This window comes from Camelus dromedarius, unplaced genomic scaffold, assembly GCF_036321535.1.
Source record: "Camelus dromedarius isolate mCamDro1 unplaced genomic scaffold, mCamDro1.pat HAP1_SCAFFOLD_178, whole genome shotgun sequence".
Taxonomy (NCBI): domain Eukaryota; kingdom Metazoa; phylum Chordata; class Mammalia; order Artiodactyla; family Camelidae; genus Camelus; species Camelus dromedarius.
In genome coordinates, this window is record NW_026989771.1 from 80,686 (window position 1) to 657,401 (window position 576,716).

The following is a 576,716-nucleotide window of genomic DNA, read 5'->3' on the forward strand; positions in this document are numbered from 1 at the left end:
TGCATGTTCGACCCAATAGACATCCCATTTTCATAGATACCATCACCGTCACATTCCGTGTTCCGAAACAGGTACATGCACCATGGATTCAACTAATATTCACTCCTGAGTTGTTAGAATGTGAATTACACATCTTTAATAAACCATTGAAGACATATTGTCACCTTAAAGCTTTTGCTCAGGTTTTGCAGTGTTTTCATAACACCAGTTTCCAAACAGAGGTAGATTTTACAGTAAAATGCTCCTGGAGCGGGTTCTCACCAATAGATATGTAATTTACATAGTTTCCTTCAACGTGACATTCCGTGTGCTGAACACACTACATACATATTGGATTTGAGAAACATTTTTAATGAGTTATGTACATGTGTATTACAGAACTTTCATCCACCATACAAGGCATATTTACACCTAGAAACATTAATTCTGAGTTTGCAGCTTTTTCCTAAAAGCAGTTTCGAAAATTAGGCAGTTTCCTAAGGAAAAACTGTTGGAGCGTGTTCTACCCAATAGATATGTAAATTACATAGATTCTATCGCTGTGAAATCCGTGTTTCGAACACGATTCATGCAGATAGGATTCGACAAAAATACACTACAGAGTTGTTTGCATGTGGATTAAAGGACTTTCATCACAATACAAGGCATATTGATGCTTAGAAGCATTTTCTCTGATTGCACAGAGCTTTCCAAACGCCAGTTTCGAAACTAGGCAGATTTCACGGCAATAACCTGTTGGAACGCGTTCAAAACAATAGACATGTAATTTAGATGGATTCACTCACCGTGAAATTCCGTGTTCTGAACATGCTACATGCATCTCGGATTCGAAAAATATTCACTACAGAGTTGTTAGCAAGTTGATTACAGCACTTTCAACCACCACACATGGCTTACTGACACTTTGAAGACTTTTCTCAGATTTCACAGGTTAGTTTTAATGCCAGGTTTGAAAATGAGGCAGATTTGGCAGGAAAATGCTCTTGGAGCGATTTCTAACCAAAAGATATGTAATTTACCCAGTTTCACTCACCGTGACATTCCATGTTCTGAACACGTTACATGCATCACAGATTCGACAATCTTTAATGAGTTCTTAACATGTGTATTACCGAACTCTCATCCACATTACAATGCATATTTATACATAGAAATTATATTCTGATTTATTAGATTTCCCCAAATGTCAGTTTTTAAGTCATGCAGTTTTCGCAGAAAAATCCTCTTGGAGCGAGTTCTACCCATTTGACATGCAATTTACATAAAACCAGTCATCGTGAAATTCCGTGTTCTGAAAAAGCTACATGCATCAAGTATTCGACAATTATTCACTTCAGAGTTGTTAGCATAAGGATTACCGAACTTTCATCCACGATAAAAGCCATATTGACACTTTGAAGCATTTTCTCATATTTCGAAAATTTTTCCTAATGCCAGTTTTGAAAATGAGGCAGAATTCGCAGAAAAAGCTCTTGGAATGCTTTCTACCCAACTGACATTTATTTTACATAGATTCGCTCACCGTGATATTCTGTGTTCCGAACACACTTCATGTATCTCGGATTCGACAAATATTCACTACAGAGTTGTTAGCATGCGGATTACCGAACTTTCATCCACCCTACAAGGCATATTTACACCGAGAATCTATTCATCTGTGTTCGCAGTGTTTTCCTAAAACCAGTTTTGAAATTCAGGCATATTTCTCAGGAAAAATCTCTTGGAGTGTTTACTAACCAAGAGAAATGTAATTTACATAAACTCCCTGGCCATGAAATTCCGTGTTCCGAACATGCTACATGCATAATGGATTCGACAATTATACACTACAGATTTGTTAGCATGTGGATTACCGAACTTTCATCACAATAGATTGAATATTGATACTTAGAAGTATTTTCTCAGATTTTGCAGTGTTTTCCAAACGCCAGTTTCAAAAATGAAGCATTTATCACAGAAAAATTCTCTTGGAGCGAGTTCTACCCAATAGAGAAGTAATTTACGTTGTTTCATTCACCGTGAAATTCCACGTTCCAAACACGTTACATGCATCACGGATTAGAAAAAGATTCTTTAATATGTTGCGTAAATGTGGATTACCCAACTTTGTTCCAATATAAAGGCATATTTACACCTAGAAATATTTACTCTCATTTGAAGCTTTCTCCAAAATTCAGATTCGATAATCATGCAATTTTCGCAGAAAAATTCTATTCTAGCTCGTTCTACCCAATAGAATTGTAATTTACATTGTTTCATTACGGTGAAATTCCGTTTTCCAAAAGCGCTACATGAATCACGGTTTGAAAAATAATTACTACACTGTTATTAACATGTGGATTACCGGACTTTCATTCAACATTCAATGCATATTGACACTTAGAAGCATTTTTTCAGATTTCACAGAGTTCTCCTATTGGCAGATTTGAAAATGAGGCACATTTCGCAGAAAAATTCTCTTCAAGCGAGTTCTACCCAATAGACATGTAATTTACATTGTTTCCTTCAATATGACATTCCGTATTCCGAACACGTTACATGCATCACGAATTCGACAAACATTCTTTAATGTGTGTGAGCATGTGGATTCCTGAACTTTCATCCACCATACAAGGCATATTTACAACTAGAAGTAGTTATTCTGATTTCACAGATTTTTCCTAACATCCAGTTTCGAAAATCATGAAATTTTCGCAGAAAAATTCAATTCAAGAAAGTTCTATCCAGTAGAATTGTTATTTTCCGAGTTTCACTCACCGAGACATTCCGTGTTCCGAAAACGTTATATTAATCACTGCTTCGACAAACATTATTTAATGACCGTGATCATGTGGATTACCGATGTTTCAACCACAATACAAGGCATATTTACACCTAGAAATATTTACTTAGATTTCGCAGATTTTTCATAACGTCAGTTACGAATATCAGGCAGTTTGCGCCGAAAAATTCTCTTGCTGCATGTTTGATCCAATAGACATCCCATTTTCATAGATACCGTCACGGTAACATTCCGTGTTCCGAAAAAGGTACATGCACCATGGATTCAACAAATATTCACTCCTGAGTTGTTAGAAGTGAATTACACATCTTTAATAAACCATTGAAGACATATTGTCACCTTAAGGCATTTGCTCAGATTTTGCAGTGTTTTCATAACACCAGTTCCCAAACAAAGGTAGATTTTACAGTAAAAATCTCCTGGAGCGGGTTCTCAACAATAGATGTATAATTTACATCGTTTCCTTCAATATGACACTCTGTATTAGGTACACATTTCATGCATCACGAATTCGACAAACATTCCCTAATGAGTGTGAGCATGTGGATTACCAAAATTTCATCCACCATACAAGGCATATTTACACCTAGTTGTAGTTATTCGGATTTCGCAAGTTTTTCCTAACATCCAGTTTTGAAAATCATGAAATTTTCGCAGAAAAATTCAATTCAAGCGAGTTCTATCCAGTAGAATTTTTATGTTCCGAGTTTCACTCACCGAGACATTCGGTGTTCTGAAAACGTTACATTAATCACGGCTTCGACAAACATTGTTTAATGACCGTGAACATGTGGACTACCGATGTTTCAACCACAATACAAGGCATATTTACACCTAGAAATATTTACTTAGATTTCGCAGATTTTTCCTAACGTCAGTTACGAAAATCAGGCAGTTTTCGCAGAAAAATTCTCTTGCTGCATGTTCGACCCAATAGACATCCCATTTTCATAGATACCATCACCGTCACATTCCGTGTTCCGAAACAGGTACATGCACCATGGATTCAACTAATATTCACTCCTGAGTTGTTAGAATGTGAATTACACATCTTTAATAAACCATTGAAGACATATTGTCACCTTAAAGCTTTTGCTCAGGTTTTGCAGTGTTTTCATAACACCAGTTTCCAAACAGAGGTAGATTTTACAGTAAAATGCTCCTGGAGCGGGTTCTCACCAATAGATATGTAATTTACATAGTTTCCTTCAACGTGACATTCCGTGTGCTGAACACACTACATACATATTGGATTTGAGAAACATTTTTAATGAGTTATGTACATGTGTATTACAGAACTTTCATCCACCATACAAGGCATATTTACACCTAGAAACATTAATTCTGAGTTTGCAGCTTTTTCCTAAAAGCAGTTTCGAAAATTAGGCAGTTTCCTAAGGAAAAACTGTTGGAGCGTGTTCTACCCAATAGATATGTAAATTACATAGATTCTATCGCTGTGAAATCCGTGTTTCGAACACGATTCATGCAGATAGGATTCGACAAAAATACACTACAGAGTTGTTTGCATGTGGATTAAAGGACTTTCATCACAATACAAGGCATATTGATGCTTAGAAGCATTTTCTCTGATTGCACAGAGCTTTCCAAACGCCAGTTTCGAAACTAGGCAGATTTCACGGCAATAACCTGTTGGAACGCGTTCAAAACAATAGACATGTAATTTAGATGGATTCACTCACCGTGAAATTCCGTGTTCTGAACATGCTACATGCATCTCGGATTCGAAAAATATTCACTACAGAGTTGTTAGCAAGTTGATTACAGCACTTTCAACCACCACACATGGCTTACTGACACTTTGAAGACTTTTCTCAGATTTCACAGGTTAGTTTTAATGCCAGGTTTGAAAATGAGGCAGATTTGGCAGGAAAATGCTCTTGGAGCGATTTCTAACCAAAAGATATGTAATTTACCCAGTTTCACTCACCGTGACATTCCATGTTCTGAACACGTTACATGCATCACAGATTCGACAATCTTTAATGAGTTCTTAACATGTGTATTACCGAACTCTCATCCACATTACAATGCATATTTATACATAGAAATTATATTCTGATTTATTAGATTTCCCCAAATGTCAGTTTTTAAGTCATGCAGTTTTCGCAGAAAAAACCTCTTGGAGCGAGTTCTACCCATTTGACATGCAATTTACATAAAACCAGTCATCGTGAAATTCCGTGTTCTGAAAAAGCTACATGCATCAAGTATTCGACAATTATTCACTTCAGAGTTGTTAGCATAAGGATTACCGAACTTTCATCCACGATAAAAGCCATATTGACACTTTGAAGCATTTTCTCATATTTCGAAAATTTTTCCTAATGCCAGTTTTGAAAATGAGGCAGAATTCGCAGAAAAAGCTCTTGGAATGCTTTCTACCCAACTGACATTTATTTTACATAGATTCGCTCACCGTGATATTCTGTGTTCCGAACACACTTCATGTATCTCGGATTCGACAAATATTCACTACAGAGTTGTTAGCATGCGGATTACCGAACTTTCATCCACCCTACAAGGCATATTTACACCGAGAATCTATTCATCTGTGTTCGCAGTGTTTTCCTAAAACCAGTTTTGAAATTCAGGCATATTTCTCAGGAAAAATCTCTTGGAGTGTTTACTAACCAAGAGAAATGTAATTTACATAAACTCCCTGGCCATGAAATTCCGTGTTCCGAACATGCTACATGCATAATGGATTCGACAATTATACACTACAGATTTGTTAGCATGTGGATTACCGAACTTTCATCACAATAGATTGAATATTGATACTTAGAAGTATTTTCTCAGATTTTGCAGTGTTTTCCAAACGCCAGTTTCAAAAATGAAGCATTTATCGCAGAAAAATTCTCTTGGAGCGAGTTCTACCCAATAGAGAAGTAATTTACGTTGTTTCATTCACCGTGAAATTCCACGTTCCAAACACGTTACATGCATCACGGATTAGAAAAAGATTCTTTAATATGTTGCGTAAATGTGGATTACCGAACTTCGTTCCAATATAAAGGCATATTTACACCTAGAAATATTTACTCTCATTTGAAGCTTTCTCCAAAATTCAGATTCGATAATCATGCAATTTTCGCAGAAAAATTCTATTCTAGCTCGTTCTACCCAATAGAATTGTAATTTACATTGTTTCATTACGGTGAAATTCCGTTTTCCAAAAGCGCTACATGAATCACGGTTTGAAAAATAATTACTACACTGTTATTAACATGTGGATTACCGGACTTTCATTCAACATTCAATGCATATTGACACTTAGAAGCATTTTCTCAGATTTCACAGAGTTCTCCTATTGGCAGATTTGAAAATGAGGCACATTTCGCAGAAAAATTCTCTTCAAGCGAGTTCTACCCAATAGACATGTAATTTACATTGTTTCCTTCAATATGACATTCCGTATTCCGAACACGTTACATGCATCACGAATTCGACAAACATTCTTTAATGTGTGTGAGCATGTGGATTCCTGAACTTTCATCCACCATACAAGGCATATTTACAACTAGAAGTAGTTATTCTGATTTCACAGATTTTTCCTAACATCCAGTTTCGAAAATCATGAAATTTTCGCAGAAAAATTCAATTCAAGAAAGTTCTATCCAGTAGAATTGTTATTTTCCGAGTTTCACTCACCGAGACATTCCGTGTTCCGAAAACGTTATATTAATCACTGCTTCGACAAACATTATTTAATGACCGTGATCATGTGGATTACCGATGTTTCAACCACAATACAAGGCATATTTACACCTAGAAATATTTACTTAGATTTCGCAGATTTTTCCTAACGTCAGTTACGAATATCAGGCAGTTTGCGCCGAAAAATTCTCTTGCTGCATGTTTGATCCAATAGACATCCCATTTTCATAGATACCGTCACGGTAACATTCCGTGTTCCGAAAAAGGTACATGCACCATGGATTCAACAAATATTCACTCCTGAGTTGTTAGAAGTGAATTACACATCTTTAATAAACCATTGAAGACATATTGTCACCTTAAGGCATTTGCTCAGATTTTGCAGTGTTTTCATAACACCAGTTCCCAAACAAAGGTAGATTTTACAGTAAAAATCTCCTGGAGCGGGTTCTCAACAATAGATGTATAATTTACATCGTTTCCTTCAATATGACACTCTGTATTAGGTACACATTTCATGCATCACGAATTCGACAAACATTCCCTAATGAGTGTGAGCATGTGGATTACCAAAATTTCATCCACCATACAAGGCATATTTACACCTAGTTGTAGTTATTCGGATTTCGCAAGTTTTTCCTAACATCCAGTTTTGAAAATCATGAAATTTTCGCAGAAAAATTCAATTCAAGCGAGTTCTATCCAGTAGAATTTTTATGTTCCGAGTTTCACTCACCGAGACATTCGGTGATCTGAAAACGTTACATTAATCACGGCTTCGACAAACATTATTTAATGACCGTGAGCATGTGGACTACCGATGTTTCAACCACAATACAAGGCATATTTACACCTAGAAATATTTACTTAGATTTCGCAGATTTTTCCTAACGTCAGTTACGAAAATCAGGCAGTTTTCGCAGAAAAATTCTCTTGCTGCATGTTCGACCCAATAGACATCCCATTTTCATAGATACCATCACCGTCACATTCCGTGTTCCGAAACAGGTACATGCACCATGGATTCAACTAATATTCACTCCTGAGTTGTTAGAATGTGAATTACACATCTTTAATAAACCATTGAAGACATATTGTCACCTTAAAGCTTTTGCTCAGGTTTTGCAGTGTTTTCATAACACCAGTTTCCAAACAGAGGTAGATTTTACAGTAAAATGCTCCTGGAGCGGGTTCTCACCAATAGATATGTAATTTACATAGTTTCCTTCAACGTGACATTCCGTGTGCCGAACACACTACATACATATTGGATTTGAGAAACATTTTTAATGAGTTATGTACATGTGTATTACAGAACTTTCATCCACCATACAAGGCATATTTACACCTAGAAACATTAATTCTGAGTTTGCAGCTTTTTCCTAAAAGCAGTTTCGAAAATTAGGCAGTTTCCTAAGGAAAAACTGTTGGAGCGTGTTCTACCCAATAGATATGTAAATTACATAGATTCTATCGCTGTGAAATCCGTGTTTCGAACACGATTCATGCAGATAGGATTCGACAAAAATACACTACAGAGTTGTTTGCATGTGGATTAAAGGACTTTCATCACAATACAAGGCATATTGATGCTTAGAAGCATTTTCTCTGATTGCACAGAGCTTTCCAAACGCCAGTTTCGAAACTAGGCAGATTTCACGGCAATAACCTGTTGGAACGCGTTCAAAACAATAGACATGTAATTTAGATGGATTCACTCACCGTGAAATTCCGTGTTCTGAACATGCTACATGCATCTCGGATTCGAAAAATATTCACTACAGAGTTGTTAGCAAGTTGATTACAGCACTTTCAACCACCACACATGGCTTACTGACACTTTGAAGACTTTTCTCAGATTTCACAGGTTAGTTTTAATGCCAGGTTTGAAAATGAGGCAGATTTGGCAGGAAAATGCTCTTGGAGCGATTTCTAACCAAAAGATATGTAATTTACCCAGTTTCACTCACCGTGACATTCCATGTTCTGAACACGTTACATGCATCACAGATTCGACAATCTTTAATGAGTTCTTAACATGTGTATTACCGAACTCTCATCCACATTACAATGCATATTTATACATAGAAATTATATTCTGATTTATTAGATTTCCCCAAATGTCAGTTTTTAAGTCATGCAGTTTTCGCAGAAAAATCCTCTTGGAGCGAGTTCTACCCATTTGACATGCAATTTACATAAAACCAGTCATCGTGAAATTCCGTGTTCTGAAAAAGCTACATGCATCAAGTATTCGACAATTATTCACTTCAGAGTTGTTAGCATAAGGATTACCAAACTTTCATCCACGATAAAAGCCATATTGACACTTTGAAGCATTTTCTCATATTTCGAAAATTTTTCCTAATGCCAGTTTTGAAAATGAGGCAGAATTCGCAGAAAAAGCTCTTGGAATTCTTTCTACCCAAGTGACATTTATTTTACATAGATTCGCTCACCGTGATATTCTGTGTTCCGAACACACTTCATGTATCTCGGATTCGACAAATATTCACTACAGAGTTGTTAGCATGCGGATTACCGAACTTTCATCCACCCTACAAGGCATATTTACACCGAGAATCTATTCATCTGTGTTCGCAGTGTTTTCCTAAAACCAGTTTTGAAATTCAGGCATATTTCTCAGGAAAAATCTCTTGGAGTGTTTACTAACCAAGAGAAATGTAATTTACATAAACTCCCTGGCCATGAAATTCCGTGTTCCGAACATGCTACATGCATAATGGATTCGACAATTATACACTACAGATTTGTTAGCATGTGGATTACCGAACTTTCATCACAATAGATTGAATATTGATACTTAGAAGTATTTTCTCAGATTTTGCAGTGTTTTCCAAACGCCAGTTTCAAAAATGAAGCATTTATCACAGAAAAATTCTCTTGGAGCGAGTTCTACCCAATAGAGAAGTAATTTACGTTGTTTAATTCACCGTGAAATTCCACGTTCCAAACACGTTACATGCATCACGGATTAGAAAAAGATTCTTTAATATGTTGCGTAAATGTGGATTACCGAACTTTGTTCCAATATAAAGGCATATTTACACCTAGAAATATTTACTCTCATTTGAAGCTTTCTCCAAAATTCAGATTCGATAATCATGCAATTTTCGCAGAAAAATTCTATTCTAGCTCGTTCTACCCAATAGAATTGTAATTTACATTGTTTCATTACGGTGAAATTCCGTTTTCCAAAAGCGCTACATGAATCACGGTTTGAAAAATAATTACTACACTGTTATTAACATGTGGATTACCGGACTTTCATTCAACATTCAATGCATATTGACACTTAGAAGCATTTTCTCAGATTTCACAGAGTTCTCCTATTGGCAGATTTGAAAATGAGGCACATTTCGCAGAAAAATTCTCTTCAAGCGAGTTCTACCCAATAGACATGTAATTTACATTGTTTCCTTCAATATGACATTCCGTATTCCGAACACGTTACATGCATCACGAATTCGACAAACATTCTTTAATGTGTGTGAGCATGTGGATTCCTGAACTTTCATCCACCATACAAGGCATATTTACAACTAGAAGTAGTTATTCTGATTTCACAGATTTTTCCTAACATCCAGTTTCGAAAATCATGAAATTTTCGCAGAAAAATTCAATTCAAGAAAGTTCTATCCAGTAGAATTGTTATTTTCCGAGTTTCACTCACCGAGACATTCCGTGTTCCGAAAACGTTATATTAATCACGGCTTCGACAAACATTATTTAATGACCGTGATCATGTGGATTACCGATGTTTCAACCACAATACAAGGCATATTTACACCTAGAAATATTTACTTAGATTTCGCAGATTTTTCCTAACGTCAGTTACGAATATCAGGCAGTTTGCGCCGAAAAATTCTCTTGCTGCATGTTTGATCCAATAGACATCCCATTTTCATAGATACCGTCACGGTAACATTCCGTGTTCCGAAAAAGGTACATGCACCATGGATTCAACAAATATTCACTCCTGAGTTGTTAGAAGTGAATTACACATCTTTAATAAACCATTGAAGACATATTGTCACCTTAAGGCATTTGCTCAGATTTTGCAGTGTTTTCATAACACCAGTTCCCAAACAAAGGTAGATTTTACAGTAAAAATCTCCTGGAGCGGGTTCTCAACAATAGATGTATAATTTACATCGTTTCCTTCAATATGACACTCTGTATTAGGTACACATTTCATGCATCACGAATTCGACAAACATTCCCTAATGAGTGTGAGCATGTGGATTACCAAAATTTCATCCACCATACAAGGCATATTTACACCTAGTTGTAGTTATTCGGATTTCGCAAGTTTTTCCTAACATCCAGTTTTGAAAATCATGAAATTTTCGCAGAAAAATTCAATTCAAGCGAGTTCTATCCAGTAGAATTTTTATGTTCCGAGTTTCACTCACCGAGACATTCGGTGTTCTGAAAACGTTACATTAATCACGGCTTCGACAAACATTATTTAATGACCGTGAGCATGTGGACTACCGATGTTTCAACCACAATACAAGGCATATTTACACCTAGAAATATTTACTTATATTTCGCAGATTTTTCCTAACGTCAGTTACGAAAATCAGGCAGTTTTCGCAGAAAAATTCTCTTGCTGCATGTTCGAACCAATAGACATCCCATTTTCATAGATACCATCACCGTCACATTCCGTGTTCCGAAACAGGTACATGCACCATGGATTCAACTAATATTCACTCCTGAGTTGTTAGAATGTGAATTACACATCTTTAATAAACCATTGAAGACATATTGTCACCTTAAAGCTTTTGCTCAGGTTTTGCAGTGTTTTCATAACACCAGTTTCCAAACAGAGGTAGATTTTACAGTAAAATGCTCCTGGAGCGGGTTCTCACCAATAGATATGTAATTTACATAGTTTCCTTCAACGTGACATTCCGTGTGCTGAACACACTACATACATATTGGATTTGAGAAACATTTTTAATGAGTTATGTACATGTGTATTACAGAACTTTCATCCACCATACAAGGCATATTTACACCTAGAAACATTAATTCTGAGTTTGCAGCTTTTTCCTAAAAGCAGTTTCGAAAATTAGGCATTTTCCTAAGGAAAAACTGTTGGAGCGTGTTCTACCCAATAGATATGTAAATTACATAGATTCTATCGCTGTGAAATCCGTGTTTCGAACACGATTCATGCAGATAGGATTCGACAAAAATACACTACAGAGTTGTTTGCATGTGGATTAAAGGACTTTCATCACAATACAAGGCATATTGATGCTTAGAAGCATTTTCTCTGATTGCACAGAGCTTTCCAAACGCCAGTTTCGAAACTAGGCAGATTTCACGGCAATAACCTGTTGGAACGCGTTCAAAACAATAGACATGTAATTTAGATGGATTCACTCACCGTGAAATTCCGTGTTCTGAACATGCTACATGCATCTCGGATTCGAAAAATATTCACTACAGAGTTGTTAGCAAGTTGATTACAGCACTTTCAACCACCACACATGGCTTACTGACACTTTGAAGACTTTTCTCAGATTTCACAGGTTAGTTTTAATGCCAGGTTTGAAAATGAGGCAGATTTGGCAGGAAAATGCTCTTGGAGCGATTTCTAACCAAAAGATATGTAATTTACCCAGTTTCACTCACCGTGACATTCCATGTTCTGAACACGTTACATGCATCACAGATTCGACAATCTTTAATGAGTTCTTAACATGTGTATTACCGAACTCTCATCCACATTACAATGCATATTTATACATAGAAATTATATTCTGATTTATTAGATTTCCCCAAATGTCAGTTTTTAAGTCATGCAGTTTTCGCAGAAAAATCCTCTTGGAGCGAGTTCTACCCATTTGACATGCAATTTACATAAAACCAGTCATCGTGAAATTCCGTGTTCTGAAAAAGCTACATGCATCAAGTATTCGACAATTATTCACTTCAGAGTTGTTAGCATAAGGATTACCGAACTTTCATCCACGATAAAAGCCATATTGACACTTTGAAGCATTTTCTCATATTTCGAAAATTTTTCCTAATGCCAGTTTTGAAAATGAGGCAGAATTCGCAGAAAAAGCTCTTGGAATGCTTTCTACCCAAGTGACATTTATTTTACATAGATTCGCTCACCGTGATATTCTGTGTTCCGAACACACTTCATGTATCTCGGATTCGACAAATATTCACTACAGAGTTGTTAGCATGCGGATTACCGAACTTTCATCCACCCTACAAGGCATATTTACACCGAGAATCTATTCATCTGTGTTCGCAGTGTTTTCCTAAAACCAGTTTTGAAATTCAGGCATATTTCTCAGGAAAAATCTCTTGGAGTGTTTACTAACCAAGAGAAATGTAATTTACATAAACTCCCTGGCCATGAAATTCCGTGTTCCGAACATGCTACATGCATAATGGATTCGACAATTATACACTACAGATTTGTTAGCATGTGGATTACCGAACTTTCATCACAATAGATTGAATATTGATACTTAGAAGTATTTTCTCAGATTTTGCAGTGTTTTCCAAACGCCAGTTTCAAAAATGAAGCATTTATCGCAGAAAAATTCTCTTGGAGCGAGTTCTACCCAATAGAGAAGTAATTTACGTTGTTTCATTCACCGTGAAATTCCACGTTCCATACACGTTACATGCATCACGGATTAGAAAAAGATTCTTTAATATGTTGCGTAAATGTGGATTACCGAACTTTGTTCCAATATAAAGGCATATTTACACCTAGAAATATTTACTCTCATTTGAAGCTTTCTCCAAAATTCAGATTCGATAATCATGCAATTTTCGCAGAAAAATTCTATTCTAGCTCGTTCTACCCAATAGAATTGTAATTTACATTGTTTCATTACGGTGAAATTCCGTTTTCCAAAAGCGCTACATGAATCACGGTTTGAAAAATAATTACTACACTGTTATTAACATGTGGATTACCGGACTTTCATTCAACATTCAATGCATATTGACACTTAGAAGCATTTTCTCAGATTTCACAGAGTTCTCCTATTGGCAGATTTGAAAATGAGGCACATTTCGCAGAAAAATTCTCTTCAAGCGAGTTCTACCCAATAGACATGTAATTTACATTGTTTCCTTCAATATGACATTCCGTATTCCGAACACGTTACATGCATCACGAATTCGACAAACATTCTTTAATGTGTGTGAGCATGTGGATTCCTGAACTTTCATCCACCATACAAGGCATATTTACAACTAGAAGTAGTTATTCTGATTTCACAGATTTTTCCTAACATCCAGTTTCGAAAATCATGAAATGTTCGCAGAAAAATTCAATTCAAGAAAGTTCTATCCAGTAGAATTGTTATTTTCCGAGTTTCACTCACCGAGACATTCCGTGTTCCGAAAACGTTATATTAATCACTGCTTCGACAAACATTATTTAATGACCGTGATCATGTGGATTACCGATGTTTCAACCACAATACAAGGCATATTTACACCTAGAAATATTTACTTAGATTTCGCAGATTTTTCCTAACGTCAGTTACGAATATCAGGCAGTTTGCGCCGAAAAATTCTCTTGCTGCATGTTTGATCCAATAGACATCCCATTTTCATAGATACCGTCACGGTAACATTCCGTGTTCCGAAAAAGGTACATGCACCATGGATTCAACAAATATTCACTCCTGAGTTGTTAGAAGTGAATTACACATCTTTAATAAACCATTGAAGACATATTGTCACCTTAAGGCATTTGCTCAGATTTTGCAGTGTTTTCATAACACCAGTTCCCAAACAAAGGTAGATTTTACAGTAAAAATCTCCTGGAGCGGGTTCTCAACAATAGATGTATAATTTACATCGTTTCCTTCAATATGACACTCTGTATTAGGTACACATTTCATGCATCACGAATTCGACAAACATTCCCTAATGAGTGTGAGCATGTGGATTACCAAAATTTCATCCACCATACAAGGCATATTTACACCTAGTTGTAGTTATTCGGATTTCGCAAGTTTTTCCTAACATCCAGTTTTGAAAATCATGAAATTTTCGCAGAAAAATTCAATTCAAGAAAGTTCTATCCAGTAGAACTGTTATTTTCCGAGTTTCACTCACCGAGACATTCGGTGTTCTGAAAACGTTACATTAATCACGGCTTCGGCAAACATTATTTAATGACCGTGAGCATGTGGACTACCGATGTTTCAACCACAATACAAGGCATATTTACACCTAGAAATATTTACTTAGATTTCGCAGATTTTTCCTAACGTCAGTTACGAAAATCAGGCAGTTTTCGCAGAAAAATTCTCTTGCTGCATGTTCGACCCAATAGACATCCCATTTTCATAGATACCATCACCGTCACATTCCGTGTTCCGAAACAGGTACATGCACCATGGATTCAACTAATATTCACTCCTGAGTTGTTAGAATGTGAATTACACATCTTTAATAAACCATTGAAGACATATTGTCACCTTAAAGCTTTTGCTCAGGTTTTGCAGTGTTTTCATAACACCAGTTTCCAAACAGAGGTAGATTTTACAGTAAAATGCTCCTGGAGCGGGTTCTCACCAATAGATATGTAATTTACATAGTTTCCTTCAACGTGACATTCCGTGTGCCGAACACACTACATACATATTGGATTTGAGAAACATTTTTAATGAGTTATGTACATGTGTATTACAGAACTTTCATCCACCATACAAGGCATATTTACACCTAGAAACATTAATTCTGAGTTTGCAGCTTTTTCCTAAAAGCAGTTTCGAAAATTAGGCAGTTTCCTAAGGAAAAACTGTTGGAGCGTGTTCTACCCAATAGATATGTAAATTACATAGATTCTATCGCTGTGAAATCCGTGTTTCGAACACGAATCATGCAGATAGGATTCGACAAAAATACACTACAGAGTTGTTTGCATGTGGATTAAAGGACTTTCATCACAATACAAGGCATATTGATGCTTAGAAGCATTTTCTCTGATTGCACAGAGCTTTCCAAACGCCAGTTTCGAAACTAGGCAGATTTCACGGCAATAACCTGTTGGAACGCGTTCAAAACAATAGACATGTAATTTAGATGGAGTCACTCACCGTGAAATTCCGTGTTCTGAACATGCTACATGCATCTCGGATTCGAAAAATATTCACTACAGAGTTGTTAGCAAGTTGATTACAGCACTTTCAACCACCACACATGGCTTACTGACACTTTGAAGACTTTTCTCAGATTTCACAGGTTAGTTTTAATGCCAGGTTTGAAAATGAGGCAGATTTGGCAGGAAAATGCTCTTGGAGCGATTTCTAACCAAAAGATATGTAATTTACCCAGTTTCACTCACCGTGACATTCCATGTTCTGAACACGTTACATGCATCACAGATTCGACAATCTTTAATGAGTTCTTAACATGTGTATTACCGAACTCTCATCCACATTACAATGCATATTTATACATAGAAATTATATTCTGATTTATTAGATTTCCCCAAATGTCAGTTTTTAAGTCATGCAGTTTTCGCAGAAAAATCCTCTTGGAGCGAGTTCTACCCATTTGACATGCAATTTACATAAAACCAGTCATCGTGAAATTCCGTGTTCTGAAAAAGCTACATGCATCAAGTATTCGACAATTATTCACTTCAGAGTTGTTAGCATAAGGATTACCGAACTTTCATCCACGATAAAAGCCATATTGACACTTTGAAGCATTTTCTCATATTTCGAAAATTTTTCCTAATGCCAGTTTTGAAAATGAGGCAGAATTCGCAGAAAAAGCTCTTGGAATGCTTTCTACCCAACTGACATTTATTTTACATAGATTCGCTCACCGTGATATTCTGTGTTCCGAACACACTTCATGTATCTCGGATTCGACAAATATTCACTACAGAGTTGTTAGCATGCGGATTACCGAACTTTCATCCACCCTACAAGGCATATTTACACCGAGAATCTATTCATCTGTGTTCGCAGTGTTTTCCTAAAACCAGTTTTGAAATTCAGGCATATTTCTCAGGAAAAATCTCTTGGAGTGTTTACTAACCAAGAGAAATGTAATTTACATAAACTCCCTGGCCATGAAATTCCGTGTTCCGAACATGCTACATGCATAATGGATTCGACAATTATACACTACAGATTTGTTAGCATGTGGATTACCGAACTTTCATCACAATAGATTGAATATTGATACTTAGAAGTATTTTCTCAGATTTTGCAGTGTTTTCCAAACGCCAGTTTCAAAAATGAAGCATTTATCGCAGAAAAATTCTCTTGGAGCGAGTTCTACCCAATAGAGAAGTAATTTACGTTGTTTAATTCACCGTGAAATTCCACGTTCCAAACACGTTACATGCATCACGGATTAGAAAAAGATTCTTTAATATGTTGCGTAAATGTGGATTACCGAACTTTGTTCCAATATAAAGGCATATTTACACCTAGAAATATTTACTCTCATTTGAAGCTTTCTCCAAAATTCAGATTCGATAATCATGCAATTTTCGCAGAAAAATTCTATTCTAGCTCGTTCTACCCAATAGAATTGTAATTTACATTGTTTCATTACGGTGAAATTCCGTTTTCCAAAAGCGCTACATGAATCACGGTTTGAAAAATAATTACTACACTGTTATTAACATGTGGATTACCGGACTTTCATTCAACATTCAATGCATATTGACACTTAGAAGCATTTTCTCAGATTTCACAGAGTTCTCCTATTGGCAGATTTGAAAATGAGGCACATTTCGCAGAAAAATTCTCTTCAAGCGAGTTCTACCCAATAGACATGTAATTTACATTGTTTCCTTCAATATGACATTCCGTATTCCGAACACGTTACATGCATCACGAATTCGACAAACATTCTTTAATGTGTGTGAGCATGTGGATTCCTGAACTTTCATCCACCATACAAGGCATATTTACAACTAGAAGTAGTTATTCTGATTTCACAGATTTTTCCTAACATCCAGTTTCGAAAATCATGAAATGTTCGCAGAAAAATTCAATTCAAGAAAGTTCTATCCAGTAGAATTGTTATTTTCCGAGTTTCACTCACCGAGACATTCCGTGTTCCGAAAACGTTATATTAATCACTGCTTCGACAAACATTATTTAATGACCGTGATCATGTGGATTACCGATGTTTCAACCACAATACAAGGCATATTTACACCTAGAAATATTTACTTAGATTTCGCAGATTTTTCCTAATGTCAGTTACGAATATCAGGCAGTTTGCGCCGAAAAATTCTCTTGCTGCATGTTTGATCCAATAGACATCCCATTTTCATAGATACCGTCACGGTAACATTCCGTGTTCCGAAAAAGGTACATGCACCATGGATTCAACAAATATTCACTCCTGAGTTGTTAGAAGTGAATTACACATCTTTAATAAACCATTGAAGACATATTGTCACCTTAAGGCATTTGCTCAGATTTTGCAGTGTTTTCATAACACCAGTTCCCAAACAAAGGTAGATTTTACAGTAAAAATCTCCTGGAGCGGGTTCTCAACAATAGATGTATAATTTACATCGTTTCCTTCAATATGACACTCTGTATTAGGTACACATTTCATGCATCACGAATTCGACAAACATTCCCTAATGAGTGTGAGCATGTGGATTACCAAAATTTCATCCACCATACAAGGCATATTTACACCTAGTTGTAGTTATTCGGATTTCGCAAGTTTTTCCTAACATCCAGTTTTGAAAATCATGAAATTTTCGCAGAAAAATTCAATTCAAGCGAGTTCTAACCAGTAGAATTTTTATGTTCCGAGTTTCACTCACCGAGACATTCGGTGTTCTGAAAACGTTACATTAATCACGGCTTCGGCAAACATTATTTAATGACCGTGAGCATGTGGACTACCGATGTTTCAACCACAATACAAGGCATATTTACACCTAGAAATATTTACTTAGATTTCGCAGATTTTTCCTAACGTCAGTTACGAAAATCAGGCAGTTTTCGCAGAAAAATTCTCTTGCTGCATGTTCGACCCAATAGACATCCCATTTTCATAGATACCATCACCGTCACATTCCGTGTTCCGAAACAGGTACATGCACCATGGATTCAACTAATATTCACTCCTGAGTTGTTAGAATGTGAATTAAACATCTTTAATAAACCATTGAAGACATATTGTCACCTTAAAGCTTTTGCTCAGGTTTTGCAGTGTTTTCATAACACCAGTTTCCAAACAGAGGTAGATTTTACAGTAAAATGCTCCTGGAGCGGGTTCTCACCAATAGATATGTAATTTACATAGTTTCCTTCAACGTGACATTCCGTGTGCCGAACACACTACATACATATTGGATTTGAGAAACATTTTTAATGAGTTATGTACATGTGTATTACAGAACTTTCATCCACCATACAAGGCATATTTACACCTAGAAACATTAATTCTGAGTTTGCAGCTTTTTCCTAAAAGCAGTTTCGAAAATTAGGCAGTTTCCTAAGGAAAAACTGTTGGAGCGTGTTCTACCCAATAGATATGTAAATTACATAGATTCTATCGCTGTGAAATCCGTGTTTCGAACACGAATCATGCAGATAGGATTCGACAAAAATACACTACAGAGTTGTTTGCATGTGGATTAAAGGACTTTCATCACAATACAAAGCATATTGATGCTTAGAAGCATTTTCTCTGATTGCACAGAGCTTTCCAAACGCCAGTTTCGAAACTAGGCAGATTTCACGGCAATAACCTGTTGGAACGCGTTCAAAACAATAGACATGTAATTTAGATGGATTCACTCACCGTGAAATTCCGTGTTCTGAACATGCTACATGCATCTCGGATTCGAAAAATATTCACTACAGAGTTGTTAGCAAGTTGATTACAGCACTTTCAACCACCACACATGGCTTACTGACACTTTGAAGACTTTTCTCAGATTTCACAGGTTAGTTTTAATGCCAGGTTTGAAAATGAGGCAGATTTGGCAGGAAAATGCTCTTGGAGCGATTTCTAACCAAAAGATATGTAATTTACCCAGTTTCACTCACCGTGACATTCCATGTTCTGAACACGTTACATGCATCACAGATTCGACAATCTTTAATGAGTTCTTAACATGTGTATTACCGAACTCTCATCCACATTACAATGCATATTTATACATAGAAATTATATTCTGATTTATTAGATTTCCCCAAATGTCAGTTTTTAAGTCATGCAGTTTTCGCAGAAAAATCCTCTTGGAGCGAGTTCTACCCATTTGACATGCAATTTACATAAAACCAGTCATCGTGAAATTCCGTGTTCTGAAAAAGCTACATGCATCAAGTATTCGACAATTATTCACTTCAGAGTTGTTAGCATAAGGATTACCGAACTTTCATCCACGATAAAAGCCATATTGACACTTTGAAGCATTTTCTCATATTTCGAAAATTTTTCCTAATGCCAGTTTTGAAAATGAGGCAGAATTCGCAGAAAAAGCTCTTGGAATGCTTTCTACCCAACTGACATTTATTTTACATAGATTCGCTCACCGTGATATTCTGTGTTCCGAACACACTTCATGTATCTCGGATTCGACAAATATTCACTACAGAGTTGTTAGCATGCGGATTACCGAACTTTCATCCACCCTACAAGGCATATTTACACCGAGAATCTATTCATCTGTGTTCGCAGTGTTTTCCTAAAACCAGTTTTGAAATTCAGGCATATTTCTCAGGAAAAATCTCTTGGAGTGTTTACTAACCAAGAGAAATGTAATTTACATAAACTCCCTGGCCATGAAATTCCGTGTTCCGAACATGCTACATGCATAATGGATTCGACAATTATACACTACAGATTTGTTAGCATGTGGATTACCGAACTTTCATCACAATAGATTGAATATTGATACTTAGAAGTATTTTCTCAGATTTTGCAGTGTTTTCCAAACGCCAGTTTCAAAAATGAAGCATTTATCGCAGAAAAATTCTCTTGGAGCGAGTTCTACCCAATAGAGAAGTAATTTACGTTGTTTAATTCACCGTGAAATTCCACGTTCCAAACACGTTACATGCATCACGGATTAGAAAAAGATTCTTTAATATGTTGCGTAAATGTGGATTACCGAACTTTGTTCCAATATAAAGGCATATTTACACCTAGAAATATTTACTCTCATTTGAAGCTTTCTCCAAACTTCAGATTCGATAATCATGCAATTTTCGCAGAAAAATTCTATTCTAGCTCGTTCTACCCAATAGAATTGTAATTTACATTGTTTCATTACGGTGAAATTCCATTTTCCAAAAGCGCTACATGAATCACGGTTTGAAAAATAATTACTACACTGTTATTAACATGTGGATTACCGGACTTTCATTCAACATTCAATGCATATTGACACTTAGAAGCATTTTCTCAGATTTCACAGAGTTCTCCTATTGGCAGATTTGAAAATGAGGCACATTTCGCAGAAAAATTCTCTTCAAGCGAGTTCTACCCAATAGACATGTAATTTACATTGTTTCCTTCAATATGACATTCCGTATTCCGAACACGTTACATGCATCACGAATTCGACAAACATTCTTTAATGTGTGTGAGCATGTGGATTCCTGAACTTTCATCCACCATACAAGGCATATTTACAACTAGAAGTAGTTATTCTGATTTCACAGATTTTTCCTAACATCCAGTTTCGAAAATCATGAAATTTTCGCAGAAAAATTCAATTCAAGAAAGTTCTATCCAGTAGAATTGTTATTTTCCGAGTTTCACTCACCGAGACATTCCGTGTTCCGAAAACGTTATATTAATCACTGCTTCGACAAACATTATTTAATGACCGTGATCATGTGGATTACCGATGTTTCAACCACAATACAAGGCATATTTACACCTAGAAATATTTACTTAGATTTCGCAGATTTTTCATAACGTCAGTTACGAATATCAGGCAGTTTGCGCCGAAAAATTCTCTTGCTGCATGTTTGATCCAATAGACATCCCATTTTCATAGATACCGTCACGGTAACATTCCGTGTTCCGAAAAAGGTACATGCACCATGGATTCAACAAATATTCACTCCTGAGTTGTTAGAAGTGAATTACACATCTTTAATAAACCATTGAAGACATATTGTCACCTTAAGGCATTTGCTCAGATTTTGCAGTGTTTTCATAACACCAGTTCCCAAACAAAGGTAGATTTTACAGTAAAAATCTCCTGGAGCGGGTTCTCAACAATAGATGTATAATTTACATCGTTTCCTTCAATATGACACTCTGTATTAGGTACACATTTCATGCATCACGAATTCGACAAACATTCCCTAATGAGTGTGAGCATGTGGATTACCAAAATTTCATCCACCATACAAGGCATATTTACACCTAGTTGTAGTTATTCGGATTTCGCAAGTTTTTCCTAACATCCAGTTTTGAAAATCATGAAATTTTCGCAGAAAAATTCAATTCAAGCGAGTTCTATCCAGTAGAATTTTTATGTTCCGAGTTTCACTCACCGAGACATTCGGTGTTCTGAAAACGTTACATTAATCACGGCTTCGGCAAACATTATTTAATGACCGTGAGCATGTGGACTACCGATGTTTCAACCACAATACAAGGCATATTTACACCTAGAAATATTTACTTAGATTTCGCAGATTTTTCCTAACGTCAGTTACGAAAATCAGGCAGTTTTCGCAGAAAAATTCTCTTGCTGCATGTTCGAACCAATAGACATCCCATTTTCATAGATACCATCACCGTCACATTCCGTGTTCCGAAACAGGTACATGCACCATGGATTCAACTAATATTCACTCCTGAGTTGTTAGAATGTGAATTACACATCTTTAATAAACCATTGAAGACATATTGTCACCTTAAAGCTTTTGCTCAGGTTTTGCAGTGTTTTCATAACACCAGTTTCCAAACAGAGGTAGATTTTACAGTAAAATGCTCCTGGAGCGGGTTCTCACCAATAGATATGTAATTTACATAGTTTCCTTCAACGTGACATTCCGTGTGCCGAACACACCACATACATATTGGATTTGAGAAACATTTTTAATGAGTTGTGTACATGTGTATTACAGAACTTTCATCCACCATACAAGGCATATTTACACCTAGAAACATTAATTCTGAGTTTGCAGCTTTTTCCTAAAAGCAGTTTCGAAAATTAGGCAGTTTCCTAAGGAAAAACTGTTGGAGCGTGTTCTACCCAATAGATATGTAAATTACATAGATTCTATCGCTGTGAAATCCGTGTTTCGAACACGATTCATGCAGATAGGATTCGACAAAAATACACTACAGAGTTGTTTGCATGTGGATTAAAGGACTTTCATCACAATACAAGGCATATTGATGCTTAGAAGCATTTTCTCTGATTGCACAGAGCTTTCCAAACGCCAGTTTCGAAACTAGGCCGATTTCACGGCAATAACCTGTTGGAACGCGTTCAAAACAATAGACATGTAATTTAGATGGATTCACTCACCGTGAAATTCCGTGTTCTGAACATGCTACATGCATCTCGGATTCGAAAAATATTCACTACAGAGTTGTTAGCAAGTTGATTACAGCACTTTCAACCACCACACATGGCTTACTGACACTTTGAAGACTTTTCTCAGATTTCACAGGTTAGTTTTAATGCCAGGTTTGAAAATGAGGCAGATTTGGCAGGAAAATGCTCTTGGAGCGATTTCTAACCAAAAGATATGTAATTTACCCAGTTTCACTCACCGTGACATTCCATGTTCTGAACACGTTACATGCATCACAGATTCGACAATCTTTAATGAGTTCTTAACATGTGTATTACCGAACTCTCATCCACATTACAATGCATATTTATACATAGAAATTATATTCTGATTTATTAGATTTCCCCAAATGTCAGTTTTTAAGTCATGCAGTTTTCGCAGAAAAATCCTCTTGGAGCGAGTTCTACCCATTTGACATGCAATTTACATAAAACCAGTCATCGTGAAATTCCGTGTTCTGAAAAAGCTACATGCATCAAGTATTCGACAATTATTCACTTCAGAGTTGTTAGCATAAGGATTACCGAACTTTCATCCACGATAAAAGCCATATTGACACTTTGAAGCATTTTCTCATATTTCGAAAATTTTTCCTAATGCCAGTTTTGAAAATGAGGCAGAATTCGCAGAAAAAGCTCTTGGAATGCTTTCTACCCAACTGACATTTATTTTACATAGATTCGCTCACCGTGATATTCTGTGTTCCGAACACACTTCATGTATCTCGGATTCGACAAATATTCACTACAGAGTTGTTAGCATGCGGATTACCGAACTTTCATCCACCCTACAAGGCATATTTACACCGAGAATCTATTCATCTGTGTTCGCAGTGTTTTCCTAAAACCAGTTTTGAAATTCAGGCATATTTCTCAGGAAAAATCTCTTGGAGTGTTTACTAACCAAGAGAAATGTAATTTACATAAACTCCCTGGCCATGAAATTCCGTGTTCCGAACATGCTACATGCATAATGGATTCGACAATTATACACTACAGATTTGTTAGCATGTGGATTACCGAACTTTCATCACAATAGATTGAATATTGATACTTAGAAGTATTTTCTCAGATTTTGCAGTGTTTTCCAAACGCCAGTTTCAAAAATGAAGCATTTATCGCAGAAAAATTCTCTTGGAGCGAGTTCTACCCAATAGAGAAGTAATTTACGTTGTTTAATTCACCGTGAAATTCCACGTTCCAAACACGTTACATGCATCACGGATTAGAAAAAGATTCTTTAATATGTTGCGTAAATGTGGATTACCGAACTTTGTTCCAATATAAAGGCATATTTACACCTAGAAATATTTACTCTCATTTGAAGCTTTCTCCAAAATTCAGATTCGATAATCATGCAATTTTCGCAGAAAAATTCTATTCTAGCTCGTTCTACCCAATAGAATTGTAATTTACATTGTTTCATTACGGTGAAATTCCGTTTTCCAAAAGCGCTACATGAATCACGGTTTGAAAAATAATTACTACACTGTTATTAACATGTGGATTACCGGACTTTCATTCAACATTCAATGCATATTGACACTTAGAAGCATTTTCTCAGATTTCACAGAGTTCTCCTATTGGCAGATTTGAAAATGAGGCACATTTCGCAGAAAAATTCTCTTCAAGCGAGTTCTACCCAATAGACATGTAATTTACATTGTTTCCTTCAATATGACATTCCGTATTCCGAACACGTTACATGCATCACGAATTCGACAAACATTCTTTAATGTGTGTGAGCATGTGGATTCCTGAACTTTCATCCACCATACAAGGCATATTTACAACTAGAAGTAGTTATTCTGATTTCACAGATTTTTCCTAACATCCAGTTTCGAAAATCATGAAATGTTCGCAGAAAAATTCAATTCAAGAAAGTTCTATCCAGTAGAATTGTTATTTTCCGAGTTTCACTCACCGAGACATTCCGTGTTCCGAAAACGTTATATTAATCACTGCTTCGACAAACATTATTTAATGACCGTGATCATGTGGATTACCGATGTTTCAACCACAATACAAGGCATATTTACACCTAGAAATATTTACTTAGATTTCGCAGATTTTTCCTAACGTCAGTTACGAATATCAGGCAGTTTGCGCCGAAAAATTCTCTTGCTGCATGTTTGATCCAATAGACATCCCATTTTCATAGATACCGTCACGGTAACATTCCGTGTTCCGAAAAAGGTACATGCACCATGGATTCAACAAATATTCACTCCTGAGTTGTTAGAAGTGAATTACACATCTTTAATAAACCATTGAAGACATATTGTCACCTTAAGGCATTTGCTCAGATTTTGCAGTGTTTTCATAACACCAGTTCCCAAACAAAGGTAGATTTTACAGTAAAAATCTCCTGGAGCGGGTTCTCAACAATAGATGTATAATTTACATCGTTTCCTTCAATATGACACTCTGTATTAGGTACACATTTCATGCATCACGAATTCGACAAACATTCCCTAATGAGTGTGAGCATGTGGATTACCAAAATTTCATCCACCATACAAGGCATATTTACACCTAGTTGTAGTTATTCGGATTTCGCAAGTTTTTCCTAACATCCAGTTTTGAAAATCATGAAATTTTCGCAGAAAAATTCAATTCAAGCGAGTTCTATCCAGTAGAATTTTTATGTTCCGAGTTTCACTCACCGAGACATTCGGTGTTCTGAAAACGTTACATTAATCACGGCTTCGGCAAACATTATTTAATGACCGTGAGCATGTGGACTACCGATGTTTCAACCACAATACAAGGCATATTTACACCTAGAAATATTTACTTAGATTTCGCAGATTTTTCCTAACGTCAGTTACGAAAATCAGGCAGTTTTCGCAGAAAAATTCTCTTGCTGCATGTTCGACCCAATAGACATCCCATTTTCATAGATACCATCACCGTCACATTCCGTGTTCCGAAACAGGTACATGCACCATGGATTCAACTAATATTCACTCCTGAGTTGTTAGAATGTGAATTACACATCTTTAATAAACCATTGAAGACATATTGTCACCTTAAAGCTTTTGCTCAGGTTTTGCAGTGTTTTCATAACACCAGTTTCCAAACAGAGGTAGATTTTACAGTAAAATGCTCCTGGAGCGTGTTCTCACCAATAGATATGTAATTTACATAGTTTCCTTCAACGTGACATTCCGTGTGCCGAACACACTACATACATATTGGATTTGAGAAACATTTTTAATGAGTTGTGTACATGTGTATTACAGAACTTTCATCCACCATACAAGGCATATTTACACCTAGAAACATTAATTCTGAGTTTGCAGCTTTTTCCTAAAAGCAGTTTCGAAAATTAGGCAGTTTCCTAAGGAAAAACTGTTGGAGCGTGTTCTACCCAATAGATATGTAAATTACATAGATTCTATCGCTGTGAAATCCGTGTTTCGAACACGATTCATGCAGATAGGATTCGACAAAAATACACTACAGAGTTGTTTGCATGTGGATTAAAGGACTTTCATCACAATACAAGGCATATTGATGCTTAGAAGCATTTTCTCTGATTGCACAGAGCTTTCCAAACGCCAGTTTCGAAACTAGGCCGATTTCACGGCAATAACCTGTTGGAACGCGTTCAAAACAATAGACATGTAATTTAGATGGATTCACTCACCGTGAAATTCCGTGTTCTGAACATGCTACATGCATCTCGGATTCGAAAAATATTCACTACAGAGTTGTTAGCAAGTTGATTACAGCACTTTCAACCACCACACATGGCTTACTGACACTTTGAAGACTTTTCTCAGATTTCACAGGTTAGTTTTAATGCCAGGTTTGAAAATGAGGCAGATTTGGCAGGAAAATGCTCTTGGAGCGATTTCTAACCAAAAGATATGTAATTTACCCAGTTTCACTCACCGTGACATTCCATGTTCTGAACACGTTACATGCATCACAGATTCGACAATCTTTAATGAGTTCTTAACATGTGTATTACCGAACTCTCATCCACATTACAATGCATATTTATACATAGAAATTATATTCTGATTTATTAGATTTCCCCAAATGTCAGTTTTTAAGTCATGCAGTTTTCGCAGAAAAATCCTCTTGGAGCGAGTTCTACCCATTTGACATGCAATTTACATAAAACCAGTCATCGTGAAATTCCGTGTTCTGAAAAAGCTACATGCATCAAGTATTCGACAATTATTCACTTCAGAGTTGTTAGCATAAGGATTACCGAACTTTCATCCACGATAAAAGCCATATTGACACTTTGAAGCATTTTCTCATATTTCGAAAATTTTTCCTAATGCCAGTTTTGAAAATGAGGCAGAATTCGCAGAAAAAGCTCTTGGAATGCTTTCTACCCAAGTGACATTTATTTTACATAGATTCGCTCACCGTGATATTCTGTGTTCCGAACACACTTCATGTATCTCGGATTCGACAAATATTCACTACAGAGTTGTTAGCATGCGGATTACCGAACTTTCATCCACCCTACAAGGCATATTTACACCGAGAATCTATTCATCTGTGTTCGCAGTGTTTTCCTAAAACCAGTTTTGAAATTCAGGCATATTTCCAGGAAAAATCTCTTGGAGTGTTTACTAACCAAGAGAAATGTAATTTACATAAACTCCCTGGCCATGAAATTCCGTGTTCCGAACATGCTACATGCATAATGGATTCGACAATTATACACTACAGATTTGTTAGCATGTGGATTACCGAACTTTCATCACAATAGATTGAATATTGATACTTAGAAGTATTTTCTCAGATTTTGCAGTGTTTTCCAAACGCCAGTTTCAAAAATGAAGCATTTATCGCAGAAAAATTCTCTTGGAGCGAGTTCTACCCAATAGAGAAGTAATTTACGTTGTTTCATTCACCGTGAAATTCCACGTTCCAAACACGTTACATGCATCACGGATTAGAAAAAGATTCTTTAATATGTTGCGTAAATGTGGATTACCGAACTTTGTTCCAATATAAAGGCATATTTACACCTAGAAATATTTACTCTCATTTGAAGCTTTCTCCAAAATTCAGATTCGATAATCATGCAATTTTCGCAGAAAAATTCTATTCTAGCTCGTTCTACCCAATAGAATTGTAATTTACATTGTTTCATTACGGTGAAATTCCATTTTCCAAAAGCGCTACATGAATCACGGTTTGAAAAATAATTACTACACTGTTATTAACATGTGGATTACCGGACTTTCATTCAACATTCAATGCATATTGACACTTAGAAGCATTTTCTCAGATTTCACAGAGTTCTCCTATTGGCAGATTTGAAAATGAGGCACATTTCGCAGAAAAATTCTCTTCAAGCGAGTTCTACCCAATAGACATGTAATTTACATTGTTTCCTTCAATATGACATTCCGTATTCCGAACACGTTACATGCATCACGAATTCGACAAACATTCTTTAATGTGTGTGAGCATGTGGATTCCTGAACTTTCATCCACCATACAAGGCATATTTACAACTAGAAGTAGTTATTCTGATTTCACAGATTTTTCCTAACATCCAGTTTCGAAAATCATGAAATGTTCGCAGAAAAATTCAATTCAAGAAAGTTCTATCCAGTAGAATTGTTATTTTCCGAGTTTCACTCACCGAGACATTCCGTGTTCCGAAAACGTTATATTAATCACTGCTTCGACAAACATTATTTAATGACCGTGATCATGTGGATTACCGATGTTTCAACCACAATACAAGGCATATTTACACCTAGAAATATTTACTTAGATTTCGCAGATTTTTCCTAACGTCAGTTACGAATATCAGGCAGTTTGCGCCGAAAAATTCTCTTGCTGCATGTTTGATCCAATAGACATCCCATTTTCATAGATACCGTCACGGTAACATTCCGTGTTCCGAAAAAGGTACATGCACCATGGATTCAACAAATATTCACTCCTGAGTTGTTAGAAGTGAATTACACATCTTTAATAAACCATTGAAGACATATTGTCACCTTAAGGCATTTGCTCAGATTTTGCAGTGTTTTCATAACACCAGTTCCCAAACAAAGGTAGATTTTACAGTAAAAATCTCCTGGAGCGGGTTCTCAACAATAGATGTATAATTTACATCGTTTCCTTCAATATGACACTCTGTATTAGGTACACATTTCATGCATCACGAATTCGACAAACATTCCCTAATGAGTGTGAGCATGTGGATTACCAAAATTTCATCCACCATACAAGGCATATTTACACCTAGTTGTAGTTATTCGGATTTCGCAAGTTTTTCCTAACATCCAGTTTTGAAAATCATGAAATTTTCGCAGAAAAATTCAATTCAAGCGAGTTCTATCCAGTAGAATTTTTATGTTCCGAGTTTCACTCACCGAGACATTCGGTGTTCTGAAAACGTTACATTAATCACGGCTTCGGCAAACATTATTTAATGACCGTGAGCATGTGGACTACCGATGTTTCAACCACAATACAAGGCATATTTACACCTAGAAATATTTACTTAGATTTCGCAGATTTTTCCTAACGTCAGTTACGAAAATCAGGCAGTTTTCGCAGAAAAATTCTCTTGCTGCATGTTCGACCCAATAGACATCCCATTTTCATAGATACCATCACCGTCACATTCCGTGTTCCGAAACAGGTACATGCACCATGGATTCAACTAATATTCACTCCTGAGTTGTTAGAATGTGAATTACACATCTTTAATAAACCATTGAAGACATATTGTCACCTTAAAGCTTTTGCTCAGGTTTTGCAGTGTTTTCATAACACCAGTTTCCAAACAGAGGTAGATTTTACAGTAAAATGCTCCTGGAGCGGGTTCTCACCAATAGATATGTAATTTACTTAGTTTCCTTCAACGTGACATTCCGTGTGCCGAACACACCACATACATATTGGATTTGAGAAACATTTTTAATGAGTTGTGTACATGTGTATTACAGAACTTTCATCCACCATACAAGGCATATTTACACCTAGAAACATTAATTCTGAGTTTGCAGCTTTTTCCTAAAAGCAGTTTCGAAAATTAGGCAGTTTCCTAAGGAAAAACTGTTGGAGCGTGTTCTACCCAATAGATATGTAAATTACATAGATTCTATCGCTGTGAAATCCGTGTTTCGAACACGATTCATGCAGGTAGGATTCGACAAAAATACACTACAGAGTTGTTTGCATGTGGATTAAAGGACTTTCATCACAATACAAGGCATATTGATGCTTAGAAGCATTTTCTCTGATTGCACAGAGCTTTCCAAACGCCAGTTTCGAAACTAGGCCGATTTCACGGCAATAACCTGTTGGAACGCGTTCAAAACAATAGACATGTAATTTAGATGGATTCACTCACCGTGAAATTCCGTGTTCTGAACATGCTACATGCATCTCGGATTCGAAAAATATTCACTACAGAGTTGTTAGCAAGTTGATTACAGCACTTTCAACCACCACACATGGCTTACTGACACTTTGAAGACTTTTCTCAGATTTCACAGGTTAGTTTTAATGCCAGGTTTGAAAATGAGGCAGATTTGTCAGGAAAATGCTCTTGGAGCGAGTTCTAACCAAAAGATATGTAATTTACCCAGTTTCACTCACCGTGACATTCCATGTTCTGAACACGTTACATGCATCACAGATTCGACAATCTTTAATGAGTTCTTAACATGTGTATTACCGAACTCTCATCCACATTACAATGCATATTTATACATAGAAATTATATTCTGATTTATTAGATTTCCCCAAATGTCAGTTTTTAAGTCATGCAGTTTTCGCAGAAAAATCCTCTTGGAGCGAGTTCTACCCATTTGACATGCAATTTACATAAAACCAGTCATCGTGAAATTCCGTGTTCTGAAAAAGCTACATGCATCAAGTATTCGACAATTATTCACTTCAGAGTTGTTAGCATAAGGATTACCGAACTTTCATCCACGATAAAAGCCATATTGACACTTTGAAGCATTTTCTCATATTTCGAAAATTTTTCCTAATTCCAGTTTTGAAAATGAGGCAGAATTCGCAGAAAAAGCTCTTGGAATGCTTTCTACCCAAGTGACATTTATTTTACATAGATTCGCTCACCGTGATATTCTGTGTTCCGAACACACTTCATGTATCTCGGATTCGACAAATATTCACTACAGAGTTGTTAGCATGCGGATTACCGAACTTTCATCCACCCTACAAGGCATATTTACACCGAGAATCTATTCATCTGTGTTCGCAGTGTTTTCCTAAAACCAGTTTTGAAATTCAGGCATATTTCCAGGAAAAATCTCTTGGAGTGTTTACTAACCAAGAGAAATGTAATTTACATAAACTCCCTGGCCATGAAATTCCGTGTTCCGAACATGCTACATGCATAATGGATTCGACAATTATACACTACAGATTTGTTAGCATGTGGATTACCGAACTTTCATCACAATAGATTGAATATTGATACTTAGAAGTATTTTCTCAGATTTTGCAGTGTTTTCCAAACGCCAGTTTCAAAAATGAAGCATTTATCGCAGAAAAATTCTCTTGGAGCGAGTTCTACCCAATAGAGAAGTAATTTACGTTGTTTCATTCACCGTGAAATTCCACGTTCCAAACACGTTACATGCATCACGGATTAGAAAAAGATTCTTTAATATGTTGCGTAAATGTGGATTACCGAACTTTGTTCCAATATAAAGGCATATTTACACCTAGAAATATTTACTCTCATTTGAAGCTTTCTCCAAAATTCAGATTCGATAATCATGCAATTTTCGCAGAAAAATTCTATTCTAGCTCGTTCTACCCAATAGAATTGTAATTTACATTGTTTCATTACGGTGAAATTCCGTTTTCCAAAAGCGCTACATGAATCACGGTTTGAAAAATAATTACTACACTGTTATTAACATGTGGATTACCGGACTTTCATTCAACATTCAATGCATATTGACACTTAGAAGCATTTTCTCAGATTTCACAGAGTTCTCCTATTGGCAGATTAGAAAATGAGGCACATTTCGCAGAAAAATTCTCTTCAAGCGAGTTCTACCCAATAGACATGTAATTTACATTGTTTCCTTCAACATGACATTCCGTATTCCGAACACGTTACATGCATCACGAATTCGACAAACATTCTTTAATGTGTGTGAGCATGTGGATTCCTGAACTTTCATCCACCATACAAGGCATATTTACAACTAGAAGTAGTTATTCTGATTTCACAGATTTTTCCTAACATCCAGTTTCGAAAATCATGAAATGTTCGCAGAAAAATTCAATTCAAGAAAGTTCTATCCAGTAGAATTGTTATTTTCCGAGTTTCACTCACCGAGACATTCCGTGTTCCGAAAACGTTATATTAATCACTGCTTCGACAAACATTATTTAATGACCGTGATCATGTGGATTACCGATGTTTCAACCACAATACAAGGCATATTTACACCTAGAAATATTTACTTAGATTTCGCAGATTTTTCCTAACGTCAGTTACGAATATCAGGCAGTTTGCGCCGAAAAATTCTCTTGCTGCATGTTTGATCCAATAGACATCCCATTTTCATAGATACCGTCACGGTAACATTCCGTGTTCCGAAAAAGGTACATGCACCATGGATTCAACAAATATTCACTCCTGAGTTGTTAGAAGTGAATTACACATCTTTAATAAACCATTGAAGACATATTGTCACCTTAAGGCATTTGCTCAGATTTTGCAGTGTTTTCATAACACCAGTTCCCAAACAAAGGTAGATTTTACAGTAAAAATCTCCTGGAGCGGGTTCTCAACAATAGATGTATAATTTACATCGTTTCCTTCAATATGACACTCTGTATTAGGTACACATTTCATGCATCACGAATTCGACAAACATTCCCTAATGAGTGTGAGCATGTGGATTACCAAAATTTCATCCACCATACAAGGCATATTTACACCTAGTTGTAGTTATTCGGATTTCGCAAGTTTTTCCTAACATCCAGTTTTGAAAATCATGAAATTTTCGCAGAAAAATTCAATTCAAGCGAGTTCTATCCAGTAGAATTTTTATGTTCCGAGTTTCACTCACCGAGACATTCGGTGTTCTGAAAACGTTACATTAATCACGGCTTCGGCAAACATTATTTAATGACCGTGAGCATGTGGACTACCGATGTTTCAAACACAATACAAGGCATATTTACACCTAGAAATATTTACTTAGATTTCGCAGATTTTTCCTAACGTCAGTTACGAAAATCAGGCAGTTTTCGCAGAAAAATTCTCTTGCTGCATGTTCGACCCAATAGACATCCCATTTTCATAGATACCATCACCGTCACATTCCGTGTTCCGAAACAGGTACATGCACCATGGATTCAACTAATATTCACTCCTGAGTTGTTAGAATGTGAATTACACATCTTTAATAAACCATTGAAGACATATTGTCGCCTTAAAGCTTTTGCTCAGGTTTTGCAGTGTTTTCATAACACCAGTTTCCAAACAGAGGTAGATTTTACAGTAAAATGCTCCTGGAGCGGGTTCTCACCAATAGATATGTAATTTACATAGTTTCCTTCAACGTGACATTCCGTGTGCCGAACACACCACATACATATTGGATTTGAGAAACATTTTTAATGAGTTGTGTACATGTGTATTACAGAACTTTCATCCACCATACAAGGCATATTTACACCTAGAAACATTAATTCTGAGTTTGCAGCTTTTTCCTAAAAGCAGTTTCGAAAATTAGGCAGTTTCCTAAGGAAAAACTTTTGGAGCGTGTTCTACCCAATAGATATGTAAATTACATAGATTCTATCGCTGTGAAATCCGTGTTTCGAACACGATTCATGCAGATAGGATTCGACAAAAATACACTACAGTGTTGTTTGCATGTGGATTAAAGGACTTTCATCACAATACAAGGCATATTGATGCTTAGAAGCATTTTCTCTGATTGCACAGAGCTTTCCAAACGCCAGTTTCGAAACTAGGCAGATTTCACGGCAATAACCTGTTGGAACGCGTTCAAAACAATAGACATGTAATTTAGATGGAGTCACTCACCGTGAAATTCCGTGTTCTGAACATGCTACATGCATCTCGGATTCGAAAAATATTCACTACAGAGTTGTTAGCAAGTTGATTACAGCACTTTCAACCACCACACATGGCTTACTGACACTTTGAAGACTTTTCTCAGATTTCACAGGTTAGTTTTAATGCCAGGTTTGAAAATGAGGCAGATTTGGCAGGAAAATGCTCTTGGAGCGAGTTCTAACCAAAAGATATGTAATTTACCCAGTTTCACTCACCGTGACATTCCATGTTCTGAACACGTTACATGCATCACAGATTCGACAATCTTTAATGAGTTCTTAACATGTGTATTACCGAACTCTCATCCACATTACAATGCATATTTATACATAGAAATTATATTCTGATTTATTAGATTTCCCCAAATGTCAGTTTTTAAGTCATGCAGTTTTCGCAGAAAAATCCTCTTGGAGCGAGTTCTACCCATTTGACATGCAATTTACATAAAACCAGTCATCGTGAAATTCCGTGTTCTGAAAAAGCTACATGCATCAAGTATTCGACAATTATTCACTTCAGAGTTGTTAGCATAAGGATTACCGAACTTTCATCCACGATAAAAGCCATATTGACACTTTGAAGCATTTTCTCATATTTCGAAAATTTTTCCTAATGCCAGTTTTGAAAATGAGGCAGAATTCGCAGAAAAAGCTCTTGGAATGCTTTCTACCCAAGTGACATTTATTTTACATAGATTCGCTCACCGTGATATTCTGTGTTCCGAACACACTTCATGTATCTCGGATTCGACAAATATTCACTACAGAGTTGTTAGCATGCGGATTACCGAACTTTCATCCACCCTACAAGGCATATTTACACCGAGAATCTATTCATCTGTGTTCGCAGTGTTTTCCTAAAACCAGTTTTGAAATTCAGGCATATTTCCAGGAAAAATCTCTTGGAGTGTTTACTAACCAAGAGAAATGTAATTTACATAAACTCCCTGGCCATGAAATTCCGTGTTCCGAACATGCTACATGCATAATGGATTCGACAATTATACACTACAGATTTGTTAGCATGTGGATTACCGAACTTTCATCACAATAGATTGAATATTGATACTTAGAAGTATTTTCTCAGATTTTGCAGTGTTTTCCAAACGCCAGTTTCAAAAATGAAGCATTTATCACAGAAAAATTCTCTTGGAGCGAGTTCTACCCAATAGAGAAGTAATTTACGTTGTTTCATTCACCGTGAAATTCCACGTTCCAAACACGTTACATGCATCACGGATTAGAAAAAGATTCTTTAATATGTTGCGTAAATGTGGATTACCGAACTTTGTTCCAATATAAAGGCATATTTACACCTAGAAATATTTACTCTCATTTGAAGCTTTCTCCAAACTTCAGATTCGATAATCATGCAATTTTCGCAGAAAAATTCTATTCTAGCTCGTTCTACCCAATAGAATTGTAATTTACATTGTTTCATTACGGTGAAATTCTGTTTTCCAAAAGCGCTACATGAATCACGGTTTGAAAAATAATTACTACACTGTTATTAACATGTGGATTACCGGACTTTCATTCAACATTCAATGCATATTGACACTTAGAAGCATTTTCTCAGATTTCACAGAGTTCTCCTATTGGCAGATTTGAAAATGAGGCACATTTCGCAGAAAAATTCTCTTCAAGCGAGTTCTACCCAATAGACATGTAATTTACATTGTTTCCTTCAATATGACATTCCGTATTCCGAACACGTTACATGCATCACGAATTCGACAAACATTCTTTAATGTGTGTGAGCATGTGGATTCCTGAACTTTCATCCACCATACAAGGCATATTTACAACTAGAAGTAGTTATTCTGATTTCACAGATTTTTCCTAACATCCAGTTTCGAAAATCATGAAATGTTCGCAGAAAAATTCAATTCAAGAAAGTTCTATCCAGTAGAATTGTTATTTTCCGAGTTTCACTCACCGAGACATTCCGTGTTCCGAAAACGTTATATTAATCACTGCTTCGACAAACATTATTTAATGACCGTGATCATGTGGATTACCGATGTTTCAACCACAATACAAGGCATATTTACACCTAGAAATATTTACTTAGATTTCGCAGATTTTTCCTAACGTCAGTTACAAATATCAGGCAGTTTGCGCCGAAAAATTCTCTTGCTGCATGTTTGATCCAATAGACATCCCATTTTCATAGATACCATCACGGTAACATTCCGTGTTCCGAAAAAGGTACATGCACCATGGATTCAACAAATATTCACTCCTGAGTTGTTAGAAGTGAATTACACATCTTTAATAAACCATTGAAGACATATTGTCACCTTAAGGCATTTGCTCAGATTTTGCAGTGTTTTCATAACACCAGTTCCCAAACAAAGGTAGATTTTACAGTAAAAATCTCCTGGAGCGGGTTCTCAACAATAGATGTATAATTTACATCGTTTCCTTCAATATGACACTCTGTATTAGGTACACATTTCATGCATCACGAATTCGACAAACATTCCCTAATGAGTGTGAGCATGTGGATTACCAAAATTTCATCCACCATACAAGGCATATTTACACCTAGTTGTAGTTATTCGGATTTCGCAAGTTTTTCCTAACATCCAGTTTTGAAAATCATGAAATTTTCGCAGAAAAATTCAATTCAAGCGAGTTCTATCAGGTAGAATTTTTATGTTCCGAGTTTCACTCACCGAGACATTCGGTGTTCTGAAAACGTTACATTAATCACGGCTTCGGCAAACATTATTTAATGACCGTGAGCATGTGGACTACCGATGTTTCAACCACAATACAAGGCATATTTACACCTAGAAATATTTACTTAGATTTCGCAGATTTTTCCTAACGTCAGTTACGAAAATCAGGCAGTTTTCGCAGAAAAATTCTCTTGCTGCATGTTCGACCCAATAGACATCCCATTTTCATAGATACCATCACCGTCAAATTCCGTGTTCCGAAACAGGTACATGCACCATGGATTCAACTAATATTCACTCCTGAGTTGTTAGAATGTGAATTACACATCTTTAATAAACCATTGAAGACATATTGTCACCTTAAAGCTTTTGCTCAGGTTTTGCAGTGTTTTCATAACACCAGTTTCCAAACAGAGGTAGATTTTACAGTAAAATGCTCCTGGAGCGGGTTCTCACCAATAGATATGTAATTTACATAGTTTCCTTCAACGTGACATTCCGTGTGCCGAACACACCACATACATATTGGATTTGAGAAACATTTTTAATGAGTTGTGTACATGTGTATTACAGAACTTTCATCCACCATACAAGGCATATTTACACCTAGAAACATTAATTCTGAGTTTGCAGCTTTTTCCTAAAAGCAGTTTCGAAAATTAGGCAGTTTCCTAAGGAAAAACTGTTGGAGCGTGTTCTACCCAATAGATATGTAAATTACATAGATTCTATCGCTGTGAAATCCGTGTTTCGAACACGATTCATGCAGATAGGATTCGACAAAAATACACTACAGAGTTGTTTGCATGTGGATTAAAGGACTTTCATCACAATACAAGGCATATTGATGCTTAGAAGCATTTTCTCTGATTGCACAGAGCTTTCCAAACGCCAGTTTCGAAACTAGGCCGATTTCACGGCAATAACCTGTTGGAACGCGTTCAAAACAATAGACATGTAATTTAGATGGATTCACTCACCGTGAAATTCCGTGTTCTGAACATGCTACATGCATCTCGGATTCGAAAAATATTCACTACAGAGTTGTTAGCAAGTTGATTACAGCACTTTCAACCACCACACATGGCTTACTGACACTTTGAAGACTTTTCTCAGATTTCACAGGTTAGTTTTAATGCCAGGTTTGAAAATGAGGCAGATTTGTCAGGAAAATGCTCTTGGAGCGAGTTCTAACCAAAAGATATGTAATTTACCCAGTTTCACTCACCGTGACATTCCATGTTCTGAACACGTTACATGCATCACAGATTCGACAATCTTTAATGAGTTCTTAACATGTGTATTACCGAACTCTCATCCACATTACAATGCATATTTATACATAGAAATTATATTCTGATTTATTAGATTTCCCCAAATGTCAGTTTTTAAGTCATGCAGTTTTCGCAGAAAAATCCTCTTGGAGCGAGTTCTACCCATTTGACATGCAATTTACATAAAACCAGTCATCGTGAAATTCCGTGTTCTGAAAAAGCTACATGCATCAAGTATTCGACAATTATTCACTTCAGAGTTGTTAGCATAAGGATTACCGAACTTTCATCCACGATAAAAGCCATATTGACACTTTGAAGCATTTTCTCATATTTCGAAAATTTTTCCTAATGCCAGTTTTGAAAATGAGGCAGAATTCGCAGAAAAAGCTCTTGGAATGCTTTCTACCCAAGTGACATTTATTTTACATAGATTCGCTCACCGTGATATTCTGTGTTCCGAACACACTTCATGTATCTCGGATTCGACAAATATTCACTACAGAGTTGTTAGCATGCGGATTACCGAACTTTCATCCACCCTACAAGGCATATTTACACCGAGAATCTATTCATCTGTGTTCGCAGTGTTTTCCTAAAACCAGTTTTGAAATTCAGGCATATTTCCAGGAAAAATCTCTTGGAGTGTTTACTAACCAAGAGAAATGTAATTTACATAAACTCCCTGGCCATGAAATTCCGTGTTCCGAACATGCTACATGCATAATGGATTCGACAATTATACACTACAGATTTGTTAGCATGTGGATTACCGAACTTTCATCACAATAGATTGAATATTGATACTTAGAAGTATTTTCTCAGATTTTGCAGTGTTTTCCAAACGCCAGTTTCAAAAATGAAGCATTTATCGCAGAAAAATTCTCTTGGAGCGAGTTCTACCCAATAGAGAAGTAATTTACGTTGTTTCATTCACCGTGAAATTCCACGTTCCAAACACGTTACATGCATCACGGATTAGAAAAAGATTCTTTAATATGTTGCGTAAATGTGGATTACTGAACTTTGTTCCAATATAAAGGCATATTTACACCTAGAAATATTTACTCTCATTTGAAGCTTTCTCCAAAATTCAGATTCGATAATCATGCAATTTTCGCAGAAAAATTCTATTCTAGCTCGTTCTACCCAATAGAATTGTAATTTACATTGTTTCATTACGGTGAAATTCTGTTTTCCAAAAGCGCTACATGAATCACGGTTTGAAAAATAATTACTACACTGTTATTAACATGTGGATTACCGGACTTTCATTCAACATTCAATGCATATTGACACTTAGAAGCATTTTCTCAGATTTCACAGAGTTCTCCTATTGGCAGATTTGAAAATGAGGCACATTTCGCAGAAAAATTCTCTTCAAGCGAGTTCTACCCAATAGACATGTAATTTACATTGTTTCCTTCAACATGACATTCCGTATTCCGAACACGTTACATGCATCACGAATTCGACAAACATTCTTTAATGTGTGTGAGCATGTGGATTCCTGAACTTTCATCCACCATACAAGGCATATTTACAACTAGAAGTAGTTATTCTGATTTCACAGATTTTTCCTAACATCCAGTTTCGAAAATCATGAAATGTTCGCAGAAAAATTCAATTCAAGAAAGTTCTATCCAGTAGAATTGTTATTTTCCGAGTTTCACTCACCGAGACATTCCGTGTTCCGAAAACGTTATATTAATCACTGCTTCGACAAACATTATTTAATGACCGTGATCATGTGGATTACCGATGTTTCAACCACAATACAAGGCATATTTACACCTAGAAATATTTACTTAGATTTCGCAGATTTTTCCTAACGTCAGTTACGAATATCAGGCAGTTTGCGCCGAAAAATTCTCTTGCTGCATGTTTGATCCAATAGACATCCCATTTTCATAGATACCATCACGGTAACATTCCGTGTTCCGAAAAAGGTACATGCACCATGGATTCAACAAATATTCACTCCTGAGTTGTTAGAAGTGAATTACACATCTTTAATAAACCATTGAAGACATATTGTCACCTTAAGGCATTTGCTCAGATTTTGCAGTGTTTTCATAACACCAGTTCCCAAACAAAGGTAGATTTTACAGTAAAAATCTCCTGGAGCGGGTTCTCAACAATAGATGTATAATTTACATCGTTTCCTTCAATATGACACTCTGTAATAGGTACACATTTCATGCATCACGAATTCGACAAACATTCCCTAATGAGTGTGAGCATGTGGATTACCAAAATTTCATCCACCATACAAGGCATATTTACACCTAGTTGTAGTTATTCGGATTTCGCAAGTTTTTCCTAACATCCAGTTTTGAAAATCATGAAATTTTCGCAGAAAAATTCAATTCAAGCGAGTTCTATCAGGTAGAATTTTTATGTTCCGAGTTTCACTCACCGAGACATTCGGTGTTCTGAAAACGTTACATTAATCACGGCTTCGGCAAACATTATTTAATGACCGTGAGCATGTGGACTACCGATGTTTCAACCACAATACAAGGCATATTTACACCTAGAAATATTTACTTAGATTTCGCAGATTTTTCCTAACGTCAGTTACGAAAATCAGGCAGTTTTCGCAGAAAAATTCTCTTGCTGCATGTTCGACCCAATAGACATCCCATTTTCATAGATACCATCACCGTCAAATTCCGTGTTCCGAAACAGGTACATGCACCATGGATTCAACTAATATTCACTCCTGAGTTGTTAGAATGTGAATTACACATCTTTAATAAACCATTGAAGACATATTGTCACCTTAAAGCTTTTGCTCAGGTTTTGCAGTGTTTTCATAACACCAGTTTCCAAACAGAGGTAGATTTTACAGTAAAATGCTCCTGGAGCGGGTTCTCACCAATAGATATGTAATTTACATAGTTTCCTTCAACGTGACATTCCGTGTGCCGAACAAACCACATACATATTGGATTTGAGAAACATTTTTAATGAGTTGTGTACATGTGTATTACAGAACTTTCATCCACCATACAAGGCATATTTACACCTAGAAACATTAATTCTGAGTTTGCAGCTTTTTCCTAAAAGCAGTTTCGAAAATTAGGCAGTTTCCTAAGGAAAAACTGTTGGAGCGTGTTCTACCCAATAGATATGTAAATTACATAGATTCTATCGCTGTGAAATCCGTGTTTCGAACACGATTCATGCAGATAGGATTCGACAAAAATACACTACAGAGTTGTTTGCATGTGGATTAAAGGACTTTCATCACAATACAAGGCATATTGATGCTTAGAAGCATTTTCTCTGATTGCACAGAGCTTTCCAAACGCCAGTTTCGAAACTAGGCCGATTTCACGGCAATAACCTGTTGGAACGCGTTCAAAACAATAGACATGTAATTTAGATGGATTCACTCACCGTGAAATTCCGTGTTCTGAACATGCTACATGCATCTCGGATTCGAAAAATATTCACTACAGAGTTGTTAGCAAGTTGATTACAGCACTTTCAACCACCACACATGGCTTACTGACACTTTGAAGACTTTTCTCAGATTTCACAGGTTAGTTTTAATGCCAGGTTTGAAAATGAGGCAGATTTGTCAGGAAAATGCTCTTGGAGCGAGTTCTAACCAAAAGATATGTAATTTACCCAGTTTCACTCACCGTGACATTCCATGTTCTGAACACGTTACATGCATCACAGATTCGACAATCTTTAATGAGTTCTTAACATGTGTATTACCGAACTCTCATCCACATTACAATGCATATTTATACATAGAAATTATATTCTGATTTATTAGATTTCCCCAAATGTCAGTTTTTAAGTCATGCAGTTTTCGCAGAAAAATCCTCTTGGAGCGAGTTCTACCCATTTGACATGCAATTTACATAAAACCAGTCATCGTGAAATTCCGTGTTCTGAAAAAGCTACATGCATCAAGTATTCGACAATTATTCACTTCAGAGTTGTTAGCATAAGGATTACCGAACTTTCATCCACGATAAAAGCCATATTGACACTTTGAAGCATTTTCTCATATTTCGAAAATTTTTCCTAATGCCAGTTTTGAAAATGAGGCAGAATTCGCAGAAAAAGCTCTTGGAATGCTTTCTACCCAAGTGACATTTATTTTACATAGATTCGCTCACCGTGATATTCTGTGTTCCGAACACACTTCATGTATCTCGGATTCGACAAATATTCACTACAGAGTTGTTAGCATGCGGATTACCGAACTTTCATCCACCCTACAAGGCATATTTACACCGAGAATCTATTCATCTGTGTTCGCAGTGTTTTCCTAAAACCAGTTTTGAAATTCAGGCATATTTCCAGGAAAAATCTCTTGGAGTGTTTACTAACCAAGAGAAATGTAATTTACATAAACTCCCTGGCCATGAAATTCCGTGTTCCGAACATGCTACATGCATAATGGATTCGACAATTATACACTACAGATTTGTTAGCATGTGGATTACCGAACTTTCATCACAATAGATTGAATATTGATACTTAGAAGTATTTTCTCAGATTTTGCAGTGTTTTCCAAACGCCAGTTTCAAAAATGAAGCATTTATCGCAGAAAAATTCTCTTGGAGCGAGTTCTACCCAATAGAGAAGTAATTTACGTTGTTTCATTCACCGTGAAATTCCACGTTCCAAACACGTTACATGCATCACGGATTAGAAAAAGATTCTTTAATATGTTGCGTAAATGTGGATTACCGAACTTTGTTCCAATATAAAGGCATATTTACACCTAGAAATATTTACTCTCATTTGAAGCTTTCTCCAAAATTCAGATTCGATAATCATGCAATTTTCGCAGAAAAATTCTATTCTAGCTCGTTCTACCCAATAGAATTGTAATTTACATTGTTTCATTACGGTGAAATTCCGTTTTCCAAAAGCGCTACATGAATCACGGTTTGAAAAATAATTACTACACTGTTATTAACATGTGGATTACCGGACTTTCATTCAACATTCAATGCATATTGACACTTAGAAGCATTTTCTCAGATTTCACAGAGTTCTCCTATTGGCAGATTTGAAAATGAGGCACATTTCGCAGAAAAATTCTCTTCAAGCGAGTTCTACCCAATAGACATGTAATTTACATTGTTTCCTTCAATATGACATTCCGTATTCCGAACACGTTACATGCATCACGAATTCGACAAACATTCTTTAATGTGTGTGAGCATGTGGATTCCTGAACTTTCATCCACCATACAAGGCATATTTACAACTAGAAGTAGTTATTCTGATTTCACAGATTTTTCCTAACATCCAGTTTCGAAAATCATGAAATGTTCGCAGAAAAATTCAATTCAAGAAAGTTCTATCCAGTAGAATTGTTATTTTCCGAGTTTCACTCACCGAGACATTCCGTGTTCCGAAAACGTTATATTAATCACTGCTTCGACAAACATTATTTAATGACCGTGATCATGTGGATTACCGATGTTTCAACCACAATACAAGGCATATTTACACCTAGAAATATTTACTTAGATTTCGCAGATTTTTCCTAACGTCAGTTACGAATATCAGGCAGTTTGCGCCGAAAAATTCTCTTGCTGCATGTTTGATCCAATAGACATCCCATTTTCATAGATACCATCACGGTAACATTCCGTGTTCCGAAAAAGGTACATGCACCATGGATTCAACAAATATTCACTCCTGAGTTGTTAGAAGTGAATTACACATCTTTAATAAACCATTGAAGACATATTGTCACCTTAAGGCATTTGCTCAGATTTTGCAGTGTTTTCATAACACCAGTTCCCAAACAAAGGTAGATTTTACAGTAAAAATCTCCTGGAGCGGGTTCTCAACAATAGATGTATAATTTACATCGTTTCCTTCAATATGACACTCTGTATTAGGTACACATTTCATGCATCACGAATTCGACAAACATTCCCTAATGAGTGTGAGCATGTGGATTACCAAAATTTCATCCACCATACAAGGCATATTTACACCTAGTTGTAGTTATTCGGATTTCGCAAGTTTTTCCTAACATCCAGTTTTGAAAATCATGAAATTTTCGCAGAAAAATTCAATTCAAGCGAGTTCTATCCAGTAGAATTTTTATGTTCCGAGTTTCACTCACCGAGACATTCGGTGTTCTGAAAACGTTACATTAATCACGGCTTCGGCAAACATTATTTAATGACCGTGAGCATGTGGACTACCGATGTTTCAACCACAATACAAGGCATATTTACACCTAGAAATATTTACTTAGATTTCGCAGATTTTTCCTAACGTCAGTTACGAAAATCAGGCAGTTTTCGCAGAAAAATTCTCTTGCTGCATGTTCGACCCAATAGACATCCCATTTTCATAGATACCATCACCGTCAAATTCCGTGTTCCGAAACAGGTACATGCACCATGGATTCAACTAATATTCACTCCTGAGTTGTTAGAATGTGAATTACACATCTTTAATAAACCATTGAAGACATATTGTCACCTTAAAGCTTTTGCTCAGGTTTTGCAGTGTTTTCATAACACCAGTTTCCAAACAGAGGTAGATTTTACAGTAAAATGCTCCTGGAGCGGGTTCTCACCAATAGATATGTAATTTACATAGTTTCCTTCAACGTGACATTCCGTGTGCCGAACACACCACATACATATTGGATTTGAGAAACATTTTTAATGAGTTGTGTACATGTGTATTACAGAACTTTCATCCACCATACAAGGCATATTTACACCTAGAAACATTAATTCTGAGTTTGCAGCTTTTTCCTAAAAGCAGTTTCGAAAATTAGGCAGTTTCCTAAGGAAAAACTGTTGGAGCGTGTTCTACCCAATAGATATGTAAATTACATAGATTCTATCGCTGTGAAATCCGTGTTTCGAACACGATTCATGCAGATAGGATTCGACAAAAATACACTACAGAGTTGTTTGCATGTGGATTAAAGGACTTTCATCACAATACAAGGCATATTGATGCTTAGAAGCATTTTCTCTGATTGCACAGAGCTTTCCAAACGCCAGTTTCGAAACTAGGCCGATTTCACGGCAATAACCTGTTGGAACGCGTTCAAAACAATAGACATGTAATTTAGATGGATTCACTCACCGTGAAATTCCGTGTTCTGAACATGCTACATGCATCTCGGATTCGAAAAATATTCACTACAGAGTTGTTAGCAAGTTGATTACAGCACTTTCAACCACCACACATGGCTTACTGACACTTTGAAGACTTTTCTCAGATTTCACAGGTTAGTTTTAATGCCAGGTTTGAAAATGAGGCAGATTTGTCAGGAAAATGCTCTTGGAGCGAGTTCTAACCAAAAGATATGTAATTTACCCAGTTTCACTCACCGTGACATTCCATGTTCTGAACACGTTACATGCATCACAGATTCGACAATCTTTAATGAGTTCTTAACATGTGTATTACCGAACTCTCATCCACATTACAATGCATATTTATACATAGAAATTATATTCTGATTTATTAGATTTCCCCAAATGTCAGTTTTTAAGTCATGCAGTTTTCGCAGAAAAATCCTCTTGGAGCGAGTTCTACCCATTTGACATGCAATTTACATAAAACCAGTCATCGTGAAATTCCGTGTTCTGAAAAAGCTACATGCATCAAGTATTCGACAATTATTCACTTCAGAGTTGTTAGCATAAGGATTACCGAACTTTCATCCACGATAAAAGCCATATTGACACTTTGAAGCATTTTCTCATATTTCGAAAATTTTTCCTAATGCCAGTTTTGAAAATGAGGCAGAATTCGCAGAAAAAGCTCTTGGAATGCTTTCTACCCAAGTGACATTTATTTTACATAGATTCGCTCACCGTGATATTCTGTGATCCGAACACACTTCATGTATCTCGGATTCGACAAATATTCACTACAGAGTTGTTAGCATGCGGATTACCGAACTTTCATCCACCCTACAAGGCATATTTACACCGAGAATCTATTCATCTGTGTTCGCAGTGTTTTCCTAAAACCAGTTTTGAAATTCAGGCATATTTCCAGGAAAAATCTCTTGGAGTGTTTACTAACCAAGAGAAATGTAATTTACATAAACTCCCTGGCCATGAAATTCCGTGTTCCGAACATGCTACATGCATAATGGATTCGACAATTATACACTACAGATTTGTTAGCATGTGGATTACCGAACTTTCATCACAATAGATTGAATATTGATACTTAGAAGTATTTTCTCAGATTTTGCAGTGTTTTCCAAACGCCAGTTTCAAAAATGAAGCATTTATCGCAGAAAAATTCTCTTGGAGTGAGTTCTAACCAATAGAGAAGTAATTTACGTTGTTTCATTCACCGTGAAATTCCACGTTCCAAACACGTTACATGCATCACGGATTAGAAAAAGATTCTTTAATATGTTGCGTAAATGTGGATTACCGAACTTTGTTCCAATATAAAGGCATATTTACACCTAGAAATATTTACTCTCATTTGAAGCTTTCTCCAAAATTCAGATTCGATAATCATGCAATTTTCGCAGAAAAATTCTATTCTAGCTCGTTCTACCCAATAGAATTGTAATTTACATTGTTTCATTACGGTGAAATTCCGTTTTCCAAAAGCGCTACATGAATCACGGTTTGAAAAATAATTACTACACTGTTATTAACATGTGGATTACCGGACTTTCATTCAACATTCAATGCATATTGACACTTAGAAGCATTTTCTCAGATTTCACAGAGTTCTCCTATTGGCAGATTTGAAAATGAGGCACATTTCGCAGAAAAATTCTCTTCAAGCGAGTTCTACCCAATAGACATGTAATTTACATTGTTTCCTTCAATATGACATTCCGTATTCCGAACACGTTACATGCATCACGAATTCGACAAACATTCTTTAATGTGTGTGAGCATGTGGATTCCTGAACTTTCATCCACCATACAAGGCATATTTACAACTAGAAGTAGTTATTCTGATTTCACAGATTTTTCCTAACATCCAGTTTCGAAAATCATGAAATTTTCGCAGAAAAATTCAATTCAAGAAAGTTCTATCCAGTAGAATTGTTATTTTCCGAGTTTCACTCACCGAGACATTCCGTGTTCCGAAAACGTTATATTAATCACTGCTTCGACAAACATTATTTAATGACCGTGATCATGTGGATTACCGATGTTTCAACCACAATACAAGGCATATTTACACCTAGAAATATTTACTTAGATTTCGCAGATTTTTCCTAACGTCAGTTACGAATATCAGGCAGTTTGCGCCGAAAAATTCTCTTGCTGCATGTTTGATCCAATAGACATCCCATTTTCATAGATACCGTCACGGTAACATTCCGTGTTCCGAAAAAGGTACATGCACCATGGATTCAACAAATATTCACTCCTGAGTTGTTAGAAGTGAATTACACATCTTTAATAAACCATTGAAGACATATTGTCACCTTAAGGCATTTGCTCAGATTTTGCAGTGTTTTCATAACACCAGTTCCCAAACAAAGGTAGATTTTACAGTAAAAATCTCCTGGAGCGGGTTCTCAACAATAGATGTATAATTTACATCGTTTCCTTCAATATGACACTCTGTATTAGGTACACATTTCATGCATCACGAATTCGACAAACATTCCCTAATGAGTGTGAGCATGTGGATTACCAAAATTTCATCCACCATACAAGGCATATTTACACCTAGTTGTAGTTATTCGGATTTCGCAAGTTTTTCCTAACATCCAGTTTTGAAAATCATGAAATTTTCGCAGAAAAATTCAATTCAAGCGAGTTCTATCCAGTAGAATTTTTATGTTCCGAGTTTCACTCACCGAGACATTCGGTGTTCTGAAAACGTTACATTAATCACGGCTTCGGCAAACATTATTTAATGACCGTGAGCATGTGGACTACCGATGTTTCAACCACAATACAAGGCATATTTACACCTAGAAATATTTACTTAGATTTCGCAGATTTTTCCTAACGTCAGTTACGAAAATCAGGCAGTTTTCGCAGAAAAATTCTCTTGCTGCATGTTCGACCCAATAGACATCCCATTTTCATAGATACCATCACCGTCACATTCCGTGTTCCGAAACAGGTACATGCACCATGGATTCAACTAATATTCACTCCTGAGTTGTTAGAATGTGAATTACACATCTTTAATAAACCATTGAAGACATATTGTCACCTTAAAGCTTTTGCTCAGGTTTTGCAGTGTTTTCATAACACCAGTTTCCAAACAGAGGTAGATTTTACAGTAAAATGCTCCTGGAGCGTGTTCTCACCAATAGATATGTAATTTACATAGTTTCCTTCAACGTGACATTCCGTGTGCCGAACACACCACATACATATTGGATTTGAGAAACATTTTTAATGAGTTGTGTACATGTGTATTACAGAACTTTCATCCACCATACAAGGCATATTTACACCTAGAAACATTAATTCTGAGTTTGCAGCTTTTTCCTAAAAGCAGTTTCGAAAATTAGGCAGTTTCCTAAGGAAAAACTTTTGGAGCGTGTTCTACCCAATAGATATGTAAATTACATAGATTCTATCGCTGTGAAATCCGTGTTTCGAACACGATTCATGCAGATAGGATTCGACAAAATTACACTACAGAGTTGTTTGCATGTGGATTAAAGGACTTTCATCACAATACAAGGCATATTGATGCTTAGAAGCATTTTCTCTGATTGCACAGAGCTTTCCAAACGCCAGTTTCGAAACTAGGCCGATTTCACGGCAATAACCTGTTGGAACGCGTTCAAAACAATAGACATGTAATTTAGATGGATTCACTCACCGTGAAATTCCGTGTTCTGAACATGCTACATGCATCTCGGATTCGAAAAATATTCACTACAGAGTTGTTAGCAAGTTGATTACAGCACTTTCAACCACCACACATGGCTTACTGACACTTTGAAGACTTTTCTCAGATTTCACAGGTTAGTTTTAATGCCAGGTTTGAAAATGAGGCAGATTTGTCAGGAAAATGCTCTTGGAGCGAGTTCTAACCAAAAGATATGTAATTTACCCAGTTTCACTCACCGTGACATTCCATGTTCTGAACACGTTACATGCATCACAGATTCGACAATCTTTAATGAGTTCTTAACATGTGTATTACCGAACTCTCATCCACATTACAATGCATATTTATACATAGAAATTATATTCTGATTTATTAGATTTCCCCAAATGTCAGTTTTTAAGTCATGCAGTTTTCGCAGAAAAATCCTCTTGGAGCGAGTTCTACCCATTTGACATGCAATTTACATAAAACCAGTCATCGTGAAATTCCGTGTTCTGAAAAAGCTACATGCATCAAGTATTCGACAATTATTCACTTCAGAGTTGTTAGCATAAGGATTACCGAACTTTCATCCACGATAAAAGCCATATTGACACTTTGAAGCATTTTCTCATATTTCGAAAATTTTTCCTAATGCCAGTTTTGAAAATGAGGCAGAATTCGCAGAAAAAGCTCTTGGAATGCTTTCTACCCAAGTGACATTTATTTTACATAGATTCGCTCACCGTGATATTCTGTGTTCCGAACACACTTCATGTATCTCGGATTCGACAAATATTCACTACAGAGTTGTTAGCATGCGGATTACCGAACTTTCATCCACCCTACAAGGCATATTTACACCGAGAATCTATTCATCTGTGTTCGCAGTGTTTTCCTAAAACCAGTTTTGAAATTCAGGCATATTTCCAGGAAAAATCTCTTGGAGTGTTTACTAACCAAGAGAAATGTAATTTACATAAACTCCCTGGCCATGAAATTCCGTGTTCCGAACATGCTACATGCATAATGGATTCGACAATTATACACTACAGATTTGTTAGCATGTGGATTACCGAACTTTCATCACAATAGATTGAATATTGATACTTAGAAGTATTTTCTCAGATTTTGCAGTGTTTTCCAAACGCCAGTTTCAAAAATGAAGCATTTATCGCAGAAAAATTCTCTTGGAGCGAGTTCTACCCAATAGAGAAGTAATTTACGTTGTTTCATTCACCGTGAAATTCCACGTTCCAAACACGTTACATGCATCACGGATTAGAAAAAGATTCTTTAATATGTTGCGTAAATGTGGATTACCGAACTTTGTTCCAATATAAAGGCATATTTACACCTAGAAATATTTACTCTCATTTGAAGCTTTCTCCAAAATTCAGATTCGATAATCATGCAATTTTCGCAGAAAAATTCTATTCTAGCTCGTTCTACCCAATAGAATTGTAATTTACATTGTTTCATTACGGTGAAATTCCGTTTTCCAAAAGCGCTACATGAATCACGGTTTGAAAAATAATTACTACACTGTTATTAACATGTGGATTACCGGACTTTCATTCAACATTCAATGCATATTGACACTTAGAAGCATTTTCTCAGATTTCACAGAGTTCTCCTATTGGCAGATTTGAAAATGAGGCACATTTCGCAGAAAAATTCTCTTCAAGCGAGTTCTACCCAATAGACATGTAATTTACATTGTTTCCTTCAATATGACATTCCGTATTCCGAACACGTTACATGCATCACGAATTCGACAAACATTCTTTAATGTGTGTGAGCATGTGGATTCCTGAACTTTCATCCACCATACAAGGCATATTTACAACTAGAAGTAGTTATTCTGATTTCACAGATTTTTCCTAACATCCAGTTTCGAAAATCATGAAATGTTCGCAGAAAAATTCAATTCAAGAAAGTTCTATCCAGTAGAATTGTTATTTTCCGAGTTTCACTCACCGAGACATTCCGTGTTCCGAAAACGTTATATTAATCACTGCTTCGACAAACATTATTTAATGACCGTGATCATGTGGATTACCGATGTTTCAACCACAATACAAGGCATATTTACACCTAGAAATATTTACTTAGATTTCGCAGATTTTTCCTAACGTCAGTTACGAATATCAGGCAGTTTGCGCCGAAAAATTCTCTTGCTGCATGTTTGATCCAATAGACATCCCATTTTCATAGATACCGTCACGGTAACATTCCGTGTTCCGAAAAAGGTACATGCACCATGGATTCAACAAATATTCACTCCTGAGTTGTTAGAAGTGAATTACACATCTTTAATAAACCATTGAAGACATATTGTCACCTTAAGGCATTTGCTCAGATTTTGCAGTGTTTTCATAACACCAGTTCCCAAACAAAGGTAGATTTTACAGTAAAAATCTCCTGGAGCGGGTTCTCAACAATAGATGTATAATTTACATCGTTTCCTTCAATATGACACTCTGTATTAGGTACACATTTCATGCATCACGAATTCGACAAACATTCCCTAATGAGTGTGAGCATGTGGATTACCAAAATTTCATCCACCATACAAGGCATATTTACACCTAGTTGTAGTTATTCGGATTTCGCAAGTTTTTCCTAACATCCAGTTTTGAAAATCATGAAATTTTCGCAGAAAAATTCAATTCAAGCGAGTTCTATCCAGTAGAATTTTTATGTTCCGAGTTTCACTCACCGAGACATTCGGTGTTCTGAAAACGTTACATTAATCACGGCTTCGGCAAACATTATTTAATGACCGTGAGCATGTGGACTACCGATGTTTCAACCACAATACAAGGCATATTTACACCTAGAAATATTTACTTAGATTTCGCAGATTTTTCCTAACGTCAGTTACGAAAATCAGGCAGTTTTCGCAGAAAAATTCTCTTGCTGCATGTTCGACCCAATAGACATCCCATTTTCATAGATACGATCACCGTCACATTCCGTGTTCCGAAACAGGTACATGCACCATGGATTCAACTAATATTCACTCCTGAGTTGTTAGAATGTGAATTACACATCTTTAATAAACCATTGAAGACATATTGTCACCTTAAAGCTTTTGCTCAGGTTTTGCAGTGTTTTCATAACACCAGTTTCCAAACAGAGGTAGATTTTACAGTAAAATGCTCCTGGAGCGTGTTCTCACCAATAGATATGTAATTTACATAGTTTCCTTCAACGTGACATTCCGTGTGCCGAACACACCACATACATATTGGATTTGAGAAACATTTTTAATGAGTTGTGTACATGTGTATTACAGAACTTTCATCCACCATACAAGGCATATTTACACCTAGAAACTTTAATTCTGAGTTTGCAGCTTTTTCCTAAAAGCAGTTTCGAAAATTAGGCAGTTTCCTAAGGAAAAACTGTTGGAGCGTGTTCTACCCAATAGATATGTAAATTACATAGATTCTATCGCTGTGAAATCCGTGTTTCGAACACGATTCATGCAGATAGGATTCGACAAAAATACACTACAGAGTTGTTTGCATGTGGATTAAAGGACTTTCATCACAATACAAGGCATATTGATGCTTAGAAGCATTTTCTCTGATTGCACAGAGCTTTCCAAACGCCAGTTTCGAAACTAGGCCGATTTCACGGCAATAACCTGTTGGAACGCGTTCAAAACAATAGACATGTAATTTAGATGGATTCACTCACCGTGAAATTCCGTGTTCTGAACATGCTACATGCATCTCGGATTCGAAAAATATTCACTACAGAGTTGTTAGCAAGTTGATTACAGCACTTTCAACCACCACACATGGCTTACTGACACTTTGAAGACTTTTCTCAGATTTCACAGGTTAGTTTTAATGCCAGGTTTGAAAATGAGGCAGATTTGTCAGGAAAATGCTCTTGGAGCGAGTTCTAACCAAAAGATATGTAATTTACCCAGTTTCACTCACCGTGACATTCCATGTTCTGAACACGTTACATGCATCACAGATTCGACAATCTTTAATGAGTTCTTAACATGTGTATTACCGAACTCTCATCCACATTACAATGCATATTTATACATAGAAATTATATTCTGATTTATTAGATTTCCCCAAATGTCAGTTTTTAAGTCATGCAGTTTTCGCAGAAAAATCCTCTTGGAGCGAGTTCTACCCATTTGACATGCAATTTACATAAAACCAGTCATCGTGAAATTCCGTGTTCTGAAAAAGCTACATGCATCAAGTATTCGACAATTATTCACTTCAGAGTTGTTAGCATAAGGATTACCGAACTTTCATCCACGATAAAAGCCATATTGACACTTTGAAGCATTTTCTCATATTTCGAAAATTTTTCCTAATGCCAGTTTTGAAAATGAGGCAGAATTCGCAGAAAAAGCTCTTGGAATGCTTTCTACCCAAGTGACATTTATTTTACATAGATTCGCTCACTGTGATATTCTGTGTTCCGAACACACTTCATGTATCTCGGATTCGACAAACATTCACTACAGAGTTGTTAGCATGCGGATTACCGAACTTTCATCCACCCTACAAGGCATATTTACACCGAGAATCTATTCATCTGTGTTCGCAGTGTTTTCCTAAAACCAGTTTTGAAATTCAGGCATATTTCCAGGAAAAATCTCTTGGAGTGTTTACTAACCAAGAGAAATGTAATTTACATAAACTCCCTGGCCATGAAATTCCGTGTTCCGAACATGCTACATGCATAATGGATTCGACAATTATACACTACAGATTTGTTAGCATGTGGATTACCAAACTTTCATCACAATAGATTGAATATTGATACTTAGAAGTATTTTCTCAGATTTTGCAGTGTTTTCCAAACGCCAGTTTCAAAAATGAAGCATTTATCGCAGAAAAATTCTCTTGGAGCGAGTTCTACCCAATAGAGAAGTAATTTACGTTGTTTCATTCACCGTGAAATTCCACGTTCCAAACACGTTACATGCATCACGGATTAGAAAAAGATTCTTTAATATGTTGCGTAAATGTGGATTACCGAACTTTGTTCCAATATAAAGGCATATTTACACCTAGAAATATTTACTCTCATTTGAAGCTTTCTCCAAACTTCAGATTCGATAATCATGCAATTTTCGCAGAAAAATTCTATTCTAGCTCGTTCTACCCAATAGAATTGTAATTTACATTGTTTCATTACGGTGAAATTCCGTTTTCCAAAAGCGCTACATGAATCACGGTTTGAAAAATAATTACTACACTGTTATTAACATGTGGATTACCGGACTTTCATTCAACATTCAATGCATATTGACACTTAGAAGCATTTTCTCAGATTTCACAGAGTTCTCCTATTGGCAGATTTGAAAATGAGGCACATTTCGCAGAAAAATTCTCTTCAAGCGAGTTCTACCCAATAGACATGTAATTTACATTGTTTCCTTCAATATGACATTCCGTATTCCGAACACGTTACATGCATCACGAATTCGACAAACATTCTTTAATGTGTGTGAGCATGTGGATTCCTGAACTTTCATCCACCATACAAGGCATATTTACAACTAGAAGTAGTTATTCTGATTTCACAGATTTTTCCTAACATCCAGTTTCGAAAATCATGAAATGTTCGCAGAAAAATTCAATTCAAGAAAGTTCTATCCAGTAGAATTGTTATTTTCCGAGTTTCACTCACCGAGACATTCCGTGTTCCGAAAACGTTATATTAATCACTGCTTCGACAAACATTATTTAATGACCGTGATCATGTGGATTACCGATGTTTCAACCACAATACAAGGCATATTTACACCTAGAAATATTTACTTAGATTTCGCAGATTTTTCCTAACGTCAGTTACGAATATCAGGCAGTTTGCGCCGAAAAATTCTCTTGCTGCATGTTTGATCCAATAGACATCCCATTTTCATAGATACCGTCACGGTAACATTCCGTGTTCCGAAAAAGGTACATGCACCATGGATTCAACAAATATTCACTCCTGAGTTGTTAGAAGTGAATTACACATCTTTAATAAACCATTGAAGACATATTGTCACCTTAAGGCATTTGCTCAGATTTTGCAGTGTTTTCATAACACCAGTTCCCAAACAAAGGTAGATTTTACAGTAAAAATCTCCTGGAGCGGGTTCTCAACAATAGATGTATAATTTACATCGTTTCCTTCAATATGACACTCTGTATTAGGTACACATTTCATGCATCACGAATTCGACAAACATTCCCTAATGAGTGTGAGCATGTGGATTACCAAAATTTCATCCACCATACAAGGCATATTTACACCTAGTTGTAGTTATTCGGATTTCGCAAGTTTTTCCTAACATCCAGTTTTGAAAATCATGAAATTTTCGCAGAAAAATTCAATTCAAGCGAGTTCTATCCAGTAGAATTTTTATGTTCCGAGTTTCACTCACCGAGACATTCGGTGTTCTGAAAACGTTACATTAATCACGGCTTCGGCAAACATTATTTAATGACCGTGAGCATGTGGACTACCGATGTTTCAACCACAATACAAGGCATATTTACACCTAGAAATATTTACTTAGATTTCGCAGATTTTTCCTAACGTCAGTTACGAAAATCAGGCAGTTTTCGCAGAAAAATTCTCTTGCTGCATGTTCGACCCAATAGACATCCCATTTTCATAGATACGATCACCGTCACATTCCGTGTTCCGAAACAGGTACATGCACCATGGATTCAACTAATATTCACTCCTGAGTTGTTAGAATGTGAATTACACATCTTTAATAAACCATTGAAGACATATTGTCACCTTAAAGCTTTTGCTCAGGTTTTGCAGTGTTTTCATAACACCAGTTTCCAAACAGAGGTAGATTTTACAGTAAAATGCTCCTGGAGCGTGTTCTCACCAATAGATATGTAATTTACATAGTTTCCTTCAACGTGACATTCCGTGTGCCGAACACACCACATACATATTGGATTTGAGAAACATTTTTAATGAGTTGTGTACATGTGTATTACAGAACTTTCATCCACCATACAAGGCATATTTACACCTAGAAACATTAATTCTGAGTTTGCAGCTTTTTCCTAAAAGCAGTTTCGAAAATTAGGCAGTTTCCTAAGGAAAAACTGTTGGAGCGTGTTCTACCCAATAGATATGTAAATTACATAGATTCTATCGCTGTGAAATCCGTGTTTCGAACACGATTCATGCAGATAGGATTCGACAAAAATACACTACAGAGTTGTTTGCATGTGGATTAAAGGACTTTCATCACAATACAAGGCATATTGATGCTTAGAAGCATTTTCTCTGATTGCACAGAGCTTTCCAAACGCCAGTTTCGAAACTAGGCCGATTTCATGGCAATAACCTGTTGGAACGCGTTCAAAACAATAGACATGTAATTTAGATGGATTCACTCACCGTGAAATTCCGTGTTCTGAACATGCTACATGCATCTCGGATTCGAAAAATATTCACTACAGAGTTGTTAGCAAGTTGATTACAGCACTTTCAACCACCACACATGGCTTACTGACACTTTGAAGACTTTTCTCAGATTTCACAGGTTAGTTTTAATGCCAGGTTTGAAAATGAGGCAGATTTGTCAGGAAAATGCTCTTGGAGCGAGTTCTAACCAAAAGATATGTAATTTACCCAGTTTCACTCACCGTGACATTCCATGTTCTGAACACGTTACATGCATCACAGATTCGACAATCTTTAATGAGTTCTTAACATGTGTATTACCGAACTCTCATCCACATTACAATGCATATTTATACATAGAAATTATATTCTGATTTATTAGATTTCCCCAAATGTCAGTTTTTAAGTCATGCAGTTTTCGCAGAAAAATCCTCTTGGAGCGAGTTCTACCCATTTGACATGCAATTTACATAAAACCAGTCATCGTGAAATTCCGTGTTCTGAAAAAGCTACATGCATCAAGTATTCGACAATTATTCACTTCAGAGTTGTTAGCATAAGGATTACCGAACTTTCATCCACGATAAAAGCCATATTGACACTTTGAAGCATTTTCTCATATTTCGAAAATTTTTCCTAATGCCAGTTTTGAAAATGAGGCAGAATTCGCAGAAAAAGCTCTTGGAATGCTTTCTACCCAAGTGACATTTATTTTACATAGATTCGCTCACTGTGATATTCTGTGTTCCGAACACACTTCATGTATCTCGGATTCGACAAACATTCACTACAGAGTTGTTAGCATGCGGATTACCGAACTTTCATCCACCCTACAAGGCATATTTACACCGAGAATCTATTCATCTGTGTTCGCAGTGTTTTCCTAAAACCAGTTTTGAAATTCAGGCATATTTCCAGGAAAAATCTCTTGGAGTGTTTACTAACCAAGAGAAATGTAATTTACATAAACTCCCTGGCCATGAAATTCCGTGTTCCGAACATGCTACATGCATAATGGATTCGACAATTATACACTACAGATTTGTTAGCATGTGGATTACCGAACTTTCATCACAATAGATTGAATATTGATACTTAGAAGTATTTTCTCAGATTTTGCAGTGTTTTCCAAACGCCAGTTTCAAAAATGAAGCATTTTTCGCAGAAAAATTCTCTTGGAGCGAGTTCTACCCAATAGAGAAGTAATTTACGTTGTTTCATTCACCGTGAAATTCCACGTTCCAAACACGTTACATGCATCACGGATTAGAAAAAGATTCTTTAATATGTTGCGTAAATGTGGATTACCGAACTTTGTTCCAATATAAAGGCATATTTACACCTAGAAATATTTACTCTCATTTGAAGCTTTCTCCAAAATTCAGATTCGATAATCATGCAATTTTCGCAGAAAAATTCTATTCTAGCTCGTTCTACCCAATAGAATTGTAATTTACATTGTTTCATTACGGTGAAATTCCGTTTTCCAAAAGCGCTACATGAATCACGGTTTGAAAAATAATTACTACACTGTTATTAACATGTGGATTACCGGACTTTCATTCAACATTCAATGCATATTGACACTTAGAAGCATTTTCTCAGATTTCACAGAGTTCTCCTATTGGCAGATTTGAAAATGAGGCACATTTCGCAGAAAAATTCTCTTCAAGCGAGTTCTACCCAATAGACATGTAATTTACATTGTTTCCTTCAATATGACATTCCGTATTCCGAACACGTTACATGCATCACGAATTCGACAAACATTCTTTAATGTGTGTGAGCATGTGGATTCCTGAACTTTCATCCACCATACAAGGCATATTTACAACTAGAAGTAGTTATTCTGATTTCACAGATTTTTCCTAACATCCAGTTTCGAAAATCATGAAATGTTCGCAGAAAAATTCAATTCAAGAAAGTTCTATCCAGTAGAATTGTTATTTTCCGAGTTTCACTCACCGAGACATTCCGTGTTCCGAAAACGTTATATTAATCACTGCTTCGACAAACATTATTTAATGACCGTGATCATGTGGATTACCGATGTTTCAACCACAATACAAGGCATATTTACACCTAGAAATATTTACTTAGATTTCGCAGATTTTTCCTAACGTCAGTTACGAATATCAGGCAGTTTGCGCCGAAAAATTCTCTTGCTGCATGTTTGATCCAATAGACATCCCATTTTCATAGATACCGTCACGGTAACATTCCGTGTTCCGAAAAAGGTACATGCACCATGGATTCAACAAATATTCACTCCTGAGTTGTTAGAAGTGAATTACACATCTTTAATAAACCATTGAAGACATATTGTCACCTTAAGGCATTTGCTCAGATTTTGCAGTGTTTTCATAACACCAGTTCCCAAACAAAGGTAGATTTTACAGTAAAAATCTCCTGGAGCGGGTTCTCAACAATAGATGTATAATTTACATCGTTTCCTTCAATATGACACTCTGTATTAGGTACACATTTCATGCATCACGAATTCGACAAACATTCCCTAATGAGTGTGAGCATGTGGATTACCAAAATTTCATCCACCATACAAGGCATATTTACACCTAGTTGTAGTTATTCGGATTTCGCAAGTTTTTCCTAACATCCAGTTTTGAAAATCATGAAATTTTCGCAGAAAAATTCAATTCAAGCGAGTTCTATCCAGTAGAATTTTTATGTTCCGAGTTTCACTCACCGAGACATTCGGTGTTCTGAAAACGTTACATTAATCACGGCTTCGGCAAACATTATTTAATGACCGTGAGCATGTGGACTACCGATGTTTCAACCACAATACAAGGCATATTTACACCTAGAAATATTTACTTAGATTTCGCAGATTTTTCCTAACGTCAGTTACGAAAATCAGGCAGTTTTCGCAGAAAAATTCTCTTGCTGCATGTTCGACCCAATAGACATCCCATTTTCATAGATACCATCACCGTCACATTCCGTGTTCCGAAACAGGTACATGCACCATGGATTCAACTAATATTCACTCCTGAGTTGTTAGAATGTGAATTACACATCTTTAATAAACCATTGAAGACATATTGTCACCTTAAAGCTTTTGCTCAGGTTTTGCAGTGTTTTCATAACACCAGTTTCCAAACAGAGGTAGATTTTACAGTAAAATGCTCCTGGAGCGTGTTCTCACCAATAGATATGTAATTTACATAGTTTCCTTCAATGTGACATTCCGTGTGCCGAACAAACCACATACATATTGGATTTGAGAAACATTTTTAATGAGTTGTGTACATGTGTATTACAGAACTTTCATCCACCATACAAGGCATATTTACACCTAGAAACATTAATTCTGAGTTTGCAGCTTTTTCCTAAAAGCAGTTTCGAAAATTAGGCAGTTTCCTAAGGAAAAACTGTTGGAGCGTGTTCTACCCAATAGATATGTAAATTACATAGATTCTATCGCTGTGAAATCCGTGTTTCGAACACGATTCATGCAGATAGGATTCGACAAAAATACACTACAGAGTTGTTTGCATGTGGATTAAAGGACTTTCATCACAATACAAGGCATATTGATGCTTAGAAGCATTTTCTCTGATTGCACAGAGCTTTCCAAACGCCAGTTTCGAAACTAGGCCGATTTCACGGCAATAACCTGTTGGAACGCGTTCAAAACAATAGACATGTAATTTAGATGGATTCACTCACCGTGAAATTCCGTGTTCTGAACATGCTACATGCATCTCGGATTCGAAAAATATTCACTACAGAGTTGTTAGCAAGTTGATTACAGCACTTTCAACCACCACACATGGCTTACTGACACTTTGAAGACTTTTCTCAGATTTCACAGGTTAGTTTTAATGCCAGGTTTGAAAATGAGGCAGATTTGTCAGGAAAATGCTCTTGGAGCGAGTTCTAACCAAAAGATATGTAATTTACCCAGTTTCACTCACCGTGACATTCCATGTTCTGAACACGTTACATGCATCACAGATTCGACAATCTTTAATGAGTTCTTAACATGTGTATTACCGAACTCTCATCCACATTACAATGCATATTTATACATAGAAATTATATTCTGATTTATTAGATTTCCCCAAATGTCAGTTTTTAAGTCATGCAGTTTTCGCAGAAAAATCCTCTTGGAGCGAGTTCTACCCATTTGACATGCAATTTACATAAAACCAGTCATCGTGAAATTCCGTGTTCTGAAAAAGCTACATGCATCAAGTATTCGACAATTATTCACTTCAGAGTTGTTAGCATAAGGATTACCGAACTTTCATCCACGATAAAAGCCATATTGACACTTTGAAGCATTTTCTCATATTTCGAAAATTTTTCCTAATGCCAGTTTTGAAAATGAGGCAGAATTCGCAGAAAAAGCTCTTGGAATGCTTTCTACCCAAGTGACATTTATTTTACATAGATTCGCTCACTGTGATATTCTGTGTTCCGAACACACTTCATGTATCTCGGATTCGACAAATATTCACTACAGAGTTGTTAGCATGCGGATTACCGAACTTTCATCCACCCTACAAGGCATATTTACACCGAGAATCTATTCATCTGTGTTCGCAGTGTTTTCCTAAAACCAGTTTTGAAATTCAGGCATATTTCCAGGAAAAATCTCTTGGAGTGTTTACTAACCAAGAGAAATGTAATTTACATAAACTCCCTGGCCATGAAATTCCGTGTTCCGAACATGCTACATGCATAATGGATTCGACAATTATACACTACAGATTTGTTAGCATGTGGATTACCGAACTTTCATCACAATAGATTGAATATTGATACTTAGAAGTATTTTCTCAGATTTTGCAGTGTTTTCCAAACGCCAGTTTCAAAAATGAAGCATTTTTCGCAGAAAAATTCTCTTGGAGCGAGTTCTACCCAATAGAGAAGTAATTTACGTTGTTTCATTCACCGTGAAATTCCACGTTCCAAACACGTTACATGCATCACGGATTAGAAAAAGATTCTTTAATATGTTGCGTAAATGTGGATTACCGAACTTTGTTCCAATATAAAGGCATATTTACACCTAGAAATATTTACTCTCATTTGAAGCTTTCTCCAAAATTCAGATTCGATAATCATGCAATTTTCGCAGAAAAATTCTATTCTAGCTCGTTCTACCCAATAGAATTGTAATTTACATTGTTTCATTACGGTGAAATTCCGTTTTCCAAAAGCGCTACATGAATCACGGTTTGAAAAATAATTACTACACTGTTATTAACATGTGGATTACCGGACTTTCATTCAACATTCAATGCATATTGACACTTAGAAGCATTTTCTCAGATTTCACAGAGTTCTCCTATTGGCAGATTTGAAAATGAGGCACATTTCGCAGAAAAATTCTCTTCAAGCGAGTTCTACCCAATAGACATGTAATTTACATTGTTTCCTTCAATATGACATTCCGTATTCCGAACACGTTACATGCATCACGAATTCGACAAACATTCTTTAATGTGTGTGAGCATGTGGATTCCTGAACTTTCATCCACCATACAAGGCATATTTACAACTAGAAGTAGTTATTCTGATTTCACAGATTTTTCCTAACATCCAGTTTCGAAAATCATGAAATGTTCGCAGAAAAATTCAATTCAAGAAAGTTCTATCCAGTAGAATTGTTATTTTCCGAGTTTCACTCACCGAGACATTCCGTGTTCCGAAAACGTTATATTAATCACTGCTTCGACAAACATTATTTAATGACCGTGATCATGTGGATTACCGATGTTTCAACCACAATACAAGGCATATTTACACCTAGAAATATTTACTTAGATTTCGCAGATTTTTCCTAACGTCAGTTACGAATATCAGGCAGTTTGCGCCGAAAACTTCTCTTGCTGCATGTTTGATCCAATAGACATCCCATTTTCATAGATACCGTCACGGTAACATTCCGTGTTCCGAAAAAGGTACATGCACCATGGATTCAACAAATATTCACTCCTGAGTTGTTAGAAGTGAATTACACATCTTTAATAAACCATTGAAGACATATTGTCACCTTAAGGCATTTGCTCAGATTTTGCAGTGTTTTCATAACACCAGTTCCCAAACAAAGGTAGATTTTACAGTAAAAATCTCCTGGAGCGGGTTCTCAACAATAGATGTATAATTTACATCGTTTCCTTCAATATGACACTCTGTATTAGGTACACATTTCATGCATCACGAATTCGACAAACATTCCCTAATGAGTGTGAGCATGTGGATTACCAAAATTTCATCCACCATACAAGGCATATTTACACCTAGTTGTAGTTATTCGGATTTCGCAAGTTTTTCCTAACATCCAGTTTTGAAAATCATGAAATTTTCGCAGAAAAATTCAATTCAAGCGAGTTCTATCCAGTAGAATTTTTATGTTCCGAGTTTCACTCACCGAGACATTCGGTGTTCTGAAAACGTTACATTAATCACGGCTTCGGCAAACATTATTTAATGACCGTGAGCATGTGGACTACCGATGTTTCAAACACAATACAAGGCATATTTACACCTAGAAATATTTACTTAGATTTCGCAGATTTTTCCTAACGTCAGTTACGAAAATCAGGCAGTTTTCGCAGAAAAATTCTCTTGCTGCATGTTCGACCCAATAGACATCCCATTTTCATAGATACCATCACCGTCACATTCCGTGTTCCGAAACAGGTACATGCACCATGGATTCAACTAATATTCACTCCTGAGTTGTTAGAATGTGAATTACACATCTTTAATAAACCATTGAAGACATATTGTCACCTTAAAGCTTTTGCTCAGGTTTTGCAGTGTTTTCATAACACCAGTTTCCAAACAGAGGTAGATTTTACAGTAAAATGCTCCTGGAGCGTGTTCTCACCAATAGATATGTAATTTACATAGTTTCCTTCAACGTGACATTCCGTGTGCCGAACACACCACATACATATTGGATTTGAGAAACCTTTTTAATGAGTTGTGTACATGTGTATTACAGAACTTTCATCCACCATACAAGGCATATTTACACCTAGAAACATTAATTCTGAGTTTGCAGCTTTTTCCTAAAAGCAGTTTCGAAAATTAGGCAGTTTCCTAAGGAAAAACTGTGGGAGCGTGTTCTACCCAATAGATATGTAAATTACATAGATTCTATCGCTGTGAAATCCGTGTTTCGAACACGATTCATGCAGATAGGATTCGACAAAAATACACTACAGAGTTGTTTGCATGTGGATTAAAGGACTTTCATCACAATACAAGGCATATTGATGCTTAGAAGCATTTTCTCTGATTGCACAGAGCTTTCCAAACGCCAGTTTCGAAACTAGGCCGATTTCACGGCAATAACCTGTTGGAACGCGTTCAAAACAATAGACATGTAATTTAGATGGATTCACTCACCGTGAAATTCCGTGTTCTGAACATGCTACATGCATCTCGGATTCGAAAAATATTCACTACAGAGTTGTTAGCAAGTTGATTACAGCACTTTCAACCACCACACATGGCTTACTGACACTTTGAAGACTTTTCTCAGATTTCACAGGTTAGTTTTAATGCCAGGTTTGAAAATGAGGCAGATTTGTCAGGAAAATGCTCTTGGAGCGAGTTCTAACCAAAAGATATGTAATTTACCCAGTTTCACTCACCGTGACATTCCATGTTCTGAACACGTTACATGCATCACAGATTCGACAATCTTTAATGAGTTCTTAACATGTGTATTACCGAACTCTCATCCACATTACAATGCATATTTATACATAGAAATTATATTCTGATTTATTAGATTTCCCCAAATGTCAGTTTTTAAGTCATGCAGTTTTCGCAGAAAAATCCTCTTGGAGCGAGTTCTACCCATTTGACATGCAATTTACATAAAACCAGTCATCGTGAAATTCCGTGTTCTGAAAAAGCTACATGCATCAAGTATTCGACAATTATTCACTTCAGAGTTGTTAGCATAAGGATTACCGAACTTTCATCCACGATAAAAGCCATATTGACACTTTGAAGCATTTTCTCATATTTCGAAAATTTTTCCTAATGCCAGTTTTGAAAATGAGGCAGAATTCGCAGAAAAAGCTCTTGGAATGCTTTCTACCCAAGTGACATTTATTTTACATAGATTCGCTCACTGTGATATTCTGTGTTCCGAACACACTTCATGTATCTCGGATTCGACAAATATTCACTACAGAGTTGTTAGCATGCGGATTACCGAACTTTCATCCACCCTACAAGGCATATTTACACCAAGAATCTATTCATCTGTGTTCGCAGTGTTTTCCTAAAACCAGTTTTGAAATTCAGGCATATTTCCAGGAAAAATCTCTTGGAGTGTTTACTAACCAAGAGAAATGTAATTTACATAAACTCCCTGGCCATGAAATTCCGTGTTCCGAACATGCTACATGCATAATGGATTCGACAATTATACACTACAGATTTGTTAGCATGTGGATTACCGAACTTTCATCACAATAGATTGAATATTGATACTTAGAAGTATTTTCTCAGATTTTGCAGTGTTTTCCAAACGCCAGTTTCAAAAATGAAGCATTTATCGCAGAAAAATTCTCTTGGAGCGAGTTCTACCCAATAGAGAAGTAATTTACGTTGTTTCATTCACCGTGAAATTCCACGTTCCAAACACGTTACATGCATCACGGATTAGAAAAAGATTCTTTAATATGTTGCGTAAATGTGGATTACCGAACTTTGTTCCAATATAAAGGCATATTTACACCTAGAAATATTTACTCTCATTTGAAGCTTTCTCCAAAATTCAGATTCGATAATCATGCAATTTTCGCAGAAAAATTCTATTCTAGCTCGTTCTACCCAATAGAATTGTAATTTACATTGTTTCATTACGGTGAAATTCCGTTTTCCAAAAGCGCTACATGAATCACGGTTTGAAAAATAATTACTACACTGTTATTAACATGTGGATTACCGGACTTTCATTCAACATTCAATGCATATTGACACTTAGAAGCATTTTCTCAGATTTCACAGAGATCTCCTATTGGCAGATTTGAAAATGAGGCACATTTCGCAGAAAAATTCTCTTCAAGCGAGTTCTACCCAATAGACATGTAATTTACATTGTTTCCTTCAATATGACATTCCGTATTCCGAACACGTTACATGCATCACGAATTCGACAAACATTCTTTAATGTGTGTGAGCATGTGGATTCCTGAACTTTCATCCACCATACAAGGCATATTTACAACTAGAAGTAGTTATTCTGATTTCACAGATTTTTCCTAACATCCAGTTTCGAAAATCATGAAATGTTCGCAGAAAAATTCAATTCAAGAAAGTTCTATCCAGTAGAATTGTTATTTTCCGAGTTTCACTCACCGAGACATTCCGTGTTCCGAAAACGTTATATTAATCACTGCTTCGACAAACATTATTTAATGACCGTGATCATGTGGATTACCGATGTTTCAACCACAATACAAGGCATATTTACACCTAGAAATATTTACTTAGATTTCGCAGATTTTTCCTAACGTCAGTTACGAATATCAGGCAGTTTGCGCCGAAAACTTCTCTTGCTGCATGTTTGATCCAATAGACATCCCATTTTCATAGATACCGTCACGGTAACATTCCGTGTTCCGAAAAAGGTACATGCACCATGGATTCAACAAATATTCACTCCTGAGTTGTTAGAAGTGAATTACACATCTTTAATAAACCATTGAAGACATATTGTCACCTTAAGGCATTTGCTCAGATTTTGCAGTGTTTTCATAACACCAGTTCCCAAACAAAGGTAGATTTTACAGTAAAAATCTCCTGGAGCGGGTTCTCAACAATAGATGTATAATTTACATCGTTTCCTTCAATATGACACTCTGTATTAGGTACACATTTCATGCATCACGAATTCGACAAACATTCCCTAATGAGTGTGAGCATGTGGATTACCAAAATTTCATCCACCATACAAGGCATATTTACACCTAGTTGTAGTTATTCGGATTTCGCAAGTTTTTCCTAACATCCAGTTTTGAAAATCATGAAATTTTCGCAGAAAAATTCAATTCAAGCGAGTTCTATCCAGTAGAATTTTTATGTTCCGAGTTTCACTCACCGAGACATTCGGTGTTCTGAAAACGTTACATTAATCACGGCTTCGGCAAACATTATTTAATGACCGTGAGCATGTGGACTACCGATGTTTCAAACACAATACAAGGCATATTTACACCTAGAAATATTTACTTAGATTTCGCAGATTTTTCCTAACGTCAGTTACGAAAATCAGGCAGTTTTCGCAGAAAAATTCTCTTGCTGCATGTTCGACCCAATAGACATCCCATTTTCATAGATACCATCACCGTCACATTCCGTGTTCCGAAACAGGTACATGCACCATGGATTCAACTAATATTCACTCCTGAGTTGTTAGAATGTGAATTACACATCTTTAATAAACCATTGAAGACATATTGTCACCTTAAAGCTTTTGCTCAGGTTTTGCAGTGTTTTCATAACACCAGTTTCCAAACAGAGGTAGATTTTACAGTAAAATGCTCCTGGAGCGTGTTCTCACCAATAGATATGTAATTTACATAGTTTCCTTCAACGTGACATTCCGTGTGCCGAACACACCACATACATATTGGATTTGAGAAACCTTTTTAATGAGTTGTGTACATGTGTATTACAGAACTTTCATCCACCATACAAGGCATATTTACACCTAGAAACATTAATTCTGAGTTTGCAGCTTTTTCCTAAAAGCAGTTTCGAAAATTAGGCAGTTTCCTAAGGAAAAACTGTGGGAGCGTGTTCTACCCAATAGATATGTAAATTACATAGATTCTATCGCTGTGAAATCCGTGTTTCGAACACGATTCATGCAGATAGGATTCGACAAAAATACACTACAGAGTTGTTTGCATGTGGATTAAAGGACTTTCATCACAATACAAGGCATATTGATGCTTAGAAGCATTTTCTCTGATTGCACAGAGCTTTCCAAACGCCAGTTTCGAAACTAGGCCGATTTCACGGCAATAACCTGTTGGAACGCGTTCAAAACAATAGACATGTAATTTAGATGGATTCACTCACCGTGAAATTCCGTGTTCTGAACATGCTACATGCATCTCGGATTCGAAAAATATTCACTACAGAGTTGTTAGCAAGTTGATTACAGCACTTTCAACCACCACACATGGCTTACTGACACTTTGAAGACTTTTCTCAGATTTCACAGGTTAGTTTTAATGCCAGGTTTGAAAATGAGGCAGATTTGTCAGGAAAATGCTCTTGGAGCGAGTTCTAACCAAAAGATATGTAATTTACCCAGTTTCACTCACCGTGACATTCCATGTTCTGAACACGTTACATGCATCACAGATTCGACAATCTTTAATGAGTTCTTAACATGTGTATTACCAAACTCTCATCCACATTACAATGCATATTTATACATAGAAATTATATTCTGATTTATTAGATTTCCCCAAATGTCAGTTTTTAAGTCATGCAGTTTTCGCAGAAAAATCCTCTTGGAGCGAGTTCTACCCATTTGACATGCAATTTACATAAAACCAGTCATCGTGAAATTCCGTGTTCTGAAAAAGCTACATGCATCAAGTATTCGACAATTATTCACTTCAGAGTTGTTAGCATAAGGATTACCGAACTTTCATCCACGATAAAAGCCATATTGACACTTTGAAGCATTTTCTCATATTTCGAAAAATTTTCCTAATGCCAGTTTTGAAAATGAGGCAGAATTCGCAGAAAAAGCTCTTGGAATGCTTTCTACCCAAGTGACATTTATTTTACATAGATTCGCTCACTGTGATATTCTGTGTTCCGAACACACTTCATGTATCTCGGATTCGACAAATATTCACTACAGAGTTGTTAGCATGCGGATTACCGAACTTTCATCCACCCTACAAGGCATATTTACACCGAGAATCTATTCATCTGTGTTCGCAGTGTTTTCCTAAAACCAGTTTTGAAATTCAGGCATATTTCCAGGAAAAATCTCTTGGAGTGTTTACTAACCAAGAGAAATGTAATTTACATAAACTCCCTGGCCATGAAATTCCGTGTTCCGAACATGCTACATGCATAATGGATTCGACAATTATACACTACAGATTTGTTAGCATGTGGATTACCGAACTTTCATCACAATAGATTGAATATTGATACTTAGAAGTATTTTCTCAGATTTTGCAGTGTTTTCCAAACGCCAGTTTCAAAAATGAAGCATTTATCGCAGAAAAATTCTCTTGGAGCGAGTTCTACCCAATAGAGAAGTAATTTACGTTGTTTCATTCACCGTGAAATTCCACGTTCCAAACACGTTACATGCATCACGGATTAGAAAAAGATTCTTTAATATGTTGCGTAAATGTGGATTACCGAACTTTGTTCCAATATAAAGGCATATTTACACCTAGAAATATTTACTCTCATTTGAAGCTTTCTCCAAAATTCAGATTCGATAATCATGCAATTTTCGCAGAAAAATTCTATTCTAGCTCGTTCTACCCAATAGAATTGTAATTTACATTGTTTCATTACGGTGAAATTCCGTTTTCCAAAAGCGCTACATGAATCACGGTTTGAAAAATAATTACTACACTGTTATTAACATGTGGATTACCGGACTTTCATTCAACATTCAATGCATATTGACACTTAGAAGCATTTTCTCAGATTTCACAGAGTTCTCCTATTGGCAGATTTGAAAATGAGGCACATTTCGCAGAAAAATTCTCTTCAAGCGAGTTCTACCCAATAGACATGTAATTTACATTGTTTCCTTCAATATGACATTCCGTATTCCGAACACGTTACATGCATCACGAATTCGACAAACATTCTTTAATGTGTGTGAGCATGTGGATTCCTGAACTTTCATCCACCATACAAGGCATATTTACAACTAGAAGTAGTTATTCTGATTTCACAGATTTTTCCTAACATCCAGTTTCGAAAATCATGAAATGTTCGCAGAAAAATTCAATTCAAGAAAGTTCTATCCAGTAGAATTGTTATTTTCCGAGTTTCACTCACCGAGACATTCCGTGTTCCGAAAACGTTATATTAATCACTGCTTCGACAAACATTATTTAATGACCGTGATCATGTGGATTACCGATGTTTCAACCACAATACAAGGCATATTTACACCTAGAAATATTTACTTAGATTTCGCAGATTTTTCCTAACGTCAGTTACGAATATCAGGCAGTTTGCGCCGAAAAATTCTCTTGCTGCATGTTTGATCCAATAGACATCCCATTTTCATAGATACCGTCACGGTAACATTCCGTGTTCCGAAAAAGGTACATGCACCATGGATTCAACAAATATTCACTCCTGAGTTGTTAGAAGTGAATTACACATCTTTAATAAACCATTGAAGACATATTGTCACCTTAAGGCATTTGCTCAGATTTTGCAGTGTTTTCATAACACCAGTTCCCAAACAAAGGTAGATTTTACAGTAAAAATCTCCTGGAGCGGGTTCTCAACAATAGATGTATAATTTACATCGTTTCCTTCAATATGACACTCTGTATTAGGTACACATTTCATGCATCACGAATTCGACAAACATTCCCTAATGAGTGTGAGCATGTGGATTACCAAAATTTCATCCACCATACAAGGCATATTTACACCTAGTTGTAGTTATTCAGATTTCGCAAGTTTTTCCTAACATCCAGTTTTGAAAATCATGAAATTTTCGCAGAAAAATTCAATTCAAGCGAGTTCTATCCAGTAGAATTTTTATGTTCCGAGTTTCACTCACCGAGACATTCGGTGTTCTGAAAACGTTACATTAATCACGGCTTCGGCAAACATTATTTAATGACCGTGAGCATGTGGACTACCGATGTTTCAAACACAATACAAGGCATATTTACACCTAGAAATATTTACTTAGATTTCGCAGATTTTTCCTAACGTCAGTTACGAAAATCAGGCAGTTTTCGCAGAAAAATTCTCTTGCTGCATGTTCGACCCAATAGACATCCCATTTTCATAGATACCATCACCGTCACATTCCGTGTTCCGAAACAGGTACATGCACCATGGATTCAACTAATATTCACTCCTGAGTTGTTAGAATGTGAATTACACATCTTTAATAAACCATTGAAGACATATTGTCACCTTAAAGCTTTTGCTCAGGTTTTGCAGTGTTTTCATAACACCAGTTTCCAAACAGAGGTAGATTTTACAGTAAAATGCTCCTGGAGCGTGTTCTCACCAATAGATATGTAATTTACATAGTTTCCTTCAACGTGACATTCCGTGTGCCGAACACACCACATACATATTGGATTTGAGAAACATTTTTAATGAGTTGTGTACATGTGTATTACAGAACTTTCATCCACCATACAAGGCATATTTACACCTAGAAACATTAATTCTGAGTTTGCAGCTTTTTCCTAAAAGCAGTTTCGAAAATTAGGCAGTTTCCTAAGGAAAAACTGTTGGAGCGTGTTCTACCCAATAGATATGTAAATTACATAGATTCTATCGCTGTGAAATCCGTGTTTCGAACACGATTCATGCAGATAGGATTCGACAAAAATACACTACAGAGTTGTTTGCATGTGGATTAAAGGACTTTCATCACAATACAAGGCATATTGATGCTTAGAAGCATTTTCTCTGATTGCACAGAGCTTTCCAAACGCCAGTTTCGAAACTAGGCCGATTTCACGGCAATAACCTGTTGGAACGCGTTCAAAACAATAGACATGTAATTTAGATGGATTCACTCACCGTGAAATTCCGTGTTCTGAACATGCTACATGCATCTCGGATTCGAAAAATATTCACTACAGAGTTGTTAGCAAGTTGATTACAGCACTTTCAACCACCACACATGGCTTACTGACACTTTGAAGACTTTTCTCAGATTTCACAGGTTAGTTTTAATGCCAGGTTTGAAAATGAGGCAGATTTGTCAGGACAATGCTCTTGGAGCGAGTTCTAACCAAAAGATATGTAATTTACCCAGTTTCACTCACCGTGACATTCCATGTTCTGAACACGTTACATGCATCACAGATTCGACAATCTTTAATGAGTTCTTAACATGTGTATTACCGAACTCTCATCCACATTACAATGCATATTTATACATAGAAATTATATTCTGATTTATTAGATTTCCCCAAATGTCAGTTTTTAAGTCATGCAGTTTTCGCAGAAAAATCCTCTTGGAGCGAGTTCTACCCATTTGACATGCAATTTACATAAAACCAGTCATCGTGAAATTCCGTGTTCTGAAAAAGCTACATGCATCAAGTATTCGACAATTATTCACTTCAGAGTTGTTAGCATAAGGATTACCGAACTTTCATCCACGATAAAAGCCATATTGACACTTTGAAGCATTTTCTCATATTTCGAAAATTTTTCCTAATGCCAGTTTTGAAAATGAGGCAGAATTCGCAGAAAAAGCTCTTGGAATGCTTTCTACCCAAGTGACATTTATTTTACATAGATTCGCTCACCGTGATATTCTGTGTTCCGAACACACTTCATGTATCTCGGATTCGACAAATATTCACTACAGAGTTGTTAGCATGCGGATTACCGAACTTTCATCCACCCTACAAGGCATATTTACACCGAGAATCTATTCATCTGTGTTCGCAGTGTTTTCCTAAAACCAGTTTTGAAATTCAGGCATATTTCCAGGAAAAATCTCTTGGAGTGTTTACTAACCAAGAGAAATGTAATTTACATAAACTCCCTGGCCATGAAATTCCGTGTTCCGAACATGCTACATGCATAATGGATTCGACAATTATACACTACAGATTTGTTAGCATGTGGATTACCGAACTTTCATCACAATAGATTGAATATTGATACTTAGAAGTATTTTCTCAGATTTTGCAGTGTTTTCCAAACGCCAGTTTCAAAAATGAAGCATTTATCGCAGAAAAATTCTCTTGGAGCGAGTTCTACCCAATAGAGAAGTAATTTACGTTGTTTCATTCACCGTGAAATTCCACGTTCCAAACACGTTACATGCATCACGGATTAGAAAAAGATTCTTTAATATGTTGCGTAAATGTGGATTACCGAACTTTGTTCCAATATAAAGGCATATTTACACCTAGAAATATTTACTCTCATTTGAAGCTTTCTCCAAAATTCAGATTCGATAATCATGCAATTTTCGCAGAAAAATTCTATTCTAGCTCGTTCTACCCAATAGAATTGTAATTTACATTGTTTCATTACGGTGAAATTCCGTTTTCCAAAAGCGCTACATGAATCACGGTTTGAAAAATAATTACTACACTGTTATTAACATGTGGATTACCGGACTTTCATTCAACATTCAATGCATATTGACACTTAGAAGCATTTTCTCAGATTTCACAGAGTTCTCCTATTGGCAGATTTGAAAATGAGGCACATTTTGCAGAAAAATTCTCTTCAAGCGAGTTCTACCCAATAGACATGTAATTTACATTGTTTCCTTCAATATGACATTCCGTATTCCGAACACGTTACATGCATCACGAATTCGACAAACATTCTTTAATGTGTGTGAGCATGTGGATTCCTGAACTTTCATCCACCATACAAGGCATATTTACAACTAGAAGTAGTTATTCTGATTTCACAGATTTTTCCTAACATCCAGTTTCGAAAATCATGAAATGTTCGCAGAAAAATTCAATTCAAGAAAGTTCTATCCAGTAGAATTGTTATTTTCCGAGTTTCACTCACCGAGACATTCCGTGTTCCGAAAACGTTATATTAATCACTGCTTCGACAAACATTATTTAATGACCGTGATCATGTGGATTACCGATGTTTCAACCACAATACAAGGCATATTTACACCTAGAAATATTTACTTAGATTTCGCAGATTTTTCCTAACGTCAGTTACGAATATCAGGCAGTTTGCGCCGAAAAATTCTCTTGCTGCATGTTTGATCCAATAGACATCCCATTTTCATAGATACCGTCACGGTAACATTCCGTGTTCCGAAAAAGGTACATGCACCATGGATTCAACAAATATTCACTCCTGAGTTGTTAGAAGTGAATTACACATCTTTAATAAACCATTGAAGACATATTGTCACCTTAAGGCATTTGCTCAGATTTTGCAGTGTTTTCATAACACCAGTTCCCAAACAAAGGTAGATTTTACAGTAAAAATCTCCTGGAGCGGGTTCTCAACAATAGATGTATAATTTACATCGTTTCCTTCAATATGACACTCTGTATTAGGTACACATTTCATGCATCACGAATTCGACAAACATTCCCTAATGAGTGTGAGCATGTGGATTACCAAAATTTCATCCACCATACAAGGCATATTTACACCTAGTTGTAGTTATTCGGATTTCGCAAGTTTTTCCTAACATCCAGTTTTGAAAATCATGAAATTTTCGCAGAAAAATTCAATTCAAGCGAGTTCTATCCAGTAGAATTTTTATGTTCCGAGTTTCACTCACCGAGACATTCGGTGTTCTGAAAACGTTACATTAATCACGGCTTCGGCAAACATTATTTAATGACCGTGAGCATGTGGACTACCGATGTTTCAACCACAATACAAGGCATATTTACACCTAGAAATATTTACTTAGATTTCGCAGATTTTTCCTAACGTCAGTTACGAAAATCAGGCAGTTTTCGCAGAAAAATTCTCTTGCTGCATGTTCGACCCAATAGACATCCCATTTTCATAGATACGATCACCGTCACATTCCGTGTTCCGAAACAGGTACATGCACCATGGATTCAACTAATATTCACTCCTGAGTTGTTAGAATGTGAATTACACATCTTTAATAAACCATTGAAGACATATTGTCACCTTAAAGCTTTTGCTCAGGTTTTGCAGTGTTTTCATAACACCAGTTTCCAAACAGAGGTAGATTTTACAGTAAAATGCTCCTGGAGCGTGTTCTCACCAATAGATATGTAATTTACATAGTTTCCTTCAACGTGACATTCCGTGTGCCGAACACACCACATACATATTGGATTTGAGAAACATTTTTAATGAGTTGTGTACATGTGTATTACAGAACTTTCATCCACCATACAAGGCATATTTACACCTAGAAACATTAATTCTGAGTTTGCAGCTTTTTCCTAAAAGCAGTTTCGAAAATTAGGCAGTTTCCTAAGGAAAAACTGTGGGAGCGTGTTCTACCCAATAGATATGTAAATTACATAGATTCTATCGCTGTGAAATCCGTGTTTCGAACACGATTCATGCAGATAAGATTCTACAAAAATACACTACAGAGTTGTTTGCATGTGGATTAAAGGACTTTCATCACAATACAAGGCATATTGATGCTTAGAAGCATTTTCTCTGATTGCACAGAGCTTTCCAAACGCCAGTTTCGAAACTGAGGCAGATTCCACGGCAATAACCTGTTGGAACGCGTTCAAAACAATAGACATGTAATTTAGATGGATTCACTCACCGTGAAATTCCATGTTCTGAACATGCTACATGCATCTCGGATTCGAAAAATATTCACTACAGAGTTGTTAGCAAGTTGATTACAGCACTTTCAACCACCACACATGGCTTACTGACACTTTGAAGACTTCTCAGATTTCACAAGTTAGTTTTAATGCCAGGTTTTAAAATGAGGCAGATTTGTCAGGAAAATGCTCTTGGAGCGAGTTCTAACCAAAAGATATGTAATTTACCCAGTTTCACTCACCGTGACATTCCATGTTCTGAACACGTTACATGCATCACAGATTCGACAATCTTTAATGAGTTCTTAACATGTGTATTACCGAACTCTCATCCACATTACAATGCATATTTATACATAGAAATTATATTCTGATTTATTAGATTTCCCCAAATGTCAGTTTTTAAGTCATGCAGTTTTCGCAGAAAAATCCTCTTGGAGCGAGTTCTACCCATTTGACATGCAATTTACATAAAACCAGTCATCGTGAAATTCCGTGTTCTGAAAAAGCTACATGCATCAAGTATTCGACAATTATTCACTTCAGAGTTGTTAGCATAAGGATTACCGAACTTTCATCCACGATAAAAGCCATATTGACACTTTGAAGCATTTTCTCATATTTCGAAAATTTTTCCTAATGCCAGTTTTGAAAATGAGGCAGAATTCGCAGGAAAAGCTCTTGGAATGCTTTCTACCCAAGTGACATTTATTTTACATAGATTCGCTCACCGTGATATTCTGTGTTCCGAACACACTTCATGTATCTCGGATTCGACAAATATTCACTACAGAGTTGTTAGCATGCGGATTACCGAACTTTCATCCACCCTACAAGGCATATTTACACCGAGAATCTATTCATCTGTGTTCGCAGTGTTTTCCTAAAACCAGTTTTGAAATTCAGGCATATTTCTCAGGAAAAATCTCTTGGAGTGATTACTAACCAAGAGAAATGTAATTTACATAAACTCCCTGGCCATGAAATTCCGTGTTCCTAACATGCTACATGCATAATGGATTCGACAATTATACACTACAGATTTGTTAGCATGTGGATTACCGAACTTTCATCACAATAGATTGAATATTGATACTTAGAAGTATTTTCTCAGATTTTGCAGTGTTTTCCAAACGCCAGTTTCAAAAATGAAGCATTTTTCGCAGAAAAATTCTCTTGGAGCGAGTTCTACCCAATAGAGAAGTAATTTACATTGTTTCACTCACCGTGAAATTCCACGTTCCGAAAACGGTATATGCATCACGGATTAGAAAAAGATTCTTTTATATGTTGCGAAAATGTGGATTACGAACATTCTTACAACATAAAGGCATATTTACACCTAGAAATATTTACTCTCATTTGAAGCTTTCTCCAAACTTCAGATTCGATAATCATGCAATTTTCGCAGAAAAATTCTATTCTAGCTCGTTCTACCCAATAGAATTGTAATTTACATTGTTTCATTACGGTGAAATTCCGTTTTCCAAAAGCGCTACATGAATCACGGTTTGAAAAATAATTACTACACTGTTATTAACATGTGGATTACCGGACTCTCATTCAACATTCAATGCATATTGACACTTAGAAGCATTTTCTCAGATTGCACAGAGTTCTCCTATTGGCAGATTTGAAAATGAGGCACATTTCGCAGAAAAATTCTCTTCAAGCGAGTTCTACCCAATAGACATGTAATTTACATTGTTTCCTTCAATATGACATTCCGTATTCCGAACACGTTACATGCATCACGAATTCGACAAACATTCTTTAATGTGTGTGAGCATGTGGATTCCTGAACTTTCATCCACCATACAAGGCATATTTACAACTAGAAGTAGTTATTCTGATTTCACAGATTTTTCCTAACATCCAGTTTCGAAAATCATGAAATGTTCGCAGAAAAATTCAATTCAAGAAAGTTCTATCCAGTAGAATTGTTATTTTCCGAGTTTCACTCACCGAGACATTCCGTGTTCCGAAAACGTTATATTAATCACTGCTTCGACAAACATTATTTAATGACCGTGATCATGTGGATTACCGATGTTTCAACCACAATACAAGGCATATTTACACCTAGAAATATTTACTTAGATTTCGCAGATTTTTCCTAACGTCAGTTACGAATATCAGGCAGTTTGCGCCGAAAAATTCTCTTGCTGCATGTTTGATCCAATAGACATCCCATTTTCATAGATACCGTCACGGTAACATTCCGTGTTCCGAAAAAGGTACATGCACCATGGATTCAACAAATATTCACTCCTGAGTTGTTAGAAGTGAATTACACATCTTTAATAAACCATTGAAGACATATTGTCACCTTAAGGCATTTGCTCAGATTTTGCAGTGTTTTCATAACACCAGTTCCCAAACAAAGGTAGATTTTACAGTAAAAATCTCCTGGAGCGGGTTCTCAACAATAGATGTATAATTTACATCGTTTCCTTCAATATGACACTCTGTATTAGGTACACATTTCATGCATCACGAATTCGACAAACATTCCCTAATGAGTGTGAGCATGTGGATTACCAAAATTTCATCCACCATACAAGGCATATTTACACCTAGTTGTAGTTATTCGGATTTCGCAAGTTTTTCCTAACATCCAGTTTTGAAAATCATGAAATTTTCGCAGAAAAATTCAATTCAAGCGAGTTCTATCCAGTAGAATTTTTATGTTCTGAGTTTCACTCACCGAGACATTCGGTGTTCTGAAAACGTTACATTAATCACGGCTTCGACAAACATTATTTAATGACCGTGAGCATGTGGATTACCGATGTTTCAACCACAATACAAGGCATATTTACACCTAGAAATATTTACTTAGATTTCGCAGATTTTCCCTAACGTCAGTTACGAAAATCAGGCAGTTTTCGCAGAAAAATTCTCTTGCTGCATGTTCGAACCAATAGACATCCCATTTTCATAGATACCATCACCGTCACATTCCGTGTTCCGAAACAGGTACATGCACCATGGATTCAACTAATATTCACTCCTGAGTTATTAGAATGTGAATTACACATCTTTAATAAACCATTGAAGACATATTGTCACCTTAAAGCTTTTGCTCAGGTTTTGCAGTGTTTTCATAACACCAGTTTCCAAACAGAGGTAGATTTTACAGTAAAATGCTCCTGGAGCGTGTTCTCACCAATAGATATGTAATTTACATAGTTTCCTTCAACGTGACATTCCGTGTGCCGAACAGACTACATAAATATTGGATTTGAGAAACATTTTTAATGAGTTGTGTACATGTGTATTACAGAACTTTCATCCACCATACAAGGCATATTTACACCTAGAAACATTAATTCTGAGTTTGCAGCTTTTTCCTAAAAGCAGTTTCGAAAATTAGGCAGTTTCCTAAGGAAAAACTGTTGGAGCGTGTTCTACCCAATAGATATGTAAATTACATAGATTCTATCGCTGTGAAATCCGTGTTTCGAACACGATTCACGCAGATAAGATTCTACAAAAATACACTACAGAGTTGTTTGCATGTGGATTAAAGGACTTTCATCACAATACAAGGCATATTGATGCTTAGAAGCATTTTCTCTGATTGCACAGAGCTTTCCAAACGCCAGTTTCGAAACTGAGGCAGATTCCACGGCAATAACCTGTTGGAACGCGTTCAAAACAATAGACATGTAATTTAGTTGGATTCACTCACCGTGAAATTCCATGTTCTGAACATGCTACATGCATCTCGGATTCGAAAAATATTCACTACAGAGTTGTTAGCAAGTTGATTACAGCACTTTCAACCACCACACATGGCTTACTGACACTTTGAAGACTTCTCAGATTTCACAAGTTAGTTTTAATGCCAGGTTTTAAAATGAGGCAGATTTGTCAGGAAAATGCTCTTGGAGCGAGTTCTAACCAAAAGATATGTAATTTACCCAGTTTCACTCACCGTGACATTCCATGTTCTGAACACGTTACATGCATCACAGATTCGACAATCTTTAATGAGTTCTTAACATGTGTATTACCGAACTCTCATCCACATTACAATGCATATTTATACATAGAAATTATATTCTGATTTATTAGATTTCCCCAAATGTCAGTTTTTAAGTCATGCAGTTTTCGCAGAAAAATCCTCTTGGAGCGAGTTCTACCCATTTGACATGCAATTTACATAAAACCAGTCATCGTGAAATTCCGTGTTCTGAAAAAGCTACATGCATCAAGTATTCGACAATTATTCACTTCAGAGTTGTTAGCATAAGGATTACCGAACTTTCATCCACGATAAAAGCCATATTGACACTTTGAAGCATTTTCTCATATTTCGAAAATTTTTCCTAATGCCAGTTTTGAAAATGAGGCAGAATTCGCAGGAAAAGCTCTTGGAATGCTTTCTACCCAAGTGACATTTATTTTACATAGATTCGCTCACCGTGATATTCTGTGTTCCGAACACACTTCATGTATCTCGGATTCGACAAATATTCACTACAGAGTTGTTAGCATGCGGATTACCGAACTTTCATCCACCCTACAAGGCATATTTACACCGAGAATCTATTCATCTGTGTTCGCAGTGTTTTCCTAAAACCAGTTTTGAAATTCAGGCATATTTCTCAGGAAAAATCTCTTGGAGTGATTACTAACCAAGAGAAATGTAATTTACATAAACTCCCTGGCCATGAAATTCCGTGTTCCTAACATGCTACATGCATAATGGATTCGACAATTATACACTACAGATTTGTTAGCATGTGGATTACCGAACTTTCATCACAATAGATTGAATATTGATACTTAGAAGTATTTTCTCAGATTTTGCAGTGTTTTCCAAACGCCAGTTTCAAAAATGAAGCATTTTTCGCAGAAAAATTCTCTTGGAGCGAGTTCTACCCAATAGAGAAGTAATTTACATTGTTTCACTCACCGTGAAATTCCACGTTCCGAAAACGGTATATGCATCACGGATTAGAAAAAGATTCTTTTATATGTTGCGAAAATGTGGATTACGAACATTCTTACAACATAAAGGCATATTTACTCCTAGAAATATTTACTCTCATTTGAAGCTTTCTCCAAACTTCAGATTCGATAATCATGCAATTTTCGCAGAAAAATTCTATTCTAGCTCGTTCTACCCAATAGAATTGTAATTTACATTGTTTCATTACGGTGAAATTCCGTTTTCCAAAAGCGCTACATGAATCACGGTTTGAAAAATAATTACTACACTGTTATTAACATGTGGATTACCGGACTCTCATTCAACATTCAACGCATATTGACACTTAGAAGCATTTTCTCAGATTTCACAGAGTTCTCCTATTGGCAGATTTGAAAATGAGGCACATTTCGCAGAAAAATTCTCTTCAAGCGAGTTCTACCCAATAGACATGTAATTTACATTGTTTCCTTCAATATGACATTCCGTATTCCGAACACGTTACATGCATCACGAATTCGACAAACATTCTTTAATGTGTGTGAGCATGTGGATTCCTGAACTTTCATCCACCATACAAGGCATATTTACAACTAGAAGTAGTTATTCTGATTTCACAGATTTTTCCTAACATCCAGTTTCGAAAATCATGAAATGTTCGCAGAAAAATTCAATTCAAGAAAGTTCTATCCAGTAGAATTGTTATTTTCCGAGTTTCACTCACCGAGACATTCCGTGTTCCGAAAACGTTATATTAATCACTGCTTCGACAAACATTATTTAATGACCGTGATCATGTGGATTACCGATGTTTCAACCACAATACAAGGCATATTTACACCTAGAAATATTTACTTAGATTTCGCAGATTTTTCCTAACGTCAGTTACGAATATCAGGCAGTTTGCGCCGAAAACTTCTCTTGCTGCATGTTTGATCCAATAGACATCCCATTTTCATAGATACCGTCACGGTAACATTCCGTGTTCCGAAAAAGGTACATGCACCATGGATTCAACAAATATTCACTCCTGAGTTGTTAGAAGTGAATTACACATCTTTAATAAACCATTGAAGACATATTGTCACCTTAAGGCATTTGCTCAGATTTTGCAGTGTTTTCATAACACCAGTTCCCAAACAAAGGTAGATTTTACAGTAAAAATCTCCTGGAGCGGGTTCTCAACAATAGATGTATAATTTACATCGTTTCCTTCAATATGACACTCTGTATTAGGTACACATTTCATGCATCACGAATTCGACAAACATTCCCTAATGAGTGTGAGCATGTGGATTACCAAAATTTCATCCACCATACAAGGCATATTTACACCTAGTTGTAGTTATTCGGATTTCGCAAGTTTTTCCTAACATCCAGTTTTGAAAATCATGAAATTTTCGCAGAAAAATTCAATTCAAGCGAGTTCTATCCAGTAGAATTTTTATGTTCCGAGTTTCACTCACCGAGACATTCGGTGTTCTGAAAACGTTACATTAATCACGGCTTCGACAAACATTATTTAATGACCGTGAGCATGTGGACTACCGATGTTTCAACCACAATACAAGGCATATTTACACCTAGAAATATTTACTTAGATTTCGCAGATTTTTCCTAACGTCAGTTACGAAAATCAGGCAGTTTTCGCAGAAAAATTCTCTTGCTGCATGTTCGACCCAATAGACATCCCATTTTCATAGATACCATCACCGTCACATTCCGTGTTCCGAAACAGGTACATGCACCATGGATTCAACTAATATTCACTCCTGAGTTGTTAGAATGTGAATTACACATCTTTAATAAACCATTGAAGACATATTGTCACCTTAAAGCTTTTGCTCAGGTTTTGCAGTGTTTTCATAACACCAGTTTCCAAACAGAGGTAGATTTTACAGTAAAATGCTCCTGGAGCGGGTTCTCACCAATAGATATGTAATTTACATAGTTTCCTTCAACGTGACATTCCGTGTGCCGAACACACTACATACATATTGGATTTGAGAAACATTTTTAATGAGTTATGTACATGTGTATTACAGAACTTTCATCCACCATACAAGGCATATTTACACCTAGAAACATTAATTCTGAGTTTGCAGCTTTTTCCTAAAAGCAGTTTCGAAAATTAGGCAGTTTCCTAAGGAAAAACTGTTGGAGCGTGTTCTACCCAATAGATATGTAAATTACATAGATTCTATCGCTGTGAAATCCGTGTTTCGAACACGATTCATGCAGATAGGATTCGACAAAAATACACTACAGAGTTGTTTGCATGTGGATTAAAGGACTTTCATCACAATACAAGGCATATTGATGCTTAGAAGCATTTTCTCTGATTGCACAGAGCTTTCCAAACGCCAGTTTCGAAACTGAGGCACATTTCACGGCAATAACCTGTTGGAACGCGTTCAAAACAATAGACATGTAATTTAGATGGATTCACTCACCGTGAAATTCCGTGTTCTGAACATGCTACATGCATCTCGGATTCGAAAAATATTCACTACAGAGTTGTTAGCAAGTTGATTACAGCACTTTCAACCACCACACATGGCTTACTGACACTTTGAAGACTTTTCTCAGATTTCACAGGTTAGTTTTAATGCCAGGTTTGAAAATGAGGCAGATTTGGCAGGAAAATGCTCTTGGAGCGAGTTCTAACCAAAAGATATGTAATTTACCCAGTTTCACTCACCGTGACATTCCATGTTCTGAACACGTTACATGCATCACAGATTCGACAATCTTTAATGAGTTCTTAACATGTGTATTACCGAACTCTCATCCACATTACAATGCATATGTATACATAGAAATTATATTCTGATTTATTAGATTTCCCCAAATGTCAGTTTTTAAGTCATGCAGTTTTCGCAGAAAAATCCTCTTGGAGCGAGTTCTACCCATTTGACATGCAATTTACATAAAACCAGTCATCGTGAAATTCCGTGTTCTGAAAAAGCTACATGCATCAAGTATTCGACAATTATTCACTTCAGAGTTGTTAGCATAAGGATTACCGAACTTTCATCCACAATAAAAGCCATATTGACACTTTGAAGCATTTTCTCATATTTCGAAAGTTTTTCCTAATGCCAGTTTTCAAAATGAGGCAGAATTCGCAGAAAAACTCTTGGAATGCTTTCTACCCAATGGACATTTATTTTACATAGATTCGCTCACCGTGATATTCTGTGTTCCGAACACGCTTCATGTATCTCGGATTCGACAAATATTCACTACAGAGTTGTTAGCATGCGGATTACCGAACTTTCATCCACCCTACAAGGCATATTTACACCGAGAATCTATTCATCTGTGTTCGCAGTGTTTTCCTAAAACCAGTTTTGAAATTCAGGCATATTTCTCAGGAAAAATCTCTTGGAGTGATTACTAACCAAGAGAAATGTAATTTACATAAACTCCCTGGCCATGAAATTCCGTGTTCCGAACATGCTACATGCATAATGCATTCGACAAATATTCACTACAGATTTGTTAGCATGTGGATTACCGAACTTTCATCACAATAGATTGAATATTGATACTTAGAAGTATTTTCTCAGATTTTGCAGTGTTTTCCAAACGCCAGTTTCAAAAATGAAGCATTTTTCGCAGAAAAATTCTCTTGGAGCGAGTTCTACCCAATAGAGAAGTAATTTACATTGTTTCACCCACCGTGAAATTCCACGTTCCGAAAACGGTATATGCATCACGGATTAGAAAAAGATTCTTTAATATGTTGTGAAAATGTGGATTACGAACATTCTTACAACATAAAGGCATATTTACACCTAGAAATATTTACTCTCATTTGAAGCTTTCTCCAAACTTCAGATTCGATAATCATGCAATTTTCGCAGAAAAATTCTATTCTAGCTCGTTCTACCCAATAGAATTGTAATTTAAATTGTTTCATTACGGTGAAATTCCGTTTTCCAAAAGCGCTACATGAATCACGGTTTGAAAAATAATTACTACACTGTTATTAACATGTGGATTACCGGACTTTCATTCAACATTCAACGCATATTGACACTTAGAAGCATTTTCTCAGATTTCACAGAGTTCTCCTATTGGCAGATTTGAAAATGAGGCACATTTCGCAGAAAAATTCTCTTCAAGCGAGTTCTACCCAATAGACATGTAATTTACATTGTTTCCTTCAATATGACATTCCGTATTCCGAACACGTTACATGCATCACGAATTCGACAAACATTCTTTAATGTGTGTGAGCATGTGGATTCCTGAACTTTCATCCACCATACAAGGCATATTTACAACTAGAAGTAGTTATTCTGATTTCACAGATTTTTCCTAACATCCAGTTTCAAAAATCATGAAATTTTCGCAGAAAAATTCATTTCAAGAAAGTTCTATCCAGTAGAATTGTTATTTTCCGAGTTTCACTCACCAAGACATTCCGTGTTCCGAAAACGTTATATTAATCACTGCTTCGACAAACATTATTTAATGACCGTGATCATGTGGATTACCGATGTTTCAACCACAATACAAGGCATATTTACACCTAGAAATATTTACTTAGATTTCGCAGATTTTTCCTAACGTCAGTTACGAATATCAGGCAGTTTGCGCCGAAAAATTCTCTTGCTGCATGTTTGATCCAATAGACATCCCATTTTCATAGATACCGTCACGGTAACATTCCGTGTTCCGAAAAAGGTACATGCACCATGGATTCAACAAATATTCACTCCTGAGTTGTTAGAAGTGAATTACACATCTTTAATAAACCATTGAAGACATATTGTCACCTTAAGGCATTTGCTCAGATTTTGCAGTGTTTTCATAACACCAGTTCCCAAACAAAGGTAGATTTTACAGTAAAAATCTCCTGGAGCGGGTTCTCAACAATAGATGTATAATTTACATCGTTTCCTTCAATATGACACTCTGTATAAGGTACACATTTCATGCATCACGAATTCGACAAACATTCCCTAATGAGTGTGAGCATGTGGATTACCAAAATTTCATCCACCATACAAGGCATATTTACACCTAGTTGTAGTTATTCAGATTTCGCAAGTTTTTCCTAACATCCAGTTTTGAAAATCATGAAATTTTCGCAGAAAAATTCAATTCAAGCGAGTTCTATCCAGTAGAATTTTTATGTTCCGAGTTTCACTCACCGAGACATTCGGTGTTCTGAAAACGTTACATTAATCACGGCTTCGACAAACATTATTTAATGACCGTGAGCATGTGGACTACCGATGTTTCAACCACAATACAAGGCATATTTACACCTAGAAATATTTACTTAGATTTCGCAGATTTTTCCTAACGTCAGTTACGAAAATCAGGCAGTTTTCGCAGAAAAATTCTCTTGCTGCATGTTCGACCCAATAGACATCCCATTTTCATAGATACCATCACCGTCACATTCCGTGTTCCGAAACAGGTACATGCACCATGGATTCAACTAATATTCACTCCTGAGTTGTTAGAATGTGAATTACACATCTTTAATAAACCATTGAAGACATATTGTCACCTTAAAGCTTTTGCTCAGGTTTTGCAGTGTTTTCATAACACCAGTTTCCAAACAGAGGTAGATTTTACAGTAAAATGCTCCTGGAGCGGGTTCTCACCAATAGATATGTAATTTACATAGTTTCCTTCAACGTGACATTCCGTGTGCCGAACACACTACATACATATTGGATTTGAGAAACATTTTTAATGAGTTGTGTACATGTGTATTACAGAACTTTCATCCACCATACAAGGCATATTTACACCTAGAAACATTAATTCTGAGTTTGCAGCTTTTTCCTAAAAGCAGTTTCGAAAATTAGGCAGTTTCCTAAGGAAAAACTGTTGGAGCGTGTTCTACCCAATAGATATGTAAATTACATAGATTCTATCGCTGTGAAATCCGTGTTTCGAACACGATTCATGCAGATAGGATTCGACAAAAATACACTACAGAGTTGTTTGCATGTGGATTAAAGGACTTTCATCACAATACAAGGCATATTGATGCTTAGAAGCATTTTCTCTGATTGCACAGAGCTTTCCAAACGCCAGTTTCGAAACTGAGGCACATTTCACGGCAATAACCTGTTGGAACGCGTTCAAAACAATAGACATGTAATTTAGATGGATTCACTCACCGTGAAATTCCGTGTTCTGAACATGCTACATGCATCTCGGATTCGAAAAATATTCACTACAGAGTTGTTAGCAAGTTGATTACAGCACTTTCAACCACCACACATGGCTTACTGACACTTTGAAGACTTTTCTCAGATTTCACAGGTTAGTTTTAATGCCAGGTTTGAAAATGAGGCAGATTTGGCAGGAAAATGCTCTTGGAGCGAGTTCTAACCAAAAGATATGTAATTTACCCAGTTTCACTCACCGTGACATTCCATGTTCTGAACACGTTACATGCATCACAGATTCGACAATCTTTAATGAGTTCTTAACATGTGTATTACCGAACTCTCATCCACATTACAATGCATATGTATACATAGAAATTATATTCTGATTTATTAGATTTCCCCAAATGTCAGTTTTTAAGTCATGCAGTTTTTGCAGAAAAATCCTCTTGGAGCGAGTTCTAACCATTTGACATGCAATTTACATAAAACCAGTCATCGTGAAATTCCGTGTTCTGAAAAAGCTACATGCATCAAGTATTCGACAATTATTCACTTCAGAGTTGTTAGCATAAGGATTACCGAACTTTCATCCACGATAAAAGCCATATTGACACTTTGAAGCATTTTCTCATATTTCGAAAGTTTTTCCTAATGCCAGTTTTGAAAATGAGGCAGAATTCGCAGAAAAAGCTCTTGGAATGCTTTCTACCCAAGTGACATTTATTTTACATAGATTCGCTCACCGTGATATTCTGTGTTCTGAACACACTTCATGTATCTCGGATTCGACAAATATTCACTACAGAGTTGTTAGCATGCGGATTACCGAACTTTCATCCACCCTACAAGGCATATTTACACCGAGAATCTATTCATCTGTGTTCGCAGTGTTTTCCTAAAACCAGTTTTGAAATTCAGGCATATATCTCAGGAAAAATCTCTTGGAGTGATTACTAACCAAGAGAAATGTAATTTACATAAACTCCCTGGCCATGAAATTCCGTGTTCCGAACATGCTACATGCATAATGGATTCGACAAATATTCACTACAGATTTGTTAGCATGTGGATTACCGAACTTTCATCACAATAGATTGAATATTGATACTTAGAAGTATTTTCTCAGATTTTGCAGTGATTTCCAAATGCCAGTTTCAAAAATGAAGCATTATTCGCAGAAAAATTCTCTTGGAGCGAGTTCTACCCAATAGAGAAGTAATTTACGTTGTTTCATTAACCGTGAAATTCCACGTTCCAAACACGTTACATGCATCACGGATTAGAAAAAGATTCTTTAATATGTTGCGTAAAAGTGGATTACCGAACTTTGTTCCAATATAAAGGCATATTTACACCTAGAAATATTTACTCTCATTTGAAGCTTTCTCCAAACTTCAGATTCGATAATCATGCAATTTTCGCAGAAAAATTCTATTCTAGCTCGTTCTACCCAATAGAATTGTAATTTACATTGTTTCATTACGGTGAAATTCCGTTTTCCAAAAGCGCTACATGAATCACGGTTTGAAAAATAATTACTACACTGTTATTAACATGTGGATTACCGGACTTTCATTCAACATTCAATGCATATTGACACTTAGAAGCATTTTCTCAGATTTCACAGAGTTCTCCTATTGGCAGATTTGAAAATGAGGCACATTTCGCAGAAAAATTCTCTTCAAGCGAGTTCTACCCAATAGACATGTAATTTACATTGTTTCCTTCAATATGACATTCCGTATTCCGAACACGTTACATGCATCACGAATTCGACAAACATTCTTTAATGTGTGTGAGCATGTGGATTCCTGAACTTTCATCCACCATACAAGGCATATTTACAACTAGAAGTAGTTATTCTGATTTCACAGATTTTTCCTAACATCCAGTTTCGAAAATCATGAAATGTTCGCAGAAAAATTCAATTCAAGAAAGTTCTATCCAGTAGAATTGTTATTTTCCGAGTTTCACTCACCGAGACATTCCGTGTTCCGAAAACGTTATATTAATCACTGCTTCGACAAACATTATTTAATGACCGTGATCATGTGGATTACCGATGTTTCAACCACAATACAAGGCATATTTACACCTAGAAATATTTACTTAGATTTCGCAGATTTTTCCTAACGTCAGTTACGAATATCAGGCAGTTTGCGCCGAAAAATTCTCTTGCTGCATGTTTGATCCAATAGACATCCCATTTTCATAGATACCGTCACGGTAACATTCCGTGTTCCGAAAAAGGTACATGCACCATGGATTCAACAAATATTCACTCCTGAGTTGTTAGAAGTGAATTACACATCTTTAATAAACCATTGAAGACATATTGTCACCTTAAGGCATTTGCTCAGATTTTGCAGTGTTTTCATAACACCAGTTCCCAAACAAAGGTAGATTTTACAGTAAAAATCTCCTGGAGCGGGTTCTCAACAATAGATGTATAATTTACATCGTTTCCTTCAATATGACACTCTGTATTAGGTACACATTTCATGCATCACGAATTCGACAAACATTCCCTAATGAGTGTGAGCATGTGGATTACCAAAATTTCATCCACCATACAAGGCATATTTACACCTAGTTGTAGTTATTCGGATTTCGCAAGTTTTTCCTAACATCCAGTTTTGAAAATCATGAAATTTTCGCAGAAAAATTCAATTCAAGCGAGTTCTATCCAGTAGAATTTTTATGTTCCGAGTTTCACTCACCGAGACATTCGGTGTTCTGAAAACGTTACATTAATCATGGCTTCGACAAACATTATTTAATGACCGTGAGCATGTGGATTACCGATGTTTCAACCACAATACAAGGCATATTTACACCTAGAAATATTTACTTAGATTTCGCAGATTTTTCCTAACGTCAGTTACGAAAATCAGGCAGTTTTCGCAGAAAAATTCTCTTGCTGCATGTTCGATCCAATAGACATCCCATTTTCATAGATACCATCACCGTCACATTCCGTGTTCCGAAACAGGTACATGCACCATGGATTCAACTAATATTCACTCCTGAGTTGTTAGAATGTGAATTACACATCTTTAATAAACCATTGAAGACATATTGTCACCTTAAAGCTTTTGCTCAGGTTTTGCAGTGTTTTCATAACACCAGTTTCCAAACAGAGGTAGATTTTACAGTAAAATGCTCCTGGAGCGGGTTCTCACCAATAGATATGTAATTTACATAGTTTCCTTCAACGTGACATTCCGTGTGCCGAACACACTACATACATATTGGATTTGAGAAACATTTTTAATGAGTTGTGTACATGTGTATTACAGAACTTTCATCCACCATACAAGGCATATTTACACCTAGAAACATTAATTCTGAGTTTGCAGCTTTTTCCTAAAAGCAGTTTCGAAAATTAGGCAGTTTCCTAAGGAAAAACTGTTGGAGCGTGTTCTACCCAATAGATATGTAAATTACATAGATTCTATCACTGTGAAATCCGTGTTTCGAACACGATTCATGCAGATAGGATTCGACAAAAATACACTACAGAGTTGTTTGCATGTGGATTAAAGGACTTTCATCACAATACAAGGCATATTGATGCTTAGAAGCATTTTCTCTGATTGCACAGAGCTTTCCAAACGCCAGTTTCGAAACTGAGGCACATTTCACGGCAATAACCTGTTGGAACGCGTTCAAAACAATAGACATGTAATTTAGATGGATTCACTCACCGTGAAATTCCGTGTTCTGAACATGCTACATGCATCTCGGATTCGAAAAATATTCACTACAGAGTTGTTAGCAAGTTGATTACAGCACTTTCAACCACCACACATGGCTTACTGACACTTTGAAGACTTTTCTCAGATTTCACAGGTTAGTTTTAATGCCAGGTTTGAAAATGAGGCAGATTTGGCAGGAAAATGCTCTTGGAGCGAGTTCTAACCAAAAGATATGTAATTTACCCAGTTTCACTCACCGTAACATTCCATGTTCTGAACACGTTACATGCATCACAGATTCGACAATCTTTAATGAGTTCTTAACATGTGTATTACCGAACTCTCATCCACATTACAATGCATATTTATACATAGAAATTATATTCTGATTTATTAGATTTCCCCAAATGTCAGTTTTTAAGTCATGCAGTTTTCGCAGAAAAATCCTCTTGGAACGAGTTCTACCCATTTGACATGCAATTTACATAAAACCAGTCATCGTGAAATTCCGTGTTCTGAAAAAGCTACATGCATCAAGTATTCGACAATTATTCACTTCAGAGTTGTTAGCATAAGGATTACCGAACTTTCATCCACGATAAAAGCCATATTGACACTTTGAAGCATTTTCTCATATTTCGAAAGTTTTTCCTAATGCCAGTTTTCAAAATGAGGCAGAATTCGCAGAAAAAGCTCTTGGAGCGAGTTCTACCCAAGTGACATGTATTTTACCTACATTCGCTCACCATGATATTCTGTGTTCTGAACACGCTTCATGTATCTCGGATTCGACAAATATTCACTACAGAGTTGTTAGCATGCGGATTACCGAACTTTCATCCACCCTACAAGGCATATTTACACCGAGAATCTATTCATCTGTGTTCCCAGTGTTTTCCTAAAACCAGTTTTGAAATTCAGGCATATTTCTCAGGAAAAATCTCTTGGAGTGATTACTAACCAAGAGAAATATAATTTACATAAACTCCCTGGCCATGAAATTCCGTGTTCCGAACATGCTACATGCATAATGGATTCGACAATTATACACTACAGATTTGTTAGCATGTGGATTACCGAACTTTCATCACAATAGATTGAATATTGATACTTAGAAGTATTTTCTCAGATTTTGCAGTGTTTTCCAAACGCCAGTTTCAAAAATGAAGCATTTTTCGCAGAAAAATTCTCTTGGAGCGAGTTCTACCCAATAGAGAAATAATTTACATTGTTTCACTCACCGTGAAATTCCACGTTCCGAAAACGGTATATGCATCACGGATTAGAAAAAGATTCTTTAATATGTTGTGAAAATGTGGATTACGAACATTCTTACAACATAAAGGCATATTTACACCTAGAAATATTTACTCTCATTTGAAGCTTTCTCCAAACTTCAGATTCGATAATCATGCAATTTTCGCAGAAAAATTCTATTCTAGCTCGTTCTACCCAATAGAATTGTAATTTACATTGTTTCATTACGGTGAAATTCCGTTTTCCAAAAGCGCTACATGAATCACGGTTTGAAAAATAATTACTACACTGTTATTAACATGTGGATTACCGGACTTTCATTCAACATTCAACGCATATTGACACTTAGAAGCATTTTCTCAGATTTCACAGAGTTCTCCTATTGGCAGATTTGAAAATGAGGCACATTTCGCAGAAAAATTCTCTTCAAGCGAGTTCTACCCAATAGACATGTAATTTACATTGTTTCCTTCAATATGACATTCCGTATTCCGAACACGTTACATGCATCACGAATTCGACAAACATTCTTTAATGTGTGTGAGCATGTGGATTACCAAAATTTCATCCACCATACAAGGCATATTTACAACTAGAAGTAGTTATTCTGATTTCACAGATTTTTCCTAACATCCAGTTTCGAAAATCATGAAATGTTCGCAGAAAAATTCAATTCAAGAAAGTTCTATCCAGTAGAATTGTTATTTTCCGAGTTTCACTCACCGAGACATTCCGTGTTCCGAAAACGTTATATTAATCACGGCTTCGACAAACATTATTTAATGACCGTGATCATGTGGATTACCGATGTTTCAACCACAATACAAGGCATATTTACACCTAGAAATATTTACTTAGATTTCGCAGATTTTTCCTAACGTCAGTTACGAAAATCAGGCAGTTTGCGCCGAAAAATTCTCTTGCTGCATGTTTGATCCAATAGACATCCCATTTTCATAGATACCGTCACGGTAACATTCCGTGTTCCGAAAAAGGTACATGCACCATGGATTCAACAAATATTCACTCCTGAGTTGTTAGAAGTGAATTACACATCTTTAATAAACCATTGAAGACATATTGTCACCTTAAGGCATTTGCTCAGATTTTGCAGTGTTTTCATAACACCAGTTCCCAAACAAAGGTAGATTTTACAGTAAAAATCTCCTGGAGCGGGTTCTCACCAATAGATATGTAATTTACATAGTTTCCTTCAACGTGACATTCCGTGTGCCGAACACACTACATACATATTGGATTTGAGAAACATTTTTAATGAGTTGTGTACATGTGTATTACAGAACTTTCATCCACCATACAAGGCATATTTACACCTAGAAACATTAATTCTGAGTTTGCAGCTTTTTCCTAAAAGCAGTTTCGAAAATTAGGCAGTTTCCTAAGGAAAAACTGTTGGAGCGTGTTCTACCCAATAGATATGTAAATTACATAGATTCTATCGCTGTGAAATCCGTGTTTCGAACACGATTCATGCAGATAGGATTCGACAAAAATACACTACAGAGTTGTTTGCATGTGGATTAAAGGACTTTCATCACAATACAAGGCATATTGATGCTTAGAAGCATTTTCTCTGATTGCACAGAGCTTTCCAAACGCCAGTTTCGAAACTGAGGCACATTTCATGGCAATAACCTGTTGGAACGCGTTCAAAACAATAGACATGTAATTTAGATGGATTCACTCACCGTGAAATTCCGTGTTCTGAACATGCTACATGCATCTCGGATTCGAAAAATATTCACTACAGAGTTGTTAGCAAGTTGATTACAGCACTTTCAACCACCACACATGGCTTACTGACACTTTGAAGACTTTTCTCAGATTTCACAGGTTAGTTTTAATGCCAGGTTTGAAAATGAGGCAGATTTGGCAGGAAAATGCTCTTGGAGCGAGTTCTAACCAAAAGATATGTAATTTACCCAGTTTCACTCACCGTGACATTCCATGTTCTGAACACGTTACATGCATCACAGATTCGACAATCTTTAATGAGTTCTTAACATGTGTATTACCGAACTCTCATCCACATTACAATGCATATTTATACATAGAAATTATATTCTGATTTATTAGATTTCCCCAAATGTCAGTTTTTAAGTCATGCAGTTTTCGCAGAAAAATCCTCTTGGAGCGAGTTCTACCCATTTGACATGCAATTTACATAAAACCAGTCATCGTGAAATTCCGTGTTCTGAAAAAGCTACATGCATCAAGTATTCGACAATTATTCACTTCAGAGTTGTTAGCATAAGGATTACCGAACTTTCATCCACGATAAAAGCCATATTGACACTTTGAAGCATTTTCTCATATTTCGAAAATTTTTCCTAATGCCAGTTTTGAAAATGAGGCAGAATTCGCAGAAAAAGCTCTTGGAATGCTTTCTACCCAAGTGACATTTATTTTACATAGATTCGCTCACCGTGATATTCTGTGTTCCGAACACACTTCATGTATCTCGGATTCGACAAATATTCACTACAGAGTTGTTAGCATGCGGATTACCGAACTTTCATCCACCCTACAAGGCATATTTACACCGAGAATCTATTCATCTGTGTTCGCAGTGTTTTCCTAAAACCAGTTTTGAAATTCAGGCATATTTCCAGGAAAAATCTCTTGGAGTGTTTACTAACCAAGAGAAATGTAATTTACATAAACTCCCTGGCCATGAAATTCCGTGTTCCGAACATGCTACATGCATAATGGATTCGACAATTATACACTACAGATTTGTTAGCATGTGGATTACCGAACTTTCATCACAATAGATTGAATATTGATACTTAGAAGTATTTTCTCAGATTTTGCAGTGTTTTCCAAACGCCAGTTTCAAAAATGAAGCATTTATCGCAGAAAAATTCTCTTGGAGTGAGTTCTAACCAATAGAGAAGTAATTTACGTTGTTTCATTCACCGTGAAATTCCACGTTCCAAACACGTTACATGCATCACGGATTAGAAAAAGATTCTTTAATATGTTGCGTAAATGTGGATTACCGAACTTTGTTCCAATATAAAGGCATATTTACACCTAGAAATATTTACTCTCATTTGAAGCTTTCTCCAAAATTCAGATTCGATAATCATGCAATTTTCGCAGAAAAATTCTATTCTAGCTCGTTCTACCCAATAGAATTGTAATTTACATTGTTTCATTACGGTGAAATTCCGTTTTCCAAAAGCGCTACATGAATCACGGTTTGAAAAATAATTACTACACTGTTATTAACATGTGGATTACCGGACTTTCATTCAACATTCAATGCATATTGACACTTAGAAGCATTTTCTCAGATTTCACAGAGTTCTCCTATTGGCAGATTTGAAAATGAGGCACATTTCGCAGAAAAATTCTCTTCAAGCGAGTTCTACCCAATAGACATGTAATTTACATTGTTTCCTTCAATATGACATTCCATATTCCGAACACGTTACATGCATCACGAATTCGACAAACATTCTTTAATGTGTGTGAGCATGTGGATTCCTGAACTTTCATCCACCATACAAGGCATATTTACAACTAGAAGTAGTTATTCTGATTTCACAGATTTTTCCTAACATCCAGTTTCGAAAATCATGAAATGTTCGCAGAAAAATTCAATTCAAGAAAGTTCTATCCAGTAGAATTGTTATTTTCCGAGTTTCACTCACCGAGACATTCCGTGTTCCGAAAACGTTATATTAATCACTGCTTCGACAAACATTATTTAATGACCGTGATCATGTGGATTACCGATGTTTCAACCACAATACAAGGCATATTTACACCTAGAAATATTTACTTAGATTTCGCAGATTTTTCCTAACGTCAGTTACGAATATCAGGCAGTTTGCGCCGAAAAATTCTCTTGCTGCATGTTTGATCCAATAGACATCCCATTTTCATAGATACCGTCACGGTAACATTCCGTGTTCCGAAAAAGGTACATGCACCATGGATTCAACAAATATTCACTCCTGAGTTGTTAGAAGTGAATTACACATCTTTAATAAACCATTGAAGACATATTGTCACCTTAAGGCATTTGCTCAGATTTTGCAGTGTTTTCATAACACCAGTTCCCAAACAAAGGTAGATTTTACAGTAAAAATCTCCTGGAGCGGGTTCTCAACAATAGATGTATAATTTACATCGTTTCCTTCAATATGACACTCTGTATTAGGTACACATTTCATGCATCACGAATTCGACAAACATTCCCTAATGAGTGTGAGCATGTGGATTACCAAAATTTCATCCACCATACAAGGCATATTTACACCTAGTTGTAGTTATTCGGATTTCGCAAGTTTTTCCTAACATCCAGTTTTAAAAATCAAGAAATTTTCGCAGAAAAATTCAATTCAAGCGAGTTCTATCCAGTAGAATTTTTATGTTCCGAGTTTCACTCACCGAGACATTTGGTGTTCCGAAAACGTTACATTAATCACGGCTTCGACAAACATTATTTAATGACCGTGAGCATGTGGATTACCGATGTTTCAACCACAATACAAGGCATATTTACACCTAGAAATATTTACTTAGATTTCGCAGATTTTTCCTAACGTCAGTTACGAACATCAGGCAGTTTTCGCAAAAAAATTCTCTTGCTGCATGTTCGAACCAATAGACATCCCATTTTCATAGATACCGTCACCGTAACATTCCGTGTTCCGAAACAGGTACATGCACCATGGATTCAACTAATATTCACTCCTGAGTTGTTAGAATGTGAATTACACATCTTTAATAAACCATTGAAGACATATTGTCACCTTAAAGCTTTTGCTCAGGTTTTGCAGTGTTTTCATAACACCAGTTTCCAAACAGAGGTAGATATTACAGTAAAATGCTCCTTGAGCGGGTTCTCACCAATAGATATGTAATTTACATAATTTCCTTCAACGTGACATTCCGTGTGCCGAACACACTACATACATCACGGATTTGAGAAACATTATTAATGAGTTGTGTACATGTGTATTACAGAACTTTCATCCACCATACAAGGCATATTTACAACAAGAAACATTAACTCTGAGTTTGCAGCTTTTTCCTAATACCAGTTTCAAAATCAGGCAGTTTCCTAAGGAAAAAAATTTTGAGCGTGTCCTACCCAATAGATATGTAAATTACATAGATTTTCCCGCTGTGAAATTCCGTGTTTTGCACACGCTACATGCAGATAGGATTCGACAAAAATACACTACAGAGTTGTTTGCATGTGGATTAAAGGACTTTCATCACAATACAAGGCATATTGATGCTTAGAAGCATTTTCTCTGATTTCACAGAGCTTTCCAACGCCAGTTTTGTAACTGAGGCAGATTTCATGGCAAAAACCTCTTGGAGCGGGTTCAAAACAATAGACATGTAATTAACATGGATTCACTCACTGTGAATTTCCGTGTTCTGAACACGCTACATGCAACTCGGATTCGACAAATATTCACTACAGAGCTGTTAGCAAGTCGACTACAGCATTTTCATCCACCATACAAGGCTTACTGACACTTTGAAGACTTTTCTCAGATTTCACAGTTTAGTTTTAATGCCAGGTTTGAAAATGAGGCAGATTTGGCAGGAAAATGCTCTTGGAGTGCGTTCTAACCAAAAGATATTTAATTTACCCAGTTTCACTCACCGTGACTTTCCGTGTTCTGAACACTTTACATGCATCACAGATTCGACATTCTTTAATGAGTTCTTAACATGTGTATTACCGAACTCTCATCCACCTTACAATGCATATTTATACATAGAAGTTATTTTCTGATTTAGTAGATTTCTCCAAATGTCAGATTTTAAGTCATGCAGTTTTCGCAGAAAAATCCTCCTGGAGAGTGTTCTACCCAATAGACATGCAATTTACATAGAACCTGTCATCGTGAAATTCCGTGTTCCGAAAAAGCTACATGCATCCCGGATTCGACAAATATTCACTACAGTGTTGTTAGCATAAGGGTTACCGGACTTTCATCCACCATAAAAGCCATATTGACACTGTGAAGCATTTTCTCATATTTCGAAAGTTTTTCCTAATGCCAGTTTTCAAAATGAGGCAGAATTCGCAGAAAAAAGCTCTTGGAGCGAGTTCTACCCAAGTGACATGTATTTTACATACATTCGCTCACTGTGATATTCTGTGTTCCGAACACGCTTCATGTATCTCGGATTCGACAAATGTTCACTACAGAGATGTTAGCATGCGGATTACCGAACTTACATCCACCCTACAAGTCATATTTACACCGAGAATCTTTTCTTCTGAGTTCGCAGTGTTTTCCTAAATCCAGTTTTGAAATTCAGGCATATTTCTCAGGAAAGAGCTCTTGGAGTGATTTCTAACCAAGAGAAATGTAATTTACATAAACTCCCTGGCCATGAAAATCCGTGTTCCGAACATGCTACATGCATAATGGATTCGACAAATATTCACTACAGATTTGTTAGCATGTGGATTACCGAACTTTCATCACAATAGATTGAATATTGATACTTAGAAGTATTTTCTCAGATTTTGCAGTGTTTTCCAAACGCCAGTTTCAAAAATGAAGCATTTATCGCAGAAAAATTCTCTTGGAGCGAGTTCTACCCAATAGAGAAGTAATTTACATTGTTTCCGTCACCGGGAAATTCCACGTTCTAAACACGGTATATGCATCACGGATTAGAAAAAGATTCTTTAGTATGTTGCGTAAATGTGGATTACCGAACTTTGTTCCAACATAAAGGCATATTTACACCTAGAAATATTTACTCTCATTTGAAGCTTTCTCCAAACTTCAGATTCGATAATCATGCAATTTTCGCAGAAAAATTCTATTCTAGCTAGTTCTACCCAATAGAATTGTAATTTACATTGTTTCTTTACGGTGAAATTTCGTGTTCAAAACACGCTATATAAATCACGGATTCGAAAAATTTTCAATTCATAGTTTATAACATGTGCATTACCGGACTTTCATTCACCATTCAAGGCATATTGAAACTTAGAAGCATTTTCCCAGACTTCTCAGGTTTTTCCTAACGCCAGTTTTCAAAATGAGGCAGATTTCACAGAAAAAGTCTCTTGAATCGAGTTCTACCCAATAGACATGTAATTTACATTGTTTCCTTCAATATGACATTCCATAATCCGAACACGTTACATGCAACACGAATTCGACAAATAATCTTTAATGTGTGTGAGCATGTGGATAACCGAACTTTCATCCACCATACAAGGCATATTTACACCTAGAAGTAGTTATTCTGATTTCGCAGGTTTTTCTTAACATCCAGTTTCGAAAATCATGAAATTTTCACTGAAAATTTCAATTCAAGCGAGTTCTATCCAGTAGAATTGTTATTTTCCGAGTTTCACTCACCGAGACATTCCGTGTTCCGAAAATGTTACATTAATCACGGCTTCGACAAACATTACTTAATGACCGTGAGCATGTGGATTACCGATGTTTCAACCACAATACAAGGCATAATTACACCTAGAAATATTTACTTAGATTTCGCAGATTATTCCTAATGTCAGTTACCAAAATCAGGCAGTTTTCGCAGAAAAATTCTCTTGCTGCATGTTTGATGAAATAGACATCCCATTTTCATAGATACCGTCACCGTAACATTCCGTGTTATGAAAAATGTACATGCACCATGGATTCAACAAATATTCACTGCTGAGTTGTAAGAATGTGAATTACACATCTTTAATAAACCATTGAATACATATAGTCACTTTAAAGCATTTGCTCATATTTTGCAGCGTTTTCATAACACCAGTTTCCAATCAGAGGTAGATTTTACAGTAAAATGCTCCTGGAGCGGATTCTCACCAATAGATATGTAATTTACATAGTTTCCTTCAACGTGACATTCCGTGTACCGAACAGACTACATACATATTGCATTTGAGAAACATTTTTAATGAGTTGTGTACATGTGTATTACAGAACTTTCATCCACCATACAAGGCATATTTACACCTAGAAACATTAACTCGGAGATTGCAGCTTTTTCCTAATACCAGTTTCAAAATCAGGCAGTTTCCTAAGGAAAAAAATTTTGAGCGTGTCCTACCCAATAGATATGTAAATTACATAGATTTTCCCGCTGTGAAATTCCGTGTTTTGCACACGCTACATGCAGATAGGATTCGACAAAAATACACTACAGAGTTGTTTGCATGTGGATTAAAGGACTTTCATCACAATACAAGGCATATTGATGCTTAGAAGCATTTTCTCTGATTTCACAGAGCTTTCCAACGCCAGTTTTGTAACTGAGGCAGATTTCATGGCAAAAACCTCTTGGAGCGGGTTCAAAACAATAGACATGTAATTAACATGGATTCACTCACTGTGAATTTCCGTGTTCTGAACACGCTACATGCAACTCGGATTCGACAAATATTCACTACAGAGTTGTTAGCAAGTGGACTACAGCATTTTCATCCACCATACAAGGCTTACTGACACTTTGAAGACTTTTCTCAGATTTCACAGTTTAGTTTTAATGCCAGGTTTGAAAATGAGGCAGATTTGGCAGGAAAATGCTCTTGGAGTGCGTTCTAACCAAAAGATATTTAATTTACCCAGTTTCACTCACCGTGACTTTCCGTGTTCTGAACACTTTACATGCATCACAGATTCGACATTCTTTAATGAGTTCTTAACATGTGTATTACCGAACTCTCATCCACCTTACAATGCATATTTATACATAGAAGTTATTTTCTGATTTAGTAGATTTCTCCAAATGTCAGATTTTAAGTCATGCAGTTTTCGCAGAAAAATCCTCCTGGAGAGTGTTCTACCCAATAGACATGCAATTTACATAGAACCTGTCATCGTGAAATTCCGTGTTCCGAAAAAGCTACATGCATCCCGGATTCGACAAATATTCACTACAGTGTTGTTAGCATAAGGATTACCGGACTTTCATCCACCATAAAAGCCATATTGACACTGTGAAGCATTTTCTCATATTTCGAAAGTTTTTCCTAATGCCAGTTTTCAAAATGAGGCAGAATTCGCAGAAAAAAGCTCTTGGAGCGAGTTCTACCCAAGTGACATGTATTTTACATACATTCGCTCACTGTGATATTCTGTGTTCCGAACACGCTTCATGTATCTCGGATTCGACAAATGTTCACTACAGAGATGTTAGCATGCGGATTACCGAACTTACATCCACCCTACAAGTCATATTTACACCGAGAATCTTTTCTTCTGAGTTCGCAGTGTTTTCCTAAATCCAGTTTTGAAATTCAGGCATATTTCTCAGGAAAGAGCTCTTGGAGTGATTTCTAACCAAGAGAAATGTAATTTACATAAACTCCCTGGCCATGAAATTCCGTGTTCCGAACATGCTACATGCATAATGGATTCGACAAATATTCACTACAGATTTGTTAGCATGTGGATTACCGAACTTTCATCACAATAGATTGAATATTGATACTTAGAAGTATTTTCTCAGATTTTGCAGTGTTTTCCAAACGCCAGTTTCAAAAATGAAGCATTTATCGCAGAAAAATTCTCTTGGAGCGAGTTCTACCCAATAGAGAAGTAATTTACATTGTTTCCGTCACCGGGAAATTCCACGTTCTAAACACGGTATATGCATCACGGATTAGAAAAAGATTCTTTAGTATGTTGCGTAAATGTGGATTACCGAACTTTGTTCCAACATAAAGGCATATTTACACCTAGAAATATTTACTCTCATTTGAAGCTTTCTCCAAACTTCAGATTCGATAATCATGCAATTTTCGCAGAAAAATTCTATTCTAGCTAGTTCTACCCAATAGAATTGTAATTTACATTGTTTCTTTACGGTGAAATTTCGTGTTCAAAACACGCTATATAAATCACGGATTCGAAAAATTTTCAATTCATAGTTTATAACATGTGCATTACCGGACTTTCATTCACCATTCAAGGCATATTGAAACTTAGAAGCATTTTCCCAGACTTCTCAGGTTTTTCCTAACGCCAGTTTTCAAAATGAGGCAGATTTCACAGAAAAAGTGTCTTGAATCGAGTTCTACCCAATAGACATGTAATTTACATTGTTTCCTTCAATATGACATTCCATAATCCGAACACGTTACATGCAACACGAATTCGACAAATAATCTTTAATGTGTGTGAGCATGTGGATAACCGAACTTTCATCCACCATACAAGGCATATTTACACCTAGAAGTAGTTATTCTGATTTCGCAGGTTTTTCTTAACATCCAGTTTCGAAAATCATGAAATTTTCACTGAAAATTTCAATTCAAGCGAGTTCTATCCAGTAGAATTGTTATTTTCCGAGTTTCACTCACCGAGACATTCCGTGTTCCGAAAATGTTACATTAATCACGGCTTCGACAAACATTACTTAATGACCGTGAGCATGTGGATTACCGATGTTTCAACCACAATACAAGGCATAATTACACCTAGAAATATTTACTTAGATTTCGCAGATTATTCCTAATGTCAGTTACCAAAATCAGGCAGTTTTCGCAGAAAAATTCTCTTGCTGCATGTTTGATGAAATAGACATCCCATTTTCATAGATACCGTCACCGTAACATTCCGTGTTATGAAAAATGTACATGCACCATGGATTCAACAAATATTCACTGCTGAGTTGTAAGAATGTGAATTACACATCTTTAATAAACCATTGAATACATATAGTCACTTTAAAGCATTTGCTCATATTTTGCAGCGTTTTCATAACACCAGTTTCCAATCAGAGGTAGATTTTACAGTAAAATGCTCCTGGAGCGGATTCTCACCAATAGATATGTAATTTACATAGTTTCCTTCAACGTGACATTCCGTGTACCGAACAGACTACATACATATTGCATTTGAGAAACATTTTTAATGAGTTGTGTACATGTGTATTACAGAACTTTCATCCACCATACAAGGCATATTTACACCTAGAAACATTAACTCGGAGATTGCAGCTTTTTCCTAATACCAGTTTCAAAATCAGGCAGTTTCCTAAGGAAAAAAATTTTGAGCGTGTCCTACCCAATAGATATGTAAATTACATAGATTTTCCCGCTGTGAAATTCCGTGTTTTGCACACGCTACATGCAGATAGGATTCGACAAAAATACACTACAGAGTTGTTTGCATGTGGATTAAAGGACTTTCATCACAATACAAGGCATATTGATGCTTAGAAGCATTTTCTCTGATTTCACAGAGCTTTCCAACGCCAGTTTTGTAACTGAGGCAGATTTCATGGCAAAAACCTCTTGGAGCGGGTTCAAAACAATAGACATGTAATTAACATGGATTCACTCACTGTGAATTTCCGTGTTCTGAACACGCTACATGCAACTCGGATTCGACAAATATTCACTACAGAGTTGTTAGCAAGTCGACTACAGCATTTTCATCCACCATACAAGGCTTACTGACACTTTGAAGACTTTTCTCAGATTTCACAGTTTAGTTTTAATGCCAGGTTTGAAAATGAGGCAGATTTGGCAGGAAAATGCTCTTGGAGTGCATTCTAACCAAAAGATATTTAATTTACCCAGTTTCACTCACCGTGACTTTCCGTGTTCTGAACACTTTACATGCATCACAGATTCGACATTCTTTAATGAGTTCTTAACATGTGTATTACCGAACTCTCATCCACCTTACAATGCATATTTATACATAGAAGTTATTTTCTGATTTAGTAGATTTCTCCAAATGTCAGATTTTAAGTCATGCAGTTTTCGCAGAAAAATCCTCCTGGAGAGTGTTCTACCCAATAGACATGCAATTTACATAGAACCTGTCATCGTGAAATTCCGTGTTCCGAAAAAGCTACATGCATCCCGGATTCGACAAATATTCACTACAGTGTTGTTAGCATAAGGGTTACCGGACTTTCATCCACCATAAAAGCCATATTGACACTGTGAAGCATTTTCTCATATTTCGAAAGTTTTTCCTAATGCCAGTTTTCAAAATGAGGCAGAATTCGCAGAAAAAAGCTCTTGGAGCGAGTTCTACCCAAGTGACATGTATTTTACATACATTCGCTCACTGTGATATTCTGTGTTCCGAACACGCTTCATGTATCTCGGATTCGACAAATGTTCACTACAGAGATGTTAGCATGCGGATTACCGAACTTACATCCACCCTACAAGTCATATTTACACCGAGAATCTTTTCTTCTGAGTTCGCAGTGTTTTCCTAAATCCAGTTTTGAAATTCAGGCATATTTCTCAGGAAAGAGCTCTTGGAGTGATTTCTAACCAAGAGAAATGTAATTTACATAAACTCCCTGGCCATGAAATTCCGTGTTCCGAACATGCTACATGCATAATGGATTCGACAAATATTCACTACAGATTTGTTAGCATGTGGATTACCGAACTTTCATCACAATAGATTGAATATTGATACTTAGAAGTATTTTCTCAGATTTTGCAGTGTTTTCCAAACGCCAGTTTCAAAAATGAAGCATTTATCGCAGAAAAATTCTCTTGGAGCGAGTTCTACCCAATAGAGAAGTAATTTACATTGTTTCCGTCACCGGGAAATTCCACGTTCTAAACACGGTATATGCATCACGGATTAGAAAAAGATTCTTTAGTATGTTGCGTAAATGTGGATTACCGAACTTTGTTCCAACATAAAGGCATATTTACACCTAGAAATATTTACTCTCATTTGAAGCTTTCTCCAAACTTCAGATTCGATAATCATGCAATTTTCGCAGAAAAATTCTATTCTAGCTAGTTCTACCCAATAGAATTGTAATTTACATTGTTTCTTTACGGTGAAATTTCGTGTTCAAAACACGCTATATAAATCACGGATTCGAAAAATTTTCAATTCATAGTTTATAACATGTGCATTACCGGACTTTCATTCACCATTCAAGGCATATTGAAACTTAGAAGCATTTTCCCAGACTTCTCAGGTTTTTCCTAACGCCAGTTTTCAAAATGAGGCAGATTTCACAGAAAAAGTCTCTTGAATCGAGTTCTACCCAATAGACATGTAATTTACATTGTTTCCTTCAATATGACATTCCATAATCCGAACACGTTACATGCAACACGAATTCGACAAATAATCTTTAATGTGTGTGAGCATGTGGATAACCGAACTTTCATCCACCATACAAGGCATATTTACACCTAGAAGTAGTTATTCTGATTTCGCAGGTTTTTCTTAACATCCAGTTTCGAAAATCATGAAATTTTCACTGAAAATTTCAATTCAAGCGAGTTCTATCCAGTAGAATTGTTATTTTCCGAGTTTCACTCACCGAGACATTCCGTGTTCCGAAAATGTTACATTAATCACGGCTTCGACAAACATTACTTAATGACCGTGAGCATGTGGATTACCGATGTTTCAACCACAATACAAGGCATAATTACACCTAGAAATATTTACTTAGATTTCGCAGATTATTCCTAATGTCAGTTACCAAAATCAGGCAGTTTTCGCAGAAAAATTCTCTTGCTGCATGTTTGATGAAATAGACATCCCATTTTCATAGATACCGTCACCGTAACATTCCGTGTTATGAAAAATGTACATGCACCATGGATTCAACAAATATTCACTGCTGAGTTGTAAGAATGTGAATTACACATCTTTAATAAACCATTGAATACATATAGTCACTTTAAAGCATTTGCTCATATTTTGCAGCGTTTTCATAACACCAGTTTCCAATCAGAGGTAGATTTTACAGTAAAATGCTCCTGGAGCGGATTCTCACCAATAGATATGTAATTTACATAGTTTCCTTCAACGTGACATTCCGTGTACCGAACAGACTACATACATATTGCATTTGAGAAACATTTTTAATGAGTTGTGTACATGTGTATTACAGAACTTTCATCCACCATACAAGGCATATTTACACCTAGAAACATTAACTCGGAGATTGCAGCTTTTTCCTAATACCAGTTTCAAAATCAGGCAGTTTCCTAAGGAAAAAAATTTTGAGCGTGTCCTACCCAATAGATATGTAAATTACATAGATTTTCCCGCTGTGAAATTCCGTGTTTTGCACACGCTACATGCAGATAGGATTCGACAAAAATACACTACAGAGTTGTTTGCATGTGGATTAAAGGACTTTCATCACAATACAAGGCATATTGATGCTTAGAAGCATTTTCTCTGATTTCACAGAGCTTTCCAACGCCAGTTTTGTAACTGAGGCAGATTTCATGGCAAAAACCTCTTGGAGCGGGTTCAAAACAATAGACATGTAATTAACATGGATTCACTCACTGTGAATTTCCGTGTTCTGAACACGCTACATGCAACTCGGATTCGACAAATATTCACTACAGAGCTGTTAGCAAGTCGACTACAGCATTTTCATCCACCATACAAGGCTTACTGACACTTTGAAGACTTTTCTCAGATTTCACAGTTTAGTTTTAATGCCAGGTTTGAAAATGAGGCAGATTTGGCAGGAAAATGCTCATGGAGTGCGTTCTAACCAAAAGATATTTAATTTACCCAGTTTCACTCACCGTGACTTTCCGTGTTCTGAACACTTTACATGCATCACAGATTCGACATTCTTTAATGAGTTCTTAACATGTGTATTACCGAACTCTCATCCACCTTACAATGCATATTTATACATAGAAGTTATTTTCTGATTTAGTAGATTTCTCCAAATGTCAGATTTTAAGTCATGCAGTTTTCGCAGAAAAATCCTCCTGGAGAGTGTTCTACCCAATAGACATGCAATTTACATAGAACCTGTCATCGTGAAATTCCGTGTTCCGAAAAAGCTACATGCATCCCGGATTCGACAAATATTCACTACAGTGTTGTTAGCATAAGGGTTACCGGACCTTCATCCACCATAAAAGCCATATTGACACTGTGAAGCATTTTCTCATATTTCGAAAGTTTTTCCTAATGCCAGTTTTCAAAATGAGGCAGAATTCGCAGAAAAAAGCTCTTGGAGCGAGTTCTACCCAAGTGACATGTATTTTACATACATTCGCTCACTGTGATATTCTGTGTTCCGAACACGCTTCATGTATCTCGGATTCGACAAATGTTCACTACAGAGATGTTAGCATGCGGATTACCGAACTTACATCCACCCTACAAGTCATATTTACACCGAGAATCTTTTCTTCTGAGTTCGCAGTGTTTTCCTAAATCCAGTTTTGAAATTCAGGCATATTTCTCAGGAAAGAGCTCTTGGAGTGATTTCTAACCAAGAGAAATGTAATTTACATAAACTCCCTGGCCATGAAATTCCGTGTTCCGAACATGCTACATGCATAATGGATTCGACAAATATTCACTACAGATTTGTTAGCATGTGGATTACCGAACTTTCATCACAATAGATTGAATATTGATACTTAGAAGTATTTTCTCAGATTTTGCAGTGTTTTCCAAACGCCAGTTTCAAAAATGAAGCATTTATCGCAGAAAAATTCTCTTGGAGCGAGTTCTACCCAATAGAGAAGTAATTTACATTGTTTCCGTCACCGGGAAATTCCACGTTCTAAACACGGTATATGCATCACGGATTAGAAAAAGATTCTTTAGTATGTTGCGTAAATGTGGATTACCGAACTTTGTTCCAACATAAAGGCATATTTACACCTAGAAATATTTACTCTCATTTGAAGCTTTCTCCAAACTTCAGATTCGATAATCATGCAATTTTCGCAGAAAAATTCTATTCTAGCTAGTTCTACCCAATAGAATTGTAATTTACATTGTTTCTTTACGGTGAAATTTCGTGTTCAAAACACGCTATATAAATCACGGATTCGAAAAATTTTCAATTCATAGTTTATAACATGTGCATTACCGGACTTTCATTCACCATTCAAGGCATATTGAAACTTAGAAGCATTTTCCCAGACTTCTCAGGTTTTTCCTAACGCCAGTTTTCAAAATGAGGCAGATTTCACAGAAAAAGTCTCTTGAATCGAGTTCTACCCAATAGACATGTAATTTACATTGTTTCCTTCAATATGACATTCCATAATCCGAACACGTTACATGCAACACGAATTCGACAAATAATCTTTAATGTGTGTGAGCATGTGGATAACCGAACTTTCATCCACCATACAAGGCATATTTACACCTAGAAGTAGTTATTCTGATTTCGCAGGTTTTTCTTAACATCCAGTTTCGAAAATCATGAAATTTTCACTGAAAATTTCAATTCAAGCGAGTTCTATCCAGTAGAATTGTTATTTTCCGAGTTTCACTCACCGAGACATTCCGTGTTCCGAAAATGTTACATTAATCACGGCTTCGACAAACATTACTTAATGACCGTGAGCATGTGGATTACCGATGTTTCAACCACAATACAAGGCATAATTACACCTAGAAATATTTACTTAGATTTCGCAGATTATTCCTAATGTCAGTTACCAAAATCAGGCAGTTTTCGCAGAAAAATTCTCTTGCTGCATGTTTGATGAAATAGACATCCCATTTTCATAGATACCGTCACCGTAACATTCCGTGTTATGAAAAATGTACATGCACCATGGATTCAACAAATATTCACTGCTGAGTTGTAAGAATGTGAATTACACATCTTTAATAAACCATTGAATACATATAGTCACTTTAAAGCATTTGCTCATATTTTGCAGCGTTTTCATAACACCAGTTTCCAATCAGAGGTAGATTTTACAGTAAAATGCTCCTGGAGCGGATTCTCACCAATAGATATGTAATTTACATAGTTTCCTTCAACGTGACATTCCGTGTACCGAACAGACTACATACATATTGCATTTGAGAAACATTTTTAATGAGTTGTGTACATGTGTATTACAGAACTTTCATCCACCATACAAGGCATATTTACACCTAGAAACATTAACTCGGAGATTGCAGCTTTTTCCTAATACCAGTTTCAAAATCAGGCAGTTTCCTAAGGAAAAAAATTTTGAGCGTGTCCTACCCAATAGATATGTAAATTACATAGATTTTCCCGCTGTGAAATTCCGTGTTTTGCACACGCTACATGCAGATAGGATTCGACAAAAATACACTACAGAGTTGTTTGCATGTGGATTAAAGGACTTTCATCACAATACAAGGCATATTGATGCTTAGAAGCATTTTCTCTGATTTCACAGAGCTTTCCAACGCCAGTTTTGTAACTGAGGCAGATTTCATGGCAAAAACCTCTTGGAGCGGGTTCAAAACAATAGACATGTAATTAACATGGATTCACTCACTGTGAATTTCCGTGTTCTGAACACGCTACATGCAACTCGGATTCGACAAATATTCACTACAGAGCTGTTAGCAAGTCGACTACAGCATTTTCATCCACCATACAAGGCTTACTGACACTTTGAAGACTTTTCTCAGATTTCACAGTTTAGTTTTAATGCCAGGTTTGAAAATGAGGCAGATTTGGCAGGAAAATGCTCATGGAGTGCGTTCTAACCAAAAGATATTTAATTTACCCAGTTTCACTCACCGTGACTTTCCGTGTTCTGAACACTTTACATGCATCACAGATTCGACATTCTTTAATGAGTTCTTAACATGTGTATTACCGAACTCTCATCCACCTTACAATGCATATTTATACATAGAAGTTATTTTCTGATTTAGTAGATTTCTCCAAATGTCAGATTTTAAGTCATGCAGTTTTCGCAGAAAAATCCTCCTGGAGAGTGTTCTACCCAATAGACATGCAATTTACATAGAACCTGTCATCGTGAAATTCCGTGTTCCGAAAAAGCTACATGCATCCCGGATTCGACAAATATTCACTACAGTGTTGTTAGCATAAGGGTTACCGGACCTTCATCCACCATAAAAGCCATATTGACACTGTGAAGCATTTTCTCATATTTCGAAAGTTTTTCCTAATGCCAGTTTTCAAAATGAGGCAGAATTCGCAGAAAAAAGCTCTTGGAGCGAGTTCTACCCAAGTGACATGTATTTTACATACATTCGCTCACTGTGATATTCTGTGTTCCGAACACGCTTCATGTATCTCGGATTCGACAAATGTTCACTACAGAGATGTTAGCATGCGGATTACCGAACTTACATCCACCCTACAAGTCATATTTACACCGAGAATCTTTTCTTCTGAGTTCGCAGTGTTTTCCTAAATCCAGTTTTGAAATTCAGGCATATTTCTCAGGAAAGAGCTCTTGGAGTGATTTCTAACCAAGAGAAATGTAATTTACATAAACTCCCTGGCCATGAAATTCCGTGTTCCGAACATGCTACATGCATAATGGATTCGACAAATATTCACTACAGATTTGTTAGCATGTGGATTACCGAACTTTCATCACAATAGATTGAATATTGATACTTAGAAGTATTTTCTCAGATTTTGCAGTGTTTTCCAAACGCCAGTTTCAAAAATGAAGCATTTATCGCAGAAAAATTCTCTTGGAGCGAGTTCTACCCAATAGAGAAGTAATTTACATTGTTTCCGTCACCGGGAAATTCCACGTTCTAAACACGGTATATGCATCACGGATTAGAAAAAGATTCTTTAGTATGTTGCGTAAATGTGGATTACCGAACTTTGTTCCAACATAAAGGCATATTTACACCTAGAAATATTTACTCTCATTTGAAGCTTTCTCCAAACTTCAGATTCGATAATCATGCAATTTTCGCAGAAAAATTCTATTCTAGCTAGTTCTACCCAATAGAATTGTAATTTACATTGTTTCTTTACGGTGAAATTTCGTGTTCAAAACACGCTATATAAATCACGGATTCGAAAAATTTTCAATTCATAGTTTATAACATGTGCATTACCGGACTTTCATTCACCATTCAAGGCATATTGAAACTTAGAAGCATTTTCCCAGACTTCTCAGGTTTTTCCTAACGCCAGTTTTCAAAATGAGGCAGATTTCACAGAAAAAGTGTCTTGAATCGAGTTCTACCCAATAGACATGTAATTTACATTGTTTCCTTCAATATGACATTCCATAATCCGAACACGTTACATGCAACACGAATTCGACAAATAATCTTTAATGTGTGTGAGCATGTGGATAACCGAACTTTCATCCACCATACAAGGCATATTTACACCTAGAAGTAGTTATTCTGATTTCGCAGGTTTTTCTTAACATCCAGTTTCGAAAATCATGAAATTTTCACTGAAAATTTCAATTCAAGCGAGTTCTATCCAGTAGAATTGTTATTTTCCGAGTTTCACTCACCGAGACATTCCGTGTTCCGAAAATGTTACATTAATCACGGCTTCGACAAACATTACTTAATGACCGTGAGCATGTGGATTACCGATGTTTCAACCACAATACAAGGCATAATTACACCTAGAAATATTTACTTAGATTTCGCAGATTATTCCTAATGTCAGTTACCAAAATCAGGCAGTTTTCGCAGAAAAATTCTCTTGCTGCATGTTTGATGAAATAGACATCCCATTTTCATAGATACCGTCACCGTAACATTCCGTGTTATGAAAAATGTACATGCACCATGGATTCAACAAATATTCACTGCTGAGTTGTAAGAATGTGAATTACACATCTTTAATAAACCATTGAATACATATAGTCACTTTAAAGCATTTGCTCATATTTTGCAGCGTTTTCATAACACCAGTTTCCAATCAGAGGTAGATTTTACAGTAAAATGCTCCTGGAGCGGATTCTCACCAATAGATATGTAATTTACATAGTTTCCTTCAACGTGACATTCCGTGTACCGAACAGACTACATACATATTGCATTTGAGAAACATTTTTAATGAGTTGTGTACATGTGTATTACAGAACTTTCATCCACCATACAAGGCATATTTACACCTAGAAACATTAACTCGGAGATTGCAGCTTTTTCCTAATACCAGTTTCAAAATCAGGCAGTTTCCTAAGGAAAAAAATTTTGAGCGTGTCCTACCCAATAGATATGTAAATTACATAGATTTTCCCGCTGTGAAATTCCGTGTTTTGCACACGCTACATGCAGATAGGATTCGACAAAAATACACTACAGAGTTGTTTGCATGTGGATTAAAGGACTTTCATCACAATACAAGGCATATTGATGCTTAGAAGCATTTTCTCTGATTTCACAGAGCTTTCCAACGCCAGTTTTGTAACTGAGGCAGATTTCATGGCAAAAACCTCTTGGAGCGGGTTCAAAACAATAGACATGTAATTAACATGGATTCACTCACTGTGAATTTCCGTGTTCTGAACACGCTACATGCAACTCGGATTCGACAAATATTCACTACAGAGTTGTTAGCAAGTCGACTACAGCATTTTCATCCACCATACAAGGCTTACTGACACTTTGAAGACTTTTCTCAGATTTCACAGTTTAGTTTTAATGCCAGGTTTGAAAATGAGGCAGATTTGGCAGGAAAATGCTCATGGAGTGCGTTCTAACCAAAAGATATTTAATTTACCCAGTTTCACTCACCGTGAATTTCCGTGTTCTGAACACTTTACATGCATCACAGATTCGACATTCTTTAATGAGTTCTTAACATGTGTATTACCGAACTCTCATCCACCTTACAATGCATATTTATACATAGAAGTTATTTTCTGATTTAGTAGATTTCTCCAAATGTCAGATTTTAAGTCATGCAGTTTTCGCAGAAAAATCCTCCTAGAGAGTGTTCTACCCAATAGACATGCAATTTACATAGAACCTGTCATCGTGAAATTCCGTGTTCCGAAAAAGCTACATGCATCCCGGATTCGACAAATATTCACTACAGTGTTGTTAGCATAAGGGTTACCGGACTTTCATCCACCATAAAAGCCATATTGACACTGTGAAGCATTTTCTCATATTTCGAAAGTTTTTCCTAATGCCAGTTTTCAAAATGAGGCAGAATTCGCAGAAAAAAGCTCTTGGAGCGAGTTCTACCCAAGTGACATGTATTTTACATACATTCGCTCACTGTGATATTCTGTGTTCCGAACACGCTTCATGTATCTCGGATTCGACAAATGTTCACTACAGAGATGTTAGCATGCGGATTACCGAACTTACATCCACCCTACAAGTCATATTTACACCGAGAATCTTTTCTTCTGAGTTCGCAGTGTTTTCCTAAATCCAGTTTTGAAATTCAGGCATATTTCTCAGGAAAGAGCTCTTGGAGTGATTTCTAACCAAGAGAAATGTAATTTACATAAACTCCCTGGCCATGAAATTCCGTGTTCCGAACATGCTACATGCATAATGGATTCGACAAATATTCACTACAGATTTGTTAGCATGTGGATTACCGAACTTTCATCACAATAGATTGAATATTGATACTTAGAAGTATTTTCTCAGATTTTGCAGTGTTTTCCAAACGCCAGTTTCAAAAATGAAGCATTTATCGCAGAAAAATTCTCTTGGAGCGAGTTCTACCCAATAGAGAAGTAATTTACATTGTTTCCGTCACCGGGAAATTCCACGTTCTAAACACGGTATATGCATCACGGATTAGAAAAAGATTCTTTAGTATGTTGCGTAAATGTGGATTACCGAACTTTGTTCCAACATAAAGGCATATTTACACCTAGAAATATTTACTCTCATTTGAAGCTTTCTCCAAACTTCAGATTCGATAATCATGCAATTTTCGCAGAAAAATTCTATTCTAGCTAGTTCTACCCAATAGAATTGTAATTTACATTGTTTCTTTACGGTGAAATTTCGTGTTCAAAACACGCTATATAAATCACGGATTCGAAAAATTTTCAATTCATAGTTTATAACATGTGCATTACCGGACTTTCATTCACCATTCAAGGCATATTGAAACTTAGAAGCATTTTCCCAGACTTCTCAGGTTTTTCCTAACGCCAGTTTTCAAAATGAGGCAGATTTCACAGAAAAAGTCTCTTGAATCGAGTTCTACCCAATAGACATGTAATTTACATTGTTTCCTTCAATATGACATTCCATAATCCGAACACGTTACATGCAACACGAATTCGACAAATAATCTTTAATGTGTGTGAGCATGTGGATAACCGAACTTTCATCCACCATACAAGGCATATTTACACCTAGAAGTAGTTATTCTGATTTCGCAGGTTTTTCTTAACATCCAGTTTCGAAAATCATGAAATTTTCACTGAAAATTTCAATTCAAGCGAGTTCTATCCAGTAGAATTGTTATTTTCCGAGTTTCACTCACCGAGACATTCCGTGTTCCGAAAATGTTACATTAATCACGGCTTCGACAAACATTACTTAATGACCGTGAGCATGTGGATTACCGATGTTTCAACCACAATACAAGGCATAATTACACCTAGAAATATTTACTTAGATTTCGCAGATTATTCCTAATGTCAGTTACCAAAATCAGGCAGTTTTCGCAGAAAAATTCTCTTGCTGCATGTTTGATGAAATAGACATCCCATTTTCATAGATACCGTCACCGTAACATTCCGTGTTATGAAAAATGTACATGCACCATGGATTCAACAAATATTCACTGCTGAGTTGTAAGAATGTGAATTACACATCTTTAATAAACCATTGAATACATATAGTCACTTTAAAGCATTTGCTCATATTTTGCAGCGTTTTCATAACACCAGTTTCCAATCAGAGGTAGATTTTACAGTAAAATGCTCCTGGAGCGGATTCTCACCAATAGATATGTAATTTACATAGTTTCCTTCAACGTGACATTCCGTGTACCGAACAGACTACATACATATTGCATTTGAGAAACATTTTTAATGAGTTGTGTACATGTGTATTACAGAACTTTCATCCACCATACAAGGCATATTTACACCTAGAAACATTAACTCGGAGATTGCAGCTTTTTCCTAATACCAGTTTCAAAATCAGGCAGTTTCCTAAGGAAAAAAATTTTGAGCGTGTCCTACCCAATAGATATGTAAATTACATAGATTTTCCCGCTGTGAAATTCCGTGTTTTGCACACGCTACATGCAGATAGGATTCGACAAAAATACACTACAGAGTTGTTTGCATGTGGATTAAAGGACTTTCATCACAATACAAGGCATATTGATGCTTAGAAGCATTTTCTCTGATTTCACAGAGCTTTCCAACGCCAGTTTTGTAACTGAGGCAGATTTCATGGCAAAAACCTCTTGGAGCGGGTTCAAAACAATAGACATGTAATTAACATGGATTCACTCACTGTGAATTTCCGTGTTCTGAACACGCTACATGCAACTCGGATTCGACAAATATTCACTACAGAGTTGTTAGCAAGTCGACTACAGCATTTTCATCCACCATACAAGGCTTACTGACACTTTGAAGACTTTTCTCAGATTTCACAGTTTAGTTTTAATGCCAGGTTTGAAAATGAGGCAGATTTGGCAGGAAAATGCTCTTGGAGTGCGTTCTAACCAAAAGATATTTAATTTACCCAGTTTCACTCACCGTGAATTTCCGTGTTCTGAACACTTTACATGCATCACAGATTCGACATTCTTTAATGAGTTCTTAACATGTGTATTACCGAACTCTCATCCACCTTACAATGCATATTTATACATAGAAGTTATTTTCTGATTTAGTAGATTTCTCCAAATGTCAGATTTTAAGTCATGCAGTTTTCGCAGAAAAATCCTCCTAGAGAGTGTTCTACCCAATAGACATGCAATTTACATAGAACCTGTCATCGTGAAATTCCGTGTTCCGAAAAAGCTACATGCATCCCGGATTCGACAAATATTCACTACAGTGTTGTTAGCATAAGGGTTACCGGACTTTCATCCACCATAAAAGCCATATTGACACTGTGAAGCATTTTCTCATATTTCGAAAGTTTTTCCTAATGCCAGTTTTCAAAATGAGGCAGAATTCGCAGAAAAAAGCTCTTGGAGCGAGTTCTACCCAAGTGACATGTATTTTACATACATTCGCTCACTGTGATATTCTGTGTTCCGAACACGCTTCATGTATCTCGGATTCGACAAATGTTCACTACAGAGATGTTAGCATGCGGATTACCGAACTTACATCCACCCTACAAGTCATATTTACACCGAGAATCTTTTCTTCTGAGTTCGCAGTGTTTTCCTAAATCCAGTTTTGAAATTCAGGCATATTTCTCAGGAAAGAGCTCTTGGAGTGATTTCTAACCAAGAGAAATGTAATTTACATAAACTCCCTGGCCATGAAATTCCGTGTTCCGAACATGCTACATGCATAATGGATTCGACAAATATTCACTACAGATTTGTTAGCATGTGGATTACCGAACTTTCATCACAATAGATTGAATATTGATACTTAGAAGTATTTTCTCAGATTTTGCAGTGTTTTCCAAACGCCAGTTTCAAAAATGAAGCATTTATCGCAGAAAAATTCTCTTGGAGCGAGTTCTACCCAATAGAGAAGTAATTTACATTGTTTCCGTCACCGGGAAATTCCACGTTCTAAACACGGTATATGCATCACGGATTAGAAAAAGATTCTTTAGTATGTTGCGTAAATGTGGATTACCGAACTTTGTTCCAACATAAAGGCATATTTACACCTAGAAATATTTACTCTCATTTGAAGCTTTCTCCAAACTTCAGATTCGATAATCATGCAATTTTCGCAGAAAAATTCTATTCTAGCTAGTTCTACCCAATAGAATTGTAATTTACATTGTTTCTTTACGGTGAAATTTCGTGTTCAAAACACGCTATATAAATCACGGATTCGAAAAATTTTCAATTCATAGTTTATAACATGTGCATTACCGGACTTTCATTCACCATTCAAGGCATATTGAAACTTAGAAGCATTTTCCCAGACTTCTCAGGTTTTTCCTAACGCCAGTTTTCAAAATGAGGCAGATTTCACAGAAAAAGTCTCTTGAATCGAGTTCTACCCAATAGACATGTAATTTACATTGTTTCCTTCAATATGACATTCCATAATCCGAACACGTTACATGCAACACGAATTCGACAAATAATCTTTAATGTGTGTGAGCATGTGGATAACCGAACTTTCATCCACCATACAAGGCATATTTACACCTAGAAGTAGTTATTCTGATTTCGCAGGTTTTTCTTAACATCCAGTTTCGAAAATCATGAAATTTTCACTGAAAATTTCAATTCAAGCGAGTTCTATCCAGTAGAATTGTTATTTTCCGAGTTTCACTCACCGAGACATTCCGTGTTCCGAAAATGTTACATTAATCACGGCTTCGACAAACATTACTTAATGACCGTGAGCATGTGGATTACCGATGTTTCAACCACAATACAAGGCATAATTACACCTAGAAATATTTACTTAGATTTCGCAGATTATTCCTAATGTCAGTTACCAAAATCAGGCAGTTTTCGCAGAAAAATTCTCTTGCTGCATGTTTGATGAAATAGACATCCCATTTTCATAGATACCGTCACCGTAACATTCCGTGTTATGAAAAATGTACATGCACCATGGATTCAACAAATATTCACTGCTGAGTTGTAAGAATGTGAATTACACATCTTTAATAAACCATTGAATACATATAGTCACTTTAAAGCATTTGCTCATATTTTGCAGCGTTTTCATAACACCAGTTTCCAATCAGAGGTAGATTTTACAGTAAAATGCTCCTGGAGCGGATTCTCACCAATAGATATGTAATTTACATAGTTTCCTTCAACGTGACATTCCGTGTACCGAACAGACTACATACATATTGCATTTGAGAAACATTTTTAATGAGTTGTGTACATGTGTATTACAGAACTTTCATCCACCATACAAGGCATATTTACACCTAGAAACATTAACTCGGAGATTGCAGCTTTTTCCTAATACCAGTTTCAAAATCAGGCAGTTTCCTAAGGAAAAAAATTTTGAGCGTGTCCTACCCAATAGATATGTAAATTACATAGATTTTCCCGCTGTGAAATTCCGTGTTTTGCACACGCTACATGCAGATAGGATTCGACAAAAATACACTACGGAGTTGTTTGCATGTGGATTAAAGGACTTTCATCACAATACAAGGCATATTGATGCTTAGAAGCATTTTCTCTGATTTCACAGAGCTTTCCAATGCCAGTTTTGTAACTGAGGCAGATTTCATGGCAAAAACCTCTTGGAGCGGGTTCAAAACAATAGACATGTAATTAACATGGATTCACTCACTGTGAATTTCCGTGTTCTGAACACGCTACATGCAACTCGGATTCGACAAATATTCACTACAGAGTTGTTAGCAAGTCGACTACAGCATTTTCATCCACCATACAAGGCTTACTGACACTTTGAAGACTTTTCTCAGATTTCACAGTTTAGTTTTAATGCCAGGTTTGAAAATGAGGCAGATTTGGCAGGAAAATGCTCTTGGAGTGCATTCTAACCAAAAGATATTTAATTTACCCAGTTTCACTCACCGTGACTTTCCGTGTTCTGAACACTTTACATGCATCACAGATTCGACATTCTTTAATGAGTTCTTAACATGTGTATTACCGAACTCTCATCCACCTTACAATGCATATTTATACATAGAAGTTATTTTCTGATTTAGTAGATTTCTCCAAATGTCAGATTTTAAGTCATGCAGTTTTCGCAGAAAAATCCTCCTGGAGAGTGTTCTACCCAATAGACATGCAATTTACATAGAACCTGTCATCGTGAAATTCCGTGTTCCGAAAAAGCTACATGCATCCCGGATTCGACAAATATTCACTACAGTGTTGTTAGCATAAGGGTTACCGGACTTTCATCCACCATAAAAGCCATATTGACACTGTGAAGCATTTTCTCATATTTCGAAAGTTTTTCCTAATGCCAGTTTTCAAAATGAGGCAGAATTCGCAGAAAAAGCTCTTGGAGCGAGTTCTACCCAAGTGACATGTATTTTACATACATTCGCTCACTGTGATATTCTGTGTTCCGAACACGCTTCATGTATCTCGGATTCGACAAATGTTCACTACAGAGATGTTAGCATGCGGATTACCGAACTTACATCCACCCTACAAGTCATATTTACACCGAGAATCTTTTCTTCTGAGTTCGCAGTGTTTTCCTAAATCCAGTTTTGAAATTCAGGCATATTTCTCAGGAAAGAGCTCTTGGAGTGATTTCTAACCAAGAGAAATGTAATTTACATAAACTCCCTGGCCATGAAATTCCGTGTTCCGAACATGCTACATGCATAATGGATTCGACAAATATTCACTACAGATTTGTTAGCATGTGGATTACCGAACTTTCATCACAATAGATTGAATATTGATACTTAGAAGTATTTTCTCAGATTTTGCAGTGTTTTCCAAACGCCAGTTTCAAAAATGAAGCATTTATCGCAGAAAAATTCTCTTGGAGCGAGTTCTACCCAATAGAGAAGTAATTTACATTGTTTCCGTCACCGGGAAATTCCACGTTCTAAACACGGTATATGCATCACGGATTAGAAAAAGATTCTTTAGTATGTTGCGTAAATGTGGATTACCGAACTTTGTTCCAACATAAAGGCATATTTACACCTAGAAATATTTACTCTCATTTGAAGCTTTCTCCAAACTTCAGATTCGATAATCATGCAATTTTCGCAGAAAAATTCTATTCTAGCTAGTTCTACCCAATAGAATTGTAATTTACATTGTTTCTTTACGGTGAAATTTCGTGTTCAAAACACGCTATATAAATCACGGATTCGAAAAATTTTCAATTCATAGTTTATAACATGTGCATTACCGGACTTTCATTCACCATTCAAGGCATATTGAAACTTAGAAGCATTTTCCCAGACTTCTCAGGTTTTTCCTAACGCCAGTTTTCAAAATGAGGCAGATTTCACAGAAAAAGTCTCTTGAATCGAGTTCTACCCAATAGACATGTAATTTACATTGTTTCCTTCAATATGACATTCCATAATCCGAACACGTTACATGCAACACGAATTCGACAAATAATCTTTAATGTGTGTGAGCATGTGGATAACCGAACTTTCATCCACCATACAAGGCATATTTACACCTAGAAGTAGTTATTCTGATTTCGCAGGTTTTTCTTAACATCCAGTTTCGAAAATCATGAAATTTTCACTGAAAATTTCAATTCAAGCGAGTTCTATCCAGTAGAATTGTTATTTTCCGAGTTTCACTCACCGAGACATTCCGTGTTCCGAAAATGTTACATTAATCACGGCTTCGACAAACATTACTTAATGACCGTGAGCATGTGGATTACCGATGTTTCAACCACAATACAAGGCATAATTACACCTAGAAATATTTACTTAGATTTCGCAGATTATTCCTAATGTCAGTTACCAAAATCAGGCAGTTTTCGCAGAAAAATTCTCTTGCTGCATGTTTGATGAAATAGACATCCCATTTTCATAGATACCGTCACCGTAACATTCCGTGTTATGAAAAATGTACATGCACCATGGATTCAACAAATATTCACTGCTGAGTTGTAAGAATGTGAATTACACATCTTTAATAAACCATTGAATACATATAGTCACTTTAAAGCATTTGCTCATATTTTGCAGCGTTTTCATAACACCAGTTTCCAATCAGAGGTAGATTTTACAGTAAAATGCTCCTGGAGCGGATTCTCACCAATAGATATGTAATTTACATAGTTTCCTTCAACGTGACATTCCGTGTACCGAACAGACTACATACATATTGCATTTGAGAAACATTTTTAATGAGTTGTGTACATGTGTATTACAGAACTTTCATCCACCATACAAGGCATATTTACACCTAGAAACATTAACTCGGAGATTGCAGCTTTTTCCTAATACCAGTTTCAAAATCAGGCAGTTTCCTAAGGAAAAAAATTTTGAGCGTGTCCTACCCAATAGATATGTAAATTACATAGATTTTCCCGCTGTGAAATTCCGTGTTTTGCACACGCTACATGCAGATAGGATTCGACAAAAATACACTACAGAGTTGTTTGCATGTGGATTAAAGGACTTTCATCACAATACAAGGCATATTGATGCTTAGAAGCATTTTCTCTGATTTCACAGAGCTTTCCAACGCCAGTTTTGTAACTGAGGCAGATTTCATGGCAAAAACCTCTTGGAGCGGGTTCAAAACAATAGACATGTAATTAACATGGATTCACTCACTGTGAATTTCCATGTTCTGAACACGCTACATGCAACTCGGATTCGACAAATATTCACTACAGAGTTGTTAGCAAGTCGACTACAGCATTTTCATCCACCATACAAGGCTTACTGACACTTTGAAGACTTTTCTCAGATTTCACAGTTTAGTTTTAATGCCAGGATTGAAAATGAGGCAGATTTGGCAGGAAAATGCTCTTGGAGTGCGTTCTAACCAAAAGATATTTAATTTACCCAGTTTCACTCACCGTGACTTTCCGTGTTCTGAACACTTTACATGCATCACAGATTCGACATTCTTTAATGAGTTCTTAACATGTGTATTACCGAACTCTCATCCACCTTACAATGCATATTTATACATAGAAGTTATTTTCTGATTTAGTAGATTTCTCCAAATGTCAGATTTTAAGTCATGCAGTTTTCGCAGAAAAATCCTCCTGGAGAGTGTTCTACCCAATAGACATGCAATTTACATAGAACCTGTCATCGTGAAATTCCGTGTTCCGAAAAAGCTACATGCATCCCGGATTCGACAAATATTCACTACAGTGTTGTTAGCATAAGGGTTACCGGACTTTCATCCACCATAAAAGCCATATTGACACTGTAAAGCATTTTCTCATATTTCGAAAGTTTTTCCTAATGCCAGTTTTCAAAATGAGGCAGAATTCGCAGAAAAAAGCTCTTGGAGCGAGTTCTACCCAAGTGACATATATTTTACATACATTCGCTCACTGTGATATTCTGTGTTCCGAACACGCTTCATGTATCTCGGATTCGACAAATGTTCACTACAGAGATGTTAACATGCGGATTACCGAACTTACATCCACCCTACAAGTCATATTTACACCGAGAATCTTTTCTTCTGAGTTCGCAGTGTTTTCCTAAATCCAGTTTTGAAATTCAGGCATATTTCTCAGGAAAGAGCTCTTGGAGTGATTTCTAACCAAGAGAAATGTAATTTACATAAACTCCCTGGCCATGAAATTCCGTGTTCCGAACATGCTACATGCATAATGGATTCGACAAATATTCACTACAGATTTGTTAGCATGTGGATTACCGAACTTTCATCACAATAGATTGAATATTGATACTTAGAAGTATTTTCTCAGATTTTGCAGTGTTTTCCAAACGCCAGTTTCAAAAATGAAGCATTTATCACAGAAAAATTCTCTTGGAGCGAGTTCTACCCAATAGAGAAGTAATTTACATTGTTTCCGTCACCGGGAAATTCCACGTTCTAAACACGGTATATGCATCACGGATTAGAAAAAGATTCTTTAGTATGTTGCGTAAATGTGGATTACCGAACTTTGTTCCAACATAAAGGCATATTTACACCTAGAAATATTTACTCTCATTTGAAGCTTTCTCCAAACTTCAGATTCGATAATCATGCAATTTTCGCAGAAAAATTCTATTCTAGCTAGTTCTACCCAATAGAATTGTAATTTACATTGTTTCTTTACGGTGAAATTTCGTGTTCAAAACACGCTATATAAATCTCGGATTCGAAAAATTTTCAATTCATAGTTTATAACATGTGCATTACCGGACTTTCATTCACCATTCAAGGCATATTGAAACTTAGAAGCATTTTCCCAGACTTCTCAGGTTTTTCCTAACGCCAGTTTTCAAAATGAGGCAGATTTCACAGAAAAAGTCTCTTGAATCGAGTTCTACCCAATAGACATGTAATTTACATTGTTTCCTTCAATATGACATTCCATAATCCGAACACGTTACATGCAACACGAATTCGACAAATAATCTTTAATGTGTGTGAGCATGTGGATAACCGAACTTTCATCCACCATACAAGGCATATTTACACCTAGAAGTAGTTATTCTGATTTCGCAGGTTTTTCTTAACATCCAGTTTCGAAAATCATGAAATTTTCACTGAAAATTTCAATTCAAGCGAGTTCTATCCAGTAGAATTGTTATTTTCCGAGTTTCACTCACCGAGACATTCCGTGTTCCGAAAATGTTACATTAATCACGGCTTCGACAAACATTACTTAATGACCGTGAGCATGTGGATTACCGATGTTTCAACCACAATACAAGGCATAATTACACCTAGAAATATTTACTTAGATTTCGCAGATTATTCCTAATGTCAGTTACCAAAATCAGGCAGTTTTCGCAGAAAAATTCTCTTGCTGCATGTTTGATGAAATAGACATCCCATTTTCATAGATACCGTCACCGTAACATTCCGTGTTATGAAAAATGTACATGCACCATGGATTCAACAAATATTCACTGCTGAGTTGTAAGAATGTGAATTACACATCTTTAATAAACCATTGAATACATATAGTCACTTTAAAGCATTTGCTCATATTTTGCAGCGTTTTCATAACACCAGTTTCCAATCAGAGGTAGATTTTACAGTAAAATGCTCCTGGAGCGGATTCTCACCAATAGATATGTAATTTACATAGTTTCCTTCAACGTGACATTCCGTGTACCGAACAGACTACATACATATTGCATTTGAGAAACATTTTTAATGAGTTGTGTACATGTGTATTACAGAACTTTCATCCACCATACAAGGCATATTTACACCTAGAAACATTAACTCGGAGATTGCAGCTTTTTCCTAATACCAGTTTCAAAATCAGGCAGTTTCCTAAGGAAAAAAATTTTGAGCGTGTCCTACCCAATAGATATGTAAATTACATAGATTTTCCCGCTGTGAAATTCCGTGTTTTGCACACGCTACATGCAGATAGGATTCGACAAAAATACACTACAGAGTTGTTTGCATGTGGATTAAAGGACTTTCATCACAATACAAGGCATATTGATGCTTAGAAGCATTTTCTCTGATTTCACAGAGCTTTCCAACGCCAGTTTTGTAACTGAGGCAGATTTCATGGCAAAAACCTCTTGGAGCGGGTTCAAAACAATAGACATGTAATTAACATGGATTCACTCACTGTGAATTTCCGTGTTCTGAACACGCTACATGCAACTCGGATTCGACAAATATTCACTACAGAGTTGTTAGCAAGTCGACTACAGCATTTTCATCCACCATACAAGGCTTACTGACACTTTGAAGACTTTTCTCAGATTTCACAGTTTAGTTTTAATGCCAGGTTTGAAAATGAGGCAGATTTGGCAGGAAAATGCTCTTGGAGTGCGTTCTAACCAAAAGATATTTAATTTACCCAGTTTCACTCACCGTGACTTTCCGTGTTCTGAACACTTTACATGCATCACAGATTCGACATTCTTTAATGAGTTCTTAACATGTGTATTACCGAACTCTCATCCACCTTACAATGCATATTTATACATAGAAGTTATTTTCTGATTTAGTAGATTTCTCCAAATGTCAGATTTTAAGTCATGCAGTTTTCGCAGAAAAATCCTCCTGGAGAGTGTTCTACCCAATAGACATGCAATTTACATAGAACCTGTCATCGTGAAATTCCGTGTTCCGAAAAAGCTACATGCATCCCGGATTCGACAAATATTCACTACAGTGTTGTTAGCATAAGGGTTACCGGACTTTCATCCACCATAAAAGCCATATTGACACTGTGAAGCATTTTCTCATATTTCGAAAGTTTTTCCTAATGCCAGTTTTCAAAATGAGGCAGAATTCGCAGAAAAAAGCTCTTGGAGCGAGTTCTACCCAAGTGACATGTATTTTACATACATTCGCTCACTGTGATATTCTGTGTTCCGAACACGCTTCATGTATCTCGGATTCGACAAATGTTCACTACAGAGATGTTAGCATGCGGATTACCGAACTTACATCCACCCTACAAGTCATATTTACACCGAGAATCTTTTCTTCTGAGTTCGCAGTGTTTTCCTAAATCCAGTTTTGAAATTCAGGCATATTTCTCAGGAAAGAGCTCTTGGAGTGATTTCTAACCAAGAGAAATGTAATTTACATAAACTCCCTGGCCATGAAATTCCGTGTTCCGAACATGCTACATGCATAATGGATTCGACAAATATTCACTACAGATTTGTTAGCATGTGGATTACCGAACTTTCATCACAATAGATTGAATATTGATACTTAGAAGTATTTTCTCAGATTTTGCAGTGTTTTCCAAACGCCAGTTTCAAAAATGAAGCATTTATCACAGAAAAATTCTCTTGGAGCGAGTTCTACCCAATAGAGAAGTAATTTACATTGTTTCCGTCACCGGGAAATTCCACGTTCTAAACACGGTATATGCATCACGGATTAGAAAAAGATTCTTTAGTATGTTGCGTAAATGTGGATTACCGAACTTTGTTCCAACATAAAGGCATATTTACACCTAGAAATATTTACTCTCATTTGAAGCTTTCTCCAAACTTCAGATTCGATAATCATGCAATTTTCGCAGAAAAATTCTATTCTAGCTAGTTCTACCCAATAGAATTGTAATTTACATTGTTTCTTTACGGTGAAATTTCGTGTTCAAAACACGCTATATAAATCTCGGATTCGAAAAATTTTCAATTCATAGTTTATAACATGTGCATTACCGGACTTTCATTCACCATTCAAGGCATATTGAAACTTAGAAGCATTTTCCCAGACTTCTCAGGTTTTTCCTAACGCCAGTTTTCAAAATGAGGCAGATTTCACAGAAAAAGTCTCTTGAATCGAGTTCTACCCAATAGACATGTAATTTACATTGTTTCCTTCAATATGACATTCCATAATCCGAACACGTTACATGCAACACGAATTCGACAAATAATCTTTAATGTGTGTGAGCATGTGGATAACCGAACTTTCATCCACCATACAAGGCATATTTACACCTAGAAGTAGTTATTCTGATTTCGCAGGTTTTTCTTAACATCCAGTTTTGAAAATCATGAAATTTTCACTGAAAATTTCAATTCAAGCGAGTTCTATCCAGTAGAATTGTTATTTTCCGAGTTTCACTCACCGAGACATTCCGTGTTCCGAAAATGTTACATTAATCACGGCTTCGACAAACATTACTTAATGACCGTGAGCATGTGGATTACCGATGTTTCAACCACAATACAAGGCATAATTACACCTAGAAATATTTACTTAGATTTCGCAGATTATTCCTAATGTCAGTTACCAAAATCAGGCAGTTTTCGCAGAAAAATTCTCTTGCTGCATGTTTGATGAAATAGACATCCCATTTTCATAGATACCGTCACCGTAACATTCCGTGTTATGAAAAATGTACATGCACCATGGATTCAACAAATATTCACTGCTGAGTTGTAAGAATGTGAATTACATATCTTTAATAAACCATTGAATACATATAGTCACTTTAAAGCATTTGCTCATATTTTGCAGCGTTTTCATAACACCAGTTTCCAATCAGAGGTAGATTTTACAGTAAAATGCTCCTGGAGCGGATTCTCACCAATAGATATGTAATTTACATAGTTTCCTTCAACGTGACATTCCGTGTACCGAACAGACTACATACATATTGCATTTGAGAAACATTTTTAATGAGTTGTGTACATGTGTATTACAGAACTTTCATCCACCATACAAGGCATATTTACACCTAGAAACATTAACTCGGAGATTGCAGCTTTTTCCTAATACCAGTTTCAAAATCAGGCAGTTTCCTAAGGAAAAAAATTTTGAGCGTGTCCTACCCAATAGATATGTAAATTACATAGATTTTCCCGCTGTGAAATTCCGTGTTTTGCACACGCTACATGCAGATAGGATTCGACAAAAATACACTACAGAGTTGTTTGCATGTGGATTAAAGGACTTTCATCACAATACAAGGCATATTGATGCTTAGAAGCATTTTCTCTGATTTCACAGAGCTTTCCAACGCCAGTTTTGTAACTGAGGCAGATTTCATGGCAAAAACCTCTTGGAGCGGGTTCAAAACAATAGACATGTAATTAACATGGATTCACTCACTGTGAATTTCCATGTTCTGAACACGCTACATGCAACTCGGATTCGACAAATATTCACTACAGAGTTGTTAGCAAGTCGACTACAGCATTTTCATCCACCATACAAGGCTTACTGACACTTTGAAGACTTTTCTCAGATTTCACAGTTTAGTTTTAATGCCAGGATTGAAAATGAGGCAGATTTGGCAGGAAAATGCTCTTGGAGTGCGTTCTAACCAAAAGATATTTAATTTACCCAGTTTCACTCACCGTGACTTTCCGTGTTCTGAACACTTTACATGCATCACAGATTCGACATTCTTTAATGAGTTCTTAACATGTGTATTACCGAACTCTCATCCACCTTACAATGCATATTTATACATAGAAGTTATTTTCTGATTTAGTAGATTTCTCCAAATGTCAGATTTTAAGTCATGCAGTTTTCGCAGAAAAATCCTCCTGGAGAGTGTTCTACCCAATAGACATGCAATTTACATAGAACCTGTCATCGTGAAATTCCGTGTTCCGAAAAAGCTACATGCATCCCGGATTCGACAAATATTCACTACAGTGTTGTTAGCATAAGGGTTACCGGACTTTCATCCACCATAAAAGCCATATTGACACTGTGAAGCATTTTCTCATATTTCGAAAGTTTTTCCTAATGCCAGTTTTCAAAATGAGGCAGAATTCGCAGAAAAAAGCTCTTGGAGCGAGTTCTACCCAAGTGACATGTATTTTACATACATTCGCTCACTGTGATATTCTGTGTTCCGAACACGCTTCATGTATCTCGGATTCGACAAATGTTCACTACAGAGATGTTAGCATGCGGATTACCGAACTTACATCCACCCTACAAGTCATATTTACACCGAGAATCTTTTCTTCTGAGTTCGCAGTGTTTTCCTAAATCCAGTTTTGAAATTCAGGCATATTTCTCAGGAAAGAGCTCTTGGAGTGATTTCTAACCAAGAGAAATGTAATTTACATAAACTCCCTGGCCATGAAATTCCGTGTTCCGAACATGCTACATGCATAATGGATTCGACAAATATTCACTACAGATTTGTTAGCATGTGGATTACCGAACTTTCATCACAATAGATTGAATATTGATACTTAGAAGTATTTTCTCAGATTTTGCAGTGTTTTCCAAACGCCAGTTTCAAAAATGAAGCATTTATCACAGAAAAATTCTCTTGGAGCGAGTTCTACCCAATAGAGAAGTAATTTACATTGTTTCCGTCACCGGGAAATTCCACGTTCTAAACACGGTATATGCATCACGGATTAGAAAAAGATTCTTTAGTATGTTGCGTAAATGTGGATTACCGAACTTTGTTCCAACATAAAGGCATATTTACACCTAGAAATATTTACTCTCATTTGAAGCTTTCTCCAAACTTCAGATTCGATAATCATGCAATTTTCGCAGAAAAATTCTATTCTAGCTAGTTCTACCCAATAGAATTGTAATTTACATTGTTTCTTTACGGTGAAATTTCGTGTTCAAAACACGCTATATAAATCTCGGATTCGAAAAATTTTCAATTCATAGTTTATAACATGTGCATTACCGGACTTTCATTCACCATTCAAGGCATATTGAAACTTAGAAGCATTTTCCCAGACTTCTCAGGTTTTTCCTAACGCCAGTTTTCAAAATGAGGCAGATTTCACAGAAAAAGTCTCTTGAATCGAGTTCTACCCAATAGACATGTAATTTACATTGTTTCCTTCAATATGACATTCCATAATCCGAACACGTTACATGCAACACGAATTCGACAAATAATCTTTAATGTGTGTGAGCATGTGGATAACCGAACTTTCATCCACCATACAAGGCATATTTACACCTAGAAGTAGTTATTCTGATTTCGCAGGTTTTTCTTAACATCCAGTTTCGAAAATCATGAAATTTTCACTGAAAATTTCAATTCAAGCGAGTTCTATCCAGTAGAATTGTTATTTTCCGAGTTTCACTCACCGAGACATTCCGTGTTCCGAAAATGTTACATTAATCACGGCTTCGACAAACATTACTTAATGACCGTGAGCATGTGGATTACCGATGTTTCAACCACAATACAAGGCATAATTACACCTAGAAATATTTACTTAGATTTCGCAGATTATTCCTAATGTCAGTTACCAAAATCAGGCAGTTTTCGCAGAAAAATTCTCTTGCTGCATGTTTGATGAAATAGACATCCCATTTTCATAGATACCGTCACCGTAACATTCCGTGTTATGAAAAATGTACATGCACCATGGATTCAACAAATATTCACTGCTGAGTTGTAAGAATGTGAATTACACATCTTTAATAAACCATTGAATACATATAGTCACTTTAAAGCATTTGCTCATATTTTGCAGCGTTTTCATAACACCAGTTTCCAATCAGAGGTAGATTTTACAGTAAAATGCTCCTGGAGCGGATTCTCACCAATAGATATGTAATTTACATAGTTTCCTTCAACGTGACATTCCGTGTACCGAACAGACTACATACATATTGCATTTGAGAAACATTTTTAATGAGTTGTGTACATGTGTATTACAGAACTTTCATCCACCATACAAGGCATATTTACACCTAGAAACATTAACTCGGAGATTGCAGCTTTTTCCTAATACCAGTTTCAAAATCAGGCAGTTTCCTAAGGAAAAAAATTTTGAGCGTGTCCTACCCAATAGATATGTAAATTACATAGATTTTCCCGCTGTGAAATTCCGTGTTTTGCACACGCTACATGCAGATAGGATTCGACAAAAATACACTACAGAGTTGTTTGCATGTGGATTAAAGGACTTTCATCACAATACAAGGCATATTGATGCTTAGAAGCATTTTCTCTGATTTCACAGAGCTTTCCAACGCCAGTTTTGTAACTGAGGCAGATTTCATGGCAAAAACCTCTTGGAGCGGGTTCAAAACAATAGACATGTAATTAACATGGATTCACTCACTGTGAATTTCCGTGTTCTGAACACGCTACATGCAACTCGGATTCGACAAATATTCACTACAGAGTTGTTAGCAAGTCGACTACAGCATTTTCATCCACCATACAAGGCTTACTGACACTTTGAAGACTTTTCTCAGATTTCACAGTTTAGTTTTAATGCCAGGTTTGAAAATGAGGCAGATTTGGCAGGAAAATGCTCTTGGAGTGCGTTCTAACCAAAAGATATTTAATTTACCCAGTTTCACTCACCGTGACTTTCCGTGTTCTGAACACTTTACATGCATCACAGATTCGACATTCTTTAATGAGTTCTTAACATGTGTATTACCGAACTCTCATCCACCTTACAATGCATATTTATACATAGAAGTTATTTTCTGATTTAGTAGATTTCTCCAAATGTCAGATTTTAAGTCATGCAGTTTTCGCAGAAAAATCCTCCTGGAGAGTGTTCTACCCAATAGACATGCAATTTACATAGAACCTGTCATCGTGAAATTCCGTGTTCCGAAAAAGCTACATGCATCCCGGATTCGACAAATATTCACTACAGTGTTGTTAGCATAAGGATTACCGGACTTTCATCCACCATAAAAGCCATATTGACACTGTGAAGCATTTTCTCATATTTCGAAAGTTTTTCCTAATGCCAGTTTTCAAAATGAGGCAGAATTCGCAGAAAAAAGCTCTTGGAGCGAGTTCTACCCAAGTGACATGTATTTTACATACATTCGCTCACTGTGATATTCTGTGTTCCGAACACGCTTCATGTATCTCGGATTCGACAAATGTTCACTACAGAGATGTTAGCATGCGGATTACCGAACTTACATCCACCCTACAAGTCATATTTACACCGAGAATCTTTTCTTCTGAGTTCGCAGTGTTTTCCTAAATCCAGTTTTGAAATTCAGGCATATTTCTCAGGAAAGAGCTCTTGGAGTGATTTCTAACCAAGAGAAATGTAATTTACATAAACTCCCTGGCCATGAAATTCCGTGTTCCGAACATGCTACATGCATAATGGATTCGACAAATATTCACTACAGATTTGTTAGCATGTGGATTACCGAACTTTCATCACAATAGATTGAATATTGATACTTAGAAGTATTTTCTCAGATTTTGCAGTGTTTTCCAAACGCCAGTTTCAAAAATGAAGCATTTATCACAGAAAAATTCTCTTGGAGCGAGTTCTACCCAATAGAGAAGTAATTTACATTGTTTCCGTCACCGGGAAATTCCACGTTCTAAACACGGTATATGCATCACGGATTAGAAAAAGATTCTTTAGTATGTTGCGTAAATGTGGATTACCGAACTTTGTTCCAACATAAAGGCATATTTACACCTAGAAATATTTACTCTCATTTGAAGCTTTCTCCAAACTTCAGATTCGATAATCATGCAATTTTCGCAGAAAAATTCTATTCTAGCTAGTTCTACCCAATAGAATTGTAATTTACATTGTTTCTTTACGGTGAAATTTCGTGTTCAAAACACGCTATATAAATCTCGGATTCGAAAAATTTTCAATTCATAGTTTATAACATGTGCATTACCGGACTTTCATTCACCATTCAAGGCATATTGAAACTTAGAAGCTTTTTCCCAGACTTCTCAGGTTTTTCCTAACGCCAGTTTTCAAAATGAGGCAGATTTCACAGAAAAAGTCTCTTGAATCGAGTTCTACCCAATAGACATGTAATTTACATTGTTTCCTTCAATATGACATTCCATAATCCGAACACGTTACATGCAACACGAATTCGACAAATAATCTTTAATGTGTGTGAGCATGTGGATAACCGAACTTTCATCCACCATACAAGGCATATTTACACCTAGAAGTAGTTATTCTGATTTCGCAGGTTTTTCTTAACATCCAGTTTCGAAAATCATGAAATTTTCACTGAAAATTTCAATTCAAGCGAGTTCTATCCAGTAGAATTGTTATTTTCCGAGTTTCACTCACCGAGACATTCCGTGTTCCGAAAATGTTACATTAATCACGGCTTCGACAAACATTACTTAATGACCGTGAGCATGTGGATTACCGATGTTTCAACCACAATACAAGGCATAATTACACCTAGAAATATTTACTTAGATTTCGCAGATTATTCCTAATGTCAGTTACCAAAATCAGGCAGTTTTCGCAGAAAAATTCTCTTGCTGCATGTTTGATGAAATAGACATCCCATTTTCATAGATACCGTCACCGTAACATTCCGTGTTATGAAAAATGTACATGCACCATGGATTCAACAAATATTCACTGCTGAGTTGTAAGAATGTGAATTACATATCTTTAATAAACCATTGAATACATATAGTCACTTTAAAGCATTTGCTCATATTTTGCAGCGTTTTCATAACACCAGTTTCCAATCAGAGGTAGATTTTACAGTAAAATGCTCCTGGAGCGGATTCTCACCAATAGATATGTAATTTACATAGTTTCCTTCAACGTGACATTCCGTGTACCGAACAGACTACATACATATTGCATTTGAGAAACATTTTTAATGAGTTGTGTACATGTGTATTACAGAACTTTCATCCACCATACAAGGCATATTTACACCTAGAAACATTAACTCGGAGATTGCAGCTTTTTCCTAATACCAGTTTCAAAATCAGGCAGTTTCCTAAGGAAAAAAATTTTGAGCGTGTCCTACCCAATAGATATGTAAATTACATAGATTTTCCCGCTGTGAAATTCCGTGTTTTGCACACGCTACATGCAGATAGGATTCGACAAAAATACACTACAGAGTTGTTTGCATGTGGATTAAAGGACTTTCATCACAATACAAGGCATATTGATGCTTAGAAGCATTTTCTCTGATTTCACAGAGCTTTCCAACGCCAGTTTTGTAACTGAGGCAGATTTCATGGCAAAAACCTCTTGGAGCGGGTTCAAAACAATAGACATGTAATTAACATGGATTCACTCACTGTGAATTTCCATGTTCTGAACACGCTACATGCAACTCGGATTCGACAAATATTCACTACAGAGTTGTTAGCAAGTCGACTACAGCATTTTCATCCACCATACAAGGCTTACTGACACTTTGAAGACTTTTCTCAGATTTCACAGTTTAGTTTTAATGCCAGGATTGAAAATGAGGCAGATTTGGCAGGAAAATGCTCTTGGAGTGCGTTCTAACCAAAAGATATTTAATTTACCCAGTTTCACTCACCGTGACTTTCCGTGTTCTGAACACTTTACATGCATCACAGATTCGACATTCTTTAATGAGTTCTTAACATGTGTATTACCGAACTCTCATCCACCTTACAATGCATATTTATACATAGAAGTTATTTTCTGATTTAGTAGATTTCTCCAAATGTCAGATTTTAAGTCATGCAGTTTTCGCAGAAAAATCCTCCTGGAGAGTGTTCTACCCAATAGACATGCAATTTACATAGAACCTGTCATCGTGAAATTCCGTGTTCCGAAAAAGCTACATGCATCCCGGATTCGACAAATATTCACTACAGTGTTGTTAGCATAAGGATTACCGGACTTTCATCCACCATAAAAGCCATATTGACACTGTAAAGCATTTTCTCATATTTCGAAAGTTTTTCCTAATGCCAGTTTTCAAAATGAGGCAGAATTCGCAGAAAAAAGCTCTTGGAGCGAGTTCTACCCAAGTGACATATATTTTACATACATTCGCTCACTGTGATATTCTGTGTTCCGAACACGCTTCATGTATCTCGGATTCGACAAATGTTCACTACAGAGATGTTAACATGCGGATTACCGAACTTACATCCACCCTACAAGTCATATTTACACCGAGAATCTTTTCTTCTGAGTTCGCAGTGTTTTCCTAAATCCAGTTTTGAAATTCAGGCATATTTCTCAGGAAAGAGCTCTTGGAGTGATTTCTAACCAAGAGAAATGTAATTTACATAAACTCCCTGGCCATGAAATTCCGTGTTCCGAACATGCTACATGCATAATGGATTCGACAAATATTCACTACAGATTTGTTAGCATGTGGATTACCGAACTTTCATCACAATAGATTGAATATTGATACTTAGAAGTATTTTCTCAGATTTTGCAGTGTTTTCCAAACGCCAGTTTCAAAAATGAAGCATTTATCACAGAAAAATTCTCTTGGAGCGAGTTCTACCCAATAGAGAAGTAATTTACATTGTTTCCGTCACCGGGAAATTCCACGTTCTAAACACGGTATATGCATCACGGATTAGAAAAAGATTCTTTAGTATGTTGCGTAAATGTGGATTACCGAACTTTGTTCCAACATAAAGGCATATTTACACCTAGAAATATTTACTCTCATTTGAAGCTTTCTCCAAACTTCAGATTCGATAATCATGCAATTTTCGCAGAAAAATTCTATTCTAGCTAGTTCTACCCAATAGAATTGTAATTTACATTGTTTCTTTACGGTGAAATTTCGTGTTCAAAACACGCTATATAAATCTCGGATTCGAAAAATTTTCAATTCATAGTTTATAACATGTGCATTACCGGACTTTCATTCACCATTCAAGGCATATTGAAACTTAGAAGCATTTTCCCAGACTTCTCAGGTTTTTCCTAACGCCAGTTTTCAAAATGAGGCAGATTTCACAGAAAAAGTCTCTTGAATCGAGTTCTACCCAATAGACATGTAATTTACATTGTTTCCTTCAATATGACATTCCATAATCCGAACACGTTACATGCAACACGAATTCGACAAATAATCTTTAATGTGTGTGAGCATGTGGATAACCGAACTTTCATCCACCATACAAGGCATATTTACACCTAGAAGTAGTTATTCTGATTTCGCAGGTTTTTCTTAACATCCAGTTTCGAAAATCATGAAATTTTCACTGAAAATTTCAATTCAAGCGAGTTCTATCCAGTAGAATTGTTATTTTCCGAGTTTCACTCACCGAGACATTCCGTGTTCCGAAAATGTTACATTAATCACGGCTTCGACAAACATTACTTAATGACCGTGAGCATGTGGATTACCGATGTTTCAACCACAATACAAGGCATAATTACACCTAGAAATATTTACTTAATTTTCGCAGATTATTCCTAATGTCAGTTACCAAAATCAGGCAGTTTTCGCAGAAAAATTCTCTTGCTGCATGTTTGATGAAATAGACATCCCATTTTCATAGATACCGTCACCGTAACATTCCGTGTTATGAAAAATGTACATGCACCATGGATTCAACAAATATTCACTGCTGAGTTGTAAGAATGTGAATTACATATCTTTAATAAACCATTGAATACATATAGTCACTTTAAAGCATTTGCTCATATTTTGCAGCGTTTTCATAACACCAGTTTCCAATCAGAGGTAGATTTTACAGTAAAATGCTCCTGGAGCGGATTCTCACCAATAGATATGTAATTTACATAGTTTCCTTCAACGTGACATTCCGTGTACCGAACAGACTACATACATATTGCATTTGAGAAACATTTTTAATGAGTTGTGTACATGTGTATTACAGAACTTTCATCCACCATACAAGGCATATTTACACCTAGAAACATTAACTCGGAGATTGCAGCTTTTTCCTAATACCAGTTTCAAAATCAGGCAGTTTCCTAAGGAAAAAAATTTTGAGCGTGTCCTACCCAATAGATATGTAAATTACATAGATTTTCCCGCTGTGAAATTCCGTGTTTTGCACACGCTACATGCAGATAGGATTCGACAAAAATACACTACAGAGTTGTTTGCATGTGGATTAAAGGACTTTCATCACAATACAAGGCATATTGATGCTTAGAAGCATTTTCTCTGATTTCACAGAGCTTTCCAACGCCAGTTTTGTAACTGAGGCAGATTTCATGGCAAAAACCTCTTGGAGCGGGTTCAAAACAATAGACATGTAATTAACATGGATTCACTCACTGTGAATTTCCATGTTCTGAACACGCTACATGCAACTCGGATTCGACAAATATTCACTACAGAGTTGTTAGCAAGTCGACTACAGCATTTTCATCCACCATACAAGGCTTACTGACACTTTGAAGACTTTTCTCAGATTTCACAGTTTAGTTTTAATGCCAGGTTTGAAAATGAGGCAGATTTGGCAGGAAAATGCTCTTGGAGTGCGTTCTAACCAAAAGATATTTAATTTACCCAGTTTCACTCACCGTGACTTTCCGTGTTCTGAACACTTTACATGCATCACAGATTCGACATTCTTTAATGAGTTCTTAACATGTGTATTACCGAACTCTCATCCACCTTACAATGCATATTTATACATAGAAGTTATTTTCTGATTTAGTAGATTTCTCCAAATGTCAGATTTTAAGTCATGCAGTTTTCGCAGAAAAATCCTCCTGGAGAGTGTTCTACCCAATAGACATGCAATTTACATAGAACCTGTCATCGTGAAATTCCGTGTTCCGAAAAAGCTACATGCATCCCGGATTCGACAAATATTCACTACAGTGTTGTTAGCATAAGGATTACCGGACTTTCATCCACCATAAAAGCCATATTGACACTGTAAAGCATTTTCTCATATTTCGAAAGTTTTTCCTAATGCCAGTTTTCAAAATGAGGCAGAATTCGCAGAAAAAAGCTCTTGGAGCGAGTTCTACCCAAGTGACATATATTTTACATACATTCGCTCACTGTGATATTCTGTGTTCCGAACACGCTTCATGTATCTCGGATTCGACAAATGTTCACTACAGAGATGTTAACATGCGGATTACCGAACTTACATCCACCCTACAAGTCATATTTACACCGAGAATCTTTTCTTCTGAGTTCGCAGTGTTTTCCTAAATCCAGTTTTGAAATTCAGGCATATTTCTCAGGAAAGAGCTCTTGGAGTGATTTCTAACCAAGAGAAATGTAATTTACATAAACTCCCTGGCCATGAAATTCCGTGTTCCGAACATGCTACATGCATAATGGATTCGACAAATATTCACTACAGATTTGTTAGCATGTGGATTACCGAACTTTCATCACAATAGATTGAATATTGATACTTAGAAGTATTTTCTCAGATTTTGCAGTGTTTTCCAAACGCCAGTTTCAAAAATGAAGCATTTATCACAGAAAAATTCTCTTGGAGCGAGTTCTACCCAATAGAGAAGTAATTTACATTGTTTCCGTCACCGGGAAATTCCACGTTCTAAACACGGTATATGCATCACGGATTAGAAAAAGATTCTTTAGTATGTTGCGTAAATGTGGATTACCGAACTTTGTTCCAACATAAAGGCATATTTACACCTAGAAATATTTACTCTCATTTGAAGCTTTCTCCAAACTTCAGATTCGATAATCATGCAATTTTCGCAGAAAAATTCTATTCTAGCTAGTTCTACCCAATAGAATTGTAATTTACATTGTTTCTTTACGGTGAAATTTCGTGTTCAAAACACGCTATATAAATCACGGATTCGAAAAATTTTCAATTCATAGTTTATAACATGTGGATTACCGGACTTTCATTCACCATTGAAGGCATATTGACACTTAGAAGCATTTTCTAAGATTTCACACGGTTCTCCTAATGACAGTTTTGAAAATGAGGCACATTTTGCAGAAAATTCTCTTGAAGCGAGTTCTACCCAATAGACATGTAATATAAATTGTTTCCTTCAATATAACAATCTGTATTCCAAACACGTTACATACATCACGAATTCGACAAACATTCTTTAATGAGTTAGAACATGTGGGTTACCGAACTTTCATCCACCATAGAAGCCATAATTACACCTAGAAGTAGTTATTCTAATTTCGCAGTTTTTTCCTTACATCCAGTTTTGAAAATCATGAAATTTCCGCTGAAAAATTCAATTCAAGCGAGTTCTATTCATTAGAAATCTTATTCTCCGAGTTTCACTCACCGAGACATTCCGTGTTCCGAAAACGTTACATTAATCACGGCTTCGACAAATATTATTTAATGACCGTGAGCATGTGGATTACCGATATTTCAACCACAATACAAGGCATATTTACACGTAGAAATATTAACTCTGAGTTCGCAGCATTTTCCTAATAGCAGTTTCAAAAACCAGGCTTTTTCCTAAGGAAAAAACTGTTGGAGCGTGTTCTACCAATAGATATGTAAATTACATAGATACTCCCGCTGTGAAATTCCGTGTTTCGAACAAGCTACATGCAGATAGGTTTCGACAAAAATACACTACAGAATTGTTTGCATGTGGATGCAAAACTTTCATCACAATACAAGGGATATTGATGCTTAGAAGCATTTTCTCTGATTTCACAGAGCTTTCCAAATGCCAGTTTCGAAACTGTTGCAATTTTCACGGCAAAAACCTCTTGGAGCGGGTTCAAAACAATAGACATGAAATTTAAATGGATTTGCTCACCATGAAATTCCGTGTTCCGAACACGCTACATGAAAATCCGATTCGAAAAATATTCGCTACAGAGTTGTTAGCAAGTGTATTACAGCACTTTCATCCACCATACATGCCTTACTGACACTTTGAATAATTTTCTCAGATTTCAAAGTTTAGTTTTAATGCCAGGTTTCAAAATGAGGCAGATTGGGCAGGAAAATGCTCTTGCAGCGAGTTCTAACCAAAAGATATGTAATTTACATAGTTTCACTCACCGTGACATTCCGTGATCTGAACACGTTACATGCATTTCGGATTCGAAAAACATTCTTTAATGAGTGTTGAACATGTGTCTTACCAAACTTTCATCACCTTACAATGCATATTTATACATAGAAATTATTTTCTGTTTTAGTAGATTCCTCCTAATGTCAGTATTTAAATCATGCAATGTTCACCGAAAAATAATCTCGGAGCGAGTTCTACCCAATAGACATGCAATTTACACAGAACCCGTCATCGTGATATTCTGTGTTCCAAAAAAGCTACATGCATCACGGATTCGACAAATACTACAGTGTTGTAAGCATAAGGATTACCGAAATTTCATCCACCATAAAAGCCATATTGACACTTTGAAGCATTTTCTCATATTTCGAAATTTTTTCCTAATGCCAGTTTTGAAAATGAGGCAGAATTTGCAGAATAATCTCTTGGAGCGAGCCCTACCCAAGAGACATGTGTTTTACATATATTCGCTCACCGTGATCTTCTGTGTTCCGAACACGGTTCGTGTATCTCGGATTCGTCAAATATTCACTACAGAGATGTTAGCATAAGGATTACCGAACTTTCATCCACCCTACAAGACATATTTACACCGAGAATCTATTCATCTGAGTTCGCAGTGTTTTCCTAACGCCAGTTTTGAAAATCAGGTAGATTTCTCAAGAAAAATCCCTTGGATTGATTTCTAACCAAGAGAAATGTAATTTACATCAACTTCCTGGCCATGAAATTCCATCTTACGAACATGCTACATGCATAATGGATTCGACAAATATTCACTACAGACTTGTTAGCATGTGGATTACCGAACTTTCATCACAATAGATTGAATATTGATACTAAGAAGTATTTTCTCAGATTTTGCAGTGATTTCCAAATGCCAGTTTCAAAAATGAAGCAGTTTTCACAGAAAAATTCCCTTGGAGCTTGTTATACCCAATAGAGAAGTAACTTACATGGTTTCTATCGCCGTGAAATTCCCCGTTCCGAACACGGTATATGCATCACGGATTAGAAAAAGTTTCTTTAATATGTTGTGAAAATGCGGATAAACGTACTTTCTTCCAACATAAAGGCATATTTACACCTAGAAATATTTACTCTCATTTTGAAGCTTTCTCCAAACTTCAGATTCGATAATCATGCAATTTTCGCAGAAAAATTCTATTCTAGCTAGTTCTACCCAATAGAATTGTTATTTACATTGTTTCATTACAGTGAAATTCAGTTTTCCAAAATCACTACATGAATCACGGTTTAAAAAATAATTGCTACACTATTATTAACATGTGCATTACCGGACTTTCATTCACCATTCAAGGCATATTCACACTTAGAAGAATTTTCCCAGACTTCTCAGTTTCTTCGAAACGCCAGTTTTCAAAATGAGTCAGATTTCACAGAAAAAGTCTCTTCAAGCGAGTTCTACCCAATAGACATGTAATTTACATTGTTTCCTTCAATATGACATTCCGTATTCCGAACACGTTACATGCATCATGAATTCGACAAACATTCTTTAATGAGTGTGAGCATCTGGATTACTGAACTTTCATCCAACATACAGGACATAATTACACCTAGAAGTAGTTATTCTGATTTCGCTGGTTTTTCCTAACATCCAGTTTCGAAAATCATCAAATTTTCGCAGAAAAATTCAATTCAAGCGAGTTCTATCCAGTAGAATTGTTATTTCCCAAGTTTCACTCACCGAGATATTCCGTGTTCCGAAAAAGTTACATTAATCACGGCTTCGACAAACATTATTTAATGACCATGAGTATGTGGATTACCGATATTTCAACCACAATACAAGGCATATTTACCCCTAGAAATATTTACTTAGATTTCGCAGAATTTCCCTAAGATCCTTTACGAAAATCAGGCAGTTTTCGCAGAAAAATCCTCTTGCTGCATGTTCGATCCAATAGACATCCCATTTTCATAGATACCGTCACAGTAATATTCCGTGTTCCAAAAAAGGTACATGCACCATGGATTGAACAAATATTCACTCCTGTGTTGTTAGAATGTGAATTACACATCTTTCATAAACCATTGAAGACATATTGTCACCTTAAAGCATTTGCTCACATTTTGCAGTGTTTTCATAACACCAGTTTGCAAACAGAGGTAGATTTTACAGTAAAATGCTCCTGGAGCGGGTTCTCACCAATAGATATGTAATTTACATAGTTTCCTTCAACGTGAATTTCCGTGTTCTGAACACACTACATACATCACGGATTTGAGAAACATTTTTAATGAGTTGTGTACATGTGTATTACAGAACTTTCATTCACCATACAAGGCATTTTTACACCTAGAAACATTAATTCTGAGTTTGCAGCTTTTACCTAATAGCAGTTTCGAAAATCAGGCAGTTTCCTTAGGAAAAAACTGTTGGAGCATGTCCTACCCAATAGATCTGTAAATTAAATAGTTTCTCCCGCTGTGAAATTCCGTGTTTCAAACACGATACATGCAGATAGGATTCGACATAAATACACTACAGAGTTGTTTGCATGTGGATTACAGGACTTTCATCACAATTCAAGGCATATTGATGCTTAGAAGCATTTTCTCTGATTTCACAGGGCTTTCAAAGAGCCAGTTTTGAAACTGTGGCAAATTTCACCACAAAAACCTCTTGGAGCGGGTTCAAAACAATAGACATGCAATTTACATGGATTCACTAACGATGAAATTCCGTGTTCCGAACACGCTACATGCAACTCGGATTTGACAAATATTCACTACATAGTTGTTAGCAAGAGGATTACAGTACTTTCATCCACCATACATGCCTTACTGACACTTTGAAGAATTTTCTCAGATTTCACTGGTTACTTTTAATGCCAGGTTTGAAAATGAGGCAGATTTGGCAGAAAAAGCTCTTGGAGCGAGTTCTAACCAAGAAACATGTGTTTTACATATATTTGCTCACCGTGATCTTCTGTGTTCCCAACACGCTTCGTGTATCTCAGATTCGTCAAATATTCACTACAGAGTTGTTTGCAAGTGGATTACCGAACTTTTATCCACCATACAAGGAATATTTACACCGAGAATCTATTCATCTGAGTTCGCAGTGTTTTCCTAATGTCATTTCAAAAATCAGGCAGATTTCTGAGGAAAAATCTCTTGGAGTGATTTCTAACCAAGAGAAATGTAATTTACATAAAATCCCTGGCCATGAAATTCCATCTTACGAACATGCTACATGCATAATGGATTCAACAATTATTCACTACAGATTTGTTAGCATGTGGATTACCGAACTTTCATGACAACAGATTGAATATTGATACTTAGAAGTATTTTCTCAGATTTTGCAGCGTTTTCCAAACGCCAGTTTCAAAAATGAAACAGTTTTCATAGAAAAATACTCTTGGAGCGAGTTCTACCCAATAGAGATGTAACTTACATGGTTTCAATCACCGTGAAATTCCACGTTTCCAGCACGGTATATGCATCACGGATTAGAAAAAGATTCTTTAATATGTTGTGAAAATGTGGATTACCTATCTTTCTTCCAACATAAATGCATATTTACACCTAGAAATATTTACTCCCATTTTGAAGCTTTCTCCAAACTTCAGATTCGATAATCATGCAATTTTCAAAGAAAAATTCTATTCTAGCTAGTTCTACCCAATAGAATTGTAATTTACATTGTTTCATAACGGTGAAATTCCGTTTTTCAAAAGCGCTATATGAATCACGGTTTGAAAAATAATTACTAAACTTGTATTAACATGTGGATTACCGGACTTTCATTCACCATTAAATGCATATTGAAACTAAAAGGATTTTCTCAGATTTCACAGGGTCCTCCTAATAGCAGCTTTGAAAATGAGGCACATTTGGCAGAAAAATTCACTTCAAGCAAGTTCTACCCAATAGACATGTAATTTACATTGTTTCCTTCAGTATGACATTCCGTAATCCGAACACGTTACATGCATCACGAATTCGACAAACATTCTTTAATGAGTGTGAGCATCTGGATTACTGAACTTTCATCCAACCTACAAGCCATAATTACACCTAGAAATAGTTATTCAGATTTAGCAGGTTTTTCCTAACATCCAGTTTCGAAAATCATGAAATTTTCGCTGAAAATTTCAATTCAAGCGAGTTCTATCCTGTAGAATTGTTATTTTCCCGAGTTTCACTCACCAAGACATTCCGTGTTTCGAAAACGTTACATTAATCACGGCTTTGACAAACATTATTTAATGACCGTGAGCATGTGAATTACCGATGTTTCAACAACAATACAAGGCATATTTACACCTAGAAATATTCACTTAAATTTCGCAGATTTTTCCTAATGTCTGTTACGAAAATCAGGAAGTTTTTGCAGAAAAATTCTCTTGTTGCATGTTCGATCCAATAGACAACCCATTTTTATAGATACCGTCACCGTAACATTCCGTGTTCCAAAAAAGGTACATGCACCATGGATTCAACAAATATTCACTCCTGAGTTGTTAGAATGTGAATTACACATCATTAGTAAACCATTGAAGACATATTGTCACCTTAAAGCTTTTGCTCAGGTTTTGCAGTGTTTTCATAACACTAGTTTCCAAACAGAGGTAGATTTTACAGTAAAATGCTCCTGGAGCGGGTTCTCACCAATAGATATGTAACTTACATAGTTTCCTTCAACGTGACATTCCGTGTTCTAAACAAATTACATACATCACGGATTTAAGGAACATTTTTAATGAGTTGTGTACACGTCTATTACAGAACTTTCATCCACCTTACAATGCATTTTTATACATATAAATTTTTTTCTGATTTAGTAGTTTCTCCTAATGTCAGTTTTTTAATCATGCAGTTTTCGCAGAAAAATCCTCTTGGAGCGAGTTCTACCCAATAGACATGCAATTTACATAGAAACCGTCATCATGAAATTCCATGTTCAGAAAAAGCTACATGCATCAAGGATTCGAAAAATATTCACTACAGAGTTGTTAGCATAAGGATTACCGAACTTTCATCCACCCTACCAGGCATATTTACACCGAGAAACTATTCATCTGAGTTCGCAGTGTTTTCGTAACGCCAGTTTTGAAAATCAGGTAGATTTCTTAAGAAAAACTCTTGGAGTGTTTTCTAACCAAGAGAAATGTTATTTATATCAACTGCCTGGCCATGAAATTCCGTGATCCGAACATGCTACATGCATAATGGATTCGACAAATATTCACTTCAGATTTGTTAGCATGTGGATTACCGAACTTTCATCACAATAGATTGAATAATGTTACTTAGATGTATTTTCTCAGATTTTGCTGCGTTTTCCAAAAGCCAGTTTCAAAAATGAAGCAGTTTTCACAGAAAAATTCTCTTGGAGCGAGTTATACCCAATATAGAAGTAACTTACATTGTTTCAATCACCGTGAAATTCCACGTTCCGAACACGGTATATGCATCACGGTTTAGAAAAAGATTCTTTAATATGATTTGAAAATATGGATTACCTATCTTTCTTCCAACATAAAGGCATATATACACCTAGAAATATTTACTCTCATTTTGAAGCTTTCTCCAAACTTCAGATTCGATAATCATGCAATTTTCACAGAAAAATTCTATAATAGCTAGTTCTACCCAATAGAATTGTAATTTACATTGTTTCATTACGGTGAAATTTCGAGTTCTGAACACGCTATATAAATCATGGATTCGAAAAATATTCACTTCATAGTTTATAACATGTGGATTACCGGACTTTCATTCACTATAGAAGGCATATTGACACTTAGAAGCATTTTCTCAGATTTCACAGGGTTCTCCTAATCGCAGTTTTAAAAATGAGGCACATTTTGCAGAAAAAGTCTCTTGAAGCGAGTTTTACCCAATTGACAAGTAATTTACATTGTTTCCTTCAATATAACATTCCGTATTCCAAACACGTTACATACATCACGAATTCGACAAACATTCTTTAATGAGTGTGACCATGTGGCTTACCGAACTTTCATCCACCATACAAGCCATAATTACACCTAGAAGTAGTTATTCTAATTTCGCAGTTTTTTCCTAACATCCAGTTTCGAAAATCATGAAATTTCCACAGAAAAATTCAATTCAAGCGATTTCTATCCAGTAGAAATCTTAATATCCGAGTTTCACTCACCGAGACATTCCGTGTTCCGAAAACGTTACATTAATCACGGCTTCGACAAACATTATTTAATAACCGTGAGCATGTGGATTACCGATATTTCAACCACAATACAAGGCATATTTACACGTAGAAACATTAACTCTGAGTTCGCAGGTTTTCCTAATAGCAGTTTCAAAAACCAGGCATTTTCCTAAGGAAAAAAATGTTGGAGCGTGTTCTACCCAATAGATATGTAAATTACATAGATTCTCCCGCTGTGAAATTCCATGTTTCGAACACGCTACATGCAGATAGGTTTCGACAAAAATACACTACAGAATTGTTTGCATGTGGATTGCAAACTTTCATCACAATACAAGGCATATTGATGCTTAGAAGCATTTTCTCTGATTTCACAGAGCTTTCCAAATGCCAGTTTTGAAACTGAGGCAAATTTCACGGCAAAAACCTCTTGGAGAGGGTTCAAAACAATAGACATGTAATTTACATGGGTTCACTTACCATGAAATTCCGTGTTCCGAACACGCTACATGCAACTCGGATTTGACAAATATTCACTACATAGTTGTTAGCAAGAGGATTACAGTACTTTCATCCACCATACATGCCTTACTGACTCTTTGAAGAATTTTCTCAGATTTCACAGTTTACTTTTAATGCCAGGTTTGAAAATGAGGCAGATTTGGCAGAAAAAGCTCTTGGAGCGAGTTCTACCCAAGAGACATGTGTTTTACATATATTTGCTCACCGTGATCTTCTGTGCTCCCAACACGCTTCGTGTATCTCGGATTCGTCAAATATTCACTACAGAGATGTTAGCATGCGGATTACCGAACTTTCATGCACCTTACCAGGCATATTTACACCGAGAATCTATTCATCTGAGTTCGCAGTGTTTTCCTAATGCCAGTTTTGAAAATCAGGTAGATTTCTCAAGAAAAATCTCTTGGAGTGATTTCTAACCAAGAGAAATGTAATTTACATCAACTCCCTGGCCATGAAATTCCGTGTTCCGAACATGCTACATGCATAATGGATTCGACAAATATTCACTACAGATTTGTTAGCATGTGGATTACCGAACTTTCATCACAATAGATTGAATAATGATACTTAGAATTATTTTCTCAGATTTTGCTGCATTTTCCAAATGCCAGTTTCAAAAATGAAGCCGTTTTCACAGAAAAATTCTCTTGGAGCCAGTTATACCCCATAGAGAAGTAACTTACATTGTTTCAATCATCATGAAATTCCATGTTCCGAACACTGTATATGCATCACGGATTAGAAAAAGATTCTTTAATATGATGTGAAAATGTGGATTACCTATCTTTCTTCAAACATAAAGACATATTTACACCTAGAAGTATTTACTCTCATTTTGAAGCTTTCTCCAAACTTCAGATTCGATAATCATGCAATTTTCACAGAAAAATTCTATTCTAGCTAGTTCTACGCAAAAGAATTGTAATTTACATTGTTTCATTACGGTGAAATTTCGTGTTCTGAACACGCTATATAAATCATGGATTCGAAAAATATTCACTTCATAGTTTATAACATGTGGATTACCGGACTTTCATTCACCATTGAAGGCATATTGACACTTAGAAGCATTTTCTCAGATTTCAAAGGGTTCTCCTAATGGCTGTTTTGAAAATGAGGCATGTTTTGCAGAAAAAGTCTTGAAGCGAGTTCTACCCAATAGACAAGTTATTTACATTGTTTCCTTCAATATAACATTCCGTATTCCTAACACGTTTCATACATCACGAATTCGACAAACATTCTTTAATGAGTGTGAGCATGTGGGTTACCGAACTTTCATCCACCATAAAAGGCATATTTAGAACTAGAAGTAGTTATTCTAATTTCGCAGTTTTTTCCTAAAATCCAGTTACGAAAATCATGAAATTTTCGCAGAAAAATTAAAATTCAAGCGAATTCTATCCACTAGAAATGTTATTCCTCGAGTTTCACTCACCGAGACATTCCGTGTTCCGAAAACGTTACATTAATCACGGCTTCGACAAACATTATTTAATGACAGTGAGCATGTGGATTACCGATGTTTCAACCACAATACAAGGTATATTAACTCCTAGAAACATTAACTCTGAGTTCGCAGCATTTTCCTAATAATAGTTTCGAAAATCATGAAGTTTCCTAAAGAAAAACCTGTTGGAGCGTGTTCTACCCAATAGATATGTAAATTACATAGATTCTCCCGCTGCGAAATTCCGTGTTTCGAACATGCTACATGCAGATAGGTTTTGACAAAATACACTACAAAATTGTTTGCATGTTGATTGCAAATCTTTCATCACAATACAAGGCATATTGATGCTTAGAAGCATTTTCTCCGATTTCACAGAGCTTTCCAAATGCCAGTTTCGAAACTGAGGCAGATTTAATGGCAAAAACCTCTTGGAGCGTGTTCAAAACAATAGACATGTAATTTACATGGTTTAGCTCACCGTGAAATTCCGTGATCCGAACACGCTACATGCATCTCAGATTCGACAAATATTCACTACAGAGTTGTTAGCAAGTGGATTACAGCACTTTCATCCACCATACATGCCTTACTGACACTTTGAAGAATTTTCTCAGATTTCACAGTTTAGTTTTAATGCCAGGTTTGAAAATGAGGCAGATTGGGCAGGAAAATGCTCTTGCAGCGAGTTCTAACCAAAAGATATTTAATTTACATAGTTTCACTCACCGTGACATTCCGTGATCTGAACACGTTACATGCATCACGGATTCGACCAACATTCTTTAATGAGTGTTGTAGATGTGTATTACCGAACTTTCATCCACCTTACAATGCATATTTATACATAGAAATTATTTTCTGATTTTTGTAGATTCCTCCTAATGTCAGTATTTAAATCATGCAGTTTTCACCGAAAAATCATCTTGGAGCGAGTTCTAACCAATAGACATGCAATTTACATAGAACCCGTCATCGTGATATTCCGTGTTCTGAAAAAGCTACATGCATCACGGATTTGACAAATACACACTACAGAGTTGTTAGCATAAGGCTTACAGAACTTTCATCCACCCTACCAGGCATATTTACACCGAGAATCTATTCATCTGAATATGCAATTTTTTCCTAACGCCAATCTCAAAAATCAGGAATATTTCTCTGGGAAAGTCTCTTGGAGTGATTTCTAACCAAGAGAAATGTAATTTACATAAACACACTGGCGATTAAATTCCGTGTTCCGAACATGCTACATGCATAAAGGATTCGACAAATATTCACTACAAATTTGTTAGCATGTGGATTACCGAACTTTCATCACAATAGATTGAATATTGATACTTAGAAGTATTTTCTCAGATTTTGCAGTGTTTTCCAAAAGCCAGTTTCAAAAATGAAGCATTTATTGCAGAAAAATTCTCTTGGAGCGAGTTCTACCGAATAGAGAAGTAATTTACATTGTTTCAGTCACTGTGAAATTCCACGTTCCAAACACGGTATATGCATCACGTATTAGAAAAAGATTCTTTAATATGTTGTGAAAATGTGGATTACCGAACTTTCTTCCAACATAAAGGCATATTTACACGTAGAAATATTTACTCTCATTTTGAAGTTTTCTCCAAACTTCAGATTCGACAATCATGCAATTTTCACCGAAAAATTCTATTCTAGCTAGTTCTACCCAAAGGAATTGTAATTTACATTGTTTCATTATGGTGAAATACTGTTTTCCAAAATCTCTACAGGAATCTCGGTTTGAAAAATAATTAATAAACTGTTATTAACATGTGGATTACTGGACTTTCATTCGCCATTCAAGGCATATTGACACTTAGAAGCATTTTCTCAGATTTCACAGGTTCCTCCTAATGGCTGTTTTGAAAATGAGGCACATTTTGCAGAAAAATTCTCTTCAAGCGAGTTCTACCCAATAGACATGTAATTTACATTGTTTCCTTCAATATGACACTCTGTATTCCGTACACTTTACATGCATCACTAATTCGTCAAACATTCTCTAATGAGTGTGAGCATGTGGTTTACCGAAATTTCATTCACCATACAAGGCATATTTACACCTAGATGTAGTTATTCTGATTTCGCAGGTTTTTCCTAACATCCAGTTTTGAAAATCATGAAATTTTCGCAGAAAATTTCAATTCAAGCAAGTTGTATCCCGTAGAATTGTTATTTTCCGAGTTTCACTCACCGAGACATTCCGTGTTCCAAAAACGTTACATTAATCACGGCTTCGACAAACATTATTTAAACAATGTGACCATGTGGATTACCAATATTTCAACCACAATACAAGACATATTAACACCTAGAAATATTTACTTAGATTTCGCAGATTTTTCCTAACGTCAATTACGAAAATCAGGCAGTTTTCGCAGAAAAATACTCTTGCTGCATCTTCAATCCAATAGACATCCCATTTTAACAGATACCGTCACCGTAACATTCCGTGTTCCGAAAAAGATACATGCACCATGGATTCAACAAATATTCACTGCTGAGTTGTTAGAATGTGAATTACACATCTTTAAAAAACCATTGAAGACATATTGTCACCTTAAAGCATTTGCTCAGATTTTGCAGAGTTTTCATAACACCAGTTTACAAACATTGGTAGATTTTACAGTAAAATGCTCCTGGAGCGGGTTCTCACTAATAGATATGTAATTTAAATAGTTTCCTTTAACGTGACATTCCGTGTTCCGAACACACTACATATATCACGGATTTGGGAAACATTTTTAATTAGTTGTGTACATGTGTATTACAGAACTTTCATCCACCATATAAGGCATATTTACACCTAGAAACATGAATTCTGAGTTTGCAGCTATTTCCTAAAACCAGTTTCAAAACTCAGGCAGTTTCCTAAGGAAAAATCTGTTGCAGCGTGTTCTACAAAATACATATGTAAATTACATAGATTCTCCCGTTGTGAAATTCCGTGTTTGGAGCGCACTGCCTGCAGATAGAATTCGACAAAAATACACTACAGAGTTGTTTGCATGTGGATTACTGGGCTTTCATTCACCATTCAATGCATATTGACACTTAGAAGCATTTTCTACGATTTCACATGGTTCTCCTAATGGCAGTTTTGAAAATGAGGCACATTTCGCAGAAAAATTCTCTTCAAGCGAGTTCTACCCGATAGACATGTAATTTACATTGTTTCCTTCAATATGACATTCCGTATTCTGGAAACGTTACATGCATCACGATTTCGACATTCATTAATGAATGTGAGCATGTGGATTACCGAACTTTCATCCACCATATAAGGCATATTTACACCTAGATGTAGTTATTCTGATTTCGCAGGATTTTCCTAATATCCAGTTTCGAAAATCATGAAATTTTCACTGAAATATTAAATTCAAGCGAGTTCTATCCAGTAGAATTGTCATTTTCCTTGTTACACTCATCGAGACATTCCGTGTTACAAAAACGTTACATAAAGCACATCTTCGACAAACATTATTTAATGACCATAAGCATGTGGATTACCGATGTTTCAACCACAATACAAGGCATATTTACACCTAGAAATATTTACTTATTTTTTGCCGATTTTTCTTAACGTCAGTTATGAAAATCAGGCAGTTTTCGCAGAAAAATCCTCTTGCTGCATGTTCGATCCAATAGACATCCCATTTTCATAGATACCGTCACCGTAACATTCCGTATTCCGAAAAATGTACATGCACCATGGATTCAACAAATATTTACTGCTTAGTTGTTAGAATCTGAATTACACATCTTTAAAAATCCATTGAATACATATTGTCACCTTAAAGCATTTGCTCAGATTTTGCATCGTTTTCATAACACCAGTTTCCAAACAGAGGTAGATTTTACAGTAAAATGCTCCTGGAGCGGGTTCTCACCAATAGATATGTAATTTACAAAGTTCCTTCAACGTGACATTCCGTGTTCCGAACACACTACATAAATCACGGATTTGAGAAATATATTTTTTAAGTTGTGTACATGTGTATTACAGAACTTTCATCCACCATACAAGGCATATTTACACCTAGAAACATTAACTCTGAGTTTGCAGCTTTTTCCTAAAAGCAGTTTCAAAACTCAGGTTGTTACCTAAGGAAAAATCTGTTGGAGCGTGTTCTACCCAATAGATATGTAAATTACATGGATTTTCCCGCTGTGAAATTCCGTGTTTCGCACACGCTACATGCAGATGGGATTCAACAAAAATACACTTCAGAGTTGTTTGCATGTGGATTACAGGACTTTCATCACAATAAAAGGCATATTGATGCTTAGAAGCATTTTCTCTGATTTCACAGAGCTTTCCAAACGCCAGTTTCCAAACTGAGGCAGATTTCACGGCAAATACCTCTTGGAGCGGGTTCAAAACAATAGACATGTAATTTACATGGATTCGCTCACCGTGAAATTCCGTGTTCCGAACACGCTACATGCATCTCGGATTCGACAAATATTCACTACAGAGTTGTTAGCAACTGGATTACAGCAGTTTCATCCACCAGACATGGCTTACTGAAACTTTGAAGACTTTTCTCAGATTTCACAGTATAGTTTTAATGCCAGGTTTGAAAATGAGGCAGATTTGGCAGGAAAATGCTCTTGGAGCGAGTTCTAACCAAAAGATATGTAATTTACTTAGATTCACTCACCGTGACATACTGTGATCTGAACACGTAACATGAATCACGGATTCGACAAACATCCTTTAAAGAGTTGTGAACATGTGTATTACCTAACTTTCATCGACCTTACAATGCATATTTATACATAGAAATTTTTTTCTGATTTAGTAGATTTCTCCTAATGTCAGTTTTTAAATCATGCAGTTTTCGCAGAAAAATCCTCTTGGAGCGAGTCTACCCAATAGACTTGCAAATTACATAGAACCTGTCATCGTGATATTCCGTGTTCTGAAAAAGCTACATGCATCACGGTTTTGACAAATATTCACTACAGATTTGTTAGCATAAGGAATACCGGACTTTCATCCACCATAAAAGCCATATTGACACTTTGAAGCATTTTCTCATATTTTGAAAGTTTTTCCTAATGCCAGTTTTGAAAATGAGGCAGAATTCGCAGAAAAAGCTCTTGGAGCGAGTTCAACCCAAGTGACATGTATTTTACATACATTCGCTCACCGTGATATTCTGTGTTCCGAACACGCTTCATGTATCTCGGATTCGACAAATATTCACTACAGAGTTGTTAGCATGCGGATTACCGAACTTTCATCCACCCTACAAGGCATATTTACACCGAGAATCTATTCATCTGAGTTCGCAATGTTTTCCTAATGCCAGTCTCAAAAATCAGGAAGATTTCTCTGGGAAAATCTCTTGGAGTGATTTCTAACCAAGAGAAATGTAATTTACATAAACACACTGGCGATTAAATTCCGTGTTCCGAACATGCTACATGCATAATGGATTCGACAAATATTCACTACAAATTTGTTAGCATGTGGATTACCGAACTTTCATCACAATAGATTGAATATTGATACTTAGAAGTATTTTCTCAGATTTTGCAGTGTTTTCCAAAAGCCAGTTTCAAAAATGAAGCATTTATTGCAGAAAAATTCTCTTGGAGCGAGTTCTACCGAATAGAGAAGTAATTTACATTGTTTCAGTCACTGTGAAATTCCACGTTCCAAACACGGTATATGCATCACGTATTAGAAAAAGATTCTTTAATATGTTGTGAAAATGTGGATTACCGAACTTTCTTCCAACATAAAGGCATATTTACACGTAGAAATATTTACTCTCATTTTGAAGTTTTCTCCAAACTTCAGATTCGACAATCATGCAATTTTCACCGAAAAATTCTATTCTAGCTAGTTCTACCCAAAGGAATTGTAATTTACATTGTTTCATTATGGTGAAATACTGTTTTCCAAAATCTCTACAGGAATCTCGGTTTGAAAAATAATTAATAAACTGTTATTAACATGTGGATTACTGGACTTTCATTCGCCATTCAAGGCATATTGACACTTAGAAGCATTTTCTCAGATTTCACAGGTTCCTCCTAATGGCTGTTTTGAAAATGAGGCACATTTTGCAGAAAAATTCTCTTCAAGCGAGTTCTACCCAATAGACATGTAATTTACATTGTTTCCTTCAATATGACACTCTGTATTCCGTACATTTTACATGCATCACTAATTCGTCAAACATTCTCTAATGAGTGTGAGCATGTGGTTTACCAAAATTTCATTCACCATACAAGGCATATTTAAACCTAGATGTAGTTATTCTGATTTCGCAGGTTTTTCCTAACATCCAGTTTTGAAAATCATGAAATTTTCGCAGAAAATTTCAATTCAAGCAAGTTGTAACCCGTAGAATTGTTATTTCCCGAGTTTCACTCACCGAGACATTCCGTGTTCCAAAAACGTTACATTAATCACGGCTTCGGCAAACATTATTTAAACAATGTGACCATGTGGATTACCAATATTTCAACCACAATACAAGACATATTAACACCTAGAAATATTTACTTAGATTTCGCAGATTTTTCCTAACGTCAATTACGAAAATCAGGCAGTTTTCGCAGAAAAATACTCTTGCTGCATCTTCAATCCAATAGACATCCCATTTTCACAGATACCGTCACCGTAACATTCCGTGTTCCGAAAAAGATACATGCACCATGGATTCAACAAATATTCACTGCTGAGTTGTTAGAATGTGAATTACACATCTTTAAAAAACCATTGAAGACATATTGTCACCTTAAAGCATTTGCTCAGATTTTGCAGAGTTTTCATAACACCAGTTTACAAACATTGGTAGATTTTACAGTAAAATGCTCCTGGAGCGGGTTCTCACTAATAGATATGTAATTTAAATAGTTTCCTTTAACGTGACATTCCGTGTTCCGAACACACTACATATATCACGGATTTGGGAAACATTTTTAATTAGTTGTGTACATGTGTATTACAGAACTTTCATCCACCATATAAGGCATATTTACACCTAGAAACATTAATTCTGAGTTTGCAGCTATTTCCTAAAACCAGTTTCAAAACTCAGGCAGTTTCCTAAGGAAAAATCTGTTGCAGCGTGTTCTACAAAATACATATGTAAATTACATAGATTCTCCCGCTGTGAAATTCCGTGTTTGGAGCGCACTGCCTGCAGATAGAATTCGACAAAAATACACTACAGTGTTGTTTGCATGTGGATTACTGGACTTTCATTCACCATTCAAGGCATATTGACACTTAGAAGCATTTTCTACGATTTCACATGGTTCTCCTAATGGCAGTTTTGAAAATGAGGCACATTTCGCAGAAAAATTCTCTTCAAGCGAGTTCTACCCGATAGACATGTAATTTACATTGTTTCCTTCAATATGACATTCCGTATTCTGGAAACGTTACATGCATCACGATTTCGACATTCATTAATGAGTGTGAGCATGTGGATTACCGAACTTTCATCCACCATATAAGGCATATTTACACCTAGATGTAGTTATTCTGATTTCGCAGGATTTTCCTAATATCCAGTTTCGAAAATCATGAAATTTTCACTGAAAAATTAAATTCAAGCGAGTTCTATCCAGTAGAATTGTTATTTTCCTAGTTACACTCATCGAGACATTCCATGTTACAGAAACGTTACATAAATCACATCTTCGACAAACATTATTTAATGACCATGAGCATGTGGATTACCGATGTTTCAACCACAATACAAGGCATATTTACACCTAGAAATATTTACTTATTTTTTGCCGATTTTTCTTAACGTCAGTTATGAAAATCAGGCAGTTTTCGCAGAAAAATTCTCTTGCTGCATGTTCGATCCAATAGACATCCCATTTTCATAGATACCGTCACCGTAACATTCCGTGGTCCGAAAAAGGTTCATGCACCATGGATTCAACAAATATTTACTGCTTAGTTGTTAGAATCTGAATTACACATCTTTAAAAATCCATTGAATACATATTGTCACCTTAAAGCATTTGCTCTGATTTTGCATCGTTTTCATAACACCAGTTTCCAAACAGAGGTAGATTTTACAGTAAAATGCTCCTGGAGCGGGTTCTCACCAATAGATATGTAATTTACAAAGTTCCTTCAACGTGACATTCCGTGTTCCGAACACACTACATAAATCACGGATTTGAGAAATATATTTTTTAAGTTGTGTACATGTGTATTAGAGAACTTTCATACACCATACAAGGCATATTTACACCTAGAAACATTAACTCTGAGTTTGCAGCTTTTTCCTAAAAGCAGTTTCAAAACTCAGGTTGTTACCTAAGGAAAAATCTGTTGGAGCGTGTTCTACCCAATAGATATGTAAATTACATGGATTCTCCCGCTGTGAATTTCCGTGATTCAAACATGCTACATGCAGATATGATTCGATAAAAAAACACTACAGAGTTGTTTGCATGAGGATTACAGGACTTTCATCACAATACAAGGCATATTGATGCTTAGAAGCATTTTTTCTTATTTCACAGAGCTTTCCAAACGCCAGTTTCGAAACTGAGGCAGATTTCACGGGAAAAAACACTTGGAGCAGGTTCAAAACAATAGACATGTAATTTACATGGATTTGATCACCGTGAAATTCCGTGTTCCGAACACACTACATGCATCTCAGATTCGACAAATATTCACTACAGAGTTGTTAGCAAGTGGATTACAGCACTTTCATCCACCATACATGGCTTACTGACACTTTGAAGACTTTTCTCAGATTTCACAGTTTAGTTTTAATGCCAGGTTTGAAAATGAGGCAGATTTGGCAGGAAAATGCTCTTGGAGCGAGTTCTACCCTAAAGATATGTAATTTAACTAGTTTAACTCACCTTGACATTCCGTGTTCTGAACACGTTACATGCATCACGGATTCGACAAACATCCTTTAATGAGTTGTGAACATGTGTATTACCGAACTTTCATCCACCTTACAAGGCATATTTGTACATAGAATGTTTTTACTAATTTACTAGATTTCTCCTAATGTCAGTTTCAAAAATCATGCAGTATTCACAGAGATAACCTCTTGGTGTGAGATCTATCCAATAGACATGCAATTTACATAGAACACGTCATCGTGAAATTCCGTGTTCCTAAATAGCTACATGCATCATGGATTCGACAAATATTCACTACAGAGTTGGTAGCAAAAGGATTATCCAACATTCATCCACCATAAATGCCATATTGACACTTTGAAGCACTTTCCCATATTTCAAAAGATTTTCCTAATGCCAGTTTTGAAAATGATGCAGATTCACAAAAAATTGTCGTGGAGGAAGGACGTCCCAATAGAAATTTAATTTACATAGTTTCCCTCACAGTGACATTCCAATTTCCGAACACGCTACATACTTCAGGGATTTGACAAACATTTTTAATGATTTATGTACATGTGTATTACAGAACTTTCATCCACCATACAAGGCATATTTATACCTAGAAATATTAACTCTGGGTTTGCAGATTTTTCCTAATAGCATTTTCGAAAATCAGGCAGTTTCCTAAGGAAAAAACTGCTGGAGCATGTTCTACCCAATAGATATGTAAATTAAATAGATTCTCCGCTGTGAAATTCCGTGTTTCGCACACGCTACATGCAGATGGGATTCGACAAAAATACACTACAGAGTTGTTTGCATGTGGATTACAGGACTTTCATCACAATAAAAGGCATATTGATGCTTAGAAGCATTTTCTCTGATTTCACAGAGCTCTCCAAACGCCAGGTTCCAAACTGAGGCAGATTTCACGGCAAAAACCTCTTGGAGCGGGTTCAAAACAATAGACATGTAATTTACATGGATTCGCTCACCGTGAAATTCTGTGTTCCGAACACGCTACATGCATCCCGGATTCGACAAATATTCACTACAGACTTGTTAGCATGTGGATTACCGAACTTTCTTCCAACATAAAGGCATATTTACACCTAGAAATATTTACTCTCATTTTGAATCTTTCTCCAAACTTCAGATTCGATAATCATGCAATTTTCACAGAAAAATTCTATTCTAGCTAGTTCTACCCAAAAGAAATTTAATTTACATTGTTTCATTACGGTGAAATTCCATTTTCCAAAAGCCCTACATGAATCACGGTTTGAAAAATAATTACTACACTGTTATTAACATGTGGATTACCGGACTTTCATTCACCATTCAAGGCATATTGACACTTAGAAGCTTTTTCTCAGAATTCACAGTGTTCACCTAATGGCAGTTTTGAAAATGAGGCACATTTCACAGAAAAATACTCTTCAAGCAAGTTCTAACCAATAGACATGTAAATTTCATTGTTTCCTTCAATATGACACTCTGTATTCCATACACATTACATGCATCACGAATTCGACAAACATTCTCTAATTAGTGTGAGCATGTGGATTACCAAAATTTCATCCACCATACAAGGCATATTTACACCTAGTTGTAGTTATTCTGATTTCGCAGGTTTTTCCTAACATCCAGTTTTGAAAATAATGAAATTTTCACAGAAAAATTCAATTCAAGCGAGTTCTATCCAGTAGAATTGTAATTTACCGAGTTTCACTCACCGAGATATTCCGTGTTCCGAAAACGTTACATTAATCACGGCTTCGACAAACATTATTTAATGACCGTGAGCATGTGGATTACCGATGTTTCAACCACAATACAAGGCATATTTACACCTATAAATATTTACTTATATTTCGGAGATTTTTCCTAATGTCAGTTACGAAAATCAGGCAGTTTTCGCAGAAAAATTCTCTTGCTGCATGTTCGATCCAATAGACATCCCATTTTCATAGATACCGTCACCGTAACATTCCGTGTTCCGAAAAAGGTACATGCACCATGGATTCAACAAATATTCACTCCTGAGTTGTTAGAATGTGAATTACACATCTTTAAAAATCCATTGAAGACATATTGCCACCTTTAAGCTTTTGCTCAGGTTTTGCAGTGTTTTCATAACACCAGTTTCCAAACAGAGGTAGATTTTACAGTTAAATGCTCCTGGAGCGGGTTCTCACCAATAGATATGTAATTTACATACTGTCCTTCAACGTGACATTACGTGTTCCGAACACACTACATACATCACTGATTTGAGAAACATTTTTAATGAGTTATGTACATGTGTATTACAGAAATTTCATCCACCATACAAGGCATATTTATACCTAGAAACATTAACTCTGGGTTTGCAGGTTTTTCCTAATAGCATTTTCGAAAATCAGGCAGTTTCCTAAGGAAAGTCTGTTGGAGCGTGTTCTACCCAATAGATATGTAAATTAAATAGATTCTCCCGCTGTGAAATTCCGTGTTTCGCACACGCTTCATGCAGATGGGTTTCAACAAAAATACACTTCAGAGTTGTTTGCATGTGGATTACAAGACTTTCATCACAATAGAAGGCATATTGATGCTTAGAAGCATTTTCTCTGATTTCACAGAGCTTTCCAAACGCCAGTTTCGAAACTGAGGCAGATTTCACGGCAAAAACCTCTTGGAGCGGGTTCAAAACAATAGACATGTAATTTACATGGATTCGCTCACCGTGAAATTCTGTGTTCCGAACACGCTACATGCATCTCAGATTCGACAAATATTCACTACAGAGTTGTTAGCAAGTGGATTACAGCACTTTCATCCACCATACATGGCTTACTGACACTTTGAAGACTTTTCTCAAATTTCACAGTTTAGTTTTAATGCCAGGTTTGAAAATGAGGCAGATTTGGCAGGAAAATGCTCTTGGAGCGAGTTCTACCCTAAAGATATGTAATTTAACTAGTTTAACTCACCTTGACATTCCGTGTTCTGAACACGTTACATGCATCACGGATTCGACAAACATCCTTTAATGAGTTGTGAACATGTGTATTACCGAACTTTCATCCACCTTACAAGGCATATTTGTACATAGAATGTTTTTACTAATTTACTAGATTTCTCCTAATGTCAGTTTCAAAAATCATGCAGTATTCACAGAGATAACCTCTTGGTGTGAGATCTATCCAATAGACATGCAATTTACATAGAACACGTCATCGTGAAATTCCGTGTTCCTAAATAGCTACATGCATCATGGATTCGACAAATATTCACTACAGAGTTGGTAGCAAAAGGATTATCCAACATTCATCCACCATAAATGCCATATTGACACTTTGAAGCACTTTCCCATATTTCAAAAGATTTTCCTAATGCCAGTTTTGAAAATGATGCAGATTCACAAAAAATTGTCGTGGAGGAAGGACGTCCCAATAGAAATTTAATTTACATAGTTTCCCTCACAGTGACATTCCAATTTCCGAACACGCTACATACTTCACGGATTTGACAAACATTTTTAATGAGTTATGTACATGTGTATTACAGAACTTTCATCCACCATACAAGGCATATTTATACCTAGAAATATTAACTCTGGGTTTGCAGATTTTTCCTAATAGCATTTTCGAAAATCAGGCAGTTTCCTAAGGAAAAAACTGCTGGAGCATGTTCTACCCAATAGATATGTAAATTAAATAGATTCTCCGCTGTGAAATTCCGTGTTTCGCACACGCTACATGCAGATGGGATTCGACAAAAATACACTACAGAGTTGTTTGCATGTGGATTACAGGACTTTCATCACAATAAAAGGCATATTGATGCTTAGAAGCATTTTCTCTGATTTCACAGAGCTCTCCAAACGCCAGGTTCCAAACTGAGGCAGATTTCACGGCAAAAACCTCTTGGAGCGGGTTCAAAACAATAGACATGTAATTTACATGGATTCGCTCACCGTGAAATTCTGTGTTCCGAACACGCTACATGCATCCCGGATTCGACAAATATTCACTACAGACTTGTTAGCATGTGGATTACCGAACTTTCTTCCAACATAAAGGCATATTTACACCTAGAAATATTTACTCTCATTTTGAAGCTTTCTCCAAACTTCAGATTAGATAATCATGCAATTTTCACAGAAAAATTCTATTCTAGCTAGTTCTACCCAAAAGAAATTTAATTTACATTGTTTCATTACGGTGAAATTCCATTTTCCAAAAGCCCTACATGAATCACGGTTTGAAAAATAATTACTACACTGTTATTAACATGTGGATTACCGGACTTTCATTCACCATTCAAGGCATATTGACACTTAGAAGCTTTTTCTCAGAATTCACAGTGTTCACCTAATGGCAGTTTTGAAAATGAGGCACATTTCACAGAAAAATACTCTTCAAGCAAGTTCTAACCAATAGACATGTAAATTTCATTGTTTCCTTCAATATGACACTCTGTATTCCATACACATTACATGCATCACGAATTCGACAAACATTCTCTAATTAGTGTGAGCATGTGGATTACCAAAATTTCATCCACCATACAAGGCATATTTACACCTAGTTGTAGTTATTCTGATTTCGCAGGTTTTTCCTAACATCCAGTTTTGAAAATAATGAAATTTTCACAGAAAAATTCAATTCAAGCGAGTTCTATCCAGTAGAATTGTAATTTACCGAGTTTCACTCACCGAGATATTCCGTGTTCCGAAAACGTTACATTAATCACGGCTTCGACAAACATTATTTAATGACCGTGAGCATGTGGATTACCGATGTTTCAACCACAATACAAGGCATATTTACACCTATAAATATTTACTTATATTTCGGAGATTTTTCCTAATGTCAGTTACGAAAATCAGGCAGTTTTCGCAGAAAAATTCTCTTGCTGCATGTTCGATCCAATAGACATCCCATTTTCATAGATACCGTCACCGTAACATTCCGTGTTCCGAAAAAGGTACATGCACCATGGATTCAACAAATATTCACTCCTGAGTTGTTAGAATGTGAATTACACATCTTTAAAAATCCATTGAAGACATATTGCCACCTTTAAGCTTTTGCTCAGGTTTTGCAGTGTTTTCATAACACCAGTTTCCAAACAGAGGTAGATTTTACAGTTAAATGCTCCTGGAGCGGGTTCTCACCAATAGATATGTAATTTACATACTGTCCTTCAACGTGACATTACGTGTTCCGAACACACTACATACATCACTGATTTGAGAAACATTTTTAATGAGTTATGTACATGTGTATTACAGAACTTTCATCCACCATACAAGGCATATTTATACCTAGAACCATTAACTCTGGGTTTGCAGGTTTTTCCTAATAGCATTTTCGAAAATCAGGCAGTTTCCTAAGGAAAGACTGTTGGAGCGTGTTCTACCCAATAGATATGTAAATTAAATAGATTCTCCGCTGTGAAATTCCGTGTTTCGCACACGCTACATGCAGATGGGATTCGACAAAAATACACTACAGAGTTGTTTGCATGTGGATTACAAGACTTTCATCACAATAGAAGGCATATTGATGCTTAGAAGCATTTTCTCTGATTTCACAGAGCTTTCCAAACGCCAGTTTCGAAACTGAGGCAGATTTCACGGCAAAAACCTCTTGGAGCGGGTTCAAAACAATAGACATGTAATTTACATGGATTCGCTCACCGTGAAATTCTGTGTTCCGAACACGCTACATGCATCTCGGATTCGACAAATATTCACTACAGAGTTGTTAGCAAGTGGATTAAAGCAGTTTCATCCACCATACATGGCTTACTGAAACTTTGAAGACTTTTCTCAGATTTCACAGGATAGTTTTAATGCCAGGTTTGAAAATGAGGCAGATTTGGCAGGAAAATGCTCTTGGAGCGAGTTCTAACCAAAAGATATTTAATTAACTTAGTTTCACTCACCGTGACGTTCCGTGATCTGAACACGTAACATGAATCACGGATTCGACAAACATCCTTTAAAGAGTTGTGAACATGTGTATTACCGAACTTTCATCGACCTTACAATGCATATTTATACATAGAAATTTTTTTCTGATTTAGTAGATTTCTCCTAATGTCAGTTTTTAAATCATGCAGTTTTCGCAGAAAAATCCTCTTGGAGCGAGTCTACCCAATAGAATTGCAAATTACATAGAACCTGTCATCGTGATATTCCGTGTTCTGAAAAAGCTACATGCATCACGGTTTTGACAAATATTCACTACAGATTTGTTAGCATAAGGAATACCGGACTTTCATCCACCATATAAGCCATATTGACACTTTGAAGCATTTTCTCATATTTTGAAAGTTTTTCCTAATGCCAGTTTTGAAAATGAGGCAGAATTCGCAGAAAAAGCTCTTGGAGCGAGTTCAACCCAAGTGACATGTATTTTACATACATTCGCTCACCGTGATATTCTGTGTTCCGAACACGCTTCATGTATCTCGGATTCGACAAATATTCACTACAGAGTTGTTAGCATGCGGATTACCGAACTTTCATCCACCCTACAAGGCATATTTACACCGAGAATCTATTCATCTGAGTTCGCAATGTTTTCCTAATGCCAGTCTCAAAAATCAGGAAGATTTCTCTGGGAAAATCTCTTGGAGTGATTTCTAACCAAGAGAAATGTAATTTACATAAACACACTGGCGATTAAATTCCGTGTTCCGAACATGCTACATGCATAATGGATTCGACAAATATTCACTACAAATTTGTTAGCATGTGGATTACCGAACTTTCATCACAATAGATTGAATATTGATACTTAGAAGTATTTTCTCAGATTTTGCAGTGTTTTCCAAAAGCCAGTTTCAAAAATGAAGCATTTATTGCAGAAAAATTCTCTTGGAGCGAGTTCTACCGAATAGAGAAGTAATTTACATTGTTTCAGTCACTGTGAAATTCCACGTTCCAAACACGGTATATGCATCACGTATTAGAAAAAGATTCTTTAATATGTTGTGAAAATGTGGATTACCGAACTTTCTTCCAACATAAAGGCATATTTACACCTAGAAATATTTACTCTCATTTTGAAGCTTTCTACAATATTCAGATTCGACAATCATGCAATTTTCACCGAAAAATTCTATTCTAGCTAGTTCTACCCAAAGGAATTGTAATTTACATTGTTTCATTATGGTGAAATACTGTTTTCCAAAATCTCTACAGGAATCTCGGTTTAAAAAATAATTAATAAACTGTTATTAACATGTGGATTACTGGACTTTCATTCGCCATTCAAGGCATATTGACACTTAGAAGCATTTTCTCAGATTTCACAGGTACCTCCTAATGGCTGTTTTGAAAATGAGGCACATTTTGCAGAAAAATTCTCTTCAAGCGAGTTCTACCCAATAGACATGTAATTTACATTGTTTCCTTCAATATGACACTCTGTATTCCGTACATTTTACATGCATCACTAATTCGTCAAACATTCTCTAATGAGTGTGAGCATGTGGTTTACCGAAATTTCATTCACCATACAAGGCATATTTAAACCTAGATGTAGTTATTCTGATTTCGCAGGTTTTTCCTAACATCCAGTTTTGAAAATCATGAAATTTTCGCAGAAAATTTCAATTCAAGCAAGTTGTAACCCGTAGAATTGTTATTTTCCGAGTTTCACTCACCGAGACATTCCGTGTTCCAAAAACGTTACATTAATCACGGCTTCGGCAAACATTATTTAAACAATGTGACCATGTGGATTACCAATATTTCAACCACAATACAAGACATATTAACACCTAGAAATATTTACTTAGATTTCGCAGATTTTTCCTAACGTCAATTACGAAAATCAGGCAGTTTTCGCAGAAAAATACTCTTGCTGCATCTTCAATCCAATAGACATCCCATTTTCACAGATACCGTCACCGTAACATTCAGTGTTCCGAAAAAGATACATGCACCATGGATTCAACAAATATTCACTGCTGAGTTGTTAGAATGTGAATTACACATCTTTAAAAAACCATTGAAGACATATTGTCACCTTAAAGCATTTGCTCAGATTTTGCAGAGTTTTCATAACACCAGTTTACAAACATTGGTAGATTTTACAGTAAAATGCTCCTGGAGCGGGTTCTCACTAATAGATATGTAATTTAAATAGTTTCCTTTAACGTGACATTCCGTGTTCCGAACACACTACATATATCACGGATTTGGGAAACATTTTTATTTAGTTGTGTACATGTGTATTACAGAACTTTCATCCACCATATAAGGCATATTTACACCTAGAAACATTAATTCTGAGTTTGCAGCTATTTCCTAAAACCAGTTTCAAAACTCAGGCAGTTTCCTAAGGAAAAATCTGTTGCAGCGTGTTCTACAAAATACATATGTAAATTACATAGATTCTCCCGCTGTGAAATTCCGTGTTTGGAGCGCACTGCCTGCAGATAGAATTCGACAAAAATACACTACAGTGTTGTTTGCATGTGGATTACTGGACTTTCATTCACCATTCAAGGCATATTGACACTTAGAAGCATTTTCTACGATTTCACATGGTTCTCCTAAAGGCAGTTTTGAAAATGAGGCACATTTCGCAGAAAAATTCTCTTCAAGCGAGTTCTACCCGATAGACATGTAATTTACATTGTTTCCTTCAATATGACATTCCGTATTCTGGAAACGTTACATGCATCACGATTTCGACATTCATTAATGAGTGTGAGCATGTGGATTACCGAACTTTCATCCACCATATAAGGCATATTTACACCTAGATGTAGTTATTCTGATTTCGCAGGATTTTCCTAATATCCAGTTTCAAAAATCATGAAATTTTCACTGAAAAATTAAATTCAAGCGAGTTCTATCCAGTAGAATTGTTATTTTCCTAGTTACACTCATCGAGACATTCCATGTTACAGAAACGTTACATAAATCACATCTTCGACAAACATTATTTAATGACCATGAGCATGTGGATTACCGATGTTTCAACCACAATACAAGGCATATTTACACCTAGAAATATTTACTTATTTTTTGCCGATTTTTCTTAACGTCAGTTATGAAAATCAGGCAGTTTTCACAGAAAAATTCTCTTGCTGCATGTTCGATCCAATAGACATCCCATTTTCATAGATACCGTCACCGTAACATTCCGTGGTCCGAAAAAGGTTCATGCACCATGGATTCAACAAATATTTACTGCTTAGTTGTTAGAATCTGAATTACACATCTTTAAAAATCCATTGAATACATATTGTCACCTTAAAGCATTTGCTCAGATTTTGCATCGTTTTCATAACACCAGTTTCCAAACAGAGGTAGATTTTACAGTAAAATGCTCCTGGAGCGGGTTCTCACCAATAGATATGTAATTTACAAAGTTCCTTCAACGTGACATTCCGTGTTCCGAACACACTACATAAATCACGGATTTGAGAAATATATTTTTTAAGTTGTGTACATGTGTATTACAGAACTTTCATCCACCATACAAGGCATATTTACACCTAGAAACATTAACTCTGAGTTTGCAGATTTTTCCTAAAAGCAGTTTCAAAACTCAGGTTGTTACCTAAGGAAAAATCTGTTGGAGCGTGTTCTACCCAATAGATATGTAAATTACATGGATTCTCCCGCTGTGAATTTCCGTGATTCAAACATGCTACATGCAGATATGATTCGATAAAAAAACACTACAGAGTTGTTTGCATGAGGATTACTGGACTTTCATCACAATACAAGGCATATTGATGCTTAGAAGCATTTTTTCTTATTTCACAGAGCTTTCCAAACGCCAGTTTCGAAACTGAGGCAGATTTCACGGGAAAAAACACTTGGAGCAGGTTCAAAACAATAGACATGTAATTTACATGGATTTGATCACCGTGAAATTCCGTGTTCCGAACACACTACATGCATCTCAGATTCGACAAATATTCACTACAGAGTTGTTAGCAAGTGGATTACAGCACTTTCATCCACCATACATGGCTTACTGACACTTTGAAGACTTTTCTCAAATTTCACAGTTTAGTTTTAATGCCAGGTTTGAAAATGAGGCAGATTTGGCAGGAAAATGCTCTTGGAGCGAGTTCTACCCTAAAGATATGTAATTTAACTAGTTTAACTCACCTTGACATTCCGTGTTCTGAACACGTTACATGCATCACGGATTCGACAAACATCCTTTAATGAGTTGTGAACATGTGTATTACCGAACTTTCATCCACCTTACAAGGCATATTTGTACATAGAATGTTTTTACTAATTTACTAGATTTCTCCTAATGTCAGTTTCAAAAATCATGCAGTATTCACAGAGATAACCTCTTGGTGTGAGATCTATCCAATAGACATGCAATTTACATAGAACACGTCATCGTGAAATTCCGTGTTCCTAAATAGCTACATGCATCATGGATTCGACAAATATTCACTACAGAGTTGGTAGCAAAAGGATTATCCAACATTCATCCACCATAAATGCCATATTGACACTTTGAAGCACTTTCCCATATTTCAAAAGATTTTCCTAATGCCAGTTTTGAAAATGATGCAGATTCACAAAAAATTGTCGTGGAGGAAGGACGTCCCAATAGAAATTTAATTTACATAGTTTCCCTCACAGTGACATTCCAATTTCCGAACACGCTACATACTTCACGGATTGGACAAACATTTTTAATGAGTTATGTACATGTGTATTACAGAACTTTCATCCACCATACAAGGCATATTTATACCTAGAAATATTAACTCTGGGTTTGCAGATTTTTCCTAATAGCATTTTCGAAAATCAGGCAGTTTCCTAAGGAAAAAACTGCTGGAGCATGTTCTACCCAATAGATATGTAAATTAAATAGATTCTCCGCTGTGAAATTCCGTGTTTCGCACACGCTACATGCAGATGGGATTCGACAAAAATACACTACAGAGTTGTTTGCATGTGGATTACAGGACTTTCATCACAATAAAAGGCATATTGATGCTTAGAAGCATTTTCTCTGATTTCACAGAGCTCTCCAAACGCCAGGTTCCAAACTGAGGCAGATTTCACGGCAAAAACCTCTTGGAGCGGGTTCAAAACAATAGACATGTAATTTACATGGATTCGCTCACCGTGAAATTCTGTGTTCCGAACACGCTACATGCATCCCGGATTCGACAAATATTCACTACAGACTTGTTAGCATGTGGATTACCGAACTTTCTTCCAACATAAAGGCATATTTACACCTAGAAATATTTACTCTCATTTTGAATCTTTCTCCAAACTTCAGATTCGATAATCATGCAATTTTCACAGAAAAATTCTATTCTAGCTAGTTCTACCCAAAAGAAATTTAATTTACATTGTTTCATTACGGTGAAATTCCATTTTCCAAAAGCCCTACATGAATCACGGTTTGAAAAATAATTACTACACTGTTATTAACATGTGGATTACCGGACTTTCATTCACCATTCAAGGCATATTGACACTTAGAAGCTTTTTCTCAGAATTCACAGTGTTCACCTAATGGCAGTTTTGAAAATGAGGCACATTTCACAGAAAAATACTCTTCAAGCAAGTTCTAACCAATAGACATGTAAATTTCATTGTTTCCTTCAATATGACACTCTGTATTCCATACACATTACATGCATCACGAATTCGACAAACATTCTCTAATTAGTGTGAGCATGTGGATTACCAAAATTTCATCCACCATACAAGGCATATTTACACCTAGTTGTAGTTATTCTGATTTCGCAGGTTTTTCCTAACATCCAGTTTTGAAAATAATGAAATTTTCACAGAAAAATTCAATTCAAGCGAGTTCTATCCAGTAGAATTGTAATTTACCGAGTTTCACTCACCGAGATATTCCGTGTTCCGAAAACGTTACATTAATCACGGCTTCGACAAACATTATTTAATGACCGTGAGCATGTGGATTACCGATGTTTCAACCACAATACAAGGCATATTTACACCTATAAATATTTACTTATATTTCGGAGATTTTTCCTAATGTCAGTTACGAAAATCAGGCAGTTTTCGCAGAAAAATTCTCTTGCTGCATGTTCGATCCAATAGACATCCCATTTTCATAGATACCGTCACCGTAACATTCCGTGTTCCGAAAAAGGTACATGCACCATGGATTCAACAAATATTCACTCCTGAGTTGTTAGAATGTGAATTACACATCTTTAAAAATCCATTGAAGACATATTGCCACCTTTAAGCTTTTGCTCAGGTTTTGCAGTGTTTTCATAACACCAGTTTCCAAACAGAGGTAGATTTTACAGTTAAATGCTCCTGGAGCGGGTTCTCACCAATAGATATGTAATTTACATACTGTCCTTCAACGTGACATTACGTGTTCCGAACACACTACATACATCACTGATTTGAGAAACATTTTTAATGAGTTATGTACATGTGTATTACAGAACTTTCATCCACCATACAAGGCATATTTATACCTAGAACCATTAACTCTGGGTTTGCAGGTTTTTCCTAATAGCATTTTCGAAAATCAGGCAGTTTCCTAAGGAAAGACTGTTGGAGCGTGTTCTACCCAATAGATATGTAAATTAAATAGATTCTCCCGCTGTGAAATTCCGTGTTTCGCACACGCTTCATGCAGATGGGTTTCAACAAAAATACACTTCAGAGTTGTTTGCATGTGGATTACAAGACTTTCATCACAATAGAAGGCATATTGATGCTTAGAAGCATTTTCTCTGATTTCACAGAGCTTTCCAAACGCCAGTTTCGAAACTGAGGCAGATTTCACGGCAAAAACCTCTTGGAGCGGGTTCAAAACAATAGACATGTAATTTACATGGATTCGCTCACCGTGAAATTCTGTGTTCCGAACACGCTACATGCATCTCGGATTCGACAAATATTCACTACAGAGTTGTTAGCAAGTGGATTAAAGCAGTTTCATCCACCATACATGGCTTACTGAAACTTTGAAGACTTTTCTCAGATTTCACAGGATAGTTTTAATGCCAGGTTTGAAAATGAGGCAGATTTGGCAGGAAAATGCTCTTGGAGCGAGTTCTAACCAAAAGATATTTAATTAACTTAGTTTCACTCACCGTGACGTTCCGTGATCTGAACACGTAACATGAATCACGGATTCGACAAACATCCTTTAAAGAGTTGTGAACATGTGTATTACCGAACTTTCATCGACCTTACAATGCATATTTATACATAGAAATTTTTTTCTGATTTAGTAGATTTCTCCTAATGTCAGTTTTTAAATCATGCAGTTTTCGCAGAAAAATCCTCTTGGAGCGAGTTCTACCCAATAGACTTGCAATTTACATAGAACCTGTCATCGTGATATTCTGTGTTCTGAAAAAGCTACATGCATCACGGTTTCGACAAATATTCACTACAGAGTTGTTAGCATAAGTAATAACGGACTTTCATCCACCATAAAAGCCATATTGACACTTTGAAGCATTTTCTCATATTTTGAAAGTTTTTCCTAATGCCAGTTTTGAAAATGAGGCAGAATTCGCAGAAAAAGCTCTTGGAGCGAGTTCAACCCAAGTGACATGTATTTTACATACATTCGCTCACCGTGATATTCTGTGTTCCGAACACGTTTCATGTATCTCGGATTCGACAAATAATCACTACAGAGTTGTTAGCATGCGGATTACCGAACTTTCATCCACCCTACAAGGCATATTTACACCGAGAATCTATTCATCTGAGTTCGCAATGTTTTCCTAATGCCAGTCTCAAAAATCAGGAAGATTTCTCTGGGAAAATCTCTTGGAGTGAATTCTAACCAAGAGAAATGTAATTTACATAAACACACTGGCGATTAACTTCCGTGTTCCGAACATGCTACATGCATAATGGATTCGACAAATATTCACTACAAATTTGTTAGCATGTGAATTACTGAACTTTCATCACAATAGATTGAATATTGATACTTAGAAGTATTTTCTCAGATTTTGCAGTGTTTTCCAAAAGCCAGTTTCAAAAATGAAGAATTTATTGCAGAAAAATTCTCTTGGAGCGAGTTCTACCGAATAGAGAAGTAATTTACATTGTTTCAGTCACTGTGAAATTCCACGTTCCAAACACGGTATATGCATCACGTATTAGAAAAAGATTCTTTAATATGTTGTGAAAATGTGGATTACCGAACTTTCTTCCAACATCAAGGCATATTTACACCTAGAAATATTTACTTAGATTTCGCAGATTTTTCCTAATGTCAGTTACGAAAATCAGGCAGTTTTCTCACAAAAATTCTCTTGTTGCATGTTCGATCCAATAGACATCCCATTTTCACACATACCGTCACCGTAACATTCCGTGTTCCGAAAAAGATACATGCACCATGGATTCAACAAATATTCACTGCTGAGTTGTTAGAATGTGAATTACACATCTTTAAAAAACCATTGAAGACATATTGTCACCTTAAAGCATTTGCTCAGATTTTGCAGAGTTTTCATAACACCAGTTTACAAACATTGGTAGATTTTACAGTAAAATGCTCCTGGAGCGGGTTCTCACTAATAGATATGTAATTTAAATAGTTTCCTTTAACGTGACATTCCGTGTTCCGAACACACTACATATATCACGGATTTGAGAAACATTTTTAATTAGTTGTGTACATGTGTATTACAGAACTTTCATCCACCATATAAGGCATATTTACACCTAGAAACATTAATTCTGAGTTTGCAGCTATTTCCTAAAACCAGTTTCAAAACTCAGGCAGTTTCCTAAGGAAAAATCTGTTGCAGCGTGTTCTACAAAATACATATGTAAATTACATAGATTCTCCCGCTGTGAAATTCCGTGTTTGGAGCGCGCTGCCTGCAGATAGAATTCAACAAAAATACACTACAGAGTTGTTTGCATGTGGATTACTGGACTTTCATTCACCATTCAAGGCATATTGACACTTAGAAGCATTTTCTACGATTTCACATGGTTCTCCTAATGGCAGTTTTGAAAATGAGGCACATTTCGCAGAAAAATTCTCTTCAAGCGTGTTCTACGCAACAGACATGTAATTTAAATTTTTTCCTTCAATATGACATTCCGTATTCTGGAAACGTTACATGCATCACGACTTTGACATTCATTAATTAGTGTGAGCATGTGGATTACCGAACTTTCATCCACCATATAAGGCATATTTACACCTAGATGTAGTTATTCTGATTTCGCAGGATTTTCCTAATATCCAGTTTCGAAAATCATGAAATTTAGACTGAAAAATTAAATTCAAGCGAGTTCTATCCAGTAGAATTGTTATTTTCCTAGTTACACTCATCGAGACATTCCATGTTACAAAAATGTTTCATATATCACATCTTCGACAAACATTATTTAATGACCATGAGCATGTGGATTACCGATGTCTCAACCACAATACAAGGCATATTTACACCTAGAAATATTTACTTATTTTTTCCCGATTCTTCTTAACGTCAGTTATGAAAATCAGGAAGTTTTCGCAGAAAAATTCTCTTGCTGCATGTTCGATCCAATAGACATCCCATTTTCATAGATACCGTCACCGTAACATTCCGTGTTCCGAAAAAGGTACATGCACCATGGATTCAACAAATATTTACTGCTTAGTTGTTAGAATCTGAATTACACATCTTTAAAAATCCACTGAATACATAAGGTCACCTTAAAGCATTTGCTCAGATTTTGCATCATTTTCATAACACCAGTTTCCAAACAGAGGTAGATATTCCAGTAAAATGCTCCTGGAGCGGGTACTCACCAATAGATATGTAATTTACAAAGTTCCTTCAACGTGACATTCCGTGTTCCAAACACACTACATAAATCACGGATTTGAGAAATATATTTTTTAAGTTGTGTACATGTGTATTACAGAACTTTCATCCACCATACAAGGCATATTTACACCTAGAAATATTTACTCTGATTTTGCAGCTTTTTCCTAAAAGCAGTTTCAAAACTCAGGTTGTTACCTAAGGAAAAATCTGTTGGAGCGTGTTCTACCCAATAGATATGTAAATTACATGGATTTTCCCGCTGTGAAATTCCGTGTTTCGCACACGCTACATGCAGATGGGATTCAACAAAAATACACTTCAGAGTTGTTTGCATGTGGATTACAGGACTTTCATCACAATACAAGGCATATTGATGCTTAGAAGCATTTTCTCTGATTTCACAGAGCTTTCCAAACGCCAGTTTCCAAACTGAGGCAGATTTCACGGCAAAAACCTCTTGGAGCCGGTTCAAAACAATAGACATGTAATTTACATGGATTCGCTCACCGTGAAATTCCGTGTTCCGAACACGCTACATGCATTTCGGATTCGACAAATATTCACTACAGAGTTGTTAGCAACAGGATTACAGCAGTTTCATCCACCATACATGGCTTACTGAATCTTTGAAGTCTTTTCTCAGATTTCACAGTATAGTTTAAATGCCAGGTTTGAAAATGAGGCAGATTTGGCAGGAAAATGCTCTTGGAGAGAGTTCTAACCAAAAGATATGTAATTTACTTAGTTTCACTCACCGTGACATACTGTGATGTGAACACGTAACATGAATCACGGATTCGACAAACATCCTTTAAAGAGTTGTGAACATGTGTATTACCGAACTTTCATCGACCTTACAATGCATATTTATACATAGAAATTTTTTTCTGATTTAGTAGATTTCTCCTAATGTCAGTTTTTAAATCATGCAGTTTTCGCAGAAAAATCCTCTTGGAGCAAGTTCTACCCAATAGACTTGCAATTTACATAGAACCTGTCATCGTGATATTCCGTGTTCTGAAAAAGCTACATGCATCACGGTTTCGACAAATATTCACTACAGAGTTGTTATCATAAGGAATAACGGACTTTCATCCACCATAAAAGCCATATTGACACTTTGAAGCATTTTCTCATATTTTGAAAGTTTTTCCTAATGCCAGTTTTGAAAATGAGGCAGAATTCGCAGAAAAAGCTCTTGGAGCGAGTTCAACCCAAGTGACATGTATTTTACATACATTCGCTCACCGTGATATTCTGTGTTCCGAACACGCTTCATGTATCTCGGATTCGACATATATTCACTACAGAGTTGTTAGCATGCGGATTACCGAACTTTCATCCACCCTACAAGGCATATTTACACCGAGAATCTATTCATCTGAGTTCGCAATTTTTTCCTAATGCCAGTCTCAAAAATCAGGAAGATTTCTCTGGGAAAATCTCTTGGAGTGATTTCTAACCAAGAGAAATATAATTTACATAAACACACTGGCGATTAAATTCCGTGTTCCGAACATGCTACATGCATAATGGATTCGACAAATATTCACTACAAATTTGTTAGCATGTGGATTACCGAACATTCATCACAATAGATTGAATATTGATACTTAGAAGTATTTTCTCAGATTTTGCAGTGTATTCCAAAAGCCAGTTTCAAAAATGAAGCATTTTTTGCAGAAAAATTCTCTTGGAGCGAGTTCAACCGAATAGAGAAGTAATTTACATTGTTTCAGTCACTGTGAAATTCCACGTTCCAAACACTGTATATGCATCACGTATTAGAAAAAGATTCTTTAATATGTTGTGAAAATGTGGATTACCGAACTTTCTTCCAACATAAAGGCATATTTACACGTAGAAATATTTACTCTCATTTTGAAGTTTTCTCCAAACTTCAGATTCGACAATCATGCAATTTTCGCCGAAAAATTCTATTCTAGCTAGTTCTACCAAAAAGAATTGTAATTTACATTATTTCATTATGGTGAAATAATGTTTTCCAAAATCTCTACAGGAATCTCGTTTTGAAAAATAATTACTAAACTGTTATTAACTTGTGGATTAAAGGACTTTCATTCGCCATTCAAGGCATTTTGACACTTAGAATCATTTTCTCAGATTTCACAGGTTCCTCCTAATGGCTGTTTTGAAAATGAGGCACATTTTGCAGAAAAATTCTCTTCAAGCGAGTTCTACCCAATAGACATGTAATTTACATTGTTTCCTTCAATATGACACTCTGTATTCCGTACACTTTACATGCATCACTAATTCGACAAACATTCTCTAATGAGTGTGAGCATGTGGTTTACCGAAATTTCATCCACCATACAAGGCATATTTACACCTAGATGTAGTTATTCTAATTTCGCAGGTTTTTCCTAACATCCAGTTTTGAAAATCATAAAATTTTCGCAGAAAATTCAATTCAAGCTAGTTCTATCCAGTAGAATTGTAATTTTCCGAGTTTCACTCACCGAGATTTTTCGTGTTCCGAAAACGTTACATTAATCACGGCTTCGACAATCATTATTTAATGACCGTGAGCATGTGGATTACCGATGTTTCAACCACAATACAAGGCATATTTACACCTAGAAATATTTACTTAGATTTCGCAGATTTTTCCTAACGTCAGTTACGAAAATCAGGCAGTTTTCGCACAAAAATTCTCTTGTTGCATGTTCGATCCAATAGACATCCCATTTTCACTGATACCGTCACCGTAACATTCCGTGTTCCGAAAAAGATACATGCACCATGGATTCAACAAATATTCACTGCTGAGTTGTTAGAATGTGAATTACACATCTTTAAAAAACCATTGAAGACATATTGTCACCTTAAAGCATTTGCTCAGATTTTGCAGAGTTTTCATAACACCAGTTTACAAACATTGGTAGATTTTACAGTAAAATGCTCCTGGAGCGGGTTCTCACTAATAGATATGTAATTTAAATAGTTTCCTTTAACGTGACATTCCGTGTTCCGAACACACTACATATATCACGGATTTGAGAAACATTTTTAATTAGTTGTGTACATGTGTATTACAGAACTTTCATCCACCATATAAGGCATATTTACACCTAGAAACATTAATTCTGAGTTTGCAGCTATTTCCTAAAACCAGTTTCAAAACTCAGGCAGTTTCCTAAGGAAAAATCTGTTGCAGCGTGTTCTACAAAATACATATGTAAATTACATAGATTCTCCCGCTGTGAAATTCCGTGTTTGGAGCGCGCTGCCTGCAGATAGAATTCGACAAAAATACACTACAGAGTTGTTTGCATGTGGATTACTGGACTTTCATTCACCATTCAAGGCATATTGACACTTAGAAGCATTTTCTACGATTTCACATGGTTCTCCTAATGGCAGTTTTGAAAATGAGGCACATTTCGCAGAAAAATTCTCTTCAAGCGAGTTCTACCTGATAGACATGTAATTTACATTGTTTCCTTCAATATGACATTCCGTATTCTGGAAACGTTACATGCATCACGATTTCGACATTCATTAATGAGTGTGAGCATGTGGATTACCGAACTTTCATCCACCATATAAGGCATATTTACACCTAGATGTAGTTATTCTGATTTCGCAGGATTTTCCTAATATCCAGTTTCGAAAATCATGAAATTTTCACTGAAAAATTAAATTCAAGCGAGTTCTATCCAGCAGAATTTTTATTTTCCTAGTTACACTCATCGAGACATTCCGTGTTACAAAAATGTTACATAAATCACATCTTCGACAAACATTATTTAATGACCATGAGCATGTGGATTACCGATGTTTCAACCACAATACAAGGCATATTTACACCTAGAAATATTTACTTATTTTTTGCTGATTTTTCTTAACGTCAGTTATGAAAATCAGGCAGTTTTCGCAGAAAAATTCTCTTGCTGCATGTTCGATCTAATAGACATCCCATTTTCATAGATACCGTCACCGTAACATTCCGTGGTCCGAAAAAGGTTCATGCACCATGGATTCAACAAATATTTACTGCTTAGTTGTTAGAATCTGAATAACACATCTTTAAAAATCCATTGAATACATATTGTCACCTTAAAGCATTTGCTCAGATTATGCATCGTTTTCATAACACCAGTTTCCAAACAGAGGTAGATTTTACAGTAAAATGCTCCTGGAGCGGGTTCTCACCAATAGATATGTAATTTACAAAGTTCCTTCAACGTGACATTCCGTGTTCCGAACACACTACATAAATCACGGATTTGAGAAATATATTTTATAAGTTGTGTACATGTGTATTACAGAACATTCATCCACAATACAAGGCATATTTACACCTAGAAACATTAACTCTGAGTTTGCAGCTTTTTCCTAAAAGCAGTTTCAAAACTCAGGTGTTACCTAAGGAAAAATCTGTTGGAGCGTGTTCTACCCAATAGATATGTAAATTACATGGATTCTCCCGCTGTGAATTTCCGTGTTTCAAACACGCTACATGCAGATATGATTCGATAAAAATACACTACAGAGTTGTTTGCATGTGGATTAAAGGACTTTCATCACAATACAAGGCATATTGATGCTTAGAAGCATTTTTTCTTATTTCACAGAGCTTTCCAAATGCCAGTTTCGAAACTGAGGCAGATTTCACGGGAAAAATCTCTTGGAGCAGGTTCAAAACAATAGACATGTAATTTACATGGATTTGCTCACCGTGAAATTTGGTGTTCCGAACACGCTACATGCATCTCAGATTCGACAAATATTCACTACAGAGTTGTTAGCAAGTGGATTACAGCACTTTCATCCACCATACATGGCTTACTGACACTTTGAAGACTTTTCTCAGATTTCACAGTTTAGTTTTAATGCCAGCTTTGAAAATGAGGCAGATTTGGCAGGAAAATGCTCTTGGAGCGAGTTCTACCCTAAAGATATGTAATTTAACTAGTTTAACTCACCTTGACATTCCGTGTTCTGAACACGTTACATGCATCACGGATTCGACAAACATTCTTTAATGAGTTGTGAACATGTGTATTACCGAACTTTCATCCACCTTACAATGCATATTTGTACATAGAATGTTTTTACTAATTTACTAGATTTCTCCTAATGTCAGTTTCAAAAATCATGCAGTATTCACAGAGATATCCTCTTGGTGTGAGATCTATCCAATAGACATGAAATTTACATAGAACAGGTCATCGTGAATTTCCGTGTTCCTAAATAGCTACATGCATCATGGTTTCGACAAATATTCACTGCAGAGTTGGTAGCAAAAGGATTATCCAACATTCATCCACCATAAATGCCATATTGACACTTTGAAGCACTTTCCCATATTTCAAAAGATTTTCCTAATGCCAGTTTTGAAAATGATGCAGATTCACAAAAAATTGTCGTGGAGGAAGGACGTCCCAATAGAAATTTAATTTACATAGTTTCCCTCACAGTGACATTCCAATTTCCGAACACGCTACATACTTCACGGATTTGACAAACATTTTTAATGAGTTATGTACATGTGTATTACAGAACTTTCATCCACCATACAAGGCATATTTATACCTAGAAATATTAACTCTGGGTTTGCAGATATTTCCTAATAGCATTTTCGAAAATCAGGCAGTTTCCTAAGGAAAAAACTGTTGGAGCATGTTCTACCCAATAGATATGTAAATTAAATAGATTCTCCCACTGTGAAATTCCGTGTTTCGCACATGCTACATGCAGATGGGATTCGACAAAAATACACTACAGAGTTGTTTGCATGTGGATTACAGGACTTTCATCACAATAAAAGGCATATTGATGCTTAGAAGCATTTTCTCTGATTTCACAGAGCTTTCCAAACGCCAGTTTCCAAACTGAGGCAGATTTCACGGCAAAAAGCTCTTGGAGCGGGTTCAAAACAATAGACATGTAATTTACATGGATTCGCTCACCGTGAAATTCCGTGTTCCGAACACGCTACATGCATCTCGGATTCGACAAATATTCACTACAGACTTGTTAGCATGTGGATTACCGAACTTTCTTCCTACATAAATGCATATTTACACCTAGAAATATTTACTCTCATTTTGAAGCATTCTCCAAACTTCAGATTCGATAATCATGCAATTTTCACAGAAAAATTCTACTCTAGCTAGTTCTACCCAATAGAAATTTAATTTAAATTGTTTCATTACGGTGAAATTCCGTTTTCCAATAGCGCTACATGAATCACGGTTTGAAAAATAATTACTACACTGTTATTAACATGTGGATTACCGGACTTTCATTCACCGTTCAACGCATATTGACACTTAGAAGCATTTTCTCAGAATTCACAGGGTTCTCCTAATGGCAGTTTTGAAAATGAGGCACATTTCACAGAAAAATTCTCTTCAAGCGAGTTCTAACCAATAGACATGTAATTTTCATTGTTTCCTTCAATATGACACTCTGTATTCCATACACATTACATGCATCACGAATTCGACAAACATTCTCTAATTAGAGTGAGCATGTGGATTACGAAAATTTCATCCACCATACAAGGCATATTTACACCTAGATGTAGTTATTCTGATTTCGCAGGTTTTTCCTAACATCCAGTTTTGAAAATCATGAAATTTTCGCAGAAAAATTTAATTCAAGCGAGTTCTATCCAGTAGAATTGTAATTTTCCGAGTTTCACTCACCGAGACATTCCGTGTTCCGAAAACGTTACATTAATCACGGCTTCGACAAACATTATTTAATGACCATGAGCATGTGGATTACCGATGTTTCAACCACAATACAAGGCATATATACACCTAGAAATATTTACTTAGATTTCGCAGATTTTTCCTAACGTCAGTTACGAAAATCAGGCAGTTTTCGCAGAAAAATTCTCTTGCTGCATGTTCGATCCAATAGACATCCCATTTTCATAGATACCGTCACCATAACATTCTGTGTTCCGAAAAAGGTACATGCACCATGGATTCAACAAATATTCACTCCTGAGTTGTTAGAATGTGAATTACTCATTTTAATAAACCATTGAAGACATATTGTCACCTTAAAGCTTTTGCCCACGTTTTGCATTGTTTTCATAACACCAGTTTCCAAACAGAGGAAGATTTTACAGTTAAATGCTCCTGGAGCGGGTTCTCACCAATAGATATGTAATTTACATAGTGTCCTTCAACGTGACATTCCGTGTTCCGAACACACTACATACATCACGGATTTGAGAAACATTTTTAATGAGTTATGTACATGTGTATTACAGAACTTTCATCCACCATACAAGGCATTTTTATACCTAGAAACATTAACTCTTGGTTTGCAGGTTTTTACTAATAGCATTTTCGAAAATCAGGCAGTTTCCTAAGGAAAAAACTGTTTGAGCGTGTTATACCCAATAGATATGTAAATGAAATAGATTCTCCCGCTGTGAAATTCCGTGTTTCGCACACGCTACATGCAGATGGGATTCAACAAAAATACACTTCAGAGTTGTTTGCATGTGGATTACAGGACTTTCATCACAATACAAGGTATATTGATGCTTAGAAGCATTTTCTCTGATTTCACAGAGCTTTCCAAATGCCAGTTTCCAAACTGAGGCAGATTTCACGGCAAAAAACTCTTGGAGCGGGTTCAAAACAATAGACATGTAATTTACATGGATTCACTCACCGTGAAATTCCGTGTTTCGAACACGCTACATGCATCTCGGATTCGACAAATATTCACTACAGAGTTGTTAGCAACTGGATTACAGCAGTTTCATCCACCATACATGGCTTACTAAAACTTTGAAGACTTTTCTCAGATATCACAGTATAGTTTTAATGCCAGGTTTGAAAATGAGTCAGATTTGGCAGGAAAATGCTCTTGGAGTGAGTTCTAACCAAAAGATATGTAATTTACTTAGTTTCACTCACCGTGACATACTGTGATGTGAACACGTAACATGAATCACAGATTCGACAAACATCCTTTAAAGAGTTGTGAACATGTGTATTACCGAACTTTCATCGACCTTAAAATGCATTTTTATACATAGGAAATTTTTTCTGATTTAGTAGATTTCTCCTAATGTCAGTTTTTAAATCATGCAGTTTTCGCAGAAAAATCCTCTTGGAGCGAGTTCTACCCAATAGACTTGCAATTTACATAGAACCTGTCATCGTGTTATTCCGTGTTCTGAAAAAGCTACATGCATCACGGTTTCGACAAATATTCACTACAGAGTTGTTAGCATTAGGTATACCGGACTTTCATCCACCATAAAAGCCATATTGACACTTTGAAGCATTTTCTCATATTTTGAAAGTTTTTCCTAATGCCAGTTTTGAAAATGAGGCAGAATTCGCAGAGAAAGCTCTTGGATCGAGTTCAACCCAAGTGACATGTATTTTACATACATTCGCTCACCGTGATATTCTGTGTTCAGAACACGTTTCATGTATCTCGGATTCGACATATATTCACTACAGAGTTGTTAGCATGCGGATTACCGAACTTTCATCCACCCTACAAGGCATATTTACACCGAGAATCTATTCAACTGAGTTCGCAATTTTTTCCTAATGCCAGTCTCAAAAATCAGGAAGATTTCTCTGGGAAAATCTCTTGGAGTGATTTCTAACCAAGAGAAATGTAATTTACATAAACACACTGGCGATTAAATTCCGTGTTCCGAACATGCTACATGCATAATGGATTCGACGAATAATCACTACAAATTTGTTAGCATGTGGATTAACGAACTTTCATCACAATAGATTGAATATTGATACTTAGAAGTATTTTCTCAGATTTTGCAGTGTTTTCCAAAAGCCAGTTTCAAAAATGAAGCATTTATTGCAGAAAAATTCTCTTGGAGCGAGTTCTACCGAATAGAGAAGTAATTTACATTGTTTCAGTCACTGTGAAATTCCACGTTCCAAACACTGTATATGCATCACTTATTAGAAAAAGATTCTTTAATATGTTGTGAAAATGTGGATTACCGAACTTTCTTCCAACATAAAGGCATATTTACACGTAGAAATATTTACTCTCATTTTGAAGTTTTCTCCAAACTTCAGATTCGACAATCATGCAATTTTCGCCGAAAAATTCTATTCTAGCTAGTTCTACCCAATAGAATTGTAATTTACATTGTTTCATTATGGTGAAATACTGTTTTCCAAAATCTCTACAGGAATCTCGGTTTGAAAAATAATTACTAAACTGTTATTAACATGTGGATTACCGGAATTTCATTCGCCATTAAAGGCATATTGACACTTAGAAGCATTTTCTCAGATTTCACAGGTTCCTCCTAATGGCTGTTTTGAAAATGAGGCACATTTTGCAGAAAAATTCTCTTCAAGCGAGTTCTACCCAATAGACATGTAATTTACATTGTTTCCTTCAATATGACACTCTGTATTCCGTACACTTTACATGGATCACTAATTCGTCAAACATTCTCTAATGAGTGTGAGCATGTGGTTTACCGAAATTTCATTCACCATACAAGGCATATTTACACCTAGATGTAGTTATTCTGATTTCGCAGGTTTTTCCTAACATCCAGTTTTGAAAATCATGAAATTTTCGCAGAAAATTTCAATTCAAGCAAGTTGTATCCCGTAGAATTGTTATTTTCCGAGTTTCACTCACCGAGACATTCCGTGTTCCAAAAACGTTACATTAATCACGGCTTCGACAAACATTATTTAAACAATGTGACCATGTGGATTACAAATATTTCAACCACAATACAAGGCATATTAACACCTAGAAATATTTACTTAGATTTCGCAGATTTTTCCTAACGTCAATTACGAAAATCAGGCAGTTTTCGCAGAAAAATACTCTTGCTGCATGTTCAATCCAATAGACATCCCATTTTCACAGATACCTTCACCGTAACATTCCGTGTTCCGAAAAAGATACATGCACCATGGATTCAACAAATATTCACTGCTGAGTTGTTAGAATGTGAATTACACATCTTTAAAAAACCATTGAAGGCATATTGTCACCTTAAAGCATTTGCTCAGATTTTGCAGAGTTTTCATAACACCAGTTTACAAACATTGGTAGATTTTACAGTAAAATGCTCCTGGAGCGGGTTCTCACTAATAGATATGTAATTTCAATAGTTTCCTTTAACGTGACATTCCGTGTTCTGAACACACTACATATATCACGGATTTGGGAAACATTTTTAATTAGTTGTGTACATGTGTATTACAGAACTTTCATCCACCATATAAGGCATATTTACACCTAGAAACATTAATTCTGAGTTTGCAGCTATTTCCTAAAACCAGTTTCAAAACTCAGGCAGTTTCCTAAGGAAAAATCTGTTGCAGCGTGTTCTACAAAATACATATGTAAATTACATAGATTCTCCCGCTGTGAAATTCCGTGTTTGGAGCGCGCTGCCTGCAGATAGAATTCGACAAAAATACACTACAGAGTTGTTTGCATGTGGATTACTGGACTTTCATTCACCATTCAAGGCATATTGACACTTAGAAGCATTTTCTACGATTTCACATGGTTCTCCTAATGGCAGTTTTGAAAATGAGGCACATTTCGCAGAAAAATTCTCTTCAAGCGAGTTCTACCCAATAGACATGTAATTTACATTGTTTCCTTCAATATGACATTCCGTATTCTGGAAACGTTACATGCATCACGATTTCGACATTCATTAATGAGTGTGAGCATGTGGATTACCGAACTTTCATCCACCATATAAGGCATATTTACACCTAGATATAGTTATTCTGATTTCGCAGGAATTTCCTAATATCCAGTTTCGAAAATCATGAAATTTTCACTGAAAAATTAAATTCAAGCGAGTTCTATCCAGTAGAATTGTTATTTTCCTAGTTACACTCATCGAGACATTCCATGTTACAAAAACGTTACATAAATCACATCTTCGACAAACATTATTTAATGACCATGAGCATGTGGATTACAGATGTTTCAACCACAATACAAGGCATATTTACACCTAGAAATATTTACTTATTTTTTGCCGATTTTTCTTAACGTCAGTTATGAAAATCAGGCAGTTTTCGCAGAAAAATTCTCTTGCTGCATGTTCGATCTAATAGACATCCCATTTTCATAGATACCGTCACCGTAACATTCCGTGGTTCGAAAAATGTTCATGCACCATGGATTCAACAAATATTTACTGCTTAGCTGTTAGAATCTGAATTACACATCTTTAAAAATCCATTGAATACATATTGTCACCTTAAAGCATTTGCTCAGATTTTGCATCGTTTTCATAACACCAGTTTCCAAACAGAGGTAGATTTTACAGTAAAATGCTCCTGGAGCGGGTTCTCACCAATAGATATGTAATTTACAAATTTCCTTCAACGTGACATTCCGTGTTCCGAACACACTACATAAATCCCAGATTTGAGAAATATATTTTATAAGTTGTGTACATGTGTATTACAGAACTTTCATCCACCATACAAGGCATATTTACACCTAGAAACTTTAACTCTGAGTTTGCAGCTTTTTCCTTAAAGCAGTTTCAAAACTCAGGTTGTTACCTAAAGAAAAATCTGTTGGAGCGTGTTCTACCCAATAGATATGTAAATTACATGGATTCTCCCGCTGTGAATTTCCGTGTTTCAAACACGCTACATGCAGATATGATTCGATAAAAATACACTACAGTGTTGTTTGCATGTGGATTACAGTACTTTCATCACAATACAAGGCATATTGATGCTTAGAAGCATTTTTTCTTATTTCACAGAGCTTTCCAAACGCCAGTTTCGAAACTGAGGCAGATTTCACGGGAAAAAACTCTTGGAGCAGGTTCAAAACAATAGACATGTAATTTACATGGATTTGCTCACCGTGAAATTCCGTGTTCCAAACACGCTACATGCATCTCAGATTCGACAAATATTCACTACAGAGTTGTTAGCAAGTGGATTACAGCACTTTCATCCACCATACATGGCTTACTGACACTTTGAAGACTTTTCTCAGATTTCACAGTTTAGTTTTAATGCCAGGTTTGAAAATGAGGCAGATTTGGCAGGAAAATGCTCTTGGAGCGAGTTCTACCCTAAAGATATGTAATTTAACTAGTTTAACTCACCTTGACATTCCGTGTTCTGAACACGTTACATGCATCATGGATTCGACAAACATTCTTTAATGAGTTGTGAACATGTGTATTACCGAACTTTCATCCACCTTACAATGCATATTTGTACATAGAAAGTTTTTACTTATTTACTAGATTTCTCCTAATGTCAGTTTCAAAAATCATGCAGTATTCACAGAGATAACCTCTTGGTGTGAGATCTATCCAATAGACATGCAATTTACATAGAACACGTCATCGTGAATTTCCGTGTTCCTAAATAGCTACATGCATCATGGATTCGACAAATATTCACTACAGAGTTGGTAGCAAAAGGATTATCCAACATTCATCCACCATAAATGCCATATTGACACTTTGAAGCACTTTCCCATATTTCAAAAAATTTTCCTAATGCCAGTTTTGAAAATGATGCAGATTCACAAAAAATTGTCGTGGAGGAAGGACGTCCCAATAGAAATGTAATTTACATATTTTCCCTCACAGTGACATTCCAATTTCAGAACACGCAACATACTTCACGGATTTGACAAACATTTTTAATGAGTTATGTACATGTGTATTACAGAACTTTCATCCACCATACAAGGCATATTTATACCTAGAAATATTAACTCTGCGTTTGCAGATTTTTCCTAATAGCATTTTCGAAAATCAGGCCGTTTTCTAAGGAAAAAACTGTTGGAGCGTGTTCTACCCAATACATATGTAAATTAAATAGATTCTCCCGCTGTGAAATTCCGTGTTTCGCACACGCTACATGCAGATGGGATTCAACAAAAATACACTTCAGAGTTGTTTGCATGTGGATTACAGGACTTTCATCACAATAAAAGGCATATTGATGCTTAGAAGCATTTTCTCTGATTTCACAGAGCTTTCCAAACGCCAGTTTCCAAACTGAGGCAGATTTCACTGGAAAAACCTCTTGGAGCGGGTTCAAAACAATAGACATGTAATTTACATGGATTCACTCACCGTGAAATTCCGTGTTCCGAACACGCTACATGCATCTCGGATTCGACAAATATTCACTACAGAGTTGTTAGCAAGTGGATTACAGCAGTTTCATCCACAATACATGGCTTACTGAAACTTTGAAGACTTTTCTCAGATTTCACAGGATAGTTTTAATGCCAGGTTTGAAAATGAGGCAGATTTGGCAGGAAAATGCTCTTGGAGCGAGTTCTAACCAAAAGATATGTAATTTACTTAGTTTCACTCACCGTGACATTCTGTGATCTGAACATGTAACATGAATCACGGATTCGACAAACATCCTTTAAAGAGTTGTGAACATGTGTATTACCGAACTTTCATCGACCTTACAATGCATATTTATACATAGAAATTTTTTTCTGATTTAGTAGATTTCTCCTAATGTCAGTTTTAAAATCATGCAGTTTTCGCAGAAAAATCCTCTTGGAGCGAGATCAACCCAATTGACATGCAATATACATAGAACCTGTCATCGTGATATTCCGTGTTCCGAAAAGCTACATGCATCACGGATTCGACAAATATTCACTACAGAGTTGTTAGCATAAAGGATTACCGAACTTTCATCCACCATAAAAGCCATATTGACACTTTGAAGCATTTTCTCATATTTTGAAACTTTTTCCTAATGCCAGTTTTGAAAATGAGGCAGAATTCGCAGAAAAAGCTCTTGGAACGAGTTCAACCCAAGTGACATGTATTTTACATACATTCGCTCACCGTGATGTTCTGTGTTCCGAACACGCTTCATGTATCTCGGATTCGACAAATATTCACTACAGAGTTGTTAGCATGCGGATTACCGAACTTTCATCCACCCTACAAGGCATATTTACACCGAGAATCTATTCATCTGAGTTCGCAATTTTTTCCTAATACCAGTCTCAAAAATCAGGAAGATTTCTCTGGGAAAATCTCTTGGAATGATTTCTAACCAAGAGAAATGTTATTTACATAAACACACTGGCGATTAAATTCCGTGTTCCGAACATGCTACATGCATAATGGATTCGACAAATATTCACTACAAATTTGTTAGCATGTGGATTACCGAACTTTCATCACAATAGATTGAATATTGATACTTAGAAGTATTTTCTCAGATTTTGCAGTGTTTTCCAAAAGCCAGTTTCAAAAATGAAGCATTTATTGCAGAAAAATTCTCTTGGAGCGAGTTCTACCGAATAGAGAAGTAATTTACATTGTTTCAGTCACTGTGAAATTCCACGTTCCAAACACAGTATATGCATCACGTATTAGAAAAAGATTCTTTAATATGTTGTGAAAATGTGGATTACCGAACTTTCTTCCAACATAAAGGCATATTTACACGTAGAAATATTTACTCTCATTTTGAAGTTTTCTCCAAACTTCAGATTCGACAATCATGCAATTTTCGCCGAAAAATTCTATTCTAGCTAGTTCTACCCAATAGAACTTTAATTTATATTGTTTCATTATGGTGAAATACCGTTTTCCAAAATCTCTACAGGAATCTCGGTTTGAAAAATAATTACTAAACTGTTATTAACATGTGGATTACCGGAATTTCATTCGCCATTCAAGGCATATTGACACTTAGAAGCATTTTCTCAGATTTCACAGGTTCCTCCTAATGGCTGTTTTGAAAATGAGGCACATTTTGCAGAAAAATTCTCTTCAAGCGAGTTCTACCCAATAGACATGTAATTTACATTGTTTCCTTCAATATGACACTCTGTATTCCGTACACTTTACATGGATCACTAATTCATCAAACATTCTCTAATGAGTGTGAGCATGTGGTTTACCGAAATTTCATTCACCATACAAGGCATATCTACACCTAGATGTAGTTATTCTGATTTCGCAGGTTTTTCCTAACATCCAGTTTTGAAAATCATGAAATTTTCGCAGAAAATTTCAATTCAAGTAAGTTGTATCCCGTAGAATTGTTATTTTCCGAGTTTCACTCACCGAGACATTCCGTGTTCCAAAAACGTTACATTAATCACGGCTTCGACAAACATTATTTAAACAATGTGACCATGTGGATTACAAATATTTCAACCACAATACAAGGCATATTAACACCTAGAAATATTTACTTAGATTTCGCAGATTTTTCCTAACATCAATTACGAAAATCAGGCAGTTTTCGCAGAAAAATACTCTTGCTGCATGTTCGATCCAATAGATATCCCATTTTCACAGATATCGTCACCGTAACATTCCGTGTTCCGAAAAAGATACATGCACCATGGATTTAACAAATATTCACTGCTGAGTTGTTAGAATGTGAATTACACATCTTTAAAAAACCATTGAAGACATATTGTCACCTTAAAGCATTTGCTCAGATTTTGCAGAGTTTTCATAACACCAGTTTACAAACATTGGTAGATTTTACAGTAAAATGCTCCTGGAGCGGGTTCTCACTAATAGATATGTAATTTAAATAGTTTCCTTTAACGTGACATTCCGTGTTCCGAACACACTACATATATCACGGATTTGAGAAACATTTTTAATTAGTTGTGTACATGTGTATTACAGAACTTTCATCCACCATATAAGGCATATTTACACCTAGAAACATTAATTCTGAGTTTGCAGCTATTTCCTAAAACCAGTTTCAAAACTCAGGCAGTTTCCTAAGGAAAAATCTGTTGCAGCGTGTTCTACAAAATACATATGTAAATTACATAGATTCTCCCGCTGTGAAATTCCGTGTTTGGAGCGCGCTGCCTGCAGATAGAATTCGACAAAAATACACTACAGAGTTGTTTGCATGTGGATTACTGGACTTTCATTCACCATTCAAGGCATATTGACACTTAGAAGCATTTTCTACGATTTCACATGGTTCTCCTAATGGCAGTTTTGAAAATGAGGCACATTTCGCAGAAAAATTCTCTTCAAGCGAGTTCTACCCGATAGACATGTAATTTACATTGTTTCCTTCAATATGACATTCCGTATTCTGGAAACGTTACATGCATCACGATTTCGACATTCATTAATGAGTGTGAGCATGTGGATTACCGAACTTTCATCCACCATATAAGGCATATTTACACCTAGAAACATTAACTCTGAGTTTGCAGCTTTTTCCTAAAAGCAGTTTCAAAACTCAGGTTGTTACCTAAGGAAAAATCTGTTGGAGCGTGTTCTACCCAATAGATATGTAAATTACATGGATTTCCCGCTGTGAATTTCCGTGTTTCAAACACGCTACATGCAGATATGTTTCGATAAAAATACCCTAAATTGTTGTTTGCATGTGGATTACAGGACTTGCATCACAATACAAGGTATATTGATGCTTAGAAGCATTTTTTCTGATTTCACAGAGCTTTCCAAACGCCAGTTTCGAAACTGAGGCAGATTTCAAGGGAAAAAACTCTTGGAGCAGGTTCAAAACAATAGACATGTAATTTACATGGATTTGCTCACCGTGAAATTCCGTGTTCCGAACACGCTACATGCATCTCAGATTCGACAAATATTCACTACATAGTTGTTAGCAAGTGGATTATAGCACTTTCATCCACCATACATGGCTTACTGAAACTTTGAAACTTTTCTCAGATTTCAAAGTTTAGTTTTAATGCCAGGTTTGAAAATGAGGCAGATTTGGCAGGAAAATGCTCTTGGAGCGAGTTCTACCCTAAAGATATGTAATTTAACTAGTTTAACTCACTTTGACTTTCCGTGTTCTGAACACATTACATGCATCACGGATTCGACAAACATTCTTTAATGAGTTGTGAACATGTGTATTACCGAACTTTCATCCACCTTACAATGCATATTTGTACATAGAATGTTTTTACTAATTTACTAGATTTCTCCTAATGTCAGTTTCAAAAATCATGCAGTATTCACAGAGATATCCTCTTGGTGTGAGATCTATCCAATAGACATGCAATTTACATAGAACACGTCATCGTGAATTTCCGTGTTCCTAAATAGCTACATGCATCATGGATTCGACAAATATTCACTACAGAGTTGGTAGCAAAAGGATTATCCAACATTCATCCACCATAAATGCCATATTGACACTTTGAAGCACTTTCTCATATTTCAAAAGATTTTCCTAATGCCAGTTTTGAAAATGAGACTGATTCGCAAAAAACTCTCGTGGAGCAAGTACTTCCCAATAGAAATGTAATTTACATAGTTTCCCTCACAGTGACATTCCAAATTCTGAACACACTACATACTTCACGGATTTGACAAACATTTTTAATGAGTTATGTACATGTGTATTACAGAACTTTCATCCACCATACAAGGCATATTTATACCTAGAAACATTAACTCTGAATTTGCAGCCTTTTCCTATTGCCAGTTTCGAAAATCAGGCCGTTTTCTCCGCAAAAAATTTTTGGAGCGAGTTCTACTAAGTAGACAAGAAATTTACATAGATTCCATCTCCGGAAATTTCCGTCATACGATCACGCTACATGCATAGGTTTTCTACAATTATTCACATCAGGTTTGTTTGCATTTGGCTTTATGAACTTCCATCACAATACAATGCATATTGACAGTTTGATGCATTTTCTCTAATTTTGAAGAAATTTCCAAATGCCAGTTTCGAAAATGAGGCAGATTTCGCAGAAAAAAACTCTTGGAGTGAGTTCTACCCAAGAGATATGTATTTTACATAGATTCGCTCACCGTGATATTCTGTGTTCCGAACACGTTTCATGTATCTCGGATTCGACAAATATTCACTACAGAGTTGTTAGCGTGCGGATTACCGAACTTTCATCCACCCTACAAGGCATATTTACACCGAGAATCTATTCATCTGAGTTCGCAATTTTTTCCTAATGCCAGTCTGAAAAATCAGGAAGATTTCTCTGGGAAAATCTCTTGGAGTGATTTCTAACCAAGAGAAATGTAATTTACATAAACACACTGGCGATTAATTTCCGTGTTCCGAACATGCTACATGCATAATGGATTCGACAAATATTCACTACAAATTTGTTAGCATGTGGATTAACGACCTTTCATCACAGTAGATTGAATATTGATACTTAGAAGTATTTTCTCAGATTTTGCAGTGTTTTCCAAAAGCCAGTTTCAAAAATGAAGCATTTATTGCAGAAAAATCCTCTTGGAGCGAGTTCTACCGAATAGAGAAGTAATTTACATTGTTTCAGTCACTGTGAAATTCCACGTTCCATACACGGTATATGCATCACGTATTAGAAAAAGATTCTTTAATATGTTGTGAAAATGTGGATTACCGAACTTTCTTCCAACATAAAGGCATATTTACACGTAGAAATATTTACTCTCATTTTGAAGTTTTCTCCAAACTTCAGATTCGAAAATCATGCAATTTTCGCCGAAAAATTCTATTCTAGCTAGTTCTACCCAATAGAATTGTAATTTACATTGTTTCATTATGGTGAAATACCGTTTTCCAAAATCTCTACAGGAATCTCAGTTTGAAAAATAATTACTAAACTGTTATTAACATGTGGATTACCGGACTTTCATTCGCCATTCAAGGCATATTGACACTTAGAAGAATTTTCTCAGATTTCACAGGTTCCTCCTAATGGCTGTTTTGAAAATGAGGCACATTTTGCAGAAAAATTCTCTTCAAGCGAGTTCTACCCAATAGACATGTAATTTACATTGTTTCCTTCAATATGACACTCTGTATTCCGTACACTATACATGCATCACTAATTCGACAAACATTCTCTAATGAGTGTGAGCATGTGGATTACCGAACTTTCATCCACCATACAAGGCATATTTAAACCTAGAAGTAGTTATTCTGATTTCGCAGGTTTTTCCTAACACCCAGTTTCGAAAATCATGAAATTTTCGCTGAAAAATTTAATTCAAGCCAGTTCTATCCAATAGAATTGTTATTTTCAGAGTTTAACTCACGGAGACATTCCGTGTTCCGAACAAGCTACATGCAACTCGGATTCGACAAATATTCCCTACAGAATTGTTAGCATGTGGATTACCGAACTTTCTTCCAAAATAAAGGCATATTTACACCTAGAAATATTTACTCTCATTTTGAAGCTTTCTCCAAACTTCAGATTCGATAATCATGCAATTTTCGCAGAAAAATTCTATTCTAGCTAGTTCTACCCAATAGAATTTTAATTTACATTGTTTCATTATGGTGAAATTCCGTTTTCCAAAAGCGCTACATGAATCACGGTTTGATAAATAATTTCTAAACTGTTATTAACATGTGGATTACCAGACTTTCATTCACCATTCAAGGCATATTGACACTTAGAAGCATTTTCTCAGATTTCACAGGGTTCTCCTAATGGCAGTTTTGAAAATGAGGCTCATTTCACAGAAAAATTCTCTTCAAGCGAGTTCTAACCAATAGACATGTAATTTTCATTGTTTCCTTCAATATGACACTCTGTATTCCGTACACATTACATGCATCACGAATTCGACAAACATTCTCTAATTAGTGTGATCATGTGGGATACCAAAATTTCATCCACCATACAAGGCATATTTACACCTAGTTGTAGTTATTCTGATTTCGCAGGTTTTTCCTAACATCCAGTTTTGAAAATCATGAAATTTTCGCAGAAAAATTCAATTCAAGCGATTTCTATCCAGTAGAATTGTAATTTTCCGCGTTTCACTCACCGAGACATTCCGTGTTCCGAAAACGTTACATTAATCACGGCTTCGACAAACATTATTTAATGACCGTGAGCATGTGGATTACCGATGTTTCAACCACAATACAAGGCATATTTACACCTAGAAATATTTACTTAGATTTCGCAGATTTTTCCTAACGTCAGTTACGAAAATCAGGCAGTTTTCGCAGAACAATTCTCTTGCTGCATGTTCGATCCAATAGACATCCCATTTTCATAGATACCGTCACCGTAACATTCCGTGTTCCGAAAAAGGTACATGCACCATGGATTCAACAAATATTCACTCCTGAGTTGTTAGAATGTGAATTACACATCTTTAATAAACCATTGAAGACATATTGTCACCTTAAAGCTTTTGCTCAGGTTTTGCATTGTTTTCATAACACCAGTTTCCAAACAGAGGTAGATTTTACAGTTAAATGCTCCTGGAGCGGGTCCTCACCAATAGATATGTAATTTACATAGTGTCCTTCAACGTGACATTCCGTGTTCCGAACACACTACATTCATCACGGATTTGAGAAACATTTTTAATGAGTTATGTACATGTGTATTACAGAACTTTCATCCACCATACAAGGCATATTTATACCTAGAAACATTAACTCTGGGTTTGCAGGTTTTTCCTAATAGCATTTTCGAAAATCAGGCAGTTTCCTAAGGAAAAAACTGTTGGAGCGTGTTCTACCCAATAGATATGTAAATTACATAGATTCTCCCGCTGTGAAATTCCGTGTTTCGCACACGCTACATGCAGATGGGATTCAACAAAAATACACTTCAGAGTTGTTTGCATGTGGATTACAGGACTTTCATCACAATACAAGGCATATTGATGCTTAGAAGCATTTTCTCTGATTTCACAGAACTTTCCAAACGCCAGTTTAGAAACTGAGGCAGATTTCACGGCAAAAGCCTGTTGGAGCGGGTTCAAAACAATAGACATGTAATTTACATGGATTCGCTCACCGTGAAATTCCGTGTTCCGAACACGGTACATGCATCTCGGATTCGACAAATATTCACTACAGAGTTGTTAGCAAGTGGATTACAGCAGTTTCATCCACCATACATGGCTTACTGAAACTTTGAAGACTTTTCTCAGATTTCACAGTATAGTTTTAATGCCAGGTTTGAAAATGAGTCAGATTTGGCAGGAAAATGCTCTTGGAGCGAGTTCTATCCAAAAGATATGTAATTTACTTATTTTCACTCACCGTGACATTCTGTGATCTGAACACATAACATGAATCACGGATTCGACAAATATCCTTTAAAGAGTTGTGAACATGTGTATTACCGAACTTTCATCGACCTTACAATGCATATTTATACATAGAAAGTTTTTTCTGATTTAGTAGATTTCTCCTAATGTCAGTTTTTAAATCATGCAGTTTTCGCAGAAAAATCCTCTTGAAGCGAGTTCTACCCAATAGACTTGCAATTTACATAGAACCTGTCATCGTGATATTCCGTGTTCTGAAAAAGTTACATGCATCACGGTTTCGACAAATATTCACTACAGAGTTGTTAGCATAAGGAATACCGGACTTTCATCCACCAAAAAAGCCATATAGACACTTTGAAGCATTTTCTCATATTTTGAAAGTTTTTCCTAATGCCAGTTTTGAAAATGAGGCAGAATTCGCAGAGAAAGCTCTTGGATCGAGTTCAACCCAAGTGACATGTATTTTACATACATTCGCTCACCGTGATATTCTGTGTTCCGAACACGTTTCATGTATCTCGGATTCGACATATATTCACTACAGAGTTGTTAGCATGCGGATTACCGAACTTTCATCCACCCTACAAGGCATATTTACACCGAGAATCTATTCATCTTAGTTCGCAATTTTTTCCTAATGCCAGTCTCAAAAATCAGGAAGATTTCTCTGGGAAAATCTCTTGGAGTGATTTCTAACCAAGAGAAATGTAATTTACATAAACACACTGGCGATTAAATTCCGTGTTCCGAACATGCTACACACATAATGGATTCGACAAATATTCACTACAAATTTGTTAGCATGTGGATTACCGAACTTTCATCACAATAGATTGAATATTGATACTTAGAAGTATTTTCTCAGATTTTGCAGTGTTTTCCAAAAGCCAGTTTCAAAAATGAAGCATTTATTGCAGAAAAATTCTCTTGGAGCGAGTTCTACCGAATAGAGAAGTAATTTACATTGTTTCAGTCACTGTGAAATTCCACGTTCCAAACACAGTATATGCATCACGTATTAGAAAAAGATTCTTTAATATGTTGTGAAAATGTGGATTACCGAACTTTCTTCCAACATAAAGGCATATTTACACGTAGAAATATTTACTCTCATTTTGAAGTTTTCTCCAAACTTCAGATTCGAAAATCATGCAATTTTCGCCGAAAAATTCTATTCTAGCTAGTTCTACCCAATAGAATTGTAATTTACATTGTTTCATTATGGTGAAATACCGTTTTCCAAAATCTCTACAGGAATCTCAGTTTGAAAAATAATTACTAAACTGTTATTAACATGTGGATTACCGGACTTTCATTCGCCATTCAAGGCATATTGACACTTAGAAGAATTTTCTCAGATTTCACAGGTTCCTCCTAATGGCTGTTTTGAAAATGAGGCACATTTTGCAGAAAAATTCTCTTCAAGCGAGTTCTACCCAATAGACATGTAATTTACATTGTTTCCTTCAATATGACACTCTGTATTCCGTACACTATACATGCATCACTAATTCGACAAACATTCTCTAATGAGTGTGAGCATGTGGATTACCGAACTTTCATCCACCATACAAGGCATATTTAAACCTAGAAGTAGTTATTCTGATTTCGCAGGTTTTTCCTAACACCCAGTTTCGAAAATCATGAAATTTTCGCTGAAAAATTTAATTCAAGCCAGTTCTATCCAATAGAATTGTTATTTTCGGAGTTTAACTCACGGAGACATTCCGTGTTCCGAACAAGCTACATGCAACTCGGATTCGACAAATATTCCCTACAGAATTGTTAGCATGTGGATTACCGAACTTTCTTCCAAAATAAAGGCATATTTACACCTAGAAATATTTACTCTCATTTTGAAGCTTTCTCCAAACTTCAGATTCGATAATCATGCAATTTTCGCAGAAAAATTCTATTCTAGCTAGTTCTACCCAATAGAATTTTAATTTACATTGTTTCATTATGGTGAAATTCCGTTTTCCAAAAGCGCTACATGAATCACGGTTTGATAAATAATTTCTAAACTGTTATTAACATGTGGATTACCAGACTTTCATTCACCATTCAAGGCATATTGACACTTAGAAGCATTTTCTCAGATTTCACAGGGTTCTCCTAATGGCAGTTTTGAAAATGAGGCTCATTTCACAGAAAAATTCTCTTCAAGCGAGTTCTAACCAATAGACATGTAATTTTCATTGTTTCCTTCAATATGACACTCTGTATTCCGTACACATTACATGCATCACGAATTCGACAAACATTCTCTAATTAGTGTGATCATGTGGGATACCAAAATTTCATCCACCATACAAGGCATATTTACACCTAGTTGTAGTTATTCTGATTTCGCAGGTTTTTCCTAACATCCAGTTTTGAAAATCATGAAATTTTCGCAGAAAAATTCAATTCAAGCGATTTCTATCCAGTAGAATTGTAATTTTCCGCGTTTCACTCACCGAGACATTCCGTGTTCCGAAAACGTTACATTAATCACGGCTTCGACAAACATTATTTAATGACCGTGAGCATGTGGATTACCGATGTTTCAACCACAATACAAGGCATATTTACACCTAGAAATATTTACTTAGATTTCGCAGATTTTTCCTAACGTCAGTTACGAAAATCAGGCAGTTTTCGCAGAACAATTCTCTTGCTGCATGTTCGATCCAATAGACATCCCATTTTCATAGATACCGTCACCGTAACATTCCGTGTTCCGAAAAAGGTACATGCACCATGGATTCAACAAATATTCACTCCTGAGTTGTTAGAATGTGAATTACACATCTTTAATAAACCATTGAAGACATATTGTCACCTTAAAGCTTTTGCTCAGGTTTTGCATTGTTTTCATAACACCAGTTTCCAAACAGAGGTAGATTTTACAGTTAAATGCTCCTGGAGCGGGTCCTCACCAATAGATATGTAATTTACATAGTGTCCTTCAACGTGACATTCCGTGTTCCGAACACACTACATTCATCACGGATTTGAGAAACATTTTTAATGAGTTATGTACATGTGTATTACAGAACTTTCATCCACCATACAAGGCATATTTATACCTAGAAACATTAACTCTGGGTTTGCAGGTTTTTCCTAATAGCATTTTCGAAAATCAGGCAGTTTCCTAAGGAAAAAACTGTTGGAGCGTGTTCTACCCAATAGATATGTAAATTACATAGATTCTCCCGCTGTGAAATTCCGTGTTTCGCACACGCTACATGCAGATGGGATTCAACAAAAATACACTTCAGAGTTGTTTGCATGTGGATTACAGGACTTTCATCACAATACAAGGCATATTGATGCTTAGAAGCATTTTCTCTGATTTCACAGAACTTTCCAAACGCCAGTTTAGAAACTGAGGCAGATTTCACGGCAAAAGCCTGTTGGAGCGGGTTCAAAACAATAGACATGTAATTTACATGGATTCGCTCACCGTGAAATTCCGTGTTCCGAACACGGTACATGCATCTCGGATTCGACAAATATTCACTACAGAGTTGTTAGCAAGTGGATTACAGCAGTTTCATCCACCATACATGGCTTACTGAAACTTTGAAGACTTTTCTCAGATTTCACAGTATAGTTTTAATGCCAGGTTTGAAAATGAGTCAGATTTGGCAGGAAAATGCTCTTGGAGCGAGTTCTATCCAAAAGATATGTAATTTACTTATTTTCACTCACCGTGACATTCTGTGATCTGAACACATAACATGAATCACGGATTCGACAAATATCCTTTAAAGAGTTGTGAACATGTGTATTACCGAACTTTCATCGACCTTACAATGCATATTTATACATAGAAAGTTTTTTCTGATTTAGTAGATTTCTCCTAATGTCAGTTTTTAAATCATGCAGTTTTCGCAGAAAAATCCTCTTGAAGCGAGTTCTACCCAATAGACTTGCAATTTACATAGAACCTGTCATCGTGATATTCCGTGTTCTGAAAAAGTTACATGCATCACGGTTTCGACAAATATTCACTACAGAGTTGTTAGCATAAGGAATACCGGACTTTCATCCACCAAAAAAGCCATATAGACACTTTGAAGCATTTTCTCATATTTTGAAAGTTTTTCCTAATGCCAGTTTTGAAAATGAGGCAGAATTCGCAGAGAAAGCTCTTGGATCGAGTTCAACCCAAGTGACATGTATTTTACATACATTCGCTCACCGTGATATTCTGTGTTCCGAACACGTTTCATGTATCTCGGATTCGACATATATTCACTACAGAGTTGTTAGCATGCGGATTACCGAACTTTCATCCACCCTACAAGGCATATTTACACCGAGAATCTATTCATCTTAGTTCGCAATTTTTTCCTAATGCCAGTCTCAAAAATCAGGAAGATTTCTCTGGGAAAATCTCTTGGAGTGATTTCTAACCAAGAGAAATGTAATTTACATAAACACACTGGCGATTAAATTCCGTGTTCCGAACATGCTACACACATAATGGATTCGACAAATATTCACTACAAATTTGTTAGCATGTGGATTACCGAACTTTCATCACAATAGATTGAATATTGATACTTAGAAGTATTTTCTCAGATTTTGCAGTGTTTTCCAAAAGCCAGTTTCAAAAATGAAGCATTTATTGCAGAAAAATTCTCTTGGAGCGAGTTCTACCGAATAGAGAAGTAATTTACATTGTTTCAGTCACTGTGAAATTCCACGTTCCAAACACAGTATATGCATCACGTATTAGAAAAAGATTCTTTAATATGTTGTGAAAATGTGGATTACCGAACTTTCTTCCAACATAAAGGCATATTTACACGTAGAAATATTTACTCTCATTTTGAAGTTTTCTCCAAACTTCAGATTCGACAATCATGCAATTTTCGCCGAAAAATTCTATTCTAGCTAGTTCTACCCAATAGAACTTTAATTTATATTGTTTCATTATGGTGAAATACCGTTTTCCAAAATCTCTACAGGAATCTCGGTTTGAAAAATAATTACTAAACTGTTATTAACATGTGGATTACCGGAATTTCATTCGCCATTCAAGGCATATTGACACTTAGAAGCATTTTCTCAGATTTCACAGGTTCCTCCTAATGGCTGTTTTGAAAATGAGGCACATTTTGCAGAAAAATTCTCTTCAAGCGAGTTCTACCCAATAGACATGTAATTTACATTGTTTCCTTCAATATGACACTCTGTATTCCGTACACTTTACATGGATCACTAATTCGTCAAACATTCTCTAATGAGTGTGAGCATGTGGTTTACCGAAATTTCATTCACCATACAAGGCATATTTACACCTAGATGTAGTTATTCTGATTTCGCAGGTTTTTCCTAACATCCAGTTTTGAAAATCATGAAATTTTCGCAGAAAATTTCAATTCAAGCAAGTTGTATCCCGTAGAATTGTTATTTTCCGAGTTTCACTCACCGAGACATTCCGTGTTCCAAAAACGTTACATTAATCACGGCTTCGACAAACATTATTTAAACAATGTGACCATGTGGATTACAAATATTTCAACCACAATACAAGGCATATTAACACCTAGAAATATTTACTTAGATTTCGCAGATTTTTCCTAACGTCAATTACGAAAATCAGGCAGTTTTCGCAGAAAAATACTCTTCCTGCATGTTCGATCCAATAGACATCCCATTTTCACAGATACCGTCACCGTAACATTCCGTGTTCCGAAAAAGATACATGCACCATGGATTCAACAAATATTCACTGCTGAGTTGTTAGAATGTGAATTACACATCTTTAAAAAACCATTGAAGACATATTGTCACCTTAAAGCATTTGCTCAGATTTTTCAGAGTTTTCATAACACCAGTTTACAAACATTGGTAGATTTTACAGTAAAATGCTCCTGGAGCGGGTTCTCACTAATAGATATGTAATTTAAATAGTTTCCTTTAACGTGACATTCCGTGTTCCGAACACACTACATATATCACGGATTTGAGAAACATTTTTAATTAGTTGTGTACATGTGTATTACAGAACTTTCATCCACCATATAAGGCATATTTACACCTAGAAACATTAATTCTGAGTTTGCAGCTATTTCCTAAAACCAGTTTCAAAACTCAGGCAGTTTCCTAAGGAAAAATCTGTTGCAGCGTGTTCTACAAAATACATATGTAAATTACATAGATTCTCCCGCTGTGAAATTCCGTGTTTGGAGCGCGCTGCCTGCAGATAGCATTCGACAAAAATACACTACAGAGTTGTTTGCATGTGGATTACTGGACTTTCATTCACCATTCAAGGCATATTGACACTTAGAAGCATTTTCTACGATTTCACATGGTTCTCCTAATGGCAGTTTTGAAAATGAGGCACATTTCGCAGAAAAATTCTCTTCAAGCGAGTTCTTCCCGATAGACATGTAATTTACATTGTTTCCTTCAATATGACATTCCGTATTCTGGAAACGTTACATGCATCACGATTTCGACATTCATTAATGAGTGTGAGCATTTGGATTACCGAACTTTCATCCACCATATAAGGCATATTTACACCTAGATGTAGTTATTCTGATTTCGCAGGATTTTCCTAATATCCAGTTTCGAAAATCATGAAATTTTCACTGAAAAATTAAATTCAAGCGAGTTCTATCCAGTAGAATTGTTATTTTATTAGTTACACTCATCGAGACATTCCATGTTACAAAAACGTTACATAAATCACATCTTCGACAAACATTATTTAATGACCATGAGCATGTGGATTACCGATGTTTCAACCACAATACAAGGCATATTTACACCTAGAAATATTTACTTATTTTTTGCCGATTTTTCTTAACGTCAGTTATGAAAATCAGGCAGTTTTCGCAGAAAAATTCTCTTGCTGCATGTTCGATCCAATAGACATCCCATTTTCATAGATACCGTCACCGTAACATTCCGTGGTTCGAAAAAGGTTCATGCACCATGGATTCAACAAATATTTACTGCTTAGTTGTTAGAATCTGAATTACAAATCTTTAAAAATCCATTGAATACATATTGTCACCTTAAAGCATTTGCTCTGATTTTGCATCGTTTTCATAACACCAGTTTCCAAACAGAGGTAGATTTTACAGTAAAATGCTCCTGGAGAGGGTTCTCACCAATAGATATGTAATTTACAAAGTTCCTTCAATGTGACATTCCGTGTTCCGAACACACTACATAAATCCCGGATTTGAGAAATATATTTTATAAGTTGTGTACATGTGTATTACAGAACTTTCATCCACCATACAAGGCATATTTACACCGAGAAACTTTAACTCTGAGTTTGCAGCTTTTTCCTAAAAGCAGTTTCAAAACTCAGGTTGTTACCTAAAGAAAAATCTGTTGGAGCGTGTTCTACCCAATAGATATGTAAATTACATGGATTCTCCCGCTGTGAATTTCCGTGTTTCAAACACGCTACATGCAGATATGATTCGATAAAAATACACTACAGTGTTGTTTGCATGTGGATTACAGGACTTTCATCACAATACAAGGCATATTGATGCTTAGAAGCATTTTTTCTTATTTCACAGAGCTTTCCAAACGCCAGTTTCGAAACTGAGGCAGATTTCAAGGGAAAAAACTCTTGGAGCAGGTTCAAAACTATAGACATGTAATTTACATGGATTTGCTCACCGTGAAATTCCGTGTTCCAAACACGCTACATGCATCTGAGATTCGACAAATATTCACTACAGAGTTGTTAGCAAGTGGATTACAGCACTTTCATCCACCATACATGGCTTACTGACACTTTGAAGACTTTTCTCAGATTTCACAGTTTAGTTTTAATGCCAGGTTTGAAAATGAGGCAGATTTGGCAGGAAAATGCTCTTGGAGCGAGTTCTACCCTAAAGATATGTAATTTAACTAGTTTAACTCACCTTGACATTCCGTGTTCTGAACACGTTACATGCATCATGGATTCGACAAACATTCTTTAATGAGTTGTGAACATGTGTATTACCGAACTTTCATCCACCTTACAATGCATATTTGTACATAGAATGTTTTTACTTATTTACTAGATTTCTCCTAATGTCAGTTTCAAAAATCATGCAGTATTCACAGAGATAACCTCTTGGTGTGAGATCTATCCAATAGACATGCAATTTACATAGAACACGTCATCGTGAATTTCCGTGTTCCTAAATAGCTACATGCATCATGGACTCGACAAATATTCACTACAGAGTTGGTAGCAAAAGGATTATCCAACATTCATCCACCATAAATGCCATATTGACACTTTGAAGCACTTTCCCATATTTCAAAAGATTTTCCTAATGCCAGTTTTGAAAATGATGCAGATTCACAAAAAATTGTCGTGGAGGAAGGACGTCCCAATAGAAATGTAATTTACATATTTTCCCTCACAGTGACATTCCAATTTCCGATCACGCAACATACTTCACGGATTTGACAAACATTTTTAATGAGTTATGTACATGTGTATTACAGAACTTTCATCCACCATACAAGGCATATTTATACCTAGAAATATAAACTCTGGGTTTGCAGATTTTTCCTAATAGCATTTTCGAAAATCAGGCAGTTTCCTAAGGAAAAAACTGTTGAAGCGTGTTCTACCCAATAGATATGTAAATGAAATATATTCTCCCACTGTGAAATTCCGTGTTTCGCACACGCTACATGCAGATGGGATTCAACAAAAATACACTTCAGAGTTTTTTGCATGTGGATTACAGGACTTTCATCACAATACAAGGCATATTGATGCTTAGAAGCATTTTCTCTGATTTCACAGAGCTTTCCAAACGCCAGTTTCGAAACTGAGGCAGATTTCACGGCAAAAAACTCTTGGAGCGGGTTCAAAACAATAGACATGTAATTTACATGGATTCACTCACCGTGAAATTCCGTGTTCCGAACACGCTACATGCATCTCGGATTCGACAAATATTCACTACAGAGTTGTTAGCAAGTGGATTACAGCAGTTTCATCCACAATACATGGCTTACTGAAACTTTGAAGACTTTTCTCAGATTTCACAGGATAGTTTTAATGCCAGGTTTGAAAATGAGGCAGATTTGGCAGGAAAATGCTCTTGGAGCGAGTTCTAACCAAAAGATATGTAATTTACTTAGTTTCACTCACCGTGACATTCTGTGATCTGAACATGTAACATGAATCACGGATTCGACAAACATCCTTTAAAGAGTTGTGAACATGTGTATTACCGAACTTTCATCGACCTTACAATGCATATTTATACATAGAAATTTTTTTCTGATTTAGTAGATTTCTCCTAATGTCAGTTTTTAAATCATGCAGTTTTCGCAGAAAAATCCTCTTGGAGCGAGATCAACCCAATAGACTTGCAATTTACATAGAACCTGTCATCGTGATATTCAGTGTTCTGAAAAAGCTACATGCATCACGGTTTCGACAAATATTAACTACAGAGTTGTTAGCATAAGGAATACCGGACTTTCATCCACCATAAAAGCCATATTGACACTTTGAAGCATTTTCTCATATTTTGAAAGTTTTTCCTAATGCCAGTTTTGAAAATGAGGCAGAATTCGCAGAAAAAGATCTTGGAGCGAGTTCAACCCAAGTGACATGTATTTTACATACATTCGCTCACCGTGATATTCTGTGTTCCAAACACGTTTCATGTATCTCGGATTCGACAAATATTCACTGCAGAGTTGTTAGCATGCGGATTACCGAACTTTCATCCACCCTACAAGGCATATTTACACCAAGAATCTATTCATCTGAGTTCGCAATATTTTCCTAATACCAGTCTCAAAAATCAGGAAGATTTCTCTGGGAAAATCTCTTGGAGTGATTTCTAACCAAGAGAAATGTAATTTACATAAACACACTGGCGATTAAATTCCGTGTTCCGAACATGCTACATGCATAATGGATTCGACAAATATTCACTACAAATTTGTTAGCATGTGGATTACCGAACTTTCATCACAATAGATTGAATATTGATACTTAGAAGTATTTTCTCAGATTTTGCAGTGTTTTCCAAAAGCCAGTTTCAAAAATGAAGCATTTATTGCAGAAAAATCCTCTTGGAGCGAGTTCTACCGAATAGAGAAGTAATTTACATTGTTTCAGTCACTGTGAAATTCCACGTTCCAAACACTGTATATGCATCACTTATTAGAAAAAGATTCTTTAATATGTTGTGAAAATGTGGATTACCGGACTGTCTTTCATCATAAAGGCATATTTAAACCTAGAAATATTTACTCTCATTTTGAAGTTTTCTCCAAACTTCAGATTCGACAATCATGCAATTTTCGCCGAAAAATTCTATTCTAGCTAGTTGTACCCAATAGAATTTTAATTTACATTGTTTCATTATGGTGAAATTCCGTTTTCCAAAAGCGCTACATGAATCATGGTTTGAAAAATAATTACTACACTGTTATTAACATGTGGATTACCAGACTTTCATTCACCATTAAAGGCTTATTGACACTTGGAAGCATTTTCTCAGATTTCACAGGGTTCTCCTAATGGCAGTTTTGAAAATGAGGCACATTTCACAGAAAAATTCTCTTCAAGCGAGTTCTAACCAATAGACATGTAATTTTCATTGTTTCCTTCAATATGACACTCTGTATCCCGTACACATTACATGAATCACGAATTCGACAAACATTCTCTAATTAGTGTGATCATGTGGATTACCAAAATTTCATCCACCATACAAGGCATATTTACACATAGTTGTAGTTATTCTGATTTCGCAGGTTTTTCCTAACATCCAGTTTTGAAAATCATGAAATTTTCACAGAAAAATTCAATTCAAGCGAGTTCTATCCAGTAGAATTGTAATTTTCCGAGCTTCACTCACCGAGACATTCCGTGTTCCGAAAACGTTACATTAATCACGGCTTCGACAAACATTATTTAATGACCGTGAGCATGTGGATTACCGATGTTTCAACCACAATACAAGGCATATTTACACCTAGAAATATTTACTTAGATTTCGCAGATTTTTCCTAACGTCAGTTACGAAAATCAGGCAGTTTTCGCAGAACAATTCTCTTGCTGCATGTTCGATCCAATGGACATCCCATTTTCATAGATACCGTCACCGTCACATTCCGTGTTCCGAAAAAGGTACATGCACCATGGATTCAACAAATATTCACTCCTGAGTTGTTAGAATGTGAATTACACATCTTTAATAAACCATTGAAGACATATTGTCACCTTAAAGATTTTGCTCAGGTTTTGCATTGTTTTCATAACACCAGTTTCCAAACAGAGGTAGATTTTACAGTTAAATGCTCCTGGAGCTGGTCCTCACCAATAGATATGTAATTTACATAGTGTCCTTCAACGTGACATTCCGTGTTCCGAACACACTACATTCATCACGGATTTGAGAAACATTTTTAATGAGTTATGTACATGTGTATTACAGAACTTTCATCCACCATACAAGGCATATTTATACCTAGAAACATTAACTCTGGGTTTGCAGGTTTTTCCTAATAGCATTTTCGAAAATCAGGCAGTTTCCTAAGGAAAAAACTGTTGGAGCGTGTTCTACCCAATAGATATGTAAATGAAATAGATTCTCCCGCTGTGAAATTCCGTGTTTCGCACACGCTACATGCAGATGGGATTCAACAAAAATACACTTCAGAGTTGTTTGCATGTGGATTACAGGACTTTCATCACAATACAAGGCATATTGATGCTTAGAAGCATTTTCTCTGATTTCACAGAACTTTCCAAACGCCAGTTTCGAAACTGAGGCAGATTTCACGGCAAAAGCCTCTTGGAGCGGGTTCAAAACAATAGACATGTAATTTACATGGATTCGCTCACCGTGAAATTCCATGTTCCGAACACGCTACATGCATCTCGGATTCGACAAATATTCACTACAGAGTTGTTAGCAAGTGGATTACAGCAGTTTCATCCACCATACATGGCTTACTGAAACTTTGAAAACTTTTCTCAGATTTCACAGGATAGTTTTAATGCCAGGTTTGAAAATGAGTCAGATTTGGCAGGAAAATGCTCTTGGAGCGAGTTCTAACCAAAAGATATGTAATTTACTTATTTTCACTCACCGTGACATTCTGTGATCTGAACACATAGCATGAATCACGGATTCGACAAATATCCTTTAAAGAGTTGTGAACATGTGTATTACCGAACTTTCATCGACCTTACAATGCATATTTATACATAGAAAGTTTTTTCTGATTTAGTAGATTTCTCCTAATGTCAGTTTTTTAATCATGCAGTTTTCGCAGAAAAATCCTCTTGGAGCGAGTTCTACCCAATAGACTTGCAATTTACATAGAACCTGTCATCGTGATATTCCGTGTTCTGAAAAAGTTACATGCATCACGGTTTCGACAAATATTCACTACAGAGTTGTTAGCATAAGGAATACCGGACTTTCATCCACCATAAAAGCCATATAGACACTTTGAAGCATTTTCTCATATTTTGAAAGTTTTTCCTAATGCCAGTTTTGAAAATGAGGCAGAATTCGCAGAGAAAGCTCTTGGATCGAGTTCAACCCAAGTGACATGTATTTTACATACATTCGCTCACCGTGATATTCTGTGTTCAGAACACGTTTCATGTATCTCGGATTCGACATATATTCACTACAGAGTTGTTAGCATGCGGATTACCGAACTTTCATCCACCCTACAAGGCATATTTACACCGAGAATCTATTCATCTTAGTTCGCAATTTTTTCCTAATGCCAGTCTCAAAAATCAGGAAGATTTCTCTGGGAAAATCTCTTGGAGTGATTTCTAACCAAGAGAAATGTAATTTACATAAACACACTGGCGATTAAATTCCGTGTTCCGAACATGCTACACGCATAATGGATTCGACAAATATTCACTACAAATTTGTTAGCATGTGGATTACCGAAATTTCATCACAATAGATTGAATATTGATACTTAGAAGTATTTTCTCAGATTTTGCAGTGTTTTCCAAAAGCCAGTTTCAAAAATGTAGCATTTATTGCAGAAAAATCCTCTTGGAGCGAGTTCTACCGAATAGAGAAGTAATTTACATTGTTTCAGTCACTGTGAAATTCCACGTTCCAAACACTGTATAAGCATCACGTATTAGAAAAAGATTCTTTAATATGTTGTGAAAATATGGATTACCGAACTTTCTTCCAACATAAAGGCATATTTACACGTAGAAATATTTACTCTCATTTTGAAGTTTTCTACAAACTTCAGATTCGACAATCATGCAATTTTCGCCGAAAAATTCTATTCTAGCTAGTTCTACCCAATAGAATTTTAATTTACATTGTTTCATTATGGTGAAATTCCGTTTTCCAAAAGCGCTACATGAATCATGGTTTGAAAAATAATTACTACACTGTTATTAACATGTGGATTACCAGACTTTCATTCACCATTCAAGGCATATTGACACTTGGAAGCATTTTCTCAGATTTCACAGGGTTCTCCTAATGGCAGTTTTGAAAATGAGGCACATTTCACAGAAAAATTCTCTTCAAGCGAGTTCTAACCAATAGACATGTAATTTTCATTGTTTCCTTCAATATGACACTCTGTATCCCGTACACATTACATGAATCACGAATTCGACAAACATTCTCTAATTAGTGTGATCATGTGGATTACCAAAATTTCATCCACCATACAAGGCATATTTACACATAGTTGTAGTTATTCTGATTTCGCAGGTTTTTCCTAACATCCAGTTTTGAAAATCATGAAATTTTCACAGAAAAATTCAATTCAAGCGAGTTCTATCCAGTAGAATTGTAATTTTCCGAGCTTCACTCACCGAGACATTCCGTGTTCCGAAAACGTTACATTAATCACGGCTTCGACAAACATTATTTAATGACCGTGAGCATGTGGATTACTGATGTTTCAACCACAATACAAGGCATATTTACACCTAGAAATATTTACTTAGATTTCGCAGATTTTTCCTAACGTCAGTTACGAAAATCAGGCAGTTTTCGCAGAACAATTCTCTTGCTGCATGTTCGATCCAATAGACATCCCATTTTCATAGATACCGTCACCGTAACATTCCGTGTTCCGAAAAAGGTACATGCACCATGGATTCAACAAATATTCACTCCTGAGTTGTTAGAATGTGAATTACACATCTTTAATAAACCATTGAAGACATATTGTCACCTTAAAGCTTTTGCTCAGGTTTTGCATTGTTTTCATAACACCAGTTTCCAAACAGAGGTAGATTTTACAGTTAAATGCTCCTGGAGCGGGTCCTCACCAATAGATATGTAATTTACATAGTGTCCTTCAACGTGACATTCCGTGTTCCGAACACACTACATTCATCACGGATTTGAGAAACATTTTTAATGAGTTATGTACATGTGTATTACAGAACTTTCATCCACCATACAAGGCATATTTATACCTAGAAACATTAACTCTGGGTTTGCAGGTTTTTCCTAATAGCATTTTCGAAAATCAGGCAGTTTCCTAAGGAAAAAACTGTTGGAGCGTGTTCTACCCAATAGATATGTAAATGAAATAGATTCTCCCGCTGTGAAATTCCGTGTTTCGCACACGCTACATGCAGATGGGATTCAACAAAAATACACTTCAGAGTTGTTTGCATGTGGATTACAGGACTTTCATCACAATACAAGGCATATTGATGCTTAGAAGCATTTTCTCTGATTTCACAGAACTTTCCAAACGCCAGTTTCGAAACTGAGGCAGATTTCACGGCAAAAGCCTCTTGGAGCGGGTTCAAAACAATAGACATGTAATTTACATGGATTCGCTCACCGTGAAATTCCATGTTCCGAACACGCTACATGCATCTCGGATTCGACAAATATTCACTACAGAGTTGTTAGCAAGTGGATTACAGCAGTTTCATCCACCATACATGGCTTACTGAAACTTTGAAAACTTTTCTCAGATTTCACAGGATAGTTTTAATGCCAGGTTTGAAAATGAGTCAGATTTGGCAGGAAAATGCTCTTGGAGCGAGTTCTAACCAAAAGATATGTAATTTACTTATTTTCACTCACCGTGACATTCTGTGATCTGAACACATAGCATGAATCACGGATTCGACAAATATCCTTTAAAGAGTTGTGAACATGTGTATTACCGAACTTTCATCGACCTTACAATGCATATTTATACATAGAAAGTTTTTTCTGATTTAGTAGATTTCTCCTAATGTCAGTTTTTTAATCATGCAGTTTTCGCAGAAAAATCCTCTTGGAGCGAGTTCTACCCAATAGACTTGCAATTTACATAGAACCTGTCATCGTGATATTCCGTGTTCTGAAAAAGTTACATGCATCACGGTTTCGACAAATATTCACTACAGAGTTGTTAGCATAAGGAATACCGGACTTTCATCCACCATAAAAGCCATATAGACACTTTGAAGCATTTTCTCATATTTTGAAAGTTTTTCCTAATGCCAGTTTTGAAAATGAGGCAGAATTCGCAGAGAAAGCTCTTGGATCGAGTTCAACCCAAGTGACATGTATTTTACATACATTCGCTCACCGTGATATTCTGTGTTCAGAACACGTTTCATGTATCTCGGATTCGACATATATTCACTACAGAGTTGTTAGCATGCGGATTACCGAACTTTCATCCACCCTACAAGGCATATTTACACCGAGAATCTATTCATCTTAGTTCGCAATTTTTTCCTAATGCCAGTCTCAAAAATCAGGAAGATTTCTCTGGGAAAATCTCTTGGAGTGATTTCTAACCAAGAGAAATGTAATTTACATAAACACACTGGCGATTAAATTCCGTGTTCCGAACATGCTACACGCATAATGGATTCGACAAATATTCACTACAAATTTGTTAGCATGTGGATTACCGAAATTTCATCACAATAGATTGAATATTGATACTTAGAAGTATTTTCTCAGATTTTGCAGTGTTTTCCAAAAGCCAGTTTCAAAAATGAAGCATTTATTGCAGAAAAATCCTCTTGGAGCGAGTTCTACCGAATAGAGAAGTAATTTACATTGTTTCAGTCACTGTGAAATTCCACGTTCCAAACACTGTATATGCATCACGTATTAGAAAAAGATTCTTTAATATGTTGTGAAAATATGGATTACCGAACTTTCTTCCAACATAAAGGCATATTTACACGTAGAAATATTTACTCTCATTTTGAAGTTTTCTACAAACTTCAGATTCGACAATCATGCAATTTTCGCCGAAAAATTCTATTCTAGCTAGTTCTACCCAATAGAATTTTAATTTACATTGTTTCATTATGGTGAAATTCCGTTTTCCAAAAGCGCTACATGAATCATGGTTTGAAAAATAATTACTACACTGTTATTAACATGTGGATTACCAGACTTTCATTCACCATTAAAGGCTTATTGACACTTGGAAGCATTTTCTCAGATTTCACAGGGTTCTCCTAATGGCAGTTTTGAAAATGAGGCACATTTCACAGAAAAATTCTCTTCAAGCGAGTTCTAACCAATAGACATGTAATTTTCATTGTTTCCTTCAATATGACACTCTGTATCCCGTACACATTACATGAATCACGAATTCGACAAACATTCTCTAATTAGTGTGATCATGTGGATTACCAAAATTTCATCCACCATACAAGGCATATTTACACATAGTTGTAGTTATTCTGATTTCGCAGGTTTTTCCTAACATCCAGTTTTGAAAATCATGAAATTTTCACAGAAAAATTCAATTCAAGCGAGTTCTATCCAGTAGAATTGTAATTTTCCGAGCTTCACTCACCGAGACATTCCGTGTTCCGAAAACGTTACATTAATCACGGCTTCGACAAACATTATTTAATGACCGTGAGCATGTGGATTACCGATGTTTCAACCACAATACAAGGCATATTTACACCTAGAAATATTTACTTAGATTTCGCAGATTTTTCCTAACGTCAGTTACGAAAATCAGGCAGTTTTCGCAGAACAATTCTCTTGCTGCATGTTCGATCCAATGGACATCCCATTTTCATAGATACCGTCACCGTAACATTCCGTGTTCCGAAAAAGGTACATGCACCATGGATTCAACAAATATTCACTCCTGAGTTGTTAGAATGTGAATTACACATCTTTAATAAACCATTGAAGACATATTGTCACCTTAAAGATTTTGCTCAGGTTTTGCATTGTTTTCATAACACCAGTTTCCAAACAGAGGTAGATTTTACAGTTAAATGCTCCTGGAGCGGGTCCTCACCAATAGATATGTAATTTACATAGTGTCCTTCAACGTGACATTCCGTGTTCCGAACACACTACATTCATCACGGATTTGAGAAACATTTTTAATGAGTTATGTACATGTGTATTACAGAACTTTCATCCACCATACAAGGCATATTTATACCTAGAAACATTAACTCTGGGTTTGCAGGTTTTTCCTAATAGCATTTTCGAAAATCAGGCAGTTTCCTAAGGAAAAAACTGTTGGAGCGTGTTCTACCCAATAGATATGTAAATGAAATAGATTCTCCCGCTGTGAAATTCCGTGTTTCGCACACGCTACATGCAGATGGGATTCAACAAAAATACACTTCAGAGTTGTTTGCATGTGGATTACAGGACTTTCATCACAATACAAGGCATATTGATGCTTAGAAGCATTTTCTCTGATTTCACAGAACTTTCCAAACGCCAGTTTCGAAACTGAGGCAGATTTCACGGCAAAAGCCTCTTGGAGCGGGTTCAAAACAATAGACATGTAATTTACATGGATTCGCTCACCGTGAAATTCCATGTTCCGAACACGCTACATGCATCTCGGATTCGACAAATATTCACTACAGAGTTGTTAGCAAGTGGATTACAGCAGTTTCATCCACCATACATGGCTTACTGAAACTTTGAAAACTTTTCTCAGATTTCACAGGATAGTTTTAATGCCAGGTTTGAAAATGAGTCAGATTTGGCAGGAAAATGCTCTTGGAGCGAGTTCTAACCAAAAGATATGTAATTTACTTATTTTCACTCACCGTGACATTCTGTGATCTGAACACATAGCATGAATCACGGATTCGACAAATATCCTTTAAAGAGTTGTGAACATGTGTATTACCGAACTTTCATCGACCTTACAATGCATATTTATACATAGAAAGTTTTTTCTGATTTAGTAGATTTCTCCTAATGTCAGTTTTTTAATCATGCAGTTTTCGCAGAAAAATCCTCTTGGAGCGAGTTCTACCCAATAGACTTGCAATTTACATAGAACCTGTCATCGTGATATTCCGTGTTCTGAAAAAGTTACATGCATCACGGTTTCGACAAATATTCACTACAGAGTTGTTAGCATAAGGAATACCGGACTTTCATCCACCATAAAAGCCATATAGACACTTTGAAGCATTTTCTCATATTTTGAAAGTTTTTCCTAATGCCAGTTTTGAAAATGAGGCAGAATTCGCAGAGAAAGCTCTTGGATCGAGTTCAACCCAAGTGACATGTATTTTACATACATTCGCTCACCGTGATATTCTGTGTTCAGAACACGTTTCATGTATCTCGGATTCGACATATATTCACTACAGAGTTGTTAGCATGCGGATTACCGAAATTTCATCCACCCTACAAGGCATATTTACACCGAGAATCTATTCATCTTAGTTCGCAATTTTTTCCTAATGCCAGTCTCAAAAATCAGGAAGATTTCTCTGGGAAAATCTCTTGGAGTGATTTCTAACCAAGAGAAATGTAATTTACATAAACACACTGGCGATTAAATTCCGTGTTCCGAACATGCTACACGCATAATGGATTCGACAAATATTCACTACAAATTTGTTAGCATGTGGATTACCGAAATTTCATCACAATAGATTGAATATTGATACTTAGAAGTATTTTCTCAGATTTTGCAGTGTTTTCCAAAAGCCAGTTTCAAAAATGAAGCATTTATTGCAGAAAAATCCTCTTGGAGCGAGTTCTACCGAATAGAGAAGTAATTTACATTGTTTCAGTCACTGTGAAATTCCACGTTCCAAACACTGTATATGCATCACGTATTAGAAAAAGATTCTTTAATATGTTGTGAAAATATGGATTACCGAACTTTCTTCCAACATAAAGGCATATTTACACGTAGAAATATTTACTCTCATTTTGAAGTTTTCTACAAACTTCAGATTCGACAATCATGCAATTTTCGCCGAAAAATTCTATTCTAGCTAGTTCTACCCAATAGAATTTTAATTTACATTGTTTCATTATGGTGAAATTCCGTTTTCCAAAAGCGCTACATGAATCATGGTTTGAAAAATAATTACTACACTGTTATTAACATGTGGATTACCAGACTTTCATTCACCATTCAAGGCATATTGACACTTGGAAGCATTTTCTCAGATTTCACAGGGTTCTCCTAATGGCAGTTTTGAAAATGAGGCACATTTCACAGAAAAATTCTCTTCAAGTGAGTTCTAACCAATAGTCATGTAATTTTCATTGTTTCCTTCAATATGACACTCTGCATTCCGTACACATTACATGCATCACGAATTCGACAAACATTCTCTAATTAGTGTGATCATGTGGATTACCAAAATTTCATCCACCATACACAGCATATTTACACATAGTTGTAGTTATTCTGATTTCGCAGGTTTTTCTAACATCCAGTTTTGAAAATCATGGAATTTTCGCAGAAAAATTCAATTCAAGCGAGTTCTATCCAGTAGAATTGTAATTTTCCGAGTTTCACTCACCGAGACATTCCGTGTTCCGAAAACGTTACATTAATCACGGCTTCGACAAACATTATTTAATGACCGTGAGCATGTGGATTACCGATGTTTCAAACACAATACAAGGCTAATTTACACCTAGAAATATTTACTTAGATTTTGCAGATTTTTCCTAACGTCAGTTACGAAAATCAGGCAGTTTTCGCAGAAAAATTCTCTTGCTGCATGTTCGATCCAATAGAAATCCCATTTTCATAGATACCTTCACCGTAACATTCCGTGTTACGAAAAAGATACATGCACCATGGATTCAACAAATATTCACTCCTGAGTTGTTAGAATGTGAATTAGACATCTTTAATAAACCTTTGAAGACATATTGTCTCCTTAAAGCATTTGCTCATATTTTGCAGTGTTTTCATAACACCAGTTTAGAAACATTGGTAGATTTTACAGTAAAATGCTCCTGGAGCGGGTTCTCACTAATAGATATGTAATTTAAATAGTTTCCTTTAACGTGATATTCCGTGTTCTGAACACACTACATATATCACGGATTTGAGAAACATTTTTAATTAGATGTGTACATGTGTATTACAGAACTTTCATCCACCATATAAGGCATATTTACACCTAGAAACATTAATTCTGAGTTTGCAGCTATTTCCTAAAACCAGTTTCAAAACTCAGGCAGTTTCCTAAGGAAAAATCTGTTGCAGCGTGTTCTACAAAATACATATGTAATTTACATAGATTCTCCCGCTGTTAAATTCCGTGTTTGGAGCGCGCTGCCTGCAGATAGAATTCGACAAAAATACACTACAGAGTTGTTTGCATGTGGATTACTGGACTTTCATTCACCATTCAAGGCATATTGACACTTAGAAGCATTTTCTACGATTTCACATGGTTCTCCTAATGGCAGTTTTGAAAATGAGGCACATTTCGCAGAAAAATTCTCTTCAAGCGAGTTCTACCCAATAGACATGTAATTTACATTGTTTCCTTCAATATGACATTCCGTATTCTGGAAACGTTACATGCATCACGATTTCGACATTCATTAATGAGTGTGAGCATGTGGATTACCGAACTTTCATCCACCATATAAGGCATATTTACACCTAGATGTAGTTATTCTGATTTCGCAGGATTTTCCTAACATCCAGTTTCGAAAATCATGAAATTTTCACTGAAAAATTAAATTCAAGCGAGTTCTATCCAGTAGAATTGTTATTTTCCTAGTTACACCTATCGAGACTTTCCATGTTACAAAAACGTTACATAAATCACATCTTCGACAAACATTATTTAATGACCATGAGCATGTGGATTACCGATGTTTCAACCACAATACAAGGCATATTTACACCTAGAAATATTTACTTATTTTTTGCCGATTTTTCTTAACGTCAGTTATGAAAATCAGGCAGTTTTCGCAGAAAAATCCTCTTGCTGCATGTTCGATCCAATAGACATCCCATTTTCATAGATACCGTCACCGTAACATTCCATGGTCCGAAAAAAGTTCATGCACCATGGATTCAACAAATATTTACTGCTTAGTTGTTAGAATCTGAATTACACATCTTTAAAAATCCATTGAATACATATTGTCACCTTAAAGCATTTGCTCAGATTATGCATCGTTTTCATAACACCAGTTTCCAAACAGAGGTAGATTTTACAGTAAAATGCTCCTGGAGCGGGTTCTCACCAATAGATATGTAATTTACAAAGTTCCTTCAACGTGACATTCCGTGTTCCGAACACACTACATAAATCACGGATTTGAGAAATATATTTTATAAGTTGTGTACATGTGTATTACAGAACTTTCATCCACCATACAAGGCATATTTACACCTAGAAACATTAACTCTGAGTTTGCAGCTTTTTCCTAAAAGCAGTTTCAAAACTCAGGTTGTTACCTAAGGAAAAGTCTGTTGGAGCGTGTTCTACCCAATAGATATGTAAACTACATGGATTCTCCCGCTGTGAATTTCCGTGTTTCAAACATGCTACATGCAGATATGATTCGATAAAAATACACTACAGAGTTGTTTGCATGTGGATTACAGGACTTTCATCACAATACAAGGCATATTGATGCTTAGAAGCATTTTTTCTTATTTCACAGAGCTTTCCAAACGCCAGTTTCGAAACTGAGGCAGATTTCACGGGAAAAAACTCTTGGAGCAGGTTCAAAACAATAGACATGTAATTTACATGGATTTGCTCACCGTGAAATTCCGTGTTCCGAACACGCTACATGCATCTCAGATTCGACAAATATTCACTACAGAGTTGTTAGCAAGTGGATTACAGCACTTTCATCCACCATACATGGCTTACTGACACTTTGAAGACTTTTCTCAGATTTCACAGTTTAGTTTTAATGCGAGCTTTGAAAATGAGGCAGATGTGGCAGGAAAATGCTCTTGGAGCGAGTTCTTACCAAAAGATATGTAATTTATTACTTTCATTCACCGTGATATTCCGTGATCTGAACACGTAAAATGCATCACGGATTCGACAAACATCCTTTAATGACTTGTGAACATGTGTATTACCGAACTTTCATCCACCTTAAAATGCATATTTATACATAGAAAGTTTTTTTTGATTTAGTAGATTTCTCCTAATGTCAGTTTTTTAATCATGCAGTTTTCGCAGAAAAATAATCTTGGAGCGAGTTCTACCCAATAGACTTGCAATTTACATGGAACCTGTCATCGTGATATTCCGTGTTCCGAAAAAGCTACATGCATCACGGATTCGACAAATATTCACTACAGAGTTGTTAGCATAAGGATTACCGTACTTTCATCCACCATAAAAGCCATATTGACACTTTTAAGCATTTTCTCATATTTCGAAAGTTTTTCCTAATGTGAGTTTTGAAAATGAGGCAAAATTCGCAGAAAAAGCTCTTGGAGCGAGTTCAACACAAGTGACATGTATTTTACATACATTCGCTCACCGTGATATTCTGTGTTCTGAACACGCTTCATGTATCTCGGATTCGAAAATATTCACTACAGAGTTGTTAGCATGTGGATTACCTAACTTTCATCCACCCTACAAGGCATCTTTACACCGAGGATCTATTCATTTGAATTCGCAGTGTTTTCCTATCGCCAGTTTTGAAAATCAGGCAGTTTTCTCAGGATAAAGCTCTTGGAGTGATTTACTTCCAAGAGAAATGTAGATTACATAAACACACTGGCCATGAAATTCCCTGTTCCGAACAAGATACATGCATAATGGATTCGACAAATATTCACTACAGATTTGTTACCATGTGGATTACCGAACTTTCAAACCAATAGATTGAATATTGATTATTAGAAGTATTTTCTAAGATTTTGCAGCGTTGTCTAAATGCCAGTTTCAAAAATGAAACATTTATCGCAGAAAAATTCTCTTGGATCGAGTTCTACCGAATAGAGAAGTAATTTACATTGTTTCAATCACCATGAAATTCCACGTTCCGAAAACGGTATATGCATCACGGATTAGAAAAAGATTCTGTAATATGTTGTGAAAATATGGATTACCGATCTTTCTTCCAAGATAAAGGCAAATTTACGCATAGAAATATTTACTCTCATTTTGAGGCTTTCCCCAAATTTCAGATTCGATAATCATGCAATTATCGCAGAAAAATTATATTCTAGCTAGTTCTACCCAATAGAATTGTAATTTACATTGTTTCATTATGGTGAAATACCGTTTTCCAAAATCTCTACATGAATCTCGGTTTGAAAAATAATTACTACACTGTAATTAACATGTGGATTACCGGACTTTCATTCGCCATTCAAGGCATATTGACACTTAGAAGCATTTTCTCAGATTTCACAGGTTCCTCCTAATGGCTGTTTTGAAAATGAGGCACATTTTGCAGAAAAATTCTCTTCAAGCGAGTTCTACCCAATAGACATGTAATTTAAATTGTTTCCTTCAATATGACACTCTGTATTCCGTACACTTTACAAGCATCACTAATTCGACAAACATTCTCTAATGAGTGTGAGCATGTGGTTTACCGAAATTTCATCCACCATACAAGGCATATTTACACCTAGATGTAGTTATTCTGATTTCGCAGGTTTTTCCTAACATCCAGTTTTGAAAATCATGAAATTTTCGCAGAAAATTTCAATTCAAGCGAGTTCTATCCAGTAGAATTGTTATTTTCCGAGTTTCACTCAACGAGACATTCCGTGTTCCAAAAACGTTACATTAATCACGGCTTCGACAAACATTATTTAATGACCATGAGCATGTGGATTACCGAAGTTTCAACCACAATACAAGGCATATTTACACCTAGAAATATTTACTTTTTTTTACCGATTTTTCTTAACGTCAGTTATGAAAATCAGGCAGTTTTCGCAGAAAAATTCTCTTGCTGCATGTTCGATCCAATAGACATCCCATTTCCACAGATACCGTCACCGTAATATTCCGTGTTCCGAAAAAGATACATGCACCATGGATTCAACAAATATTCACTGCTGAGTTGTTAGAATGTGAATTACACATTTTTAGAAAACCATTGAAGTCATATTGTCACCTTAAAGCATTTGCTCAGATTTTGCAGAGTTTTCATAACACCAGTTTACAAACATTGGTAGATTTTACAGTAAAATGCTCTTGGAGCGGGTTCTCACTAATAGATATGTAATTTAAATAGTTTCCTTTAACGTGACATTCCGTGTTCCGAACACACTACATATATCACGGATTTGAGAAACATTTTTAATTAGTTGTGTACATGTGTATTACAGAAATTTCATCCACCATATAAGGCATATTTACACCTAGAAACATTAATTCTGAGTTTGAAGCTATTTCCTAAAACCAGTTTCAAAACTCAGGCAGTACCTAAGGAAAAATCTGTTGCAGCGTGTTCTACAAAATACATATGTAAATTACATTGATTCTCCCGGTGTGAAATTCCGTGTTTGGAACGCGCTGCCTGCAGACAGAATTCGACAAAAATACACTACAGAGTTGTTTGCATGTGGATTACTGGACTTTCATTCACCATTCAAGGCATATTGACACTTAGAAGCATTTTCTATGATTTCACAGGGTTCTCCTAATGGCAGTTTTGAAAATGAGGCACATTTCGCAGAAAAATTCTCTTCAAGCGAGTTCTACCCAATTGACATGTAATTTACATTGTTTCCTTCAATATGACAATTCCGTATTCTGGAAACGTTACATGCATCACGATTTCGACATTCATTAATGAGTGTGAGCATGTGGATTACCGAACTTTCATCCACCATATAAGGCATATTTACACCTAGATGTAGATATTCTGATTTCGCAGGATTTTCCTAATATCCAGTTTCGAAAATCATGAAATTTTCGCAGAAATATTAAATTCAAGCGAGTTCTATCCAGTAGAATTGTTATTTTCCGAGTTTCACTCAACGAGACATTCCGTGTTCCAAAAACGTTACATTAATCACGGCTTCGACAAACATTATTTAATGACCATGAGCATGTGGATTACCGATGTTTCAACCACAATACAAGGCATATTTACACCTAGAAATATTTACTTTTTTTTTACCGATTTTTCTTAACGTCAGTTATGAAAATCAGGCAGTTTTCGCAGAAAAATTCTCTTGCTGCATGTTCGATCCAATAGACATCCCATTTTCATAGATACCGTCACCGTAACATTCCGTGGTCCGAAAAATGTACATGCACCATGGATTCAACAAATATTTACTGCTTAGTTGTTAGAATCTGAATTACACATCTTTAAAAACCCATTGAATACATATTGTCACCTTAAAGCATTTGCTCAGATTTTGCATCGTTTTCATAACACCAGTTTCCAAACAGAGGTAGATTTTACAGTAAAATGCTCCTGGAGCGGGTTCTCACCAATAGATATGTAATATACAAAGTTCCTTCAACGTGACATTCCGTGTTCCGAACACACTACATAAATCACGGATTTGAGAAATATATTTTATAAGTTGTTACATGTGTATTACAGAACTTTCATCCACCATACAAGGCATATTTACACCTAGAAACATTAACTCTGAGTTTGCAGGTTTTTCCTAATAGCATTTTCGAAAATCAGGCAGTTTCCTAAGGAAAAAACTGTTGGAGCGTGTTCTACCCAATAGATATGTAAATGAAATAGATTCTCCCGCTGTGAAATTCCGTGTTTCGCACACGCTACATGCAGATGGGATTCAACAAAAATACACTTCAGAGTTGTTTGCATGTGGATTACAGGACTTTCATCACAATACAAGGCATATTGATGCTTAGAAGCATTTTCTCTGATTTCGCAGAGCTTTCCAAACGCCAGTTTCGAAACTGAGGCAGATTTCACGGCAAAAGCCTCTTGGAGCGGGTTCAAAACAATAGACATGTAATTTACATGGATTCGCTCACCGTGAAATTCCATGTTCCGAACACGCTACATGCATCTCGGATTCGACAAATATTCACTACAGAGTTGTTAGCAAGTGGATTACAGCAGTTTCATCCACCATACATGGCTTACTGAAACTTTGAAGACTTTTCTCAGATTTCACAGGATAGTTTTAATGCCAGGTTTGAAAATGAGTCAGATTTGGCAGGAAAATGCTCTTGGAGCGAGTTCTAACCAAAAGATATGTAATTTACTTATTTTCACTCACCGTGACATTCAGTGATCTGAACACATAACATGAATCACGGATTCGACAAATATCCTTTAAAGAGTTGTGAACATGTGTATTACCGAACTTTCATCGACCTTACAATGCATATTTATACATAGAAATTTTTTTCTGATTTAGTAGATTTCTCCTAATGTCAGTTTTTAAATCATGCAGTTTTCGCAGAAAAATCCTCTTGGAGCGAGTTCTACCCAATAGACTTGCAATTTACATAGAACCTGTCATCGTGATATTCCGTGTTCTGAAAAAGCTACATGCATCACGGTTTCGACAAATATTAACTACAGAGTTGTTAGCATAAGGAATACCGGACTTTCATCCACCATAAAAGCCATATTGACACTTTGAAGCATTTTCTCATATTTTGAAAGTTTTTCCTAATGCCAGTTTTGAAAATGAGGCAGAATTCGCAGAGAAAGCTCTTGGATCGAGTTCAACCCAAGTGATATGTATTTTACATACATTCGCTCACCGTGATATTCTGTGTTCCGAACACGTTTCATGTATCTCGGATTCGACAAATATTCACTGCAGAGTTGTTAGCATGCGGATTACCGAACTTTCATCCACCCTACAAGGCATATTTACACCGAGAATCTATTCATCTGAGTTCGCAATATTTTCCTAATGCCAGTCTCAAAAATCAGGAAGATTTCTCTGGGAAAATCTCTTGGAGTGATTTCTAACCAAGAGAAATGTAATTTACATAAACACACTGGCGATTAAATTCCGTGTTCCGAACATGCTACATGCATAATGGATTCGACAAATATTCACTACAAATTTGTTAGCATGTGGATTACCGAACTTTCATCACAATAGATTGAATATTGATACTTAGAAGTATTTTCTCAGATTTTGCAGTGTTTTCCAAAAGCCAGTTTCAAAAATGAAGCATTTATTGCAGAAAAATCCTCTTGGAGCGAGTTCTACCGAATAGAGAAGTAATTTACATTGTTTCAGTCACTGTGAAATTCCACGTTCCAAACACTGTATATGCATCACTTATTAGAAAAAGATTCTTTAATATGTTATGAAAATATGGATTACCGAACTTTCTTCCAACATAAAGGCATATTTACACGTAGAAATATTTACTCTCATTTTGAAGTTTTCTCCAAACTTCAGATTCGACAATCATGCAATTTTCGCCGAAAAATTCTATTCTCGCTAGTTCTACCCAATAGAATTTTAATTTACATTGTTTCATTATGGTGAAATTCCGTTTTCCAAAAGCGCTACATGAATCACGGTTTGAAAAATAATTACTACACTGTTATTAACATGTGGATTACCAGACTTTCATTCACCATTCAAGGCATATTGACACTTAGAAGCATTTTCTCAGATTTCACAGGGTTCTCCTAATGGCAGTTTTGAAAATGAGGCACATTTCACAGAAAAATTCTCTTCAAGCGAGTTCTAACCAATAGACATGTAATTTTCATTGTTTCCTTCAATATCACACTCTGTATCCCGTACACATTACATGCATCACGAATTCGACAAACATTCTCTAATTAGTGTGATCATGTGGATTACCAAAATTTCATCCACCATACAAGGCATATTTACACATAGTTGTAGTTATTCTGATTTCGCAGGTTTTTCCTAACATCCAGTTTTGAAAATCATGAAATTTTCACAGAAAAATTCAATTCAAGCGAGTTCTATCCAGTAGAATTGTAATTTTCCGAGTTTCACTCACCGAGACATTCCGTGTTCCGAAAACGTTACATTAATCACGGCTTCGACAAACATTATTTAATGACCGTGAGCATGTGGATTACCGATGTTTCAACCACAATACAAGGCATATTTACACCTAGAAATATTTACTTAGATTTCGCAGATTTTTCCTAACGTCAGTTACGAAAATCAGGCAGTTTTCGCAGAAAAATTCTCTTGCTGCATGTTCGATCCAATAGACATCCCATTTTCATAGATACCGTCACCGTAACATTCCGTGTTCCGAAAAAGGTACATGCACCATGGATTCAACAAATATTCACTCCTGAGTTGTTAGAATGTGAATTACACATCTTTAATAAACCATTGAAGACATATTGTCACCTTAAAGCTTTTGCTCAGGTTTTGCATTGTTTTCATAACACCAGTTTCCAAACAGAGGTAGATTTTACAGTTAAATGCTCCTGGAGCGGGTCCTCACCAATAGATATGTAATTTACATAGTGTCCTTCAACGTGACATTCCGTGTTCCGAACACACTACATTCATCACGGATTTGAGAAACATTTTTAATGAGTTATGTACATGTGTATTACAGAACTTTCATCCACCATACAAGGCATATTTATACCTAGAAACATTAACTCTGGGTTTGCAGGTTTTTCCTAATAGCATTTTCGAAAATCAGGCAGTTTCCTAAGGAAAAAACTGTTGGAGCGTGTTCTACCCAATAGATATGTAAATGAAATAGATTCTCCCGCTGTGAAATTCCGTGTTTCGCACACGCTACATGCAGATGGGATTCAACAAAAATACACTTCAGAGTTGTTTGCATGTGGATTACAGGACTTTCATCACAATACAAGGCATATTGATGCTTAGAAGCATTTTCTCTGATTTCACAGAGCTTTCCAAACGCCAGTTTCGAAACTGAGGCAGATTTCACGGCAAAAGCCTCTTGGAGCGGGTTCAAAACAATAGACATGTAATTTACATGGATTCGCTCACCGTGAAATTCCATGTTCCGAACACGCTACATGCATCTCGGATTCGACAAATATTCACTACAGAGTTGTTAGCAAGTGGATTACAGCAGTTTCATCCACCATACATGGCTTACTGAAACTTTGAAAACTTTTCTCAGATTTCACAGGATAGTTTTAATGCCAGGTTTGAAAATGAGTCAGATTTGGCAGGAAAATGCTCTTGGAGCGAGTTCTAACCAAAAGATATGTAATTTACTTATTTTCACTCACCGTGACATTCTGTGATCTGAACACATAACATGAATCACGGATTCGACAAATATCCTTTAAAGAGTTGTGAACATGTTTATTACCGAACTTTCATCGAACTTACAATGCATATTTATACATAGAAAGTTTTTTCTGATTTAGTAGATTTCTCCTAATGTCAGTTTTTTAATCATGCAGTTTTCGCAGAAAAATCCTCTTGGAGCGAGTTCTACCCAATAGACTTGCAATTTACGTAGAACCTGTCATCGTGATATTCCGTGTTCTGAAAAAGTTACATGCATCACGGTTTCGACAAATATTCACTACAGAGTTGTTAGCATAAGGAATACCGGACTTTCATCCACCATAAAAGCCATATAGACACTTTGAAGCATTTTCTCATATTTTGAAAGTTTTTCCTAATGCCAGTTTTGAAAATGAGGCAGAATTCGCAGAGAAAGCTCTTGGATCGAGTTCAACCCAAGTGACATGTATTTTACATACATTCGCTCACCGTGATATTCTGTGTTCCGAACACGTTTCATGTATCTCGGATTCGACATATATTCACTACAGAGTTGTTAGCATGCGGATTACCGAACTTTCATCCACCCTACAAGGCATATTTACACCGAGAATCTATTCATCTTAGTTCACAATTTTTTCCTAATGCCAGTCTCAAAAATCAGGAAGATTTCTCTGGGAAAATCTCTTGGAGTGATTTCTAACCAAGAGAAATGTAATTTACATAAACACACTGGCGATTAAATTCCGTGTTCCGAACATGCTACACGCATAATGGATTCGACAAATATTCACTACAAATTTGTTAGCATGTGGATTACCGAAATTTCATCACAATAGATTTAATATTGATACTTAGAAGAATTTTCTCAGATTTTGCAGTGTTTTCCAAAAGCCAGTTTCAAAAATGAAGCATTTATTGCAGAAAAATCCTCTTGGAGCGAGTTCTACCGAATAGAGAAGTAATTTACATTGTTTCAGTCACTGTGAAATTCCACGTTCCAAACACTGTATATGCATCACGTATTAGAAAAAGATTCTTTAATATGTTGTGAAAATATGGATTACCGAACTTTCTTCCAACATAAAGGCATATTTACACGTAGAAATATTTACTCTCATTTTGAAGTTTTCTCCAAACTTCAGATTCGACAATCATGCAATTTTCGCCGAAAAATTCTATTCTAGCTAGTTCTACCCAATAGAATTTTAATTTACATTGTTTCATTATGGTGAAATTCCGTTTTCCAAAAGCGCTACATGAATCATGGTTTGAAAAATAATTACTACACTGTTATTAACATGTGGATTACCAGACTTTCATTCACCATTCAAGGCATATTGACACTTGGAAGCATTTTCTCAGATTTCACAGGGTTCTCCTAATGGCAGTTTTGAAAATGAGGCACATTTCACAGAAAAATTCTCTTCAAGTGAGTTCTAACCAATAGTCATGTAATTTTCATTGTTTCCTTCAGTATGACACTCTGCATTCCGTACACATTACATGCATCACGAATTCGACAAACATTCTCTAATTAGTGTGATCATGTGGATTACCAAAATTTCATCCACCATACACGGCATATTTACACCTAGTTGTAGTTATTCTGATTTCGCAGGTTTTTCCTAACATCCAGTTTTGAAAATCATGAAATTTTCGCAGAAAAATTCAATTCAAGCGAGTTCTATCCAGTAGAATTGTTATTTTCCGAGTTTCACTCACCGAGACATTCCGTGTTCCGAAAACGTTACATTAATCACGGCTTCGACAAACATTATTTAATGACCGTGAGCATGTGGATTACCGATGTTTCAACCACAATACAAGGCATATTTACACCTAGAAATATTTACTTAGTATTCGCAGACTTTTCCTAACGTCAGTTACGAAAATCAGGCAGTTTTCGCAGAAAAATTCTCTTGCTGCATGTTCGATCCAATAGAAATCCCATTTTCATAGATACCATCACCGTAACATTCCGTGTTACGAAAAAGGTACATGCACCATGGATTCAACAAATATTCACTCCTGAGTTGTTAGAATGTGAATTAGACATCTTTAATAAACCTTTGAAGACATATTGTCTCCTTAAAGCATTTGCTCATATTTTGCAGAGTTTTCATAACACCAGTTTACAAACATTGGTAGATTTTACAGTAAAATGCTCCTGGAGCGGGTTCTCACTAATAGATATGTAATTTAAATAGTTTCCTTTAACGTGACATTCCGTGTTCTGAACACACTACATATATCACGGATTTGAGAAACATTTTTAATTAGATGTGTACATGTGTATTACAGAACTTTCATCCACCATATAAGGCATATTTACACCTAGAAACATTAATTCTGAGTTTGCAGCTATTTCCTAAAACCAGTTTCAAAACTCAGGCAGTTTCCTAAGGAAAAATCTGTTGCAGCGTGTTCTACAAAATACATATGTAAATTACATAGATTCTCCCGCTGTCAAATTCCGTGTTTGGAGCGCGTTGCCTGCAGATAGAATTCGACAAAAATACACTACAGAGTTGTTTGCATGTGGATTACTGGACTTTCATTCACCATTCAAGGCATATTGACACTTAGAAGCATTTTCTACGATTTCACATGGTTCTCCTAATGGCAGTTTTGAAAATGAGGCACATTTCGCAGAAAAATTCTCTTCAAGCGAGTTCTACCCAATAGACATGTAATTTACATTGTTTCCTTCAATATGACATTCCGTATTCTGGAAACGTTACATGCATCACGATTTCGACATTCATTAATGAGTGTGAGCATGTGGATTACCGAACTTTCATCCACCATATAATGCATATTTACACCTAGATGTAGTTATTCTGATTTCGCAGATTTTCCTAATATCCAGTTTCGAAAATCATGAAATTTTCACAGAAATATTAAATTCAAGCGAGTTCTATACAGTAGAATTGTTATTTTCCTAGTTACACTCATCGAGACATTCCGTGTTACAAAAACGTTACATAAATCACATCTTCGACAAACATTATTTAATGACCATGAGCATGTGGATTACCGATGTTTCAACCACAATACAAGGCATATTTACACCTAGAAATATTTACTTTTTTTTTACCGATTTTTCTTAACGTCAGTTATGAAAATCAGGCAGTTTTCGCAGAAAAATTCTCTTGCTGCATGTTCGATCCAATAGACATCCCATTTTCATAGATACCGTCACCGTAACATTCCGTGGTCCGAAAAATGTACATGCACCATGGATTCAACAAATATTTACTGCTTAGTTGTTAGAATCTGAATTACACATCTTTAAAAATCCATTGAATACATATTGTCACCTTAAAGCATTTGCTCAGATTTTGCATCGTTTTCATAACACCAGTTTCCAAACAGAGGTAGATTTTACAGTAAAATGCTCCTGGAGCGGGTTCTCACCAATAGATAAGTAATATACAAAGTTCCTTCAACGTGACATTCCGTGTTCCGAACACACTACATAAATCATGGATTTGAGAAATATATTTTATAAGTTGTTACATGTGTATTACAGAACTTTCATCCACCATACAAGGCATATTTACACCTAGAAACATTAACTCTGAGTTTGCAGGTTTTTCCTAATAGCATTTTCGAAAATCAGGCAGTTTCCTAAGGAAAAAACTGTTGGAGCGTGTTCTACCCAATAGATATGTAAATGAAATAGATTCTCCCGCTGTGAAATTCCGTGTTTCGCACACGCTACATGCAGATGGGATTCAACAAAAATACACTTCAGAGTTGTTTGCATGTGGATTACAGGACTTTCATCACAATACAAGGCATATTGATGCTTAGAAGCATTTTCTCTGATTTCACAGAGCTTTCCAAACGCCAGTTTCGAAACTGAGGCAGATTTCACGGCAAAAGCCTCTTGGAGCGGGTTCAAAACAATAGACATGTAATTTACATGGATTCGCTCACCGTGAAATTCCATGTTCCGAACACGCTACATGCATCTCGGATTCGACAAATATTCACTACAGAGTTGTTAGCAAGTGGATTACAGCAGTTTCATCCACCATACATGGCTTACTGAAACTTTGAAGACTTTTCTCAGATTTCACAGGATAGTTTTAATGCCAGGTTTGAAAATGAGTCAGATTTGGCAGGAAAATGCTCTTGGAGCGAGTTCTAACCAAAAGATATGTAATTTACTTATTTTCACTCACCGTGACATTCAGTGATCTGAACACATAACATGAATCACGGATTCGACAAATATCCTTTAAAGAGTTGTGAACATGTGTATTACCGAACTTTCATCGAACTTACAATGCATATTTATACATAGAAATTTTTTTCTGATTTAGTAGATTTCTCCTAATGTCAGTTTTTAAATCATGCAGTTTTCGCAGAAAAATCCTCTTGGAGCGAGTTCTACCCAATAGACTTGCAATTTACATAGAACCTGTCATCGTGATATTCCGTGTTCTGAAAAAGCTACATGCATCACGGTTTCGACAAATATTAACTACAGAGTTGTTAGCATAAGGAATACCGGACTTTCATCCACCATAAAAGCCATATTGACACTTTGAAGCATTTTCTCATATTTTGAAAGTTTTTCCTAATGCCAGTTTTGAAAATGAGGCAGAATTCGCAGAGAAAGCTCTTGGATCGAGTTCAACCCAAGTGACATGTATTTTACATACATTCGCTCACCGTGATATTCTGTGTTCCGAACACGTTTCATGTATCTCGGATTCGACAAATATTCACTGCAGAGTTGTTAGCATGCGGATTACCGAACTTTCATCCACCCTACAAGGCATATTTACACCGAGAATCTATTCATCTGAGTTCGCAATATTTTCCTAATGCCAGTCTCAAAAATCAGGAAGATTTCTCTGGGAAAATCTCTTGGAGTGATTTCTAACCAAGAGAAATGTAATTTACATAAACACACTGGCGATTAAATTCCGTGTTCCGAACATGCTACATGCATAATGGATTCGACAAATATTCACTACAAATTTGTTAGCATGTGGATTACCGAACTTTCATCACAATAGATTGAATATTGATACTTAGAAGTATTTTCTCAGATTTTGCAGTGTTTTCCAAAAGCCAGTTTCAAAAATGAAGCATTTATTGCAGAAAAATCCTCTTGGAGCGAGTTCTACCGAATAGAGAAGTAATTTACATTGTTTCAGTCACTGTGAAATTCCACGTTCCAAACACTGTATATGCATCCCTTATTAGAAAAAGATTCTTTAATATGTTATGAAAATATGGATTACCGAACTTTCTTCCAACATAAAGGCATATTTACACGTAGAAATATTTACTCTCATTTTGAAGTTTTCTCCAAACTTCAGATTCGACAATCATGAAATTTTCGCCGAAAAATTCTATTCTAGCTAGTTCTACCCAATAGAATTTTAATTTACATTGTTTCATTATGGTGAAATTCCGTTTTCCAAAAGCGCTACATGAATCACGGTTTGAAAAATAATTACTACACTGTTATTAACATGTGGATTACCAGACTTTCATTCACCATTCAAGGCATATTGACACTTAGAAGCATTTTCTCAGATTTCACAGGGTTCTCCTAATGGCATTTTTGAAAATGAGGCACATTTCACAGAAAAATTCTCTTCAAGTGAGTTCTAACCAATAGTCATGTAATTTTCATTATTTCCTTCAATATCACACTCTGTATCCCGTACACATTACATGCATCACGAATTCGACAAACATTCTCTAATTAGTGTGATCATGTGGATTACCAAAATTTCATCCACCATACAAGGCATATTTACACATAGTTGTAGTTATTCTGATTTCGCAGGTTTTTCCTAACATCCAGTTTTGAAAATCATGAAATTTTCACAGAAAAATTCAATTCAAGCGAGTTCTATCCAGTAGAATTGTAATTTTCCGAGTTTCACTCACCGAGACATTCCGTGTTCCGAAAACGTTACATTAATCACGGCTTCGACAAACATTATTTAATGACCGTGAGCATGTGGATTACCGATGTTTCAACCACAATACATGGCATAATTACACCTAGAAATATTTACTTAGATTTCGCAGATTTTTCCTAACGTCAGTTACGAAAATCAGGCATTTTTCGCAGAAAAATTCTCTTGCTGCATGTTCGATCCAATACACATCCCATTTTCATAGATACCGTCACCGTAATATTCCGTGTTCCGAAAAAGGTACATGCACCATGGATTCAACAAATATTCACTCCTGAGTTGTTAGAATGTGAATTATACATCTTTAATAAACCATTGAAGACATATTGTCACCTTAAAGCTTTTGCTCAGGTTTTGCATTGTTTTCATAACACCAGTTTCCAAACAGAGGTAGATTTTACAGTTAAATGCTCCTGGAGCGGGTCCTCACCAATAGATATGTAATTTACATAGTGTCCTTCAACGTGACATTCCGTGTTCCGAACACACTACATTCATCACGGATTTGAGAAACATTTTTATTGAGTTATATACATGTGTATTACAGAACTTTCATCCACCATACAAGGCATATTTATACCTAGAAACATTAAATCTGGGTTTGCAGGTTTTTCCTAATAGCATTTTCGAAAATCAGGCAGTTTCCTAAGGAAAAAACTGTTGGAGCGTGTTCTACCCAATAGATATGTAAATGAAATAGATTCTCCCGCTGTGAAATTCCGTGTTTCGCACACGCTACATGCAGATGGGATTCAACAAAAATACACTTCAGAGTTGTTTGCATGTGGATTACAGGACTTTCATCACAATACAAGGCATATTGATGCTTAGAAGCATTTTCTCTGATTTCACAGAGCTTTCCAAACGCCAGTTTCGAAACTGAGGCAGATTTCACGGCAAAAGCCTCTTGGAGCGGGTTCAAAACAATAGACATGTAATTTACATGGATTCGCTCACCGTGAAATTCCATGTTCCGAACACGCTACATGCATCTCGGATTCGACAAATATTCACTACAGAGTTGTTAGCAAGTGGATTACAGCAGTTTCATCCACCATACATGGCTTACTGAAACTTTGAAAACTTTTCTCAGATTTCACAGGATAGTTTTAATGCCAGGTTTGAAAATGAGTCAGATTTGGCAGGAAAATGCTCTTGGAGCGAGTTCTAACCAAAAGATATGTAATTTACTTATTTTCACTCACCGTGACATTCTGTGATCTGAACACATAGCATGAATCACGGATTCGACAAATATCCTTTAAAGAGTTGTGAACATGTGTATTACCGAACTTTCATCGACCTTACAATGCATATTTATACATAGAAATTTTTTTCTGATTTAGTAGATTTCTCCTAATGTCAGTTTTTTAATCATGCAGTTTTCGCAGAAAAATCCTCTTGGAGCGAGTTCTACCCAATAGACTTGCAATTTACATAGAACCTGTCATCGTGATATTCCGTGTTCTGAAAAAGTTACATGCATCACGGTTTCGACAAATATTAACTACAGAGTTGTTAGCATAAGGAATACCGGACTTTCATCCACCATAAAAGCCATATAGAAACTTTGAAGCATTTTCTCATATTTTGAAAGTTTTTCCTAATGCCAGTTTTGAAAATGAGGCAGAATTCGCAGAGAAAGCTCTTGGATCGAGTTCAACCCAAGTGACATGTATTTTACATACATTCGCTCACCGTGATATTCTGTGTTCAGAACACGTTTCATGTATCTCGGATTCGACATATATTCACTACAGAGTTGTTAGCATGCGGATTACCGAACTTTCATCCACCCTACAAGGCATATTTACACCGAGAAATATTTACTTAGATTTCGCAGATTTTTCCTAACGTCAGTTACGAAAATCAGGCAGTTTTCGCAGAAAAATTCTCTTGCTGCATGTTCGATCCAATACACATCCCATTTTCATAGATACCGTCACCGTAATATTCCGTGTTCCGAAAACGGTACATGCACCATGGATTCAACAAATATTCACTCCTGAGTTGTTAGAATGTGAATTATACATCTTTAATAAACCATTGAAGACATATTGTCACCTTAAAGCTTTTGCTCAGGTTTTGCATTGTTTTCATAACACCAGTTTCCAAACAGAGGTAGATTTTACAGTTAAATGCTCCTGGAGCGGGTCCTCACCAATAGATATGTAATTTACATAGTGTCCTTCAACGTGACATTCCGTGTTCCGAACACACTACATTCATCACGGATTTGAGAAACATTTTTAATGAGTTATATACATGTGTATTACAGAACTTTCATCCACCATACAAGGCATATTTATACCTAGAAACATTAACTCTGGGTTTGCAGGTTTTTCCTAATAGCATTTTCGAAAATCAGGCAGTTTCCTAAGGAAAAAACTGTTGGAGCGTGTTCTACCCAATAGATATGTAAATGAAATAGATTCTCCCGCTGTGAAATTCCGTGTTTCGCACACGCTACATGCAGATGGGATTCAACAAAAATACACTTCAGAGTTGTTTGCATGTGGATTACAGGACTTTCATCACAATACAAGGCATATTGATGCTTAGAAGCATTTTCTCTTATTTCACAGAGCTTTCCAAACGCCAGTTTCGAAACTGAGGCAGATTTCACGGCAAAAGCCTCTTGGAGCGGGTTCAAAACAATAGACATGTAATTTACATGGATTCGCTCACCGTGAAATTCCATGTTCCGAACACGCTACATGCATCTCGGATTCGACAAATATTCACTACAGAGTTGTTAGCAAGTGGATTACAGCAGTTTCATCCACCATACATGGCTTACTGAAACTTTGAAAACTTTTCTCAGATTTCACAGGATAGTTTTAATGCCAGGTTTGAAAATGAGTCAGATTTGGCAGGAAAATGCTCTTGGAGCGAGTTCTAACCAAAAGATATGTAATTTACTTATTTTCACCCACCGTGACATTCTGTGATCTGAACACATAGCATGAATCACGGATTCGACAAATATCCTTTAAAGAGTTGTGAACATGTGTATTACCGAACTTTCATCGACCTTACAATGCATATTTATACATAGAAATTTTTTTCTGATTTAGTAGATTTCTCCTAATGTCAGTTTTTTAATCATGCAGTTTTCGCAGAAAAATCCTCTTGGAGCGAGTTCTACCCAATAGACTTGCAATTTACATAGAACCTGTCATCGTGATATTCCGTGTTCTGAAAAAGTTACATGCATCACGGTTTCGACAAATATTCACTAGAGAGTTGTTAGCATAAGGAATACCGGACTTTCATCCACCATAAAAGCCATATAGACACTTTGAAGCATTTTCTCATATTTTGAAAGTTTTTCCTAATGCCAGTTTTGAAAATGAGGCAGAATTCGTAGAGAAAGCTCTTGGATCGAGTTCAACCCAAGTGACATGTATTTTACATACATTCGCTCACCGTGATATTCTGTGTTCAGAACACGTTTCATGTATCTCGGATTCGACATATATTCACTACAGAGTTGTTAGCATGCGGATTACCGAACTTTCATCCACCCTACAAGGCATATTTACACCGAGAATCTATTCATCTTAGTTCACAATTTTTTCCTAATGCCAGTCTCAAAAATCAGGAAGATTTCTCTGGGAAAATCTCTTGGAGTGATTTCTAACCAAGAGAAATGTAATTTACATAAACACACTGGCGATTAAATTCCGTGTTCCGAACATGCTACACGCATAATGGATTCGACAAATATTCACTACAAATTTGTTAGCATGTGGATTACCGAAATTTCATCACAATAGATTTAATATTGATACTTAGAAGAATTTTCTCAGATTTTGCAGTGTTTTCCAAAAGCCAGTTTCAAAAATGAAGCATTTATTGCAGAAAAATCCTCTTGGAGCGAGTTCTACCGAATAGAGAAGTAATTTACATTGTTTCAGTCACTGTGAAATTCCACGTTCCAAACACTGTATATGCATCACGTATTAGAAAAAGATTCTTTAATATGTTGTGAAAATATGGATTACCGAACTTTCTTCCAACATAAAGGCATATTTACACGTAGAAATATTTACTCTCATTTTGAAGTTTTCTCCAAACTTCAGATTCGACAATCATGCAATTTTCGCCGAAAAATTCTATTCTAGCTAGTTCTACCCAATAGAATTTTAATTTACATTGTTTCATTATGGTGAAATTCCGTTTTCCAAAAGCGCTACATGAATCATGGTTTGAAAAATAATTACTACACTGTTATTAACATGTGGATTACCAGACTTTCATTCACCATTCAAGGCATATTGACACTTGGAAGCATTTTCTCAGATTTCACAGGGTTCTCCTAATGGCAGTTTTGAAAATGAGGCACATTTCACAGAAAAATTCTCTTCAAGTGAGTTCTAACCAATAGTCATGTAATTTTCATTGTTTCCTTCAGTATGACACTCTGCATTCCGTACACATTACATGCATCACGAATTCGACAAACATTCTCTAATTAGTGTGATCATGTGGATTACCAAAATTTCATCCACCATACACGGCATATTTACACCTAGTTGTAGTTATTCTGATTTCGCAGGTTTTTCCTAACATCCAGTTTTGAAAATCATGAAATTTTCGCAGAAAAATTCAATTCAAGCGAGTTCTATCCAGTAGAATTGTTATTTTCCGAGTTTCACTCACCGAGACATTCCGTGTTCCGAAAACGTTACATTAATCACGGCTTCGACAAACATTATTTAATGACCGTGAGCATGTGGATTACCGATGTTTCAACCACAATACAAGGCATATTTACACCTAGAAATATTTACTTAGTATTCGCAGACTTTTCCTAACGTCAGTTACGAAAATCAGGCAGTTTTCGCAGAAAAATTCTCTTGCTGCATGTTCGATCCAATAGAAATCCCATTTTCATAGATACCTTCACCGTAACATTCCGTGTTACGAAAAAGGTACATGCACCATGGATTCAACAAATATTCACTCCTGAGTTGTTAGAATGTGAATTAGACATCTTTAATAAACCTTTGAAGACATATTGTCTCCTTAAAGCATTTGCTCATATTTTGCAGAGTTTTCATAACACCAGTTTACAAACATTGGTAGATTTTACAGTAAAATGCTCCTGGAGCGGGTTCTCACTAATAGATATGTAATTTAAATAGTTTCCTTTAACGTGACATTCCGTGTTCTGAACACACTACATATATCACGGATTTGAGAAACATTTTTAATTAGATGTGTACATGTGTATTACAGAACTTTCATCCACCATATAAGGCATATTTACACCTAGAAACATTAATTCTGAGTTTGCAGCTATTTCCTAAAACCAGTTTCAAAACTCAGGCAGTTTCCTAAGGAAAAATCTGTTGCAGCGTGTTCTACAAAATACATATGTAAATTACATAGATTCTCCCGCTGTCAAATTCCGTGTTTGGAGCGCGTTGCCTGCAGATAGAATTCGACAAAAATACACTACAGAGTTGTTTGCATGTGGATTACTGGACTTTCATTCACCATTCAAGGCATATTGACACTTAGAAGCATTTTCTACGATTTCACATGGTTCTCCTAATGGCAGTTTTGAAAATGAGGCACATTTCGCAGAAAAATTCTCTTCAAGCGAGTTCTACCCAATAGACATGTAATTTACATTGTTTCCTTCAATATGACATTCCGTATTCTGGAAACGTTACATGCATCACGATTTCGACATTCATTAATGAGTGTGAGCATGTGGATTACCGAACTTTCATCCACCATATAAGGCATATTTACACCTAGATGTAGTTATTCTGATTTCGCAGATTTTCCTAATATCCAGTTTCGAAAATCATGAAATTTTCACAGAAATATTAAATTCAAGCGAGTTCTATACAGTAGAATTGTTATTTTCCTAGTTACACTCATCGAGACATTCCGTGTTACAAAAACGTTACATAAATCACATCTTCGACAAACATTATTTAATGACCATGAGCATGTGGATTACCGATGTTTCAACCACAATACAAGGCATATTTACACCTAGAAATATTTACTTTTTTTTTACCGATTTTTCTTAACGTCAGTTATGAAAATCAGGCAGTTTTCGCAGAAAAATTCTCTTGCTGCATGTTCGATCCAATAGACATCCCATTTTCATAGATACCGTCACCGTAACATTCCGTGGTCCGAAAAATGTACATGCACCATGGATTCAACAAATATTTACTGCTTAGTTGTTAGAATCTGAATTACACATCTTTAAAAATCCATTGAATACATATTGTCACCTTAAAGCATTTGCTCAGATTTTGCATCGTTTTCATAACACCAGTTTCCAAACAGAGGTAGATTTTACAGTAAAATGCTCCTGGAGCGGGTTCTCACCAATAGATAAGTAATATACAAAGTTCCTTCAACGTGACATTCCGTGTTCCGAACACACTACATAAATCATGGATTTGAGAAATATATTTTATAAGTTGTTACATGTGTATTACAGAACTTTCATCCACCATACAAGGCATATTTACACCTAGAAACATTAACTCTGAGTTTGCAGGTTTTTCATAATAGCATTTTCGAAAATCAGGCAGTTTCCTAAGGAAAAAACTGTTGGAGCGTGTTCTACCCAATAGATATGTAAATGAAATAGATTCTCCTGCTGTGAAATTCCGTGTTTCGCACACGCTACATGCAGATGGGATTCAACAAAAATACACTTCAGAGTTGTTTGCATGTGGATTACAGGACTTTCATCACAATACAAGGCATATTGATGCTTAGAAGCATTTTCTCTGATTTCACAGAGCTTTCCAAACGCCAGTTTCGAAACTGAGGCAGATTTCACGGCAAAAGCCTCTTGGAGCGGGTTCAAAACAATAGACATGTAATTTACATGGATTCGCTCACCGTGAAATTCCATGTTCCGAACACGCTACATGCATCTCGGATTCGACAAATATTCACTACAGAGTTGTTAGCAAGTGGATTACAGCAGTTTCATCCACCATACATGGCTTACTGAAACTTTGAAGACTTTTCTCAGATTTCACAGGATAGTTTTAATGCCAGGTTTGAAAATGAGTCAGATTTGGCAGGAAAATGCTCTTGGAGCGAGTTCTAACCAAAAGATATGTAATTTACTTATTTTCACTCACCGTGACATTCAGTGATCTGAACACATAACATGAATCACGGATTCGACAAATATCCTTTAAAGAGTTGTGAACATGTGTATTACCGAACTTTCATCGAACTTACAATGCATATTTATACATAGAAATTTTTTTCTGATTTAGTAGATTTCTCCTAATGTCAGTTTTTAAATCATGCAGTTTTCGCAGAAAAATCCTCTTGGAGCGAGTTCTACCCAATAGACTTGCAATTTACATAGAACCTGTCATCGTGATATTCCGTGTTCTGAAAAAGCTACATGCATCACGGTTTCGACAAATATTAACTACAGAGTTGTTAGCATAAGGAATACCGGACTTTCATCCACCATAAAAGCCATATTGACACTTTGAAGCATTTTCTCATATTTTGAAAGTTTTTCCTAATGCCAGTTTTGAAAATGAGGCAGAATTCGCAGAGAAAGCTCTTGGATCGAGTTCAACCCAAGTGACATGTATTTTACATACATTCGCTCACCGTGATATTCTGTGTTCCGAACACGTTTCATGTATCTCGGATTCGACAAATATTCACTGCAGAGTTGTTAGCATGCGGATTACCGAACTTTCATCCACCCTACAAGGCATATTTACACCGAGAATCTATTCATCTGAGTTCGCAATATTTTCCTAATGCCAGTCTCAAAAATCAGGAAGATTTCTCTGGGAAAATCTCTTGGAGTGATTTCTAACCAAGAGAAATGTAATTTACATAAACACACTGGCGATTAAATTCCGTGTTCCGAACATGCTACATGCATAATGGATTCGACAAATATTCACTACAAATTTGTTAGCATGTGGATTACCGAACTTTCATCACAATAGATTGAATATTGATACTTAGAAGTATTTTCTCAGATTTTGCAGTGTTTTCCAAAAGCCAGTTTCAAAAATGAAGCATTTATTGCAGAAAAATCCTCTTGGAGCGAGTTCTACCGAATAGAGAAGTAATTTACATTGTTTCAGTCACTGTGAAATTCCACGTTCCAAACACTGTATATGCATCCCTTATTAGAAAAAGATTCTTTAATATGTTATGAAAATATGGATTACCGAACTTTCTTCCAACATAAAGGCATATTTACACGTAGAAATATTTACTCTCATTTTGAAGTTTTCTCCAAACTTCAGATTCGACAATCATGAAATTTTCGCCGAAAAATTCTATTCTAGCTAGTTCTACCCAATAGAATTTTAATTTACATTGTTTCATTATGGTGAAATTCCGTTTTCCAAAAGCGCTACATGAATCACGGTTTGAAAAATAATTACTACACTGTTATTAACATGTGGATTACCAGACTTTCATTCACCATTCAAGGCATATTGACACTTAGAAGCATTTTCTCAGATTTCACAGGGTTCTCCTAATGGCATTTTTGAAAATGAGGCACATTTCACAGAAAAATTCTCTTCAAGTGAGTTCTAACCAATAGACATGTAATTTTCATTATTTCCTTCAATATCACACTCTGTATCCCGTACACATTACATGCATCACGAATTCGACAAACATTCTCTAATTAGTGTGATCATGTGGATTACCAAAATTTCATCCACCATACAAGGCATATTTACACATAGTTGTAGTTATTCTGATTTCGCAGGTTTTTCCTAACATCCAGTTTTGAAAATCATGAAATTTTCACAGAAAAATTCAATTCAAGCGAGTTCTATCCAGTAGAATTGTAATTTTCCGAGTTTCACTCACCGAGACATTCCGTGTTCCGAAAACGTTACATTAATCACGGCTTCGACAAACATTATTTAATGACCGTGAGCATGTGGATTACCGATGTTTCAACCACAATACAAGGCATAATTACACCTAGAAATATTTACTTAGATTTCGCAGATTTTTCCTAACGTCAGTTACGAAAATCAGGCATTTTTCGCAGAAAAATTCTCTTGCTGCATGTTCGATCCAATACACATCCCATTTTCATAGATACCGTCACCGTAATATTCCGTGTTCCGAAAAAGGTACATGCACCATGGATTCAACAAATATTCACTCCTGAGTTGTTAGAATGTGAATTATACATCTTTAATAAACCATTGAAGACATATTGTCACCTTAAAGCTTTTGCTCAGGTTTTGCATTGTTTTCATAACACCAGTTTCCAAACAGAGGTAGATTTTACAGTTAAATGCTCCTGGAGCGGGTCCTCACCAATAGATATGTAATTTACATAGTGTCCTTCAACGTGACATTCCGTGTTCCGAACACACTACATTCATCACGGATTTGAGAAACATTTTTATTGAGTTATATACATGTGTATTACAGAACTTTCATCCACCATACAAGGCATATTTATACCTAGAAACATTAACTCTGGGTTTGCAGGTTTTTCCTAATAGCATTTTCGAAAATCAGGCAGTTTCCTAAGGAAAAAACTGTTGGAGCGTGTTCTACCCAATAGATATGTAAATGAAATAGATTCTCCCGCTGTGAAATTCCGTGTTTCGCACACGCTACATGCAGATGGGATTCAACAAAAATACACTTCAGAGTTGTTTGCATGTGGATTACAGGACTTTCATCACAATACAAGGCATATTGATGCTTAGAAGCATTTTCTCTGATTTCACAGAGCTTTCCAAACGCCAGTTTCGAAACTGAGGCAGATTTCACGGCAAAAGCCTCTTGGAGCGGGTTCAAAACAATAGACATGTAATTTACATGGATTCGCTCACCGTGAAATTCCATGTTCCGAACACGCTACATGCATCTCGGATTCGACAAATATTCACTACAGAGTTGTTAGCAAGTGGATTACAGCAGTTTCATCCACCATACATGGCTTACTGAAACTTTGAAAACTTTTCTCAGATTTCACAGGATAGTTTTAATGCCAGGTTTGAAAATGAGTCAGATTTGGCAGGAAAATGCTCTTGGAGCGAGTTCTAACCAAAAGATATGTAATTTACTTATTTTCACTCACCGTGACATTCTGTGATCTGAACACATAGCATGAATCACGGATTCGACAAATATCCTTTAAAGAGTTGTGAACATGTGTATTACCGAACTTTCATCGACCTTACAATGCATATTTATACATAGAAATTTTTTTCTGATTTAGTAGATTTCTCCTAATGTCAGTTTTTTAATCATGCAGTTTTCGCAGAAAAATCCTCTTGGAGCGAGTTCTACCCAATAGACTTGCAATTTACATAGAACCTGTCATCGTGATATTCCGTGTTCTGAAAAAGTTACATGCATCACGGTTTCGACAAATATTCACTACAGAGTTGTTAGCATAAGGAATACCGGACTTTCATCCACCATAAAAGCCATATAGACACTTTGAAGCATTTTCTCATATTTTGAAAGTTTTTCCTAATGCCAGTTTTGAAAATGAGGCAGAATTCGCAGAGAAAGCTCTTGGATCGAGTTCAACCCAAGTGACATGTATTTTACATACATTCGCTCACCGTGATATTCTGTGTTCAGAACACGTTTCATGTATCTCGGATTCGACATATATTCACTACAGAGTTGTTAGCATGCGGATTACCGAACTTTCATCCACCCTACAAGGCATATTTACACCGAGAAATATTTACTTAGATTTCGCAGATTTTTCCTAACGTCAGTTACGAAAATCAGGCAGTTTTCGCAGAAAAATTCTCTTGCTGCATGTTCGATCCAATACACATCCCATTTTCATAGATACCGTCACCGTAATATTCCGTGTTCCGAAAAAGGTACATGCACCATGGATTCAACAAATATTCACTCCTGAGTTGTTAGAATGTGAATTATACATCTTTAATAAACCATTGAAGACATATTGTCACCTTAAAGCTTTTGCTCAGGTTTTGCATTGTTTTCATAACACCAGTTTCCAAACAGAGGTAGATTTTACAGTTAAATGCTCCTGGAGCGGGTCCTCACCAATAGATATGTAATTTACATAGTGTCCTTCAACGTGACATTCCGTGTTCCGAACACACTACATTCATCACGGATTTGAGAAACATTTTTATTGAGTTATATACATGTGTATTACAGAACTTTCATCCACCATACAAGGCATATTTATACCTAGAAACATTAACTCTGGGTTTGCAGGTTTTTCCTAATAGCATTTTCGAAAATCAGGCAGTTTCCTAAGGAAAAAACTGTTGGAGCGTGTTCTACCCAATAGATATGTAAATGAAATAGATTCTCCCGTTGTGAAATTCCGTGTTTCGCACACGCTACATGCAGATGGGATTCAACAAAAATACACTTCAGAGTTGTTTGCATGTGGATTACAGGACTTTCATCACAATACAAGGCATATTGATGCTTAGAAGCATTTTCTCTGATTTCACAGAGCTTTCCAAACGCCAGTTTCGAAACTGAGGCAGATTTCACGGCAAAAGCCTCTTGGAGCGGGTTCAAAACAATAGACATGTAATTTACATGGATTCGCTCACCGTGAAATTCCATGTTCCGAACACGCTACATGCATCTCGGAATCGACAAATATTCACTACAGAGTTGTTAGCAAGTGGATTACAGCAGTTTCATCCACCATACATGGCTTACTGAAACTTTGAAAACTTTTCTCAGATTTCACAGGATAGTTTTAATGCCAGGTTTGAAAATGAGTCAGATTTGGCAGGAAAATGCTCTTGGAGCGAGTTCTAACCAAAAGATATGTAATTTACTTATTTTCACCCACCGTGACATTCTGTGATCTGAACACATAGCATGAATCACGGATTCGACAAATATCCTTTAAAGAGTTGTGAACATGTGTATTACCGAACTTTCATCGACCTTACAATGCATATTTATACATAGAAATTTTTTTCTGATTTAGTAGATTTCTCCTAATGTCAGTTTTTTAATCATGCAGTTTTCGCAGAAAAATCCTCTTGGAGCGAGTTCTACCCAATAGACTTGCAATTTACATAGAACCTGTCATCGTGATATTCCGTGTTCTGAAAAAGTTACATGCATCACGGTTTCGACAAATATTCACTAGAGAGTTGTTAGCATAAGGAATACCGGACTTTCATCCACCATAAAAGCCATATAGACACTTTGAAGCATTTTCTCATATTTTGAAAGTTTTTCCTAATGCCAGTTTTGAAAATGAGGCAGAATTCGCAGAGAAAGCTCTTGGATCGAGTTCAACCCAAGAGACATGTATTTTACATACATTCGCTCACCGTGATATTCTGTGTTCAGAACACGTTTCATGTATCTCGGATTCGACATATATTCACTACAGAGTTGTTAGCATGCGGATTACCGAACTTTCATCCACCCTACAAGGCATATTTACACCGAGAATCTATTCATCTTAGTTCGCAATTTTTTCCTAATGCCAGTCTCAAAAATCAGGAAGATTTCTCTGGGAAAATCTCTTGGAGTGATTTCTAACCAAGAGAAATGTAATTTACATAAACACACTGGCGATTAAATTCCGTGTTCCGAACATGCTACACGCATAATGGATTCGACAAATATTCACTACAAATTTGTTAGCATGTGGATTACCGAAATTTCATCACAATAGATTGAATATTGATACTTAGAAGTATTTTCTCAGATTTTGCAGTGTTTTCCAAAAGCCAGTTTCAAAAATGTAGCATTTATTGCAGAAAAATCCTCTTGGAGCGAGTTCTACCGAATAGAGAAGTAATTTACATTGTTTCAGTCACTGTGAAATTCCACGTTCCAAACACTGTATAAACATCACGTATTAGAAAAAGATTCTTTAATATGTTGTGAAAATATGGATTACCGAACTTTCTTCCAACATAAAGGCATATTTACACGTAGAAATATTTACTCTCATTTTGAAGTTTTCTACAAACTTCAGATTCGACAATCATGCAATTTTCGCCGAAAAATTCTATTCTAGCTAGTTCTACCCAATAGAATTTTAATTTACATTGTTTCATTATGGTGAAATTCCGTTTTCCAAAAGCGCTACATGAATCATGGTTTGAAAAATAATTACTACACTGTTATTAACATGTGGATTACCAGACTTTCATTCACCATTCAAGGCATATTGACACTTGGAAGCATTTTCTCAGATTTCACAGGGTTCTCCTAATGGCAGTTTTGAAAATGAGGCACATTTCACAGAAAAATTCTCTTCAAGTGAGTTCTAACCAATAGTCATGTAATTTTCATTGTTTCCTTCAATATGACACTCTGCATTCTGTACACATTACATGCATCACGAATTCGACAAACATTCTCTAATTAGTGTGATCATGTGGATTACCAAAATTTCATCCACCATACACAGCATATTTACACCTAGTTGTAGTTATTCTGATTTCGCAGGTTTTTCCTAACATCCAGTTTTGAAAATCATGAAATTTTCACAGAAAAATTCAATTCAAGCGAGTTCTATCCAGTAGAATTGTAATTTTCCGAGTTTCACTCACCGAGACATTCCGTGTTCCGAAAACGTTACATTAATCACGGCTTCGACAAACATTATTTAATGACCGTGAGCATGTGGATTACCGATGTTTCAACCACAATACAAGGCATATTTACAACTAGAAATATTTACTTAGATTTTGCAGATTTTTCCTAACGTCAGTTACGAAAATCAGGCAGTTTTCGCAGAAAAATTCTCTTGCTGCATGTTCGATCCAATAGAAATCCCATTTTCATAGATACCATCACCGTAACATTCCGTGTTACGAAAAAGGTACATGCACCATGGATTCAACAAATATTCACTCCTGAGTTGTTAGAATGTGAATTAGACATCTTTAATAAACCTTTGAAGACATATTGTCTCCTTAAAGCATTTGCTCATATTTTGCAGAGTTTTCATAACACCAGTTTACAAACATTGGTAGATTTTACAGTAAAATGCTCCTGGAGCGGGTTCTCACTAATAGATATGTAATTTAAATAGTTTCCTTTAACGTGACATTCCGTGTTCTGAACACACTACATATATCACGGATTTGAGAAACATTTTTAATTAGATGTGTACATGTGTATTACAGAACTTTCATCCACCATATAAGGCATATTTACACCTAGAAACATTAATTCTGAGTTTGCAGCTATTTCCTAAAACCAGTTTCAAAACTCAGGCAGTTTCCTAAGGAAAAATCTGTTGCAGCGTGTTCTACAAAATACATATGTAATTTACATAGATTCTCCCGCTGTGAAATTCCGTGTTTGGAGCGCGCTGCCTGCAGATAGAATTCGACAAAAATACACTACAGAGTTGTTTGCATGTGGATTACTGGACTTTCATTCACCATTCAAGGCATATTGACACTTAGAAGCATTTTCTACGATTTCACATGGTTCTCCTAATGGCAGTTTTGAAAATGAGGCACATTTCGCAGAAAAATTCTCTTCAAGCGAGTTCTACCCAATAGACATGTAATTTACATTGTTTCCTTCAATATGACATTCCGTATTCTGGAAACGTTACATGCATCACGATTTCGACATTCATTAATGAGTGTGAGCATGTGGATTACCAAACTTTCATCCACCATATAAGGCATATTTACACCTAGATGTAGTTATTCTGATTTCGCAGGATTTTCCTAACATCCAGTTTCGAAAATCATGAAATTTTCACTGAAAAATTAAATTCAAGCGAGTTCTATCCAGTAGAATTGTTATTTTCCTAGTTAAACCTATCGAGACTTTCCATGTTACAAAAACGTTACATAAATCACATCTTCGACAAACATTATTTAATGAAAATGAGCATGTGGATTACCGATGTTTCAACCACAATACAAGGCATATTTACACCTAGAAATATTTACTTATTTTTTGCCGATTTTTCTTTACGTCAGTTATGAAAATCAGGCAGTTTTCGCAGAAAAATCCTCTTGCTGCATGTTCGATCCAATAGACATCCCATTTTCATAGATACAGTCACCGTAACATTCCGTGGTCCGAAAAAATTTCATGCACCATGGATTCAACAAATATTTACTGCTTAGTTGTTAGAATCTGAATTACACATCTTTAAAAATCCATTGAATACATATTGTCACCTTAAAACATTTGCTCAGATTATGCATCGTTTTCATAACACCAGTTTCCAAACAGAGGTAGATTTTACAGTAAAATGCTCCTGGAGCGGGTTCTCACCAATAGATATGTAATTTACAAAGTTCCTTCAACGTGACATTCCGTGTTCCGAACACACTACATAAATCACGGATTTGAGAAATATATTTTATAAGTTGTGTACATGTGTATTACAGAACTTTCATCCACCATACAAGGCATATTTACACCTAGAAACATTAACTCTGAGTTTGCAGCTTTTTCCTAAAAGCAGTTTCAAATCTCAGGTTGTTACCTAAGGAAAAGTCTGTTGGAGCGTGTTCTACCCAATAGATATGTAAACTACATGGATTCTCCCGCTGTGAATTTCCGTGTTTCAAACACGCTACATGCAGATATGATTCGATAAAAATACACTACAGAGTTGTTTGCATGTGGATTACAGGACTTTCATCACAATACAAGGCATATTGATGCTTAGAAGCATTTTTTCTTATTTCACAGAACTTTCCAAACGCCAGTTTCGAAACTGAGGCAGATTTCACGGGAAAAAACTCTTGGAGCGGGTTCAAAACAATAGACATGTAATTTACATGGATTCGCTCACCGTGAAATTCCATGTTCCGAACACGCTACATGCATCTCGGATTCGACAAATATTCACTACAGAGTTGTTAGCAAGTGGATTACAGCAGTTTCATCCACCATACATGGCTTACTGAAACTTTGAAGACTTTTCTCAGATTTCACAGGATAGTTTTAATGCCAGGTTTGAAAATGAGTCAGATTTGGCAGGAAAATGCTCTTGGAGCGAGTTCTAACCAAAAGATATGTAATTTACTTATTTTCACTCACCGTGACATTCAGTGATCTGAACACATAACATGAATCACGGATTCGACAAATATCCTTTAAAGAGTTGTGAACATGTGTATTACCGAACTTTCATCGAACTTACAATGCATATTTATACATAGAAATTTTTTTCTGATTTAGTAGATTTCTCCTAATGTCAGTTTTTAAATCATGCAGTTTTCGCAGAAAAATCCTCTTGGAGCGAGTTCTACCCAATAGACTTGCAATTTACATAGAACCTGTCATCGTGATATTCCGTGTTCTGAAAAAGCTACATGCATCACGGTTTCGACAAATATTAACTACAGAGTTGTTAGCATAAGGAATACCGGACTTTCATCCACCATAAAAGCCATATTGACACTTTGAAGCATTTTCTCATATTTTGAAAGTTTTTCCTAATGCCAGTTTTGAAAATGAGGCAGAATTCGCAGAGAAAGCTCTTGGATCGAGTTCAACCCAAGTGACATGTATTTTACATACATTCGCTCACCGTGATATTCTGTGTTCCGAACACGTTTCATGTATCTCGGATTCGACAAATATTCACTGCAGAGTTGTTAGCATGCGGATTACCGAACTTTCATCCACCCTACAAGGCATATTTACACCGAGAATCTATTCATCTGAGTTCGCAATATTTTCCTAATGCCAGTCTCAAAAATCAGGAAGATTTCTCTGGGAAAATCTCTTGGAGTGATTTCTAACCAAGAGAAATGTAATTTACATAAACACACTGGCGATTAAATTCCGTGTTCCGAACATGCTACATGCATAATGGATTCGACAAATATTCACTACAAATTTGTTAGCATGTGGATTACCGAACTTTCATCACAATAGATTGAATATTGATACTTAGAAGTATTTTCTCAGATTTTGCAGTGTTTTCCAAAAGCCAGTTTCAAAAATGAAGCATTTATTGCAGAAAAATCCTCTTGGAGCGAGTTCTACCGAATAGAGAAGTAATTTACATTGTTTCAGTCACTGTGAAATTCCACGTTCCAAACACTGTATATGCATCCCTTATTAGAAAAAGATTCTTTAATATGTTATGAAAATATGGATTACCGAACTTTCTTCCAACATAAAGGCATATTTACACGTAGAAATATTTACTCTCATTTTGAAGTTTTCTCCAAACTTCAGATTCGACAATCATGCAATTTTCGCCGAAAAATTCTATTCTCGCTAGTTCTACCCAATAGAATTTTAATTTACATTGTTTCATTATGGTGAAATTCCGTTTTCCAAAAGCGCTACATGAATCACGGTTTGAAAAATAATTACTACACTGTTATTAACATGTGGATTACCAGACTTTCATTCACCATTCAAGGCATATTGACACTTAGAAGCATTTTCTCAGATTTCACAGGGTTCTCCTAATGGCAGTTTTGAAAATGAGGCACATTTCACAGAAAAATTCTCTTCAAGCGAGTTCTAACCAATAGACATGTAATTTTCATTGTTTCCTTCAATATCACACTCTGTATCCCGTACACATTACATGCATCACGAATTCGACAAACATTCTCTAATTAGTGTGATCATGTGGATTACCAAAATTTCATCCACCATACAAGGCATATTTACACATAGTTGTAGTTATTCTGATTTCGCAGGTTTTTCCTAACATCCAGTTTTGAAAATCATGAAATTTTCACAGAAAAATTCAATTCAAGCGAGTTCTATCCAGTAGAATTGTTATTTTCCGAGTTTCACTCACCGAGACATTCCGTGTTCCGAAAACGTTACATTAATCACGGCTTCGACAAACATTATTTAATGACCGTGAGCATGTGGATTACCGATGTTTCAACCACAATACAAGGCATATTTACACCTAGAAATATTTACTTAGATTTCGCAGATTTTTCCTAACGTCAGTTACGAAAATCAGGCAGTTTTCGCAGAAAAATTCTCTTGCTGCATGTTCGATCCAATAGACATCCCATTTTCATAGATACCGTCACCGTAACATTCCGTGTTCCGAAAAAGGTACATGCACCATGGATTCAACAAATATTCACTCCTGAGTTGTTAGAATGTGAATTACACATCTTTAATAAACCATTGAAGACATATTGTCACCTTAAAGCTTTTGCTCAGGTTTTGCATTGTTTTCATAACACCAGTTTCCAAACAGAGGTAGATTTTACAGTTAAATGCTCCTGGAGCGGGTCCTCACCAATAGATATGTAATTTACATAGTGTCCTTCAACGTGACATTCCGTGTTCCGAACACACTACATTCATCACGGATTTGAGAAACATTTTTAATGAGTTATGTACATGTGTATTACAGAACTTTCATCCACCATACAAGGCATATTTATACCTAGAAACATTAACTCTGGGTTTGCAGGTTTTTCCTAATAGCATTTTCGAAAATCAGGCAGTTTCCTAAGGAAAAAACTGTTGGAGCGTGTTCTACCCAATAGATATGTAAATGAAATAGATTCTCCCGCTGTGAAATTCCGTGTTTCGCACACGCTACATGCAGATGGGATTCAACAAAAATACACTTCAGAGTTGTTTGCATGTGGATTACAGGACTTTCATCACAATACAAGGCATATTGATGCTTAGAAGCATTTTCTCTGATTTCACAGAGCTTTCCAAACGCCAGTTTCGAAACTGAGGCAGATTTCACGGCAAAAGCCTCTTGGAGCGGGTTCAAAACAATAGACATGTAATTTACATGGATTCGCTCACCGTGAAATTCCATGTTCCGAACACGCTACATGCATCTCGGATTCGACAAATATTCACTACAGAGTTGTTAGCAAGTGGATTACAGCAGTTTCATCCACCATACATGGCTTACTGAAACTTTGAAAACTTTTCTCAGATTTCACAGGATAGTTTTAATGCCAGGTTTGAAAATGAGTCAGATTTGGCAGGAAAATGCTCTTGGAGCGAGTTCTAACCAAAAGATATGTAATTTACTTATTTTCACTCACCGTGACATTCTGTGATCTGAACACATAACATGAATCACGGATTCGACAAATATCCTTTAAAGAGTTGTGAACATGTTTATTACCGAACTTTCATCGAACTTACAATGCATATTTATACATAGAAAGTTTTTTCTGATTTAGTAGATTTCTCCTAATGTCAGTTTTTTAATCATGCAGTTTTCGCAGAAAAATCCTCTTGGAGCGAGTTCTACCCAATAGACTTGCAATTTACATAGAACCTGTCATCGTGATATTCCGTGTTCTGAAAAAGTTACATGCATCACGGTTTCGACAAATATTCACTACAGAGTTGTTAGCATAAGGAATACCGGACTTTCATCCACCATAAAAGCCATATAGACACTTTGAAGCATTTTCTCATATTTTGAAAGTTTTTCCTAATGCCAGTTTTGAAAATGAGGCAGAATTCGCAGAGAAAGCTCTTGGATCGAGTTCAACCCAAGTGACATGTATTTTACATACATTCGCTCACCGTGATATTCTGTGTTCCGAACACGTTTCATGTATCTCGGATTCGACATATATTCACTACAGAGTTGTTAGCATGCGGATTACCGAACTTTCATCCACCCTACAAGGCATATTTACACCGAGAATCTATTCATCTTAGTTCACAATTTTTTCCTAATGCCAGTCTCAAAAATCAGGAAGATTTCTCTGGGAAAATCTCTTGGAGTGATTTCTAACCAAGAGAAATGTAATTTACATAAACACACTGGCGATTAAATTCCGTGTTCCGAACATGCTACACGCATAATGGATTCGACAAATATTCACTACAAATTTGTTAGCATGTGGATTACCGAAATTTCATCACAATAGATTGAATATTGATACTTAGAAGAATTTTCTCAGATTTTGCAGTGTTTTCCAAAAGCCAGTTTCAAAAATGAAGCATTTATTGCAGAAAAATCCTCTTGGAGCGAGTTCTACCGAATAGAGAAGTAATTTACATTGTTTCAGTCACTGTGAAATTCCACGTTCCAAACACTGTATATGCATCCCTTATTAGAAAAAGATTCTTTAATATGTTATGAAAATATGGATTACCGAACTTTCTTCCAACATAAAGGCATATTTACACGTAGAAATATTTACTCTCATTTTGAAGTTTTCTCCAAACTTCAGATTCGACAATCATGCAATTTTCGCCGAAAAATTCTATTCTCGCTAGTTCTACCCAATAGAATTTTAATTTACATTGTTTCATTATGGTGAAATTCCGTTTTCCAAAAGCGCTACATGAATCACGGTTTGAAAAATAATTACTACACTGTTATTAACATGTGGATTACCAGACTTTCATTCACCATTCAAGGCATATTGACACTTAGAAGCATTTTCTCAGATTTCACAGGGTTCTCCTAATGGCAGTTTTGAAAATGAGGCACATTTCACAGAAAAATTCTCTTCAAGCGAGTTCTAACCAATAGACATGTAATTTTCATTGTTTCCTTCAATATCACACTCTGTATCCCGTACACATTACATGCATCACGAATTCGACAAACATTCTCTAATTAGTGTGATCATGTGGATTACCAAAATTTCATCCACCATACAAGGCATATTTACACATAGTTGTAGTTATTCTGATTTCGCAGGTTTTTCCTAACATCCAGTTTTGAAAATCATGAAATTTTCACAGAAAAATTCAATTCAAGCGAGTTCTATCCAGTAGAATTGTAATTTTCCGAGTTTCACTCACCGAGACATTCCGTGTTCCGAAAACGTTACATTAATCACGGCTTCGACAAACATTATTTAATGACCGTGAGCATGTGGATTACCGATGTTTCAACCACAATACAAGGCATATTTACACCTAGAAATATTTACTTAGATTTCGCAGATTTTTCCTAACGTCAGTTACGAAAATCAGGCAGTTTTCGCAGAAAAATTCTCTTGCTGCATGTTCGACCCAATAGACATCCCATTTTCATAGATACCGTCACCGTAACATTCCGTGTTCCGAAAAAGGTACATGCACCATGGATTCAACAAATATTCACTCCTGAGTTGTTAGAATGTGAATTACACATCTTTAATAAACCATTGAAGACATATTGTCACCTTAAAGCTTTTGCTCAGGTTTTGCATTGTTTTCATAACACCAGTTTCCAAACAGAGGTAGATTTTACAGTTAAATGCTCCTGGAGCGGGTCCTCACCAATAGATATGTAATTTACATAGTGTCCTTCAACGTGACATTCCGTGTTCCGAACACACTACATTCATCACGGATTTGAGAAACATTTTTAATGAGTTATGTACATGTGTATTACAGAACTTTCATCCACCATACAAGGCATATTTATACCTAGAAACATTAACTCTGGGTTTGCAGGTTTTTCCTAATAGCATTTTCGAAAATCAGGCAGTTTCCTAAGGAAAAAACTGTTGGAGCGTGTTCTACCCAATAGATATGTAAATGAAATAGATTCTCCCGCTGTGAAATTCCGTGTTTCGCACACGCTACATGCAGATGGGATTCAACAAAAATACACTTCAGAGTTGTTTGCATGTGGATTACAGGACTTTCATCACAATACAAGGCATATTGATGCTTAGAAGCATTTTCTCTGATTTCACAGAGCTTTCCAAACGCCAGTTTCGAAACTGAGGCAGATTTCACGGCAAAAGCCTCTTGGAGCGGGTTCAAAACAATAGACATGTAATTTACATGGATTCGCTCACCGTGAAATTCCATGTTCCGAACACGCTACATGCATCTCGGATTCGACAAATATTCACTACAGAGTTGTTAGCAAGTGGATTACAGCAGTTTCATCCACCATACATGGCTTACTGAAACTTTGAAAACTTTTCTCAGATTTCACAGGATAGTTTTAATGCCAGGTTTGAAAATGAGTCAGATTTGGCAGGAAAATGCTCTTGGAGCGAGTTCTAACCAAAAGATATGTAATTTACTTATTTTCACTCACCGTGACATTCTGTGATCTGAACACATAACATGAATCACGGATTCGACAAATATCCTTTAAAGAGTTGTGAACATGTTTATTACCGAACTTTCATCGAACTTACAATGCATATTTATACATAGAAAGTTTTTTCTGATTTAGTAGATTTCTCCTAATGTCAGTTTTTTAATCATGCAGTTTTCGCAGAAAAATCCTCTTGGAGCGAGTTCTACCCAATAGACTTGCAATTTACATAGAACCTGTCATCGTGATATTCCGTGTTCTGAAAAAGTTACATGCATCACGGTTTCGACAAATATTCACTACAGAGTTGTTAGCATAAGGAATACCGGACTTTCATCCACCATAAAAGCCATATAGACACTTTGAAGCATTTTCTCATATTTTGAAAGTTTTTCCTAATGCCAGTTTTGAAAATGAGGCAGAATTCGCAGAGAAAGCTCTTGGATCGAGTTCAACCCAAGTGACATGTATTTTACATACATTCGCTCACCGTGATATTCTGTGTTCCGAACACGTTTCATGTATCTCGGATTCGACATATATTCACTACAGAGTTGTTAGCATGCGGATTACCGAACTTTCATCCACCCTACAAGGCATATTTACACCGAGAATCTATTCATCTTAGTTCACAATTTTTTCCTAATGCCAGTCTCAAAAATCAGGAAGATTTCTCTGGGAAAATCTCTTGGAGTGATTTCTAACCAAGAGAAATGTAATTTACATAAACACACTGGCGATTAAATTCCGTGTTCCGAACATGCTACACGCATAATGGATTCGACAAATATTCACTACAAATTTGTTAGCATGTGGATTACCGAAATTTCATCACAATAGATTGAATATTGATACTTAGAAGAATTTTCTCAGATTTTGCAGTGTTTTCCAAAAGCCAGTTTCAAAAATGAAGCATTTATTGCAGAAAAATCCTCTTGGAGCGAGTTCTACCGAATAGAGAAGTAATTTACATTGTTTCAGTCACTGTGAAATTCCACGTTCCAAACACTGTATATGCATCACGTATTAGAAAAAGATTCTTTAATATGTTGTGAAAATATGGATTACCGAACTTTCTTCCAACATAAAGGCATATTTACACGTAGAAATATTTACTCTCATTTTGAAGTTTTCTCCAAACTTCAGATTCGACAATCATGCAATTTTCGCCGAAAAATTCTATTCTAGCTAGTTCTACCCAATAGAATTTTAATTTACATTGTTTCATTATGGTGAAATTCCGTTTTCCAAAAGCGCTACATGAATCATGGTTTGAAAAATAATTACTACACTGTTATTAACATGTGGATTACCAGACTTTCATTCACCAATCAAGGCATATTGACACTTGGAAGCATTTTCTCAGATTTCACAGGGTTCTCCTAATGGCAGTTTTGAAAATGAGGCACATTTCACAGAAAAATTCTCTTCAAGTGAGTTCTAACCAATAGTCATGTAATTTTCATTGTTTCCTTCAGTATGACACTCTGCATTCCGTACACATTACATGCATCACGAATTCGACAAACATTCTCTAATTAGTGTGATCATGTGGATTACCAAAATTTCATCCACCATACACGGCATATTTACACCTAGTTGTAGTTATTCTGATTTCGCAGGTTTTTCCTAACATCCAGTTTTGAAAATCATGAAATTTTCGCAGAAAAATTCAATTCAAGCGAGTTCTATCCAGTAGAATTGTTATTTTCCGAGTTTCACTCACCGAGACATTCCGTGTTCCGAAAACGTTACATTAATCACGGCTTCGACAAACATTATTTAATGACCGTGAGCATGTGGATTACCGATGTTTCAACCACAATACAAGGCATATTTACACCTAGAAATATTTACTTAGTATTCGCAGACTTTTCCTAACGTCAGTTACGAAAATCAGGCAGTTTTCGCAGAAAAATTCTCTTGCTGCATGTTCGATCCAATAGAAATCCCATTTTCATAGATACCTTCACCGTAACATTCCGTGTTACGAAAAAGGTACATGCACCATGGATTCAACAAATATTCACTCCTGAGTTGTTAGAATGTGAATTAGACATCTTTAATAAACCTTTGAAGACATATTGTCTCCTTAAAGCATTTGCTCATATTTTGCAGAGTTTTCATAACACCAGTTTACAAACATTGGTAGATTTTACAGTAAAATGCTCCTGGAGCGGGTTCTCACTAATAGATATGTAATTTAAATAGTTTCCTTTAACGTGACATTCCGTGTTCTGAACACACTACATATATCACGGATTTGAGAAACATTTTTAATTAGATGTGTACATGTGTATTACAGAACTTTCATCCACCATATAAGGCATATTTACACCTAGAAACATTAATTCTGAGTTTGCAGCTATTTCCTAAAACCAGTTTCAAAACTCAGGCAGTTTCCTAAGGAAAAATCTGTTGCAGCGTGTTCTACAAAATACATATGTAAATTACATAGATTCTCCCGCTGTGAAATTCCGTGATTGGAGCACACTGCCTGCAGATAGAATTCGACAAAAATACACTACAGAGTTGTTTGCATGTGGATTACTGGACTTTCATTCACCATTCAAGGCATATTGACACTTAGAAGCATTTTCTACGATTTCACATGGTTCTCCTAATGGCAGTTTTGAAAATGAGGCACATTTCGCAGAAAAATTCTCTTCAAGCGAGTTCTACCCAATAGACATGTAATTTACATTGTTTCCTTCAATATGACATTCCGTATTCTGGAAACATTACATGCATCACGATTTCGACATTCATTAATGAGTGTGAGCATGTGGATTACCGAACTTTCATCCACCATATAAGGCATATTTACACCTAGATGTAGTTATTCTGATTTCGCAGGATTTTCCTAACATCCAGTTTCGAAAATCATGGAATTTTCACTGAAAAATTAAATTCAAGCGAGTTCTATCCAGTAGAATTGTTATTTTCCTAGTTACACCTATCGAGACTTTCCATGTTACAAAAACGTTACATAAATCACATCTTCGACAAACATTATTTAATGACAATGAGCATGTGGATTACCGATGTTTCAACCACAATACAAGGCATATTTACACCTAGAAATATTTACTTATTTTTTGCCGATTTTTCTTAACGTCAGTTATGAAAATCAGGCAGTTTTCGCAGAAAAATCCTCTTGCTGCATGTTCGATCCAATAGACATCCCATTTTCATAGATACCGTCACCGTAACATTCCGTGGTCCGAAAAAAGTTCATGCACCATGGATTCAACAAATATTTACTGCTTAGTTGTTAGAATCTGAATTACACATCTTTAAAAATCCATTGAATACATATTGTCACCTTAAAGCATTTGCTCAGATTATGCATCGTTTTCATAACACCAGTTTCCAAACAGAGGTAGATTTTACAGTAAAATGCTCCTGGAGCGGGTTCTCACCAATAGATATGTAATTTACAAAGTTCCTTCAACGTGACATTCCGTGTTCCGAACACACTACATAAATCACGGATTTGAGAAATATATTTTTTAAGTTGTGTACATGTGTATTACAGAACTTTCATCCACCATACAAGGCATATTTACACCTAGAAACATTAACTCTGAATTTGCAGCTTTTTCCTAAAAGCAGTTTCAAAACTCAGGTTGTTACCTAAGGAAAAGTCTGTTGGAGCGTGTTCTACCCAATAGATATGTAAACTACATGGATTCTCCCGCTGTGAATTTCCGTGTTTCAAACATGCTACATGCAGATATGATTCGATAAAAATACACTACAGAGTTGTTTGCATGTGGATTACAGGACTTTCATCACAATACAAGGCATATTGATGCTTAGAAGCATTTTTTCTTATTTCACAGAGCTTTCCAAACGCCAGTTTCGAAACTGAGGCAGATTTCAAGGGAAAAAACTCTTGGAGAAGGTTCAAAACAATAGACATGTAATTTACATGGATTTGCTCACTGTGAAATTCCGTGTTCCGAACACGCTACATGCATCTCAGATTCGACAAATATTCACTACAGAGTTGTTAGCAATTGGATTACAGCACTTTCATCCACCATACATGGCTTACTGACACTTTGAAGACTTTTCTCAGATTTCACAGTTTAGTTTTAATGCCAGGTTTGAAAATGAGGCAGATTTGGCAGGAAAATGCTCTTGGAGCGAGTTCTACCCTAAAGATATGTAATTTAACTAGTTTAACTCACCTTGACATTCCGTGTTCTGAACACGTTACATGCATCACGGATTCGACAAACATTCTTTAATGAGTTGTGAACATGTGTATTACCGAAATTTCATCCAACTTACAATGCATATTTGTACATAGAATGTTTTTACTAATTTACTAGATTTCTCCTAATGTCAGTTTCAAAAATCATGCAGTATTCACAGAGATATCCTCTTGGTGTGAGATCTATCCAATAGACATGCAATTTACATAGAACTCGTCATCGTGAAATTCCGTGTTCCTAAATAGCTACATGCATCATGGATTCGACAAATATTCACTACAGAGTTGGTAGCAAAAGGATTATCCAACATTCATCCACCATAAATGCCATATTGACACTTTGAAGCACTTTCCCATATTTCAAAAGATTTTCCTAATGCCAGTTTTGAAAATGATGCAGATTCACAAAAAATTGTCGTGGAGGAAGGACGTCCCAATAGAAATGTAATTTACATAGTTTCCCTCACAGTGACATTCCAATTTCCCAACACGCTACATACTTCACGGATTTGACAAACATTTTTAATGAGTTATGTACATGTGTATTACAGAACTTTCATCCACCATACAAGGCATATTTATACCTAGAAATTTTAACTCTAGGTTTGCAGATTTTTCCTAATAGCATTTTCGAAATTCAGGCAGTTTCCTAAGGAAAAAACTGTTGGAGCATGTTCTACCCAATAGATATGTAAATTAAATAGATTCTCCCGCTGTGAAATTCCGTGTTTCGCACACGCTACATGCAGATGGGATTCGACAAAAATACACTACAGAGTTGTTTGCATGTGGATTACAGGACTTTCATCACAATACAAGGCATATTGATGCTTAGAAGCATTTTCTCTGATTTCACAGAGCTCTCCAAACGCCAGTTTCCAAACTGAGGCAGATTTCACGGCAAAAAGCTCTTGGAGCGGGTTCAAACCAATACACATGTAATTTACATGGATTCGCTCACCGTGAAATTCCGTGATCCGAACACGCTACATGCATCTCGGATTCGACAAATATTCACTACAGACTTGTTAGCATGTGGATTACCGAACTTTCTTCCATCATAAAGGCATATTTACACCTAGAAATATGTACTCTCATTTTGAAGCATTCTCCAAACTTCAGATTCGATAATCATGCAATTTTCACAGAAAAATTCTATTCTAGCTAGTTCTACCCAATAGAAATTTAATTTAAATTTTTTCATTACGGTGTAATTCCGTTTTCCAAACGCGCTACATGAATCACGGTTTGAAAAATTATAACTACAGTGTTATTAACATGTGTATTACCGGACTTTCATTCACCATTCAAGGCATATTGACACTTAGAAGCATTTTCTCAGAATTCACAGGGTTCTCCTAATGGCAGTTTTAAAAATGAGGCACATTTCACAGAAAAATTCTCTTCAAGCGAGTTCTAACAAATAGTCATGTAATTTTCATTGTTTCCTTCAATATGACATTCTGTATTCCGAACACTTTATATGCATCACTAATTCGACAATCATTCTCTAATGAGTGTGAGCATGTGGTTTACCGAAATTTCATCCACCATACAAGGCATATTTACACCTTAATGTAGTTATTCTGATTTCGCAGGTTTTTCCGAACATCCAGTTTTGAAAATCATGAAATTTTCGCAGAAAATTTCAATTCAAGCAAGTTCTATCCAGTAGAATTGTAATTTTCCGAGTTTCACTCACCGAGACATTCCGTGTTCCAAAAACGACACATTAATCACGGCTTGGACAAACATTATTTAAACAATGTGACCATGTGGATTACCAATATTTCAACCACAATACAAGACATATTTACACCTAGAAATATTTACTTAGATTTCGCAGATTTTTCCTAACGTCAGTTACGAAAATCAGGCAGTTTTCGCACAAAAATTCTCTTGTTGCATGTTCGATCCAATAGACATCCCATTTTCACAGATATCGTCACCGTAACATTCCGTGTTCCGAAAAAGGTACATGCACCATGAATTCAACAAATATTTACTGCTTAGTTGTTAGAATTTAAATTACACATCTTTAAAAATCCATTGAATACATATTGTCACCTTAAAGCATTTGCTCAGATTTTGCATCGTTTTCATAACACCAGTTTCCAAACAGAGGTAGATTTTACAGTAAAATTCTCCTGGAGCGGGTTCTCACCAATAGATATGTAATTTACAAAGTTCCTTCAACGTGACATTCCGTGTTCCGAACACACTACATAAATCACGGATTTGAGAAATATATTTTATAAGTTGTGTACATGTGTATTACAGAACTTTCATCCACCATACAAGGCATATTTACACCTAGAAACATTAACTCTGAGTTTGCAGCTTTTTCCTAAAAGCAGTTTCAAAACTCAGGTTGTTACCTAAGGAAAAAACTGTTGGAGCGTGTTCTACCCAAAAGATATTTAAATTACATGGATTCTCCCGCTGTGAATTTCCGTGTTTCAAACACGCTACATGCAGATATGATTCGATAAAAATACACTACAGAGTTGTTTGCATGTGGATTACAGGACTTTCATCACAATACAAGGCATATTGATGCTTAGAAGCATTTTTTCTTATTTCACAGAGGTTTCCAAACGCCAGTTTCGAAACTGAGGCAGATTTCACGGGAAAAAACTCTTGGAGCAGGTTCAAAACAATAGACATGTAATTTACATGGATTTGCTCACCGTGAAATTCCGTGTTCCGAACACGTTACATGCATCTCAGATTCGACAAATATTCACTACAGAGTTGTTAGCAAGTGGATTACAGCACTTTCATCCACCATACATGGCTTACTGAAACTTTGAAGACTTTTCTCAGATTTCACAGTTTAGTTTTAATGCCAGGTTTGAAAATGAGGCAGATTTGGCAGGAAAATGCTCTTGGAGCGAGTTCTACCCTACAGATATGTAATTTAACTAGTTTAACTCACCTTGACATTCCGTGTTCTGAACACGTTACATGCATCACGGATTCGACAAACATTCTTTAATGAGTTGTGAACATGTGTATTACCGAACTTTCATCCACCTTACAATGCATATTTGTACATAGAATGTTTTTATTAATTTACTAGATTTCTCCTAATGTCAGTTTCAAAAATCATGCAGTATTCACAGAGATATCCTCTTGGTGTGAGATCTATCCAATAGACATGCAATTTACATAGAACACGTCATCGTGAAATTCCGTGTTCCTAAATAGCTACATGCATCATGGATTCGACAAATATTCACTACAGAGTTGGTAGCAAAAGGATTATCCAACATTCATCCACCATAAATGCCATATTGACACTTTGAAGCACTTTCCCATATTTCAAAAAATTTTCCTAATGCCAGTTTTGAAAATGATGCAGATTCACAAAAAATTGTTGTGGAGGAAGGACGTCCCAATAGAAATGTAATTTACATAGTTTCCCTCACAGTGACATTCCAATTTCCGAACACGCTACATACTTCACGGATTTGACAAACATTTTTAATGAGTTATGTACATGTGTATTACAGAACTTTCATCCACCTTACAAGGCATATTTAAACCTAGAAACATTAACTCTGAATTTGCAGACTTTTCCTAATGCCAGTTTCGAAATTCAGGCCGTTTTCTCCAGAAAAATTTTGGAGCGATTTCTACCCAATAGACATGAAATTTACATAGATTCCATATCCGGAAATTTCCATCATATGATCACGCTACATGCATAGGCTTTCTACAATTATTCACATCAGGTTTGTTTGCATTTGGCTTTATGAACTTCAATCACAATACAATGCATATTGACACTTTGAAGCATTTTCTCTGATTTTGAAGGAATTTCCAAATGCCAGTTTCGAAAATGAGGCTGATTTCGCAGAAAAAACTCTTGGAGTGAGTTCTACACAAGAGACATGTATTTTACCGAGATACGCTCACCGTGATATTCTATGTTCTGAACACTCTTCATGTATCTCGGATTCGACAAATATTCTCTACAGAGTTGTTAGTATGCGGATTGCCGAACTTTCATCCACCATACAAGGCATATTTACACCTACAATTGATTAATCTGAATTCGCAGCATATTCCAAACGCCAGTTTCAAAAATCAGGCTGTTATCTCAGGAAAAATTTCTTGGAGCGATTTCTAACCTAGGGAAATGTAATTTACATAAATTTCCTCACCGTGACATTCCGTGTTCCAAACATTCTACATGCATAACGGATTCGACAAATACTCACAACAGATTTGTTAGCATGTGGATTTCCGAACTTTCATCACAAAACATTGAATATTGATACTTAGAAGTATTTTCTCAGATTTTGCAGCATTTTCCAAGTGCCAGTTTCAAAAATGAAGCAGTTTTCACAGAAAAATTCTCTTGAAGTGAGTTCTACCGAATAGACAATTAGTTTACATTGTTTCAATCACCGTGAAATTCCACGTTCCGAACATGGTACGTGCATCACGGATTAGAAAAATGATTCTTTAATATGTTGTGAAAATGTGGATTACCAAACTTTCTTCCAACATAAAGGCATCTTTACACCTACAAATATTTTCTCTCATTTTGCAGCTTTATCCTAACATCCCATTCGAGAATCAAGCAATTTTCGCTGAAATATTCTATTCTAGCTAGTTCTACCCAATAGAATTCTAATTTACATAGTTTCATTACCGTGAAATTCTGTTTTCCGAACGCGCTACAAGAATCACAGTTTGAAAAATATTACTACACACTTGTTAACATATGGATTACCGGACTTTCATCCACCAATCAAGTCATATTGGCACTTAGAAGCATTTTCTCATATTTCGAAGATTCTTCCTAACACCAGATTTGAAAATGAGGCAGATTTTGCAGAAAAATTCTCTTGGAGCGAGTTCTACCCAATAGACATTTAATTTACATAGATGTGCTCATCATGACATTTTGTGATCTGAACACATTTCATGTATCTCGGTTTCGACAAATATTCACAACAGAGATGTTAGCATTTGGATTACCAATCTTACATCCACCATACAAGGAATATTTACACTTACAAGTATTTAATCTCATTTCAAAGTTTTATCCAAACGTCAAATTCGAAAATCATGCAATTTGTTCAGAAAAATTCTATTCAAGCTAGTTCTACCCAATAGAATTTTAATTTACGTAGTTTCATTACTGTGAATTTCCATGTTCCAAACACGCTAAATAAGTCACGGATTCGAAAAGTATTCCCTTCATAGTTGGTTACGTGGATTACCAGACTTAAATTCCCCATTCAAGGCATATTCACACTTAGAAGCATTTTCTCAGATTTCTCAGGTTTTTCCAAAAGCCAGTTTGGAAAATAAGGCTGATTTCACAGAAAATGTTCTTGGAGCCAGTTCTACCCAAAAGGTATGTAATTTACCAAGTTCACTCACCATGACATTCCGTGTTCTGAACATGTTACATGCATCAAGGATTCGACAATCATTCTTTAATGAGTGTGAGCATGTGGATTACCAAACTTTCATCCACCATACAAGACATATTTTCACGTAGAAACTTTTACTCACATTTCGCAGAATTTTCCTAATGTCAGTTTTGAAAATCAGGCATTTTTCGCAGAAAAATCCTCTTGTTGCATGTTCCATCCAATAGACATCTCATTTTCATAGATACAGTCACCATAACATTCTGTGTTCCGAAAAAGTTTCATGCACCAAGGATTCAACAAATATTCACTGCTGAGTTGTTAGAATGTGAATTACACATCTTTAATAAACCATTGAAGACATATTGTCACCTTAAAGCATTTACTCTGATTTCACAGCGTTTTCATAACACCAGTTTCGAAACTGAGGCAGATTTTTCAGTAATACTCTCCTGAAGAGGGTTCTAACCAATAGATATTTAATATACATATCTTCCCTCACCGAGAAACACCGTGTTCCATACAGGCTACATACATCAAGGATTTGAGAAACATTTTTAATGAGTTATGTACATGTGTATTACAAAACTTTCCTCCACCATACAAGGCATATTGACACATAGAAACATTAACTTTGATTTCGCAGCTTTTCCTAATAGCAGTTTCGAAAATCAGGCTGTTTTCAAAGGAAAAAACTGTTGGAGCGTGTTCTACCCAATAGATATGTAAATTACATAGATTAGCCTGCTGTGAAATTACGTGTGTCCAACACGCTACATGCAGAAAAGTTTCGACAAAAATAAATTATAGAGTTGTTTGCATGAGGATGACAGGACTTTCATCACAATACAAGGCATATTGATCCTTAGAAGCATTTTCTCTGATTTCACAGAGCTTTCCAAACGCCAGTTTCGAAAATGAGGCAGATTTCACGGCAAAAACCTCTTGGAGCAGGTTCTAACCTATAGATATGTAATTAACATGGATTCGATCTCCGTGAAATTCAGTGTTCTAAAAACGCTACATGCATCTCGGATTCGACAAGTATTCACTACATAGTTGTTAGCATGTGGATTACAGCACTTTCATCCACCATACAAGGCTTACTGACACTTTGAAGAATTTTCTCAGATTTCACAGGTTAGTTTTAACGCCAGTTTAGAAAATGAGGCAGATTTGGCCTAGAAATGCTCTTGGGGCGAGTCATACACAAAAGATATGTAATTTACCTAGTTTTACTCACCGTGACATTCCGTGATCTGAACACGTTACATGCATCACGGATTCGACAAACATTCACTACAGAGTTGGTAGCATAACGATTACCGAACATTCATCCACCATAAATGCCATATTGACACTTTGAAGCACTTTCCCATATTTCAAAAGATTTTCCTAATGCCAGTTTTGAAAATGAGGCAGATTCGCAAAAAATACTCGTGGAGCAAGTACTTCCCAATACAAATGTAATTTACATAGTTTCCCTCACAGTGACATTCCAAATTCTGAACACGCTACATACTTCACGGATTTGACAAACATTTTTAATGAGTTATGTACATGTGTATTACAGAACTTTCATCCACCATACAAGGCATATTTAAACCTAGAAATATTAACTCGGAATTTGCAGACTTTTCCTAATGCCAGTTTTGAAAATCAGGCCGTTTTCTCCACAAAAAATTTTTGGAGCTTGTTCTACCAAGTAGACATGAAATTTACATAGAGTCCATCTCCGGAAATTTCCGTCATACGATAACGCTACATGCATAGGTTTTCTACAATTATTCACATCATGTTTGTTTGCATTTGGCTTTATGAACTTCCATCACAATACAAGACATATTGACAGTTTGATGCATTTTCTCTGATTTTGAAGAAATTTCCAAATGCCAGTTTCGAAAATGAGGCAGATTTCGCAGAAAAAAACTCTTGGAGTGAGTTCTACCCAAGAGATATGTATTTTACATAGATTCGCTCACCGTGATATTCTATGTTCTGAACACTCTTCATGTATCTCGGATTCTACAAATATTATCTACACAGTTGTTAGTATGCAGATTGCCGAACTTTCATCCACCATACAAGGCATATTTACACCTAGAAGTATTTATTCTGATTTCGCAGGTTTTTCCTAACATCCAGTTTCAAAAATCATGAAATTTCCGCTGAAAAATTTGATTCAAGCCAGTTCTATCCAGTAGAATTGTTATTTTCCGAGTTTAACTCACCAGGCATTCCGTGTTCCGAAAATGTTACATTAATCACGGCTTCGACAAACATTATTTAATGACCGTGAGCATGTGGATTACCGATGTTTCAACCACAATACAAGGCATATTTACACCTAGAAATATTTACTTTTTTTTACCGATTTTTCTTAACGTCAGTTATGAAAATCAGGCAGTTTTCGCAGAAAAATTCTCTTGCTGCATGTTCGATCCAATAGACATCCCATTTTCATAGATGCCATCACCGTAACATTCCGTGGTCCGAAAAATGTACATGCACCATGGATTCAACAAATATTTACTGCTTAGTTGTTAGAATCTGAATTACACATCTTTAAAAATCCATTGAATACATATTGTCACCTTAAAGCATTTGCTCAGATTTTGCATCGTTTTCATAACACCAGTTTCCAAACAGAGGTAGATTTTACAGTAAAATGCTCCTGGAGCGGGTTCTCACCAATAGATATGTAATATACAAAGTTCCTTCAACGTGACATTCCGTGTTCCGAACACACTACATAAATCACGGATTTGAGAAATATATTTTATAAGTTGTTACATGTGTATTACAGAACTTTCATCCACCATACAAGGCATATTTACACCTAGAAACATTAACTCTGAGTTTGCAGGTTTTTCCTAATAGCATTTTCGAAAATCAGGCAGTTTCCTAAGGAAAAAACTGTTGGAGCGTGTTCTACCCAATAGATATGTAAATGAAATAGATTCTCCCGCTGTGAAATTCCGTGTTTCGCACACGCTACATGCAGATGGGATTCAACAAAAATACACTTCAGAGTTGTTTGCATGTGGATTACAGGACTTTCATCACAATACAAGGCATATTGATGCTTAGAAGCATTTTCTCTGATTTCACAGAGCTTTCCAAACGCCAGTTTCGAAACTGAGGCAGATTTCACGGCAAAAGCCTCTTGGAGCGGGTTCAAAACAATAGACATGTAATTTACATGGATTCGCTCACCGTGAAATTCCATGTTCCGAACACGCTACATGCATCTCGGATTTAAAAAATATTCACTACAGAGTTGTTAGCAAGTGGATTACAGCAGTTTCATCCACCATACATGGCTTACTGAAACTTTGAAGACTTTTCTCAGATTTCACAGGATAGTTTTAATGCCAGGTTTGAAAATGAGTCAGATTTGGCAGGAAAATGCTCTTGGAGCGAGTTCTAACCAAAAGATATGTAATTTACTTATTTTCACTCACCGTGACATTCAGTGATCTGAACACATAACATGAATCACGGATTCGACAAATATCCTTTAAAGAGTTGTGAACATGTGTATTACCGAACTTTCATCGACCTTACAATGCATATTTATACATAGAAATTTTTTTCTGATTTAGTAGATTTCTCCTAATGTCAGTTTTTAAATCATGCAGTTTTCGCAGAAAAATCCTCTTGGAGCGAGTTCTACCCAATAGACTTGCAATTTACATAGAACCTGTCATCGTGATATTCCGTGTTCTGAAAAAGCTACATGCATCACGGTTTCGACAAATATTAACTACAGAGTTGTTAGCATAAGGAATACCGGACTTTCATCCACCATAAAAGCCATATTGACACTTTGAAGCATTTTCTCATATTTTGAAAGTTTTTCCTAATGCCAGTTTTGAAAATGAGGCAGAATTCGCAGAGAAAGCTCTTGGATCGAGTTCAACCCAAGTGACATGTATTTTACATACATTCGCTCACCGTGATATTCTGTGTTCTGAACACGTTTCATGTATCTCGGATTCGACAAATATTCACTACAGAGTTGTTAGCATGCGGATTACCGAACTTTCATCCACCCTACAAGGCATATTTACACCGAGAATCTATTCATCTGAGTTCGCAATATTTTCCTAATGCCAGTCTCAAAAATCAGGAAGATTTCTCTGGGAAAATCTCTTGGAGTGATTTCTAACCAAGAGAAATGTAATTTACATAAACACACTGGCGATTAAATTCCGTGTTCCGAACATGCTACATGCATAATGGATTCGACAAATATTCACTACAAATTTGTTAGCATGTGGATTACCGAACTTTCATCACAATAGATTGAATATTGATACTTAGAAGTATTTTCTCAGATTTTGCAGTGTTTTCCAAAAGCCAGTTTCAAAAATGAAGCATTTATTGCAGAAAAATCCTCTTGGAGCGAGTTCTACCGAATAGAGAAGTAATTTACATTGTTTCAGTCACTGTGAAATTCCACGTTCCAAACACTGTATATGCATCACTTATTAGAAAAAGATTCTTTAATATGTTATGAAAATATGGATTACCGAACTTTCTTCCAACATAAAGGCATATTTACACGTAGAAATATTTACTCTCATTTTGAAGTTTTCTCCAAACTTCAGATTCGACAATCATGCAATTTTCGCCGAAAAATTCTATTCTAGCTAGTTCTACCCAATAGAATTTTAATTTACATTGTTTCATTATGGTGAAATTCTGTTTTCCAAAAGCGCTACATGAATCACGGTTTGAAAAATAATTACTACACTGTTATTAACATGTGGATTACCAGACTTTCATTCACCATTCAAGGCATATTGACACTTAGCATTTTCTCAAATTTCACAGGGTTCTCCTAATGGCAGTTTTGAAAATGAGGCACATTTCACAGAAAAATTCTCTTCAAGCGAGTTCTAACCAATAGACATGTAATTTTCATTGTTTCCTTCAATATCACACTCTGTATCCCGTACACATTACATGCATCACGAATTCGACAAACATTCTCTAATTAGTGTGATCATGTGGATTACCAAAATTTCATCCACCATACAAGGCATATTTACACATAGTTGTTGTTATTCTGATTTCGCAGGTTTTTCCTAACATCCAGTTTTGAAAATCATGAAATTTTCACAGAAAAATTCAATTCAAGCGAGTTCTATCCAGTAGAATTGTAATTTTCCGAGTTTCACTCACCGAGACATTCCGTGTTCCGAAAACGTTACATTAATCACGGCTTCGACAAACATTATTTAATGACCGTGAGCATGTGGATTACCGATGTTTCAACCACAATACAAGGCATATTTACACCTAGAAATATTTACTTAGATTTCGCAGATTTTTCCTAACGTTAGTTACGAAAATCAGGCAGTTTTCGCAGAAAAATTCTCTTGCTGCATGTTCGATCCAATAGACATCCCATTTTCATAGATACCGTCACCGTAACATTCCGTGTTCCGAAAAAGGTACATGCACCATGGATTCAACAAATATTCACTCCTGAGTTGTTAGAATGTGAATTACACATCTTTAATAAACCATTGAAGACATATTGTCACCTTAAAGCTTTTGCTCAGGTTTTGCATTGTTTTCATAACACCAGTTTCCAAACAGAGGTAGATTTTACAGTTAAATGCTCCTGGAGCGGGTCCTCACCAATAGATATGTAATTTACATAGTGTCCTTCAACGTGACATTCCGTGTTCCGAACACACTACATTCATCACGGATTTGAGAAACATTTTTAATGAGTTATGTACATGTGTATTACAGAACTTTCATCCACCATACAAGGCATATTTATACCTAGAAACATTAACTCTGGGTTTGCAGGTTTTTCCTAATAGCATTTTCGAAAATCAGGCAGTTTCCTAAGGAAAAAACTGTTGGAGCGTGTTCTACCCAATAGATATGTAAATGAAATAGATTCTCCCGCTGTGAAATTCCGTGTTTCGCACACGCTACATGCAGATGGGATTCAACAAAAATACACTTCAGAGTTGTTTGCATGTGGATTACAGGACTTTCATCACAATACAAGGCATATTGATGCTTAGAAGCATTTTCTCTGATTTCACAGAGCTTTCCAAACGCCAGTTTCGAAACTGAGGCAGATTTCACGGCAAAAGCCTCTTGGAGCGGGTTCAAAACAATAGACATGTAATTTACATGGATTCGCTCACCGTGAAATTCCATGTTCCGAACACGCTACATGCATCTCGGATTTAAAAAATATTCACTACAGAGTTGTTAGCAAGTGGATTACAGCAGTTTCATCCACCATACATGGCTTACTGAAACTTTGAAAACTTTTCTCAGATTTCACAGGATAGTTTTAATGCCAGGTTTGAAAATGAGTCAGATTTGGCAGGAAAATGCTCTTGGAGCGAGTTCTAACCAAAAGATATGTAATTTACTTATTTTCACTCACCGTGACATTCTGTGATCTGAACACATAACATGAATCACGGATTCGACAAATATCCTTTAAACAGTTGTGAACATGTGTATTACCGAACTTTCATCGACCTTACAATGCATATTTATACATAGAAATTTTTTTCTGATTTAGTAGATTTCTCCTAATGTCAGTTTTTAAATCATGCAGTTTTCGCAGAAAAATCCTCTTGGAGCGAGTTCTACCCAATAGACTTGCAATTTACATAGAACCTGTCATCGTGATATTCCGTGTTCTGAAAAAGCTACATGCATCACGGTTTCGACAAATATTAACTACAGAGTTGTTAGCATAAGGAATACCGGACTTTCATCCACCATAAAAGCCATATTGACACTTTGAAGCATTTTCTCATATTTTGAAAGTTTTTCCTAATGCCAGTTTTGAAAATGAGGCAGAATTCGCAGAGAAAGCTCTTGGATCGAGTTCAACCCAAGTGACATGTATTTTACATACATTCGCTCACCGTGATATTCTGTGTTCTGAACACGTTTCATGTATCTCGGATTCGACAAATATTCACTGCAGAGTTGTTAGCATGCGGATTACCGAACTTTCATCCACCCTACAAGGCATATTTACACCGAGAATCTATTCATCTGAGTTCGCAATATTTTCCTAATGCCAGTCTCAAAAATCAGGAAGATTTCTCTGGGAAAATCTCTTGGAGTGATTTCTAACCAAGAGAAATGTAATTTACATAAACACACTGGCGATTAAATTCCGTGTTCCGAACATGCTACATGCATAATGGATTCGACAAATATTCACTACAAATTTGTTAGCATGTGGATTACCGAACTTTCATCACAATAGATTGAATATTGATACTTAGAAGTATTTTCTCAGATTTTGCAGTGTTTTCCAAAAGCCAGTTTCAAAAATGAAGCATTTATTGCAGAAAAATCCTCTTGGAGCGAGTTCTACCGAATAGAGAAGTAATTTACATTGTTTCAGTCACTGTGAAATTCCACGTTCCAAACACTGTATATGCATCACTTATTAGAAAAAGATTCTTTAATATGTTATGAAAATATGGATTACCGAACTTTCTTCCAACATAAAGGCATATTTACACGTAGAAATATTTACTCTCATTTTGAAGTTTTCTCCAAACTTCAGATTCGACAATCATGCAATTTTCGCCGAAAAATTCTATTCTAGCTAGTTCTACCCAATAGAATTTTAATTTACATTGTTTCATTATGGTGAAATTCTGTTTTCCAAAAGCGCTACATGAATCACGGTTTGAAAAATAATTACTACACTGTTATTAACATGTGGATTACCAGACTTTCATTCACCATTCAAGGCATATTGACACTTAGCATTTTCTCAAATTTCACAGGGTTCTCCTAATGGCAGTTTTGAAAATGAGGCACATTTCACAGAAAAATTCTCTTCAAGCGAGTTCTAACCAATAGACATGTAATTTTCATTGTTTCCTTCAATATCACACTCTGTATCCCGTACACATTACATGCATCACGAATTCGACAAACATTCTCTAATTAGTGTGATCATGTGGATTACCAAAATTTCATCCACCATACAAGGCATATTTACACATAGTTGTTGTTATTCTGATTTCGCAGGTTTTTCCTAACATCCAGTTTTGAAAATCATGAAATTTTCACAGAAAAATTCAATTCAAGCGAGTTCTATCCAGTAGAATTGTAATTTTCCGAGTTTCACTCACCGAGACATTCCGTGTTCCGAAAACGTTACATTAATCACGGCTTCGACAAACATTATTTAATGACCGTGAGCATGTGGATTACCGATGTTTCAACCACAATACAAGGCATATTTACACCTAGAAATATTTACTTAGATTTCGCAGATTTTTCCTAACGTCAGTTACGAAAATCAGGCAGTTTTCGCAGAAAAATTCTCTTGCTGCATGTTCGATCCAATAGACATCCCATTTTCATAGATACCGTCACCGTAACATTCCGTGTTCCGAAAAAGGTACATGCACCATGGATTCAACAAATATTCACTCCTGAGTTGTTAGAATGTGAATTACACATCTTTAATAAACCATTGAAGACATATTGTCACCTTAAAGCTTTTGCTCAGGTTTTGCATTGTTTTCATAACACCAGTTTCCAAACAGAGGTAGATTTTACAGTTAAATGCTCCTGGAGCGGGTCCTCACCAATAGATATGTAATTTACATAGTGTCCTTCAACGTGACATTCCGTGTTCCGAACACACTACATTCATCACGGATTTGAGAAACATTTTTAATGAGTTATGTACATGTGTATTACAGAACTTTCATCCACCATACAAGGCATATTTATACCTAGAAACATTAATTCTGAGTTTGCAGCTATTTCCTAAAACCAGTTTCAAAACTCAGGCAGTTTCCTAAGGAAAAATCTGTTGCAGCGTGTTCTACAAAATACATATGTAAATTACATAGATACTCCCGCTGTGAAATTCCGTGTTTGGAGCGCGCTGCCTGCAGATAGAATTCGACAAAAATACACTACAGAGTTGTTTGCAGGTGGATTACTGGACTTTCATTCACCATTCAAGGCATATTGACACTTAGAAGCATTTTCTACGATTTCACATGGTTCTCCTAATGGCAGTTTTGAAAATGAGGCACATTTCGCAGAAAAATTCTCTTCAAGCGAGTTCTACCCAATAGACATGTAATTTACATTGTTTCCTTCAATATGACATTCCGTATTCTGGAAACGTTACATGCATCACGATTTCGACATTCATTAATGAGTGTGAGCATGTGGATTACAGAACTTTCATCCACCATATAAGGCATATTTACACCTAGATGTAGTTATTCTGATTTCGCAGGATTTTCCTAACATCCAGTTTCGAAAATCATGAAATTTTCACTGAAAAATTAAATTCAAGCGAGTTCTATCCAGTAGAATTGTTATTTTCCTAGTTACACTCATCGAGACTTTCCATGTTACAAAAACGTTACATAAATCACATCTTCGACAAACATTATTTAATGACCATGAGCATGTGTATTACAGAACTTTCATCCACCATACAAGGCATATTTACACCTAGAAACATTAAATCTTAGTTTGCAGCATTTTCCTAAAAGCAGTTTCAAAAATCAGGCAGTTTCCTAAGGAAAAAACTGTTGGAGAGTTTTCTTACCAATAAATATGTAAATTATATCGATTCTCCCGCTGTGAAATTCCGTGTTTCGCACACGCTACATGCAGATAGGATTCGATAAAAATACACTACACAGTTGTTTGCATGTGGATTACAGGACTTTCATCACAATACAAGGCATATTGATGCTTAGAAGCATTTTTTCTTATTTCACAGAGCTTTCCAAACGCCAGTTTCGAAACTGAGGCAGATTTCATGGCAAAAACCTCTTGGAACGGGTTCAAAGCAATAGACATGTAATTTACATGGATTTGCTCACCGTGAAATTCCATGTTCCGAACACGCTACATGCATCTCAGATTCGACAAATATTCACTATAGAGTTGTTAGCAAGTGGATTACAGCGCTTTCATCCACCATACATGGCTTACTGACACTTTGAAGACTTTTCTCAGATTTCATAGTTTAGTTTTAATGCCAGGTTTGAAAATGAGGCAGATTTGGCAGGAAAATTCTCTTGGAGCGTGTTCTACCCTAAAGATATGTAATTTAACTAGTTTAACTCACCTTGACATTCCGTGTTCTGAACACGTTACATGCATCACGGATTCGACAAACATTCTTTAATGAGTTGTGAACATGTGTATTACCGAAATTTCATCCAACTTACAATGCATATTTGTACATAGAATGTTTTTACTAATTTACTAGATTTCTCCTAATGTCAGTTTCAAAAATCATGCAGTATTCACAGAGATATCCTCTTGGTGTTAGATCTATCCAATAGACATGCAATTTACATAGAACACGTCATCGTGAAATTCCGTGTTCCTAAATAGCTACATGCATCATGGATTCGACAAATATTCACTACAGAGTTGGTAGCAAAAGGATTATCCAACATTCATCCACCATAAATGCCATATTGACACTTTGAAGCACTTCCCCATATTTCAAAAAATTTTCCTAATGCCAGTTTTGAAAATGATGCAGATTCACAAAAAATTGTCGTGGAGGAAGGACGTCCCAATAGAAATGTAATTTACATAGTTTCCCTCACAGTGACATTCCAATTTCCGAACACGCTACATACTACACGGATTTGACAAACATTTTTAATGAGTTATGTACATGTGTATTACAGAACTTTCATCCACCTTACAAGGCATATTTAAACCTAGAAACATTAACTCTGAATTTGCAGACTTTTCCTAATGCCAGTTTCGAAATTCAGGCCTTTTTCTCCAGAAAAATTTTGGAGCGATTTCTACCCAATAGACATGAAATTTACATAGATTCCATATCCGGAAATTTCCATCATACGATCACGCTACATGCATAGGCTTTCTACAAGTATTCACATCAGATTTGTTTGCATTTGGCTTTATGAACTTCAATCACAATACAATGCATATTGACACTTTGAAGCATTTTCTCTGATTTTGAAGGAATTTCCAAATGCCAGTTTCGAAAATGAGGCAGATTTTGCAGAAAAAACTCTTGGAGTGAGTTCTACACAAGAGACATGTATTTTACCGAGATACGCTCACCGTGATATTCTATGTTCTGAACACTCTTCACGTATCTCGGATTCGACAAATATTCTCTACAGAGTTGTTAGTATGCGGATTGCCGAACTTTCATCCACCATACAAGGCATATTTACACCTACAATTGATTAATCTGAGTTCGCAGCATATTCCTAACGCCAGTTTCAAAAATCAGGCTGTTATCTCAGGAAAAATTTCTTGGAGCGATTTCTAACCTAGGGAAATGTAATTTACATAAATTTCCTCACCGTGACATTCCGTGTTCCAAACATTCTACATGCATAACGGATTCGACAAATATTCACTACAGATTTGTTAGCATGTGGATTTCCGAACTTTCTTCCAACATAAAGGCATCTTTACACCTACAAATATTTTCTCTCATTTTGCAGCTTTATCCTATCATCCCATTCGAGAATCAAGCAATTTTCGCTGAAATATTCTATTCTAGCTAGTTCTACCCAATAGAATTCTTATTTACATAGTTTCATTACCGTGAAATTCTGTTTTCCGAACGCTCTACAAGAATCACAGTTTGAAAAATATTACTACACACTTGTTAACATATGGATTACCGGACTTTCATCCACCAATCAAGTCATATTGGCACTTAGAAGCATTTTCTCATATTTCGAAGATTCTTCCTAACACCAGATTTGAAAATGAGGCAGATTTTGCAGAAAAATTCTCTTGGAGCGAGTTCTACCCAATAGACATTTAATTTACATAGATGTGCTCATCATGACATTTTGTGATCTGAACACATTTCATGTATCTCGGTTTCGACAAATATTCACTACAGAGATGTTAGCATTTGGATTACCAATCTTACATCCACCATACAAGGCATATTTACACCTACAATTATTTAATCTCATTTCAAAGTTTTATCCAAACGTCAAATTCGAAAATCATGCAATTTGTTCAGAAAACTTCTATTCAAGCTAGTTCTACCCAATAGAATTTTAATTTACGTAGTTTCATTACTGTGAATTTCCGTGTTCCAAACATGCTAAATAAGTCACGGATTCGAAAAGTATTCCCCTCATAGTTTTTTACGTGGATTACCAGAATTAAATTCCCCATTCAAGGCATATTCACACTTAGAAGCATTTTCTCAGATTTCTCAGGTTTTTCCAAAAGCCAGTTTGGAAAATAAGGCTGATTTCACAGAAAATGTTCTTGGAGCCAGTTCTAACCAAAAGGTATGTAATTTATCAAGTTCACTCACCATGACATTCCGTGTTCTGAACATGTTACATGCATCAAGGATTCGACAATCATTCTTTAATGAGTGTGAGCATGTGGATTACCAAACTTTCATCCACCATACAAGACATATTTTCACGTAGAAACTTTTACTCACATTTCGCAGAATTTTCCTAATGTCAGTTTTGAAAATCAGGCATTTTTCGCAGAAAAATCCTCTTGTTGCATGTTCCATCCAATAGACATCTCATTTTCATAGATACAGTCACCATAACATTCTGTGTTCCGAAAAAGTTTCATGCACCAAGGATTCAACAAATATTCACTGCTGAGTTGTTAGAATGTGAATTACACATCTTTAATAAACCATTGAAGACATATTGTCACCTTAAAGCATTTACTCTGATTTCACAGCGTTTTCATAACACCAGTTTCGAAACTGAGGCAGATTTTTCAGTAATACTCTCCTGAAGAGGGTTCTAACCAATAGATATTTAATATACATATCTTCCCTCACCGAGAAACACCGTGTTCCGTACAGGCTACATACATCAAGGATTTGAGAAACATTTTTAATGAGTTATGTACATGTGTATTACAAAACTTTCCTCCACCATACAAGGCATATTGACACATAGAAACATTAACTTTGATTTCGCAGCTTTTCCTAATAGCAGTTTCGAAAATCAGGCTGTTTTCAAAGGAAAAAAACTGTTGGAGCGTGTTCTACCCAATAGATATGTAAATTACATAGATTAGCCTGCTGTGAAATTACGTGTGTCCAACACGCTACATGCAGAAAAGTTTCGACAAAAATAAATTATAGAGTTGTTTGCATGAGGATGACAGGACTTTCATAACAATACAAGGCATATTGATCCTTAGAAGCATTTTCTCTGATTTCACAGAGCTTTCCAAACGCCAGTTTCGAAAATGAGGCAGATTTCACGGCAAAAACCTCTTGGAGCAGGTTCTAACCTATAGATATGCAATTAACATGGATTCAATCTCCGTGAAATTCAGTGTTCTAAACACGCTACACGCATCTCGGATTCGACAAGTATTCACTACATAGTTGTTAGCATGTGGATTACAGCACTTTCATCCAACATACAATGCTTACTGACACTTTGAAGAATTTTCTCAGATTTCACAGGTTAGTTTTAACGCCAGTTTAGAAAATGAGGCAGATTTGGCCTAGAAATGCTCTTGGGGCGAGTTATACACAAAAGATATGTAATTTACCTAGTTTTACTCACCGTGACATTCCGTGTTCTGAACACGTTACATGCATCACGGATTCGACAAACATTCACTACAGAGTTGGTAGCATAACGATTACCGAACATTCATCCACCATAAATGCCATATTGACACTTTGAAGCACTTTCCCATATTTCAAAAGATTTTCCTAATGCCAGTTTTGAAAATGAGGCAGATTCGCAAAAAATTCTCGTGGAGCAAGTACTTCCCAATAGAAATGTAATTTACATAGTTTCCCTCACAGTGACATTCCAAATTCTGAACACGCTACATACTTCACGGATTTGACAAACATTTTTAATGAGTTATGTACATGTGTATTACAGAACTTTCATCCACTATACAAGGCATATTTAAACCTAGAAACATTAACTCGGAATTTGCAGACTTTTCCTAATGCCAGTTTCGAAAATCAGGCCGTTTTCTCCACAAAAAATTTTTGGAGCGAGTTCTACCAAGTAGACATGAAATTTACATAGATTCCATCTCCGGAAATTTCCGTCATACGATAACGCTACATGCATAGGTTTTCTACAATTATTCACATCATGTTTGTTTGCATTTGGCTTTATGAACTTCCATCACAACAAAAGACATATTGACAGTTTGATGCATTTTCTCTGATTTTGAAGAAATTTCCAAATGCCAGTTTCGAAAATGAGGCATATTTCGCAGAAAAAACCTCTTGGAGTGAGTTCTACCCAAGAGATATGTATTTTACATAGATTCACTCACCGTGATATTCTATGTTCTGAACACTCTTCATGTATCTCGGATTCTACAAATATTCTCTACACAGTTGTTAGTATGCGGATTGCCGAACTTTCATCCACCATACAAGGCATATTTACACCTAGAAGTATTTATTCTGATTTCGCGGGTTTTTCCTAACATCCAGTTTCGAAAATCATAAAATTTTCGCTGAAAAATTTAATTCAAGCCAGTTCTATCCAGTAGAATTGTTATTTTCCGAGTTTAACTCACCAGGCATTCCGTGTTCCGAAAACGTTACATTAATCACGGCTTCGACAAACATTATTTAATGACCGTGAGCATGTGGATTACCGATGTTTCAAACACAATACAAGGCATATTTACACATAGAAATATTTACTTAGATTTCGCAGGTTTTTCCTAACGTCAGTTATGAAAATCAGGCAGTTTTCGTAGAAAAATTCTCTTGCTGCATGTTCGAACCTATAGACATCCCATTTTCATAGATACCGTCACCGTAACATTCCGTGTTCTGAAAAAGGTACATGCACGATGGATTCAACAAATATTCACTACTGAGTTGTTAGAATGTGAATTACACATCTTTAATAAACCATTGAATACATATTGTCACCTTAAAGCATTTGCTCAGATTTTGCAGCGTATTCATAACACCAGTTTCCAAACAGAGGTAGATTTTACAGTAAAATGCTCCTGGGGTGTGATCTCACCAATAGTTATGTAATTTACATAGTTTCCTTCAACGTGAAATTCCGTGTTCCCAACACACTACATACATCACGGATTTGATAAATATTTTTATGAGTTATGTACATGTGTATTACAGAACTTTCATCCACAATACAAGGCATATTTACACCTAGAAACATTAACACTGAGTTTGCAGCTTTTTCCTAATAGCAGTTTCAAAAAACAGGCAGTTTCCTAAGGAAAAAACTGTTGGAGCGTGTTCTTCCCAATAGATATGTAAATTACATAGATTCACCCTCTGTGAAATTCCGTGTTTCGCACACGTTACATGCAGATGGGATTTGACAAAAATACACTACAGAGTTGTTTGCATGTGGATTACAGTACATTCATCACAATACAAGGCATATTAATGCTTAGAAGCATTTTCTCTGATTTCACAGAGCTTTCCAATTGCCAGTTTCGAAACTGAGGCAGATTTCACGGCAAAAACCTCTTGGAGCCGGATCAAAACAATAGACATATAATTTACATGGATTCGCTCACCGTGAAATTCCGTGTTCCGAACACGCTACATGCACCTCGGATTCGACAAATATTCACTACAGAGTTGTTAGCAAGTGGATTACAGCAGTTTCATCCACCATACATGGCTTACTGAAACTTTGAAGACTTTTCTCAGATTTCACAGGTTAGTTTTAATGCCAGCTTTGAAAATGAGGCAGATTTGGCAGGAAAATGCTCTTGGAGCGAGTTCTTACCAAAAGATATGTAATTTATTACTTTCATTCACCGTGATATTCCGTGATCTGAACACGTAAAATGCATCACGGATTCGACAAACATCCTTTAATGCCTTGTGAACATGTGTATTACCGAACTTTCATCCACCTTAAAATGCATATTTATACATAGAAAGTTTTTTTTGATTTAGTAGATTTCTCCTACTGTCAGTTTTTTAATCATGCAGTTTTCGCAGAAAAATAATCTTGGAGCGAGTTCTACCCAATAGACTTGCAATTTACATAGAACCTGTCATCGTGATATTCCATGTTCCGAAAAAGCTACATGCATCACGGATTCGACAAATATTCACTACAGAGTTGTTAGCATAAGGATTACCGTACTTTCATCCACCATAAAAGCCATATTGACACTTTTAAGCATTTTCTCATATTTTGAAAGTTTTTCCTAATGCCAGTTTTGAAAATGAGGCAGAATTCGCAGAGAAAGCTCTTGGATCGAGTTCAACCCAAGTGACATGTATTTTACATACATTCGCTCACCGTGATATTCTGTGTTCTGAACACGTTTCATGTATCTCGGATTCGACAAATATTCACTACAGAGTTGTTAGCATGCGGATTACCGAACTTTCATCCACCCTACAAGGCATATTTACACCGAGAATCTATTCATCTGAGTTCGCAATATTTTCCTAATGCCAGTCTCAAAAATCAGGAAGATTTCTCTGGGAAAATCTCTTGGAGTGATTTCTAACCAAGAGAAATGTAATTTACATAAACACACTGGCGATTAAATTCCCTGTTCCGAACATGATACATGCATAATGGATTCGACAAATATTCACTACAGATTTGTTACCATGTGGATTACGGAACTTTCAAACCAATAGATTGAATATTGATTATTAGAAGTATTTTCTAAGATTTTGCAGCGTTTTCTAAATGCCAGTTTCAAAAATGAAACATTTATCGCAGAAAAAATCTCTTGGATCGAGTTCTACCGAATAGAGAAGTAATTTACATTGTTTCAATCACCATGAAATTCCACGTTCCGAAAACGGTATATGCATCACGGATTAGAAAAAGATTCTGTAATATGTTGTGAAAATATGGATTACCGATCTTTCTTCCAAGATAAAGGCAAATTTACGCATAGAAATATTTACTCTCATTTTGAGGCTTTCCCCAAATTTCAGATTCGATAATCATGCAATTATCGCAGAAAAATTATATTCTAGCTAGTTCTACCCAATAGAATTGTAATTTTCATTGTTTCATTATGGTGAAATACCGTTTTCCAAAATCTCTACATGAATCTCGGTTTGAAAAATAATTACTACACTGTAATTAACATGTGGATTACCGGACTTTCATTCGCCATTCAAGGCATATTGACACTTAGAAGCATTTTCTCAGATTTCACAGGTTCCTCCTAATGGCTGTTTTGAAAATGAGGCACATTTTGCAGAAAAATTCTCTTCAAGCGAGTTCTACCCAATAGACATGTAATTTAAATTGTTTCCTTCAATATGACACTCTGTATTCCGTACACTTTACAAGCATCACTAATTCGACAAACATTCTCTAATGAGTGTGAGCATGTGGTTTACCGAAATTTCATCCACCATACAAGGCATATTTACACCTAGATGTAGTTATTCTGATTTCGCAGGTTTTTCCTAACATCCAGTTTTGAAAATCATGAAATTTTCGCAGAAAATTTCAATTCAAGCGAGTTCTATCCAGTAGAATTGTTATTTTCCGAGTTTCACTCAACGAGACATTCCGTGTTCCAAAAACGTTACATTAATCACGGCTTTGACAAACATTATTTAAACAATGTGACCATGTGGATTACCATTATTTCAAACACAGTACAAGACATATTTACACCTAGAAATATTTACTTAGATTTCACAGATTTTTCCTAAATTCTTTTATGAAAATCAGGCAGTTTTCGCAGAAAAATTCTCTTGCTGCATGTTCGATCCAATAGACATCCCATTTCCACAGATACCGTCACCGTAACATTCCGTGTTCCGAAAAAGATACATGCACCATGGATTCAACAAATATTCACTGCTGAGTTGTTAGAATGTGAATTACACATTTTTAGAAAACCATTGAAGTCATATTGTCACCTTAAAGCATTTGCTCAGATTTTGCAGAGTTTTCATAACACCAGTTTACAAACATTGGTAGATTTTACAGTAAAATGCTCCTGGAGCAGGTTCTCACTAATAGATATGTAATTTAAATAGTTTCCTTTAACGTGACATTCCGTGTTCCGAACACACTACATATATCACGGATTTGAGAAACATTTTTAATTAGTTGTGTACATGTGTATTACAGAACTTTCATCCACCATATAAGGCATATTTACACCTAGAAACATTAATTCTGAGTTTGAAGCTATTTCCTAAAACCAGTTTCAAAACTCAGGCAGTACCTAAGGAAAAATCTGTTGCAGCGTGTTCTACAAAATACATATGTAAATTACATTGATTCTCCCGCTGTGAAATTCCGTGTTTGGAGTGCGCTGCCTGCAGACAGAATTCGACAAAAATACACTACAGATTTGTTTGCATGTGGATTACTGGACTTTCATTCACCATTCAAGGCATATTGACACTTAGAAGCATTTTCTATGATTTCACAGGGTTCTCCTAATGGCAGTTTTGAAAATGAGGCACATTTCGCAGAAAAATTCTCTTCAAGCGAGTTCTACCCAATTGACATGTAATTTACATTGTTTCCTTCAATATGACAATTCCGTATTCTGGAAACGTTACATGCATCACGATTTCGACATTCATTAATGAGTGTGAGCATGTGGATTACCGAACTTTCATCCACCATATAAGGCATATTTACACCTAGATGTAGATATTCTGATTTCGCAGGATTTTCCTAATATCCAGTTTCGAAAATCATGAAATTTTCGCAGAAATATTAAATTCAAGCGAGTTCTATACAGTAGAATTGTTATTTTCCTAGTTACACTCATCGAGACATTCCGTGTTACAAAAACGTTACAAAAATCACATCTTCGACAAACATTATTTAATGACCATGAGCATGTGGATTACCGATGTTTCAACCACAATACAAGGCATATTTACACCTAGAAATATTTACTTTTTTTTTACCGATTTTTCTTAACGTCAGTTATGAAAATCAGGCAGTTTTCGCAGAAAAATTCTCTTGCTGCATGTTCGATCCAATAGACATCCCATTTTCATAGATACCATCACCGTAACATTCCGTGGTCCGAAAAATGTACATGCACCATGGATTCAACATATATTTACTGCTTAGTTGTTAGAATCTGAATTACACATCTTTAAAAATCCATTGAATACATATTGTCACCTTAAAGCATTTGCTCAGATTTTGCATCGTTTTCATAACACCAGTTTCCAAACAGAGGTAGATTTTACAGTAAAATGCTCCTGGAGCGGGTTCTCACCAATAGATATGTAATATACAAAGTTCCTTCAACGTGACATTCCGTGTTCCGAACACACTACATAAATCATGGATTTGAGAAATATATTTTATAAGTTGTTACATGTGTATTACAGAACTTTCATCCACCATACAAGGCATATTTACACCTAGAAACATTAACTCTGAGTTTGCAGGTTTTTCCTAATAGCATTTTCGAAAATCAGGCAGTTTCCTAAGGAAAAAACTGTTGGAGCGTGTTCTACCCAATAGATATGTAAATGAAATAGATTCTCCCGCTGTGAAATTCCGTGTTTCGCACACGCTACATGCAGATGGGATTCAACAAAAATACACTTCAGAGTTGTTTGCATGTGGATTACAGGACTTTCATCACAATACAAGGCATATTGATGCTTAGAAGCATTTTCTCTGATTTCACAGAGCTTTCCAAACGCCAGTTTCGAAACTGAGGCAGATTTCACGGCAAAAGCCTCTTGGAGCGGGTTCAAAACAATAGACATGTAATTTACATGGATTCGCTCACCGTGAAATTCCATGTTCCGAACACGCTACATGCATCTCGGATTCGACAAATATTCACTACAGAGTTGTTAGCAAGTGGATTACAGCAGTTTCATCCACCATACATGGCTTACTGAAACTTTGAAGACTTTTCTCAGATTTCACAGGATAGTTTTAATGCCAGGTTTGAAAATGAGTCAGATTTGGCAGGAAAATGCTCTTGGAGCGAGTTCTAAACAAAAGATATGTAATTTACTTATTTTCACTCACCGTGACATTCAGTGATCTGAACACATAACATGAATCACGGATTCGACAAATATCCTTTAAAGAGTTGTGAACATGTGTATTACCGAACTTTCATCGACCTTACAATGCATATTTATACATAGAAATTTTTTTCTGATTTAGTAGATTTCTCCTAATGTCAGTTTTTAAATCATGCAGTTTTCGCAGAAAAATCCTCTTGGAGCGAGTTCTACCCAATAGACTTGCAATTTACATAGAACCTGTCATCGTGATATTCCGTGTTCTGAAAAAGCTACATGCATCACGGTTTCGACAAATATTAACTACAGAGTTGTTAGCATAAGGAATACCGGACTTTCATCCACCATAAAAGCCATATTGACACTTTGAAGCATTTTCTCATATTTCGAAAGTTTTTCCTAATGCGAGTTTTGAAAATGAGGCAAAATTCGCAGAAAAAGCTCTTGGAGCGAGTTCAACCCAAGTGACATGTATTTTACATACATTCGCTCACCGTGATATTCTGTGTTCTGAACACGCTTCATGTATCTCGGATTCGAAAATATTCACTACAGAGTTGTTAGCATGTGGATTACCTAACTTTCATCCACCCTACAAGGCATCTTTACACCGAGGATCTATTCATTTGAATTCGCAGTGTTTTCCTATCGCCAGTTTTGAAAATCAGGCAGATTTCTCAGGATAAAGCTCTTGGAGTGATTTACTTCCAAGAGAAATGTAGATTACATAAACACACTGGCCATGAAATTCCCTGTTCCGAACATGATACATGCATAATGGATTCGACAAATATTCACTACAGATTTGTTACCATGTGGATTACCGAACTTTCAAACCAATAGATTGAATATTGATTATTAGAAGTATTTTCTAAGATTTTGCAGTGTTTTCTAAATGCCAGTTTCAAAAATGAAACATTTATCGCAGAAAAATTCTCTTGGATCGAGTTCTACCGAATAGAGAAGTAATTTACATTGTTTCAATCACCATGAAATTCCACGTTCCGAAAACGGTATATGCATCACGGATTAGAAAAAGATTCTGTAATATGTTGTGAAAATATGGATTACCGATCTTTCTTCCAAGATAAAGGCAAACTTACGCATAGAAATATTTACTCTCATTTTGAGGCTTTCCCCAAATTTCAGATTCGATAATCATGCAATTATCGCAGAAAAATTATATTCTAGCTAGTTCTACCCAATAGAATTGTAATTTACATTGTTTCATTATGGTGAAATACCGTTTTCCAAAATCTCTACATGAATCTCGGTTTGAAAAATAATTACTACACTGTAATTAACATGTGGATTACCGGACTTTCATTCGCCATTCAAGGCATATTGACACTTAGAAGCATTTTCTCAGATTTCACAGGTTCCTCCTAATGGCTGTTTTGAAAATGAGGCACATTTTGCAGAAAAATTCTCTTCAAGCGAGTTCTACCCAATAGACATGTAATTTAAATTGTTTCCTTCAATATGACACTCTGTATTCCGTACACTTTACAAGCATCACTAATTCGACAAACATTCTCTAATGAGTGTGAGCATGTGGTTTACTGAAATTTCATCCACCATACAAGGCATATTTACACCTAGATGTAGTTATTCTGATTTCGCAGGTTTTTCCTAACATCCAGTTTTGAAAATCATGAAATTTTCGCAGAAAATTTCAATTCAAGCGAGTTCTATCCAGTAGAATTGTTATTTTCCGAGTTTCACTCAACGAGACATTCCGTGTTCCAAAAACGTTACATTAATCACGGCTTCGACAAACATTATTTAAACAATGTGACCATGTGGATTACCATTATTTCAAACACAATACAAGACATATTTACACCTAGAAATATTTACTTAGATTTCGCAGATTTTTCCTAAATTCTTTTATGAAAATCAGGCAGTTTTCGCAGAAAAATTCTCTTGCTGCATGTTCGATCCAATAGACATCCCATTTCCACAGATACCATCACCGTAACATTCCGTGTTCCGAAAAAGATACATGCACCATGGATTCAACAAATATTCACTGCTGAGTTGTTAGAATGTGAATTACACATTTTTAGAAAACCATTGAAGTCATATTGTCACCTTAAAGCATTTGCTCAGATTTTGCAGAGTTTTCATAACACCAGTTTACAAACATTGGTAGATTTTACAGTAAAATGCTCCTGGAGCGGGTTCTCACTAATAGATATGTAATTTAAATAGTTTCCTTTAACGTGACATTCCGTGTTCCGAACACACTACATATATCACGGATTTGAGAAACATTTTTAATTAGTTGTGTACATGTGTATTACAGAACTTTCATCCACCATATAAGGCATATTTACACCTAGAAACATTAATTCTGAGTTTGAAGCTATTTCCTAAAACCAGTTTCAAAACTCAGGCAGTACCTAAGGAAAAATCTGTTGCAGCGTGTTCTACAAAATACATATGTAAATTACATTGATTCTCCCGGTGTGAAATTCCGTGTTTGGAACGCGCTGCCTGCAGACAGAATTTGACAAAAATACACTACAGAGTTGTTTGCATGTGGATTACTGGACTTTCATTCACCATTCATGGCATATTGACACTTAGAAGCATTTTCTACGATTTCACAGGGTTCTCCTAATGGCAATTTTGAAAATGAGGCACATTTCGCAGAAAAATTCTCTTCAAGCGAGTTCTACCCAATTGAGATGTAATTTACATTGTTTCCTTCAATATGACAATTCCGTATTCTGGAAACGTTACATGCATCACGATTTCGACATTCATTAATGAGTGTGAGCATGTGGATTACCGAACTTTCATCCACCATATAAGGCATATTTACACCTAGATGTAGTTATTCTGATTTCGCAGGATTTTCCTAATATCCAGTTTCGAAAATCATGAAATTTTCGCAGAAATATTAAATTCAAGCGAGTTCTATACAGTAGAATTGTTATTTTCCGAGTTTCACTCAACGAGACATTCCGTGTTCCAAAAATGTTACATTAATCACGGCTTCGACAAACATTATTTAATGACCATGAGCATGTGGATTACCGATGTTTCAACCACAATACAAGGCATATTTACACCTAGAAATATTTACTTTTTTTTTACCAATTTTTCTTAACGTCAGTTATGAAAATCAGGCAGTTTTCGCAGAAAAATTCTCTTGCTGCATGTTCGATCCAATAGACATCCCATTTTCATAGATACCATCACCGTAACATTCCGTGGTCCGAAAAATGTACATGCACCATGGATTCAACAAATATTTACTGCTTAGTTGTTAGAATCTGAATTACACATCTTTAAAAATCCATTGAATACATATTGTCACCTTAAAGCATTTGCTCAGATTTTGCATCGTTTTCATAACACCAGTTTCCAAACAGAGGTAGATTTTACAGTAAAATGCTCCTGGAGCGGGTTCTCACCAATAGATATGTAATATACAAAGTTCCTTCAACGTGACATTCCGTGTTCCGAACACACTACATAAATCACGGATTTGAGAAATATATTTTATAAGTTGTTACATGTGTATTACAGAACTTTCATCCACCATACAAGGCATATTAACACCTAGAAACATTAACTCTGAGTTTGCAGGATTTTCCTAATAGCATTTTCGAAAATCAGGCAGTTTCCTAAGGAAAAAACTGTTGGAGCGTGTTCTATACAATAGATATGTAAATGAAATAGATTCTCCCGCTGTGAAATTCCGTGTTTCGCACACGCTACATGCAGATGGGATTCAACAAAAATACACTTCAGAGTTGTTTGCATGTGGATTACAGGACTTTCATCACAATACAAGGCATATTGATGCTTAGAAGCATTTTCTCTGATTTCACAGAGCTTTCCAAATGCCAGTTTCGAAACTGAGGCAGATTTCACGGCAAAAGCCTCTTGGAGCGGGTTCAAAACAATAGACATGTAATTTACATGGATTCGCTCACCGTGAAATTCCATGTTCCGAACACGCTACATGCATCTCGGATTCGACAAATATTCACTACATAGTTGTTAGCAAGTGGATTACAGCAGTTTCATCCACCATACATGGCTTACTGAAACTTTGAAGACTTTTCTCAGATTTCACAGGATAGTTTTAATGCCAGGTTTGAAAATGAGTCAGATTTGGCAGGAAAATGCTCTTGGAGCGAGTTCTAACCAAAAGATATGTAATTTACTTATTTTCACTCACCGTGACATTCAGTGATCTGAACACATAACATGAATCACGGATTCGACAAATATCCTTTAAAGAGTTGTGAACATGTGTATTACCGAACTTTCATCGACCTTACAATGCATATTTATACATAGAAATTTTTTTCTGATTTAGTAGATTTCTCCTAATGTCAGTTTTAAATCATGCAGTTTTCGCAGAAAAATCCTCTTGGAGCGAGTTCTACCCAATAGACTTGCAATTTACATAGAACCTCTCATCGTGATATTCCGTGTTCTGAAAAAGCTACATGCATCACGGTTTCGACAAATATTAACTACAGAGTTGTTAGCATAAGGAATACCGGACTTTCATCCACCATAAAAGCCATATTGACACTTTGAAGCATTTTCTCATATTTTGAAAGTTTTTCCTAATGCCAGTTTTGAAAATGAGGCAGAATTCGCAGAGAAAGCTCTTGGATCGAGTTCAACCCAAGTGACATGTATTTTACATACATTCGCTCACCGTGATATTCTGTGTTCCGAACACATTTCATGTATCTCGGATTCGACAAATATTCACTGCAGAGTTGTTAGCATGCGGATTACCGAACTTTCATCCACCCTACAAGGCATATTTACACCGAGAATCTATTCATCTGAGTTCGCAATATTTTCCTAAAGCCAGTCTCAAAAATCAGGAAGATTTCTCTGGGAAAATCTCTTGGAGTGATTTCTAACCAAGAGAAATGTAATTTACATAAACTCCCTGGCCATGAAATTCCGTGTTCCGAACATGCTACATGCATAATGGATTCGACAATTATACACTACAGATTTGTTAGCATGTGGATTACCGAACTTTCATCACAAAAGATTGAATATTGATACTTAGAAGTATTTTCTCAGATTTTGCAGTGTTTTCCAAACGCCAGTTTCAAAAATGAAGCATTTATCGCAGAAAAATTCTCTTGGAGCGAGTTCTACCCAATAGAGAAGTAATTTACGTTGTTTCATTCACCGTGAAATTCCACGTTCCAAAAACGTTACATGCATCACGGATTAGAAAATGATTCTTTAATATGTTGCGTAAATGTGGATTACCGAACTTTGTTCCAATATAAAGGCATATTTACACCTAGAAATATTTACTCTCATTTGAAGCTTTCTCCAAACTTCAGATTCGATAATCATGCAATTTTCGCAGAAAAATTCTATTCTAGCTCGTTCTACCCAATAGAATTGTAATTTACATTGTTTCATTACTGTGAAATTCCGTTTTCCAAAAGCGCTACATGAATCACGGTTTGAAAAATAATTACTACACTGTTATTAACATGTGGATTACCGGACTTTCATTCAACATTCAATGCATATTGACACTTAGAAGCATTTTCTCAGATTTCACAGAGTTCTCCTATTGGCAGATTTGAAAATGAGGCACATTTCGCAGAAAAATTCTCTTCAAGCGAGTTCTACCCAATAGACATGTAATTTACATTGTTTCCTTCAATATGACATTCCGTATTCCAAACACGTTACATGCATCACGAATTCGACAAACATTCTTTAATGTGTGTGAGCATGTGGATTCCTGAACTTTCATCCACCATACAAGGCATATTTACAACTAGAAGTAGTTATTCTGATTTCACAGATTTTTCCTAACATCCAGTTTCGAAAATCATGAAATTTTCGCAGAAAAATTCAATTCAAGAAAGTTCTATCCAGTAGAATTGTTATTTTCCGAGTTTCACTCACCGAGACATTCGGTGTTCTGAAAACGTTACATTAATCACGGCTTCGGCAAACATTATTTAATGACCATGAGCATGTGGACTACCGATGTTTCAACCACAATACAAGGCATATTTACACCTAGAAATATTTACTTAGATTTCGCAGATTTTTCCTAACGTCAGTTACGAAAATCAGGCAGTTTTCGCAGAAAAATTCTCTTGCTGCATGTTCGACCCAATAGACATCCCATTTTCATAGATACCATCACCGTCACATTCCGTGTTCCGAAACAGGTACATGCACCATGGATTCAACTAATATTCACTCCTGAGTTGTTAGAATGTGAATTACACATCTTTAATAAACCATTGAAGACATATTGTCACCTTAAAGCTTTTGCTCAGGTTTTGCAGTGTTTTAATAACACCAGTTTCCAAACAGAGGTAGATTTTACAGTAAAATGCTCCTGGAGCGGGTTCTCACCAATAGATATGTAATTTACATAGTTTCCTTCAACGTGACATTCCGTGTGCCGAACACACTACATACATATTGGATTTGAGAAACATTTTTAATGAGTTATGTACATGTGTATTACAGAACTTTCATCCACCATACAAGGCATATTTACACCTAGAAACATTAATTCTGAGTTTGCAGCTTTTTCCTAAAAGCAGTTTCGAAAATTAGGCAGTTTCCTAAGGAAAAACTGTTGGAGCGTGTTCTACCCAATAGATATGTAAATTACATAGATTCTATCGCTGTGAAATCCGTGTTTCGAACACGATTCATGCAGATAGGATTCGACAAAAATACACTACAGAGTTGTTTGCATGTGGATTAAAGGACTTTCATCACAATACAAGGCATATTGATGCTTAGAAGCATTTTCTCTGATTGCACAGAGCTTTCCAAACGCCAGTTTCGAAACTAGGCAGATTTCACGGCAATAACCTGTTGGAATGCGTTCAAAACAATAGACATGTAATTTAGATGGATTCACTCACCGTGAAATTCCGTGTTCTGAACATGCTACATGCATCTCGGATTCGAAAAATATTCACTACAGAGTTGTTAGCAAGTTGATTACAGCACTTTCAACCACCACACATGGCTTACTGACACTTTGAAGACTTTTCTCAGATTTCACAGGTTAGTTTTAATGCCAGGTTTGAAAATGAGGCAGATTTGGCAGGAAAATGCTCTTGGAGCGATTTCTAACCAAAAGATATGTAATTTACCCAGTTTCACTCACCGTGACATTCCATGTTCTGAACACGTTACATGCATCACAGATTCGACAATCTTTAATGAGTTCTTAACATGTGTATTACCGAACTCTCATCCACATTACAAAGCATATTTATACATAGAAATTATATTCTGATTTATTAGATTTCCCCAAATGTCAGTTTTTAAGTCATGCAGTTTTCGCAGAAAAATCCTCTTGGAGCGAGTTCTACCCATTTGACATGCAATTTACATAAAACCAGTCATCGTGAAATTCCGTGTTCTGAAAAAGCTACATGCATCAAGTATTCGACAATTATTCACTTCAGAGTTGTTAGCATAAGGATTACCGAACTTTCATCCACGATAAAAGCCATATTGACACTTTGAAGCATTTTCTCATATTTCGAAAATTTTTCCTAATGCCAGTTTTGAAAATGAGGCAGAATTCGCAGAAAAAGCTCTTGGAATGCTTTCTACCCAAGTGACATTTATTTTACATAGATTCGCTCACCGTGATATTCTGTGTTCCGAACACACTTCATGTATCACGGATTCGACAAATATTCACTACAGAGTTGTTAGCATGCGGATTACCGAACTTTCATCCACCCTACAAGGCATATTTACACCGAGAATCTATTCATCTGTGTTCGCATTGTTTTCCTAAAACCAGTTTTGAAATTCAGGCATATTTCTCAGAAAAAATCTCTTGGAGTGTTTACTAACCAAGAGAAATGTAATTTACATAAACTCCCTGGCCATGAAATTCCGTGTTCCGAACATGCTACATGCATAATGGATTCGACAATTATACACTACAGATTTGTTAGCATGTGGATTACCGAACTTTCATCACAATAGATTGAATATTGATACTTAGAAGTATTTTCTCAGATTTTGCAGTGTTTTCCAAACGCCAGTTTCAAAAATGAAGCATTTATCGCAGAAAAATTCTCTTGGAGCGAGTTCTACCCAATAGAGAAGTAATTTACGTTGTTTCATTCACCGTGAAATTCCACGTTCCAAACACGTTACATGCATCACGGATTAGAAAAAGATTCTTTAATATGTTGCGTAAATGTGGATTACCGAACTTTGTTCCAATATAAAGGCATATTTACACCTAGAAATATTTACTCTCATTTGAAGCTTTCTCCAAACTTCAGATTCGATAATCATGCAATTTTCGCAGAAAAATTCTATTCTAGCTCGTTCTACCCAATAGAATTGTAATTTACATTGTTTCATTACGGTGAAATTCCGTTTTCCAAAAGCGCTACATGAATCACGGTTTGAAAAATAATTACTACACTGTTATTAACATGTGGATTACCGGACTTTCATTCAACATTCAATGCATATTGACACTTAGAAGCATTTTCTCAGATTTCACAGAGTTCTCCTATTGGCAGATTTGAAAATGAGGCACATTTCGCAGAAAAATTCTCTTCAAGCGAGTTCTACCCAATAGACATGTAATTTACATTGTTTCCTTCAATATGACATTCCGTATTCCGAACACGTTACATGCATCACGAATTCGACAAACATTCTTTAATGTGTGTGAGCATGTGGATTCCTGAACTTTCATCCACCATACAAGGCATATTTACAACTAGAAGTAGTTATTCTGATTTCACAGATTTTTCCTAACATCCAGTTTCGAAAATCATGAAATGTTCGCAGAAAAATTCAATTCAAGAAAGTTCTATCCAGTAGAATTGTTATTTTCCGAGTTTCACTCACCGAGACATTCCGTGTTCCGAAAACGTTATATTAATCACTGCTTCGACAAACATTATTTAATGACCGTGATCATGTGGATTACCGATGTTTCAACCACAATACAAGGCATATTTACACCTAGAAATATTTACTTAGATTTCGCAGATTTTTCATAACGTCAGTTACGAATATCAGGCAGTTTGCGCCGAAAAATTCTCTTGCTGCATGTTTGATCCAATAGACATCCCATTTTCATAGATACCGTCACGGTAACATTCCGTGTTCCGAAAAAGGTACATGCACCATGGATTCAACAAATATTCACTCCTGAGTTGTTAGAAGTGAATTACACATCTTTAATAAACCATTGAAGACATATTGTCACCTTAAGGCATTTGCTCAGATTTTGCAGTGTTTTCATAACACCAGTTCCCAAACAAAGGTAGATTTTACAGTAAAAATCTCCTGGAGCGGGTTCTCAACAATAGATGTATAATTTACATCGTTTCCTTCAATATGACACTCTGTATTAGGTACACATTTCATGCATCACGAATTCGACAAACATTCCCTAATGAGTGTGAGCATGTGGATTACCAAAATTTCATCCACCATACAAGGCATATTTACACCTAGTTGTAGTTATTCGGATTTCGCAAGTTTTTCCTAACATCCAGTTTTGAAAATCATGAAATTTTCGCAGAAAAATTCAATTCAAGCGAGTTCTATCCAGTAGAATTTTTATGTTCCGAGTTTCACTCACCGAGACATTCGGTGTTCTGAAAACGTTACATTAATCACGGCTTCGGCAAACATTATTTAATGACCGTGAGCATGTGGATTACCGATGTTTCAACCACAATACAAGGCATATTTACACCTAGAAATATTTACTTAGATTTCGCAGATTTTTCCTAACGTCAGTTACGAAAATCAGGCAGTTTTCACAGAAAAATTCTCTTGCTGCATGTTCGACCCAATAGACATCCCATTTTCATAGATACCATCACCGTCACATTCCGTGTTCCGAAACAGGTACATGCACCATGGATTCAACTAATATTCACTCCTGAGTTGTTAGAATGTGAATTACACATCTTTAATAAACCATTGAAGACATATTGTCACCTTAAAGCTTTTGCTCAGGTTTTGCAGTGTTTTCATAACACCAGTTTCCAAACAGAGGTAGATTTTACAGTAAAATGCTCCTGGACCGGGTTCTCACCAATAGATATGTAATTTACATAGTTTCCTTCAACGTGACATTCCGTGTGCTGAACACACTACATACATATTGGATTTGAGAAACATTTTTAATGAGTTATGTACATGTGTATTACAGAACTTTCATCCACCATACAAGGCATATTTACACCTAGAAACATTAATTCTGAGTTTGCAGCTTTTTCCTAAAAGCAGTTTCGAAAATTAGGCAGTTTCCTAAGGAAAAACTGTTGGAGCGTGTTCTACCCAATAGATATGTAAATTACATAGATTCTATCGCTGTGAAATCCGTGTTTCGAACACGATTCATGCAGATAGGATTCGACAAAAATACACTACAGAGTTGTTTGCATGTGGATTAAAGGACTTTCATCACAATACAAGGCATATTGATGCTTAGAAGCATTTTCTCTGATTGCACAGAGCTTTCCAAACGCCAGTTTCGAAACTAGGCAGATTTCACGGCAATAACCTGTTGGAATGCGTTCAAAACAATAGACATGTAATTTAGATGGATTCACTCACCGTGAAATTCCGTGTTCTGAACATGCTACATGCATCTCGGATTCGAAAAATATTCACTACAGAGTTGTTAGCAAGTTGATTACAGCACTTTCAACCACCACACATGGCTTACTGACACTTTGAAGACTTTTCTCAGATTTCACAGGTTAGTTTTAATGCCAGGTTTGAAAATGAGGCAGATTTGGCAGGAAAATGCTCTTGGAGCGATTTCTAACCAAAAGATATGTAATTTACCCAGTTTCACTCACCGTGACATTCCATGTTCTGAACACGTTACATGCATCACAGATTCGACAATCTTTAATGAGTTCTTAACATGTGTATTACCGAACTCTCATCCACATTACAATGCATATTTATACATAGAAATTATATTCTGATTTATTAGATTTCCCCAAATGTCAGTTTTTAAGTCATGCAGTTTTCGCAGAAAAATCCTCTTGGAGCGAGTTCTACCCATTTGACATGCAATTTACATAAAACCAGTCATCGTGAAATTCCGTGTTCTGAAAAAGCTACATGCATCAAGTATTCGACAATTATTCACTTCAGAGTTGTTAGCATAAGGATTACCGAACTTTCATCCACGATAAAAGCCATATTGACACTTTGAAGCATTTTCTCATATTTCGAAAATTTTTCCTAATGCCAGTTTTGAAAATGAGGCAGAATTCGCAGAAAAAGCTCTTGGAATGCTTTCTACCCAAGTGACATTTATTTTACATAGATTCGCTCACCGTGATATTCTGTGTTCCGAACACACTTCATGTATCTCGGATTCGACAAATATTCACTACAGAGTTGTTAGCATGCGGATTACCGAACTTTCATCCACCCTACAAGGCATATTTACACCGAGAATCTATTCATCTGTGTTCGCAGTGTTTTCCTAAAACCAGTTTTGAAATTCAGGCATATTTCTCAGGAAAAATCTCTTGGAGTGTTTACTAACCAAGAGAAATGTAATTTACATAAACTCCCTGGCCATGAAATTCCGTGTTCCGAACATGCTACATGCATAATGGATTCGACAATTATACACTACAGATTTGTTAGCATGTGGATTACCGAACTTTCATCACAATAGATTGAATATTGATACTTAGAAGTATTTTCTCAGATTTTGCAGTGTTTTCCAAACGCCAGTTTCAAAAATGAAGCATTTATCGCAGAAAAATTCTCTTGGAGCGAGTTCTACCCAATAGAGAAGTAATTTACGTTGTTTCATTCACCGTGAAATTCCACGTTCCAAACACGTTACATGCATCACGGATTAGAAAAAGATTCTTTAATATGTTGCGTAAATGTGGATTACCGAACTTTGTTCCAATATAAAGGCATATTTACACCTAGAAATATTTACTCTCATTTGAAGCTTTCTCCAAACTTCAGATTCGATAATCATGCAATTTTCGCAGAAAAATTCTATTCTAGCTCGTTCTACCCAATAGAATTGTAATTTACATTGTTTCATTACGGTGAAATTCCGTTTTCCAAAAGCGCTACATGAATCACGGTTTGAAAAATAATTACTACACTGTTATTAACATGTGGATTACCGGACTTTCATTCAACATTCAATGCATATTGACACTTAGAAGCATTTTCTCAGATTTCACAGAGTTCTCCTATTGGCAGATTTGAAAATGAGGCACATTTCGCAGAAAAATTCTCTTCAAGCGAGTTCTACCCAATAGACATGTAATTTACATTGTTTCCTTCAATATGACATTCCGTATTCCGAACACGTTACATGCATCACGAATTCGACAAACATTCTTTAATGTGTGTGAGCATGTGGATTCCTGAACTTTCATCCACCATACAAGGCATATTTACAACTAGAAGTAGTTATTCTGATTTCACAGATTTTTCCTAACATCCAGTTTCGAAAATCATGAAATGTTCGCAGAAAAATTCAATTCAAGAAAGTTCTATCCAGTAGAATTGTTATTTTCCGAGTTTCACTCACCGAGACATTCCGTGTTCCGAAAACGTTATATTAATCACTGCTTCGACAAACATTATTTAATGACCGTGATCATGTGGATTACCGATGTTTCAACCACAATACAAGGCATATTTACACCTAGAAATATTTACTTAGATTTCGCAGATTTTTCCTAACGTCAGTTATGAATATCAGGCAGTTTGCGCCGAAAAATTCTCTTGCTGCATGTTTGATCCAATAGACATCCCATTTTCATAGATACCGTCACGGTAACATTCCGTGTTCCGAAAAAGGTACATGCACCATGGATTCAACAAATATTCACTCCTGAGTTGTTAGAAGTGAATTACACATCTTTAATAAACCATTGAAGACATATTGTCACCTTAAGGCATTTGCTCAGATTTTGCAGTGTTTTCATAACACCAGTTCCCAAACAAAGGTAGATTTTACAGTAAAAATCTCCTGGAGCGGGTTCTCAACAATAGATGTATAATTTACATCGTTTCCTTCAATATGACACTCTGTATTAGGTACACATTTCATGCATCACGAATTCGACAAACATTCCCTAATGAGTGTGAGCATGTGGATTACCAAAATTTCATCCACCATACAAGGCATATTTACACCTAGTTGTAGTTATTCGGATTTCGCAAGTTTTTCCTAACATCCAGTTTTGAAAATCATGAAATTTTCGCAGAAAAATTCAATTCAAGAAAGTTCTATCCAGTAGAATTGTTATTTTCCGAGTTTCACTCACCGAGACATTCGGTGTTCTGAAAACGTTACATTAATCACGGCTTCGGCAAACATTATTTAATGACCGTGAGCATGTGGACTACCGATGTTTCAACCACAATACAAGGCATATTTACACCTAGAAATATTTACTTAGATTTCGCAGATTTTTCCTAACGTCAGTTACGAAAATCAGGCAGTTTTCGCAGAAAAATTCTCTTGCTGCATGTTCGACCCAATAGACATCCCATTTTCATAGATACCATCACCGTCACATTCCGTGTTCCGAAACAGGTACATGCACCATGGATTCAACTAATATTCACTCCTGAGTTGTTAGAATGTGAATTACACATCTTTAATAAACCATTGAAGACATATTGTCACCTTAAAGCTTTTGCTCAGGTTTTGCAGTGTTTTCATAACACCAGTTTCCAAACAGAGGTAGATTTTACAGTAAAATGCTCCTGGAGCGGGTTCTCACCAATAGATATGTAATTTACATAGTTTCCTTCAACGTGACATTCCGTGTGCCGAACACACTACATACATATTGGATTTGAGAAACATTTTTAATGAGTTATGTACATGTGTATTACAGAACTTTCATCCACCATACAAGGCATATTTACACCTAGAAACGTTAATTCTGAGTTTGCAGCTTTTTCCTAAAAGCAGTTTCGAATATTAGGCAGTTTCCTAAGGAAAAACTGTTGGAGCGTGTTCTACCCAATAGATATGTAAATTACATAGATTCTATCGCTGTGAAATCCGTGTTTCGAACACGATTCATGCAGATAGGATTCGACAAAAATACACTACAGAGTTGTTTGCATGTGGATTAAAGGACTTTCATCACAATACAAAGCATATTGATGCTTAGAAGCATTTTCTCTGATTGCACAGAGCTTTCCAAACGCCAGTTTCGAAACTAGGCAGATTTCACGGCAATAACCTGTTGGAACGCGTTCAAAACAATAGACATGTAATTTAGATGGATTCACTCACCGTGAAATTCCGTGTTCTGAACATGCTACATGCATCTCGGATTCGAAAAATATTCACTACAGAGTTGTTAGCAAGTTGATTACAGCACTTTCAACCACCACACATGGCTTACTGACACTTTGAAGACTTTTCTCAGATTTCACAGGTTAGTTTTAATGCCAGGTTTGAAAATGAGGCAGATTTGGCAGGAAAATGCTCTTGGAGCGATTTCTAACCAAAAGATATGTAATTTACCCAGTTTCACTCACCGTGACATTCCATGTTCTGAACACGTTACATGCATCACAGATTCGACAATCTTTAATGAGTTCTTAACATGTGTATTACCGAACTCTCATCCACATTACAATGCATATTTATACATAGAAATTATATTCTGATTTATTAGATTTCCCCAAATGTCAGTTTTTAAGTCATGCAGTTTTCGCAGAAAAATCCTCTTGGAGCGAGTTCTACCCATTTGACATGCAATTTACATAAAACCAGTCATCGTGAAATTCCGTGTTCTGAAAAAGCTACATGCATCAAGTATTCGACAATTATTCACTTCAGAGTTGTTAGCATAAGGATTACCGAACTTTCATCCACGATAAAAGCCATATTGACACTTTGAAGCATTTTCTCATATTTCGAAAATTTTTCCTAATGCCAGTTTTGAAAATGAGGCAGAATTCGCAGAAAAAGCTCTTGGAATGCTTTCTACCCAACTGACATTTATTTTACATAGATTCGCTCACCGTGATATTCTGTGTTCCGAACACACTTCATGTATCTCGGATTCGACAAATATTCACTACAGAGTTGTTAGCATGCGGATTACCGAACTTTCATCCACCCTACAAGGCATATTTACACCGAGAATCTATTCATCTGTGTTCGCAGTGTTTTCCTAAAACCAGTTTTGAAATTCAGGCATATTTCTCAGGAAAAATCTCTTGGAGTGTTTACTAACCAAGAGAAATGTAATTTACATAAACTCCCTGGCCATGAAATTCCGTGTTCCGAACATGCTACATGCATAATGGATTCGACAATTATACACTACAGATTTGTTAGCATGTGGATTACCGAACTTTCATCACAATAGATTGAATATTGATACTTAGAAGTATTTTCTCAGATTTTGCAGTGTTTTCCAAACGCCAGTTTCAAAAATGAAGCATTTATCACAGAAAAATTCTCTTGGAGCGAGTTCTACCCAATAGAGAAGTAATTTACGTTGTTTCATTCACCGTGAAATTCCACGTTCCAAACACGTTACATGCATCACGGATTAGAAAAAGATTCTTTAATATGTTGCGTAAATGTGGATTACCGAACTTTGTTCCAATATAAAGGCATATTTACACCTAGAAATATTTACTCTCATTTGAAGCTTTCTCCAAACTTCAGATTCGATAATCATGCAATTTTCGCAGAAAAATTCTATTCTAGCTCGTTCTACCCAATAGAATTGTAATTTACATTGTTTCATTACGGTGAAATTCCGTTTTCCAAAAGCGCTACATGAATCACGGTTTGAAAAATAATTACTACACTGTTATTAACATGTGGATTACCGGACTTTCATTCAACATTCAATGCATATTGACACTTAGAAGCATTTTCTCAGATTTCACAGAGTTCTCCTATTGGCAGATTTGAAAATGAGGCACATTTCGCAGAAAAATTCTCTTCAAGCGAGTTCTACCCAATAGACATGTAATTTACATTGTTTCCTTCAATATGACATTCCGTATTCCGAACACGTTACATGCATCACGAATTCGACAAACATTCTTTAATGTGTGTGAGCATGTGGATTCCTGAACTTTCATCCACCATACAAGGCATATTTACAACTAGAAGTAGTTATTCTGATTTCACAGATTTTTCCTAACATCCAGTTTCGAAAATCATGAAATGTTCGCAGAAAAATTCAATTCAAGAAAGTTCTATCCAGTAGAATTGTTATTTTCCGAGTTTCACTCACCGAGACATTCCGTGTTCCGAAAACGTTATATTAATCACTGCTTCGACAAACATTATTTAATGACCGTGATCATGTGGATTACCGATGTTTCAACCACAATACAAGGCATATTTACACCTAGAAATATTTACTTAGATTTCGCAGATTTTTCATAACGTCAGTTACGAATATCAGGCAGTTTGCGCCGAAAAATTCTCTTGCTGCATGTTTGATCCAATAGACATCCCATTTTCATAGATACCGTCACGGTAACATTCCGTGTTCCGAAAAAGGTACATGCACCATGGATTCAACAAATATTCACTCCTGAGTTGTTAGAAGTGAATTACACATCTTTAATAAACCATTGAAGACATATTGTCACCTTAAGGCATTTGCTCAGATTTTGCAGTGTTTTCATAACACCAGTTCCCAAACAAAGGTAGATTTTACAGTAAAAATCTCCTGGAGCGGGTTCTCAACAATAGATGTATAATTTACATCGTTTCCTTCAATATGACACTCTGTATTAGGTACACATTTCATGCATCACGAATTCGACAAACATTCCCTAATGAGTGTGAGCATGTGGATTACCAAAATTTCATCCACCATACAAGGCATATTTACACCTAGTTGTAGTTATTCGGATTTCGCAAGTTTTTCCTAACATCCAGTTTTGAAAATCATGAAATTTTCGCAGAAAAATTCAATTCAAGCGAGTTCTATCCAGTAGAATTTTTATGTTCCGAGTTTCACTCACCGAGACATTCGGTGTTCTGAAAACGTTACATTAATCACGGCTTCGGCAAACATTATTTAATGACCGTGAGCATGTGGATTACCGATGTTTCAACCACAATACAAGGCATATTTACACCTAGAAATATTTACTTAGATTTCGCAGATTTTTCCTAACGTCAGTTACGAAAATCAGGCAGTTTTCACAGAAAAATTCTCTTGCTGCATGTTCGACCCAATAGACATCCCATTTTCATAGATACCATCACCGTCACATTCCGTGTTCCGAAACAGGTACATGCACCATGGATTCAACTAATATTCACTCCTGAGTTGTTAGAATGTGAATTACACATCTTTAATAAACCATTGAAGACATATTGTCACCTTAAAGCTTTTGCTCAGGTTTTGCAGTGTTTTCATAACACCAGTTTCCAAACAGAGGTAGATTTTACAGTAAAATGCTCCTGGACCGGGTTCTCACCAATAGATATGTAATTTACATAGTTTCCTTCAACGTGACATTCCGTGTGCTGAACACACTACATACATATTGGATTTGAGAAACATTTTTAATGAGTTATGTACATGTGTATTACAGAACTTTCATCCACCATACAAGGCATATTTACACCTAGAAACATTAATTCTGAGTTTGCAGCTTTTTCCTAAAAGCAGTTTCGAAAATTAGGCAGTTTCCTAAGGAAAAACTGTTGGAGCGTGTTCTACCCAATAGATATGTAAATTACATAGATTCTATCGCTGTGAAATCCGTGTTTCGAACACGATTCATGCAGATAGGATTCGACAAAAATACACTACAGAGTTGTTTGCATGTGGATTAAAGGACTTTCATCACAATACAAGGCATATTGATGCTTAGAAGCATTTTCTCTGATTGCACAGAGCTTTCCAAACGCCAGTTTCGAAACTAGGCAGATTTCACGGCAATAACCTGTTGGAATGCGTTCAAAACAATAGACATGTAATTTAGATGGATTCACTCACCGTGAAATTCCGTGTTCTGAACATGCTACATGCATCTCGGATTCGAAAAATATTCACTACAGAGTTGTTAGCAAGTTGATTACAGCACTTTCAACCACCACACATGGCTTACTGACACTTTGAAGACTTTTCTCAGATTTCACAGGTTAGTTTTAATGCCAGGTTTGAAAATGAGGCAGATTTGGCAGGAAAATGCTCTTGGAGCGATTTCTAACCAAAAGATATGTAATTTACCCAGTTTCACTCACCGTGACATTCCATGTTCTGAACACGTTACATGCATCACAGATTCGACAATCTTTAATGAGTTCTTAACATGTGTATTACCGAACTCTCATCCACATTACAATGCATATTTATACATAGAAATTATATTCTGATTTATTAGATTTCCCCAAATGTCAGTTTTTAAGTCATGCAGTTTTCGCAGAAAAATCCTCTTGGAGCGAGTTCTACCCATTTGACATGCAATTTACATAAAACCAGTCATCGTGAAATTCCGTGTTCTGAAAAAGCTACATGCATCAAGTATTCGACAATTATTCACTTCAGAGTTGTTAGCATAAGGATTACCGAACTTTCATCCACGATAAAAGCCATATTGACACTTTGAAGCATTTTCTCATATTTCGAAAATTTTTCCTAATGCCAGTTTTGAAAATGAGGCAGAATTCGCAGAAAAAGCTCTTGGAATGCTTTCTACCCAAGTGACATTTATTTTACATAGATTCGCTCACCGTGATATTCTGTGTTCCGAACACACTTCATGTATCTCGGATTCGACAAATATTCACTACAGAGTTGTTAGCATGCGGATTACCGAACTTTCATCCACCCTACAAGGCATATTTACACCGAGAATCTATTCATCTGTGTTCGCAGTGTTTTCCTAAAACCAGTTTTGAAATTCAGGCATATTTCTCAGGAAAAATCTCTTGGAGTGTTTACTAACCAAGAGAAATGTAATTTACATAAACTCCCTGGCCATGAAATTCCGTGTTCCGAACATGCTACATGCATAATGGATTCGACAATTATACACTACAGATTTGTTAGCATGTGGATTACCGAACTTTCATCACAATAGATTGAATATTGATACTTAGAAGTATTTTCTCAGATTTTGCAGTGTTTTCCAAACGCCAGTTTCAAAAATGAAGCATTTATCGCAGAAAAATTCTCTTGGAGCGAGTTCTACCCAATAGAGAAGTAATTTACGTTGTTTCATTCACCGTGAAATTCCACGTTCCAAACACGTTACATGCATCACGGATTAGAAAAAGATTCTTTAATATGTTGCGTAAATGTGGATTACCGAACTTTGTTCCAATATAAAGGCATATTTACACCTAGAAATATTTACTCTCATTTGAAGCTTTCTCCAAACTTCAGATTCGATAATCATGCAATTTTCGCAGAAAAATTCTATTCTAGCTCGTTCTACCCAATAGAATTGTAATTTACATTGTTTCATTACGGTGAAATTCCGTTTTCCAAAAGCGCTACATGAATCACGGTTTGAAAAATAATTACTACACTGTTATTAACATGTGGATTACCGGACTTTCATTCAACATTCAATGCATATAGACACTTAGAAGCATTTTCTCAGATTTCACAGAGTTCTCCTATTGGCAGATTTGAAAATGAGGCACATTTCGCAGAAAAATTCTCTTCAAGCGAGTTCTACCCAATAGACATGTAATTTACATTGTTTCCTTCAATATGACATTCCGTATTCCGAACACGTTACATGCATCACGAATTCGACAAACATTCTTTAATGTGTGTGAGCATGTGGATTCCTGAACTTTCATCCACCATACAAGGCATATTTACAACTAGAAGTAGTTATTCTGATTTCACAGATTTTTCCTAACATCCAGTTTCGAAAATCATGAAATGTTCGCAGAAAAATTCAATTCAAGAAAGTTCTATCCAGTAGAATTGTTATTTTCCGAGTTTCACTCACCGAGACATTCCGTGTTCCGAAAACGTTATATTAATCACTGCTTCGACAAACATTATTTAATGACCGTGATCATGTGGATTACCGATGTTTCAACCACAATACAAGGCATATTTACACCTAGAAATATTTACTTAGATTTCGCAGATTTTTCATAACGTCAGTTACGAATATCAGGCAGTTTGCGCCGAAAAATTCTCTTGCTGCATGTTTGATCCAATAGACATCCCATTTTCATAGATACCGTCACGGTAACATTCCGTGTTCCGAAAAAGGTACATGCACCATGGATTCAACAAATATTCACTCCTGAGTTGTTAGAAGTGAATTACACATCTTTAATAAACCATTGAAGACATATTGTCACCTTAAGGCATTTGCTCAGATTTTGCAGTGTTTTCATAACACCAGTTCCCAAACAAAGGTAGATTTTACAGTAAAAATCTCCTGGAGCGGGTTCTCAACAATAGATGTATAATTTACATCGTTTCCTTCAATATGACACTCTGTATTAGGTACACATTTCATGCATCACGAATTCGACAAACATTCCCTAATGAGTGTGAGCATGTGGATTACCAAAATTTCATCCACCATACAAGGCATATTTACACCTAGTTGTAGTTATTCGGATTTCGCAAGTTTTTCCTAACATCCAGTTTTGAAAATCATGAAATTTTCGCAGAAAAATTCAATTCAAGCGAGTTCTATCCAGTAGAATTTTTATGTTCCGAGTTTCACTCACCGAGACATTCGGTGTTCTGAAAACGTTACATTAATCACGGCTTCGACAAACATTATTTAATGACCGTGAGCATGTGGATTACCGATGTTTCAACCACAATACAAGGCATATTTACACCTAGAAATATTTACTTAGATTTCGCAGATTTTTCCTAACGTCAGTTACGAAAATCAGGCAGTTTTCGCAGAAAAATTCTCTTGCTGCATGTTCGACCCAATAGACATCCCATTTTCATAGATACCATCACCGTCACATTCCGTGTTCCGAAACAGGTACATGCACCATGGATTCAACTAATATTCACTCCTGAGTTGTTAGAATGTGAATTACACATCTTTAATAAACCATTGAAGACATATTGTCACCTTAAAGCTTTTGCTCAGGTTTTGCAGTGTTTTCATAACACCAGTTTCCAAACAGAGGTAGATTTTACAGTAAAATGCTCCTGGAGCGGGTTCTCACCAATAGATATGTAATTTACATAGTTTCCTTCAACGTGACATTCCGTGTGCTGAACACACTACATACATATTGGATTTGAGAAACATTTTTAATGAGTTATGTACATGTGTATTACAGAACTTTCATCCACCATACAAGGCATATTTACACCTAGAAACATTAATTCTGAGTTTGCAGCTTTTTCCTAAAAGCAGTTTCGAAAATTAGGCAGTTTCCTAAGGAAAAACTGTTGGAGCGTGTTCTACTCAATAGATATGTAAATTACATAGATTCTATCGCTGTGAAATCCGTGTTTCGAACACGATTCATGCAGATAGGATTCGACAAAAATACACTACAGAGTTGTTTGCATGTGGATTAAAGGACTTTCATCACAATACAAGGCATATTGATGCTTAGAAGCATTTTCTCTGATTGCACAGAGCTTTCCAAACGCCAGTTTCGAAACTAGGCCGATTTCACGGCAATAACCTGTTGGAACGCGTTCAAAACAATAGACATGTAATTTAGATGGATTCACTCACCGTGAAATTCCGTGTTCTGAACATGCTACATGCATCTCGGATTCGAAAAATATTCACTACAGAGTTGTTAGCAAGTTGATTACAGCACTTTCAACCACCACACATGGCTTACTGACACTTTGAAGACTTTTCTCAGATTTCACAGGTTAGTTTTAATGCCAGGTTTGAAAATGAGGCAGATTTGGCAGGAAAATGCTCTTGGAGCGATTTCTAACCAAAAGATATGTAATTTACCCAGTTTCACTCACCGTGACATTCCATGTTCTGAACACGTTACATGCATCACAGATTCGACAATCTTTAATGAGTTCTTAACATGTGTATTACCGAACTCTCATCCACATTACAATGCATATTTATACATAGAAATTATATTCTGATTTATTAGATTTCCCCAAATGTCAGTTTTTAAGTCATGCAGTTTTCGCAGAAAAATCCTCTTGGAGCGAGTTCTACCCATTTGACATGCAATTTACATAAAACCAGTCATCGTGAAATTCCGTGTTCTGAAAAAGCTACATGCATCAAGTATTCGACAATTATTCACTTCAGAGTTGTTAGCATAAGGATTACCGAACTTTCATCCACGATAAAAGCCATATTGACACTTTGAAGCATTTTCTCATATTTCGAAAATTTTTCCTAATGCCAGTTTTGAAAATGAGGCAGAATTCGCAGAAAAAGCTCTTGGAATGCTTTCTACCCAAGTGACATTTATTTTACATAGATTCGCTCACCGTGATATTCTGTGTTCCGAACACACTTCATGTATCTCGGATTCGACAAATATTCACTACAGAGTTGTTAGCATGCGGATTACCGAACTTTCATCCACCCTACAAGGCATATTTACACCGAGAATCTATTCATCTGTGTTCGCAGTGTTTTCCTAAAACCAGTTTTGAAATTCAGGCATATTTCTCAGGAAAAATCTCTTGGAGTGTTTACTAACCAAGAGAAATGTAATTTACATAAACTCCCTGGCCATGAAATTCCGTGTTCCGAACATGCTACATGCATAATGGATTCGACAATTATACACTACAGATTTGTTAGCATGTGGATTACCGAACTTTCAACACAATAGATTGAATATTGATACTTAGAAGTATTTTCTCAGATTTTGCAGTGTTTTCCAAACGCCAGTTTCAAAAATGAAGCATTTATCGCAGAAAAATTCTCTTGGAGCGAGTTCTACCCAATAGAGAAGTAATTTACGTTGTTTCATTCACCGTGAAATTCCACGTTCCAAACACGTTACATGCATCACGGATTAGAAAAAGATTCTTTAATATGTTGCGTAAATGTGGATTACCAAACTTTGTTCCAATATAAAGGCATATTTACACCTAGAAATATTTACTCTCATTTGAAGCTTTCTCCAAAATTCAGATTCGATAATCATGCAATTTTCGCAGAAAAATACTATTCTAGCTCGTTCTACCCAATAGAATTGTAATTTACATTGTTTCATTACGGTGAAATTCCGTTTTCCAAAAGCGCTACATGAATCACGGTTTGAAAAATAATTACTACACTGTTATTAACATGTGGATTACCGGACTTTCATTCAACATTCAATGCATATTGACACTTAGAAGCATTTTCTCAGATTTCACAGAGTTCTCCTATTGGCAGATTTGAAAATGAGGCACATTTCGCAGAAAAATTCTCTTCAAGCGAGTTCTACCCAATAGACATGTAATTTACATTGTTTCCTTCAATATGACATTCCGTATTCCGAACACGTTACATGCATCACGAATTCGACAAACATTCTTTAATGTGTGTGAGCATGTGGATTCCTGAACTTTCATCCACCATACAAGGCATATTTACAACTAGAAGTAGTTATTCTGATTTCACAGATTTTTCCTAACATCCAGTTTCGAAAATCATGAAATGTTCGCAGAAAAATTCAATTCAAGAAAGTTCTATCCAGTAGAATTGTTATTTTCCGAGTTTCACTCACCGAGACATTCCGTGTTCCGAAAACGTTATATTAATCACTGCTTCGACAAACATTATTTAATGACCGTGATCATGTGGATTACCGATGTTTCAACCACAATACAAGGCATATTTACACCTAGAAATATTTACTTAGATTTCGCAGATTTTTCATAACGTCAGTTACGAATATCAGGCAGTTTGCGCCGAAAAATTCTCTTGCTGCATGTTTGATCCAATAGACATCCCATTTTCATAGATACCGTCACGGTAACATTCCGTGTTCCGAAAAAGGTACATGCACCATGGATTCAACAAATATTCACTCCTGAGTTGTTAGAAGTGAATTACACATCTTTAATAAACCATTGAAGACATATTGTCACCTTAAGGCATTTGCTCAGATTTTGCAGTGTTTTCATAACACCAGTTCCCAAACAAAGGTAGATTTTACAGTAAAAATCTCCTGGAGCGGGTTCTCAACAATAGATGTATAATTTACATCGTTTCCTTCAATATGACACTCTGTATTAGGTACACATTTCATGCATCACGAATTCGACAAACATTCCCTAATGAGTGTGAGCATGTGGATTACCAAAATTTCATCCACCATACAAGGCATATTTACACCTAGTTGTAGTTATTCGGATTTCGCAAGTTTTTCCTAACATCCAGTTTTGAAAATCATGAAATTTTCGCAGAAAAATTCAATTCAAGCGAGTTCTATCCAGTAGAATTTTTATGTTCCGAGTTTCACTCACCGAGACATTCGGTGTTCTGAAAACGTTACATTAATCACGGCTTCGACAAACATTATTTAATGACCGTGAGCATGTGGATTACCGATATTTCAACCACAATACAAGGCATATTTACACCTAGAAATATTTACTTAGATTTCGCAGATTTTTCCTAACGTCAGTTACGAAAATCAGGCAGTTTTCGCAGAAAAATTCTCTTGCTGCATGTTCGACCCAATAGACATCCCATTTTCATAGATACCATCACCGTCACATTCCGTGTTCCGAAACAGGTACATGCACCATGGATTCAACTAATATTCACTCCTGAGTTGTTAGAATGTGAATTACACATCTTTAATAAACCATTGAAGACATATTGTCACCTTAAAGCTTTTGCTCAGGTTTTGCAGTGTTTTCATAACACCAGTTTCCAAACAGAGGTAGATTTTACAGTAAAATGCTCCTGGAGCGGGTTCTCACCAATAGATATGTAATTTACATAGTTTCCTTCAACGTGACATTCCGTGTGCCGAACACACTACATACATATTGGATTTGAGAAACATTTTTAATGAGTTATGTACATGTGTATTACAGAACTTTCATCCACCATACAAGGCTTATTTACACCTAGAAACATTAATTCTGAGTTTGCAGCTTTTTCCTAAAAGCAGTTTCGAAAATTAGGCAGTTTCCTAAGGAAAAACTGTTGGAGCGTGTTCTACCCAATAGATATGTAAATTACATAGATTCTATCGCTGTGAAATCCGTGTTTCAAACACGATTCATGCAGATAGGATTCGACAAAAATACACTACAGAGTTGTTTGCATGTGGATTAAAGGACTTTCATCACAATACAAAGCATATTGATGCTTAGAAGCATTTTCTCTGAATGCACAGAGCTTTCCAAACGCCAGTTTCGAAACTAGGCAGATTTCACGGCAATAACCTGTTGGAACGCGTTCAAAACAATAGACATGTAATTTAGATGGATTCACTCACCGTGAAATTCCGTGTTCTGAACATGCTACATGCATCTCGGATTCGAAAAATATTCACTACAGAGTTGTTAGCAAGTTGATTACAGCACTTTCAACCACCACACATGGCTTACTGACACTTTGAAGACTTTTCTCAGATTTCACAGGTTAGTTTTAATGCCAGGTTTGAAAATGAGGCAGATTTGGCAGGAAAATGCTCTTGGAGCGAGTTCTAACCAAAAGATATGTAATTTACCCAGTTTCACTCACCGTGACATTCCATGTTCTGAACACGTTACATGCATCACAGATTCGACAATCTTTAATGAGTTCTTAACATGTGTATTACCGAACTCTCATCCACATTACAATGCATATTTATACATAGAAATTATATTCTGATTTATTAGATTTCCCCAAATGTCAGTTTTTAAGTCATGCAGTTTTCGCAGAAAAATCCTCTTGGAGCGAGTTCTACCCATTTGACATGCAATTTACATAAAACCAGTCATCGTGAAATTCCGTGTTCTGAAAAAGCTACATGCATCAAGTATTCGACAATTATTCACTTCAGAGTTGTTAGCATAAGGATTACCGAACTTTCATCCACGATAAAAGCCATATTGACACTTTGAAGCATTTTCTCATATTTCGAAAATTTTTCCTAATGCCAGTTTTGAAAATGAGGCAGAATTCGCAGAAAAAGCTCTTGGAATGCTTTCTACCCAAGTGACATTTATTTTACATAGATTCGCTCACCGTGATATTCTGTGTTCCGAACACACTTCATGTATCTCGGATTCGACAAATATTCACTACAGAGTTGTTAGCATGCGGATTACCGAACTTTCATCCACCCTACAAGGCATATTTACACCGAGAATCTATTCATCTGTGTTCGCAGTGTTTTCCTAAAACCAGTTTTGAAATTCAGGCATATTTCTCAGGAAAAATCTCTTGGAGTGTTTACTAACCAAGAGAAATGTAATTTACATAAACTCCCTGGCCATGAAATTCCGTGTTCCGAACATGCTACATGCATAATGGATTCGACAATTATACACTACAGATTTGTTAGCATGTGGATTACCGAACTTTCATCACAATAGATTGAATATTGATACTTAGAAGTATTTTCTCAGATTTTGCAGTGTTTTCCAAACGCCAGTTTCAAAAATGAAGCATTTATCGCAGAAAAATTCTCTTGGAGCGAGTTCTACCCAATAGAGAAGTAATTTACGTTGTTTCATTCACCGTGAAATTCCACGTTCCAAACACGTTACATGCATCACGGATTAGAAAAAGATTCTTTAATATGTTGCGTAAATGTGGATTACCGAACTTTGTTCCAATATAAAGGCATATTTACACCTAGAAATATTTACTCTCATTTGAAGCTTTCTCCAAAATTCAGATTCGATAATCATGCAATTTTCGCAGAAAAATTCTATTCTAGCTCGTTCTACCCAATAGAATTGTAATTTACATTGTTTCATTACGGTGAAATTCCGTTTTCCAAAAGCGCTACATGAATCACGGTTTGAAAAATAATTACTACACTGTTATTAACATGTGGATTACCGGACTTTCATTCAACATTCAATGCATATTGACACTTAGAAGCATTTTCTCAGATTTCACAGAGTTCTCCTATTGGCAGATTTGAAAATGAGGCACATTTCGCAGAAAAATTCTCTTCAAGCGAGTTCTACCCAATAGACATGTAATTTACATTGTTTCCTTCAATATGACATTCCGTATTCCGAACACGTTACATGCATCACGAATTCGACAAACATTCTTTAATGTGTGTGAGCATGTGGATTCCTGAACTTTCATCCACCATACAAGGCATATTTACAACTAGAAGTAGTTATTCTGATTTCACAGATTTTTCCTAACATCCAGTTTCGAAAATCATGAAATGTTCGCAGAAAAATTCAATTCAAGAAAGTTCTATCCAGTAGAATTGTAATTTTCCGAGTTTCACTCACCGAGACATTCCGTGTTCCGAAAACGTTATATTAATCACTGCTTCGACAAACATTATTTAATGACCGTGATCATGTGGATTACCGATGTTTCAACCACAATACAAGGCATATTTACACCTAGAAATATTTACTTAGATTTCGCAGATTTTTCCTAACGTCAGTTACGAATATCAGGCAGTTTGCGCCGAAAAATTCTCTTGCTGCATGTTTGATCCAATAGACATCCCATTTTCATAGATACCGTCACGGTAACATTCCGTGTTCCGAAAAAGGTGCATGCACCATGGATTCAACAAATATTCACTCCTGAGTTGTTAGAAGTGAATTACACATCTTTAATAAACCATTGAAGACATATTGTCACCTTAAGGCATTTGCTCAGATTTTGCAGTGTTTTCATAACACCAGTTCCCAAACAAAGGTAGATTTTACAGTAAAAATCTCCTGGAGCGGGTTCTCAACAATAGATGTATAATTTACATCGTTTCCTTCAATATGACACTCTGTATTAGGTACACATTTCATGCATCACGAATTCGACAAACATTCCCTAATGAGTGTGAGCATGTGGATTACCAAAATTTCATCCACCATACAAGGCATATTTACACCTAGTTGTAGTTATTCGGATTTCGCAAGTTTTTCCTAACATCCAGTTTTGAAAATCATGAAATTTTCGCAGAAAAATTCAATTCAAGCGAGTTCTATCCAGTAGAATTTTTATGTTCCGAGTTTCACTCACCGAGACATTCGGTGTTCTGAAAACGTTACATTAATCACGGCTTCGGCAAACATTATTTAATGACCGTGAGCATGTGGACTACCGATGTTTCAACCACAATACAAGGCATATTTACACCTAGAAATATTTACTTAGATTTCGCAGATTTTTCCTAACGTCAGTTACGAAAATCAGGCAGTTTTCGCAGAAAAATTCTCTTGCTGCATGTTCGACCCAATAGACATCCCATTTTCATAGATACCATCACCGTCACATTCCGTGTTCCGAAACAGGTACATGCACCATGGATTCAACTAATATTCACTCCTGAGTTGTTAGAATGTGAATTACACATCTTTAATAAACCATTGAAGACATATTGTCACCTTAAAGCTTTTGCTCAGGTTTTGCAGTGTTTTCATAACACCAGTTTCCAAACAGAGGTAGATTTTACAGTAAAATGCTCCTGGAGCGGGTTCTCACCAATAGATATGTAATTTACATAGTTTCCTTCAACGTGACATTCCGTGTGCCGAACACACTACATACATATTGGATTTGAGAAACATTTTTAATGAGTTATGTACATGTGTATTACAGAACTTTCATCCACCATACAAGGCTTATTTACACCTAGAAACATTAATTCTGAGTTTGCAGCTTTTTCCTAAAAGCAGTTTCGAAAATTAGGCAGTTTCCTAAGGAAAAACTGTTGGAGCGTGTTCTACCCAATAGATATGTAAATTACATAGATTCTATCGCTGTGAAATCCGTGTTTCAAACACGATTCATGCAGATAGGATTCGACAAAAATACACTACAGAGTTGTTTGCATGTGGATTAAAGGACTTTCATCACAATACAAAGCATATTGATGCTTAGAAGCATTTTCTCTGAATGCACAGAGCTTTCCAAACGCCAGTTTCGAAACTAGGCAGATTTCACGGCAATAACCTGTTGGAACGCGTTCAAAACAATAGACATGTAATTTAGATGGAGTCACTCACCGTGAAATTCCGTGTTCTGAACATGTTACATGCATCTCGGATTCGAAAAATATTCACTACAGAGTTGTTAGCAAGTTGATTACAGCACTTTCAACCACTACACATGGCTTACTGACACTTTGAAGACTTTTCTCAGATTTCACAGGTTAGTTTTAATGCCAGGTTTTTAAAATGAGGCAGATTTGGCAGGAAAATGCTCTTGGAGCGATTTCTAACCAAAAGATATGTAATTTACCCAGTTTCACTCACCGTGACATTCCATGTTCTGAACACGTTACATGCATCACAGATTCGACAATCTTTAATGAGTTCTTAACATGTGTATTACCGAACTCTCATCCACATTACAATGCATATTTATACATAGAAATTATATTCTGATTTATTAGATTTCCCCAAATGTCAGTTTTTAAGTCATGCAGTTTTCGCAGAAAAATCCTCTTGGAGCGAGTTCTACCCATTTGACATGCAATTTACATAAAACCAGTCATCGTGAAATTCCGTGTTCTGAAAAAGCTACATGCATCAAGTATTCGACAATTATTCACTTCAGAGTTGTTAGCATAAGGATTACCGAACTTTCATCCACGATAAAAGCCATATTGACACTTTGAAGCATTTTCTCATATTTCGAAAATTTTTCCTAATGCCAGTTTTGAAAATGAGGCAGAATTCGCAGAAAAAGCTCTTGGAATGCTTTCTACCCAAGTGACATTTATTTTACATAGATTCGCTCACCGTGATATTCTGTGTTCCGAACACACTTCATGTATCTCGGATTCGACAAATATTCACTACAGAGTTGTTAGCATGCGGATTACCGAACTTTCATCCACCCTACAAGGCATATTTACACCGAGAATCTATTCATCTGTGTTCGCAGTGTTTTCCTAAAACCAGTTTTGAAATTCAGGCATATTTCTCAGGAAAAATCTCTTGGAGTGTTTACTAACCAAGAGAAATGTAATTTACATAAACTCCCTGGCCATGAAATTCCGTGTTCCGAACATGCTACATGCATAATGGATTCGACAATTATACACTACAGATTTGTTAGCATGTGGATTACCGAACTTTCATCACAATAGATTGAATATTGATACTTAGAAGTATTTTCTCAGATTTTGCAGTGTTTTCCAAACGCCAGTTTCAAAAATGAAGCATTTATCGCAGAAAAATTCTCTTGGAGCGAGTTCTACCCAATAGAGAAGTAATTTACGTTGTTTCATTCACCGTGAAATTCCACGTTCCAAACACGTTACATGCATCACGGATTAGAAAAAGATTCTTTAATATGTTGCGTAAATGTGGATTACCGAACTTTGTTCCAATATAAAGGCATATTTACACCTAGAAATATTTACTCTCATTTGAAGCTTTCTCCAAAATTCAGATTCGATAATCATGCAATTTTCGCAGAAAAATTCTATTCTAGCTCGTTCTACCCAATAGAATTGTAATTTACATTGTTTCATTACGGTGAAATTCCGTTTTCCAAAAGCGCTACATGAATCACGGTTTGAAAAATAATTACTACACTGTTATTAACATGTGGATTACCGGACTTTCATTCAACATTCAATGCATATTGACACTTAGAAGCATTTTCTCAGATTTCACAGAGTTCTCCTATTGGCAGATTTGAAAATGAGGCACATTTCGCAGAAAAATTCTCTTCAAGCGAGTTCTACCCAATAGACATGTAATTTACATTGTTTCCTTCAATATGACATTCCGTATTCCGAACACGTTACATGCATCACGAATTCGACAAACATTCTTTAATGTGTGTGAGCATGTGGATTCCTGAACTTTCATCCACCATACAAGGCATATTTACAACTAGAAGTAGTTATTCTGATTTCACAGATTTTTCCTAACATCCAGTTTCGAAAATCATGAAATGTTCGCAGAAAAATTCAATTCAAGAAAGTTCTATCCAGTAGAATTGTAATTTTCCGAGTTTCACTCACCGAGACATTCCGTGTTCCGAAAACGTTATATTAATCACTGCTTCGACAAACATTATTTAATGACCGTGATCATGTGGATTACCGATGTTTCAACCACAATACAAGGCATATTTACACCTAGAAATATTTACTTAGATTTCGCAGATTTTTCCTAACGTCAGTTACGAATATCAGGCAGTTTGCGCCGAAAAATTCTCTTGCTGCATGTTTGATCCAATAGACATCCCATTTTCATAGATACCGTCACGGTAACATTCCGTGTTCCGAAAAAGGTGCATGCACCATGGATTCAACAAATATTCACTCCTGAGTTGTTAGAAGTGAATTACACATCTTTAATAAACCATTGAAGACATATTGTCACCTTAAGGCATTTGCTCAGATTTTGCAGTGTTTTCATAACACCAGTTCCCAAACAAAGGTAGATTTTACAGTAAAAATCTCCTGGAGCGGGTTCTCAACAATAGATGTATAATTTACATCGTTTCCTTCAATATGACACTCTGTATTAGGTACACATTTCATGCATCACGAATTCGACAAACATTCCCTAATGAGTGTGAGCATGTGGATTACCAAAATTTCATCCACCATACAAGGCATATTTACACCTAGTTGTAGTTATTCGGATTTCGCAAGTTTTTCCTAACATCCAGTTTTGAAAATCATGAAATTTTCGCAGAAAAATTCAATTCAAGCGAGTTCTATCCAGTAGAATTTTTATGTTCCGAGTTTCACTCACCGAGACATTCGGTGTTCTGAAAACGTTACATTAATCACGGCTTCGACAAACATTATTTAATGACCGTGAGCATGTGGACTACCGATGTTTCAACCACAATACAAGGCATATTTACACCTAGAAATATTTACTTAGATTTCGCAGATTTTTCCTAACGTCAGTTACGAAAATCAGGCAGTTTTCGCAGAAAAATTCTCTTGCTGCATGTTCGACCCAATAGACATCCCATTTTCATAGATACCATCACCGTCACATTCCGTGTTCCGAAACAGGTACATGCACCATGGATTCAACTAATATTCACTCCTGAGTTGTTAGAATGTGAATTACACATCTTTAATAAACCATTGAAGACATATTGTCACCTTAAAGCTTTTGCTCAGGTTTTGCAGTGTTTTCATAACACCAGTTTCCAAACAGAGGTAGATTTTACAGTAAAATGCTCCTGGAGCGGGTTCTCACCAATAGATATGTAATTTACATAGTTTCCTTCAACGTGACATTCCGTGTGCCGAACAAACTACATACATATTGGATTTGAGAAACATTTTTAATGAGTTATGTACATGTGTATTACAGAACTTTCATCCACCATACAAGGCTTATTTACACCTAGAAACATTAATTCTGAGTTTGCAGCTTTTTCCTAAAAGCAGTTTCGAAAATTAGGCAGTTTCCTAAGGAAAAACTGTTGGAGCGTGTTCTACCCAATAGATATGTAAATTACATAGATTCTATCGCTGTGAAATCCGTGTTTCAAACACGATTCATGCAGATAGGATTCGACAAAAATACACTACAGAGTTGTTTGCATGTGGATTAAAGGACTTTCATCACAATACAAAGCATATTGATGCTTAGAAGCATTTTCTCTGATTGCACAGAGCTTTCCAAACGCCAGTTTCGAAACTAGGCAGATTTCACGGCAATAACCTGTTGGAACGCGTTCAAAACAATAGACATGTAATTTAGATGGAGTCACTCACCGTGAAATTCCGTGTTCTGAACATGCTACATGCATCTCGGATTCGAAAAATATTCACTACAGAGTTGTTAGCAAGTTGATTACAGCACTTTCAACCACCACACATGGCTTACTGACACTTTGAAGACTTTTCTCAGATTTCACAGGTTAGTTTTAATGCCAGGTTTGAAAATGAGGCAGATTTGGCAGGAAAATGCTCTTGGAGCGATTTCTAACCAAAAGATATGTAATTTACCCAGTTTCACTCACCGTGACATTCCATGTTCTGAACACGTTACATGCATCACAGATTCGACAATCTTTAATGAGTTCTTAACATGTGTATTACCGAACTCTCATCCACATTACAATGCATATTTATACATAGAAATTATATTCTGATTTATTAGATTTCCCCAAATGTCAGTTTTTAAGTCATGCAGTTTTCGCAGAAAAATCCTCTTGGAGCGAGTTCTACCCATTTGACATGCAATTTACATAAAACCAGTCATCGTGAAATTCCGTGTTCTGAAAAAGCTACATGCATCAAGTATTCGACAATTATTCACTTCAGAGTTGTTAGCATAAGGATTACCGAACTTTCATCCACGATAAAAGCCATATTGACACTTTGAAGCATTTTCTCATATTTCGAAAATTTTTCCTAATGCCAGTTTTGAAAATGAGGCAGAATTCGCAGAAAAAGCTCTTGGAATGCTTTCTACCCAAGTGACATTTATTTTACATAGATTCGCTCACCGTGATATTCTGTGTTCCGAACACACTTCATGTATCTCGGATTCGACAAATATTCACTACAGAGTTGTTAGCATGCGGATTACCGAACTTTCATCCACCCTACAAGGCATATTTACACCGAGAATCTATTCATCTGTGTTCGCAGTGTTTTCCTAAAACCAGTTTTGAAATTCAGGCATATTTCTCAGGAAAAATCTCTTGGAGTGTTTACTAACCAAGAGAAATGTAATTTACATAAACTCCCTGGCCATGAAATTCCGTGTTCCGAACATGCTACATGCATAATGGATTCGACAATTATACACTACAGATTTGTTAGCATGTGGATTACCGAACTTTCATCACAATAGATTGAATATTGATACTTAGAAGTATTTTCTCAGATTTTGCAGTGTTTTCCAAACGCCAGTTTCAAAAATGAAGCATTTATCGCAGAAAAATTCTCTTGGAGCGAGTTCTACCCAATAGAGAAGTAATTTACGTTGTTTCATTCACCGTGAAATTCCACGTTCCAAACACGTTACATGCATCACGGATTAGAAAAAGATTCTTTAATATGTTGCGTAAATGTGGATTACCGAACTTTGTTCCAATATAAAGGCATATTTACACCTAGAAATATTTACTCTCATTTGAAGCTTTCTCCAAAATTCAGATTCGATAATCATGCAATTTTCGCAGAAAAATTCTATTCTAGCTCGTTCTACCCAATAGAATTGTAATTTACATTGTTTCATTACGGTGAAATTCCGTTTTCCAAAAGCGCTACATGAATCACGGTTTGAAAAATAATTACTACACTGTTATTAACATGTGGATTACCGGACTTTCATTCAACATTCAATGCATATTGACACTTAGAAGCATTTTCTCAGATTTCACAGAGTTCTCCTATTGGCAGATTTGAAAATGAGGCACATTTCGCAGAAAAATTCTCTTCAAGCGAGTTCTACCCAATAGACATGTAATTTACATTGTTTCCTTCAATATGACATTCCGTATTCCGAACACGTTACATGCATCACGAATTCGACAAACATTCTTTAATGTGTGTGAGCATGTGGATTCCTGAACTTTCATCCACCATACAAGGCATATTTACAACTAGAAGTAGTTATTCTGATTTCACAGATTTTTCCTAACATCCAGTTTCGAAAATCATGAAATGTTCGCAGAAAAATTCAATTCAAGAAAGTTCTATCCAGTAGAATTGTAATTTTCCGAGTTTCACTCACCGAGACATTCCGTGTTCCGAAAACGTTATATTAATCACTGCTTCGACAAACATTATTTAATGACCGTGATCATGTGGATTACCGATGTTTCAACCACAATACAAGGCATATTTACACCTAGAAATATTTACTTAGATTTCGCAGATTTTTCCTAACGTCAGTTACGAATATCAGGCAGTTTGCGCCGAAAAATTCTCTTGCTGCATGTTTGATCCAATAGACATCCCATTTTCATAGATACCGTCACGGTAACATTCCGTGTTCCGAAAAAGGTGCATGCACCATGGATTCAACAAATATTCACTCCTGAGTTGTTAGAAGTGAATTACACATCTTTAATAAACCATTGAAGACATATTGTCACCTTAAGGCATTTGCTCAGATTTTGCAGTGTTTTCATAACACCAGTTCCCAAACAAAGGTAGATTTTACAGTAAAAATCTCCTGGAGCGGGTTCTCAACAATAGATGTATAATTTACATCGTTTCCTTCAATATGACACTCTGTATTAGGTACACATTTCATGCATCACGAATTCGACAAACATTCCCTAATGAGTGTGAGCATGTGGATTACCAAAATTTCATCCACCATACAAGGCATATTTACACCTAGTTGTAGTTATTCGGATTTCGCAAGTTTTTCCTAACATCCAGTTTTGAAAATCATGAAATTTTCGCAGAAAAATTCAATTCAAGCGAGTTCTATCCAGTAGAATTTTTATGTTCCGAGTTTCACTCACCGAGACATTCGGTGTTCTGAAAACGTTACATTAATCACGGCTTCGGCAAACATTATTTAATGACCGTGAGCATGTGGACTACCGATGTTTCAACCACAATACAAGGCATATTTACACCTAGAAATATTTACTTAGATTTCGCAGATTTTTCCTAACGTCAGTTACGAAAATCAGGCAGTTTTCGCAGAAAAATTCTCTTGCTGCATGTTCGACCCAATAGACATCCCATTTTCATAGATACCATCACCGTCACATTCCGTGTTCCGAAACAGGTACATGCACCATGGATTCAACTAATATTCACTCCTGAGTTGTTAGAATGTGAATTACACATCTTTAATAAACCATTGAAGACATATTGTCACCTTAAAGCTTTTGCTCAGGTTTTGCAGTGTTTTCATAACACCAGTTTCCAAACAGAGGTAGATTTTACAGTAAAATGCTCCTGGAGCGGGTTCTCACCAATAGATATGTAATTTACATAGTTTCCTTCAACGTGACATTCCGTGTGCCGAACACACTACATACATATTGGATTTGAGAAACATTTTTAATGAGTTATGTACATGTGTATTACAGAACTTTCATCCACCATACAAGGCTTATTTACACCTAGAAACATTAATTCTGAGTTTGCAGCTTTTTCCTAAAAGCAGTTTCGAAAATTAGGCAGTTTCCTAAGGAAAAACTGTTGGAGCGTGTTCTACCCAATAGATATGTAAATTACATAGATTCTATCGCTGTGAAATCCGTGTTTCAAACACGATTCATGCAGATAGGATTCGACAAAAATACACTACAGAGTTGTTTGCATGTGGATTAAAGGACTTTCATCACAATACAAAGCATATTGATGCTTAGAAGCATTTTCTCTGAATGCACAGAGCTTTCCAAACGCCAGTTTCGAAACTAGGCAGATTTCACGGCAATAACCTGTTGGAACGCGTTCAAAACAATAGACATGTAATTTAGATGGAGTCACTCACCGTGAAATTCCGTGTTCTGAACATGCTACATGCATCTCGGATTCGAAAAATATTCACTACAGAGTTGTTAGCAAGTTGATTACAGCACTTTCAACCACTACACATGGCTTACTGACACTTTGAAGACTTTTCTCAGATTTCACAGGTTAGTTTTAATGCCAGGTTTTTAAAATGAGGCAGATTTGGCAGGAAAATGCTCTTGGAGCGATTTCTAACCAAAAGATATGTAATTTACCCAGTTTCACTCACCGTGACATTCCATGTTCTGAACACGTTACATGCATCACAGATTCGACAATCTTTAATGAGTTCTTAACATGTGTATTACCGAACTCTCATCCACATTACAATGCATATTTATACATAGAAATTATATTCTGATTTATTAGATTTCCCCAAATGTCAGTTTTTAAGTCATGCAGTTTTCGCAGAAAAATCCTCTTGGAGCGAGTTCTACCCATTTGACATGCAATTTACATAAAACCAGTCATCGTGAAATTCCGTGTTCTGAAAAAGCTACATGCATCAAGTATTCGACAATTATTCACTTCAGAGTTGTTAGCATAAGGATTACCGAACTTTCATCCACGATAAAAGCCATATTGACACTTTGAAGCATTTTCTCATATTTCGAAAATTTTTCCTAATGCCAGTTTTGAAAATGAGGCAGAATTCGCAGAAAAAGCTCTTGGAATGCTTTCTACCCAAGTGACATTTATTTTACATAGATTCGCTCACCGTGATATTCTGTGTTCCGAACACACTTCATGTATCTCGGATTCGACAAATATTCACTACAGAGTTGTTAGCATGCGGATTACCGAACTTTCATCCACCCTACAAGGCATATTTACACCGAGAATCTATTCATCTGTGTTCGCAGTGTTTTCCTAAAACCAGTTTTGAAATTCAGGCATATTTCTCAGGAAAAATCTCTTGGAGTGTTTACTAACCAAGAGAAATGTAATTTACATAAACTCCCTGGCCATGAAATTCCGTGTTCCGAACATGCTACATGCATAATGGATTCGACAATTATACACTACAGATTTGTTAGCATGTGGATTACCGAACTTTCATCACAATAGATTGAATATTGATACTTAGAAGTATTTTCTCAGATTTTGCAGTGTTTTCCAAACGCCAGTTTCAAAAATGAAGCATTTATCGCAGAAAAATTCTCTTGGAGCGAGTTCTACCCAATAGAGAAGTAATTTACGTTGTTTCATTCACCGTGAAATTCCACGTTCCAAACACGTTACATGCATCACGGATTAGAAAAAGATTCTTTAATATGTTGCGTAAATGTGGATTACCGAACTTTGTTCCAATATAAAGGCATATTTACACCTAGAAATATTTACTCTCATTTGAAGCTTTCTCCAAAATTCAGATTCGATAATCATGCAATTTTCGCAGAAAAATTCTATTCTAGCTCGTTCTACCCAATAGAATTGTAATTTACATTGTTTCATTACGGTGAAATTCCGTTTTCCAAAAGCGCTACATGAATCACGGTTTGAAAAATAATTACTACACTGTTATTAACATGTGGATTACCGGACTTTCATTCAACATTCAATGCATATTGACACTTAGAAGCATTTTCTCAGATTTCACAGAGTTCTCCTATTGGCAGATTTGAAAATGAGGCACATTTCGCAGAAAAATTCTCTTCAAGCGAGTTCTACCCAATAGACATGTAATTTACATTGTTTCCTTCAATATGACATTCCGTATTCCGAACACGTTACATGCATCACGAATTCGACAAACATTCTTTAATGTGTGTGAGCATGTGGATTCCTGAACTTTCATCCACCATACAAGGCATATTTACAACTAGAAGTAGTTATTCTGATTTCACAGATTTTTCCTAACATCCAGTTTCGAAAATCATGAAATTTTCGCAGAAAAATTCAATTCAAGAAAGTTCTATCCAGTAGAATTGTTATTTTCCGAGTTTCACTCACCGAGACATTCCGTGTTCCGAAAACGTTATATTAATCACTGCTTCGACAAACATTATTTAATGACCGTGATCATGTGGATTACCGATGTTTCAACCACAATACAAGGCATATTTACACCTAGAAATATTTACTTAGATTTCGCAGATTTTTCCTAACGTCAGTTACGAATATCAGGCAGTTTGCGCCGAAAAATTCTCTTGCTGCATGTTTGATCCAATAGACATCCCATTTTCATAGATACCGTCACGGTAACATTCCGTGTTCCGAAAAAGGTGCATGCACCATGGATTCAACAAATATTCACTCCTGAGTTGTTAGAAGTGAATTACACATCTTTAATAAACCATTGAAGACATATTGTCACCTTAAGGCATTTGCTCAGATTTTGCAGTGTTTTCATAACACCAGTTCCCAAACAAAGGTAGATTTTACAGTAAAAATCTCCTGGAGCGGGTTCTCAACAATAGATGTATAATTTACATCGTTTCCTTCAATATGACACTCTGTATTAGGTACACATTTCATGCATCACGAATTCGACAAACATTCCCTAATGAGTGTGAGCATGTGGATTACCAAAATTTCATCCACCATACAAGGCATATTTACACCTAGTTGTAGTTATTCGGATTTCGCAAGTTTTTCCTAACATCCAGTTTTGAAAATCATGAAATTTTCGCAGAAAAATTCAATTCAAGCGAGTTCTATCCAGTAGAATTTTTATGTTCCGAGTTTCACTCACCGAGACATTCGGTGTTCTGAAAACGTTACATTAATCACGGCTTCGGCAAACATTATTTAATGACCGTGAGCATGTGGACTACCGATGTTTCAACCACAATACAAGGCATATTTACACCTAGAAATATTTACTTAGATTTCGCAGATTTTTCCTAACGTCAGTTACGAAAATCAGGCAGTTTTCGCAGAAAAATTCTCTTGCTGCATGTTCGACCCAATAGACATCCCATTTTCATAGATACCATCACCGTCACATTCCGTGTTCCGAAACAGGTACATGCACCATGGATTCAACTAATATTCACTCCTGAGTTGTTAGAATGTGAATTACACATCTTTAATAAACCATTGAAGACATATTGTCACCTTAAAGCTTTTGCTCAGGTTTTGCAGTGTTTTCATAACACCAGTTTCCAAACAGAGGTAGATTTTACAGTAAAATGCTCCTGGAGCGGGTTCTCACCAATAGATATGTAATTTACATAGTTTCCTTCAACGTGACATTCCGTGTGCCGAACACACTACATACATATTGGATTTGAGAAACATTTTTAATGAGTTATGTACATGTGTATTACAGAACTTTCATCCACCATACAAGGCTTATTTACACCTAGAAACATTAATTCTGAGTTTGCAGCTTTTTCCTAAAAGCAGTTTCGAAAATTAGGCAGTTTCCTAAGGAAAAACTGTTGGAGCGTGTTCTACCCAATAGATATGTAAATTACATAGATTCTATCGCTGTGAAATCCGTGTTTCAAACACGATTCATGCAGATAGGATTCGACAAAAATACACTACAGAGTTGTTTGCATGTGGATTAAAGGACTTTCATCACAATACAAAGCATATTGATGCTTAGAAGCATTTTCTCTGATTGCACAGAGCTTTCCAAACGCCAGTTTCGAAACTAGGCAGATTTCACGGCAATAACCTGTTGGAACGCGTTCAAAACAATAGACATGTAATTTAGATGGAGTCACTCACCGTGAAATTCCGTGTTCTGAACATGCTACATGCATCTCGGATTCGAAAAATATTCACTACAGAGTTGTTAGCAAGTTGATTACAGCACTTTCAACCACTACACATGGCTTACTGACACTTTGAAGACTTTTCTCAGATTTCACAGGTTAGTTTTAATGCCAGGTTTTTAAAATGAGGCAGATTTGGCAGGAAAATGCTCTTGGAGCGATTTCTAACCAAAAGATATGTAATTTACCCAGTTTCACTCACCGTGACATTCCATGTTCTGAACACGTTACATGCATCACAGATTCGACAATCTTTAATGAGTTCTTAACATGTGTATTACCGAACTCTCATCCACATTACAATGCATATTTATACATAGAAATTATATTCTGATTTATTAGATTTCCCCAAATGTCAGTTTTTAAGTCATGCAGTTTTCACAGAAAAATCCTCTTGGAGCGAGTTCTACCCATTTGACATGCAATTTACATAAAACCAGTCATCGTGAAATTCCGTGTTCTGAAAAAGCTACATGCATCAAGTATTCGACAATTATTCACTTCAGAGTTGTTAGCATAAGGATTACCGAACTTTCATCCACGATAAAAGCCATATTGACACTTTGAAGCATTTTCTCATATTTCGAAAATTTTTCCTAATGCCAGTTTTGAAAATGAGGCAGAATTCGCAGAAAAAGCTCTTGGAATGCTTTCTACCCAAGTGACATTTATTTTACATAGATTCGCTCACCGTGATATTCTGTGTTCCGAACACACTTCATGTATCTCGGATTCGACAAATATTCACTACAGAGTTGTTAGCATGCGGATTACCGAACTTTCATCCACCCTACAAGGCATATTTACACCGAGAATCTATTCATCTGTGTTCGCAGTGTTTTCCTAAAACCAGTTTTGAAATTCAGGCATATTTCTCAGGAAAAATCTCTTGGAGTGTTTACTAACCAAGAGAAATGTAATTTACATAAACTCCCTGGCCATGAAATTCCGTGTTCCGAACATGCTACATGCATAATGGATTCGACAATTATACACTACAGATTTGTTAGCATGTGGATTACCGAACTTTCATCACAATAGATTGAATATTGATACTTAGAAGTATTTTCTCAGATTTTGCAGTGTTTTCCAAACGCCAGTTTCAAAAATGAAGCATTTATCGCAGAAAAATTCTCTTGGAGCGAGTTCTACCCAATAGAGAAGTAATTTACGTTGTTTCATTCACCGTGAAATTCCACGTTCCAAACACGTTACATGCATCACGGATTAGAAAAAGATTCTTTAATATGTTGCGTAAATGTGGATTACCGAACTTTGTTCCAATATAAAGGCATATTTACACCTAGAAATATTTACTCTCATTTGAAGCTTTCTCCAAACTTCAGATTCGATAATCATGCAATTTTCGCAGAAAAATTCTATTCTAGCTCGTTCTACCCAATAGAATTGTAATTTACATTGTTTCATTACGGTGAAATTCCGTTTTCCAAAAGCGCTACATGAATCACGGTTTGAAAAATAATTACTACACTGTTATTAACATGTGGATTACCGGACTTTCATTCAACATTCAATGCATATTGACACTTAGAAGCATTTTCTCAGATTTCACAGAGTTCTCCTATTGGCAGATTTGAAAATGAGGCACATTTCGCAGAAAAATTCTCTTCAAGCGAGTTCTACCCAATAGACATGTAATTTACATTGTTTCCTTCAATATGACATTCCGTATTCCGAACACGTTACATGCATCACGAATTCGACAAACATTCTTTAATGTGTGTGAGCATGTGGATTCCTGAACTTTCATCCACCATACAAGGCATATTTACAACTAGAAGTAGTTATTCTGATTTCACAGATTTTTCCTAACATCCAGTTTTGAAAATCATGAAATTTTCGCAGAAAAATTCAATTCAAGAAAGTTCTATCCAGTAGAATTGTTATTTTCCGAGTTTCACTCACCGAGACATTCCGTGTTCCGAAAACGTTATATTAATCACTGCTTCGACAAACATTATTTAATGACCGTGATCATGTGGATTACCGATGTTTCAACCACAATACAAGGCATATTTACACCTAGAAATATTTACTTAGATTTCGCAGATTTTTCCTAACGTCAGTTACGAATATCAGGCAGTTTGCGCCGAAAAATTCTCTTGCTGCATGTTTGATCCAATAGACATCCCATTTTCATAGATACCGTCACGGTAACATTCCGTGTTCCGAAAAAGGTACATGCACCATGGATTCAACAAATATTCACTCCTGAGTTGTTAGAAGTGAATTACACATCTTTAATAAACCATTGAAGACATATTGTCACCTTAAGGCATTTGCTCAGATTTTGCAGTGTTTTCATAACACCAGTTCCCAAACAAAGGTAGATTTTACAGTAAAAATCTCCTGGAGCGGGTTCTCAACAATAGATGTATAATTTACATCGTTTCCTTCAATATGACACTCTGTATTAGGTACACATTTCATGCATCACGAATTCGACAAACATTCCCTAATGAGTGTGAGCATGTGGATTACCAAAATTTCATCCATCATACAAGGCATATTTACACCTAGTTGTAGTTATTCGGATTTCGCAAGTTTTTCCTAACATCCAGTTTTGAAAATCATGAAATTTTCGCAGAAAAATTCAATTCAAGCGAGTTCTATCCAGTAGAATTTTTATGTTCCGAGTTTCACTCACCGAGACATTCGGTGTTCTGAAAACGTTACATTAATCACGGCTTCGGCAAACATTATTTAATGACCGTGAGCATGTGGACTACCGATGTTTCAACCACAATACAAGGCATATTTACACCTAGAAATATTTACTTAGATTTCGCAGATTTTTCCTAACGTCAGTTACGAAAATCAGGCAGTTTTCGCAGAAAAATTCTCTTGCTGCATGTTCGACCCAATAGACATCCCATTTTCATAGATACCATCACCGTCACATTCCGTGTTCCGAAACAGGTACATGCACCATGGATTCAACTAATATTCACTCCTGAGTTGTTAGAATGTGAATTACACATCTTTAATAAACCATTGAAGACATATTGTCACCTTAAAGCTTTTGCTCAGGTTTTGCAGTGTTTTCATAACACCAGTTTCCAAACAGAGGTAGATTTTACAGTAAAATGCTCCTGGAGCGGGTTCTCACCAATAGATATGTAATTTACATAGTTTCCTTCAACGTGACATTCCGTGTGCCGAACACACTACATACATATTGGATTTGAGAAACATTTTTAATGAGTTATGTACATGTGTATTACAGAACTTTCATCCACCATACAAGGCATATTTACACCTAGAAACATTAATTCTGAGTTTGCAGCTTTTTCCTAAAAGCAGTTTCGAAAATTAGGCAGTTTCCTAAGGAAAAACTGTTGGAGCGTGTTCTACCCAATAGATATGTAAATTACATAGATTCTATCGCTGTGAAATCCGTGTTTCGAACACGATTCATGCAGATAGGATTCGACAAAAATACACTACAGAGTTGTTTGCATGTGGATTAAAGGACTTTCATCACAATACAAGGCATATTGATGCTTAGAAGCATTTTCTCTGATTGCACAGAGCTTTCCAAACGCCAGTTTCGAAACTAGGCAGATTTCACGGCAATAACCTGTTGGAACGCGTTCAAAACAATAGACATGTAATTTAGATGGATTCACTCACCGTGAAATTCCGTGTTCTGAACATGCTACATGCATCTCGGATTCGAAAAATATTCACTACAGAGTTGTTAGCAAGTTGATTACAGCACTTTCAACCACCACACATGGCTTACTGACACTTTGAAGACTTTTCTCAGATTTCACAGGTTAGTTTTAATGCCAGGTTTGAAAATGAGGCAGATTTGGCAGGAAAATGCTCTTGGAGCGATTTCTAACCAAAAGATATGTAATTTACCCAGTTTCACTCACCGTGACATTCCATGTTCTGAACACGTTACATGCATCACAGATTCGACAATCTTTAATGAGTTCTTAACATGTGTATTACCGAACTCTCATCCACATTACAATGCATATTTATACATAGAAATTATATTCTGATTTATTAGATTTCCCCAAATGTCAGTTTTTAAGTCATGCAGTTTTCGCAGAAAAATCCTCTTGGAGCGAGTTCTACCCATTTGACATGCAATTTACATAAAACCAGTCATCGTGAAATTCCGTGTTCTGAAAAAGCTACATGCATCAAGTATTCGACAATTATTCACTTCAGAGTTGTTAGCATAAGGATTACCGAACTTTCATCCACGATAAAAGCCATATTGACACTTTGAAGCATTTTCTCATATTTCGAAAATTTTTCCTAATGCCAGTTTTGAAAATGTTGAAAATGAGGCAGAATTCGCAGAAAAAGCTCTTGGAATGCTTTCTACCCAAGTGACATTTATTTTACATAGATTCGCTCACCGTGATATTCTGTGTTCCGAACACACTTCATGTATCTCGGATTCGACAAATATTCACTACAGAGTTGTTAGCATGCGGATTACCGAACTTTCATCCACCCTACAAGGCATATTTACACCGAGAATCTATTCATCTGTGTTCGCAGTGTTTTCCTAAAACCAGTTTTGAAATTCAGGCATATTTCTCAGGAAAAATCTCTTGGAGTGTTTACTAACCAAGAGAAATGTAATTTACATAAACTCCCTGGCCATGAAATTCCATGTTCCGAACATGCTACATGCATAATGGATTCGACAATTATACACTACAGATTTGTTAGCATGTGGATTACCGAACTTTCATCACAATAGATTGAATATTGATACTTAGAAGTATTTTCTCAGATTTTGCAGTGTTTTCCAAACGCCAGTTTCAAAAATGAAGCATTTATCGCAGAAAAATTCTCTTGGAGCGAGTTCTACCCAATAGAGAAGTAATTTACGTTGTTTCATTCACCGTGAAATTCCACGTTCCAAACACGTTACATGCATCACGGATTAGAAAAAGATTCTTTAATATGTTGCGTAAATGTGGATTACCAAACTTTGTTCCAATATAAAGGCATATTTACACCTAGAAATATTTACTCTCATTTGAAGCTTTCTCCAAACTTCAGATTCGATAATCATGCAATTTTCGCAGAAAAATTCTATTCTAGCTCGTTCTACCCAATAGAATTGTAATTTACATTGTTTCATTACGGTGAAATTCCGTTTTCCAAAAGCGCTACATGAATCACGGTTTGAAAAATAATTACTACACTGTTATTAACATGTGGATTACCGGACTTTCATTCAACATTCAATGCATATTGACACTTAGAAGCATTTTCTCAGATTTCACAGAGTTCTCCTATTGGCAGATTTGAAAATGAGGCACATTTCGCAGAAAAATTCTCTTCAAGCGAGTTCTACCCAATAGACATGTAATTTACATTGTTTCCTTCAATATGACATTCCGTATTCCGAACACGTTACATGCATCACGAATTCGACAAACATTCTTTAATGTGTGTGAGCATGTGGATTCCTGAACTTTCATCCACCATACAAGGCATATTTACAACTAGAAGTAGTTATTTTGATTTCACAGATTTTTCCTAACATCCAGTTTCGAAAATCATGAAATTTTCGCAGAAAAATTCAATTCAAGAAAGTTCTATCCAGTAGAATTGTTATTTTCCGAGTTTCACTCACCGAGACATTCCGTGTTCCGAAAACGTTATATTAATCACTGCTTCGACAAACATTATTTAATGACCGTGATCATGTGGATTACCGATGTTTCAACCACAATACAAGGCATATTTACACCTAGAAATATTTACTTAGATTTCGCAGATTTTTCATAACGTCAGTTACGAATATCAGGCAGTTTGCGCCGAAAAATTCTCTTGCTGCATGTTTGATCCAATAGACATCCCATTTTCATAGATACCGTCACGGTAACATTCCGTGTTCCGAAAAAGGTACATGCACCATGGATTCAACAAATATTCACTCCTGAGTTGTTAGAAGTGAATTACACATCTTTAATAAACCATTGAAGACATATTGTCACCTTAAGGCATTTGCTCAGATTTTGCAGTGTTTTCATAACACCAGTTCCCAAACAAAGGTAGATTTTACAGTAAAAATCTCCTGGAGCAGGTTCTCAACAATAGATGTATAATTTACATCGTTTCCTTCAATATGACACTCTGTATTAGGTACACATTTCATGCATCACGAATTCGACAAACATTCCCTAATGAGTGTGAGCATGTGGATTACCAAAATTTCATCCACCATACAAGGCATATTTACACTTAGTTGTAGTTATTCGGATTTCGCAAGTTTTTCCTAACATCCAGTTTTGAAAATCATGAAATTTTCGCAGAAAAATTCAATTCAACCGAGTTCTATCCAGTAGAATTTTTATGTTCCGAGTTTCACTCACCGAGACATTCGGTGTTCTGAAAACGTTACATTAATCACGGCTTCGACAAACATTATTTAATGACCGTGAGCATGTGGATTACCGATGTTTCAACCACAATACAAGGCATATTTACACCTAGAAATATTTACTTAGATTTCGCAGATTTTTCCTAACGTCAGTTACGAAAATCAGGCAGTTTTCGCAGAAAAATTCTCTTGCTGCATGTTCGACCCAATAGACATCCCATTTTCATAGATACCATCACCGTCACATTCCGTGTTCCGAAACAGGTACATGCACCATGGATTCAACTAATATTCACTCCTGAGTTGTTAGAATGTGAATTACACATCTTTAATAAACCATTGAAGACATATTGTCACCTTAAAGCTTTTGCTCAGGTTTTGCAGTGTTTTCATAACACCAGTTTCCAAACAGAGGTAGATTTTACAGTAAAATGCTCCTGGAGCGGGTTCTCACCAATAGATATGTAATTTACATAGTTTCCTTCAACGTGACATTCCGTGTGCTGAACACACTACATACATATTGGATTTGAGAAACATTTTTAATGAGTTATGTACATGTGTATTACAGAACTTTCATCCACCATACAAGGCATATTTACACCTAGAAACATTAATTCTGAGTTTGCAGCTTTTTCCTAAAAGCAGTTTCGAAAATTAGGCAGTTTCCTAAGGAAAAACTTTTGGAGCGTGTTCTACTCAATAGATATGTAAATTACATAGATTCTATCGCTGTGAAATCCGTGTTTCGAACACGATTCATGCAGATAGGATTCGACAAAAATACACTACAGAGTTGTTTGCATGTGGATTAAAGGACTTTCATCACAATACAAGGCATATTGATGCTTAGAAGCATTTTCTCTGATTGCACAGAGCTTTCCAAACGCCAGTTTCGAAACTAGGCAGATTTCACGGCAATAACCTGTTGGAACGCGTTCAAAACAATAGACATGTAATTTAGATGGATTCACTCACCGTGAAATTCCGTGTTCTGAACATGCTACATGCATCTCGGATTCGAAAAATATTCACTACAGAGTTGTTAGCAAGTTGATTACAGCACTTTCAACCACCACACATGGCTTACTGACACTTTGAAGACTTTTCTCAGATTTCACAGGTTAGTTTTAATGCCAGGTTTGAAAATGAGGCAGATTTGGCAGGAAAATGCTCTTGGAGCGATTTCTAACCAAAAGATATGTAATTTACCCAGTTTCACTCACCGTGACATTCCATGTTCTGAACACGTTACATGCATCACAGATTCGACAATCTTTAATGAGTTCTTAACATGTGTATTACCGAACTCTCATCCACATTACAATGCATATTTATACATAGAAATTATATTCTGATTTATTAGATTTCCCCAAATGTCAGTTTTTAAGTCATGCAGTTTTCGCAGAAAAATCCTCTTGGAGCGAGTTCTACCCATTTGACATGCAATTTACATAAAACCAGTCATCGTGAAATTCCGTGTTCTGAAAAAGCTACATGCATCAAGTATTCGACAATTATTCACTTCAGAGTTGTTAGCATAAGGATTACCGAACTTTCATCCACGATAAAAGCCATATTGACACTTTGAAGCATTTTCTCATATTTCGAAAATTTTTCCTAATGCCAGTTTTGAAAATGAGGCAGAATTCGCAGAAAATGCTCTTGGAATGCTTTCTACCCAAGTGACATTTATTTTACATAGATTCGCTCACCGTGATATTCTGTGTTCCGAACACACTTCATGTATCTCGGATTCGACAAATATTCACTACAGAGTTGTTAGCATGCGGATTACCGAACTTTCATCCACCCTACAAGGCATATTTACACCGAGAATCTATTCATCTGTGTTCGCAGTGTTTTCCTAAAACCAGTTTTGAAATTCAGGCATATTTCTCAGGAAAAATCTCTTGGAGTGTTTACTAACCAAGAGAAATGTAATTTACATAAACTCCCTGGCCATGAAATTCCGTGTTCCGAACATGCTACATGCATAATGGATTCGACAATTATACACTACAGATTTGTTAGCATGTGGATTACCGAACTTTCATCACAATAGATTGAATATTGATACTTAGAAGTATTTTCTCAGATTTTGCAGTGTTTTCCAAACGCCAGTTTCAAAAATGAAGCATTTATCGCAGAAAAATTCTCTTGGAGCGAGTTCTACCCAATAGAGAAGTAATTTACGTTGTTTCATTCACCGTGAAATTCCACGTTCCAAACACGTTACATGCATCACGGATTAGAAAAAGATTCTTTAATATGTTGCGTAAATGTGGATTACCGAACTTTGTTCCAATATAAAGGCATATTTACACCTAGAAATATTTACTCTCATTTGAAGCTTTCTCCAAACTTCAGATTCGATAATCATGCAATTTTCGCAGAAAAATTCTATTCTAGCTCGTTCTACCCAATAGAATTGTAATTTACATTGTTTCATTACGGTGAAATTCCGTTTTCCAAAAGCGCTACATGAATCACGGTTTGAAAAATAATTACTACACTGTTATTAACATGTGGATTACCGGACTTTCATTCAACATTCAATGCATATTGACACTTAGAAGCATTTTCTCAGATTTCACAGAGTTCTCCTATTGGCAGATTTGAAAATGAGGCACATTTCGCAGAAAAATTCTCTTCAAGCGAGTTCTACCCAATAGACATGTAATTTACATTGTTTCCTTCAATATGACATTCCGTATTCCGAACACGTTACATGCATCACGAATTCGACAAACATTCTTTAATGTGTGTGAGCATGTGGATTCCTGAACTTTCATCCACCATACAAGGCATATTTACAACTAGAAGTAGTTATTTTGATTTCACAGATTTTTCCTAACATCCAGTTTCGAAAATCATGAAATTTTCGCAGAAAAATTCAATTCAAGAAAGTTCTATCCAGTAGAATTGTTATTTTCCGAGTTTCACTCACCGAGACATTCCGTGTTCCGAAAACGTTATATTAATCACTGCTTCGACAAACATTATTTAATGACCGTGATCATGTGGATTACCGATGTTTCAACCACAATACAAGGCATATTTACACCTAGAAATATTTACTTAGATTTCGCAGATTTTTCATAACGTCAGTTACGAATATCAGGCAGTTTGCGCCGAAAAATTCTCTTGCTGCATGTTTGATCCAATAGACATCCCATTTTCATAGATACCGTCACGGTAACATTCCGTGTTCCGAAAAAGGTACATGCACCATGGATTCAACAAATATTCACTCCTGAGTTGTTAGAAGTGAATTACACATCTTTAATAAACCATTGAAGACATATTGTCACCTTAAGGCATTTGCTCAGATTTTGCAGTGTTTTCATAACACCAGTTCCCAAACAAAGGTAGATTTTACAGTAAAAATCTCCTGGAGCAGGTTCTCAACAATAGATGTATAATTTACATCGTTTCCTTCAATATGACACTCTGTATTAGGTACACATTTCATGCATCACGAATTCGACAAACATTCCCTAATGAGTGTGAGCATGTGGATTACCAAAATTTCATCCACCATACAAGGCATATTTACACTTAGTTGTAGTTATTCGGATTTCGCAAGTTTTTCCTAACATCCAGTTTTGAAAATCATGAAATTTTCGCAGAAAAATTCAATTCAACCGAGTTCTATCCAGTAGAATTTTTATGTTCCGAGTTTCACTCACCGAGACATTCGGTGTTCTGAAAACGTTACATTAATCACGGCTTCGACAAACATTATTTAATGACCGTGAGCATGTGGATTACCGATGTTTCAACCACAATACAAGGCATATTTACACCTAGAAATATTTACTTAGATTTCGCAGATTTTTCCTAACGTCAGTTACGAAAATCAGGCAGTTTTCGCAGAAAAATTCTCTTGCTGCATGTTCGACCCAATAGACATCCCATTTTCATAGATACCATCACCGTCACATTCCGTGTTCCGAAACAGGTACATGCACCATGGATTCAACTAATATTCACTCCTGAGTTGTTAGAATGTGAATTACACATCTTTAATAAACCATTGAAGACATATTGTCACCTTAAAGCTTTTGCTCAGGTTTTGCAGTGTTTTCATAACACCAGTTTCCAAACAGAGGTAGATTTTACAGTAAAATGCTCCTGGAGCGGGTTCTCACCAATAGATATGTAATTTACATAGTTTCCTTCAACGTGACATTCCGTGTGCTGAACACACTACATACATATTGGATTTGAGAAACATTTTTAATGAGTTATGTACATGTGTATTACAGAACTTTCATCCACCATACAAGGCATATTTACACCTAGAAACATTAATTCTGAGTTTGCAGCTTTTTCCTAAAAGCAGTTTCGAAAATTAGGCAGTTTCCTAAGGAAAAACTTTTGGAGCGTGTTCTACTCAATAGATATGTAAATTACATAGATTCTATCGCTGTGAAATCCGTGTTTCGAACACGATTCATGCAGATAGGATTCGACAAAAATACACTACAGAGTTGTTTGCATGTGGATTAAAGGACTTTCATCACAATACAAGGCATATTGATGCTTAGAAGCATTTTCTCTGATTGCACAGAGCTTTCCAAACGCCAGTTTCGAAACTAGGCAGATTTCACGGCAATAACCTGTTGGAACGCGTTCAAAACAATAGACATGTAATTTAGATGGAGTCACTCACCGTGAAATTCCGTGTTCTGAACATGCTACATGCATCTCGGATTCGAAAAATATTCACTACAGAGTTGTTAGCAAGTTGATTACAGCACTTTCAACCACCACACATGGCTTACTGACACTTTGAAGACTTTTCTCAGATTTCACAGGTTAGTTTTAATGCCAGGTTTGAAAATGAGGCAGATTTGGCAGGAAAATGCTCTTGGAGCGATTTCTAACCAAAAGATATGTAATTTACCCAGTTTCACTCACCGTGACATTCCATGTTCTGAACACGTTACATGCATCACAGATTCGACAATCTTTAATGAGTTCTTAACATGTGTATTACCGAACTCTCATCCACATTACAATGCATATTTATACATAGAAATTATATTCTGATTTATTAGATTTCCCCAAATGTCAGTTTTTAAGTCATGCAGTTTTCGCAGAAAAATCCTCTTGGAGCGAGTTCTACCCATTTGACATGCAATTTACATAAAACCAGTCATCGTGAAATTCCGTGTTCTGAAAAAGCTACATGCATCAAGTATTCGACAATTATTCACTTCAGAGTTGTTAGCATAAGGATTACCGAACTTTCATCCACGATAAAAGCCATATTGACACTTTGAAGCATTTTCTCATATTTCGAAAATTTTTCCTAATGCCAGTTTTGAAAATGAGGCAGAATTCGCAGAAAATGCTCTTGGAATGCTTTCTACCCAAGTGACATTTATTTTACATAGATTCGCTCACCGTGATATTCTGTGTTCCGAACACACTTCATGTATCTCGGATTCGACAAATATTCACTACAGAGTTGTTAGCATGCGGATTACCGAACTTTCATCCACCCTACAAGGCATATTTACACCGAGAATCTATTCATCTGTGTTCGCAGTGTTTTCCTAAAACCAGTTTTGAAATTCAGGCATATTTCTCAGGAAAAATCTCTTGGAGTGTTTACTAACCAAGAGAAATGTAATTTACATAAACTCCCTGGCCATGAAATTCCGTGTTCCGAACATGCTACATGCATAATGGATTCGACAATTATACACTACAGATTTGTTAGCATGTGGATTACCGAACTTTCATCACAATAGATTGAATATTGATACTTAGAAGTATTTTCTCAGATTTTGCAGTGTTTTCCAAACGCCAGTTTCAAAAATGAAGCATTTATCGCAGAAAAATTCTCTTGGAGCGAGTTCTACCCAATAGAGAAGTAATTTACGTTGTTTCATTCACCGTGAAATTCCACGTTCCAAACACGTTACATGCATCACGGATTAGAAAAAGATTCTTTAATATGTTGCGTAAATGTGGATTACCGAACTTTGTTCCAATATAAAGGCATATTTACACCTAGAAATATTTACTCTCATTTGAAGCTTTCTCCAAACTTCAGATTCGATAATCATGCAATTTTCGCAGAAAAATTCTATTCTAGCTCGTTCTACCCAATAGAATTGTAATTTACATTGTTTCATTACGGTGAAATTCCGTTTTCCAAAAGCGCTACATGAATCACGGTTTGAAAAATAATTACTACACTGTTATTAACATGTGGATTACCGGACTTTCATTCAACATTCAATGCATATTGACACTTAGAAGCATTTTCTCAGATTTCACAGAGTTCTCCTATTGGCAGATTTGAAAATGAGGCACATTTCGCAGAAAAATTCTCTTCAAGCGAGTTCTACCCAATAGACATGTAATTTACATTGTTTCCTTCAATATGACATTCCGTATTCCGAACACGTTACATGCATCACGAATTCGACAAACATTCTTTAATGTGTGTGAGCATGTGGATTCCTGAACTTTCATCCACCATACAAGGCATATTTACAACTAGAAGTAGTTATTCTGATTTCACAGATTTTTCCTAACATCCAGTTTCGAAAATCATGAAATTTTCGCAGAAAAATTCAATTCAAGAAAGTTCTATCCAGTAGAATTGTTATTTTCCGAGTTTCACTCACCGAGACATTCCGTGTTCCGAAAACGTTATATTAATCACTGCTTCGACAAACATTATTTAATGACCGTGATCATGTGGATTACCGATGTTTCAACCACAATACAAGGCATATTTACACCTAGAAATATTTACTTAGATTTCGCAGATTTTTCCTAACGTCAGTTACGAATATCAGGCAGTTTGCGCCGAAAAATTCTCTTGCTGCATGTTTGATCCAATAGACATCCCATTTTCATAGATACCGTCACGGTAACATTCCGTGTTCCGAAAAAGGTACATGCACCATGGATTCAACAAATATTCACTCCTGAGTTGTTAGAAGTGAATTACACATCTTTAATAAACCATTGAAGACATATTGTCACCTTAAGGCATTTGCTCAGATTTTGCAGTGTTTTCATAACACCAGTTCCCAAACAAAGGTAGATTTTACAGTAAAAATCTCCTGGAGCGGGTTCTCAACAATAGATGTATAATTTACATCGTTTCCTTCAATATGACACTCTGTATTAGGTACACATTTCATGCATCACGAATTCGACAAACATTCCCTAATGAGTGTGAGCATGTGGATTACCAAAATTTCATCCACCATACAAGGCATATTTACACCTAGTTGTAGTTATTCGGATTTCGCAAGTTTTTCCTAACATCCAGTTTTGAAAACCATGAAATTTTCGCAGAAAAATTCAATTCAAGCGAGTTCTATCCAGTAGAATTTTTATGTTCCGAGTTTCACTCACCGAGACATTCGGTGTTCTGAAAACGTTACATTAATCACGGCTTCGGCAAACATTATTTAATGACCGTGAGCATGTGGACTACCGATGTTTCAACCACAATACAAGGCATATTTACACCTAGAAATATTTACTTAGATTTCGCAGATTTTTCCTAACGTCAGTTACGAAAATCAGGCAGTTTTCGCAGAAAAATTCTCTTGCTGCATGTTCGACCCAATAGACATCCCATTTTCATAGATACCATCACCGTCACATTCCGTGTTCCGAAACAGGTACATGCACCATGGATTCAACTAATATTCACTCCTGAGTTGTTAGAATGTGAATTACACATCTTTAATAAACCATTGAAGACATATTGTCACCTTAAAGCTTTTGCTCAGGTTTTGCAGTGTTTTCATAACACCAGTTTCCAAACAGAGGTAGATTTTACAGTAAAATGCTCCTGGAGCGGGTTCTCACCAATAGATATGTAATTTACATAGTTTCCTTCAACGTGACATTCCGTGTGCCGAACACACTACATACATATTGGATTTGAGAAACATTTTTAATGAGTTATGTACATGTGTATTACAGAACTTTCATCCACCATACAAGGCATATTTACACCTAGAAACATTAATTCTGAGTTTGCAGCTTTTTCCTAAAAGCAGTTTCGAAAATTAGGCAGTTTCCTAAGGAAAAACTGTTGGAGCGTGTTCTACCCAATAGATATGTAAATTACATAGATTCTATCGCTGTGAAATCCGTGTTTCGAACACGATTCATGCAGATAGGATTCAACAAAAATACACTACAGAGTTGTTTGCATGTGGATTAAAGGACTTTCATCACAATACAAGGCATATTGATGCTTAGAAGCATTTTCTCTGATTGCACAGAGCTTTCCAAACGCCAGTTTCGAAACTAGGCAGATTTCACGGCAATAACCTGTTGGAACGCGTTCAAAACAATAGACATGTAATTTAGATGGAGTCACTCACCGTGAAATTCCGTGTTCTGAACATGCTACATGCATCTCGGATTCGAAAAATATTCACTACAGAGTTGTTAGCAAGTTGATTACAGCACTTTCAACCACCACACATGGCTTACTGACACTTTGAAGACTTTTCTCAGATTTCACAGGTTAGTTTTAATGCCAGGTTTGAAAATGAGGCAGATTTGGCAGGAAAATGCTCTTGGAGCGATTTCTAACCAAAAGATATGTAATTTACCCAGTTTCACTCACCGTGACATTCCATGTTCTGAACACGTTACATGCATCACAGATTCGACAATCTTTAATGAGTTCTTAACATGTGTATTACCGAACTCTCATCCACATTACAATGCATATTTATACATAGAAATTATATTCTGATTTATTAGATTTCCCCAAATGTCAGTTTTTAAGTCATGCAGTTTTCGCAGAAAAATCCTCTTGGAGCGAGTTCTACCCATTTGACATGCAATTTACATAAAACCAGTCATCGTGAAATTCCGTGTTCTGAAAAAGCTACATGCATCAAGTATTCGACAATTATTCACTTCAGAGTTGTTAGCATAAGGATTACCGAACTTTCATCCACGATAAAAGCCATATTGACACTTTGAAGCATTTTCTCATATTTCGAAAATTTTTCCTAATGCCAGTTTTGAAAATGAGGCAGAATTCGCAGAAAAAGCTCTTGGAATGCTTTCTACCCAAGTGACATTTATTTTACATAGATTCGCTCACCGTGATATTCTGTGTTCCGAACACACTTCATGTATCTCGGATTCGACAAATATTCACTACAGAGTTGTTAGCATGCGGATTACCGAACTTTCATCCACCCTACAAGGCATATTTACACCGAGAATCTATTCATCTGTGTTCGCAGTGTTTTCCTAAAACCAGTTTTGAAATTCAGGCATATTTCTCAGGAAAAATCTCTTGGAGTGTTTACTAACCAAGAGAAATGTAATTTACATAAACTCCCTGGCCATGAAATTCCGTGTTCCGAACATGCTACATGCATAATGGATTCGACAATTATACACTACAGATTTGTTAGCATGTGGATTACCGAACTTTCATCACAATAGATTGAATATTGATACTTAGAAGTATTTTCTCAGATTTTGCAGTGTTTTCCAAACGCCAGTTTCAAAAATGAAGCATTTATCGCAGAAAAATTCTCTTGGAGCGAGTTCTACCCAATAGAGAAGTAATTTACGTTGTTTCATTCACCGTGAAATTCCACGTTCCAAACACGTTACATGCATCACGGATTAGAAAAAGATTCTTTAATATGTTGCGTAAATGTGGATTACCGAACTTTGTTCCAATATAAAGGCATATTTACACCTAGAAATATTTACTCTCATTTGAAGCTTTCTCCAAACTTCAGATTCGATAATCATGCAATTTTCGCAGAAAAATTCTATTCTAGCTCGTTCTACCCAATAGAATTGTAATTTACATTGTTTCATTACGGTGAAATTCCGTTTTCCAAAAGCGCTACATGAATCACGGTTTGAAAAATAATTACTACACTGTTATTAACATGTGGATTACCGGACTTTCATTCAACATTCAATGCATATTGACACTTAGAAGCATTTTCTCAGATTTCACAGAGTTCTCCTATTGGCAGATTTGAAAATGAGGCACATTTCGCAGAAAAATTCTCTTCAAGCGAGTTCTACCCAATAGACATGTAATTTACATTGTTTCCTTCAATATGACATTCCGTATTCCGAACACGTTACATGCATCACGAATTCGACAAACATTCTTTAATGTGTGTGAGCATGTGGATTCCTGAACTTTCATCCACCATACAAGGCATATTTACAACTAGAAGTAGTTATTCTGATTTCACAGATTTTTCCTAACATCCAGTTTCGAAAAACATGAAATTTTCGCAGAAAAATTCAATTCAAGAAAGTTCTATCCAGTAGAATTGTTATTTTCCGAGTTTCACTCACCGAGACATTCGGTGTTCTGAAAACGTTACATTAATCACGGCTTCGGCAAACATTATTTAATGACCGTGAGCATGTGGACTACCGATGTTTCAACCACAATACAAGGCATATTTACACCTAGAAATATTTACTTAGATTTCGCAGATTTTTCCTAACGTCAGTTACGAAAATCAGGCAGTTTTCGCAGAAAAATTCTCTTGCTGCATGTTCGACCCAATAGACATCCCATTTTCATAGATACCATCACCGTCACATTCCGTGTTCCGAAACAGGTACATGCACCATGGATTCAACTAATATTCACTCCTGAGTTGTTAGAATGTGAATTACACATCTTTAATAAACCATTGAAGACATATTGTCACCTTAAAGCTTTTGCTCAGGTTTTGCAGTGTTTTCATAACACCAGTTTCCAAACAGAGGTAGATTTTACAGTAAAATGCTCCTGGAGCGGGTTCTCACCAATAGATATGTAATTTACATAGTTTCCTTCAACGTGACATTCCGTGTGCCGAACACACTACATACATATTGGATTTGAGAAACATTTTTAATGAGTTATGTACATGTGTATTACAGAACTTTCATCCACCATACAAGGCATATTTACACCTAGAAACATTAATTCTGAGTTTGCAGCTTTTTCCTAAAAGCAGTTTCGAAAATTAGGCAGTTTCCTAAGGAAAAACTGTTGGAGCGTGTTCTACCCAATAGATATGTAAATTACATAGATTCTATCGCTGTGAAATCCGTGTTTCGAACACGATTTATGCAGATAGGATTCGACAAAAATACACTACAGAGTTGTTTGCATGTGGATTAAAGGACTTTCATCACAATACAAGGCATATTGATGCTTAGAAGCATTTTCTCTGATTGCACAGAGCTTTCCAAACGCCAGTTTCGAAACTAGGCAGATTTCACGGCAATAACCTGTTGGAACGCGTTCAAAACAATAGACATGTAATTTAGATGGAGTCACTCACCGTGAAATTCCGTGTTCTGAACATGCTACATGCATCTCGGATTCGAAAAATATTCACTACAGAGTTGTTAGCAAGTTGATTACAGCACTTTCAACCACCACACATGGCTTACTGACACTTTGAAGACTTTTCTCAGATTTCACAGGTTAGTTTTAATGCCAGGTTTGAAAATGAGGCAGATTTGGCAGGAAAATGCTCTTGGAGCGAGTTCTAACCAAAAGATATGTAATTTACCCAGTTTCACTCACCGTGACATTCCATGTTCTGAACACGTTACATGCATCACAGATTCGACAATCTTTAATGAGTTCTTAACATGTGTATTACCGAACTCTCATCCACATTACAATGCATATTTATACATAGAAATTATATTCTGATTTATTAGATTTCCCCAAATGTCAGTTTTTAAGTCATGCAGTTTTCGCAGAAAAATCCTCTTGGAGCGAGTTCTACCCATTTGACATGCAATTTACATAAAACCAGTCATCGTGAAATTCCGTGTTCTGAAAAAGCTACATGCATCAAGTATTCGACAATTATTCACTTCAGAGTTGTTAGCATAAGGATTACCGAACTTTCATCCACGATAAAAGCCATATTGACACTTTGAAGCATTTTCTCATATTTCGAAAATTTTTCCTAATGCCAGTTTTGAAAATGAGGCAGAATTCGCAGAAAAAGCTCTTGGAATGCTTTCTACCCAAGTGACATTTATTTTACATAGATTCGCTCACTGTGATATTCTGTGTTCCGAACACACTTCATGTATCTCGGATTCGACAAATATTCACTACAGAGTTGTTAGCATGCGGATTACCGAACTTTCATCCACCCTACAAGGCATATTTACACCGAGAATCTATTCATCTGTGTTCGCAGTGTTTTCCTAAAACCAGTTTTGAAATTCAGGCATATTTCTCAGGAAAAATCTCTTGGAGTGTTTACTAACCAAGAGAAATGTAATTTACATAAACTCCCTGGCCATGAAATTCCGTGTTCCGAACATGCTACATGCATAATGGATTCGACAATTATACACTACAGATTTGTTAGCATGTGGATTACCGAACTTTCATCACAATAGATTGAATATTGATACTTAGAAGTATTTTCTCAGATTTTGCAGTGTTTTCCAAACGCCAGTTTCAAAAATGAAGCATTTATCGCAGAAAAATTCTCTTGGAGCGAGTTCTACCCAATAGAGAAGTAATTTACGTTGTTTCATTCACCGTGAAATTCCACGTTCCAAACACGTTACATGCATCACGGATTAGAAAAAGATTCTTTAATATGTTGCGTAAATGTGGATTACCGAACTTTGTTCCAATATAAAGGCATATTTACACCTAGAAATATTTACTCTCATTTGAAGCTTTCTCCAAACTTCAGATTCGATAATCATGCAATTTTCGCAGAAAAATTCTATTCTAGCTCGTTCTACCCAATAGAATTGTAATTTACATTGTTTCATTACGGTGAAATTCCGTTTTCCAAAAGCGCTACATGAATCACGGTTTGAAAAATAATTACTACACTGTTATTAACATGTGGATTACCGGACTTTCATTCAACATTCAATGCATATTGACACTTAGAAGCATTTTCTCAGATTTCACAGAGTTCTCCTATTGGCAGATTTGAAAATGAGGCACATTTCGCAGAAAAATTCTCTTCAAGAGAGTTCTACCCAATAGACATGTAATTTACATTGTTTCCTTCAATATGACATTCCGTATTCCGAACACGTTACATGCATCACGAATTCGACAAACATTCTTTAATGTGTGTGAGCAGGTGGATTCCTGAACTTTCATCCACCATACAAGGCATATTTACAACTAGAAGTAGTTATTCTGATTTCACAGATTTTTCCTAACATCCAGTTTCGAAAATCATGAAATTTTCGCAGAAAAATTCAATTCAAGAAAGTTCTATCCAGTAGAATTGTTATTTTCCGAGTTTCACTCACCGAGACATTCCGTGTTCCGAAAACGTTATATTAATCACTGCTTCGACAAACATTATTTAATGACCGTGATCATGTGGATTACCGATGTTTCAACCACAATACAAGGCATATTTACACCTAGAAATATTTACTTAGATTTCGCAGATTTTTCATAACGTCAGTTACGAATATCAGGCAGTTTGCGCCGAAAAATTCTCTTGCTGCATGTTTGATCCAATAGACATCCCATTTTCATAGATACCGTCACGGTAACATTCCGTGTTCCGAAAAAGGTACATGCACCATGGATTCAACAAATATTCACTCCTGAGTTGTTAGAAGTGAATTACACATCTTTAATAAACCATTGAAGACATATTGTCACCTTAAGGCATTTGCTCAGATTTTGCAGTGTTTTCATAACACCAGTTCCCAAACAAAGGTAGATTTTACAGTAAAAATCTCCTGGAGCAGGTTCTCAACAATAGATGTATAATTTACATCGTTTCCTTCAATATGACACTCTGTATTAGGTACACATTTCATGCATCACGAATTCGACAAACATTCCCTAATGAGTGTGAGCATGTGGATTACCAAAATTTCATCCACCATACAAGGCATATTTACACTTAGTTGTAGTTATTCGGATTTCGCAAGTTTTTCCTAACATCCAGTTTTGAAAATCATGAAATTTTCGCAGAAAAATTCAATTCAAGCGAGTTCTATCCAGTAGAATTTTTATGTTCCGAGTTTCACTCACCGAGACATTCGGTGTTCTGAAAACGTTACATTAATCACGGCTTCGACAAACATTATTTAATGACCGTGAGCATGTGGATTACCGATGTTTCAACCACAATACAAGGCATATTTACACCTAGAAATATTTACTTAGATTTCGCAGATTTTTCCTAACGTCAGTTACGAAAATCAGGCAGTTTTCGCAGAAAAATTCTCTTGCTGCATGTTCGACCCAATAGACATCCCATTTTCATAGATACCATCACCGTCACATTCCGTGTTCCGAAACAGGTACATGCACCATGGATTCAACTAATATTCACTCCTGAGTTGTTAGAATGTGAATTACACATCTTTAATAAACCATTGAAGACATATTGTCACCTTAAAGCTTTTGCTCAGGTTTTGCAGTGTTTTCATAACACCAGTTTCCAAACAGAGGTAGATTTTACAGTAAAATGCTCCTGGAGCGGGTTCTCACCAATAGATATGTAATTTACATAGTTTCCTTCAACGTGACATTCCGTGTGCTGAACACACTACATACATATTGGATTTGAGAAACATTTTTAATGAGTTATGTACATGTGTATTACAGAACTTTCATCCACCATACAAGGCATATTTACACCTAGAAACATTAATTCTGAGTTTGCAGCTTTTTCCTAAAAGCAGTTTCGAAAATTAGGCAGTTTCCTAAGGAAAAACTGTTGGAGCGTGTTCTACTCAATAGATATGTAAATTACATAGATTCTATCGCTGTGAAATCCGTGTTTCGAACACGATTCATGCAGATAGGATTCGACAAAAATACACTACAGAGTTGTTTGCATGTGGATTAAAGGACTTTCATCACAATACAAGGCATATTGATGCTTAGAAGCATTTTCTCTGATTGCACAGAGCTTTCCAAACGCCAGTTTCGAAACTAGGCAGATTTCACGGCAATAACCTGTTGGAACGCGTTCAAAACAATAGACATGTAATTTAGATGGATTCACTCACCGTGAAATTCCGTGTTCTGAACATGCTACATGCATCTCGGATTCGAAAAATATTCACTACAGAGTTGTTAGCAAGTTGATTACAGCACTTTCAACCACCACACATGGCTTACTGACACTTTGAAGACTTTTCTCAGATTTCACAGGTTAGTTTTAATGCCAGGTTTGAAAATGAGGCAGATTTGGCAGGAAAATGCTCTTGGAGCGATTTCTAACCAAAAGATATGTAATTTACCCAGTTTCACTCACCGTGACATTCCATGTTCTGAACACGTTACATGCATCACAGATTCGACAATCTTTAATGAGTTCTTAACATGTGTATTACCGAACTCTCATCCACATTACAATGCATATTTATACATAGAAATTATATTCTGATTTATTAGATTTCCCCAAATGTCAGTTTTTAAGTCATGCAGTTTTCGCAGAAAAATCCTCTTGGAGCGAGTTCTACCCATTTGACATGCAATTTACATAAAACCAGTCATCGTGAAATTCCGTGTTCTGAAAAAGCTACATGCATCAAGTATTCGACAATTATTCACTTCAGAGTTGTTAGCATAAGGATTACCGAACTTTCATCCACGATAAAAGCCATATTGACACTTTGAAGCATTTTCTCATATTTCGAAAATTTTTCCTAATGCCAGTTTTGAAAATGAGGCAGAATTCGCAGAAAAAGCTCTTGGAATGCTTTCTACCCAAGTGACATTTATTTTACATAGATTCGCTCACCGTGATATTCTGTGTTCCGAACACACTTCATGTATCTCGGATTCGACAAATATTCACTACAGAGTTGTTAGCATGCGGATTACCGAACTTTCATCCACCCTACAAGGCATATTTACACCGAGAATCTATTCATCTGTGTTCGCAGTGTTTTCCTAAAACCAGTTTTGAAATTCAGGCATATTTCTCAGGAAAAATCTCTTGGAGTGTTTACTAACCAAGAGAAATGTAATTTACATAAACTCCCTGGCCATGAAATTCCGTGTTCCGAACATGCTACATGCATAATGGATTCGACAATTATACACTACAGATTTGTTAGCATGTGGATTACCGAACTTTCATCACAATAGATTGAATATTGATACTTAGAAGTATTTTCTCAGATTTTGCAGTGTTTTCCAAACGCCAGTTTCAAAAATGAAGCATTTATCGCAGAAAAATTCTCTTGGAGCGAGTTCTACCCAATAGAGAAGTAATTTACGTTGTTTCATTCACCGTGAAATTCCACGTTCCAAACACGTTACATGCATCACGGATTAGAAAAAGATTCTTTAATATGTTGCGTAAATGTGGATTACCGAACTTTGTTCCAATATAAAGGCATATTTACACCTAGAAATATTTACTCTCATTTGAAGCTTTCTCCAAACTTCAGATTCGATAATCATGCAATTTTCGCAGAAAAATTCTATTCTAGCTCGTTCTACCCAATAGAATTGTAATTTACATTGTTTCATTACGGTGAAATTCCGTTTTCCAAAAGCGCTACATGAATCACGGTTTGAAAAATAATTACTACACTGTTATTAACATGTGGATTACCGGACTTTCATTCAACATTCAATGCATATTGACACTTAGAAGCATTTTCTCAGATTTCACAGAGTTCTCCTATTGGCAGATTTGAAAATGAGGCACATTTCGCAGAAAAATTCTCTTCAAGCGAGTTCTACCCAATAGACATGTAATTTACATTGTTTCCTTCAATATGACATTCCGTATTCCGAACACGTTACATGCATCACGAATTCGACAAACATTCTTTAATGTGTGTGAGCATGTGGATTCCTGAACTTTCATCCACCATACAAGGCATATTTACAACTAGAAGTAGTTATTCTGATTTCACAGATTTTTCCTAACATCCAGTTTCGAAAAACATGAAATTTTCGCAGAAAAATTCAATTCAAGAAAGTTCTATCCAGTAGAATTGTTATTTTCCGAGTTTCACTCACCGAGACATTCGGTGTTCTGAAAACGTTACATTAATCACGGCTTCGGCAAACATTATTTAATGACCGTGAGCATGTGGACTACCGATGTTTCAACCACAATACAAGGCATATTTACACCTAGAAATATTTACTTAGATTTCGCAGATTTTTCCTAACGTCAGTTACGAAAATCAGGCAGTTTTCGCAGAAAAATTCTCTTGCTGCATGTTCGACCCAATAGACATCCCATTTTCATAGATACCATCACCGTCACATTCCGTGTTCCGAAACAGGTACATGCACCATGGATTCAACTAATATTCACTCCTGAGTTGTTAGAATGTGAATTACACATCTTTAATAAACCATTGAAGACATATTGTCACCTTAAAGCTTTTGCTCAGGTTTTGCAGTGTTTTCATAACACCAGTTTCCAAACAGAGGTAGATTTTACAGTAAAATGCTCCTGGAGCGGGTTCTCACCAATAGATATGTAATTTACATAGTTTCCTTCAACGTGACATTCCGTGTGCCGAACACACTACATACATATTGGATTTGAGAAACATTTTTAATGAGTTATGTACATGTGTATTACAGAACTTTCATCCACCATACAAGGCATATTTACACCTAGAAACATTAATTCTGAGTTTGCAGCTTTTTCCTAAAAGCAGTTTCGAAAATTAGGCAGTTTCCTAAGGAAAAACTGTTGGAGCGTGTTCTACCCAATAGATATGTAAATTACATAGATTCTATCGCTGTGAAATCCGTGTTTCGAACACGATTTATGCAGATAGGATTCGACAAAAATACACTACAGAGTTGTTTGCATGTGGATTAAAGGACTTTCATCACAATACAAGGCATATTGATGCTTAGAAGCATTTTCTCTGATTGCACAGAGCTTTCCAAACGCCAGTTTCGAAACTAGGCAGATTTCACGGCAATAACCTGTTGGAACGCGTTCAAAACAATAGACATGTAATTTAGATGGAGTCACTCACCGTGAAATTCCGTGTTCTGAACATGCTACATGCATCTCGGATTCGAAAAATATTCACTACAGAGTTGTTAGCAAGTTGATTACAGCACTTTCAACCACCACACATGGCTTACTGACACTTTGAAGACTTTTCTCAGATTTCACAGGTTAGTTTTAATGCCAGGTTTGAAAATGAGGCAGATTTGGCAGGAAAATGCTCTTGGAGCGAGTTCTAACCAAAAGATATGTAATTTACCCAGTTTCACTCACCGTGACATTCCATGTTCTGAACACGTTACATGCATCACAGATTCGACAATCTTTAATGAGTTCTTAACATGTGTATTACCGAACTCTCATCCACATTACAATGCATATTTATACATAGAAATTATATTCTGATTTATTAGATTTCCCCAAATGTCAGTTTTTAAGTCATGCAGTTTTCGCAGAAAAATCCTCTTGGAGCGAGTTCTACCCATTTGACATGCAATTTACATAAAACCAGTCATCGTGAAATTCCGTGTTCTGAAAAAGCTACATGCATCAAGTATTCGACAATTATTCACTTCAGAGTTGTTAGCATAAGGATTACCGAACTTTCATCCACGATAAAAGCCATATTGACACTTTGAAGCATTTTCTCATATTTCGAAAATTTTTCCTAATGCCAGTTTTGAAAATGAGGCAGAATTCGCAGAAAAAGCTCTTGGAATGCTTTCTACCCAAGTGACATTTATTTTACATAGATTCGCTCACCGTGATATTCTGTGTTCCGAACACACTTCATGTATCTCGGATTCGACAAATATTCACTACAGAGTTGTTAGCATGCGGATTACCGAACTTTCATCCACCCTACAAGGCATATTTACACCGAGAATCTATTCATCTGTGTTCGCAGTGTTTTCCTAAAACCAGTTTTGAAATTCAGGCATATTTCTCAGGAAAAATCTCTTGGAGTGTTTACTAACCAAGAGAAATGTAATTTACATAAACTCCCTGGCCATGAAATTCCGTGTTCCGAACATGCTACATGCATAATGGATTCGACAATTATACACTACAGATTTGTTAGCATGTGGATTACCGAACTTTCATCACAATAGATTGAATATTGATACTTAGAAGTATTTTCTCAGATTTTGCAGTGTTTTCCAAACGCCAGTTTCAAAAATGAAGCATTTATCGCAGAAAAATTCTCTTGGAGCGAGTTCTACCCAATAGAGAAGTAATTTACGTTGTTTCATTCACCGTGAAATTCCACGTTCCAAACACGTTACATGCATCACGGATTAGAAAAAGATTCTTTAATATGTTGCGTAAATGTGGATTACCGAACTTTGTTCCAATATAAAGGCATATTTACACCTAGAAATATTTACTCTCATTTGAAGCTTTCTCCAAACTTCAGATTCGATAATCATGCAATTTTCGCAGAAAAATTCTATTCTAGCTCGTTCTACCCAATAGAATTGTAATTTACATTGTTTCATTACGGTGAAATTCCGTTTTCCAAAAGCGCTACATGAATCACGGTTTGAAAAATAATTACTACACTGTTATTAACATGTGGATTACCGGACTTTCATTCAACATTCAATGCATATTGACACTTAGAAGCATTTTCTCAGATTTCACAGAGTTCTCCTATTGGCAGATTTGAAAATGAGGCACATTTCGCAGAAAAATTCTCTTCAAGCGAGTTCTACCCAATAGACATGTAATTTACATTGTTTCCTTCAATATGACATTCCGTATTCCGAACACGTTACATGCATCACGAATTCGACAAACATTCTTTAATGTGTGTGAGCAGGTGGATTCCTGAACTTTCATCCACCATACAAGGCATATTTACAACTAGAAGTAGTTATTCTGATTTCACAGATTTTTCCTAACATCCAGTTTCGAAAATCATGAAATTTTCGCAGAAAAATTCAATTCAAGAAAGTTCTATCCAGTAGAATTGTTATTTTCCGAGTTTCACTCACCGAGACATTCCGTGTTCCGAAAACGTTATATTAATCACTGCTTCGACAAACATTATTTAATGACCATGATCATGTGGATTACCGATGTTTCAACCACAATACAAGGCATATTTACACCTAGAAATATTTACTTAGATTTCGCAGATTTTTCATAACGTCAGTTACGAATATCAGGCAGTTTGCGCCGAAAAATTCTCTTGCTGCATGTTTGATCCAATAGACATCCCATTTTCATAGATACCGTCACGGTAACATTCCGTGTTCCGAAAAAGGTACATGCACCATGGATTCAACAAATATTCACTCCTGAGTTGTTAGAAGTGAATTACACATCTTTAATAAACCATTGAAGACATATTGTCACCTTAAGGCATTTGCTCAGATTTTGCAGTGTTTTCATAACACCAGTTCCCAAACAAAGGTAGATTTTACAGTAAAAATCTCCTGGAGCAGGTTCTCAACAATAGATGTATAATTTACATCGTTTCCTTCAATATGACACTCTGTATTAGGTACACATTTCATGCATCACGAATTCGACAAACATTCCCTAATGAGTGTGAGCATGTGGATTACCAAAATTTCATCCACCATACAAGGCATATTTACACTTAGTTGTAGTTATTCGGATTTCGCAAGTTTTTCCTAACATCCAGTTTTGAAAATCATGAAATTTTCGCAGAAAAATTCAATTCAAGCGAGTTCTATCCAGTAGAATTTTTATGTTCCGAGTTTCACTCACCGAGACATTAGGTGTTCTGAAAACGTTACATTAATCACGGCTTCGACAAACATTATTTAATGACCGTGAGCATGTGGATTACCGATGTTTCAACCACAAAACAAGGCATATTTACACCTAGAAATATTTACTTAGATTTCGCAGATTTTTCCTAACGTCAGTTACGAAAATCAGGCAGTTTTCGCAGAAAAATTCTCTTGCTGCATGTTCGACCCAATAGACATCCCATTTTCATAAATACCATCACCGTCACATTCCGTGTTCCGAAACAGGTACATGCACCATGGATTCAACTAATATTCACTCCTGAGTTGTTAGAATGTGAATTACACATCTTTAATAAACCATTGAAGACATATTGTCACCTTAAAGCTTTTGCTCAGGTTTTGCAGTGTTTTCATAACACCAGTTTCCAAACAGAGGTAGATTTTACAGTAAAATGCTCCTGGAGCGGGTTCTCACCAATAGATATGTAATTTACATAGTTTCCTTCAACGTGACATTCCGTGTGCTGAACACACTACATACATATTGGATTTGAGAAACATTTTTAATGAGTTATGTACATGTGTATTACAGAACTTTCATCCACCATACAAGGCATATTTACACCTAGAAACATTAATTCTTAGTTTGCAGCTTTTTCCTAAAAGCAGTTTCGAAAATTAGGCAGTTTCCTAAGGAAAAACTGTTGGAGCGTGTTCTACTCAATAGATATGTAAATTACATAGATTCTATCGCTGTGAAATCCGTGTTTCGAACACGATTCATGCAGATAGGATTCGACAAAAATACACTACAGAGTTGTTTGCATGTGGATTAAAGGACTTTCATCACAATACAAGGCATATTGATGCTTAGAAGCATTTTCTCTGATTGCACAGAGCTTTCCAAACGCCAGTTTCGAAACTAGGCCGATTTCACGGCAATAACCTGTTGGAACGCGTTCAAAACAATAGACATGTAATTTAGATGGATTCACTCACCGTGAAATTCCGTGTTCTGAACATGCTACATGCATCTCGGATTCGAAAAATATTCACTACAGAGTTGTTAGCAAGTTGATTACAGCACTTTCAACCACCACACATGGCTTACTGACACTTTGAAGACTTTTCTCAGATTTCACAGGTTAGTTTTAATGCCAGGTTTGAAAATGAGGCAGATTTGGCAGGAAAATGCTCTTGGAGCGATTTCTAACCAAAAGATATGTAATTTACCCAGTTTCACTCACCGTGACATTCCATGTTCTGAACACGTTACATGCATCACAGATTCGACAATCTTTAATGAGTTCTTAACATGTGTATTACCGAACTCTCATCCACATTACAATGCATATTTATACATAGAAATTATATTCTGATTTATTAGATTTCCCCAAATGTCAGTTTTTAAGTCATGCAGTTTTCGCAGAAAAATCCTCTTGGAGCGAGTTCTACCCATTTGACATGCAATTTACATAAAACCAGTCATCGTGAAATTCCGTGTTCTGAAAAAGCTACATGCATCAAGTATTCGACAATTATTCACTTCAGAGTTGTTAGCATAAGGATTACCGAACTTTCATCCACGATAAAAGCCATATTGACACTTTGAAGCATTTTCTCATATTTCGAAAATTTTTCCTAATGCCAGTTTTGAAAATGAGGCAGAATTCGCAGAAAAAGCTCTTGGAATGCTTTCTACCCAAGTGACATTTATTTTACATAGATTCGCTCACCGTGATATTCTGTGTTCCGAACACACTTCATGTATCTCGGATTCGACAAATATTCACTACAGAGTTGTTAGCATGCGGATTACCGAACTTTCATCCACCCTACAAGGCATATTTACACCGAGAATCTATTCATCTGTGTTCGCAGTGTTTTCCTAAAACCAGTTTTGAAATTCAGGCATATTTCTCAGGAAAAATCTCTTGGAGTGTTTACTAACCAAGAGAAATGTAATTTACATAAACTCCCTGGCCATGAAATTCCGTGTTCCGAACATGCTACATGCATAATGGATTCGACAATTATACACTACAGATTTGTTAGCATGTGGATTACCGAACTTTCATCACAATAGATTGAATATTGATACTTAGAAGTATTTTCTCAGATTTTGCAGTGTTTTCCAAACGCCAGTTTCAAAAATGAAGCATTTATCACAGAAAAATTCTCTTGGAGCGAGTTCTACCCAATAGAGAAGTAATTTACGTTGTTTCATTCACCGTGAAATTCCACGTTCCAAACACGTTACATGCATCACGGATTAGAAAAAGATTCTTTAATATGTTGCGTAAATGTGGATTACCGAACTTTGTTCCAATATAAAGGCATATTTACACCTAGAAATATTTACTCTCATTTGAAGCTTTCTCCAAACTTCAGATTCGATAATCATGCAATTTTCGCAGAAAAATTCTATTCTAGCTCGTTCTACCCAATAGAATTGTAATTTACATTGTTTCATTACGGTGAAATTCCGTTTTCCAAAAGCGCTACATGAATCACGGTTTGAAAAATAATTACTACACTGTTATTAACATGTGGATTACCGGACTTTCATTCAACATTCAATGCATATTGACACTTAGAAGCATTTTCTCAGATTTCACAGAGTTCTCCAATTGGCAGATTTGAAAATGAGGCACATTTCGCAGAAAAATTCTCTTCAAGCGAGTTCTACCCAATAGACATGTAATTTACATTGTTTCCTTCAATATGACATTCCGTATTCCGAACACGTTACATGCATCACGAATTCGACAAACATTCTTTAATGTGTGTGAGCATGTGGATTCCTGAACTTTCATCCACCATACAAGGCATATTTACAACTAGAAGTAGTTATTCTGATTTCACAGATTTTTCCTAACATCCAGTTTCGAAAATCATGAAATTTTCGCAGAAAAATTCAATTCAAGAAAGTTCTATCCAGTAGAATTGTTATTTTCCGAGTTTCACTCACCGAGACATTCCGTGTTCCGAAAACGTTATATTAATCACTGCTTCGACAAACATTATTTAATGACCGTGATCATGTGGATTACCGATGTTTCAACCACAATACAAGGCATATTTACACCTAGAAATATTTACTTAGATTTCGCAGATTTTTCCTAACGTCAGTTACGAATATCAGGCAGTTTGCGCCGAAAAATTCTCTTGCTGCATGTTTGATCCAATAGACATCCCATTTTCATAGATACCGTCACGGTAACATTCCGTGTTCCGAAAAAGGTACATGCACCATGGATTCAACAAATATTCACTCCTGAGTTGTTAGAAGTGAATTACACATCTTTAATAAACCATTGAAGACATATTGTCACCTTAAGGCATTTGCTCAGATTTTGCAGTGTTTTCATAACACCAGTTCCCAAACAAAGGTAGATTTTACAGTAAAAATCTCCTGGAGCGGGTTCTCAACAATAGATGTATAATTTACATCGTTTCCTTCAATATGACACTCTGTATTAGGTACACATTTCATGCATCACGAATTCGACAAACATTCCCTAATGAGTGTGAGCATGTGGATTACCAAAATTTCATCCACCATACAAGGCATATTTACACCTAGTTGTAGTTATTCGGATTTCGCAAGTTTTTCCTAACATCCAGTTTTGAAAATCATGAAATTTTCGCAGAAAAATTCAATTCAAGCGAGTTCTATCCAGTAGAATTTTTATGTTCCGAGTTTCACTCACCGAGACATTCGGTGTTCTGAAAACGTTACATTAATCACGGCTTCGGCAAACATTATTTAATGACCGTGAGCATGTGGACTACCGATGTTTCAACCACAATACAAGGCATATTTACACCTAGAAATATTTACTTAGATTTCGCAGATTTTTCCTAACGTCAGTTACGAAAATCAGGCAGTTTTCGCAGAAAAATTCTCTTGCTGCATGTTCGACCCAATAGACATCCCATTTTCATAGATACCATCACCGTCACATTCCGTGTTCCGAAACAGGTACATGCACCATGGATTCAACTAATATTCACTCCTGAGTTGTTAGAATGTGAATTAAACATCTTTAATAAACCATTGAAGACATATTGTCACCTTAAAGCTTTTGCTCAGGTTTTGCAGTGTTTTCATAACACCAGTTTCCAAACAGAGGTAGATTTTACAGTAAAATGCTCCTGGAGCGGGTTCTCACCAATAGATATGTAATTTACATAGTTTCCTTCAACGTGACATTCCGTGTGCCGAACACACTACATACATATTGGATTTGAGAAACATTTTTAATGAGTTATGTACATGTGTATTACAGAACTTTCATCCACCATACAAGGCATATTTACACCTAGAAACATTAATTCTGAGTTTGCAGCTTTTTCCTAAAAGCAGTTTCGAAAATTAGGCAGTTTCCTAAGGAAAAACTGTTGGAGCGTGTTCTACCCAATAGATATGTAAATTACATAGATTCTATCGCTGTGAAATCCGTGTTTCGAACACGATTCATGCAGATAGGATTCGACAAAAATACACTACAGAGTTGTTTGCATGTGGATTAAAGGACTTTCATCACAATACAAGGCATATTGATGCTTAGAAGCATTTTCTCTGATTGCACAGAGCTTTCCAAACGCCAGTTTCGAAACTAGGCAGATTTCACGGCAATAACCTGTTGGAACGCGTTCAAAACAATAGACATGTAATTTAGATGGAGTCACTCACCGTGAAATTCCGTGTTCTGAACATGCTACATGCATCTCGGATTCGAAAAATATTCACTACAGAGTTGTTAGCAAGTTGATTACAGCACTTTCAACCACCACACATGGCTTACTGACACTTTGAAGACTTTTCTCAGATTTCACAGGTTAGTTTTAATGCCAGGTTTGAAAATGAGGCAGATTTGGCAGGAAAATGCTCTTGGAGCGAGTTCTAACCAAAAGATATGTAATTTACCCAGTTTCACTCACCGTGACATTCCATGTTCTGAACACGTTACATGCATCACAGATTCGACAATCTTTAATGAGTTCTTAACATGTGTATTACCGAACTCTCATCCACATTACAATGCATATTTATACATAGAAATTATATTCTGATTTATTAGATTTCCCCAAATGTCAGTTTTTAAGTCATGCAGTTTTCGCAGAAAAATCCTCTTGGAGCGAGTTCTACCCATTTGACATGCAATTTACATAAAACCAGTCATCGTGAAATTCCGTGTTCTGAAAAAGCTACATGCATCAAGTATTCGACAATTATTCACTTCAGAGTTGTTAGCATAAGGATTACCGAACTTTCATCCACGATAAAAGCCATATTGACACTTTGAAGCATTTTCTCATATTTCGAAAATTTTTCCTAATGCCAGTTTTGAAAATGAGGCAGAATTCGCAGAAAAAGCTCTTGGAATGCTTTCTACCCAAGTGACATTTATTTTACATAGATTCGCTCACCGTGATATTCTGTGTTCCGAACACACTTCATGTATCTCGGATTCGACAAATATTCACTACAGAGTTGTTAGCATGCGGATTACCGAACTTTCATCCACCCTACAAGGCATATTTACACCGAGAATCTATTCATCTGTGTTCGCAGTGTTTTCCTAAAACCAGTTTTGAAATTCAGGCATATTTCTCAGGAAAAATCTCTTGGAGTGTTTACTAACCAAGAGAAATGTAATTTACATAAACTCCCTGGCCATGAAATTCCGTGTTCCGAACATGCTACATGCATAATGGATTCGACAATTATACACTACAGATTTGTTAGCATGTGGATTACCGAACTTTCATCACAATAGATTGAATATTGATACTTAGAAGTATTTTCTCAGATTTTGCAGTGTTTTCCAAACGCCAGTTTCAAAAATGAAGCATTTATCGCAGAAAAATTCTCTTGGAGCGAGTTCTACCCAATAGAGAAGTAATTTACGTTGTTTCATTCACCGTGAAATTCCACGTTCCAAACACGTTACATGCATCACGGATTAGAAAAAGATTCTTTAATATGTTGCGTAAATGTGGATTACCGAACTTTGTTCCAATATAAAGGCATATTTACACCTAGAAATATTTACTCTCATTTGAAGCTTTCTCCAAACTTCAGATTCGATAATCATGCAATTTTCGCAGAAAAATTCTATTCTAGCTCGTTCTACCCAATAGAATTGTAATTTACATTGTTTCATTACGGTGAAATTCCGTTTTCCAAAAGCGCTACATGAATCACGGTTTGAAAAATAATTACTACACTGTTATTAACATGTGGATTACCGGACTTTCATTCAACATTCAATGCATATTGACACTTAGAAGCATTTTCTCAGATTTCACAGAGTTCTCCTATTGGCAGATTTGAAAATGAGGCACATTTCGCAGAAAAATTCTCTTCAAGCGAGTTCTACCCAATAGACATGTAATTTACATTGTTTCCTTCAATATGACATTCCGTATTCCGAACACGTTACATGCATCACGAATTCGACAAACATTCTTTAATGTGTGTGAGCATGTGGATTCCTGAACTTTCATCCACCATACAAGGCATATTTACAACTAGAAGTAGTTATTCTGATTTCACAGATTTTTCCTAACATCCAGTTTCGAAAATCATGAAATTTTCGCAGAAAAATTCAATTCAAGAAAGTTCTATCCAGTAGAATTGTTATTTTCCGAGTTTCACTCACCGAGACATTCCGTGTTCCGAAAACGTTATATTAATCACTGCTTCGACAAACATTATTTAATGACCGTGATCATGTGGATTACCGATGTTTCAACCACAATACAAGGCATATTTACACCTAGAAATATTTACTTAGATTTCGCAGATTTTTCCTAACGTCAGTTACGAATATCAGGCAGTTTGCGCCGAAAAATTCTCTTGCTGCATGTTTGATCCAATAGACATCCCATTTTCATAGATACCGTCACGGTAACATTCCGTGTTCCGAAAAAGGTACATGCACCATGGATTCAACAAATATTCACTCCTGAGTTGTTAGAAGTGAATTACACATCTTTAATAAACCATTGAAGACATATTGTCACCTTAAGGCATTTGCTCAGATTTTGCAGTGTTTTCATAACACCAGTTCCCAAACAAAGGTAGATTTTACAGTAAAAATCTCCTGGAGCGGGTTCTCAACAATAGATGTATAATTTACATCGTTTCCTTCAATATGACACTCTGTATTAGGTACACATTTCATGCATCACGAATTCGACAAACATTCCCTAATGAGTGTGAGCATGTGGATTACCAAAATTTCATCCACCATACAAGGCATATTTACACCTAGTTGTAGTTATTCGGATTTCGCAAGTTTTTCCTAACATCCAGTTTTGAAAATCATGAAATTTTCGCAGAAAAATTCAATTCAAGCGAGTTCTATCCAGTAGAATTTTTATGTTCCGAGTTTCACTCACCGAGACATTCGGTGTTCTGAAAACGTTACATTAATCACGGCTTCGGCAAACATTATTTAATGACCGTGAGCATGTGGACTACCGATGTTTCAACCACAATACAAGGCATATTTACACCTAGAAATATTTACTTAGATTTCGCAGATTTTTCCTAACGTCAGTTACGAAAATCAGGCAGTTTTCGCAGAAAAATTCTCTTGCTGCATGTTCGACCCAATAGACATCCCATTTTCATAGATACCATCACCGTCACATTCCGTGTTCCGAAACAGGTACATGCACCATGGATTCAACTAATATTCACTCCTGAGTTGTTAGAATGTGAATTAAACATCTTTAATAAACCATTGAAGACATATTGTCACCTTAAAGCTTTTGCTCAGGTTTTGCAGTGTTTTCATAACACCAGTTTCCAAACAGAGGTAGATTTTACAGTAAAATGCTCCTGGAGCGGGTTCTCACCAATAGATATGTAATTTACATAGTTTCCTTCAACGTGACATTCCGTGTGCCGAACACACTACATACATATTGGATTTGAGAAACATTTTTAATGAGTTATGTACATGTGTATTACAGAACTTTCATCCACCATACAAGGCATATTTACACCTAGAAACATTAATTCTGAGTTTGCAGCTTTTTCCTAAAAGCAGTTTCGAAAATTAGGCAGTTTCCTAAGGAAAAACTGTTGGAGCGTGTTCTACCCAATAGATATGTAAATTACATAGATTCTATCGCTGTGAAATCCGTGTTTCGAACACGATTCATGCAGATAGGATTCGACAAAAATACACTACAGAGTTGTTTGCATGTGGATTAAAGGACTTTCATCACAATACAAGGCATATTGATGCTTAGAAGCATTTTCTCTGATTGCACAGAGCTTTCCAAACGCCAGTTTCGAAACTAGGCCGATTTCACGGCAATAACCTGTTGGAACGCGTTCAAAACAATAGACATGTAATTTAGATGGAGTCACTCACCGTGAAATTCCGTGTTCTGAACATGCTACATGCATCTCGGATTCGAAAAATATTCACTACAGAGTTGTTAGCAAGTTGATTACAGCACTTTCAACCACCACACATGGCTTACTGACACTTTGAAGACTTTTCTCAGATTTCACAGGTTAGTTTTAATGCCAGGTTTGAAAATGAGGCAGATTTGGCAGGAAAATGCTCTTGGAGCGAGTTCTAACCAAAAGATATGTAATTTACCCAGTTTCACTCACCGTGACATTCCATGTTCTGAACACGTTACATGCATCACAGATTCGACAATCTTTAATGAGTTCTTAACATGTGTATTACCGAACTCTCATCCACATTACAATGCATATTTATACATAGAAATTATATTCTGATTTATTAGATTTCCCCAAATGTCAGTTTTTAAGTCATGCAGTTTTCGCAGAAAAATCCTCTTGGAGCGAGTTCTACCCATTTGACATGCAATTTACATAAAACCAGTCATCGTGAAATTCCGTGTTCTGAAAAAGCTACATGCATCAAGTATTCGACAATTATTCACTTCAGAGTTGTTAGCATAAGGATTACCAAACTTTCATCCACGATAAAAGCCATATTGACACTTTGAAGCATTTTCTCATATTTCGAAAATTTTTCCTAATGCCAGTTTTGAAAATGAGGCAGAATTCGCAGAAAAAGCTCTTGGAATGCTTTCTACCCAACTGACATTTATTTTACATAGATTCGCTCACCGTGATATTCTGTGTTCCGAACACACTTCATGTATCTCGGATTCGACAAATATTCACTACAGAGTTGTTAGCATGCGGATTACCGAACTTTCATCCACCCTACAAGGCATATTTACACCGAGAATCTATTCATCTGTGTTCGCAGTGTTTTCCTAAAACCAGTTTTGAAATTCAGGCATATTTCTCAGGAAAAATCTCTTGGAGTGTTTACTAACCAAGAGAAATGTAATTTACATAAACTCCCTGGCCATGAAATTCCGTGTTCCGAACATGCTACATGCATAATGGATTCGACAATTATACACTACAGATTTGTTAGCATGTGGATTACCGAACTTTCATCACAATAGATTGAATATTGATACTTAGAAGTATTTTCTCAGATTTTGCAGTGTTTTCCAAACGCCAGTTTCAAAAATGAAGCATTTATCGCAGAAAAATTCTCTTGGAGCGAGTTCTACCCAATAGAGAAGTAATTTACGTTGTTTCATTCACCGTGAAATTCCACGTTCCAAACACGTTACATGCATCACGGATTAGAAAAAGATTCTTTAATATGTTGCGTAAATGTGGATTACCGAACTTTGTTCCAATATAAAGGCATATTTACACCTAGAAATATTTACTCTCATTTGAAGCTTTCTCCAAACTTCAGATTCGATAATCATGCAATTTTCGCAGAAAAATTCTATTCTAGCTCGTTCTACCCAATAGAATTGTAATTTACATTGTTTCATTACGGTGAAATTCCGTTTTCCAAAAGCGCTACATGAATCACGGTTTGAAAAATAATTACTACACTGTTATTAACATGTGGATTACCGGACTTTCATTCAACATTCAATGCATATTGACACTTAGAAGCATTTTCTCAGATTTCACAGAGTTCTCCTATTGGCAGATTTGAAAATGAGGCACATTTCGCAGAAAAATTCTCTTCAAGCGAGTTCTACCCAATAGACATGTAATTTACATTGTTTCCTTCAATATGACATTCCGTATTCCGAACACGTTACATGCATCACGAATTCGACAAACATTCTTTAATGTGTGTGAGCATGTGGATTCCTGAACTTTCATCCACCATACAAGGCATATTTACAACTAGAAGTAGTTATTCTGATTTCACAGATTTTTCCTAACATCCAGTTTCGAAAATCATGAAATTTTCGCAGAAAAATTCAATTCAAGAAAGTTCTATCCAGTAGAATTGTTATTTTCCGAGTTTCACTCACCGAGACATTCCGTGTTCCGAAAACGTTATATTAATCACTGCTTCGACAAACATTATTTAATGACCGTGATCATGTGGATTACCGATGTTTCAACCACAATACAAGGCATATTTACACCTAGATATATTTACTTAGATTTTGCAGATTTTTCATAACGTCAGTTACGAATATCAGGCAGTTTGCGCCGAAAAATTCTCTTGCTGCATGTTTGATCCAATAGACATCCCATTTTCATAGATACCGTCACGGTAACATTCCGTGTTCCGAAAAAGGTACATGCACCATGGATTCAACAAATATTCACTCCTGAGTTGTTAGAAGTGAATTACACATCTTTAATAAACCATTGAAGACATATTGTCACCTTAAGGCATTTGCTCAGATTTTGCAGTGTTTTCATAACACCAGTTCCCAAACAAAGGTAGATTTTACAGTAAAAATCTCCTGGAGCGGGTTCTCAACAATAGATGTATAATTTACATCGTTTCCTTCAATATGACACTCTGTATTAGGTACACATTTCATGCATCACGAATTCGACAAACATTCCCTAATGAGTGTGAGCATGTGGATTACCAAAATTTCATCCACCATAAAAGGCATATTTACACCTAGTTGTAGTTATTCGGATTTCGCAAGTTTTTCCTAACATCCAGTTTTGAAAATCATGAAATTCTCGCAGAAAAATTCAATTCAAGCGAGTTCTATCCAGTAGAATTTTTATGTTCCGAGTTTCACTCACTGAGACATTCGGTGTTCTGAAAACGTTACATTAATCACGGCTTCGGCAAACATTATTTAATGACCGTGAGCATGTGGACTACCGATGTTTCAACCACAATACAAGGCATATTTACACCTAGAAATATTTACTTAGATTTCGCAGATTTTTCCTAACGTCAGTTACGAAAATCAGGCAGTTTTCGCAGAAAAATTCTCTTGCTGCATGTTCGACCCAATAGACATCCCATTTTCATAGATACCATCACCGTCACATTCCGTGTTCCGAAACAGGTACATGCACCATGGATTCAACTAATATTCACTCCTGAGTTGTTAGAATGTGAATTACACATCTTTAATAAACCATTGAAGACATATTGTCACCTTAAAGTTTTGCTCAGGTTTTGCAGTGTTTTCATAACACCAGTTTCCAAACAGAGGTAGATATTACAGTAAAATGCTCCTGGAGCGGGTTCTCACCAATAGATATGTAATTTACATATTTTCCTTCAACGTGACATTCCGTGTGCCGAACACACCACATACATATTGGATTTGAGAAACATTTTTAATGAGTTGTGTACATGTGTATTACAGAACTTTCATCCACCATACAAGGCATATTTACACCTAGAAACATTAATTCTGAGTTTGCAGCTTTTTCCTAAAAGCAGTTTCGAAAATTAGGCAGTTTCCTAAGGAAAAACTGTTGGAGCGTGTTCTACCCAATAGATATGTAAATTACATAGATTCTATCGCTGTGAAATCCGTGTTTCGAACACGATTCATGCAGATAGGATTCGACAAAAATACACTACAGAGTTGTTTGCATGTGGATTAAAGGACTTTCATCACAATACAAGGCATATTGATGCTTAGAAGCATTTTCTCTGATTGCACAGAGCTTTCCAAACGCCAGTTTCGAAACTAGGCCGATTTCACGGCAATAACCTGTTGGAACGCGTTCAAAACAATAGACATGTAATTTAGATGGATTCACTCACCGTGAAATTCCGTGTTCTGAACATGCTACATGCATCTCGGATTCGAAAAATATTCACTACAGAGTTGTTAGCAAGTTGATTACAGCACTTTCAACCACCACACATGGCTTACTGACACTTTGAAGACTTTTCTCAGATTTCACAGGTTAGTTTTAATGCCAGGTTTGAAAATGAGGCAGATTTGGCAGGAAAATGCTCTTGGAGCGAGTTCTAACCAAAAGATATGTAATTTACCCAGTTTCACTCACCGTGACATTCCATGTTCTGAACACGTTACATGCATCACAGATTCGACAATCTTTAATGAGTTCTTAACATGTGTATTACCGAACTCTCATCCACATTACAATGCATATTTATACATAGAAATTATATTCTGATTTATTAGATTTCCCCAAATGTCAGTTTTTAAGTCATGCAGTTTTCGCAGAAAAATCCTCTTGGAGCGAGTTCTACCCATTTGACATGCAATTTACATAAAACCAGTCATCGTGAAATTCCGTGTTCTGAAAAAGCTACATGCATCAAGTATTCGACAATTATTCACTTCAGAGTTGTTAGCATAAGGATTACCGAACTTTCATCCACGATAAAAGCCATATTGACACTTTGAAGCATTTTCTCATATTTCGAAAATTTTTCCTAATGCCAGTTTTGAAAATGAGGCAGAATTCGCAGAAAAAGCTCTTGGAATGCTTTCTACCCAAGTGACATTTATTTTACATAGATTCGCTCACCGTGATATTCTGTGTTCCGAACACACTTCATGTATCTCGGATTCGACAAATATTCACTACAGAGTTGTTAGCATGCGGATTACCGAACTTTCATCCACCCTACAAGGCATATTTACACCGAGAATCTATTCATCTGTGTTCGCAGTGTTTTCCTAAAACCAGTTTTGAAATTCAGGCATATTTCTCAGGAAAAATCTCTTGGAGTGTTTACTAACCAAGAGAAATGTAATTTACATAAACTCCCTGGCCATGAAATTCCGTGTTCCGAACATGCTACATGCATAATGGATTCGACAATTATACACTACAGATTTGTTAGCATGTGGATTACCGAACTTTCATCACAATAGATTGAATATTGATACTTAGAAGTATTTTCTCAGATTTTGCAGTGTTTTCCAAACGCCAGTTTCAAAAATGAAGCATTTATCGCAGAAAAATTCTCTTGGAGCGAGTTCTACCCAATAGAGAAGTAATTTACGTTGTTTCATTCACCGTGAAATTCCACGTTCCAAACACGTTACATGCATCACGGATTAGAAAAAGATTCTTTAATATGTTGCGTAAATGTGGATTACCGAACTTTGTTCCAATATAAAGGCATATTTACACCTAGAAATATTTACTCTCATTTGAAGCTTTCTCCAAACTTCAGATTCGATAATCATGCAATTTTCGCAGAAAAATTCTATTCTAGCTCGTTCTACCCAATAGAATTGTAATTTACATTGTTTCATTACGGTGAAATTCCGTTTTCCAAAAGCGCTACATGAATCACGGTTTGAAAAATAATTACTACACTGTTATTAACATGTGGATTACCGGACTTTCATTCAACATTCAATGCATATTGACACTTAGAAGCATTTTCTCAGATTTCACAGAGTTCTCCTATTGGCAGATTTGAAAATGAGGCACATTTCGCAGAAAAATTCTCTTCAAGCGAGTTCTACCCAATAGACATGTAATTTACATTGTTTCCTTCAATATGACATTCCGTATTCCGAACACGTTACATGCATCACGAATTCGACAAACATTCTTTAATGTGTGTGAGCATGTGGATTCCTGAACTTTCATCCACCATACAAGGCATATTTACAACTAGAAGTAGTTATTCTGATTTCACAGATTTTTCCTAACATCCAGTTTCGAAAATCATGAAATTTTCGCAGAAAAATTCAATTCAAGAAAGTTCTATCCAGTAGAATTGTTATTTTCCGAGTTTCACTCACCGAGACATTCCGTGTTCCGAAAACGTTATATTAATCACTGCTTCGACAAACATTATTTAATGACCGTGATCATGTGGATTACCGATGTTTCAACCACAATACAAGGCATATTTACACCTAGAAATATTTACTTAGATTTCGCAGATTTTTCCTAACGTCAGTTACGAATATCAGGCAGTTTGCGCCGAAAAATTCTCTTGCTGCATGTTTGATCCAATAGACATCCCATTTTCATAGATACCGTCACGGTAACATTCCGTGTTCCGAAAAAGGTACATGCACCATGGATTCAACAAATATTCACTCCTGAGTTGTTAGAAGTGAATTACACATCTTTAATAAACCATTGAAGACATATTGTCACCTTAAGGCATTTGCTCAGATTTTGCAGTGTTTTCATAACACCAGTTCCCAAACAAAGGTAGATTTTACAGTAAAAATCTCCTGGAGCGGGTTCTCAACAATAGATGTATAATTTACATCGTTTCCTTCAATATGACACTCTGTATTAGGTACACATTTCATGCATCACGAATTCGACAAACATTCCCTAATGAGTGTGAGCATGTGGATTACCAAAATTTCATCCACCATACAAGGCATATTTACACCTAGTTGTAGTTATTCGGATTTCGCAAGTTTTTCCTAACATCCAGTTTTGAAAATCATGAAATTTTCGCAGAAAAATTCAATTCAAGCGAGTTCTATCCAGTAGAATTTTTATGTTCCGAGTTTCACTCACCGAGACATTCGGTGTTCTGAAAACGTTACATTAATCACGGCTTCGGCAAACATTATTTAATGACCGTGAGCATGTGGACTACCGATGTTTCAACCACAATACAAGGCATATTTACACCTAGAAATATTTACTTAGATTTTGCAGATTTTTCCTAACGTCAGTTACGAAAATCAGGCAGTTTTCGCAGAAAAATTCTCTTGCTGCATGTTCGACCCAATAGACATCCCATTTTCATAGATACCATCACCGTCACATTCCGTGTTCCGAAACAGGTACATGCACCATGGATTCAACTAATATTCACTCCTGAGTTGTTAGAATGTGAATTACACATCTTTAATAAACCATTGAAGACATATTGTCACCTTAAAGTTTTGCTCAGGTTTTGCAGTGTTTTCATAACACCAGTTTCCAAACAGAGGTAGATATTACAGTAAAATGCTCCTGGAGCGGGTTCTCACCAATAGATATGTAATTTACATATTTTCCTTCAACGTGACATTCCGTGTGCCGAACACACCACATACATATTGGATTTGAGAAACATTTTTAATGAGTTGTGTACATGTGTATTACAGAACTTTCATCCACCATACAAGGCATATTTACACCTAGAAACATTAATTCTGAGTTTGCAGCTTTTTCCTAAAAGCAGTTTCGAAAATTAGGCAGTTTCCTAAGGAAAAACTGTTGGAGCGTGTTCTACCCAATAGATATGTAAATTACATAGATTCTATCGCTGTGAAATCCGTGTTTCGAACACGATTCATGCAGATAGGATTCGACAAAAATACACTACAGAGTTGTTTGCATGTGGATTAAAGGACTTTCATCACAATACAAGGCATATTGATGCTTAGAAGCATTTTCTCTGATTGCACAGAGCTTTCCAAACGCCAGTTTCGAAACTAGGCCGATTTCACGGCAATAACCTGTTGGAACGCGTTCAAAACAATAGACATGTAATTTAGATGGATTCACTCACCGTGAAATTCCGTGTTCTGAACATGCTACATGCATCTCGGATTCGAAAAATATTCACTACAGAGTTGTTAGCAAGTTGATTACAGCACTTTCAACCACCACACATGGCTTACTGACACTTTGAAGACTTTTCTCAGATTTCACAGGTTAGTTTTAATGCCAGGTTTGAAAATGAGGCAGATTTGGCAGGAAAATGCTCTTGGAGCGATTTCTAACCAAAAGATATGTAATTTACCCAGTTTCACTCACCGTGACATTCCATGTTCTGAACACGTTACATGCATCACAGATTCGACAATCTTTAATGAGTTCTTAACATGTGTATTACCGAACTCTCATCCACATTACAATGCATATTTATACATAGAAATTATATTCTGATTTATTAGATTTCCCCAAATGTCAGTTTTTAAGTCATGCAGTTTTCGCAGAAAAATCCTCTTGGAGCGAGTTCTACCCATTTGACATGCAATTTACATAAAACCAGTCATCGTGAAATTCCGTGTTCTGAAAAAGCTACATGCATCAAGTATTCGACAATTATTCACTTCAGAGTTGTTAGCATAAGGATTACCGAACTTTCATCCACGATAAAAGCCATATTGACACTTTGAAGCATTTTCTCATATTTCGAAAATTTTTCCTAATGCCAGTTTTGAAAATGAGGCAGAATTCGCAGAAAAAGCTCTTGGAATGCTTTCTACCCAAGTGACATTTATTTTACATAGATTCGCTCACCGTGATATTCTGTGTTCCGAACACACTTCATGTATCTCGGATTCGACAAATATTCACTACAGAGTTGTTAGCATGCGGATTACCGAACTTTCATCCACCCTACAAGGCATATTTACACCGAGAATCTATTCATCTGTGTTCGCAGTGTTTTCCTAAAACCAGTTTTGAAATTCAGGCATATTTCTCAGGAAAAATCTCTTGGAGTGTTTACTAACCAAGAGAAATGTAATTTACATAAACTCCCTGGCCATGAAATTCCATGTTCCGAACATGCTACATGCATAATGGATTCGACAATTATACACTACAGATTTGTTAGCATGTGGATTACCGAACTTTCATCACAATAGATTGAATATTGATACTTAGAAGTATTTTCTCAGATTTTGCAGTGTTTTCCAAACGCCAGTTTCAAAAATGAAGCATTTATCGCAGAAAAATTCTCTTGGAGCGAGTTCTACCCAATAGAGAAGTAATTTACGTTGTTTCATTCACCGTGAAATTCCACGTTCCAAACACGTTACATGCATCACGGATTAGAAAAAGATTCTTTAATATGTTGCGTAAATGTGGATTACCAAACTTTGTTCCAATATAAAGGCATATTTACACCTAGAAATATTTACTCTCATTTGAAGCTTTCTCCAAACTTCAGATTCGATAATCATGCAATTTTCGCAGAAAAATTCTATTCTAGCTCGTTCTACCCAATAGAATTGTAATTTACATTGTTTCATTACGGTGAAATTCCGTTTTCCAAAAGCGCTACATGAATCACGGTTTGAAAAATAATTACTACACTGTTATTAACATGTGGATTACCGGACTTTCATTCAACATTCAATGCATATTGACACTTAGAAGCATTTTCTCAGATTTCACAGAGTTCTCCTATTGGCAGATTTGAAAATGAGGCACATTTCGCAGAAAAATTCTCTTCAAGCGAGTTCTACCCAATAGACATGTAATTTACATTGTTTCCTTCAATATGACATTCCGTATTCCGAACACGTTACATGCATCACGAATTCGACAAACATTCTTTAATGTGTGTGAGCATGTGGATTCCTGAACTTTCATCCACCATACAAGGCATATTTACAACTAGAAGTAGTTATTTTGATTTCACAGATTTTTCCTAACATCCAGTTTCGAAAATCATGAAATTTTCGCAGAAAAATTCAATTCAAGAAAGTTCTATCCAGTAGAATTGTTATTTTCCGAGTTTCACTCACCGAGACATTCCGTGTTCCGAAAACGTTATATTAATCACTGCTTCGACAAACATTATTTAATGACCGTGATCATGTGGATTACCGATGTTTCAACCACAATACAAGGCATATTTACACCTAGAAATATTTACTTAGATTTCGCAGATTTTTCATAACGTCAGTTACGAATATCAGGCAGTTTGCGCCGAAAAATTCTCTTGCTGCATGTTTGATCCAATAGACATCCCATTTTCATAGATACCGTCACGGTAACATTCCGTGTTCCGAAAAAGGTACATGCACCATGGATTCAACAAATATTCACTCCTGAGTTGTTAGAAGTGAATTACACATCTTTAATAAACCATTGAAGACATATTGTCACCTTAAGGCATTTGCTCAGATTTTGCAGTGTTTTCATAACACCAGTTCCCAAACAAAGGTAGATTTTACAGTAAAAATCTCCTGGAGCGGGTTCTCAACAATAGATGTATAATTTACATCGTTTCCTTCAATATGACACTCTGTATTAGGTACACATTTCATGCATCACGAATTCGACAAACATTCCCTAATGAGTGTGAGCATGTGGATTACCAAAATTTCATCCACCATACAAGGCATATTTACACCTAGTTGTAGTTATTCGGATTTCGCAAGTTTTTCCTAACATCCAGTTTTGAAAATCATGAAATTTTCACAGAAAAATTCAATTCAAGCGAGTTCTATCCAGTAGAATTTTTATGTTCCGAGTTTCACTCACCGAGACATTCGGTGTTCTGAAAACGTTACATTAATCACGGCTTCGGCAAACATTATTTAATGACCGTGAGCATGTGGACTACCGATGTTTCAACCACAATACAAGGCATATTTACACCTAGAAATATTTACTTAGATTTCGCAGATTTTTCCTAACGTCAGTTACGAAAATCAGGCAGTTTTCGCAGAAAAATTCTCTTGCTGCATGTTCGACCCAATAGACATCCCATTTTCATAGATACCATCACCGTCACATTCCGTGTTCCGAAACAGGTACATGCACCATGGATTCAACTAATATTCACTCCTGAGTTGTTAGAATGTGAATTACACATCTTTAATAAACCATTGAAGACATATTGTCACCTTAAAGCTTTTGCTCAGGTTTTGCAGTGTTTTCATAACACCAGTTTCCAAACAGAGGTAGATTTTACAGTAAAATGCTCCTGGAGCGGGTTCTCACCAATAGATATGTAATTTACATAGTTTCCTTCAACGTGACATTCCGTGTGCTGAACACACTACATACATATTGGATTTGAGAAACATTTTTAATGAGTTATGTACATGTGTATTACAGAACTTTCATCCACCATACAAGGCATATTTACACCTAGAAACATTAATTCTGAGTTTGCAGCTTTTTCCTAAAAGCAGTTTCGAAAATTAGGCAGTTTCCTAAGGAAAAACTGTTGGAGCGTGTTCTACTCAATAGATATGTAAATTACATAGATTCTATCGCTGTGAAATCCGTGTTTCGAACACGATTCATGCAGATAGGATTCGACAAAAATACACTACAGAGTTGTTTGCATGTGGATTAAAGGACTTTCATCACAATACAAGGCATATTGATGCTTAGAAGCATTTTCTCTGATTGCACAGAGCTTTCCAAACGCCAGTTTCGAAACTAGGCCGATTTCACGGCAATAACCTGTTGGAACGCGTTCAAAACAATAGACATGTAATTTAGATGGATTCACTCACCGTGAAATTCCGTGTTCTGAACATGCTACATGCATCTCGGATTCGAAAAATATTCACTACAGAGTTGTTAGCAAGTTGATTACAGCACTTTCAACCACCACACATGGCTTACTGACACTTTGAAGACTTTTCTCAGATTTCACAGGTTAGTTTTAATGCCAGGTTTGAAAATGAGGCAGATTTGGCAGGAAAATGCTCTTGGAGCGATTTCTAACCAAAAGATATGTAATTTACCCAGTTTCACTCACCGTGACATTCCATGTTCTGAACACGTTACATGCATCACAGATTCGACAATCTTTAATGAGTTCTTAACATGTGTATTACCGAACTCTCATCCACATTACAATGCATATTTATACATAGAAATTATATTCTGATTTATTAGATTTCCCCAAATGTCAGTTTTTAAGTCATGCAGTTTTCGCAGAAAAATCCTCTTGGAGCGAGTTCTACCCATTTGACATGCAATTTACATAAAACCAGTCATCGTGAAATTCCGTGTTCTGAAAAAGCTACATGCATCAAGTATTCGACAATTATTCACTTCAGAGTGGTTAGCATAAGGATTACCGAACTTTCATCCACGATAAAAGCCATATTGACACTTTGAAGCATTTTCTCATATTTCGAAAATTTTTCCTAATTCCAGTTTTGAAAATGAGGCAGAATTCGCAGAAAAAGCTCTTGGAATGCTTTCTACCGAAGTGACATTTATTTTACATAGATTCGCTCACCGTGATATTCTGTGTTCCGAACACACTTCATGTATCTCGGATTCGACAAATATTCACTACAGAGTTGTTAGCATGCGGATTACCGAACTTTCATCCACCCTACAAGGCATATTTACACCGAGAATCTATTCATCTGTGTTCGCAGTGTTTTCCTAAAACCAGTTTTGAAATTCAGGCATATTTCTCAGGAAAAATCTCTTGGAGTGTTTACTAACCAAGAGAAATGTAATTTACATAAACTCCCTGGCCATGAAATTCCGTGTTCCGAACATGCTACATGCATAATGGATTCGACAATTATACACTACAGATTTGTTAGCATGTGGATTACCGAACTTTCATCACAATAGATTGAATATTGATACTTAGAAGTATTTTCTCAGATTTTGCAGTGTTTTCCAAACGCCAGTTTCAAAAATGAAGCATTTATCGCAGAAAAATTCTCTTGGAGCGAGTTCTACCCAATAGAGAAGTAATTTACGTTGTTTCATTCACCGTGAAATTCCACGTTCCAAACACGTTACATGCATCACGGATTAGAAAAAGATTCTTTAATATGTTGCGTAAATGTGGATTACCGAACTTTGTTCCAATATAAAGGCATATTTACACCTAGAAATATTTACTCTCATTTGAAGCTTTCTCCAAACTTCAGATTCGATAATCATGCAATTTTCGCAGAAAAATTCTATTCTAGCTCGTTCTACCCAATAGAATTGTAATTTACATTGTTTCATTACGGTGAAATTCCGTTTTCCAAAAGCGCTACATGAATCACGGTTTGAAAAATAATTACTACACTGTTATTAACATGTGGATTACCGGACTTTCATTCAACATTCAATGCATATTGACACTTAGAAGCATTTTCTCAGATTTCACAGAGTTCTCCTATTGGCAGATTTGAAAATGAGGCACATTTCGCAGAAAAATTCTCTTCAAGCGAGTTCTACCCAATAGACATGTAATTTACATTGTTTCCTTCAATATGACATTCCGTATTCCGAACACGTTACATGCATCACGAATTCGACAAACATTCTTTAATGTGTGTGAGCATGTGGATTCCTGAACTTTCATCCACCATACAAGGCATATTTACAACTAGAAGTAGTTATTCTGATTTCACAGATTTTTCCTAACATCCAGTTTCGAAAATCATGAAATTTTCGCAGAAAAATTCAATTCAAGAAAGTTCTATCCAGTAGAATTGTTATTTTCCGAGTTTCACTCACCGAGACATTCCGTGTTTCGAAAACTTTATATTAATCACTGCTTCGACAAACATTATTTAATGACCGTGATCATGTGGATTACCGATGTTTCAACCACAATACAAGGCATATTTACACCTAGAAATATTTACTTAGATTTCGCAGATTTTTCCTAACGTCAGTTACGAATATCAGGCAGTTTGCGCCGAAAAATTCTCTTGCTGCATGTTTGATCCAATAGATATCCCATTTTCATAGATACCGCCACGGTAACATTCCGTGTTCCGAAAAAGGTACATGCACCATGGATTCAACAAATATTCAATCCTGAGTTGTTAGAAGTGAATTACACATCTTTAATAAACCATTGAAGACATATTGTCACCTTAAGGCATTTGCTCAGATTTTGCAGTGTTTTCATAACACCAGTTCCCAAACAAAGGTAGATTTTACAGTAAAAATCTCCTGGAGCGGGTTCTCAACAATAGATGTATAATTTACATCGTTTCCTTCAATATGACACTCTGTATTAGGTACACATTTCATGCATCACGAATTCGACAAACATTCCCTAATGAGTGTGAGCATGTGGATTACCAAAATTTCATCCACCATACAAGGCATATTTACACCGAGTTGTAGTTATTCGGATTTCGCAAGTTTTTCCTAACATCCAGTTTTGAAAATCATGAAATTTTCGCAGAAAAATTCAATTCAAGCGAGTTCTATCCAGTAGAATTTTTATGTTCCGAGTTTCACTCACCGAGACATTCGGTGTTCTGAAAACGTTACATTAATCACGGCTTCGGCAAACATTATTTAATGACCGTGAGCATGTGGACTACCGATGTTTCAACCACAATACAAGGCATATTTACACCTAGAAATATTTACTTAGATTTCGCAGATTTTTCCTAACGTCAGTTACGAAAATCAGGCAGTTTTCGCAGAAAAATTCTCTTGCTGCATGTTCGACCCAATAGACATCCCATTTTCATAGATACCATCACCGTCACATTCCGTGTTCCGAAACAGGTACATGCACCATGGATTCAACTAATATTCACTCCTGAGTTGTTAGAATGTGAATTACACATCTTTAATAAACCATTGAAGACATATTGTCACCTTAAAGCTTTTGCTCAGGTTTTGCAGTGTTTTCATAACACCAGTTTCCAAACAGAGGTAGATTTTACAGTAAAATGCTCCTGGAGCGGGTTCTCACCAATAGATATGTAATTTACATAGTTTCCTTCAACGTGACATTCCGTGTGCTGAACACACTACATACATATTGGATTTGAGAAACATTTTTAATGAGTTATGTACATGTGTATTACAGAACTTTCATCCACCATACAAGGCATATTTACACCTAGAAACATTAATTCTGAGTTTGCAGCTTTTTCCTAAAAGCAGTTTCGAAAATTAGGCAGTTTCCTAAGGAAAAACTGTTGGAGCGTGTTCTACTCAATAGATATGTAAATTACATAGATTCTATCGCTGTGAAATCCGTGTTTCGAACACGATTCATGCAGATAGGATTCGACAAAAATACACTACAGAGTTGTTTGCATGTGGATTAAAGGACTTTCATCACAATACAAGGCATATTGATGCTTAGAAGCATTTTCTCTGATTGCACAGAGCTTTCCAAACGCCAGTTTCGAAACTAGGCCGATTTCACGGCAATAACCTGTTGGAACGCGTTCAAAACAATAGACATGTAATTTAGATGGATTCACTCACCGTGAAATTCCGTGTTCTGAACATGCTACATGCATCTCGGATTCGAAAAATATTCACTACAGAGTTGTTAGCAAGTTGATTACAGCACTTTCAACCACCACACATGGCTTACTGACACTTTGAAGACTTTTCTCAGATTTCACAGGTTAGTTTTAATGCCAGGTTTGAAAATGAGGCAGATTTGGCAGGAAAATGCTCTTGGAGCGATTTCTAACCAAAAGATATGTAATTTACCCAGTTTCACTCACCGTGACATTCCATGTTCTGAACACGTTACATGCATCACAGATTCGACAATCTTTAATGAGTTCTTAACATGTGTATTACCGAACTCTCATCCACATTACAATGCATATTTATACATAGAAATTATATTCTGATTTATTAGATTTCCCCAAATGTCAGTTTTTAAGTCATGCAGTTTTCGCAGAAAAATCCTCTTGGAGCGAGTTCTACCCATTTGACATGCAATTTACATAAAACCAGTCATCGTGAAATTCCGTGTTCTGAAAAAGCTACATGCATCAAGTATTCGACAATTATTCACTTCAGAGTGGTTAGCATAAGGATTACCGAACTTTCATCCACGATAAAAGCCATATTGACACTTTGAAGCATTTTCTCATATTTCGAAAATTTTTCCTAATTCCAGTTTTGAAAATGAGGCAGAATTCGCAGAAAAAGCTCTTGGAATGCTTTCTACCCAAGTGACATTTATTTTACATAGATTCGCTCACCGTGATATTCTGTGTTCCGAACACACTTCATGTATCTCGGATTCGACAAATATTCACTACAGAGTTGTTAGCATGCGGATTACCGAACTTTCATCCACCCTACAAGGCATATTTACACCGAGAATCTATTCATCTGTGTTCGCAGTGTTTTCCTAAAACCAGTTTTGAAATTCAGGCATATTTCTCAGGAAAAATCTCTTGGAGTGTTTACTAACCAAGAGAAATGTAATTTACATAAACTCCCTGGCCATGAAATTCCGTGTTCCGAACATGCTACATGCATAATGGATTCGACAATTATACACTACAGATTTGTTAGCATGTGGATTACCGAACTTTCATCACAATAGATTGAATATTGATACTTAGAAGTATTTTCTCAGATTTTGCAGTGTTTTCCAAACGCCAGTTTCAAAAATGAAGCATTTATCGCAGAAAAATTCTCTTGGAGCGAGTTCTACCCAATAGAGAAGTAATTTACGTTGTTTCATTCACCGTGAAATTCCACGTTCCAAACACGTTACATGCATCACGGATTAGAAAAAGATTCTTTAATATGTTGCGTAAATGTGGATTACCGAACTTTGTTCCAATATAAAGGCATATTTACACCTAGAAATATTTACTCTCATTTGAAGCTTTCTCCAAACTTCAGATTCGATAATCATGCAATTTTCGCAGAAAAATTCTATTCTAGCTCGTTCTACCCAATAGAATTGTAATTTACATTGTTTCATTACGGTGAAATTCCGTTTTCCAAAAGCGCTACATGAATCACGGTTTGAAAAATAATTACTACACTGTTATTAACATGTGGATTACCGGACTTTCATTCAACATTCAATGCATATTGACACTTAGAAGCATTTTCTCAGATTTCACAGAGTTCTCCTATTGGCAGATTTGAAAATGAGGCACATTTCGCAGAAAAATTCTCTTCAAGAGAGTTCTACCCAATAGACATGTAATTTACATTGTTTCCTTCAATATGACATTCCGTATTCCGAACACGTTACATGCATCACGAATTCGACAAACATTCTTTAATGTGTGTGAGCATGTGGATTCCTGAACTTTCATCCACCATACAAGGCATATTTACAACTAGAAGTAGTTATTCTGATTTCACAGATTTTTCCTAACATCCAGTTTCGAAAATCATGAAATTTTCGCAGAAAAATTCAATTCAAGAAAGTTCTATCCAGTAGAATTGTTATTTTCCGAGTTTCACTCACCGAGACATTCCGTGTTCCGAAAACTTTATATTAATCACTGCTTCGACAAACATTATTTAATGACCGTGATCATGTGGATTACCGATGTTTCAACCACAATACAAGGCATATTTACACCTAGAAATATTTACTTAGATTTCGCAGATTTTTCCTAACGTCAGTTACGAATATCAGGCAGTTTGCGCCGAAAAATTCTCTTGCTGCATGTTTGATCCAATAGATATCCCATTTTCATAGATACCGCCACGGTAACATTCCGTGTTCCGAAAAAGGTACATGCACCATGGATTCAACAAATATTAACTCCTGAGTTGTTAGAAGTGAATTACACATCTTTAATAAACCATTGAAGACATATTGTCACCTTAAGGCATTTGCTCAGATTTTGCAGTGTTTTCATAACACCAGTTCCCAAACAAAGGTAGATTTTACAGTAAAAATCTCCTGGAGCGGGTTCTCAACAATAGATGTATAATTTACATCGTTTCCTTCAATATGACACTCTGTATTAGGTACACATTTCATGCATCACGAATTCGACAAACATTCCCTAATGAGTGTGAGCATGTGGATTACCAAAATTTCATCCACCATACAAGGCATATTTACACCTAGTTGTAGTTATTCGGATTTCGCAAGTTTTTCCTAACATCCAGTTTTGAAAATCATGAAATTTTCTCAGAAAAATTCAATTCAAGCGAGTTCTATCCAGTAGAATTTTTATGTTCCGAGTTTCACTCACCGAGACATTCGGTGTTCTGAAAACGTTACATTAATCACGGCTTCGGCAAACATTATTTAATGACCGTGAGCATGTGGACTACCGATGTTTCAACCACAATACAAGGCATATTTACACCTAGAAATATTTACTTAGATTTCGCAGATTTTTCCTAACGTCAGTTACGAAAATCAGGCAGTTTTCGCAGAAAAATTCTCTTGCTGCATGTTCGACCCAATAGACATCCCATTTTCATAGATACCATCACCGTCACATTCCGTGTTCCGAAACAGGTACATGCACCATGGATTCAACTAATATTCACTCCTGAGTTGTTAGAATGTGAATTACACATCTTTAATAAACCATTGAAGACATATTGTCACCTTAAAGCTTTTGCTCAGGTTTTGCAGTGTTTTCATAACACCAGTTTCCAAACAGAGGTAGATTTTACAGTAAAATGCTCCTGGAGCGGGTTCTCACCAATAGATATGTAATTTACATAGTTTCCTTCAACGTGACATTCCGTGTGCTGAACACACTACATACATATTGGATTTGAGAAACATTTTTAATGAGTTATGTACATGTGTATTACAGAACTTTCATCCACCATACAAGGCATATTTACACCTAGAAACATTAATTCTGAGTTTGCAGCTTTTTCCTAAAAGCAGTTTCGAAAATTAGGCAGTTTCCTAAGGAAAAACTGTTGGAGCGTGTTCTACTCAATAGATATGTAAATTACATAGATTCTATCGCTGTGAAATCCGTGTTTCGAACACGATTCATGCAGATAGGATTCGACAAAAATACACTACAGAGTTGTTTGCATGTGGATTAAAGGACTTTCATCACAATACAAGGCATATTGATGCTTAGAAGCATTTTCTCTGATTGCACAGAGCTTTCCAAACGCCAGTTTCGAAACTAGGCCGATTTCACGGCAATAACCTGTTGGAACGCGTTCAAAACAATAGACATGTAATTTAGATGGATTCACTCACCGTGAAATTCCGTGTTCTGAACATGCTACATGCATCTCGGATTCGAAAAATATTCACTACAGAGTTGTTAGCAAGTTGATTACAGCACTTTCAACCACCACACATGGCTTACTGACACTTTGAAGACTTTTCTCAGATTTCACAGGTTAGTTTTAATGCCAGGTTTGAAAATGAGGCAGATTTGGCAGGAAAATGCTCTTGGAGCGATTTCTAACCAAAAGATATGTAATTTACCCAGTTTCACTCACCGTGACATTCCATGTTCTGAACACGTTACATGCATCACAGATTCGACAATCTTTAATGAGTTCTTAACATGTGTATTACCGAACTCTCATCCACATTACAATGCATATTTATACATAGAAATTATATTCTGATTTATTAGATTTCCCCAAATGTCAGTTTTTAAGTCATGCAGTTTTCGCAGAAAAATCCTCTTGGAGCGAGTTCTACCCATTTGACATGCAATTTACATAAAACCAGTCATCGTGAAATTCCGTGTTCTGAAAAAGCTACATGCATCAAGTATTCGACAATTATTCACTTCAGAGTGGTTAGCATAAGGATTACCGAACTTTCATCCACGATAAAAGCCATATTGACACTTTGAAGCATTTTCTCATATTTCGAAAATTTTTCCTAATTCCAGTTTTGAAAATGAGGCAGAATTCGCAGAAAAAGCTCTTGGAATGCTTTCTACCGAAGTGACATTTATTTTACATAGATTCGCTCACCGTGATATTCTGTGTTCCGAACACACTTCATGTATCTCGGATTCGACAAATATTCACTACAGAGTTGTTAGCATGCGGATTACCGAACTTTCATCCACCCTACAAGGCATATTTACACCGAGAATCTATTCATCTGTGTTCGCAGTGTTTTCCTAAAACCAGTTTTGAAATTCAGGCATATTTCTCAGGAAAAATCTCTTGGAGTGTTTACTAACCAAGAGAAATGTAATTTACATAAACTCCCTGGCCATGAAATTCCGTGTTCCGAACATGCTACATGCATAATGGATTCGACAATTATACACTACAGATTTGTTAGCATGTGGATTACCGAACTTTCATCACAATAGATTGAATATTGATACTTAGAAGTATTTTCTCAGATTTTGCAGTGTTTTCCAAACGCCAGTTTCAAAAATGAAGCATTTATCGCAGAAAAATTCTCTTGGAGCGAGTTCTACCCAATAGAGAAGTAATTTACGTTGTTTCATTCACCGTGAAATTCCACGTTCCAAACACGTTACATGCATCACGGATTAGAAAAAGATTCTTTAATATGTTGCGTAAATGTGGATTACCGAACTTTGTTCCAATATAAAGGCATATTTACACCTAGAAATATTTACTCTCATTTGAAGCTTTCTCCAAAATTCAGATTCGATAATCATGCAATTTTCGCAGAAAAATTCTATTCTAGCTCGTTCTACCCAATAGAATTGTAATTTACATTGTTTCATTACGGTGAAATTCCGTTTTCCAAAAGCGCTACATGAATCACGGTTTGAAAAATAATTACTACACTGTTATTAACATGTGGATTACCGGACTTTCATTCAACATTCAATGCATATTGACACTTAGAAGCATTTTCTCAGATTTCACAGAGTTCTCCTATTGGCAGATTTGAAAATGAGGCACATTTCGCAGAAAAATTCTCTTCAAGCGAGTTCTACCCAATAGACATGTAATTTACATTGTTTCCTTCAATATGACATTCCGTATTCCGAACACGTTACATGCATCACGAATTCGACAAACATTCTTTAATGTGTGTGAGCATGTGGATTCCTGAACTTTCATCCACCATACAAGGCATATTTACAACTAGAAGTAGTTATTCTGATTTCACAGATTTTTCCTAACATCCAGTTTCGAAAATCATGAAATTTTCGCAGAAAAATTCAATTCAAGAAAGTTCTATCCAGTAGAATTGTTATTTTCCGAGTTTCACTCACCGAGACATTCGGTGTTCTGAAAACGTTACATTAATCACGGCTTCGGCAAACATTATTTAATGACCGTGAGCATGTGGACTACCGATGTTTCAACCACAATACAAGGCATATTTACACCTAGAAATATTTACTTAGATTTCGCAGATTTTTCCTAACGTCAGTTACGAAAATCAGGCAGTTTTCGCAGAAAAATTCTCTTGCTGCATGTTCGACCCAATAGACATCCCATTTTCATAGATACCATCACCGTCACATTCCGTGTTCCGAAACAGGTACATGCACCATGGATTCAACTAATATTCACTCCTGAGTTGTTAGAATGTGAATTACACATCTTTAATAAACCATTGAAGACATATTGTCACCTTAAAGCTTTTGCTCAGGTTTTGCAGTGTTTTCATAACACCAGTTTCCAAACAGAGGTAGATTTTACAGTAAAATGCTCCTGGAGCGGGTTTTCACCAATAGATATGTAATTTACATAGTTTCCTTCAACGTGACATTCCGTGTGCCGAACACACTACATACATATTGGATTTGAGAAACATTTTTAATGAGTTATGTACATGTGTATTACAGAACTTTCATCCACCATACAAGGCATATTTACACCTAGAAACATTAATTCTGAGTTTGCAGCTTTTTCCTAAAAGCAGTTTCGAAAATTAGGCAGTTTCCTAAGGAAAAACTGTTGGAGCGTGTTCTACCCAATAGATATGTAAATTACATAGATTCTATCGCTGTGAAATCCGTGTTTCGAACACGATTCATGCAGATAGGATTCGACAAAAATACACTACAGAGTTGTTTGCATGTGGATTAAAGGACTTTCATCACAATACAAGGCATATTGATGCTTAGAAGCATTTTCTCTGATTGCACAGAGCTTTCCAAACGCCAGTTTCGAAACTAGGCAGATTTCACGGCAATAACCTGTTGGAACGCGTTCAAAACAATAGACATGTAATTTAGATGGATTCACTCACCGTGAAATTCCGTGTTCTGAACATGCTACATGCATCTCGGATTCGAAAAATATTCACTACAGAGTTGTTAGCAAGTTGATTACAGCACTTTCAACCACCACACATGGCTTACTGACACTTTGAAGACTTTTCTCAGATTTCACAGGTTAGTTTTAATGCCAGGTTTGAAAATGAGGCAGATTTGGCAGGAAAATGCTCTTGGAGCGATTTCTAACCAAAAGATATGTAATTTACCCAGTTTCACTCACCGTGACATTCCATGTTCTGAACACGTTACATGCATCACAGATTCGACAATCTTTAATGAGTTCTTAACATGTGTATTACCGAACTCTCATCCACATTACAATGCATATTTATACATAGAAATTATATTCTGATTTATTAGATTTCCCCAAATGTCAGTTTTTAAGTCATGCAGTTTTCGCAGAAAAATCCTCTTGGAGCGAGTTCTACCCATTTGACATGCAATTTACATAAAACCAGTCATCGTGAAATTCCGTGTTCTGAAAAAGCTACATGCATCAAGTATTCGACAATTATTCACTTCAGAGTGGTTAGCATAAGGATTACCGAACTTTCATCCACGATAAAAGCCATATTGACACTTTGAAGCATTTTCTCATATTTCGAAAATTTTTCCTAATTCCAGTTTTGAAAATGAGGCAGAATTCGCAGAAAAAGCTCTTGGAATGCTTTCTACCGAAGTGACATTTATTTTACATAGATTCGCTCACCGTGATATTCTGTGTTCCGAACACACTTCATGTATCTCGGATTCGACAAATATTCACTACAGAGTTGTTAGCATGCGGATTACCGAACTTTCATCCACCCTACAAGGCATATTTACACCGAGAATCTATTCATCTGTGTTCGCAGTGTTTTCCTAAAACCAGTTTTGAAATTCAGGCATATTTCTCAGGAAAAATCTCTTGGAGTGTTTACTAACCAAGAGAAATGTAATTTACATAAACTCCCTGGCCATGAAATTCCGTGTTCCGAACATGCTACATGCATAATGGATTCGACAATTATACACTACAGATTTGTTAGCATGTGGATTACCGAACTTTCATCACAATAGATTGAATATTGATACTTAGAAGTATTTTCTCAGATTTTGCAGTGTTTTCCAAACGCCAGTTTCAAAAATGAAGCATTTATCGCAGAAAAATTCTCTTGGAGCGAGTTCTACCCAATAGAGAAGTAATTTACGTTGTTTCATTCACCGTGAAATTCCACGTTCCAAACACGTTACATGCATCACGGATTAGAAAAAGATTCTTTAATATGTTGCGTAAATGTGGATTACCGAACTTTGTTCCAATATAAAGGCATATTTACACCTAGAAATATTTACTCTCATTTGAAGCTTTCTCCAAACTTCAGATTCGATAATCATGCAATTTTCGCAGAAAAATTCTATTCTAGCTCGTTCTACCCAATAGAATTGTAATTTACATTGTTTCATTACGGTGAAATTCCGTTTTCCAAAAGCGCTACATGAATCACGGTTTGAAAAATAATTACTACACTGTTATTAACATGTGGATTACCGGACTTTCATTCAACATTCAATGCATATTGACACTTAGAAGCATTTTCTCAGATTTCACAGAGTTCTCCTATTGGCAGATTTGAAAATGAGGCACATTTCGCAGAAAAATTCTCTTCAAGCGAGTTCTACCCAATAGACATGTAATTTACATTGTTTCCTTCAATATGACATTCCGTATTCCGAACACGTTACATGCATCACGAATTCGACAAACATTCTTTAATGTGTGTGAGCATGTGGATTCCTGAACTTTCATCCACCATACAAGGCATATTTACAACTAGAAGTAGTTATTCTGATTTCACAGATTTTTCCTAACATCCAGTTTCGAAAATCATGAAATTTTCGCAGAAAAATTCAATTCAAGAAAGTTCTATCCAGTAGAATTGTTATTTTCCGAGTTTCACTCACCGAGACATTCGGTGTTCTGAAAACGTTACATTAATCACGGCTTCGGCAAACATTATTTAATGACCGTGAGCATGTGGACTACCGATGTTTCAACCACAATACAAGGCATATTTACACCTAGAAATATTTACTTAGATTTCGCAGATTTTTCCTAACGTCAGTTACGAAAATCAGGCAGTTTTCGCAGAAAAATTCTCTTGCTGCATGTTCGACCCAATAGACATCCCATTTTCATAGATACCATCACCGTCACATTCCGTGTTCCGAAACAGGTACATGCACCATGGATTCAACTAATATTCACTCCTGAGTTGTTAGAATGTGAATTACACATCTTTAATAAACCATTGAAGACATATTGTCACCTTAAAGCTTTTGCTCAGGTTTTGCAGTGTTTTCATAACACCAGTTTCCAAACAGAGGTAGATTTTACAGTAAAATGCTCCTGGAGCGGGTTTTCACCAATAGATATGTAATTTACATAGTTTCCTTCAACGTGACATTCCGTGTGCCGAACACACTACATACATATTGGATTTGAGAAACATTTTTAATGAGTTATGTACATGTGTATTACAGAACTTTCATCCACCATACAAGGCATATTTACACCTAGAAACATTAATTCTGAGTTTGCAGCTTTTTCCTAAAAGCAGTTTCGAAAATTAGGCAGTTTCCTAAGGAAAAACTGTTGGAGCGTGTTCTACCCAATAGATATGTAAATTACATAGATTCTATCGCTGTGAAATCCGTGTTTCGAACACGATTCATGCAGATAGGATTCGACAAAAATACACTACAGAGTTGTTTGCATGTGGATTAAAGGACTTTCATCACAATACAAGGCATATTGATGCTTAGAAGCATTTTCTCTGATTGCACAGAGCTTTCCAAACGCCAGTTTCGAAACTAGGCAGATTTCACGGCAATAACCTGTTGGAACGCGTTCAAAACAATAGACATGTAATTTAGATGGATTCACTCACCGTGAAATTCCGTGTTCTGAACATGCTACATGCATCTCGGATTCGAAAAATATTCACTACAGAGTTGTTAGCAAGTTGATTACAGCACTTTCAACCACCACACATGGCTTACTGACACTTTGAAGACTTTTCTCAGATTTCACAGGTTAGTTTTAATGCCAGGTTTGAAAATGAGGCAGATTTGGCAGGAAAATGCTCTTGGAGCGATTTCTAACCAAAAGATATGTAATTTACCCAGTTTCACTCACCGTGACATTCCATGTTCTGAACACGTTACATGCATCACAGATTCGACAATCTTTAATGAGTTCTTAACATGTGTATTACCGAACTCTCATCCACATTACAATGCATATTTATACATAGAAATTATATTCTGATTTATTAGATTTCCCCAAATGTCAGTTTTTAAGTCATGCAGTTTTCGCAGAAAAATCCTCTTGGAGCGAGTTCTACCCATTTGACATGCAATTTACATAAAACCAGTCATCGTGAAATTCCGTGTTCTGAAAAAGCTACATGCATCAAGTATTCGACAATTATTCACTTCAGAGTTGTTAGCATAAGGATTACCGAACTTTCATCCACGATAAAAGCCATATTGACACTTTGAAGCATTTTCTCATATTTCGAAAATTTTTCCTAATGCCAGTTTTGAAAATGAGGCAGAATTCGCAGAAAAAGCTCTTGGAATGCTTTCTACCCAAGTGACATTTATTTTACATAGATTCGCTCACCGTGATATTCTGTGTTCCGAACACACTTCATGTATCTCGGATTCGACAAATATTCACTACAGAGTTGTTAGCATGCGGATTACCGAACTTTCATCCACCCTACAAGGCATATTTACACCGAGAATCTATTCATCTGTGTTCGCAGTGTTTTCCTAAAACCAGATTTGAAATTCAGGCATATTTCTCAGGAAAAATCTCTTGGAGTGTTTACTAACCAAGAGAAATGTAATTTACATAAACTCCCTGGCCATGAAATTCCGTGTTCCGAACATGCTACATGCATAATGGATTCGACAATTATACACTACAGATTTGTTAGCATGTGGATTACCGAACTTTCATCACAATAGATTGAATATTGATACTTAGAAGTATTTTCTCAGATTTTGCAGTGTTTTCCAAACGCCAGTTTCAAAAATGAAGCATTTATCACAGAAAAATTCTCTTGGAGCGAGTTCTACCCAATAGAGAAGTAATTTACGTTGTTTCATTCACCGTGAAATTCCACGTTCCAAACACGTTACATGCATCACGGATTAGAAAAAGATTCTTTAATATGTTGCGTAAATGTGGATTACCGAACTTTGTTCCAATATAAAGGCATATTTACACCTAGAAATATTTACTCTCATTTGAAGCTTTCTCCAAAATTCAGATTCGATAATCATGCAATTTTCGCAGAAAAATTCTATTCTAGCTCGTTCTACCCAATAGAATTGTAATTTACATTGTTTCATTACGGTGAAATTCCGTTTTCCAAAAGCGCTACATGAATCACGGTTTGAAAAATAATTACTACACTGTTATTAACATGTGGATTACCGGACTTTCATTCAACATTCAATGCATATTGACACTTAGAAGCATTTTCTCAGATTTCACAGAGTTCTCCTATTGGCAGATTTGAAAATGAGGCACATTTCGCAGAAAAATTCTCTTCAAGCGAGTTCTACCCAATAGACATGTAATTTACATTGTTTCCTTCAATATGACATTCCGTATTCCGAACACGTTACATGCATCACGAATTCGACAAACATTCTTTAATGTGTGTGAGCATGTGGATTCCTGAACTTTCATCCACCATACAAGGCATATTTACAACTAGAAGTAGTTATTCTGATTTCACAGATTTTTCCTAACATCCAGTTTCGAAAATCATGAAATTTTCGCAGAAAAATTCAATTCAAGAAAGTTCTATCCAGTAGAATTGTTATTTTCCGAGTTTCACTCACCGAGACATTCCGTGTTCCGAAAACGTTATATTAATCACTGCTTCGACAAACATTATTTAATGACCGTGATCATGTGGATTACCGATGTTTCAACCACAATACAAGGCATATTTACACCTAGAAATATTTACTTAGATTTCGCAGATTTTTCATAACGTCAGTTACGAATATCAGGCAGTTTGCGCCGAAAAATTCTCTTGCTGCATGTTTGATCCAATAGACATCCCATTTTCATAGATACCGTCACGGTAACATTCCGTGTTCCGAAAAAGGTACATGCACCATGGATTCAACAAATATTCACTCCTGAGTTGTTAGAAGTGAATTACACATCTTTAATAAACCATTGAAGACATATTGTCACCTTAAGGCATTTGCTCAGATTTTGCAGTGTTTTCATAACACCAGTTCCCAAACAAAGGTAGATTTTACAGTAAAAATCTCCTGGAGCAGGTTCTCAACAATAGATGTATAATTTACATCGTTTCCTTCAATATGACACTCTGTATTAGGTACACATTTCATGCATCACGAATTCGACAAACATTCCCTAATGAGTGTGAGCATGTGGATTACCAAAATTTCATCCACCATACAAGGCATATTTACACTTAGTTGTAGTTATTCGGATTTCGCAAGTTTTTCCTAACATCCAGTTTTGAAAATCATGAAATTTTCGCAGAAAAATTCAATTCAAGCGAGTTCTATCCAGTAGAATTTTTATGTTCCGAGTTTCACTCACCGAGACATTCGGTGTTCTGAAAACGTTACATTAATCACGGCTTCGACAAACATTATTTAATGACCGTGAGCATGTGGATTACCGATGTTTCAACCACAATACAAGGCATATTTACACCTAGAAATATTTACTTAGATTTCGCAGATTTTTCCTAACGTCAGTTACGAAAATCAGGCAGTTTTCGCAGAAAAATTCTCTTGCTGCATGTTCGACCCAATAGACATCCCATTTTCATAGATACCATCACCGTCACATTCCGTGTTCCGAAACAGGTACATGCACCATGGATTCAACTAATATTCACTCCTGAGTTGTTAGAATGTGAATTACACATCTTTAATAAACCATTGAAGACATATTGTCACCTTAAAGCTTTTGCTCAGGTTTTGCAGTGTTTTCATAACACCAGTTTCCAAACAGAGGTAGATTTTACAGTAAAATGCTCCTGGAGCGGGTTCTCACCAATAGATATGTAATTTACATAGTTTCCTTCAACGTGACATTCCGTGTGCTGAACACACTACATACATATTGGATTTGAGAAACATTTTTAATGAGTTATGTACATGTGTATTACAGAACTTTCATCCACCATACAAGGCATATTTACACCTAGAAACATTAATTCTGAGTTTGCAGCTTTTTCCTAAAAGCAGTTTCGAAAATTAGGCAGTTTCCTAAGGAAAAACTGTTGGAGCGTGTTCTACTCAATAGATATGTAAATTACATAGATTCTATCGCTGTGAAATCCGTGTTTCGAACACGATTCATGCAGATAGGATTCGACAAAAATACACTACAGAGTTGTTTGCATGTGGATTAAAGGACTTTCATCACAATACAAGGCATATTGATGCTTAGAAGCATTTTCTCTGATTGCACAGAGCTTTCCAAACGCCAGTTTCGAAACTAGGCAGATTTCACGGCAATAACCTGTTGGAACGCGTTCAAAACAATAGACATGTAATTTAGATGGATTCACTCACCGTGAAATTCCGTGTTCTGAACATGCTACATGCATCTCGGATTCGAAAAATATTCACTACAGAGTTGTTAGCAAGTTGATTACAGCACTTTCAACCACCACACATGGCTTACTGACACTTTGAAGACTTTTCTCAGATTTCACAGGTTAGTTTTAATGCCAGGTTTGAAAATGAGGCAGATTTGGCAGGAAAATGCTCTTGGAGCGATTTCTAACCAAAAGATATGTAATTTACCCAGTTTCACTCACCGTGACATTCCATGTTCTGAACACGTTACATGCATCACAGATTCGACAATCTTTAATGAGTTCTTAACATGTGTATTACCGAACTCTCATCCACATTACAATGCATATTTATACATAGAAATTATATTCTGATTTATTAGATTTCCCCAAATGTCAGTTTTTAAGTCATGCAGTTTTCGCAGAAAAATCCTCTTGGAGCGAGTTCTACCCATTTGACATGCAATTTACATAAAACCAGTCATCGTGAAATTCCGTGTTCTGAAAAAGCTACATGCATCAAGTATTCGACAATTATTCACTTCAGAGTGGTTAGCATAAGGATTACCGAACTTTCATCCACGATAAAAGCCATATTGACACTTTGAAGCATTTTCTCATATTTCGAAAATTTTTCCTAATGCCAGTTTTGAAAATGAGGCAGAATTCGCAGAAAAAGCTCTTGGAATGCTTTCTACCCAAGTGACATTTATTTTACATAGATTCGCTCACCGTGATATTCTGTGTTCCGAACACACTTCATGTATCTCGGATTCGACAAATATTCACTACAGAGTTGTTAGCATGCGGATTACCGAACTTTCATCCACCCTACAAGGCATATTTACACCGAGAATCTATTCATCTGTGTTCGCAGTGTTTTCCTAAAACCAGTTTTGAAATTCAGGCATATTTCTCAGGAAAAATCTCTTGGAGTGTTTACTAACCAAGAGAAATGTAATTTACATAAACTCCCTGGCCATGAAATTCCGTGTTCCGAACATGCTACATGCATAATGGATTCGACAATTATACACTACAGATTTGTTAGCATGTGGATTACCGAACTTTCATCACAATAGATTGAATATTGATACTTAGAAGTATTTTCTCAGATTTTGCAGTGTTTTCCAAACGCCAGTTTCAAAGATGAAGCATTTATCGCAGAAAAATTCTCTTGGAGCGAGTTCTACCCAATAGAGAAGTAATTTACGTTGTTTCATTCACCGTGAAATTCCACGTTCCAAACACGTTACATGCATCACGGATTAGAAAAAGATTCTTTAATATGTTGCGTAAATGTGGATTACCGAACTTTGTTCCAATATAAAGGCATATTTACACCTAGAAATATTTACTCTCATTTGAAGCTTTCTCCAAACTTCAGATTCGATAATCATGCAATTTTCGCAGAAAAATTCTAGTCTAGCTCGTTCTACCCAATAGAATTGTAATTTACATTGTTTCATTACGGTGAAATTCCGTTTTCCAAAAGCGCTACATGAATCACGGTTTGAAAAATAATTACTACACTGTTATTAACATGTGGATTACCGGACTTTCATTCAACATTCAATGCATATTGACACTTAGAAGCATTTTCTCAGATTTCACAGAGTTCTCCTATTGGCAGATTTGAAAATGAGGCACATTTCGCAGAAAAATTCTCTTCAAGCGAGTTCTACCCAATAGACATGTAATTTACATTGTTTCCTTCAATATGACATTCCGTATTCCGAACACGTTACATGCATCACGAATTCGACAAACATTCTTTAATGTGTGTGAGCATGTGGATTCCTGAACTTTCATCCACCATACAAGGCATATTTACAACTAGAAGTAGTTATTCTGATTTCACAGATTTTTCCTAACATCCAGTTTCGAAAATCATGAAATTTTCGCAGAAAAATTCAATTCAAGAAAGTTCTATCCAGTAGAATTGTTATTTTCCGAGTTTCACTCACCGAGACATTCCGTGTTTCGAAAACGTTATATTAATCACTGCTTCGACAAACATTATTTAATGACCGTGATCATGTGGATTACCGATGTTTCAACCACAATACAAGGCATATTTACACCTAGAAATATTTACTTAGATTTCGCAGATTTTTCCTAACGTCAGTTACGAATATCAGGCAGTTTGCGCCGAAAAATTCTCTTGCTGCATGTTTGATCCAATAGACATCCCATTTTCATAGATACCGTCACGGTAACATTCCGTGTTCCGAAAAAGGTACATGCACCATGGATTCAACAAATATTCACTCCTGAGTTGTTAGAAGTGAATTACACATCTTTAATAAACCATTGAAGACATATTGTCACCTTAAGGCATTTGCTCAGATTTTGCAGTGTTTTCATAACACCAGTTCCCAAACAAAGGTAGATTTTACAGTAAAAATCTCCTGGAGCGGGTTCTCAACAATAGATGTATAATTTACATCGTTTCCTTCAATATGACACTCTGTATTAGGTACACATTTCATGCATCACGAATTCGACAAACATTCCCTAATGAGTGTGAGCATGTGGATTACCAAAATTTCATCCACCATACAAGGCATATTTACACCGAGTTGTAGTTATTCGGATTTCGCAAGTTTTTCCTAACATCCAGTTTTGAAAATCATGAAATTTTCGCAGAAAAATTCAATTCAAGCGAGTTCTATCCAGTAGAATTTTTATGTTCCGAGTTTCACTCACCGAGACATTCGGTGTTCTGAAAACGTTACATTAATCACGGCTTCGGCAAACATTATTTAATGACCGTGAGCATGTGGACTACCGATGTTTCAACCACAATACAAGGCATATTTACACCTAGAAATATTTACTTAGATTTCGCAGATTTTTCCTAACGTCAGTTACGAAAATCAGGCAGTTTTCGCAGAAAAATTCTCTTGCTGCATGTTCGACCCAATAGACATCCCATTTTCATAGATACCATCACCGTCACATTCCGTGTTCCGAAACAGGTACATGCACCATGGATTCAACTAATATTCACTCCTGAGTTGTTAGAATGTGAATTACACATCTTTAATAAACCATTGAAGACATATTGTCACCTTAAAGCTTTTGCTCAGGTTTTGCAGTGTTTTCATAACACCAGTTTCCAAACAGAGGTAGATTTTACAGTAAAATGCTCCTGGAGCGGGTTCTCACCAATAGATATGTAATTTACATAGTTTCCTTCAACGTGACATTCCGTGTGCTGAACACACTACATACATATTGGATTTGAGAAACATTTTTAATGAGTTATGTACATGTGTATTACAGAACTTTCATCCACCATACAAGGCATATTTACACCTAGAAACATTAATTCTGAGTTTGCAGCTTTTTCCTAAAAGCAGTTTCGAAAATTAGGCAGTTTCCTAAGGAAAAACTGTTGGAGCGTGTTCTACTCAATAGATATGTAAATTACATAGATTCTATCGCTGTGAAATCCGTGTTTCGAACACGATTCATGCAGATAGGATTCGACAAAAATACACTACAGAGTTGTTTGCATGTGGATTAAAGGACTTTCATCACAATACAAGGCATATTGATGCTTAGAAGCATTTTCTCTGATTGCACAGAGCTTTCCAAACGCCAGTTTCGAAACTAGGCCGATTTCACGGCAATAACCTGTTGGAACGCGTTCAAAACAATAGACATGTAATTTAGATGGATTCACTCACCGTGAAATTCCGTGTTCTGAACATGCTACATGCATCTCGGATTCGAAAAATATTCACTACAGAGTTGTTAGCAAGTTGATTACAGCACTTTCAACCACCACACATGGCTTACTGACACTTTGAAGACTTTTCTCAGATTTCACAGGTTAGTTTTAATGCCAGGTTTGAAAATGAGGCAGATTTGGCAGGAAAATGCTCTTGGAGCGATTTCTAACCAAAAGATATGTAATTTACCCAGTTTCACTCACCGTGACATTCCATGTTCTGAACACGTTACATGCATCACAGATTCGACAATCTTTAATGAGTTCTTAACATGTGTATTACCGAACTCTCATCCACATTACAATGCATATTTATACATAGAAATTATATTCTGATTTATTAGATTTCCCCAAATGTCAGTTTTTAAGTCATGCAGTTTTCGCAGAAAAATCCTCTTGGAGCGAGTTCTACCCATTTGACATGCAATTTACATAAAACCAGTCATCGTGAAATTCCGTGTTCTGAAAAAGCTACATGCATCAAGTATTCGACAATTATTCACTTCAGAGTGGTTAGCATAAGGATTACCGAACTTTCATCCACGATAAAAGCCATATTGACACTTTGAAGCATTTTCTCATATTTCTAAAATTTTTCCTAATTCCAGTTTTGAAAATGAGGCAGAATTCGCAGAAAAAGCTCTTGGAATGCTTTCTACCGAAGTGACATTTATTTTACATAGATTCGCTCACCGTGATATTCTGTGTTCCGAACACACTTCATGTATCTCGGATTCGACAAATATTCACTACAGAGTTGTTAGCATGCGGATTACCGAACTTTCATCCACCCTACAAGGCATATTTACACCGAGAATCTATTCATCTGTGTTCGCAGTGTTTTCCTAAAACCAGTTTTGAAATTCAGGCATATTTCTCAGGAAAAATCTCTTGGAGTGTTTACTAACCAAGAGAAATGTAATTTACATAAACTCCCTGGCCATGAAATTCCGTGTTCCGAACATGCTACATGCATAATGGATTCGACAATTATACACTACAGATTTGTTAGCATGTGGATTACCGAACTTTCATCACAATAGATTGAATATTGATACTTAGAAGTATTTTCTCAGATTTTGCAGTGTTTTCCAAACGCCAGTTTCAAAAATGAAGCATTTATCGCAGAAAAATTCTCTTGGAGCGAGTTCTACCCAATAGAGAAGTAATTTACGTTGTTTCATTCACCGTGAAATTCCACGTTCCAAACACGTTACATGCATCACGGATTAGAAAAAGATTCTTTAATATGTTGCGTAAATGTGGATTACCGAACTTTGTTCCAATATAAAGGCATATTTACACCTAGAAATATTTACTCTCATTTGAAGCTTTCTCCAAACTTCAGATTCGATAATCATGCAATTTTCGCAGAAAAATTCTATTCTAGCTCGTTCTACCCAATAGAATTGTAATTTACATTGTTTCATTACGGTGAAATTCCGTTTTCCAAAAGCGCTACATGAATCACGGTTTGAAAAATAATTACTACACTGTTATTAACATGTGGATTACCGGACTTTCATTCAACATTCAATGCATATTGACACTTAGAAGCATTTTCTCAGATTTCACAGAGTTCTCCTATTGGCAGATTTGAAAATGAGGCACATTTCGCAGAAAAATTCTCTTCAAGCGAGTTCTACCCAATAGACATGTAATTTACATTGTTTCCTTCAATATGACATTCCGTATTCCGAACACGTTACATGCATCACGAATTCGACAAACATTCTTTAATGTGTGTGAGCATGTGGATTCCTGAACTTTCATCCACCATACAAGGCATATTTACAACTAGAAGTAGTTATTCTGATTTCACAGATTTTTCCTAACATCCAGTTTCGAAAATCATGAAATTTTCGCAGAAAAATTCAATTCAAGAAAGTTCTATCCAGTAGAATTGTTATTTTCCGAGTTTCACTCACCGAGACATTCCGTGTTCCGAAAACGTTATATTAATCACTGCTTCGACAAACATTATTTAATGACCGTGATCATGTGGATTACCGATGTTTCAACCACAATACAAGGCATATTTACACCTAGAAATATTTACTTAGATTTCGCAGATTTTTCCTAACGTCAGTTACGAATATCAGGCAGTTTGCGCCGAAAAATTCTCTTGCTGCATGTTTGATCCAATAGACATCCCATTTTCATAGATACCGTCACGGTAACATTCCGTGTTCCGAAAAAGGTACATGCACCATGGATTCAACAAATATTCACTCCTGAGTTGTTAGAAGTGAATTACACATCTTTAATAAACCATTGAAGACATATTGTCACCTTAAGGCATTTGCTCAGATTTTGCAGTGTTTTCATAACACCAGTTCCCAAACAAAGGTAGATTTTACAGTAAAAATCTCCTGGAGCGGGTTCTCAACAATAGATGTATAATTTACATCGTTTCCTTCAATATGACACTCTGTATTAGGTACACATTTCATGCATCACGAATTCGACAAACATTCCCTAATGAGTGTGAGCATGTGGATTACCAAAATTTCATCCACCATACAAGGCATATTTACACCTAGTTGTAGTTATTCGGATTTCGCAAGTTTTTCCTAACATCCAGTTTTGAAAATCATGAAATTTTCACAGAAAAATTCAATTCAAGCGAGTTCTATCCAGTAGAATTTTTATGTTCCGAGTTTCACTCACCGAGACATTCGGTGTTCTGAAAACGTTACATTAATCACGGCTTCGGCAAACATTATTTAATGACCGTGAGCATGTGGACTACCGATGTTTCAACCACAATACAAGGCATATTTACACCTAGAAATATTTACTTAGATTTCGCAGATTTTTCCTAACGTCAGTTACGAAAATCAGGCAGTTTTCGCAGAAAAATTCTCTTGCTGCATGTTCGACCCAATAGACATCCCATTTTCATAGATACCATCACCGTCACATTCCGTGTTCCGAAACAGGTACATGCACCATGGATTCAACTAATATTCACTCCTGAGTTGTTAGAATGTGAATTACACATCTTTAATAAACCATTGAAGACATATTGTCACCTTAAAGCTTTTGCTCAGGTTTTGCAGTGTTTTCATAACACCAGTTTCCAAACAGAGGTAGATTTTACAGTAAAATGCTCCTGGAGCGGGTTCTCACCAATAGATATGTAATTTACATAGTTTCCTTCAACGTGACATTCCGTGTGCTGAACACACTACATACATATTGGATTTGAGAAACATTTTTAATGAGTTATGTACATGTGTATTACAGAACTTTCATCCACCATACAAGGCATATTTACACCTAGAAACATTAATTCTGAGTTTGCAGCTTTTTCCTAAAAGCAGTTTCGAAAATTAGGCAGTTTCCTAAGGAAAAACTGTTGGAGCGTGTTCTACTCAATAGATATGTAAATTACATAGATTCTATCGCTGTGAAATCCGTGTTTCGAACACGATTCATGCAGATAGGATTCGACAAAAATACACTACAGAGTTGTTTGCATGTGGATTAAAGGACTTTCATCACAATACAAGGCATATTGATGCTTAGAAGCATTTTCTCTGATTGCACAGAGCTTTCCAAACGCCAGTTTCGAAACTAGGCCGATTTCACGGCAATAACCTGTTGGAACGCGTTCAAAACAATAGACATGTAATTTAGATGGATTCACTCACCGTGAAATTCCGTGTTCTGAACATGCTACATGCATCTCGGATTCGAAAAATATTCACTACAGAGTTGTTAGCAAGTTGATTACAGCACTTTCAACCACCACACATGGCTTACTGACACTTTGAAGACTTTTCTCAGATTTCACAGGTTAGTTTTAATGCCAGGTTTGAAAATGAGGCAGATTTGGCAGGAAAATGCTCTTGGAGCGATTTCTAACCAAAAGATATGTAATTTACCCAGTTTCACTCACCGTGACATTCCATGTTCTGAACACGTTACATGCATCACAGATTCGACAATCTTTAATGAGTTCTTAACATGTGTATTACCGAACTCTCATCCACATTACAATGCATATTTATACATAGAAATTATATTCTGATTTATTAGATTTCCCCAAATGTCAGTTTTTAAGTCATGCAGTTTTCGCAGAAAAATCCTCTTGGAGCGAGTTCTACCCATTTGACATGCAATTTACATAAAACCAGTCATCGTGAAATTCCGTGTTCTGAAAAAGCTACATGCATCAAGTATTCGACAATTATTCACTTCAGAGTGGTTAGCATAAGGATTACCGAACTTTCATCCACGATAAAAGCCATATTGACACTTTGAAGCATTTTCTCATATTTCGAAAATTTTTCCTAATTCCAGTTTTGAAAATGAGGCAGAATTCGCAGAAAAAGCTCTTGGAATGCTTTCTACCCAAGTGACATTTATTTTACATAGATTCGCTCACCGTGATATTCTGTGTTCCGAACACACTTCATGTATCTCGGATTCGACAAATATTCACTACAGAGTTGTTAGCATGCGGATTACCGAACTTTCATCCACCCTACAAGGCATATTTACACCGAGAATCTATTCATCTGTGTTCGCAGTGTTTTCCTAAAACCAGTTTTGAAATTCAGGCATATTTCTCAGGAAAAATCTCTTGGAGTGTTTACTAACCAAGAGAAATGTAATTTACATAAACTCCCTGGCCATGAAATTCCGTGTTCCGAACATGCTACATGCATAATGGATTCGACAATTATACACTACAGATTTGTTAGCATGTGGATTACCGAACTTTCATCACAATAGATTGAATATTGATACTTAGAAGTATTTTCTCAGATTTTGCAGTGTTTTCCAAACGCCAGTTTCAAAGATGAAGCATTTATCGCAGAAAAATTCTCTTGGAGCGAGTTCTACCCAATAGAGAAGTAATTTACGTTGTTTCATTCACCGTGAAATTCCACGTTCCAAACACGTTACATGCATCACGGATTAGAAAAAGATTCTTTAATATGTTGCGTAAATGTGGATTACCGAACTTTGTTCCAATATAAAGGCATATTTACACCTAGAAATATTTACTCTCATTTGAAGCTTTCTCCAAACTTCAGATTCGATAATCATGCAATTTTCGCAGAAAAATTCTAGTCTAGCTCGTTCTACCCAATAGAATTGTAATTTACATTGTTTCATTACGGTGAAATTCCGTTTTCCAAAAGCGCTACATGAATCACGGTTTGAAAAATAATTACTACACTGTTATTAACATGTGGATTACCGGACTTTCATTCAACATTCAATGCATATTGACACTTAGAAGCATTTTCTCAGATTTCACAGAGTTCTCCTATTGGCAGATTTGAAAATGAGGCACATTTCGCAGAAAAATTCTCTTCAAGAGAGTTCTACCCAATAGACATGTAATTTACATTGTTTCCTTCAATATGACATTCCGTATTCCGAACACGTTACATGCATCACGAATTCGACAAACATTCTTTAATGTGTGTGAGCATGTGGATTCCTGAACTTTCATCCACCATACAAGGCATATTTACAACTAGAAGTAGTTATTCTGATTTCACAGATTTTTCCTAACATCCAGTTTCGAAAATCATGAAATTTTCGCAGAAAAATTCAATTCAAGAAAGTTCTATCCAGTAGAATTGTTATTTTCCGAGTTTCACTCACCGAGACATTCCGTGTTTCGAAAACTTTATATTAATCACTGCTTCGACAAACATTATTTAATGACCGTGATCATGTGGATTACCGATGTTTCAACCACAATACAAGGCATATTTACACCTAGAAATATTTACTTAGATTTCGCAGATTTTTCCTAACGTCAGTTACGAATATCAGGCAGTTTGCGCCGAAAAATTCTCTTGCTGCATGTTTGATCCAATAGATATCCCATTTTCATAGATACCGCCACGGTAACATTCCGTGTTCCGAAAAAGGTACATGCACCATGGATTCAACAAATATTCACTCCTGAGTTGTTAGAAGTGAATTACACATCTTTAATAAACCATTGAAGACATATTGTCACCTTAAGGCATTTGCTCAGATTTTGCAGTGTTTTCATAACACCAGTTCCCAAACAAAGGTAGATTTTACAGTAAAAATCTCCTGGAGCGGGTTCTCAACAATAGATGTATAATTTACATCGTTTCCTTCAATATGACACTCTGTATTAGGTACACATTTCATGCATCACGAATTCGACAAACATTCCCTAATGAGTGTGAGCATGTGGATTACCAAAATTTCATCCACCATACAAGGCATATTTACACCTAGTTGTAGTTATTCGGATTTCGCAAGTTTTTCCTAACATCCAGTTTTGAAAATCATGAAATTTTCGCAGAAAAATTCAATTCAAGCGAGTTCTATCCAGTAGAATTTTTATGTTCCGAGTTTCACTCACCGAGACATTCGGTGTTCTGAAAACGTTACATTAATCACGGCTTCGGCAAACATTATTTAATGACCGTGAGCATGTGGACTACCGATGTTTCAACCACAATACAAGGCATATTTACACCTAGAAATATTTACTTAGATTTCGCAGATTTTTCCTAACGTCAGTTACGAAAATCAGGCAGTTTTCGCAGAAAAATTCTCTTGCTGCATGTTCGACCCAATAGACATCCCATTTTCATAGATACCATCACCGTCACATTCCGTGTTCCGAAACAGGTACATGCACCATGGATTCAACTAATATTCACTCCTGAGTTGTTAGAATGTGAATTACACATCTTTAATAAACCATTGAAGACATATTGTCACCTTAAAGCTTTTGCTCAGGTTTTGCAGTGTTTTCATAACACCAGTTTCCAAACAGAGGTAGATTTTACAGTAAAATGCTCCTGGAGCGGGTTCTCACCAATAGATATGTAATTTACATAGTTTCCTTCAACGTGACATTCCGTGTGCTGAACACACTACATACATATTGGATTTGAGAAACATTTTTAATGAGTTATGTACATGTGTATTACAGAACTTTCATCCACCATACAAGGCATATTTACACCTAGAAACATTAATTCTGAGTTTGCAGCTTTTTCCTAAAAGCAGTTTCGAAAATTAGGCAGTTTCCTAAGGAAAAACTGTTGGAGCGTGTTCTACTCAATAGATATGTAAATTACATAGATTCTATCGCTGTGAAATCCGTGTTTCGAACACGATTCATGCAGATAGGATTCGACAAAAATACACTACAGAGTTGTTTGCATGTGGATTAAAGGACTTTCATCACAATACAAGGCATATTGATGCTTAGAAGCATTTTCTCTGATTGCACAGAGCTTTCCAAACGCCAGTTTCGAAACTAGGCCGATTTCACGGCAATAACCTGTTGGAACGCGTTCAAAACAATAGACATGTAATTTAGATGGATTCACTCACCGTGAAATTCCGTGTTCTGAACATGCTACATGCATCTCGGATTCGAAAAATATTCACTACAGAGTTGTTAGCAAGTTGATTACAGCACTTTCAACCACCACACATGGCTTACTGACACTTTGAAGACTTTTCTCAGATTTCACAGGTTAGTTTTAATGCCAGGTTTGAAAATGAGGCAGATTTGGCAGGAAAATGCTCTTGGAGCGATTTCTAACCAAAAGATATGTAATTTACCCAGTTTCACTCACCGTGACATTCCATGTTCTGAACACGTTACATGCATCACAGATTCGACAATCTTTAATGAGTTCTTAACATGTGTATTACCGAACTCTCATCCACATTACAATGCATATTTATACATAGAAATTATATTCTGATTTATTAGATTTCCCCAAATGTCAGTTTTTAAGTCATGCAGTTTTCGCAGAAAAATCCTCTTGGAGCGAGTTCTACCCATTTGACATGCAATTTACATAAAACCAGTCATCGTGAAATTCCGTGTTCTGAAAAAGCTACATGCATCAAGTATTCGACAATTATTCACTTCAGAGTGGTTAGCATAAGGATTACCGAACTTTCATCCACGATAAAAGCCATATTGACACTTTGAAGCATTTTCTCATATTTCTAAAATTTTTCCTAATTCCAGTTTTGAAAATGAGGCAGAATTCGCAGAAAAAGCTCTTGGAATGCTTTCTACCGAAGTGACATTTATTTTACATAGATTCGCTCACCGTGATATTCTGTGTTCCGAACACACTTCATGTATCTCGGATTCGACAAATATTCACTACAGAGTTGTTAGCATGCGGATTACCGAACTTTCATCCACCCTACAAGGCATATTTACACCGAGAATCTATTCATCTGTGTTCGCAGTGTTTTCCTAAAACCAGTTTTGAAATTCAGGCATATTTCTCAGGAAAAATCTCTTGGAGTGTTTACTAACCAAGAGAAATGTAATTTACATAAACTCCCTGGCCATGAAATTCCGTGTTCCGAACATGCTACATGCATAATGGATTCGACAATTATACACTACAGATTTGTTAGCATGTGGATTACCGAACTTTCATCACAATAGATTGAATATTGATACTTAGAAGTATTTTCTCAGATTTTGCAGTGTTTTCCAAACGCCAGTTTCAAAAATGAAGCATTTATCGCAGAAAAATTCTCTTGGAGCGAGTTCTACCCAATAGAGAAGTAATTTACGTTGTTTCATTCACCGTGAAATTCCACGTTCCAAACACGTTACATGCATCACGGATTAGAAAAAGATTCTTTAATATGTTGCGTAAATGTGGATTACCGAACTTTGTTCCAATATAAAGGCATATTTACACCTAGAAATATTTACTCTCATTTGAAGCTTTCTCCAAACTTCAGATTCGATAATCATGCAATTTTCGCAGAAAAATTCTATTCTAGCTCGTTCTACCCAATAGAATTGTAATTTACATTGTTTCATTACGGTGAAATTCCGTTTTCCAAAAGCGCTACATGAATCACGGTTTGAAAAATAATTACTACACTGTTATTAACATGTGGATTACCGGACTTTCATTCAACATTCAATGCATATTGACACTTAGAAGCATTTTCTCAGATTTCACAGAGTTCTCCTATTGGCAGATTTGAAAATGAGGCACATTTCGCAGAAAAATTCTCTTCAAGCGAGTTCTACCCAATAGACATGTAATTTACATTGTTTCCTTCAATATGACATTCCGTATTCCGAACACGTTACATGCATCACGAATTCGACAAACATTCTTTAATGTGTGTGAGCATGTGGATTCCTGAACTTTCATCCACCATACAAGGCATATTTACAACTAGAAGTAGTTATTCTGATTTCACAGATTTTTCCTAACATCCAGTTTCGAAAATCATGAAATTTTCGCAGAAAAATTCAATTCAAGAAAGTTCTATCCAGTAGAATTGTTATTTTCCGAGTTTCACTCACCGAGACATTCGGTGTTCTGAAAACGTTACATTAATCACGGCTTCGGCAAACATTATTTAATGACCGTGAGCATGTGGACTACCGATGTTTCAACCACAATACAAGGCATATTTACACCTAGAAATATTTACTTAGATTTCGCAGATTTTTCCTAACGTCAGTTACGAAAATCAGGCAGTTTTCGCAGAAAAATTCTCTTGCTGCATGTTCGACCCAATAGACATCCCATTTTCATAGATACCATCACCGTCACATTCCGTGTTCCGAAACAGGTACATGCACCATGGATTCAACTAATATTCACTCCTGAGTTGTTAGAATGTGAATTACACATCTTTAATAAACCATTGAAGACATATTGTCACCTTAAAGCTTTTGCTCAGGTTTTGCAGTGTTTTCATAACACCAGTTTCCAAACAGAGGTAGATTTTACAGTAAAATGCTCCTGGAGCGGGTTCTCACCAATAGATATGTAATTTACATAGTTTCCTTCAACGTGACATTCCGTGTGCCGAACACACTACATACATATTGGATTTGAGAAACATTTTTAATGAGTTATGTACATGTGTATTACAGAACTTTCATCCACCATACAAGGCATATTTACACCTAGAAACATTAATTCTGAGTTTGCAGCTTTTTCCTAAAAGCAGTTTCGAAAATTAGGCAGTTTCCTAAGGAAAAACTGTTGGAGCGTGTTCTACCCAATAGATATGTAAATTACATAGATTCTATCGCTGTGAAATCCGTGTTTCGAACACGATTCATGCAGATAGGATTCGACAAAAATACACTACAGAGTTGTTTGCATGTGGATTAAAGGACTTTCATCACAATACAAGGCATATTGATGCTTAGAAGCATTTTCTCTGATTGCACAGAGCTTTCCAAACGCCAGTTTCGAAACTAGGCCGATTTCACGGCAATAACCTGTTGGAACGCGTTCAAAACAATAGACATGTAATTTAGATGGATTCACTCACCGTGAAATTCCGTGTTCTGAACATGCTACATGCATCTCGGATTCGAAAAATATTCACTACAGAGTTGTTAGCAAGTTGATTACAGCACTTTCAACCACCACACATGGCTTACTGACACTTTGAAGACTTTTCTCAGATTTCACAGGTTAGTTTTAATGCCAGGTTTGAAAATGAGGCAGATTTGGCAGGAAAATGCTCTTGGAGCGATTTCTAACCAAAAGATATGTAATTTACCCAGTTTCACTCACCGTGACATTCCATGTTCTGAACACGTTACATGCATCACAGATTCGACAATCTTTAATGAGTTCTTAACATGTGTATTACCGAACTCTCATCCACATTACAATGCATATTTATACATAGAAATTATATTCTGATTTATTAGATTTCCCCAAATGTCAGTTTTTAAGTCATGCAGTTTTCGCAGAAAAATCCTCTTGGAGCGAGTTCTACCCATTTGACATGCAATTTACATAAAACCAGTCATCGTGAAATTCCGTGTTCTGAAAAAGCTACATGCATCAAGTATTCGACAATTATTCACTTCAGAGTGGTTAGCATAAGGATTACCGAACTTTCATCCACGATAAAAGCCATATTGACACTTTGAAGCATTTTCTCATATTTCTAAAATTTTTCCTAATTCCAGTTTTGAAAATGAGGCAGAATTCGCAGAAAAAGCTCTTGGAATGCTTTCTACCGAAGTGACATTTATTTTACATAGATTCGCTCACCGTGATATTCTGTGTTCCGAACACACTTCATGTATCTCGGATTCGACAAATATTCACTACAGAGTTGTTAGCATGCGGATTACCGAACTTTCATCCACCCTACAAGGCATATTTACACCGAGAATCTATTCATCTGTGTTCGCAGTGTTTTCCTAAAACCAGTTTTGAAATTCAGGCATATTTCTCAGGAAAAATCTCTTGGAGTGTTTACTAACCAAGAGAAATGTAATTTACATAAACTCCCTGGCCATGAAATTCCGTGTTCCGAACATGCTACATGCATAATGGATTCGACAATTATACACTACAGATTTGTTAGCATGTGGATTACCGAACTTTCATCACAATAGATTGAATATTGATACTTAGAAGTATTTTCTCAGATTTTGCAGTGTTTTCCAAACGCCAGTTTCAAAAATGAAGCATTTATCGCAGAAAAATTCTCTTGGAGCGAGTTCTACCCAATAGAGAAGTAATTTACGTTGTTTCATTCACCGTGAAATTCCACGTTCCAAACACGTTACATGCATCACGGATTAGAAAAAGATTCTTTAATATGTTGCGTAAATGTGGATTACCGAACTTTGTTCCAATATAAAGGCATATTTACACCTAGAAATATTTACTCTCATTTGAAGCTTTCTCCAAAATTCAGATTCGATAATCATGCAATTTTCGCAGAAAAATTCTATTCTAGCTCGTTCTACCCAATAGAATTGTAATTTACATTGTTTCATTACGGTGAAATTCCGTTTTCCAAAAGCGCTACATGAATCACGGTTTGAAAAATAATTACTACACTGTTATTAACATGTGGATTACCGGACTTTCATTCAACATTCAATGCATATTGACACTTAGAAGCATTTTCTCAGATTTCACAGAGTTCTCCTATTGGCAGATTTGAAAATGAGGCACATTTCGCAGAAAAATTCTCTTCAAGCGAGTTCTACCCAATAGACATGTAATTTACATTGTTTCCTTCAATATGACATTCCGTATTCCGAACACGTTACATGCATCACGAATTCGACAAACATTCTTTAATGTGTGTGAGCAGGTGGATTCCTGAACTTTCATCCACCATACAAGGCATATTTACAACTAGAAGTAGTTATTCTGATTTCACAGATTTTTCCTAACATCCAGTTTCGAAAATCATGAAATTTTCGCAGAAAAATTCAATTCAAGAAAGTTCTATCCAGTAGAATTGTTATTTTCCGAGTTTCACTCACCGAGACATTCCGTGTTCCGAAAACGTTATATTAATCACTGCTTCGACAAACATTATTTAATGACCGTGATCATGTGGATTACCGATGTTTCAACCACAATACAAGGCATATTTACACCTAGAAATATTTACTTAGATTTCGCAGATTTTTCATAACGTCAGTTACGAATATCAGGCAGTTTGCGCCGAAAAATTCTCTTGCTGCATGTTTGATCCAATAGACATCCCATTTTCATAGATACCGTCACGGTAACATTCCGTGTTCCGAAAAAGGTACATGCACCATGGATTCAACAAATATTCACTCCTGAGTTGTTAGAAGTGAATTACACATCTTTAATAAACCATTGAAGACATATTGTCACCTTAAGGCATTTGCTCAGATTTTGCAGTGTTTTCATAACACCAGTTCCCAAACAAAGGTAGATTTTACAGTAAAAATCTCCTGGAGCAGGTTCTCAACAATAGATGTATAATTTACATCGTTTCCTTCAATATGACACTCTGTATTAGGTACACATTTCATGCATCACGAATTCGACAAACATTCCCTAATGAGTGTGAGCATGTGGATTACCAAAATTTCATCCACCATACAAGGCATATTTACACTTAGTTGTAGTTATTCGGATTTCGCAAGTTTTTCCTAACATCCAGTTTTGAAAATCATGAAATTTTCGCAGAAAAATTCAATTCAAGCGAGTTCTATCCAGTAGAATTTTTATGTTCCGAGTTTCACTCACCGAGACATTCGGTGTTCTGAAAACGTTACATTAATCACGGCTTCGACAAACATTATTTAATGACCGTGAGCATGTGGATTACCGATGTTTCAACCACAATACAAGGCATATTTACACCTAGAAATATTTACTTAGATTTCGCAGATTTTTCCTAACGTCAGTTACGAAAATCAGGCAGTTTTCGCAGAAAAATTCTCTTGCTGCATGTTCGACCCAATAGACATCCCATTTTCATAGATACCATCACCGTCACATTCCGTGTTCCGAAACAGGTACATGCACCATGGATTCAACTAATATTCACTCCTGAGTTGTTAGAATGTGAATTACACATCTTTAATAAACCATTGAAGACATATTGTCACCTTAAAGCTTTTGCTCAGGTTTTGCAGTGTTTTCATAACACCAGTTTCCAAACAGAGGTAGATTTTACAGTAAAATGCTCCTGGAGCGGGTTCTCACCAATAGATATGTAATTTACATAGTTTCCTTCAACGTGACATTCCGTGTGCTGAACACACTACATACATATTGGATTTGAGAAACATTTTTAATGAGTTATGTACATGTGTATTACAGAACTTTCATCCACCATACAAGGCATATTTACACCTAGAAACATTAATTCTGAGTTTGCAGCTTTTTCCTAAAAGCAGTTTCGAAAATTAGGCAGTTTCCTAAGGAAAAACTGTTGGAGCGTGTTCTACTCAATAGATATGTAAATTACATAGATTCTATCGCTGTGAAATCCGTGTTTCGAACACGATTCATGCAGATAGGATTCGACAAAAATACACTACAGAGTTGTTTGCATGTGGATTAAAGGACTTTCATCACAATACAAGGCATATTGATGCTTAGAAGCATTTTCTCTGATTGCACAGAGCTTTCCAAACGCCAGTTTCGAAACTAGGCCGATTTCACGGCAATAACCTGTTGGAACGCGTTCAAAACAATAGACATGTAATTTAGATGGATTCACTCACCGTGAAATTCCGTGTTCTGAACATGCTACATGCATCTCGGATTCGAAAAATATTCACTACAGAGTTGTTAGCAAGTTGATTACAGCACTTTCAACCACCACACATGGCTTACTGACACTTTGAAGACTTTTCTCAGATTTCACAGGTTAGTTTTAATGCCAGGTTTGAAAATGAGGCAGATTTGGCAGGAAAATGCTCTTGGAGCGATTTCTAACCAAAAGATATGTAATTTACCCAGTTTCACTCACCGTGACATTCCATGTTCTGAACACGTTACATGCATCACAGATTCGACAATCTTTAATGAGTTCTTAACATGTGTATTACCGAACTCTCATCCACATTACAATGCATATTTATACATAGAAATTATATTCTGATTTATTAGATTTCCCCAAATGTCAGTTTTTAAGTCATGCAGTTTTCGCAGAAAAATCCTCTTGGAGCGAGTTCTACCCATTTGACATGCAATTTACATAAAACCAGTCATCGTGAAATTCCGTGTTCTGAAAAAGCTACATGCATCAAGTATTCGACAATTATTCACTTCAGAGTGGTTAGCATAAGGATTACCGAACTTTCATCCACGATAAAAGCCATATTGACACTTTGAAGCATTTTCTCATATTTCGAAAATTTTTCCTAATTCCAGTTTTGAAAATGAGGCAGAATTCGCAGAAAAAGCTCTTGGAATGCTTTCTACCGAAGTGACATTTATTTTACATAGATTCGCTCACCGTGATATTCTGTGTTCCGAACACACTTCATGTATCTCGGATTCGACAAATATTCACTACAGAGTTGTTAGCATGCGGATTACCGAACTTTCATCCACCCTACAAGGCATATTTACACCGAGAATCTATTCATCTGTGTTCGCAGTGTTTTCCTAAAACCAGTTTTGAAATTCAGGCATATTTCTCAGGAAAAATCTCTTGGAGTGTTTACTAACCAAGAGAAATGTAATTTACATAAACTCCCTGGCCATGAAATTCCGTGTTCCGAACATGCTACATGCATAATGGATTCGACAATTATACACTACAGATTTGTTAGCATGTGGATTACCGAACTTTCATCACAATAGATTGAATATTGATACTTAGAAGTATTTTCTCAGATTTTGCAGTGTTTTCCAAACGCCAGTTTCAAAAATGAAGCATTTATCGCAGAAAAATTCTCTTGGAGCGAGTTCTACCCAATAGAGAAGTAATTTACGTTGTTTCATTCACCGTGAAATTCCACGTTCCAAACACGTTACATGCATCACGGATTAGAAAAAGATTCTTTAATATGTTGCGTAAATGTGGATTACCGAACTTTGTTCCAATATAAAGGCATATTTACACCTAGAAATATTTACTCTCATTTGAAGCTTTCTCCAAAATTCAGATTCGATAATCATGCAATTTTCGCAGAAAAATTCTATTCTAGCTCGTTCTACCCAATAGAATTGTAATTTACATTGTTTCATTACGGTGAAATTCCGTTTTCCAAAAGCGCTACATGAATCACGGTTTGAAAAATAATTACTACACTGTTATTAACATGTGGATTACCGGACTTTCATTCAACATTCAATGCATATTGACACTTAGAAGCATTTTCTCAGATTTCACAGAGTTCTCCTATTGGCAGATTTGAAAATGAGGCACATTTCGCAGAAAAATTCTCTTCAAGCGAGTTCTACCCAATAGACATGTAATTTACATTGTTTCCTTCAATATGACATTCCGTATTCCGAACACGTTACATGCATCACGAATTCGACAAACATTCTTTAATGTGTGTGAGCATGTGGATTCCTGAACTTTCATCCACCATACAAGGCATATTTACAACTAGAAGTAGTTATTCTGATTTCACAGATTTTTCCTAACATCCAGTTTCGAAAATCATGAAATTTTCGCAGAAAAATTCAATTCAAGAAAGTTCTATCCAGTAGAATTGTTATTTTCCGAGTTTCACTCACCGAGACATTCCGTGTTCCGAAAACGTTATATTAATCACTGCTTCGACAAACATTATTTAATGACCGTGATCATGTGGATTACCGATGTTTCAACCACAATACAAGGCATATTTACACCTAGAAATATTTACTTAGATTTCGCAGATTTTTCATAACGTCAGTTACGAATATCAGGCAGTTTGCGCCGAAAAATTCTCTTGCTGCATGTTTGATCCAATAGACATCCCATTTTCATAGATACCGTCACGGTAACATTCCGTGTTCCGAAAAAGGTACATGCACCATGGATTCAACAAATATTCACTCCTGAGTTGTTAGAAGTGAATTACACATCTTTAATAAACCATTGAAGACATATTGTCACCTTAAGGCATTTGCTCAGATTTTGCAGTGTTTTCATAACACCAGTTCCCAAACAAAGGTAGATTTTACAGTAAAAATCTCCTGGAGCAGGTTCTCAACAATAGATGTATAATTTACATCGTTTCCTTCAATATGACACTCTGTATTAGGTACACATTTCATGCATCACGAATTCGACAAACATTCCCTAATGAGTGTGAGCATGTGGATTACCAAAATTTCATCCACCATACAAGGCATATTTACACTTAGTTGTAGTTATTCGGATTTCGCAAGTTTTTCCTAACATCCAGTTTTGAAAATCATGAAATTTTCGCAGAAAAATTCAATTCAAGCGAGTTCTATCCAGTAGAATTTTTATGTTCCGAGTTTCACTCACCGAGACATTCGGTGTTCTGAAAACGTTACATTAATCACGGCTTCGACAAACATTATTTAATGACCGTGAGCATGTGGATTACCGATGTTTCAACCACAATACAAGGCATATTTACACCTAGAAATATTTACTTAGATTTCGCAGATTTTTCCTAACGTCAGTTACGAAAATCAGGCAGTTTTCGCAGAAAAATTCTCTTGCTGCATGTTCGACCCAATAGACATCCCATTTTCATAGATACCATCACCGTCACATTCCGTGTTCCGAAACAGGTACATGCACCATGGATTCAACTAATATTCACTCCTGAGTTGTTAGAATGTGAATTACACATCTTTAATAAACCATTGAAGACATATTGTCACCTTAAAGCTTTTGCTCAGGTTTTGCAGTGTTTTCATAACACCAGTTTCCAAACAGAGGTAGATTTTACAGTAAAATGCTCCTGGAGCGGGTTCTCACCAATAGATATGTAATTTACATAGTTTCCTTCAACGTGACATTCCGTGTGCTGAACACACTACATACATATTGGATTTGAGAAACATTTTTAATGAGTTATGTACATGTGTATTACAGAACTTTCATCCACCATACAAGGCATATTTACACCTAGAAACATTAATTCTGAGTTTGCAGCTTTTTCCTAAAAGCAGTTTCGAAAATTAGGCAGTTTCCTAAGGAAAAACTGTTGGAGCGTGTTCTACTCAATAGATATGTAAATTACATAGATTCTATCGCTGTGAAATCCGTGTTTCGAACACGATTCATGCAGATAGGATTCGACAAAAATACACTACAGAGTTGTTTGCATGTGGATTAAAGGACTTTCATCACAATACAAGGCATATTGATGCTTAGAAGCATTTTCTCTGATTGCACAGAGCTTTCCAAACGCCAGTTTCGAAACTAGGCCGATTTCACGGCAATAACCTGTTGGAACGCGTTCAAAACAATAGACATGTAATTTAGATGGATTCACTCACCGTGAAATTCCGTGTTCTGAACATGCTACATGCATCTCGGATTCGAAAAATATTCACTACAGAGTTGTTAGCAAGTTGATTACAGCACTTTCAACCACCACACATGGCTTACTGACACTTTGAAGACTTTTCTCAGATTTCACAGGTTAGTTTTAATGCCAGGTTTGAAAATGAGGCAGATTTGGCAGGAAAATGCTCTTGGAGCGATTTCTAACCAAAAGATATGTAATTTACCCAGTTTCACTCACCGTGACATTCCATGTTCTGAACACGTTACATGCATCACAGATTCGACAATCTTTAATGAGTTCTTAACATGTGTATTACCGAACTCTCATCCACATTACAATGCATATTTATACATAGAAATTATATTCTGATTTATTAGATTTCCCCAAATGTCAGTTTTTAAGTCATGCAGTTTTCGCAGAAAAATCCTCTTGGAGCGAGTTCTACCCATTTGACATGCAATTTACATAAAACCAGTCATCGTGAAATTCCGTGTTCTGAAAAAGCTACATGCATCAAGTATTCGACAATTATTCACTTCAGAGTGGTTAGCATAAGGATTACCGAACTTTCATCCACGATAAAAGCCATATTGACACTTTGAAGCATTTTCTCATATTTCGAAAATTTTTCCTAATTCCAGTTTTGAAAATGAGGCAGAATTCGCAGAAAAAGCTCTTGGAATGCTTTCTACCGAAGTGACATTTATTTTACATAGATTCGCTCACCGTGATATTCTGTGTTCCGAACACACTTCATGTATCTCGGATTCGACAAATATTCACTACAGAGTTGTTAGCATGCGGATTACCGAACTTTCATCCACCCTACAAGGCATATTTACACCGAGAATCTATTCATCTGTGTTCGCAGTGTTTTCCTAAAACCAGTTTTGAAATTCAGGCATATTTCTCAGGAAAAATCTCTTGGAGTGTTTACTAACCAAGAGAAATGTAATTTACATAAACTCCCTGGCCATGAAATTCCGTGTTCCGAACATGCTACATGCATAATGGATTCGACAATTATACACTACAGATTTGTTAGCATGTGGATTACCGAACTTTCATCACAATAGATTGAATATTGATACTTAGAAGTATTTTCTCAGATTTTGCAGTGTTTTCCAAACGCCAGTTTCAAAAATGAAGCATTTATCGCAGAAAAATTCTCTTGGAGCGAGTTCTACCCAATAGAGAAGTAATTTACGTTGTTTCATTCACCGTGAAATTCCACGTTCCAAACACGTTACATGCATCACGGATTAGAAAAAGATTCTTTAATATGTTGCGTAAATGTGGATTACCGAACTTTGTTCCAATATAAAGGCATATTTACACCTAGAAATATTTACTCTCATTTGAAGCTTTCTCCAAAATTCAGATTCGATAATCATGCAATTTTCGCAGAAAAATTCTATTCTAGCTCGTTCTACCCAATAGAATTGTAATTTACATTGTTTCATTACGGTGAAATTCCGTTTTCCAAAAGCGCTACATGAATCACGGTTTGAAAAATAATTACTACACTGTTATTAACATGTGGATTACCGGACTTTCATTCAACATTCAATGCATATTGACACTTAGAAGCATTTTCTCAGATTTCACAGAGTTCTCCTATTGGCAGATTTGAAAATGAGGCACATTTCGCAGAAAAATTCTCTTCAAGCGAGTTCTACCCAATAGACATGTAATTTACATTGTTTCCTTCAATATGACATTCCGTATTCCGAACACGTTACATGCATCACGAATTCGACAAACATTCTTTAATGTGTGTGAGCATGTGGATTCCTGAACTTTCATCCACCATACAAGGCATATTTACAACTAGAAGTAGTTATTCTGATTTCACAGATTTTTCCTAACATCCAGTTTCGAAAATCATGAAATTTTCGCAGAAAAATTCAATTCAAGAAAGTTCTATCCAGTAGAATTGTTATTTTCCGAGTTTCACTCACCGAGACATTCGGTGTTCTGAAAACGTTACATTAATCACGGCTTCGGCAAACATTATTTAATGACCGTGAGCATGTGGACTACCGATGTTTCAACCACAATACAAGGCATATTTACACCTAGAAATATTTACTTAGATTTCGCAGATTTTTCCTAACGTCAGTTACGAAAATCAGGCAGTTTTCGCAGAAAAATTCTCTTGCTGCATGTTCGACCCAATAGACATCCCATTTTCATAGATACCATCACCGTCACATTCCGTGTTCCGAAACAGGTACATGCACCATGGATTCAACTAATATTCACTCCTGAGTTGTTAGAATGTGAATTACACATCTTTAATAAACCATTGAAGACATATTGTCACCTTAAAGCTTTTGCTCAGGTTTTGCAGTGTTTTCATAACACCAGTTTCCAAACAGAGGTAGATTTTACAGTAAAATGCTCCTGGAGCGGGTTTTCACCAATAGATATGTAATTTACATAGTTTCCTTCAACGTGACATTCCGTGTGCCGAACACACTACATACATATTGGATTTGAGAAACATTTTTAATGAGTTATGTACATGTGTATTACAGAACTTTCATCCACCATACAAGGCATATTTACACCTAGAAACATTAATTCTGAGTTTGCAGCTTTTTCCTAAAAGCAGTTTCGAAAATTAGGCAGTTTCCTAAGGAAAAACTGTTGGAGCGTGTTCTACCCAATAGATATGTAAATTACATAGATTCTATCGCTGTGAAATCCGTGTTTCGAACACGATTCATGCAGATAGGATTCGACAAAAATACACTACAGAGTTGTTTGCATGTGGATTAAAGGACTTTCATCACAATACAAGGCATATTGATGCTTAGAAGCATTTTCTCTGATTGCACAGAGCTTTCCAAACGCCAGTTTCGAAACTAGGCAGATTTCACGGCAATAACCTGTTGGAACGCGTTCAAAACAATAGACATGTAATTTAGATGGATTCACTCACCGTGAAATTCCGTGTTCTGAACATGCTACATGCATCTCGGATTCGAAAAATATTCACTACAGAGTTGTTAGCAAGTTGATTACAGCACTTTCAACCACCACACATGGCTTACTGACACTTTGAAGACTTTTCTCAGATTTCACAGGTTAGTTTTAATGCCAGGTTTGAAAATGAGGCAGATTTGGCAGGAAAATGCTCTTGGAGCGATTTCTAACCAAAAGATATGTAATTTACCCAGTTTCACTCACCGTGACATTCCATGTTCTGAACACGTTACATGCATCACAGATTCGACAATCTTTAATGAGTTCTTAACATGTGTATTACCGAACTCTCATCCACATTACAATGCATATTTATACATAGAAATTATATTCTGATTTATTAGATTTCCCCAAATGTCAGTTTTTAAGTCATGCAGTTTTCGCAGAAAAATCCTCTTGGAGCGAGTTCTACCCATTTGACATGCAATTTACATAAAACCAGTCATCGTGAAATTCCGTGTTCTGAAAAAGCTACATGCATCAAGTATTCGACAATTATTCACTTCAGAGTTGTTAGCATAAGGATTACCGAACTTTCATCCACGATAAAAGCCATATTGACACTTTGAAGCATTTTCTCATATTTCGAAAATTTTTCCTAATGCCAGTTTTGAAAATGAGGCAGAATTCGCAGAAAAAGCTCTTGGAATGCTTTCTACCCAAGTGACATTTATTTTACATAGATTCGCTCACCGTGATATTCTGTGTTCCGAACACACTTCATGTATCTCGGATTCGACAAATATTCACTACAGAGTTGTTAGCATGCGGATTACCGAACTTTCATCCACCCTACAAGGCATATTTACACCGAGAATCTATTCATCTGTGTTCGCAGTGTTTTCCTAAAACCAGTTTTGAAATTCAGGCATATTTCTCAGGAAAAATCTCTTGGAGTGTTTACTAACCAAGAGAAATGTAATTTACATAAACTCCCTGGCCATGAAATTCCGTGTTCCGAACATGCTACATGCATAATGGATTCGACAATTATACACTACAGATTTGTTAGCATGTGGATTACCGAACTTTCATCACAATAGATTGAATATTGATACTTAGAAGTATTTTCTCAGATTTTGCAGTGTTTTCCAAACGCCAGTTTCAAAAATGAAGCATTTATCACAGAAAAATTCTCTTGGAGCGAGTTCTACCCAATAGAGAAGTAATTTACGTTGTTTCATTCACCGTGAAATTCCACGTTCCAAACACGTTACATGCATCACGGATTAGAAAAAGATTCTTTAATATGTTGCGTAAATGTGGATTACCGAACTTTGTTCCAATATAAAGGCATATTTACACCTAGAAATATTTACTCTCATTTGAAGCTTTCTCCAAAATTCAGATTCGATAATCATGCAATTTTCACAGAAAAATTCTATTCTAGCTCGTTCTACCCAATAGAATTGTAATTTACATTGTTTCATTACGGTGAAATTCCGTTTTCCAAAAGCGCTACATGAATCACGGTTTGAAAAATAATTACTACACTGTTATTAACATGTGGATTACCGGACTTTCATTCAACATTCAATGCATATTGACACTTAGAAGCATTTTCTCAGATTTCACAGAGTTCTCCTATTGGCAGATTTGAAAATGAGGCACATTTCGCAGAAAAATTCTCTTCAAGCGAGTTCTACCCAATAGACATGTAATTTACATTGTTTCCTTCAATATGACATTCCGTATTCCGAACACGTTACATGCATCACGAATTCGACAAACATTCTTTAATGTGTGTGAGCATGTGGATTCCTGAACTTTCATCCACCATACAAGGCATATTTACAACTAGAAGTAGTTATTCTGATTTCACAGATTTTTCCTAACATCCAGTTTCGAAAATCATGAAATTTTCGCAGAAAAATTCAATTCAAGAAAGTTCTATCCAGTAGAATTGTTATTTTCCGAGTTTCACTCACCGAGACATTCGGTGTTCTGAAAACGTTACATTAATCACGGCTTCGGCAAACATTATTTAATGACCGTGAGCATGTGGACTACCGATGTTTCAACCACAATACAAGGCATATTTACACCTAGAAATATTTACTTAGATTTCGCAGATTTTTCCTAACGTCAGTTACGAAAATCAGGCAGTTTTCGCAGAAAAATTCTCTTGCTGCATGTTCGACCCAATAGACATCCCATTTTCATAGATACCATCACCGTCACATTCCGTGTTCCGAAACAGGTACATGCACCATGGATTCAACTAATATTCACTCCTGAGTTGTTAGAATGTGAATTACACATCTTTAATAAACCATTGAAGACATATTGTCACCTTAAAGCTTTTGCTCAGGTTTTGCAGTGTTTTCATAACACCAGTTTCCAAACAGAGGTAGATTTTACAGTAAAATGCTCCTGGAGCGGGTTCTCACCAATAGATATGTAATTTACATAGTTTCCTTCAACGTGACATTCCGTGTGCCGAACACACTACATACATATTGGATTTGAGAAACATTTTTAATGAGTTATGTACATGTGTATTACAGAACTTTCATCCACCATACAAGGCATATTTACACCTAGAAACATTAATTCTGAGTTTGCAGCTTTTTCCTAAAAGCAGTTTCGAAAATTAGGCAGTTTCCTAAGGAAAAACTGTTGGAGCGTGTTCTACCCAATAGATATGTAAATTACATAGATTCTATCGCTGTGAAATCCGTGTTTCGAACACGATTCATGCAGATAGGATTCGACAAAAATACACTACAGAGTTGTTTGCATGTGGATTAAAGGACTTTCATCACAATACAAGGCATATTGATGCTTAGAAGCATTTTCTCTGATTGCACAGAGCTTTCCAAACGCCAGTTTCGAAACTAGGCCGATTTCACGGCAATAACCTGTTGGAACGCGTTCAAAACAATAGACATGTAATTTAGATGGATTCACTCACCGTGAAATTCCGTGTTCTGAACATGCTACATGCATCTCGGATTCGAAAAATATTCACTACAGAGTTGTTAGCAAGTTGATTACAGCACTTTCAACCACCACACATGGCTTACTGACACTTTGAAGACTTTTCTCAGATTTCACAGGTTAGTTTTAATGCCAGGTTTGAAAATGAGGCAGATTTGGCAGGAAAATGCTCTTGGAGCGATTTCTAACCAAAAGATATGTAATTTACCCAGTTTCACTCACCGTGACATTCCATGTTCTGAACACGTTACATGCATCACAGATTCGACAATCTTTAATGAGTTCTTAACATGTGTATTACCGAACTCTCATCCACATTACAATGCATATTTATACATAGAAATTATATTCTGATTTATTAGATTTCCCCAAATGTCAGTTTTTAAGTCATGCAGTTTTCGCAGAAAAATCCTCTTGGAGCGAGTTCTACCCATTTGACATGCAATTTACATAAAACCAGTCATCGTGAAATTCCGTGTTCTGAAAAAGCTACATGCATCAAGTATTCGACAATTATTCACTTCAGACTGGTTAGCATAAGGATTACCGAACTTTCATCCACGATAAAAGCCATATTGACACTTTGAAGCATTTTCTCATATTTCTAAAATTTTTCCTAATTCCAGTTTTGAAAATGAGGCAGAATTCGCAGAAAAAGCTCTTGGAATGCTTTCTACCGAAGTGACATTTATTTTACATAGATTCGCTCACCGTGATATTCTGTGTTCCGAACACACTTCATGTATCTCGGATTCGACAAATATTCACTACAGAGTTGTTAGCATGCGGATTACCGAACTTTCATCCACCCTACAAGGCATATTTACACCGAGAATCTATTCATCTGTGTTCGCAGTGTTTTCCTAAAACCAGTTTTGAAATTCAGGCATATTTCTCAGGAAAAATCTCTTGGAGTGTTTACTAACCAAGAGAAATGTAATTTACATAAACTCCCTGGCCATGAAATTCCGTGTTCCGAACATGCTACATGCATAATGGATTCGACAATTATACACTACAGATTTGTTAGCATGTGGATTACCGAACTTTCATCACAATAGATTGAATATTGATACTTAGAAGTATTTTCTCAGATTTTGCAGTGTTTTCCAAACGCCAGTTTCAAAAATGAAGCATTTATCGCAGAAAAATTCTCTTGGAGCGAGTTCTACCCAATAGAGAAGTAATTTACGTTGTTTCATTCACCGTGAAATTCCACGTTCCAAACACGTTACATGCATCACGGATTAGAAAAAGATTCTTTAATATGTTGCGTAAATGTGGATTACCGAACTTTGTTCCAATATAAAGGCATATTTACACCTAGAAATATTTACTCTCATTTGAAGCTTTCTCCAAAATTCAGATTCGATAATCATGCAATTTTCGCAGAAAAATTCTATTCTAGCTCGTTCTACCCAATAGAATTGTAATTTACATTGTTTCATTACGGTGAAATTCCGTTTTCCAAAAGCGCTACATGAATCACGGTTTGAAAAATAATTACTACACTGTTATTAACATGTGGATTACCGGACTTTCATTCAACATTCAATGCATATTGACACTTAGAAGCATTTTCTCAGATTTCACAGAGTTCTCCTATTGGCAGATTTGAAAATGAGGCACATTTCGCAGAAAAATTCTCTTCAAGCGAGTTCTACCCAATAGACATGTAATTTACATTGTTTCCTTCAATATGACATTCCGTATTCCGAACACGTTACATGCATCACGAATTCGACAAACATTCTTTAATGTGTGTGAGCAGGTGGATTCCTGAACTTTCATCCACCATACAAGGCATATTTACAACTAGAAGTAGTTATTCTGATTTCACAGATTTTTCCTAACATCCAGTTTCGAAAATCATGAAATTTTCGCAGAAAAATTCAATTCAAGAAAGTTCTATCCAGTAGAATTGTTATTTTCCGAGTTTCACTCACCGAGACATTCCGTGTTCCGAAAACGTTATATTAATCACTGCTTCGACAAACATTATTTAATGACCGTGATCATGTGGATTACCGATGTTTCAACCACAATACAAGGCATATTTACACCTAGAAATATTTACTTAGATTTCGCAGATTTTTCATAACGTCAGTTACGAATATCAGGCAGTTTGCGCCGAAAAATTCTCTTGCTGCATGTTTGATCCAATAGACATCCCATTTTCATAGATACCGTCACGGTAACATTCCGTGTTCCGAAAAAGGTACATGCACCATGGATTCAACAAATATTCACTCCTGAGTTGTTAGAAGTGAATTACACATCTTTAATAAACCATTGAAGACATATTGTCACCTTAAGGCATTTGCTCAGATTTTGCAGTGTTTTCATAACACCAGTTCCCAAACAAAGGTAGATTTTACAGTAAAAATCTCCTGGAGCAGGTTCTCAACAATAGATGTATAATTTACATCGTTTCCTTCAATATGACACTCTGTATTAGGTACACATTTCATGCATCACGAATTCGACAAACATTCCCTAATGAGTGTGAGCATGTGGATTACCAAAATTTCATCCACCATACAAGGCATATTTACACTTAGTTGTAGTTATTCGGATTTCGCAAGTTTTTCCTAACATCCAGTTTTGAAAATCATGAAATTTTCGCAGAAAAATTCAATTCAAGCGAGTTCTATCCAGTAGAATTTTTATGTTCCGAGTTTCACTCACCGAGACATTCGGTGTTCTGAAAACGTTACATTAATCACGGCTTCGACAAACATTATTTAATGACCGTGAGCATGTGGATTACCGATGTTTCAACCACAATACAAGGCATATTTACACCTAGAAATATTTACTTAGATTTCGCAGATTTTTCCTAACGTCAGTTACGAAAATCAGGCAGTTTTCGCAGAAAAATTCTCTTGCTGCATGTTCGACCCAATAGACATCCCATTTTCATAGATACCATCACCGTCACATTCCGTGTTCCGAAACAGGTACATGCACCATGGATTCAACTAATATTCACTCCTGAGTTGTTAGAATGTGAATTACACATCTTTAATAAACCATTGAAGACATATTGTCACCTTAAAGCTTTTGCTCAGGTTTTGCAGTGTTTTCATAACACCAGTTTCCAAACAGAGGTAGATTTTACAGTAAAATGCTCCTGGAGCGGGTTCTCACCAATAGATATGTAATTTACATAGTTTCCTTCAACGTGACATTCCGTGTGCTGAACACACTACATACATATTGGATTTGAGAAACATTTTTAATGAGTTATGTACATGTGTATTACAGAACTTTCATCCACCATACAAGGCATATTTACACCTAGAAACATTAATTCTGAGTTTGCAGCTTTTTCCTAAAAGCAGTTTCGAAAATTAGGCAGTTTCCTAAGGAAAAACTGTTGGAGCGTGTTCTACTCAATAGATATGTAAATTACATAGATTCTATCGCTGTGAAATCCGTGTTTCGAACACGATTCATGCAGATAGGATTCGACAAAAATACACTACAGAGTTGTTTGCATGTGGATTAAAGGACTTTCATCACAATACAAGGCATATTGATGCTTAGAAGCATTTTCTCTGATTGCACAGAGCTTTCCAAACGCCAGTTTCGAAACTAGGCCGATTTCACGGCAATAACCTGTTGGAACGCGTTCAAAACAATAGACATGTAATTTAGATGGATTCACTCACCGTGAAATTCCGTGTTCTGAACATGCTACATGCATCTCGGATTCGAAAAATATTCACTACAGAGTTGTTAGCAAGTTGATTACAGCACTTTCAACCACCACACATGGCTTACTGACACTTTGAAGACTTTTCTCAGATTTCACAGGTTAGTTTTAATGCCAGGTTTGAAAATGAGGCAGATTTGGCAGGAAAATGCTCTTGGAGCGATTTCTAACCAAAAGATATGTAATTTACCCAGTTTCACTCACCGTGACATTCCATGTTCTGAACACGTTACATGCATCACAGATTCGACAATCTTTAATGAGTTCTTAACATGTGTATTACCGAACTCTCATCCACATTACAATGCATATTTATACATAGAAATTATATTCTGATTTATTAGATTTCCCCAAATGTCAGTTTTTAAGTCATGCAGTTTTCGCAGAAAAATCCTCTTGGAGCGAGTTCTACCCATTTGACATGCAATTTACATAAAACCAGTCATCGTGAAATTCCGTGTTCTGAAAAAGCTACATGCATCAAGTATTCGACAATTATTCACTTCAGAGTGGTTAGCATAAGGATTACCGAACTTTCATCCACGATAAAAGCCATATTGACACTTTGAAGCATTTTCTCATATTTCGAAAATTTTTCCTAATTCCAGTTTTGAAAATGAGGCAGAATTCGCAGAAAAAGCTCTTGGAATGCTTTCTACCGAAGTGACATTTATTTTACATAGATTCGCTCACCGTGATATTCTGTGTTCCGAACACACTTCATGTATCTCGGATTCGACAAATATTCACTACAGAGTTGTTAGCATGCGGATTACCGAACTTTCATCCACCCTACAAGGCATATTTACACCGAGAATCTATTCATCTGTGTTCGCAGTGTTTTCCTAAAACCAGTTTTGAAATTCAGGCATATTTCTCAGGAAAAATCTCTTGGAGTGTTTACTAACCAAGAGAAATGTAATTTACATAAACTCCCTGGCCATGAAATTCCGTGTTCCGAACATGCTACATGCATAATGGATTCGACAATTATACACTACAGATTTGTTAGCATGTGGATTACCGAACTTTCATCACAATAGATTGAATATTGATACTTAGAAGTATTTTCTCAGATTTTGCAGTGTTTTCCAAACGCCAGTTTCAAAAATGAAGCATTTATCGCAGAAAAATTCTCTTGGAGCGAGTTCTACCCAATAGAGAAGTAATTTACGTTGTTTCATTCACCGTGAAATTCCACGTTCCAAACACGTTACATGCATCACGGATTAGAAAAAGATTCTTTAATATGTTGCGTAAATGTGGATTACCGAACTTTGTTCCAATATAAAGGCATATTTACACCTAGAAATATTTACTCTCATTTGAAGCTTTCTCCAAACTTCAGATTCGATAATCATGCAATTTTCGCAGAAAAATTCTATTCTAGCTCGTTCTACCCAATAGAATTGTAATTTACATTGTTTCATTACGGTGAAATTCCGTTTTCCAAAAGCGCTACATGAATCACGGTTTGAAAAATAATTACTACACTGTTATTAACATGTGGATTACCGGACTTTCATTCAACATTCAATGCATATTGACACTTAGAAGCATTTTCTCAGATTTCACAGAGTTCTCCTATTGGCAGATTTGAAAATGAGGCACATTTCGCAGAAAAATTCTCTTCAAGCGAGTTCTACCCAATAGACATGTAATTTACATTGTTTCCTTCAATATGACATTCCGTATTCCGAACACGTTACATGCATCACGAATTCGACAAACATTCTTTAATGTGTGTGAGCATGTGGATTCCTGAACTTTCATCCACCATACAAGGCATATTTACAACTAGAAGTAGTTATTCTGATTTCACAGATTTTTCCTAACATCCAGTTTCGAAAATCATGAAATTTTCGCAGAAAAATTCAATTCAAGAAAGTTCTATCCAGTAGAATTGTTATTTTCCGAGTTTCACTCACCGAGACATTCGGTGTTCTGAAAACGTTACATTAATCACGGCTTCGGCAAACATTATTTAATGACCGTGAGCATGTGGACTACCGATGTTTCAACCACAATACAAGGCATATTTACACCTAGAAATATTTACTTAGATTTCGCAGATTTTTCCTAACGTCAGTTACGAAAATCAGGCAGTTTTCGCAGAAAAATTCTCTTGCTGCATGTTCGACCCAATAGACATCCCATTTTCATAGATACCATCACCGTCACATTCCGTGTTCCGAAACAGGTACATGCACCATGGATTCAACTAATATTCACTCCTGAGTTGTTAGAATGTGAATTACACATCTTTAATAAACCATTGAAGACATATTGTCACCTTAAAGCTTTTGCTCAGGTTTTGCAGTGTTTTCATAACACCAGTTTCCAAACAGAGGTAGATTTTACAGTAAAATGCTCCTGGAGCGGGTTTTCACCAATAGATATGTAATTTACATAGTTTCCTTCAACGTGACATTCCGTGTGCCGAACACACTACATACATATTGGATTTGAGAAACATTTTTAATGAGTTATGTACATGTGTATTACAGAACTTTCATCCACCATACAAGGCATATTTACACCTAGAAACATTAATTCTGAGTTTGCAGCTTTTTCCTAAAAGCAGTTTCGAAAATTAGGCAGTTTCCTAAGGAAAAACTGTTGGAGCGTGTTCTACCCAATAGATATGTAAATTACATAGATTCTATCGCTGTGAAATCCGTGTTTCGAACACGATTCATGCAGATAGGATTCGACAAAAATACACTACAGAGTTGTTTGCATGTGGATTAAAGGACTTTCATCACAATACAAGGCATATTGATGCTTAGAAGCATTTTCTCTGATTGCACAGAGCTTTCCAAACGCCAGTTTCGAAACTAGGCAGATTTCACGGCAATAACCTGTTGGAACGCGTTCAAAACAATAGACATGTAATTTAGATGGATTCACTCACCGTGAAATTCCGTGTTCTGAACATGCTACATGCATCTCGGATTCGAAAAATATTCACTACAGAGTTGTTAGCAAGTTGATTACAGCACTTTCAACCACCACACATGGCTTACTGACACTTTGAAGACTTTTCTCAGATTTCACAGGTTAGTTTTAATGCCAGGTTTGAAAATGAGGCAGATTTGGCAGGAAAATGCTCTTGGAGCGATTTCTAACCAAAAGATATGTAATTTACCCAGTTTCACTCACCGTGACATTCCATGTTCTGAACACGTTACATGCATCACAGATTCGACAATCTTTAATGAGTTCTTAACATGTGTATTACCGAACTCTCATCCACATTACAATGCATATTTATACATAGAAATTATATTCTGATTTATTAGATTTCCCCAAATGTCAGTTTTTAAGTCATGCAGTTTTCGCAGAAAAATCCTCTTGGAGCGAGTTCTACCCATTTGACATGCAATTTACATAAAACCAGTCATCGTGAAATTCCGTGTTCTGAAAAAGCTACATGCATCAAGTATTCGACAATTATTCACTTCAGAGTTGTTAGCATAAGGATTACCGAACTTTCATCCACGATAAAAGCCATATTGACACTTTGAAGCATTTTCTCATATTTCGAAAATTTTTCCTAATGCCAGTTTTGAAAATGAGGCAGAATTCGCAGAAAAAGCTCTTGGAATGCTTTCTACCCAAGTGACATTTATTTTACATAGATTCGCTCACCGTGATATTCTGTGTTCCGAACACACTTCATGTATCTCGGATTCGACAAATATTCACTACAGAGTTGTTAGCATGCGGATTACCGAACTTTCATCCACCCTACAAGGCATATTTACACCGAGAATCTATTCATCTGTGTTCGCAGTGTTTTCCTAAAACCAGTTTTGAAATTCAGGCATATTTCTCAGGAAAAATCTCTTGGAGTGTTTACTAACCAAGAGAAATGTAATTTACATAAACTCCCTGGCCATGAAATTCCGTGTTCCGAACATGCTACATGCATAATGGATTCGACAATTATACACTACAGATTTGTTAGCATGTGGATTACCGAACTTTCATCACAATAGATTGAATATTGATACTTAGAAGTATTTTCTCAGATTTTGCAGTGTTTTCCAAACGCCAGTTTCAAAAATGAAGCATTTATCACAGAAAAATTCTCTTGGAGCGAGTTCTACCCAATAGAGAAGTAATTTACGTTGTTTCATTCACCGTGAAATTCCACGTTCCAAACACGTTACATGCATCACGGATTAGAAAAAGATTCTTTAATATGTTGCGTAAATGTGGATTACCGAACTTTGTTCCAATATAAAGGCATATTTACACCTAGAAATATTTACTCTCATTTGAAGCTTTCTCCAAAATTCAGATTCGATAATCATGCAATTTTCACAGAAAAATTCTATTCTAGCTCGTTCTACCCAATAGAATTGTAATTTACATTGTTTCATTACGGTGAAATTCCGTTTTCCAAAAGCGCTACATGAATCACGGTTTGAAAAATAATTACTACACTGTTATTAACATGTGGATTACCGGACTTTCATTCAACATTCAATGCATATTGACACTTAGAAGCATTTTCTCAGATTTCACAGAGTTCTCCTATTGGCAGATTTGAAAATGAGGCACATTTCGCAGAAAAATTCTCTTCAAGCGAGTTCTACCCAATAGACATGTAATTTACATTGTTTCCTTCAATATGACATTCCGTATTCCGAACACGTTACATGCATCACGAATTCGACAAACATTCTTTAATGTGTGTGAGCAGGTGGATTCCTGAACTTTCATCCACCATACAAGGCATATTTACAACTAGAAGTAGTTATTCTGATTTCACAGATTTTTCCTAACATCCAGTTTCGAAAATCATGAAATTTTCGCAGAAAAATTCAATTCAAGAAAGTTCTATCCAGTAGAATTGTTATTTTCCGAGTTTCACTCACCGAGACATTCCGTGTTCCGAAAACGTTATATTAATCACTGCTTCGACAAACATTATTTAATGACCGTGATCATGTGGATTACCGATGTTTCAACCACAATACAAGGCATATTTACACCTAGAAATATTTACTTAGATTTCGCAGATTTTTCATAACGTCAGTTACGAATATCAGGCAGTTTGCGCCGAAAAATTCTCTTGCTGCATGTTTGATCCAATAGACATCCCATTTTCATAGATACCGTCACGGTAACATTCCGTGTTCCGAAAAAGGTACATGCACCATGGATTCAACAAATATTCACTCCTGAGTTGTTAGAAGTGAATTACACATCTTTAATAAACCATTGAAGACATATTGTCACCTTAAGGCATTTGCTCAGATTTTGCAGTGTTTTCATAACACCAGTTCCCAAACAAAGGTAGATTTTACAGTAAAAATCTCCTGGAGCAGGTTCTCAACAATAGATGTATAATTTACATCGTTTCCTTCAATATGACACTCTGTATTAGGTACACATTTCATGCATCACGAATTCGACAAACATTCCCTAATGAGTGTGAGCATGTGGATTACCAAAATTTCATCCACCATACAAGGCATATTTACACTTAGTTGTAGTTATTCGGATTTCGCAAGTTTTTCCTAACATCCAGTTTTGAAAATCATGAAATTTTCGCAGAAAAATTCAATTCAAGCGAGTTCTATCCAGTAGAATTTTTATGTTCCGAGTTTCACTCACCGAGACATTCGGTGTTCTGAAAACGTTACATTAATCACGGCTTCGACAAACATTATTTAATGACCGTGAGCATGTGGATTACCGATGTTTCAACCACAATACAAGGCATATTTACACCTAGAAATATTTACTTAGATTTCGCAGATTTTTCCTAACGTCAGTTACGAAAATCAGGCAGTTTTCGCAGAAAAATTCTCTTGCTGCATGTTCGACCCAATAGACATCCCATTTTCATAGATACCATCACCGTCACATTCCGTGTTCCGAAACAGGTACATGCACCATGGATTCAACTAATATTCACTCCTGAGTTGTTAGAATGTGAATTACACATCTTTAATAAACCATTGAAGACATATTGTCACCTTAAAGCTTTTGCTCAGGTTTTGCAGTGTTTTCATAACACCAGTTTCCAAACAGAGGTAGATTTTACAGTAAAATGCTCCTGGAGCGGGTTCTCACCAATAGATATGTAATTTACATAGTTTCCTTCAACGTGACATTCCGTGTGCTGAACACACTACATACATATTGGATTTGAGAAACATTTTTAATGAGTTATGTACATGTGTATTACAGAACTTTCATCCACCATACAAGGCATATTTACACCTAGAAACATTAATTCTGAGTTTGCAGCTTTTTCCTAAAAGCAGTTTCGAAAATTAGGCAGTTTCCTAAGGAAAAACTGTTGGAGCGTGTTCTACTCAATAGATATGTAAATTACATAGATTCTATCGCTGTGAAATCCGTGTTTCGAACACGATTCATGCAGATAGGATTCGACAAAAATACACTACAGAGTTGTTTGCATGTGGATTAAAGGACTTTCATCACAATACAAGGCATATTGATGCTTAGAAGCATTTTCTCTGATTGCACAGAGCTTTCCAAACGCCAGTTTCGAAACTAGGCAGATTTCACGGCAATAACCTGTTGGAACGCGTTCAAAACAATAGACATGTAATTTAGATGGATTCACTCACCGTGAAATTCCGTGTTCTGAACATGCTACATGCATCTCGGATTCGAAAAATATTCACTACAGAGTTGTTAGCAAGTTGATTACAGCACTTTCAACCACCACACATGGCTTACTGACACTTTGAAGACTTTTCTCAGATTTCACAGGTTAGTTTTAATGCCAGGTTTGAAAATGAGGCAGATTTGGCAGGAAAATGCTCTTGGAGCGATTTCTAACCAAAAGATATGTAATTTACCCAGTTTCACTCACCGTGACATTCCATGTTCTGAACACGTTACATGCATCACAGATTCGACAATCTTTAATGAGTTCTTAACATGTGTATTACCGAACTCTCATCCACATTACAATGCATATTTATACATAGAAATTATATTCTGATTTATTAGATTTCCCCAAATGTCAGTTTTTAAGTCATGCAGTTTTCGCAGAAAAATCCTCTTGGAGCGAGTTCTACCCATTTGACATGCAATTTACATAAAACCAGTCATCGTGAAATTCCGTGTTCTGAAAAAGCTACATGCATCAAGTATTCGACAATTATTCACTTCAGAGTTGTTAGCATAAGGATTACCGAACTTTCATCCACGATAAAAGCCATATTGACACTTTGAAGCATTTTCTCATATTTCGAAAATTTTTCCTAATGCCAGTTTTGAAAATGAGGCAGAATTCGCAGAAAAAGCTCTTGGAATGCTTTCTACCCAAGTGACATTTATTTTACATAGATTCGCTCACCGTGATATTCTGTGTTCCGAACACACTTCATGTATCTCGGATTCGACAAATATTCACTACAGAGTTGTTAGCATGCGGATTACCGAACTTTCATCCACCCTACAAGGCATATTTACACCGAGAATCTATTCATCTGTGTTCGCAGTGTTTTCCTAAAACCAGATTTGAAATTCAGGCATATTTCTCAGGAAAAATCTCTTGGAGTGTTTACTAACCAAGAGAAATGTAATTTACATAAACTCCCTGGCCATGAAATTCCGTGTTCCGAACATGCTACATGCATAATGGATTCGACAATTATACACTACAGATTTGTTAGCATGTGGATTACCGAACTTTCATCACAATAGATTGAATATTGATACTTAGAAGTATTTTCTCAGATTTTGCAGTGTTTTCCAAACGCCAGTTTCAAAAATGAAGCATTTATCACAGAAAAATTCTCTTGGAGCGAGTTCTACCCAATAGAGAAGTAATTTACGTTGTTTCATTCACCGTGAAATTCCACGTTCCAAACACGTTACATGCATCACGGATTAGAAAAAGATTCTTTAATATGTTGCGTAAATGTGGATTACCGAACTTTGTTCCAATATAAAGGCATATTTACACCTAGAAATATTTACTCTCATTTGAAGCTTTCTCCAAAATTCAGATTCGATAATCATGCAATTTTCGCAGAAAAATTCTATTCTAGCTCGTTCTACCCAATAGAATTGTAATTTACATTGTTTCATTACGGTGAAATTCCGTTTTCCAAAAGCGCTACATGAATCACGGTTTGAAAAATAATTACTACACTGTTATTAACATGTGGATTACCGGACTTTCATTCAACATTCAATGCATATTGACACTTAGAAGCATTTTCTCAGATTTCACAGAGTTCTCCTATTGGCAGATTTGAAAATGAGGCACATTTCGCAGAAAAATTCTCTTCAAGCGAGTTCTACCCAATAGACATGTAATTTACATTGTTTCCTTCAATATGACATTCCGTATTCCGAACACGTTACATGCATCACGAATTCGACAAACATTCTTTAATGTGTGTGAGCATGTGGATTCCTGAACTTTCATCCACCATACAAGGCATATTTACAACTAGAAGTAGTTATTCTGATTTCACAGATTTTTCCTAACATCCAGTTTCGAAAATCATGAAATTTTCGCAGAAAAATTCAATTCAAGAAAGTTCTATCCAGTAGAATTGTTATTTTCCGAGTTTCACTCACCGAGACATTCCGTGTTCCGAAAACGTTATATTAATCACTGCTTCGACAAACATTATTTAATGACCGTGATCATGTGGATTACCGATGTTTCAACCACAATACAAGGCATATTTACACCTAGAAATATTTACTTAGATTTCGCAGATTTTTCCTAACGTCAGTTACGAATATCAGGCAGTTTGCGCCGAAAAATTCTCTTGCTGCATGTTTGATCCAATAGACATCCCATTTTCATAGATACCGTCACGGTAACATTCCGTGTTCCGAAAAAGGTACATGCACCATGGATTCAACAAATATTCACTCCTGAGTTGTTAGAAGTGAATTACACATCTTTAATAAACCATTGAAGACATATTGTCACCTTAAGGCATTTGCTCAGATTTTGCAGTGTTTTCATAACACCAGTTCCCAAACAAAGGTAGATTTTACAGTAAAAATCTCCTGGAGCGGGTTCTCAACAATAGATGTATAATTTACATCGTTTCCTTCAATATGACACTCTGTATTAGGTACACATTTCATGCATCACGAATTCGACAAACATTCCCTAATGAGTGTGAGCATGTGGATTACCAAAATTTCATCCACCATACAAGGCATATTAACACTTAGTTGTAGTTATTCGGATTTCGCAAGTTTTTCCTAACATCCAGTTTTGAAAATCATGAAATTTTCGCAGAAAAATTCAATTCAAGCGAGTTCTATCCAGTAGAATTTTTATGTTCCGAGTTTCACTCACCGAGACATTCGGTGTTCTGAAAACGTTACATTAATCACGGCTTCGACAAACATTATTTAATGACCGTGAGCATGTGGATTACCGATGTTTCAACCACAATACAAGGCATATTTACACCTAGAAATATTTACTTAGATTTCGCAGATTTTTCCTAACGTCAGTTACGAAAATCAGGCAGTTTTCGCAGAAAAATTCTCTTGCTGCATGTTCGACCCAATAGACATCCCATTTTCATAGATACCATCACCGTCACATTCCGTGTTCCGAAACAGGTACATGCACCATGGATTCAACTAATATTCACTCCTGAGTTGTTAGAATGTGAATTACACATCTTTAATAAACCATTGAAGACATATTGTCACCTTAAAGCTTTTGCTCAGGTTTTGCAGTGTTTTCATAACACCAGTTTCCAAACAGAGGTAGATTTTACAGTAAAATGCTCCTGGAGCGGGTTCTCACCAATAGATATGTAATTTACATAGTTTCCTTCAACGTGACATTCCGTGTGCTGAACACACTACATACATATTGGATTTGAGAAACATTTTTAATGAGTTATGTACATGTGTATTACAGAACTTTCATCCACCATACAAGGCATATTTACACCTAGAAACATTAATTCTGAGTTTGCAGCTTTTTCCTAAAAGCAGTTTCGAAAATTAGGCAGTTTCCTAAGGAAAAACTGTTGGAGCGTGTTCTACTCAATAGATATGTAAATTACATAGATTCTATCGCTGTGAAATCCGTGTTTCGAACACGATTCATGCAGATAGGATTCGACAAAAATACACTACAGAGTTGTTTGCATGTGGATTAAAGGACTTTCATCACAATACAAGGCATATTGATGCTTAGAAGCATTTTCTCTGATTGCACAGAGCTTTCCAAACGCCAGTTTCGAAACTAGGCAGATTTCACGGCAATAACCTGTTGGAACGCGTTCAAAACAATAGACATGTAATTTAGATGGATTCACTCACCGTGAAATTCCGTGTTCTGAACATGCTACATGCATCTCGGATTCGAAAAATATTCACTACAGAGTTGTTAGCAAGTTGATTACAGCACTTTCAACCACCACACATGGCTTACTGACACTTTGAAGACTTTTCTCAGATTTCACAGGTTAGTTTTAATGCCAGGTTTGAAAATGAGGCAGATTTGGCAGGAAAATGCTCTTGGAGCGATTTCTAACCAAAAGATATGTAATTTACCCAGTTTCACTCACCGTGACATTCCATGTTCTGAACACGTTACATGCATCACAGATTCGACAATCTTTAATGAGTTCTTAACATGTGTATTACCGAACTCTCATCCACATTACAATGCATATTTATACATAGAAATTATATTCTGATTTATTAGATTTCCCCAAATGTCAGTTTTTAAGTCATGCAGTTTTCGCAGAAAAATCCTCTTGGAGCGAGTTCTACCCATTTGACATGCAATTTACATAAAACCAGTCATCGTGAAATTCCGTGTTCTGAAAAAGCTACATGCATCAAGTATTCGACAATTATTCACTTCAGAGTTGTTAGCATAAGGATTACCGAACTTTCATCCACGATAAAAGCCATATTGACACTTTGAAGCATTTTCTCATATTTCGAAAATTTTTCCTAATGCCAGTTTTGAAAATGAGGCAGAATTCGCAGAAAAAGCTCTTGGAATGCTTTCTACCCAAGTGACATTTATTTTACATAGATTCGCTCACCGTGATATTCTGTGTTCCGAACACACTTCATGTATCTCGGATTCGACAAATATTCACTACAGAGTTGTTAGCATGCGGATTACCGAACTTTCATCCACCCTACAAGGCATATTTACACCGAGAATCTATTCATCTGTGTTCGCAGTGTTTTCCTAAAACCAGTTTTGAAATTCAGGCATATTTCTCAGGAAAAATCTCTTGGAGTGTTTACTAACCAAGAGAAATGTAATTTACATAAACTCCCTGGCCATGAAATTCCGTGTTCCGAACATGCTACATGCATAATGGATTCGACAATTATACACTACAGATTTGTTAGCATGTGGATTACCGAACTTTCATCACAATAGATTGAATATTGATACTTAGAAGTATTTTCTCAGATTTTGCAGTGTTTTCCAAACGCCAGTTTCAAAAATGAAGCATTTATCGCAGAAAAATTCTCTTGGAGCGAGTTCTACCCAATAGAGAAGTAATTTACGTTGTTTCATTCACCGTGAAATTCCACGTTCCAAACACGTTACATGCATCACGGATTAGAAAAAGATTCTTTAATATGTTGCGTAAATGTGGATTACCGAACTTTGTTCCAATATAAAGGCATATTTACACCTAGAAATATTTACTCTCATTTGAAGCTTTCTCCAAACTTCAGATTCGATAATCATGCAATTTTCGCAGAAAAATTCTATTCTAGCTCGTTCTACCCAATAGAATTGTAATTTACATTGTTTCATTACGGTGAAATTCCGTTTTCCAAAAGCGCTACATGAATCACGGTTTGAAAAATAATTACTACACTGTTATTAACATGTGGATTACCGGACTTTCATTCAACATTCAATGCATATTGACACTTAGAAGCATTTTCTCAGATTTCACAGAGTTCTCCTATTGGCAGATTTGAAAATGAGGCACATTTCGCAGAAAAATTCTCTTCAAGCGAGTTCTACCCAATAGACATGTAATTTACATTGTTTCCTTCAATATGACATTCCGTATTCCGAACACGTTACATGCATCACGAATTCGACAAACATTCTTTAATGTGTGTGAGCATGTGGATTCCTGAACTTTCATCCACCATACAAGGCATATTTACAACTAGAAGTAGTTATTCTGATTTCACAGATTTTTCCTAACATCCAGTTTCGAAAATCATGAAATTTTCGCAGAAAAATTCAATTCAAGAAAGTTCTATCCAGTAGAATTGTTATTTTCCGAGTTTCACTCACCGAGACATTCCGTGTTCCGAAAACGTTATATTAATCACTGCTTCGACAAACATTATTTAATGACCGTGATCATGTGGATTACCGATGTTTCAACCACAATACAAGGCATATTTACACCTAGAAATATTTACTTAGATTTCGCAGATTTTTCCTAACGTCAGTTACGAATATCAGGCAGTTTGCGCCGAAAAATTCTCTTGCTGCATGTTTGATCCAATAGACATCCCATTTTCATAGATACCGTCACGGTAACATTCCGTGTTCCGAAAAAGGTACATGCACCATGGATTCAACAAATATTCACTCCTGAGTTGTTAGAAGTGAATTACACATCTTTAATAAACCATTGAAGACATATTGTCACCTTAAGGCATTTGCTCAGATTTTGCAGTGTTTTCATAACACCAGTTCCAAACAAAGGTAGATTTTACAGTAAAAATCTCCTGGAGCGGGTTCTCAACAATAGATGTATAATTTACATCGTTTCCTTCAATATGACACTCTGTATTAGGTACACATTTCATGCATCACGAATTCGACAAACATTCCCTAATGAGTGTGAGCATGTGGATTACCAAAATTTCATCCACCATACAAGGCATATTTACACCTAGTTGTAGTTATTCGGATTTCGCAAGTTTTTCCTAACATCCAGTTTTGAAAATCATGAAATTTTCGCAGAAAAATTCAATTCAAGCGAGTTCTATCCAGTAGAATTTTTATGTTCCGAGTTTCACTCACCGAGACATTCGGTGTTCTGAAAACGTTACATTAATCACGGCTTCGGCAAACATTATTTAATGACCGTGAGCATGTGGACTACCGATGTTTCAACCACAATACAAGGCATATTTACACCTAGAAATATTTACTTAGATTTCGCAGATTTTTCCTAACGTCAGTTACGAAAATCAGGCAGTTTTCGCAGAAAAATTCTCTTGCTGCATGTTCGACCCAATAGACATCCCATTTTCATAGATACCATCACCGTCACATTCCGTGTTCTGAAACAGGTACATGCACCATGGATTCAACTAATATTCACTCCTGAGTTGTTAGAATGTGAATTAAACATCTTTAATAAACCATTGAAGACATATTGTCACCTTAAAGCTTTTGCTCAGGTTTTGCAGTGTTTTCATAACACCAGTTTCCAAACAGAGGTAGATTTTACAGTAAAATGCTCCTGGAGCGGGTTCTCACCAATAGATATGTAATTTACATAGTTTCCTTCAACGTGACATTCCGTGTGCCGAACACACTACATACATATTGGATTTGAGAAACATTTTTAATGAGTTATGTACATGTGTATTACAGAACTTTCATCCACCATACAAGGCATATTTACACCTAGAAACATTAATTCTGAGTTTGCAGCTTTTTCCTAAAAGCAGTTTCGAAAATTAGGCAGTTTCCTAAGGAAAAACTGTTGGAGCGTGTTCTACCCAATAGATATGTAAATTACATAGATTCTATCGCTGTGAAATCCGTGTTTCGAACACGATTCATGCAGATAGGATTCGACAAAAATACACTACAGAGTTGTTTGCATGTGGATTAAAGGACTTTCATCACAATACAAGGCATATTGATGCTTAGAAGCATTTTCTCTGATTGCACAGAGCTTTCCAAACGCCAGTTTCGAAACTAGGCAGATTTCACGGCAATAACCTGTTGGAACGCGTTCAAAACAATAGACATGTAATTTAGATGGAGTCACTCACCGTGAAATTCCGTGTTCTGAACATGCTACATGCATCTCGGATTTGAAAAATATTCACTACAGAGTTGTTAGCAATTTGATTACAGCACTTTCAACCACCACACATGGCTTACTGACACTTTGAAGACTTTTCTCAGATTTCACAGGTTAGTTTTAATGCCAGGTTTGAAAATGAGGCAGATTTGGCAGGAAAATGCTCTTGGAGCGAGTTCTAACCAAAAGATATGTAATTTACCCAGTTTCACTCACCGTGACATTCCATGTTCTGAACACGTTACATGCATCACAGATTCGACAATCTTTAATGAGTTCTTAACACGTGTATTACCGAACTCTCATCCACATTACAATGCATATTTATACATAGAAATTATATTCTGATTTATTAGATTTCCCCAAATGTCAGTTTTTAAGTCATGCAGTTTTCGCAGAAAAATCCTCTTGGAGCGAGTTCTACCCATTTGACATGCAATTTACATAAAACCAGTCATCGTGAAATTCCGTGTTCTGAAAAAGCTACATGCATCAAGTATTCGACAATTATTCACTTCAGAGTGGTTAGCATAAGGATTACCGAACTTTCATCCACGATAAAAGCCATATTGACACTTTGAAGCATTTTCTCATATTTCGAAAATTTTTCCTAATGCCAGTTTTGAAAATGAGGCAGAATTCGCAGAAAAAGCTCTTGGAATGCTTTCTACCCAAGTGACATTTATTTTACATAGATTCGCTCACCGTGATATTCTGTGTTCCGAACACACTTCATGTATCTCGGATTCGACAAATATTCACTACAGAGTTGTTAGCATGCGGATTACCGAACTTTCATCCACCCTACAAGGCATATTTACACCGAGAATCTATTCATCTGTGTTCGCAGTGTTTTCCTAAAACCAGTTTTGAAATTCAGGCATATTTCTCAGGAAAAATCTCTTGGAGTGTTTACTAACCAAGAGAAATGTAATTTACATAAACTCCCTGGCCATGAAATTCCGTGTTCCGAACATGCTACATGCATAATGGATTCGACAATTATACACTACAGATTTGTTAGCATGTGGATTACCGAACTTTCATCACAATAGATTGAATATTGATACTTAGAAGTATTTTCTCAGATTTTGCAGTGTTTTCCAAACGCCAGTTTCAAAAATGAAGCATTTATCGCAGAAAAATTCTCTTGGAGCGAGTTCTACCCAATAGAGAAGTAATTTACGTTGTTTCATTCACCGTGAAATTCCACGTTCCAAACACGTTACATGCATCACGGATTAGAAAAAGATTCTTTAATATGTTGCGTAAATGTGGATTACCGAACTTTGTTCCAATATAAAGGCATATTTACACCTAGAAATATTTACTCTCATTTGAAGCTTTCTCCAAAATTCAGATTCGATAATCATGCAATTTTCGCAGAAAAATTCTATTCTAGCTCGTTCTACCCAATAGAATTGTAATTTACATTGTTTCATTACGGTGAAATTCCGTTTTCCAAAAGCGCTACATGAATCACGGTTTGAAAAATAATTACTACACTGTTATTAACATGTGGATTACCGGACTTTCATTCAACATTCAATGCATATTGACACTTAGAAGCATTTTCTCAGATTTCACAGAGTTCTCCTATTGGCAGATTTGAAAATGAGGCACATTTCGCAGAAAAATTCTCTTCAAGCGAGTTCTACCCAATAGACATGTAATTTACATTGTTTCCTTCAATATGACATTCCGTATTCCGAACACGTTACATGCATCACGAATTCGACAAACATTCTTTAATGTGTGTGAGCATGTGGATTCCTGAACTTTCATCCACCATACAAGGCATATTTACAACTAGAAGTAGTTATTCTGATTTCACAGATTTTTCCTAACATCCAGTTTCGAAAATCATGAAATTTTCGCAGAAAAATTCAATTCAAGAAAGTTCTATCCAGTAGAATTGTTATTTTCCGAGTTTCACTCACCGAGACATTCCGTGTTCCGAAAACGTTATATTAATCACTGCTTCGACAAACATTATTTAATGACCGTGATCATGTGGATTACCGATGTTTCAACCACAATACAAGGCATATTTACACCTAGAAATATTTACTTAGATTTCGCAGATTTTTCCTAACGTCAGTTACGAATATCAGGCAGTTTGCGCCGAAAAATTCTCTTGCTGCATGTTTGATCCAATAGACATCCCATTTTCATAGATACCGTCACGGTAACATTCCGTGTTCCGAAAAAGGTACATGCACCATGGATTCAGCAAATATTCACTCCTGAGTTGTTAGAAGTGAATTACACATCTTTAATAAACCATTGAAGACATATTGTCACCTTAAGGCATTTGCTCAGATTTTGCAGTGTTTTCATAACACCAGTTCCCAAACAAAGGTAGATTTTACAGTAAAAATCTCCTGGAGCGGGTTCTCAACAATAGATGTATAATTTACATCGTTTCCTTCAATATGACACTCTGTATTAGGTACACATTTCATGCATCACGAATTCGACAAACATTCCCTAATGAGTGTGAGCATGTGGATTACCAAAATTTCATCCACCATACAAGGCATATTTACACCTAGTTGTAGTTATTCGGATTTCACAAGTTTTTCCTAACATCCAGTTTTGAAAATCATGAAATTTTCGCAGAAAAATTCAATTCAAGCGAGTTCTATCCAGTAGAATTTTTATGTTCCGAGTTTCACTCACCGAGACATTCGGTGTTCTGAAAACGTTACATTAATCACGGCTTCGGCAAACATTATTTAATGACCGTGAGCATGTGGACTACCGATGTTTCAACCACAATACAAGGCATATTTACACCTAGAAATATTTACTTAGATTTCGCAGATTTTTCCTAACGTCAGTTACGAAAATCAGGCAGTTTTCGCAGAAAAATTCTCTTGCTGCATGTTCGACCCAATAGACATCCCATTTTCATAGATACCATCACCGTCACATTCCGTGTTCCGAAACAGGTACATGCACCATGGATTCAACTAATATTCACTCCTGAGTTGTTAGAATGTGAATTAAACATCTTTAATAAACCATTGAAGACATATTGTCACCTTAAAGCTTTTGCTCAGGTTTTGCAGTGTTTTCATAACACCAGTTTCCAAACAGAGGTAGATTTTACAGTAAAATGCTCCTGGAGCGGGTTCTCACCAATAGATATGTAATTTACATAGTTTCCTTCAACGTGACATTCCGTGTGCCGAACACACTACATACATATTGGATTTGAGAAACATTTTTAATGAGTTATATACATGTGTATTACAGAACTTTCATCCACCATACAAGGCATATTTACACCTAGAAACATTAATTCTGAGTTTGCAGCTTTTTCCTAAAAGCAGTTTCGAAAATTAGGCAGTTTCCTAAGGAAAAACTGTTGGAGCGTGTTCTACCCAATAGATATGTAAATTACATAGATTCTATCGCTGTGAAATCCGTGTTTCGAACACGATTCATGCAGATAGGATTCGACAAAAATACACTACAGAGTTGTTTGCATGTGGATTAAAGGACTTTCATCACAATACAAGGCATATTGATGCTTAGAAGCATTTTCTCTGATTGCACAGAGCTTTCCAAACGCCAGTTTCGAAACTAGGCCGATTTCACGGCAATAACCTGTTGGAACGCGTTCAAAACAATAGACATGTAATTTAGATGGAGTCACTCACCGTGAAATTCCGTGTTCTGAACATGCTACATGCATCTCGGATTCGAAAAATATTCACTACAGAGTTGTTAGCAAGTTGATTACAGCACTTTCAACCACCACACATGGCTTACTGACACTTTGAAGACTTTTCTCAGATTTCACAGGTTAGTTTTAATGCCAGGTTTGAAAATGAGGCAGATTTGGCAGGAAAATGCTCTTGGAGCGAGTTCTAACCAAAAGATATGTAATTTACCCAGTTTCACTCACCGTGACATTCCATGTTCTGAACACGTTACATGCATCACAGATTCGACAATCTTTAATGAGTTCTTAACATGTGTATTACCGAACTCTCATCCACATTACAATGCATATTTATACATAGAAATTATATTCTGATTTATTAGATTTCCCCAAATGTCAGTTTTTAAGTCATGCAGTTTTCGCAGAAAAATCCTCTTGGAGCGAGTTCTACCCATTTGACATGCAATTTACATAAAACCAGTCATCGTGAAATTCCGTGTTCTGAAAAAGCTACATGCATCAAGTATTCGACAATTATTCACTTCAGAGTTGTTAGCATAAGGATTACCGAACTTTCATCCACGATAAAAGCCATATTGACACTTTGAAGCATTTTCTCATATTTCGAAAATTTTTCCTAATGCCAGTTTTGAAAATGAGGCAGAATTCGCAGAAAAAGCTCTTGGAATGCTTTCTACCCAAGTGACATTTATTTTACATAGATTCGCTCACCGTGATATTCTGTGTTCCGAACACACTTCATGTATCTCGGATTCGACAAATATTCACTACAGAGTTGTTAGCATGCGGATTACCGAACTTTCATCCACCCTACAAGGCATATTTACACCGAGAATCTATTCATCTGTGTTCGCAGTGTTTTCCTAAAACCAGTTTTGAAATTCAGGCATATTTCTCAGGAAAAATCTCTTGGAGTGTTTACTAACCAAGAGAAATGTAATTTACATAAACTCCCTGGCCATGAAATTCCGTGTTCCGAACATGCTACATGCATAATGGATTCGACAATTATACACTACAGATTTGTTAGCATGTGGATTACCGAACTTTCATCACAATAGATTGAATATTGATACTTAGAAGTATTTTCTCAGATTTTGCAGTGTTTTCCAAACGCCAGTTTCAAAAATGAAGCATTTATCGCAGAAAAATTCTCTTGGAGCGAGTTCTACCCAATAGAGAAGTAATTTACGTTGTTTCATTCACCGTGAAATTCCACGTTCCAAACACGTTACATGCATCACGGATTAGAAAAAGATTCTTTAATATGTTGCGTAAATGTGGATTACCGAACTTTGTTCCAATATAAAGGCATATTTACACCTAGAAATATTTACTCTCATTTGAAGCTTTCTCCAAAATTCAGATTCGATAATCATGCAATTTTCGCAGAAAAATTCTATTCTAGCTCGTTCTACCCAATAGAATTGTAATTTACATTGTTTCATTACGGTGAAATTCCGTTTTCCAAAAGCGCTACATGAATCACGGTTTGAAAAATAATTACTACACTGTTATTAACATGTGGATTACCGGACTTTCATTCAACATTCAATGCATATTGACACTTAGAAGCATTTTCTCAGATTTCACAGAGTTCTCCTATTGGCAGATTTGAAAATGAGGCACATTTCGCAGAAAAATTCTCTTCAAGCGAGTTCTACCCAATAGACATGTAATTTACATTGTTTCCTTCAATATGACATTCCGTATTCCGAACACGTTACATGCATCACGAATTCGACAAACATTCTTTAATGTGTGTGAGCATGTGGATTCCTGAACTTTCATCCACCATACAAGGCATATTTACAACTAGAAGTAGTTATTCTGATTTCACAGATTTTTCCTAACATCCAGTTTCGAAAATCATGAAATTTTCACAGAAAAATTCAATTCAAGAAAGTTCTATCCAGTAGAATTGTTATTTTCCGAGTTTCACTCACCGAGACATTCCGTGTTCCGAAAACTTTATATTAATCACTGCTTCGACAAACATTATTTAATGACCGTGATCATGTGGATTACCGATGTTTCAACCACAATACAAGGCATATTTACACCTAGAAATATTTACTTAGATTTCGCAGATTTTTCCTAACGTCAGTTACGAATATCAGGCAGTTTGCGCCGAAAAATTCTCTTGCTGCATGTTTGATCCAATAGACATCCCATTTTCATAGATACCGTCACGGTAACATTCCGTGTTCCGAAAAAGGTACATGCACCATGGATTCAACAAATATTCACTCCTGAGTTGTTAGAAGTGAATTACACATCTTTAATAAACCATTGAAGACATATTGTCACCTTAAGGCATTTGCTCAGATTTTGCAGTGTTTTCATAACACCAGTTCCCAAACAAAGGTAGATTTTACAGTAAAAATCTCCTGGAGCGGGTTCTCAACAATAGATGTATAATTTACATCGTTTCCTTCAATATGACACTCTGTATTAGGTACACATTTCATGCATCACGAATTCGACAAACATTCCCTAATGAGTGTGAGCATGTGGATTACCAAAATTTCATCCACCATACAAGGCATATTTACACCTAGTTGTAGTTATTCGGATTTCGCAAGTTTTTCCTAACATCCAGTTTTGAAAATCATGAAATTTTCGCAGAAAAATTCAATTCAAGCGAGTTCTATCCAGTAGAATTTTTATGTTCCGAGTTTCACTCACCGAGACATTCGGTGTTCTGAAAACGTTACATTAATCACGGCTTCGGCAAACATTATTTAATGACCGTGAGCATGTGGACTACCGATGTTTCAACCACAATACAAGGCATATTTACACCTAGAAATATTTACTTAGATTTCGCAGATTTTTCCTAACGTCAGTTACGAAAATCAGGCAGTTTTCGCAGAAAAATTCTCTTGCTGCATGTTCGACCCAATAGACATCCCATTTTCATAGATACCATCACCGTCACATTCCGTGTTCCGAAACAGGTACATGCACCATGGATTCAACTAATATTCACTCCTGAGTTGTTAGAATGTGAATTACACATCTTTAATAAACCATTGAAGACATATTGTCACCTTAAAGTTTTGCTCAGGTTTTGCAGTGTTTTCATAACACCAGTTTCCAAACAGAGGTAGATTTTACAGTAAAATGCTCCTGGAGCGGGTTCTCACCAATAGATATGTAATTTACATAGTTTCCTTCAACGTGACATTCCGTGTGCCGAACACACCACATACATATTGGATTTGAGAAACATTTTTAATGAGTTGTGTACATGTGTATTACAGAACTTTCATCCACCATACAAGGCATATTTACACCTAGAAACATTAATTCTGAGTTTGCAGCTTTTTCCTAAAAGCAGTTTCGAAAATTAGGCAGTTTCCTAAGGAAAAACTGTTGGAGCGTGTTCTACCCAATAGATATGTAAATTACATAGATTCTATCGCTGTGAAATCCGTGTTTCGAACACGATTCATGCAGATAGGATTCGACAAAAATACACTACAGAGTTGTTTGCATGTGGATTAAAGGACTTTCATCACAATACAAGGCATATTGATGCTTAGAAGCATTTTCTCTGATTGCACAGAGCTTTCCAAACGCCAGTTTCGAAACTAGGCCGATTTCACGGCAATAACCTGTTGGAACGCGTTCAAAACAATAGACATGTAATTTAGATGGATTCACTCACCGTGAAATTCCGTGTTCTGAACATGCTACATGCATCTCGGATTCGAAAAATATTCACTACAGAGTTGTTAGCAAGTTGATTACAGCACTTTCAACCACCACACATGGCTTACTGACACTTTGAAGACTTTTCTCAGATTTCACAGGTTAGTTTTAATGCCAGGTTTGAAAATGAGGCAGATTTGGCAGGAAAATGCTCTTGGAGCGAGTTCTAACCAAAAGATATGTAATTTACCCAGTTTCACTCACCGTGACATTCCATGTTCTGAACACGTTACATGCATCACAGATTCGACAATCTTTAATGAGTTCTTAACATGTGTATTACCGAACTCTCATCCACATTACAATGCATATTTATACATAGAAATTATATTCTGATTTATTAGATTTCCCCAAATGTCAGTTTTTAAGTCATGCAGTTTTCGCAGAAAAATCCTCTTGGAGCGAGTTCTACCCATTTGACATGCAATTTACATAAAACCAGTCATCGTGAAATTCCGTGTTCTGAAAAAGCTACATGCATCAAGTATTCGACAATTATTCACTTCAGAGTGGTTAGCATAAGGATTACCGAACTTTCATCCACGATAAAAGCCATATTGACACTTTGAAGCATTTTCTCATATTTCGAAAATTTTTCCTAATGCCAGTTTTGAAAATGAGGCAGAATTCGCAGAAAAAGCTCTTGGAATGCTTTCTACCCAAGTGACATTTATTTTACATAGATTCGCTCACCGTGATATTCTGTGTTCCGAACACACTTCATGTATCTCGGATTCGACAAATATTCACTACAGAGTTGTTAGCATGCGGATTACCGAACTTTCATCCACCCTACAAGGCATATTTACACCGAGAATCTATTCATCTGTGTTCGCAGTGTTTTCCTAAAACCAGTTTTGAAATTCAGACATATTTCTCAGGAAAAATCTCTTGGAGTGTTTACTAACCAAGAGAAATGTAATTTACATAAACTCCCTGGCCATGAAATTCCGTGTTCCGAACATGCTACATGCATAATGGATTCGACAATTATACACTACAGATTTGTTAGCATGTGGATTACCGAACTTTCATCACAATAGATTGAATATTGATACTTAGAAGTATTTTCTCAGATTTTGCAGTGTTTTCCAAACGCCAGTTTCAAAAATGAAGCATTTATCGCAGAAAAATTCTCTTGGAGCGAGTTCTACCCAATAGAGAAGTAATTTACGTTGTTTCATTCACCGTGAAATTCCACGTTCCAAACACGTTACATGCATCACGGATTAGAAAAAGATTCTTTAATATGTTGCGTAAATGTGGATTACCGAACTTTGTTCCAATATAAAGGCATATTTACACCTAGAAATATTTACTCTCATTTGAAGCTTTCTCCAAAATTCAGATTCGATAATCATGCAATTTTCGCAGAAAAATTCTATTCTAGCTCGTTCTACCCAATAGAATTGTAATTTACATTGTTTCATTACGGTGAAATTCCGTTTTCCAAAAGCGCTACATGAATCACGGTTTGAAAAATAATTACTACACTGTTATTAACATGTGGATTACCGGACTTTCATTCAACATTCAATGCATATTGACACTTAGAAGCATTTTCTCAGATTTCACAGAGTTCTCCTATTGGCAGATTTGAAAATGAGGCACATTTCGCAGAAAAATTCTCTTCAAGCGAGTTCTACCCAATAGACATGTAATTTACATTGTTTCCTTCAATATGACATTCCGTATTCCGAACACGTTACATGCATCACGAATTCGACAAACATTCTTTAATGTGTGTGAGCATGTGGATTCCTGAACTTTCATCCACCATACAAGGCATATTTACAACTAGAAGTAGTTATTCTGATTTCACAGATTTTTCCTAACATCCAGTTTCGAAAATCATGAAATTTTCGCAGAAAAATTCAATTCAAGAAAGTTCTATCCAGTAGAATTGTTATTTTCCGAGTTTCACTCACCGAGACATTCCGTGTTCCGAAAACGTTATATTAATCACTGCTTCGACAAACATTATTTAATGACCGTGATCATGTGGATTACCGATGTTTCAACCACAATACAAGGCATATTTACACCTAGAAATATTTACTTAGATTTCGCAGATTTTTCCTAACGTCAGTTACGAATATCAGGCAGTTTGCGCCGAAAAATTCTCTTGCTGCATGTTTGATCCAATAGACATCCCATTTTCATAGATACCGTCACGGTAACATTCCGTGTTCCGAAAAAGGTACATGCACCATGGATTCAGCAAATATTCACTCCTGAGTTGTTAGAAGTGAATTACACATCTTTAATAAACCATTGAAGACATATTGTCACCTTAAGGCATTTGCTCAGATTTTGCAGTGTTTTCATAACACCAGTTCCCAAACAAAGGTAGATTTTACAGTAAAAATCTCCTGGAGCGGGTTCTCAACAATAGATGTATAATTTACATCGTTTCCTTCAATATGACACTCTGTATTAGGTACACATTTCATGCATCACGAATTCGACAAACATTCCCTAATGAGTGTGAGCATGTGGATTACCAAAATTTCATCCACCATACAAGGCATATTTACACCTAGTTGTAGTTATTCGGATTTCACAAGTTTTTCCTAACATCCAGTTTTGAAAATCATGAAATTTTCGCAGAAAAATTCAATTCAAGCGAGTTCTATCCAGTAGAATTTTTATGTTCCGAGTTTCACTCACCGAGACATTCGGTGTTCTGAAAACGTTACATTAATCACGGCTTCGGCAAACATTATTTAATGACCGTGAGCATGTGGACTACCGATGTTTCAACCACAATACAAGGCATATTTACACCTAGAAATATTTACTTAGATTTCGCAGATTTTTCCTAACGTCAGTTACGAAAATCAGGCAGTTTTCGCAGAAAAATTCTCTTGCTGCATGTTCGACCCAATAGACATCCCATTTTCATAGATACCATCACCGTCACATTCCGTGTTCCGAAACAGGTACATGCACCATGGATTCAACTAATATTCACTCCTGAGTTGTTAGAATGTGAATTAAACATCTTTAATAAACCATTGAAGACATATTGTCACCTTAAAGCTTTTGCTCAGGTTTTGCAGTGTTTTCATAACACCAGTTTCCAAACAGAGGTAGATTTTACAGTAAAATGCTCCTGGAGCGGGTTCTCACCAATAGATATGTAATTTACATAGTTTCCTTCAACGTGACATTCCGTGTGCCGAACACACTACATACATATTGGATTTGAGAAACATTTTTAATGAGTTATATACATGTGTATTACAGAACTTTCATCCACCATACAAGGCATATTTACACCTAGAAACATTAATTCTGAGTTTGCAGCTTTTTCCTAAAAGCAGTTTCGAAAATTAGGCAGTTTCCTAAGGAAAAACTGTTGGAGCGTGTTCTACCCAATAGATATGTAAATTACATAGATTCTATCGCTGTGAAATCCGTGTTTCGAACACGATTCATGCAGATAGGATTCGACAAAAATACACTACAGAGTTGTTTGCATGTGGATTAAAGGACTTTCATCACAATACAAGGCATATTGATGCTTAGAAGCATTTTCTCTGATTGCACAGAGCTTTCCAAACGCCAGTTTCGAAACTAGGCCGATTTCACGGCAATAACCTGTTGGAACGCGTTCAAAACAATAGACATGTAATTTAGATGGAGTCACTCACCGTGAAATTCCGTGTTCTGAACATGCTACATGCATCTCGGATTCGAAAAATATTCACTACAGAGTTGTTAGCAAGTTGATTACAGCACTTTCAACCACCACACATGGCTTACTGACACTTTGAAGACTTTTCTCAGATTTCACAGGTTAGTTTTAATGCCAGGTTTGAAAATGAGGCAGATTTGGCAGGAAAATGCTCTTGGAGCGAGTTCTAACCAAAAGATATGTAATTTACCCAGTTTCACTCACCGTGACATTCCATGTTCTGAACACGTTACATGCATCACAGATTCGACAATCTTTAATGAGTTCTTAACATGTGTATTACCGAACTCTCATCCACATTACAATGCATATTTATACATAGAAATTATATTCTGATTTATTAGATTTCCCCAAATGTCAGTTTTTAAGTCATGCAGTTTTCGCAGAAAAATCCTCTTGGAGCGAGTTCTACCCATTTGACATGCAATTTACATAAAACCAGTCATCGTGAAATTCCGTGTTCTGAAAAAGCTACATGCATCAAGTATTCGACAATTATTCACTTCAGAGTTGTTAGCATAAGGATTACCGAACTTTCATCCACGATAAAAGCCATATTGACACTTTGAAGCATTTTCTCATATTTCGAAAATTTTTCCTAATGCCAGTTTTGAAAATGAGGCAGAATTCGCAGAAAAAGCTCTTGGAATGCTTTCTACCCAAGTGACATTTATTTTACATAGATTCGCTCACCGTGATATTCTGTGTTCCGAACACACTTCATGTATCTCGGATTCGACAAATATTCACTACAGAGTTGTTAGCATGCGGATTACCGAACTTTCATCCACCCTACAAGGCATATTTACACCGAGAATCTATTCATCTGTGTTCGCAGTGTTTTCCTAAAACCAGTTTTGAAATTCAGGCATATTTCTCAGGAAAAATCTCTTGGAGTGTTTACTAACCAAGAGAAATGTAATTTACATAAACTCCCTGGCCATGAAATTCCGTGTTCCGAACATGCTACATGCATAATGGATTCGACAATTATACACTACAGATTTGTTAGCATGTGGATTACCGAACTTTCATCACAATAGATTGAATATTGATACTTAGAAGTATTTTCTCAGATTTTGCAGTGTTTTCCAAACGCCAGTTTCAAAAATGAAGCATTTATCGCAGAAAAATTCTCTTGGAGCGAGTTCTACCCAATAGAGAAGTAATTTACGTTGTTTCATTCACCGTGAAATTCCACGTTCCAAACACGTTACATGCATCACGGATTAGAAAAAGATTCTTTAATATGTTGCGTAAATGTGGATTACCGAACTTTGTTCCAATATAAAGGCATATTTACACCTAGAAATATTTACTCTCATTTGAAGCTTTCTCCAAAATTCAGATTCGATAATCATGCAATTTTCGCAGAAAAATTCTATTCTAGCTCGTTCTACCCAATAGAATTGTAATTTACATTGTTTCATTACGGTGAAATTCCGTTTTCCAAAAGCGCTACATGAATCACGGTTTGAAAAATAATTACTACACTGTTATTAACATGTGGATTACCGGACTTTCATTCAACATTCAATGCATATTGACACTTAGAAGCATTTTCTCAGATTTCACAGAGTTCTCCTATTGGCAGATTTGAAAATGAGGCACATTTCGCAGAAAAATTCTCTTCAAGCGAGTTCTACCCAATAGACATGTAATTTACATTGTTTCCTTCAATATGACATTCCGTATTCCGAACACGTTACATGCATCACGAATTCGACAAACATTCTTTAATGTGTGTGAGCATGTGGATTCCTGAACTTTCATCCACCATACAAGGCATATTTACAACTAGAAGTAGTTATTCTGATTTCACAGATTTTTCCTAACATCCAGTTTCGAAAATCATGAAATTTTCACAGAAAAATTCAATTCAAGAAAGTTCTATCCAGTAGAATTGTTATTTTCCGAGTTTCACTCACCGAGACATTCCGTGTTCCGAAAACTTTATATTAATCACTGCTTCGACAAACATTATTTAATGACCGTGATCATGTGGATTACCGATGTTTCAACCACAATACAAGGCATATTTACACCTAGAAATATTTACTTAGATTTCGCAGATTTTTCCTAACGTCAGTTACGAATATCAGGCAGTTTGCGCCGAAAAATTCTCTTGCTGCATGTTTGATCCAATAGACATCCCATTTTCATAGATACCGTCACGGTAACATTCCGTGTTCCGAAAAAGGTACATGCACCATGGATTCAACAAATATTCACTCCTGAGTTGTTAGAAGTGAATTACACATCTTTAATAAACCATTGAAGACATATTGTCACCTTAAGGCATTTGCTCAGATTTTGCAGTGTTTTCATAACACCAGTTCCCAAACAAAGGTAGATTTTACAGTAAAAATCTCCTGGAGCGGGTTCTCAACAATAGATGTATAATTTACATCGTTTCCTTCAATATGACACTCTGTATTAGGTACACATTTCATGCATCACGAATTCGACAAACATTCCCTAATGAGTGTGAGCATGTGGATTACCAAAATTTCATCCACCATACAAGGCATATTTACACCTAGTTGTAGTTATTCGGATTTCGCAAGTTTTTCCTAACATCCAGTTTTGAAAATCATGAAATTTTCGCAGAAAAATTCAATTCAAGCGAGTTCTATCCAGTAGAATTTTTATGTTCCGAGTTTCACTCACCGAGACATTCGGTGTTCTGAAAACGTTACATTAATCACGGCTTCGGCAAACATTATTTAATGACCGTGAGCATGTGGACTACCGATGTTTCAACCACAATACAAGGCATATTTACACCTAGAAATATTTACTTAGATTTCGCAGATTTTTCCTAACGTCAGTTACGAAAATCAGGCAGTTTTCGCAGAAAAATTCTCTTGCTGCATGTTCGACCCAATAGACATCCCATTTTCATAGATACCATCACCGTCACATTCCGTGTTCCGAAACAGGTACATGCACCATGGATTCAACTAATATTCACTCCTGAGTTGTTAGAATGTGAATTACACATCTTTAATAAACCATTGAAGACATATTGTCACCTTAAAGTTTTGCTCAGGTTTTGCAGTGTTTTCATAACACCAGTTTCCAAACAGAGGTAGATTTTACAGTAAAATGCTCCTGGAGCGGGTTCTCACCAATAGATATGTAATTTACATAGTTTCCTTCAACGTGACATTCCGTGTGCCGAACACACCACATACATATTGGATTTGAGAAACATTTTTAATGAGTTGTGTACATGTGTATTACAGAACTTTCATCCACCATACAAGGCATATTTACACCTAGAAACATTAATTCTGAGTTTGCAGCTTTTTCCTAAAAGCAGTTTCGAAAATTAGGCAGTTTCCTAAGGAAAAACTGTTGGAGCGTGTTCTACCCAATAGATATGTAAATTACATAGATTCTATCGCTGTGAAATCCGTGTTTCGAACACGATTCATGCAGATAGGATTCGACAAAAATACACTACAGAGTTGTTTGCATGTGGATTAAAGGACTTTCATCACAATACAAGGCATATTGATGCTTAGAAGCATTTTCTCTGATTGCACAGAGCTTTCCAAACGCCAGTTTCGAAACTAGGCCGATTTCACGGCAATAACCTGTTGGAACGCGTTCAAAACAATAGACATGTAATTTAGATGGATTCACTCACCGTGAAATTCCGTGTTCTGAACATGCTACATGCATCTCGGATTCGAAAAATATTCACTACAGAGTTGTTAGCAAGTTGATTACAGCACTTTCAACCACCACACATGGCTTACTGACACTTTGAAGACTTTTCTCAGATTTCACAGGTTAGTTTTAATGCCAGGTTTGAAAATGAGGCAGATTTGGCAGGAAAATGCTCTTGGAGCGAGTTCTAACCAAAAGATATGTAATTTACCCAGTTTCACTCACCGTGACATTCCATGTTCTGAACACGTTACATGCATCACAGATTCGACAATCTTTAATGAGTTCTTAACATGTGTATTACCGAACTCTCATCCACATTACAATGCATATTTATACATAGAAATTATATTCTGATTTATTAGATTTCCCCAAATGTCAGTTTTTAAGTCATGCAGTTTTCGCAGAAAAATCCTCTTGGAGCGAGTTCTACCCATTTGACATGCAATTTACATAAAACCAGTCATCGTGAAATTCCGTGTTCTGAAAAAGCTACATGCATCAAGTATTCGACAATTATTCACTTCAGAGTGGTTAGCATAAGGATTACCGAACTTTCATCCACGATAAAAGCCATATTGACACTTTGAAGCATTTTCTCATATTTCGAAAATTTTTCCTAATGCCAGTTTTGAAAATGAGGCAGAATTCGCAGAAAAAGCTCTTGGAATGCTTTCTACCCAAGTGACATTTATTTTACATAGATTCGCTCACCGTGATATTCTGTGTTCCGAACACACTTCATGTATCTCGGATTCGACAAATATTCACTACAGAGTTGTTAGCATGCGGATTACCGAACTTTCATCCACCCTACAAGGCATATTTACACCGAGAATCTATTCATCTGTGTTCGCAGTGTTTTCCTAAAACCAGTTTTGAAATTCAGACATATTTCTCAGGAAAAATCTCTTGGAGTGTTTACTAACCAAGAGAAATGTAATTTACATAAACTCCCTGGCCATGAAATTCCGTGTTCCGAACATGCTACATGCATAATGGATTCGACAATTATACACTACAGATTTGTTAGCATGTGGATTACCGAACTTTCATCACAATAGATTGAATATTGATACTTAGAAGTATTTTCTCAGATTTTGCAGTGTTTTCCAAACGCCAGTTTCAAAAATGAAGCATTTATCGCAGAAAAATTCTCTTGGAGCGAGTTCTACCCAATAGAGAAGTAATTTACGTTGTTTCATTCACCGTGAAATTCCACGTTCCAAACACGTTACATGCATCACGGATTAGAAAAAGATTCTTTAATATGTTGCGTAAATGTGGATTACCGAACTTTGTTCCAATATAAAGGCATATTTACACCTAGAAATATTTACTCTCATTTGAAGCTTTCTCCAAACTTCAGATTCGATAATCATGCAATTTTCGCAGAAAAATTCTATTCTAGCTCGTTCTACCCAATAGAATTGTAATTTACATTGTTTCATTACGGTGAAATTCCGTTTTCCAAAAGCGCTACATGAATCACGGTTTGAAAAATAATTACTACACTGTTATTAACATGTGGATTACCGGACTTTCATTCAACATTCAATGCATATTGACACTTAGAAGCATTTTCTCAGATTTCACAGAGTTCTCCTATTGGCAGATTTGAAAATGAGGCACATTTCGCAGAAAAATTCTCTTCAAGCGAGTTCTACCCAATAGACATGTAATTTACATTGTTTCCTTCAATATGACATTCCGTATTCCGAACACGTTACATGCATCACGAATTCGACAAACATTCTTTAATGTGTGTGAGCATGTGGATTCCTGAACTTTCATCCACCATACAAGGCATATTTACAACTAGAAGTAGTTATTCTGATTTCACAGATTTTTCCTAACATCCAGTTTCGAAAATCATGAAATTTTCGCAGAAAAATTCAATTCAAGAAAGTTCTATCCAGTAGAATTGTTATTTTCCGAGTTTCACTCACCGAGACATTCCGTGTTCCGAAAACGTTATATTAATCACTGCTTCGACAAACATTATTTAATGACCGTGATCATGTGGATTACCGATGTTTCAACCACAATACAAGGCATATTTACACCTAGAAATATTTACTTAGATTTCGCAGATTTTTCCTAACGTCAGTTACGAATATCAGGCAGTTTGCGCCGAAAAATTCTCTTGCTGCATGTTTGATCCAATAGACATCCCATTTTCATAGATACCGTCACGGTAACATTCCGTGTTCCGAAAAAGGTACATGCACCATGGATTCAACAAATATTCACTCCTGAGTTGTTAGAAGTGAATTACACATCTTTAATAAACCATTGAAGACATATTGTCACCTTAAGGCATTTGCTCAGATTTTGCAGTGTTTTCATAACACCAGTTCCCAAACAAAGGTAGATATTACAGTAAAAATCTCCTGGAGCGGGTTCTCAACAATAGATGTATAATTTACATCGTTTCCTTCAATATGACACTCTGTATTAGGTACACATTTCATGCATCACGAATTCGACAAACATTCCCTAATGAGTGTGAGCATGTGGATTACCAAAATTTCATCCACCATACAAGGCATATTTACACCTAGTTGTAGTTATTCGGATTTCACAAGTTTTTCCTAACATCCAGTTTTGAAAATCATGAAATTTTCGCAGAAAAATTCAATTCAAGCGAGTTCTATCCAGTAGAATTTTTATGTTCCGAGTTTCACTCACCGAGACATTCGGTGTTCTGAAAACGTTACATTAATCACGGCTTCGGCAAACATTATTTAATGACCGTGAGCATGTGGACTACCGATGTTTCAACCACAATACAAGGCATATTTACACCTAGAAATATTTACTTAGATTTCGCAGATTTTTCCTAACGTCAGTTACGAAAATCAGGCAGTTTTCGCAGAAAAATTCTCTTGCTGCATGTTCGACCCAATAGACATCCCATTTTCATAGATACCATCACCGTCACATTCCGTGTTCCGAAACAGGTACATGCACCATGGATTCAACTAATATTCACTCCTGAGTTGTTAGAATGTGAATTAAACATCTTTAATAAACCATTGAAGACATATTGTCACCTTAAAGCTTTTGCTCAGGTTTTGCAGTGTTTTCATAACACCAGTTTCCAAACAGAGGTAGATTTTACAGTAAAATGCTCCTGGAGCGGGTTCTCACCAATAGATATGTAATTTACATAGTTTCCTTCAACGTGACATTCCGTGTGCCGAACACACTACATACATATTGGATTTGAGAAACATTTTTAATGAGTTATGTACATGTGTATTACAGAACTTTCATCCACCATACAAGGCATATTTACACCTAGAAACATTAATTCTGAGTTTGCAGCTTTTTCCTAAAAGCAGTTTCGAAAATTAGGCAGTTTCCTAAGGAAAAACTGTTGGAGCGTGTTCTACCCAATAGATATGTAAATTACATAGATTCTATCGCTGTGAAATCCGTGTTTCGAACACGATTCATGCAGATAGGATTCGACAAAAATACACTACAGAGTTGTTTGCATGTGGATTAAAGGACTTTCATCACAATACAAGGCATATTGATGCTTAGAAGCATTTTCTCTGATTGCACAGAGCTTTCCAAACGCCAGTTTCGAAACTAGGCCGATTTCACGGCAATAACCTGTTGGAACGCGTTCAAAACAATAGACATGTAATTTAGATGGAGTCACTCACCGTGAAATTCCGTGTTCTGAACATGCTACATGCATCTCGGATTCGAAAAATATTCACTACAGAGTTGTTAGCAAGTTGATTACAGCACTTTCAACCACCACACATGGCTTACTGACACTTTGAAGACTTTTCTCAGATTTCACAGGTTAGTTTTAATGCCAGGTTTGAAAATGAGGCAGATTTGGCAGGAAAATGCTCTTGGAGCGAGTTCTAACCAAAAGATATGTAATTTACCCAGTTTCACTCACCGTGACATTCCATGTTCTGAACACGTTACATGCATCACAGATTCGACAATCTTTAATGAGTTCTTAACATGTGTATTACCGAACTCTCATCCACATTACAATGCATATTTATACATAGAAATTATATTCTGATTTATTAGATTTCCCCAAATGTCAGTTTTTAAGTCATGCAGTTTTCGCAGAAAAATCCTCTTGGAGCGAGTTCTACCCATTTGACATGCAATTTACATAAAACCAGTCATCGTGAAATTCCGTGTTCTGAAAAAGCTACATGCATCAAGTATTCGACAATTATTCACTTCAGAGTTGTTAGCATAAGGATTACCGAACTTTCATCCACGATAAAAGCCATATTGACACTTTGAAGCATTTTCTCATATTTCGAAAATTTTTCCTAATGCCAGTTTTGAAAATGAGGCAGAATTCGCAGAAAAAGCTCTTGGAATGCTTTCTACCCAAGTGACATTTATTTTACATAGATTCGCTCACCGTGATATTCTGTGTTCCGAACACACTTCATGTATCTCGGATTCGACAAATATTCACTACAGAGTTGTTAGCATGCGGATTACCGAACTTTCATCCACCCTACAAGGCATATTTACACCGAGAATCTATTCATCTGTGTTCGCAGTGTTTTCCTAAAACCAGTTTTGAAATTCAGGCATATTTCTCAGGAAAAATCTCTTGGAGTGTTTACTAACCAAGAGAAATGTAATTTACATAAACTCCCTGGCCATGAAATTCCGTGTTCCGAACATGCTACATGCATAATGGATTCGACAATTATACACTACAGATTTGTTAGCATGTGGATTACCGAACTTTCATCACAATAGATTGAATATTGATACTTAGAAGTATTTTCTCAGATTTTGCAGTGTTTTCCAAACGCCAGTTTCAAAAATGAAGCATTTATCGCAGAAAAATTCTCTTGGAGCGAGTTCTACCCAATAGAGAAGTAATTTACGTTGTTTCATTCACCGTGAAATTCCACGTTCCAAACACGTTACATGCATCACGGATTAGAAAAAGATTCTTTAATATGTTGCGTAAATGTGGATTACCGAACTTTGTTCCAATATAAAGGCATATTTACACCTAGAAATATTTACTCTCATTTGAAGCTTTCTCCAAAATTCAGATTCGATAATCATGCAATTTTCGCAGAAAAATTCTATTCTAGCTCGTTCTACCCAATAGAATTGTAATTTACATTGTTTCATTACGGTGAAATTCCGTTTTCCAAAAGCGCTACATGAATCACGGTTTGAAAAATAATTACTACACTGTTATTAACATGTGGATTACCGGACTTTCATTCAACATTCAATGCATATTGACACTTAGAAGCATTTTCTCAGATTTCACAGAGTTCTCCTATTGGCAGATTTGAAAATGAGGCACATTTCGCAGAAAAATTCTCTTCAAGCGAGTTCTACCCAATAGACATGTAATTTACATTGTTTCCTTCAATATGACATTCCGTATTCCGAACACGTTACATGCATCACGAATTCGACAAACATTCTTTAATGTGTGTGAGCATGTGGATTCCTGAACTTTCATCCACCATACAAGGCATATTTACAACTAGAAGTAGTTATTCTGATTTCACAGATTTTTCCTAACATCCAGTTTCGAAAATCATGAAATTTTCACAGAAAAATTCAATTCAAGAAAGTTCTATCCAGTAGAATTGTTATTTTCCGAGTTTCACTCACCGAGACATTCCGTGTTCCGAAAACTTTATATTAATCACTGCTTCGACAAACATTATTTAATGACCGTGATCATGTGGATTACCGATGTTTCAACCACAATACAAGGCATATTTACACCTAGAAATATTTACTTAGATTTCGCAGATTTTTCCTAACGTCAGTTACGAATATCAGGCAGTTTGCGCCGAAAAATTCTCTTGCTGCATGTTTGATCCAATAGACATCCCATTTTCATAGATACCGTCACGGTAACATTCCGTGTTCCGAAAAAGGTACATGCACCATGGATTCAACAAATATTCACTCCTGAGTTGTTAGAAGTGAATTACACATCTTTAATAAACCATTGAAGACATATTGTCACCTTAAGGCATTTGCTCAGATTTTGCAGTGTTTTCATAACACCAGTTCCCAAACAAAGGTAGATTTTACAGTAAAAATCTCCTGGAGCGGGTTCTCAACAATAGATGTATAATTTACATCGTTTCCTTCAATATGACACTCTGTATTAGGTACACATTTCATGCATCACGAATTCGACAAACATTCCCTAATGAGTGTGAGCATGTGGATTACCAAAATTTCATCCACCATACAAGGCATATTTACACCTAGTTGTAGTTATTCGGATTTCGCAAGTTTTTCCTAACATCCAGTTTTGAAAATCATGAAATTTTCGCAGAAAAATTCAATTCAAGCGAGTTCTATCCAGTAGAATTTTTATGTTCCGAGTTTCACTCACCGAGACATTCGGTGTTCTGAAAACGTTACATTAATCACGGCTTCGGCAAACATTATTTAATGACCGTGAGCATGTGGACTACCGATGTTTCAACCACAATACAAGGCATATTTACACCTAGAAATATTTACTTAGATTTCGCAGATTTTTCCTAACGTCAGTTACGAAAATCAGGCAGTTTTCGCAGAAAAATTCTCTTGCTGCATGTTCGACCCAATAGACATCCCATTTTCATAGATACCATCACCGTCACATTCCGTGTTCCGAAACAGGTACATGCACCATGGATTCAACTAATATTCACTCCTGAGTTGTTAGAATGTGAATTACACATCTTTAATAAACCATTGAAGACATATTGTCACCTTAAAGTTTTGCTCAGGTTTTGCAGTGTTTTCATAACACCAGTTTCCAAACAGAGGTAGATTTTACAGTAAAATGCTCCTGGAGCGGGTTCTCACCAATAGATATGTAATTTACATAGTTTCCTTCAACGTGACATTCCGTGTGCCGAACACACCACATACATATTGGATTTGAGAAACATTTTTAATGAGTTGTGTACATGTGTATTACAGAACTTTCATCCACCATACAAGGCATATTTACACCTAGAAACATTAATTCTGAGTTTGCAGCTTTTTCCTAAAAGCAGTTTCGAAAATTAGGCAGTTTCCTAAGGAAAAACTGTTGGAGCGTGTTCTACCCAATAGATATGTAAATTACATAGATTCTATCGCTGTGAAATCCGTGTTTCGAACACGATTCATGCAGATAGGATTCGACAAAAATACACTACAGAGTTGTTTGCATGTGGATTAAAGGACTTTCATCACAATACAAGGCATATTGATGCTTAGAAGCATTTTCTCTGATTGCACAGAGCTTTCCAAACGCCAGTTTCGAAACTAGGCCGATTTCACGGCAATAACCTGTTGGAACGCGTTCAAAACAATAGACATGTAATTTAGATGGATTCACTCACCGTGAAATTCCGTGTTCTGAACATGCTACATGCATCTCGGATTCGAAAAATATTCACTACAGAGTTGTTAGCAAGTTGATTACAGCACTTTCAACCACCACACATGGCTTACTGACACTTTGAAGACTTTTCTCAGATTTCACAGGTTAGTTTTAATGCCAGGTTTGAAAATGAGGCAGATTTGTCAGGAAAATGCTCTTGGAGCGAGTTCTAACCAAAAGATATGTAATTTACCCAGTTTCACTCACCGTGACATTCCATGTTCTGAACACGTTACATGCATCACAGATTCGACAATCTTTAATGAGTTCTTAACATGTGTATTACCGAACTCTCATCCACATTACAATGCATATTTATACATAGAAATTATATTCTGATTTATTAGATTTCCCCAAATGTCAGTTTTTAAGTCATGCAGTTTTCGCAGAAAAATCCTCTTGGAGCGAGTTCTACCCATTTGACATGCAATTTACATAAAACCAGTCATCGTGAAATTCCGTGTTCTGAAAAAGCTACATGCATCAAGTATTCGACAATTATTCACTTCAGAGTTGTTAGCATAAGGATTACCGAACTTTCATCCACGATAAAAGCCATATTGACACTTTGAAGCATTTTCTCATATTTCAAAAATTTTTCCTAATGCCAGTTTTGAAAATGAGGCAGAATTCGCAGAAAAAGCTCTTGGAATGCTTTCTACCCAAGTGACATTTATTTTACATAGATTCGCTCACCGTGATATTCTGTGTTCCGAACACACTTCATGTATCTCGGATTCGACAAATATTCACTACAGAGTTGTTAGCATGCGGATTACCGAACTTTCATCCACCCTACAAGGCATATTTACACCGAGAATCTATTCATCTGTGTTCGCAGTGTTTTCCTAAAACCAGTTTTGAAATTCAGGCATATTTCTCAGGAAAAATCTCTTGGAGTGTTTACTAACCAAGAGAAATGTAATTTACATAAACTCCCTGGCCATGAAATTCCGTGTTCCGAACATGCTACATGCATAATGGATTCGACAATTATACACTACAGATTTGTTAGCATGTGGATTACCGAACTTTCATCACAATAGATTGAATATTGATACTTAGAAGTATTTTCTCAGATTTTGCAGTGTTTTCCAAACGCCAGTTTCAAAAATGAAGCATTTATCGCAGAAAAATTCTCTTGGAGCGAGTTCTACCCAATAGAGAAGTAATTTACGTTGTTTCATTCACCGTGAAATTCCACGTTCCAAACACGTTACATGCATCACGGATTAGAAAAAGATTCTTTAATATGTTGCGTAAATGTGGATTACCGAACTTTGTTCCAATAAAAGGCATATTTACACCTAGAAATATTTACTCTCATTTGAAGCTTTCTCCAAACTTCAGATTCGATAATCATGCAATTTTCGCAGAAAAATTCTATTCTAGCTCGTTCTACCCAATAGAATTGTAATTTACATTGTTTCATTACGGTGAAATTCCGTTTTCCAAAAGCGCTACATGAATCACGGTTTGAAAAATAATTACTACACTGTTATTAACATGTGGATTACCGGACTTTCATTCAACATTCAATGCATATTGACACTTAGAAGCATTTTCTCAGATTTCACAGAGTTCTCCTATTGGCAGATTTGAAAATGAGGCACATTTCGCAGAAAAATTCTCTTCAAGCGAGTTCTACCCAATAGACATGTAATTTACATTGTTTCCTTCAATATGACATTCCGTATTCCGAACACGTTACATGCATCACGAATTCGACAAACATTCTTTAATGTGTGTGAGCATGTGGATTCCTGAACTTTCATCCACCATACAAGGCATATTTACAACTAGAAGTAGTTATTCTGATTTCACAGATTTTTCCTAACATCCAGTTTCGAAAATCATGAAATTTTCGCAGAAAAATTCAATTCAAGAAAGTTCTATCCAGTAGAATTGTTATTTTCCGAGTTTCACTCACCGAGACATTCCGTGTTCCGAAAACTTTATATTAATCACTGCTTCGACAAACATTATTTAATGACCGTGATCATGTGGATTACCGATGTTTCAACCACAATACAAGGCATATTTACACCTAGAAATATTTACTTAGATTTCGCAGATTTTTCCTAACGTCAGTTACGAATATCAGGCAGTTTGCGCCGAAAAATTCTCTTGCTGCATGTTTGATCCAATAGACATCCCATTTTCATAGATACCGTCACGGTAACATTCCGTGTTCCGAAAAAGGTACATGCACCATGGATTCAACAAATATTCACTCCTGAGTTGTTAGAAGTGAATTACACATCTTTAATAAACCATTGAAGACATATTGTCACCTTAAGGCATTTGCTCAGATTTTGCAGTGTTTTCATAACACCAGTTCCCAAACAAAGGTAGATTTTACAGTAAAAATCTCCTGGAGCGGGTTCTCAACAATAGATGTATAATTTACATCGTTTCCTTCAATATGACACTCTGTATTAGGTACACATTTCATGCATCACGAATTCGACAAACATTCCCTAATGAGTGTGAGCATGTGGATTACCAAAATTTCATCCACCATACAAGGCATATTTACACCTAGTTGTAGTTATTCGGATTTCGCAAGTTTTTCCTAACATCCAGTTTTGAAAATCATGAAATTTTCGCAGAAAAATTCAATTCAAGCGAGTTCTATCCAGTAGAATTTTTATGTTCCGAGTTTCACTCACCGAGACATTCGGTGTTCTGAAAACGTTACATTAATCACGGCTTCGGCAAACATTATTTAATGACCGTGAGCATGTGGACTACCGATGTTTCAACCACAATACAAGGCATATTTACACCTAGAAATATTTACTTAGATTTCGCAGATTTTTCCTAACGTCAGTTACGAAAATCAGGCAGTTTTCGCAGAAAAATTCTCTTGCTGCATGTTCGACCCAATAGACATCCCATTTTCATAGATACCATCACCGTCACATTCCGTGTTCCGAAACAGGTACATGCACCATGGATTCAACTAATATTCACTCCTGAGTTGTTAGAATGTGAATTACACATCTTTAATAAACCATTGAAGACATATTGTCACCTTAAAGTTTTGCTCAGGTTTTGCAGTGTTTTCATAACACCAGTTTCCAAACAGAGGTAGATATTACAGTAAAATGCTCCTGGAGCGGGTTCTCACCAATAGATATGTAATTTACATAGTTTCCTTCAACGTGACATTCCGTGTGCCGAACACACCACATACATATTGGATTTGAGAAACATTTTTAATGAGTTGTGTACATGTGTATTACAGAACTTTCATCCACCATACAAGGCATATTTACACCTAGAAACATTAATTCTGAGTTTGCAGCTTTTTCCTAAAAGCAGTTTCGAAAATTAGGCAGTTTCCTAAGGAAAAACTGTTGGAGCGTGTTCTACCCAATAGATATGTAAATTACATAGATTCTATCGCTGTGAAATCCGTGTTTCGAACACGATTCATGCAGATAGGATTCGACAAAAATACACTACAGAGTTGTTTGCATGTGGATTAAAGGACTTTCATCACAATACAAGGCATATTGATGCTTAGAAGCATTTTCTCTGATTGCACAGAGCTTTCCAAACGCCAGTTTCGAAACTAGGCCGATTTCACGGCAATAACCTGTTGGAACGCGTTCAAAACAATAGACATGTAATTTAGATGGATTCACTCACCGTGAAATTCCGTGTTCTGAACATGCTACATGCATCTCGGATTCGAAAAATATTCACTACAGAGTTGTTAGCAAGTTGATTACAGCACTTTCAACCACCACACATGGCTTACTGACACTTTGAAGACTTTTCTCAGATTTCACAGGTTAGTTTTAATGCCAGGTTTGAAAATGAGGCAGATTTGGCAGGAAAATGCTCTTGGAGCGAGTTCTAACCAAAAGATATGTAATTTACCCAGTTTCACTCACCGTGACATTCCATGTTCTGAACACGTTACATGCATCACAGATTCGACAATCTTTAATGAGTTCTTAACATGTGTATTACCGAACTCTCATCCACATTACAATGCATATTTATACATAGAAATTATATTCTGATTTATTAGATTTCCCCAAATGTCAGTTTTTAAGTCATGCAGTTTTCGCAGAAAAATCCTCTTGGAGCGAGTTCTACCCATTTGACATGCAATTTACATAAAACCAGTCATCGTGAAATTCCGTGTTCTGAAAAAGCTACATGCATCAAGTATTCGACAATTATTCACTTCAGAGTTGTTAGCATAAGGATTACCGAACTTTCATCCACGATAAAAGCCATATTGACACTTTGAAGCATTTTCTCATATTTCGAAAATTTTTCCTAATGCCAGTTTTGAAAATGAGGCAGAATTCGCAGAAAAAGCTCTTGGAATGCTTTCTACCCAAGTGACATTTATTTTACATAGATTCGCTCACCGTGATATTCTGTGTTCCGAACACACTTCATGTATCTCGGATTCGACAAATATTCACTACAGAGTTGTTAGCATGCGGATTACCGAACTTTCATCCACCCTACAAGGCATATTTACACCGAGAATCTATTCATCTGTGTTCGCAGTGTTTTCCTAAAACCAGTTTTGAAATTCAGGCATATTTCCAGGAAAAATCTCTTGGAGTGTTTACTAACCAAGAGAAATGTAATTTACATAAACTCCCTGGCCATGAAATTCCGTGTTCCGAACATGCTACATGCATAATGGATTCGACAATTATACACTACAGATTTGTTAGCATGTGGATTACCGAACTTTCATCACAATAGATTGAATATTGATACTTAGAAGTATTTTCTCAGATTTTGCAGTGTTTTCCAAACGCCAGTTTCAAAAATGAAGCATTTATCGCAGAAAAATTCTCTTGGAGCGAGTTCTACCCAATAGAGAAGTAATTTACGTTGTTTCATTCACCGTGAAATTCCACGTTCCAAACACGTTACATGCATCACGGATTAGAAAAAGATTCTTTAATATGTTGTGAAAATGTGGATTACGAACATTCTTACAACATAAAGGCATATTTACACCTAGAAATATTTACTCTCATTTGAAGCTTTCTCCAAACTTCAGATTCGATAATCATGCAATTTTCGCAGAAAAATTCTATTCTAGCTCGTTCTACCCAATAGAATTGTAATTTACATTGTTTCATTACGGTGAAATTCCGTTTTCCAAAAGCGCTACATGAATCACGGTTTGAAAAATAATTACTACACTGTTATTAACATGTGGATTACCGGACTTTCATTCAACATTCAATGCATATTGACACTTAGAAGCATTTTCTCAGATTTCACAGAGTTCTCCTATTGGCAGATTTGAAAATGAGGCACATTTCGCAGAAAAATTCTCTTCAAGCGAGTTCTACCCAATAGACATGTAATTTACATTGTTTCCTTCAATATGACATTCCGTATTCCGAACACGTTACATGCATCACGAATTCGACAAACATTCTTTAATGTGTGTGAGCATGTGGATTCCTGAACTTTCATCCACCATACAAGGCATATTTACAACTAGAAGTAGTTATTCTGATTTCACAGATTTTTCCTAACATCCAGTTTCGAAAATCATGAAATTTTCGCAGAAAAATTCAATTCAAGAAAGTTCTATCCAGTAGAATTGTTATTTTCCGAGTTTCACTCACCGAGACATTCCGTGTTCCGAAAACTTTATATTAATCACTGCTTCGACAAACATTATTTAATGACCGTGATCATGTGGATTACCGATGTTTCAACCACAATACAAGGCATATTTACACCTAGAAATATTTACTTAGATTTCGCAGATTTTTCCTAACGTCAGTTACGAATATCAGGCAGTTTGCGCCGAAAAATTCTCTTGCTGCATGTTTGATCCAATAGACATCCCATTTTCATAGATACCGTCACGGTAACATTCCGTGTTCCGAAAAAGGTACATGCACCATGGATTCAACAAATATTCACTCCTGAGTTGTTAGAAGTGAATTACACATCTTTAATAAACCATTGAAGACATATTGTCACCTTAAGGCATTTGCTCAGATTTTGCAGTGTTTTCATAACACCAGTTCCCAAACAAAGGTAGATTTTACAGTAAAAGTCTCCTGGAGCGGGTTCTCAACAATAGATGTATAATTTACATCGTTTCCTTCAATATGACACTCTGTATTAGGTACACATTTCATGCATCACGAATTCGACAAACATTCCCTAATGAGTGTGAGCATGTGGATTACCAAAATTTCATCCACCATACAAGGCATATTTACACCTAGTTGTAGTTATTCGGATTTCGCAAGTTTTTCCTAACATCCAGTTTTGAAAATCATGAAATTTTCGCAGAAAAATTCAATTCAAGCGAGTTCTATCCAGTAGAATTTTTATGTTCCGAGTTTCACTCACCGAGACATTCGGTGTTCTGAAAACGTTACATTAATCACGGCTTCGGCAAACATTATTTAATGACCGTGAGCATGTGGACTACCGATGTTTCAACCACAATACAAGGCATATTTACACCTAGAAATATTTACTTAGATTTCGCAGATTTTTCCTAACGTCAGTTACGAAAATCAGGCAGTTTTCGCAGAAAAATTCTCTTGCTGCATGTTCGACCCAATAGACATCCCATTTTCATAGATACCATCACCGTCACATTCCGTGTTCCGAAACAGGTACATGCACCATGGATTCAACTAATATTCACTCCTGAGTTGTTAGAATGTGAATTACACATCTTTAATAAACCATTGAAGACATATTGTCACCTTAAAGCTTTTGCTCAGGTTTTGCAGTGTTTTCATAACACCAGTTTCCAAACAGAGGTAGATTTTACAGTAAAATGCTCCTGGAGCGGGTTCTCACCAATAGATATGTAATTTACATAGTTTCCTTCAACGTGACATTCCGTGTGCCGAACACACCACATACATATTGGATTTGAGAAACATTTTTAATGAGTTGTGTACATGTGTATTACAGAACTTTCATCCACCATACAAGGCATATTTACACCTAGAAACATTAATTCTGAGTTTGCAGCTTTTTCCTAAAAGCAGTTTCGAAAATTAGGCAGTTTCCTAAGGAAAAACTGTTGGAGCGTGTTCTACCCAATAGATATGTAAATTACATAGATTCTATCGCTGTGAAATCCGTGTTTCGAACACGATTCATGCAGATAGGATTCGACAAAAATACACTACAGAGTTGTTTGCATGTGGATTAAAGGACTTTCATCACAATACAAAGCATATTGATGCTTAGAAGCATTTTCTCTGATTGCACAGAGCTTTCCAAACGCCAGTTTCGAAACTAGGCCGATTTCACGGCAATAACCTGTTGGAACGCGTTCAAAACAATAGACATGTAATTTAGATGGATTCACTCACCGTGAAATTCCGTGTTCTGAACATGCTACATGCATCTCGGATTCGAAAAATATTCACTACAGAGTTGTTAGCAAGTTGATTACAGCACTTTCAACCACCACACATGGCTTACTGACACTTTGAAGACTTTTCTCAGATTTCACAGGTTAGTTTTAATGCCAGGTTTGAAAATGAGGCAGATTTGTCAGGAAAATGCTCTTGGAGCGAGTTCTAACCAAAAGATATGTAATTTACCCAGTTTCACTCACCGTGACATTCCATGTTCTGAACACGTTACATGCATCACAGATTCGACAATCTTTAATGAGTTCTTAACATGTGTATTACCGAACTCTCATCCACATTACAATGCATATTTATACATAGAAATTATATTCTGATTTATTAGATTTCCCCAAATGTCAGTTTTTAAGTCATGCAGTTTTCGCAGAAAAATCCTCTTGGAGCGAGTTCTACCCATTTGACATGCAATTTACATAAAACCAGTCATCGTGAAATTCCGTGTTCTGAAAAAGCTACATGCATCAAGTATTCGACAATTATTCACTTCAGAGTTGTTAGCATAAGGATTACCGAACTTTCATCCACGATAAAAGCCATATTGACACTTTGAAGCATTTTCTCATATTTCGAAAATTTTTCCTAATGCCAGTTTTGAAAATGAGGCAGAATTCGCAGAAAAAGCTCTTGGAATGCTTTCTACCCAAGTGACATTTATTTTACATAGATTCGCTCACCGTGATATTCTGTGTTCCGAACACACTTCATGTATCTCGGATTCGACAAATATTCACTACAGAGTTGTTAGCATGCGGATTACCGAACTTTCATCCACCCTACAAGGCATATTTACACCGAGAATCTATTCATCTGTGTTCGCAGTGTTTTCCTAAAACCAGTTTTGAAATTCAGACATATTTCTCAGGAAAAATCTCTTGGAGTGTTTACTAACCAAGAGAAATGTAATTTACATAAACTCCCTGGCCATGAAATTCCGTGTTCCGAACATGCTACATGCATAATGGATTCGACAATTATACACTACAGATTTGTTAGCATGTGGATTACCGAACTTTCATCACAATAGATTGAATATTGATACTTAGAAGTATTTTCTCAGATTTTGCAGTGTTTTCCAAACGCCAGTTTCAAAAATGAAGCATTTATCACAGAAAAATTCTCTTGGAGCGAGTTCTACCCAATAGAGAAGTAATTTACGTTGTTTCATTCACCGTGAAATTCCACGTTCCAAACACGTTACATGCATCACGGATTAGAAAAAGATTCTTTAATATGTTGCGTAAATGTGGATTACCGAACTTTGTTCCAATATAAAGGCATATTTACACCTAGAAATATTTACTCTCATTTGAAGCTTTCTCCAAAATTCAGATTCGATAATCATGCAATTTTCGCAGAAAAATTCTATTCTAGCTCGTTCTACCCAATAGAATTGTAATTTACATTGTTTCATTACGGTGAAATTCCGTTTTCCAAAAGCGCTACATGAATCACGGTTTGAAAAATAATTACTACACTGTTATTAACATGTGGATTACCGGACTTTCATTCAACATTCAATGCATATTGACACTTAGAAGCATTTTCTCAGATTTCACAGAGTTCTCCTATTGGCAGATTTGAAAATGAGGCACATTTCGCAGAAAAATTCTCTTCAAGCGAGTTCTACCCAATAGACATGTAATTTACATTGTTTCCTTCAACATGACATTCCGTATTCCGAACACGTTACATGCATCACGAATTCGACAAACATTCTTTAATGTGTGTGAGCATGTGGATTCCTGAACTTTCATCCACCATACAAGGCATATTTACAACTAGAAGTAGTTATTCTGATTTCACAGATTTTTCCTAACATCCAGTTTCGAAAATCATGAAATTTTCGCAGAAAAATTCAATTCAAGAAAGTTCTATCCAGTAGAATTGTTATTTTCCGAGTTTCACTCACCGAGACATTCCGTGTTCCGAAAACGTTATATTAATCACTGCTTCGACAAACATTATTTAATGACCGTGATCATGTGGATTACCGATGTTTCAACCACAATACAAGGCATATTTACACCTAGAAATATTTACTTAGATTTCGCAGATTTTTCCTAACGTCAGTTACGAATATCAGGCAGTTTGCGCCGAAAAATTCTCTTGCTGCATGTTTGATCCAATAGACATCCCATTTTCATAGATACCGTCACGGTAACATTCCGTGTTCCGAAAAAGGTACATGCACCATGGATTCAACAAATATTCACTCCTGAGTTGTTAGAAGTGAATTACACATCTTTAATAAACCATTGAAGACATATTGTCACCTTAAGGCATTTGCTCAGATTTTGCAGTGTTTTCATAACACCAGTTCCCAAACAAAGGTAGATTTTACAGTAAAAATCTCCTGGAGCGGGTTCTCAACAATAGATGTATAATTTACATCGTTTCCTTCAATATGACACTCTGTATTAGGTACACATTTCATGCATCACGAATTCGACAAACATTCCCTAATGAGTGTGAGCATGTGGATTACCAAAATTTCATCCACCATACAAGGCATATTTACACCTAGTTGTAGTTATTCGGATTTCGCAAGTTTTTCCTAACATCCAGTTTTGAAAATCATGAAATTTTCGCAGAAAAATTCAATTCAAGCGAGTTCTATCCAGTAGAATTTTTATGTTCCGAGTTTCACTCACCGAGACATTCGGTGTTCTGAAAACGTTACATTAATCACGGCTTCGGCAAACATTATTTAATGACCGTGAGCATGTGGACTACCGATGTTTCAACCACAATACAAGGCATATTTACACCTAGAAATATTTACTTAGATTTCGCAGATTTTTCCTAACGTCAGTTACGAAAATCAGGCAGTTTTCGCAGAAAAATTCTCTTGCTGCATGTTCGACCCAATAGACATCCCATTTTCATAGATACCATCACCGTCAAATTCCGTGTTCCGAAACAGGTACATGCACCATGGATTCAACTAATATTCACTCCTGAGTTGTTAGAATGTGAATTACACATCTTTAATAAAACATTGAAGACATATTGTCACCTTAAAGCTTTTGCTCAGGTTTTGCAGTGTTTTCATAACACCAGTTTCCAAACAGAGGTAGATTTTACAGTAAAATGCTCCTGGAGCGGGTTCTCACCAATAGATATGTAATTTACATAGTTTCCTTCAACGTGACATTCCGTGTGCCGAACACACCACATACATATTGGATTTGAGAAACATTTTTAATGAGTTGTGTACATGTGTATTACAGAACTTTCATCCACCATACAAGGCATATTTACACCTAGAAACATTAATTCTGAGTTTGCAGCTTTTTCCTAAAAGCAGTTTCGAAAATTAGGCAGTTTCCTAAGGAAAAACTGTTGGAGCGTGTTCTACCCAATAGATATGTAAATTACATAGATTCTATCGCTGTGAAATCCGTGTTTCGAACACGATTCATGCAGATAGGATTCGACAAAAATACACTACAGAGTTGTTTGCATGTGGATTAAAGGACTTTCATCACAATACAAGGCATATTGATGCTTAGAAGCATTTTCTCTGATTGCACAGAGCTTTCCAAACGCCAGTTTCGAAACTAGGCCGATTTCACGGCAATAACCTGTTGGAACGCGTTCAAAACAATAGACATGTAATTTAGATGGATTCACTCACCGTGAAATTCCGTGTTCTGAACATGCTACATGCATCTCGGATTCGAAAAATATTCACTACAGAGTTGTTAGCAAGTTGATTACAGCACTTTCAACCACCACACATGGCTTACTGACACTTTGAAGACTTTTCTCAGATTTCACAGGTTAGTTTTAATGCCAGGTTTGAAAATGAGGCAGATTTGGCAGGAAAATGCTCTTGGAGCGAGTTCTAACCAAAAGATATGTAATTTACCCAGTTTCACTCACCGTGACATTCCATGTTCTGAACACGTTACATGCATCACAGATTCGACAATCTTTAATGAGTTCTTAACATGTGTATTACCGAACTCTCATCCACATTACAATGCATATTTATACATAGAAATTATATTCTGATTTATTAGATTTCCCCAAATGTCAGTTTTTAAGTCATGCAGTTTTCGCAGAAAAATCCTCTTGGAGCGAGTTCTACCCATTTGACATGCAATTTACATAAAACCAGTCATCGTGAAATTCCGTGTTCTGAAAAAGCTACATGCATCAAGTATTCGACAATTATTCACTTCAGAGTTGTTAGCATAAGGATTACCGAACTTTCATCCACGATAAAAGCCATATTGACACTTTGAAGCATTTTCTCATATTTCGAAAATTTTTCCTAATGCCAGTTTTGAAAATGAGGCAGAATTCGCAGAAAAAGCTCTTGGAATGCTTTCTACCCAAGTGACATTTATTTTACATAGATTCGCTCACCGTGATATTCTGTGTTCCGAACACACTTCATGTATCTCGGATTCGACAAATATTCACTACAGAGTTGTTAGCATGCGGATTACCGAACTTTCATCCACCCTACAAGGCATATTTACACCGAGAATCTATTCATCTGTGTTCGCAGTGTTTTCCTAAAACCAGTTTTGAAATTCAGGCATATTTCCAGGAAAAATCTCTTGGAGTGTTTACTAACCAAGAGAAATGTAATTTACATAAACTCCCTGGCCATGAAATTCCGTGTTCCGAACATGCTACATGCATAATGGATTCGACAATTATACACTACAGATTTGTTAGCATGTGGATTACCGAACTTTCATCACAATAGATTGAATATTGATACTTAGAAGTATTTTCTCAGATTTTGCAGTGTTTTCCAAACGCCAGTTTCAAAAATGAAGCATTTATCGCAGAAAAATTCTCTTGGAGGGAGTTCTACCCAATAGAGAAGTAATTTACGTTGTTTCATTCACCGTGAAATTCCACGTTCCAAACACGTTACATGCATCACGGATTAGAAAAAGATTCTTTAATATGTTGCGTAAATGTGGATTACCGAACTTTGTTCCAATATAAAGGCATATTTACACCTAGAAATATTTACTCTCATTTGAAGCTTTCTCCAAAATTCAGATTCGATAATCATGCAATTTTCGCAGAAAAATTCTATTCTAGCTCGTTCTACCCAATAGAATTGTAATTTACATTGTTTCATTACGGTGAAATTCCGTTTTCCAAAAGCGCTACATGAATCACGGTTTGAAAAATAATTACTACACTGTTATTAACATGTGGATTACCGGACTTTCATTCAACATTCAATGCATATTGACACTTAGAAGCATTTTCTCAGATTTCACAGAGTTCTCCTATTGGCAGATTTGAAAATGAGGCACATTTCGCAGAAAAATTCTCTTCAAGCGAGTTCTACCCAATAGACATGTAATTTACATTGTTTCCTTCAATATGACATTCCGTATTCCGAACACGTTACATGCATCACGAATTCGACAAACATTCTTTAATGTGTGTGAGCATGTGGATTCCTGAACTTTCATCCACCATACAAGGCATATTTACAACTAGAAGTAGTTATTCTGATTTCACAGATTTTTCCTAACATCCAGTTTCGAAAATCATGAAATTTTCGCAGAAAAATTCAATTCAAGAAAGTTCTATCCAGTAGAATTGTTATTTTCCGAGTTTCACTCACCGAGACATTCCGTGTTCCGAAAACGTTATATTAATCACTGCTTCGACAAACATTATTTAATGACCGTGATCATGTGGATTACCGATGTTTCAACCACAATACAAGGCATATTTACACCTAGAAATATTTACTTAGATTTCGCAGATTTTTCCTAACGTCAGTTACGAATATCAGGCAGTTTGCGCCGAAAAATTCTCTTGCTGCATGTTTGATCCAATAGACATCCCATTTTCATAGATACCGTCACGGTAACATTCCGTGTTCCGAAAAAGGTACATGCACCATGGATTCAACAAATATTCACTCCTGAGTTGTTAGAAGTGAATTACACATCTTTAATAAACCATTGAAGACATATTGTCACCTTAAGGCATTTGCTCAGATTTTGCAGTGTTTTCATAACACCAGTTCCCAAACAAAGGTAGATTTTACAGTAAAAATCTCCTGGAGCGGGTTCTCAACAATAGATGTATAATTTACATCGTTTCCTTCAATATGACACTCTGTATTAGGTACACATTTCATGCATCACGAATTCGACAAACATTCCCTAATGAGTGTGAGCATGTGGATTACCAAAATTTCATCCACCATACAAGGCATATTTACACCTAGTTGTAGTTATTCGGATTTCGCAAGTTTTTCCTAACATCCAGTTTTGAAAATCATGAAATTTTCGCAGAAAAATTCAATTCAAGCGAGTTCTATCCAGTAGAATTTTTATGTTCCGAGTTTCACTCACCGAGACATTCGGTGTTCTGAAAACGTTACATTAATCACGGCTTCGGCAAACATTATTTAATGACCGTGAGCATGTGGACTACCGATGTTTCAACCACAATACAAGGCATATTTACACCTAGAAATATTTACTTAGATTTCGCAGATTTTTCCTAACGTCAGTTACGAAAATCAGGCAGTTTTCGCAGAAAAATTCTCTTGCTGCATGTTCGACCCAATAGACATCCCATTTTCATAGATACCATCACCGTCAAATTCCGTGTTCCGAAACAGGTACATGCACCATGGATTCAACTAATATTCACTCCTGAGTTGTTAGAATGTGAATTACACATCTTTAATAAAACATTGAAGACATATTGTCACCTTAAAGCTTTTGCTCAGGTTTTGCAGTGTTTTCATAACACCAGTTTCCAAACAGAGGTAGATTTTACAGTAAAATGCTCCTGGAGCGGGTTCTCACCAATAGATATGTAATTTACATAGTTTCCTTCAACGTGACATTCCGTGTGCCGAACACACCACATACATATTGGATTTGAGAAACATTTTTAATGAGTTGTGTACATGTGTATTAGAGAACTTTCATCCACCATACAAGGCATATTTACACCTAGAAACATTAATTCTGAGTTTGCAGCTTTTTCCTAAAAGCAGTTTCGAAAATTAGGCAGTTTCCTAAGGAAAAACTGTTGGAGCGTGTTCTACCCAATAGATATGTAAATTACATAGATTCTATCGCTGTGAAATCCGTGTTTCGAACACGATTCATGCAGATAGGATTCGACAAAAATACACTACAGAGTTGTTTGCATGTGGATTAAAGGACTTTCATCACAATACAAGGCATATTGATGCTTAGAAGCATTTTCTCTGATTGCACAGAGCTTTCCAAACGCCAGTTTCGAAACTAGGCCGATTTCACGGCAATAACCTGTTGGAACGCGTTCAAAACAATAGACATGTAATTTAGATGGATTCACTCACCGTGAAATTCCGTGTTCTGAACATGCTACATGCATCTCGGATTCGAAAAATATTCACTACAGAGTTGTTAGCAAGTTGATTACAGCACTTTCAACCACCACACATGGCTTACTGACACTTTGAAGACTTTTCTCAGATTTCACAGGTTAGTTTTAATGCCAGGTTTGAAAATGAGGCAGATTTGTCAGGAAAATGCTCTTGGAGCGAGTTCTAACCAAAAGATATGTAATTTACCCAGTTTCACTCACCGTGACATTCCATGTTCTGAACACGTTACATGCATCACAGATTCGACAATCTTTAATGAGTTCTTAACATGTGTATTACCGAACTCTCATCCACATTACAATGCATATTTATACATAGAAATTATATTCTGATTTATTAGATTTCCCCAAATGTCAGTTTTTAAGTCATGCAGTTTTCGCAGAAAAATCCTCTTGGAGCGAGTTCTACCCATTTGACATGCAATTTACATAAAACCAGTCATCGTGAAATTCCGTGTTCTGAAAAAGCTACATGCATCAAGTATTCGACAATTATTCACTTCAGAGTTGTTAGCATAAGGATTACCGAACTTTCATCCACGATAAAAGCCATATTGACACTTTGAAGCATTTTCTCATATTTCGAAAATTTTTCCTAATGCCAGTTTTGAAAATGAGGCAGAATTCGCAGAAAAAGCTCTTGGAATGCTTTCTACCCAAGTGACATTTATTTTACATAGATTCGCTCACCGTGATATTCTGTGTTCCGAACACACTTCATGTATCTCGGATTCGACAAATATTCACTACAGAGTTGTTAGCATGCGGATTACCGAACTTTCATCCACCCTACAAGGCATATTTACACCGAGAATCTATTCATCTGTGTTCGCAGTGTTTTCCTAAAACCAGTTTTGAAATTCAGGCATATTTCCAGGAAAAATCTCTTGGAGTGTTTACTAACCAAGAGAAATGTAATTTACATAAACTCCCTGGCCATGAAATTCCGTGTTCCGAACATGCTACATGCATAATGGATTCGACAATTATACACTACAGATTTGTTAGCATGTGGATTACCGAACTTTCATCACAATAGATTGAATATTGATACTTAGAAGTATTTTCTCAGATTTTGCAGTGTTTTCCAAACGCCAGTTTCAAAAATGAAGCATTTATCGCAGAAAAATTCTCTTGGAGGGAGTTCTACCCAATAGAGAAGTAATTTACGTTGTTTCATTCACCGTGAAATTCCACGTTCCAAACACGTTACATGCATCACGGATTAGAAAAAGATTCTTTAATATGTTGCGTAAATGTGGATTACCGAACTTTGTTCCAATATAAAGGCATATTTACACCTAGAAATATTTACTCTCATTTGAAGCTTTCTCCAAAATTCAGATTCGATAATCATGCAATTTTCGCAGAAAAATTCTATTCTAGCTCGTTCTACCCAATAGAATTGTAATTTACATTGTTTCATTACGGTGAAATTCCGTTTTCCAAAAGCGCTACATGAATCACGGTTTGAAAAATAATTACTACACTGTTATTAACATGTGGATTACCGGACTTTCATTCAACATTCAATGCATATTGACACTTAGAAGCATTTTCTCAGATTTCACAGAGTTCTCCTATTGGCAGATTTGAAAATGAGGCACATTTCGCAGAAAAATTCTCTTCAAGCGAGTTCTACCCAATAGACATGTAATTTACATTGTTTCCTTCAATATGACATTCCGTATTCCGAACACGTTACATGCATCACGAATTCGACAAACATTCTTTAATGTGTGTGAGCATGTGGATTCCTGAACTTTCATCCACCATACAAGGCATATTTACAACTAGAAGTAGTTATTCTGATTTCACAGATTTTTCCTAACATCCAGTTTCGAAAATCATGAAATTTTCGCAGAAAAATTCAATTCAAGAAAGTTCTATCCAGTAGAATTGTTATTTTCCGAGTTTCACTCACCGAGACATTCCGTGTTCCGAAAACGTTATATTAATCACTGCTTCGACAAACATTATTTAATGACCGTGATCATGTGGATTACCGATGTTTCAACCACAATACAAGGCATATTTACACCTAGAAATATTTACTTAGATTTCGCAGATTTTTCCTAACGTCAGTTACGAATATCAGGCAGTTTGCGCCGAAAAATTCTCTTGCTGCATGTTTGATCCAATAGACATCCCATTTTCATAGATACCGTCACGGTAACATTCCGTGTTCCGAAAAAGGTACATGCACCATGGATTCAACAAATATTCACTCCTGAGTTGTTAGAAGTGAATTACACATCTTTAATAAACCATTGAAGACATATTGTCACCTTAAGGCATTTGCTCAGATTTTGCAGTGTTTTCATAACACCAGTTCCCAAACAAAGGTAGATTTTACAGTAAAAATCTCCTGGAGCGGGTTCTCAACAATAGATGTATAATTTACATCGTTTCCTTCAATATGACACTCTGTATTAGGTACACATTTCATGCATCACGAATTCGACAAACATTCCCTAATGAGTGTGAGCATGTGGATTACCAAAATTTCATCCACCATACAAGGCATATTTACACCTAGTTGTAGTTATTCGGATTTCGCAAGTTTTTCCTAACATCCAGTTTTGAAAATCATGAAATTTTCACAGAAAAATTCAATTCAAGCGAGTTCTATCCAGTAGAATTTTTATGTTCCGAGTTTCACTCACCGAGACATTCGGTGTTCTGAAAACGTTACATTAATCACGGCTTCGGCAAACATTATTTAATGACCGTGAGCATGTGGACTACCGATGTTTCAACCACAATACAAGGCATATTTACACCTAGAAATATTTACTTAGATTTCGCAGATTTTTCCTAACGTCAGTTACGAAAATCAGGCAGTTTTCGCAGAAAAATTCTCTTGCTGCATGTTCGACCCAATAGACATCCCATTTTCATAGATACCATCACCGTCAAATTCCGTGTTCCGAAACAGGTACATGCACCATGGATTCAACTAATATTCACTCCTGAGTTGTTAGAATGTGAATTACACATCTTTAATAAACCATTGAAGACATATTGTCACCTTAAAGCTTTTGCTCAGGTTTTGCAGTGTTTTCATAACACCAGTTTCCAAACAGAGGTAGATTTTACAGTAAAATGCTCCTGGAGCGGGTTCTCACCAATAGATATGTAATTTACATAGTTTCCTTCAACGTGACATTCCGTGTGCCGAACACACCACATACATATTGGATTTGAGAAACATTTTTAATGAGTTGTGTACATGTGTATTACAGAACTTTCATCCACCATACAAGGCATATTTACACCTAGAAACATTAATTCTGAGTTTGCAGCTTTTTCCTAAAAGCAGTTTCGAAAATTAGGCAGTTTCCTAAGGAAAAAACTGTTGGAGCGTGTTCTACCCAATAGATATGTAAATTACATAGATTCTATCGCTGTGAAATCCGTGTTTCGAACACGATTCATGCAGATAGGATTCGACAAAAATACACTACAGAGTTGTTTGCATGTGGATTAAAGGACTTTCATCACAATACAAGGCATATTGATGCTTAGAAGCATTTTCTCTGATTGCACAGAGCTTTCCAAACGCCAGTTTCGAAACTAGGCAGATTTCACGGCAATAACCTGTTGGAACGCGTTCAAAACAATAGACATGTAATTTAGATGGAGTCACTCACCGTGAAATTCCGTGTTCTGAACATGCTACATGCATCTCGGATTCGAATAATATTCACTACAGAGTTGTTAGCAAGTTGATTACAGCACTTTCAACCACCACACATGGCTTACTGACACTTTGAAGACTTTTCTCAGATTTCACAGGTTAGTTTTAATGCCAGGTTTGAAAATGAGGCAGATTTGTCAGGAAAATGCTCTTGGAGCGAGTTCTAACCAAAAGATATGTAATTTACCCAGTTTCACTCACCGTGACATTCCATGTTCTGAACACGTTACATGCATCACAGATTCGACAATCTTTAATGAGTTCTTAACATGTGTATTACCGAACTCTCATCCACATTACAATGCATATTTATACATAGAAATTATATTCTGATTTATTAGATTTCCCCAAATGTCAGTTTTTAAGTCATGCAGTTTTCGCAGAAAAATCCTCTTGGAGCGAGTTCTACCCATTTGACATGCAATTTACATAAAACCAGTCATCGTGAAATTCCGTGTTCTGAAAAAGCTACATGCATCAAGTATTCGACAATTATTCACTTCAGAGTTGTTAGCATAAGGATTACCGAACTTTCATCCACGATAAAAGCCATATTGACACTTTGAAGCATTTTCTCATATTTCGAAAATTTTTCCTAATGCCAGTTTTGAAAATGAGGCAGAATTCGCAGAAAAAGCTCTTGGAATGCTTTCTACCCAAGTGACATTTATTTTACATAGATTCGCTCACCGTGATATTCTGTGTTCCGAACACACTTCATGTATCTCGGATTCGACAAATATTCACTACAGAGTTGTTAGCATGCGGATTACCGAACTTTCATCCACCCTACAAGGCATATTTACACCGAGAATCTATTCATCTGTGTTCGCAGTGTTTTCCTAAAACCAGTTTTGAAATTCAGGCATATTTCCAGGAAAAATCTCTTGGAGTGTTTACTAACCAAGAGAAATGTAATTTACATAAACTCCCTGGCCATGAAATTCCGTGTTCCGAACATGCTACATGCATAATGGATTCGACAATTATACACTACAGATTTGTTAGCATGTGGATTACCGAACTTTCATCACAATAGATTGAATATTGATACTTAGAAGTATTTTCTCAGATTTTGCAGTGTTTTCCAAACGCCAGTTTCAAAAATGAAGCATTTATCGCAGAAAAATTCTCTTGGAGCGAGTTCTACCCAATAGAGAAGTAATTTACGTTGTTTCATTCACCGTGAAATTCCACGTTCCAAACACGTTACATGCATCACGGATTAGAAAAAGATTCTTTAATATGTTGCGTAAATGTGGATTACCGAACTTTGTTCCAATATAAAGGCATATTTACACCTAGAAATATTTACTCTCATTTGAAGCTTTCTCCAAACTTCAGATTCGATAATCATGCAATTTTCGCAGAAAAATTCTATTCTAGCTCGTTCTACCCAATAGAATTGTAATTTACATTGTTTCATTACGGTGAAATTCCGTTTTCCAAAAGCGCTACATGAATCACGGTTTGAAAAATAATTACTACACTGTTATTAACATGTGGATTACCGGACTTTCATTCAACATTCAATGCATATTGACACTTAGAAGCATTTTCTCAGATTTCACAGAGTTCTCCTATTGGCAGATTTGAAAATGAGGCACATTTCGCAGAAAAATTCTCTTCAAGCGAGTTCTACCCAATAGACATGTAATTTACATTGTTTCCTTCAATATGACATTCCGTATTCCGAACACGTTACATGCATCACGAATTCGACAAACATTCTTTAATGTGTGTGAGCATGTGGATTCCTGAACTTTCATCCACCATACAAGGCATATTTACAACTAGAAGTAGTTATTCTGATTTCACAGATTTTTCCTAACATCCAGTTTCGAAAATCATGAAATTTTCGCAGAAAAATTCAATTCAAGAAAGTTCTATCCAGTAGAATTGTTATTTTCCGAGTTTCACTCACCGAGACATTCCGTGTTCCGAAAACGTTATATTAATCACTGCTTCGACAAACATTATTTAATGACCGTGATCATGTGGATTACCGATGTTTCAACCACAATACAAGGCATATTTACACCTAGAAATATTTACTTAGATTTCGCAGATTTTTCCTAACGTCAGTTACGAATATCAGGCAGTTTGCGCCGAAAAATTCTCTTGCTGCATGTTTGATCCAATAGACATCCCATTTTCATAGATACCGTCACGGTAACATTCCGTGTTCCGAAAAAGGTACATGCACCATGGATTCAACAAATATTCACTCCTGAGTTGTTAGAAGTGAATTACACATCTTTAATAAACCATTGAAGACATATTGTCACCTTAAGGCATTTGCTCAGATTTTGCAGTGTTTTCATAACACCAGTTCCCAAACAAAGGTAGATTTTACAGTAAAAATCTCCTGGAGCGGGTTCTCAACAATAGATGTATAATTTACATCGTTTCCTTCAATATGACACTCTGTATTAGGTACACATTTCATGCATCACGAATTCGACAAACATTCCCTAATGAGTGTGAGCATGTGGATTACCAAAATTTCATCCACCATACAAGGCATATTTACACCTAGTTGTAGTTATTCGGATTTCGCAAGTTTTTCCTAACATCCAGTTTTGAAAATCATGAAATTTTCACAGAAAAATTCAATTCAAGCGAGTTCTATCCAGTAGAATTTTTATGTTCCGAGTTTCACTCACCGAGACATTCGGTGTTCTGAAAACGTTACATTAATCACGGCTTCGGCAAACATTATTTAATGACCGTGAGCATGTGGACTACCGATGTTTCAACCACAATACAAGGCATATTTACACCTAGAAATATTTACTTAGATTTCGCAGATTTTTCCTAACGTCAGTTACGAAAATCAGGCAGTTTTCGCAGAAAAATTCTCTTGCTGCATGTTCGACCCAATAGACATCCCATTTTCATAGATACCATCACCGTCAAATTCCGTGTTCCGAAACAGGTACATGCACCATGGATTCAACTAATATTCACTCCTGAGTTGTTAGAATGTGAATTACACATCTTTAATAAACCATTGAAGACATATTGTCACCTTAAAGCTTTTGCTCAGGTTTTGCAGTGTTTTCATAACACCAGTTTCCAAACAGAGGTAGATTTTACAGTAAAATGCTCCTGGAGCGGGTTCTCACCAATAGATATGTAATTTACATAGTTTCCTTCAACGTGACATTCCGTGTGCCGAACACACCACATACATATTGGATTTGAGAAACATTTTTAATGAGTTGTGTACATGTGTATTACAGAACTTTCATCCACCATACAAGGCATATTTACACCTAGAAACATTAATTCTGAGTTTGCAGCTTTTTCCTAAAAGCAGTTTCGAAAATTAGGCAGTTTCCTAAGGAAAAAACTGTTGGAGCGTGTTCTACCCAATAGATATGTAAATTACATAGATTCTATCGCTGTGAAATCCGTGTTTCGAACACGATTCATGCAGATAGGATTCGACAAAAATACACTACAGAGTTGTTTGCATGTGGATTAAAGGACTTTCATCACAATACAAGGCATATTGATGCTTAGAAGCATTTTCTCTGATTGCACAGAGCTTTCCAAACGCCAGTTTCGAAACTAGGCAGATTTCACGGCAATAACCTGTTGGAACGCGTTCAAAACAATAGACATGTAATTTAGATGGAGTCACTCACCGTGAAATTCCGTGTTCTGAACATGCTACATGCATCTCGGATTCGAATAATATTCACTACAGAGTTGTTAGCAAGTTGATTACAGCACTTTCAACCACCACACATGGCTTACTGACACTTTGAAGACTTTTCTCAGATTTCACAGGTTAGTTTTAATGCCAGGTTTGAAAATGAGGCAGATTTGGCAGGAAAATGCTCTTGGAGCGAGTTCTAACCAAAAGATATGTAATTTACCCAGTTTCACTCACCGTGACATTCCATGTTCTGAACACGTTACATGCATCACAGATTCGACAATCTTTAATGAGTTCTTAACATGTGTATTACCGAACTCTCATCCACATTACAATGCATATTTATACATAGAAATTATATTCTGATTTATTAGATTTCCCCAAATGTCAGTTTTTAAGTCATGCAGTTTTCGCAGAAAAATCCTCTTGGAGCGAGTTCTACCCATTTGACATGCAATTTACATAAAACCAGTCATCGTGAAATTCCGTGTTCTGAAAAAGCTACATGCATCAAGTATTCGACAATTATTCACTTCAGAGTTGTTAGCATAAGGATTACCGAACTTTCATCCACGATAAAAGCCATATTGACACTTTGAAGCATTTTCTCATATTTCGAAAATTTTTCCTAATGCCAGTTTTGAAAATGAGGCAGAATTCGCAGAAAAAGCTCTTGGAATGCTTTCTACCCAAGTGACATTTATTTTACATAGATTCGCTCACCGTGATATTCTGTGTTCCGAACACACTTCATGTATCTCGGATTCGACAAATATTCACTACAGAGTTGTTAGCATGCGGATTACCGAACTTTCATCCACCCTACAAGGCATATTTACACCGAGAATCTATTCATCTGTGTTCGCAGTGTTTTCCTAAAACCAGTTTTGAAATTCAGGCATATTTCCAGGAAAAATCTCTTGGAGTGTTTACTAACCAAGAGAAATGTAATTTACATAAACTCCCTGGCCATGAAATTCCGTGTTCCGAACATGCTACATGCATAATGGATTCGACAATTATACACTACAGATTTGTTAGCATGTGGATTACCGAACTTTCATCACAATAGATTGAATATTGATACTTAGAAGTATTTTCTCAGATTTTGCAGTGTTTTCCAAACGCCAGTTTCAAAAATGAAGCATTTATCGCAGAAAAATTCTCTTGGAGCGAGTTCTACCCAATAGAGAAGTAATTTACGTTGTTTCATTCACCGTGAAATTCCACGTTCCAAACACGTTACATGCATCACGGATTAGAAAAAGATTCTTTAATATGTTGCGTAAATGTGGATTACCGAACTTTGTTCCAATATAAAGGCATATTTACACCTAGAAATATTTACTCTCATTTGAAGCTTTCTCCAAACTTCAGATTCGATAATCATGCAATTTTCGCAGAAAAATTCTATTCTAGCTCGTTCTACCCAATAGAATTGTAATTTACATTGTTTCATTACGGTGAAATTCCGTTTTCCAAAAGCGCTACATGAATCACGGTTTGAAAAATAATTACTACACTGTTATTAACATGTGGATTACCGGACTTTCATTCAACATTCAATGCATATTGACACTTAGAAGCATTTTCTCAGATTTCACAGAGTTCTCCTATTGGCAGATTTGAAAATGAGGCACATTTCGCAGAAAAATTCTCTTCAAGCGAGTTCTACCCAATAGACATGTAATTTACATTGTTTCCTTCAATATGACATTCCGTATTCCGAACACGTTACATGCATCACGAATTCGACAAACATTCTTTAATGTGTGTGAGCATGTGGATTCCTGAACTTTCATCCACCATACAAGGCATATTTACAACTAGAAGTAGTTATTCTGATTTCACAGATTTTTCCTAACATCCAGTTTCGAAAATCATGAAATTTTCGCAGAAAAATTCAATTCAAGAAAGTTCTATCCAGTAGAATTGTTATTTTCCGAGTTTCACTCACCGAGACATTCCGTGTTCCGAAAACTTTATATTAATCACTGCTTCGACAAACATTATTTAATGACCGTGATCATGTGGATTACCGATGTTTCAACCACAATACAAGGCATATTTACACCTAGAAATATTTACTTAGATTTCGCAGATTTTTCCTAACGTCAGTTACGAATATCAGGCAGTTTGCGCCGAAAAATTCTCTTGCTGCATGTTTGATCCAATAGACATCCCATTTTCATAGATACCGTCACGGTAACATTCCGTGTTCCGAAAAAGGTACATGCACCATGGATTCAACAAATATTCACTCCTGAGTTGTTAGAAGTGAATTACACATCTTTAATAAACCATTGAAGACATATTGTCACCTTAAGGCATTTGCTCAGATTTTGCAGTGTTTTCATAACACCAGTTCCCAAACAAAGGTAGATTTTACAGTAAAAATCTCCTGGAGCGGGTTCTCAACAATAGATGTATAATTTACATCGTTTCCTTCAATATGACACTCTGTATTAGGTACACATTTCATGCATCACGAATTCGACAAACATTCCCTAATGAGTGTGAGCATGTGGATTACCAAAATTTCATCCACCATACAAGGCATATTTACACCTAGTTGTAGTTATTCGGATTTCGCAAGTTTTTCCTAACATCCAGTTTTGAAAATCATGAAATTTTCGCAGAAAAATTCAATTCAAGCGGGTTCTATCCAGTAGAATTTTTATGTTCCGAGTTTCACTCACCGAGACATTCGGTGTTCTGAAAACGTTACATTAATCACGGCTTCGGCAAACATTATTTAATGACCGTGAGCATGTGGACTACCGATGTTTCAAACACAATACAAGGCATATTTACACCTAGAAATATTTACTTAGATTTCGCAGATTTTTCCTAACGTCAGTTACGAAAATCAGGCAGTTTTCGCAGAAAAATTCTCTTGCTGCATGTTCGACCCAATAGACATCCCATTTTCATAGATACCATCACCGTCACATTCCGTGTTCCGAAACAGGTACATGCACCATGGATTCAACTAATATTCACTCCTGAGTTGTTAGAATGTGAATTACACTTCTTTAATAAACCATTGAAGACATATTGTCACCTTAAAGCTTTTGCTCAGGTTTTGCAGTGTTTTCATAACACCAGTTTTCAAACAGAGGTAGATTTTACAGTAAAATGCTCCTGGAGCGGGTTCTCACCAATAGATATGTAATTTACATAGTTTCCTTCAACGTGACATTCCGTGTGCCGAACACACCACATACATATTGGATTTGAGAAACATTTTTAATGAGTTGTGTACATGTGTATTACAGAACTTTCATCCACCATACAAGGCATATTTACACCTAGAAACATTAATTCTGAGTTTGCAGCTTTTTCCTAAAAGCAGTTTCGAAAATTAGGCAGTTTCCTAAGGAAAAACTTTTGGAGCGTGTTCTACCCAATAGATATGTAAATTACATAGATTCTATCGCTGTGAAATCCGTGTTTCGAACACGATTCATGCAGATAGGATTCGACAAAAATACACTACAGAGTTGTTTGCATGTGGATTAAAGGACTTTCATCACAATACAAGGCATATTGATGCTTAGAAGCATTTTCTCTGATTGCACAGAGCTTTCCAAACGCCAGTTTCGAAACTAGGCCGATTTCACGGCAATAACCTGTTGGAACGCGTTCAAAACAATAGACATGTAATTTAGATGGATTCACTCACCGTGAAATTCCGTGTTCTGAACATGCTACATGCATCTCGGATTCGAAAAATATTCACTACAGAGTTGTTAGCAAGTTGATTACAGCACTTTCAACCACCACACATGGCTTACTGACACTTTGAAGACTTTTCTCAGATTTCACAGGTTAGTTTTAATGCCAGGTTTGAAAATGAGGCAGATTTGGCAGGAAAATGCTCTTGGAGCGAGTTCTAACCAAAAGATATGTAATTTACCCAGTTTCACTCACCGTGACATTCCATGTTCTGAACACGTTACATGCATCACAGATTCGACAATCTTTAATGAGTTCTTAACATGTGTATTACCGAACTCTCATCCACATTACAATGCATATTTATACATAGAAATTATATTCTGATTTATTAGATTTCCCCAAATGTCAGTTTTTAAGTCATGCAGTTTTCGCAGAAAAATCCTCTTGGAGCGAGTTCTACCCATTTGACATGCAATTTACATAAAACCAGTCATCGTGAAATTCCGTGTTCTGAAAAAGCTACATGCATCAAGTATTCGACAATTATTCACTTCAGAGTTGTTAGCATAAGGATTACCGAACTTTCATCCACGATAAAAGCCATATTGACACTTTGAAGCATTTTCTCATATTTCGAAAATTTTTCCTAATGCCAGTTTTGAAAATGAGGCAGAATTCGCAGAAAAAGCTCTTGGAATGCTTTCTACCCAAGTGACATTTATTTTACATAGATTCGCTCACCGTGATATTCTGTGTTCCGAACACACTTCATGTATCTCGGATTCGACAAATATTCACTACAGAGTTGTTAGCATGCGGATTACCGAACTTTCATCCACCCTACAAGGCATATTTACACCGAGAATCTATTCATCTGTGTTCGCAGTGTTTTCCTAAAACCAGTTTTGAAATTCAGGCATATTTCCAGGAAAAATCTCTTGGAGTGTTTACTAACCAAGAGAAATGTAATTTACATAAACTCCCTGGCCATGAAATTCCGTGTTCCGAACATGCTACATGCATAATGGATTCGACAATTATACACTACAGATTTGTTAGCATGTGGATTACCGAACTTTCATCACAATAGATTGAATATTGATACTTAGAAGTATTTTCTCAGATTTTGCAGTGTTTTCCAAACGCCAGTTTCAAAAATGAAGCATTTATCGCAGAAAAATTCTCTTGGAGCGAGTTCTACCCAATAGAGAAGTAATTTACGTTGTTTCATTCACCGTGAAATTCCACGTTCCAAACACGTTACATGCATCACGGATTAGAAAAAGATTCTTTAATATGTTGCGTAAATGTGGATTACCGAACTTTGTTCCAATATAAAGGCATATTTACACCTAGAAATATTTACTCTCATTTGAAGCTTTCTCCAAAATTCAGATTCGATAATCATGCAATTTTCGCAGAAAAATTCTATTCTAGCTCGTTCTACCCAATAGAATTGTAATTTACATTGTTTCATTACGGTGAAATTCCGTTTTCCAAAAGCGCTACATGAATCACGGTTTGAAAAATAATTACTACACTGTTATTAACATGTGGATTACCGGACTTTCATTCAACATTCAATGCATATTGACACTTAGAAGCATTTTCTCAGATTTCACAGAGTTCTCCTATTGGCAGATTTGAAAATGAGGCACATTTCGCAGAAAAATTCTCTTCAAGCGAGTTCTACCCAATAGACATGTAATTTACATTGTTTCCTTCAATATGACATTCCGTATTCCGAACACGTTACATGCATCACGAATTCGACAAACATTCTTTAATGTGTGTGAGCATGTGGATTCCTGAACTTTCATCCACCATACAAGGCATATTTACAACTAGAAGTAGTTATTCTGATTTCACAGATTTTTCCTAACATCCAGTTTCGAAAATCATGAAATGTTCGCAGAAAAATTCAATTCAAGAAAGTTCTATCCAGTAGAATTGTTATTTTCCGAGTTTCACTCACCGAGACATTCCGTGTTCCGAAAACGTTATATTAATCACTGCTTCGACAAACATTATTTAATGACCGTGATCATGTGGATTACCGATGTTTCAACCACAATACAAGGCATATTTACACCTAGAAATATTTACTTAGATTTCGCAGATTTTTCCTAACGTCAGTTACGAATATCAGGCAGTTTGCGCCGAAAAATTCTCTTGCTGCATGTTTGATCCAATAGACATCCCATTTTCATAGATACCGTCACGGTAACATTCCGTGTTCCGAAAAAGGTACATGCACCATGGATTCAACAAATATTCACTCCTGAGTTGTTAGAAGTGAATTACACATCTTTAATAAACCATTGAAGACATATTGTCACCTTAAGGCATTTGCTCAGATTTTGCAGTGTTTTCATAACACCAGTTCCCAAACAAAGGTAGATTTTACAGTAAAAATCTCCTGGAGCGGGTTCTCAACAATAGATGTATAATTTACATCGTTTCCTTCAATATGACACTCTGTATTAGGTACACATTTCATGCATCACGAATTCGACAAACATTCCCTAATGAGTGTGAGCATGTGGATTACCAAAATTTCATCCACCATACAAGGCATATTTACACCTAGTTGTAGTTATTCGGATTTCGCAAGTTTTTCCTAACATCCAGTTTTGAAAATCATGAAATTTTCGCAGAAAAATTCAATTCAAGCGAGTTCTATCCAGTAGAATTTTTATGTTCCGAGTTTCACTCACCGAGACATTCGGTGTTCTGAAAACGTTACATTAATCACGGCTTCGGCAAACATTATTTAATGACCGTGAGCATGTGGACTACCGATGTTTCAACCACAATACAAGGCATATTTACACCTAGAAATATTTACTTAGATTTCGCAGATTTTTCCTAACGTCAGTTACGAAAATCAGGCAGTTTTCGCAGAAAAATTCTCTTGCTGCATGTTCGACCCAATAGACATCCCATTTTCATAGATACCATCACCGTCACATTCCGTGTTCCGAAACAGGTACATGCACCATGGATTCAACTAATATTCACTCCTGAGTTGTTAGAATGTGAATTACACATCTTTAATAAACCATTGAAGACATATTGTCACCTTAAAGCTTTTGCTCAGGTTTTGCAGTGTTTTCATAACACCAGTTTCCAAACAGAGGTAGATTTTACAGTAAAATGCTCCTGGAGCGGGTTCTCACCAATAGATATGTAATTTACATAGTTTCCTTCAACGTGACATTCCGTGTGCCGAACACACCACATACATATTGGATTTGAGAAACATTTTTAATGAGTTGTGTACATGTGTATTACAGAACTTTCATCCACCATACAAGGCATATTTACACCTAGAAACTTTAATTCTGAGTTTGCAGCTTTTTCCTAAAAGCAGTTTCGAAAATTAGGCAGTTTCCTAAGGAAAAACTGTTGGAGCGTGTTCTACCCAATAGATATGTAAATTACATAGATTCTATCGCTGTGAAATCCGTGTTTCGAACACGATTCATGCAGATAGGATTCGACAAAAATACACTACAGAGTTGTTTGCATGTGGATTAAAGGACTTTCATCACAATACAAGGCATATTGATGCTTAGAAGCATTTTCTCTGATTGCACAGAGCTTTCCAAACGCCAGTTTCGAAACTAGGCCGATTTCACGGCAATAACCTGTTGGAACGCGTTCAAAACAATAGACATGTAATTTAGATGGATTCACTCACCGTGAAATTCCGTGTTCTGAACATGCTACATGCATCTCGGATTCGAAAAATATTCACTACAGAGTTGTTAGCAAGTTGATTACAGCACTTTCAACCACCACACATGGCTTACTGACACTTTGAAGACTTTTCTCAGATTTCACAGGTTAGTTTTAATGCCAGGTTTGAAAATGAGGCAGATTTGGCAGGAAAATGCTCTTGGAGCGAGTTCTAACCAAAAGATATGTAATTTACCCAGTTTCACTCACCGTGACATTCCATGTTCTGAACACGTTACATGCATCACAGATTCGACAATCTTTAATGAGTTCTTAACATGTGTATTACCGAACTCTCATCCACATTACAATGCATATTTATACATAGAAATTATATTCTGATTTATTAGATTTCCCCAAATGTCAGTTTTTAAGTCATGCAGTTTTCGCAGGAAAATCCTCTTGGAGCGAGTTCTACCCATTTGACATGCAATTTACATAAAACCAGTCATCGTGAAATTCCGTGTTCTGAAAAAGCTACATGCATCAAGTATTCGACAATTATTCACTTCAGAGTTGTTAGCATAAGGATTACCGAACTTTCATCCACGATAAAAGCCATATTGACACTTTGAAGCATTTTCTCATATTTCGAAAATTTTTCCTAATGCCAGTTTTGAAAATGAGGCAGAATTCGCAGAAAAAGCTCTTGGAATGCTTTCTACCCAAGTGACATTTATTTTACATAGATTCGCTCACCGTGATATTCTGTGTTCCGAACACACTTCATGTATCTCGGATTCGACAAATATTCACTACAGAGTTGTTAGCATGCGGATTACCGAACTTTCATCCACCCTACAAGGCATATTTACACCGAGAATCTATTCATCTGTGTTCGCAGTGTTTTCCTAAAACCAGTTTTGAAATTCAGGCATATTTCCAGGAAAAATCTCTTGGAGTGTTTACTAACCAAGAGAAATGTAATTTACATAAACTCCCTGGCCATGAAATTCCGTGTTCCGAACATGCTACATGCATAATGGATTCGACAATTATACACTACAGATTTGTTAGCATGTGGATTACCGAACTTTCATCACAATAGATTGAATATTGATACTTAGAAGTATTTTCTCAGATTTTGCAGTGTTTTCCAAACGCCAGTTTCAAAAATGAAGCATTTATCGCAGAAAAATTCTCTTGGAGCGAGTTCTACCCAATAGAGAAGTAATTTACGTTGTTTCATTCACCGTGAAATTCCACGTTCCAAACACGTTACATGCATCACGGATTAGAAAAAGATTCTTTAATATGTTGCGTAAATGTGGATTACCGAACTTTGTTCCAATATAAAGGCATATTTACACCTAGAAATATTTACTCTCATTTGAAGCTTTCTCCAAACTTCAGATTCGATAATCATGCAATTTTCGCAGAAAAATTCTATTCTAGCTCGTTCTACCCAATAGAATTGTAATTTACATTGTTTCATTACGGTGAAATTCCGTTTTCCAAAAGCGCTACATGAATCACGGTTTGAAAAATAATTACTACACTGTTATTAACATGTGGATTACCGGACTTTCATTCAACATTCAATGCATATTGACACTTAGAAGCATTTTCTCAGATTTCACAGAGTTCTCCTATTGGCAGATTTGAAAATGAGGCACATTTCGCAGAAAAATTCTCTTCAAGCGAGTTCTACCCAATAGACATGTAATTTACATTGTTTCCTTCAATATGACATTCCGTATTCCGAACACGTTACATGCATCACGAATTCGACAAACATTCTTTAATGTGTGTGAGCATGTGGATTCCTGAACTTTCATCCACCATACAAGGCATATTTACAACTAGAAGTAGTTATTCTGATTTCACAGATTTTTCCTAACATCCAGTTTCGAAAATCATGAAATGTTCGCAGAAAAATTCAATTCAAGGAAGTTCTATCCAGTAGAATTGTTATTTTCCGAGTTTCACTCACCGAGACATTCCGTGTTCCGAAAACGTTATATTAATCACTGCTTCGACAAACATTATTTAATGACCGTGATCATGTGGATTACCGATGTTTCAACCACAATACAAGGCATATTTACACCTAGAAATATTTACTTAGATTTCGCAGATTTTTCCTAACGTCAGTTACGAATATCAGGCAGTTTGCGCCGAAAAATTCTCTTGCTGCATGTTTGATCCAATAGACATCCCATTTTCATAGATACCATCACGGTAACATTCCGTGTTCCGAAAAAGGTACATGCACCATGGATTCAACAAATATTCACTCCTGAGTTGTTAGAAGTGAATTACACATCTTTAATAAACCATTGAAGACATATTGTCACCTTAAGGCATTTGCTCAGATTTTGCAGTGTTTTCATAACACCAGTTCCCAAACAAAGGTAGATTTTACAGTAAAAATCTCCTGGAGCGGGTTCTCAACAATAGATGTATAATTTACATCGTTTCCTTCAATATGACACTCTGTATTAGGTACACATTTCATGCATCACGAATTCGACAAACATTCCCTAATGAGTGTGAGCATGTGGATTACCAAAATTTCATCCACCATACAAGGCATATTTACACCTAGTTGTAGTTATTCGGATTTCGCAAGTTTTTCCTAACATCCAGTTTTGAAAATCATGAAATTTTCGCAGAAAAATTCAATTCAAGCGAGTTCTATCCAGTAGAATTTTTATGTTCCGAGTTTCACTCACCGAGACATTCGGTGTTCTGAAAACGTTACATTAATCACGGCTTCGGCAAACATTATTTAATGACCGTGAGCATGTGGACTACCGATGTTTCAACCACAATACAAGGCATATTTACACCTAGAAATATTTACTTAGATTTCGCAGATTTTTCCTAACGTCAGTTACGAAAATCAGGCAGTTTTCGCAGAAAAATTCTCTTGCTGCATGTTCGACCCAATAGACATCCCATTTTCATAGATACCATCACCGTCACATTCCGTGTTCCGAAACAGGTACATGCACCATGGATTCAACTAATATTCACTCCTGAGTTGTTAGAATGTGAATTACACATCTTTAATAAACCATTGAAGACATATTGTCACCTTAAAGCTTTTGCTCAGGTTTTGCAGTGTTTTCATAACACCAGTTTCCAAACAGAGGTAGATTTTACAGTAAAATGCTCCTGGAGCGTGTTCTCACCAATAGATATGTAATTTACATAGTTTCCTTCAACGTGACATTCCGTGTGCCGAACACACCACATACATATTGGATTTGAGAAACATTTTTAATGAGTTGTGTACATGTGTATTACAGAACTTTCATCCACCATACAAGGCATATTTACACCTAGAAACATTAATTCTGAGTTTGCAGCTTTTTCCTAAAAGCAGTTTCGAAAATTAGGCAGTTTCCTAAGGAAAAACTGTTGGAGCGTGTTCTACCCAATAGATATGTAAATTACATAGATTCTATCGCTGTGAAATCCGTGTTTCGAACACGATTCATGCAGATAGGATTCGACAAAAATACACTACAGAGTTGTTTGCATGTGGATTAAAGGACTTTCATCACAATACAAGGCATATTGATGCTTAGAAGCATTTTCTCTGTTTGCACAGAGCTTTCCAAACGCCAGTTTCGAAACTAGGCCGATTTCACGGCAATAACCTGTTGGAACGCGTTCAAAACAATAGACATGTAATTTAGATGGATTCACTCACCGTGAAATTCCGTGTTCTGAACATGCTACATGCATCTCGGATTCGAAAAATATTCACTACAGAGTTGTTAGCAAGTTGATTACAGCACTTTCAACCACCACACATGGCTTACTGACACTTTGAAGACTTTTCTCAGATTTCACAGGTTAGTTTTAATGCCAGGTTTGAAAATGAGGCAGATTTGTCAGGAAAATGCTCTTGGAGCGAGTTCTAACCAAAAGATATGTAATTTACCCAGTTTCACTCACCGTGACATTCCATGTTCTGAACACGTTACATGCATCACAGATTCGACAATCTTTAATGAGTTCTTAACATGTGTATTACCGAACTCTCATCCACATTACAATGCATATTTATACATAGAAATTATATTCTGATTTATTAGATTTCCCCAAATGTCAGTTTTTAAGTCATGCAGTTTTCGCAGAAAAATCCTCTTGGAGCGAGTTCTACCCATTTGACATGCAATTTACATAAAACCAGTCATCGTGAAATTCCGTGTTCTGAAAAAGCTACATGCATCAAGTATTCGACAATTATTCACTTCAGAGTTGTTAGCATAAGGATTACCGAACTTTCATCCACGATAAAAGCCATATTGACACTTTGAAGCATTTTCTCATATTTCGAAAATTTTTCCTAATGCCAGTTTTGAAAATGAGGCAGAATTCGCAGAAAAAGCTCTTGGAATGCTTTCTACCCAAGTGACATTTATTTTACATAGATTCGCTCACTGTGATATTCTGTGTTCCGAACACACTTCATGTATCTCGGATTCGACAAACATTCACTACAGAGTTGTTAGCATGCGGATTACCGAACTTTCATCCACCCTACAAGGCATATTTACACCGAGAATCTATTCATCTGTGTTCGCAGTGTTTTCCTAAAACCAGTTTTGAAATTCAGGCATATTTCCAGGAAAAATCTCTTGGAGTGTTTACTAACCAAGAGAAATGTAATTTACATAAACTCCCTGGCCATGAAATTCCGTGTTCCGAACATGCTACATGCATAATGGATTCGACAATTATACACTACAGATTTGTTAGCATGTGGATTACCGAACTTTCATCACAATAGATTGAATATTGATACTTAGAAGTATTTTCTCAGATTTTGCAGTGTTTTCCAAACGCCAGTTTCAAAAATGAAGCATTTATCACAGAAAAATTCTCTTGGAGCTAGTTCTACCCAATAGAGAAGTAATTTACGTTGTTTCATTCACCGTGAAATTCCACGTTCCAAACACGTTACATGCATCACGGATTAGAAAATGATTCTTTAATATGTTGCGTAAATGTGGATTACCGAACTTTGTTCCAATATAAAGGCATATTTACACCTAGAAATATTTACTCTCATTTGAAGCTTTCTCCAAACTTCAGATTCGATAATCATGCAATTTTCGCAGAAAAATTCTATTCTAGCTCGTTCTACCCAATAGAATTGTAATTTACATTGTTTCATTACGGTGAAATTCCGTTTTCCAAAAGCGCTACATGAATCACGGTTTGAAAAATAATTACTACACTGTTATTAACATGTGGATTACCGGACTTTCATTCAACATTCAATGCATATTGACACTTAGAAGCATTTTCTCAGATTTCACAGAGTTCTCCTATTGGCAGATTTGAAAATGAGGCACATTTCGCAGAAAAATTCTCTTCAAGCGAGTTCTACCCAATAGACATGTAATTTACATTGTTTCCTTCAATATGACATTCCGTATTCCGAACACGTTACATGCATCACGAATTCGACAAACATTCTTTAATGTGTGTGAGCATGTGGATTCCTGAACTTTCATCCACCATACAAGGCATATTTACAACTAGAAGTAGTTATTCTGATTTCACAGATTTTTCCTAACATCCAGTTTCGAAAATCATGAAATGTTCGCAGAAAAATTCAATTCAAGAAAGTTCTATCCAGTAGAATTGTTATTTTCCGAGTTTCACTCACCGAGACATTCCGTGTTCCGAAAATGTTATATTAATCACTGCTTCGACAAACATTATTTAATGACCGTGATCATGTGGATTACCGATGTTTCAACCACAATACAAGGCATATTTACACCTAGAAATATTTACTTAGATTTCGCAGATTTTTCCTAACGTCAGTTACGAATATCAGGCAGTTTGCGCCGAAAAATTCTCTTGCTGCATGTTTGATCCAATAGACATCCCATTTTCATAGATACCGTCACGGTAACATTCCGTGTTCCGAAAAAGGTACATGCACCATGGATTCAACAAATATTCACTCCTGAGTTGTTAGAAGTGAATTACACATCTTTAATAAACCATTGAAGACATATTGTCACCTTAAGGCATTTGCTCAGATTTTGCAGTGTTTTCATAACACCAGTTCCCAAACAAAGGTAGATTTTACAGTAAAAATCTCCTGGAGCGGGTTCTCAACAATAGATGTATAATTTACATCGTTTCCTTCAATATGACACTCTGTATTAGGTACACATTTCATGCATCACGAATTCGACAAACATTCCCTAATGAGTGTGAGCATGTGGATTACCAAAATTTCATCCACCATACAAGGCATATTTACACCTAGTTGTAGTTATTCGGATTTCGCAAGTTTTTCCTAACATCCAGTTTTGAAAATCATGAAATTTTCGCAGAAAAATTCAATTCAAGCGAGTTCTATCCAGTAGAATTTTTATGTTCCGAGTTTCACTCACCGAGACATTCGGTGTTCTGAAAACGTTACATTAATCACGGCTTCGGCAAACATTATTTAATGACCGTGAGCATGTGGACTACCGATGTTTCAACCACAATACAAGGCATATTTACACCTAGAAATATTTACTTAGATTTCGCAGATTTTTCCTAACGTCAGTTACGAAAATCAGGCAGTTTTCGCAGAAAAATTCTCTTGCTGCATGTTCGACCCAATAGACATCCCATTTTCATAGATACCATCACCGTCACATTCCGTGTTCCGAAACAGGTACATGCACCATGGATTCAACTAATATTCACTCCTGAGTTGTTAGAATGTGAATTACACATCTTTAATAAACCATTGAAGACATATTGTCACCTTAAAGCTTTTGCTCAGGTTTTGCAGTGTTTTCATAACACCAGTTTCCAAACAGAGGTAGATTTTACAGTAAAATGCTCCTGGAGCGTGTTCTCACCAATAGATATGTAATTTACATAGTTTCCTTCAACGTGACATTCCGTGTGCCGAACACACCACATACATATTGGATTTGAGAAACATTTTTAATGAGTTGTGTACATGTGTATTACAGAACTTTCATCCACCATACAAGGCATATTTACACCTAGAAACATTAATTCTGAGTTTGCAGCTTTTTCCTAAAAGCAGTTTCGAAAATTAGGCAGTTTCCTAAGGAAAAACTGTTGGAGCGTGTTCTACCCAATAGATATGTAAATTACATAGATTCTATCGCTGTGAAATCCGTGTTTCGAACACGATTCATGCAGATAGGATTCGACAAAAATACACTACAGAGTTGTTTGCATGTGGATTAAAGGACTTTCATCACAATACAAGGCATATTGATGCTTAGAAGCATTTTCTCTGATTGCACAGAGCTTTCCAAACGCCAGTTTCGAAACTAGGCCGATTTCACGGCAATAACCTGTTGGAACGCGTTCAAAACAATAGACATGTAATTTAGATGGATTCACTCACCGTGAAATTCCGTGTTCTGAACATGCTACATGCATCTCGGATTCGAAAAATATTCACTACAGAGTTGTTAGCAAGTTGATTACAGCACTTTCAACCACCACACATGGCTTACTGACACTTTGAAGACTTTTCTCAGATTTCACAGGTTAGTTTTAATGCCAGGTTTGAAAATGAGGCAGATTTGGCAGGAAAATGCTCTTGGAGCGAGTTCTAACCAAAAGATATGTAATTTACCCAGTTTCACTCACCGTGACATTCCATGTTCTGAACACGTTACATGCATCACAGATTCGACAATCTTTAATGAGTTCTTAACATGTGTATTACCGAACTCTCATCCACATTACAATGCATATTTATACATAGAAATTATATTCTGATTTATTAGATTTCCCCAAATGTCAGTTTTTAAGTCATGCAGTTTTCGCAGAAAAATCCTCTTGGAGCGAGTTCTACCCATTTGACATGCAATTTACATAAAACCAGTCATCGTGAAATTCCGTGTTCTGAAAAAGCTACATGCATCAAGTATTCGACAATTATTCACTTCAGAGTTGTTAGCATAAGGATTACCGAACTTTCATCCACGATAAAAGCCATATTGACACTTTGAAGCATTTTCTCATATTTCGAAAATTTTTCCTAATGCCAGTTTTGAAAATGAGGCAGAATTCGCAGAAAAAGCTCTTGGAATGCTTTCTACCCAAGTGACATTTATTTTACATAGATTCGCTCACTGTGATATTCTGTGTTCCGAACACACTTCATGTATCTCGGATTCGACAAACATTCACTACAGAGTTGTTAGCATGCGGATTACCGAACTTTCATCCACCCTACAAGGCATATTTACACCGAGAATCTATTCATCTGTGTTCGCAGTGTTTTCCTAAAACCAGTTTTGAAATTCAGGCATATTTCCAGGAAAAATCTCTTGGAGTGTTTACTAACCAAGAGAAATGTAATTTACATAAACTCCCTGGCCATGAAATTCCGTGTTCCGAACATGCTACATGCATAATGGATTCGACAATTATACACTACAGATTTGTTAGCATGTGGATTACCGAACTTTCATCACAATAGATTGAATATTGATACTTAGAAGTATTTTCTCAGATTTTGCAGTGTTTTCCAAACGCCAGTTTCAAAAATGAAGCATTTATCGCAGAAAAATTCTCTTGGAGCGAGTTCTACCCAATAGAGAAGTAATTTACGTTGTTTCATTCACCGTGAAATTCCACGTTCCAAACACGTTACATGCATCACGGATTAGAAAAAGATTCTTTAATATGTTGCGTAAATGTGGATTACCGAACTTTGTTCCAATATAAAGGCATATTTACACCTAGAAATATTTACTCTCATTTGAAGCTTTCTCCAAACTTCAGATTCGATAATCATGCAATTTTCGCAGAAAAATTCTATTCTAGCTCGTTCTACCCAATAGAATTGTAATTTACATTGTTTCATTACGGTGAAATTCCGTTTTCCAAAAGCGCTACATGAATCACGGTTTGAAAAATAATTACTACACTGTTATTAACATGTGGATTACCGGACTTTCATTCAACATTCAATGCATATTGACACTTAGAAGCATTTTCTCAGATTTCACAGAGTTCTCCTATTGGCAGATTTGAAAATGAGGCACATTTCGCAGAAAAATTCTCTTCAAGCGAGTTCTACCCAATAGACATGTAATTTACATTGTTTCCTTCAATATGACATTCCGTATTCCGAACACGTTACATGCATCACGAATTCGACAAACATTCTTTAATGTGTGTGAGCATGTGGATTCCTGAACTTTCATCCACCATACAAGGCATATTTACAACTAGAAGTAGTTATTCTGATTTCACAGATTTTTCCTAACATCCAGTTTCGAAAATCATGAAATTTTCGCAGAAAAATTCAATTCAAGAAAGTTCTATCCAGTAGAATTGTTATTTTCCGAGTTTCACTCACCGAGACATTCCGTGTTCCGAAAACGTTATATTAATCACTGCTTCGACAAACATTATTTAATGACCGTGATCATGTGGATTACCGATGTTTCAACCACAATACAAGGCATATTTACACCTAGAAATATTTACTTAGATTTCGCAGATTTTTCCTAACGTCAGTTACGAATATCAGGCAGTTTGCGCCGAAAAATTCTCTTGCTGCATGTTTGATCCAATAGACATCCCATTTTCATAGATACCGTCACGGTAACATTCCGTGTTCCGAAAAAGGTACATGCACCATGGATTCAACAAATATTCACTCCTGAGTTGTTAGAAGTGAATTACACATCTTTAATAAACCATTGAAGACATATTGTCACCTTAAGGCATTTGCTCAGATTTTGCAGTGTTTTCATAACACCAGTTCCCAAACAAAGGTAGATTTTACAGTAAAAATCTCCTGGAGCGGGTTCTCAACAATAGATGTATAATTTACATCGTTTCCTTCAATATGACACTCTGTATTAGGTACACATTTCATGCATCACGAATTCGACAAACATTCCCTAATGAGTGTGAGCATGTGGATTACCAAAATTTCATCCACCATACAAGGCATATTTACACCTAGTTGTAGTTATTCGGATTTCGCAAGTTTTTCCTAACATCCAGTTTTGAAAATCATGAAATTTTCGCAGAAAAATTCAATTCAAGCGGGTTCTATCCAGTAGAATTTTTATGTTCCGAGTTTCACTCACCGAGACATTCGGTGTTCTGAAAACGTTACATTAATCACGGCTTCGGCAAACATTATTTAATGACCGTGAGCATGTGGACTACCGATGTTTCAAACACAATACAAGGCATATTTACACCTAGAAATATTTACTTAGATTTCGCAGATTTTTCCTAACGTCAGTTACGAAAATCAGGCAGTTTTCGCAGAAAAATTCTCTTGCTGCATGTTCGACCCAATAGACATCCCATTTTCATAGATACCATCACCGTCACATTCCGTGTTCCGAAACAGGTACATGCACCATGGATTCAACTAATATTCACTCCTGAGTTGTTAGAATGTGAATTACACATCTTTAATAAACCATTGAAGACATATTGTCACCTTAAAGCTTTTGCTCAGGTTTTGCAGTGTTTTCATAACACCAGTTTCCAAACAGAGGTAGATTTTACAGTAAAATGCTCCTGGAGCGTGTTCTCACCAATAGATATGTAATTTACATAGTTTCCTTCAACGTGACATTCCGTGTGCCGAACACACCACATACATATTGGATTTGAGAAACATTTTTAATGAGTTGTGTACATGTGTATTACAGAACTTTCATCCACCATACAAGGCATATTTACACCTAGAAACATTAATTCTGAGTTTGCAGCTTTTTCCTAAAAGCAGTTTCGAAAATTAGGCAGTTTCCTAAGGAAAAACTGTTGGAGCGTGTTCTACCCAATAGATATGTAAATTACATAGATTCTATCGCTGTGAAATCCGTGTTTCGAACACGATTCATGCAGATAGGATTCGACAAAAATACACTACAGAGTTGTTTGCATGTGGATTAAAGGACTTTCATCACAATACAAGGCATATTGATGCTTAGAAGCATTTTCTCTGATTGCACAGAGCTTTCCAAACGCCAGTTTCGAAACTAGGCCGATTTCACGGCAATAACCTGTTGGAACGCGTTCAAAACAATAGACATGTAATTTAGATGGATTCACTCACCGTGAAATTCCGTGTTCTGAACATGCTACATGCATCTCGGATTCGAAAAATATTCACTACAGAGTTGTTAGCAAGTTGATTACAGCACTTTCAAACACCACACATGGCTTACTGACACTTTGAAGACTTTTCTCAGATTTCACAGGTTAGTTTTAATGCCAGGTTTGAAAATGAGGCAGATTTGTCAGGAAAATGCTCTTGGAGCGAGTTCTAACCAAAAGATATGTAATTTACCCAGTTTCACTCACCGTGACATTCCATGTTCTGAACACGTTACATGCATCACAGATTCGACAATCTTTAATGAGTTCTTAACATGTGTATTACCGAACTCTCATCCACATTACAATGCATATTTATACATAGAAATTATATTCTGATTTATTAGATTTCCCCAAATGTCAGTTTTTAAGTCATGCAGTTTTCGCAGAAAAATCCTCTTGGAGCGAGTTCTACCCATTTGACATGCAATTTACATAAAACCAGTCATCGTGAAATTCCGTGTTCTGAAAAAGCTACATGCATCAAGTATTCGACAATTATTCACTTCAGAGTTGTTAGCATAAGGATTACCGAAATTTCATCCACGATAAAAGCCATATTGACACTTTGAAGCATTTTCTCATATTTCGAAAATTTTTCCTAATGCCAGTTTTGAAAATGAGGCAGAATTCGCAGAAAAAGCTCTTGGAATGCTTTCTACCCAAGTGACATTTATTTTACATAGATTCGCTCACTGTGATATTCTGTGTTCCGAACACACTTCATGTATCTCGGATTCGACAAATATTCACTACAGAGTTGTTAGCATGCGGATTACCGAACTTTCATCCACCCTACAAGGCATATTTACACCGAGAATCTATTCATCTGTGTTCGCAGTGTTTTCCTAAAACCAGTTTTGAAATTCAGGCATATTTCCAGGAAAAATCTCTTGGAGTGTTTACTAACCAAGAGAAATGTAATTTACATAAACTCCCTGGCCATGAAATTCCGTGTTCCGAACATGCTACATGCATAATGGATTCGACAATTATACACTACAGATTTGTTAGCATGTGGATTACCGAACTTTCATCACAATAGATTGAATATTGATACTTAGAAGTATTTTCTCAGATTTTGCAGTGTTTTCCAAACGCCAGTTTCAAAAATGAAGCATTTATCGCAGAAAAATTCTCTTGGAGCGAGTTCTACCCAATAGAGAAGTAATTTACGTTGTTTCATTCACCGTGAAATTCCACGTTCCAAACACGTTACATGCATCACGGATTAGAAAAAGATTCTTTAATATGTTGCGTAAATGTGGATTACCGAACTTTGTTCCAATATAAAGGCATATTTACACCTAGAAATATTTACTCTCATTTGAAGCTTTCTCCAAAATTCAGATTCGATAATCATGCAATTTTCGCAGAAAAATTCTATTCTAGCTCGTTCTACCCAATAGAATTGTAATTTACATTGTTTCATTACGGTGAAATTCCGTTTTCCAAAAGCGCTACATGAATCACGGTTTGAAAAATAATTACTACACTGTTATTAACATGTGGATTACCGGACTTTCATTCAACATTCAATGCATATTGACACTTAGAAGCATTTTCTCAGATTTCACAGAGTTCTCCTATTGGCAGATTTGAAAATGAGGCACATTTCGCAGAAAAATTCTCTTCAAGCGAGTTCTACCCAATAGACATGTAATTTACATTGTTTCCTTCAATATGACATTCCGTATTCCGAACACGTTACATGCATCACGAATTCGACAAACATTCTTTAATGTGTGTGAGCATGTGGATTCCTGAACTTTCATCCACCATACAAGGCATATTTACAACTAGAAGTAGTTATTCTGATTTCACAGATTTTTCCTAACATCCAGTTTCAAAAATCATGAAATGTTCGCAGAAAAATTCAATTCAAGAAAGTTCTATCCAGTAGAATTGTTATTTTCCGAGTTTCACTCACCGAGACATTCCGTGTTCCGAAAACGTTATATTAATCACTGCTTCGACAAACATTATTTAATGACCGTGATCATGTGGATTACCGATGTTTCAACCACAATACAAGGCATATTTACACCTAGAAATATTTACTTAGATTTCGCAGATTTTTCCTAACGTCAGTTACGAATATCAGGCAGTTTGCGCCGAAAAATTCTCTTGCTGCATGTTTGATCCAATAGATATCCCATTTTCATAGATACCGTCACGGTAACATTCCGTGTTCCGAAAAAGGTACATGCACCATGGATTCAACAAATATTCACTCCTGAGTTGTTAGAAGTGAATTACACATCTTTAATAAACCATTGAAGACATATTGTCACCTTAAGGCATTTGCTCAGATTTTGCAGTGTTTTCATAACACCAGTTCCCAAACAAAGGTAGATTTTACAGTAAAAATCTCCTGGAGCGGGTTCTCAACAATAGATGTATAATTTACATCGTTTCCTTCAATATGACACTCTGTATTAGGTACACATTTCATGCATCACGAATTCGACAAACATTCCCTAATGAGTGTGAGCATGTGGATTACCAAAATTTCATCCACCATACAAGGCATATTTACACCTAGTTGTAGTTATTCGGATTTCGCAAGTTTTTCCTAACATCCAGTTTTGAAAATCATGAAATTTTCGCAGAAAAATTCAATTCAAGCGAGTTCTATCCAGTAGAATTTTTATGTTCCGAGTTTCACTCACCGAGACATTCGGTGTTCTGAAAACGTTACATTAATCACGGCTTCGGCAAACATTATTTAATGACCGTGAGCATGTGGACTACCGATGTTTCAACCACAATACAAGGCATATTTACACCTAGAAATATTTACTTAGATTTCGCAGATTTTTCCTAACGTCAGTTACGAAAATCAGGCAGTTTTCGCAGAAAAATTCTCTTGCTGCATGTTCGACCCAATAGACATCCCATTTTCATAGATACGATCACCGTCACATTCCGTGTTCCGAAACAGGTACATGCACCATGGATTCAACTAATATTCACTCCTGAGTTGTTAGAATGTGAATTACACATCTTTAATAAACCATTGAAGACATATTGTCACCTTAAAGCTTTTGCTCAGGTTTTGCAGTGTTTTCATAACACCAGTTTCCAAACAGAGGTAGATTTTACAGTAAAATGCTCCTGGAGCGTGTTCTCACCAATAGATATGTAATTTACATAGTTTCCTTCAACGTGACATTCCGTGTGCCGAACACACCACATACATATTGGATTTGAGAAACATTTTTAATGAGTTGTGTACATGTGTATTACAGAACTTTCATCCACCATACAAGGCATATTTACACCTAGAAACATTAATTCTGAGTTTGCAGCTTTTTCCTAAAAGCAGTTTCGAAAATTAGGCAGTTTCCTAAGGAAAAACTGTTGGAGCGTGTTCTACCCAATAGATATGTAAATTACATAGATTCTATCGCTGTGAAATCCGTGTTTCGAACACGATTCATGCAGATAGGATTCGACAAAAATACACTACAGAGTTGTTTGCATGTGGATTAAAGGACTTTCATCACAATACAAGGCATATTGATGCTTAGAAGCATTTTCTCTGATTGCACAGAGCTTTCCAAACGCCAGTTTCGAAACTAGGCCGATTTCACGGCAATAACCTGTTGGAACGCGTTCAAAACAATAGACATGTAATTTAGATGGATTCACTCACCGTGAAATTCCGTGTTCTGAACATGCTACATGCATCTCGGATTCGAAAAATATTCACTACAGAGTTGTTAGCAAGTTGATTACAGCACTTTCAACCACCACACATGGCTTACTGACACTTTGAAGACTTTTCTCAGATTTCACAGGTTAGTTTTAATGCCAGGTTTGAAAATGAGGCAGATTTGTCAGGAAAATGCTCTTGGAGCGAGTTCTAACCAAAAGATATGTAATTTACCCAGTTTCACTCACCGTGACATTCCATGTTCTGAACACGTTACATGCATCACAGATTCGACAATCTTTAATGAGTTCTTAACATGTGTATTACCGAACTCTCATCCACATTACAATGCATATTTATACATAGAAATTATATTCTGATTTATTAGATTTCCCCAAATGTCAGTTTTTAAGTCATGCAGTTTTCGCAGAAAAATCCTCTTGGAGCGAGTTCTACCCATTTGACATGCAATTTACATAAAACCAGTCATCGTGAAATTCCGTGTTCTGAAAAAGCTACATGCATCAAGTATTCGACAATTATTCACTTCAGAGTTGTTAGCATAAGGATTACCGAACTTTCATCCACGATAAAAGCCATATTGACACTTTGAAGCATTTTCTCATATTTCGAAAATTTTTCCTAATGCCAGTTTTGAAAATGAGGCAGAATTCGCAGAAAAAGCTCTTGGAATGCTTTCTACCCAAGTGACATTTATTTTACATAGATTCGCTCACCGTGATATTCTGTGTTCCGAACACACTTCATGTATCTCGGATTCGACAAATATTCACTACAGAGTTGTTAGCATGCGGATTACCGAACTTTCATCCACCCTACAAGGCATATTTACACCGAGAATCTATTCATCTGTGTTCGCAGTGTTTTCCTAAAACCAGTTTTGAAATTCAGGCATATTTCTCAGGAAAAATCTCTTGGAGTGTTTACTAACCAAGAGAAATGTAATTTACATAAACTCCCTGGCCATGAAATTCCGTGTTCCGAACATGCTACATGCATAATGGATTCGACAATTATACACTACAGATTTGTTAGCATGTGGATTACCGAACTTTCATCACAATAGATTGAATATTGATACTTAGAAGTATTTTCTCAGATTTTGCAGTGTTTTCCAAACGCCAGTTTCAAAAATGAAGCATTTATCGCAGAAAAATTCTCTTGGAGCGTGTTCTACCCAATAGAGAAGTAATTTACGTTGTTTCATTCACCGTGAAATTCCACGTTCCAAACACGTTACATGCATCACGGATTAGAAAATGATTCTTTAATATGTTGCGTAAATGTGGATTACCGAACTTTGTTCCAATATAAAGGCATATTTACACCTAGAAATATTTACTCTCATTTGAAGCTTTCTCCAAACTTCAGATTCGATAATCATGCAATTTTCGCAGAAAAATTCTATTCTAGCTCGTTCTACCCAATAGAATTGTAATTTACATTGTTTCATTACGGTGAAATTCCGTTTTCCAAAAACGCTACATGAATCACGGTTTGAAAAATAATTACTACACTGTTATTAACATGTGGATTACCGGACTTTCATTCAACATTCAATGCATATTGACACTTAGAAGCATTTTCTCAGATTTCACAGAGTTCTCCTATTGGCAGATTTGAAAATGAGGCACATTTCGCAGAAAAATTCTCTTCAAGCGAGTTCTACCCAATAGACATGTAATTTACATTGTTTCCTTCAATATGACATTCCGTATTCCGAACACGTTACATGCATCACGAATTCGACAAACATTCTTTAATGTGTGTGAGCATGTGGATTCCTGAACTTTCATCCACCATACAAGGCATATTTACAACTAGAAGTAGTTATTCTGATTTCACAGATTTTTCCTAACATCCAGTTTCGAAAATCATGAAATGTTCGCAGAAAAATTCAATTCAAGAAAGTTCTATCCAGTAGAATTGTTATTTTCCGAGTTTCACTCACCGAGACATTCCGTGTTCCGAAAACGTTATATTAATCACTGCTTCGACAAACATTATTTAATGACCGTGATCATGTGGATTACCGATGTTTCAACCACAATACAAGGCATATTTACACCTAGAAATATTTACTTAGATTTCGCAGATTTTTCCTAACGTCAGTTACGAATATCAGGCAGTTTGCGCCGAAAAATTCTCTTGCTGCATGTTTGATCCAATAGACATCCCATTTTCATAGATACCGTCACGGTAACATTCCGTGTTCCGAAAAAGGTACATGCACCATGGATTCAACAAATATTCACTCCTGAGTTGTTAGAAGTGAATTACACATCTTTAATAAACCATTGAAGACATATTGTCACCTTAAGGCATTTGCTCAGATTTTGCAGTGTTTTCATAACACCAGTTCCCAAACAAAGGTAGATTTTACAGTAAAAATCTCCTGGAGCGGGTTCTCAACAATAGATGTATAATTTACATCGTTTCCTTCAATATGACACTCTGTATTAGGTACACATTTCATGCATCACGAATTCGACAAACATTCCCTAATGAGTGTGAGCATGTGGATTACCAAAATTTCATCCACCATACAAGGCATATTTACACCTAGTTGTAGTTATTCGGATTTCGCAAGTTTTTCCTAACATCCAGTTTTGAAAATCATGAAATTTTCGCAGAAAAATTCAATTCAAGCGAGTTCTATCCAGTAGAATTTTTATGTTCCGAGTTTCACTCACCGAGACATTCGGTGTTCTGAAAACGTTACATTAATCACGGCTTCGGCAAACATTATTTAATGACCGTGAGCATGTGGACTACCGATGTTTCAACCACAATACAAGGCATATTTACACCTAGAAATATTTACTTAGATTTCGCAGATTTTTCCTAACGTCAGTTACGAAAATCAGGCAGTTTTCGCAGAAAAATTCTCTTGCTGCATGTTCGACCCAATAGACATCCCATTTTCATAGATACCATCACCGTCACATTCCGTGTTCCGAAACAGGTACATGCACCATGGATTCAACTAATATTCACTCCTGAGTTGTTAGAATGTGAATTACACATCTTTAATAAACCATTGAAGACATATTGTCACCTTAAAGCTTTTGCTCAGGTTTTGCAGTGTTTTCATAACACCAGTTTCCAAACAGAGGTAGATTTTACAGTAAAATGCTCCTGGAGCGTGTTCTCACCAATAGATATGTAATTTACATAGTTTCCTTCAACGTGACATTCCGTGTGCCGAACACACCACATACATATTGGATTTGAGAAACATTTTTAATGAGTTGTGTACATGTGTATTACAGAACTTTCATCCACCATACAAGGCATATTTACACCTAGAAACATTAATTCTGAGTTTGCAGCTTTTTCCTAAAAGCAGTTTCGAAAATTAGGCAGTTTCCTAAGGAAAAACTGTTGGAGCGTGTTCTACCCAATAGATATGTAAATTACATAGATTCTATCGCTGTGAAATCCGTGTTTCGAACACGATTCATGCAGATAGGATTCGACAAAAATACACTACAGAGTTGTTTGCATGTGGATTAAAGGACTTTCATCACAATACAAGGCATATTGATGCTTAGAAGCATTTTCTCTGATTGCACAGAGCTTTCCAAACGCCAGTTTCGAAACTAGGCCGATTTCACGGCAATAACCTGTTGGAACGCGTTCAAAACAATAGACATGTAATTTAGATGGATTCACTCACCGTGAAATTCCGTGTTCTGAACATGCTACATGCATCTCGGATTCGAAAAATATTCACTACAGAGTTGTTAGCAAGTTGATTACAGCACTTTCAACCACCACACATGGCTTACTGACACTTTGAAGACTTTTCTCAGATTTCACAGGTTAGTTTTAATGCCAGGTTTGAAAATGAGGCAGATTTGGCAGGAAAATGCTCTTGGAGCGAGTTCTAACCAAAAGATATGTAATTTACCCAGTTTCACTCACCGTGACATTCCATGTTCTGAACACGTTACATGCATCACAGATTCGACAATCTTTAATGAGTTCTTAACATGTGTATTACCGAACTCTCATCCACATTACAATGCATATTTATACATAGAAATTATATTCTGATTTATTAGATTTCCCCAAATGTCAGTTTTTAAGTCATGCAGTTTTCGCAGAAAAATCCTCTTGGAGCGAGTTCTACCCATTTGACATGCAATTTACATAAAACCAGTCATCGTGAAATTCCGTGTTCTGAAAAAGCTACATGCATCAAGTATTCGACAATTATTCACTTCAGAGTTGTTAGCATAAGGATTACCGAACTTTCATCCACGATAAAAGCCATATTGACACTTTGAAGCATTTTCTCATATTTCGAAAATTTTTCCTAATGCCAGTTTTGAAAATGAGGCAGAATTCGCAGAAAAAGCTCTTGGAATGCTTTCTACCCAAGTGACATTTATTTTACATAGATTCGCTCACCGTGATATTCTGTGTTCCGAACACACTTCATGTATCTCGGATTCGACAAATATTCACTACAGAGTTGTTAGCATGCGGATTACCGAACTTTCATCCACCCTACAAGGCATATTTACACCGAGAATCTATTCATCTGTGTTCGCAGTGTTTTCCTAAAACCAGTTTTGAAATTCAGGCATATTTCTCAGGAAAAATCTCTTGGAGTGTTTACTAACCAAGAGAAATGTAATTTACATAAACTCCCTGGCCATGAAATTCCGTGTTCCGAACATGCTACATGCATAATGGATTCGACAATTATACACTACAGATTTGTTAGCATGTGGATTACCGAACTTTCATCACAATAGATTGAATATTGATACTTAGAAGTATTTTCTCAGATTTTGCAGTGTTTTCCAAACGCCAGTTTCAAAAATGAAGCATTTATCGCAGAAAAATTCTCTTGGAGCGAGTTCTACCCAATAGAGAAGTAATTTACGTTGTTTCATTCACCGTGAAATTCCACGTTCCAAACACGTTACATGCATCACGGATTAGAAAAAGATTCTTTAATATGTTGCGTAAATGTGGATTACCGAACTTTGTTCCAATATAAAGGCATATTTACACCTAGAAATATTTACTCTCATTTGAAGCTTTCTCCAAACTTCAGATTCGATAATCATGCAATTTTCGCAGAAAAATTCTATTCTAGCTCGTTCTACCCAATAGAATTGTAATTTACATTGTTTCATTACGGTGAAATTCCGTTTTCCAAAAGCGCTACATGAATCACGGTTTGAAAAATAATTACTACACTGTTATTAACATGTGGATTACCGGACTTTCATTCAACATTCAATGCATATTGACACTTAGAAGCATTTTCTCAGATTTCACAGAGTTCTCCTATTGGCAGATTTGAAAATGAGGCACATTTCGCAGAAAAATTCTCTTCAAGCGAGTTCTACCCAATAGACATGTAATTTACATTGTTTCCTTCAATATGACATTCCGTATTCCGAACACGTTACATGCATCACGAATTCGACAAACATTCTTTAATGTGTGTGAGCATGTGGATTCCTGAACTTTCATCCACCATACAAGGCATATTTACAACTAGAAGTAGTTATTCTGATTTCACAGATTTTTCCTAACATCCAGTTTCGAAAATCATGAAATTTTCGCAGAAAAATTCAATTCAAGAAAGTTCTATCCAGTAGAATTGTTATTTTCCGAGTTTCACTCACCGAGACATTCCGTGTTTCGAAAACTTTATATTAATCACTGCTTCGACAAACATTATTTAATGACCGTGATCATGTGGATTACCGATGTTTCAACCACAATACAAGGCATATTTACACCTAGAAATATTTACTTAGATTTCGCAGATTTTTCCTAACGTCAGTTACGAATATCAGGCAGTTTGCGCCGAAAAATTCTCTTGCTGCATGTTTGATCCAATAGACATCCCATTTTCATAGATACCGTCACGGTAACATTCCGTGTTCCGAAAAAGGTACATGCACCATGGATTCAACAAATATTCACTCCTGAGTTGTTAGAAGTGAATTACACATCTTTAATAAACCATTGAAGACATATTGTCACCTTAAGGCATTTGCTCAGATTTTGCAGTGTTTTCATAACACCAGTTCCCAAACAAAGGTAGATTTTACAGTAAAAATCTCCTGGAGCGGGTTCTCAACAATAGATGTATAATTTACATCGTTTCCTTCAATATGACACTCTGTATTAGGTACACATTTCATGCATCACGAATTCGACAAACATTCCCTAATGAGTGTGAGCATGTGGATTACCAAAATTTCATCCACCATACAAGGCATATTTACACCTAGTTGTAGTTATTCGGATTTCGCAAGTTTTTCCTAACATCCAGTTTTGAAAATCATGAAATTTTCGCAGAAAAATTCAATTCAAGCGAGTTCTATCCAGTAGAATTTTTATGTTCCGAGTTTCACTCACCGAGACATTCGGTGTTCTGAAAACGTTACATTAATCACGGCTTCGGCAAACATTATTTAATGACCGTGAGCATGTGGACTACCGATGTTTCAACCACAATACAAGGCATATTTACACCTAGAAATATTTACTTAGATTTCGCAGATTTTTCCTAACGTCAGTTACGAAAATCAGGCAGTTTTCGCAGAAAAATTCTCTTGCTGCATGTTCGACCCAATAGACATCCCATTTTCATAGATACGATCACCGTCACATTCCGTGTTCCGAAACAGGTACATGCACCATGGATTCAACTAATATTCACTCCTGAGTTGTTAGAATGTGAATTACACATCTTTAATAAACCATTGAAGACATATTGTCACCTTAAAGCTTTTGCTCAGGTTTTGCAGTGTTTTCATAACACCAGTTTCCAAACAGAGGTAGATTTTACAGTAAAATGCTCCTGGAGCGTGTTCTCACCAATAGATATGTAATTTACATAGTTTCCTTCAACGTGACATTCCGTGTGCCGAACACACCACATACATATTGGATTTGAGAAACATTTTTAATGAGTTGTGTACATGTGTATTACAGAACTTTCATCCACCATACAAGGCATATTTACACCTAGAAACATTAATTCTGAGTTTGCAGCTTTTTCCTAAAAGCAGTTTCGAAAATTAGGCAGTTTCCTAAGGAAAAACTGTTGGAGCGTGTTCTACCCAATAGATATGTAAATTACATAGATTCTATCGCTGTGAAATCCGTGTTTCGAACACGATTCATGCAGATAGGATTCGACAAAAATACACTACAGAGTTGTTTGCATGTGGATTAAAGGACTTTCATCACAATACAAGGCATATTGATGCTTAGAAGCATTTTCTCTGATTGCACAGAGCTTTCCAAACGCCAGTTTCGAAACTAGGCCGATTTCACGGCAATAACCTGTTGGAACGCGTTCAAAACAATAGACATGTAATTTAGATGGATTCACTCACCGTGAAATTCCGTGTTCTGAACATGCTACATGCATCTCGGATTCGAAAAATATTCACTACAGAGTTGTTAGCAAGTTGATTACAGCACTTTCAACCACCACACATGGCTTACTGACACTTTGAAGACTTTTCTCAGATTTCACAGGTTAGTTTTAATGCCAGGTTTGAAAATGAGGCAGATTTGTCAGGAAAATGCTCTTGGAGCGAGTTCTAACCAAAAGATATGTAATTTACCCAGTTTCACTCACCGTGACATTCCATGTTCTGAACACGTTACATGCATCACAGATTCGACAATCTTTAATGAGTTCTTAACATGTGTATTACCGAACTCTCATCCACATTACAATGCATATTTATACATAGAAATTATATTCTGATTTATTAGATTTCCCCAAATGTCAGTTTTTAAGTCATGCAGTTTTCGCAGAAAAATCCTCTTGGAGCGAGTTCTACCCATTTGACATGCAATTTACATAAAACCAGTCATCGTGAAATTCCGTGTTCTGAAAAAGCTACATGCATCAAGTATTCGACAATTATTCACTTCAGAGTTGTTAGCATAAGGATTACCGAACTTTCATCCACGATAAAAGCCATATTGACACTTTGAAGCATTTTCTCATATTTCGAAAATTTTTCCTAATGCCAGTTTTGAAAATGAGGCAGAATTCGCAGAAAAAGCTCTTGGAATGCTTTCTACCCAAGTGACATTTATTTTACATAGATTCGCTCACCGTGATATTCTGTGTTCCGAACACACTTCATGTATCTCGGATTCGACAAATATTCACTACAGAGTTGTTAGCATGCGGATTACCGAACTTTCATCCACCCTACAAGGCATATTTACACCGAGAATCTATTCATCTGTGTTCGCAGTGTTTTCCTAAAACCAGTTTTGAAATTCAGGCATATTTCTCAGGAAAAATCTCTTGGAGTGTTTACTAACCAAGAGAAATGTAATTTACATAAACTCCCTGGCCATGAAATTCCGTGTTCCGAACATGCTACATGCATAATGGATTCGACAATTATACACTACAGATTTGTTAGCATGTGGATTACCGAACTTTCATCACAATAGATTGAATATTGATACTTAGAAGTATTTTCTCAGATTTTGCAGTGTTTTCCAAACGCCAGTTTCAAAAATGAAGCATTTATCGCAGAAAAATTCTCTTGGAGCGAGTTCTACCCAATAGAGAAGTAATTTACGTTGTTTCATTCACCGTGAAATTCCACGTTCCAAACACGTTACATGCATCACGGATTAGAAAAAGATTCTTTAATATGTTGCGTAAATGTGGATTACCGAACTTTGTTCCAATATAAAGGCATATTTACACCTAGAAATATTTACTCTCATTTGAAGCTTTCTCCAAACTTCAGATTCGATAATCATGCAATTTTCGCAGAAAAATTCTATTCTAGCTCGTTCTACCCAATAGAATTGTAATTTACATTGTTTCATTACGGTGAAATTCCGTTTTCCAAAAGCGCTACATGAATCACGGTTTGAAAAATAATTACTACACTGTTATTAACATGTGGATTACCGGACTTTCATTCAACATTCAATGCATATTGACACTTAGAAGCATTTTCTCAGATTTCACAGAGTTCTCCTATTGGCAGATTTGAAAATGAGGCACATTTCGCAGAAAAATTCTCTTCAAGCGAGTTCTACCCAATAGACATGTAATTTACATTGTTTCCTTCAATATGACATTCCGTATTCCGAACACGTTACATGCATCACGAATTCGACAAACATTCTTTAATGTGTGTGAGCATGTGGATTCCTGAACTTTCATCCACCATACAAGGCATATTTACAACTAGAAGTAGTTATTCTGATTTCACAGATTTTTCCTAACATCCAGTTTCGAAAATCATGAAATTTTCGCAGAAAAATTCAATTCAAGAAAGTTCTATCCAGTAGAATTGTTATTTTCCGAGTTTCACTCACCGAGACATTCCGTGTTTCGAAAACTTTATATTAATCACTGCTTCGACAAACATTATTTAATGACCGTGATCATGTGGATTACCGATGTTTCAACCACAATACAAGGCATATTTACACCTAGAAATATTTACTTAGATTTCGCAGATTTTTCCTAACGTCAGTTACGAATATCAGGCAGTTTGCGCCGAAAAATTCTCTTGCTGCATGTTTGATCCAATAGACATCCCATTTTCATAGATACCGTCACGGTAACATTCCGTGTTCCGAAAAAGGTACATGCACCATGGATTCAACAAATATTCACTCCTGAGTTGTTAGAAGTGAATTACACATCTTTAATAAACCATTGAAGACATATTGTCACCTTAAGGCATTTGCTCAGATTTTGCAGTGTTTTCATAACACCAGTTCCCAAACAAAGGTAGATTTTACAGTAAAAATCTCCTGGAGCGGGTTCTCAACAATAGATGTATAATTTACATCGTTTCCTTCAATATGACACTCTGTATTAGGTACACATTTCATGCATCACGAATTCGACAAACATTCCCTAATGAGTGTGAGCATGTGGATTACCAAAATTTCATCCACCATACAAGGCATATTTACACCTAGTTGTAGTTATTCGGATTTCGCAAGTTTTTCCTAACATCCAGTTTTGAAAATCATGAAATTTTCGCAGAAAAATTCAATTCAAGCGAGTTCTATCCAGTAGAATTTTTATGTTCCGAGTTTCACTCACCGAGACATTCGGTGTTCTGAAAACGTTACATTAATCACGGCTTCGGCAAACATTATTTAATGACCGTGAGCATGTGGACTACCGATGTTTCAACCACAATACAAGGCATATTTACACCTAGAAATATTTACTTAGATTTCGCAGATTTTTCCTAACGTCAGTTACGAAAATCAGGCAGTTTTCGCAGAAAAATTCTCTTGCTGCATGTTCGACCCAATAGACATCCCATTTTCATAGATACGATCACCGTCACATTCCGTGTTCCGAAACAGGTACATGCACCATGGATTCAACTAATATTCACTCCTGAGTTGTTAGAATGTGAATTACACATCTTTAATAAACCATTGAAGACATATTGTCACCTTAAAGCTTTTGCTCAGGTTTTGCAGTGTTTTCATAACACCAGTTTCCAAACAGAGGTAGATTTTACAGTAAAATGCTCCTGGAGCGTGTTCTCACCAATAGATATGTAATTTACATAGTTTCCTTCAACGTGACATTCCGTGTGCCGAACACACCACATACATATTGGATTTGAGAAACATTTTTAATGAGTTGTGTACATGTGTATTACAGAACTTTCATCCACCATACAAGGCATATTTACACCTAGAAACATTAATTCTGAGTTTGCAGCTTTTTCCTAAAAGCAGTTTCGAAAATTAGGCAGTTTCCTAAGGAAAAACTGTTGGAGCGTGTTCTACCCAATAGATATGTAAATTACATAGATTCTATCGCTGTGAAATCCGTGTTTCGAACACGATTCATGCAGATAGGATTCGACAAAAATACACTACAGAGTTGTTTGCATGTGGATTAAAGGACTTTCATCACAATACAAGGCATATTGATGCTTAGAAGCATTTTCTCTGATTGCACAGAGCTTTCCAAACGCCAGTTTCGAAACTAGGCCGATTTCACGGCAATAACCTGTTGGAACGCGTTCAAAACAATAGACATGTAATTTAGATGGATTCACTCACCGTGAAATTCCGTGTTCTGAACATGCTACATGCATCTCGGATTCGAAAAATATTCACTACAGAGTTGTTAGCAAGTTGATTACAGCACTTTCAACCACCACACATGGCTTACTGACACTTTGAAGACTTTTCTCAGATTTCACAGGTTAGTTTTAATGCCAGGTTTGAAAATGAGGCAGATTTGGCAGGAAAATGCTCTTGGAGCGAGTTCTAACCAAAAGATATGTAATTTACCCAGTTTCACTCACCGTGACATTCCATGTTCTGAACACGTTACATGCATCACAGATTCGACAATCTTTAATGAGTTCTTAACATGTGTATTACCGAACTCTCATCCACATTACAATGCATATTTATACATAGAAATTATATTCTGATTTATTAGATTTCCCCAAATGTCAGTTTTTAAGTCATGCAGTTTTCGCAGAAAAATCCTCTTGGAGCGAGTTCTACCCATTTGACATGCAATTTACATAAAACCAGTCATCGTGAAATTCCGTGTTCTGAAAAAGCTACATGCATCAAGTATTCGACAATTATTCACTTCAGAGTTGTTAGCATAAGGATTACCGAACTTTCATCCACGATAAAAGCCATATTGACACTTTGAAGCATTTTCTCATATTTCGAAAATTTTTCCTAATGCCAGTTTTGAAAATGAGGCAGAATTTGCAGAAAAAGCTCTTGGAATGCTTTCTACCCAAGTGACATTTATTTTACATAGATTCGCTCACCGTGATATTCTGTGTTCCGAACACACTTCATGTATCTCGGATTCGACAAATATTCACTACAGAGTTGTTAGCATGCGGATTACCGAACTTTCATCCACCCTACAAGGCATATTTACACCGAGAATCTATTCATCTGTGTTCGCAGTGTTTTCCTAAAACCAGTTTTGAAATTCAGGCATATTTCCAGGAAAAATCTCTTGGAGTGTTTACTAACCAAGAGAAATGTAATTTACATAAACTCCCTGGCCATGAAATTCCGTGTTCCGAACATGCTACATGCATAATGGATTCGACAATTATACACTACAGATTTGTTAGCATGTGGATTACCGAACTTTCATCACAATAGATTGAATATTGATACTTAGAAGTATTTTCTCAGATTTTGCAGTGTTTTCCAAACGCCAGTTTCAAAAATGAAGCATTTATCGCAGAAAAATTCTCTTGGAGCGAGTTCTACCCAATAGAGAAGTAATTTACGTTGTTTCATTCACCGTGAAATTCCACGTTCCAAACACGTTACATGCATCACGGATTAGAAAAAGATTCTTTAATATGTTGCGTAAATGTGGATTACCGAACTTTGTTCCAATATAAAGGCATATTTACACCTAGAAATATTTACTCTCATTTGAAGCTTTCTCCAAACTTCAGATTCGATAATCATGCAATTTTCGCAGAAAAATTCTATTCTAGCTCGTTCTACCCAATAGAATTGTAATTTACATTGTTTCATTACGGTGAAATTCTGTTTTCCAAAAGCGCTACATGAATCACGGTTTGAAAAATAATTACTACACTGTTATTAACATGTGGATTACCGGACTTTCATTCAACATTCAATGCATATTGACACTTAGAAGCATTTTCTCAGATTTCACAGAGTTCTCCTATTGGCAGATTTGAAAATGAGGCACATTTCGCAGAAAAATTCTCTTCAAGCGAGTTCTACCCAATAGACATGTAATTTACATTGTTTCCTTCAATATGACATTCCGTATTCCGAACACGTTACATGCATCACGAATTCGACAAACATTCTTTAATGTGTGTGAGCATGTGGATTCCTGAACTTTCATCCACCATACAAGGCATATTTACAACTAGAAGTAGTTATTCTGATTTCACAGATTTTTCCTAACATCCAGTTTCGAAAATCATGAAATTTTCGCAGAAAAATTCAATTCAAGAAAGTTCTATCCAGTAGAATTGTTATTTTCCGAGTTTCACTCACCGAGACATTCCGTGTTCCGAAAACGTTATATTAATCACTGCTTCGACAAACATTATTTAATGACCGTGATCATGTGGATTACCGATGTTTCAACCACAATACAAGGCATATTTACACCTAGAAATATTTACTAAGATTTCGCAGATTTTTCCTTACGTCAGTTATGAAAATCAGGCAGTTTTCGCAGAAAAATTCTCTTGCTGCATGTTCGACCCAATGGACATCCCATTTTCATGGATACCATCACCGTCACATTCCGTGTTCCGAAACAGGTACATGCACCATGGATTCAACTAATATTCACTCCTGAGTTATTAGAATGTGAATTACACATCTTTAATAAACCATTGAAGACATAATGCACCTTAAAGCTTTTGCTCAGGTTTTGCAGTGTTTTCATAACACCAGTTTCCAAACAGAGGTAGATTTTACAGTAAAATGCTCCTGGAGCGGGTTCTCACCAATAGATATGTAATTTACATAGTTTCCTTCAACGTGACATTCCGTGTGCCGAACACACTACATACATATTGGATTTGAGAAACATTTTTAATGAGTTGTGTACATGTGTATTACAGAACTTTCATCCACCACACAAGGCATATTTACACCTAGAAACATTAATTCTGAGTTTGCAGCTTTTTCCTAAAAGCAGTTTCGAAAATTAGGCAGTTTCCTAAGGAAAAACTGTTGGAGCGTGTTCTACCCAATAGATATGTAAATTACATAGATTCTATCGCTGTGAAATCTGTGTTTCGAACACGATTCATGCAGATAGGATTCGACAAAAATACACTACAGAGTTGTTTGCATGTGGATTAAAGTACTTTCTTCACATTACAAGGCATATTGATGCTTAGAAGCATTTTCTCTGATTGCACAGAGCTTTCCAAACGCCAGTTTCGAAACTGAGGCACATTTCACGGCAATAACCTGTTGGAACGCGTTCAAAACAATAGACATGTAATTTAGATGGATTCACTCACCGTGAAATTCCGTGTTCTGAACATGCTACATGCATCTCGGATTCGAAAAATATTCACTACAGAGTTGTTAGCAAGTTGATTACAGCACTTTCAACCACCACACATGGCTTACTGACACTTTGAAGACTTTTCTCAGATTTCACAGGTTAGTTTTAATGCCAGGTTTGAAAATGAGTCAGATTTGGCAGGAAAATGCTCTTGGAGCGAGTTCTAACCAAAAGATATGTAATTTACCCAGTTTCACTCACCGTGACATTCCATGTTCTGAACACGTTACATGCATCACAGATTCGACAATCTTTAATGAGTTCTTAACATGTGTATTACCGAACTCTCATCCACATTACAATGCATATTTATACATAGAAATTATATTCTGATTTATTAGATTTCCCCAAATGTCAGTTTTTAAGTCATGCAGTTTTCGCAGAAAAATCCTCTTGGAGCGAGTTCTACCCATTTGACATGCAATTTACATAAAACCAGTCATCGTGAAATTCCGTGTTCTGAAAAAGCTACATGCATCAAGTATTCGACAATTATTCACTTCAGAGTTGTTAGCATAAGGATTACCGAACTTTCATCCACGATAAAAGCCATATTGACACTTTGAAGCATTTTCTCATATTTCGAAAATTTTTCCTAATGCCAGTTTTGAAAATGAGGCAGAATTCGCAGAAAAAGCTCTTGGAATGCTTTCTACCCAAGTGATATTTATTTTACATAGATTCGCTCACCGTGATATTCTGTGTTCCGAACACGCTTCATGTATTTCGGATTCGACAAATATTCACTACAGAGTTGTTAGCATGCGGATTACCGAACTTTCATCCACCCTACAAGGCATATTTACACCGAGAAACTATACATCTGTGTTCGCAGTGTTTTCCTAAAACCAGTTTTGTAATTCAGGCATATTTCTCAGGAAAAATCTCTTGGAGTGATTACTAACCAAGAGAAATATAATTTACATAAACTCCCTGGCCATGAAATTCCGTGTTCCGAACATGCTACATGCATAATGGATTCGACAATTATACACTACAGATTTGTTAGCATGTGGATTACCGAACTTTCATCACAATAGATTGAATATTGATACTTAGAAGTATTTTCTCAGATTTTGCAGTGTTTTCCAAACGCCAGTTTCAAAAATGAAGCATTTTTTGCAGAAAAATTCTCTTGGAGCGAGTTCTACCCAATAGAGAAGTAATTTACGTTGTTTCACTGACCGTGAAATTCCACGTTCCGAAAACGGTATATGCATCACGGATTAGAAAAAGATTCTTTAATATGTTGTGAAAATGTGGATTACGAACATTCTTACAACATAAAGGCATATTTACACCTAGAAATATTTACTCTCATTTGAAGCTTTCTCCAAACTTCAGATTCGATAATCATGCAATTTTCGCAGAAAAATTCTATTCTAGCTCGTTCTACCCAATAGAATTGTAATTTACATTGTTTCATTACGGTGAAATTCCGTTTTCCAAAAGCGCTACATGAATCACGGTTTGAAAAATAATTACTACACTGTTATTAACATGTGGATTACCGGACTTTCATTCAACATTCAATGCATATTGACACTTAGAAGCATTTTCTCAGATTTCACAGAGTTCTCCTATTGGCAGATTTGAAAATGAGGCACATTTCGCAGAAAAATTCTCTTCAAGCGAGTTCTACCCAATAGACATGTAATTTACATTGTTTCCTTCAATATGACATTCCGTATTCCAAACACGTTACATGCATCACGAATTCGACAAACATTCTTTAATGTGTGTGAGCATGTGGATTCCTGAACTTTCATCCACCATACAAGGCATATTTACAACTAGAAGTAGTTATTCTGATTTCACAGATTTTTCCTAACATCCAGTTTCGAAAATCATGAAATTTTCGCAGAAAAATTCAATTCAAGAAAGTTCTATCCAGTAGAATTGTTATTTTCCGAGTTTCACTCACCGAGACATTCCGTGTTCCGAAAACGTTATATTAATCACTGCTTCGACAAACATTATTTAATGACCGTGATCATGTGGATTACCGATGTTTCAACCACAATACAAGGCATATTTACACCTAGAAATATTTACTTAGATTTCGCAGATTTTTCCTAACGTCAGTTACGAATATCAGGCAGTTTGCGCCGAAAACTTCTCTTGCTGCATGTTTGATCCAATAGACATCCCATTTTCATAGATACCGTCACGGTAACATTCCGTGTTCCGAAAAAGGTACATGCACCATGGATTCAACAAATATTCACTCCTGAGTTGTTAGAAGTGAATTACACATCTTTAATAAACCATTGAAGACATATTGTCACCTTAAGGCATTTGCTCAGATTTTGCAGTGTTTTCATAACACCAGTTCCCAAACAAAGGTAGATTTTACAGTAAAAATCTCCTGGAGCGGGTTCTCAACAATAGATGTATAATTTACATCGTTTCCTTCAATATGACACTCTGTATTAGGTACACATTTCATGCATCACGAATTCGACAAACATTCCCTAATGAGTGTGAGCATGTGGATTACCAAAATTTCATCCACCATACAAGGCATATTTACACCTAGTTGTAGTTATTCGGATTTCGCAAGTTTTTCCTAACATCCAGTTTTGAAAATCATGAAATTTTCGCAGAAAAATTCAATTCAAGCGAGTTCTATCCAGTAGAATTTTTATGTTCCGAGTTTCACTCACCGAAACATTCGGTGTTCTGAAAACGTTACATTAATCACGGCTTCGACAAACATTATTTAATGACCGTGAGCATGTGGATTACCGATGTTTCAACCACAATACAAGGCATATTTACACCTAGAAATATTTACTTAGATTTCGCAGATTTTTCCTAACGTCAGTTACGAAAATCAGGCAGTTTTTGCAGAAAAATTCTCTTGCTGCATGTTCGACCCAATAGACATCCCATTTTCATAGATACCATCACCGTCACATTCCGTGTTCCGAAACAGGTACATGCACCATGGATTCAACTAATATTCACTCCTGAGTTGTTAGAATGTGAATTACACATCTTTAATAAACCATTGAAGACATATTGTCACCTTAAAGCTTTTGCTCAGGTTTTGCAGTGTTTTCATAACACCAGTTTCCAAACAGAGGTAGATTTTACAGTAAAATGCTCCTGGAGCGGGTTCTCACCAATAGATATGTAATTTACATAGTTTCCTTCAACGTGACATTCCGTGTGCCGAACACACTACATAAATATTGGATTTGAGAAACATTTTTAATGAGTTGTGTACATGTGTATTACAGAACTTTCATCCACCATACAAGGCATATTTACACCTAGAAACATTAATTCTGAGTTTGCAGCTTTTTCCTAAAAGCAGTTTCGAAAATTAGGCAGTTTCCTAAGGAAAAACTGTTGGAGCGTGTTCTACCCAATAGATATGTAAATTACATAGATTCTATCGCTGTGAAATCCGTGTTTCGAACACGATTCATGCAGATAGGATTCGACAAAAATACACTACAGAGTTGTTTGCATGTGGATTAAAGGACTTTCATCACAATACAAGGCATATTGATGCTTAGAAGCATTTTCTCTGATTGCACAGAGCTTTCCAAACGCCAGTTTCGAAACTAGGCCGATTTCACGGCAATAACCTGTTGGAACGCGTTCAAAACAATAGACATGTAATTTAGATGGATTCACTCACCGTGAAATTCCGTGTTCTGAACATGCTACATGCATCTCGGATTCGAAAAATATTCACTACAGAGTTGTTAGCAAGTTGATTACAGCACTTTCAACCACCACACATGGCTTACTGACACTTTGAAGACTTTTCTCAGATTTCACAGGTTAGTTTTAATGCCAGGTTTGAAAATGAGGCAGATTTGGCAGGAAAATGCTCTTGGAGCGAGTTCTAACCAAAAGATATGTAATTTACCCAGTTTCACTCACCGTGACATTCCATGTTCTGAACACGTTACATGCATCACAGATTCGACAATCTTTAATGAGTTCTTAACATGTGTATTACCGAACTCTCATCCACATTACAATGCATATTTATACATAGAAATTATATTCTGATTTATTAGATTTCCCCAAATGTCAGTTTTTAAGTCATGCAGTTTTCGCAGAAAAATCCTCTTGGAGCGAGTTCTACCCATTTGACATGCAATTTACATAAAACCAGTCATCGTGAAATTCCGTGTTCTGAAAAAGCTACATGCATCAAGTATTCGACAATTATTCACTTCAGAGTTGTTAGCATAAGGATTACCGAACTTTCATCCACGATAAAAGCCATATTGACACTTTGAAGCATTTTCTCATATTTCGAAAGTTTTTCCTAATGCCAGTTTTGAAAATGAGGCAGAATTCGCAGAAAAAGCTCTTGGAATGCTTTCTACCCAAGTGATATTTATTTTACATAGATTCGCTCACCGTGATATTCTGTGTTCCGAACACGCTTCATGTATTTCGGATTCGACAAATATTCACTACAGAGTTGTTAGCATGCGGATTACCGAACTTTCATCCACCCTACAAGGCATATTTACACCGAGAAACTATACATCTGTGTTCGCAGTGTTTTCCTAAAACCAGTTTTGTAATTCAGGCATATTTCTCAGGAAAAATCTCTTGGAGTGATTACTAACCAAGAGAAATATAATTTACATAAACTCCCTGGCCATGAAATTCCGTGTTCCGAACATGCTACATGCATAATGGATTCGACAATTATACACTACAGATTTGTTAGCATGTGGATTACCGAACTTTCATCACAATAGATTGAATATTGATACTTAGAAGTATTTTCTCAGATTTTGCAGTGTTTTCCAAACGCCAGTTTCAAAAATGAAGCATTTTTTGCAGAAAAATTCTCTTGGAGCGAGTTCTACCCAATAGAGAAGTAATTTACGTTGTTTCACTGACCGTGAAATTCCACGTTCCGAAAACGGTATATGCATCACGGATTAGAAAAAGATTCTTTAATATGTTGTGAAAATGTGGATTACGAACATTCTTACAACATAAAGGCATATTTACACCTAGAAATATTTACTCTCATTTGAAGCTTTCTCCAAACTTCAGATTCGATAATCATGCAATTTTCGCAGAAAAATTCTATTCTAGCTCGTTCTACCCAATAGAATTGTAATTTACATTGTTTCATTACGGTGAAATTCCGTTTTCCAAAAGCGCTACATGAATCACGGTTTGAAAAATAATTACTACACTGTTATTAACATGTGGATTACCGGACTTTCATTCAACATTCAATGCATATTGACACTTAGAAGCATTTTCTCAGATTTCACAGAGTTCTCCTATTGGCAGATTTGAAAATGAGGCGCATTTCGCAGAAAAATTCTCTTCAAGCGAGTTCTACCCAATAGACATGTAATTTACATTGTTTCCTTCAATATGACATTCCGTATTCCAAACACGTTACATGCATCACGAATTCGACAAACATTCTTTAATGTGTGTGAGCATGTGGATTCCTGAACTTTCATCCACCATACAAGGCATATTTACAACTAGAAGTAGTTATTCTGATTTCACAGATTTTTCCTAACATCCAGTTTCGAAAATCATGAAATTTTCGCAGAAAAATTCAATTCAAGAAAGTTCTATCCAGTAGAATTGTTATTTTCCGAGTTTCACTCACCGAGACATTCCGTGTTCCGAAAACGTTATATTAATCACTGCTTCGACAAACATTATTTAATGACCGTGATCATGTGGATTACCGATGTTTCAACCACAATACAAGGCATATTTACACCTAGAAATATTTACTTAGATTTCGCAGATTTTTCCTAACGTCAGTTACGAATATCAGGCAGTTTGCGCCGAAAACTTCTCTTGCTGCATGTTTGATCCAATAGACATCCCATTTTCATAGATACCGTCACGGTAACATTCCGTGTTCCGAAAAAGGTACATGCACCATGGATTCAACAAATATTCACTCCTGAGTTGTTAGAAGTGAATTACACATCTTTAATAAACCATTGAAGACATATTGTCACCTTAAGGCATTTGCTCAGATTTTGCAGTGTTTTCATAACACCAGTTCCCAAACAAAGGTAGATTTTACAGTAAAAATCTCCTGGAGCGGGTTCTCAACAATAGATGTATAATTTACATCGTTTCCTTCAATATGACACTCTGTATTAGGTACACATTTCATGCATCACGAATTCGACAAACATTCCCTAATGAGTGTGAGCATGTGGATTACCAAAATTTCATCCACCATACAAGGCATATTTACACCTAGTTGTAGTTATTCGGATTTCGCAAGTTTTTCCTAACATCCAGTTTTGAAAATCATGAAATTTTCGCAGAAAAATTCAATTCAAGCGAGTTCTATCCAGTAGAATTTTTATGTTCCGAGTTTCACTCACCGAAACATTCGGTGTTCTGAAAACGTTACATTAATCACGGCTTCGACAAACATTATTTAATGACCGTGAGCATGTGGATTACCGATGTTTCAACCACAATACAAGGCATATTTACACCTAGAAATATTTACTTAGATTTCGCAGATTTTTCCTAACGTCAGTTACGAAAATCAGGCAGTTTTTGCAGAAAAATTCTCTTGCTGCATGTTCGACCCAATAGACATCCCATTTTCATAGATACCATCACCGTCACATTCCGTGTTCCGAAACAGGTACATGCACCATGGATTCAACTAATATTCACTCCTGAGTTGTTAGAATGTGAATTACACATCTTTAATAAACCATTGAAGACATATTGTCACCTTAAAGCTTTTGCTCAGGTTTTGCAGTGTTTTCATAACACCAGTTTCCAAACAGAGGTAGATTTTACAGTAAAATGCTCCTGGAGCGGGTTCTCACCAATAGATATGTAATTTACATAGTTTCCTTCAACGTGACATTCCGTGTGCCGAACACACTACATAAATATTGGATTTGAGAAACATTTTTAATGAGTTGTGTACATGTGTATTACAGAACTTTCATCCACCATACAAGGCATATTTACACCTAGAAACATTAATTCTGAGTTTGCAGCTTTTTCCTAAAAGCAGTTTCGAAAATTAGGCAGTTTCCTAAGGAAAAACTGTTGGAGCGTGTTCTACCCAATAGATATGTAAATTACATAGATTCTATCGCTGTGAAATCCGTGTTTCGAACACGATTCATGCAGATAGGATTCGACAAAAATACACTACAGAGTTGTTTGCATGTGGATTAAAGGACTTTCATCACAATACAAGGCATATTGATGCTTAGAAGCATTTTCTCTGATTGCACAGAGCTTTCCAAACGCCAGTTTCGAAACTAGGCCGATTTCACGGCAATAACCTGTTGGAACGCGTTCAAAACAATAGACATGTAATTTAGATGGATTCACTCACCGTGAAATTCCGTGTTCTGAACATGCTACATGCATCTCGGATTCGAAAAATATTCACTACAGAGTTGTTAGCAAGTTGATTACAGCACTTTCAACCACCACACATGGCTTACTGACACTTTGAAGACTTTTCTCAGATTTCACAGGTTAGTTTTAATGCCAGGTTTGAAAATGAGGCAGATTTGGCAGGAAAATGCTCTTGGAGCGAGTTCTAACCAAAAGATATGTAATTTACCCAGTTTCACTCACCGTGACATTCCATGTTCTGAACACGTTACATGCATCACAGATTCGACAATCTTTAATGAGTTCTTAACATGTGTATTACCGAACTCTCATCCACATTACAATGCATATTTATACATAGAAATTATATTCTGATTTATTAGATTTCCCCAAATGTCAGTTTTTAAGTCATGCAGTTTTCGCAGAAAAATCCTCTTGGAGCGAGTTCTACCCATTTGACATGCAATTTACATAAAACCAGTCATCGTGAAATTCCGTGTTCTGAAAAAGCTACATGCATCAAGTATTCGACAATTATTCACTTCAGAGTTGTTAGCATAAGGATTACCGAACTTTCATCCACGATAAAAGCCATATTGACACTTTGAAGCATTTTCTCATATTTCGAAAATTTTTCCTAATGCCAGTTTTGAAAATGAGGCAGAATTCGCAGAAAAAGCTCTTGGAATGCTTTCTACCCAAGTGACATTTATTTTACATAGATTCGCTCACCGTGATATTCTGTGTTCCGAACACACTTCATGTATCTCGGATTCGACAAATATTCACTACAGAGTTGTTAGCATGCGGATTACCGAACTTTCATCCACCCTACAAGGCATATTTACACCGAGAATCTATTCATCTGTGTTCGCAGTGTTTTCCTAAAACCAGTTTTGAAATTCAGGCATATTTCCAGGAAAAATCTCTTGGAGTGTTTACTAACCAAGAGAAATGTAATTTACATAAACTCCCTGGCCATGAAATTCCGTGTTCCGAACATGCTACATGCATAATGGATTCGACAATTATACACTACAGATTTGTTAGCATGTGGATTACCGAACTTTCATCACAATAGATTGAATATTGATACTTAGAAGTATTTTCTCAGATTTTGCAGTGTTTTCCAAACGCCAGTTTCAAAAATGAAGCATTTATCGCAGAAAAATTCTCTTGGAGCGAGTTCTACCCAATAGAGAAGTAATTTACGTTGTTTCATTCACCGTGAAATTCCACGTTCCAAACACGTTACATGCATCACGGATTAGAAAAAGATTCTTTAATATGTTGCGTAAATGTGGATTACCGAACTTTGTTCCAATATAAAGGCATATTTACACCTAGAAATATTTACTCTCATTTGAAGCTTTCTCCAAACTTCAGATTCGATAATCATGCAATTTTCGCAGAAAAATTCTATTCTAGCTCGTTCTACCCAATAGAATTGTAATTTACATTGTTTCATTACGGTGAAATTCTGTTTTCCAAAAGCGCTACATGAATCACGGTTTGAAAAATAATTACTACACTGTTATTAACATGTGGATTACCGGACTTTCATTCAACATTCAATGCATATTGACACTTAGAAGCATTTTCTCAGATTTCACAGAGTTCTCCTATTGGCAGATTTGAAAATGAGGCACATTTCGCAGAAAAATTCTCTTCAAGTGAGTTCTAACCAATAGACATGTAATTTACATTGTTTCCTTCAATATGACATTCCGTATTCCGAACACGTTACATGCATCACGAATTCGACAAACATTCTTTAATGTGTGTGAGCATGTGGATTCCTGAACTTTCATCCACCATACAAGGCATATTTACAACTAGAAGTAGTTATTCTGATTTCACAGATTTTTCCTAACATCCAGTTTCGAAAATCATGAAATTTTCGCAGAAAAATTCAATTCAAGAAAGTTCTATCCAGTAGAATTGTTATTTTCCGAGTTTCACTCACCGAGACATTCCGTGTTCCGAAAACGTTATATTAATCACTGCTTCGACAAACATTATTTAATGACCGTGATCATGTGGATTACCGATGTTTCAACCACAATACAAGGCATATTTACACCTAGAAATATTTACTAAGATTTCGCAGATTTTTCCTTACGTCAGTTATGAAAATCAGGCAGTTTTCGCAGAAAAATTCTCTTGCTGCATGTTCGACCCAATGGACATCCCATTTTCATGGATACCATCACCGTCACATTCCGTGTTCCGAAACAGGTACATGCACCATGGATTCAACTAATATTCACTCCTGAGTTATTAGAATGTGAATTACACATCTTTAATAAACCATTGAAGACATAATGTCACCTTAAAGCTTTTGCTCAGGTTTTGCAGTGTTTTCATAACACCAGTTTCCAAACAGAGGTAGATTTTACAGTAAAATGCTCCTGGAGCGGGTTCTCACCAATAGATATGTAATTTACATAGTTTCCTTCAACGTGACATTCCGTGTGCCGAACACACTACATACATATTGGATTTGAGAAACATTTTTAATGAGTTGTGTACATGTGTATTACAGAACTTTCATCCACCACACAAGGCATATTTACACCTAGAAACATTAATTCTGAGTTTGCAGCTTTTTCCTTAAAGCAGTTTCGAAAATTAGGCAGTTTCCTAAGGAAAAACTGTTGGAGCGTGTTCTACCCAATAGATATGTAAATTACATAGATTCTATCGCTGTGAAATCTGTGTTTCGAACACGATTCATGCAGATAGGATTCGACAAAAATACACTACAGAGTTGTTTGCATGTGGATTAAAGGACTTTCTTCACATTACAAGGCATATTGATGCTTAGAAGCATTTTCTCTGATTGCACAGAGCTTTCCAAACGCCAGTTTCGAAACTGAGGCACATTTCACGGCAATAACCTGTTGGAACGCGTTCAAAACAATAGACATGTAATTTAGATGGATTCACTCACCGTGAAATTCCGTGTTCTGAACATGCTACATGCATCTCGGATTCGAAAAATATTCACTACAGAGTTGTTAGCAAGTTGATTACAGCACTTTCAACCACCACACATGGCTTACTGACACTTTGAAGACTTTTCTCAGATTTCACAGGTTAGTTTTAATGCCAGGTTTGAAAATGAGTCAGATTTGGCAGGAAAATGCTCTTGGAGCGAGTTCTAACCAAAAGATATGTAATTTACCCAGTTTCACTCACCGTGACATTCCATGTTCTGAACACGTTACATTCATCACAGATTCGACAATCTTTAATGAGTTCTTAACATGTGTATTACCGAACTCTCATCCACATTACAATGCATATTTATACATAGAAATTATATTCTGATTTATTAGATTTCCCCAAATGTCAGTTTTTAAGTCATGCAGTTTTCGCAGAAAAATCCTCTTGGAGCGAGTTCTACCCATTTGACATGCAATTTACATAAAACCAGTCATCGTGAAATTCCGTGTTCTGAAAAAGCTACATGCATCAAGTATTCGACAATTATTCACTTCAGAGTTGTTAGCATAAGGATTACCGAACTTTCATCCACGATAAAAGCCATATTGACACTTTGAAGCATTTTCTCATATTTCGAAAGTTTTTCCTAATGCCAGTTTTGAAAATGAGGCAGAATTCGCAGAAAAAGCTCTTGGAATGCTTTCTACCCAAGTGATATTTATTTTACATAGATTCGCTCACCGTGATATTCTGTGTTCCGAACACGCTTCATGTATTTCGGATTCGACAAATATTCACTACAGAGTTGTTAGCATGCGGATTACCGAACTTTCATCCACCCTACAAGGCATATTTACACCGAGAAACTATACATCTGTGTTCGCAGTGTTTTCCTAAAACCAGTTTTGTAATTCAGGCATATTTCTCAGGAAAAATCTCTTGGAGTGATTACTAACCAAGAGAAATATAATTTACATAAACTCCCTGGCCATGAAATTCCGTGTTCCGAACATGCTACATGCATAATGGATTCGACAATTATACACTACAGATTTGTTAGCATGTGGATTACCGAACTTTCATCACAATAGATTGAATATTGATTCTTAGAAGTATTTTCTCAGATTTTGCAGTGTTTTCCAAACGCCAGTTTCAAAAATGAAGCATTTTTTGCAGAAAAATTCTCTTGGAGCGAGTTCTACCCAATAGAGAAGTAATTTACGTTGTTTCACTGACCGTGAAATTCCACGTTCCGAAAACGGTATATGCATCACGGATTAGAAAAAGATTCTTTAATATGTTGTGAAAATGTGGATTACGAACATTCTTACAACATAAAGGCATATTTACACCTAGAAATATTTACTCTCATTTGAAGCTTTCTCCAAACTTCAGATTCGATAATCATGCAATTTTCGCAGAAAAATTCTATTCTAGCTCGTTCTACCCAATAGAATTGTAATTTACATTGTTTCATTACGGTGAAATTCCGTTTTCCAAAAGCGCTACATGAATCACGGTTTGAAAAATAATTACTACACTGTTATTAACATGTGGATTACCGGACTTTCATTCAACATTCAATGCATATTGACACTTAGAAGCATTTTCTCAGATTTCACAGAGTTCTCCTATTGGCAGATTTGAAAATGAGGCACATTTCGCAGAAAAATTCTCTTCAAGCGAGTTCTACCCAATAGACATGTAATTTACATTGTTTCCTTCAATATGACATTCCGTATTCCGAACACGTTACATGCATCACGAATTCGACAAACATTCTTTAATGTGTGTGAGCATGTGGATTCCTGAACTTTCATCCACCATACAAGGCATATTTACAACTAGAAGTAGTTATTCTGATTTCACAGATTTTTCCTAACATCCAGTTTCGAAAATCATGAAATTTTCGCAGAAAAATTCAATTCAAGAAAGTTCTATCCAGTAGAATTGTTATTTTCCGAGTTTCACTCACCGAGACATTCCGTGTTCCGAAAACGTTATATTAATCACTGCTTCGACAAACATTATTTAATGACCGTGATCATGTGGATTACCGATGTTTCAACCACAATACAAGGCATATTTACACCTAGAAATATTTACTTAGATTTCGCAGATTTTTCCTAACGTCAGTTACGAATATCAGGCAGTTTGCGCCGAAAACTTCTCTTGCTGCATGTTTGATCCAATAGACATCCCATTTTCATAGATACCGTCACGGTAACATTCCGTGTTCCGAAAAAGGTACATGCACCATGGATTCAACAAATATTCACTCCTGAGTTGTTAGAAGTGAATTACACATCTTTAATAAACCATTGAAGACATATTGTCACCTTAAGGCATTTGCTCAGATTTTGCAGTGTTTTCATAACACCAGTTCCCAAACAAAGGTAGATTTTACAGTAAAAATCTCCTGGAGCGGGTTCTCAACAATAGATGTATAATTTACATCGTTTCCTTCAATATGACACTCTGTATTAGGTACACATTTCATGCATCACGAATTCGACAAACATTCCCTAATGAGTGTGAGCATGTGGATTACCAAAATTTCATCCACCATACAAGGCATATTTACACCTAGTTGTAGTTATTCGGATTTCGCAAGTTTTTCCTAACATCCAGTTTTGAAAATCATGAAATTTTCGCAGAAAAATTCAATTCAAGCGAGTTCTATCCAGTAGAATTTTTATGTTCCGAGTTTCACTCACCGAGACATTCGGTGTTCTGAAAACGTTACATTAATCACGGCTTCGACAAACATTATTTAATGACCGTGAGCATGTGGATTACCGATGTTTCAACCACAATACAAGGCATATTTACACCTAGAAATATTTACTTAGATTTCGCAGATTTTTCCTAACGTCAGTTACGAAAATCAGGCAGTTTTCGCAGAAAAATTCTCTTGCTGCATGTTCGAACCAATAGACATCCCATTTTCATAGATACCATCACCGTCACATTCCGTGTTCCGAAACAGGTACATGCACCATGGATTCAACTAATATTCACTCCTGAGTTGTTAGAATGTGAATTACACATCTTTAATAAACCATTGAAGACATATTGTCACCTTAAAGCTTTTGCTCAGGTTTTGCAGTGTTTTCATAACACCAGTTTCCAAACAGAGGTAGATTTTACAGTAAAATGCTCCTGGAGCGGGTTCTCACCAATAGATATGTAATTTACATAGTTTCCTTCAACGTGACATTCCGTGTGCCGAACACACTACATAAATATTGGATTTGAGAAACATTTTTAATGAGTTGTGTACATGTGTATTACAGAACTTTCATCCACCATACAAGGCATATTTACACCTAGAAACATTAATTCTGAGTTTGCAGCTTTTTCCTAAAAGCAGTTTCGAAAATTAGGCAGTTTCCTAAGGAAAAACTGTTGGAGCGTGTTCTACCCAATAGATATGTAAATTACATAGATTCTATCGCTGTGAAATCCGTGTTTCGAACACGATTCATGCAGATAGGATTCGACAAAAATACACTACAGAGTTGTTTGCATGTGGATTAAAGGACTTTCATCACAATACAAGGCATATTGATGCTTAGAAGCATTTTCTCTGATTGCACAGAGCTTTCCAAACGCCAGTTTCGAAACTGAGGCAGATTTCACGGCAATAACCTGTTGGAACGCGTTCAAAACAATAGACATGTAATTTAGATGGATTCACTCACCGTGAAATTCCGTGTTCTGAACATGCTACATGCATCTCGGATTCGAAAAATATTCACTACAGAGTTGTTAGCAAGTTGATTACAGCACTTTCAACCACCACACATGGCTTACTGACACTTTGAAGACTTTTCTCAGATTTCACAGGTTAGTTTTAATGCCAGGTTTTAAAATGAGGCAGATTTGGCAGGAAAATGCTCTTGGAGCGAGTTCTAACCAAAAGATATGTAATTTACCCAGTTTCACTCACCGTGACATTCCATGTTCTGAACACGTTACATGCATCACAGATTCGACAATCTTTAATGAGTTCTTAACATGTGTATTACCGAACTCTCATCCACATTACAATGCATATTTATACATAGAAATTATATTCTGATTTATTAGATTTCCCCAAATGTCAGTTTTTAAGTCATGCAGTTTTCGCAGAAAAATCCTCTTGGTGCGAGTTCTACCCATTTGACATGCAATTTACATAAAACCAGTCATCGTGAAATTCCGTGTTCTGAAAAAGCTACATGCATCAAGTATTCGACAATTATTCACTTCAGAGTTGTTAGCATAAGGATTACCGAACTTTCATCCACGATAAAAGCCATATTGACACTTTGAAGCATTTTCTAATATTTCGAAAATTTTTCCTAATGCCAGTTTTGAAAATGAGGCAGAATTCGCAGAAAAAGCTCTTGGAATGCTTTCTACCCAAGTGACATTTATTTTACATAGATTCGCTCACCGTGATATTCTGTGTTCCGAACACACTTCATGTATCTCGGATTCGACAAATATTCACTACAGAGTTGTTAGCATGCGGATTACCGAACTTTCATCCACCCTACAAGGCATATTTACACCGAGAAAATATTCATCTGTGTTCGCAGTGTTTTCCTAAAACCAGTTTTGAAATTCAGGCATATTTCTCAGGAAAAATCTCTTGGAGTGATTACTAACCAAGAGAAATGTAATTTACATAAACTCCCTGGCCATGAAATTCCGTGTTCCGAACATGCTACATGCATAAAGGATTCGACAATTATACACTACAGATTTGTTAGCATGTGGATTACCGAACTTTCATCACAATAGATTGAATATTGATACTTAGAAGTATTTTCTCAGATTTTGCAGTGTTTTCCAAATGCCAGTCTCAAAAATGAAGCATTTTTCGCAGAAAAATTCTCTTGGAGCGAGTTCTACCCAATAGAGAAGTAATTTACATTGTTTCACTCACCGTGAAATTCCACGTTCCGAAAACGGTATATGCATCACGGATTAGAAAAAGATTCTTTTATATGTTGCGAAAATGTGGATTACGAACATTCTTACAACATAAAGGCATATTTACACCTAGAAATATTTACTCTCATTTGAAGCTTTCTCCAAACTTCAGATTCGATAATCATGCAATTTTCGCAGAAAAATTCTATTCTAGCTCGTTCTACCCAATAGAATTGTAATTTACATTGTTTCATTACGGTGAAATTCCGTTTTCCAAAAGCGCTACATGAATCACGGTTTGAAAAATAATTACTACACTGTTATTAACATGTGGATTACTGGACTCTCATTCAACATTCAACGCATATTGACACTTAGAAGCATTTTCTCAGATTTCACAGAGTTCTCCTATTGGCAGATTTGAAAATGAGGCACATTTCGCAGAAAAATTCTCTTCAAGCGAGTTCTACCCAATAGACATGTAATTTACATTGTTTCCTTCAATATGACATTCCGTATTCCGAACACGTTACATGCATCACGAATTCGACAAACATTCTTTAATGTGTGTGAGCATGTGGATTCCTGAACTTTCATCCACCATACAAGGCATATTTACAACTAGAAGTAGTTATTCTGATTTCACAGATTTTTCCTAACATCCAGTTTCGAAAATCATGAAATTTTCGCAGAAAAATTCAATTCAAGAAAGTTCTATCCAGTAGAATTGTTATTTTCCGAGTTTCACTCACCGAGACATTCTGTGTTCCGAAAACGTTATATTAATCACTGCTTCGACAAACATTATTTAATGACCGTGATCATGTGGATTACCGATGTTTCAACCACAATACAAGGCATATTTACACCTAGAAATATTTACTTAGATTTCGCAGATTTTTCCTAACGTCAGTTACGAATATCAGGCAGTTTGCGCCGAAAACTTCTCTTGCTGCATGTTTGATCCAATAGACATCCCATTTTCATAGATACCGTCACGGTAACATTCCGTGTTCCGAAAAAGGTACATGCACCATGGATTCAACAAATATTCACTCCTGAGTTGTTAGAAGTGAATTACACATCTTTAATAAACCATTGAAGACATATTGTCACCTTAAGGCATTTGCTCAGATTTTGCAGTGTTTTCATAACACCAGTTCCCAAACAAAGGTAGATTTTACAGTAAAAATCTCCTGGAGCGGGTTCTCAACAATAGATGTATAATTTACATCGTTTCCTTCAATATGACACTCTGTATTAGGTACACATTTCATGCATCACGAATTCGACAAACATTCCCTAATGAGTGTGAGCATGTGGATTACCAAAATTTCATCCACCATACAAGGCATATTTACACCTAGTTGTAGTTATTCGGATTTCACAAGTTTTTCCTAACATCCAGTTTTGAAAATCATGAAATTTTCGCAGAAAAATTCAATTCAAGCGAGTTCTATCCAGTAGAATTTTTATGTTCCGAGTTTCACTCACCGAAACATTTGGTGTTCTGAAAACGTTACATTAATCACGGCTTCGACAAACATTATTTAATGACCGTGAGCATGTGGATTACCGATGTTTCAACCACAATACAAGGCATATTTACACCTAGAAATATTTACTTAGATTTCGCAGATTTTTCCTAACGTCAGTTACGAAAATCAGGCAGTTTTCGCAGAAAAATTCTCTTGCTGCATGTTCGACCCAATAGACATCCCATTTTCATAGATACCATCACCGTCACATTCCGTGTTCCGAAACAGGTACATGCACCATGGATTCAACTAATATTCACTCCTGAGTTGTTAGAATGTGAATTACACATCTTTAATAAACCATTGAAGACATATTGTCACCTTAAAGCTTTTGCTCAGGTTTTGCAGTGTTTTCATAACACCAGTTTCCAAACAGAGGTAGATTTTACAGTAAAATGCTCCTGGAGCGGGTTCTCACCAATAGATATGTAATTTACATAGTTTCCTTCAACGTGACATTCCGTGTGCCGAACACACTACATAAATATTGGATTTGAGAAACATTTTTAATGAGTTGTGTACATGTGTATTACAGAACTTTCATCCACCATACAAGGCATATTTACACCTAGAAACATTAATTCTGAGTTTGCAGCTTTTTCCTAAAAGCAGTTTCGAAAATTAGGCAGTTTCCTAAGGAAAAACTGTTGGAGCGTGTTCTACCCAATAGATATGTAAATTACATAGATTCTATCGCTGTGAAATCCGTGTTTCGAACACGATTCATGCAGATAGGATTCGACAAAAATACACTACAGAGTTGTTTGCATGTGGATTAAAGGACTTTCATCACAATACAAGGCATATTGATGCTTAGAAGCATTTTCTCTGATTGCACAGAGCTTTCCAAACGCCAGTTTCGAAACTGAGGCAGATTTCACGGCAATAACCTGTTGGAACGCGTTCAAAACAATAGACATGTAATTTAGATGGAGTCACTCACCGTGAAATTCCGTGTTCTGAACATGCTACATGCATCTCGGATTCGAAAAATATTCACTACAGAGTTGTTAGCAAGTTGATTACAGCACTTTCAACCACCACACATGGCTTACTGACACTTTGAAGACTTTTCTCAGATTTCACAGGTTAGTTTTAATGCCAGGTTTGAAAATGAGTCAGATTTGGCAGGAAAATGCTCTTGGAGCGAGTTCTAACCAAAAGATATGTAATTTACCCAGTTTCACTCACCGTGACATTCCATGTTCTGAACACGTTACATGCATCACAGATTCGACAATCTTTAATGAGTTCTTAACATGTGTATTACCGAACTCTCATCCACATTACAATGCATATTTATACATAGAAATTATATTCTGATTTATTAGATTTCCCCAAATGTCAGTTTTTAAGTCATGCAGTTTTCGCAGAAAAATCCTCTTGGAGCGAGTTCTACCCATTTGACATGCAATTTACATAAAACCAGTCATCGTGAAATTCCGTGTTCTGAAAAAGCTACATGCATCAAGTATTCGACAATTATTCACTTCAGAGTTGTTAGCATAAGGATTACCGAACTTTCATCCACGATAAAAGCCATATTGACACTTTGAAGCATTTTCTCATATTTCGAAAATTTTTCCTAATGCCAGTTTTGAAAATGAGGCAGAATTCGCAGAAAAAGCTCTTGGAATGCTTTCTACCCAAGTGACATTTATTTTACATAGATTCGCTCACCGTGATATTCTGTGTTCCGAACACACTTCATGTATCTCGGATTCGACAAATATTCACTACAGAGTTGTTAGCATGCGGATTACCGAACTTTCATCCACCCTACAAGGCATATTTACACCGAGAAACTATTCATCTGTGTTCGCAGTGTTTTCCTAAAACCAGTTTTGAAATTCAGGCATATTTCTCAGGAAAAATCTCTTGGAGTGATTACTAACCAAGAGAAATGTAATTTACATAAACTCCCTGGCCATGAAATTCCGTGTTCCGAACATGCTACATGCATAATGGATTCGACAATTATACACTACAGATTTGTTAGCATGTGGATTACCGAACTTTCATCACAATAGATTGAATATTGATACTTAGAAGTATTTTCTCAGATTTTGCAGTGTATTCCAAACGCCAGTTTCAAAAATGAAGCATTTTTCGCAGAAAAATTCTCTTGGAGCGAGTTCTACCCAATAGAGAAGTAATTTATATTGTTTCACTCACCGTGAAATTCCACGTTCCGAAAACGGTATATGCATCACGGATTAGAAAAAGATTCTTTTATATGTTGCGAAAATGTGGATTACGAACATTCTTACAACATAAAGGCATATTTACACCTAGAAATATTTACTCTCATTTGAAGCTTTCTCCAAATTTCAGAATCGATAATCATGCAATTTTCGCAGAAAAATTCTATTCTAGCTCGTTCTACCCAATAGAATTGTAATTTACATTGTTTCATTACGGTGAAATTCCGTTTTCCAAAAGCGCTACATGAATCACGGTTTGAAAAATAATTACTACACTGTTATTAACATGTGGATTACCGGACTTTCATTCAACATTCAACGCATATTGACACTTAGAAGCATTTTCTCAGATTTCACAGAGTTCTCCTATTGGCAGATTTGAAAATGAGGCACATTTCGCAGAAAAATTCTCTTCAAGCGAGTTCTACCCAATAGACATGTAATTTACATTGTTTCCTTCAATATGACATTCCGTATTCCGAACACGTTACATGCATCACGAATTCGACAAACATTCTTTAATGTGTGTGAGCATGTGGATTCCTGAACTTTCATCCACCATACAAGGCATATTTACAACTAGAAGTAGTTATTCTGATTTCACAGATTTTTCCTAACATCCAGTTTCGAAAATCATGAAATTTTCGCAGAAAAATTCAATTCAAGAAAGTTCTATCCAGTAGAATTGTTATTTTCCGAGTTTCACTCACCGAGACATTCCGTGTTCCGAAAACGTTATATTAATCACTGCTTCGACAAACATTATTTAATGACCGTGATCATGTGGATTACCGATGTTTCAACCACAATACAAGGCATATTTACACCTAGAAATATTTACTTAGATTTCGCAGATTTTTCCTAACGTCAGTTACGAATATCAGGCAGTTTGCGCCGAAAAATTCTCTTGCTGCATGTTTGATCCAATAGACATCCCATTTTCATAGATACCGTCACGGTAACATTCCGTGTTCCGAAAAAGGTACATGCACCATGGATTCAACAAATATTCACTCCTGAGTTGTTAGAAGTGAATTACACATCTTTAATAAACCATTGAAGACATATTGTCACCTTAAGGCATTTGCTCAGATTTTGCAGTGTTTTCATAACACCAGTTCCCAAACAAAGGTAGATTTTACAGTAAAAATCTCCTGGAGCGGGTTCTCAACAATAGATGTATAATTTACATCGTTTCCTTCAATATGACACTCTGTATTAGGTACACATTTCATGCATCACGAATTCGACAAACATTCCCTAATGAGTGTGAGCATGTGGATTACCAAAATTTCATCCACCATACAAGGCATATTTACACCTAGTTGTAGTTATTCGGATTTCGCAAGTTTTTCCTAACATCCAGTTTTGAAAATCATGAAATTTTCGCAGAAAAATTCAATTCAAGCGAGTTCTATCCAGTAGAATTTTTATGTTCCGAGTTTCACTCACCGAAACATTCGGTGTTCTGAAAACGTTACATTAATCACGGCTTCGACAAACATTATTTAATGACCGTGAGCATGTGGATTACCGATGTTTCAACCACAATACAAGGCATATTTACACCTAGAAATATTTACTTAGATTTCGCAGATTTTTCCTAACGTCAGTTACGAAAATCAGGCAGTTTTCGCAGAAAAATTCTCTTGCTGCATGTTCGACCCAATAGACATCCCATTTTCATAGATACCATCACCGTCACATTCCGTGTTCCGAAACAGGTACATGCACCATGGATTCAACTAATATTCACTCCTGAGTTATTAGAATGTGAATTACACATCTTTAATAAACCATTGAAGACATATTGTCACCTTAAAGCTTTTGCTCAGGTTTTGCAGTGTTTTCATAACACCAGTTTCCAAACAGAGGTAGATTTTACAGTAAAATGCTCCTGGAGCGGGTTCTCACCAATAGATATGTAATTTACATAGTTTCCTTCAACGTGACATTCCGTGTGCCGAACACACTACATACATATTGGATTTGAGAAACATTTTTAATGAGTTATGTACATGTGTATTACAGAACTTTCATCCACCATACAAGGCATATTTACACCTAGAAACATTAATTCTGAGTTTGCAGCTTTTTCCTAAAAGCAGTTTCGAAAATTAGGCAGTTTCCTAAGGAAAAACTGTTGGAGCGTGTTCTACCCAATAGATATGTAAATTACATAGATTCTATCGCTGTGAAATCCGTGTTTCGAACACGATTCATGCAGATAGGATTCGACAAAAATACACTACAGAGTTGTTTGCATGTGGATTAAAGGACTTTCATCACAATACAAGGCATATTGATGCTTAGAAGCATTTTCTCTGATTGCACAGAGCTTTCCAAACGCCAGTTTCGAAACTGAGGCACATTTCACGGCAATAACCTGTTGGAACGCGTTCAAAACAATAGACATATAATTTAGATGGATTCACTCACCGTGAAATTCCGTGTTCTGAACATGCTACATGCATCTCGGATTCGAAAAATATTCACTACAGAGTTGTTAGCAAGTTGATTACAGCACTTTCAACCACCACACATGGCTTACTGACACTTTGAAGACTTTTCTCAGATTTCACAGGTTAGTTTTAATGCCAGGTTTGAAAATGAGTCAGATTTGTCAGGAAAATGCTCTTGGAGCGAGTTCTAACCAAAAGATATGTAATTTACCCAGTTTCACTCACCGTGACATTCCATGTTCTGAACACGTTACATGCATCACAGATTCGACAATCTTTAATGAGTTCTTAACATGTGTATTACCGAACTCTCATCCACATTACAATGCATATGTACACATAGAAATTATATTCTGATTTATTAGATTTCCCCAAATGTCAGTTTTTAAGTCATGCAGTTTTCGCAGAAAAATCCTCTTGGAGCGAGTTCTACCCATTTGACATGCAATTTACATAAAACCAGTCATCGTGAAATTCCGTGTTCTGAAAAAGCTACATGCATCAAGTATTCGACAATTATTCACTTCAGAGTTGTTAGCATAAGGATTACCGAACTTTCATCCACGATAAAAGCCATATTGACACTTTGAAGCATTTTCTCATATTTCGAAAATTTTTCCTAATGCCAGTTTTGAAAATGAGGCAGAATTCGCAGAAAAACTCTTGGAATGCTTTCTACCCAATGGACATTTATTTTACATAGATTCGCTCACCGTGATATTCTGTGTTCCGAACACGCTTCATGTATCTCGGATTCGACAAATATTCACTACAGAGTTGTTAGCATGCGGATTACCGAACTTTCATCCACCCTACAAGGCATATTTACACCGAGAATCTATTCATCTGTGTTCGCAGTGTTTTCCTAAAACCAGTTTTGAAATTCAGGCATATTTCTCAGGAAAAATCTCTTGGAGTGATTACTAACCAAGAGAAATGTAATTTACATAAACTCCCTGGCCATGAAATTCCGTGTTCCGAACATGCTACATGCATAATGCATTCGACAAATATTCACTACAGATTTGTTAGCATGTGGATTACCGAACTTTCATCACAATAGATTGAATATTGATACTTAGAAGTATTTTCTCAGATTTTGCAGTGTTTTCCAAACGCCAGTTTCAAAAATGAAGCATTTTTCGCAGAAAAATTCTCTTGGAGCGAGTTCTACCCAATAGAGAAGTAATTTACATTGTTTCACCCACCGTGAAATTCCACGTTCCGAAAACGGTATATGCATCACGGATTAGAAAAAGATTCTTTAATATGTTGTGAAAATGTGGATTACGAACATTCTTACAACATAAAGGCATATTTACACCTAGAAATATTTACTCTCATTTGAAGCTTTCTCCAAAATTCAGATTCGATAATCATGCAATTTTCGCAGAAAAATTCTATTCTAGCTCGTTCTACCCAATAGAATTGTAATTTACATTGTTTCATTACGGTGAAATTCCGTTTTCCAAAAGCGCTACATGAATCACGGTTTGAAAAATAATTACTACACTGTTATTAACATGTGGATTACCGGACTTTCATTCAACATTCAACGCATATTGACACTTAGAAGCATTTTCTCAGATTTCACAGAGTTCTCCTATTGGCAGATTTGAAAATGAGGCACATTTCGCAGAAAAATTCTCTTCAAGCGAGTTCTACCCAATAGACATGTAATTTACATTGTTTCCTTCAATATGACATTCCGTATTCCGAACACGTTACATGCATCACGAATTCGACAAACATTCTTTAATGTGTGTGAGCATGTGGATTCCTGAACTTTCATCCACCATACAAGGCATATTTACAACTAGAAGTAGTTATTCTGATTTCACAGATTTTTCCTAACATCCAGTTTCGAAAATCATGAAATTTTCGCAGAAAAATTCAATTCAAGAAAGTTCTATCCAGTAGAATTGTTATTTTCCGAGTTTCACTCCCCGAGACATTCCGTGTTCCGAAAACGTTATATTAATCACTGCTTCGACAAACATTATTTAATGACCGTGATCATGTGGATTACCGATGTTTCAACCACAATACAAGGCATATTTACACCTAGAAATATTTACTTAGATTTCGCAGATTTTTCCTAACGTCAGTTACGAATATCAGGCAGTTTGCGCCGAAAAATTCTCTTGCTGCATGTTTGATCCAATAGACATCCCATTTTCATAGATACCGTCACGGTAACATTCCGTGTTCCGAAAAAGGTACATGCACCATGGATTCAACAAATATTCACTCCTGAGTTGTTAGAAGTGAATTACACATCTTTAATAAACCATTGAAGACATATTGTCACCTTAAGGCATTTGCTCAGATTTTGCAGTGTTTTCATAACACCAGTTCCCAAACAAAGGTAGATTTTACAGTAAAAATCTCCTGGAGCGGGTTCTCAACAATAGATGTATAATTTACATCGTTTCCTTCAATATGACACTCTGTATAAGGTACACATTTCATGCATCACGAATTCGACAAACATTCCCTAATGAGTGTGAGCATGTGGATTACCAAAATTTCATCCACCATACAAGGCATATTTACACCTAGTTGTAGTTATTCGGATTTCGCAAGTTTTTCCTAACATCCAGTTTTGAAAATCATGAAATTTTCGCAGAAAAATTCAATTCAAGCGAGTTCTATCCAGTAGAATTTTTATGTTCCGAGTTTCACTCACCGAGACATTCGGTGTTCTGAAAACGTTACATTAATCACGGCTTCGACAAACATTATTTAATGACCGTGAGCATGTGGACTACCGATGTTTCAACCACAATACAAGGCATATTTACACCTAGAAATATTTACTTAGATTTCGCAGATTTTTCCTAACGTCAGTTACGAAAATCAGGCAGTTTTCGCAGAAAAATTCTCTTGCTGAATGTTCGACCCAATAGACATCCCATTTTCATAGATACCATCACCGTCACATTCCGTGTTCCGAAACAGGTACATGCACCATGGATTCAACTAATATTCACTCCTGAGTTGTTAGAATGTGAATTACACATCTTTAATAAACCATTGAAGACATATTGTCACCTTAAAGCTTTTGCTCAGGTTTTGCAGTGTTTTCATAACACCAGTTTCCAAACAGAGGTAGATTTTACAGTAAAATGCTCCTGGAGCGGGTTCTCACCAATAGATATGTAATTTACATAGTTTCCTTCAACGTGACATTCCGTGTGCCGAACACACTACATAAATATTGGATTTGAGAAACATTTTTAATGAGTTGTGTACATGTGTATTACAGAACTTTCATCCACCATACAAGGCATATTTACACCTAGAAACATTAATTCTGAGTTTGCAGCTTTTTCCTAAAAGCAGTTTCGAAAATTAGGCAGTTTCCTAAGGAAAAACTGTTGGAGCGTGTTCTACCCAATAGATATGTAAATTACATAGATTCTATCGCTGTGAAATCCGTGTTTCGAACACGATTCATGCAGATAGGATTCGACAAAAATACACTACAGAGTTGTTTGCATGTGGATTAAAGGACTTTCATCACAATACAAGGCATATTGATGCTTAGAAGCATTTTCTCTGATTGCACAGAGCTTTCCAAACGCCAGTTTCGAAACTGAGGCACATTTCACGGCAATAACCTGTTGGAACGCGTTCAAAACAATAGACATGTAATTTAGATGGATTCACTCACCGTGAAATTCCGTGTTCTGAACATGCTACATGCATCTCGGATTCGAAAAATATTCACTACAGAGTTGTTAGCAAGTTGATTACAGCACTTTCAACCACCACACATGGCTTACTGACACTTTGAAGACTTTTCTCAGATTTCACAGGTTAGTTTTAATGCCAGGTTTGAAAATGAGGCAGATTTGGCAGGAAAATGCTCTTGGAGCGAGTTCTAACCAAAAGATATGTAATTTACCCAGTTTCACTCACCGTAACATTCCATGTTCTGAACACGTTACATGCATCACAGATTCGACAATCTTTAATGAGTTCTTAACATGTGTATTACCGAACTCTCATCCACATTACAATGCATATTTATACATAGAAATTATATTCTGATTTATTAGATTTCCCCAAATGTCAGTTTTTAAGTCATGCAGTTTTCGCAGAAAAATCCTCTTGGAACGAGTTCTACCCATTTGACATGCAATTTACATAAAACCAGTCATCGTGAAATTCCGTGTTCTGAAAAAGCTACATGCATCAAGTATTCGACAATTATTCACTTCAAAGTTGTTAGCATAAGGATTACCGAACTTTCATCCACGATAAAAGCCATATTGACACTTTGAAGCATTTTCTCATATTTCGAAAGTTTTTCCTAATGCCATTTTTCAAAATGAGGCAGAATTCGCAGAAAAAGCTCTTGGAGCGAGTTCTACCCAAGTGACATGTATTTTACCTACATTCGCTCACCATGATATTCTGTGTTCTGAACACGCTTCATGTATCTCGGATTCGAAAATATTCACTACAGAGTTGTTAGCATGCGGATTACCGAACTTTCATCCACCCTACAAGGCATATTTACACCGAGAATCTATTCATCTGTGTTCCCAGTGTTTTCCTAAAACCAGTTTTGAAATTCAGGCATATTTCTCAGGAAAAATCTCTTGGAGTGATTACTAACCAAGAGAAATATAATTTACATAAACTCCCTGGCCATGAAATTCCGTGTTCCGAACATGCTACATGCATAATGGATTCGACAATTATACACTACAGATTTGTTAGCATGTGGATTACCGAACTTTCATCACAATAGATTGAATATTGATACTTAGAAGTATTTTCTCAGATTTTGCAGTGTTTTCCAAACGCCAGTTTCAAAAATGAAGCATTTTTCGCAGAAAAATTCTCTTGGAGCGAGTTCTACCCAATAGAGAAATAATTTACATTGTTTCACTCACCGTGAAATTCCACGTTCCGAAAACGGTATATGCATCACGGATTAGAAAAAGATTCTTTAATATGTTGTGAAAATGTGGATTACGAACATTCTTACAACATAAAGGCATATTTACACCTAGAAATATTTACTCTCATTTGAAGCTTTCTCCAAACTTCAGATTCGATAATCATGCAATTTTCGCAGAAAAATTCTATTCTAGCTCGTTCTACCCAATAGAATTGTAATTTACATTGTTTCATTACGGTGAAATTCCGTTTTCCAAAAGCGCTACATGAATCACGGTTTGAAAAATAATTACTACACTGTTATTAACATGTGGATTACCGGACTTTCATTCAACATTCAACGCATATTGACACTTAGAAGCATTTTCTCAGATTTCACAGAGTTCTCCTATTGGCAGATTTGAAAATGAGGCACATTTCGCAGAAAAATTCTCTTCAAGCGAGTTCTACCCAATAGACATGTAATTTACATTGTTTCCTTCAATATGACATTCCGTATTCCGAACACGTTACATGCATCACGAATTCGACAAACATTCTTTAATGTGTGTGAGCATGTGGATTCCTGAACTTTCATCCACCATACAAGGCATATTTACAACTAGAAGTAGTTATTCTGATTTCACAGATTTTTCCTAACATCCAGTTTCGAAAATCATGAAATTTTCGCAGAAAAATTCAATTCAAGAAAGTTCTATCCAGTAGAATTGTTATTTTCCGAGTTTCACTCACCGAGACATTCCGTGTTCCGAAAACGTTATATTAATCACTGCTTCGACAAACATTATTTAATGACCGTGATCATGTGGATTACCGATGTTTCAACCACAATACAAGGCATATTTACACCTAGAAATATTTACTTAGATTTCGCAGATTTTTCCTAACGTCAGTTACGAATATCAGGCAGTTTGCGCCGAAAAATTCTCTTGCTGCATGTTTGATCCAATAGATATCCCATTTTCATAGATACCGTCACGGTAACATTCCGTGTTCCGAAAAAGGTACATGCACCATGGATTCAACAAATATTCACTCCTGAGTTGTTAGAAGTGAATTACACATCTTTAATAAACCATTGAAGACATATTGTCACCTTAAGGCATTTGCTCAGATTTTGCAGTGTTTTCATAACACCAGTTCCCAAACAAAGGTAGATTTTACAGTAAAAATCTCCTGGAGCGGGTTCTCAACAATAGATGTATAATTTACATCGTTTCCTTCAATATGACACTCTGTATTAGGTACACATTTCATGCATCACGAATTCGACAAACATTCCCTAATGAGTGTGAGCATGTGGATTACCAAAATTTCATCCACCGTACAAGGCATATTTACACCTAGTTGTAGTTATTCGGATTTCGCAAGTTTTTCCTAACATCCAGTTTTGAAAATCATGAAATTTTCGCAGAAAAATTCAATTCAAGCGAGTTCTATCCAGTAGAATTTTTATGTTCCGAGTTTCACTCACCGAGACATTCGGTGTTCCGAAAACGTTACATTAATCACGGCTTCGACAAACATTATTTAATGACCGTGAGCATGTGGATTACCGATGTTTCAACCACAATACAAGGCATATTTACACCTAGAAATATTTACTTAGATTTCGCAGATTTTTCCTAACGTCAGTTACGAAAATCAGGCAGTTTTCGCAGAAAAATTCTCTTGCTGCATGTTCGACCCAAAAGACATCCCATTTTCATGGATACCAACACCGTCACATTCCGTGTTCCGAAACAGGTACATGCACCATGGATTCAACTAATATTCACTCCTGAGTTGTTAGAATGTGAATTACACATCTTTAATAAACCATTGAAGACATATTGTCACCTTAAAGCTTTTGCTCAGGTTTTGCAGTGTTTTCATAACACCAGTTTCCAAACAGAGGTAGATTTTACAGTAAAATGCTCCTGGAGCGGGTTCTCACCAATAGATATGTAATTTACATAGTTTCCTTCAACGTGACATTCCGTGTGCCGAACACACTACATACATTTTGGATTTGAGAAACATTTTTAATGAGTTGTGTACATGTGTATTACAGAACTTTCATCCACCATACAAGGCATATTTACACCTAGAAACATTAATTCTGAGTTTGCAGCTTTTTCCTAAAAGCAGTTTCGAAAATTAGGCAGTTTCCTAAGGAAAAACTGTTGGAGCGTGTTCTACCCAATAGATATGTAAATTACATAGATTCTATCGCTGTGAAATCCGTGTTTCGAACACGATTCATGCAGATAGGATTCGACAAAAATACACTACAGAGTTGTTTGCATGTGGATTAAAGGACTTTCATCACAATACAAGGCATATTGATGCTTAGAAGCATTTTCTCTGATTGCACAGAGCTTTCCAAACGCCAGTTTCGAAACTGAGGCACATTTCATGGCAATAACCTGTTGGAACGCGTTCAAAACAATAGACATGTAATTTAGATGGATTCACTCACCGTGAAATTCCGTGTTCTGAACATGCTACATGCATCTCGGATTCGAAAAATATTCACTACAGAGTTGTTAGCAAGTTGATTACAGCACTTTCAACCACCACACATGGCTTACTGACACTTTGAAGACTTTTCTCAGATTTCACAGGTTAGTTTTAATGCCAGGTTTGAAAATGAGGCAGATTTGGCAGGAAAATGCTCTTGGAGCGAGTTCTAACCAAAAGATATGTAATTTACCCAGTTTCACTCACCGTGACATTCCATGTTCTGAACACGTTACATGCATCACAGATTCGACAATCTTTAATGAGTTCTTAACATGTGTATTACCGAACTCTCATCCACATTACAATGCATATTTATACATAGAAATTATATTCTGATTTATTAGATTTCCCCAAATGTCAGTTTTTAAGTCATGCAGTTTTCGCAGAAAAATCCTCTTGGAGCGAGTTCTACCCATTTGACATGCAATTTACATAAAACCAGTCATCGTGAAATTCCGTGTTCTGAAAAAGCTACATGCATCAAGTATTCGACAATTATTCACTTCAGAGTTGTTAGCATAAGGATTACCGAACTTTCATCCACGATAAAAGCCATATTGACACTTTGAAGCATTTTCTCATATTTCGAAAGTTTTTCCTAATGCCAGTTTTCAAAATGAGGCAGAATTCGCAGAAAAAGCTCTTGGAGCGAGTTCTACCCAAGTGACATGTGTTTTACCTACATTCGCTCACCGTGATATTCTGTGTTCTGAACACGCTTCATGTATCTCGGATTCGACAAATATTCACTACAGAGTTGTTAGCATGCGGATTACCGAACTTTCATCCACCCTACAAGGCATATTTACACCGAGAATCTATTCATCTGTGTTCGCAGTGATTTCCTAAAACCAGTTTTGAAATTCAGGCATATTTCTCAGGAAAAATCTCTTGGAGTGATTACTAACCAAGAGAAATGTAATTTACATAAACTCCCTGGCCATGAAATTCCGTGTTCCGAACATGCTACATGCATAATGGATTCGACAATTATACACTACAGATTTGTTAGCATGTGGATTACCGAACTTTCATCACAATAGATTGAATATTGATACTTAGAAGTATTTTCTCAGATTTTGCAGTGTTTTCCAAACGCCAGTTTCAAAAATGAAGCATTTTTCGCAGAAAAATTCTCTTGGAGCGAGTTCTACCCAATAGAGAAGTAATTTACATTGTTTCACTCACCGTGAAATTCCACGTTCCGAAAACGGTATATGCATCACTGATTAGAAAAAGATTCTTTAATATGTTGTGAAAATGTGGATTACGAACATTCTTACAACATAAAGGCATATTTACACCTAGAAATATTTACTCTCATTTGAAGCTTTCTCCAAACTTCAGATTCGATAATCATGCAATTTTCGCAGAAAAATTCTATTCTAGCTCGTTCTACCCAATAGAATTGTAATTTACATTGTTTCATTACGGTGAAATTCCGTTTTCCAAAAGCGCTACATGAATCACGGTTTGAAAAATAATTACTACACTGTTATTAACATGTGGATTACCGGACTTTCATTCAACATTCAACGCATATTGACACTTAGAAGCATTTTCTCAGATTTCACAGAGTTCTCCTATTGGCAGATTTGAAAATGAGGCACATTTCGCAGAAAAATTCTCTTCAAGCGAGTTCTACCCAATAGACATGTAATTTACATTGTTTCCTTCAATATGACATTCCGTATTCCGAACACGTTACATGCATCACGAATTCGACAAACATTCTTTAATGTGTGTGAGCATGTGGATTCCTGAACTTTCATCCACCATACAAGGCATATTTACAACTAGAAGTAGTTATTCTGATTTCACAGATTTTTCCTAACATCCAGTTTCGAAAATCATGAAATGTTCGCAGAAAAATTCAATTCAAGAAAGTTCTATCCAGTAGAATTGTTATTTTCCGAGTTTCACTCACCGAGACATTCCGTGTTCCGAAAACGTTATATTAATCACTGCTTCGACAAACATTATTTAATGACCGTGATCATGTGGATTACCGATGTTTCAACCACAATACAAGGCATATTTACACCTAGAAATATTTACTTAGATTTCGCAGATTTTTCCTAACGTCAGTTACGAAAATCAGGCAGTTTGCGCCGAAAAATTCTCTTGCTGCATGTTTGATCCAATAGACATCCCAATTTCATAGATACCGTCACGGTAACATTCCGTGTTCCGAAAAAGGTACATGCACCATGGATTCAACAAATATTCACTCCTGAGTTGTTAGAAGTGAATTACACATCTTTAATAAACCATTGAAGACATATTGTCACCTTAAGGCATTTGCTCAGATTTTGCAGTGTTTTCATAACACCAGTTCCCAAACAAAGGTAGATTTTACAGTAAAAATCTCCTGGAGCGGGTTCTCACCAATAGATATGTAATTTACATAGTTTCCTTCAACGTGACATTCCGTGTGCCGAACACACTACATACATATTGGATTTGAGAAACATTTTTAATGAGTTGTGTACATGTGTATTACAGAACTTTCATCCACCATACAAGGCATATTTACACCTAGAAACATTAATTCTGAGTTTGCAGCTTTTTCCTAAAAGCAGTTTCGAAAATTAGGCAGTTTCCTAAGGAAAAACTGTTGGAGCGTGTTCTACCCAATAGATATGTAAATTACATAGATTCTATCGCTGTGAAATCCGTGTTTCGAACACGATTCATGCAGATAGGATTCGACAAAAATACACTACAGAGTTGTTTGCATGTGGATTAAAGGACTTTCATCACAATACAAGGCATATTGATGCTTAGAAGCATTTTCTCTGATTGCACAGAGCTTTCCAAATGCCAGTTTCGAAACTGAGGCACATTTCACGGCAATAACCTGTTGGAACGCGTTCAAAACAATAGACATGTAATTTAGATGGATTCACTCACCGTGAAATTCCGTGTTCTGAACATGCTACATGCATCTCGGATTCGAAAAATATTCACTACAGAGTTGTTAGCAAGTTGATTACAGCACTTTCAACCACCACACATGGCTTACTGACACTTTGAAGACTTTTCTCAGATTTCACAGGTTAGTTTTAATGCCAGGTTTGAAAATGAGGCAGATTTGGCAGGAAAATGCTCTTGGAGCGAGTTCTAACCAAAAGATATGTAATTTACCCAGTTTCACTCACCGTGACATTCCATGTTCTGAACACGTTACATGCATCACAGATTCGACAATCTTTAATGAGTTCTTAACATGTGTATTACCGAACTCTCATCCACATTACAATGCATATTTATACATAGAAATTATATTCTGATTTATTAGATTTCCCCAAATGTCAGTTTTTAAGTCATGCAGTTTTCGCAGAAAAATCCTCTTGGAGCGAGTTCTACCCATTTGACATGCAATTTACATAAAACCAGTCATCGTGAAATTCCGTGTTCTGAAAAAGCTACATGCATCAAGTATTCGACAATTATTCACTTCAGAGTTGTTAGAATAAAGATTACCGAACTTTCATCCACGATAAAAGCCATATTGACACTTTGAAGCATTTTCTCATATTTCGAAAGTTTTTCCTAATGCCAGTTTTGAAAATGAGGCAGAATTCGCAGAAAAAGCTCTTGGAATGCTTTCTACCCAAGTGACATTTATTTTACATAGATTCGCTCACCGTGATTTTCTGTGTTCCGAACACACTTCATGTATCTCGGATTCGACAAATATTCACTACAGAGTTGTTAGCATGCGGATTACCGAACTTTCATCCACCCTACAAGGCATATTTACACCGAGAATCTATTCATCTGTGTTCGCAGTGTTTTCCTAAAACCAGTTTTGAAATTCAGGCATATTTCTCAGGAAAAATCTCTTGGAGTGATTACTAACCAAGAGAAATGTAATTTACATAAACTCCCTGGCCATGAAATTCCGTGTTCCGAACATGCTACATGCATAATGGATTCGACAATTATACACTACAGATTTGTTAGCATGTGGATTACCGAACTTTCATCACAATAGATTGAATATTGATACTTAGAAATATTTTCTCAGATTTTGCAGTGTTTTCCAAATGCCAGTTTCAAAAATGAAGCATTTTTCGCAGAAAAATTCTCTTGGAGCGAGTTCTACCCAATAGAGAAGTAATTTACATTGTTTCACTCACCGTGAAATTCCACGTTCCGAAAACGGTATATGCATCACGGATTAGAAAAAGATTCTTTAATATGTTGTGAAAATGTGGATTACGAACATTCTTACAACATAAAGGCATATTTACACCTAGAAATATTTACTCTCATTTGAAGCTTTCTCCAAACTTCAGATTCGATAATCATGCAATTTTCGCAGAAAAATTCTATTCTAGCTCGTTCTACCCAATAGAATTGTAATTTACATTGTTTCATTACGGTGAAATTCCGTTTTCCAAAAGCGCTACATGAATCACGGTTTGAAAAATAATTACTACACTGTTATTAACATGTGGATTACCGGACTTTCATTTAACATTCAACGCATATTGACACTTAGAAGCATTTTCTCAGATTTCACAGAGTTCTCCTATTGGCAGATTTGAAAATGAGGCACATTTCGCAGAAAAATTCTCTTCAAGCGAGTTCTACCCAATAGACATGTAATTTACATTGTTTCCTTCAATATGACATTCCGTATTCCGAACACGTTACATGCATCACGAATTCGACAAACATTCTTTAATGTGTGTGAGCATGTGGATTCCTGAACTTTCATCCACCATACAAGGCATATTTACAACTAGAAGTAGTTATTCTGATTTCACAGATTTTTCCTAACATCCAGTTTCGAAAATCATGAAATTTTCGCAGAAAAATTCAATTCAAGAAAGTTCTATCCAGTAGAATTGTTATTTTCCGAGTTTCACTCACCGAGACATTCCGTGTTCCGAAAACGTTATATTAATCACTGCTTCGACAAACATTATTTAATGACCGTGATCATGTGGATTACCGATGTTTCAACCACAATACAAGGCATATTTACACCTAGAAATATTTACTTAGATTTCGCAGATTTTTCCTAACGTCAGTTACGAAAATCAGGCAGTTTGCGCCGAAAAATTCTCTTGCTGCATGTTTGATCCAATAGACATCCCATTTTCATAGATACCGTCACGGTAACATTCCGTGTTCCGAAAAAGGTACATGCACCATGGATTCAACAAATATTCACTCCTGAGTTGTTAGAAGTGAATTACACATCTTTAATAAACCATTGAAGACATATTGTCACCTTAAGGCATTTGCTCAGATTTTGCAGTGTTTTCATAACACCAGTTCCCAAACAAAGATAGATTTTACAGTAAAAATCTCCTGGAGCGGGTTCTCAACAATAGATGTATAATTTACATCTTTTCCTTCAATATGACACTCTGTATTAGGTACACATTTCATGCATCACGAATTCGACAAACATTCCCTAATGAGTGTGAGCATGTGGATTACCAAAATTTCATCCACCATACAAGGCATATTTACACCTAGTTGTAGTTATTCGGATTTCGCAAGTTTTTCCTAACATCCAGTTTTAAAAATCAAGAAATTTTCGCAGAAAAATTCAATTCAAGCGAGTTCTATCCAGTAGAATTTTTATGTTCCGAGTTTCACTCACCGAGACATTTGGTATTCCGAAAACGTTACATTAATCACGGCTTCGACAAACATTATTTAATGACCGTGAGCATGTGGATTACGGATGTTTCAACCACAATACAAGGCATATTTACACCTAGAAATATTTACTTAGATTTCGCAGATTTTTCCTAACGTCAGTTACGAACATCAGGCAGTTTTCGCAAAAAAATTCTCTTGCTGCATGTTCGAACCAATAGACATCCCATTTTCATAGATACCGTCACCGTAACATTCCGTGTTCCGAAACAGGTACATGCACCATGGATTCAACTAATATTCACTCCTGAGTTGTTAGAATGTGAATTACACATCTTTAATAAACCATTGAAGACATATTGTCACCTTAAAGCTTTTGCTCAGGTTTTGCAGTGTTTTCATAACACCAGTTTCCAAACAGAGGTAGATATTACAGTAAAATGCTCCTGGAGCGGGTTCTCACCAATAGATATGTAATTTACATAATTTCCTTCAACGTGACATTCCGTGTGCCGAACACACTACATACATCACGGATTTGAGAAACATTATTAATGAGTTGTGTACATGTGTATTACAGAACTTTCATCCACCATACAAGGCATATTTACAACAAGAAACATTAACTCTGAGTTTGCAGCTTTTTCCTAATACCAGTTTCAAAATCAGGCAGTTTCGTAAGGAAAAAAATTTTGAGCGTGTCCTACCCAATAGATATGTAAATTACATAGATTTTCCCGCTGTGAAATTCCGTGTTTTGCACACGCTACATGCAGATAGGATTCGACAAAAATACACTACAGAGTTGTTTGCATGTGGATTAAAGGACTTTCATCACAATACAAGGCATATTGATGCTTAGAAGCATTTTCTCTGATTTCACAGAGCTTTCCAACGCCAGTTTTGTAACTGAGGCAGATTTCATGGCAAAAACCTCTTGGAGCGGGTTCAAAACAATAGACATGTAATTAACATGGATTCACTCACTGTGAATTTCCGTGTTCTGAACACGCTACATGCAACTCGGATTCGACAAATATTCACTACAGAGTTGTTAGCAAGTGGACTACAGCATTTTCATCCACCATACAAGGCTTACTGACACTTTGAAGACTTTTCTCAGATTTCACAGTTTAGTTTTAATGCCAGGTTTGAAAATGAGGCAGATTTGGCAGGAAAATGCTCTTGGAGTGCGTTCTAACCAAAAGATATTTAATTTACCCAGTTTCACTCACCGTGACTTTCCGTGTTCTGAACACTTTACATGCATCACAGATTCGACATTCTTTAATGAGTTCTTAACATGTGTATTACCGAACTCTCATCCACCTTACAATGCATATTTATACATAGAAGTTATTTTCTGATTTAGTAGATTTCTCCAAATGTCAGATTTTAAGTCATGCAGTTTTCGCAGAAAAATCCTCCTGGAGAGTGTTCTACCCAATAGACATGCAATTTACATAGAACCTGTCATCGTGAAATTCCGTGTTCCGAAAAAGCTACATGCATCCCGGATTCGACAAATATTCACTACAGTGTTGTTAGCATAAGGGTTACCGGACTTTCATCCACCATAAAAGCCATATTGACACTGTGAAGCATTTTCTCATATTTCGAAAGTTTTTCCTAATGCCAGTTTTCAAAATGAGGCAGAATTCGCAGAAAAAAGCTCTTGGAGCGAGTTCTACCCAAGTGACATGTATTTTACATACATTCGCTCACTGTGATATTCTGTGTTCCGAACACGCTTCATGTATCTCGGATTCGACAAATGTTCACTACAGAGATGTTAGCATGCGGATTACCGAACTTACATCCACCCTACAAGTCATATTTACACCGAGAATCTTTTCTTCTGAGTTCGCAGTGTTTTCCTAAATCCAGTTTTGAAATTCAGGCATATTTCTCAGGAAAGAGCTCTTGGAGTGATTTCTAACCAAGAGAAATGTAATTTACATAAACTCCCTGGCCATGAAATTCCGTGTTCCGAACATGCTACATGCATAATGGATTCGACAAATATTCACTACAGATTTGTTAGCATGTGGATTACCGAACTTTCATCACAATAGATTGAATATTGATACTTAGAAGTATTTTCTCAGATTTTGCAGTGTTTTCCAAACGCCAGTTTCAAAAATGAAGCATTTATCGCAGAAAAATTCTCTTGGAGCGAGTTCTACCCAATAGAGAAGTAATTTACATTGTTTCCGTCACCGGGAAATTCCACGTTCTAAACACGGTATATGCATCACGGATTAGAAAAAGATTCTTTAGTATGTTGCGTAAATGTGGATTACCGAACTTTGTTCCAACATAAAGGCATATTTACACCTAGAAATATTTACTCTCATTTGAAGCTTTCTCCAAACTTCAGATTCGATAATCATGCAATTTTCGCAGAAAAATTCTATTCTAGCTAGTTCTACCCAATAGAATTGTAATTTACATTGTTTCTTTACGGTGAAATTTCGTGTTCAAAACACGCTATATAAATCACGGATTCGAAAAATTTTCAATTCATAGTTTATAACATGTGCATTACCGGACTTTCATTCACCATTCAAGGCATATTGAAACTTAGAAGCATTTTCCCAGACTTCTCAGGTTTTTCCTAACGCCAGTTTTCAAAATGAGGCAGATTTCACAGAAAAAGTCTCTTGAATCGAGTTCTACCCAATAGACATGTAATTTACATTGTTTCCTTCAATATGACATTCCATAATCCGAACACGTTACATGCAACACGAATTCGACAAATAATCTTTAATGTGTGTGAGCATGTGGATAACTGAACTTTCATCCACCATACAAGGCATATTTACACCTAGAAGTAGTTATTCTGATTTCGCAGGTTTTTCTTAACATCCAGTTTCGAAAATCATGAAATTTTCACTGAAAATTTCAATTCAAGCGAGTTCTATCCAGTAGAATTGTTATTTTCCGAGTTTCACTCACCGAGACATTCCGTGTTCCGAAAATGTTACATTAATCACGGCTTCGACAAACATTACTTAATGACCGTGAGCATGTGGATTACCGATGTTTCAACCACAATACAAGGCATAATTACACCTAGAAATATTTACTTAGATTTCGCAGATTATTCCTAATGTCAGTTACCAAAATCAGGCAGTTTTCGCAGAAAAATTCTCTTGCTGCATGTTTGATGAAATAGACATCCCATTTTCATAGATACCGTCACCGTAACATTCCGTGTTATGAAAAATGTACATGCACCATGGATTCAACAAATATTCACTGCTGAGTTGTAAGAATGTGAATTACACATCTTTAATAAACCATTGAATACATATAGTCACTTTAAAGCATTTGCTCATATTTTGCAGCGTTTTCATAACACCAGTTTCCAATCAGAGGTAGATTTTACAGTAAAATGCTCCTGGAGCGGATTCTCACCAATAGATATGTAATTTACATAGTTTCCTTCAACGTGACATTCCGTGTACCGAACAGACTACATACATATTGCATTTGAGAAACATTTTTAATGAGTTGTGTACATGTGTATTACAGAACTTTCATCCACCATACAAGGCATATTTACACCTAGAAACATTAACTCGGAGATTGCAGCTTTTTCCTAATACCAGTTTCAAAATCAGGCAGTTTCCTAAGGAAAAAAATTTTGAGCGTGTCCTACCCAATAGATATGTAAATTACATAGATTTTCCCGCTGTGAAATTCCGTGTTTTGCACACGCTACATGCAGATAGGATTCGACAAAAATACACTACAGAGTTGTTTGCATGTGGATTAAAGGACTTTCATCACAATACAAGGCATATTGATGCTTAGAAGCATTTTCTCTGATTTCACAGAGCTTTCCAACGCCAGTTTTGTAACTGAGGCAGATTTCATGGCAAAAACCTCTTGGAGCGGGTTCAAAACAATAGACATGTAATTAACATGGATTCACTCACTGTGAATTTCCGTGTTCTGAACACGCTACATGCAACTCGGATTCGACAAATATTCACTACAGAGTTGTTAGCAAGTGGACTACAGCATTTTCATCCACCATACAAGGCTTACTGACACTTTGAAGACTTTTCTCAGATTTCACAGTTTAGTTTTAATGCCAGGTTTGAAAATGAGGCAGATTTGGCAGGAAAATGCTCTTGGAGTGCGTTCTAACCAAAAGATATTTAATTTACCCAGTTTCACTCACCGTGACTTTCCGTGTTCTGAACACTTTACATGCATCACAGATTCGACATTCTTTAATGAGTTCTTAACATGTGTATTACCGAACTCTCATCCACCTTACAATGCATATTTATACATAGAAGTTATTTTCTGATTTAGTAGATTTCTCCAAATGTCAGATTTTAAGTCATGCAGTTTTCGCAGAAAAATCCTCCTGGAGAGTGTTCTACCCAATAGACATGCAATTTACATAGAACCTGTCATCGTGAAATTCCGTGTTCCGAAAAAGCTACATGCATCCCGGATTCGACAAATATTCACTACAGTGTTGTTAGCATAAGGGTTACCGGACTTTCATCCACCATAAAAGCCATATTGACACTGTGAAGCATTTTCTCATATTTCGAAAGTTTTTCCTAATGCCAGTTTTCAAAATGAGGCAGAATTCGCAGAAAAAAGCTCTTGGAGCGAGTTCTACCCAAGTGACATGTATTTTACATACATTCGCTCACTGTGATATTCTGTGTTCCGAACACGCTTCATGTATCTCGGATTCGACAAATGTTCACTACAGAGATGTTAGCATGCGGATTACCGAACTTACATCCACCCTACAAGTCATATTTACACCGAGAATCTTTTCTTCTGAGTTCGCAGTGTTTTCCTAAATCCAGTTTTGAAATTCAGGCATATTTCTCAGGAAAGAGCTCTTGGAGTGATTTCTAACCAAGAGAAATGTAATTTACATAAACTCCCTGGCCATGAAATTCCGTGTTCCGAACATGCTACATGCATAATGGATTCGACAAATATTCACTACAGATTTGTTAGCATGTGGATTACCGAACTTTCATCACAATAGATTGAATATTGATACTTAGAAGTATTTTCTCAGATTTTGCAGTGTTTTCCAAACGCCAGTTTCAAAAATGAAGCATTTATCGCAGAAAAATTCTCTTGGAGCGAGTTCTACCCAATAGAGAAGTAATTTACATTGTTTCCGTCACCGGGAAATTCCACGTTCTAAACACGGTATATGCATCACGGATTAGAAAAAGATTCTTTAGTATGTTGCGTAAATGTGGATTACCGAACTTTGTTCCAACATAAAGGCATATTTACACCTAGAAATATTTACTCTCATTTGAAGCTTTCTCCAAACTTCAGATTCGATAATCATGCAATTTTCGCAGAAAAATTCTATTCTAGCTAGTTCTACCCAATAGAATTGTAATTTACATTGTTTCTTTACGGTGAAATTTCGTGTTCAAAACACGCTATATAAATCACGGATTCGAAAAATTTTCAATTCATAGTTTATAACATGTGCATTACCGGACTTTCATTCACCATTCAAGGCATATTGAAACTTAGAAGCATTTTCCCAGACTTCTCAGGTTTTTCCTAACGCCAGTTTTCAAAATGAGGCAGATTTCACAGAAAAAGTCTCTTGAATCGAGTTCTACCCAATAGACATGTAATTTACATTGTTTCCTTCAATATGACATTCCATAATCCGAACACGTTACATGCAACACGAATTCGACAAATAATCTTTAATGTGTGTGAGCATGTGGATAACCGAACTTTCATCCACCATACAAGGCATATTTACACCTAGAAGTAGTTATTCTGATTTCGCAGGTTTTTCTTAACATCCAGTTTCGAAAATCATGAAATTTTCACTGAAAATTTCAATTCAAGCGAGTTCTATCCAGTAGAATTGTTATTTTCCGAGTTTCACTCACCGAGACATTCCGTGTTCCGAAAATGTTACATTAATCACGGCTTCGACAAACATTACTTAATGACCGTGAGCATGTGGATTACCGATGTTTCAACCACAATACAAGGCATAATTACACCTAGAAATATTTACTTAGATTTCGCAGATTATTCCTAATGTCAGTTACCAAAATCAGGCAGTTTTCGCAGAAAAATTCTCTTGCTGCATGTTTGATGAAATAGACATCCCATTTTCATAGATACCGTCACCGTAACATTCCGTGTTATGAAAAATGTACATGCACCATGGATTCAACAAATATTCACTGCTGAGTTGTAAGAATGTGAATTACACATCTTTAATAAACCATTGAATACATATAGTCACTTTAAAGCATTTGCTCATATTTTGCAGCGTTTTCATAACACCAGTTTCCAATCAGAGGTAGATTTTACAGTAAAATGCTCCTGGAGCGGATTCTCACCAATAGATATGTAATTTACATAGTTTCCTTCAACGTGACATTCCGTGTACCGAACAGACTACATACATATTGCATTTGAGAAACATTTTTAATGAGTTGTGTACATGTGTATTACAGAACTTTCATCCACCATACAAGGCATATTTACACCTAGAAACATTAACTCGGAGATTGCAGCTTTTTCCTAATACCAGTTTCAAAATCAGGCAGTTTCCTAAGGAAAAAAATTTTGAGCGTGTCCTACCCAATAGATATGTAAATTACATAGATTTTCCCGCTGTGAAATTCCGTGTTTTGCACACGCTACATGCAGATAGGATTCGACAAAAATACACTACAGAGTTGTTTGCATGTGGATTAAAGGACTTTCATCACAATACAAGGCATATTGATGCTTAGAAGCATTTTCTCTGATTTCACAGAGCTTTCCAACGCCAGTTTTGTAACTGAGGCAGATTTCATGGCAAAAACCTCTTGGAGCGGGTTCAAAACAATAGACATGTAATTAACATGGATTCACTCACTGTGAATTTCCGTGTTCTGAACACGCTACATGCAACTCGGATTCGACAAATATTCACTACAGAGTTGTTAGCAAGTGGACTACAGCATTTTCATCCACCATACAAGGCTTACTGACACTTTGAAGACTTTTCTCAGATTTCACAGTTTAGTTTTAATGCCAGGTTTGAAAATGAGGCAGATTTGGCAGGAAAATGCTCTTGGAGTGCATTCTAACCAAAAGATATTTAATTTACCCAGTTTCACTCACCGTGACTTTCCGTGTTCTGAACACTTTACATGCATCACAGATTCGACATTCTTTAATGAGTTCTTAACATGTGTATTACCGAACTCTCATCCACCTTACAATGCATATTTATACATAGAAGTTATTTTCTGATTTAGTAGATTTCTCCAAATGTCAGATTTTAAGTCATGCAGTTTTCGCAGAAAAATCCTCCTGGAGAGTGTTCTACCCAATAGACATGCAATTTACATAGAACCTGTCATCGTGAAATTCCGTGTTCCGAAAAAGCTACATGCATCCCGGATTCGACAAATATTCACTACAGTGTTGTTAGCATAAGGATTACCGGACTTTCATCCACCATAAAAGCCATATTGACACTGTGAAGCATTTTCTCATATTTCGAAAGTTTTTCCTAATGCCAGTTTTCAAAATGAGGCAGAATTCGCAGAAAAAAGCTCTTGGAGCGAGTTCTACCCAAGTGACATGTATTTTACATACATTCGCTCACTGTGATATTCTGTGTTCCGAACACGCTTCATGTATCTCGGATTCGACAAATGTTCACTACAGAGATGTTAGCATGCGGATTACCGAACTTACATCCACCCTACAAGTCATATTTACACCGAGAATCTTTTCTTCTGAGTTCGCAGTGTTTTCCTAAATCCAGTTTTGAAATTCAGGCATATTTCTCAGGAAAGAGCTCTTGGAGTGATTTCTAACCAAGAGAAATGTAATTTACATAAACTCCCTGGCCATGAAATTCCGTGTTCCGAACATGCTACATGCATAATGGATTCGACAAATATTCACTACAGATTTGTTAGCATGTGGATTACCGAACTTTCATCACAATAGATTGAATATTGATACTTAGAAGTATTTTCTCAGATTTTGCAGTGTTTTCCAAACGCCAGTTTCAAAAATGAAGCATTTATCGCAGAAAAATTCTCTTGGAGCGAGTTCTACCCAATAGAGAAGTAATTTACATTGTTTCCGTCACCGGGAAATTCCACGTTCTAAACACGGTATATGCATCACGGATTAGAAAAAGATTCTTTAGTATGTTGCGTAAATGTGGATTACCGAACTTTGTTCCAACATAAAGGCATATTTACACCTAGAAATATTTACTCTCATTTGAAGCTTTCTCCAAACTTCAGATTCGATAATCATGCAATTTTCGCAGAAAAATTCTATTCTAGCTAGTTCTACCCAATAGAATTGTAATTTACATTGTTTCTTTACCGTGAAATTTCGTGTTCAAAACACGCTATATAAATCACGGATTCGAAAAATTTTCAATTCATAGTTTATAACATGTGCATTACCGGACTTTCATTCACCATTCAAGGCATATTGAAACTTAGAAGCATTTTCCCAGACTTCTCAGGTTTTTCCTAACGCCAGTTTTCAAAATGAGGCAGATTTCACAGAAAAAGTCTCTTGAATCGAGTTCTACCCAATAGATATGTAATTTACATTGTTTCCTTCAATATGACATTCCATAATCCGAACACGTTACATGCAACACGAATTCGACAAATAATCTTTAATGTGTGTGAGCATGTGGATAACCGAACTTTCATCCACCATACAAGGCATATTTACACCTAGAAGTAGTTATTCTGATTTCGCAGGTTTTTCTTAACATCCAGTTTCGAAAATCATGAAATTTTCACTGAAAATTTCAATTCAAGCGAGTTCTATCCAGTAGAATTGTTATTTTCCGAGTTTCACTCACCGAGACATTCCGTGTTCCGAAAATGTTACATTAATCACGGCTTCGACAAACATTACTTAATGACCGTGAGCATGTGGATTACCGATGTTTCAACCACAATACAAGGCATAATTACACCTAGAAATATTTACTTAGATTTCGCAGATTATTCCTAATGTCAGTTACCAAAATCAGGCAGTTTTCGCAGAAAAATTCTCTTGCTGCATGTTTGATGAATTAGACATCCCATTTTCATAGATACCGTCACCGTAACATTCCGTGTTATGAAAAATGTACATGCACCATGGATTCAACAAATATTCACTGCTGAGTTGTAAGAATGTGAATTACACATCTTTAATAAACCATTGAATACATATAGTCACTTTAAAGCATTTGCTCATATTTTGCAGCGTTTTCATAACACCAGTTTCCAATCAGAGGTAGATTTTACAGTAAAATGCTCCTGGAGCGGATTCTCACCAATAGATATGTAATTTACATAGTTTCCTTCAACGTGACATTCCGTGTACCGAACAGACTACATACATATTGCATTTGAGAAACATTTTTAATGAGTTGTGTACATGTGTATTACAGAACTTTCATCCACCATACAAGGCATATTTACACCTAGAAACATTAACTCGGAGATTGCAGCTTTTTCCTAATACCAGTTTCAAAATCAGGCAGTTTCCTAAGGAAAAAAATTTTGAGCGTGTCCTACCCAATAGATATGTAAATTACATAGATTTTCCCGCTGTGAAATTCCGTGTTTTGCACACGCTACATGCAGATAGGATTCGACAAAAATACACTACAGAGTTGTTTGCATGTGGATTAAAGGACTTTCATCACAATACAAGGCATATTGATGCTTAGAAGCATTTTCTCTGATTTCACAGAGCTTTCCAACGCCAGTTTTGTAACTGAGGCAGATTTCATGGCAAAAACCTCTTGGAGCGGGTTCAAAACAATAGACATGTAATTAACATGGATTCACTCACTGTGAATTTCCGTGTTCTGAACACGCTACATGCAACTCGGATTCGACAAATATTCACTACAGAGTTGTTAGCAAGTCGACTACAGCATTTTCATCCACCATACAAGGCTTACTGACACTTTGAAGACTTTTCTCAGATTTCACAGGTTAGTTTTAATGCCAGGTTTGAAAATGAGGCAGATTTGGCAGGAAAATGCTCTTGGAGTGCGTTCTAACCAAAAGATATTTAATTTACCCAGTTTCACTCACCGTGACTTTCCGTGTTCTGAACACTTTACATGCATCACAGATTCGACATTCTTTAATGAGTTCTTAACATGTGTATTACCGAACTCTCATCCACCTTACAATGCATATTTATACATAGAAGTTATTTTCTGATTTAGTAGATTTCTCCAAATGTCAGATTTTAAGTCATGCAGTTTTCGCAGAAAAATCCTCCTGGAGAGTGTTCTACCCAATAGACATGCAATTTACATAGAACCTGTCATCGTGAAATTCCGTGTTCCGAAAAAGCTACATGCATCCCGGATTCGACAAATATTCACTACAGTGTTGTTAGCATAAGGATTACCGGACTTTCATCCACCATAAAAGCCATATTGACACTGTGAAGCATTTTCTCATATTTCGAAAGTTTTTCCTAATGCCAGTTTTCAAAATGAGGCAGAATTCGCAGAAAAAAGCTCTTGGAGCGAGTTCTACCCAAGTGACATGTATTTTACATACATTCGCTCACTGTGATATTCTGTGTTCCGAACACGCTTCATGTATCTCGGATTCGACAAATGTTCACTACAGAGATGTTAGCATGCGGATTACCGAACTTACATCCACCCTACAAGTCATATTTACACCGAGAATCTTTTCTTCTGAGTTCGCAGTGTTTTCCTAAATCCAGTTTTGAAATTCAGGCATATTTCTCAGGAAAGAGCTCTTGGAGTGATTTCTAACCAAGAGAAATGTAATTTACATAAACTCCCTGGCCATGAAATTCCGTGTTCCGAACATGCTACATGCATAATGGATTCGACAAATATTCACTACAGATTTGTTAGCATGTGGATTACCGAACTTTCATCACAATAGATTGAATATTGATACTTAGAAGTATTTTCTCAGATTTTGCAGTGTTTTCCAAACGCCAGTTTCAAAAATGAAGCATTTATCGCAGAAAAATTCTCTTGGAGCGAGTTCTACCCAATAGAGAAGTAATTTACATTGTTTCCGTCACCGGGAAATTCCACGTTCTAAACACGGTATATGCATCACGGATTAGAAAAAGATTCTTTAGTATGTTGCGTAAATGTGGATTACCGAACTTTGTTCCAACATAAAGGCATATTTACACCTAGAAATATTTACTCTCATTTGAAGCTTTCTCCAAACTTCAGATTCGATAATCATGCAATTTTCGCAGAAAAATTCTATTCTAGCTAGTTCTACCCAATAGAATTGTAATTTACATTGTTTCTTTACGGTGAAATTTCGTGTTCAAAACACGCTATATAAATCACGGATTCGAAAAATTTTCAATACATAGTTTATAACATGTGCATTACCGGACTTTCATTCACCATTCAAGGCATATTGAAACTTAGAAGCATTTTCCCAGACTTCTCAGGTTTTTCCTAACGCCAGTTTTCAAAATGAGGCAGATTTCACAGAAAAAGTCTCTTGAATCGAGTTCTACCCAATAGACATGTAATTTACATTGTTTCCTTCAATATGACATTCCATAATCCGAACACGTTACATGCAACACGAATTCGACAAATAATCTTTAATGTGTGTGAGCATGTGGATAACCGAACTTTCATCCACCATACAAGGCATATTTACACCTAGAAGTAGTTATTCTGATTTCGCAGGTTTTTCTTAACATCCAGTTTCGAAAATCATGAAATTTTCACTGAAAATTTCAATTCAAGCGAGTTCTATCCAGTAGAATTGTTATTTTCCGAGTTTCACTCACCGAGACATTCCGTGTTCCGAAAATGTTACATTAATCACGGCTTCGACAAACATTACTTAATGACCGTGAGCATGTGGATTACCGATGTTTCAACCACAATACAAGGCATAATTACACCTAGAAATATTTACTTAGATTTCGCAGATTATTCCTAATGTCAGTTACCAAAATCAGGCAGTTTTCGCAGAAAAATTCTCTTGCTGCATGTTTGATGAATTAGACATCCCATTTTCATAGATACCGTCACCGTAACATTCCGTGTTATGAAAAATGTACATGCACCATGGATTCAACAAATATTCACTGCTGAGTTGTAAGAATGTGAATTACACATCTTTAATAAACCATTGAATACATATAGTCACTTTAAAGCATTTGCTCATATTTTGCAGCGTTTTCATAACACCAGTTTCCAATCAGAGGTAGATTTTACAGTAAAATGCTCCTGGAGCGGATTCTCACCAATAGATATGTAATTTACATAGTTTCCTTCAACGTGACATTCCGTGTACCGAACAGACTACATACATATTGCATTTGAGAAACATTTTTAATGAGTTGTGTACATGTGTATTACAGAACTTTCATCCACCATACAAGGCATATTTACACCTAGAAACATTAACTCGGAGATTGCAGCTTTTTCCTAATACCAGTTTCAAAATCAGGCAGTTTCCTAAGGAAAAAAATTTTGAGCGTGTCCTACCCAATAGATATGTAAATTACAAAGATTTTCCCGCTGTGAAATTCCGTGTTTTGCACACGCTACATGCAGATAGGATTCGACAAAAATACACTACAGAGTTGTTTGCATGTGGATTAAAGGACTTTCATCACAATACAAGGCATATTGATGCTTAGAAGCATTTTCTCTGATTTCACAGAGCTTTCCAACGCCAGTTTTTTAACTGAGGCAGATTTCATGGCAAAAACCTCTTGGAGCGGGTTCAAAACAATAGACATGTAATTAACATGGATTCACTCACTGTGAATTTCCGTGTTCTGAACACGCTACATGCAACTCGGATTCGACAAATATTCACTACAGAGTTGTTAGCAAGTCGACTACAGCATTTTCATCCACCATACAAGGCTTACTGACACTTTGAAGACCTTTCTCAGATTTCACAGTTTAGTTTTAATGCCAGGTTTGAAAATGAGGCAGATTTGGCAGGAAAATGCTCTTGGAGTGCATTCTAACCAAAAGATATTTAATTTACCCAGTTTCACTCACCGTGACTTTCCGTGTTCTGAACACTTTACATGCATCACAGATTCGACATTCTTTAATGAGTTCTTAACATGTGTATTACCGAACTCTCATCCACCTTACAATGCATATTTATACATAGAAGTTATTTTCTGATTTAGTAGATTTCTCCAAATGTCAGATTTTAAGTCATGCAGTTTTCGCAGAAAAATCCTCCTGGAGAGTGTTCTACCCAATAGACATGCAATTTACATAGAACCTGTCATCGTGAAATTCCGTGTTCCGAAAAAGCTACATGCATCCCGGATTCGACAAATATTCACTACAGTGTTGTTAGCATAAGGATTACCGGACTTTCATCCACCATAAAAGCCATATTGACACTGTGAAGCATTTTCTCATATTTCGAAAGTTTTTCCTAATGCCAGTTTTCAAAATGAGGCAGAATTCGCAGAAAAAAGCTCTTGGAGCGAGTTCTACCCAAGTGACATGTATTTTACATACATTCGCTCACTGTGATATTCTGTGTTCCGAACACGCTTCATGTATCTCGGATTCGACAAATGTTCACTACAGAGATGTTAGCATGCGGATTACCGAACTTACATCCACCCTACAAGTCATATTTACACCGAGAATCTTTTCTTCTGAGTTCGCAGTGTTTTCCTAAATCCAGTTTTGAAATTCAGGCATATTTCTCAGGAAAGAGCTCTTGGAGTGATTTCTAACCAAGAGAAATGTAATTTACATAAACTCCCTGGCCATGAAATTCCGTGTTCCGAACATGCTACATGCATAATGGATTCGACAAATATTCACTACAGATTTGTTAGCATGTGGATTACCGAACTTTCATCACAATAGATTGAATATTGATACTTAGAAGTATTTTCTCAGATTTTGCAGTGTTTTCCAAACGCCAGTTTCAAAAATGAAGCATTTATCGCAGAAAAATTCTCTTGGAGCGAGTTCTACCCAATAGAGAAGTAATTTACATTGTTTCCGTCACCGGGAAATTCCACGTTCTAAACACGGTATATGCATCACGGATTAGAAAAAGATTCTTTAGTATGTTGCGTAAATGTGGATTACCGAACTTTGTTCCAACATAAAGGCATATTTACACCTAGAAATATTTACTCTCATTTGAAGCTTTCTCCAAACTTCAGATTCGATAATCATGCAATTTTCGCAGAAAAATTCTATTCTAGCTAGTTCTACCCAATAGAATTGTAATTTACATTGTTTCTTTACGGTGAAATTTCGTGTTCAAAACACGCTATATAAATCACGGATTCGAAAAATTTTCAATTCATAGTTTATAACATGTGCATTACCGGACTTTCATTCACCATTCAAGGCATATTGAAACTTAGAAGCATTTTCCCAGACTTCTCAGGTTTTTCCTAACGCCAGTTTTCAAAATGAGGCAGATTTCACAGAAAAAGTCTCTTGAATCGAGTTCTACCCAATAGACATGTAATTTACATTGTTTCCTTCAATATGACATTCCATAATCCGAACACGTTACATGCAACACGAATTCGACAAATAATCTTTAATGTGTGTGAGCATGTGGATAACTGAACTTTCATCCACCATACAAGGCATATTTACACCTAGAAGTAGTTATTCTGATTTCGCAGGTTTTTCTTAACATCCAGTTTCGAAAATCATGAAATTTTCACTGAAAATTTCAATTCAAGCGAGTTCTATCCAGTAGAATTGTTATTTTCCGAGTTTCACTCACCGAGACATTCCGTGTTCCGAAAATGTTACATTAATCACGGCTTCGACAAACATTACTTAATGACCGTGAGCATGTGGATTACCGATGTTTCAACCACAATACAAGGCATAATTACACCTAGAAATATTTACTTAGATTTCGCAGATTATTCCTAATGTCAGTTACCAAAATCAGGCAGTTTTCGCAGAAAAATTCTCTTGCTGCATGTTTGATGAAATAGACATCCCATTTTCATAGATACCGTCACCGTAACATTCCGTGTTATGAAAAATGTACATGCACCATGGATTCAACAAATATTCACTGCTGAGTTGTAAGAATGTGAATTACACATCTTTAATAAACCATTGAATACATATAGTCACTTTAAAGCATTTGCTCATATTTTGCAGCGTTTTCATAACACCAGTTTCCAATCAGAGGTAGATTTTACAGTAAAATGCTCCTGGAGCGGATTCTCACCAATAGATATGTAATTTACATAGTTTCCTTCAACGTGACATTCCGTGTACCGAACAGACTACATACATATTGCATTTGAGAAACATTTTTAATGAGTTGTGTACATGTGTATTACAGAACTTTCATCCACCATACAAGGCATATTTACACCTAGAAACATTAACTCGGAGATTGCAGCTTTTTCCTAATACCAGTTTCAAAATCAGGCAGTTTCCTAAGGAAAAAAATTTTGAGCGTGTCCTACCCAATAGATATGTAAATTACATAGATTTTCCCGCTGTGAAATTCCGTGTTTTGCACACGCTACATGCAGATAGGATTCGACAAAAATACACTACAGAGTTGTTTGCATGTGGATTAAAGGACTTTCATCACAATACAAGGCATATTGATGCTTAGAAGCATTTTCTCTGATTTCACAGAGCTTTCCAACGCCAGTTTTGTAACTGAGGCAGATTTCATGGCAAAAACCTCTTGGAGCGGGTTCAAAACAATAGACATGTAATTAACATGGATTCACTCACTGTGAATTTCCGTGTTCTGAACACGCTACATGCAACTCGGATTCGACAAATATTCACTACAGAGTTGTTAGCAAGTGGACTACAGCATTTTCATCCACCATACAAGGCTTACTGACACTTTGAAGACTTTTCTCAGATTTCACAGTTTAGTTTTAATGCCAGGTTTGAAAATGAGGCAGATTTGGCAGGAAAATGCTCTTGGAGTGCATTCTAACCAAAAGATATTTAATTTACCCAGTTTCACTCACCGTGACTTTCCGTGTTCTGAACACTTTACATGCATCACAGATTCGACATTCTTTAATGAGTTCTTAACATGTGTATTACCGAACTCTCATCCACCTTACAATGCATATTTATACATAGAAGTTATTTTCTGATTTAGTAGATTTCTCCAAATGTCAGATTTTAAGTCATGCAGTTTTCGCAGAAAAATCCTCCTGGAGAGTGTTCTACCCAATAGACATGCAATTTACATAGAACCTGTCATCGTGAAATTCCGTGTTCCGAAAAAGCTACATGCATCCCGGATTCGACAAATATTCACTACAGTGTTGTTAGCATAAGGATTACCGGACTTTCATCCACCATAAAAGCCATATTGACACTGTGAAGCATTTTCTCATATTTCGAAAATTTTTCCTAATGCCAGTTTTCAAAATGAGGCAGAATTCGCAGAAAAAAGCTCTTGGAGCGAGTTCTACCCAAGTGACATGTATTTTACATACATTCGCTCACTGTGATATTCTGTGTTCCGAACACGCTTCATGTATCTCGGATTCGACAAATGTTCACTACAGAGATGTTAGCATGCGGATTACCGAACTTACATCCACCCTACAAGTCATATTTACACCGAGAATCTTTTCTTCTGAGTTCGCAGTGTTTTCCTAAATCCAGTTTTGAAATTCAGGCATATTTCTCAGGAAAGAGCTCTTGGAGTGATTTCTAACCAAGAGAAATGTAATTTACATAAACTCCCTGGCCATGAAATTCCGTGTTCCGAACATGCTACATGCATAATGGATTCGACAAATATTCACTACAGATTTGTTAGCATGTGGATTACCGAACTTTCATCACAATAGATTGAATATTGATACTTAGAAGTATTTTCTCAGATTTTGCAGTGTTTTCCAAACGCCAGTTTCAAAAATGAAGCATTTATCGCAGAAAAATTCTCTTGGAGCGAGTTCTACCCAATAGAGAAGTAATTTACATTGTTTCCGTCACCGGGAAATTCCACGTTCTAAACACGGTATATGCATCACGGATTAGAAAAAGATTCTTTAGTATGTTGCGTAAATGTGGATTACCGAACTTTGTTCCAACATAAAGGCATATTTACACCTAGAAATATTTACTCTCATTTGAAGCTTTCTCCAAACTTCAGATTCGATAATCATGCAATTTTCGCAGAAAAATTCTATTCTAGCTAGTTCTACCCAATAGAATTGTAATTTACATTGTTTCTTTACGGTGAAATTTCGTGTTCAAAACACGCTATATAAATCACGGATTCGAAAAATTTTCAATTCATAGTTTATAACATGTGCATTACCGGACTTTCATTCACCATTCAAGGCATATTGAAACTTAGAAGCATTTTCCCAGACTTCTCAGGTTTTTCCTAACGCCAGTTTTCAAAATGAGGCAGATTTCACAGAAAAAGTCTCTTGAATCGAGTTCTACCCAATAGACATGTAATTTACATTGTTTCCTTCAATATGACATTCCATAATCCGAACACGTTACATGCAACACGAATTCGACAAATAATCTTTAATGTGTGTGAGCATGTGGATAACCGAACTTTCATCCACCATACAAGGCATATTTACACCTAGAAGTAGTTATTCTGATTTCGCAGGTTTTTCTTAACATCCAGTTTCGAAAATCATGAAATTTTCACTGAAAATTTCAATTCAAGCGAGTTCTATCCAGTAGAATTGTTATTTTCCGAGTTTCACTCACCGAGACATTCCGTGTTCCGAAAATGTTACATTAATCACGGCTTCGACAAACATTACTTAATGACCGTGAGCATGTGGATTACCGATGTTTCAACCACAATACAAGGCATAATTACACCTAGAAATATTTACTTAGATTTCGCAGATTATTCCTAATGTCAGTTACCAAAATCAGGCAGTTTTCGCAGAAAAATTCTCTTGCTGCATGTTTGATGAAATAGACATCCCATTTTCATAGATACCGTCACCGTAACATTCCGTGTTATGAAAAATGTACATGCACCATGGATTCAACAAATATTCACTGCTGAGTTGTAAGAATGTGAATTACACATCTTTAATAAACCATTGAATACATATAGTCACTTTAAAGCATTTGCTCATATTTTGCAGCGTTTTCATAACACCAGTTTCCAATCAGAGGTAGATTTTACAGTAAAATGCTCCTGGAGCGGATTCTCACCAATAGATATGTAATTTACATAGTTTCCTTCAACGTGACATTCCGTGTACCGAACAGACTACATACATATTGCATTTGGGAAACATTTTTAATGAGTTGTGTACATGTGTATTACAGAACTTTCATCCACCATACAAGGCATATTTACACCTAGAAACATTAACTCGGAGATTGCAGCTTTTTCCTAATACCAGTTTCAAAATCAGGCAGTTTCCTAAGGAAAAAAATTTTGAGCGTGTCCTACCCAATAGATATGTAAATTACATAGATTTTCCCGCTGTGAAATTCCGTGTTTTGCACACGCTACATGCAGATAGGATTCGACAAAAATACACTACAGAGTTGTTTGCATGTGGATTAAAGGACTTTCATCACAATACAAGGCATATTGATGCTTAGAAGCATTTTCTCTGATTTCACAGAGCTTTCCAACGCCAGTTTTGTAACTGAGGCAGATTTCATGGCAAAAACCTCTTGGAGCGGGTTCAAAACAATATACATGTAATTAACATGGATTCACTCACTGTGAATTTCCGTGTTCTGAACACGCTACATGCAACTCGGATTCGACAAATATTAACTACAGAGTTGTTAGCAAGTCGACTACAGCATTTTCATCCACCATACAAGGCTTACTGACACTTTGAAGACTTTTCTCAGATTTCACAGTTTAGTTTTAATGCCAGGTTTGAAAATGAGGCAGATTTGGCAGGAAAATGCTCTTGGAGTGCGTTCTAACCAAAAGATATTTAATTTACCCAGTTTCACTCACCGTGACTTTCCGTGTTCTGAACACTTTACATGCATCACAGATTCGACATTCTTTAATGAGTTCTTAACATGTGTATTACCGAACTCTCATCCACCTTACAATGCATATTTATACATAGAAGTTATTTTCTGATTTAGTAGATTTCTCCAAATGTCAGATTTTAAGTCATGCAGTTTTCGCAGAAAAATCCTCCTGGAGAGTGTTCTACCCAATAGACATGCAATTTACATAGAACCTGTCATCGTGAAATTCCGTGTTCCGAAAAAGCTACATGCATCCCGGATTCGACAAATATTCACTACAGTGTTGTTAGCATAAGGATTACCGGACTTTCATCCACCATAAAAGCCATATTGACACTGTGAAGCATTTTCTCATATTTCGAAAGTTTTTCCTAATGCCAGTTTTCAAAATGAGGCAGAATTCGCAGAAAAAAGCTCTTGGAGCGAGTTCTACCCAAGTGACATGTATTTTACATACATTCGCTCACTGTGATATTCTGTGTTCCGAACACGCTTCATGTATCTCGGATTCGACAAATGTTCACTACAGAGATGTTAGCATGCGGATTACCGAACTTACATCCACCCTACAAGTCATATTTACACCGAGAATCTTTTCTTCTGAGTTCGCAGTGTTTTCCTAAATCCAGTTTTGAAATTCAGGCATATTTCTCAGGAAAGAGCTCTTGGAGTGATTTCTAACCAAGAGAAATGTAATTTACATAAACTCCCTGGCCATGAAATTCCGTGTTCCGAACATGCTACATGCATAATGGATTCGACAAATATTCACTACAGATTTGTTAGCATGTGGATTACCGAACTTTCATCACAATAGATTGAATATTGATACTTAGAAGTATTTTCTCAGATTTTGCAGTGTTTTCCAAACGCCAGTTTCAAAAATGAAGCATTTATCGCAGAAAAATTCTCTTGGAGCGAGTTCTACCCAATAGAGAAGTAATTTACATTGTTTCCGTCACCGGGAAATTCCACGTTCTAAACACGGTATATGCATCACGGATTAGAAAAAGATTCTTTAGTATGTTGCGTAAATGTGGATTACCGAACTTTGTTCCAACATAAAGGCATATTTACACCTAGAAATATTTACTCTCATTTGAAGCTTTCTCCAAACTTCAGATTCGATAATCATGCAATTTTCGCAGAAAAATTCTATTCTAGCTAGTTCTACCCAATAGAATTGTAATTTACATTGTTTCTTTACCGTGAAATTTCGTGTTCAAAACACGCTATATAAATCACGGATTCGAAAAATTTTCAATTCATAGTTTATAACATGTGCATTACCGGACTTTCATTCACCATTCAAGGCATATTGAAACTTAGAAGCATTTTCCCAGACTTCTCAGGTTTTTCCTAACGCCAGTTTTCAAAATGAGGCAGATTTCACAGAAAAAGTCTCTTGAATCGAGTTCTACCCAATAGACATGTAATTTACATTGTTTCCTTCAATATGACATTCCATAATCCGAACACGTTACATGCAACACGAATTCGACAAATAATCTTTAATGTGTGTGAGCATGTGGATAACTGAACTTTCATCCACCATACAAGGCATATTTACACCTAGAAGTAGTTATTCTGATTTCGCAGGTTTTTCTTAACATCCAGTTTCGAAAATCATGAAATTTTCACTGAAAATTTCAATTCAAGCGAGTTCTATCCAGTAGAATTGTTATTTTCCAAGTTTCACTCACCGAGACATTCCGTGTTCCGAAAATGTTACATTAATCACGGCTTCGACAAACATTACTTAATGACCGTGAGCATGTGGATTACCGATGTTTCAACCACAATACAAGGCATAATTACACCTAGAAATATTTACTTAGATTTCGCAGATTATTCCTAATGTCAGTTACCAAAATCAGGCAGTTTTCGCAGAAAAATTCTCTTGCTGCATGTTTGATGAAATAGACATCCCATTTTCATAGATACCGTCACCGTAACATTCCGTGTTATGAAAAATGTACATGCACCATGGATTCAACAAATATTCACTGCTGAGTTGTAAGAATGTGAATTACACATCTTTAATAAACCATTGAATACATATAGTCACTTTAAAGCATTTGCTCATATTTTGCAGCGTTTTCATAACACCAGTTTCCAATCAGAGGTAGATTTTACAGTAAAATGCTCCTGGAGCGGATTCTCACCAATAGATATGTAATTTACATAGTTTCCTTCAACGTGACATTCCGTGTACCGAACAGACTACATACATATTGCATTTGAGAAACATTTTTAATGAGTTGTGTACATGTGTATTACAGAACTTTCATCCACCATACAAGGCATATTTACACCTAGAAACATTAACTCGGAGATTGCAGCTTTTTCCTAATACCAGTTTCAAAATCAGGCAGTTTCCTAAGGAAAAAAATTTTGAGCGTGTCCTACCCAATAGATATGTAAATTACATAGATTTTCCCGCTGTGAAATTCCGTGTTTTGCACACGCTACATGCAGATAGGATTCGACAAAAATACACTACAGAGTTGTTTGCATGTGGATTAAAGGACTTTCATCACAATACAAGGCATATTGATGCTTAGAAGCATTTTCTCTGATTTCACAGAGCTTTCCAACGCCAGTTTTGTAACTGAGGCAGATTTCATGGCAAAAACCTCTTGGAGCGGGTTCAAAACAATAGACATGTAATTAACATGGATTCACTCACTGTGAATTTCCGTGTTCTGAACACGCTACATGCAACTCGGATTCGACAAATATTCACTACAGAGTTGTTAGCAAGTGGACTACAGCATTTTCATCCACCATACAAGGCTTACTGACACTTTGAAGACTTTTCTCAGATTTCACAGTTTAGTTTTAATGCCAGGTTTGAAAATGAGGCAGATTTGGCAGGAAAATGCTCTTGGAGTGCATTCTAACCAAAAGATATTTAATTTACCCAGTTTCACTCACCGTGACTTTCCGTGTTCTGAACACTTTACATGCATCACAGATTCGACATTCTTTAATGAGTTCTTAACATGTGTATTACCGAACTCTCATCCACCTTACAATGCATATTTATACATAGAAGTTATTTTCTGATTTAGTAGATTTCTCCAAATGTCAGATTTTAAGTCATGCAGTTTTCGCAGAAAAATCCTCCTGGAGAGTGTTCTACCCAATAGACATGCAATTTACATAGAACCTGTCATCGTGAAATTCCGTGTTCCGAAAAAGCTACATGCATCCCGGATTCGACAAATATTCACTACAGTGTTGTTAGCATAAGGATTACCGGACTTTCATCCACCATAAAAGCCATATTGACACTGTGAAGCATTTTCTCATATTTCGAAAATTTTTCCTAATGCCAGTTTTCAAAATGAGGCAGAATTCGCAGAAAAAAGCTCTTGGAGCGAGTTCTACCCAAGTGACATGTATTTTACATACATTCGCTCACTGTGATATTCTGTGTTCCGAACACGCTTCATGTATCTCGGATTCGACAAATGTTCACTACAGAGATGTTAGCATGCGGATTACCGAACTTACATCCACCCTACAAGTCATATTTACACCGAGAATCTTTTCTTCTGAGTTCGCAGTGTTTTCCTAAATCCAGTTTTGAAATTCAGGCATATTTCTCAGGAAAGAGCTCTTGGAGTGATTTCTAACCAAGAGAAATGTAATTTACATAAACTCCCTGGCCATGAAATTCCGTGTTCCGAACATGCTACATGCATAATGGATTCGACAAATATTCACTACAGATTTGTTAGCATGTGGATTACCGAACTTTCATCACAATAGATTGAATATTGATACTTAGAAGTATTTTCTCAGATTTTGCAGTGTTTTCCAAACGCCAGTTTCAAAAATGAAGCATTTATCGCAGAAAAATTCTCTTGGAGCGAGTTCTACCCAATAGAGAAGTAATTTACATTGTTTCCGTCACCGGGAAATTCCACGTTCTAAACACGGTATATGCATCACGGATTAGAAAAAGATTCTTTAGTATGTTGCGTAAATGTGGATTACCGAACTTTGTTCCAACATAAAGGCATATTTACACCTAGAAATATTTACTCTCATTTGAAGCTTTCTCCAAACTTCAGATTCGATAATCATGCAATTTTCGCAGAAAAATTCTATTCTAGCTAGTTCTACCCAATAGAATTGTAATTTACATTGTTTCTTTACGGTGAAATTTCGTGTTCAAAACACGCTATATAAATCACGGATTCGAAAAATTTTCAATTCATAGTTTATAACATGTGCATTACCGGACTTTCATTCACCATTCAAGGCATATTGAAACTTAGAAGCATTTTCCCAGACTTCTCAGGTTTTTCCTAACGCCAGTTTTCAAAATGAGGCAGATTTCACAGAAAAAGTCTCTTGAATCGAGTTCTACCCAATAGACATGTAATTTACATTGTTTCCTTCAATATGACATTCCATAATCCGAACACGTTACATGCAACACGAATTCGACAAATAATCTTTAATGTGTGTGAGCATGTGGATAACCGAACTTTCATCCACCATACAAGGCATATTTACACCTAGAAGTAGTTATTCTGATTTCGCAGGTTTTTCTTAACATCCAGTTTCGAAAATCATGAAATTTTCACTGAAAATTTCAATTCAAGCGAGTTCTATCCAGTAGAATTGTTATTTTCCGAGTTTCACTCACCGAGACATTCCGTGTTCCGAAAATGTTACATTAATCACGGCTTCGACAAACATTACTTAATGACCGTGAGCATGTGGATTACCGATGTTTCAACCACAATACAAGGCATAATTACACCTAGAAATATTTACTTAGATTTCGCAGATTATTCCTAATGTCAGTTACCAAAATCAGGCAGTTTTCGCAGAAAAATTCTCTTGCTGCATGTTTGATGAAATAGACATCCCATTTTCATAGATACCGTCACCGTAACATTCCGTGTTATGAAAAATGTACATGCACCATGGATTCAACAAATATTCACTGCTGAGTTGTAAGAATGTGAATTACACATCTTTAATAAACCATTGAATACATATAGTCACTTTAAAGCATTTGCTCATATTTTGCAGCGTTTTCATAACACCAGTTTCCAATCAGAGGTAGATTTTACATTAAAATGCTCCTGGAGCGGATTCTCACCAATAGATATGTAATTTACATAGTTTCCTTCAACGTGACATTCCGTGTACCGAACAGACTACATACATATTGCATTTGGGAAACATTTTTAATGAGTTGTGTACATGTGTATTACAGAACTTTCATCCACCATACAAGGCATATTTACACCTAGAAACATTAACTCGGAGATTGCAGCTTTTTCCTAATACCAGTTTCAAAATCAGGCAGTTTCCTAAGGAAAAAAATTTTGAGCGTGTCCTACCCAATAGATATGTAAATTACATAGATTTTCCCGCTGTGAAATTCCGTGTTTTGCACACGCTACATGCAGATAGGATTCGACAAAAATACACTACAGAGTTGTTTGCATGTGGATTAAAGGACTTTCATCACAATACAAGGCATATTGATGCTTAGAAGCATTTTCTCTGATTTCACAGAGCTTTCCAACGCCAGTTTTGTAACTGAGGCAGATTTCATGGCAAAAACCTCTTGGAGCGGGTTCAAAACAATAGACATGTAATTAACATGGATTCACTCACTGTGAATTTCCGTGTTCTGAACACGCTACATGCAACTCGGATTCGACAAATATTAACTACAGAGTTGTTAGCAAGTCGACTACAGCATTTTCATCCACCATACAAGGCTTACTGACACTTTGAAGACTTTTCTCAGATTTCACAGGTTAGTTTTAATGCCAGGTTTGAAAATGAGGCAGATTTGGCAGGAAAATGCTCTTGGAGTGCGTTCTAACCAAAAGATATTTAATTTACCCAGTTTCACTCACCGTGACTTTCCGTGTTCTGAACACTTTACATGCATCACAGATTCGACATTCTTTAATGAGTTCTTAACATGTGTATTACCGAACTCTCATCCACCTTACAATGCATATTTATACATAGAAGTTATTTTCTGATTTAGTAGATTTCTCCAAATGTCAGATTTTAAGTCATGCAGTTTTCGCAGAAAAATCCTCCTGGAGAGTGTTCTACCCAATAGACATGCAATTTACATAGAACCTGTCATCGTGAAATTCCGTGTTCCGAAAAAGCTACATGCATCCCGGATTCGACAAATATTCACTACAGTGTTGTTAGCATAAGGATTACCGGACTTTCATCCACCATAAAAGCCATATTGACACTGTGAAGCATTTTCTCATATTTCGAAAGTTTTTCCTAATGCCAGTTTTCAAAATGAGGCAGAATTCGCAGAAAAAAGCTCTTGGAGCGAGTTCTACCCAAGTGACATGTATTTTACATACATTCGCTCACTGTGATATTCTGTGTTCCGAACACGCTTCATGTATCTCGGATTCGACAAATGTTCACTACAGAGATGTTAGCATGCGGATTACCGAACTTACATCCACCCTACAAGTCATATTTACACCGAGAATCTTTTCTTCTGAGTTCGCAGTGTTTTCCTAAATCCAGTTTTGAAATTCAGGCATATTTCTCAGGAAAGAGCTCTTGGAGTGATTTCTAACCAAGAGAAATGTAATTTACATAAACTCCCTGGCCATGAAATTCCGTGTTCCGAACATGCTACATGCATAATGGATTCGACAAATATTCACTACAGATTTGTTAGCATGTGGATTACCGAACTTTCATCACAATAGATTGAATATTGATACTTAGAAGTATTTTCTCAGATTTTGCAGTGTTTTCCAAACGCCAGTTTCAAAAATGAAGCATTTATCACAGAAAAATTCTCTTGGAGCGAGTTCTACCCAATAGAGAAGTAATTAACATTGTTTCCGTCACCGGGAAATTCCACGTTCTAAACACGGTATATGCATCACGGATTAGAAAAAGATTCTTTAGTATGTTGCGTAAATGTGGATTACCGAACTTTGTTCCAACATAAAGGCATATTTACACCTAGAAATATTTACTCTCATTTGAAGCTTTCTCCAAACTTCAGATTCGATAATCATGCAATTTTCGCAGAAAAATTCTATTCTAGCTAGTTCTACCCAATAGAATTGTAATTTACATTGTTTCTTTACGGTGAAATTTCGTGTTCAAAACACGCTATATAAATCACGGATTCGAAAAATTTTCAATTCATAGTTTATAACATGTGCATTACCGGACTTTCATTCACCATTCAAGGCATATTGAAACTTAGAAGCATTTTCCCAGACTTCTCAGGTTTTTCCTAATGCCAGTTTTCAAAATGAGGCAGATTTCACAGAAAAAGTCTCTTGAATCGAGTTCTACCCAATAGACATGTAATTTACATTGTTTCCTTCAATATGACATTCCATAATCCGAACACGTTACATGCAACACGAATTCGACAAATAATCTTTAATGTGTGTGAGCATGTGGATAACCGAACTTTCATCCACCATACAAGGCATATTTACACCTAGAAGTAGTTATTCTGATTTCGCAGGTTTTTCTTAACATCCAGTTTCGAAAATCATGAAATTTTCACTGAAAATTTCAATTCAAGCGAGTTCTATCCAGTAGAATTGTTATTTTCCGAGTTTCACTCACCGAGACATTCCGTGTTCCGAAAATGTTACATTAATCACGGCTTCGACAAACATTACTTAATGACCGTGAGCATGTGGATTACCGATGTTTCAACCACAATACAAGGCATAATTACACCTAGAAATATTTACTTAGATTTCGCAGATTATTCCTAATGTCAGTTACCAAAATCAGGCAGTTTTCGCAGAAAAATTCTCTTGCTGCATGTTTGATGAAATAGACATCCCATTTTCATAGATACCGTCACCGTAACATTCCGTGTTATGAAAAATGTACATGCACCATGGATTCAACAAATATTCACTGCTGAGTTGTAAGAATGTGAATTACATATCTTTAATAAACCATTGAATACATATAGTCACTTTAAAGCATTTGCTCATATTTTGCAGCGTTTTCATAACACCAGTTTCCAATCAGAGGTAGATTTTACAGTAAAATGCTCCTGGAGCGGATTCTCACCAATAGATATGTAATTTACATAGTTTCCTTCAACGTGACATTCCGTGTACCGAACAGACTACATACATATTGCATTGAGAAACATTTTTAATGAGTTGTGTACATGTGTATTACAGAACTTTCATCCACCATACAAGGCATATTTACACCTAGAAACATTAACTCGGAGATTGCAGCTTTTTCCTAATACCAGTTTCAAAATCAGGCAGTTTCCTAAGGAAAAAAATTTTGAGCGTGTCCTACCCAATAGATATGTAAATTACATAGATTTTCCCGCTGTGAAATTCCGTGTTTTGCACACGCTACATGCAGATAGGATTCGACAAAAATACACTACAGAGTTGTTTGCATGTGGATTAAAGGACTTTCATCACAATACAAGGCATATTGATGCTTAGAAGCATTTTCTCTGATTTCACAGAGCTTTCCAACGCCAGTTTTGTAACTGAGGCAGATTTCATGGCAAAAACCTCTTGGAGCGGGTTCAAAACAATAGACATGTAATTAACATGGATTCACTCACTGTGAATTTCCATGTTCTGAACACGCTACATGCAACTCGGATTCGAAAAATATTCACTACAGAGTTGTTAGCAAGTCGACTACAGCATTTTCATCCACCATACAAGGCTTACTGACACTTTGAAGACTTTTCTCAGATTTCACAGTTTAGTTTTAATGCCAGGTTTGAAAATGAGGCAGATTTGGCAGGAAAATGCTCTTGGAGTGCGTTCTAACCAAAAGATATTTAATTTACCCAGTTTCACTCACCGTGACTTTCCGTGTTCTGAACACTTTACATGCATCACAGATTCGACATTCTTTAATGAGTTCTTAACATGTGTATTACCGAACTCTCATCCACCTTACAATGCATATTTATACATAGAAGTTATTTTCTGATTTAGTAGATTTCTCCAAATGTCAGATTTTAAGTCATGCAGTTTTCGCAGAAAAATCCTCCTGGAGAGTGTTCTACCCAATAGACATGCAATTTACATAGAACCTGTCATCGTGAAATTCCGTGTTCCGAAAAAGCTACATGCATCCCGGATTCGACAAATATTCACTACAGTGTTGTTAGCATAAGGATTACCGGACTTTCATCCACCATAAAAGCCATATTGACACTGTAAAGCATTTTCTCATATTTCGAAAGTTTTTCCTAATGCCAGTTTTCAAAATGAGGCAGAATTCGCAGAAAAAATCTCTTGGAGCGAGTTCTACCCAAGTGACATGTATTTTACATACATTCGCTCACTGTGATATTCTGTGTTCCGAACACGCTTCATGTATCTCGGATTCAACAAATGTTCACTACAGAGATGTTAACATGCGGATTACCGAACTTACATCCACCCTACAAGTCATATTTACACCGAGAATCTTTTCTTCTGAGTTCGCAGTGTTTTCCTAAATCCAGTTTTGAAATTCAGGCATATTTCTCAGGAAAGAGCTCTTGGAGTGATTTCTAACCAAGAGAAATGTAATTTACATAAACTCCCTGGCCATGAAATTCCGTGTTCCGAACATGCTACATGCATAATGGATTCGACAAATATTCACTACAGATTTGTTAGCACGTGGATTACCGAACTTTCATCACAATAGATTGAATATTGATACTTAGAAGTATTTTCTCAGATTTTGCAGTGTTTTCCAAACGCCAGTTTCAAAAATGAAGCATTTATTGCAGAAAAATTCTCTTGGAGCGAGTTCTACCCAATAGAGAAGTAATTTACATTGTTTCCGTCACCGGGAAATTCCACGTTCTAAACACGGTATATGCATCACGGATTAGAAAAAGATTCTTTAGTATGTTGCATAAATGTGGATTACCGAACTTTGTTCCAACATAAAGGCATATTTACACCTAGAAATATTTACTCTCATTTGAAGCTTTCTCCAAACTTCAGATTCGATAATCATGCAATTTTCGCAGAAAAATTCTATTCTAGCTAGTTCTACCCAATAGAATTGTAATTTACATTGTTTCTTTACCGTGAAATTTCGTGTTCAAAACACGCTATATAAATCACGGATTCGAAAAATTTTCAATTCATAGTTTATAACATGTGGATGACCGGACTTTCATTCACCATTGAAGGCATATTGACACTTAGAAGCATTTTCTAAGATTTCACACGTTTCTCCTAATGACAGTTTTGAAAATGAGGCACATTTTGCAGAAAATTCTCTTGAAGCGAGTTCTACCCAATAGACATGTAATATAAATTGTTTCCTTCAATATAACAATCTGTATTCCAAACACGTTACATACATCATGAATTCGACAAACATTCTTTAATGAGTTAGAACATGTGGGTTACCGAACTTTCATCCACCATAGAAGCCATAATTACACCTAGAAGTAGTTATTCTAATTTCGCAGTTTTTTCCTAACATCCAGTTTTGAAAATCATGAAATTTCCGCTGAAAAATTCAATTCAAGCGAGTTCTATTCATTAGAAATCTTATTCTCCGAGTTTCACTCACCGAGACATTCCGTGTTCCGAAAACGTTACATTAATCACGGCTTCGACAAATATTATTTAATGACCGTGAGCATGTGGATTACCGATATTTCAACCACAATACAAGGCATATTTACACGTAGAAATATTAACTCTGAGTTCGCAGCATTTTCCTAATAGCAATTTCAAAAACCAGGCATTTTCCTAAGGAAAAAACTGTTGGAGCGTGTTCTACCAATAGATATGTAAATTACATAGATACTCCCGCTGTGAAATTCCGTGTTTCGAACAAGCTACATGCAGATAGGTTTCGACAAAAATACACTACAGAATTGTTTGCATGTGGATGCAAAACTTTCATCACAATACAAGGGATATTGATGCTTAGAAGCATTTTCTCTGATTTCACAGAGCTTTCCAAATGCCAGTTTCGAAACTGTTGCAATTTTCACGGCAAAAACCTCTTGGAGCGGGTTCATAACAATAGACATGAAATTTAAATGGATTTGCTCACCATGAAATTCCGTGTTCCGAACACGCTACATGAAAATCCGATTCGAAAAATATTCGCTACAGAGTTGTTAGCAAGTGTATTACAGCACTTTCATCCACCATACATGCCTTACTGACACTTTGAATAATTTTCTCAGATTTCAAAGTTTAGTTTTAATGCCAGGTTTCAAAATGAGGCAGATTGGGCAGGAAAATGCTCTTGCAGCGAGTTCTAACCAAAAGATATGTAATTTACATAGTTTCACTCACCGTGACATTCCGTGATCTGAACACGTTACATGCATTTCGGATTCGAAAAACATTCTTTAATGAGTGTTGAACATGTGTCTTACCAAACTTTCATCACCTTACAATGCATATTTATACATAGAAATTATTTTCTGTTTTAGTAGATTCCTCCTAATGTCAGTATTTAAATCATGCAATGTTCACCGAAAAATAATCTTGGAGCGAGTTCTACCCAATAGACATGCAATTTACACAGAACCCGTCATCGTGATATTCTGTGTTCCAAAAAAGCTACATGCATCACGGATTCGACAAATACTACAGTGTTGTAAGCATAAGGATTAACGAAATTTCATCCACCATAAAAGCCATATTGACACTTTGAAGCATTTTCTCATATTTCGAAATTTTTTCCTAATGCCAGTTTTGAAAATGAGGCAGAATTTGCAGAATAATCTCTTGGAGCGAGCCCTACCCAAGAGACATGTGTTTTACATATATTCGCTCACCGTGATCTTCTGTGTTCCGAACACGGTTCGTGTATCTCGGATTCGTCAAATATTCACTACAGAGATGTTAGCATAAGGATTCCCGAACTTTCATCCACCCTACAAGACATATTTACACCGAGAATCTATTCATCTGAGTTCGCAGAGTTTTCCTAACGCCAGTTTTGAAAATCAGGTAGATTTCTCAAGAAAAATCCCTTGGATTGATTTCTAACCAAGAGAAATGTAATTTACATCAACTTCCTGGCCATGAAATTCCATCTTACGAACATGCTACATGCATAATGGATTCGACAAATATTCACTACAGCCTTGTTAGCATGTGGATTACCGAACTTTCATCACAATAGATTGAATATTGATACTAAGAAGTATTTTCTCAGATTTTGCAGTGATTTCCAAATGCCAGTTTCAAAAATGAAGCAGTTTTCACAGAAAAATTCCCTTGGAGCTTGTTATACCCAATAGAGAAGTAACTTACATGGTTTCTATCGCCGTGAAATTCCCCGTTCCGAACACGGTATATGCATCATGGATTAGAAAAAGTTTCTTTAATATGTTGTGAAAATGTGGATAAACGTACTTTCTTCCAACATAAAGGCATATTTACACCTAGAAATATTTACTCTCATTTTGAAGCTTTCTCCAAACTTCAGATTCGATAATCATGCAATTTTCGCAGAAAAATTCTATTCTAGCTAGTTCTACCCAATAGAATTGTTATTTACATTGTTTCATTACAGTGAAATTCAGTTTTCCAAAATCACTACATGAATCACGGTTTAAAAAATAATTGCTACACTATTATTAACATGTGCATTACCGGACTTTCATTCACCATTCAAGGCATATTCACACTTAGAAGAATTTTCCCAGACTTCTCAGTTTCTTCGAAACGCCAGTTTTCAAAATGAGTCAGATTTCACAGAAAAAGTCTCTTCAAGCGAGTTCTACCCAATAGACATGTAATTTACATTGTTTCCTTCAATATGACATTCCGTATTCCGAACACGTTACATGCATCATGAATTCGACAAACATTCTTTAATGAGTGTGAGCATCTGGATTACTGAACTTTCATCCAACATACAGGACATAATTACACCTAGAAGTAGTTATTCTGATTTCGCTGGTTTTTCCTAACATCCAGTTTCGAAAATCATCAAATTTTCGCAGAAAAATTCAATTCAAGCGAGTTCTATCCAGTAGAATTGTTATTTTCCAAGTTTCACTCACCGAGATATTCCGTGTTCCGAAAAAGTTACATTAATCACGGCTTCGACAAACATTATTTAATGACCATGAGCATGTGGATTACCGATATTTCAACCACAATACAAGGCATATTTACCCCTAGAAATATTTACTTAGATTTCGCAGAATTTCCCTAAGATCCGTTATGAAAATCAGGCAGTTTTCGCAGAAAAATCCTCTTGCTGCATGTTCGATCCAATAGACATCCCATTTTCATAGATACCGTCACCGTAACATTCCGTGTTCCAAAAAGGTTACATGCACCATTGATTCAACAAATATTCACTCCTGAGTTGTTAGAATGTGAATTACACATCTTTACTAAACCATTGAAGACATATTGTCACCTTAAAGCATTTGCTCACATTTTGCAGGGTTTTCATAACACCAGTTTCCAAACAGAGGTAGATTTTACAGTAAAATGCTCCTGGAGCGGTTTCTCACCAATAGATATGTAATTTACATAGTTTCCTTCAACGTGACATTCCGTGTTCCGAACACACTACATACATCACGGATTTCAGAAACATTTTTAATGAGTTGTGTACATGTGTATTACAGAACTTTCATCCACCATACAAGGCATTTTTACACCTAGAAACATTAATTCTGAGTTTTCAGCTTTTACCTAATAGCAGTTTCGAAAATCAGGCAGTTTCCTAAGGAAAAAACTGTTGGAGCATGTCATACCCAATAGATCTGTAAATTAAATAGTTTCTCCCGCTGTGAAATTCCGTGTTTCAAACACGATACATGCAGATAGGATTCGACAAAAATACACTACAGAGTTGTTTGCATGTGGATTACAGGACTTTCATCACAATTCAAGGCATATTGATGCTTAGAAGCATTTTCTCTTATTTCACAGGGCTTTCCAAGAGCCAGTTTCGAAACTGAGGCAGATTTCACGGCAAAAACCTCTTGGAACGGGTTCAAAACAATAGATATGTAATTTACATGGATTCGCTCACAGTGAAATTCCGTGTTCTGAACACGCTACATGCATCTCTGATTCAACAAATATTCACTACAGAGTGTTAGCAAGTGGATTACAGCACTTTCATCCACCATACATGCCTTACTGACACTTTGAAGAATTTTCTCAGATTTCACAGGTTACTTTTAATGCCAGGTTTGACAATGAGGCAGATTGGGCAGGAAAATGCTCTTGCAGCGAGTTCTAACCAAAAGATATGTAATTTACATAGTTTCACTCACCGTGACATTCCGTGATCTGAACACGTTACATGCTTCACGGATTCGACCAACATTCTTAATGAGTGTTGAACATGTGTATTACCGAACTTTCATCCACCTTACAATGCATATTTATACATAGAAATTATTTTCTGATTTTTGTAGTTTCCTCCTTATGTCAGTATTTAAATCATGCAGTTTTCACCGAAAAATCATCTTGGAGCGAGTTCTAACCAATAGACATGCAATTTACATAGAACCTGTCATCGTGATATTCCGTGTTGTGAAAAAGCTACATGCATCACGGATGTGACAAATACACACTACAGATTTGTTAGCATAAGGATTAACGAACTTTCATCCACCATAACAGCCATATTGACACTTTGAAGCATTTTCTCATATTTCGAAATTTTTTCCTAATGCCAGTTTTGAAAATGAGGCAGAATTCGCAGAAAAACTTCTTGGAGCTAGTTCTACGCAAGAGACATATGTTTTACATATATTCGCTCACGGTGATCTTCTGTCTTCCGAACAACCTTCGTGTATCTCGGATTCGACAAATATTCACTACAGAGTTGTTACCATAAGGATTACTGAACTTTCATGCACCCTACCAGGCATAGTTACACTGAGAATCTATTCATCTGAGTTCGCAGTGTTTTCCTAACGCCAGTTTTGAAAATCAGGTAGATTTCTCAAGAAAAAACTCTTGGAGTGATTTCTAACCAAGATAAATGTAATTTATATCAACTCCCTGGCCATGAAATTCCGTGTTCCGAACATGCAACATGCATAATGGATTCGACAAATATTCACTACAGATTTGTTAGCATGTGGATTGCCGAACTTTCATCACAATAGATTGAATAATGATACTTAGAAGTATTTTCTCAGATTTTGCTGCATTTTCCAAATGCCAGTTTCAAAAATGAAGCAGTTTTCACAGAAAAATTCTCTTGGAGCCAGTTATACCCCATAGAGAAGTAACTTACATTGTTTCAATCACCGTGAAATTCCACGTTCCGAACACGGTATATGTATCACAGATTAGAAAAAGATTCTTTAATATGATGTGAAAATATGGATTACCATTCTTTCTTCCA